This window comes from Styela clava, chromosome 11 (assembly GCF_964204865.1).
Source record: "Styela clava chromosome 11, kaStyClav1.hap1.2, whole genome shotgun sequence".
Lineage (NCBI taxonomy): Eukaryota > Metazoa > Chordata > Ascidiacea > Stolidobranchia > Styelidae > Styela > Styela clava.
The window spans coordinates 13,004,336-13,471,265 of NC_135260.1; the positions used below are offsets into that span (position 1 = coordinate 13,004,336).

The 466,930-nt window shown below is 34.3% G+C and overlaps 18 protein-coding genes and 2 long non-coding RNA genes across 25 annotated transcripts; 15 read left to right on the forward strand and 5 right to left on the reverse strand.

Annotated features, from left to right (window-relative positions):
* Positions 1–8,112: 8,112 nt before the first annotated feature.
* LOC120347395 (bcl-2-like protein 2) lies at positions 8,113–11,367 on the forward strand. The gene has a single exon (XM_039417322.2). It carries the CDS (start codon positions 8,890–8,892, stop codon positions 9,643–9,645), a length of 756 nt encoding a protein of 251 aa, XP_039273256.2. The 5' UTR covers positions 8,113–8,889; the 3' UTR covers positions 9,646–11,367.
* Positions 11,368–15,379: 4,012 nt separating this feature from the next.
* On the reverse strand, positions 15,380–60,154 carry LOC120347909 (uncharacterized). Of its 4 annotated transcripts, none has more exons than XM_078117721.1 (53): positions 59,592–60,154; positions 57,598–57,656; positions 54,499–57,288; positions 53,635–53,959; positions 53,443–53,533; positions 52,813–52,915; positions 52,255–52,389; positions 51,790–51,898; positions 50,989–51,370; positions 50,335–50,446; positions 49,983–50,075; positions 49,375–49,512; positions 48,462–48,677; positions 46,796–46,948; positions 46,090–46,266; positions 42,888–43,031; positions 42,106–42,239; positions 40,758–40,879; positions 39,621–39,748; positions 38,757–38,898; positions 37,905–38,023; positions 36,899–37,066; positions 36,489–36,674; positions 35,776–35,883; positions 34,776–34,987; positions 34,174–34,306; positions 33,714–33,780; positions 33,256–33,424; positions 32,362–32,448; positions 31,890–31,990; positions 31,301–31,412; positions 30,786–30,849; positions 29,958–30,294; positions 28,744–28,924; positions 28,315–28,520; positions 27,760–27,967; positions 27,419–27,523; positions 27,179–27,231; positions 27,015–27,087; positions 26,731–26,821; positions 26,205–26,367; positions 25,747–25,834; positions 25,213–25,294; positions 24,394–24,625; positions 23,985–24,187; positions 23,729–23,882; positions 22,786–23,283; positions 19,747–19,895; positions 18,922–19,192; positions 17,996–18,123; positions 16,916–17,053; positions 16,346–16,475; positions 15,380–15,882 (listed from the first exon to the last, which is right to left on the reverse strand). In XM_078117721.1, the coding sequence occupies exons 1-53, from the start codon at positions 60,040–60,042 to the stop codon at positions 15,803–15,805; spliced, it is 11,100 nt and encodes a 3,699-aa protein (XP_077973847.1). In that variant the 5' UTR covers positions 60,043–60,154; the 3' UTR covers positions 15,380–15,802. The 4 variants fall into 4 exon arrangements, with proteins under 4 accessions (XP_077973847.1, XP_077973845.1, XP_077973846.1 ...); XM_078117719.1 differs by having other exon boundaries at positions 28,744–28,921; positions 59,580–60,154; XM_078117720.1 differs by having other exon boundaries at positions 25,213–25,291; positions 59,580–60,154.
* A 7,532-nt stretch (positions 60,155–67,686) lies between these two features.
* Positions 67,687–72,186, forward strand: LOC120347551 (small COPII coat GTPase SAR1B-like). The gene is made up of 5 exons (XM_039417572.2): positions 67,687–67,874; positions 68,209–68,274; positions 69,719–69,822; positions 70,375–70,500; positions 71,479–72,186. The coding sequence occupies exons 1-5, from the start codon at positions 67,712–67,714 to the stop codon at positions 71,596–71,598; spliced, it is 579 nt and encodes a 192-aa protein (XP_039273506.1). The 5' UTR covers positions 67,687–67,711; the 3' UTR covers positions 71,599–72,186.
* Positions 72,187–86,849: 14,663 nt separating this feature from the next.
* On the forward strand, positions 86,850–91,978 carry LOC120347889 (tyrosine aminotransferase-like). Its single transcript, XM_039418003.2, has 10 exons — positions 86,850–87,055; positions 87,873–88,045; positions 88,131–88,289; positions 88,599–88,737; positions 88,805–88,857; positions 89,260–89,342; positions 89,702–89,771; positions 90,291–90,503; positions 90,596–90,694; positions 91,249–91,978. Exons 1-10 carry the CDS (start codon positions 86,923–86,925, stop codon positions 91,366–91,368), a joined length of 1,242 nt encoding a protein of 413 aa, XP_039273937.1. The 5' UTR covers positions 86,850–86,922; the 3' UTR covers positions 91,369–91,978.
* Positions 91,979–92,505: 527 nt separating this feature from the next.
* Positions 92,506–142,966, reverse strand: LOC120347720 (uncharacterized). Its single transcript, XM_039417789.2, has 19 exons — positions 142,315–142,966; positions 141,655–141,770; positions 138,798–138,883; positions 138,063–138,200; positions 121,655–121,735; positions 107,576–107,647; positions 104,854–107,285; positions 104,024–104,214; positions 103,149–103,562; positions 102,264–102,391; positions 101,972–102,028; positions 101,317–101,525; positions 100,223–100,466; positions 99,604–99,750; positions 98,822–98,977; positions 97,981–98,210; positions 96,851–97,592; positions 96,385–96,558; positions 92,506–95,924 (listed from the first exon to the last, which is right to left on the reverse strand). Exons 1-19 carry the CDS (start codon positions 142,767–142,769, stop codon positions 94,881–94,883), a joined length of 7,116 nt encoding a protein of 2,371 aa, XP_039273723.2. The 5' UTR covers positions 142,770–142,966; the 3' UTR covers positions 92,506–94,880.
* A 29,617-nt stretch (positions 142,967–172,583) lies between these two features.
* On the forward strand, positions 172,584–197,744 carry LOC120348027 (uncharacterized). Its single transcript, XM_039418136.2, has 12 exons — positions 172,584–174,195; positions 175,712–175,895; positions 176,466–176,614; positions 176,978–177,153; positions 180,669–180,906; positions 186,434–186,577; positions 187,362–187,424; positions 188,967–189,053; positions 190,326–190,473; positions 191,658–192,250; positions 192,808–193,074; positions 193,234–197,744. Exons 1-12 carry the CDS (start codon positions 173,286–173,288, stop codon positions 194,088–194,090), a joined length of 3,816 nt encoding a protein of 1,271 aa, XP_039274070.2. The 5' UTR covers positions 172,584–173,285; the 3' UTR covers positions 194,091–197,744.
* A 1,452-nt stretch (positions 197,745–199,196) lies between these two features.
* On the forward strand, positions 199,197–203,468 carry LOC120347820 (ADP-ribosylation factor-like protein 6). Its single transcript, XM_039417924.2, has 2 exons — positions 199,197–199,460; positions 200,939–203,468. Exons 1-2 carry the CDS (start codon positions 199,242–199,244, stop codon positions 201,332–201,334), a joined length of 615 nt encoding a protein of 204 aa, XP_039273858.1. The 5' UTR covers positions 199,197–199,241; the 3' UTR covers positions 201,335–203,468.
* A 2,793-nt stretch (positions 203,469–206,261) lies between these two features.
* LOC120347908 (uncharacterized) lies at positions 206,262–210,188 on the forward strand. Its single transcript, XM_078117988.1, has 3 exons — positions 206,262–206,868; positions 207,515–207,717; positions 208,238–210,188. Exons 1-3 carry the CDS (start codon positions 206,831–206,833, stop codon positions 209,269–209,271), a joined length of 1,275 nt encoding a protein of 424 aa, XP_077974114.1. The 5' UTR covers positions 206,262–206,830; the 3' UTR covers positions 209,272–210,188.
* Positions 210,189–213,600: 3,412 nt separating this feature from the next.
* LOC120347907 (uncharacterized) lies at positions 213,601–224,273 on the forward strand. The gene is made up of 13 exons (XM_078117954.1): positions 213,601–213,944; positions 214,823–214,969; positions 215,510–215,583; positions 216,262–216,375; positions 217,152–217,349; positions 218,191–218,240; positions 218,767–218,957; positions 219,607–219,684; positions 220,368–220,470; positions 220,581–220,694; positions 221,396–221,540; positions 221,971–222,118; positions 222,886–224,273. Exons 1-13 carry the CDS (start codon positions 213,764–213,766, stop codon positions 222,957–222,959), a joined length of 1,617 nt encoding a protein of 538 aa, XP_077974080.1. The 5' UTR covers positions 213,601–213,763; the 3' UTR covers positions 222,960–224,273.
* A 6,155-nt stretch (positions 224,274–230,428) lies between these two features.
* LOC120347745 (plasminogen-like) lies at positions 230,429–233,988 on the forward strand. The gene is made up of 6 exons (XM_039417819.2): positions 230,429–230,587; positions 230,940–231,025; positions 232,341–232,401; positions 232,541–232,646; positions 233,623–233,750; positions 233,852–233,988. The coding sequence occupies exons 1-6, from the start codon at positions 230,539–230,541 to the stop codon at positions 233,854–233,856; spliced, it is 435 nt and encodes a 144-aa protein (XP_039273753.2). The 5' UTR covers positions 230,429–230,538; the 3' UTR covers positions 233,857–233,988.
* Positions 233,989–236,454: 2,466 nt separating this feature from the next.
* On the forward strand, positions 236,455–244,891 carry LOC120347744 (plasminogen-like). Of its 2 annotated transcripts, none has more exons than XM_078118169.1 (6): positions 236,455–236,665; positions 241,348–241,433; positions 242,364–242,426; positions 242,556–242,665; positions 243,215–243,342; positions 243,465–244,891. In XM_078118169.1, exons 1-6 carry the CDS (start codon positions 236,617–236,619, stop codon positions 243,467–243,469), a joined length of 441 nt encoding a protein of 146 aa, XP_077974295.1. In that variant the 5' UTR covers positions 236,455–236,616; the 3' UTR covers positions 243,470–244,891. The 2 variants fall into 2 exon arrangements, with proteins under 2 accessions (XP_077974295.1, XP_077974296.1); XM_078118170.1 differs by having other exon boundaries at positions 236,461–236,665; positions 242,364–242,427; positions 242,560–242,665; positions 243,465–244,886.
* Positions 244,892–249,627: 4,736 nt separating this feature from the next.
* Positions 249,628–350,241, forward strand: LOC144429824 (uncharacterized). The gene is made up of 3 exons (XR_013479092.1): positions 249,628–249,821; positions 254,768–254,853; positions 350,122–350,241. It is a non-coding gene; the product is annotated as an uncharacterized LOC144429824 (long non-coding RNA).
* Positions 282,270–300,110, forward strand: LOC144429712 (uncharacterized). Of its 2 annotated transcripts, XR_013479026.1 has the most exons (8): positions 282,270–282,427; positions 283,229–283,290; positions 284,316–284,433; positions 286,507–286,546; positions 287,129–287,275; positions 289,255–289,364; positions 293,545–293,659; positions 299,465–300,110. It is a non-coding gene; the product is annotated as an uncharacterized LOC144429712 (long non-coding RNA). The 2 variants fall into 2 exon arrangements; XR_013479025.1 differs by lacking the exons at positions 293,545–293,659; positions 299,465–300,110 and adding an exon at positions 291,964–293,487 and having other exon boundaries at positions 282,278–282,427.
* Positions 350,242–350,324: 83 nt separating the features above from the next.
* LOC120347746 (putative apolipoprotein(a)-like protein 2) lies at positions 350,325–351,722 on the forward strand. The gene is made up of 3 exons (XM_078117788.1): positions 350,325–350,425; positions 351,368–351,495; positions 351,618–351,722. The coding sequence occupies exons 1-3, from the start codon at positions 350,364–350,366 to the stop codon at positions 351,620–351,622; spliced, it is 195 nt and encodes a 64-aa protein (XP_077973914.1). The 5' UTR covers positions 350,325–350,363; the 3' UTR covers positions 351,623–351,722.
* Positions 351,723–354,892: 3,170 nt separating this feature from the next.
* Positions 354,893–387,916, reverse strand: LOC120347058 (bone morphogenetic protein 1-like). Its single transcript, XM_078117668.1, has 22 exons — positions 387,242–387,916; positions 380,916–381,112; positions 378,954–379,125; positions 376,877–377,029; positions 372,598–372,715; positions 371,187–371,365; positions 370,660–370,767; positions 367,536–367,658; positions 366,904–367,057; positions 366,470–366,534; positions 365,999–366,108; positions 365,348–365,500; positions 365,106–365,259; positions 363,613–363,769; positions 361,888–362,059; positions 360,496–360,652; positions 360,040–360,189; positions 359,758–359,885; positions 358,706–358,919; positions 357,287–357,441; positions 356,206–356,301; positions 354,893–355,995 (listed from the first exon to the last, which is right to left on the reverse strand). Exons 1-22 carry the CDS (start codon positions 387,738–387,740, stop codon positions 355,846–355,848), a joined length of 3,564 nt encoding a protein of 1,187 aa, XP_077973794.1. The 5' UTR covers positions 387,741–387,916; the 3' UTR covers positions 354,893–355,845.
* A 5,962-nt stretch (positions 387,917–393,878) lies between these two features.
* Positions 393,879–402,917, reverse strand: LOC120347615 (uncharacterized). The gene is made up of 9 exons (XM_039417662.2): positions 402,557–402,917; positions 401,591–401,946; positions 400,679–400,877; positions 400,018–400,140; positions 397,169–397,371; positions 395,410–395,554; positions 395,001–395,107; positions 394,296–394,449; positions 393,879–394,049 (listed from the first exon to the last, which is right to left on the reverse strand). Exons 1-9 carry the CDS (start codon positions 402,882–402,884, stop codon positions 393,961–393,963), a joined length of 1,704 nt encoding a protein of 567 aa, XP_039273596.2. The 5' UTR covers positions 402,885–402,917; the 3' UTR covers positions 393,879–393,960.
* Positions 402,918–403,009: 92 nt separating this feature from the next.
* Positions 403,010–407,430, forward strand: LOC120347522 (uncharacterized). The gene is made up of 7 exons (XM_039417539.2): positions 403,010–403,319; positions 403,747–403,928; positions 404,293–404,580; positions 404,890–405,074; positions 405,674–405,780; positions 406,502–406,612; positions 407,003–407,430. The coding sequence occupies exons 1-7, from the start codon at positions 403,100–403,102 to the stop codon at positions 407,380–407,382; spliced, it is 1,473 nt and encodes a 490-aa protein (XP_039273473.2). The 5' UTR covers positions 403,010–403,099; the 3' UTR covers positions 407,383–407,430.
* Positions 407,431–408,386: 956 nt separating this feature from the next.
* Positions 408,387–423,705, reverse strand: LOC120347521 (maternal embryonic leucine zipper kinase-like). The gene is made up of 17 exons (XM_039417538.2): positions 423,296–423,705; positions 422,020–422,136; positions 421,486–421,629; positions 420,873–421,015; positions 419,334–419,451; positions 418,547–418,714; positions 418,115–418,201; positions 417,828–417,940; positions 416,815–416,893; positions 416,328–416,459; positions 415,754–415,857; positions 415,217–415,336; positions 414,552–414,664; positions 414,297–414,366; positions 413,658–413,829; positions 410,589–410,692; positions 408,387–409,611 (listed from the first exon to the last, which is right to left on the reverse strand). The coding sequence occupies exons 1-17, from the start codon at positions 423,443–423,445 to the stop codon at positions 409,398–409,400; spliced, it is 2,148 nt and encodes a 715-aa protein (XP_039273472.2). The 5' UTR covers positions 423,446–423,705; the 3' UTR covers positions 408,387–409,397.
* Positions 423,706–430,018: 6,313 nt separating this feature from the next.
* LOC120347480 (cGMP-dependent protein kinase 1-like) lies at positions 430,019–453,536 on the forward strand. The gene is made up of 18 exons (XM_039417479.2): positions 430,019–430,196; positions 431,581–431,683; positions 432,442–432,577; positions 433,132–433,233; positions 433,953–434,141; positions 434,693–434,899; positions 435,282–435,446; positions 436,046–436,279; positions 436,620–436,659; positions 436,849–436,979; positions 437,211–437,313; positions 437,550–437,632; positions 437,820–438,013; positions 442,617–442,823; positions 443,280–443,395; positions 449,039–449,202; positions 452,521–452,631; positions 452,959–453,536. Exons 1-18 carry the CDS (start codon positions 430,127–430,129, stop codon positions 453,106–453,108), a joined length of 2,505 nt encoding a protein of 834 aa, XP_039273413.2. The 5' UTR covers positions 430,019–430,126; the 3' UTR covers positions 453,109–453,536.
* A 1,024-nt stretch (positions 453,537–454,560) lies between these two features.
* LOC120347507 (cytochrome P450 2U1-like) lies at positions 454,561–456,921 on the forward strand. The gene is made up of 2 exons (XM_039417520.2): positions 454,561–455,451; positions 455,899–456,921. The coding sequence occupies exons 1-2, from the start codon at positions 454,692–454,694 to the stop codon at positions 456,813–456,815; spliced, it is 1,677 nt and encodes a 558-aa protein (XP_039273454.2). The 5' UTR covers positions 454,561–454,691; the 3' UTR covers positions 456,816–456,921.
* Positions 456,922–466,930: the final 10,009 nt, after the last annotated feature.

A 466,930-nucleotide genomic window follows, 5' to 3' on the forward strand; every position in this document is an offset into this window, starting at 1 on the left:
TGTATAAAAACGAATTAAAATAATTATACCCTTGGATTTTTTGGTAAAAAAGTTTTGGTACTCGAACAAATCGGTAGCCCGAAACCAATCCGGAACGGATTATGTTCGACTACAGAGGTATATATGGCGCATCATGGCCTCGTCGGATACAAATCCAGATCGGGCGCGGTTAACCTGTCTAACCAGTTAATCTCCGTGGGACTTCACCTTTATATTCATGTTGGGAATTCGTTGGTAAGTTGTCAAGAAAGTTCCGCTTAGCACCATGTGCCGACCGTGATTAAAACATTTACCTTTTGGTAACTGAATAAGTGAAACACTAAAACTTGATTATTGTCCTATTATTCTCATGTAATTTTGTTGCTTTTCAGCACAGCTAGTTGAATCCAAACTATATTTATCAAATCCAGATATTCTCAATTGTTGGGTGCACCATTAAGGAAAGAAAAATGTTGTATGAATCGCACGGAAATCAATTGAAATATGTACCTTTTATGACTTTCTTGGCCAAAAAGGTTCCCGGACCCCTGCTGTATATACAATACATGGTGCCGCTTTAGTATGTGAGTACCGAGTTTTCCCGAAAATAAGACTGGGTCCTATTTCAATTTTCTTTTGGAAATAACACTAGGGCTTATATTTTCATTTATCAAAAACAAAATTACAAAGTAGAGAACTACAGGTTTTTCGAACATACAAAATATAAAAACCGATATCCATTTACTTATAAATAATACGTTTTTATTCAAAATAACTGCAAAATATAGATTAATTATCAATCATTCACGACGTGTAGAAGAGATTTCTTGCTATCGACCAGGTAAAAAAAATTCGCTTTATTGACTAGGTCAGGTGTGGGCAACCTTTTTCGGATCGCGTGCCAAAATCGGCTTAATTTGACGACAAAATTCTTCCGCGTGCCGATCAAAATTAAAAACAATTCGTTGCTACTTTCAAAGCAAAGATACAAAATAATAAACCTTTTTAACATGTACAGACTTCACTATTCAGGAAAATATCAGTCCGACAAGTAGACTTGATTACTCTTCTTATTTTATATTAGTGAGGCTTCTGCTGCTGCATTACCGCTGAAAGAGATTGGACATTGTGTTTATATTTTGTAACTTTCAGAGGAATACACGAACTGCTGGTTCCATCTTTCGGGCTACTACTGTAACAAGACTTGATAAAGTTCATAACTGAGAACAGAAATTCACAAGCATATGTAGATGAAAACGTGGAGAGTAATGCAGTTGCAAAGTTTTTAAGACACGATGAATTTTGGGGAATGACATCCCAATCACGCAATAGTTCGTTTTCTGCACTTCTCCCTAGGCTTGCACGTAATTTACAGATTTACGGAATTATTTCAAGTTACGGAAGGGAAGTTACGAATTACGTAAAGTCGTAATTATTGGTCGAGCGATTTCGCGATTGAAACAAGCTTTCTTCAAAGCATTCAATTCCGTCGATTGTAAAAAGTGAAAGTTTAAAAAGTAAAAGAACTTAGAGCTTCGGTATTTGCAGCCGTTTTTCTGACTTTTCTCTCTCTTGCCAATATGTCTCCGTGATAATTAATGTCGCGCTTATCAAACAGCAATATGACGACGGAAGAGAAATTGCGTAATGAACCAACGCAACTTCGTCTTTTCGGCATCGGTAAAGCGATCGAGACGGCAGAGAAACAACAATATGACGGGATTTCCCGCGATCCGGTAAAAATCCTTTGCGGACCGTTGACGGTCGGCGGACCGGCGGGCGGGAACTACTGTTTTAGAATACTGAAATCGAATCCAGAATCCTATTCTATTTTTATAGTTACCCGTATTTAAATAGTGGGATTTCTCCACCACAATGCATGATTGAAATGTTAAAAAAAAGCTAAATTGTAGCCTAAATGTTTGATGTATAACTATCTTTGTGCAGTATTTAATTGAAAATGTCCTGATCATTGGATTATATTTAAACAAGGCAACGAGATTTAAGAATTTCGACGATCTTTTTTTTGCTTTTAACAGTTCAATATTCTCAATTTAACTACTATCAAATATCAAGTATGAGCCAGTGTGTTTATTCTGTGCGAGAACCATTTTTAATTACAAAACCTTGATGTTCTGTTACCTGTTCTGTTACTACATCGTTTTATATCAGTCCGGAATTATCCTTGCTCAATATATTTTCCACAATGCCTCGCAATATTTCGGCCAAATATGATAAACTGTCTTTACCAAATGCGGCAACTTATTTTGATTCTTGAATACCACCGACACTCGACCAAATTTGTGTCAATCTTGGCCGATAGGATCGTCGACTTGAGTTAGAAAAATAAGTTAATTTTTTCGTGAGTGCAAAATAAATGTCACAATATGCATTTTTTTGCGATATAACTTTGTATTTTCGGAAAAGCCATATCATATAAATACGGTATTTAAATTATACGCAAATAATTAATATTTGATCTAAATTTGTTGCAAATAATGTTACAACACTTAGGCCGCGAAATGATTTAATGTAAAATGAAGCATGGTAATCGGAATAACGTCGATAAGTCGGCATCAATAATTATTATAAAATGCTGACTAGGTAGTAAAGTCGAATAATGTTAAAAACGGTGCAAAAACAAGTCTTCGTCGCGAGCAAGCGCAAGTATAATCAAACGAGAGAATACGCTCGTCGTGGCATTGATAAATTGGAAACCCGACATTTTTTTTAATACGATTTTAAAAAAGTCAACTATCGTTTCATAAATATCCGTATACCATTGTCGGTAATGATAAAATTGATCGCATAAAATTGGGACGGTTAATTTGCGAAGGTGATAAAGGAAATCAAAGCTAGCACAAAAGATAAAAATCAGAATAAAATTAATTTGAATTCACTCTTGTCTTAACATCTGTCGCCGGCGTGTAGTACTGCCAGGAATATGAAACCCAAACTTGATGTCCCAATCGAAAAATGAAGTGGATTCAATTGGTTGCTATGATAGGTTCAAATGTGTGAAAAAATATCGCAATTACGGGGTCATTACGTAATCGATTTGGCCGTAATTACGGAATTCATTTTTGTCAATTACGTGCAAGCCTACTTCTCCCTTGTATTCATTTTTCTAATCGCTTATATTACTTTCGAAATCAATTTCTAACAGTAAGTTGGAGTGTAATGCTGATCAACATGAGCTGTACAACTTCATAAATAAGGCAGAAATGAAGAAAAATGGTGACGCAGCCGAACTATATTACGTAAGAATGTAGCCAAATGAATGTTGCACCCTTCTCGACAAAATTTCTCGAAAGCTCACTCATTTGTTACGTCATAATATATTTGTTTGTAGCTATATGTCATGAAAGGACAAAAACGGTTGAAAAAAACGGATTGTTAACCAACGATAATGAATAAACGAACACCGAGTTCCATCAGATAATTCTTGAAACTTTTTATCTGAAGGAGAATGATCGCGTTTCCGAGGCTTCGCTCGCGTGCCGAATAAATGAGCTGGTATAGGAGAATCGACACTTAATTAGGGTGTAGCGAATACATAAGGATTGTTACTATGTGTTCAATGCTCTTCACCACGCATTAGTAATAGTGCATGTTATTTGCTTGAAACAAGATCGTTGCGCCAATTCATTTCCTTTATGGTATTTTTTCCTCGCTCAGTGTTGCTCGTCTTTATCTTTCCTCGTTAGTTAAAAACTTAGTTTCATCACATATACTTGCGTTAAAGTTTTAAGTGCATTTCGTTATCTGTTTTTTCAATTCGAATATACGAACATTTGGCATTCAATGTAGGCTATTGTGTGATTATGAACTTCTGGAGGAGTCAGTTGGGGTTTTACTCTGCAAACGTGTGTATAATAACACGGGAGCAAGAACACGCAGATGGGGGCATCACTCCCCTATACAGTAATGGTAATGCTTCAAGGTTCCATTTCATTCAAAGATGGAATCATACAAAATATAAATAATTTGCGGGGATAAATGGGGGGGGGGGGCGTGTCATACAAGCGCTAGGCGGATACAGCAAGTGCACATTCAATACAATCATCGGCGAGCCGTACCGAAGGAAGGGTATAACAAAGTTATGCATAACCGAGAGTCAGCGATTCACCTCGAATGCAAGGTAACAATGGCAATGTTTCTAAAGAATTATGGATAAAATGTCAATTGGTAAGTGCTGTCTATTGTAGCTCTTCAAATTATACCTGTTTTAAACGCTTAAAAGTAGCCGACGACAGCGGATCCAAGCCAAAATTAAGAGCAGGCGTTGGTGCTTTGAGCAGTCGCTCAAAAATTCGGAAATATATTTACGGTTAGCCTAAACCGTCTTAAACAGATCGCAAAGAGTTAAGTCTTTTGTGATTCTTTTCACAAGCAAAACTTATTTGCGAAAACTTTTTCATTTCATCACTCTGGTCCATTAAGAATCTCACGCAAGTTCGAATACCTTGCGTTTTATACCTAAATAGCGTGTCCTATTGTTACTGTTCAAGACGCCAATTTTCACAACAGAAGCCTCGTGGTGACACTAACGAGCAATAATGAACAAGCGTTTTCGGTAAATATAAACTGCGTCATTGTCAACTTGCCGGCAAGGTGAGCGTAGTACGCTTTGGCTGAATGGTGTATAGAAGTCCCGGTGTTAAAGTAGAAACGAAACTGCACGATTTTTTTTTATTCAAAAAGCATGGTGTCTGGTAGTGATGGCACAAAAACGGGTAAATGCGTGGTGAAGTTGAGTTGGTGTAATCAGCGCCATTTCACTGTTTCAGGTCTTTATTATTACAATTTCTAATTAATCTGTTAATGAAGCGAATAGAGATGAAATTGACAGACAGACAGAGGTGAATGGTAATACCGCGTTATTGTAATGTATTCTAAATCTGCTAATATAGTATTCACAAAATTAGTAGGCTAAAGTCCTAAATTATTGTACTTTTATAACGTTATAGACTAAATCTGCTAATTTCAGGAATTTAGTGTTCACAAAATTAGTGCAATTATCCAGTAATCTGGGTAATATTTTATGTCTTGGGATCAGTGCTTTAAAAATAGCGGACTATAATTTTTTAATAGATTCTCAAATTTTAAAGGGTGCTAGCCGATCCCAGCTAGAGTGCAGGAGTGCTAACGTTACAACCCGACTATTGTACTATGCCTACTTGGATTTAAAAGGTGCATGACGGATAAAATAATACCGTATGACACATACTGACATAGGTTAATAACAACATTGTTAGGAAAATCATCTTTTCTATATTCTTTTTTTGCGCTTGATGTTATTTATATTTTGTATTCTTACAGCCTTGAAAATGAGTCTTTAAGAATACAAAAATCAGATGACTTAAAATTAATCAAATTAACTGATGAAGCAGCTAAATAACATGTCCAGCAATTCCAATCAACCGATTGACATCAATTATAAATAAATAAAATTAAGACATTACAGTATTGAGGTTTGCTCATCTTCAACCAAATTATGACTTATGAGTAGGCCTATGCAGAATAGTTTTTTTATTTGATTATTGCGATTGCCGATAATCTCACTGAAGAAGTATTTATTAAAGTGTGTATCCTGGATTTAGATGGGATATTTTACAAGCCAACACTTACATCTCTGTCGCAGGCATAGCCTAATATTTTACTGTAATTTTCGTAATATTTTGTTGCGGATATATGGGCCTTATTGAGTGAAAATACTGTAGATCATTTTAGCCACATTGATAATAAAGAGAGAAAATCAAGAGTAAATTCTAAGAACAATAATACCACTTTTTTATTTGCCCCACTATTAATAGAAAAAAAAATTGCTATTGGTATTTTTGATCGTGATAATGGCTATTGACATTAATAAATAGCAGTCAAATAATTTTCACAAAGATATATATATTCATATATTACTTTATAGTACTGAACTTAAAGTGATGAATCACAAATACTTTCTACATTAGTTTAAAAAACCCAGAATGGGGAAAAACCAAGGTCCTAGAAGCAAATTTTTATTGGAAAGCCCAAACGAACATTGTAACGTAGTAATGCTTTACTAATTTTGGGGAGAAAGTTTGTAGTTTTTTTCTTTTTGAATGTATTAGATTTGACTTCATAAGACATCATTCGAATGTAAAAATTAGTTACAAACTCATGAGTATGTTGCTATTGTCAGATGTCAGGAAATTTGAATGGGAACAATAAATAAATATTATAACGGAAATTATGAATATTAGCTTACTGCTAAGAAGGCATTAAACGAAATATTTTTGACATCTTTATTACAGTATTGGACATCATTTTACATTAATGCTCTGTAAGAATGTGTCTATTCTTCACATTTCATAACTTCATTCAATTGGTCCATTTGACTGTTTGCTAGTATCAGCACTTTCCGTAATAATTTGGCATTGTCACATTTTCTGTGCACAGACTAAAAATAACATACACGCATATATTTTCTTCGAAATATCTCATCCTTTTCAGACATCACTTCCGCGACTGGCTTTCTTAATTAGTATTGTGAAATAGAAGTGACATTGAGGAAATGCATTATTAAATTGTCTCATGACATGTGATATTCTCTATATTTACGATACTCGAATTTCTGTTTCATAGTATTGGTATCCGATGTGGTCTCATACCTGGCTATTGATCGATATGGGTATGAAATTAAACAGACTAGCATATTTGAAGAAATTAAATTATATTCCTGAATTATGTTTCTTTTACTTAATGGTGATTACTTCTTCAAAATCCGCTTGACATTAAGGACGACCATATCCAACATGAATGTGGACATAGAAATTTGCATCACAATTAAATTTCAATTTTTCGTATAGGTAAATTTTATCGCATGGGTAACTTGATGTCATACCAAAATAGTGCTTTTGTTTTTCGAGTTCTTGAATAGAACTTTTTTAGTAGAAACTATTCAAATGAAAATTTTTATATTATTGAGCTATTCATAATTTCAATCACCATAGTCCAAATTTAATCAATAGCATAACTAGCCTGAAATTTTTAATCAGACACACGTAAGCGGAAAAGGAAGCAGTATTCATGATGAAATATTGTTCATTTTCCAAGTATCACTTAATTAGACTTCCATATTGCAAGATAAAAAAATGCTGTCCAATATCGACCAATAATTCACAGTATTCCAGCACAAATTCTATAGAATTGAGATTAATGCTCATATAGATTGTTATTTGTGTATGTATGATTAATTTATAATGCTAACTTGGTGGGATTATTGTAGTCCATAACTGTCAACCGTTTTGTGGGACGTAACTAATTTTGTTCGCCTACTTTACATTAAGTTGTATAAAGGGATTGAAACCTATGGGCAGGGGGTATATTCACTTGGCTAACACAGACAGTCCCTGAACTCGTAATAGAACTAAAATAAGGAAAATCGGGATAAAATTATGGCCTAACCCTCACCTGGCACACACGCCACGGGAGTACCCATTTTCTTAATATAAACAGCACAGTGCTTAATATTTATTTAGTTCTTGCCCCAGATGTAATATGTATTTCGTGCTGCTATACTTTTCCATGACGGTAGAAAATTATTCTCTGTATAAGTCCTTATTGAAAGGTACAGTTACCTCTTTGAATATCATATTAATACGTGAAATTTCAAGAAGGCAATTGATGTAATGATGGTAATATGCCAACACTATCATTAAGGTATGTCAGGTATGTGACCTCATCACGTAAGAATACCAAGAGTAAAGGTATGCAAAATGTTTTTGATTGATGAACAATATGTTGTGCGCCAAGACGTTTATGAATTAGTGTGTAGCAATCTATACTGCTATTATTGTTGTGCATTTTTTTTCAAAATTGCATCATCTTGCTTTGAACATTAAAGACATTAAGTAATTGATCATGATTTATGTGACTCTGACTCAAGGAAATATTATTTGTTAAAATAGGTTCAGATTGAAATATATAAATAGTACAGGATTATACTACACTTCACATTATGTCCTGCCATCGTTTGAAGCGTTAAATGATTAGTTTTGTGAAATTTCAGTCAGTTTTATCATGATTTGAGTTAACTATTGAGTGACAGAAAACTTCCTACTGCTCAGTTTCATATTATTATCATTGATCATATGATCAGAGATTCAGAATCTTCGTCGTTGCTATGAGTCTAAAAAAAATGCGCACCCATGTCTATAAAGTTTTATGTCTTTTATGCGATATCACCACACCATTCAAAAGGTATTTGAGTAAGGTATTTTATAGCGTATTTTGTGAATTCAGGTGTCAGGTAATCGTAACTTTTGTAATATCTAACTAACATGATAGAGATAGTTGTTTTTCAATTTTTACTTGAATAGATAGTAGTTACAATAACACATTGTTTAGGCATTAGTGGTCTTCAACAAAATCGCATAGCCATATGATAAAGAAAAACAAAAACATTAGGCCATGTCTTATGATGGTGCAAGTAGGCTCACAAAGATATTTATTTACCGTAGTTGCCTTAGGCATTTTGTCTCCATGGTAAACGGACTTAGTTCAAAGTTTTGAACATTTACTCAGTAAAGAGGCTTTGTGAGTTGAAAAACTGCTGGATTATTTGCCTTTTTTTGTACCAATGGTAATCGGATAACAAGCTGTCATGTAATTTGCCACCTATTTCCCACAAGTTGTGAGTAATGTACATGATTTATATGGGGCGTGTTATTTATCACTTTGTGTTTTTTCGAGAATGGTAAGTATCGCTATTGGGTATTTAAGTTTCATCGCAATTTGTCAACAGTGATTTTGTGGTTGTTAAAATATATTTAATGAAAAGTATTTTTGTCTTTCTTGTTTGTTGAAGCTAAACAGCTACAGTATGTGATATATGTGGTTGTAAAATGTATTATCGGCAGCATAAGTATTATGACAATGGTCTACGAATCGAGAAAAGTTGTAGAAGATTACGTCCTCTATAAAATTAAGAATCACATGCACTCAACTTCTAATGGTGATGTATCTGTCTCTGATCTCACTCAGCAAAGACTCACCGTTCATAACTATGCACATTTTCCTTTACCTCAAGATCCTCCGAGCGATATAAATTACGCTGTGCGAAAAGTTGCGAGCGAATATGAAAAACGTTACAGAGAAAAATATCCGGATATATTAGAAGGCATACGAGCAAATCATATATCTGCGGGGAATGTCGATAAAGTGTTCACTATCATAACAAAAGATTTATTTAAAATATCCAACGGTGGAGGAAAAAGGTCAGTGACATCAAGTCCCTCTGGGGGTAGGAAATCGAAATCTCCATCTCCAGCTCTTGTAGATCCAGACTCCATTGATGATAGTATTGAAGATGCAAATATCAATTGGAGTCACGTAATCGGACTGCTCGTATTTTCTGGAGTATTAGCAGTACGTTGCGTGGAAATAAATCAATATGGTCAAGTTGACGATGTTGTAAACTGGGTATCTAGATTCCTTGATACCAGATTAAGATGTTGGCTACGACGCCAGGGTGGATGGGGTGGATTCGTTCAATGGTCTAAAAAAGGTGGGGCTGTTGGAACCTCAGAATCGAATGAAATTGGGGCTGGTATGAGAACTGCTCTCAGAGTTGGCGGTGCAGTTGCAGCAGTAGCCCTTACTGCTATGATGATTTCTCGTAAATGAAGCATGTTATTTATATAATACGAATATTGTACCATTCTAATTTTTAATGAAATCTTGGTTGTTTATACACTATTGAGCTGAAGTACAAATAATAATTGCAGTGTAAATTACTTCGCAAAACATCAGTAAATTATCATTAATTGTATTGCGCAAAACTGCCATTCATTTATCGGATTTCAATACAAACGCGTCATGTATATGTTTTTGTCAAAAGAAAAGGTTCGATTATATACATAACTGGATGTTTTGTATTGTTTATTGAGAGATTATATATTATTTTGATGTTTTTTTTTATAATTGCATTCCATATATGTGTGGAATAAAGTTGAAAATTAGATATATTTTTTGTTGTCACTTTATCCCGTCATATGACCTATCTTTTCACCTTCTGTCTGTACTTCTCTTGTATGTATGATTGTTCTTTGTTCTGTATTTAATTTTTTTTAAAGAAACAAGGATATGTAAAACTCGATTTAATGTAAGCCTTATACTCTTCTATAGGTATTTGAATGTTGAGCCACCTTTCAGCTTTGCTTGGTTGTGACTGCATCAACACATAAAAGCATGGTATATTTGACTATATTTTTCTAGCTACATCTAATGCTATAAAGTCGATTGTATTCAAATATAATGAACACTGCAGAACACAGACAGTTAATCTTCACACTATCTATTATTTGGATTCAAGGTTGTTATAAACTCAGTAAAAGACAGTAAACTGCTGTTCTGTTTCAACATTTTTTTTTTAAATACTATATAACTATCTCTCCATCTTACTTCAATTCCAAGTTACGGTGCTTTTAAGCTTACATTATTTTATTTCATTTCTTCTAAACAATGGGGCCGAAATGCATATCTTCAGCACTTCGTTTTATTTTATCATGTGCAATGTTAACCAACAATGGTAGCAATAATAACGAGAAAGTCATCATTCATGAAGTGTTTTTGTCATAACAAAGTAAACAATAAGATTGCTTTTGTTGGTTGGAATTCCATGATCTTTTTATTGAGTTGTATTTTCATGTTTGACTAAATCAAGGTGTGTTAGAAATTTGAATCTTGTGCTTATTAGACCATTGGACCAGACCTACTTTGCACATTTTGAACAGGAATAAAATTGGTGCATAAATTTAAAACTGAACGGCAGTGAAATTTTAACATGTGGAATTTGACATATAGTAGTTAAAATTAAATTTTCTATTTTAAAATTTCTATGTACTTTGCCTACTTGTGTTCTTTGATGAAATTCATGATTGAAAGTACTACTCGTATCTAATGGTATTCAATATTAAATACCATCTTGTTTTAGATCTAGAGTTGCATAATATGGTGAAGCTATTTTTTACCCACTTTCCTCCCGGGTGTGAGCTTTAAACAATGTTTTAGAATCCCATGTGAAATATTTTCGCTGGTTTAACTGGTCAAAGAAGTTCAGTCTTCTGTGCTCATTGAATATTTATTTGAGTTCATTTCTGTAAATTCTATTTTTGTTGCATCGTTTGGTTTGAAGTACCGTACAGGTACATATCATGTTTTTATGTATTACTCGAATTTTCTGTACATTGTAAATTTATTATATAAAGTATTTATTTCCCACTGGAAGCACTTACACCACATTTTCTTCATTTTACATTCTGGTCACTTTTCAAAGTACTTCCAGTGGATTTCTGTTGTGTCTTTCGTGATATTGATATCCTTATTATTATAAAATCTTCAACAAGACTGGAATGTGCTATTTGATACCATAGAACAAGGAGTGCAATACGCCATTGGAATGTAATAAATGGCGAGGTTGGAATGCTTGTACCATATGATCATCTGTTGTATATGATTCCTTATGGATATTATATTACTTCACGTACGTCCTGAAGTTATTATAAAGATACCCGCGGAGGAATCGTGATATAAATATAGCCCACAGACATCAATTGTAGGGTCGCTTGTCCACGTCGAGTTTGGCGGTCGATATTGCGGTGTCAGTGATAATATCAACTCTTCTATTTTGTGTTACGTTATCTATATCCACATAACTGGAAACTAGGTAATATGGGAATTTCATATCTGCGTGGGGTGGGTTCTATTTCTTTCGAGCCTGTCCCGAATCACCATTGTAGGTGAATGTTGCAGATGGGTAAACCAGTTAATAAAGGTCAAGAACGAGTTGGGAAAATCGAAAAGGCATGTTGCTTTTGGCCATGGCGAGATATGGTCCCTAGTTGAGAATCGCCAAATAATACTATATTCCCGTGCATACACCGGCAACAGCCCAATATGGTGTATATATAGATGCGCACGAAATGGAAAAAGTGCGTAGATCCCCGTATTTCACCATACATATTTTTTTTTCATTACAATCGGAAGCAACGACGGGCGCGGCAAAGAGTTTGCTTGACATATTAATTCTGAATGGCCCTACACACAATACACAGATTCTTTCTCACCACTCGACCGGCTTTTAAGCGCTGTTTATTCTTGAAGTGCTTGCCCAGGCTAGCCTAATTTAAACAATGCTTGTTTCATCTTACGTCCCAGTCGGCAACGTAATTTTGTGTTTCCGCGCTTTATACTATTCAATGCGAGCTTTGGGTTAATCCACTCGAGCGCATAACTCAAATACTTCTTCATGTAAAGCCGTTTCATCCTGTGAGTCGGGTTGAAAGAATGTATAGTGTTTTCTATGTGCGGTTGCGTGGGCGGTGGGTGAAATCTGCGTTGGAGTATGCCAAGTTGAATTCCAATTTCATCAAAGCCTTTAGTAAAATATAAACCTTCCATGTGAAGTGAAGTGGATCACCGTAAAATATATCTAACGGTTCTCTCGACAATTTCATTATCAGAGCCAGTTTTCAATAGGCTGTTCGTGTTTAAACATTCATTGACACTCTCTGGAAAATTTCAAGATGTATATTACCCTGTAATGGCAAAAACCGACTACCGAATACAGTAGTTGTATATTAGATAGATATACAGTAGGCTACTTCAAATTGAAGTTTTGGTGCTAAACTTAAAATGGATTCCTTCTTTATATCGTGACATGATAGTTACTCAAGTACCTCTGTATTTGACATGACTTTATATGACTGTTACTTCCTGATCGCCAAAAATCCATCAAACTGATTCACTCATATCACTTTGCATTCTCATCGTTGACTTTTATTTGGAAGTAAAAGGGTTGAACCGTTTGTTTTTGAAGCATTGCATGGTCGCAAAGACTAATACAGACGACTGATCGATTTTTCTTGCATGCCAGAATTTTCTAAAGAATTGATTGAAACGAGGTGGCAAGAATCTACTTTGACGTTTACTAGTCTTGAAGATATCGATTTTTGTGGGCCATTTTTTTATGTCCGGAAATAACAACGTTAAATGCCGTTGTCCAGTCCGAGCGTACATCGTAAAGAAATGACAAATGTTTCTAATTTTGATTATCGACAAGGCCTTGACTGTCTTACTGAGCAGCAAGTCCACTGAAAATATTTGTGGACAAGCGACGGAATAAACGGTTACACTTGTTGCGATGAATTGAAATTTGGTTGACATATCGTGTCCCATAGATCTGAATATAAACCTAGAGTAATAACTTCTAGTGGCTAACACCATACTTGAGCACTGATCAATCAAAATTTTGTCACGGAGGAGGGCAATTGTTTCACAAACAACTCCAAGAATTTAGAAAACGATTCATAGGCACACCTCATGTTAGTAACGAAGAATATTCTCGACAATTATATCTGTAATCAATCAACCATATCGGTGTTGAATGAATTGGAGAATAAAGAAATAAAATGACCTCCAAGGCCTCATAAATTGTTCTTAGGCGGAACTGTGATACCAAGGACATGGATTTATACACGGCTGAGCGTATATCGCGATCGGCGAAGCTGTGGTCGTCGAGGTATTAGTTTTAATTTATTGTATGTGTCTCCAAAATTAGGAAAATTCCCAATAAACACCATCGGGCTACTCATTTCACATTTTGTTCCCATCTTTGTCAAATGATCGTTCTAAACAGAAATTGATCAAACGCTTTTTATAAATATGCCACCCACCTATGAATCAAAAAATGCAAAATATTTCCGTATAAAAAATTGCCATTGGTGATATGACTGACTATTCCAGCTATTATTCGGTGCTTTCCGCGCAGTCACGCGAGTTCGACGCTATTTTCCTCATGGTATTACATTCGATTCGATCACAGGATTACATGATGAGACGACACACGATTTATTCAGGATTGTTTGTGATAAATAGCGCATTCTTTTAGCTGCTCTTCGTCACGTTGACGTCACTTCAAGGAAATTCAGCCAAGCTTGTTCTGTATTGCACGCAATTTTTTTATGAATCAAACAGTGAATTGAGTTCATCCAAAAGCATGTTGCAATTTTCTACTCATGTTGTATTTGTGGGAACCAACAAAACGAAACAACACAGTTTCGATTGCGCTACTCGATGCAGTTTCGCGTGATTGTTTTGACATAGATTAGAGAAACTCGTATCACATAAGGTAGGACCGCACACGCACTATTTTTGGTCGACTGCCTTCTCGATATAGCTTCAACACTTGAGGTAGTTTAAGCGGCGATATTGTTAATTATCTAGTAGCTGCAATGTAATTATCTCGTTTTTCTAAAAATCTTTGTCCGAAAAATCTTTTCCGACAATAAATCGCAGTGTGCGGGGACAACACCATCAATGAAGTATACTCGACTTGTACTTCAGGATCACGATTTTGGCCGTTAAACCAGAGTTAAAAACAAGCTGTACTCAAATCCCTAGCGGCGACTCCACAAATGGGTGTCAAGCCCAACTTTCACTGTGTAACTACTTTATTAACAGCGTTGAGCCTGAAATCCCAAGTCACGGGGCAGCGCGTCGTACCATCCGCTAAGAATGCGGATCTCTGATTACCCTGCGTGGATTTACATATTTATCCCGTGGGAGAGGGAAGCCAATAAAACGGCTTAATGATATATGGCGTACCACTGCTGCGTGAGGATTGCTGGACTTCTCCCCGGTTGTTTGACTGTGGTTCATGCATCAGAAAAAATAACTAGTCCCACGCCCGACATGGACTGGTAATAGGAGAAGCTGAGGTTCGCCATGTTTAACCCATCACCACGGCGCGGCGGTGTGGCTCAACGGGCTAAGCGTTAGGAATACGCTCGCCACCGCACCTCTAATTACTCTGCGTGGGTTCGCAGGTTCGAATCCCATGCAGGGATGGTTATGTGCGAGAGGATTGCTGGACTCCTCGCCGTCGTTGGGTGGTTCACGTAACCGCTGGTCGGTTACGGCTTCCTCCACCACCAAGTCCATGCTTCCGAAAACAAACAATACAGTAAAAACTAATCACATACCCGACTTGGAATGGTAACCGGACGAGAGGCCGTGGTTCGCCATATGGATAAGCCGTCTTATCGGCTTTCCTCTCCCCCGGGATAAATATGTAAATCCTATCCTATCCTATCTTATTGCATTTTCTCGGACAAATATAAAAATCCGATTTCGAACGGGAGTCATAACATGGATAAATACGAGTCCTGTATTTAAGTTATTTTGAAAATAAAACTTTGGTACCAACGTAATTTTAAGTTAATGCTGCATTTTTCTGCAACACAGATGTACGTGAAAATTCGCATTTTACCGAATTTATTGCTATTCGGAAGACTGGTCTCAAGTCAAATAAATCTCTGACGGAGTTATTTGAGTTTCAGATAGACATAACAACAACACATTGTTGACCACAATTTTATTACACATAACAATAATCAAAAGTCATACACATGAAACAAGACGGATTCCACAAAAGTATAAAAAAAGTCATGTAAGAACTTTATATCAATGAGACACCTAGTGATACGTTTTTCATCTATCCAGCTTGGAGGCACCGTTTTTAAATAGCTGTGGGAAATTTATTCCACAATGTTCTCCAACAAAACTATTAAAAAAAGTATTTTCAGCTATTAAGTCGGCATAGCAACAAAAAATTTGCTGTCAAGATCGGTTAAAAAATTCGCTGTTTGTTGTGATTTCATTAATACTGTTTGAGAATAGTACTCTGTTTTCATTGCGCAACTACTTCTTGTGTGACTGACCAGCTGTTTGTTGTGATTTCATTAATACTGTTTGAGAATAGTACTCTGTTTTCATTGCGCAACTACTTCTTGTGTGACTGACCAGTCCTTCGCAAATCAATTGGTGTGTCATCTTCTGAAGCTGATTTTTTTCTATCGGGATCTAAAAATATATAAAGTTGGATAAAGTTTTTGCAATTCATAACACAGAATCGCTACGCTACCCTACGCGACGCCCAATATTTTTATATTTGTATGGGGAAGAGAAAAGCTTAAAAGGCCGCAAAATCACACAGCGAGTCAAACCAGTTAATTGATCCATATGCATGAACAATGTGATAGAAAAGTTGAAACGAAGACCAGTGACATCTGGAGAGTTATCTGTGGCCATACTAGACCCAAACAGTAATCTTGAGCAAAAATCTATGTTTCATCAAATTAAAAGCTGTCCAACTTTTTTCCTACTCTGCTACCACAAAACAATGCAAAATGAGTAGAACGAATTCAAATACTTCTCACAAGATAAAAGATTTAACAGTAAGTCATGTTCATGGTATACCAGAGAGGGCTGCATAAAGTAACTAATTGATATTTATATTGAGTAAATATTTAATTGAAAAAACTACCGTGACGTTCTTTCTTCCTGTTTTCATATTCTTTTTGTAACGAAGACGAATGTAATTGTTGATAGACTGATCTCAAACTGTCATCAAAATCACTTTGATTCGCAGAAGATGTTTTTCCTAGCGGAGGAGCCTGGAGGAAAACAAGATGAACAAATTTACTAAAAAGAGCCAGCTTCTGAAATTTGACGGGAAATAGGCGATGCAGAAATTGACCAGATTACCATGAAACTGTATGATATCTACTCCAAAAACTCTTATCGTTGGAATTTCGATAATTTAATCAAGGGGTCAGTGTAAGAGAAATAGTTGAAACCTAAAACTAGAGCTGCAAAAAAATGATTAAGTCATGACCTAGTAGTGAAAAACTGGTTTATGTTCACTAAACGACCATCTTTGCATATGTTTTTCCACCCCCCACCCGGCTCCGTCATCCAAAGATTACGTCACTACAATCTCACAATCACATCAAAGAGCTTGCCAAAGTATAGCTTTGATCGCCCAAAATGGCATCTTCGCCAATTACAAAGTATATAATCAAAATCTTAAAATTGACATGATCAAGCAAGTTACCATGGGTTGTTGTTGCAATGCTTCTTGTGCTCGAACAAATTTCTGAAATTCAGGATTATTTATATCAAATCCTATATTGGCCATCAATGAATTCTGAACTCCGAGTAACTCTTGTAACGCATTCAGATTTTCAGCATTCTAAATAAAGAAGAAAAATGATGAGATTGCTTCAAACAGATCTAAACTCATGCCACATCTGTCTGTCTAATATTAAAAATGATTTATTCTTTATAGTGTACAAGAATATATATATATATATAGAGCATGTAGTCGAAAAAATGTCTTACCTCCTGCTTTTCTAACTTTTTGAATCTCACAAAACCTTTTATCAGCTTAGCCATCTACTCGTTATTCTTTCATTCATATCTTATACTCAAATTGAAATTTAGACTAAGCCAGTATAATGGTCAAAAATAAATAACTTACAGAGACGATGACCTTCAAGCATTCCAATAGTTACGACTTGCCATAATCTGCTTTTTTGTTTTTTAATTTGTGTATTAAAAAGGTAATGAAATAGTGATTCAAAAGTAGAAAAATGTCACACATCCCGCTTCTAAATTCTTGCACGCCTCTAAACCTCACAGGTATAATCATATCATGGGTCTGACTCACCAAACCTAGATCTTCCATTGCTTGCTATGTCTTCTTCTGGTCTAAAACTACCTGGTTTCTTTATTATATTTTATCGTCAAGTAGACTTAACGCCTGCATACATAGTGAAGATGAAATAACAGATTTTTCCAATCTTTCAACTGACGTACAGCTCAAAATGGTCAAAAAAATGAGTTTGTGAATTCAAATAAAACACTCAAACAATTATTTTTAAGTACTAGTTGACTAGTGCTCAAGTGCTAGACTTTTATCATACAAAATATGATGGAAAAATTTGTGTGGAAATGTAACTGAATATGTCAATATAGTCGTTTAGATTCTTGCTACAGTAACTCTGCAGTGAGTGTATCCAATTCTACCTCCATGTTACTTCCACTACCATACCATCCTTCTTTGTTTTCTCTAATTATATGAATAAACAGCTATGTATATACAGATTTGCACTTAACAACAAATGAAATTTACCTTTAACTTGGGGTATTCGTTTTCTAGAAATGCTGACATATGTGCAGGGTGGAATAAATCTGGCATAGCTGCAAGTTCAGGATTTGCATACATTCCATATAAAAGAGGGTTCATTGCGCCAGGCATTCCTAAACAATGAAAAAAGCTCAATTTTTGATTGTTACAAATTAATATAGAGATTGTAAGTGCTGTTGCTCCAAACAAGTATTTATTCATAGTTTGGAAGCTACAAAAATTTGGAATTACCAGAGTCTCACTAAATTAGCATAATCAGCAAAATCGTTAATTAGCATTTGTTTCATCGAACTTCTGAAATATCTTTATTAAATACTGGTAGATAAAAGCAATAAGACAATGTATATTTTCCAATCTGCACTGTAAAGTTTCACTTCTAAGGTACAAACAGGGATGGCCAAAACCAAATATTTCAATATGAAAAAATATTGTCGAGTATGAACATTGAATACATTCTAAATACGGGGTAAATTCTTGTGTAAAATCACATAAATCATAATGTTGTCATGTCGATCATTTCTGAAAATGCCATGAAATTCATTGTTTTCTCAGTGTTACCAAGTTGAGATATCTTATTTTTTTAATCTGCTTGTCTGATGGCTTAAAATCCTAAATTCTTGAGTAAAAATGTTCTAAATCATCCTTAAATCCAAAATTTACTGCATCGAATATTATGAATTTGGAATGTATTCAAATATTCGATTTGTTTTGAACACCCCAGGGTACAAATATTTTGTACTTTATCGTACACAACCTAATTTAGAATATATTGGAGATTCTGAAATTTATTTTTAAAATCTATTCAAAATAATGAATATTTGCATTGACCATCCCCAAGTGCAGTCTTGCAGTTGGTTTTCAACCCTAATCCACATTTATTTCCAATAATTTCAATGGTCCCCGATTTATACCTGGGAAAAATGGAGACATATTCATTCCGCCAAATCCCAGTGCCGCTGTTTTGGGATCAAATTGAGCCATTGGTTGTTCAAATAATTGTTTTAATTGCTTCTGCGCATCTTTGCTTGTAGGTGGAGGATATCCTCCAAACAGTGCGGCCAGACTCGCTGCATCAGCGGCATTCGGCATGCCTCCGAGTCCAAATAAAGCTGCTAAATTATCTGGACTAAACTGTGGCGTTGAACTCGTATTCGAACTTGACTTACTTGAGTGAGTGTGGTTCTGAATAGCAGAAGTAAATAAATAATACGAGATCTTTATATCGAGACTAAATTATACACATAAAGATAACTCGGTACTCCCGTAGTATGTGTACCGGGTTGGGGTTAGGGCATAATTTTATTCAGATTTTCCCATTTTTTTGTTCTATTACGAGTCCGGGGAGTGTCTATGTTAGCCAAGTGAATACAGGCCCGTAGGTTTCAGTCCCTTTACACAACTTGATGTAAAGTAGGCGTAAAAAATTAGTTCCACAGAGAAATTCTCCAAACAATCGTAAATTTGTAGAAATCAAATTTGGATATGCAGAATAATTGAGATAAATATTGTTTCAATTAGTATTCTCTATTTTATTCTGTCAGAAGTTATTAACAATTTTCATCTATCATAGGATAATAATGCTTTTCTCTAAGAAAATATTCCTAAAATCAAGAATTTACTAAATCATATATCACCAATTTTAAATGTATTCGAATCATTTTAGATATCCCTGGTGTAAACCATACTATATTTGGTACGACGCTAAATTTGATAATAAGACTAAAACGTCGACCAACCTTATGTTTTTTATGATGAGATTGAGAACTAGAAGATGTTGATGAAGAAGATGATTGATGAAACATATTGCTAGAATCCTTGCCACCAGGATCAGGAATGAAAGGTGGTAAACCAGGAATCATTTGACTTGCTAGTAATGCAGCCATTTCTGAATTAAAAAGTGTACAATTGTTTACAATTCACTGAGGAAACACATTGATAAGACAGCTTAATAAGCACAATGGTAAATTATCACCCCTTATCCGGTTACCAGTCATGGTTTGGTATGGAATAGTTAACCAGTTAGGGTTACCAGTTCGAATCAAACATCGGTATACATTAGGGCTCTTCAAACTGGGCATCCCAACCCCCCTATGGGTCGTGAAAGAGCTCAATGGGGTCGCAGTAAAATCTTTTACGATATAAACTTGTGTTAAAACAAAATATCTATCAAATTTGAAAGATTTGGAACCAGTACTGAGAAATAGAGCCAAAATTTTATCTATTGTGCCAGAATCTGCAAGCATAATGGTCTCATTGACAATTTTATTTTTTTCAAATTTTGGCTGTAGTATCAAATTTTACTTCAATTTTATTATAGTTCATTTGGCCTTGCCAAATGGGTCACGATGAAAAAAGTTTGTGGAACACTGGTATAGATAACCAAATATTCACTATTTCTGTAGTTCTCAACAATTTTCTGCCTATTTTTTGGTGAATACACAAGACTAATACCATATAACAGTCAAATAGTATTTTCATACCAGACTATAATAAATTAAAAAGATCATGGAAAAATAGACGCAACATACAATTGACACATAAATGTATTTGTATTATAAAAAAAAATGAAAACAATTTTTGTTGCTGTAAACCCTTGACTTATATCCTGATGATGACTCTAGTAACAGTAGCACAGAAACTATGAATGAACGGATTAACCCTGTATATGACTCAAAAGATCAAAAAATCAACCAGCAACCTGTTAAACCAGGGTTAGGTAAATATACTGAAACCGGTAATTTCTTATGCGCAAACAAAGCCATCTGATATTTTTACACAAAATGGAATTTCCGTGTTTAAATATCATTTCCGTTGTAATATCGATTTTTAGTGTGTAAACGTAAAAATTTTTTTCAAAATTACCCATATGGTGAAATTTTAATTTTAGTTATAAAATATAGCCATTATGTATATGTAATATAAAATAGAAACGAATCGGAAAAATGGTTTAAGATTACGAAAAGCACTATTTAATCATTGTATTAAGTATTATACAGCATTACGCCAAACAGAACCCAGGTCACTTGGAACATATTCTAGAGAGAACATAACTTTTGTGCAAAGCGCGTTAGAATACTGAAACTTTTGGGAACAATCATAAAAAAACAGAAGTTCAACAAGTGTTGAATAAATTTTCTTCATTTTTCGTAGAATTAAAAAATTCAGAGGTTCAGTACTTCTGTTTTTTTGGGTGTCACCCTGTTATTTTATGTAAAGTCTATTCACATTTTTCGCTCTCAAGGAATGCCACTGAACATTTATATATGATCAGTTCATGGATGATCGTTGATTAAATTACCAGTTCATTTAAAAGTAATATAAAATCATCTACAATTTATACTTGGCCAATCATAAATTTTGAAAAATTCCACAGAGTGTTTTACAACTGTTATTGAATGAACGGGTATATTCATGTATTAGGGGAATTTAGAGAGAAAGTGATGTAATGTAAATTTGAGTAAGCTTGCGAGCATGTAAACATCCTATCATGAAACAGATAATGCATTGTTACGAATGTGAGAATAAGTAATGACGACATGATAATATATTTACCCACTTCATATAACATCAAACAGAGTGTTAGAGTGTATAAATTACGTCATATTGAATATAGCTTTATGATTCAAGGTCAATTTTACTAATAATAAATTGGTAATAGTAATAAAAATAGGAATTTGACAAATACGGTACATACTTTTATTTTAATTTTATATTAGATATATTTAAAATTAAATATACCAATATGGTCTGCCAAACATTTAGTGTGGCCCTTGTCAACACTCAGATTTTTCCCCAGTAAGCATAAAATCCTAATCCGACAGCTTATGTTTAAAAGGTGCTCTTATGGATAAAAATACATAATGCTTGACCAGTCAGTTAAGGGTTGCTACAATTTATGTCAAAGCTGATGCTGACAAAATATGAAAGAACTCAAAATTTAAACTGCCACAGTAAAATACTAAATGAATCAAATTTTGCACTGAGCATTTTTTATTTTGATGTGTACATGAAAAACCTAAATTTTTTTGTGTGGCCCGGTTAGATGTCCGAAGTTTGTTATATGGCCCGCTGACAAAAAACGTTGCACACCCCATTTGTAGAGGGTTCTTGAGCTGCCATGAGTCAGTAATTTGATATCTGGAACAGCTACACAGGATGTGTACTGACAATAAAGTACTGTGTTTCATGGGGTGTTTCAAAAATGTCGCAACACACTTGTCTCACGTGTCCGAATCTTATGAATCTATTTTACATGAATACTCTTACCTATTATATCTATCCTAACCAAGAATATAGCGAGATGGGTTCCATTACATTTGAACCCACGTACATTTGAACCCATGACAATTGCACCTGTATGCTATTGCACCTATGGAATTTTTTTTTGTTTCACGGATAGTTAAACCCATACTAACCCTAACCCATGGGTTTTAGCACCCGCATATAGATTGAACCCGTGGATATACGCATGGGTTCAAATGTACGGTCACCAGCGAGATGAATTGCACTTTTTATGCATACTTTCACCATTTGGCGATGCCCCACAATATATATACCCTAACTCAGAACAAGTGTGCTAAAAAGGGGACAAATGTGGAAAAAATGTGTGGTAAGTGGAACACAAATTTTTTTTAGACACCACTTGATAATTTGAAATGTATCTATCCTGATTAGAAAAAATATGTAATAAGCTGTAAGTTCATATTCTTACCTATATCATTGCCAGATGATGCCTGAAACAAAATTGGATGAGAAATGTTTGCTAATCAACCAACCTGGTGAGTTTCCATATAAAGCATTCAATAATCCAGCGGAAGGATTTATCATCGATTGATTTATTAAACTTGCTTGATGACTGCTGATAGCTTGTTCTAAAGATCGGTCAAGTTGAGCTCTAGCGGATATTTCGTTTGTACGTTCTCTTTCTCGTTCACTCGTCCTATCACGTTCCCGATCACTCCGTTCTCGTTCACTAGAACGTTCGCTATTTCTTTCTTTTTCCTGTTCGGTATTTCTATCTCGTTTACGCTCTCTTGTTCTCTCTCCATCTCGTTCACGGTTTGAGGATGACGATGAAGAGGATGAGTGAGTTTCAACGGGAGTTTTACGATGTTCTGAACTACCTGATTTTGAGGACTTCGATTTGCTTTCTACAGTCGAAGTAGGGTTCGAGGATGAAGTGTTATCGCTACTACTCCCAGTAGTGGTTTGTTTTGTCGGTGACGATTCTTCGTTTAACTTCTGTCGTAGACTCTTGTAATCAACAACAAAGCCTAAAAAAGGATAAATTTTTGATAGTCTCATATCTGTTAGTATTTTAGGTTAAACCCTAAACCCTATGCTTATTACATGCTCATGTACTAACTAGGATAGAATTTTTTCATATTTACCCTAGGTAGAGCAAATATGATAGGACAGCTTAAACATATGGAGAACCACAGCCAATGTACCAACCTCTGAGCAGGATTGAGTTGGTAGGTTGAGTAGGCAGAACCTGTATATTATGTTCAGTTCTTTCAAAAACAGCATCTCCTCGGGTATCAGTGTTTACGAATCAGATTCTTGTAAGAAGAGAAACGGATAACCAAGATTTTGGTTAAAAAATGCCTAGCGAACATCCCGATTGAGGTTGGGAGCATGAATTACTGTTTTTTGATTTGAATTATATTGTATTTGAATTGAAAATTTGAATTACAAATCGCAATATTGCATTCTAACCTGGATGTTCTTTCAGCCAATCCGCAAGATCCTTATTCAACGGAGCATCATCACCTGTCAATTTCTTCTTTTCTGAAGGATTATAAACAGGAATTCTCGAATCAGGTGGAAGGACTGCAGGTGATATAAATCCTGATCTCGACTTTTGCATTTTCTAAACAAATCAAAAAATAAAAATAAAAAAGAGAAACACACATAGAAGCACACGGACACACATTCAGATATCACATGAAAGATATTCCTTCAAATTATCTACCTTTTTTATAATACCCTTTTCCTCTTTCTTTTTAGAAATTGGGGAACCGAATATACTTGATAACTCGACTGCTTTATCTGGTTTGACAGGAACAAATTCTTCTTTCGAACGTTTAGGAGCAGGTTGTTCTGATTTTCCTTGCGGTGATAAACTCATTGCTTCACTTAATAAGGTCTTCTGCGGCAAATTTAATCTCGATAAATCTAAAAGACGATAAGTGATATGTTTGGGTTTCCACAAAACCAGCTACTTATTCTTCTTCTATACTGGTGAATTTATACGTGTGTATTCAGGCATGCAGCCAGGACCACCCTAATACCCCAATCATTTTTTTTCAGTTTCAACAACAATACCTAGTGCTAAAAACATGTACCGTAACAAGTTTTATAAATTTTCAATAAAAAAATACCTGATTGGAGTAACGTTTGTAACATTTCATTGAACTTCGTGTTAGAAAGACCAAGATTTAGCGATGGATCTGTATGTGATGATGACTTAGTATCAACCGGTGCTTCTTTTAGTAACGTTTGTAACATTTCATTGAATTTTGTATTTGAAAGTCCAAGGCTAAGAGACGGATCTGCGTGCGAAGATGATTTAGTATCATATGGTGATTCACCTTTCTTGAGAGACGAGAGTTTCTGAAATAAAAACAGATGCGTGTTTCAAGGATTTTGTTCGATTAAAAGCATACTAGAAAAGAGTGCTATATAAGTCAAATTATTATACTATGTAAAGGCGGTGGCCTAATAGTTAAAACGTCAAATTTAACTAGATTAAACCGCAGGTTAAAATCCCGGGTTCAAATCCCATGCCTACCATCTCACCCATGGTGTAATGAGTTGGGGAGTCAATGCCAAACTGGAAAGGTTACGGTCCTTCGAAATCAGGGATGTGCCTCTCCATCAAGCATAAAATCCTAACCAGACAGTTTATATCTTAAGGTGCTCACATGGGTTAAACTACGTAACGTTTTTTTGCTCTTGTCGCTATGTTGAACAGCAGATGTAGTCAGCTAACCAAGGAACATTTAACTAGTCAGTTAAAGGTTGCTATAACTTATGCTGATGTTAACGAGTCCCACTTGAAGGTTAAATAAATAAAAATTTTGCATTTGGAGAGTCTGACCATTCGGTTTACAATCATTAAATGACTCCCATTATTTATGTGGCAAATAATATTCTACCAAATATTTAATACAAATGCAAAGTCATATAGAAGCACTTACCGGGTTTGGTATGATATCACCTTGTCCTTGTTTCTTTGGTTTGTAAGTATTTTTATTGCTGCCGTCTTCATTAAATTCCCTACTGCACAAAATAAAACGTTAAAAGATAAGTTATGCCAACTTGAAAAACATGGTCAATACAAAAATATCAATAACAGAGTATTTTATAGATGGAGTAGGTGTCAATGGAGGAAGGTTCATGTTTTATCAAATCCTCAAATCAATTTGTAATTAATTATTGCTGGTAATTTTAATTCTTTATTTTGGGGTATAATTCAGAACACTGTCATTTCAAAAATAATCATTTCAAATGAGTCAAGTCTCACAAAATGATAAAAATTGCCTTTATTATGCATTTATTTTTGTGAGTTCTTTGCTGAACATGACATAATTTAGATTATATTTCGTATTCAAAAATATTATTTTAAAATGCATTTAGAATAATAGATCAATCAGTTTTAGCCATCACCACCATAAAGACTGGGGAGATCACCCAAGACTAATCTCTCTGAAAAACCAAATCAAAAATCTTACTTTTGTGCAGCAATAATACTCAATATTTTTGAAGATGCTTCATCTAATAAATGTCCTTTCGAATCCAGAAGTAATTTGGGTTCACTCGCTGTAAAGAAAGCATGACAAATTTCAATATAAAAAATTAAATCATGATAGAATCAAGTCAAATTTTGCTAGACATTGAGTTATATCATTTTCTCTTTCATAATGAAAGGTTTGAGAGGAAAATTTAGACAATGGTAGAAAAAGTATTGCATTTTTGGTTTTTAGATTGTAAGGGTGACCCCAAAAAAGCGGATCCCATAAACTTCTTAATTATGTCCATGAAAATAAGAAGAATTTATTCGACACTTGAATTATCTATTAGTGTATGATTAAGTTATGTTCTTTCCAAAATATGTTCCAAATGATCCTGATTCTTTTTTTTTTTTGGGGGGGGAGGTATAAGGAATTTGTTCAAACAAAAAAATAAATACCACTTGTGCTAGTTTTAGATGTTGGTTGTATGATTGCAGATGATGATGGTAAAGTTGGCAAATTTTTCAAGAACGCCGCTTCTTCTTGTGCACGAGATACCGGCCATTTACCATTGATAATGCAGTAACAAATATGCTCGATTCGTTGTATTAAAATTCGGTCCTAAAATAAAACAAGACAGAAAAAGTTTTAATATAATCAATGACAATCGTTCCTTTTAAAAATCGAGTTATTCAAAACAGCAAATCTGGTCTGACTCGATGACACAAACTAAATTAGAGAAATATCACTTCAATTACAAGTTCCCAATTCTGCATTATCATATCACAGAGTTTAATCCTAACCAGCGACTGTAAAATCCGTCATGGTCGTTGGTCATAATCTTCATTGCTGTAAGACTAATTCACATTTTTGTGTGGACCAGGCGATATGTCTGAAGTTGGTTATATGGCCCACCGACGAAAAATATTGCTCACCCAAGCCTTAAAATTTATATCTCAAAGTCAAATATAGAATTCATCTCACCTTGGGCCATTTCTGCATGTTATATATATGACTCATATAAAGTGGGTCATCTTCTTTCATGAGAGAACCAGCAGTTTGAAACATCAACAATCTAAAAAAGAGAAATGATGACAGATTAACAAATCAAATAACGAATTTGTCCTTCGACATTGCCTATCTAATTCATTACACCCTGTGTAAGGTGGTGAGCATAGGGATTTGTGTGACCTGAGATGTCAACAGAATTAGGTCTGACAATTTACAGCTAGCTTTAGAAATTATTTATGAAATATAGCAAATTATACCTTTTATCGGTTTCACTTTTTTCACTGGTGTCATCCGATTTTTCATCTTTAGTTTCTGAAGACTCTTCATCACCTTTGAAAATCGTAAAGAAATATTATTAATCATCAAATATAGAAATTTTATGAATAAAAATTGATAACATAACAAAAATTGATAAACATACTCTTTTTCTTCTTTTCAGATATTGGAGCAGAATCAGGAGAATGATGACGTTTCCTGCAATGAATATCAAGTCAAAATCATAAATATGTCAAATTTGTATTAATTTAAACACAGAGCATAACATACACATTAACGATCACAAAATTGATTTGTTATTTGAAGGCAGCAACAAGTTTGGGAACCGCTGGCGCGAGTATCTATTGGAATGGTTCAAGACAAAATGATCAAAAAAACAGTTTACCTTCTCTTGTGAGAATATTGCTTCTGTTCGTATTCGTACATCGTCTTTAAAAACGATAACGTTGTATCGTTCAAAATATGAATTTCTGTTCTTGTAACACCATGTCTGAAAAAAAAATGATAATTAATTTTTTTGAGACAAAGAAGTTAGAACTACCAGCTACCACAACCTTATGCCCCAAAAGTGTATTCTATAATAACCAGAGTATTTGACTTTATTCAGAAGACATCATTTGAATATTTTGTTCAGGATATGAGACATTTAATTAAATTTTGTTTAATTTTTTTGGTTAAAGCCTTGTCCTGTCATTAAAAAATCCTAAAAATCAAACCGGATCAAACCTGTCCATTCCGATCAGAAGTTCTTTATCGTGATGACCTGGTTTCCACCAGACAGGTAGATCGATACTTCTTTCACATTTTTTCAAATTTTCTTCCAAGTGTTTGTTTTTAAGAACATCCAAACGAATTCGATTTAAGAGTTCAATTCGATACAAGGTTCTTGAAGCTCGTTCTTCTGTTACTTTCGTTACACTGATGTTCGCTACCTCTGTGAAATAGTCATAAAGTTATGAAAGAGAAGCGATAACTGTGATACATAAGGCCCTGGGAGACTATCTTGATCAACAGATGACGAAGGAACCATGCAAACATGAATATTCCAATTTATTGAGACTGGTGGTTGGTGAACCATGGCCTCTCATAGACTGGTAATCGATTAGAGGCCGTGGTTCGCCATATGATTAAGTTGCCATATACTGTTATCTGCTTTTCTGTCCCTGGGGATATTTGATAAAAGTATGACAGTAAATTGGACCATGATTGAAAATTTTACTGAAATTCCATTTTTATTAATTTTTTATACGACATATTTATATGTATTTCGCAAAGTCATACCTTTAGGAATTGGAGTTTTATGTCCGCAAGCTCTTTCACACATTGTTTTGAATGCAAGATAATACAGATCCAAGCTCTGGTCGCTCTTTTTATCAAGTTTAGCGAGTTGTCGAAATCGTGACCATGAAAATCCTTGTTTTGTATATTCGACACCAAACGTTGATACAGTTCGATAAAAATCTGCTTCTTCTCGTCTTGTCCAATGACTGTAAACGAAAATAACAATTAATTGTTTCCGAAAACGGGGTCGCCTATACGTGTCTAACGTGTATTTTTATAAATTCACCATATTGGGCCAGTTTTTAGAGTGTCTGCTTATATGCGAGAATATATGGTATAAAAAATTTCTAAAGTATCTAAAAATCAAAAACTCTGTGAACATTCTATTACTTTCGAGTAAATAAACTGTTTAAAATTAAAAAATCTTACGTTGTTTCTCTTGGTATTTCTCTCATTTTATTTTTGGGTGAATTTTGATCCATGTTCATCAGACGACTCCTGATTTGTTTGTGTTGTTTTTGGTAGCAAGAGATGATCCGACGAAATCTCATGTTGAGATCTGTTGAAGATGGCCAAGCAAATGTCTGCACTTTCTTTTCTTCTTTCACTTCTGGGAATAAAAATACACCATGATGAAACGTTGAATTCAAAACGCGAGCTTTCAACCAGACACTGTAAGTATATCAGCCAAAGAATTTTATTCTAAGAACTTCAGTTTTGTGGAATCCACTACCTCAAATCTATTTCATGACATGATCTGGTTAAGTCTCGTGTTGAACAGTACTTACTATCGTGCAATTCAACAATAGGATTTATTTATTATATGTACCCCTCTGAGGTACATATTCCCCAAGCGCTACATTTCAACTTTTCAATAGGCACATTTGAGTAAGTCAGAGGATACTCTCTCTATAACTTCTAATCTACCGCAAACTAATTTTTATTTATTATCATAATTTGAAGAACTGGGTAGAAAATCTATTCAGGAAGTCACATTTTCACCTCAGTAGAAGCTTGAACTACAGTAACAACTACAGAGTCTACTTTCGCAGTTTGCATGATTTATTTTGCCCAATCACAGCACGCAAGATAAAACAGCTGATTCATGACATACATGATACATGACCGAGATTATAAATTATCCAAGGAGTATCCATGAACAGAAAGTTTGAGAAACACTGATTTATAGTCTCAGTGCTCTTGGCACTCAAGTGGTTTCCTGTAACATTCAAATACCAATCTCCTATATTTCTGAGTGCTTTGAGAAAATTTCATTAAAAAAAATATATATAACATCATTGGCTCGATGGTTAGATTCTTGTGCACTCTATAACAGTTTAAAAACTATGGGGAACAACTATGTGAATAAGGAATATGTTGGACTGCGCACCACTAGAAGATGGTTTCTGTCAACTTTCAAGTCCACAGTCCACACATCTGGAACAATCAACTATTCACATTAGGCTATGTTTTGCCACATTTTAGTTGATATTCCGGTTGTTGTCATTACTTGAAAAAAATGATTCTATTTTCGAGTACTAGACAAAACACTTATAGAAATCTTATTTGAATTAATTTTTAAATTTTGGTATAGGACATGATTTGAAGAGGTATCCAATATGTTTAAACTTAAAAAGACAAACCTTGCTTGATTTGTTCTTCCTCTTCAACTTTTTCTTCTTTTACATCTTCACTTTCATCATTCCCATTTTCTTCATCCTTTGTTTTCATGTCTTCTTCCTTTTCAGGTTCAGCCTTATCAGATTCAGCTTTTATCGCTTTACTATCTTCCTTTTCTGACTTTTCTGCATCATCGTCTTTCTCCTCTTTCTCATTTGGTTCGTCCGCATCTTCTTTCTCTGAAGGTTTTTTATCTTTTTCTTTTTCACTATTTTTAATATCCTTCGTTGATTCCTTTGTAGAATCGATAGAAGAAGCAGGAGATGCTGGAGCAGTAGCAGGAGTACCAGCTGGAGAATCCTGTTTATATACAAAGTAAAAAGCTTATGCCAAATAGTGTACGGCTAGATAAGTTGCCCACATGGTATATTAATATGAAGCGTAGCTGGACAAATAGCTGGACCAAGTAGTAAAATGGATATAGCATAAACCCAGGCATAAATATAACGGTGACCGTACATTTGAACCCATGTACATTTGAACCCATGTGTATATCCACGGGTTCAATCTATATGCGGGTGCTAAAACCCATGGGTTAGGGTTAGTATGGGTTTAACTATCCGTGAAACAAAAAAAATTCCATAGGTGCAATAGCATACAGGTGCAATTGTCATGGGTTCAAATGTACGTGGGTTCAAATGTAATGGAACCAAATATAACATGAGGTTATATGCAACAGGATGTTAGGTCTTCGTATTTAGAAGGTAATAAGAACAATAAAATATAAATAATTATATGAAAAAATTCTTGCAGTAAAATTTAAAAACTAGATGAAATTAAACAAAACAAACCTCAAATTCAGAAAATTCACTGAAGTTTAATTTTGTTGGTTTGTACTCGGGATCCTCAGCATCTCTAATGAAATAAATTAAAGAAGATTTAAATTTGAAAATTCCCAGAAATTTAAAAAATATAAAAACTTAACCAAAACTGTGTTGTAAATGAGCTTTCAAGAAACACGAAAGCAGTTCTCAAAAATATACGGTAGATAACACGAAGATAGCGCATTGGTACTGGTGCAGTAAGGCTTTAGTTGTAAGGATCTGTGGACAAGCTTTACGAAATAGGTGTTCCCGAATTTTATAAAAAATGTTCCCATGTTTCAAAATAAGATAGCAAAATTTTGGGTGAAATATCAGAATCAGTCTCATGGGAAATTTGAAAAAATAATCTTTAAAAATTGGAAATTAGAAAAGGATGGGTCCATTCGTTGTAGATAAAGTGATTTTTTCCAACAACAACAATCGCCCCAACAATCAACGTCAACCCAACAAACAATGCAAAGTGTTCAATAATAAAATCTTACTCATCTCCGCCATCATCCATGTCATCAGCCATTGATTTTTCATCTGGCATTCCAAATTTTACAAGAAAACATAGTTTTGGATCAGCTCTGATCAAACTGTACTTTCCAAAACCTGTACAACATGATTAAAAAAAATTTAAAAAAAATGAGTAAAATGATGAATAAAGTATGTTTTATTTTTTTCACATTATTGCTTACACCTGAAGTGGGCCAGGTTTTTTTTGCAAGAGACGCATTCAGAAAATCTTTTTTTGCAAAAGGCCGCATTGAGAAAAATACTCAATTTTTTCAAAAGAACATAACCTATATATTGTATATAATTTAATGTGGAAAATATCCCAAATTAAAGATTTGTTAGATGACAAAGTAAAAACATCAACTGACATTCATAATTTAAAAATAAAGCTGAATTTTGTGTGCAGTTGTAAGAAATTTAACAACTTTCTCTGAGAGCAGGGGGGAGGGGGGGAACAAAACAATTCGGCAGGCGACAGTTTTTACATCCCTGGCTCAGACCAACAAGTTTTTTTAAATCTACTGCTTGCAAATTCAATATTTTTATGAACATAATAAATAAGCGACAATTTACCATGTTTATGAACACCAAACAGTAAGTTTTTATCGCATTCAAAATTCCATTCTGGTACGATAGCTTCAGGCTTCAGGTCAGGGAATTTCAACCTCAACTTTCTGTACATGTAGGGAAAAAAGAAATTATTAGGAGTAAAAGTTACACAAAGAAAATGACAACCACATAGTTTTAGCCTATTTTTGATAAACAGACTGGATTATGGTTGAAAGTTGAAATTGTTCCTTGTTCATATTTGATATTCCACATTCAAAAATAGATTAAAGATCAGATTAAAATAGTATATTATTGGATTTGAACTATCCCTGTGTTGGCATCGCAGATTAAACACTCATGTTTACTGTAACAAATTGGGTGGACAATGCCGAACCGAAAAGATTCTGGTCCTTCAAAATAATAGTAGCTTCATACATATCGAATTATCGATATATCCCTGATTTTTATACATTTATATTTACATAACTTAACTTACTCTGAGGTCATTTCATTGATGTCTTCAGGTAACGAACAGAGTATCTCAGTCCTCAAGAAATATAACATTCTCACTCGGAGTAGAATCCTAAAAAGACAAGACATAAAGATAATACAGTATAATAGTTGACGATTTTTGCTGAAATAATTTTTAACAAACCATAGCATAGAGTTACCAATGAACAGTAAAGTCATATTCAATGTAGTTCAGTGGGCCAATGGATCATTTTGCTAAATTATTGTTTACTTGTTGCTGTTGTTGTAAAAAAATTACTTTCCTCTTCAATTAATGAACCAATCGATATAACATTTTTGGTACTCATGGATAAAAGAGGTAGGCTACAGTAGCTACAATGAACAATAATTTTAATTTCGCTACGAGTGCAATATTTTACTCAAAATTTTGCTGTTTTTTTCGTAATTCACAGGCATAAATACCCTCTTGAAATTGAGTACTATTATTTCAACAACTGAAAATTGACTGAAATTTTGGCACTCCAGAACTATGTGTACTAATATGGAGGTAACTAATTTTGTACGCTGACTTTACATCAAGTTGTGTAAAGGGATGGAAGCCTATGGCAGAGGGTATATTAACTTGGCTTACATGAACAGTCCCCTAACGCGTAATAGAACTAAAATAAGAAAAATCGAAACAAAATTATGGCCTAACCCTAATCTGGTACACATACTACGGGAGTACCGATAATTTAGCTGAAGTTGCAACATCCATATTGGATATTCAACCCCTGTGTCCATATACTTGAGTGATCACTCTCTTGTTTTAAAATAATCCTCTCTAAGCAAAGCTATTCAAATACCAAGAATTCATTTTTAACAAGTCATATCTTAAAAATAAAGTTTTACTAATACAGAACAGAATAGTAGACCATACTTATTACAATGATGTTGTAAATGCTTCTTGAAACTTTCTTCTTGTAAAACTGCATTTACGTCAATTTCTTTAATCCATTCCTGCGCTATTTGATCATAACCAGAAGCATCTTTCGATTCCTCTTTAGCTGTGCGACCTTTACGACCTCTAGCGACTGGAGTGGTCAATCCTGAAAATAAACAATATAAGAATAAATAATCATATGAAATTAAACAAGAAAGCGATGTGGGAAAACATGTAAATGAGAGTCAAAAAAAATTAAATTGATCGCAATGTCATTATTTATATAGTCAAATGTTAAAGAATTGTATCAATGTCATATGAAAGCATGTTCAAGAATTATAAAAAAAGAAGATCAGAAAAAAAAAATTTCTCACAATATGAACATAAACAACGTATCCAAGCAGTCATTGGTTTCCACTTATGTACATCAATACAAAAACTATACAAATTATTACCTTCCAAAGCTGAGACCAAATTTGCAGATGAACAATTTGCAGGTGTTATTAAATTCCACATGAAAGTCTAAACAGAAAATTTATGTCAACAACATGATAAGGCGCTAAGCTAAGCTAACTATCAGTAGAGGTCACGCGAAACTAACTCTCAATCCTCCCTGAATGTCTTTGTGCTAGTATGTGATCCGTTTTTGTATAATGCAAGGATGCTGTAGCAGGAATAAACATGACCATAGTGTGAACATGCTAAGCTATATTGATTTTGACATTGTGTTTTTTTGACCAGTTAGAGCAGCATGTGAATTCTGTGGTCTGCTTGCAAATATATACAAGGTTCAAGTTTTACGAATACCTCTTATTTACAATTAAAAATACAAAACAGATACAATTCTTTTTAGCATAAAATTGTCTAACTTTAAAAAATAATTTTATCAAAATGTGTAAAACGAATAATACAAACCCTGATTTTTTCATCTCCGGTGTAGAATTTCAGACAATACATTAATATAGCTCGACAAACTGTTTCTAGTTCTTTGTCTTTCATCTGTGCAGGAAAACCACCCTTCAGCAACATGTGATTCCATCTTCCCCATCTTGAAAACAAAGTATGTTGGTATGTGTACCAGGTTAGGGTTAGGACATAATTTTATTCTGATTTACCTCATTTTAGTTCTATTACGAGTTCGGGAACTATCTGTGTTAGCCAAGTAACTATTTTCCTGCCCGTGGGTTTCAGTCCCTTTACCTAACTTGATGTATAATAAGCGAACAAAATTAGTTACTTCCATTGAAAATAATATTTGTGAATTTATGGAGCATAGTCAAGTGAGAAATTTGACCAAATCATTAAATTGAATTCAGAAAAGCAGAATAGCAGAGCATATCTTGCCTTAAATAATCTTTGCTGAATAAAATTTTTCGTCTTGCCATAAGATATTCTGCTCAAAGTGCTTATGCTGATGAATAAAAATGGTAATAATCGAAATATGTCAAAAAACTAAGAATTTACTATATCAAATATAGCTAATTTCCATAAATGCCAGCAAAATATGAAAAACATACCCAAATGCTAGCAAGCTCTTTTGAACTCTGAAATAATCCTTCTTTCCCCACGTTTTCATTTTTGACTTTTTCGATCTTTTCGATTGCATTTTGTCATCGTAATCTGAATCGGAATCAGATCCTATCTCAGCAAGAACTTCAACATCTTCCGTCATTCCACCAAATCTTCTGGTTTGTTTACGTCGACGAGGTTCTTCAATGATTAACTTGTTCTAAAAAGCGTAATGATAATTGTTATGAATTATTTCATCAGACCAAAGTTGAAGTAGCCAGTAAAAAAATTGATATATTAATTAATTATTAACATTATTTCAATGTTGCGTTCAATGTCAGACAAGAACAAAAACAAAAAATGGAGCTGGCAAGCTTATGGTGGTGTCCTCAACTCTGCAGGGATGGCCAATATCTAATACCAATTCACTATTTCGAATACATTCAAAATTATCATTTTTGAATATGACATACTGAATATAATCGAAAATAAAATCAAGTGATAGAACAATCCTAAGTAGATATTCCAGGCTAACACCAGATCAGTAATCAACTATTGAATGCCCACTTTTGTACAGTTTTGCTATAATCAAAAATCAGCATCTTCAATTAAAACTTGTTGTTCATTGCCATTTTGTCTATTACAGTTTATACAGTTTATACAGGTGAACAGTTTATATCTCTTTATCCAAAGAAATAAATAGAACCCAAAAAGGGTGAGTGACAAAATTTGCAAAGTATGGGAATTTTGGCATTGGCAACAAACATACATTCAATGATTACTTTTTAAATTAGATTAGACATATAAATAAATATATATATATGTATTTTAACACATAATTTGGTGACTGACAACTTCACAAATATAACTTTTTGCATAACTATTTCGTTTTTTATTCAAGTATAACATTATACTATCACTCATTCTAAGGTTCTTATATAAATAACTACCAAAATATGAACACACAATTGGAAAATGTAAAAAGCAGCATATTGAATTTAAACATACATTAGTCAGTCTGTCAATATCCAAATCAGCTTTCTTCGCCCATTTTTCCCAGAAATCGGGATCATTGAGAGAGATTTCAGATCCTTCCTCTCCAGAGATGAAACTTGCCTGAACAGAATAAACTCAAAATGAATATTCAGGAAATTTTACTTGAAACAAATTTATATCTGTAACTTTGTAGGGCTGTACCATAGTGGTTAATTAAAGCGTTAGACCTAACTAATTCACAGAATAAAGGCTCTGTGAACACAAATGGCAACACTATCAAACTAATATACATGAATAGATCAAGACATCAAGTTACAAATAAATAAAAGTTTCAGTAAAATACGCATATGTAAGGTGTTTAACATTTCGTTCTGATAACTATTGCAATACTCTTTCTTAGTTTACCATAACAATGAACCTAAACTTTAAATTAGCAGTACCACTGGGGTTTTCCGAGAGGCCACCCAGGGTCATTAATTGTGAAAAAGTTAAATTGGGAAAACAAGACGTGGACCAAATAACTAAATAATTTAGGATGACCGAAAACTTTCCGGTTCTGTTTTGCCTATTCAATTTGTTACAGGGATCATGAGATTCGAACCAGAGATGTGTAATCTCCGATGCTAACACAGTTAAGTCTAACTGCTATACCATCGCGCTGTTCTTGCTTGTACGGATCCTTGTTTGGAGTGTGACAATGTATAAAAAGTTCCGTGCGAACTGACCTTTGAAAATGTTGACCCTTTCTCTCCGGGAGCAATAGTGATTGTATGAGTTCTCCTTGAAAGAATCTGGTCGATATCTTCTTCACAGAATTTCTTAGAATCTTCATCTTCATCCATGATGGCACCATATGCTCCTAACTTCAGTAGATTCTCAACTTCTTGTTTCGTGAGTGCAGGTGCTGCATTCTGCACAAAATTTACAAAACAAATATTAAAGTTGAATAAAGAAAAATGAAAAATTACACTCAACCATACAATGTATGTTATATTTATTCAAGAAACGTAAAATGTCGGTTTCCTTATAAAACAATAGTACTGTTTTTGAGGGTCAGCAATAAAGCATAAAGCACTCTTTATCCATACATTAGGTTTATAAGAAACACAATCTATTTTAGAGAAAATTTTTTTACCTGGTTAACTTCATCCTGTCTCCCACTGATCGACTGTAGAACAGCTTTGTCGAGTCCAAGCTTAAGATTAGCTTTGTCGAACATTTCTCTTTCATATGAATTTCTTGTGATCAGTCTATAGATTTTGACAGTTTTTTTCTGACCAATACGATGACATCTAGCTTGGGCCTATGAAAAAAGAAAACATGAAAATTTGTGATGTTGAGACTGTACTTCAAAATAGTGTGTTTGATTGGGATTAGGGCAAAATACAAGAAATTTTTTTTTATTCGCATGCACTTTTTTATGCCTGTTGCTCCAAAGAAGGCCATATACCATTTCAACCGCGTTCCACAGAGCGACTGAAGGTGAGCCACAATGCTAGGCACAGAACTGATTTTACTTGTTCTTTGACAAGAATTCTGCTTGTTCTTCCAAGTTTCTTTGCTCTAGAAGGATATTTCGCAGGGTCTTTACACTTTATTAAGTATGAATTGCCAAACATAATGTGATTTGGAATTTAGCAATCACGAAGTTCACCAATACCACTATAAATACCACTGGAATGATAAACAGGGTCACTGATATTTAATGTAAGATGCTACTAATATATATATAGCAGCGTTTCTGAAAAACTTTTTAAGCTGTGGTCCCTTTTTAGAATTTGCAACGCCCCTCAAAATCTGTTTACAACACTGTTTGAGAGGGATTGGATACTTTCCAGAGATGTGCAATCTGTGATGCCAACAAAATTGAGTCTAATGCTTCAACTGATAGGACACTCATTTAGCAATGAATTATAAGAATCTCAATATAATATTGTTATAAAAATTATTGTTTTTTTCTTGCAGTTTGATTTATTTGCATGAAGGAATTATCAGCTGAAGCAATCCACATTACGACAATCATCAATGCAAAAAAAGGACACATTTGCACAAAATAAATGCTAGTTTGGGAAAAATAAATAAAAATGCCATTAGTATAATAAAATTCATATATATCTATATATTGCTACATGCAACCATACCTGCAAATCGTTTTGTGGATTCCAGTCTGAATCAAATATAATAACAGTATCTGCTGCTGTCAAGTTAATTCCAAGACCACCAGCTCTCGTACAAAGCAGAAACACAAATTTGTCCGAACCTAAACAACAAAAAAACAATACTAGGGGAACTTGGATATTGTGTATTGAACTGCAGGTCCTTTCTCCTTGATTACTTTCTACTTTGGATCCGTATGTGGCACTCACCACAATCCATACCACATCCACCATCCATCCACCACATCCATATCTAGTTATAAGAAACTCAATAATAGACCAAATTTATATGATCTTTTATATTTACAGTTATATCTTGTATTGTTTGAAGAAGTTAGACCATGATCTAACGAAAGCTCACAAATATACTTACTATTTCGTTAGAAGAGATCATGTTATTTTTACTTAACAAAAAAACAGGTTCATTTATTCTGTGATTTGAAAAAAGGAATACCCTAGTTAACTATGGCAAAATACTGAAATTTTATTTAAAATTAGGAAGAAAATCGTGAAGTCTATCGTATAGCCTCGCATATAAGTCGAGTTTAAAACTCGAAAAAAAGCTGCCAAATTAAGGGGTCGGCTTATACGCGCATAACTCCAATAATGGTTATCATTTTCATTAATTCTCTTATGCACCATTTGCTTTGATATGTGCGTACGACGTGTTACGATTTGTAGGGACGGTTTATATGAGAATTTTTATAAATTCACCATTCTAAGGCCCTTTTTAGGGGATCGGGTTATATGCGGGGATATATGGTAAGTTATAAATTTGTAATGTGTAAAAACTAGTCTCATTTTGCCTTCTAACTATTTTGCTGCAAACTAACTTACCAGGTTTACTATATCTATCAATTGCAGCTTGTCTGTCATTTCCTCTTATTCCTCCATCAATTCTTTCATATGGATATTGACTTTGTATCAAATAATCTTCCAAAATATCCAAACATTTCACCATTTGCGAAAACACAAGAACCTGTAGAAAAATAAAGGTTTCTTAATTTCAATAGAACAAGTTTGAAAAATGAGAAAAAATTTGAAAAATTGAACAAACGTTTCTTTTAATTATTTAGCTTTCCTATAGATCAGGGGTTCCCAAACTTTATTGGCTGCGGGCCAAAATTAAAATCGAAAGGGTGTTCGCGGGCCGGAAAAGTGTAGTGCCCGAAAGTGTGCAACGGTTTAGCTGGGGTTCTGTGGGTTCACATTTGACATTTTTTTAAACATGTTTGTTTGATTCATAATGGCGCTTTTATGTCGTATTGTTTTATAACTTGAATAGTTCGTCGGCAACGTGGACAAATCGCTGAAGTGTGATTCTTTTCAATACAGAAATACGAACGATGCCATTTATCGGAGTAACATCTGTTTTCAGAGTCTTGTATATTATTTGACATCTCTAACCTTTCTTAAACGGCTGATAACTAAATTACTGCCCTATGTAATCCTAATATGGTACGTATAATTGAGATACCGGCATAATCGAATTGTTACCATGAACACGAGCTTAAACTGTGATAATGACATAACGATTGGCGGTTTCTAGATTGTAAAAAGGTAGGAACAAAATCTATTTCATTGTTTCACTTAAGCTCGGCGGGCCATTTTAAATCGTTACGCGGGCCGGAGTTGGCCCGCGGGCCGCGGTTTGGGAACCCCTGCTATAGATTGTGTAATGGCAAGAATAATGTCACTCACCCTGTGTCCCCCAGATTTGAGTCTCGGAAGTAATTTATCGATTAAAACTAATTTTCCAGAACTTTGAATCATCGTTTGCAAGATGGATAATTCATGTCCTTTCTCTGATAATATTTTGTCTTCAGCACCTAAAAATGAGCAATATAAGGATGAGTATAATAACTCACTAATGCAGAATTTCAATCAACCTGAATTATGTAATATGAGATTTCAGTCATCTTGTTTGAATGTATGTCCACAAGCATTGATTTATTTGTTCCGTAACAATGAACAATTAGCAAAAAGTCAACAATGACGTAACAATTGCAATTTGTGCAGTCATTCAGACACTTATTTCGCTCATACAGATATTTAAGAATGGTTGTAAACATTGCCTCGTTTTCATGTTATTTGACAGTTTTCAGTTGTGTTCCCCAAAACTAGTTATAAATCAAATAACCTAATTGTCATTACGTCTTCTGAGGACCTTTAGTTTAGTTGCAATAATCAAAAATTGATTTCAATAAATGTGGCGATAGACTAGCTTAAAATGAGATATTAGTACAGCATATGGATTGATGACTTTAATAAAAATGATAATTTTGAGCATGTAAGGAAGTTTGTAAGCACCAACTCTCCAAATACACTCTCAGAATAAGCGTCAAAAGAATTTTTCAGGGGTAAAGAGTCGAAAAACAACCATAAACTCTGGACTATGTGTAATTTTAGATCTTATGGCTCAAACACATAGGATCGGGCAATACAAAAAGTAGGAACAAAGGTAGACAGTTCTTAACAAGACCTCGCAACATGGCTTAGGAATGATTGTATCAAATTAGCGGGATACCCTGATAAGTTTTATTATGCGGACTTTGCCTGAGAATATTTGTACGAAATAAAAATTCAAAAATCAATTCAAATAATACTATATCGAATATTTTTAAGTGGAAACGAAATAAATTTGAAACATTAGTAGGAGATCATATATGTTTTGTGTCACAAGTCGCATACTATGGAAATGTTTCGTTAATTTAGAAGCATTTTAAAGTATGGTTGGGTATAAATGATCCAGTCTAATATGCAGCAGTGATTTTGAAAAATAATTTTGTCTAGGCCAAGCAAATCTGTGATCTGTACATAATTTTTGAACAAAACTACCTTTTATTAAATATGGATGATTGCAGCATTTCCTCAATTCCATCATCGTATTCATAAGATTAGGAATATTTCCAGTAACTGCTCCTTTCGATAAAAATTCAAAATTTCTTTCCATAATTGCTCTGTAATGATTGAATGCCATATTTTATAGAATATTACATTTTCAAATAAGATAATATATTTATTTACACATTGTTTTACATGAAATCAGAAAAGTAAAAATAGATTTGATGTTACCATATACATTCAAAATTGTCATGAGAAAACCATATAGATAACTAGGAAATTGTTCTAGCGGCTAGCGCATTATTTTGGAGCCATGGGTAACGAAACAGAAACTGGATATAAAATGAAACAACTGTTTCGAGTCATAGCTAGTCAAGGTCGCGATGAAATCCTCAACTTTTTATATTAGAGCAATATTTTTAAAATGCAATTTTGACATAATTATGACTCTCTTATTCCTAGTAAGTTATTGATGAAACACGTTTCTTATTGTGTGTGAACGCTTGACGAACTATGAGTGATAGATTCTATGTTTTCAATCATTGATAAGCCTGAAGGACCCATCACAATAAAAAATTCACATACAATTGAATATCTTCCAAATTCCAAGTATTCGAGATCCGATTCAATTTGGAAAAATATTTAATTCAATTATGAAATCATCAGGTATTTCAAAATCCCCAGCCTTTCTCCTAGCAACATATTTTTTCCATTCAATATCTGACAATCTTATACAACCACTGGCACTACATCATAGTCTTAAGAACTATCAAAATCTCAATGAAAGTATGTTTACTTGTCTTTCTCACTTGGATAGATCTATAAAAGCTATCATACATATCTTCATATCTCCCTGTCGAAAATTGTCTTCATCATTCCAAAATTTTTTCATGAAAAATGAACAAATATGGACTTTTTAAAACATAAAACTATATTTCTCTATAGGCTATTTTCTATTCTTTGCTAAAATACACAATATACTTTCTTAGATTGTACATTGATGAAACAAAATATCTCCACATAGACCATATATATTCTACATTTTGATACAACTAAATAGTCTGCCATTTAATCTGCACTTGATCACAACGTAATATGAACTTGAATACAATCAAATACTAAAATGAATTTTGAACTTCTAACCTTGCGCTACAATAACTCTTCTAGACTTATCTCAGAGGAAGGTAGTAAAAAATCACAAAAACCTAATCGAATCTTAAATATATTCTTCTGATAATTCGATTCCATTCTCTAAAATTATATGAACTGTATCTGCAACTGAAAGCATGTTACATTTCTAGAATATATGCTAAAAAGTATAGTTTGGGTTAAAATGGGTTACCTGTAATATTTCTTTTGCATGTTAGTTAATTCAACTTCAATAATTGTTTCTTCTTTTGGTGCGAGTGATTTTTCAACATCTTCTTTCAATCTCCTCAGCATCATCGGCTTCAGTAATTCTTGCAGTTTTTCAACCTAGAAATAAAACAACATAGCAATGCTCAAATATAAGAATATAAACATCACATGACTACCGTGATATCAGAAGTTCTATACAAATGATAAAGGAACAAGAGAGCAATGCTCAAATATATGGACACAAAGGCCAAAAAGGAGTGGCATCAAACCTTACACAGTACCGGTAGTCTGACCACGATGATCGCTGAAATGCAATCATGGAACCATGGCTTTTTTTTTATGACATCATATCACAAAATTACAAATGAAAAACAAATTCCATGGAGCCCACAGTAATTTTTGAAATAAATAATAGTAATAGCCTCCTAGCGACAATAAAAATCTTTAACCACTCAAACTTCGAAGTAGTTTCCAGTAGTTAATGTAAAAAGCGATTTTTCACAAAAAGATGTAAAAATAAAAAATGATGAAACGATCCATTTGTCAACTTCTACGCAATTATGTGTTGGTGATTTATTAAAAACCAGCAAAATTTGAGGTGAAATATTGGGTTAGGCAAACTAAAAATAATTTATAGCTGTTTACTGACTTTCTTTATCTTCAAGTACTGGAATCCTGTCTCCAATATAACAGAGGAAAGACAACAGAAAACAGCAAGTACATTGCTTAGTTTTGATTTAGTTTTCAAGGTGAAAAATCTCATACCTGTGAATTGTTTTTCAAATCTCCAAATTCAGCCATGAAAGCTTCTGATGAATCAAATACTTCTGGTTGTAGGAAATTCAACAAAGCAAAAAGTTCTTCTACGTTGTTTTGAAGTGGAGTACCAGTAAGAAGTACTTTGAAATCCTAAATAATGAAAATGAATATTAGAACCAATGAACAATATTTAATTTATAAACAGGGTTAAACTGACAATTGAAACATCAAAATTGAATACCGTTTTCCTTCAAGAAAATTCAATTCAAAACATTACTCATAATTACAAATTTTATAGGAAAATTTGTTCAACGAAAGGTCACTCCCACTCAATCAGAAACAAAGGAGATTCATGTTTGAAAACTTTGAGTAAGTTTTCAAACATGCAAGTCCACTCACACTCATGCAGAAGTAAAAGTGATTTATCTCTGAGAATTTGCTCAAAGTAAGAAAACTAGCACTCAATTGTAAGTAAATGAAACCCATATTTGAAAACTTGCTCAAAGTAAGATCACTCACACTCATCCAGAAGTAAAAGATATTTATCTCTGAGAATTTGTTCAAATTAAGGGAACTAGCACTCACTTGGGAGTGAAGGAGACTCATATTTGAAAACTTACTCATATCAAGACCACTCACACTCATGCAGAAGTAAAATAGATTTATCGCTGAGAATTTGCTCAAAGTAAGAAAACTAACACTCATTTGTAAGTAAATGAGACTCATATTTGAAAACTTGCTCAAGTAAGATCACTCACACTCATCCAGAAGTAAAAGAGATTCATATATGAGAATTTGTTCGAAGTAAGGTAACTAGCACTCACTTGGAAGTGAAGGAGACTCATATTTGAAAACTTACTCAAAGATAGTTCACTCGCACTCATCCGAGATTAAAAGAGATTCATCTCTGAGAATTTGCTCAAAGCAACGTAAATAGCACTCACTTGGAAGTAAAGAAGACTCATATTAAAAACTTACTAAAATCAAGTTCGTTCACTCACACTCATCCAGAAGTAAAAAAGATTCAACTCTATTAGCTCAAAGCAGGGTAATTAGCACCCACTCATCATATGATACATACAAAAACACATCTCTACAAAACCACAGAAAACCACTGAATGACGATTTGCATGAAATTTGATGCAGTCAAGACAGGGTTGTCCAAAACGAATCGAATATTCGAATGTATTCGAATATCAAAGTATTCGAATACCTTTTCGGCTGTTTTTCGAATAATTCCGAATAGTAGCCACTTTTCGCCGTAATCGTGGTGTTTCGTTTTATGGGAATCTTCAAACGACTTTTTACGCTGTCTCACGTATTGTAATGACGATCGGCACTTTGATTGTTTATATTCTGTGCGACCGTACGTCGCATAGTGTTGCGACACGTTTGCGTGGGTGGACATTGCCGACATTCGTCTACGAGGCTTTTAATTTACAAATTAATTTCCATTACGTCGAAAAATTGACAATTACATTATTTCCCGGCAATAAGTCGCGTTTCTAGGGGGGCGTCTAATTGAGAAAGTATGTAGTTCTATGTGGTCTGTTTTTATTCGCATGAGTCTTCTCAAGCATGATTTGTGTAACCTCATATTTGGGTCTCAGGGTCTGCCAATCATGATATTTAATCGCAGACCGGTTATCGTTACTTTAATAAAGAGAAACACGGCCACCGAGATAGAAAGTGATTTGTGACCCTTTCGTTTTGCCGATTCAGCAGAACGCGACAGGGACAGGAAAACACAGCTGTGAAATAACCCGTGGACGTACAGTGTGTTACTTATCACATTCCAAAATTATTTCAACATTCGGGTTAATAGGTTGTCCAAAATGATTGCCGTTTTACAACTTAAATTTACCGCTCAATTGTTAAAAATAGTTAATTCTGTAAGTATGATTCTACCAAACTAACATGATCTGGTTCTGAACATAATAAAATTATGAGCGCATATCAGCATAACTGAACAACAGGGACACAATTTTTCTACCCGTCTTATTGGAGGCCTGTATGAAAAAAAACCTTTTTTGAGTGCTAAAAATAGACATCGTCCTATTTGCCATGTGAACATATTAGCCGGGAAATACGGTATTTATAGCCGTCATTGTTACGATATCCAATAAATTGTCACAAGTTGGAAAAACAAGTCATTTATTAGAAAATATTTCTGGCAAATAATTCTGATAACGATAGTTAAAAGTATCGATCCTTTAGCAGGATGATTTTTTGTTGCGCAAAATAATCCAATCCATGACTGGTACCAGCATTTAAAATGTCATGCCGTATTAATTTAATTCTGTTCAATGTAACTCATGGTTGTATCGACAATATGTGGACATAAAATGTGTGGTAAACTGACCGATATTATTAAATATTGATTCCCATTTTTATATTGATAAAATATTGAAAGTATTAATACCAAATACCACGGGTATTTGTGGACATGAAATACGTGGTAAACTGCCCAATTATAATTAATTTCGGATTCGTATTTACAAAATAATAAAACTATTATAATTCTAAAATGCAACGGCGATCTGTGGCCTTAAAATGTGTGGTAAATTTACCAACATTTGAGTTATGATAATAGAATTAAATTAACACGGTCAGGCATTTTAAAAATATATTTAGTTTTTGATTCTTATTTTACGAAAAATTGTCACAAGACGGAAAAAGAATTTATACTTTATCCCACTCTTGGGAACTAATTTGGATAATGGTTGCCATTGGTTTGTATTTAAGAGTATGGACTTTTTACTAGGATGATTTTGTGTTACGCAAATATTCAAATCCATCATCGATACCACTATTGCCGTATTAATTTATTTCTGTTAACATGACTCGTGGTATATAAAATATATACTGCAATAATCTGCAAATATGAAATGCCTGGTAATATAGCTAGGTTGTAACTTTAGATAGCAGTTATTCCATTGCTTATTATATGGAAATTCTTACATACATTTAGATAAGCTTCAATTAGTGGATTTTATTTTCGAAGTATTCGAAATTTCATATTCGAAAAAAATATTTTCGAATGTATTCGAAATAGTGAACTATTCGATATTGGCCATCCCTGAGTCAAGTCAATAAAACAGGGCAGTGAGCTCCACATAACATAAGTTCTTAAACAAAAACTGAAAAAAACTTTTGACAAATTGTTTATTTTCAAAATCCTAATATTAAAATCAATAATGGAACATACTAAATGCATTGAACGAAGTGAGTCAGCAAGTTTACAAGCTTGATTTTTCAATCTGTGCGCTTCATCAATGATTGATCCTCTCCATTCAATTTCTTGCAAGTGAGAATTCTCAAGAACAATCATTTCATAGGTGGTGATAACAACATTCAATTTGTATCGACCAGGCATTTCTTCCAGCTATTAAAAAATATTTTTTTAGTAGAACGTCTATTTTTTAAATAACATTGCCCTACTGTCTGCATCCAGCTTTATTAACAAAACTCATGAGTTTATAAACTTAACTATAAAGTCGTATTCATATTCCTGCATCATTATTGCTTTTCCCTCAATATTTTATATCTTATCTCTTTTAAAAAAATTTGTCCATAGCAGGGGGATTGCATTTGACGCAAAAAAAAACAGAATCAAAATCATTTGGAATATATTCTATAGAAAACATTACTTAGTGAAAAGCGTCCTAGATTAGGGGTGCACAACACCAGGCACGCGTGCCAAATTTGGCACGCCATACGCTCAAACATGGCACGCGAACGGTTTTGTGAACAAAATTTTTTTTATTTATGATATACATGAAAATATCACGTTTGGGTACGATCATAAACAAACAAAAGTTCAAGTGTTAAATAAATTTTCTTAATTTCATGAATACTATTAGAGTGAAATATTACACATAAAGGCAACGAAACGAATACCCTATAAAACTTACATTTTCATTTCTGCACAAGAATTCATAAGTCTTAATCATATCTCTACTTGTCTGACTTCCATGATAAACAACAGCGTTTATTTCAGTCCAGGTTGCAAATTCTCTTTGCCAGTTACATATTGTACTCAAAGGAGCAACAATAAGAAATGGTCCCTGAAGGAATACATTAAAAACATAGCATGAAAGTAATAAATCGAGTTCTTTACTTATCTGTGATTCAGTTATTTATTGAGGTAAATAGATCTAAAGTGGATAATTGTTGGAGAATGGAATGTCTAGAACCAAAGACTCTTCCAAATACACTTTAAAACAAGAGAGCAATGCTCAAATTGAGTCAAATATATTGACACGAAAGCCAAAACGAAGTATTACAGTATGCAATTTGTCACAGAAGACGAACGATTCGTTTTTTACTTCGAATTTTCGTGTGATTGTGTGCTGTGGTTCCCTGATCACATCTCAGTGATCTGGCAGCCAGACTACCGGTTCTGTAGAAGATTTGATACTACTTCATTTTGGCCTTTGTTTCCATATACAGCAGGCCTGCCCAATATTTTTCTTCTCGCTGGCCACTTTCACGTGACGAAATCGGTCGCAGGCCGCAAACGTTTGTACCAAACACTAATACCAGATAAGTCCTGATTTTGGTGTAGGTAATTACATAATACATAATAAAAGGCGAGTTTATTAACATGAAATCAATCAAATTAATAATTGCTTTCTGGTTACTGGGTAGGGCTGGCAAATTATTCGAATATTGGAATAGCGGTTTACTATTCGAATATCTGGTAAACGGGGCGTGGACATAACACTCTCGGGCGACCGAATCAAAGAATCAATCATTACACAACATACATGCAGTTTTTTGGCAACCGCGCAAGAAACACACACATCACGTCAAAGTTGAGTGTTATATTCGCGTTATATTTTCAGTAGCTACGATACTGCTTCAATGTTTAAATGAGCATAATGTGCGTCAATATCAAGTTTTAGTGGGCCGTTTCGTAAAATTTGAAACACTAATACAAGTATTTACTGAAGTAACATAAAGAAGATTTCTGAACGAATAGTCGATATATATTGATTTGTGACTAATTAGCAGCAATGCCATTACGTCAATTTCAGAATTATTGACGAATAGGCAGTGATGACATGATGACTTTATAGTTATCAAACAAAGTGCACAGTTTTGCGAGAAATAAAAAAGAATGACGTTAATGTCCACCAGGGTGCAAGACTTGACACATACGTTGTAATGAAAAACCGGCATTTGAACGTAGATAGATGGCAGGAATAATTACACCAAAATCACGAAAGGTACTTATGTATAGTAAAAATTTAAAAGTCTGCTTACAAACTTCATAGGGCGGGCCCCAAAAAACACTCCGGCGGGCCGCGGGTTGGGCAGCCTTGCTATACAGGGTGTCCAAAAAGTTCCGCCCGATTTCATAGCATTACCAATTGCAAATATGAACAAATTTTGTTGTATGATAAATGGGAACAACAACATTCAACATCTATAACATCCAATTAGAAACAGGTTTACTATAAAAAGACTTTACAATCGGGCGAAACTTTTTGGACACCCTGTATTTGGGCATTGTTCTCTTGTTTTTATTTAAGTCAAACTTAACTGACAAACTTTATATAAACAATCCTTTTTTACCTCAATTCCGTGATCGTAAATTTTCTGTAAAAATGTTATGCTTTGTATAGTTTTTCCGAGTCCCATTTCATCAGCCAGAATACAATTTCTTCTGTTGTACCAGTTAAATAATAACCAGTTAATTCCTTCCAATTGATAGTCTCGTAGTTCGTTATTATTACGAAATTTTCCATCTGCCGGTGTTAGTTTTCGGAATGTGTTTTTGTGAGGAATATTCTGTAATATAAAGTATGTTATTATTAGGTACACGCAGTGGTGGGATTCAAATTTTTCGACAGCCGGTTCCTTCACAAAAGTCATATTTTTCAGCCGGTACTGTTACAAACAGAACATTGACAGTAACCAGTAATGCTAACCGGGTCGCTGATCTCATGAAATTCTGTGAGACGGTTCTATAGAACCGGTGCGAACCGGCTGAATCCCACTACTGGGTGCACGAGTTTCAGAAATTCAAATAAACATCAATTGGAATTGATTCAAAGCAAGGGAACGAAAACCCGAATTTGTAGGCTTGATGGCTCATAGGTTGATTCGATGGCCATTGCTTCACAACCTTTATGTAAAAAATTCTCAACCAAGTGGGAAGTAGGGCGTTTCACTTAACTGTGTTGGCATCGCAAATTAAACATGTTCAAATGCCATGTCCTTCACCCAAGGTCTAATACATTGGGTAGGCAATGCTGAACCAGAAATCCTTCCGAATAATAGTAACTTCTAAATTGTATAATAATGTATCCTAAATTGTACATTTTACTCATTTTCTCAAAAGAGCGGCCTTAAAAGTTTTGCACTGTCGGGATAAAGCCCTCGACTTTCGCAGACACATTTCAAGGTAAACTAACTGTAAAAAAGCTTCCATGTCATAAAATGCAACAACCCATATTAAGAATTGACAAGTAAACTAATTACTAACTGGAGTAATTTCTGGTGGTCTGTATTTACATCTCCTTTCAAATTCTTCAACTTTTTCAACCGGAATGTCAGTACCACTCTCCCATGTACTATCTTCATACGGCAAAGAACACCATTTGATGAAATAATGTTTTTCACCCTGATAAAAAATGTGGAAGAAAATATTTAAAAAGGCAAATGTGCACTTCTAGAGAAGAGATCTTCAAACTGGAGGTCCTAACTGGGGTCATGCCATGTTTTAAGAACATTTTTGAAGTATAGATAAGAAAATGTTTCGAACGGATGAAAAAAACAGAACTTGACGTGACCAATCTGAACATCTGAACATGCCTGAGTGGGCTGAGAAAATTTTATTCAGAGAAACAATGAAGTACACCTCTCCCGGCCAGAATAAAACCAAATATAGACGAGTAATCATTTGTGACGGGACTACGATTACAAACATTGCAACATCAATAAAAACACGACATTCTCCAACTTTACAGCCTGGAATGTAGCTACTGCCTTACCAATAAGGGAGCAAAAGATATCACTTTATTCTCGAAATTGGTATTATATTCCCACGTTGTAAGGTTTATTTAACAAAACATAACGAATAGCCACACTTACTGGATGATCTGAATCACCATCCTCATTCTGAGCAACGTCCAATACTCTTTCTACTTCAACAAAGTCAGGATTAAATGCATCCTCTATATCACCCTTTTAAAATGAAAATATTTTATAAAAAACTGAATTAAACATAAAAAAGACAACAATGCTAAAATATACGGGCACAAAAGTAAAACTACGCAACACAAAATTGGCAAAATTTGGGATCAAATGCACAAGTCGCGTCTCACTTTAGTACAGTTTAGGTAGTTTATAATGTAGCCTATGGTATATATAAATATTCATTTTGCTTTCAATGGTTGCTGACAGATTTGAGGAAAAATTGAACGACGGAAAAAAGGTTATATACCTTCATATATTCAGGCATCTGAGCCATTTTTGTTTTATATCTTTTAATTTTGGCATCGACTCTTGTGTCCTGAAATTCATCCCTCGTTCTCCACTCACAATGTAAATAGGAACTACAAAAAAAGAGAATATCGGTTAAGTTACCAAGTCTCGAAAGGAACATTTCTTACAAAACCAGTCACTGAGTACAACTTCTGCTACAGACCCAAGTTTGTGAATAAATATTACTTACTAAGTTCAATCATATTCTTCATAAGAGAAGATTTCATATTGACTATATATGAATTAAAGTAATCATTGCTACTGTATTTTACGGACGATAAAGCCCGCTCCAATTCCCCTCCAATTCCCCTTTTTCTCAAAACTCCGATTGTGTGCCTTTATAGGCCAGTACTCCTAATGTATGAATCAGGTAGTGCTTTATAGCCTATACTAAAACTGGTACCAGTAACGATTGAGTCTTACAGTCTGGCGCGCTTTATGTATGAAAAAAACAATCCAAGCAATTTATTGACAGCGCAGCATATGGGCCGTAAAATAAGATCAATTGAGAAATAGTATTCGAATAGATACTACCCGTAAGCCGCTAATGAAACAGACTAAAAACCTGGAAACCTAAAACCAACGATGCAAATATAAATTCAACAAAACTCACTAATTTTTATATTTGACAAAATATTCTTCAACTTCATCATATTTATCCGGGTCAGTTACTTCTTCATTTCTACTAAATAATCGTTCCCTTGGTTTATTTTCTTGATTTTCTTTTGAGTTTGATTTTTGAGTTTGTTCCGAATCATCCTCATCTTTTGTATTTTCCTGTTTTTCATCAGTCTCCGGCGTCTCTTCTGCCTTTTCTTCCTTATCTTTATCGTCGGATTGTGGTTCTTCGGCTGGTTTTTCGTCCTTTTCTGATTGGTCAGTTTCCATTAATTCTTCTTCTTCTTCTTCTGACTTATTTTCAGTCTCTTTCTTTTCATCATCAATGGGTTCGTCCTCAGTAACTGGTTTTTCAGTCGTTTCCTCCTTTTCTGTTTCTGTTATACAACATAGGGAAAATTATATAGTAGGCTTATAATAGGCTTTTTACAAGAAAATATACGCACAATTGATATAAATTATATGCCATTGTGTCAAACTTCTATACTGATAAACCGACATAAATGAATAGATAAAAAGAATGGTCATAATATTTACACAATAAAATAATATCTACTTCTGTTTGTGAAATCTAACTTGAAGAAAAAGTGAAGGATGGGATTTACATATTTATCCTGGGGGAGTGGGAAGACGATCAAAAGGCGAACATGTACTCTAGTCTGAATCAGCGAGAGATAAATTGCTTAATTAACGAGAAATCGAAATGAATTACATTATTAATCTAATAATTTTGAGCCTATCTGCCAAGCGAAAAACATTGTATGTAAAAAAACTGAATATTATTTCAAAAACATACCTTCTGTAATTTCCTTTTCAGGATTAGCTGTTATTTGCTTGGGAACTTTTCGCATTCTCATATCTAAAATTTTCTCCACTACTAATTTATCATCATTGTAATCCTCAGCCTAGAATAAGAAGAAATTTCAATAACAGGCAATGTACAAGCAGGCAGAGGTGGTATACGCGACTTTGTTACACCATCCATCACTCAGTACCAGGCTCAGCACAAGTGGCCGCTGATACATAAGAATCTACTATTTGTGGAAGGTCTGAAATCCTTTTGGTTTGTCATTGCCTACCCAATTTATTGCTGATGATCAATCATGGCCCTTGGACTCAAGATCATTAATCCGTGATACCAACATTATCAAGTCTAGTGCTTTGGGCTTGACGACTTGTGCATTAAAGTCAATGCATTCAATTTACTGCTGTACCATTACGCAAACAACAGAAAATTGACAAACAGTTGAATCTATTGTACCTTGTATCCTGTTAATTGTCCTTTGATTGCTGTCATATTATCAACACCCTCAGCATCAGATAATTCATCAGATAATTGACCTTCGTAACTTTCTGTGTATTGTTTTCTTTTTACATTTCTTGAAGATCTTCGTTTCTAAATGGTAGGAGAATCATGAAAAGCAAGATGGTAATAGCATGGCAATTACCGTATTTTACGAACCCCTTTCGCCGCACTTTAATTCCTTTTTTTTTTCTTAAAAATCAATTGTGCACTGTATAAGCTGGTGAACCTAATGTGCAGGTAGCGCTTTAGGCTTTATTACCCACACTCAAAACCTGTACTGTTAAAAACAGATGTGTCTTTTGACCAGTCTTATGTATGAATAAAACCCAATCTAAGCAATTTATGACAGTGCGCCCTATAATATGGTGCACTTTATACAGACACATACATTCAATATATTTCTTTTAATGTTTGGCCAAAATTTTGCTGACATTGTAATAGTCATTTAACCTTGGTGACCATATGTTTGAGCACTGCTCTCTAATTCCTGTTGAATATTGACATCCTACTTACTTCTACATTGTCCATGACTGCTGAAGGCAATGGAAGATCGAAATCATCCATTTCATCCCCTTTCTTCTTTTTTTTCCTCTTCAGTTTAAAAGTAGCAGGAGGTCTATAAATATAAGATGATTAAATGGCTGAGAATGTTATTTTTATTGTCATTGTCTGCCTATGACTCTGTACTGCTTTGAATAAATGCCCATAAAATCCTGAATAATGTATATATACAGCCAGTGAAAAATTATATTCTTAGCTTCTTCAAATTGACGTAATGTGAATCAATGTGGAAAAACCTGTGCCAGACTCTCGATAGACAATATTCAATGATCGATATTCCTATATACAACTAAACTCCTTCACTCAGAAATTTTGAAAAGGGCTGAATGTTGAGCATTAGCAAGTGAACACCAAAAACTTACATGTGCTTTTGTTTACACTGATTACTACAAATCAAACGCCATACAACCGCTATTGCTATGACATACATCCGTGCGCAGATAAAAATAAATTTGAACAATATTTGTTTTTATGCATTAAAGGTCGTTCAGGGGTTGATCAATTTGTTTGGCTGCAGTTCATCCACCCCTGATCTAGATGGTGTCTCATTTGAAATATATGTAGAAATAACATAAAACATACTTTTTTTTCCTCTTTTCAGTAGACTTGGTTGGAGGAGGTTTTTCAGGAGCTATTGGTGTTCCATCGGGAGTAGTGACTGTTGGTAGTATGGCTGATACTGAATAAACAAATATAGATTTAATATTTTCATATTTAATATTTTAATTCCATTAACAGACAGTTTATAATCATAATCGATATGTTGCAAAATACCTGATTTAGCAGAAGTCTTTGGTGTCTTCTTCTCAGACGGTTCCTTCTTTTTTCTTTCTTTTCTAGGTTTCGGTGTACCATCACCATCCTTTGCTTTTGATTTTCTGGGAGTCCTAGCAGGTTTCGCACCTGCTTCTAATGGTTTTCCACCTGCTTCACCAGGACCTTGAGGTCTCTGATCAGGTCCCATTGGCTTCATTGGACCATGCCAGCCAGGAGGTATATTTCCATCAGGATGGTAAGGATAGGAATGCATTGGTCTTGGTGACGGCCCACAAAATTGTTGCGGCATATGTTGTGGTCGAGGAATTGTTGAACCAGGGGGCTATTGAAAAAATTTAAAATTATAAAATGTAATATAATTGTATTTTGTCACAAAAGTCAGAGAGTCGAGAGAGTGAATCTTTCCAAAATATATATCTCACTTGAATTGGTTACCAGGCAAAGCCAATATTTAGCCATATTAGCATTAGGGATATATTAGCAACATTAGCAATAATGGCTTCGCTGCTATTGTAAATGCGAATAAAATGATAATATTTTTAAAATATGAAGATTGAAAATTTAGACATTAGGAAATATTTTTTGTTGAACAAATTTTTATATACGAGAGCTTTAACCAAAAATGACGAAAATTTAAAAAAAATCGCCTTAAGAAAATTTGGAGAATGCATATTATTAATTTTTAAATTCCTGTAACTTTTTACTGATTCATCACAATGAAGATAGAAATTCAAGAAATTTTTTTTTGCAATTATGCAGTTAACAGAACTCGACTGCTTGAAGATATGTACATTATTCGACATCAAAAATTATCTGATTTTATCCAGACCTAGAGTTGAAAGAAGTAGATATTATACAAACCTGCATTCTATACTCAGGTCTTTGTGCATAATAAGGTCCACCCTGAGGTCCATACTGTTGACCATAGTTTGGTTGTCCTTGATATCTGTATGCTTCTTGCCCAGGTCCACCGGGAAAACCTGGCCTTTGGTATGCTTGTGGCATTCTATGTGGTCCAGGTGGCATACCACCATGCTGTGATGCAGGATACATATTCTGTCCAGGAAGGCGAACTCCAGGTTGTGGAGGGCGACCTTGTTGATAACCTTGCGGTAGAAGACCAGGACCTTGGGGAAGACCAGGACCTTGAGGTCGACCACCCACCAGAGGGACGCCTCGTTGTGGTGAATGATGGATATTTTGACCAGCATATCTAGGAAATGGTTGTCTTGCGTGAGCGCCTTGCGGAGGCATTGAATGCTGTGTAGGAGGGTAAGGACCGTTAGCTGCATTTTGAGCTGGTTGAGGAGCCTGCATCATGCTTTGTGGATGGGGAGCTGTGGATGATTGAACTTGTGGGCCAGGCATAGGTGGAGCATCTCTTCGTGGAGATGAAAAACCACCATAAGGATGGGTTGGAGTTGTGCCTGGCTGAGATATTGCAGCACCAGGCATTCTAGCCGGAAATCTCTGAGCAGGAAAGTTCTGCCCAGGAGCAGTTGGTTTAGACTGGGACGTTAGTGGTCCATCAATGACTGGAGATTGTAGAGCCTTTTGTGTGAGTGGTGCCTGTGAAACAGCAGTTGAAACTAGCTTTGTGTCAGTTTTCTGGTCAGTTGCTAGTTGGGATACAATGTCAAGAGTGTCAGATGCTTGTTGTTGATCACCATTTTGTGTTTCTATGCTTGTTTGATCTCCTGTTTTCATTTCAGAATCTGGCTGAGGTTCAATGGTGTCAGAACCCGTAACATTAGATCCAATTTGTCCTGGAATCTGCACTTTGTCTTGAGATCCAGAGACAGGTGTTGACTGTTCCTGCGGTGGCATAACATTCTGTTGAGATGACATTGCGGCCATTCCTTCAGTATCATTTATATTAGGAATAGGAATGGATGAAGTTGTTTTTACATTTTGCGGCAAATTGGTGGCCGGTGGCGAACACATAGCGATATCTTGTGATTGAGATTGATTAACATTTTCTAATTGAACTTGCAGAGGTGGTACGGCAACAGACGGAATTATTCCTGTAGCTTGATCCCCATCTTGTGTTGGTGGAAACGAGGCTTGGGGTTGGGAAATTCCGCCAGAATTTATATTTTGTGATGGATCAGGCATATTCCGAACAGGAATAGGTGGAGAGAAGGGATCTGATTTTGGCAAACTTTGTTCAACGTTATGAATTGTCTGAAGAGGGACTTGAATGGGTGGAGACTGGAGTGGTGCAGGAGGCATACCCTGTTGGACATTTTGGTTGGTATCTTTCATTGGTCGAGGCGCTCCTGAAATAGCATGTGAGGGGAAAACAGTCCCAGGGATAGATGATGGAATTTGCGGTTGGCCGACAACGGGTGATGTCTTTCTATGCATTATGTTCATGGAATGTGGAGGAGGAGATGTCATATTATGTGGGGGTGATGACATGGGTACTCTTTGAGGAGATCTGCCAAAATTAGGTAGGGTTTGATATGATGTACCATACTGGGGCCGGGGGGACATCATTGACGAAACTCTATTCGGCGACGGATCTCTGAAACCACCCTGACTCGCCTGATATGCGTTTGGCTTGGAGCCCATCATAGGCACGTTAGGCTGTGGTGATCGTCCAACATTCTGATAGATTCCAGGGCCTTGTTGAGGGCCAGGGCTACCCATGGGCACACGCTGAGGAGAGAGCATTACATTTGCTTGGCCCATAGAAGACTGAGGACTGAGTAGCTGCGACTCTTGTCCAGGCATGGGCATTGTATTCGGCTGCGATTGACGGACATTTTGTGAATACATATTAGACATCCCTGGAACCATAGATCCAGAGTTACCAGACATGATGCGCTGTCGTGACTGGGGCATATTTTGTGGCATATTAGTGTTCTTAGCTAACCCCATAGCTCCTGCCTGTTGTTGCATTGCGGCATTGGTCTGCATGCCAGGCATCGCAGACTGCATATTTTGCCTCATAAATTGAGCAGATTGATTTTGCTGAGCCATATTCATAGTTCGATTGTTTGGATTGGGAATGGCAGAAGCATTCACTGAATTGGCACCTACTTGAGAACTTGCATTGCCTGGGACGTCATCTTCCAATTGCTGCAATAGACTCCCTCCAGCACTCACAGGATCATCTAACAAACTGTCAAGATTAAAATTTTCAGAATAACCTTGTTTCACATTAGGTGCTGCCATATGCATTTGTCCTTGTTGTGGCATTGAAGTAGACAAATTAGGCGTTGCACGCACACCAGATCCTTCGAAAGAGGTGTGACGACTTCCAGGGCGGGGTGCATAACCTGGCATATTATTCATAGGAACTTGGGGTCTATTCGTAGAATCTTGAACCATTCCTCTCATTGGAGAAGCTGACTTCGCAGTCGGAGACATCATGGCAGGGTTGCTACCAGGATTCGGATAACGATTTGGATGACCGTATGCCATAGCATTCGTTGTAGTTTGATAATTGCCTTGATATTGAGCAGATTGAGGATTTGCTTGTGCATATGATTGTTGAGATGCTAGTCTGTTTCCATATTGTGCCTGACCATAGCCAGGATATCTATGCTGCCCTTGGACTGCAGAGTGAGGATAATTATATTCCACTCCAGGCTGATGGGGATGTGATTGTCTGATTTGGTCACCCCTGCCAGCCATTTGCATTTGCTAAAAACAGAAAAATTGTATTGCTTGTAAAAATTGTAAAGCATCATAGATTACTGAAACTTTTAAATACAATCTAACACAAACATGAAATTGAAGCGTTAAATAATTGTTTTTCATTTTCCTAATTCTTCTGTTATTTTTTGGTCATTGTAAAGAGGCTCAATAACATAAAATAAATTTCAAAAACTAACGTAAAAAAGAATGTTATTATTTTTCCTTAAGTTGAACAAAAACAACTATGAATACAGTATTATAAGGAACTGATATGGAGATTTAGAAAATACATCCAAAATCCTTAATAAAACTTACCATTTGTGAAGCATATTGCTGTGGCACGTGTCGCTTTGTCCCATCGTAACCCATTTCAGCTATAAAATTGAAAAATATTATTAATGGAATAGATAATTAACGTTTTTTTTAATTTTGATAACGAAACCAAACCAATTTGTAAGGATGAAATTAAAAATATATTTTTTTTATCCTGCTTGTAAAAAATATTTTTAGTTCATTTTCTGAAATTTATGTTATTTTAGCATGACATTTTAGTGATAATAACTGATCAAAAATACAAAATGCAATCATTCGTACTAGTACAATAAAGCATGATCAGAAAACTTGCAAATTGAGCTTCATGCATATAATATAGGAATGCATTTTGCATAATGGATTTATCAAAATATGAATGTTTAAATAATCTGACAACAAACAAGATACAAGATGTTTACAAAGTCTTGTTACAATTATAATATTGTTATGAAGTCAGTATATCCCTTAACCAAGTTAAGTTAATTCAAGTTTTCACTTCATTTGATATCTTTATATGCCCTCAATTAGTTGCAAGATTTGACTAGACTTTGAAATTTATAACCACCCTGTACTAAATTTAAACCGATAATTTTGATACGTCACGTCACGATAGAGCCGATACTAAATATGATATGACCACAGTTATTTCTATACTAAGTGTCAAATAAAACTTATATATTAGTCTATGTGAAATTCAAATCTCATGACTTCCAGCCGCCTAATCAATAACTTGTTACTGTAAACTTCAAAATAGGAAATGCTATGGATATGCTTGGTGTATCCAATTGCTCAATATAATATGTTAATGTTCAAAACAACAATAGGCTCAATTATATCAATTCATAAGGCATATGCTCATTCATTGTAATTGGGTCAGGAAGATATAAATTCAAATACCGGTATGTTCGATATGGCATATTGAATTTGAAATATCAAGTATATATCTTGGCCTTGGGAAGCATGATTTTGGCCACGAGTCGAACAGCATGAATTGATATATCTCTTTAATGAAAATTGAATGAACGGAACTATAAATAAGATTGTTTGATAGTTTTTCTAAATCTATATATTGTTGAAAGAAACACTATGTATATACCGGTAAGTATATATTTAGTTGCTCAATTTTAGGACTAAAAATATTCACTCATTCCAAACATTTTCAAACAGTCATTAGTCATTCAGTCATTAACCATTGGGAATAGATTCATAGTCAAATAATTTAGGTATATCTATATAATGTTGAATAAAACACTATCCGTCTATTTAGTCGCGCAATTTTAGGACTAAAAATATTCACCCATTTCATTAAACATTTTTATACATACAGGGTGTTTTAGGTATTTACCAATGAGAATAGATTCATAGTCAGATAATTTAGGTATATCTTAATATTGTTGAATAAAACAATATCTGTCTATTTAGGCACTCAATTTTAGGATGAGGGATTTACTCATTCCAAACATTTTTTTACATACAGGGGGTTTTAGGCATTTACATTTTGGAAAAGATTGATAGTCAGATCATTTACCTAGTGAAACAATCACTTATGTAATAGTTACCAGAAAAATCAATGTTTTCATTTATCAATTTGGCAGTCATAATAACTTTTCTGTACACAGATGTCTTTGACAAAAAGATTATAAAACACATAAATGAAAATCATATCTTCCAAACAACTCAATGCATTACATAAAGTCATTTCTAAATTTACTCATTTACAAATTTTACTTTTCGAATACTGTAGTTGAGAACAAAAACCTCAAATTTGATTATGATTAGGGCATTACTGACTCCATTTCAATACATTGCTAGTGCTGCCAATGCCTTCATAACTTTTCTATCATGCCCGGATGTAATACAGATTTGGTGCTTCATTCTATATAGTCTTGATATCTTAATTATTAATTCTAATTTGTCAATTTACAAATCATTGAAAGATTACAGATTCCTTGAAGAAAAGCCGAATAAGAAGAAAAAAAAATCACCTGACGCCATACTTTGTTGTTGATATGTTCCTTGCATTTGGGCAGCCCTGTCTTGTCCTCTCATCATGTTTCCATCAGGAAATGATCGAGAAGCGTTCGCTGGGTCTGTTTGCGGTTGTGGATATTGTCCACCTGGGTATGATTGTCCAGCATTCTTGTAGTAACCTGGGTGCATTTTCGCTGAATCAAAGTTACCATAAGGACTAGGTCCTCGAACCTGGCTTTCCCAAGGATTTCGTACGGCCATTCCTGGTGTCTGCATACGTGGTGGTGATGTGAAATTGGAGCTGTCCAGTCTTCTTTCCATACTATAACCATATGTGTTGGGTCTTTCACCGTAAGTTTGTGGCCTGAAGGATTGTGCAGAATCAGATGCATATTGCTGCATTTGTTGTGGATAGGTATTGTTCTGTGGTTGTTGTTGTTGATTCCAGTTACCCTGGCCACTCATTCCATGATACATAGTGGCATTTATATACAGCTTACACTATTTTACAAACTTATTAAATAATGATTTCAAACACTTTCTAACTACATTACTTATATTACTACAAAAATATGTAAGTCTTCTCTTCCAAACTGCAAATACCAAAATACAGGAATTCAGACATTGCAAAGAAACAAAATTTTATTCTTATAATCAGAGCAATATAGATACAAGATTACAAAATGCTTTCTTCCATAATTCGAAAATTTGAGCCGGCCAAACTATCAAATTGGTGACATCAGATTAGTATAAATTTTGACACTTTTTTGTTTATTACCCTGACCATGACAAGTGCAGTTCTAAGTATTCTGTGGCGTCTGCAGCTGCCGCAAAACCATGGCGGTATTTCCATACCATGGCCGCTGCGGACAAACCTATGGCGACTGAGTTTTTAGCTGCCACAAACCAATGACAGGCTGCCGTTACCGCGGCAGCAAATTGAAAACCAATGGCAGGTAAAATTTTGCTGCCGTAACTACGGCAGGTAGGCTGTAAAGACAAGGCTGTCCCTTATGGTGACGAATATTGGGTAAGTTGGAACGTTTTTCTTATGGATACAGTTTTGATGAATATGGGGGTAGGGTTAGTGTTTAAGTAGATATAATTCCGCATGATCAATTAAAATCTGGTACATTATTTGTGAATATACCGTTAATACTGATTACTGAATACTAAATAGAGCTATAAAACCATGGCAAGAGTTGCCGCGGTTCGTTCGTGGCAGGAGCTGCCAGCATGAAGTGGTAAAAACTGCGCCTTGACCATGAGGTGTCATAGAATGGATAATAATATACACATAGCTTACATTAGAATTAATGGGACATTTAAGCACAGTTGGGATTGCACAGGTGACGACAAGCGCAATAGCAATGCGGTAAATGAAGTGTGGACAAGATACAACACTGACTATGACCAAATACAGAAATATGAATAATCAGATAACAAGAGCCTAAATTCCTAACTGGGCACAATTTTCCAGCAAATTTTATGCATGAAAGGTCTATCATTGATATACAGATATATGAATAATAATAATAAAATTAGAACTTTCAAACATGAAACATCTGTCATTATTCGTTAACCAGTATTAGTTTAACACGCCTCTCTTCACCCTGCCATATTCACATTTCTTCATTACATATAAAGTGTATTTTCAGTATAGTGAAAAAATTAAATACTATCTTACCGATATTTCAGAAACAGTTTCAATTTTAAAATCATTAGGAACTAGTAATGTTATCATCGACGATTTTTTTATAAAATTGTAAACTGTTTTTTGACCTCATTGATTAAGTAAGACAATATGTTCATGAATGTGATCCTGGTATATATTATTTATCTATACTTGGATCGAACAAAATATAGAAATATGACAAAGATATTACACTGTAACACCAGAACACTTTCTTTATCTGAAAGGAAATTTTCAAGGTGGCGCCATGCATCAAATTTACTTCCGGGGCAAAGTGTAAAGTCTTCTCTGAATTCAGAAATTTAGCAAAAAATGATCTGTGTGAGGTTGACGCAACTAAAATCTCAATATTTTTACAGAATCTACAAAGCAGAATTTTAGGTTTTACTTAAATACGGTATCGTACAAAATCATTCAATTACACTAACAGTTTAATAAATTATGTACATTCACATTTCACACATTGTTAATGTCTTTTACCGAATGATGGTATTTTGAAGAGAATAATTTAAGGAGCGACGCCTGCATTGTTTAGCAAGCAGTAATTTTTAAAAAAAATTTAGTTTTTTTGACAAAATATCAATTAGATTCAACATGTTGAGAATAGATTTACACACAACAGCATTTTTTCGTCAAGATGGGTTGCTGAAACAGGTCTAATCAACTTTCAGTATAACCTAACCCCATCCAAATTCAAAACCGGAAGACTGCAAGAATTGAGACAGACTTCAATTCCCAGATTCCAGAATTCAGCGATCTCAAAAAAGCTGAAAAGTATGAAATTCTGGAAACTACACACTCATGCCCCAATGATTCGCAGCAATTTTATTTAAGTTTTAGATTTGACTTGGGTATAATGACAAGCCTGCAAGCCGTGACAAATCAAAATTCAGAAATATAAAATAATAAATGAACAACGATAGCCTACCGTACCCGGCGTACCGCCGATAACAGGATAAATAAGCATACAAAAACATACATTTATATCAGCCATTATTGGCATGACATTCTACTACCTATAACAGATTTCGAATGCAAAGCAGAAGTACCGTAGTTTGATTCGTATTTAAAATAAGGTTTAAATTCAATTGAATTTCCTCCAAATACGATCCAAAAAACGACAGGCCTGCTTTCCCAACATTTTTTACGGATCTGTGACGTCATTTGGCTATCCTCAGAATTCAGTATGTTTTAAAGCTTGCAGAGTCATTTTTTAAATCCGGATAACAGAAATTTCTCATATTCTCGTTAATAAACTATTGAATAATTTTGATGAAACTAGAACGAAACTTTTTCGTTTAATTTAAAAAATAAAATTCTGCTGATTTCACACAGGTATAACTCTCGTAACACAGCCTCATTACCGGTTATCACTGCGAATCAAAGAGAGAGGGAGAGAGATGATTTCAAGATATGTCAGACATGAAATAAAAAATAGGCGGTTCACGTAATGGACCTTTCCCCGAGCATTGATTTCTTTGTTTACTTCGTGACATTGGCTAATCAGCAAGATGCAAAAAGTGACGTAACAATGCTCCCTTTTCGCATCCGCTCAGACACCTTTTTCACTCAGACAGATTTTCAAGCGTGGTCGTGAACATTACCTCGTTTTCGCATTTTTAAACTCTTTTCGTGAGTTTTCAGTTGTGTTTTAAAAACAGAAATATAAATCAGATAATTCAATGATCACTCTGTCTTCATAGGAATTTTAATTTAATTGCAGTAATAAAAAATAAGTGTAGAAATATCTGTGATAGACTAGGCTAAAACTCTTTATCGGAACTTTAAAAAACATATTAATGTATTCGATGAATCATAAGGATGGTTTGAAACACATACCCCATTTTACAGGCGCCAACTCGTAAAAACACTCTTGAAATAGCTCCGAAAATTTTGCAATGGTAAAGTATAGGAAGAATTTTTCGGGGGTCAAACGTCTTGGGAAGGTCAACAGCTAATCGGTTCCCTCTTCTTTCAAAATCGAGTATGGATATGGAACAAATAACTGGCTACTTAATACCATACTATACTCGACATGAACTGGTAGAACATGAACAGCCGTGGTAATTGCCTCCAGTCCGTTTTACTTTATTTCAATTGAAAGGTTGCCCGTCAATCTTCAACAAGTTTTGGAAGACTATTTGTCGAAGCAATTTTTTTTTTTTAATTTTTTTAGCATATGAATTGGCTAATGAAATATATAATTCATGTAAAATTTCTACGTTACATTCAGAAAAAAATTCAAAACTCAAAATCCAATTATTTTCATACACGGTAATATTCTCTTAAAAAATCGTGAAATATGGAAAATCACCGCAGTGACGTCTGTTGGTGTAAAGCAGCAATTAAAAGTGAGTCAAAATCAATTTTTTCAAAGGAAATTTGAATTATAAGTAATAAATCATTTTTATATATATATATTAGCGAAGTTTTTGTATTGCTTCAAGTTGTTTTGAATTTTGCATTATTATGCAAATTTTGCATTTTCCCAATATATTGCATGATATGAGGATGTCAGAATTGGATATATATAAATCCCATTATCTAAGGGCTTGGTACATGCAGTTCTTCAGACAATAATAAATTCAAACAAATGGATTAGGAGGCGGAAGGTTTAGTAGATGAAATAGAATATAAAATGCGAAACTAAGACTGATGGTGTCCGTCGACGTTTCCACGACCCTTGACACCAAAAAATAAATTCCTATATTTGCTACTTGCTTTGAAGATGTTTTGGAGAGTTTGGAGAGTGTACAAACTGATTTGCAAGTTCAAAACCATCATTCTAAAATAAAATATTTACCCATGTGCCGTTTACAGGTACTGATAGCTAATTTTAGCCAAGTCTCTTATAGCCTTTTTCGGGACTAATTTTAGATTATTGTAACTAAACTAAAAACATATGAATGCTTTGAATCAGAATGATGGTTTGCAACAAATACCCCCTTTACAGGCGCCAACCCGCGAAACCACTTTTAAAATAAACAACGAAAATTTTGCAATGGTGGAGTATAGAATGGATTTTACGGGGGTCAAAGGTCGGGGAAAGGTCATTTGCCAACCAGATTATTGGATTACCAACTAATGCTTGGAAACACAACTCAAAACTGACAAATAACACGTGGAATCGCATAAATGAGTCAATGTTTGGATAGGATAGGATTTACATTTTTATCCCGGGGGAGAGGAAAGCCGATAAGACGGCTTATCCATATGGCGAACCACGGCCTCTCATCCGGTTACCATTCCATGTCGGGTATGGGATTAGTTAGTTACTTGTTTTTCGGAAGCATGAACTTGACGGTGGAGGAAGCCGTAATCGACCAGCGGTTACGTGAACCACCCTACGGCGGCGAGGAGTCCAGCAATCCTCTCGCACACAACCATCCCGCATGGGATTCGAACCTGCGAACCCACGCAGAGTAATTAGAGGTGCGGTGGCGAGCGTATTCCTAACGCTTATCACGATGAGCCACACCGTCGCGCCAATGTTTACAACCATGCTTGAATATCTGTCTGAGCGACGGCACATATTGGTATTCTTGCGTCATCGTTGACATATTACTATTTAGCCATTGTTACGGAAATAAACAGAGAAATCTATACTCCGAAAAACACCCACCAGACATAATACCAACAAAAACACACCTAAATAATAATACTGAAAAGAAGTAGGTATATAAATATAATTCTTGCCAATGATATAATATATCTTTTAAACGTATACACTTTGTTTTGATCAAGTTCTATTTTAAATATTTTTTTCAATTGTTTACCTTTCCAGAGCGCTGACTTAGCTCCGTGGATAAACTTTACCCGGTGGCCTTAACAAAACCAATGACCCGTATGCGGAACCGTTATTCTCACAGTGACGTCACAGGGAATTTACCATTACTCATCAGTGTGAAATACGTCACGAACAAAGAGCGTGATACCCTTCGCTTTTTTCTTTAGGGAGATAGCTTCGGGCTGTAATTCTTAGGGAACAGTCGCGTAGGTTCGATTACAGGATTATAGTCAGATAGTCCAGCACAGCTGTATGTTTTGTTACATAATTCCAGCAGAATTTTTTGATAGCTACCGTAACTTACCACTGGAATATAGAACATCAACCTGTCTGCAGCTTCGCCAGGGCTGGCATCTGCGACTCTCTGACTCTGCATCTCTAATAACAGAATAAAGTAATAACTGAATAACAAAATAATGTAATGCGATTCCGCTAATATTGTGATATTTTGATAAATATACCAGTATATAGGCTAGGCAAGTGTGTACTCGGGTAGCAGTACCAGCTGACAGCAACACTGCAAGAAGTACATTAAACATGATCAGACGCCTGGCAGCCTGGTATTATTCTTTCTTTAAATTGGAATTTCTGTTTTTAGTCTCCGAGTTTGGTATACTACAACACTTTAAACCTTCTTTTATATCAGTATTTATTAATGACCTCTCCGTTTTTTGATTTATGTTGCTGTGCCCTGTGTTAACTATTGAATTATACTTACTCACTTATATTTAATGTTACAACAATCAGACAATTAAATATGGCGCTGGTGTAAAATTTATTTTTTATTATTTATTCAGAACTAAGGGATGTGCCTACAGCGTACGTTAAATCTGATAGTACAAAGTACAAAAGTATGGTCCCAAAATTGAAAAAGATGACCATTGACAATATTTTTACATCAAATAAATTTATAAAACTTTGTTTGTTCGAGTGATAGTAGAATAACTTAATGTTTTTTCAATTCAGTTAAAACATGAAATAATAAATGGTTTTCGTGTAAAGGTGTGAAACTAACTATTTCAGTATTTACAGTTTCAATATAATGCAGTCCTTTTAGATGTACTGAGGGATTTGAATGATTCATTTTTTCATAGCTCCACTAATGAAGTAAACATTCTTTCAGTAAAAGAGATTGATATGCAGCATGAGTGGATTGGAAAATCCTATCACATACACTTCAGCGCTGGTATTATAGTATATATATTAAGATACAAAAAAATATCGAGTCAAGTACATTTTAATACAATTTAACATCATCCTAATCCGTGGATAATGATAGGGTAAATCAATCAATCGTTAATATTAAATTTGTCTGATAGATAAGATTTCATCAACCTCTGCAGGTAGAGAGGTCTGAGAAGTAAAAAAGTAGATAATCCGGGTGACAATGAATCACACACACTTATGAGGTATAATACGTGAATAGCAGGCGTGGCCAACAAACACGTCCGTGGGGTCCGTGAAGCACTTTTGGAGGGTCCACGGAACAAATCTGCAATATGGCTAATAGCTTGATAATCCAAAAATTAAGCGCCTAAATTTGCAAGTAAACATTACTTTGTCGCCTTTTGCTGCTTCGCAATCATCGCTGGAGACACTGATTCTTCATTTTCTGTTTCAATCACGCTGCCCCATTGTGATGTCACAGAGCTGCCTGTGGGCCTGTGATATCACAGAGAGTTTACTAACTGCAGAGCTGACGCTGCCCTTTTGCACATTTACTAGGTATCGAAACAGACTGGATGTCACACATGTCATTAGAGTTGCGATTTATATTCTTTTGTTCATTCCACTATACGGCGCATTGATTTTTTGTTGTGATCTTTTAATGTCTTGTTTTAGTGCACAAGGCCGGGAATCAATAAAAAAATTGCATGGGGTCAATCATGGAATTTTTTTTAAAACTTGGGGAACAGCTGTTCTAGTCAATCTCAGACCAACCCTTGTATATAGAATTGAAGTGAATTATGTTACCGAAGTGGATTTTAATAATGTACTTGAATTTCAAAGTTGTGTGTTAAAAAAGAGCAGGACCAAATTCAAAAGATATGCCAAGATCATATGGTGGAATTAAATGGCAAAAATAGGATTTCAACAAGTGTATTTGTATTATGTTCTTTATAGTTGCATACCAGCATGTTTATTACATCTATTTCGACTTCTGATAAGGACTAGCAGTCTTCCATTCAAATATACGATACTATTTAGAAAAATAATTTCATTCCTAATTTTTGTCCTTTGTTCTCTATTTCCAAATCTGGTTTGTGAATATGATCGAAGTAACACAGTGGAGATATCATTATAACATTATTTTACGTTTTCAAGTCGGTATTGAAACAGGATCAAATTTTGTAATGATAAACTCATAATGGCATGTATAAAAGTGTGAACCTAACCTAAAATTGTGAATGATTGGAGATCATCAATACAACATTCTGGATTTATAATTTGCTTATAAAAATGATTGATTCCGATGTGTAGTCAATATGAAAAATTACTGATTAAGCCTCGTTGTGTCGTATTGAATTCAGTCAGTTCGATAAACTTTTTTGATTGAATAAAGTCGAGTGAAATTGTTGTACAATATACTTAATCTGATTTAAAAAAACATTTGAAGACATTTGATGTATCATGTTATTTAGATATATTTATATATAGTGCCAAAAATGTTTTTGGTGGATTTTTTTCGAGGATGGCTCCAATACCTTGGGTTGATGAATAAATCCGGAAAGCTGATGTTTTTGGGCCTGGATAATGCTGGTAAAACTACATTACTTCATATGTTAAAAGACAATAAAATGGGAGTCCATGAACCTACGCTACATCCAAGTGAGTTCAACTTTCAATATGAGACATATGGTAGTTTTTACTTTTTGCAGTTAGTGCTTTGTTTTATCTGCTATTTTTCATGTTTCAAATTCGGAATTTCAAACATTTTTCACAACAATGAAAATCTTTGTTAAATGGTATACTTCCTATCTTTGTTTCCTTATACCTCAAAAGTTCTCTATATAGTACCGGTACATATCTTTTATCTTTATGCTCTGTATTTAATGGTCTCTCAAATGCATTTGTTTCATCTTCACTTGCTTATTATTAATTCATCCCAACAGATAATGAGCTGTTTTAGCAATATCAATATTAAAATACTTTTTATATTCAGCTTCTGAACATTTGACGATGGGGAATATTTCATTTACAACATATGATCTCGGTGGACATAGTCAAGGTATGATATATATTTTGAAATATCTGAAATGAAGTTACTGATATTGAAGACCCGCTAAAATTGTAATCTATAGATAACTATATTATAAAGAATACGAAGGGTGTACAGAAACCCCTGTTACAATAAAGATTTTGTTATGAACTCTGTTCTCAATATATCTTAAACCATGTTTGATTTCATTTCAATCAGTGTTTATTCATTTTTTACTCCATAATTACAACAGTATATTCCCACCATCAGTTGCACGAAGCACATCGAGATTCTGTTACCTGATAACTGATTCAATGCTGGACTTTATGAACATTTTGTACATGTATATATTTAAAATCTGCAACCCGCAGTTGGCCTATGTTGGAATTATTTTTCTTATTCAATGTATGTAATAATAAGTAATAACATAGTTGTATTGTAAATAGGTTGTGATTCAGCTTTAATTATAATCCCAGTTGGGATGTAGTTTGCTTTTTGAATTATCAGTTTACTGTGAAAATGTTTATCACTTTGTTATAACAGCAGAAATTTAGTCCACTTCTGTTTATTGTTGTTCACAACCTTCTAAAATCGTCACTTTTATGCCTTACTTATTTGGAACAGATTTATTGTTTGTACTTTCGTATTACCCAGTACAGATGACTCATGGTTCACGTAGGCCTTCCTGTTTTCATCATTTATTTTGGTGTAGTTCTCATTTCATATGGATGAATGACTCCTACTGGTTATTAAGTTATTTGTCACATACGTTACGGTCCATTCTCTTTTATTATTTATTATATCCTGGTTAGAGTATTTTTTTGGCTCTGGGAGATATATTTTAAAATTTTATACTGGTTGAAAGACCTGATCAAGTACCGGTGTGTTATAGCATTGGTTTTTGAAATAAGAAACACAATATTTTAAAATTATGTCGAAAACTCAAAACCTTACCAAAATTCATTTCTGCTATGCTTCAATCTAGTTCTTTTCCCTATTTTTTGTAATTTGGCAGGACTAGAATCAAAACTATTTGGGGATTTACAAATTCTGACATACTCAATCTACCGGTAGTTAATAAAAACAATTGTAATTAGTTACAAAAACTTCATTCATTATGTCATACCTGGATTGGAAAACAACTATTTATTATCTTATTGTCCTTTCTAATTCCCACATATCAATTATTTTCATATTATAAATATTGTAGTAAAATCGTGAATATCAAATTTTGCCCTCAAAGGGCTGCATTTGTCCCTTTTCTAAAATTTATTTTGAAAACAAAGAAACAGAAACTAGACTGAACTATTTCAGTCTATTTGCCCTTTTGTTTTGGGACGCTCGAACTGTTTTTTTTTCTCTAGAATCTGCTAATTTAGATTTCTTTGATATAGAAATTGATTGTAATGCAGAAATCGCTTTTTTCTAATTATGTCATTGCATTTTATAGTTTATACAATAATTTTTCTTTCAGCTCGCAAAGTTTGGAAAGATTACTTCCCTGCAGTGGATGGAATTGTTTTTCTTGTTGATGCAGCAGATTCAGAAAGGTTAAACGAAGCTAAAAACGAACTAGATGTAAGTTTAATTATTGTTATTTGATCAAATTCATATTTTAGTTAAAATATAATCGGTCATGTCCAAAATTAATTGGATATTTGAATATACATGAAATTGCTTTTATCCAATATATGAAATTGTTTATTGATGTGTGCAAATTCTTAATTGAGCAATGGGTATTTAGTTCAATGTCCAAAACGAATCAAATATTTAAATACATTTGGCATGAGTTTTATTTGACATATTTAATTCTTGATATTATGAAGTATTTTGAACGTTTACTTCTGAAAATTCAATATTTCAAGCATTTAACATATGATGGTTAAGCAAAAATAAACTCAATATTTATCTAACTATTCTGCATCACCTAATTCAATTTTTAAAAATCTGCAATTATCATTATTGAGCATATGAAATTTTACAATATAAGGTTATTGATATTCTACAAGCGAAAATATTTATCAGAATGTATTAAAAAAAGTAAATTCATTCTATTTTGACCATCCCTGCATGTAAACCTCTCGCTCTGTTTTATAATTTCAAGATTTATGTCATTTGTAATCTTAACAGAGTCTATTACTGGATGAACAAGTTGCAAACGCTCCTGTATTGGTCCTCGGAAACAAGATTGATTCTCCCAATGCAGTAAGCGAACATGCACTTCGGGATTTCTTTCAGATTCGAACAACTGGCAGGGTATGTGCAAAGGCATTTCATTGATAAAATTCAATGCAGCCAACTCAATTAAAAAATGTAGTATATCCTAGTTTGCTGGTAGTGATATTAATTATGGATGTTTATATGTAAATTATTTCGCTTTGTATTTAAGGGCGATAAATTTAATCTTAATTATATTCTACAAATGATATTACCCTAATTCAAAATTCTGTGGTCATCTCTTTTAGGGTTTGTTAACTTAACACATATTGGCATTTGTAAACAAGTCTGGTATGCAGGTTTGTGTGTCTGGGCATGACATTGCATGCTATCGAGATTCTGAACCACAAATGTGTTTTTTATACTTTACTTAGATGGCTTGAATACATACAAATATCTTCTTTGTTTCTTGCTATCCAGCTCAAAACCTATTTATAAAATCAAGTTTTCATAATTAAAGCTAGGTTGAAACAAAGAATGAACAAATACTTGTCTGAGAAGGTTGCCTTAATAAAAATTAGTTGAGTTCAACCCTGCTCAAACTAATTCATTGACATGTCTTGTCAGCAAGTAGCTGTGTACTTTGAACTTTGCCCCATGATTTTTTTTATATAATATTTGCATAGCAACCTACAATCCATATTCATTAGTTGAAATTTTTATGAATAGTAAAATGTTTAATGTGAATCTGGTAGATATCGTTATACATACGTACTGTCATCATTAACAAATATTGAGACCCCACAAATTGGAAGTATGTGGCAAATTTTAGAGCCAGAGCTGGGGCCCAGCCCCAAGGTAAATAATGAGCACTGGAGTTTCGGCGATTGTGCTTTCAAACAAGTTCTCCAAGCCCTCTTGGTAACTCCTCTTTTATTGAATAAGTGATTTTGATCTTGCCATTAGTGTACAAAAGAAATGAGTGTGTGTGCCACTGTTAGACTTTACTACTGTACTACTATACTGTAGTTTTGTTTAAAGAAAATCTTGTTTTTAATATAATTTTCATTCGTTTAGGGTCAAGTTCCACTGGCAAACTTAGGAGGAGCAAGACCAATCGAACTTTTTATGTGCTCAGTTCTCAAAAAACAAGGATATGGTGAAGGATTTCGTTGGCTCAGTCAATACATCAATTGAAAGCTCCGACAAGATCACCTATAATAAGCACCGTCTTCGAATCCAACGCAGAAGTCTATTAAAAATATTTCTATATCATGCAGATACGTCTTTCAGTTGACACCGGTTTTAGCATTTCATCTCCTTTACTAAATATTTATTATTATCAATGAAGGTCGCTTGAAACGACCAGAGACTTATGCGGCAGCTGTCCGAAGTGTACAAACCCCCTAGTAGAATCTATTCTAACTGTTTTAGTTTTTTTTCGTCACTTTGTGTTTTGGTTTAGCATGGGTTTATTGGTGAGTCATTTCATAATGGTGGGACTTGACAATCGCTCATGCTGGGATCTAGCATTGTGGCATATGTTGTTAGGCACAGGTAATGCAACTATTGCAACGTTACTACAAAAATATTTAGATTGCCCTTCCCTACTTTTTGTTCTGGGTGTTTCCTGGACGTTTTGCCTCCATATTTTTGACCTATGTTTTGGACTCTGTGAGAAAAGAATAATCTTTACTTCTTACAATTTAATTATGCGTTAATACAGTTATATGCTACTATTACATAGCGTTTGAAAAATAAAATTGACTATTTTCGATCCATCTACAGTTGTTTGGATTTCATGTTTTGAGAAACTTGATCAGGTCAAGATTCCAACCTGGTCGGGCTAGAGTTCCAGTGATGACTAATTCAGTTTAGGGTGTTTTGGTAAGGAAGGATATGTTTAGTAAACCCATAGCATAGAAAGTAGTTTGTAGGCTAGGCCTGTGGCGCATGACTTGAGTGAAACTGAGCCAAGTGGAATTTAAATATTTGACAGAACTATGCCTTTGATGGAGCAGTATAAATATTGTATATGCGCATTAGTAATTTTTATATTTTTTGTTGAGTGGCGACTGACACCTATCTCCCAGAGCATATAACAACGCCCTTTCTTCAGACAACTCTGCTCATATTTTAGCCATTCGTGAAATCACGCATAACAAATGTGATTATTGCGTGTTTGCGTTATAGAAGAGCTTTTAGGATAGTGGTCCTAAATATAACTTTAGCCGGCGTACGAGATCTTTGGTAGCTCTTTAGTCGGAGCACGGGCTCTTGTCTTCTAGACTTGTACAAATTATTCTTCACTTCGTTGTTCGGTTATGTAGGCGCTCGCCCCCAGCAGACAAAAGATGATAGCAGACAAACGACAATTGCGACAATTCTTCTTTTGTTTATTGTACAGTATACACAACATCAAGGTTGTACTACAAGACTACATCTTACAAGACTGAATTCGGAGAATTTCGCCAATACTAATAATTAGCCTTTTTCTATGTATTTAAAAATGTTCGTCCAAATTACTAATCTTCCCCTATAAGCTCATTCGCTTTATAAAGTTAGATTGGATGTATTGTACAGACTAACTTAGCAAGACTAACTTAAACAAATTTAGCGCGTATTGAAGGAACGCATTTCAGGATGAAATAAACCAGTTTGAATTTCGAGGACTTGTTTCACAATACTTCGGATTACGTGTAATCTGTGTAGCATTTTAAAATTTTCGGTACACGAATGCAAGTAATGTGCATGTTTTCAACTTTCAACAAATTTTTCTATTGCGCAAAATATTCAATTTGTGGCCGATTCGAGCATTTTAAAATGTCTTCCCATAATAACTGTGTTCAACTATTGCGTCGACACACGATACGTTAAAATAAAAGCACTTCTACTCTAAAATGCCACCGCATTCCACATATATGAAAATACGTGGTAAGCTGCACGAATAAATCCAGTTTTAATTCGTGTTTTTGCGATCTTGCGAATTTGAGATATTCACAATAGAACTGTGTGGTGGTGCTTGGTCAATTCACAGCAAAAATCTTGTGAAATCGGATCTCTAAAATTTGCAGTGACTATCCGATTGATCGGATAGTTCAAATACGAATACCCGGATATATCCGTTATCCGGATAGTAAAAATTATAGGTATCCGAACTAACCCTATTTCGCACCCCAAATAGTGCTTACTGAAGCATGGTTGCAAATTGAGTGTTAAAGATGGAAGGCTGATAAATGGGGCTGGGAATTGATTTGATTAGAAAACTCAGCGGTTTGGCTACTACCGTGTTTCCCCGAAAATAAGACCTAGCCTGAATTTTTAAATCGTTTTAAAACAACCCCTCCCCTTACAAAACGACCTATAGTTGATAGCGCAAATTTTTTTTTGACCTAGTCGATAGCAAAAAGTCTCTCCTACACGCTTTAAATGATTGATTATAGCAGTTATTTTGAATAAAAACGTGTTATTTATAAGTAAATGGACATCGGCTTTCATATTGCTGTTTGAAAATCTCGTGATTCATTACTTTGTAATTTCTTTTTAATAAATGAAAATATAGGACATCCCCCGAAAATAAGCCCTAGTGTTATTTCGCGGAAAAAAATTGAAATAAGACCCAGTCTTATTTTCGGGGAAACACGGTATAAAAGTTTAGTTATCCTATTGTACTAATACACGGAGTTGCGGTCACAGTATGGTGTCATCTTCTGTATTTCAAACATTAAAATAATACTATATTCGATTGATATATTTTTGTTTCATAATTACCATGTCATATTCAAAATCTTGATATAAAATAAATTTCGGCAGCGAAATTAGCCGAATCAATTGAGATAGTCTGGCTGATATATAGCAGGTCAAAATCTTGTTCCCGTGTCTATCCGCGAGTATCTGGACGGATTGCTCAGAACTAAGGAGGTAGATACCGTTAATATGATTCCTTCACATAAAAATAATTTCAACATTCTTTCACTGAACTGCCTTTTAAAACACTCTAGATCAGATAAAAAAAGATATGTCCATCTTCATTTAGCAAATACCAATACCGAAAAATGACCGATGCTGGCGATATATCGGTACATCTCTAATCCTGCTACGCGTTAGTAATACGCTTGCCATCACAACTCTGATTATCCTGCTAGGGTTCACTGGCTCTGGCCCCATACCCGACATGGATTGGCGGCCGGACGGATGGCCGTGGTACGCTATAGGACCAAGCCCTCTTATTGACTTTCCTCTCCCCAAGGTTGAAGTGTTATCTCACTGTAAGCATAACTGCAAGCAAGAATCAATACGGCTACCGGTGTATCGAATGTGTCACGGGACTGGAATTTGGAACCCAACCATTTGAAATTTTTGGAAGACTGAAAAAGTCAGTCAAAAAGTTACGCTATTAAGGCGTGCGAATGCATATTGTTAAAATCGCCTATCCTTTTCGCTGGCGCGGCGTGCTCATTTAGGCCGTAAAAACCGTTAAGTTGGTATTCATTCAACCCAAATCACAAATTTCTATCAACATATGCATATCTTGTTCCAACAGGAAGACGATAATTATTTTTTGTTTCTTGAACGGAATTGCTAGTTTCTTGTGAAAAACGAGTTATAACATTATGATCATCGGCGACGAGATGCTAAAAATAATGAAGAATTTTTTGATTGAAAAGCGGCATTGTAAGATACTAGAAATAAAACGAGGGTAAAACCCGTTTTGTTTTAGGAGGCCTGTGACTGATGTATTTTTAGACATTGTGAATCGCAAAATGAATGTGAAGTGAAGGGAACACATTAAGTTCGGTTGACTTCGAAAATTTTACCGTTTATGAGAGAATACGAATCAAAACAAGATAAAATCTGAGACATTGTCACACATTCTTATGGCGGCAGCAATTTTGTAGTAGAAATGCTTCCATAATTATTTTTAGTTGACGCAAAAGCAAGTTACATTGGACACAATTAAATTAAAAAGCAGGACAAAAATGCCCGTATCGGTTTGTCATGGATTGAATAATTTTCGCGATTGCAAATTGTGCTCTTCGGGATTTTAACGAAGACAGTCGGATTATTTTTTATACCAGCGATATTTTAAAAGAATGTTAAGTGACAGTCAGTGCTAAAAGAATAGCATGCAGTTGACAAATCCCAACGTCGCTAAAATCCGAATCCCAATTAATTATAATCGGGAAGTTTATCGCGTATTTTATGTCCGTAGATTGCTGTAATATTGTAGAGCATTAGTGCTTTATTTTACCGTTTGTCGACGTAAAGACGAGTTACGATGAACACAATTAAATTACTATGACAAGACATTTCAAATGCCTGCATGGGCCATGGATTGAATATATTTTACGCAACAGAAATATCGTTATCCGCTGGAAAAGCCGGCCTTTGAACAGGTGGCGTAATTGCGGGACTGTTTTGAAAAATCGTTGTAAGGGAATGTTCTATTTCGATTCTAGCCCCCCAACCCAAGAACTCCCCTCCCTTTTTAAATTTCTGGCTACGCCCGTGCCCTGCAGCACAACGAATCTTCTGAGGGTTCGTTCTACAAAAGTATTGCGTTACACTTTCCAAAATTATATTCCGTAACGTTGCGTGTGAGCTCATTCAATGTGCATTTGTATATTGGTAAAATCGCTCAATTATTAGCCTACTGAAATACAATTCAACCCTCAAGCAACCCCAAATACCTTTTGCTTTTTTATTCTGGAAACCATACTTCATGAAATACTAAGTCTTTTTAGTAAATCGAGCCCTTATGGCTTGGCAGAATTAGCGTATAGAATGAATAAATATCAGCTGCAAGTCTGCAACAATGATGGAACATCATCAGCAAGTTAGAGTATTAGAGCAGGGGTTCTCAAACTTTTGGTGTTGCGGAGCCCTTGAAAAGTTGAATATTATTCGCGGAGCCCCAAGATAAATGTTAAAATTGTTACTTTCAGATCAATATTCCTGGGCAAGTTAAAAGTACTTTACTTATTTAAAATGCTGAACTTTTTTTAATAGGATTAACACAAGCCATAAATGAATCTGAATTTTATACTAAAGCTGTAAATTTGACACTTGACGAACATATTAATAAATTAGGGGTCGAATCTTTTCTCTTTTGACATTTTTGGAAGACTTAACAGGCCGCTAATAACGTGCGCGATTTTATTTTGTTACAATCGCCGATTTTTTTCGTCAGCATGGCGTGTTTTGAACATCTTTACGCCAGTGTTTATTCTCCCTAACTCAAAAATTTCCCTCGGCATATACATGTATTGTTACACAATGACGACGTTAATTCCTTTTTTGTTCTCGTGGGAAATTATAAGTTCAATGTGAAAAACATGTTACCATATAATAGTCATCTGCGACGAAATGTTAAAAATTATAATTAATAAAGAGATAAATCCGCAACTCAAATTTCTTGATTGAAAAACGGCATTCTAAAATATTAAAACTGAAACTTGAAAATGGAAGATCACACGTTTGGCTTCAGCAGACTCACCTCAGATTGAAAACGCTTTTATAGACATTGTAAATCACAAAATTTGGTGTTATGTTAGGTTTTCGTCGTAGTAACTGCGAAATCGAAACACAGTCAATTGTGCGCGCGATGTACCTTTTTTTCCCATTCTGAAACTACCGACGAAGCCGCACGCAATCAATTGTGCACGCGATCCACGATGTACCTTTTTTCATTCTGAAACTACCGACGGAGCCGAATGCAATAAAATAAATTCTAATTGTTCGTATTTTGCCCAGACATTGTGATTTTTTAAACGGCGATATTCTGCTTAAAAATAATCTCAGGTGCGAAAGAACAAATCAAGTTTGACAAATCCCAAGATCGCGAAAATACGACTCCACTTTATTTATTGTTGGCAGTTTATTACATATTTTATGTTATTTTAGAATAGTATTCTTTCATTTAAGTAATACTAATACTAATCTCGAATCAAACTTGAGTAACGATGATCACAATTACATTATAACGAAGAGACACGTTGAATGCTCGCATCGGTCATGGATTGAATATTTTACGCAACAGAAATCTCGTTATCCGTTTTTTTAATGGCGAAGAATGTTGCGCGGAAATTTCCGATTCAAATTTTGAACCACCTCCCTCTTAAGAATCCTGGCTGCGCTCCTGCTTATAAATAATGTCATTTTTAATTCAGCCTCTTTACCATATTTCGAGGCTGTATTGTTGTCAGATTTTATCAACGCTGTTATTGCTTCTTTCAACAGTTACAAAATTTTGAGTCAGTATTTCGAAGAGTAATCGAATAGCTCGCGGAGCCCCAGGGCTCCGTAAGAGAAACCCAAGGGCTCCGCGAGCTATTCGATTACTTTTTAAAATACTGAATTGGCTAATTTTACTATTAGGATTACTGAAATGAAAGACTACTATTCTGAAATAACATAAAATACGCGAAAAACTGCCAACTATACATAAATTGCAGTCGTATTTTTGCGATCTTGGGATTTGTCAAGCTTGATTTTGTTCTTTCGCACTCGCGAGCAAGATGTCGCCGTTTAAAAAACAAGAGGTCGGGGCAAAATACGAAAGATTGAAATTTATTTCATTGCATGCGGCTCCGTCGGTAGTTTCAGAATGGAAAAATAGGTACATCGCGCGCACAATTGACTGTGTTTCGGTTTCGCAGTTACTACGACGAATAACCAAAGAAAACCCAACATAACACCAAATTTTTGATTCACAATGTCTATGAACGTGTTTTTAATCTGACGTGAGTCTGCTGAAACAAAACTTATAGTGTTATCTCCCATTTTAGGTTTTAGTTTTAATATTTCAGTATGCCGCTTTTCAATCAAGAAATTTGAGTTGCGGATTTACCTTTTATTATTTATTATTTTTAGCATTTCGTCTCCGGTGACTATAATATGGTAACATGCTTTTCACACTGAACTCATAATTCCCCACGAGAACAAAAAAGCAATACTCGTCGTCATTGTGGAACAATACATCATACATGTATATGTCGAGGAAAATTTTTGATTTAGGGAGAATAAACACCGCCATGCTGACGAAAACAATCGGCGATCGTAACAAAATGCAATCGAGTACGTTATTAGCGGCCTTTTAAGTCTTTCAAAAATATCTAAAGGTAAAAGATCCGACCCCTAACTTATTAATATGTTTGTCAAGTATCAAGTTTACAACTTTAGTATATATAATTCATCTTTTACATTTAGATTCATTTATGACTTGTATTAACCCTATTAAAAGAGGTTAAGCATTTAAAATAAGTACAGTACTTTTGACTTACTCAGGAATATTATTCGGAAAATAACAATTTTAACATTTATTTTGGGGCTCCGTGTATAATAGTCAACTTTTTCAAGGGCTCCGCAACACAAAAAGTTTGAGAACCCCTGTGCTAGAAGATGGTGAGTTTTCATTTTTTCTCGCTTTTTTCTCCACAATATTCTATCACGTGGATGTATTATACGGCGCATTGCAGTCAAGGCTAATGGATGGAGCGTCTGTGCAGTCGTGTATTTCAGACTTCTGCGATGCTGTATCTCGTATCCGGGAAACAATAAAATACGACGACACATGGAGTGCTTCTTTACGCCGCGGACACACAACGCAGCGTTTGATTTTGTCTGCAAAGGAATGCTGTGACATTCTGGTGAATCAAATAGGCGATCGTCTGCGCACTGAACACCTTGCCGCGTTCTCTTTGATGAACCCCAAAAATTTTTCAAAATTTGCACGTCAATTTCTCATCCATTTGTTGGCTACTGTCTCCAAATTTTACCCCATGATAAACGTGGGTAAATTGGAAAATGAATTGCGATGTATATACACCAATCAAACTTTTTTGAACATCACATCAACTTGCGCGCTCTATGGGTTCCTCGTAGATAACACTCTAGTAACTACCTTTGCGGCGTCTGCAAAATTTCTGGACATCATTTTGACGACGCCTATTTCTTCCGCCGACGCAGAGCGAACATTCAGCACGCTGAAGCGTATTAAAACGTATCTCAGAAACACAATGAAGCAAAATAGATTAAATTCCTTGGCTGTTTTATCCATTCACAGAGACGTTATTTCTGGGATGCATGACTTTATTCAGCGCGTTATTGAGCATTTTGCTTCCAAGAAACCGCGGCGTGTTGCATATATGTTCAAGCAGTAGAAGTCTAGCAGCATATATATCTATGAGTGAGCGACGCATGTCCTTATTTTTGCATTAACTTTCCTTTCTTCATAGTAACGTTTTAAACCTTATTTTAGGTTTTGTCTGCTTTCCCGAAGTTTCTGTTAATATGTCATTGTATTTATCTGGGTAAATATTGCCTTTCCTTTTGAAAGAGGTTTCAAAATAAACTATGTCTATATTTATTAATCCCTTGACTTGGACCGGTTTTAAAGACACTTTCTTATCGTTAAAAATTGTCGCTTTTGCCTATTGGTTGTTACCGATGGAATGGTTTTTGTACTCATAAAATGATGGGAGAACTTACAGCGCTCATCCTGTCCCCGTAGATGGGGGTGACTTGGTCCCGCAGTAGCTTGCCCCGGTTGTCAAAATGACCACGCGCCGCCACTGCATTTTAGTGATGTACATACACAGCCAATGTCATTATGTCGTTTTACTCGGATCAGTTGAAATTTGGGAAAGTCGTATTGGCGAGATCTAAAACATGACCATAATATTTACCGACCAATAGCTCTCCTTTCCAATTTGCTAATATTTACTAAGAATTGCACAATCAACATTTTATTCCAACACAACTCTGAAGTGAACTGAATAAGTCCCAGTTATGGGTTTGACTATTTGATCACAGCAATTGTAAAGTTGAAAGAAAAAGAATTGAAAATTTATCAAATAGTAGTGTTACTTTTACCTGTATTAATATTTTTAGCCAAACATTTCAGTCATATTTCAGTCAAAATGGTGTTTAGTGAAACCTTTCATTACGGAATCCGTGGTACTGCCAAGTTATTATTGAAAGACAACAGCGCATTGATGTATTATTGAACATGAAGTGTACATATGGATCGTTTTGTTACTTATCAATCTTGAGATCGGTAAGTATGTTGATAGGTATTTGTCTGTTTGTTTGTCTGTTAGATGCACGTGATATCTCATAAAAGCGAGGTTGAATCTGCATGTGCATTTATCATAGCTCGGATCAGAAGCCTATTGATTTTTGATGAATTATGTCGTATAATTAGCGAGTTATTAATTAATTAGTGATGGGACACACGGTGTCACTATGGAGTAAGAGCGCTGTTTTGGGGGATCCCCTAACATTCGATCGATAAGTCTTCGGTCTCCGACCGATATTCTCGTTATTATGTTGTTCTTGTTTGTAATTTTATTCCTATTGTTGTGGAAAAATCGTTTTTCTCATTAACTACAGCAACAATTTTTTTGAAATTTTCAGTGGTTAAAGATTGTAATTTTCGCTAGAAGGCTATTACTCATATTCTATACTTATTGTAGATTTCATGTGATTCATTTTTCATTTATGAATTTTGTGTGATGACCTCTTTAAAATTGATAAAAGTTATTTGTAGCGGTTCTGCGACCTCGCACTGCACGAATATCAGCAGTTTTTTGACCGTGCCGTACAGAGGACTAGGTAAGGTAGTGTATGAAGTAAATTTGACTACTACTTCGCTTTGGCTTTCGTGTCCATATATTTGAGCATCGCTCTCTCGTTTTATAACAAAGCTTTATTCAGTCCTTGTCGCATTGTAACCATTTTTCATTTACACAACATTTGATAACAATAAAAGAGTAGATCTTAACATACCACACTGCCCCGATGGATGGGTAGTAGGCTACACGTCTTGTGTAGCTGTCCTAAAAAAACATTGTAGGTTTTTTCCATTCCTAATCTATATTTCCGGTACTACCAGCATAGATTCGACTCATACTGTTCCTATTGATTATGCACTAAATATCCGATCAATGATTTCTTATTTGTCGATGACAAAAGTAGGCGTTTGGTAAATTTTCTCGCACCATAACTATCAGTTCTACATGTCTCCATTGCACATAACGGGCAGGGCAGGTGCAACGTAAAAATATTGAATTATTCTAGAGAGGAACACTCCGGCCTGATGTCAACATATTCAAATGAACACAATCTGTTAACTATTCACCATCTGTGAATTGTATACGGATCCTCGATTCTGATTATCTCTTTGCATTTCATATTTTATTGCTTATTCGATCTCAATCAAAGTACAATAGAATACAATAAACGGTTGTAGAATCTAAATTATCAAAATATTTTTAATTCGTTTTTCAAATATCCCCTGAAGCTCGAAAAATTGTGGACACTGTTTTCGAAAACTGCTTATACAATTCGCATGATCAAGATTAGACGCGATTTGAATTTTTAACTTAATGAGTTTTATTTAAACTCACCCGTATCATCATTCAAAATAATTATTTTGCTAAAGCAACTTTTTCTTATAAAAATACGAAACGTTTACTTTCACTTTTAATTGCAGTATACGTTTTCTGTATTTTGATCTTACACACTATAATCAAACCTTCCGTCCGTCTTAACGTGTTATTTATCAAAATTCTGTATGGGCAAACACTGGTAAAATTAGTTAAATCACGCAGTCCCGATTCATCGGCCTGGCATTGTTTATATAGTAAGTTTACGGTAAACCCCGTCACAATTCGTTCTGATAAACGCAAGTATAATCCCACTTTGTTGACGACTTTTAATATCTTTGAAACACTAGTTTACTTTGCGATTTTTTTTGGATGCGCGAAAACAGTTATCAATGTGGAATGTTTCAACACAAGATTGAATGACCGAATAACACCGAATGTTTTTTGTTATTTTGTGCGTCATGTTTTGTCACGACACTCCTACTCTTGCCGACCAATGGGTTGATGAAGCGATGGCACACGCATTACCGGATATGACGTCACGCGATCTAAAGAATAAAACCAAAAGACTGGTTTCGTTATTGGCATTTGACTGATTGGTATAAATGAAAAACGTGAGATCTTGTTGGCAGGCTTAATGAATATCTGAAGCGCAGGTTGTCAGATTTTATATATATACGACTAGTATATCTTTGTCATTTCATGCGAAGTGAGGATTTTAATTATGCAGTGTATCAGGTAAAACACAAAATAATAATACACATATTAACAATACGGTGTGAGGCGTGTAGCAAATACATAATAAAAGGGTTTATTTTTCAACGTAAATTAGTCAGTTTCGATTATATTCACTGGGCTTGTGTTGTGATCTCGAGCGGTCTCAATGGTCGATAAGGTGTTGTACGATATTTTATACCGACTGATTGTGATTTATTATGATCTTTGTAAAGTCAGAAGCAGAAATCGAATTCAGCTATTAATATGATCTGTAATAAATGTTTCGTATAGAAGCTATGATATTTGTTCAATGGAGCGTGAAATCCCGAAAATTTATGAATGGCGCCAGGTCAAACAAGTGCAATAACAAAATTCGAACGAGACGTTCTATGGACCGATTAAAATAATTGTCGGTTTTCCTGTTTTGTACCATAGTCATACAATAAATAGACTGGAGGTTCATTTCAATTGCGATGACTATACTTCATGTACAATTTTGGGATCTTTTGTACAAAGACCGGGCCACTGATGCAAAAATGCGATATATTTGTAAAAAAAAACATCTCCGCCACGTTTTAAAATAACAAATTAGTATTTATCCAGTGACGGTATGAGTTGAAAATTTGAATACCCAGCGCAATCTGCGTTCCTAACCCAAACCCTAACTGGATAATCACTATTTTTTATTTATTTATTTCGAGCGGTGGCGGGTGGCGTTGTACAAAAGATCCCAATTTCGTTAACATTTGACGATATATATAGTTCGTTGTGACCTGAGAAACCTGTTGACCGTGAAAGATATGACCCTCACCTAAAAATAATTCATTGTTTATTATTGCATATCATGTTCTCGCGGTTAATCGCGTCCAACAATTAATTTTATGACAAAATTAGCTTCAATACTGAAATATTAATTGATATCTATATCTTCTGGTATGTTGCAATGGTATATCACATAATAGGATGCTATTGATATATTTGGCATATGAATTGAAAAGACCAGAGAAATAAAGAAATTTTAACTTAGATATAGAAACAGAAAGATACTGAATATAAAATAGGATCTCAAGATAATGCGATGTACAATCTGCCAAGACGAGAGAGGGCGTGAAAGCTTCTATTATCACAGTGCTATTTTATTGGATGTCTCCTGTTCCACGTGCGTCACAGTGGCATTGTTTTGTGTCGGTCGATGAAATAGAAACACTCAGTTATTGCGAAACGGTCGTATCGCGTTAACGTCGAAAGAACAGGATATTTACCTGTGGTTTTCCGCGTTTCTGGGAATCAGACTGTCCACACGTTCCTCCGTGATGTACCAATGAGTTAGTTATAGGTTGATTGTATGCCGCTAAAACTGTATTCAAATGTGCCTTGGGTGTAGAGTTTATTAGGAACCGGTATGCTCTATTGCGTTTGAAAGCTCGAAACCTGAGTACCAGAGCATTTAACTGTTCTGTTAACTATTTTGGCTATAATTTGTATGTAGCTTGGAAGTTGGCGTCTCGACGAATCGTGTAATGAGCAATGATATGTACGTCCAGTATCGTCAGTTAACAGTTTGGATCCAAATCCCCGACGCTCCGAACTTAGTTAAAATAGAAACATAGATTTCATCGCGTTAAAATATGCATTGTATTGGTTGGTATCAGTGGTGAGCTGTAGCCGGAACGGCGTTCCGGTTGTTAGACATTTTATTGCATTTGCGTTACTGTTGTTAAAATGAAATTATGGTTAAAAAGTCTAGTTTCTCTGGTAAACCTAGTTATTAATTTATGTTTGGTGACCCATAATTCGTAATTCTTTTTACATCACATCACGTAAATAATTAGTACATCAGTGTCGTGTAATAGATGTTTTCCCGACCTTTGAATTGCTATGAATATTCTTGTAATTTTACATGGGAATGTTTCAGATAATCTATCCATACTACATGGCAAGTTCTTGGACTCTAGCTTAGGACAGACAAAACTTTCTGTAAACGCCCGCGTCGTGTTGTGAATATATCACATTTTTTGAGAATTAGGTGCGTTCCGGTTGTTACGATTTTCCCAGCTCACCACTGGTTGGTATCGATTGGTTTTGCATTTACAAGCAATTAAGGAAATTTAATATTGTCCATTCAAAATGAAGCCGAAAATCATTCCTCACTCTTCTTGTAGTACTATTAGCAGCCTGTTGCACGCCCTTTTCCGAATCGGAATTTCTATTTTGCATATTCTAACTAAAAATACAATCGAATACTTCTGGGACAATTTATATGATATAAAGTCAGACCGATACAATATGTTTCAAGATGAAGCTTACAAATATTCTTAGAACTCCACTCGTCGCTTTTTTTCCTGGATGTAGCGGTTGAACAAGATAAAATTCCGGCGATATGTTTTAGGGAACATTTGTATTTTTGCTACAATTTCTATATTGCTGTTGTTTCTGATCTGATCTTATGAAGAAGACATACTCCTGGTACCGAATACATATATTGCAATTGTATATTTACAAATACAAAGAACAGTTCCAAGTCATGACTGATAAGTCACATAAAATCAAAGTTTCACTGCAAGCCCGAGTTCGTTAATTACTTGTCCATCGTTATCCTTTTCTTTTCTCCCAACGAATGGTCGCTTTTATACTGGTTTTGGTATCCTTAGGGCATGACGCGTTATCGTCATCGTACCTTACAGGACGTCTAATTGTTACGTATTTTATGACTGAGAGATTGCTTCTAATTTTAAGATTAGTATGACTTTAAGTCTAAACACGTAACTTAACCAAAAGCAGCGAAATTACCCAATATCCTATACTATGCACCTACTTTAGCTGCGGAGCAGTGGCCAAGCTTGTGCGTGCAGTGAAAATATATACACAAAATGCAACAAAATTCATAAAAACATAAGAAAGTTGAAATTATGATTATGAGACAGAATGTGTGTGTGTTATACAGTGTATGGAAAGAAAAAGATTTGGCGTTGGTTTATTTTATAATTTAGGTGACAGATTACTACCAATGCTTAGCTTTAATACACTTCGTTTCACATTAATAAATTTTGAAGCGCTGAAAAAAGTAAAAAAATACGCGTGTTGCGTTGATGAGCCTTTCCGGCTATAATTGTGATGAGCCTCTCTGGGCGTTTAAAAATAAAAAAAATGAGGATTTCACTTGCGTTTATGCAAATACATCATGAAGCGCTGATTCGAAATACGATCGTATATGAAATCATATTTTGAAAAAAATGTTAAAGTCAACGTAAAGTATATTTAAAGAAAACGAATGCTAATATCTGCCAAAATCGAATAAATTAAATATTTTTGAGTAAACCTCGTTGGTTTTAATACCAATTATAGAACGCCTTAAAGATTAGAAAGAAGGAAACGTGAAATACCTGTGAAGAAGAAGAAGAATGTCTGTCCATTTTGTACACGAAATTGAAATATTTATAGTACAATATAAAATGCTACAATCGCGCGGTTTCTTGAAGTTGGTTCGCGGGCGTTTCTTTCTGAAGTTCTTTCGTTTCATATCTTTCTCATTTGTTTTTGTAGTCAAGAGTTCCGACTAGTTTTTGATTTTACGGTTTTTTTCTGGTGTAAAACAGTTTATATAGTGTGAATGTTTTACACACATATTTTTATAACAGTCCATAGTTCATATAATGTGAATCTCATACACATTTTAAACCTAACAGTCTTTTTCTTTTTGTCAGAGTCTTTGGTATTTCGCTTGTAATTCCTTGATTTTTCATACTGTCTGAATCTTGGTTTGGTGGTTGTTTTTCATTTTCCTTGATCTTTTTATCCTCGGCTTGCTTGTGGAGTTGATGTCTTTTGGGGTTCACCTTTAGTTCTAACGGTTTCTTTCCAGACTCCATCTCAGAAAGGCGCTGGTTGGTCTGTCGGGTCACCATTTTTAGGGAACATTTGTATTTTTTACAAATACAAAGAACAGTTCTAAGTCATGACTGATAAGTCACATAAAATCAAAGTTTCACTGCAAGCCCGAGTTCGTTAATTACTTGTCCATCGTTATCCTTTTCTTTTCTCCCAACGAATGGTCGCTTTTATACTGGTTTTGGTATCCTTAGGGCATGACGCGTTATCGTCATCGTACCTTACAGGACGTCTAATTGTTACGTATTTTATGACTGAGAGATTGCTTCTAATTTTAAGATTAGTATGACTTTAAGTCTAAACACGTAACTTAACCAAAAGCAGCGAAATTACCCAATATCCTATAATGTTAAAAGCACTTAGTTTCATTTATTGAAGATCTCAGCAATTCTTCAGACAGGCAGGACAGTTAAATTTCGAATTTATTTTTGGCAAATAATGTTTTTTAACTCAAAACATCTGTTCGAATAATAGACGTAGTATAATAGCATAAGTACTATAAAATTATTTACTGTAAGTAGTCATTACCATGAATAACGAAACATCATGGAAAGTCGAGCCATCTGTAATGGCTCAGAATACCTTCAACCCGATTCGGGCCATTGTGGATGGAATGAAATTAAAACCAAATCCGGAGAAGCCAATGATACCACTTTCAATAGGTAAGTTAACTGCCTATTTTTTACTTAGACTACCATGAGCTGTACAGACCAACAATAATCACTGTATATGTGTTATTAGTATTGACCTATACTTTATAAATATTTCAACAAGTAAAGTTGAATTGCATGTCGTGGCATTGTATGTGGATTGTAACGTTCAGATTTATCAAGCTCTCTTAGGTTTTGAAATCTAAATTGATAGCTTATTTGGGTGAATTGCAGTTAAAATTTGTAGTGTATTCTGATCTCAAATATGTCTGGAGGACTGATTCGGACAACATTGGCAATGCGTACATTATGCAGCGAATTGCAGTATAATTTATTTCCCGGTGCATTTTTTTCCTGTCCCACTGTGATATAATTTACGATAACACGAGTCTCGATGGTGAGAAAATTGATAACGCGGTTTCAGACAATACAGTAACGCTTGTAAGTCACGTGGTCGTGCCGTAGGTCGAGATCAAACTATTTCCAGGAACGACACACGCAATCAGCCGATATTTAACCTTGGAACAGCGCTCTTAAAAATCCTCAATGAGGCGTTGCCCATGTGGTTCACCCCAGCAATCGATAAAAATGAAGAAGTACTGGTAGAGGAGTTACAAGCTATCATGGCTATTAATCACATATAGACGTTTTCTTGTGGTATATATTTTATTATAAATTGCTCGGTAAACACGAGGTCAATGCCTTCAGGAGGAGGCAATTGGTAAAAAAAAAATTTCAAGGTGAAGCTACTCGATATAAGGCGTAGCGTATAGAAGTTTGTTCATGCTTATTCTATCAACCTGCTGCAACATAACCAACATATTTCTAGGTGACCCAACGGTGTTTGGCAATCTTCCACCACCTGATTCCGCGGTTACTGGAATACAAGAAGCTGTAGTTAGCGGAAAATTCAACGGATATGCTCCCTCGTCGGGATATCAGACGTCCAGAGAAGCGGTTGCGCGACATTTAACGAAAAGTGGTACAACGACTGCTCCGGAGGTAGTTTTTCACACGGAATTTTATTCCTAAAATTAGAAATGTTGTAGGAATTGTTTAAATTTATTGTAACCTTTTTATCCAATAGGACGTATTTCTCGCGAGTGGATGTTCGAATGCTTTGGAACTTGCCATATCGGTCTTGGTGAATCCCGGAGAAAACATACTCATCCCAAGACCCGGATTTTCACTTTATAAAACGCTTTGCTTGTCACAGGGAATGGAGGTCAAAAGCTACAACTGCCTTGTAGGTGTATTTTTGTTTGGTCAATGACTAACATAAATATAATGCAAAATTGTGTGATTTGTTTTAAACACGCAGGGGTGACTTGTCGTTGTTTTCAGTTACTGCTAATAGACTACAATTTAGAGAGTCGAATATGACATGTCGCCGCTAATCTATAGCTTTTTCATTTTTTTTTACTTTTCACTGGGGGCCGCTTTTACCTTATAACACCACACATTCATATTTTGATTGTGTAATATCTAATATGAAGACGACTCCTTCCAGTATTTATTTCATGTGTATAAAACTCATTTACATATATTTTTCTAGCCTGAACGTATGTGGGAAATAGACTTGAACCATCTTGAAAGTCTGATTGATGAGAAAACCAGAGCTATTGTTGTCGTCAATCCATCCAATCCCTGTGGATCCAATTTTCCGAAAAATCACGTGAAAAATATTCTGGCAGGTGAGTCCGGATTATTATACGGAGAAAATTTTTGTAGGCCGGATAACATTATGTTCTCATTTTACAGTTGCTTCAAAGCACAAAATTCCTCTGATTTCTGATGAAATTTATGCTGGGATGGTAAGACTTGAATTTTATTGTTATATTTCTAGTTTAAAGTGAAGTAATTTCCCAAAGAATTCTCATTCTTATAATTTACTTTTATGAATGTCTCTATACAAAAATTGTCGCAACACTAATTGCAAATTTGCACACATTAAGTTATATTGATCATACATATTCAAGGTGTCGTTGTCTCCCACAAATTGATTTTTAGACGAAACTAAAATAGTTTACTAGACATTGAAATGCTACATTCACTGTATTGGTATATACCCTATACTTGTTCTTTGCCAAAGTACGTTAGGTCGATGTATAATCGTTATAAAAGTTATAATCAGAATTTTTAGGGCGTGTTCAGTTTGGTGTTATCTGTCTCGCTCATTTATTAGTGTCTGGCAAATGATTTCATTTGTTCTGCAGGTATTCAGACCACTTGAATTTACTAGCTGTGCTGCACTTTCGGACGACGTTCCAATTTTGACGTGTGGAGGGATATCCAAAATGTAAGTGAAAAATTACTTTATGATCTTCTGCTTAGTTACACTCACAAATTTATTGCGTTGACTGATGAGCATGTACGTGACAGTCGGCTAATGATTAATCAGTATTACTTTGCAGCGAATGATTAAACTTTATGATATCGTTCTGTGGAGATGATTTATACCCACAGACTGCCTAACATGAAGTTTAAATATATATTACACAAGTCATGTTATCAAGCACGCTTCATTGTACGAACTAATTTGTTTGGCTCTTGTTTCACTTGACGGTCGATGCATTTACAATCTAAATGAAATGCTTTTTTGGGTGCAAAATTTGAGCATGTGATAGTTGTAATTAATAGCTGAGGCTTGATTTTTAGATTTCTGGTGCCTGGTTGGCGGCTTGGCTGGGTTGTCATGCACGATAGAAACAATGTTCTGGGTCAAAAGGTAAGTTCTAAGTAAACATTTGTAATTGCCTAATCTAATTGAATTTCAGAGTCTCTGAGTCGTCCTATATATTCTACTTGGCCTAAAACCCCATTCTGATGTGACAAAAAATTTCGAACCACATGCAAATATTGATTGTTTTATGTACGTAGAAATTTCGAGAGAGTAATTACGGGATTGTACAGTAATTGCTTATATTGGATCTCGGTACGTCATAAACGTGGCTTATCCCGATTGTAGAATTGGTCGAAGTATACCAGGGTTCTTCCACCCATGAGTGTTGTGTATTTTTGAAAGCTTTATCTCTCATACCTTTCCATATTTTCTTCACAGAATTTAGCATGATATTGTGTTCTTCCATTTTTTTAAAAACTGCGACGTCATTTGGATATTTGGCTGATCGATCTCTGCTAGCTAGGTAGTTTGAGAATGGACAATCCCTTTTTTGTCGCCATGTATTTGTACCGGTACTCTCTTATTACAGTACTTTTGTGTTATGATTCTTTCTTACTTTATAAGATTCGGAATGCATTGACATGCCTGACTCAACGAATTCTAGGACCGTGTACATTGGTGCAAGCAATATTACCGAAAATTTTGGAAGATAGTGATAATTCGTATATGGACAGGGCAATAAATATCATACAAACAAACGCAGAATACGCATTCAGTCATATTGCTAACATGCCAGGACTGCAGCCTGTCACACCACAGGCAGCATTTTATATGATGGTAAGTAGGCCTACGAATTTGCGACTATTGAATTCGATGGTGTGTTACAAATTACACGTGATGTATAATTCCGTATCCTTTACAATTTACAGGTTGGAATATCAATGAAAAACTTCCCAGAATTCAAAAGCGAAGTTGAATTTACTGAAGCATTAGTTTCAGAACAAAGTGTCTTCTGCCTTCCTGCCACAGTGAGTATTTTCAAACATCCACTCCAAATAAGGCTGTGCGGGTATCAGGCTATCAGCCACTTACTATTTTTTTTTAAATACCGGAATCTTTAAGGTTCACCGTTGCCTACACAAGTCATTACACCATGGGTGTGTTTTAATAACTGGAACGACATCGTATGATGCAATGCAGAAACGTCGTTGTTAAAACTGGACTTGCAGTTAACTTACAGTACAATTGATTTCTGTGATTTTCAGTATCTCGAATCGCGCAAAGCCTGAATCAACATTTTTTTGTAGGATATTTTAATCCCTCTACTACCCTTCGGCCATTTCGCCACTCTTTATTCCTCCCTCACTATGCATAAAAATACTTTATTTATTCAATCTTTAATGGATTCTTCCCGCGATCCACACTCCCCCTTTTGTATGATGTGCGAATAAATAAGTATCATAGTTATCATGAAGGATGTAAGTGATACTATGATTGATTGATTGATAAAACGACCCTTGGAAACGACAAAATTCCTCCAGGTGGTTCTAAATAATTATTAATATGAATGTTATTTTTTCAGTGCTTCGACTACCCGAACTATTTCAGAATTGTGTTGACCGTCCCAGAAGAAAAACTGAAGGAAGCGATGACCAGAATGGAAGAATTTTGTAAGGAGCATTTTGTGCCTTGTGCAGCTTAATGCGGAACATAAGCAAATTTTCCAACCTCGTTGTAGTGTATAGATGAAATATTTCAAATTTTTAGTACTGTACTTGACCGTGCATAGGATATTTATTCTGTAAATATTTATACTCAAATTTTCTTATTGCTTTTAGACATAGTCTATTTCACTTTTTGAATTAGGTAATTGCCATTATTGTTCGTAGTCTGATCGACTCTCTAAACGTAGGTTTCACTTTACCTTTTTGTTGTAAACCGTGTGATTCCAGACGTCAAAAAGAACCCCAGGCGGATGCTATTTTTACAGCATTAGATAATCTGGGCTGTGGTGTAGCTACGGGTCTATAAACTGTTTGAAGTAAAGTTTATGGCACTTGTATGTGTATTTCTGATACAAGCTCTGCCTATATCATGTTGTACAGTTTAGGTATTTTTTGTCAACGGGAAAGATGATGCATAGTTTCACAAATGCCATAGATGCTCTGTTCCGAATTTTTGTCCTGTTGTTTTTTTTTCTACACTTTTGTCATCGTTTTTTTGTGATACTTTTCCATTTTTGTATTTGCAAAACGCACTATTTGAGCAAGCTTTTAATAAAGTCATTGTGAATCTACCAACAGCTGCAACAACTGTGTCGTAAAATGAAGACATCTTAAAATTTCCTAGGCTCTAAGGGTTTGCAAAACACAAACTATATAGAATTAACAAGACCATTTTGAAATCGTTCCCAACGCATCGACGTGTTTGTCGCACCACGATGTGCTGGACCGTACGTTTGGTGAAGCAACAAGAAATCCTCTTTGCAAACGATAATTCACATAAAATTCAGAACTTCGCCCAAAAAAATCATTTTGTTAACGTTGAACGCGTACCCCCTGATCGCGCTATCTATCGAGTATACAAAACGTAAACTATACGGCTTATGTTACAGTTGCTCACCAACGACATTTCAAAACATTAAAAATACGTGCATACAACGGACGAACATGAATTCCAGAAATCCTCTCACACACGGTGATTCACACAAAACCCCAAATGACCGCTCGGAATGATAACGAGTACTCCTGAACCGTGCTATCTGCCGAGTAAAGACTTGCGTTACTGTACAACTAGTCTTCGAGAACTGCTCACTAACAACATGAAAAAGACAAGCATACAACGGACGAACGGATATATTTTATTACATTGTCGCCATCGCCGTTTATTTTATTTGTTTGTGTGCTAGGATTTCATCAAGATGGTTGTCGACGACAATATGAATAATAATAATCAAGTATCACAAGAAAGAGTACGACTAGAAAATTGAAAGAAAACACAAAAAAATCGAAGTAATGGTAGAATAATTCATGCGGGATAAAATAATAATAATCCCAGAACGTTTTCAGTAGAAAAATAGTTAAATTCGTTCTCGCTTTTCTACAAAATTGAATAATAGACTGTACACAAAAAAATCAAACCAGCACATGAAAGTGGTACTAATTAAATAATTAAAGGGTATGACGACATCAAGATAAAAAAAAGGCGTGGTACTATTAAAGGTGTGACCGTCAATAGACAATCCGTGAGCGAGCATACATTATTCTTACAAAAAACGTCAGTTTTGAAATTGTTAATAATTATGAAAGACTACTTTTACATATTACAATTTTATTTTTTTGAAAGCACATGCCAAAATATAAAAGCACACTACATGTTCAGCAAACTTCTTGAAAAAATGCCCTATATCAATTTATCATACTCTGAACACATATGTAATCATTTTGTACCTTATTCACTTGAATTCGTTTGCTTCAAAATAGCCCTATAAGACCACCAAAACCATGATTATACGTCTTCTGTTGACATTTATAAAAACGGGAAAGAACGACATTATACAACATCAATCCTGAGTTTCAAATAGGGGAAAGAAAACTATTTTCGTTTTAATTTAAATTAACAAATAATATTACCATACATTATACAGTTACTCATTCAACATCTAATGAAAGAATTTGCTTCCCAATAAGACTAGGCATGACGTTCCTGTTTTCCCAATTCATTGCTCACAAATTCGAAGTCTTTTTTTGTTTGATTTTACAAAGCATAACGGTGAAATGAAATGGTAATAATGATGGAAATTCATTTAATTAAGAAATCTTGAATGGGGAGGGATTAAATATTTTTTATAAACTTTTTGGCAACACGACATCAGATAACACAAAGATGAATAGTTTTGTGTCAAATTTCCTTTGCCAAAGATAATTCTAGAAAAGATTGTTTTTTTTACTGATTACCAATATATAACATATCAGGCAAAGACTTACCCATTCATATAAAGCCATCACCACAGAACGACTTCATGTGCGATAATTCGTTGCCAAAGACAAATATGATTAATTATGTATTATATCAAGACGATGTTCTACATCATTGGACCACACATGTCCAAATTTAAGTAAAAAACTTGCTAATGACTTGGATGACTGGTTGTCATCTCATATTCAGCACAACGCTTGCTTGATTAATAAATTAAAAATAATGCCATTGATTCGAAAATTCGGATATTAGAAAGAACAAAGACGTAAGGAAACTAGAAGCCAAGAAGGAACATGATAATATCGCTCACGAATGAAAAAAAATTTGAAACAAAAAAGTTAAGGAAACGAGAAATGGGGCAGTTTGCACAACGACAAATTCAATCAAGTAATTATTATTCGGTTATCTTTGGATATTGTTAGTCGAAATTGAGAAGCAGAGTTGAAACGAAACTGAAATAGTCAAAGTAAAAAAAAAATAGGTTGTCGATGCAAAAAAAAAAATTCAAAATAAAAAAAAATACAGGAGTAATTCAGAGAGAAAACTAGAACGAAACCCTCATCAAACTTCTTCTCTTAACTGTTTAACTTTTTTTGTTCACTTGATAAAATCCATGTCTTGCTATACTTTGAATTCATCATAATCACTGATTACAATCCACGATTTTTTTTTACAAAAGTTGGTGGAAAATAAATACATGGTGTGGGATCATTTTTGGCATTATAAATAAGGTATGTACAATAAAAAATTGATAGGTTCTACCTCTCACCTCTCAAAATTCAAAGAATTATTCAATTATACATGACAGGTTAGGGAAATGGGTGAGACACTCAGTTACCTATCCATTGCTGAAACTTAGTGACGAATAGATCCATCCATTTCAATCAGAAATTATCATTGAGAAATCTTAAAGCATACCTTTTTAATTTATAATTTCATTGGAAAAACATTGGCATGTATAAATGAACGATTATTATACTGAGAAATTGTATCTTAGCAAGATTCTTTACAGGTCAGTACCAATTCTGATTAATTCACTACATTTTTTAATCCAGAAATTCATATTCCGCTAACCACAGAAAAACGGTGCAAAATATGCCGACAAAGTAATTTCCAGGCAAATTAAATAAATAAGTTTTGAAAATACACCTTTTCAACCGTGCAGTAGCGAATTGAATAAAGGAATGAGAATTCAGAACAGCATGCAGTTTGTTGTTTTCATCAACTGAGCGCAAGCTAGTAATTCGATGGAAATCTGTTGGAGTTTGTGTACCCATGCGAAGGATTCATATGTGGATTGGGTTGCATTAAGCCTGGGTTCGGATAACCCGACGAAACGTGAGCAAAGTCCAAATTGGCACTGTGTGAATGCATATTACGCATATACTGCGGAGGATGCGAATTTGGCACGGCCGGCATACCATTGATGTTATACATTTGGTGCATCATGTGTAATGGGGTTGATGCCTGCGACGACAAACTGCTCATATTCGGCCGTGCTTGTGCAACTTGTGAAGAATATTTTAGATAATTTGAATCCATGGTACTGGTATGCATCATATGGGCATTCGATGTCATCACCATGTTTGAGCCACCATATTGGTTCAGGTGGGTCATTGGCTGGGGTTGGAATTGTATATTTCCTGGGTACTGAGGCCCCGAAAGTCCCATATGATGTTGCATGTATAATTGTTTCATATTATTATTATTAGTACCCCCTTCATGGGTAAAATGTTGTGGCCAACCTTGCGTTGATTGAGGTATCATCATTCTTTCACGATTCTGCATTGGATTGTTGAGAGGCAACATGGCAGGCTGCGGACTCCTCATTGCATTCCCAAACTGCATATCATGGGGACTTCTTTGCATGTTCAAACCATGTCTCACAGGTTGTTCGACCGTTTTCTCAAAGTTTGCATTCCTATCATGTGGAGACGAAGCAATTAATTGTGCTCTCAATTTCAACCGAGTTTGATCTAAATTGTCATATCGGCCAGGCTGTACATTGGGATACTGCGGATGATGGTGAGATGGTCTATGCGGCTGTATGATCATACCCATATTTTGCGGTCTCGAGGTAGGCATATTTATTATGGGATGAGTGGCAAGGGCAGGATTCCAAATGTTGTTCCCTGCACCTGTGACTGGGAATTGTCCATTGGGAATGAGATCAGAAATTGAAGGATTTGCCATTCCCCCAGGAAGTAATTGTTGGGGAATAAAATTATTGCTGTTTGAATTTTCCCTTAGTTTCTGCATTTCTTCTGATCTTTTTTCCTCCTGAAAAACAAGTACAATTTTTCGTCTGCATTACAGTGAGAAAAGGTGGAATTTAGAATAATTTTACGATTATTCAGTAAACTCAGGAGGGTTTTGGGTGGGAATATGGTGAGATATGGGCTTTACAACAGTGCTTCATTATGGTAGGTTGTTCTGAGACAAATACAAAGATGTTAATAACAAAACACTTACAGTTTATTCAGTTGTGCTCGAACATTATCAGAAAGTTTAAAATCAAGTATGCCATACAAGTGTGAAAAGATTAGAGTCGGTTTGAACCTGCATACTAAAAGGTATACGTTTACATGGCCTTGTTGACAGAGAACATTTAGACACTTGACTAAAAAAATTGACGATGAAAAGCAAGGTCTCAATGCCTAACACTAAAATCGAACTTCAGTTCAATGAGAGGTCAGCAGAAGCCAGTAATAAATATATCAAGTTAGTTTATAGTTTATACCCTCAGTTTCTTTCTCTCTTCTTCTTTTGCTTCATATTCAGCAGCACCATGATTTCTCATGTTCATGTTTTTATGGTGATAAAACACCATGGATATACGAGAAGGTCGATATCGATTAGGCCGATGCAGAGCAGTTGTTGCGTGAAGCTCCTTCTTCGCACATTCAATAAGAACCTGGAATACAATCAATAATGTAGAATGTTACTAACAATTGTGGATTCATAAGGATGGTAGGTTGTGCAAAATATTACGGCTGCAAGTCATTAAACCCTATGCTCTCTTTTCTGGGCAAAAAGAACTATTAAATTACTAAAAAGAACTAAAAAAGTTTGAATTTGTTGAAAATTGTTATATCCATGCTTATAAATTAAGAAATGATTAACCAACGTTTCTTCACATACAGATTTTATGCAGATGGCTAAAAACATCAGGGTCATTGAACCACATCCTATTAGCAAAAACTTACCGATCCGTGACCAGGTGCGACAGCCACTCCACCAATTTCAGAGTCAATGAAATTTTCTTCAGAATCAGAATATGAGACATCGAACGGCTGTTCTGAGGTAGCTTGTTGCATTTGTGTCTGCTGCATGCCGTAATTTCCGAAATTGTGTTGTGACGCTGGGAGCATAGTCGACGTATCTATTGCTTGTGATAGGTGTGCGTTATTATGTGCAGCATACGTCTTTAGATTGATAGATGTGTCACCATAGTGTGGGGTTCCGGGAGCATTGTCTTGGATTGGGGTTTGAGCCCCCGTTGCGGAATTCTTGGTGACAGGGGTGTGAACAGCAGCAAAGTTTTGGTGAAAAGGGTGGGTCACCACATCTTTGATAGACGGAAGCGGTGTGGATGGGTGATTTTCATCTGACGGTTTTCTACAATTATTCGTCGCTTCATTATTAGCAACAGGAGGATTCTCTGCAGGATTTCCAGGTTGCCCAGGTACAAAAAAGTTTCCAATTGAAGGTAAATTATCAAGAGGGTTTGATGACGAGGCTGGGGGTGGTTGAACATTTTCTGGTTTGGGGGTGTTTTGAGTTGGGGGAGAAAAGAGAGTGCCGGCAGCATATGTTGGTGGTGCTACCTGCCTTCGATAGGGCCATCTTGTTGGTGATCTAGGATTAGGAAATGGTGGATATTGCTGTTGTTGTTGTTGTATGGGCTGCTCAGAACTATGCTGTTGTAACCTCGGAGGTGTTTGAAATCTGAAAACAAGTAACATTATCTTTAAATTATGAAGAGCACCAAATTTACTACTCGAAAAGCTTACCTAAAATAATATTTTCAAATATCAAGCATCAAATATATTCTTAATCGAGTTTTTAACGAGTTTGACTTGATCGAAATTCGATTTTTTTTAGGAAAGTTTATTTTTTAATTAAACAAAAGCCTCAATGACAGAATTCCAACAGCTTAATTTAACAATTTTAAAATTAAATTGTTCCTAAAAACAGGAATCTACAATCTTGTGAAAAACAAATTTCAAATGAATTTGAATATTCGAGTTATTTTGTACCCACAAACAACAAATTTCAAATGAATTTGAACATTCGAGTTATTTGAACATACATGGTTATAATCTCATCTACTCACTCATTAGATTGTAGTCCTTCTCTCATTGGACTATTAATGAAGTTGATATTACCATCATACAAATTTTCAACAGATTTGCAACGTTTCGGAGGTCGACCTCTTCGTTTAATTTGTGGACTATCAGTAGAATCTGTAGTCTGGTTCTTCTTTTTAGCCGCTCTCATTTTCTGCTTTTTTGATAGTTTTGGTTCCTTTCGAATACGGCTCTCGTGTCGATAACGTTGTAGAATCTGAGAAAATAAACCGAACAGTGTTTAATTGAGTAAGGTTTTTAAAACTTGAATTATTTTCCAAGTTTTCCATGGAATTGAATACCAATATTCTATCAGTGTTTAAGATGACATTCCAGAGTGGAAACAAAAAATATTAAAATTCACCCCAAAGAATTAAAAATACCTAATATTTGAATCAGAGTTGGTTTGCAATCTGATGTCAGATTCTTCAGACAAAAATACATAAAATTAAGTGAATCACGATGTAATAAAAGAACATAATAGAATAATTTAATATGCCTGCAATTGCAAAGCTAATCATTGTTTGCTAAGCATGTTTTAGACTCCAGACTGGAGTAACTTTAGCTTAGACTCTGGAAGTGCAAAAAGCGCGGGTCTGTTGAGTTTTTGACTTTCTGTCATGAATTTTGATAATAGAAAATCTGAAATTCAGTTACTTGACTACGAAAAATTCAAATTTCGACCCAAGCTCAGACTTGGTCATGTTTGAAAATACGACAAAATAACATGGAAAAAATTCAACAGTTCTGACTGTCTGATTATATTACCTTGAAATAAAACTTATCATATTGACACAAATATCTTTTAACTAACACAACATAACTAACCTCGATTGCTCCTGATTTTATTTTTTCTGCAACTCCATCAAAATTTCCTTGTTCGTTTGAAATATCAAGTTTGCAAAGAGGTAGTACATGTAGTTGTTCATCATCTCCAGGCTTTCTTCCAACTGATCGAAGTTCAGGTTTCGTAAATGTAACAACCTGCAAAGAAAAAAGGATTGTAAAATCGAAATCTTGCTTATTTACAAAGCAACGAATGAGAAAGCAATTTATGGCAAGACGTCGGAAAGCATTCTATGAATACATCAAACATCTTAATGTGATCAATTTTTTGGCAGACAACATAGCATATGTTATGCTAGCTGAGGTATGTGCATAGATACCTTGAAACATGAGATGTTTCGAAAATTAAAATTATTTATTTTGAAATGTAAAAAATTGATTGCCTTTTAGTGATAAATACAATCCTTATTAACCACAGAAAATTCCAAAGAAAATGGTCAAGTAGGTAAGTGAGCAAATTTCTCACATGAAAAATAAAAAAATTGAAAAGACTACAAACAATAACAACAACAACATGATAACAAAACAATCCATAGGTCCACTTGTGTTCAATAATAATTACCTAAGTAAATATTCGATTTTGTTTAAACTTATCTCCCTACATTTTTACATTCATACCATTCCTGTTTCTGAATTTGGATTTATTTCCGCAAAATAACATGTCAAGCATTAAACAAAGTTCGAAAGTAATACAATGTCAGTCACTATTTCAGAATCAACCAATATTTCAGAATAAATTATACAATACAAAAACAATATCTTACCACTGTCGATCCATTATCAATATTATGTTGATCTTTATGTGAATGTGCACAGAAATCAAAACATGTTGTAACACCACTGAAAGGTCGACTGTGTTTCGATGTCCTTTCACCCAGTCGACACTCAGAACCTTCTTCTTCAAATTCAACCTAGAATACAGTATATGGTTGAATATTGAAACCGCAACATGAAGTATAGAAGAACAGAGATTGAATGAAGGCTGTGGCCTCACAAGGAGACTTTAATTGCTGAAAATGCTCAATTTTCAAACAAAGATAATCTACATTATCTCAAAATCAAGTATTTAAAATTTTTGATTGATTTAAGAATTCCCGGTTTACGTTATATAACTTTGGTTCAAATCGGTCTCAAAAATATTTCAATTTATTTTAATTTTGAAATATTTGATTTCTATTTTAATATAATTCAGCATTTTATTGCAAAGCGATGAATTTTTTGAATAAAACGACCCTATTATGGCCCTGACACCTTTTACTTAACATATATGTTTACTTCAGAATACTTGCTCGGTGCAAAACACAATTTTGGAAACCGATTGCAAACTCTACACACGATTCTATAAATATCTGAAATTTCGGAATCCTCAGTAATTCCCAATACCTGATTTTGAAATGCATCGGGTGCAGCCATTTGATATAACGGCGACATGACAGTTGCAAGTCTTTCAAATAACATCCCGATAAATTTTTCCGCTTCTGGATTCTTGGTTCCGTTTAATTTATATTTGTTCGGTTGATTCGATCTTGCGTACTTGCATCCGTTATAATACATGGACCAGGAACAACCAAATGAAAAGGAAGCGCCACATGTCGCATCATCAAATCCTTGGCATCCACATGTTCTCCTAGATAAAAAGTATTGAAATTTACAATCTTTTACACTGCTAGGTGAAGTAATACTATAGTTTGGAAGGACAGAATCTTTCGGGTTCGGCATTGCCTACTCAATTTATTGCAGCCTGGGTGAGATGGTTGGAATGGGATTAGAAGCCGAGATGAGTACATATGATGTAAACACACAACACAGTTACCGTTAGTCTAAAACTTTAACCGCTAGGCCATTGTAGATGTATAAAATAAAACTTTTAAGGTCTTGTGAATTTGCGCTGAACAAATCAAGCATTCATATATGAAGAGACTTCATTATTTTACATGAACCAAAAAAGTCTCAAGTAGGCATGTCATTCATAATAAATCACTACTTGCAAGATGAAGTAGCGTGAATGGATCTTGAGCTCGAATATAGACCACGCAACAACAATATAGTTTGAGTCCAATATGCTAAGCACAAAGCCACTATGGCTGGGTAAAATGCGAAACAACCACAGCAAGCCAGATTTTTTTATACAACATTTATTCACGTTTTGCTCTAAATAAGTCTTTGCATACTATTTTTTGAAGGACCAAAATATTTCCGGTTCGGCATTGCCTACCCAATACATTACACCCTGAGTGAGGTGGTGAGCGTGAGATTAGACCCGAGATGCGTAATATGCAAATATACAAACAGGGGCGTAGCCAATAATTTTAAAAGGGGGGGTATTAAATTTCTAATACCTCCAAGTTAGATCGTATCAGCTAGCGAGTACGGCCGGGTCCCCTCCTGGCTACACCCCTGCCAACAGAGTTACGTTAAACTTCCTTCTTAATGAAGAGAAACACAGGTAGCTTTACTCGAAAAAGATTCATACATACTCGTCGTTAGTTCCACAGCGTCTTTCTGTTGGTTCTCCATGTTTGGGTATAAGTTCAGCAAAATTGGAGTAGGCAAAATCAGCGAGAGGTCGTGCGACACCGTCCCAGAGTAAAATGATGACAACAAGAACAGCGTTTTTACAATGATGTCCCTGCCTCTGTCGACAAACTATCAAAATCTTCTCTTCTTCACTCGATCGACGAATAATCTGAATATATGATGTGTATGCTTCATAAGCAGAACAGTGAAATTGGAAAAAGTTTACCCCCAATTCCGACTTCATACATCGCACTATTTGAAAACAGCTACTGGTCAACAATATGTTACAGAAAACTCCAGATCCAAACCACGTGGAAATAGAATGAAAAAACTTTCCAATATGCAAGCATTCCTAAATAAATGCTGTGAATGTTTAGTCTTATTCCTAATGATGCATTTTGAGTTTCTATCAAAATTTTTGACTTGCTTATCACCATTAGAAATCTAAAATTCAAATATCAATAAAAATATGTCAAACTAGAATCTACACTTCTGTTTACAAGGTAGCTGGGCTTTTTTAGTTTGATAGCTATTTCTCATTGTTACATCAACTTTCACCAAGCTTAAGGTTGGAATATAAAATTCAGTTATTAATATTGATATTATCAAGCTTACCCATTTTGCCATTGGACATCCACTTTTGGTTTTTCCTTCTTTTCCAGTATAGATTACCTAAAACAAAAAATAGAAATTTAAAAAACAATGATTTTAAAATGTTTCCAACAGATTGATTCAACTCGTACTATGGTGTTGCTAAGAATACCAAGATTAAACATTGCTTTGTAGACACTAATAATAAATGATTAATAATTTTAGGAATTTGTGAGCAAAGCAAACATAACATTTTCTTCAGTTTTATTGTCCACCAAGATGCAACAATAGATGTTCAATCAATTCTTTAAATCACCTTTTCAATTCTGATGGCAGCACCAACATATCCAGTACGTTTTTCGAACAGTTGTCTAATTCCGGCGACACTTTCCGCTGCCCCAAGATGTGTATAATAGGGAGCTTCATCCATACGACCGTCAGTTCCTACGTAAAAAAAAAAAAAACACAAAAATGTACATAAAATTATGTAATCATTGTCGTATAATGTAAAATCTTGCTTGACCCAAAATAAAGGTATCAATTACGACGGCGACAAATGTTCGTCTGGTAATCTGATGCCGTGTGTAGGAAGGAAACTATTAAAAGGAGACTGAAAGCATATGGATCCTACGTGACTGGAAGCGTGATTAAATCAACAATAATTTTTGTCTTAGTCTATTTAAACAACAATATTTATTCACAAAGTTAAATAGTCAATTTTCAATTATTTCGTAAATTAATGGAAATTGAAATGAATACAGACAGAATAGGAGATATTCATATCTATACCGGTAAGGGGAAAGCGGTAAAGATGTCATAAATGCAAGTTTATAAAGGTTTATGAACCAAGTGTCGAGAATTTTGCCCACCTAGACTGGTGGGCCATGTAAGTGTAACATAAAAAGTTTCGTTTTATGAACAATATTTACAGTGTTACAAAAGCAAAAGTGGAAAACAATAAGCCTTGTGCAAAAACTAAATTTAATTGCAATCTCAACAAATTCCTTTGAGCTATTTTTTAGTTGAAACATCAAAATTTGGTTTTGGCAGCATCAGGCTGGCGAATTGAATTACTCAATTCAATACTTGGCCCGCGGGCCATGGTTTGCCCATGCCAGCATGTTGTGTGTTCTTGATAGTTCAATATAAGATATCATTTTTTCCATATGATATATACAGTAATAACAACCTAATCTATTACCTGCTATACAATTGCATTTGGCGAATTGAGTCTTGCTTGGGCTGGAGCCATCAACCTGAATTTTAAATCCTCTTTGGCTTGAGATTTCTGTTTTAGGTAGCAGGTAGTCTATGGCCCTATTTTCATGCTGAGGAGTTTGATGGTCCATAACTTTCGCAGCAGAGTAGTTTTCATTTAATGAAAATTCGCTGGGATTGAATTTGTTTCCTGGAGTATCAGAAGTGTGTGGTGGAGTAGGTAGTATATCATTTAGTTTTTGATTTATTGAGTTCTCGTTCGTGGATGCGTCAATGCTAGGATGACGGTTGTAAAAGTCCACAGACCGAGGAGTGACTGGTGGAGTATCAAAAGGCACGATACGACGTTGTCCACTATTTTCTTGATTCTTGTTATAGGTGTTGAATAACTTAATTTCTAAAAACAATTTGACAAACCAATGAGGATAATAGGCTTTTTGAGACTATGTTAGTGTCATGGGTTATAGATTCAAACACGGTGGGCACTATCTTACCCAGGGTGAAATAAATTGGGTATTCAATGTGGAACATCAATTCCGTTTTATTCATTCGAAAAATAATGTCTCTGGCAGAAAATATTAAAACATCACATATTTGTTCTTAGCATGTAAGTTCATAAACAAAAAGTATAGTCATTTATATTTCCCTCTGAAAATGATTTTAAATTCTGTATATTCTAAATTGAGTATTTTACAGAAAAATAATCTTGAAGTTAATCAATATTCTGGAATAAAATCAGAAATTTCGCAGAAAAAAATTATTTATGCTCAATATTATATCAATATCCTTTTCAGATAGCAATAAATAATCCTCCATATTATTAAATTTTAGGTGCAATTCATAAAAAAAACTACATACCTGGTTTAGGAATGACATATTGTTTTTGAATTTGATCGTGCATTATATTCCGTGGTGAAGGATGCCAGTTGTATCGTTCTTTTTCTAGTTCGCCTTGCATTGTTGTTTTCGCGATAAAATTACTGTGCAATGATTTAGGTATCTTTTGTGAACAATCAATCTTTATAGATGATGTTTCTTGATTGCTATATCTGTAGAAGATAACACAAATGTTCGATAAAAAAAGGTCCAAACTCTGACGCATCTGATTTCGGTTATAATTGAGAAACACTTTGGGAGCATAGCTGTGAAATAGTCGATCAAAATAAATAAAATCCTATTTTTAATGTAAGAAAATGCGCAGATATTTTTGTGCCATTTTTTAATATTTTTCTAAAATATTCTTTCACAGACCACAATTCCCCAAGTATTCCAATTATATATAAACATTTTTAAATTTGTATTAAACTTGCACATAATCAAAGTATTCATTAACGAATTAATAACTAACTACAAGATAGGCCTACTAACAATTTTCTGTAAAATTGTATTTACTTATGTCGTGGACAATTTTCTCCAAATAAAATTTTTTTTATTTGAAATGCAATATTAAGTAATACTCAGTAAAATTTGATTAAAATCTAGGAATATGTTTTGCTTTTTTTAATGGTCATGGCTTAGCGGAAACAACATTCTTGTTTGGCAAATGATTCTGACTCGATTAATAGAATAATCGACTTCATTAGATCAGGCAATTAATCTTGTTCATTCATGATTATGTTTGCCAAATTAAACGAAGTCATTACGATTCAAGAAATAAATGATTCTATAAACATCTGAAACAATCAAACCTGCGGAGACGAACAGTGACTTTTTCATTTGCATTATCTGCGGATTTTTCTGAAGTAACAGCAGAGTCACATGATAAACTTCTCTTTGATGTTAAATTTTGTGTGTTTTCGTGTACGTTTTTTGTATCGGCAGCCATTATTAATTCTTGTGTATTAAGTTCCTTGTACATAGAGGTAGCACAGGCTCCGGCAGAAGACAGGCCAGTTTCTAGAAATGGAACTGAATAGGCTGCTGGATTATGAATCACTGAACCTGTCTTATTGCCTACCGGAGCCCTATACAAGTTTTTTGGCCCAATATCATTTGGGTTGATAGTTGAAGTTGATTGCCCGTCAGAACGGACGTCTTCCGTCATCGACTTTTTCATTTCGATACTTCGGTTCGTTGCCGCTGCATCTTGATCCTGAGAAATTCTGTGGGCTGTTTCCTCTGCCCCATGCACGACTTCCGCGGAATCGTATCCGCTTTCTCCAGGTGATATAGTGAGATTGGTATCGCTTTGTGATGTAACAGATGGTATACTAGTTGACGAATTGTCTGATTGTGTCCTCTGCCACACACCAGAAGCATTAGGATTTGAGGTAGAAGGTAAAAATGGATTTTCACTGTGTCGTGTCGTTGACTCGTATAACCTGGCAGCTGGCATTGATTGGTCGTGATTGGTGTATCCATTCGTATTCGTGATGAATGGACCAGATGCTGTTGGAACCGAACCCCCGCCCTGCGGTTGCGTTTGGTTATAATTATTATAAATGGAGCCGCTGCCAGGTTGTACTAAAAAAGAACCAGTGTTGTTGTTTGAAAAGGAACCTCCATTTTGGGGAATCGTGTAAGCCGCGTAACCTATCGTTCCACTAGCGTTAGAATGAGTAGTAACAAACGGAAGTCCTGTATTTCCTGGTGTAGTAGCTTGAGATTCCGTTGTTTCTGTTTTGACCTTGTTCTGTTCACCATCAGATGTTTGTGAAACAGGAGAATGCGCCAGCTCAGGCATGTGGCTTATCGTCGGGCCATGGTCACTCGCTTCTTGATTGAATGACGAAACAGGGCTATGTAATGCACTGTGAGATGCGATCGGTGATATAATCTCTTGCTTAACGGTAGATGGATTATCACCATTGCTGGCAATAGATACAGGTGGGGGAGGGCCGACTGCATTATTCCACTGCTTTTGTGGCAATTGCTGCTGAAAATAATTATTGGCGTTCTCAGTTGAATTTGGCATACCGCCGGGATTACTGGGCACAGTGCCTGCAGGTGTATCAGAAGACTGAAAGAATAGAGGGTTTTGTTCCAAGCTGACTTTACGTTGAGAGCCCACTGATTGTTGCGGAACATTGCTTGAAAAACGCTGCATAGACATCTGCATGTTCTGGTTTATGTATTGCGGTGAATGTTGAAAATTTGCATTCGGGTATCTCATCCCTGAAGCCATTTGGGGCATTGCACCTCCATAGTTTTGCATTGGTGTGGCTTGAATATGAGTTGTATTCGGAGAATCGTACGGTCGATGCAATTGAGAACTGAGAAGAGGATTTGTTCCGTGAGGATCCACCGTTGATGTCATGGGGTACGAAGCCAAAGAAGCTGAACTGTGATACATGTTGGCGTTTTGGCTATTATTGGAAACTGTTTGACTTGCGGGTGTACCTACTGCTATCTGAGATTGGTCGTTTATGTCGGTACTACCAATCGTTTGTGCTGTGCTGAATTGTGTTTGAGGCTGATTTGGCGTGTTATCATAGTTTGGGCGACGCACGGGGGTGGATCGCTTATTAGCAGTTGCCTGGTTTGGTGATGACACGTTCCGCTGAAATGAACCGTATTCGTTGAACTTTGTTAAATTACTCAAAAGTTGGTCGGCTTGCGTCCCAGCCTGAGCATTTGGTTGATATTGTTGCGGCTGCTGCCCTGGACCAGGCCCGGGTGGTAAAGGAGGTGGTTGTCCTGGTAGGCGAATGGTCCCTTCCAATTGAGCTTGGAGCAGCGATGCTGGTTGTTGCTGTTGTGGTGGCAAAGATTCAACACTCGGTAAATTTGGATTCCATGGTTGAATGTTGACTTGTTGATCAAAGGTTGGATTATTTGAGACTTTATTGGTTGGGGCAGAATTATCACCTTGATTCAGGACACTTGTTAATTCTGTAACTGCGTTTATGGGTGGGTTGCTCTCAATTTCCCTGAATGCCGCAGATATGATATCGGTATGCCCCTGACCAACAGCACCTAAAGGTTGATCGTACGAATTGTGAGGTGAATGGTTCTGCTGAAGTTGTTGTTGAAAACTTAAGGTTACAGGATTGTTGTGTGATGGTAGAGAACCACTGTTAAAACCCTGTTGTTGTGTTGGGATTGAAGCAACCAGGTTAGGCTGTTGAACAAAATTCTGATTTGTTGAGGTAAATCCGGGAAAGTTCTGAGACAAAGAGGCCTGTAAAAAACGAAAAAAAAATTCAATAAATACTATATTAAATCATTACATAATAGTTTTTTTTACTCTATGTATGATGTTTATTCATGCCTTCAACTCTGAGTAAGGCCCTGTGTTAGCAGCAATCGATATCAATAGAGCTACCATTCTTATGGTAAGGACTGGAGCTACCATAAGGACTGGAATTCTCCCGATTCGGCATTGCCTAACCAGTTTATTACACCCTGAGAGGTTGTGGTCATTGAATTTGAACCAGTGTGTGACCTACGATATAAAATTAGTGTACATACCACTTGAGATACAGCTTCACTTTGATCTTCTGTCCTACTACGTTTTCTCTCAGAATATAACTGTTCCAACTCCTGTAAAAAACAAAAAAACAAAAATTTGAAAACAAATATCAGATTTTTTTTGCTTATATAGGGTTGGGATAGAATATTTGATATTTACCCCACAAGAGAAGGGCAGTTATATCACCTAATCCAAACGAAAGCCCTTCGTATGATTACCAGTCAGGGTTAGTTAATTGAGAGAAGATAACCATATATTTGTTGCATGAGCCTGGGAACTTGTGACTGTGTAAAGCCGGAAAAATAAATTATCTTTTTTCTAGTTTATCTAACTTTTCTTTTCACCAATAAGTAATGCTATTATACGTTTCTATTTCATCTTTCCGTTTTTACAATAAGTAAAAAAATTTTTTTTCTTCATACAATCACAAAGCTAAGTATATATAAAGTCTTTATGTAAATAATACTGTTAATTGTTTTAATTAGAGTTACAATATCAGTATAATCTCCTTGGAAATTTTGCCTGAACTTATTTATATTTAAATATTGAAATACATCTATCAAATCTATTACATAAGCTAAATTATGTAAATATATCAATATTTCACAGCAAAACCGACAATTTTTATAGCAAAAGTGACTTGACTATTAAAATTTTGAAAACAGCTACCCTCAAAATTCACTAATTTCAAAACTAAATAAAAAATACTGTTTTTGTATTTATCTATAACCTACCGGTATGATACAAACTCAATAAATCAAGAAAAACCTGATCTGACACGGTATTTTCAAAATTACACAAACTGTCAGTTGCATGTCAACACTGCTGTACAGTATGATCAATAATCATTATCGATCAGAACTGATGATTTATAGCACTGTGTATGAATCGACATAACACAAGTTAAATCAATATCTCAATCAACGTGTAAGACTTTTTAGCTTACACTCTATGTAGAATACACATACGAATCATAAATAGTTGAAGTACTGTTTATTGTTTACAAGTATCAGAGATGCATTTCAATACTTGAAAAAACTTTGCATGTCCATATACATTTGATTTTTGGAAATTTCTAATTTTGTATTATGCATGTGGCCTAGTTGTTAATGCATTAGACTCAACTAGGAAACATTGCAAGTTAAAATCTTGAGTTCAAATTTCATTGCCTACATCTCACACAGATAAATTGGGTATAAAATGACAAATTAGGGAGATTTTGGTTTTACCATGTCCATACTATGGTAATTCATTACCTAGTAATGATGGCTTAGGTAGAGCCTTTTTCAGAGCAAATTACGTATAAATATGTCATACAAGAAAAAAAGTGAGCCTAATTCTGCAAGCTTGGATTCAAGTAATATAGGTTATCAAAAACTACCACATAAATTCAAATAAAAGTGTATTTATTATTAAAGATTTTTAAAGTGTGATGATACATGTGGATTTTGGGTCATGGCACATATCTAATCATACTATTTCAATAGAATAAAACTAATATTATTTTTAATAGAAGTATTTTATAATAACTTGTCAAAGTTATTTACCAACAAAAAACCCAATTGCTGTTCTGTCTAAAATAAAACTATCTGTCATTTCAATTTGAATTAGATGAAAATTTATTTGAGAAAATTTGATTCGATTGGTGAAAAAATATCTGAATACTCTGCGTTGTATCATAAATAAAGATATATATGCGAAGTTCGAATCATTGATAAGACAATCGATTGGCCAACTGGTAAATCTCTCGTCTGCAAATTACGCATCAATGGCTACGAAAGTAAACAAAGTCACGTGATGTATCACCGAAACAGAAAATCAGGTATTCACATTACATTCACACATTTTTACGATGGAAATTTTCAACGTGGGCATAACGCCTACCATAACAAACTAAAAATTAATATTGGAAAATTTTACTTCAATATGCGTTTTTCAAAATACAAAAAAAAAAACATTTTTTAGCGTAATCTGTAATGTAAATGATGTTTTAAGTATCTGTATTTCATTCATCAAAGCAGATATCTTCTAAGTCAAACAATAGCAGAATGAAATCATTATTGAACAAAAACGGTATGGTGGGCCCTCAAAGTATGCTTCTTAAATAAAGTTAAAGGTATAAAATACATTTTCGTGAATTTTTCATGAGCATGCTGTACATGGGCGGGAGAAATGGAAAAAGGCAAATTTCCATCCAATCTGCAGATTTCAAATATTTAATACTAAATAATATGGCATCTGATACAGTAGGGAGTATTTCTTTTTAATATATGCAAAACCTTTACATATTATCGGCATAGGTTCAGCATAGCAAAAATACACCTCAAAGAAACTTAGCCATGTGATAGTGTGATTTATATAAACAGCTAAGCAAATATAAAGACTAAGCTACGGTATGTCCCGAGAGGATATCCTGCCCAGCACAAATAATCAATAGCTCTGCGTTACATACAGTCTGTATTTTACAGCAATGCAAATGCCGAATGACTCACAATTTAAATATACAGTATGCAAGTACTGTATGATAGGTGCCAGATAGGTGCGAAACACACCACAATAAGCGATATATAAAAGCCCATTATTGAATTTATTGCCATACGAAAGGAATCGTTTGAAATAGAATGAGTTAAAGAACATTCATCATCCATATTGAACATTTCTTTAAGTTCAAATGCTGAATAAAAGCAACTAATAAGCTTAAATAACTGAAAATTGTATCAGATTGAACTGAATATTCTTCCATTAGGCTTGTAAATAATAGTATACAGAATTTCGATATTCAAGTCTAATTGAATTAAATTACGTAATACAATAGTAATATTATCACAAAACAGTCTTATTTTTCAAATATTTTTAGCCTATTTGAATACAAGTCTAGATTGGGAGTGTTTTCTTCCTACCAAATAATGATTGCATTCTTTATATTATAAACTATATATCTGTAATTGTCCAAAGTACCATACAAAATGTGGTCATATACATATGCAAAAATTTCTTCGAATCGGATAGATTGTGATTTATTATTTTCTGGGAATTGCGGTTGAAAGCAGCTGATAAGCTTGAAATACAAAACAGGAATAAAAGCAGAATACTATTATTGAAAACAACTGAACCAGTTACTGGTTTTAATAATGTCAACGAGCCTTAGAAATTGAATAGACAAATAAATGCTGGTATTATTTGCGAAGCAAATTTAAATTAAAACGTTTGGGATTGAGAATTTTTTCGGTACAGTACTAGAAGTATTAACAAAATTTACGGTACATAAAAAATACCAATTTTCTAATGTCTTATTGTAATTCTAATCTGTTAAACACTGATATTTTATTAATATATGATAAGATTATACTAAACAAATTTTAATCCATGTGGTGAATAATACCAAATTTTTACAGAAATGACTTAATATTATATTGCAGTTTAGAAACCCAAAAAATATGTTCTAATCTAAATTGAAACCACCACAATTGTAAATTGCAATGTATATTTTTTCATATATAAGACATGGTATGCATACTCTTATAGCCATTTAATTCAATTTGCTTCAAAAGCAAGATTGTCATGGCGATTCAGATTTACATTACGTCTAAATATCATAATTTCAAAATTATTTAATACATTTATAATAACTTGTGAAATGCAATATATAGATAGTTTTTTAGCTTCATTGTAAGATACGCAAGAGGTACAAATCAAAGACTCCCTTCTCCATTGTAGTAAATGAGACAGAAGTCGATGCATGTTAGAAAAAAGGGTTACGCGAGCTCGACATGATATTATAAACAAAGTCACGTGAGACGGTGTTGTGGTCAACACAAACACCTGATGTAGAAAATTCTTCTCACTCGTACAAATTGTCATTCAACAAAAATATTTGCAAACCCTGAACTAACTATGAATATGTTCCATTGTATAAAATTAAAATAAAATTTAGTTTGTTTTAGTTATTCGGATTATAAAACTATGGTCGTTTCACCAGTACGAGAGATTATTTCGAGCGCGCTGTTCATGTTCACACTAAATTTCTCTCAAAGTATTCATCGTGTGGTACTTAAATATAGACTTAACATGTGACGCGATACTGATTATATGACTGCTTAAGCGACACCACCTCAAAAATAAAAATATAGATTCTGCTACAATATTAAATTTTCTTTATGAAACATCACAAATGCTAGTTCAATTATCATCCTCATGAATGAAACTGAATAACTTACTATTCCAAATACATTCCAAAATATTTTTGATTATGAAATATTGAATACTGTTATATTACAAATGGAGATATACAGGGAAAATGTATAAATTTATGAACATTCAACTAGTTTGAATTTGAAAGTGCAAGAAAGTTAAGTTACGATGAACAATTTATTTTTTTAAATAGTTTTCTGAAATGGAATGGCAGGATAACTCAGTGATACTGTGAGGTTTCATTTTATCAAATTATGTCTGAAATCAATATAAAATGCGGAATATAAATGATTCTGAATTGATTCAAATCGTTTCGTACCTCACTGATATCAATGTCTAATAGTATCATTCCTACGGCATACCAATGGTAGTAAATGAGACAGTTGATGCATGTTGAAAAAAAGGGTTACGCAAGTTCGACATAAAATTGTAAACAAAGTCACGTGAGAATATTCAAACTTCACGCCAAGACATGGTCTATATAAAAACTATTTTAGCTTTGACAACAAAAAAATAGAATGTTTTTAATCTATTTGAAAATACTTCATTATGGAGATCATGTACAATGAGACAAAAGCCCATAGAAGTGATATTTAACGTTGCAGTAGATTTAAGCACCAAATTCTCTCAAAGCATCCGCCATGTGGTTCCTAAATATAGAGCCGTTGCGTTGAAGTGATTTTATTACAGCACTTAATGAAAAAGCATATGTATATTGTTGTTTTATTGTTTTTGTCATAACACTGGTTTAAGATGTTCACATTTAAAATATTTCGAGCGGTGAAATATCGATAATAATTATTTGATGAATAACATCGGTTTCTATTCAGAAAAGGCAAAAACAGAATAATTTTTTGTTCCAAATCGCTTGTTAAAACCTACTAAAACATTCACTTATAAAAATAATATTTTCAAATTGGAACAATGAAAATATTCAAATTTGGCCATTATATAGAAATTATTCAAATTCATTGCAAAATCATATAGAATTAATTTAGTAATACAGTGTAGTAAAGAAAAGGTTTATTTTGATTGAGTTTCTGTTTTTCATAAGTTGAATGAAATATATTATGAACCTCATGGTGAAATGTTATAATGAAAATTTTTTTTTTAAATAAAAATATTCCTAATTTTAAAAATTTCCTATATCGAATATAACTAATTTTAAATGTATTCAAATATTAGGTTCGTTTTGATATTGTGATGAATAAAATACAATAGGGATTAATACAAGCGGCTTCATGATGGTTTAAAAAAACTAAGATGCTTTTTAAGAGGTTTCAATGATATTACAACTACCTATACTTTTCAATCGTCAAGTTTTCAGATATAGTATCCATTCGAACATGTTGCTCGATTTTGACTTATTTGCGAAAGCACATCACAAAATTTATTCAAATAGCACTAATTTCAAACTCTGTCCTAACTAGACTTTTCCAACATCAGCATTTTACATTTTTAATAGTATCCTTCAATATTTTATATAATATTGATCAGGATATGATGTAATCCAAAAATCCCGTATGACAACAATTTCGATGAAAATGAAGAAAATTTGAACTTCCGTTTATGTTTGATTGCACTCAAAAGTTTCAATAATCCAGAATGCTTAGCACAGAAGTTATGTTCTCTCTGGTATATGTTCCAAATGACCTGGGTTCTGTTTTGTTGATTCACCTTGTACCTTTTAATGTCATTATATTTGTACTTTTTCAAATCGAGTGAAAAAATTTCTCACCCCACAATTACTGGTAGTTTAATAGGTAGAAATGACAACGCAGGTAGAATCGATATTGCGATCGTTTCGCGACAAAAAAATTCTCTCGAATGAAGATCAACACGTGGGTCTAAATATAGCATGTGTGGTCATGTCTGGGTGTTAAAATGATCATTTGCTTCCCATAACAAAATCCATATTCCTCTCCACGCCACTCAGTTGTGAGTACAAACAAAGAAATTAGGCAAAAATAAGCGTTGTTATTAACATCATTCTAATGACTCATAACATTCGTATTACAAAAGTATTCCGATATTAATCGCCAATTACTATGTTCATCTTCGATAACGAGAAGCGACATAATAACTGTTCCTGAAATAATTTCTTTATTATTATGATAAGCACAGATTATTCAAATAAGCAAAACATGTATTAATGAACGTAACCAAGTATTCAAATCAAATCCTGGAAAAAGGAACTAACGAATGGTCGTCCCTATTTCATTCGTTCGTTGATACCGATTGTTTTATACAATCAATACTGCATAATAGAATAGTATTTATGAGACTGAAACGATTGTGGAATATGAATGCAAATATTATTATTCTGTTTACATACTACGCATAATAACATGATTGTGTCACAAAACTGATCAAGAATTGAAAATCGGAAATTCCATATCAAACAATTATGTTAATATCTTTATTATACGTTCCTGAATTTGGGTTCTTAACTTTTCTGATAGGGTTTCTATAATATATTTTAAAATTTCTTAATTTTACAAATGACGAGTATAGTACACCCTGAAAGTCGCTTTGGAAAATTTTTTTGCGATATGAGAGTCATTGCATCGGGGCTATTGAAAACGTTCCCTATTCTCTCAAATCTCACGTGACTGTCTGCAATGGTAAACATGGCATGAAAACAGCAAATCTTTACTGAACTCTGGCTGCTTGTGACAATTTTTACAATTAAATACAAAAGATTGTGACATGCAAATTAGGTACATAAGATAAGACATTACATAGTGCCTAAAAGTATAGAACAATATTAATAATATGGCGAAACTACAACGTTTAATGGTTCCAATTAGTGAAAAAAGGAGGGATTTAGTTCAATTTAAGTAAAAATTAACAATGTAAAAATTTTGAAATTTCCATTCAAATTACTGTTTTTCCCTGTAAATTTGCTACAGCAAATTTTGGCCTAAATTATAAGTTTTTATGAATTAATCCAATTGAGCATAATTGAAATGACACTAGAAAACAACTTTATTATACCAGATAACTAATCAGATTCTGTCATTACTACCAATTTACCACCCTTTTACACATACTAGTGAAGACATATGGGTTAAATATGCTGCTTCAAAAATTCAATTAGGCTCTGAAATCATAATTCATACATACTACATAATTTTAAAGAAGATTGAAAATTGCTGATAATTGGTTTGGTCACAAATTCACATTGTAAAGTAGTCAGGTGTGTTCTAATTATAATCAAGTATACGCAAGGATCTATATCGTATAATGCCAAAATGGGCACAAAGCAGTATCAAATTGTATAGTTGAAATTCAAATTAAACTTCTCTGAATATATATCAATATATAATCAAAATATAGAACTTGATAATACCACAATTGATAATTCCTACTACCTGACTATTCTATATAATGTTCTCAAATTTGAGTTTTCAAACTTTAAAAACAATTTTTTTCTTAATACTAAACTGCCATCATCTACCACACAAATTTAGGTCCTTTCTTGTGCTATGTGGCACAAGTCTATACTAGTCTTCATTAGGAATAGTAAATACTTTTATAACCCACAAAATATATATCTATTTACAAACAAGTACTTTGCTTTTGAAATGTAGCAAAGGCGTCCATCCTACCAATACAATAATGCGTCTACTTCCTGTTTCTAACAACAGCAAATGAATCGCAAGCGTCGACATACTTTCCAGTCATATCACGAAGAATATTAAAAATGGCGCAACTCGGACATATTGTCCTGCAACAAAAACCCGTGATGTCTTGAACGACCGGCTGGATTAGAGTTCCGTAAAAACCGTCACCGCCTTGGGCGATTAGGCAAAGAAAACGACCTTACTTTGGGAAACTATAGAGCTAGAACAAAGTTGACGTTTATACTGACTTATTAAACGCCAAAGACTGCACCTTTCAACTGAGCTATACGGCAAACGTGTACGATCGATCACAACGCGCAACAGGAGGAATACATACGTGTGGCTTCCTACTACATTTTACAGAAACAATTCACCAACGGGCGCACACGTTAGGCGACATCTGTCATTGAGATTAAACCGGCGAACAAAGACGGCAACGAAAAAGGTACGCGGTCAACCGACGGAAAGAGGCAGCAGCTAGTCCCGATACAATCCGTCAAACGGCTCCATTCATACCAAGGTCTGCCAACGACTGCAATTTAGGAGACGTACAATTATCAAGCGTGGGCCTTGGATAAAACGAGCAGTTTATCTCTAAAACGTGCTTGATCGTGACAAAATATCAACAGCAATGTGTGCACAGCAATGAACAAACGCCGGTAGGTTAATATGGCATAATAAAGTCGATCTACTTCTTCATAAACTACGCCCTGAGTACGTCACGCACAAGCGCTTTCTCTTTTGTCATCGTCGGTTGGCTCGGTAACAATACGTGTAGCAGAAAAATGTATTTATATTACTTTGTAGCATGGCTTCATTGTATCGAGTATAACAAACAATAGGTCTCATTTAATCGGTTCTGTATATCAAAAACAGTTCAAATTCGGACGATCAGAATCTGACTGAAATTATTTCTACTCACTCTTAGATTGAATGCGAGGAACTACACGGTAAGTATTGTCAAATATCCTTAGTAGAATCTAATATTCCAATGGTACGTGCACATTGTTCTCGAGGTTGTGTGTATTGGTTTATCGATTCTCTATACTAGGTCAATACACATATGTTCATCGTATATGCATGAATATTGTACATAGTGCGCAACTCGTGCTCGATGAGCACACACGCACGTTTTAAGCTATCCAAATAAAAGCGCTTTCGAGTGTGTCCAAATCGAGGCAGAACGGAAAAGTATAACGTCCGCCGCTTAGGTAGTTTGGTCACGTAACCAGTCGACGAGAGATTTGAAGAAAAAGTTGGCCTGCTTGAAATATTTCGCGACCATGCGGCGATCGACAGCACGCACGAGTCAAAATCGTCCATAATCGAAGGGATTTACTTTCATATAGATTGCTATCTATGGCCAAGTTGTGATTCACTCTTGTACTCATGTTAACATTCACCCCGTTAAAGAGTTTTACGTGCCTACAAGCAAACAATCAGCATATATATAAATGATACAAGTTTCAGCCTCGGAAACGTTGGCATTCGCTCGCAATGGGCGAGTATATATATAGTCGTATACTAATCGGTGGCAATTCGCCTCCCAAAAAATAATTCTATGGTAATGGCATTGAATTTGACGAGGATAACGGTAAAATAGATATTTTTTAGAATGAAAATATCATGATTACGGGCAGATGTTTCTGACTCAACACTCGCACACAAATATTGCCATGGACAAGGAAAAAGTTCTCATCAGGAGACCTATAATCCCCAGACAAGATATCCAAATGCTGTATTACTGATGGGATAACACAATTTCTCTTAGAATGCGAATAAACATGTGAAGACCAGGCTAATAAATATAATGCAAGTTTTGATCTGTATCGTTTAAAATTTAAATCATTTACGTCCGAGATGTTGCGTAGGTATATCGTGCAAATTTGATATCCTTCACTTTGATATTTAGCACCATTACCTAGTCTTCCTAAAATTATCATAACCATACAAAATCTTGTTTTATTTATTGTAAATCAATTAAACAAGACATTACCATGGGACATATGGATCCCCAGTTAGGAATTGCATAATTGGAAAAACGGCGCATAGCGGGGTAAGGTATAGGAATAGGTGATTTTGCCCAGAGTATGACGTAATTAAGGAACGAAAGCGTGTATGTATACCAGTACAAAACGGTAAAACAACAAATTATTCGCTACCCGTCGCCCTACTGTTTTTTTTTTGTATAAAAACGCTTTTTCAAAAGTCTATAGAAAATTCCAACAGAATTACATATTTCGAAATTTTAGGCAAATTCGGCATTGAACCATGGTTATATTAGATGAATTCTAAGAGAACCCAAATGCACACTAACAGGCAACAGCCATGATTATTTTATTACGAAAGCCTTCACAAAAACGTAAGATTACAGATTTAAATCGTTTTATTTTAAAATTGGGTGAATAATGTAACCCGAAGTGGCGAAATCGTTCAATGGGTGATATCACTTAAGACAAACAAATTTTATACATTAGCAAATATTTTGAGACACTAACTATCGATAATGCTTCGCTATTCGACAAACAAATTTACGAAAGATATCACAATATAACAGTCCTAAACAATGCATTTCATCGAATTTAGAAGTTTTCCGTTCCGGTTATCCTACTTCAATATCTAATTCTGGTTTCCACGAGAAGTTAATTTGTTCAAATTCAACTAAAAATTAAATATTGCTCCATCAATTCTTTACATAAACAAACATAAGGCGAAATTGGTTTCCGTAAGGCGGATAAAGAGAGGACGTAGCTTAGAAAATTTAAATATGTCGCGAAATAATATAATAGCGATACGGGATAAGGTGCGTCGAAATACCTGCAGACCTAAGACAAAATGAATATCGGTTCTGCACGTGGAGTTTTTATACAACCTAGCTTTTTCACCGGTAAACGAAAACGTATCTTAACGAAGAAATGGTAAAAATCCAAGGTACGGCGCAATTTTCGCACAAAATTTTGCGCATAACAGTCTCATGAAATTGGTTTAAAAACTGTAATGTCAAATGTGTAATGTGTTATAAACACAAAATCTATTTGCAAATCGTGCAATACCGCCATCGTTTACATTAAGTAAAATTTTGTTTCCATTCCCACGGAAATGAAGTCTTGTATATTTATATTACAATATATACGGATTTTCCATTTTCGTACAAGTTGGCAAAAATAGCATCCCTTGATAGGCGCACAAATCTAGTTTGGCCGATCGGGAATATGGCACCGATCACGCTTGTTTCGTGAATGATTAAGTACTAGAAGTCTTAACAAAATTGGCGAGCGACACCCCCATTTTGGTATATTCATATTACAATATATAACATTTTTCTATTTTCGTATAAGTTGGCAAAAATGGCATTCCTGGATAAGCGTCCAAATCTAGTTTGGCGGATTGTAAATATGACACCGATCAAGCTTGTTTCGTGAATGATTTAGTACTAGCAATGATAACAAAAATGGTTAGCAAGGTTATTTTATTTTCATAATTTCGCGTGGCTTCGCGAAATCAAACACCCAGTATAGCAAATACAGTATAAATGATATAGTCAACTCTTTTTAGTCTTTTCAGTATTATGGCTACTCAGAAAATTGCGACAATAACTCGCCCCCAGGCTCCTACAGTATATTATATAAGAATTATTGCACGATAATACGGCATATGCAAAATAATTTCGAAATGTCAAAAACACTTTAGAGTTGAATTACGTAGAAAATATTTTACCAAAAAGGAGAAAGGTCCATTGGTTAAAAGAAAGCATAATTAACGACGACGCAACGTTTTTGACGATTTAAAAAAAATATTGTTCTCTAATCGAATGGTCATTTGGTAAAGACCTAGTTTTATTTTATTTTTCTGAGCAAATTACATCACACAAATAACGAAGTTCAAAACGACGTCGAGAAAACAACCTTTATCAGAGGTAAGCGTGATTTAGGTTATAAAGCAAACTGTAAAATGTAGGTTACAGTGGATCACTGACGCCATCTCGCGGATTTGAATTTCTAAATTTGAACGCACGGTCAGTAACTCAGAAAAAGTTGCATACTGGCCTACTTGAAGAAATTAATCATGAAAATATAACGAGTTTCAGAAACGAATCCAGTACATCGAAAAAAACTTATATTCATGTCTATGGAAAGAAAATTTATGGTTTTGTGCATTTCCCCAGCTAGTGTAAATAAATAACACTAGCAGATATACCTGATAATAAATGCAACATCAATTAATACTCAAAAAAAATTCCAATGAAGACTATCAATTAAACAGGAAATGTAGACCAACAACTTTTTGTATATTATTACAAGCCTGAAATAACAAACAAAAGTGATATTAACACAATTTCGTGACTATGATTTTTATGAATCATACATGTTATTTCACATTAATGGTTAGAAAAAGTAGATCAAATTCAGTTTTAAAAATAGATGGTAACATAGAACAACCACGGCCATACTAACCCAGGAATTAACATTCCCTGAACTGAATTCCCTGAATAAAGTTGCTTTCCTGTTGTGTAGTCGGTGACATTTCATTTCTCTTGGGAATGCAAACTGGATTACCGCCAGATTTACGTTTGAAAGGATGAATTTGAGTTGTGTTGCGTAGTTGGAAGGTGCCCAATTTCCTATTTATTTGCTTTTGTTCACATTTCAATTGTCATTATCAATTAACTATTTTATGGCGGTAATATTTAATGATATTTTTTGCAGTTTGATCTTATAGGAGCAAATTAAGGATGACCAAAATCAAACAATTCCCTATCATGAATGCATTTTGAGAGAATATATTCCAAATTTGGGCATGTTCAACAATAGAGCATGCAAAAATCAATGATTATTGTAGAGATATTGTAAAAAGTCGTTTTATATGTTTTCCAGGTAATTGCAATTATCAGAGCTGAATCAAGTCTATTTTTATTCATTTAGAATTATTCCTAAAATCAAGAATTGAGTTATGAGTATATTGAATATACAGGGTGTGCTAAAAGTAAGGTTAATAAATTGTTACCCTACATTCGGCCCAATATTTAAGTACATTATTAAAATATTTTATTCGTTTCAAAATTCCTGATTAAAAATCTTTGTGGTAATATTATTGTTTCTCCCATTATTTGAGAGATAGGTGAATATATAACGCCTATTCAGCTTTGAATTTTATATGCAAGTTAAGAATTTCAAGGAGAGGATTTTCAATAAGCTCAGGTTTCATCTGCTATATGTAGGGTAATTACAAAACAATTCCTTATAGGAAAGCTACCTTACAGCATTCAAAATGTAAAATCATGAAATAATCATACAATACATGTCACACAGCAAGTACTAGAATTCATGATGATTAAATTTCTATGCTGCTATTGTATGAACGACATCAGTCCACAGGAGAAGCCAGATAACTTTGTTTTTTGTTTGGCATAATCAAGTTTGGATCAAAAGGCAAAAAGGCATTTCAGCAAAGAAAGATTTCAGTTGAAGTTTCATGTTCGCAACTGTTTCTACAGAACTATTCATTGTTTATTCTACAATTATAATCAAATACCATTTAAAATTTTTTTTAATTTGTTCAAATTGCCTTCCTTTTACATCACTAGTTACAACTTAGTAAAGTTATATTAGTAATCAGCCTTGGCCAATATTTTAATTTTTCGAACTCTTTGGTAAGATTATATTGAAGTGAAACATAACTTAAAGTTTGATGTGGTTTTTCATTATGTTTTCTAAATAATATAAAAGGAAAAAAGCCTGTATCACTTTTTACACTTCAAAATCTTCATGCAGATACTCCACGGTTTCTCAAACTCTATGTAACCAATTGGGTGGCCACAACACGTTTGGTTGTGGGCTATGAGCAAAGACTTGAAAATGCAACTTAATTCTTCAATTGTAAGGCACATATTCTTTTACTTTTATTTATTGTTTGTTGTTATCATTAAACATGAAATAATCGATGAGAATGCGTTAAAAGAAAAGCTAGCTGTTTTTGTTGCAGATGGAGGCATCATAAAAGTTGAGTTATCAAAGAGAACTGGAATCATTAAAGTTTGAGAACCACTGCTCTATGTACCCATGCTTTTTTAAAAAGTTTCTAACCTAATTTATTGAATACACTCAAACAGTTACCTTACATTATCTCACTTTGAAACAATATTATGGCACACCTACTACATAAACAACATCTGACATTATTTACTTGAATTGAAATTTAGTTGATATTTTATTTTTAGGTATTACCATCAGGCTATAATTAGGAATGAATGAGATATCTCACCTTTCTCTTTTCTTGTCGTACGACAACAGGTTCTACTTGATGATCAGGTGTTGTTGATGTTGAATAACTTTCAGTTCCAGGCTGAAAAGTAATGTATTCAATGAAAAAGAATGTTTGCAACTCGGAAAATTTCATCATAAATAAACAATCTTAATTAAAATTTTGATCTAGGACGCTTGGAACAAAAGTTATGTTCTCTCTGGAATATGTTCTAAATGACCTCGATTCTGTTTTTAGGCCACACTGTGCAACTTCTGTTGTTTTGACGAAAAATTCCTGAGTTGGTTGAACTGCTAAATAGCCTTGCTACAATTGTGAATAATAAATCATATCCTGAAAACAAATCTGGTCCATTATCTTTATTTAAAGTCTCATTTTCTGTTTTATTGAGTTGTTGTCCTCAAATTATAAACACTTATTAAAGGAGAAATTTACCTGAACATATCTATATTTTGATGTTTATTTTATTTTGAAAAGTTCAGAAAATTTCTCTGGCAATTTTTGCACCTTGAAGTATTCTAAATTGAGATATTGATGGACAATGATTCATCTATAACTGCCAATTTTTCAACAAAACAAATTAGAAATATTTTCAAAATTGTGCTTTTCTTTGATTTTTGCATATAAATTCTTCATAAATTCCTGATGGTATGTGTTTTTATTCTGTAACTCCAAAGAAGAGTGCAAGCTGTTTAATAAGATATAACCTTGAATAAGGAATTTCTAATATTATTCAGGATAATATTACTTGGCATCAAAATTATGTTTCATTAATTATGTATGACTGTTAGACAGTATGTTATTTATCAAATTGAATTCAAGTTCAAGGCATGATATCAACCAAGCACTCAGACATAATTATCCCAAATGGATAATAATAATGAAGTTCATGAAAAGATAATGAAAATATTTTTCCCTGTGAGATATATCCCTGGTTGTTTGTTCATAAAGTCCAGTTACAATTTCAAAATTGTTATGAAGTCATTTCTCAATATATGTTAACTAGGTTTGTTTTATTTTATTCCATGTTTATTTAAGTCCTTTACTTTGTTTAATACACCTACGGGCCAACAAACTGTATAATATGGTATCATAAATTCCCTTTGCCACCCAACAAATTTAAAGATTATTACACCCTTTATATTGAGTGTATAGTTCAAATTTTTATGAAAATTAGTCATTTCAAACAAAATGTATTTCTAAAAATCCAAGCAGTTCAGTAATATTGTAAGATACAATGTCTTACCTCATTTATATTTAATAATATCTAAAGCGTGAAGATTATGAAAATTTATAACAAGCTCTAATACCGCCCCTTGTCGCCTGACATGTAAAATCATGTAAGACTTCCATAATGTGACGGCAGAAAGTTGTAACATGTCATGATTGATTTTTAATTTGATTATCCACTTATGTAGATGAACTGGTTTATTGAGGAGAAAGCAAGGATTTTGATGGTAAACATCCTTAAGAAACTTCTATATCATTGCAAACTATTTAAGGCTGAGAAAAACAGTGATTTTATGTATTTATGAAACCAATATTTACCTAATAATATATAACATGTATTATCACTATTGGTTAGAGATACAACTTACAAGTAACATCTCAGACAGCCGAGACAGGGAAGGCCGAAGCCGAATAATTTGATATTCCGAATACATTATAAAATAATCTTTTCGAATATGGAATATCAAATATATTCTGAAATAGGTTCGTTCCACAAGAGAAATTTTTCAAGACAATTGTAAACTTGTAAAAATCAAATTTGTTCATGCAGAATAATTGAGATAAACATTGTTTTAATTAGTATTCTCTATTTTATTTATTCAGAAGTTACCTACGGTAATTTTTCGTCTATCATAAGATAATTAATAATTAAAAAGACGTTTTCAAATGAAAATATTCTAAATTATCACTGAAATCAAGAATTTAGTAAATCAAATATAATCAATTTCAAATGTATTCAAATATTCGATTCGTTTTGGACATCTTCGTTCTCAGATCTCACCATCTTGTTTTTTATTTTTGGGTGGCGCAACAGCCTAGCGTTAAAGCGTTAGATTAAACCGTTCAAAACACACCTCACCCAAGTTGTAATAAATTGGGTAGGCATTGCCGAGCCAGGCCGGCCTTGATCGGCCTTTCCAAATATAATATTAGTTCTTCACATATTGTTGCCTACTTGTACAGGGCCTTGTTCGAAGAGAAAGGCGTGAATAAGCATAGTGTGAAAATATATGGATTTTTAATTGGAAAATCACAAAGATGCAATAGCATGAATAAGGATGACTATTCTGAGTTATTTGATTCTATTGATTCACAAATATTGAAATATTCTAACCTGACCAAGTCATAACTTTGTCTGACATTGCGTAATTATGCAACAAGATTTTAAAAAAGGCCATAATCCATTCTTTCATTTTCCACTTTTGGCATTTTGATTTTATTTTTATGTACCGTAAATTCAAATTACATATGGGAAAAATACATTGCTATTTGCACAAAAAATTACATAACTCCCAAGGGGACAAAAAAGTTTACAAAAATGCTTGCTTTCACTTTCACAGGAAGGCCAGTCAGACATTAGTTATGGTATATAGATAAGGTGAACAGACTTATTTCTGATTGAGGTTGAAATTGTTATCCTATATTTAATTTAAAAGAATCAATAGCCTGTTGACCTGTTTAGACAATATTACCCTAGAGCCTAGAGGTATGAATAATGAATCACAAACAATGAATTATTATGGTGACTATGACTAAGCCAATCATAATGATACTTGAAAGAACAGTTGCTCTCGAGTCTTTAGATCTAAATGATATACAACATATTGTTAACTTTCTGATGGGTATTTTAATATTCTGTATAATGTTATAAACATATTATTTACTTGAGTTGAAATTTATTCTGTATTTTTAATGTTGTTTATTATCCTTAGTCTATAAATATTCACTAATGAGAAAGTATCCCTATCTCCTACCAACCTAAATCGGTACTCCCGTAGTATATGTTCCAGGTTAGGGTTAGGCTATAATTTTATTTCGGTTTTCCTTATTTTAGTTCTATTACGAGTTCGGGGACTGTCTGTGTTAGCCAAGTGAATATGCCCATAGGTTTCAGTCCTCTTACACAACTTGATGTAAAGTAGACGACCAAAATTAGTTACCTCCATATTGGTACACACACTTCTGGAGCGCCCCTAAATAATATTTAATACATGGTAATTAACTTTTTGAGGTTACACTTACAATGTAAAACATTTAGTATTACAATCAATAACATAATAATTAAATAATATGAATTCAGACAATTTTGACAATTTTAATACAGAGTGACCTAAAAAAAATAATCCATAAATTCTTTTAATGACTTCTACAAAAATATATTTATTTATTAACCCTTGAACATTTATTTGTGTATGGTTGTACCCAAAAGTTTCAGTAAATTCGGACGCTTTGCATTAAGTTATGTTCTCTCTAAAATATGTTCCAAACGACATTTTGGGTCACCCTATATTATCTATACTGGATATCCGAAATTTTGAAAATAACTTCACTTTTGATATAAATATATAATACAATGACCTAGCATTTCTGCCATCAGCTTACAAAAATCCTTTTTGTCAAACCTAAAGTAGATTTACCGAAATGTATAGTAAGTGCAAAGCACTCGAGTTGTTGTCAAAGAAAATATTCATTATTCAAACAAATTTTCATTTAGATCTTTGTGCAAACAGACACAAAATCCATAAACAATAGAACAATAATAATAATATGACAAATTTCAATCACAAAATGAAGTTCTTTGTCATATGAATTGTGAATACGCAAAGATAATAATTAGAGAAGGGTGGTAACGTTTCTTTTCGAATATTTTTAATAGCTTACATAACCAAATCTAAATGAATGGAATTTTTGAAATTCATAACAAAAAGTGAAATGAGAATTTTTTTGAAGAGATTTTATAGACAACCTGTATAAGAAAGAACCTATGTGTTTTATGTAAGGTATCACATACTCACACATTAAACTTTTGTCAAATTTTTACATACAAAAATTTAAAAATGCAAAATTGAAAGTTATTCAAAGTATTAAAAGCATACTTTCTATAATTTCATTTCATATGAAAAAATAAAAAACAAGAAAATAATATTGTTGAAGATATTTATGATTAATGATAAACCGAAGTAAACAAAGGCAAGACCATAGTAAACAAAAGTCGACTCTACAAAGAATAAATGATGGAAAAACACCAAATACATAACGAATTCATTATGTTGTGGACGAGTGCTTTTAAAAACAGTGATAAATGAACTTTCCAATCTATACAATACATAGTGCCATTACATTATTGATAGGTGAGAAAAAACCCAATATGATAAAAATAGAAATTCAATGGTGAATAAACTATGAATCTTAATCAGAGTTACTCAACTTTACTACTAATGCAGTGGTTCTCAAACATTTTAAGCTGCACCTTCTTTTTGGAATTTGACAAGTCTCGCGGCCCACCTCAAAAATAACTACCGGTACCTAGCTAACAATAAGCTACAAATAACAAATTATCCATGGCATTATTCAAAAAAACATGTTAACTAATGAAATAATGAAACTAATGAAATGGAAAGTTTTAAAGAAAAGCAAAAGTTGTCATTATTTTCATTAGCGCAATTGTTTTTGACTGACAAAATAAGAAATGTAAATATCCAAAATAAGGCGGGCAAGATCAAATCTAACAAATAGTTTTATTTTTGATTAGCTTCACGCCTGCTCAAAAAATTGTCTATGCCTCTTTGTGAGGCGCGCCCCACCGTTTGAGAACCGCTGTACTAATGTTTTCAGTGCGTGCTACATGCCTCAAATTCCTAACAAGGCTCTGCATAAGCACTTACTGATATGCAAGCAGCTACTCTTTCGGTTCAAAATTGCTTATACAATATATCACACCCTGATTGATGTGGTGGGAATGGGATTTTCATCCTGTGATGCAAGCATAGCACAAGTTCAACATTTTATTAACTACTAGGGCATTGCAGCCATGAATTTTTGCAATTATGGTTCCTTTTATTCACAATAGGTCATTCAAATTTAAATAGTATGAATACTACATGATGAAACTCTACACAACAATTTAATAAAATAATGCTTGGATATGAATGAAATATAACATAAAATATGGATGTTGACCGGATATACATATATCTATTTGGTATTCACTTTTTGCATATTATATCATTTTTGCTATCGCATTTCAGTTCACAGTTAATAACTTAACACCTAATATAGCATGAAGTGAATGTAATAAATGATTATGATATAGCAATGCTGGCCACAACAATGGAGCATTATGAATAGAAAATGAAGAAATATAATCCATATCATATTCATCAAACTTCAGTGTTCACTTATTGTCAATATTCATGGAACATAACAAAATAAATCAATATGTTCACAACAAGGGTGATTCTTTGATATTGTTATAATACTTGAAATACTGTATTACTTAACCAGCTATTGAATATGGACATTTGGCAATCCTTGGTCCCAATGGGAATTAGTATATAAATATCAACTTTTTTGTTTCATGGTTGACTGACCGCATATGTAATTTACATAATAATGGTCTCTGTTATAATTGTACGATTCTGCTTAATCAATTATTCCAATTCAAAGAGATGATCTTACTATTACAGTTCCAGTGTATATACTTTCCCATCAAAAGCTTGTTCCAATTGAGATATTCAATTTACATTGTTGTTATTAAATTTTTATTCAGACACAGTTTTCTGTTCCCATCACATATTTATAATGTAATAAATAGGTACAATGTAAAAGAAAACAACAACATGGGTTATTTGACAAAACTGAAGAGGGGTTCGAGTACTCTATAGGAAAGGTACTTGAGATTGTTTAAAGATGTGATGAATCAGTGCTTGACGAAACAGGAATTAAAAACGAGAGGTTGTGTATTAATAAAATGATAATAACATTTGAAGTAAAGTGTACAAATGGGAAATTGGAATATATAGTTTGTGAAAATGTATATTTGCTATATGTTCATTTGCTTATGTAACTTCATACAAAATATTAGACTTTAAAAATACATTCATAACATCCATAAATTTTTAAAACCGCAAAGGAAATCATCGTTACCATAATATGGTTTGTTGGTCACTGTAGGACTTGAATTAACACTGATTTAAATAGAACAAGCCTGGCTAAAATATATTGAGAACTGACTCCATAACAAAATAGAAATTTTAACAGGGACTTTATGAACACCCTGTATAAATAGTTATAATTTTTATTTAAAGTCTTGAATTTTTTTTTTTATAAAAAGCTTGTTACTTCAATTATTCATATTCAATACAATGGTTTTGAGTCGTGAAAAAGTTCCTTTCATAACCTGCTTATCAATAACAGAAATTCTAAATAACCTCAGTAACAATATTTTTGTTATTACAATCATTTAATATTTCAATATACCATAAATATAAATTCAAACTGGCATTGCCATACTTGAAAATGGTCTTTGAATTGTTATCAAATACAGAGCGACAAACAAGTATGTGCATAAAGTGTATTACTCTGTTTGATATAAAAGTGGTTCTAATTTGAAAATAGCAAAAAATTTATGGATGTCTGAAAAGAGCAATATAAAATGTGGTTTGAGATGTTAGCTTGTTAACATAACAGTCATGCATCTCATAAAAAATTTATGATGGTGCGCATGTTACCAACATCATAAATTTTGTTTCTGTCTTTGAAATTTGAATACAAACACAGACATAATAAAAGGAACCAAAATTAATGTTTAAACCAGCGTAAAAAAGAATGTCACATTTTTGTTTGCTCTGTGAAAAGTTAATACAGAGATTTGAAAAACAGAAAATTTCTACACTGCGCTGAAATAAGTATTAGATGCATAGATGATCATGAATGAAATTGACAATGCCCATGGTTGACTAAAACCGAGATATCAGCTATCTATTAGGCCGAATAAATTCTGAAATATTTTTTTTCGAATATGAAATTTTGAATATATTCTAAATCATCGATGGGCAAATTATGGCCTAGCAGTTTGTGCTCCTTATTGTTATATAAACATTAGCCTAGCTGTACTCAGAAAAATAATTTCCCACCCTTTTCTAAATAGACACTTATAAATCAATGTATATCCAATGAGTTTGAATTCGCAAATACAGAAAAGTTGATATGAGCGACGATTTGATAGTTTTTTTTTAAATTTAATTCTTTACAGAAATTGAATGGAAGCCTTCTGGGTTATATTGGGAGACTTCAATTGCTCAAAACAATAATTTTTCCAAATGATTCCTAAAATTAGAAATGCAAAAAATTCCGAAAAATAAATAATTTTAAAAATATCCAAATCCTTAATTAATGTCTTGCAACCCTGACTGTGGCACTTTCAAATCCTGAATAAGTTATACCATTAATGTAGCTTCGAATTACAAATTATTTTCAACAAAATAATCCATTTAAAATTGGGTATTGTAGAGGTTATATCGCTGACCTATATTTCGATATAACAACATACCAATGCCTATTATTCTGAAACATGATAGGTGCTTCAGAACCACCAATTTGTTATGGGTGATCACAAATATGAGATATTGGAATCAGTTATAGGAAATGCCATAAATTTTTTATTACAAAATTGATTGCGGGATAGATATACTTCGAAATGTTCAATTTTATTATATTGCGGGTTATATTTGAATATTTCACCCCTGGCTATTACTAAATTCATTTATTTGTGAATAATATTATGTGTTGGGAAAAGTTGAATATATTGCAAATACAAAAGTCTATATAATAAATATGTCTAGAATAATTTTGTGTGTGCACCATGACGCTAAATGTTTCTATTTCATATGCCAAAGATTCCAACTATAGAAAAATGAACCGAACCGAGTCTATTTATAGCTAGGAATCATTTATAAAATTTATTTTTTCCTGTTTTTTTGTTTTGTGAATGAAATTGCGCTTCATGAAATTTTTCAAATTAATGAATCTGAATCACATTTAATTGCAACAAAAAAAATATTCAACAAAACTCAAAATTTACATCTCTCCTAGATACATAATTCAATTGACCCCCTGAATATGTAAAACAATAGGCAATTTTATAGCCAAGTTGAATGCAGTGAACCTGTATTTGAACCATTAAATTTCCATGTCCTGGTATATTGAATTACAACTTCAAATATAAAACCATAGTGTAATTGCATCGATTCATGCAAAAACAATATTTCTTGAAGCAATTTTGACAGACGTGAAGAGAAAAGTTGCAACAAAAATAAAAAGAACACAAAAGGTAAGAAAGAGTGAGATAGGATTGAAGTTCTGTTGCAAACACATACATACAGTTGAATCTTTAAATAATTGATGAATCTCATTTATATGAGAAAACTGTTTATGAGTGGGCACCGACCAATATGAAACTTTCCTCGAATCGGTTTAGAATTTAATGAAAATAAAACAATTTGAAAAATTAATCAAATTGAAGCCTTTATAATACTAATTACTGATTACAAGTAAAATTGAATATGAAAAGCAACTAGAAATAAAAAAAAACTTTGTTTATGTTATTCCATAGCGTCGCAAAAAAATAACTTGAAAATGGTACGATTTTATTTAAATGAAAACTAGATTTGACTTGACGAAATTAACTTTTGTTTTAGGGATGTCAGAAAGTTCTTGAAATAAAATTTGAAAATTGATTTGTTTAAAAATTAGTGCTTTTCTGAGTTTTCTAATGATAGAAAATTTAAATAAATAAAAATAAAAAAATTCATTTTTTATTTGAAAACTTTATTCAAGTCAAATTTTGAGAGAAATTTAAAATACAGCATGTCTGAAAAACAAATTACTGGTAGATTGTTTTATATAAAATTCAAATTGAACACAAATTACTATAATGGGCTACTTGATAAATATATGAATATGGACAACCGAAAAAGTAAAAAATGATTTTTACAGAACTAGGACAATTTCTTCGCATAGAATTCCTGCAGTCAAATAACAAAACAAAACGGCTTTATGTACTATACAAAATTGAACTAATCTGAGAGAAAGCATTGGGAAATGGGCAATCCAATTAGCATTGTTGTTCTATAAATACACTCCTTTGTAATATTATTGGAAATACAATCTCGGTTGTCAAAATCAAAAAGAGCCAGATTAAAAAACCAATATTAGTAAGGTGGTTTCCAGATGAACATAAAGGTTTACTTGGCATTTCATACTGTTCGTTTCCTAATAGTAAATTCAAATTGAAATTACAGCTGCATCTCTTTTCTATAAAAAAATTTAAGCTTAACCAATTTTATCATTGTTTAAAATAAAAATATATAAATGCATGAAATGGAAAAGAATATTAACCCAAGTTATCGTCTTTAATCTTAGGTAATAGGATATCTCTTTATTATCTAACATTCAAATTATGTCAAATGTTGAACTATTGAAGATCAAAATGAAATCTGCATCACATTCTCCTATTGAGAGCGGTGTGAATAATGAATAAAATATAATAATAATTCGATTTAGTTGATTGAAATCAACCTGTTAAACAAAACACAAATGGAAAAAAAAATTCAATCTGAGGAAAAGGGACAGAATTGGTTACATAATAAAGTCATTATTGTTACATGCGATAAATAAATTATAGTTAGCTTAATGTGCTAATGGCTGATGAAATCCATAACAACAATTAATCATAACGGAAAAATTCTGCCAGGTTGTAATGAATTGGGTAATATCAAAAGTAAAGGGTTTTATAAAACAAAGCATTAAGTTTTGATGGATAAAAATAACATTATGACAGCGGTAGAATCGAGTTTTGCAAAAAGAACATTTCTAATTGATCAAATTTGTGAATCAGTAAATCATATAAAGCCAATGTTAAAAATGTTTTACTATATATTCTGTATGAAGAATATTTTTAATAACTAACACAAAATAAACTTGAGATAAAATAATTAAAAAATATTTCGCAATACTATATCATAGAAAGTTCCAATAAATGATGAAAACAATTTCACAATTATACAAGAGAACGGATGTGATGAACACAATATGACACAAAGTATACAAAGATGTGACACCAAAGTAAATATTGGTCTGATTTATTAGAAAAATCAAATGACTCAGATGAATAAGTTCCATATCATTAATATTATTAGAATAAGATAACAAATAAAACCAATATTAGCATGGTGAACTTTTTTTGTACCATATACAACCTTACAAACCTAGAAATTGAAAAAATTTGTTCTTTGCTGAAAGGCAAGGAGATTGAAACTAATTATAATAGGCCAAAAAGAATCATAGGAATATATTTATTTTAACCATCTTGATTGACGTCCACAATGATAAACAATTTGAAACAGTTCTAGAATGAGTTTTCCTATAGTGCCAAGCAGAAACATTATAATATTACTGATACTGGTATAGGCTATGATATTTATTTTACCGGAATAAACTTTAGTAATGGTTAATCAACTCTTTTTCTGTTCAAACATCAAGATATTTGTTTGGATATCAATAGGCCTACAAAATGATTTTTGATCAAAATCTTGCGGGGTGAGCCCATAAATTTTTTACTTACAGAAATGAAATAAATTTATTCAACACTTGAACATCTGTTTGTGTATGATTGTACCCAAAAGTTTCAGCATCATGCTAATTGCTAATTTGGGTAAAATTCTTTAGAAATTATTTTCAAATGTGATATAGTACAGGAACGAAATGAATGTTTGAATTTGAAATCCATTATACTCGATATAAACAATTTTGGAATTTAGGAATAATTTAGAATACTTTTATTTGAAAATTAGGGATTGTGCGCCATCAGACAAGCTGATCGAAACGTGCCATATATATCTCAACTGATAACAAACAACACAGATATAACAATAACCTTCATATTAATGTCGTCTTAGATGTGATCAACATGAAGATATAGTGATTTAAGTAATTTTCCACATGAACTTGCTCTCAGTTTAAAATGTATTCGATAATCCATATTCGAAAACATTTTCTCAGAGTGTATTTGGAACAGCAAAATATTTGGTTTTGGCCGTTGATAAAAAGCAATATAGTATGCCTCACATATGCATTTTCATTATTTTGATGAAGGATTTCCACCACCCAACATTTGCAATCAATTCAGCAATTTATAATATTGTAATATATTAGATGGCAGCTCACCCATGGGATTAATTACATCCATCATTCTGTTGAAAGTTATAACAGCAAGATGGAAATTAAGTGTGTTGAAATAATTTGCGGTTCAACCACAACCACAAGGGTTATCATGATGCAAATCATCAAGAGAAGGAATTTCAGATCTATATATTTCAGTATCTGCATTGAATGCAAATAAGAATGCAAAACATCTAATACATATTTATTTATGGAAGTAGTGATGATAAACAAGCATTAATACTAAATACAAATCTGCAGTATACAAATGTTCGAAAAAATATTTTCTTTTGAATGGTAAATGTACAAATGAACTGTTATTATTTGGCCAGTGATTTTATAACAATATTTTTTGAGACATTTTCTCTAGGCCTATATAAGATTTCGTCCAGATTTTGACATTTTCATAATTATTATGTGTAAAAACTAAACAAATTTTAGATTGATACATTCAAAATTCAGTATAATATTTTAAATTTAATCGTAATCTCAATATTTGTTTTAAAAAAAAATTCGCCAATCTGTCATTATTTTGCTGATGTATTAAGATAGAGCTATAGGAAGCACTTTCCACTCAATGACCAATTGTAAAGGAAATCGTTGAGGTAAAAAGATGGGCTGAGTTCGTCAAGAGTTGCAAGCGGCTGATACAAAACCTATTTAAAACAATCCATAAAAACTATTAAATTTTGTTCATGTTGCAGCAATGCTAAATATGGGTACTGCCCCAATACTAATTTCATGATGTTTGTAAGGTTACTTTAAAATAAAAGCTGTGTGTTTATGGATAGGTGTTTCAAGAACGAAATCACTTTGAATTTTTTTTTGTAAAATTTTAATTGCAAATCCAAGTTGCAAATTTTTACCATTAAAAAACATTGATATAAAAATATAATAAAGAAGGCAATATACATTTCAAACTTGACCGAGAAAAACTTCTGATGATTATGTAACCTGTTGTTAACAGAATACCAATAGAATAGATAGCCTTTATTGAATACAAGTGTCTTTGAACTTTTAGGAGAAACAAAGGAACATGTACTGTGTTTACCTTGTTAAAACCAGAAGTGTAAAATTAATGCATTGCAATTTAGGTACAGAAGCGGTAGGTTGTCTATCCTAAGTACAAGAAATTTAAAAAATAGAGAATGAGATCGCATTGTCGATGTATTTGTGAAGAGCATTTACTGCGATCATGTTGAAAAATTAGTGAATCAGGGAAATAACGAATCGCATAGACAAAACTTCCTCAGCTCAATCAATTTCCATAAGAACAGCTTGAACAAAGCTACATTTAAAAAAACGAAACAAGCATCTAGCAATACTTCAAATCCAAATCCATTTCTCATATATACTTGGTAGCAAAAACAATTAAGTATTTTTGCATTTAAAATTTATTTCTTGTCATCATTCTCCTTTTGGCAGAGTGACTGCTGTGAGTTCACTTATGCAACAGTATCTACCAAATAATGAAGATTTATATCTTGATAATAACAGAGTACTAACGATATAAGATAAAACAAATTGTAGAATCAAAGATGAAGCATACTCAGATTTAGCAAGAAACAAGTTTGGTTGTGGTTACAAATGAAATTATGTGATTGAGTGTAATCTGTTTATTACCAAAATAAATTGTGATTTGTTAATAATAAGTGTCGATCTTGATATTTTTATATTTGTCAAAAAATTCATAACAAAGGATTTGATGGTGAAGCATCCGCTTGTCAGATTAACAATAAAACATCAACATTCTTAAAATACCACTTCTTATATATATATAACGGATTGAAAGAACATTTTTCTCAATAAATTCCAAAGTCATCAATCACTAAAACTATAATTTCGTTGTATTCAAATACACAAATTTTCAATTTTGCTACATTGAATTTCACTAATAAGCTATTGTAAGTCAAAATATTGTAAAAAATTTTTTACATGACATATTTAAATGCATTTCACTCTGAACAAGGCTCTACATAAGCAACCATTGATATGTAAATATAAGGGCCGGAAATTTCAGGGAAAACACTTTAACTGTTAACCAGGTAACCGCAGCGTGACGTTTGACATAAAAATTTATAATTTTAGCTTGTTACGTCACAATGGCTACAAAGCAATTTCAGGTGATCTTATCGCGGTATCGCTCAAAATGATTCACGAATGGAGACAGCGTGCTCGGACATATGGAAGTATTTTAGTAAAACCCGAAACCGTTATTAAATGTCATCATGTGACAAATTTTCAGTGTTCGACGTGCAAATTCTACTCTGAGTTATCATATAAAAAACAGCATCAACTGCGCACTTGTTGGATGACATTGATTATACGATTCTGCAATAAAATCGTGAACAATATATTTCGATCGAAAACTGATTCTGAACTTATCATTGTCAAATTTTCATAATCAGCAATCGTACCTTACATCTTACAATCTGGGCCCTTACCAATACAGTTAGTGATATTCTTCTGAATTAAACGCCACAGGAGATAAATTTGCGATGACGTAATCATTTTTGAAGAAATTGTACATTATAAAGATGATTTGTACCTGAGATTTCAGTTGACCATCTAAAATCGGTTTTACCGATTGACCAGTCAACCACTCCCAGCCCTAGTAAATATATATGTCTTAGAATCTTTCCAGTTCCGTATTATCTATACCAGCGGTTCCCAACCTTTCTACCCTGGCGGACCGGTAAGATTAGATTAAATGTACTCGCGGACCGGCAAAAAATTGAAATGGCCAGAACAGAAAAGAATAACATATATTTGCGTAATATATTGCAATGTCGGGCACTCAATATGCTTCTAGACGAAAAAGCACACTTAAAAACATTTCTCACGGAGAAAAACTATCAAGTAATGTGCCGACCAAAAATTAAAAATGGGTGAAGCATAAAATAATTTGCGTAATGAACGCATAAAATATCTCACATTAAAAACATGCACAATGAACTCCGGTGAGAATTTTGCTGTTGTTTCGTTTCCAATATGAGATTGCAAACAAGGCCTCAAAGAAGTTTTTGCAACACGTAGCTCTGCAGCCGCGTGCAGCCGATTTCTTTGTTTCGTTTTAATTGAATCTAGTGATGAAAATGTTTTTTCGCATAACGCAGTAACTGGCTGAAAAGACGGACAACAGTTTGATTGCTCGATTACTTGGCGATGGGTATTCGTTATCATCTAAATTTGTGATAAGTAATTCTTTATTAATCTGGACTGTAAATTAGAATTGCCATTTTAATCAAGCCTTTTTTTTCATTGGGTTTATCATATTAATCCCTCTGCAGTTGATCGAAGTCTCAAACGAAATGAATTTGCATTACAATGAAAAAGTGGTCGATAACTTGGCAACAGGCTCAAAATCCTACTGTGTCTGAAAAAGATCTCTGCGACCCATGCTTTTTGCGCGTCTTGACCACCTGTGGGGTCGCAACAAGTTCATATCTTCTGGAATATTATACTGTTCTTGACTGTTTTCTGGTGTAAACAAGGAGATATGCATTACGTTTTATATGGATGGTCATATTAATCAGGTAAATCACGCGTGCCGATTTTTAGGCTTCCTAATTTTGCGAGATTTGATGGAGCGCATTCGCGATGAATCGGAGCCGAAAAAGCGAAAAGTGTGAATGATCGGCGCTAACATGTCACGGAAGACGTCGCAATATGACGGAGGAAGAGAATTGCGTAATAAGCCAATGCAACTTTGTCTACGGTAAAGCGATTGAGACGACATAAAAACAACGAAATTTCTGGCGGACCGCCAAAAAAGCTTCGCGGACCGGCACCGGTCCGCGGACCGGCGGTTGGGAACCACTGATCTATACAATGTGAGGTGGTGGGCATGGGCTTTGAATGTGAGATTTTAACCTGCGATGTCACCCTAGTTATGTCTAACACTTTAACTTTAACCACTAGGCCACCCCGCCCCCATTAAAATTTTTGTCAGTTTTGAATCTACTGAAAAAAGTAGTATCTCCCGGAACCCAATAGACACAATTTTTTTTCTTTTTGGTTAATTAATTGCTAACATTATGATAATTTTAATATTGATAATATGAAAACAAAGTATACATACATCACAAAAAAAAGATATATATTAGTATGACAGAGCAGGGTTTCTCATAGTGGGACCTTACAGGGCAATGGAGTGGTTCTCTTGGGCCATGAACGAAGAATCCTTTACTTGCTATCATTTACGAAGACAACATTAATTTACAGAAAATCAATCTTGATTTGTTTAATTATTTGCGTGCCTTTTTTATCCTTTACTTTCGTTTGTTTGCATTTTTTTATTGAACATAGCAAATAAAAAAACTGTCAGAAACTTGTTAATATAACTAGCTTTATGTTATTGAAGAACACCGAGGCCATGGATCATGAAAGTTCGGACAACTATTCCAGCGTAATTCTGTACTTTGAAATATTTTTCTTGCACTTGATTTAATAAGGAAATGGTTCTGTTTAAAGTTTAAAAATGTTTAAAATGTAAATTTGATTATGTACTTTACAGCAATTCAATTCAGATTGATTAAAATTCTGGGAATTTGAATTTTTTCGCAATAAATTTGATTCCTATGAATCATTTTATATTCTCATAGATTTGTTGTATGAATCATCTTTTCTAACTTTAGTTTAACTATACTGATCTATGTTCCAGATATCGATATCGTAACTACATAGTTGAAAATATAAAACTTTAAAGAGTTTTTCAATAATGACCCTAAATTTACTTTTTTTGTTCCTTTGAACTGAAAGATATTTGGTAAAAAAAACTAGTCTTCTGCCAAAACCAAGACTTGGCTTAAACAATTCCAGTAGGCTATTTTGGAAATTTTTGAAAGGAAACACCAAAAAAGGCAATTGACTTTGAAATTACATTTTTTTCCTAATGTGTTTGCCTTGGACAACTTCATGAATTTAAAGTAGAAATTTGACTATATTATTTTCTCGTATCTTTTCTGTATTAACACAAATCATATTCAGTTCACCCCATCTTTTTATTGTTTTTAATTAACTAGAGTGGGATAGGATCAAAGAACAAAGCACATAGTCCCGAAATGGAGCCATGCCTCTTCCAGCTTTTCCATAAAAATACTGAAGCCTCATTTTTTTTCAAATGGGTTGCTCCCTGTATGCATAAGAGTTGAAATTATAAACACTTAGGGTAACTCACCTTTTTCTTCAATTCTTCACATTTGCGATAAATGCAGATCTGTTTTCCCTTTGCTCTATTAACGCAGTTCATACATGTGCCGCAATTGTCTTTTCGTTGGCATGGTCCACACCGACCACATGCTTTTCGTTTCTTTCTCTGAATTTGATTATTTAATTTGGTCAGATGGTGAGCCAAAAATGGGGGCCGTTAGGGCAGTAACATAGAAATTTTATCAATGCCCAACTGAATAAAGTAAGGTTCATAAATGTTGTTGGATGAGATTTACAGGGTAACTATAACATTACAATCAAACACAAACAAAAATCAAAGTGTTAATAAAGTTTCCTCATTTTCGAAGAAGTGAACAAAAAATCCATGGATTTTATTTGTTATTTTGTCAACCTGATAAAATTAATTTTCTAATAGCAATAAAACATCGAGTCAATTTCAATATTAAGTTCATTAACATCCCATAGATCCCATAGAAGTATAAGCTATCCATGATTTTGCATAATTATGCATAGTGATGTCATTGCATTTTAAGATAATATTTAGTTCATGGTATTATGTCCATATTCCATAGAGTGATATCATAAATAAAATTCTGATACAAAGCATGTTTTTTCCATATTAAGATAAAAGTTTCTTTTTAAAAAGGCAAACTCTTAGTTCTGGACATCCTTATTAATTATAGATAATGATGCGCAGTTGGTGAACTTTACTTAAATATTATAAAATGAATAAAATAATTACATTATGAGATGATGAAGATGTTGAAAATCCACTTGAGGAATCATCATCAATGATCTGTCCAACGGCTGATTGTTTTAAACTTGGGTCTGAAATAAGAAAATTTCATTGTGAAATAAAATTGCATGAAACAAGCCTGTTTGAAATTAATAATAAATGTCAATTTAATTAAAAAAGCTGAATATCTAATTTAATTTTAATAATAATCTAATAAATTCATGTAACCATGTCAAAATTATTTCACGGATGCCATAGTTGCAAAACAGCAATGGTTAAAACAATACACAATATTCAAAAAATCTCAAAATTATCATTTTCCTCAAATACAAACTCAAATTTGAAAATGCAAATACTGAAAGAATAACAGTAGAAAGAATAACAGTATAAAATGCCTATAATTTCAAAATATAGCATCACAAGAAAAATGCTACAAAAGTATTGTAAGAATAAAACATACATTTCCTCAATGTCTGTGTTTATATTGGCATAGTTAAAATCAATTTATAAATATCAGAGTCATTCTTATGTCAACACTAAAATGATTAGTACAATGGAAACCAGACATTTAGGATATCAATTGAACTAACAAGGCGATGATGACTAATGATAAATTTTCCTTGAAAAACAGCAGTCTCCTGATTGATTCATCCCTTTTGTGTGGTCTAACTAAATTTGAACCATCTCCAATAAAAAGAACAATGGATACTCATTACTCGAATAAGCAACATAACGATTCTTAAGAGGTTTAAAATTAGAGAAAAATTTAGTTTTAATTCATGAAATTCAAAAACGATTTGGTTCAAAATAGTGTAGAATGGGACTTGTTTCTATTCTGTCTTTTAATAATGAAATTATAATTTGTGCCAAATTTTACCCTGCTTTAAAAAAAATTCATTCATATAACATTCAAATAGACATCATGACAAAGAATTGCAGAATACCACATCTTATATAAAATATTATTTATGATTAAAATAAAACACAGTAATGTCAGCACTTACAGCACTCACCACCGTTTCAATTCAAGTTTTCATTACAAAAAAGAATTCCAGAATACCAATTTAATATACCCAGCATGTTATTATACCCCTGGCCTACTCGGAGTTTGAATGAGACACGATGGTCTAGGAATATTTATAATTACGCATCAACATGCTGAAGCAAGAAATGATTTCGCCTAAAAAAATGCGGAACCCCTATGGAACCCTATAAACTCATGGAACCCCAGTGCGTGTATTCAACCCCTGTTGAAGAACACTGATTTAGATTGAAAATATGAAAGTGATTGATATTTTATTTTGCAAATATTTATGAACAAGAAAGACATTACCAAATAGACATTCTCAGCCATCACTGTGACACATTAATCATTGTCAGCAGCCATAAAAGCCAAATTAATCATAATTCACACCCATGTTCAATCTCATTTTATTGCTAATGCTTCATGAAGGTGAATCACTTGTCCAGTCATCATCACCAGTCTGATAAAGATTTCATAATAATTGTGTAAACCAAATTGGTCTCATTCATAATAATATATCACGATTTTTTCATGGTTAGATTCTAATAATAATTTAATTTTGGGTCTAGTTCAAATATAACGGTCATTACAATTTACAATGAATATCCAAGCCAGTCACAGATATTTAACAATATATGAGGTGATACCTTCATTTTGAAAAAACCAGAACCTTTGCAGTTGGAGACCTGGGATTTGGATCCAACTATGTAATTTGCATTTCTAAAGCCAGTCACAGATATTTAACAATATATGAGGTGATACCTTCATTTTGAAAAAAGCAGAACCTTTGCAGTTGGAGACCTGGGATTTGAATCCAACTATGTAATTTGCATTTCTAAAACAGATGAGTCTAATCTTTTAAACTCTTAATAAGCCGTACCATACTTTTAATTGGAAAGAACCAGAAGTCCAAAATCTTTCTGGTTCGGCATTGCCTACCCAATTCATTACTCCATGGGTGAGGTGGGGACTTGGAATATGAACCCAAATATGTAATCGGTGATGCTAAAACAGTTGAGTCTAACATTTTCATCGCTAAGCCCGTTAAGTCGTATCATACTTTTATCTGGAAGGACCAGAAGAAGTACAGAATTATTCTGGTTTGGCATTGCCTACCCAATTCATTACTCCATGGGGTGAGTCAGGGACATAGTAGGTGTCATAAGATATTTGAAAATAGAATAATATTATTTATAACATACTGAACATTAATATTTCTAAAAACATGAATCTATAATTTTGTTGTTATACAAGGATATATGAATAATTAATTAGGATAAGATTATATTAATGATAAACATACAATACAAAGTTTATTATGAGGAATTGAAACTTCTATTTTCAAACATCTTAATAAGAAAATTTAAACTCAATAATATGATTTTCCATTGGTATAAAAAAATGAATCTTATGGAAAATTGGGCATCAGAGTGGTATATAAGTCATATACCTATACATACAGAAATACTGTTGATACTCATATCACAAATAAGCATTTTGTATCAGATGAGCAAAGAACTTGTTTCAAGCCAACTATAAATTCAAAAATTTTTATGGGCGTTATTTCCCTATGAACAAGGCCCTGTACAAGCAGCCGTTATTACGATTGAGAAAATTCTTTTCGAGAGTCATTGCCTATCAAATTTATCACCCGATAAGTGCAATGATGGGCAAGAGGTGCAAATCGGGAGATATTTGAACAAAGACGCAAGCATCATTAACAATCGCGCTACCATAAAGAATTTCAGAAAGTAAACAACAGTATAAGCAACAATTAAAATAGTTATTTGTAATATATTCTGGAAACATCATTGGTTGAATATTTTATTAAGTACTTACCAGGAGAATAAGGAAGATTATGAAAAGTATTAAATCGCTGAGGTCTGTCAGGCATTCCATACATATGAAAATTGTTAGCTTGTGGTTGCTGGTTAGGTGGGTTAGTTCCACGTAACCTGAAAAATGAATATGAAGAGTTAGTATGTTTAGAAGAGAAGCGAAAAGCAATCTTGTCACAGAAAAAATATTATGGCTGTGTATGTAAAAATATATTCTTCATCCCAGCGAAGGGGTCATCAAAAAACCTAAGCCAGTGAACACAGACAAAATATTTCAAGTAATTATCTAGAGTCACGTCTGATATTAAATTGGTTATGGGCATCAAAGCATGTGACTACAGTAACTACCTACCTTCCTTCAGTTCGAGGTTAGCTCAACAAAATTTGATATCGGAAATGTTCAAAATGAATAAAAAAAATATGAATTGGAATTTAGTTGAAACTGTTATAGCAAGGTCTGAATTTCAGAAATTATTTAAAAAATTTTCATGTTAAATTGTCATTGTGATGTATGATCACCAAACTAGAAACAGGCTTTAATTACCATTTGATGACTGAGTAAGTAATAAATAAATCGGGTAGGTAATGTGGAACTGGAAAGATACCTGTTCTTTTAAACTATATCAGTTCTTTATCTAATGAAACACTAATAAAAACTTACTGCAGTAAATGTGATTGAGGTGATGACAGGAATTGGTCCAATGAATGAGGTGACGTCAGCTGCAGAGTGCCAGCTCTGCTTTGATCCGAACTTGAATACATTTGGTTCGGGTGCTGAGGTGGGTAAGCCGGAGGTGGGGCAGCGGGAATCGATGTTGGATAGTTTGTAAATAACAAAGGGTTTGAATTTGATATAGGAAGTTGATTAGGGTGAAGATTTGATGTAGGTTGTGCAACTGATGGAGTTTCAATTGTGCCATATGTCTGTGATACAAAATTATTATCCCCCATATTTTGGGGTTGTGTGGTGGGTCTTTCGTACATATTCCCAGATCCGTAAACAGTAGTTGCATTGTTGTATGCAGGTGTATAGTATGATTGCACAGCAGGATCGAATGCCAATGTACTGTTGGCTTCGTTAGTCCCTGTAGGAGTGTTACTTCCTCCGTTTTCCATTTACGTTACTCGTATTATTCCAATTGTTTTATTGTAAGTCATTTCATAAATATGACATAAAAGTATAATGAAGCAATTTGATGTTGTCAGGTGGTAATAATGCTGAGGTAACATGCAAAGCAAAGTGACATTGCTGATCTTTGTTTCTTCTTCCCACAAAATTATTTTACAAGTGTATAGAAAAATAAATATGGTGAAAAGCTGGAAAATGAAGAAGAATGTAATCATGGTTGCATAATCAAATCCTTAATTAATCATGACAAAATTATTTGCAATATTGATGTCATGATGGTAGATAAATATTTACATCCTATATTTGTACTTGTCTTTCAAGCAACGTCATTCCCGAAAAATTGAAGATTCCATCACTCTTAGATAAACCCTTCAATATAACTTTTTCTATCCCAATTTTTTTTTTTAATAATACTAATTTATTTGCCTTTTGCTCTGAACAAGGCTCTCCACAAGCAGCCTCTGATAGGTACAGAGTTACTATGGTTGGGAATAACGGAATCATTCCGATTGAGAATTGTCTATCCAATTTATTACATTGTGGGTGAAGTGGTGGGGATTTAAAACTGAAATTTTAATTTGAAATGCCATCATAGTAAAGTCTAATGCTTTATACGCCACAGCCTCACTTATCTTAAGTTACTAGTTACTATTCTAATTACCTTTAAAAAAGTTTATTTGGAGGCTGCCAGCACAGGTACCTACTTGAAATGATTAATGTAGAAACTAAGTCCATAACGCATTAAATTGAAATATAATATGTATAGTGTAATCAAATATTACGAAGCAAAACAACATCCACAGTAATTATGATCAAACCAAAATGAGAATTATCAACTGAATCACAGATTGAAAGAAAAAGGAAGAATGGTAATTACTAATTAGTTCTACTTCATATGAATAATTTAGGATACCAAATGCATTAGACGTTCTAACAAAGAATACATAATTAATTGTACACATTGCCCTAATTTCATCCTAATAATTATTAAACATAAAAAGGGGGCGAAAGGATAACATTTTACAAAGAATTCCCAGTTTTAATTAATGTTAAAATGATAAAGCTTGAACAAATCTATTACAATTTAGTGTAAATTTGGTTCTAATTTATATATCCGATTTGCAATCCCCTGTTCAAAAATACTGCACTATCAGCTTTAAGAATATGCACTCCTGACTATTCCAACCAAATCTTTCTAATAGTAGAAAAACTGCATCTCCATTAACTTGATTGCTAAGTAGAAGCACAAAAAATCAGTCTAGCACACTATCGATCAATGTCCCTTTGTTGGAAAACAAATTAGAATCTCAACACTATTATTAACCCCCAGAAAAACCTTGTTTATTATCGGATTGGGAATGCACGAATACTTTGCAGTTAATTCTCAACATCTAGAGATATTTTAGATTGTTCTATTATACTTGAAAGTACAACATAATATTATGCTGAGTATTGCTTTGAAAGTTTCACTTACAGTACAGAAGGCAATTTTAACATAAATATAAAAATTGAACAATTAGGCTTGGGCCTATTGAATACCTCAACCCAAAAAACGCTCCATTTTGCCCCAATTTCAATTTACTTAGAGTGTTTTTTCAATTCAATCAAATTAAAATATCCTATTTTACTGTGGTTTTAATTTGTGTGATATACAAACCCTTTTTAAATTCAGTACCATAATTTTTTATATAAATGAAAAAATCTAATACAAGAAACGTAGACAAGGAAACGGAAATAGTAATCGGAAATATGATATCATTATTATGTCGGTCATGCTAGTACTAATATAGCGACATGGCTGGATATAAAGGGTGATCGGATAGGGTTAAAAGCACATCATAATAACATAAATCAGTAAACATCTATATAATCCAATAAACAATTATCATAGGCCTATCCGGCAATCTAACAAAAGTTTTGATATAAATTATCCCTATTCAAAAACATAACCTCAATTATGATGATAGAAATTTCATTTGTTTTTGGAATCAAATAAATAAAAGTGAGTAACAAATAAATAAAAGTGGTAAGTTAATAGATACTACGCATATGCTCGGCCCTAAATAATAACTGACTAAGAGATCATTCAAACTCATTCAAACAAATATCAAAGTCTTCTATACATCAAACAATGGTATGAAGTGGTTGTATTGATATGACCAACTGAAAATATACCGGTATATATTTTATGTTTATAAATAAACTAATGACAAATGTTTGAATTTAGCAACACACCAATAGAAACTCAAGTAATAAGTATAATATATTGGGGTACATGATTCAGACAGAAGAATCAAGATGAACATTATTCTATTTACTTCAGCAGTTCTTTTACTATTAAAAGTTGATATAGGTAGGTATTGAACTTTTTAACTCTAACACCAGGCATTAGAAACCCAAAAAGACAATTTTAAACGTACCGGTAATTACACTACATTTTTTCAAAACAAGAACTCTAGAAAGAGCCTATAATCTAATTTTGATCACATTGAAATCTTTGATAAATTCTCAGCATCCATGACTACTGGACTCTGTATTATTGAAACTTGTAAGCTATTCAGTTCATGTAACCCGTGTTCGCTACTAAAACTAAGTTCGTAAAGAAATAGACATAAATAATCTCACAAAAACTCAGATTCAGTATTACATGCTCTTTTTCGATAAAAAAAAACTGCATAATTCATAAGTTAATTCACAAAAATATCATAGTTCATTACACAACAACAATCCTGCATTACTAGTATTTTCTGTGGGGATAATAGAAGCTAGACTTATTATTAATTCCATATGTCAGGAACTCTAATTTGGAAAATAGGAAAAAAGAAAGGGGAAGAGCATTCATAATTCATAACCTACAACGCAAGCTGTCCTCTCTTGTTCAGCAATTAACAACATTGATTAGCTGTTTCACTAGTACGATGGCCAGTGGGGGATTTACATTTATTAGCTTGAACCCCTTTAATATCTCTCTCTGCATGGTAATATAATCTTTGCAAATATGTGGATATAGTATTATACTATACTTTCTAAAATGTAACAAATATCACTGGTTTACAATAGCAATTCATGTACAGCACGAACTACATATTCCTCATATCCCACTTTAACAGTAAAGTACAGTATACTTACTGTCACTATATACGGTACTCCACTATTACTTTTAAAAATGTAACAAATACCACTGGCTAACTACAGCAGTTTTTAAACTTATATTTTGTTTATTTTATATTTACGGTACTCTGTGCGGCATAAACTACACATCACCCATATCCTACTCTTACCATAAAGTACTGTATACTTGCAGTCACTAATAAATACTACCAGCTTTGCATCTTTCACATCAAAAAGCCTGTGAGTGCACTCACTCTACACAGCATAGTATATAGCATGGTAACGAGAATGTGATACCTAAGTCATTCATCCAATAAAAGGAAGTGAATAGCGGATATGAGTTATCGTAATACAGGAAATGTTGCAGAGGTTAATATACGAATAATAGACAGACATAAACAAGACATTGTGGATAAAACCCAATTGCTCCGAAGGCACATTCGCTCTATTACACATCTATAAATATATATATATATATTGAATAAACTATAAAAACAGTTTTAAAAGGGTTCAATGCCTGCGGAGGTAAATAAAAAGAATGAAGGTAAAACTAAAATTGATAGTACAAATTTTCATTTATTTTTCAATGCCGAGGCAAATGTAAATTTTAGAATAAAAAATTCAATATTAAAAATTTCAGTCCTTTGTCCAAGTTGTTGATAGAAAATACCTATATTTTGCATTCTATTTTATTAACTTTTTTTTTAGCTATTTTGACTATAATATTAATGCAAGGTGAATTTGATTACTATATGGCAGCAAAATATATCTCTACCAGTACTTCGATACCTACGATTAATTGTAATACAACTTTTATAAGGCTATTAGGCCTATCCAGTTAGTAATATAAAACTATCTTCTGCTAAAAATAATTTTAAAAGCTATTTTAATAAAATACAAATTTAATTTCCTTTTAATAAATATCTCGATCCATATAAGACTAAACCGGTTATAGACTATCACTTACATTCTGGCAATACTTTCAGACGGAAATGGGTCATTTGTGTTGTGATTTATGCTATCTACATCTCAATACTTTTTATCATGCTATAGAAGATATTTTGTTGACTTATGGTGGTTTTATAAGGAACACAATGATTCATCTAGCAAGTTGCGTAATCTTATATAAATCAAGAGGAAAACACTTTCTCAATGTAATGTATGTGCCAAGTGAATAGTGAGTCACAAAATAAATTTAATTATATATCTACGGCCCATTTGTGAATGTGCTTTATTAAAAATAGCTTTATATTCCCAAGAGAGATAGTGGTATAAATATTGAATTTTTTACCCAATGCATCTGTATTATGAAAAGTCAACATATAATATGGAACTGCAGATGCAAAATTTATAATATAATACAACACTGGTTATTAACTATTGAAAGCTGTAACACAGGGTGAGCTTAATAACAAAACCCTCTCATTTGGAACATATTCTAAAGAAAACATAACTTTTGTGTAAAGCCAACTAGATCACTGAAACGTATGGGTACAAATACAATCATACACATCAAAACTTCACGAGTGTTGCATAAATTTTCTTTGTCTTCATTTTTATAGAAGTACTGTAATAAATATATGGCTTCTTTTTTTTTGGTCACCCAGCACATGACACCGGAATATGTAAAAGAAATACTGTTATTTCTACTGTAAATTTTTTTAATGCAGGGCACTGTATCAGGTACAATTTTACAATAAATTAAATTCACTCCAATTATTAGAAATCTAGATTAGCTTAGCCAAATGCTAAAATACAAAACTTATTCGAATTTCAACATATTTAGTTAAATCATCCCTAAACTGTTTACAACATACTCATTTGAATAATTGTTTCTCATCATTATCTCAATATCATTAATCAAGCAATGTTTATTTATACTGCATGAAATATTACAAACAGTACAAATAGGAGACAACTTCAACATAAGACCGTTATCAGATGAGGGATGATATTTTAATATCTTACACAATTTAAAATTCTCCAAATCAAATTTAACACATGAGTAGCCTGAGGGCAAATACTCATGCATTGCAGATTTATAAATGAAAAATTGAAATAAAGGGTTCAAAATTATTTGTATATATCAAAGCCATTGCAAGGTATAATACAAAGTAAAGATTAAATCTGAAAAATTTGGTAGTATGAAAATCTACCAGATTTGATTTCACATTCTAATAATATACCGTAATATATGATTTATATGCGCGGCCAAATAATGATATATGCCAAAATTGATCGCGTGACAATTATTCCAAATTAAGAACTTTAAAGATAAACAATAGTTCAAAACGCATCCCGAAAAAACTTTTCACATAATCTTTTTATTTTTCATTAATTCCAATCCTCTATCCTAAACATCAAAAATATATTCTCCCAGGCTAACTACCCCTAATGAATAATAGGTTATGCGCATGAATATAACAATAGAGTAATAACAGATCATGATAGCAGAATAGTAATTATGCAATAAATCATTTCTGCCTCAGAGCCCATATGTTAATTAATTATAATAATGAGATATCATGAAATAATAAAACACCAGAATGAAAATGGTAATTTAATCAGTAAGCTTTGAATGACTTACACAGAGATGCTATGTCACCCTAAAATAAAATGCTACTCTGTACTCTAAGATGACAAATTACATTTTTGTCCAAATGTATATAAGTCTGCTAATTTATCTTGTTAATGATATTCGAGAATATGTGGTATAGTAGTATTCCGTTTCTTGGGAGTAAATATCATAGAGGAATACTTTTTATATATATGATAAGTTATATATAATAAGTTGAATAATATTCCAGAATATTTCAAAATAAAAAAGAAATTTGAAATTGATCAAATTTTCAACAGTGAAATTTGCAGCAATCATCATGAAAATTTAATTTCGCAATGCAGAATAGCAGAGAAGTCAAATTCTCATACTGAAAATTTTTTAAATAAAAGGTAGGCAATCTTAAATGAATTTAAAAATCAAAAATTTCGATTCCAAATAAACAAATTTTGAATATAATATATTTGAATATTTGATACTTTGGATTGGATACCCTACTCTGAATTCTACAAATATTAATCATGCTTGAAATATGCCAGAATACATTCAGAGTTATCACATCTTTCTGTATTATCAATCAAAAAGTCAAGTGCCTTTCTAAACAATGCGGAAAACGAAGGGCATGTTATTAAATTGTCAAGGTAAATAATAAACAGCCTGTAGAGTGCTGTAATGTACACCGAAGAGAGAGAGATTGTATATTATAAATAGCACAACATTAATCATTCGATATCTGCAATAACATCTGTTCTGTTGTATCATTGTTGGAGTATCAACTTTCTGTTTACAGAATAGTGCAGTTTCACAGGTGGGAAACCCACATGTTGTTACTACAGGATTCCCGATCTCAGTTAAATACATGTGAACGAAAATCTAATATACAAATACAATTCTACGAAAATCGCCTTGATGTAAAAATACAATTCTAAGTATAGCTAGCAGTTTATTTAACAACAGGCCTATTTAACAACCTATTAGGCCTATATGGAATATTAAAGAAATGTTTTCAACTACTGCTCCATTCCTAATGCCTATGTATGCATTGAGTACGAGGATATTGTAGCAAAGATCAAAGATTTTGATCCAGAAAAAAAACGTTACAGTATAAAACTATGGAAGGATATTTTAACCACTTACCTGGTAATTTTTTACTAGATTTACAAATTCATAATATTGTGATGCACCAAATGAAAAATATAAAACTGCAACACATTACACAACTACAACTTGATATATAGAATTATATGATGAACTTATAATAATGGTATAAAAATGTCTCTGTCATTTTAAGCTAACTAAAATAAAGGGACATTACACCCTTACAATATCTGTCAGAATATTTATACTAAAACACATTGAACACACCACCTCTTTTGAGATGAACTGACACAATTCAAAATTGGCAAACCTTTGCACACTAAACAAAAGATCTGTGTGGTTCTATTATTCATAGTATTGTTAAAAATAGGTCTGAATTAAACTGTATTCATATTGTCAATACAAGGTGTGTAAATGCTCTCTAATAAATGGCAAATATTATTTCTTTCTGTTAAATAAATAATCCTCTGGACGTTTCGAGAAAAGCCCGTTTAACAGACCTATAAAATTACTATCATTTAGTAGTCACAAGCTTGTTCAAGCATGAAATATAATTTATAAAAATCTATCCCATATGTGATATGATATAGGAATAATACCAATGATGACTCAAGCAGTGATATTGTATGAAGATCAGTATTGAAATAGAGAAATCTAAAATGAATGTATACGATGTATTTGATATACAGCCTTACAAATTTGTTTTGCTCTTAAATATCAAGCACATATTTGTATAGAAATTTTACTTTATTATTTACATTAGCTTGTAAGCAGGGATGGGAGTGTACTATGCAAGATAAGAAACTCTTATAGGCCCTACTCTTCCATTTTATTCATTAAAAACATTTCTAAAATTACAGAAACTTATTAATTTGACGGCATATAATCAAATAATAATTCTGAATATGGGACGGATAAAATAAAAAAACCTACCGTTCAGGATACATTCTAAAAATAATATTTTTGAATTCAGAAAATTCATATTGTTAGAATTTGGTAATGCAGAATAGTTGACATTGTTTTTGATTGATTTCATACTTTTCACAGTGAGAAATCAAGTGAAGTATAATTAAAGTCTGACAACCTGATGCCAAATACTTGAGATGATAAATTTTCAAATAAAAATATTCTAATCTAAATATGACTACTATATCAAATATTAGCAATTTAAATTGTACTGGAATATTCAAATTGATTTGAATACACTAAATATTGAGCGCTTTAATCAAAAAAGGAAATTTCTGAACTCCTACAACTTTTGAATGAAATACCTTGGTAATTATTGTTTCAATCTATGATTAGATACCAGATAGAAAAGGATTTATTCCAAATTTCGTAATAATTTCTTAATATTTATTCGAGAAAATGGAAATCATAAAACATTAGGTATTCGTGATTTGCAGTACATAGTATTGATTTGTGTGTCATGCTGCAATTATTCAAATACACAAAATATATATTTACCATAATTATACAATTAGATATACAATATACATTGCAGCAAAAAAGGGAATTCCATCAATATGTATATATCGTTGTACTAAACCCAATATTTATATAAATAGAATGGCAACTCAATTTCTCAAAAACTAAGGGAAAAGCATTATCTCCAGATAAGCTGAAATAACATTAAAAAATCAATAACAAGTTCATAGTATTGACAATAAGGAGATAATTCATAATGCGCTTTGTGATTTTTTAAGTCTAATTTTGTGCTGGGCCAGAAATATTCAACAAAAAAGCTATCATTTTAGCTTTGGAAAAAAATTTGATTCATATTCAATACAATATACAATAGTAGATATTTAACAACATTTGTGTGCTTATCTAATAACTTTAACTGAATATTTTTCACTAATAAATTGAATCAATGCAAACAAACACCTACTTTACTAACATGAGTCCATTCTAATAACATTTGATGATGTTATGAAGTTTATTATAATATCTTCCATGTATAAGGTTCGCAAGTTGTTTAGGTCATGCTTCTCCTAAAATACTGTTTCTATATGTGTTCCCTCGGGGGTTTATAGAATAATGTCATGTTACTCCGAAAATATAAGAAAAATTACATTCTGCTTCCTCTCTCGCTTTGCACAAAATAACACAAACATGCCGCAGCGGTTAACTAATAAACATTTTTGACATTTACATTAGCATGATACAAAGAAAGAATTTTTTATTGGATATTGGTGAGATGTGGAAATCTGATAAAAAGATGCAAAATTTGAATATTATAACCTATGTCAGAATGTTTGCTTTAAATATAAATTTTACAATTATGGTTTTGAAAACTGGTTTTGAAAAAAATGTAAATATGTCAATATTCCCTCAACAAGCGTAAGCATCAACAGTATGAAATCAAACAAAATAGCAAATTGAAACAGTTGTCATTGTCTACCTATATACTGCAATAAGTATTTCAGTTTATTTGAATATGTGATAGATCTTTTACTTTTTATCCAAGATGTAATATTATTTTGATATAAATGTCCTTATTGAGGGCTTCATAACTTTATTTGACATCATGATATTTCAATTCAATTGACATCTGATTGAAAGTGGTTATTTCAAATAGTTGTAAGAGATAATGAAGTAAAACATAAATAGTACGACAATATATCTGAAAATCAAACTAGCAAATAGGCTTGGTACTAGTCTTGGTAAATATTCTTTCAGAACAAAAATATTAATTTTATAGTTAAAATCAAACACAATGCACAAAATAAAAAAAGAGATTTGTCTAAATTCTAACCTCAGTATTCTTCGCCTATTCCCTTGAACTTTAAAACATAAAATACAAATGAGCGGTTTCTTGCATGTATTATACTATTAAAATAATATAAACCACATCTATCAAGAAAAGTCAGGGCACAAATGCAACATATTTTGTACAAGCGTACAAATGATTGAATAACTCTAAAAATAATTTCCCCCTGAGGGAATACGACCCCAATTATAACGGTTTAAGGAATTTTTTGAATCATGGTGAACTCGTCATAATGTTGACCTTTGGTTAAAATAGTTTATATTTAAATATTCAGATCTTAGATCAAAATAAAATCATTTATCATAGTGCAAAATTAAGAAAGATAGTTTAACTTGACATAGAAAATCACTTTCTTTGATCCGAAGTATAAAACTATTATAACAAGTCTTTGCAAACTTCATTTGTCAATACTTAAAAAAAAAATCTCATAAAAGCTTCCATAACAAAAATCATTATTTGGGTTCTATTTCAGTCCTCTTATTTTTTTAACAGAACAAGAGATAAAATATTACGTAAAAATGGAATTGATTGAAAAAAAAAACAGTATTATACCAAGGTGGTATTCGAAGAAGTATAATATAACTTCGAATATACTTTTTATAATTTCCGATTGAGCCTACGTTTATACTCAGATATGACAATTCATCACATTAATGACAGAGTTAAACGATCTATAGCCTATATCTCAAGCTTTACAGGATGTTTGTTGTTCCCCCAAACATGCAATATTTCCTCAAAATATTAGTTTACATAAAATCAGATTCCATTATTGATTAAGTTTATTGATTAGAGAAAATTCTTTACCATAAGAAACCACCTATGAACAACTTATTTCGTATACAACAATTCTTTGTTATACTGATATACAAAGTCTGTTTTTTGAATATGTGAAAAATCATTTCGCAGTATATTAGGTTTTAGATAGGCCTACTATACTTTTATAACAAATGACACTTCTGTATGATATAATTACAAAGTAATTTACAAACGCAAGAGACAATTTATTTCAATAAGTGTTTAAGAACAAATTTTGCACTAAAGAATTATGATCAAGAAACAATAAAATGTATACAGCCAATATCCACTTTCAATTTGCGTATGCTATTTGAAGATAAAAAGTAAAAGTAGAAGTAAATCAAATTTGTAAAATGTTGTTTCAATACTCCACTTATATCTGAATATAGAATGTCTGTCCACCTTATACAACAATGTGCTATAATGGGTCACTCGATATCATGGTTTGTAGCAATGTACCTCGAATATGGACCAACTAACATGAAGACTTTATTGATTTATATCTAAAAACAATTCTGTTTGGCTTAAGAATTGGAAACCCAAAGTATACCATCAGATAGAGTCTTTCTGAACAGTAGCACAAATATGAAGCTTTGCCTTTGTCAGAATAGATTTTTGAACTACCGAATAACAAGAATAGTCAACTTTACTCTTGCAAAGCACCATCCAAGTTAGTCTGTGTTATTTTAGACTGAGTCAGGAATTGCGTTAAAAAGGTTTTCCATATTAGGTATTGCTTGTACCTGTGTACGTGAGTACAGGAGTGATAGAATATATATTTTTTTTTAACAATTTTCCATAATCTATATAGTCGCTATAACATATTACAGTTATTTGAATTTTGCATAAATTAGGCAATTTTGAACCCCCATATTTCAGTATTTGATGCTAGTTTCTCCATCCATATAATTCAGATATTTCTGCCATTTACCGTAGCTTTACCGGGTTCAGGGTTTGAAACACTTTCATATTTAATATTTCCTGTTTGAAACAAGTTTTAAATTTCCAGATGTGATAGTCTATTATATAGTTGAATAGTGGGTTGAAAGGTTGATGTTAATTCAATGCCAGCTGATGAAACACTTTGAAAATAGGGGAAAGAGTCAGAAAAAGAGTCATAAAAGTGAAAACAGTCCCGGTACCTACCGTAAGTTACCTATGTTATAAACAGATTCTCAAATAGAAGGTCAACAAACAACACCTTTAACACAATAAAAGAAAAGCTACTGGTATCTTGAATTTTTAGATTAACTGTGTTCAAAATGAGTTTCATTTAACATTAATATTTTTAAAAATATATTGAAAAAGCATTCACTTAATATACCCGCCCGTCTGTAAAGGCTATTTAAAAAAACCTCAAAACGCAAAAACTAGTAAGCGGAGTTGCAGTTACAGTGCTACAGGTACCGTACCGGTACATGTTCCTGTAGGTTAGGTACGGTACCGTACATACAGACCTACGGTACTCTGAAAGTCTAAAAACATCAGAAGCTAGACTAGCTTGAAGTTTATAAAAAAGGATGGGATTTACATATATTTTTAACAGTACGGTATCGGTACAATACTTTATTTCGAACAATTTCCTGAATATGATAACCGACAATCACTTTAACGGCATAAGGCCACACCAAGAGCAGCCAGGAGTAATGAAACAATCTATTACAAAAGCGCAAAAACAAACGGGAGAGACGAAAAGCGTGGTTCACTAAAATTGATCAACGTCCAAAATTTATACCGTTAGTTGGCGGGCGATAATTTTGTTTCTTTCAGTTTCGTAGCGCACATAAGGAAACTACCTGAAAATGATTTTAAAATGTTCCTTAGAAACTTAGTAACAAATAATGACTTGTTCCCATTTCCAAAAGTTGCATGTTTTACGGTAAAGACGCTTTTACTACAAGAAACATGTGTTACCATCCGTCCTATATTTTCTGCTTTTCCGGTATCATGAGCCGGAATAAACGCAGCAGACTTCTGCATGACGTAACAATTAAAATTGATCAGATGTAGGTGGATTCCCGTGGTTCGATGAATATCAGATGTATTATGTATCCGCAGTTTCTGTTTTGGGATCCCCTAACTTTCGATCGATAAGTCTTCGGTCTCCGACCGATATTCTCGTTTATCTGTTAGATACACGCAATATCTCACGAAAGCGAGAATCTGCTCCAAATTTTGCATGTGCTTTCATCATATCTCGGACCAGAAGCCTATTGATTTTGGATGAATTCTGTCGTATAATTAGCGAGTTATCAATTAATTAGTGATGGGACACGCGGTGTCACTATAGAGTCATGAATCGAAACCGCAGTTTCGATCTATAAGTCTTCGGTCTCCGACCGATATTCTCGTATTCAGGGTTGTAGAAAAATCATTCTCTTATATGTATATTTATGTGTAACTCATCTCGCCAGTTGTGCTTTTTATATTCATATTTCATGAATTTTATGAGATACGATGAATGCACATGCAAAATTTGGAGCAGATTCATCGTTCGTGAGATATCGCGTGCATCCAACAGACAAATACCCATGAACATACTTACCGATCTAAAGATCGATAAGTAATGAGTGCTAGTAAGAAATATCAAGTAGAAGGATACTAATGAAAATGATACTAATACAGTTTCGGCGCGGCGGTGTGGCTCAACGGACTAAGCGTTAGGAATACGCTCGCCACCGCACCTCTAATTACTCTGCGTGGGTTCGCATCCCATGCAGGGATGGTTATGTGCGAGAAGATTGCTGGACTCCTCGCCGTCGTTAGGTGGTTCACGTAACCGCTGGTCGGTTACGGCTTCCTCCACCACCAAGTCCATGCTTCCGAAAACAAACAATACAGTAAAACTAATCCCGTACCCGACTTGGAATGGTAACCGGACGAGAGGCCGTGGTTCGCCATATGGATAAGCCGTCTTATCGGCTTTCCTTTCCCCCGGGATAAATATGTAAATCCTATCCTATCCAGTTTCTGTGTATAAAATCCTATCTATTAAATCAATCAAAAGAAGCTGTGATGAAGGTGGTGCCGAAAATGGTGTCATGAAATGTAAAATGCTCCTAAATAGTGATATTCCTCTTGAGATCAAACTACCTAATAGTTGCACTGGAGAAGAATTTGGAGTTACTATATAACGAGGCCGAATAATATCAGAAAATTTACCAGCTGGTGTTATATATGCCACTCACTCACTCATGAAGCGGAGGCATGCCCTCGACGAAGAAAATGAAGATTCTGTGGAGGGAAAGGAAAACCTCACATTGAAAAAGATTGCATTGAAAAAAGCAAACTCAAAGAACACAATTCACAAATCAAGTAATAACAAACGCTGAAGATTCATCAAAAGCACAGGAAACATCAGCTAGAGATCACACAGCCACTGCAATAATTGAAATAACAAAAGAATTGCAAAACAGACACCAAATACAAATCAAAAACAGAAAAATCCGCAAAAACTAGTTCTAACACTCCACAAGAAGCACCAAATCAAGAATATCCAAATGCAAAAACAAATGAAAATGAACTTGAATCAAAAAGACACAATGATTTAAATTCAGAGGATAATGTTATAGTGAATGAAACCATTGAAGAGATAATTGACTCCTAAATACCCATGCAATATGAAAATACTGTAGACAAGAGAGCTATGCTCAAATATATGGACACGTAGCGCCACCCAATGGCAATAATTTTGATGACGTCATAGCGAAAAAAAAAGTAATAGCCTTCTGGAGAAAAATTTTATCTTCAACCACTGAAAATTTCAAAGCAATTGGTCCAGTATTCGAAGAGAAAAGCGACTTTTTAAAAACGTGTCAAAGAACAACAACAAGGATAACAAGAACAAGAACAACAACAACATAATATTGAAACGATCGTTATGTCCACTACGTGTCCAATAATGTCAGTCTCTTGGACAGTGAGGAGGACATTTTACTTATAGGAGATTCACAAATGGCACATATGGAAAAGAAGATAAAGTACAAATTTTTTTAAAAAGATCATACTCTGGTAGTACTTTTAAACGAATGACCCTAGAAATAGAAATGGAACAGAAAATTTGAAAAAATAATCATTTATGCAGGAACGAATGATATAACAAAAACGGACAAGGAAATTAGAGCACACATAAGAGAAATGATTTGTAAAGCACAAAAAATTCAGAGAAAGCGTTTATATATGTGGTATAGTACCAATCCGTGGGAGAAGAACTGGACCAGATGGATGCGATCGAATAAATGTAAAATTAGAAAATGAAGCAATTGAACACGGTGCAATATTCATTCCAAAGCCTGAATGTTTTGAGGAAAAAAAGATAATAGACAGTTACTACTTAAAAGGCATGACGCATCTTAATGGAACGGTGCAAAAACAATATCAAAAATTATGTAAAATTGGAGGAGTCACAGTTAAAGAGGAAAACCGACGACAGCCCTCCAACAACTAAAAAAACACTTGAAAAAAGATCCACGCCAAGTATAGAAAACGGAGTATTATATACCTAAACATTATTGAAAAATTAGATATTTTATTCTAGTTACAACCAGCATTGATTGTTTTTCAACATATATGATTGTTTTTCTAGTTTTTTCACAATAGATACACATAATGCATTTCAAACAGAGAGTGAAAATATTGACCTACAATGTTGAAGGAATTCGTAATTCGGCCAAACGAAAACAAATTTTTAATTATCTCAAAAAAGATGGATCGGCCTCCAGGAAACACATTGTGCATCTCAAAAAGAGGCAAATGCATGGACAAAAGAATGGGGAAATAGTGCTATTTGGTCAGTAAATTCAAATGTTTCATTTCAAGGCCTAATTACTTTAATATACAAAAAATATGACAAGAATGATTTGAAAAATTGGAGACCAATCACATTACTAAATTTCGAATATAAACTAATTGCAAAAGATCTGGTCATAAGAATGAAAAAAGTGCTACCTCATATAGTAAATAGTGATCAAACTGGCTTCATTGAAGAAAGGGTAATTCATGAAAACTTGATAACTATTAGGGACAATATTTTTTGGGCAAACAAACAAAATCAACCTTTAATAATATTCACTATTGACCAAGAAAAAGCATATGATACTGTTGACCGATCATTGTTAATCAAATGATTAAAAAAAACTAAATTTTGGAAATTTTTTTATAAAATGGGTTTATACTCTCCTTAATAACACAAGGGCAAAAATTATAACAAATGGGTTCATGTCAAAGGAATTCTATGTAGAGCGTGGAGTAAGACAAGGTTGTCCGCTTGCGCCTCTATTATATCTAATATTGGCTGAATTATTAGCATGTAATATCAGATGTAATAGTAGAATTATAGGTTTTAAAAATTGCACAGGAACAAGGGAAGTATATAAGGGATTTGCTGTCGATAACATAGTGACAGTAGATAATTTAAGATCAATAGATGCAGTATTGGAATGAATGGAAATTTTTGAAAAAGCTACAGGATTAAAAATAAACATTTCCAAGTGTAATATCATGTTGTGCGGGTCAGCTAAAAATTGGGATATAGGATCTACATATAAAGGTATTCAAATCACACAGGAACTAAATTTTAGGAGCATTTATAGGAAATAGTATCATATCACGAGATAAAAACTAGATAAAAATAACTAAATCTATACAAAATGTAGTTAATTTGTGGCAGGATGAGAATTTAACTATGATAGGAAAATGTCTAATAGTGAAAGCGTTAATGCTATCCAAAGTGTGGCACATTGCTAACTATGAAATAATGCCTGAAACATTTATTAAATAATTAGAATCCATCATTTGGAAATTCATTAGGCACAATAAACCCCAGTTAGTGGGTAGACAAATTGTATCTGGTAGCTTCACATCTGGTGGTCTAAATATGATGGACCTCAAAAGTCAATTAAAGGCTATTCAACTCAAATGGATATTTAAATTGCTCAAACAAGAGCTATAAGCCATGGAGTAGAAGGGCTAGTTACAATACCAAATTTCTATTATCAACTAATTTAAGAAAATTCAATTGGAAACAAGTCATCCATCATATGTAAATGAGGTTAAAAATGAAATATTGTGGTATAATCCCTTGATTCTAGATCAGAATTTTCGATTTTTAAATAAGTGGATTCAAGCCAAAATCATATCATTGGCTGATATTTTGAATAATACTGTGTATACATTGACAAATAGAATATACTCCATTTCTCAGATTAGAGATAGCTGAAGGCAATTTTATTTAAACAAATGTTCCGATGAAATTAACCAAGTTTGGAATAGTTTACCATTAAGCTGAAGGAAATACTAGCGAATAATCATAGTTTAGATGAAAATAGACCAGAAACGGTTCAGAAGATTTAACTACAAAAAAAACTAAGTAACTTGATAAAAATTAAAGAAATTGCTACACGCCATGATATTTACATAACTCAAAAATATAATTTGAGGATACCAATTAATTGGCAAAGCGAAATACCTAACAAGTATAAAATTTTAAGCTGGAAAATTTCACATAATGGTTTACCAACAAGTGATAAGATGAATATTGATTGGTTTTATGAAGAAAAGGGATTATGTGTATTGTGTGGTGAGCATGAAGAAACATGTATACTTTTATTTAGTGATTGTGAATTTGTAGATGACTTTTGGGAATAGTGTAACGTAGACATAAACAAGGGTAAAATTATTTCGAACAATTTCCAAAACGATACAGGATTTCTAATTACCCATTGTGGAAAGTCAGCTATATGGAAATATCGAAATAGTATAAAATATGATGATGCATACCAGATGCAACACACGTGCAATTTTGAAATGTAAGCATTTGGGGGTCATCAAATTAATGTCGAATTTCTGTATTTACCTTTTCTAATTTTCCATTGTTCAGTTGTGGAAATCGCGATATATTTATCAAGTTTGGAAAATTAACAGTTCTTTCATAGTGTCAATTACTGTATGGATTGTTTGATATACGGATAGTTGTATTGTTATTTTCTTAATGGCTTCCAACTTGGACCCTCTAATCAAACTACGGTGCGGTACTGGCAGACTGTTATTGTATGCGTACTAAGTCTTTCATTCATTTAATAGAAGAAAAAAAAGATCGTGATTTTTAGTAATGTAATAATCTGTTATGATGTTTTAAGTTTGATATTGAAGTCGCCGTACAATAAACAACCAATCCGGAATCCTTGAGTCTTCTGATTCATCTACAACCACAGTAGCAACACCTTTTTAATCTGTGACAATGGTGAGCACGCCAGGATTTAATCAATACCTTTCTACAGCGACAATGGCGAGCACGCAGCGGATTTGTTGACGGCTATTTCAAAGAACAGAATAGGAAGCGAATTTCAGCATAGAAGAATCCTGTACCGGAGGCGTCGATTTCAGGAACGGTGTTTCAAGCGGATACATTCTCGAATAGGAGCAACGCAATGTCTGGCTGTCTGGGCAAGTTTGAACATGATTGCACCCGGGTTTCGTTCAAGTGAACTCGATATAGCGGACGAAAATGTCTAGTGGTGGAAAGACTGTGTGCGTTCCAAGTTGCAGCAGATGAACACTGACAGGTATTGCTGTTCACCATGTTATATCCATACTGTATTCATTTGATTTTCTCGACTTTTCCGGTAGATTTCTGAGAAATGACCGATTTATTTGTGTTTTTGTGCTCACGATGTTAATTTTAATTAAGCTTCAATAAAATAAATGCAACTTCTTATGCTGTTCTTTGTATCAAACTGCCTGTGTCACGTTAGAAGATGCTGCTACATACAACTGCGAGTAGTAGTAGTGGTATTTATTGTATTGTATCCTACAGGAGAATGTAGATTAATCAGAAGACTCAAGGATTCCGGATGGGTTGTTTATTGTACGGCAACTCCAGTATCAAACTTAAAACAGAATGAACAGATTAAACAAAACGCCACTAGAGAACTGAGAACACATAAAAACACGACCGATCGACCGCCAGGTAGCCGCCGGAGAGAATAGATCGAACGACACAGTTTTTCTCTCACGTGTAGTAAGTGTTCGGAGTCCAGATCCGACGAAACTGCATTAAACAAGGGTCAAAATAACTGTTTATAAACATGCAATGCAATACATATTTCTTGAAACGAGAAAAATATAATGTGAACAAAAATAGTATCAATCTTTTACACTACAAAGGGAAACAAATTAAAGATCCACAAAAAATAGCAAACATAGCCGCTGATTTTTATGAAAACTTATTAACTCTCAAGACAAATTTAAAGACAGAAGATATAAAAACATAGATCTTTTAACTGTGAACCTTATGCCAAAACTTCAAAAAATGAAAGTGGTCTCACTAATATGGTCCAAGAGAAATCTCGATTTCCTCGGAAAAATCACTGTTATTAAATCTTTGATGTTGAGCTTATTGGTTTATGTAGTATCCATCTTACCAGTAAGACTGCCCAATAGTTTTATAATGGAAGTAAATAAGATATGCCATGAATTTTTATGGGGTTCAAAATGGGAGAGGATCAAACGTAATACATTAATTGCATCTGTAAAGGAAGGGGGGGCCAATATGCTCGATGTGGAATCATTTTTCATTGGTCAAAAATTAAGATGGGTCAAATTTTTAATAAATGACGAAATTGATGTCTCATGGAAGTCCATAGAGCAGTTTTTCCTAAATTTGTACGGAGGAATGGCTTTATTTGATGGAAATGTATATTCCCTTGGAGTGTTTATCAAGAATATTTTTTCCACATGTTTGAGAGTTACTCTGTACTATTGGTTTATTTTCAAATCCAAGGTCATTAAATGGAATGCAAGTCATTTACATGAACCTCTGTGGTTCAATAGAAATATATCTTGTCAAGGAAAACTTTTATATATGGATAATTGGAATAGTAAAAATATTTGCTTCGTTGAAGATATTTGTGATTCTAAACAGCAAATTGCAATATTTCCGTATATTTTTCATCATTATTGTTTTTCTAGTTTTTATGATGACATGCTAGCGTATTTAAAAATTATATCATGTATACCCCAGGAATGGAAAACTAAATTATCAAAAACCTCACAAATCAATCCACATCTTAGTCTGATCGAAGATATTAAAAGCATTAAGAAAACCTCTCGATACATATATGATAAGCTTTGTAATGTAAAAATTTTGCCGCCACCCGAAAAAATAGAAAAATGGTCAAAAGAATTGTGCAGAAACTTAGATAATTGGTTGACATTGTATGAAAAAGTCTTTTATTGCTCTATTGAATCCAGACTTCGTTCATTCCATGTCAAATTTGCTTTGCGAGCAGTGCCCACCAATGACCTGCTTTATAGAATAAATAAAACACAAAGTCCAAAATGTACATTTTGTAATATGCAAGTTGAAACTGTGTTACATTTATTTTATCTCTGTGATTTTGTGCAGCAATTTTGGGAAATAGTTAATGTTTGGCTAACCGTTGAGTATGGATTAAACCTTAATTTGACACATAGAGAAATGTTATTGGGGGTGGAGCAAAACCAGGGTATAAATTGTGTTTTATTGTGTGCCAGATATTTTATATACAAATGTAAACTGCGTAATGAAAGGCCTCAATTTTGCCAATTTTTATATATGATAAAAAATACTATAAACTGTGAAAAGATTATTGCAACTAAAAATGGTAAACTGTCAATCCATGAGAAGAAGTGGAAAACTATTATGTGCTCGTTTTTTTGAATTGTTATTGTGTTTATATAAATGTATTATGTGATATTGTGCCTATATAATGTGATGTTTTTATTAAAAAAATATATCTAAAAAAAAAAACACTGTTTATAAACATAAAAACATATATTCACACTATATAAACGCGGACGCCATGGTTCGCGACAGAGCCCCTTCCTTGTTCAGAATGGAACTCAACAAGTTTCATTTTAAAAAAAAATTATCTGCACTAATTGTGAAACAAATATGGAAACCGCTCTAATTAAAATTCAAAAGACACCAAATATCAAACTTCCAAAAATTTGTATACCCCATTCCCTTCAAAATAAAGGCATATTTACGAGAAAAGTTTTAACATGTCAGCATGGGTAAAAAAAATAAAGTTGTCACAAATGAAATGGAACACACAATTTAACATAAAAAATTCAATCATAGTCGCAATCTCTAAGTTGCTTTCTAATGCAGCCAGCAAAAATATAATTCAAATAGTTTTCTTTTTGTATCCACGCGTTCGTCATTTCAGCAATTGAGGGAAAAGGTCCCTCTCGGATTTCACCCCCCGCAGGGCTACCGCTCCGATATGCAACGGTTACTGGCTCCAATTAACCACACACACACAATGAGATTCTAACACTTCAGGGATCCAGCACTGAAGTCAATACACGCAACCCCATTTCTGAAAACCGGTCATAAAAGTCCAGCCAGCTTCAACCACCGTCTGCGTATCGAGCCACCATCATTACTCGAAAGCTCACTCATAAAAAATGGTTCAACACCAAGGTGGGACAATTTCATTTCCCAACTCTGCTGCAACTTGGAACACACAGTCTTTTCACAACTAGACATTATTGTCCGCTGTATCGAGCTCACTTGAAGGAAAATGGTCCATAGTCTACTGCTGGTCAGGATCCACTACACCAGTGGTTCTCAACCTTTTATGGCTCGTGGACCTCTTCCAGCGCCCTATTGCACTCGTGGCCCCCCTGTTCGCCATCTCAAAAAACTAAACGTGTTGGATTGTATTATGTTATATATACCGAACTTTTATGGAATGCAAAATCAAACCACAGACAGGAAAGTAAAAGCTTTTTAGTATAAAATCAATGAGAGTCTTGTGCTTGGGACTGTCGGACAAGTTTTCTTATATTAGAAACCGTCTTTTATATAGAATATAGATAGACGAATGTCACTGTCAACACCAAGACGGTTTCTAGATTTTGTTTTGATGGCAACAATATCAGAAGAACCATATTCGCACAGAAAGGTTGCGGAAAATTGAACTAGCAGTGAAGAAGCTTTCTTGCTAAGTAGTGAGTAAGAATGTGATATGCCACTTCATAGCTGCATTCAAGAGCGTCACGGTGGTTTCGGAGATGGTATGTATGTAATGATTCATTGCTCATTACATACGAGCATTGAGCAAATTCTCTGTCATCTCGATTTACTCTGGTTAAGCCAAAGCCAACGTAATTGTCGTTTCATTTTCGTATTTTGGGCATTAGGAATTTACAAATGGGTTTTTGCGTCTATAATATGATAGCGAAGGTTATCTCACAGTCTAGTGAAAACTACAGGATAGACGGCCTGCCGGCGAACTCTTTTGATTGGTAGATTCCAAATCACATTATGATCAAACAATTCACACACAAGAAAGTGAATACACCCTGCGATCTCAAATACCCTCTGCAGGCAATGAAACAGCGATGAACGCTGAACGGGAAATTTTATTTTAAAAGGAAAGTATGCAAACGAAGTCGCTTTATGATCAATTATCAGTGTCGTGTCGTGGCCCCCTTAGGGGGCCACCGTCCCCCGATTAAGAACCACTACACTACACATTCACTGCCTCCGCCGGATGAATACGGGTCAGGTCCATTTCTCACAAACTTGCCCAGACATTGCGCTGCTCCTATCCGACAACATAGGGATTGCCCACTTAAAAGTACACCGTTCATGAAGGACGCCATGGTCCGCGACACTTGTCGGGGGAAGTCTAATTTTGGTCAGACAAAACGTTACAGAAATATATTTGTGTTAATGTGCAGCAGGGCTCTTGAATTGCATAGTTCTTATGCTGTGTTGTTGTAAACTTATGGTTATTGATTTTCTGGGAACCTCTTTTTATGTTCTATTTTATTAATTTGATGATGTTATTGTACCCGGAGTAAAATTTTATCTTTTATTTAAGATTTATTTGAATCATACATTTCAGATTTAGGGCCTTTCCGATTTTTAGTCGAAAGTGTTGTTGAAAATTCCTCAAAAAACCTTATCCATATTATCAAAACAGCGAAAAATAAATACCGTATTCTCAAACCATAAATGTTACACGGCTGCTCAAACTTCGGTATAATATTTAATTTACAATTTCCTCAAAGTCCGATTTTTCGCTCGCTTAGAATTAGAAAAAAATGGGCATTCTGATGCCGCTGCTACCATTGCGAATACAATTTATCACACTACTCTTGGAGTGAAACAATAACTTTCGCATACTGAAGGAGTTATTGTAAGATCGTTCGACAGTCGAGACACAAGATAACCGGTACGTTCATTTCTAAACCTTGGCAGCGGTAAAACTTCAATTTGTTACGTATAATATGCTCTATCGGGCTTGTCCAGACTCAAAAACTGTATGGGTACCAGAGTTGGATCAATTGTTATTCGTAATTAATTACAGTTTTTCATGTAATTGAGGCATTTTCATTCTGCGTAATTGTAAATATAATTGTAATTTGCTAAAATTTTGGCTCAATTACACTTTCAATTAGACGGCGTCCTTTCATCTGGCCCGCAATAACACGAAAAAGGGCGAAATATTTTTCCAAGGGACGTTTTCCGAGAATCGCCTTCCTTTTTTATTTCGTAACATTAGCCAATCAGCAAGATGCAAAAAAGTTACGTAACAATATGTCTTTTCGCATCCGTTAGGACACTCAGTCGTGATTGTAAACAATTTCGAATGCTGTTCGTTAGTTTGCATTTTGACGAAAACCCATTAATGTATTGGAAGAATAAATCAGGAGAATTTCCAAGGCTTGCTTTTTTAACCAAGAATTATTTGGGACTAACAACAACATCAGCCCCGCCAGAAAGAGTTTTTGCAAATGCGGGTAACTTTTATACGGCGAAAATAAATTTATTGGGGTCAGAAACTTTTCGCAGCCTAATTTTCATCAAGTGCAATCCAACAGTTTTTGAGCAAGTGAAATTGTAAATATGAACCAAAATGTTAGTGAACACAATGATCGTTTTGGCCTGAACTTTTGGTATTTTGTGTTGTTGTTCTTATTCTTTGACATTTCTCTTCGAATACTGGACCAAATGCTCTGAAATTTTCAGTGGTTGAAGATGGATTTTTTTTCTAGAAGGCTACTATTTTTTTTATTTATCAATTTCGTATGAAATCTGATATTTCGTCCAAGATTTCGCTGTATTATTTTATCCCTGGGAACACTGGCTGTCTGGTTGATCTTCGGAGTGGAAGATGTTTTTTATTTTGACCGGGGGATTTTGCAACTGCTGGCTGTAAGTTTGGATTTACGTCTTGCAATTCATTGTGTTTGCTGATTTCTTCAGGTATATCATGCGAAGATGCAGGGACGAGATCTGGTGGTTCATCGGGAATAATTGTAGGTTTGTTCTCAAGTGCGGGTTCACAAGTGAGGGGTTGATGTTCGTGGCCACGCATGTAAAGCTCTATTTCTGATTCTTCGTCGTCGCTTGAATTAGGTTGGACATTTTCCGCTGTATACCAATCATTTGCTACTTTGTAGCATTCACTTCGTTTAACTTTAAGAATTTTGTCTCAGTTGTGATTCAACAAATTTACGTACCGAGCACCAATCGTTGTCAACAGCGGTTACTAGATAACGATCCCTCGAACATGCTTTACGTCCATCTGTTATAAGGTATACCAGATCTCCGATTTGAATAGGCGTCTCTTTAAGCCGTCTTCCGCAAGAAAACAGAATATACACAATAAAAACACTTTGAACAGTACTGATGATAGCTAGTTCTCTGACAACAACCAAAAATACACCGCCGAAATAACTGCAATGGCACTGTACTGAAACAATAATATCAGCTTACTGTCTAGTATAAAAACATCCAACAAATCCCCATCCCGCAGTCACAAAACCACGAACAAACATCCCTGATAACCCACCGGAAACCAGCAGCACTCCCACACACACCCACGACCAGCATCCAACCAAAAACCAACCACACTGTACCGGTACCACCCACTGCACAAGCCAACAGCCACACCCCGAAAAAAAAACCGACAGTGTCACAACGCCCCCAGTGTCTTCAACGCCAAAATCCCAAATATGGGAACAATATCACATGACATCATTTAACAGATAAAACGAGCTTCTTCACATTACCCTTCTTCTAGATGGAAAATTATGAAAGAATGTTTTCATCTTCGTTGGAAAATTTTGAACAACAAAAGAGGCAGTAGTCAAAACAAAATATTTCCACAAAGTCTTCAAAATGTCATCGAAGCGACCAAATTGATGCTGCACATCTCCACTGGCTCAATAACGGCTTCTATGTCAGGCCTCCGGACGCTCAAGGCTGCTGTAGCTGAACGAGTACAACAACTCCCGAGCGGGCCGGTATAACCACATCCTCCTCTGCAGTTACACGACAGCAGGAAGCCGACGTCTAGTGCTGCACATTAACATCCTGTCCCGCAAGAACAAAACGACCCAACGAGGGATACAGAAAACAGTCCCATTTGCCAAGATAGTCCATACCTAGAATGCCCATCCGTGACCCTAGATCTGCGACAACAACGGTATGCTCCGTAGACGGACAACACTAAAAGGCTGAAGGAAGAAACGGATGAAGTGGAGGAAAAACGGAAGTTGAAGTGTGCCCAAAGGTGAAAAATTAAAAAACACTAAAAGGCTGAACACTAAAAGGAAGGAGTGGATGAAATTTCTTCCGCCGGGTACTTAGGTGGCTATAAGAGTATAAAAAACACGAAAAATTGAGAGTCATCGAGAAAGAGCTGCGTGTTTGTCTCTCTCAATTAAATTCCAGCCAGAATAAAATATTGAAACTCGTCGAAACAGGGCCAGATATTACATTAAAATACCATTTCTGTTCCTAGCTCATCGGTAGCTCTGAATCGGAATATGTGTAACGTCTTTTCCAGCTGAAGTTGACAAGCTATTATAGTTTATTTCCAAAAATCTCATTTGGTGTTCCGCCACAATTTTAGAATAAAAAAAGTGTTCCGCGATACAAAAAGGTTGAAAATCACTGGTGTACGAGGTTAGGGTTCAAGTTGTGCGACATCTTGGTGCGCATACTTCAGTAGTACCAATATTTCAATTTCAACGGAGTTTAAATTAAATTTCGATCAAAATTAAATGTTTTCTAGAAGTCGGTATCTGATCGTTTATCAATTCATGTCAAGGCGTACCATAACTTAGTCGCAGAGAAGGTGTGCTGTTGCATATTTTTAACAAAATTGCAACGAACTTTCGGGTATACGATCCATTTAAATTTGCGTGTGATAGAAACTTACGTCATTCAGTGGAATACTCAACTGACAGATTGAAGGAAAATAATTACCCACACAGCACGTCAGCATCTCGAGAGATGATCAGGGTGTGTTACGCTGAACATGAAAATGAATGAAGGCAATAAAAGTAAATAACGAAAATTCATTTACATTCCCGTCTGGCAATTGGTGTTATTTGGAGTGTTTGTTTTTCTCCGCTAAACGGCTCTCTTTCTTTCGAATCGCGTAAATCAGATTCGAAAAAAATTGCGATTTGAATCGATTCAATTCATGAATCTAAAAGTGGCATGCCTACTCATCAGTCCGCTTTCAGGGTCTTCATCCAATCTCACTTCCGTCGGGATATGTTTTGGCTACTTAACTCTCCTAATATTCGGTATTTTAGTGACTTCAACCGCCTCAAAATCGATAGGACAAAATATCATCTAACGTACTTCTTCCTTTCAGTGTTTAGCTTCTTAGTGACCTCAGCCACCTCACCACCCGTCGGAAGAAATTCCATCCACTTCTTTCTGTTAGTGTTCAGTTTTTCAGTGACCTCCGCCACCTCATTATTCGTCGGCAGAAATTTCATCCATTTCTTCTTTTTAGTGTTCAGCTTTTTAGTGACTTAACCACCTCAGTAATCGTCGGAAGAAATTTCATCCACTTCTTCCTTTTAGTGTTTAGCCCTTTAGTGTTTTTCAATTTTTCACCTTTGGGAACACTTCAACTTCCGTTTTTCCTCCACTTCATCCGTTTCTTCCTTCAGCTTTTTAGTGTTGTCCTCCGTAGACCAGCTTTCAATCGTGAGGTTGACATCAAGTGCACCATGAGACACTAATGACTCGCCACTGGCAGTACGCAGTGGTACTGGAAAAGTGCAGTTCTGGATGTCCGAATCTTTATGCAACATCGAGCAAACAGCGGTGTCAATGAGCGAGACAACCGCACCGGTATGAATCAAAAACAAAACAGGCACGTTATTGACCAAAGCCTTGACATGCCATTCATTAGTTCACGTAAGAGAAGAAATTAAAGTCGAGAAAAGTGGTTCCATATCATCATCTAAAATCATGTTAGCAGGGAGTGCGCACCTCATCCCTGCCGTTCCGAGTTGAAAGACTGGTTGGGAGTGTTCTTTCGATTTCTGCGTAACCTATTATATGTTTAGCAGAGATCCTGGCGTGCTCGCCAAAAATTTGTAGCGTGCCGACAGTTTTAATGTAATAATTATCCAGGTTCTGAATATCTTCCAATATGATCTGACGTCAAGTTTCCGCTCAATATTCACTCCAATTTTTACTATTTTATTTATAAATTAACAATCTCAACACAACCAAATACTCCAGAAAAAACGACAAGCATACAATAAAGCGAAAAGTACCAACAAATCCGCACCCCGCAGTCACAAAACCACAAACAAACATTCCTGATAACCCACCGAAGACCAGAGGTACTCCCACAGACACCCATGACCAGAATCCAACCGAAAAACAACCACACTGTACCGGTACCATCCACAGCACACGCCAACAGCCACACCCCGAAAACAAACCGACAGTGTCACAACGCCCCCAATGTCTTCAAAGCCAAATTACCAAATATGGAAACAATTTCACATGACATCTTTTAACCGTAAATATATACTACTACAGATAAAACAAGGGTCGTCACACTGATTATAGTTGGAGTCAAATTACAAATTGCCCGATGCATTGTCCTAATTGAACTAAAACTTTCTCAGAGACAAACTTGAGACAAATTTATTTTATTTTTATTTCCGCATAACATATTGACAACCTAACTAAAAACTGACTAACAGCTTTAAAAATGGAAAAACGAGTTAATGTTTGCAACCATTCTTGAAAATCTGTCCTAGCGTAAAGAATGCCTGACTGAATGTCAATGTTCAAATTGTTACTCCGCCATTGAGTTATTGCTGATTAACCATTGTCACTAATAAAAACAAGGATTTTGATGGAAATATCTATACAATTTAGCAAAAACGTCCTTAGATTGCGGTAAATTTGTTTCAAAATTTTACTTGACTACCCTCCAGTGGTGAATAGGTCAGACGTTGTTTGTCTCCGTTTTGTTTTATTTTTGTAAGATTCTGAGGTTGTCTGCCTTCCTTAATTTACGCCTTTCCAGTTGTTTCTCGAAGGTCTAGTTCTTTGTCGGTGTGTTAGGAATGCTTAATTAATCTATAGAAAGAATTTTTTTTATTGTATTATATCATTGTAATTATTAAAATAACTTCATTATCATGGATGGTTATCACTGCTGAAACAAACTGGAAAAACCATGAAACTCAATTTAACAAATGGATTATGAATGCGAAATGGCTGAATGGAGTATGGACTTTTGTACATTTATTTATTTTTCGCATATTTATTAAAATCATTCATTGAGTGAACCAATTAAAAAAAAGATAGCCTATAGTGAAAATTTGGGAAAGAAATCTAAAGCTCAAGAATAAAATTTTATTTGAATTTGAAATTTTGCACTTAATGAAAAAACACAGGAAACGTTACCGTACTGCCGTAACGTTACCACCGTATCGGCACCGGATAATTTTATCTCTGACATTGAACAATAAAGTTAAATTAGGCATGTATATACCATAATGTCGGAGTACCGTAGCCTATGCCAACATGAAAATTTTTTTCAGGGCATAGCCCAGTAGCCAGGTCTGCAGGTGGGGGCTAGGAATAACATTTGTTATGCTACGTCCACTTGAAGTAGGCCTGCTTGTGGTACTAAACTATACTAGACCTCATGAGTGCTTGAATAACGCCGAATCAAAATGTGATGTAAAAATATTGCCCAAATTTTCATTTTTTCAAATATGAGTCAGTCTCATGCGGAACGCTTTACAATATTTGGCACGAGACATACCTGCCTAATTTAAGATTGAGTGTGTTTGATTTTAACTGAACAAGAGTTTCGTTCCGCGACAGGCAAATTTTTTTCTGAGTCATAAAAATTTCACATCTCATTTCTGTCAGGCGTTATTCAAGCGGCAGTAGTTTCACATAACATATTTGTTTGGCGTTACAACAGCTATGGCATTCACTTCATTAGACATTTACTGCGCAGTTCAGTGTTTCAGTGTCAATTATACATTGGTCAAATAAGTTTTGTCTTTGATCCTTTTTTTATGTTTTTGCAGTTTTTATATCAAATCATGTGAAGAAAAGTCTTTCTGAAATAGACTAGTCTAGCTGTTTTTTGGAAATATTGAAATATTAGTAATCAGAGTAATGAAAAATTAATAAAATGGCATAAGCCATACGATATATTTAATATTATTATTAGCAGAGAGATGGCAGTAAATACTTTCAGACTTTATAAGCATCTTGAAATGTTTTATTGTAGTTGATCAAGCGAGACTATTAGTTTAAATTTTCAGAATAATTTTATCATGATTTTGTACACATATTCATTGATTCATGTGTTTGAACAAAATATTCATACAAAACCAAGATTCAACCTTGTCTGGGGAGTTGGGAGTCGGAGCTTGGAGCCCTGGAGTCGTGACATTTTAGTGTATCTGGATCAGAAGCTGGAATCAAGCTTACGATAACAGATAGAGCTGGAGTTGAAGCTGCCAGAAATTTTAGTGGCTCCAGCTCCTAACCATCTACTTGTTTTTCCACATTCATAATTTTGTAATACGCTATATAAATAATAAAATCTATCCTTCTCAGCTGCTTATACATCCCATTTATTAATTTTAAAACTTTGAAGATAGATTTCACAACTTGGGTTGATGTTTCATTATAGTGGTATTCCCAAAAAATATTGATGGTATGGAGCCAGAACTAGAGCGGGAGCCTGACTTCTGGCTGAAAAATAGTGCGCCGGAGCTGGAGCCACTGGGTAGTAATTATACTGTGGCTGTAGAGCTGGAGCCATTGTTATTTTTAATCAGTTCCTAGTCTCTGGATAAAATAGCATATGATATATGTTTATTTAGTATTGGTTTATCATTCCATGAATCATTTTCACATCTTCATTCAAAACAAGGCTTTCTATTTTTAAAGGTACTGAAATCAATCAGGCGCACAATTTTCTAGACCACCCAATTTATAGATTTTTTTCTGTCACTCCTATGTTATGTTTAAAATTTATCGAAAGATTAGATTGATATATAATAATTTATATTGTAATTGTTCCTGCCTTCAAAATACTCATACAAAGCACACTTCTATCAATTTATACTCTTATTGTTTTAATTTTGAAATTGTGCTACAGTATGTTTTCATACATCATTTATAACAATATATTTCAAACCAGCACTTAAAAACCTGGAGAACTATTTAAGAACTGCTTTTAGCACACAAAAATTATTTGCATTTGTAGTCTGCATAAAGTAATGTTTTTTCATGAGCTTGTCTCATAAGCATGACTATATTTTTCCGACAGAATGGTGCACAGTAGGCCTACATGTGAAGTAAATTTCCTTTCTCTGACTCTGATGTACCACTTTGTACTGACCATTATTTATTAGTCAACTTCTTTCTATTTCCCTATTGTTAGTCATATGTATTAAACTCTTAACATTTATTCAAACTGTGCAAAAGTCAGAGTGTGAGTTGTGCGTAGCACTAGCTAAAAAATCAAATATGTATACGTGGTGAGGGAGGAAGGAATAGAGAGATCAAAAATAGGTAAAGGGTGGAATTTATCGAAAAAGTTTGGAACAATATTTTTGTTGCATTTTGCTCAGTATAAAATAATTCTTTTATAAATTTTGATGCCCTTTTTTAATATTTCCAGAAATGTGTAACAAAATGGTCTAGAAAGGGTAATTGCGCAGTCGATTCCGTCATCCACTACTGGAATCAGTGTGGAATTGACATATATACTTTAATTCAACATCATGTTCAAGATTTGAGTGGAATACTGTCAGCTAATGACTGAAAAGTTGTGGAAATAAGTTAGTGGATTCAAGAATAATATCAGCATGCATGCTAACAATCAAGGCTTTGTTTTCAACCCGGCCTTGCCAAATGTTCGACCAGTTATTGCGCCTAATATGAATCATGATGCCCAATATAATGCTCATCAGGGACAAGTGAATATGGCAATGAATCCTGGGATGATGCTCCTACAACAGCCCAACAATGCTGATCAATGGCAACATGGCAATTTTGATTATACTAACCCATGTTGGATTGCTATGTATAGCTATGATGCTAATGCAGATGATGAACTATCATTGCAGTATGGTGAAACTGTGGAAGTTTTATCCAAAGATGCAGGGGTGTCGGGTGATGAAGGATGGTGGACTGGCAAAGTTGCAGACAAAGTTGGAATATTTCCAAGTAACTACGTCAGTCCAAATGTGACCAATATCAAGCAACAAAAAAATGTTTATAAAAAACTAGATGAGGACGATTCTCCTTGCGAACCAATGGATATAAGTACAGAAGAAATATTTTCACCCGAAGAATCACTTTTAAAAAGGATAGATTTTCAGGATCTTCAATTAAATGAAATCATTGGCGTTGGTGGTTTCGGAAAAGTTTATCATGGATTTTGGGGCAACAAAGAAGTTGCGATAAAAGCTGCAAAAGTAGATCCTGATGAGGATATCAAAAGTACTATCAAAAATGTTGTTAAAGAGGCTCGCTTATTCTCACTCTTATCTCATACAAATATCATTTCTTTGGAAGGTGTTTGTTTGAAGCAACCTAATCTTTGTATTGTATTGGAATATGCACAAGGTGGTGCAATCAATAGATTTTTAACTCGTCGGAAACTCCCTCCACAAATTTTAGTTGATTGGGCTCTACAAATCGCTGTTGGAATGAACTATTTGCACAATGAAGCGGACACTCACATCATTCATAGAGATCTGAAGTCGAGTAACGGTAAGTAAAGTATTTGATGCCTTTGTTTTTGTTTTATATATTATGGTGTTTTAACAGTTACTCTTTTAATACTCACTGCTCTTGTTATCAAATAAAATTGAAAGAAGTGCATCAACATAAAATATCATCACATGCTGATCACCTGGTTTGCAAATCCTTCAATTTGGTGATACCGATTTCAGTTTTCATGAAATTGGGGTCCAAGTTCCATGACAAGGAGATTCATTCTTGGAAATTTAGATTTTATATGATAAATGACTTAAGCTGATTAACAGATGTACTTCAGTTTGAGTCATCATTAATTAAAATCAAATTGACATAGTTAACATAGTATCATAATTTGCATCTCTCTTGCGTTTCTAATGGTCTTAGTATAAATGTTTATAAATTTCACTTTATCAACGAATTAGAGCAAGGCTAAAAATAATATTTCAAGAAGAAACTAACCATGACTGGTAAACTGGAGTTATATTGTACCTAATCGCCTATTTTCAAAGAATAAGTGACAAATATCATTATTAGCATATGCTTCTAAATTTAAAAATATATTTTACAAAATGTTTCAATTTAAGTACAATGGAGTGATTTTGCTGCATTTTTGCATCATTTTAATGTAACTTATAAAACTTGTCTCACTCATTATTATATACATTCTGGGCCGTGATATAAATTAGAATTGCAGTCTTATTGGCATGGTAACCTGCATTATTTATTTGCTGTTTACCGATCGTCTGACTCACTGTGTAGATCTGTAAACCATGATGAACCGAAATAATATTTAACAGCACCATGCTTGTGACGTCTAGTATTTCATTGCTAAGTTTAGTCACTGAGTTTTGGCTACTATATGTGTGGCACACTGGCACTTGAACCTGAAATTTGTATTTCTCATATTTAGCCAATTATAGTTTGGAATTTTATTAGAGTCCACTTAAATCGGTTCTGACTAGTGTCAAAATTTTATAGTGTTTTATTGTGATCATTTTGTATATCTGATCAAAATAATACCAGTACTTCGAAAAAAAAATATTTAAATAAAGCATGTTTTGGTTTGTTAGTTCCTGAATATATTTTTGTGAAAGTAATGTAAAATACAATAGTGAATAAAGTTTTCGGGATGTATTATTACTGTCTATACACGACCTGTCTGGGAAAAATTGTTTGCATCATGAAAAGTTCTCATTCTCATTTTTGAGGAGTTCTTCTGCTCGGCAAATTTCTGTGCGGATCTGTCAAATTTGCATACTGATGTCTGTGTTATTTGCACCTCAGAATTGGTGTGTGAATAATAATAATTTACCACTCATAAACAACGAGTGTCAGCGACAGGTCTGAAATACTCAATATTTTTTATGTCATGATCTGATGGCTAATTTGGTTCATAAAACATTCATAATTGCTATTATCTGAAAAAACATATTTTTTAAAATATGTGAATGACATTCTATTACAATTATTATTCAAAAATTTAAATTGTTCTAAGTTCTTGATTTAACTTTATTCATTTTTTATTCAGTTCTTATCAAAGAGCAAATTTTGCCAAATGATGATTTATCGAACAAAACAATGAAGATTACGGACTTTGGTCTTGCCAGGGAAATGTACAAAACAACCAAAATGAGTGCAGCAGGAACCTATGCATGGATGGCTCCAGAAGTTATTAAATCTTCAACATTTTCTAAAGCTAGTGATGTTTGGAGGTTTGTAATCCAGTTTATTGTTATGCTTTTATCAAAAATTAGTTTTCTTGTTTCAAATATCATTTTGGTCTTATTACAGCTGTGGCCTCACTTTTATATGACATTCGTACTTGCAATTGATAATATTCGATACAATTATTTTATTTTGGCCTGAATTTTGCTGTCATTACAGTAGCCATGGGGTACATCTAAAACTTGTGTCCATATATTCGAGCATTGCTGCTGTGTTGTTGAGATTCAGCAATGTGGATTGTGGATGACTTCTTTGTAATAATATGTCAGAATGAATTACATACGTATGGAAATATGGGAATTGTGAATACTAAATTTTCAGCAAGGCAGACTATACTCCGTAATTTTGAATTTTATTTAAGAATCGAGTGAATATAAAATAAATTGTGTTCTTGATAATGAGCGGCAAAATAAATATGCAACGTTTGTGATTTTCTAGACACCACACCCTCTCATTCATCGTCATCTATTAGATTAAATTAGTCACCACTTTTGTGCCTTGTTTTTATTCAATGGGAATTTTCTATGTGGCCTAATCGTACATTCATTGATTTTTAGCTACGGCGTTCTTCTTTGGGAATTATTGACGGGAGAGCAACCATATAAAGGAATAGATGGTCTCGCTGTGGCCTATGGCGTAGCAGTAAACAAATTAACATTGCCTGTCCCATCTACTTGCCCGCAACCATTTAAGGAATTACTAGAGAGTAAGTTGAGGGCTTCACATCAAACAAAAATCTATAACATCACATTAACCTACCTATCAGTCATATAAGTAATATATTACCTGGTTTCTAAGATCTTTTTTATATAGAAGCTGGCCTGTAATTCATTCAAATGCCCAATTTGACAGTTTAACCAATGTTACTAAAAATTCTAATTATCCAATTTTTCATTTTTTCAAACTGTGAATTTATACCGAGCGGCATGATTTCAAAGGTTATTTCCAGGGCAGTCACTTTTCATCAAATGAGTATGAAATCTTTTAAAATATTGTAAGATGTTTAAATATTGTATTTATATTTGCTATTTGTATATCTGGTGTTTTACGATCCCCAAATTTAATGCAGGGTGCTGGAATTCGAATTCACATGAACGTCCTTCGTTTCGTACAATTCTCACCGACCTTGAAACAATTGCAGAATCTGAGTTTATCACTGTGCCAACAGATTCATTCCAATGTATGCAGGATGATTGGAGAGAAGAAATTCAAGCAATGTTTAATGAACTAAGAGCAAAAGAGAAGGTGATTAAACGGAAATTGTTATTTCTTAATTTATACTTGTACTATCGGTATGGTTTCTGCCAGACTAACCACTTATATTTCTTCTATGTTGCGTTATATATATATATTTATAATGCTGGAGAAAGTGTGAAGAATTTAACAAAATAATGGCCCTTTTTCTATGGTTATGTGACGTTTCTGCTATGATATATAAAATTTAAATTTATACCTATTGAGACCTATCTTTTTTCAATTTGACATGGGGAATTTATATATATTTGCACAAGCATGGTTTGCTTAGTATTAAATAAATTTAAGAAGTCTTTTTAGTCTAACTTAAGTGATACAATTTTGATTAAAGCAGCATAGCAGGTCCTTTTATGCTCATGTTAATTGTGATTGTGACATAAATATGGTATTGGTACCATATGGTGCACCATTGGTGCAAGTTTTGTGTGTTTAACCTCTTTATAATTGTGTCAATATCCCATCACTGGGGATTATTTGTGCATTGTCATATCGATTGTGCTGAGATGGCATGAAAATAATAGTACCTTGTTTACTCTTTTTTACTCATTCTCACAAATCTCATGGGTGGTAACTGTCATTTTGAAATTTTTGATGATGAAGACTTTTAATACTATACTTGAATAATAAATTGATAATTTGATCTTGTAAATATAGGTGATTCCTAACTTGGTCATTAGGCTATATATGGTGCTTACACAAGCTTACAATCATTCGTTGCTCTGTAAGTTTCAATGTTATCTTGGTGGACGCAGTATTCTAAGATTGTCATTCATCAGTTTATTAAACTCTCTTATTAAGTGGTTTAGGATGTGTAAAACAATAAAATTTTGATGGATTCCTACAAATGGCTTCTTATACACTTCAAAAGAATTCAGAACAAAAGATATTCCCAAAATTGTTCTTAGTATTTCGTTATCATGTAGAATTATTCAATCATTTTCCATACTGTTCTGATTTTTTCGTATTGCTTGTATGAAAACTAGGACTGTTCAGAATGGAACACAAAAAAATCCATATAGCCGAAGCAAATTACTCTTTGGCTATTTGAATTCAACCAATTTACAATGAATTTGTAAATTTTATTAAAAACTGAAAATTATTTAAAAAAATCATTCTATACAGTACAGATGCGTTTGTTTAACAGGGCACTCCTGGACTATACTCTGGAATTATTTTTGTGACTTCTGCAATTTCCACCCACTCATAGTATAATCCAATTGAACCTGTGAGCTGTGGCTGGTTATTATTAGAACCATGACCTAGTTCTGCTTTATTTTTTTGCTGGTATTGCATCATTGCCATTTAAGTGGAGTATTAGCGTCTGTATGATATTACTTATGCTATAATTATGCTATTATTATGACTTGCATTAAATGAACTTTATTTTAATTATAATTAAGATATACATAGAAATGAATTCATCAAGCGCTGGAAAATGGGAATATCAGTATCATTGAACAATTGTAAAACTAGTTATGTAGCAAAATATAATGGAATAAGTTTTTTACTCTGAATAAGGCTCTGCAGAGTGCTGCCATATATTAGAAGTACTGGCTTTCTGGTTTGGCATTGCCTATTCAATTTATTACACCCTTGATGAGATGGTGGAGAAGGAATTTGGACTTTAGATTTTTGAACCGGATGCCAATGCCAATATAGTTAAGGAGGCTTTCATCATTAGGCAGGCCATCATGCCCACAAATAATTTATTGCTCATGTACTTATGAACAAAGTATAATAATCGAATTTACCCCTTTCATTTTTTGGGAAATAGATTGCAGTGGAGAAAACCTATTTGCTATATTCCAAATTAATCTCCCCAGAGAGTTGAATAAATTTATTCCATTCCAATTATATCATTATTTTTTCACCAGAAGGCAGTCTTCTTAATCAGCTCTATGCTTGATGCCATAGGGTTGTGAACTTGCGTTTGAATTGAGTTGATATTTTTATTGTGGCTATGTAAAATCTTCTAGTCCTCCTTTTGTAACCACCTCATTATTATTTAATCTTTCTTTATTTTGGTGTTTTTCATTGAACTGCAACCCCATTGATAAGGGAGGGAGTTTACATTTGTGTGTACTTTTTTTTATCAAGCTTCGTTGTGGCAGTTGGACTACACATTGGTATAGATGTGTAATATTGTAACTTGAAATAGAAATGAAAGAATGAAATGTATGAAACTTGCTGCCATGTACATGAAGTGGTGTACTTAATTAGGTAAAAGAACTTTGACATGATTCGTGCAACTGATGGTGAGCTTGCAAAGATGTATTAAATAAAGTACAGAAACGCAAACGATCACTGAAAAAAAATAATAAAAATCTAATCAAGATCATGTGAACTGACAAAATTTTGTTTGTAAAAGGACTTTATGAACACACTGTATTTCGCACTTTTTTAGTTAATTCATATTTTCAAGTTTAGTTGAAAGTCATTTTATTGAATTTCTCCAGTTAGCATTGGTTTCCTCTTTGCGGTAGATTTGAAAAAAGGTTTATATTTCATTTAATTGCACTTTTGTTACTAGCCCATGACAAAGCATACAAACAGTAAAATCTTTTATAATGGCGAAAGTTTTGTCACTTTTCACTGTTTCCTTTGATGTGAAATCACCCCAGTGTCTCAGACAATCGAGACATGCTCTCCATTGGTGCTTTGTTACGCAACTGTTGAGAATTGATCAAGTGGTAGCGATGTCTGAAAAAACCTTCATAGATTTAGGCAACCGGCGACGAGGTAGTATTTCACACTGTATTAGTAGCTGGTAGTAAAAGACCCGATTTGTTTGCTCAAAAAACCATCCCACAGTTTATTGTTTGCATTATCTTTCATGGAAAGTGATTTAATACCTAATATCAGTACACGCCTGGGCATGGCGTAAAAGTCTTACTTTTATTAATGAAATTTGGCAATTTGTGATTCAATTTAAATAGTTGATCTGAAATGGTTCAAGCATAATCTCCTAGAAACCTTATAAGAGTTAGGATAGATTAACTAGTGCCAATACTGAACGTTACCAAATGAATAGTTCATTTCTTCATAGCAGTTCTGTATGATAAATATGGTCTGATTAGCACAATGAATGTGTCTAAAAATTGGTGAAATCTCAAATCTTACCTCTTCGTGAAATTATATCCTCTTACCAGCAAAATGATTTTCAAAAAAAAAAAAAATTAGGCATGCATAGTGATTTGGGGGCACTGCATTTAGCTAAAATATTTAAATTCATATTGAATACAAAAAATATTTTCTATATTACTACTAAATTACCGGTGGCTAGTTTTCTTACTTGGAAATCTTATTTACATCACAACAACGAAAAGTCTAAGTTTCAAAAATCATTTTCTGAAGGTACATTGAATAATGCTCAATTACAAATTTATTATGTTTACTTTCTGTTCACTTCAAGAATTGCTGAAAATATAAGCATGTTTCATCAATTACTTGTGATTTTTACCCTTCATTATTTTACTTTATTCTAAACTAACACATTTTTGTTTCAGGAATTACGGTCAAGAGAGGAAGAACTCACTCGAGCTGCAGTTCAACACAAACTACAGGCTGAGTATTTAAGTAAAAAGCAAAGAGAATTACAAGAACGAGAGGTTGGAATCGTAGAGAGAGAATTAAAAATTGCCATCCATGAAGCTGCCCAACTCAAACCACCAATCCCAGCCAAGAGGCATGGAAGATTTAAACGAAATAAATTGGAGAAAAGGGGATGGATTAGTAATCCAACAAGTAAGATATTTTGATATAACATTTATTCACACCTTTTGCTACGACTAAGGCCTTGTATTATCACCCCTCTGATATCACTGATAAGTACCAGAATCTTTCTGATTGGTATTTCCTACCCAATTTATCACAACATGGATGTTGGTGCACAGGGCGTTAGAAACCGAGATGTGTAACCTGCGATGCCAATGGATGTTTCCCAGACCTTTGACCCCAGAAAAATTCACCCTATACTTTACTATTGCAAAACTTTTGATACTTATTTTGAGGATGGTTTGAAGAGTTGGCGCTCACAAACTGTTTACATTTTCGAAACCATTTGTTTCACTAAAATATTCAACCAAGTGCCCCTTACAGGATAGCTAATTTTTACCTAGAGTATCGCAGATTTTTTGGGACTCATTTTTGATCATTGCAACCAAACTAAAGCTCCTAGGTGGCATAAAGACATTAAAATTAATTGGTTTACAACTAATTATCGAAAACACAACAGAAACCTGACAAATAACACGCAAAACAGCGAAATCAAGGCAATGTTTACAACCATGCTTGAATATCTGAAGAGCCCTGCCGTTGGTCATAGAACAACTTGATGTTAGATATCTCAATGGCTATCCTCAAACAACTCATTTTGAAAAATATCTTCAATATTCTATATTCAGAAATATTATTTTAGAATGTACCATAGTCAGAAAAGCAGATTATTCGGTTTGGGCTTTTCTCGTTCTGAAGTTACTAACTGTTTTATATAGTTATATGATATTCATGCATATTTTTGGTTCAACTTTTCCTACGGTTTTCAACTTTGTACCTATCTTGTCTTTAGCCTTCATGTAATGAATGTGGATTATCTTAAGGTTTACATAGATTTAGCTGCTGGCATTGTTATTGGATTCTTTTTATTGTTTTGCAAAGGCTAGACAGACGCATTGATTTTTTGTTACTCATTGTTTTGTTATGGAGATATCACAATGCACTTAATGTACAATAACAAAAAACAAAATTTTTTAGTGCTATTGATTATGGCAGTCGTGCTATGCTATTACTATGAAAATGCTGATTCAATGCATGACTTTTCATAAGATTGTGTGACTCTCATGTCTTTGACATTTTGAATCATCCAAGCACATGCACAGTCATGGTTTTTAATGATAATTCGACTGAAAAAGGGCCTTCCGGAAGGCCCTATTTTAGGTCATTTTTACAATAAATTTTCACAGTACTACATAGCAGAAAAACTTCTTAGTTTTTCAGTTTTGAATAGTTCATTAAAGGTTATTTACAGACACTTAACAGCTACTGCACATATATAGTTTTTATTAGTCTACTCAACTATTGAAAATAAGAACCTTTTGTCACCTATGAAAATTTTTATATATTTTTCAAAAATCGCAATTATGGGCAACCCAGGTATTAATCGAGGCACTTTTTTTCACTGTTTTGCAAGTTTCTATAGATTTACAACAATTGCAATGTGATTGTAGTGAACTGCTACCACTCGATAATGTCGTAAATTTTGTAGAAACATGTAGACAAAAGGGCCTTCCGGAAGGCCCTATGTTTTTTTTACAATATTCAACTATTTTGACCAAATTGAAGAGTACAGGGCTTTAAATGAAAGCAATAAAAGTTGTAGTTGCAAGCCTGGCGATTACCAGATGACATAGTCATTATTTTGTCTTCCTATCTCCAATTATAAGCAAGTTACCTAGTTTATTGATCAGAATATTAGATTAATTTTTGTTGTTCCGGTGTCAAAAAATATTTTCTTCGTAATTGCAGGTACTTTTTTTTGCACGAGGCATGATTTCATGTTGGTTACTTGATTTATTGAGAAACAAAATGCAATACAGACTGTTTAATGATATATAAAAGTTGGACATTACTATAGAAAATGTTAGGGCCTTCCGGAAGGCCCTACAAAAATAATAAGTTATATGTGTCGATGTGGACCCTTAATATTGAGAGGAAAGCCTGTTTTTTCGAAGGGAAGCCAAAATTAAACACAAATTATCATTTTATGTTATTGATTAACATAATAAATATATTTAGGTTAAGTTTAAGCTATACAGAAGAATATTTCGAATTTAAAAATTGATTGCTACTATATACAGTATCATTATAATTTGTGCTTGGATGTGGTTTCTGGGTTGATACTTTTCAAGTTTTTAGAGAAAGCTAGAGTGAAATTTTATGATATACCATTGTGAATTGTGATATAATATTACAGTGTGTAAAATAGACTATAAAGATTTAAGACCTGGAGTTTCAGATGAAGAGAACATGGAAAGAACTTAAGATTCAAATTAGGAAATTACTTTGAGCGCAATGCAGAGAGTAGCTTTGGTTTGAATGAATGAAGAACAACCAAACAGCAGTTTAGGTAGCAACCAAAAAAGACTGAGAGTTAGGATTCTGAAGTTGAGAAAGAAAAGGAAGTTAGGAAGTTAGTTAGAAGAAGACAGTGAACTAACAGAGATGAATGTATTTTCATTCTCAGACAAAGAAAGTGACAGAGTCTGATTAATAAGACATAGAGTCTGATTAAGACATGGATACAATCCCCTTACAGCAGAGAATGATAGGCAAAGTGGGGACAGAGCCTTAGGATGAATTATTGATGGTGTAGTGAGTTAGTTGCCCATCCAAACTTCCAAATTTTTTTGCAGATAGATTTGATAAAAGAATAAATTTAACTAGCTAGAAACAAAATGAGAATGGCATTCTGGAAATATCCCTAGACTGCAAGTAGCAGAAACTTATTTGAAATTTGTCACTGTCATCATTATAATGTGGGTACTGGATCCTTTGGTTTCTAAGATGCGAAACTAATGCGCTCTTGTGACCACTGTCAATTTAGAGCAACATGGGTTTTCTACTAATAAATGCTCATCTTTGGATGTTATATTTAATTAATAAAGACAACATATCAACCAAATCTTGCATGATATTCTTTACATGACGAGCAAACATTTCAAATTCAAGTTTTATTGTCCAAGTAGGCGCTGACTTTCAATGAGTGATCGTCTTTCATTTACTGAAAATTAATGCCCAGCTGTCATTTGGGGAACACCTTCTCTCCCATCAAAAACGAAAAATTTAACTTTCTTTTCAAATAACATGGCTTAAAATAATGTTACCTATTTATTTGATAGTGGTACATTCTCTAATTACTGAAAATAGAAGTTTTTTAAGTTTCCAGAAACCGGGTCTTAGGGCCTTCCGGAAGGCCCTTTTCAAGAAAATTTTTGAAAGGGTCTCCCATCCATCATGTTGTTTGTGTTAGTATTAATTTTCGAAGTTTTTTTTGGCATTAGGTATTTGTGTTCTGGGTTTTTAGAGAAAAAAATGTACCTAACTGAATATAGTTAAACAATAGTCCCTCTTATAAAACTGATCGTTTAAAATTTTTGATGAAAAATTTATAATTTACAAAAAAAATTGTATTTGCGCTTTTTTCTGTTAGCAAATTTAGTTTTTCAGTGCAACAACATGATACAAGAAATTCATAAACATGAAAAAATTAGATCACAAAGGTTTTTTTATCTGAGAAATGAGGATTTTAAAAAATAGATTTTTTTCAAATTTTTCAAAAAATTGAAATTTTTATTAAAAGTAAATAGGTCAGTGATAAAAAACTAAAATGTTTTATAGAAATTGTAACCCATGATTGTGTTCATGAATAACTGGCAATCAATTAATACTATAAGCTAAAGACAATTCAAAATCAAACTACACGAAATCAGGTTTCAAAACTATTTGATTAAAAGAAGTAATAAAACCAAACACAACAGAAATTTTCCGAATTTTGAAATCGGAAATGCTACCCTATTACGCCTTTGTTAAAAGGGCCAATTTCTTTAGTGAATAAAGGGCCTTTTCTGTCGCACAATATTCAATCCTTGACAACGACAAGAATTTAAAATGTGTTCCTATTTTAATTTAATTGTGTTCATGGTCACTCGCGGTTGCGTTGACTTATGACAAGATGAAAGCATTACTTCTTTTGAATGCCACGGCAATCTGCGAACATAATAATGTGAGATTCTATGGCCCGATTATAATTAGTTTTGATATAAATTATTTGCGATCTTGCGAATCACTGTTAGAAAAATCCTACTATCTGCTATAAATTTCTAGAAAGTACAACTTGATTTAGTACTTATTAATAAAATAGTATATTAGTAAATAAAAATAAAAAATATTCATCGCCTTGCTCTAATATTGATTTAATTGTGATCCATTTACTCTGCGATTCGTATTTTTTTGAATTCGACAAATATGAGCTGTTCGTACAACAGTAAAGCCAGGAGTCGGCAACATTTTGTCGCTCGCAGGCCAAAATTGAAGAATGCAAGTCATTGGTGGGCAGCGCATATTTTTAGAAAGTTAAAAGCCGGGGGTATGGCCAATGAATCACATTTTTTCATCATACAAATCAGAAGTAAAATTTTGAGCAGGGCCCGAAGACTGACCATTTGAATATTGAACCAATTACACTTGACGTTCAACTTTTCTGCGTTTTGTTGCCATTGAATGCCTAATTATAATTAAATTATAGGCTCATTCAACGAGTAATTGTGAATTATATACTTGTTAGTTTATGGTATAATTTAGTCTAAACGTGCCGCAAAATAAATTCTGTCACGTAAAGAATATAATCGTAATCGTCGCGGGCCTGATTATATTGCTCCGTGGGCCGTAGGTTGCGGACCCTGCAGTAAAGCAAAGAATTCTGGGGAAATGCCCGGATACGAATACTACGGTAGCACCCGAAATTTTGCAATTTGCAAAATGTCTAAAAAAGCGTTTTTGAAAACTCATGGTGTTTTCAGTTTTATTTTTTGTATTTCCGCTTTTCAATTTAGAAAATTTAGGTTGCCACCATTGACACATACCAGAAGAATTATTCCTCGAACAACAACGACTAAATCCATCGTTTGATTAAACGACGCGCAAGTGACCTGTCGCGTCATTTGTTACCAAACTTTCGAATAATAAATTGCTATTCTAATAATTGAATATTCGAATATATGCCAAGCTCTACTCATTCAGTATCCAGAAATTTTTGACTCGATTAATGTTATATGAAAAAACTTACATAAAACTATGTTTTATGTAAATTCTAATGTAAATCGTGGCTGATGGTTAAGTTTCGCAAAAACGTTTGCGGCCCGCAGTGAATTTATGGCTCGTTGCGGACTCATTCAAACGCTGCGCGGACTCATTTGAGACCGCGGACTCGGGTTGGGAAACACTGCGTTACAAGAATGATATGAATTTTTTCCACCAAATGAAAAATTAATTTGTAAGCTCTCATTTGATCATAGTATAACGACGATTTTTTGTATGCTAAGCTTGAAAATTGTGATATTGAAGCCTTTCTTTGTTGTCTTGGCGATCAATGCTAATATATATGAATTTTAGATAAAATGAATGGTATTGGAAAGTATTGTTGTAAAGTGTTCAGATAATAGAATTTTTAATATGATTCTTACTTTTCAATTAATGACGAATATTTTGTTTTCAGATTTTGAACACAAGTTATCAGTACAAGCAGAACAAGAATCTGAAAAACATAAAACAATTCTTCACGAGTTTTTAGAAAAGGACAGTGCAAATAATTATCTGCCCACTGATCCACCAAGAGCCATCAGACTTAAAACTATTCAAAGTAAGTTTTTATTTAGAATCTGTCGAGTTATTCAAGTGTAAGAATTAATACACATATTTATGTTTTTTCCTGATGTATGACTAAAAAATTATTATAATATGTCACTCATTTATTTATTGTTTATGTATTCTATGCTTGATTTTTATTGTTGTTTAATTTTTCTTGAAACTTCCCATTGTGCTAAGCATTTGTAACTCACTTGCAATCGTACCTCTGAATATACTGCAACAGTGTAGTTCATGTCTGCGCATCTAGAATGAATAAGTGCTTTCCCATATCTGTGTGACGCTATTTATTCAAGCCTTCTTTTTTGCTTACTCTATCCGATAGAATAGAAATTTTGATCATATATTGCTATACTTGCACTGGATTTTTGCATTAGTACTCTCTTATTAAACTATTCAGACATTTGAACTCACTTGTATTAAAATTAAATAATAATTTGTAATTAATTTCTTGTTCATAATTGTTTATAATTTATAATTCATCTTTATGAGATACAGAACATCACTAGTAAACCTGATGTTTGAAATGTTAATTTACCCAATATTGAATGAAATATAATTGTAATATCAAATTCAAATAGTAGCCTATCCATTTGGTATTTTACTTTTGAACTTGCACAAAAAGTGAATTCGGCATATGTTGTGTTTTTTGCATTCAAAATTAGTTACAGACTGAATTACAATCATTTGGATATCACTATACACACCTGACTCAACTTCTCAGGAATAGTATCATAGAAATTTGTAACTTAATTTGATTGAATCTTTTATTTATCTAGATCCCACAGAAGACGAAAGTTCGAATTCATTTAAAAGAAAAACATCTGCTACTAAAACACCAGGTATATATATATATATATATATATCTTGCACTGATGATTTGGTTTCTGCAGGATCAACTACTTATCCTCCTACTTCCTATGCTTTTGTGCCATTGGATCGATATGCATATAATGCAAGGATGCTGTAGCAAGAGTAAAAATAACTACCCTAAGTGATTCAAGAGTCTTGCTGCACACAAACACTAATATATTCCTGTAAAGATTTGTCTGGCCAAGGTCAGTTGAACTATGTATGTCTGAGGAAGTCGGACCTTGGTCAGAAGAAATGTTACAGAAATATATTTGTGTTAGTGTGCAGCAAGACTCTTGAATCATTTAGTATATATATATATATATATATCGATACTTAATTCCAGTGTTTTGACAGACATGTTATTGCTGAATTGTTTTTATTGGAAGTTTCGTGTGTCTAACAATCTGTCAAGTTTTGCTATTTTGATATACATTATAGACTTATAAATATCATGATTAAATTTCCTATTCTAATATAGGTTTTATATATTAAATAATATAATTTAAGTAATGATAGTGTGATTATTCTGTACATGGAATGGAACAAGTTCTGCAAAATATCATAAAATAACAATATAAAAAGCAAATTTTCAAAATAGAATTATGATTGAATAATGTATAAACTAAATTCTTTCGAAACCCTTATATTGAGTTCAGAATATGTATCATGACTCAGTTTTGAGTTTTGAGTCAGCCATTGTTAGTTGTAAGACGCTATCACAATATTTTACCTGACTTAAATATCCTCGACTGTTTCAAGATATATTTAAACATCAATAATATAAAATAAATCTGATAATTTATGAAGCAAAATAGGTAAGTTTTATAATCCATTAATCGATGCAGGTTCTTGATTTGTTTTCCATTTAGCACACGACTTCTACAAGGATTTCAAAATCAGTGTATTTTTCTATTTAACTTCTGATAAACTTGATAGGGCTATGCTTTAAGTTAAACCTTTTCCATGCATTGCTTAAATGTCCAACACTACTGAGGCTTTGTCAGTGAAATATGTTAAACACAAAAATACATCACCCAATAATTCGCATTGCTAATTTTAATTCCGAATTATGATTTTTCCGGGTTAAGTTTTTATTGTAGAAGAATAATTGCCCATTCATATTGTTGAAGTTATAGGTTTCCATATAAGAATTCATTATTTTATTTTAGAATTTAGAACAATTGTTACTCAATAACATTGTCATACTTTGTTCCTCAATAACATTGTCATTGTTGTTGTGTTCTTTCTTTGAAGTCTCTCGAAATACCATCTAAGTTGACTGATGATGTCTGGTATATCATTTATTCAGATTAGGTGCTTTTCCAAAATTACAAAATTTCAGATATCAGTTCTTTTATCACTAATTTTTTACTTTTATATGAAGTTATAATCTATTCGTTTCCTTTGAATCGAATGTGGATGATATGGTCGTCTTTTATAAAGTGCTAATCTGATCTATTTTACATTTACATTAAATTTTTTTTTGTTTCCAAACTTATACTAGTAACAGATTTAACTTCTGTATTTAGATCAAGTCCATATAGATGATAATTCCAAATATGTTACCTATCAAAAATCAACCTCAGATTCTATATTCAATGGACCTAGTCACATTGGTAAGTTAAATTGTCAATACAAATGAAAATAGTGTTAAACTATTACTCTGATATTTAAATCCTAGATTTATGTCAATGATCAAAAATTTTGACTTGTGTTTATTTCAGACTTGTTATGTTGTTAAATAATAGATAATGGATACCACAAATTTTGATTAGTCGTATAATTTCATAAATTTTTATAAATTTCAGCAAGGTATCCTTTGTGTAAGATTACTTTTAACTAAACAACAACTAAAATTTTTGGTGGAACTACCTGGATTTTTCTAGGGTAATCCCCTATCGGTAATTTCAATGTCAGGTGTGGTTCTGTGGTACTTATATGTTTTGTAATACTCAACTTACTGTCCATGTTTATTAAAAGCTTTCATATTGGTAAGGTTTAGGGTTTATGAATATTACTGATTACATAAGTGAGCATAGTGATGCCTGGGTTATTAATGAAGCTAAAAAAAGAACTAGTTGATCATTATTAGATACCTAATGGTTATAACTCATTTTGCCTGTTACCTGTCACATCCAAGGTATTACATCTTTTCTAATGTACATTCACCTAATAAAAATCGATTCACACATATTTTACTGAAATATCTTAAATTCAGCATAATTTCACTAACTGATTTGCATATCTTTCGTTACTAGACTATTTTAATCTGTGGACAATTTGGAGCAATACTATGGTGATTTCATGCGAATATGCTTTAAAAAAGCCTTAGGGTAATTAGCCAAATCGCCGTTTATATATTAACTTGCTTGTGATGTTGTTTTATACTGCACCTTCAACATCAATAGTGCGCGGTAGCCCAGTGGTTAAAGCGTTAAACTTAACTAGATGGCACCGCAGGTTCAAATCCTATGCCCACTAGCAGTGTTCCCTCTAAGGTGTGCGTGTGAGCGCGCAGTTAATTTTGTCTGTTCGACGATCTTTTTTTTCCAGATTTTTAGGTACTCTCTTAGTGTGCGTACCAGGTTAGGGTTAGGCCATAATTTCATTCCGATTTTCCTTATTTTAGTTCTATTACAAGTTCGGGGACAGTCTGTGTTGGCCAAGTGAACATACCCCCTGCCCATAGGTTTCAGTCCCTTTATACAACTTGATGTAAAGTAGGCAAACAAAATTAGCCACCTCCATATTGGTACACACACTTCTCGAGCGACGAATTTTGAACCTTTATCATTTTAGCCAAAATATGATACAAGAGGAAGTCAAAATAATCATATTATTTATTTTGATAACGCTTCTTTGAATAAATTTGAATATTTTGGTTTCAGGTGAACTTGACCAAAACGATGACAACGACATAACAGTGCGACCAAAAAATCTTCCCATTGTTCCTGAAAAAACTAACAATAAACAAGGTAGTTATGAAAGCGATGACTTCACTCCTCGTCCAACACCTGAAAGCAGTCGTGAAAACAGGTATACTCACTACATAATAAGGTTTTAATAATAATTCTAACCACTTGCCATATATTGCACTTGACTGTAGTTGTTGTAAGAATGAAAAGTTTGGGAGCGGATACGAGTGTCTAATGCATTGGTTTTCACCCTTTTTTGGTAACCCCAAGAAACAATGAGGAACTCCTGTGCATTAGTTTATTTGTCTTGTGTAAAAACGTTTCTATGTAATTAACGTTTTTTTTAAATCCATGCATACTTGTAAGGCTGTAAGAAGAATTCTACAAACTAAATATATATAAAGGCAAAGTTATTACTGGCAAAATGATCTGTCAGATGAAAGCAAGTTCAACAATAACAAACCAATTTGAGTAGGTTTTAACAATAAGCCTGTATATAATAATATAGATGCTTTGATATGAATGTAAATTCACAGAACCCTTGGACTATACTGACGGAAGCTTGGGGTGCCCCCGGAACCCCGGTTGAAATCACTGGTCTAATGTTTAGAACGTTGGACCCTACCATGTTGGCATCACAGGGTGTAAAAAACGGCCAACCGAATGGGTATTCCTATCGTTTCAGGAATAGTAGGCTTGATGTCTGTGTCAGAGGGATTTGTTTAGAGTAAAGGTGTTGAAATGCCTCTCAAAATGAATTATTTCATACATGATTTCAAGATTTTCCAAAGAAAATTTTTGAAATTAAAAAAAATAAATAAGGAAGTTAGATCTAAAACAAACTGTTTTTCTTGCATGTTTACTCAGAATTTGAATCAGTGTTTATTGAAATTTTTTTATTGCTTGTTTAAAAGTTTAAAAGAATTGCTCTGAATGCAGCATTGTACAAGCATATATGCTCAAATATTCAGAGTTATCGAAAAACTATTTTCTTCCATTTTGGCGTAGCTGAACCAATTCTTCAATCTTAGGGTGGTTTATTGTGGGTTATATGGTTGGTTCAAGGCTCTGAGTGACCATAGATGTCTTATTTTTTATAAACACAGATCATTGGGCAAATATATAAGGACTGTGTTTCTACCACACCAAAATTTTGTTGCCTGCGGGATGCGTTCTCCTTCTCATATTGTCTCTTCTATGTTTAATTTATAATTTTCTTGACTCTTCTATTTCAATCGGTAACTTGACTTCATGATTTCTTCAGAAGTTTTTATTTTGTAAACGAAGTGTTTTTCTGTTTTCCAGTTTAAAGAGAATGAATCACAGTCTACGTCAGATGATGATTGATATTGCTTCAATCCTGGCTGCTGTCGCACTCGGTAAAGACATTCGTAGTTGCGCACAAATTGCTTTGCCACCTAACTTAATGGAAGAGGTTCCTACCTCCATAAATCCTAGTGTTACAAAACTTGGAAAATCATCTTCTAGTACAGTGATGTCGTCCACTACTAATATCACTACAACGACCGTTTCAAACGACCGTAGAACGCAGATGGATGTCACAGGACTAAAAGACGAGAATATGCATCATGAAGTCATGGAAAAATCTTTGGACAGTGACCCATCATCTGCTGTAACACATTTATCTTTATCAACAGACTCCATTCCAGCATTAGATTATTTTGCTCAAAATACAGATAAGACTGTTCGTGTATCAGACAATGCATCCCTATTTCAGGCTGTCAGACAGCATTCTAATTTGCCTCATGTTGCATGTAGCGCACCTACTCTAACTTCCAATTCATATACAAATGATAAATGTGTCAATGCCGGATTTCACGCTGAAGAAGAGGATCGTGGCAGAGTTAACTATGCTGCTCAGCTTTCTCATACATCAGGTAAAGAAATTATTTTGTTCGGCATTGATAAAATAATTTTGCCATACTAGTTATGCAAATTGAACATGGTATGTTATGACTCTTTACCTAGCTATTTGTGTTTTATTAACTGTTCACATGTTAATACTGGGGATATGGAGTATGTCATGTTTTCTTTGCCGTCACAATTTTGGGAGTCTGTGTCGTATTTATGTACTCCCCAGTCGGAGTCAAAACTCTCTTAAGCTTAGCATAACGGTGATAAAAAAGTTCCTGTAAAGTGTAATAGGTGTTCTATTACTGTGTGTTCAATCTATTAAAGAAGGCTTGCATGTGCTAAAAGTTTTCGTTGTCAAAATTAAATATACCCTTGGATCGGACTTGGTGTGACGTGGAAATTTTTGTCGGCTCATAGTCAGGAGGCAAAATTTTTCTAAATTTGCAGACTTGAGACAAAATTTTTCTCACCTAGAGTCTGAGGCGATTATAAATTTCTTGAATAGCTTACCTTGTTTTCCAGTTATTCAAAACTTTAATCACAATTTTGTCATTTAATTTTTTTTTATCTATTCATTTAGGGGATAGCGGTGTTGCCATGTCTCTGGACCAACCAATACATTTACCGCAAGATCAGCAACAACATGATCGAATCAGACAAATATCGACAAATGCATCAGAAAAAAAGAGATCATCCTGGGGGCCAACGGAAGTTGGGCTATCGGTAATGGATACTGGCATGCACACAAAACGTGGACACAGAAGAACACCATCAGATGGTAGAGTTCCAATGCCATCATTAGAAAACGCTGTCCGTGTCTTGATTAATCAAAATGCACAAGAAAGATGTGAGTTTTTGTTTTACGTTAGCAGTGAAAAAGTGAAAAAATAGCTTCATGCTTTCAGGTCTGTGGTTAAATAATGTCTATTATTTATGTAAGGCTAGTACTGTTAATTTCAGTTTTTTTTGTTTCAATTTTTTAATATTGAATTTATTTCTTATTCAGCTGCAACCCCGGATCCTGATCCCGAAATCTACAGACTGCCTGCTCCCACTGCATCATCACGTAGAAAAAGCGACCAAGGTGCCATACATGATCCATCACTGGAACGTCCTACCACACTCGCCATTACACCTCGACCAAGACCATTGCACGGATCTGGAGCCAGAAGTTTAGACTCTTGGGGGTTGTCTGGGAAACCACACAAACATTCACCCATGGGTGCTTCTCCGGCTCCAGGGGTGGCATCTATAGGTGGTGGCAGTATTTGTGGCACATCATCAATAAGTGAGGAAGACTCGTCTACACCCACCGATGGTACTTTACATGTACCGGGGTATGGGTCACAGCAACAAAGAGGGTACAACACTCCACAAACATCATCTGTGGTACCTTACTATAATAATAGTCAGTTTTCACACAGCATGGGATTTCAACTGAGACCACCTCGACCAACAAACCCATATCACCAACCTCCAATGCCCTACACTTCTGCGTCATATCCAATGTTTAGGCAAGCACCTGACCCACACACTACAATGTCTCCGGGATCGTCCCACTTCCCAAATTCACGACCTCTAAACACCACTGTCTCTGTAGCAACTGCTCCTTTACAACCCGTTCCGTCATCACGTCCATCTGTGGGAAGGTATCCCAGTAGACCTAGCGGTATGGGGGACACTCCACCTCGTGCTTCTCCAAGGCTGCAGCATCAATCTACAAGCATACTCGATCAAAACATGGGTGAGGAGGAAGATATGCATCACCCACTCATGCGATACAGCCCAAAAAAAGAACACACTCCAATTACTTCAAAAAATAATGAGTATAATTTTAAAGATTTTCAAAATTTTTTGATCTGAAAATAAAAAATGATATACGGATTTGTGAATTGAAAATGGAATTCAATCCTGAATCCTGATTACTATAAAGTAACTCGTTAAGTCCCGAGATTCATTCCCTAATAGAATGTATTTTCCAAGCTGTAATTTCAAATTAATTCCTATGCTTTAAGCCAAGGGTGTGCAACCTGCAGACAAAATGCGGCCCAAATGGAAAAATTGTGTAGTCCGTGGAGAAGTGCCAATTCTGAATAGTGTGCAGCTTACGAAACAAGTTTTGAATTTAGATTAATCTGGTACGTGCGAGTGATTCCAATTTCTTTGCATTGCAAAGCCTATACCTGAGTCCAATTTATTATCTATGCCTATAATGTTACAATGCACTCACAGCTAGCTTATAAGATCGATAACCAAAATTTTTGTGCCTGCAACTACTAAAAATAAAATAAGAATGCGGCCCGCGGTTTGACTCCCAGTTATTTGTATCTGACCTTCCTATATTAAATGTTGCACATCCCTGCTTCAAGCATTTTGTAATTAAGAGACAATACTAAATAAACTTAGTACTTGATTTTTTGAGTATAAAGTTTTGATAGTGACAAAATTTTATGTTTAAATTATTTGTGGGAGATCGTATATAATTTGATAAAACATTTCTGCATATAAATGAATAGCTCAATACAATTTTTTATTAGACATTGTTTTCGACTTGGGTCCAGAGTGCAACAAGCTTCGGGATATTATCCCTAATGCTGTACAGCTGTGCAGTCTATGTCTGTTGGGATAATAGATTTTAGTATGATGAATGATAATTTGTTAAAATAAAAATAATTCTATTTATAAATATAAAGTATTACGGTTATGTATTTCTATTTGATAATCTTTATTTGAATATGCCCATCTCAACTTCATTTAAAATTTGAAATCTTTGAATATGGAATAAACAATTGATGTTTTATCCATGGCCTTTAATGCATTTTTGTGACAAGCAACTTTTTTGGTCATTCCACTTCCAATTTGCAAAAAATTCGCATGTTTTAAATTTTACAAACAAAATTAGATACACATTATGTTATGGGTTAGCTTTATATATATTAGGACAAAATACTTGTTTTGAGAATTATTTTCTAGTAACAGAAACGAGGATATTTAGAAATTTGAGCTCTGAGTTATAAAAAGATTTGCAGTAAGCTTCAGGGAAAAAATTTTCAAGTACATTAGTGGTCTCTTGCCTATTGCTGACTTGATTTTTTGACCAAAATGTTTTTTATCTTCAAATAAATTTTTGAATTTCTAAAATTCTGTGTTCCCATGGTATATTTTGTGTTATTTGTTTCTATTTAACTTTATCAGAGGTCTAAAATGAATTGGATTTTTTTTATAAAATTTTGCTGCTACTGCTGTAATGTAAAATTGACTTTACAAAACATGCTGGCTATTTTTTCTTTTCTTTTTAGTATCAAACTTCACTTTATACTGTGCTCAATTTTTGTTACACAGTATGTAATCGTAATCCTTATATTTTCTGTTTTTCTATTTTTATTTTCATTGTTGCTTTTCCAAGGCAAGTCGTCAGAGTAAAAATTGATCGAAATGTAAGGCATTGGTTTTATACAATGGCATTTCGATTTCTGAATTCCCCCAGTTCACTTTGTAAATCTATCTTATCAGCTTGATAGTTCCACGCGACCTCGTCGTCATATATTCTTGTAGCAAAATTTAACATAATAATAGTATACACCTAGATACCATGACCTAAACAATTAATTTTAACATTCAAAAGCCTGATGAAATGTGTACTAGACGCCAGAAACGCGATGTGTTTTTTTGAATTGGTGGTAGCTTTAGTTTCAACTTTTAAAATGGAAGATCAGAAATTGATTTTTTTGGTTTATATCGTTAGTTATTACTTGCACAAGTATTCTACCACCAGTTTTGACATGATTTTTAACGGACATTTCAGCATTGAGATCGTCTGATTCTGAAGTATATATCTATTCAATTTAGCGAAATATATTTTGATTCTATGATAAGCTCTTCAGCATCGTTCAACAATTTCTATGAGAATTCAAAATTTTAGGTTCTTATCCATGCCCACTGATGCACCCATTGTGTAATGAGGGTTGAAAACTGTATGCTAAACTTACAGGCTTGTCTGGAGCTTTGTTCAGATCAAAAGCGAAATTATAAAATCAGAAAAACATACAAAATTTATATGGGCAATTTAATAGACTGTATTGATTGAGATTTGTTTATTAACTGCACATGCTTAACATGGATGGTTCTAGGGAAATTCGCCGCAGGAAATTTCGCAGCATAGCCGCAAGAGCATTTTGCTGTAAAACACGTATTTGGAATAAAAACAGTTAGATTTTTGATTTTCCTTCTTGTTAAAAAAAGATTCGTTATTTAAGACCTTACCCTAACCCAATGCGGCGAGATTCCCTCCGACGAATTTTTCGGACACGACATGGACATCTTCGGAAGCATTTAAATTCATCATATTGCTTACATTTCATGAAATTTCAAGTTCAAAGTTTCGGAAAAAAGCTCCATTTATTTTCATTATTTGTTCTTGGTGGTGTAGCAACTGTACAAAGACTGAACAAAAATGAAGTTGAGTTCAAATTACTTTCAAACGAGGGACCAAATTTGTGTGAGGATAAGCAATTGTTCATTAAATCATCTTTATTAACTCAATTCCAGTGAAAATGCCATTGCCTTCTATATGTTCTGTAGTTAATTTTATATGAAATATAAAAACGTTTTTATAAAATGAAACCTATTTAGTATAATAAACGTTTTTTTCTGTATGGAAAAATTTATAGTTTCCTGCCTGTCAGTTCATTTATATTTATTTCCATGTTTACTTCTCCTTTCATTTATTCATGCAATTCTGGTATTTTAACTATCAAGGGCAGCGTCGACATATTCTCCTTATATTTGTGGTCGAGTTTTATGGGTTCGCTATTCTTTAGTATACCTTGACATCAGTGGGGTGGGAGAAAAAAAATAATGGCAGCACTGTAACTTGTCTTTGGATTGTGCTGACCAGTCACACTTGAATGATTTCTGATTTTCACACTGTTTCTTTTGTCGTGTCCAAATTTTCTTTATCTTGTTCTTTTGAAGAAATGTTTCATGATAAATAGTTTGGTCTCCTCCAATTCCTGATTAGCGATGTTCATGCCCTTCTTTGTCAACCATGATCTGAAGATATTTCTTTCATGTCAAGTTTCAACCATTTGTATTTTTTAATCGTTTTTTTGGTCAAGTGGAAATATATAGTACCATGCCATGCGTCTTATCAATAAAATAATACTCAATTTTCATCTTTCTTGGACTATTTTTCTATCTTATCTATAATATATATTATCGGTCTATCTATTCTATATATGTGTGTTTGTATGTATGTGTGACTGGTTGTGTGTTCGGCATAATGGTTTGTTCATTTTATATTTGTAGCGAATATGTCTTGTTGATGTTGTATATGCCACTACATCACAGTTTTACTCTACACCTTGCTCTCTTGGAGATATTTTAATCTAGTCCTAAATATATCTATGATATATATGACTCTCTGAAGCATAGTTCATGGTAAATTTAGGGCTGGATGAAATATACTATTCTGTCATCATCGCTGACATAAAATAAAGACTGTACTCTTATGCAAAATAGTGTGCCTTTTATGGGTTGATTGCGACGTAAAGACTGTACTCTTATGCAAAATAGTGTGCCTTTTATGGGTTGATTGCGACGTATCCGCGATAAAATGAGAACTAGGCACTCATTCGTGGTGGAAACGAGAACACTTGGATTCGCAGTATTGCATTTAGTTTCGTTGGTATTTTCGAATTCGAGTCGAACAAGTGGTGATTATATGCACGAAGATTCCTGCAGAGGTATGAGCGAAGCCGGTGACCGGTTCAGCAACATCCGTCATCTCAAGTCCTTGATCAGCTCCTCGTGGGACGAGCCATTATCCGCCATAATATTTTGGGGAATTTGCTCAATGAAAGCCCACATACGCTATACTTGGTACTATCAGTCAGTGGTACTATCATCCCTGACCAAATTCCGTTTATCGCTATATTGAGAGCTTCCAAAGCCGTATGAAGATATGGCGGCACATTACGTGAAGTCAGACAACCCTATATTCCCAGATTAATACTGTAGGTCATTATAAGCTAAATTTAATTCTCCGCGTTGAAATTTGAGTTGAACTTGACATGAATTCAAAATGAAAATATAAGCTGGAATTCATTTCCCACGAACCGCGCGCGATCTACAGACGACTGGCCCCGCGAGGAGTGGAATAACAAGGGTGTTTGTTATCGTCTTTGCCACGGTGATTCTGGTTCATTATGTTTGGACCGTACCACACAAAAGCGGATAGTTTCAATATAAACGAACCTTCTGAGTAAACAAAACAATTCCGCTTTATTGAATCAAATCGACTTGGGAAGTATTGTTCTGGAGAAAGTTGACGTAGTTCTTTTGTCAGTTAAAAGAATTTATATACCCGTTATAACGTTTGTAAAGGTATGGCTAACTTTGCTTGCTAAATATGTACCGAAATCAAGAAAAGGCCTGAAATTGAGAATTAAGATCACATAGTCAGAAGTAATTAATTACAGTTTTGCGAGCAACGCCGTTCGTTCGAAAGCGAAATTTCACGGCTTCACAAGTGGGTACCAACAGAACTATGTAAGATAAATTTGAGCACGATGTGAGGTCGTGTTACTGGCATAGTTCGCTATGTTTAAACATTTCATATTCATGTACCTTGCTACTATGGGAGGAAACTTTATTTTGAGAATTGCTGGTAGCTGGTAAAAATTGTCAGTCAGTTTTGAGGTACCTATTGGAAACCCACATGCAATTCTCATGCGCAGTTGATAACGATATGAATTTAATTAACTACCCTCAATGCATAAGTTTTTCAAGTGGTGTTTTTGGGTTTTGGGAGTGAAAGTGAGCAAACAAATTAAGCACAGATGCAAATGCCTGACGCTAACAAAGGCCCATTTGCTTGAAGAGCAAATTAGCTATGTTTGAGTTTATATTTGCAAATGAGTTTGAATATTGTTATTTACTAATTGTTTTTATTGTTATGTTTTCAAGAATAAACTATGTCTAAAATCGAATAATCATTTACTCGAGCAAAACAACATGGGATTTTGGGGTTCTCTATCTAAATGGCTAGCCGGCAAGAAACGCGAGGCAAGAATTTTGTGTGTCGGACTGGACAACAGCGGAAAATCAACAATATTAGACAAGTTTAAACCCAAGAAAGACCAGCGAATGGATACCGCTGCGACGCTTGGATTTTCGGTCGAAAAATTCAAATTTTCCAACATCACATTTACAGCATTTGATATGTCTGGACAAGTAAACGACTTTATTATGATTCGATACAAACAGCTTTTTGAATATTGATGTAATTCGAGAATTGAGTTTATTGGATAGGACCAGTGTTACGAATTTAGCAATAGGGACACAAGTAATTTGTTTCTAGAACAAAGTGCAATGTTCAAACAAATACGCAATGTGATCGGAATGTTTTCCAATGAATTAAAAAAGCGCTAAATATATTTTAGCTTATTCCTCGGCTCCGTAGCACTCAGTAAAATAAAATAAAAGTAATAGCCTTGTAGCTACTTTTCGCTACAGTAGCCCATTTCAAGTACATACTGAAAGTTTGTGATCAATTGATCCGGTAGTTGCAAAAAGAAGCTATTTTTTCAAAGCAACAGTTTTGCAAAATGATCCATACGTCCATTACGTATCCAATAAACATTATTTATGACATACATCGTAATTTGCGACCTTTGTTAGATCCTCTTTGGTTAAACAAGAATATCTTCAGATTTATCATACACTCGACCAAAATTCGGATTATGGAATCCATCATCACAGAGCAAACTTTGCTTGCTCAACTTTAGGTTCATTTGAACCCAAATCCTACGAATGCCATTTAATTGAGAATGAGTTTAAACACATTATACTTAAATTTTATACGCTAGTATTGATCTAAAAGTCGCCTCGTGTTGAATTCATATCCAAATTAAATATACATTATTGATGGAGATGTTGCTGTATAAAATGCGATCTAGCCTTTTAGCTATATAAATACGGTGTTCGATGCACAAATAAATTTTGCAATGTAAATAACACATTTTCAAATTAAAATCCTGCATTAGAGCGTAGCAACAAATACCATTATTACCTGCCACTCCGAGGCAGTGATATCTGTAAGATGTCGACGTCCTCACGTTTATGTGAAAAATGACCATTCATAAATATGACGATGAGATAAGTAAATTTATACGACCAGAAATAGAAGCACTTTTAAAACTACCGTGCGAATAATCATAAATACGCCAGTTAAATATTGAAAACCAATCTTCGAATTTACAGGTGTACACACAGAGTTTTATAGCTAACCGCAATATGACACGTACAAAACTAGTTTTGGTGGACATTGAATGAATAAGTAAATGATGAAGACAGCTTAATTATGAACTTATTCATGACAGCCGGCGACTAAACTACGACTGCTAGCTGCTACATTTTTCTTCGTTTACCAGTTTATAGTATGTTTCACAATTTGTGATATTTGCACGAACAACCGTCATTGGTGCCGTATCTTTTCGTATATATATACTGAAAATGATTGCTTTTTGATTCTCTATTCATACTGATTTGAAATTATTTGAGCAATCTTTTCCGTCAGCCAAGCAGAACAAACATAAATACCGATGAAAATGTAAATAGTTCTAATTGTATATTGTGTAACATTGAACAAATCTAAAAATCAACGTTCACAATTAATAACTAATTAATGCAGACGTATTTGTTTGACGCAGGGTCGATATCGGAATCTATGGGAAAAGTACTACTCAAAGTGTGATGCAATCATCTTCGTTCTCGACAGTTCTGATCGCTTGAGAATACCAGTAGCTAAAGAAGAACTTAATGAACTACTCAAACATCCTTCGATTGCGGGAAAACCTAATCTACCAATATTGTTCTATGCCAACAAATGTGACATCAGAAATTCAATGCCAGCGCCGAAATGCGCACAACTTTTAGGCCTCAACAAAGGGTCATGGGAAGGAAATGACTTGGATAATGAAAGTCCTGATTTTAGACCTTGGTATATTTGTGCATCAAATGCTCAGACTGGCGAAGGTTTAAATGAAGGAATCAAGTGGATTTCAGAAAAATTAGTATCCCCTGGCAAGGTCAATCGCCTGGTTTAGTAATGTTTATATCAGAAAATAAACATTGAATTACCAAAGCCATAAGTTTCAATCTTTTATATAAAAGCATCGTAATGATCATTACAATATTTATGTCAATATTAAACGAATCTAGGATTATGATTATTATTTGAGTATATATAAATAAAATATTGATCCTATTTATTAAATAAACTAATGCAGTGAACGAATGTGATAATATGAATTTAAAATGTAAATGAACACGTTTTAATATATTCTTGTGACGTTTTGATTATTTGTGAACATACAAAATTGTGCGCTCGCGTAGTATGTGAACCAAGATGGCGGACACCGGAACATAGTATGTATACCAGGTTAGAGTTAGGCCATAATTTCATTCCAATTTCCTTATTTTAGTTCTATTACAAGTTTGGAGAATAGCCAAGTGACTCCCGTAGTATTTGTACCTGAAATTATGGCCTAACCCTAACCTGGTACACATACTACGTTCCGGTGTACGCCATCTTGGTTCACATACTTCGGGAGTATCCAAAATTGTGTCCCAGTTCAATTATCTTCTAGAACTTAATGAGGTTTTTGTCTCAGCGACACAGCTATTTTACCATTAAAAATATTTATTTTTTTTACTTCGGTTCTAATATCGTGATCAATTCTGTACTAATACAGGTCGGGGTGCTACCTACTAAAAAATGCAATGCATACCCGCATGCTTTTGCACCAACCAATATTTGCACCCACTGACATCTGCACTCATAGATTCTAGCACCCGCATATAGATTACACCCGCGGACATTTGCACCCATGGACTTTGCAGTTTGCACCCACGAACATTTGCACCCCTGTACATTTGAACCCACGAACATTTGTACCTTGGACATTTGCACCAACGGAAATTTGCACCTGCAGATTGCACCCGCGAAAATTTGCACCTACCTACGTTTGCACCCACGGACATTCGCATTCACGTACATTTGCACCCATGGAAATTTGTACCCGTGACGTTTTCACGCATATGCATTCGCCCCAAGAACACCTGCTGTACCCGTGGATATTTGCACCTGTATAAATTTGCATCCACAGTCGTGCTAGCTCGCGATGTCGCGAATAACAGTGTTTCAGAAAAACTATAACCAACTACAAATATATATTCGAAATAAAGACGGATTACAAATTTTAAGCTGACACAGCAAACGAAAACCGATCGTAGATGGATTAATTCAGTGTAAACGCCAGTGTAAAACCAACTGTACGAGACAAGAGAGACGTGCTTTGAGAAAGAGTAATAGATAACAGAAATCAGATAGCGAGACACGAGCGAAAGCAGAATTTGTACGGAACAGGTTGTTTACAGCACTTTCCTACTTTTTGTATTGTTGGGTCAGAATGGTGTCTATACCGATGCGGATTGTTTTCCGCCGGTTTCGGGTTTTTGCTCGACCTGAGTTGATGTATGGAAATCCAAATTTATCGCGTTCGGGTTTGCAATAAGTTCGTCTTCATTACCATTCATAACATTAAGGAGTCGTCCGTATTTCGACGCGAATGTCAATGAAACCTTTTTTACTTCAACGACTGGTATACATGGGTGTAAACTGCAAATGTTTGAGGGTGCGAAATTCTATGGTTGCAAATGTCTATGAATGCAAATGGCCATCGATGCAAATATTCGTGAGTGCAAATGTTCATGGGTGTATATGTATGCGGGTGCAATTTTACGTGGGTGCTAATGACTGCGGGTGCAAATGTACGTGGGTGCAAATGTCCGCGGCCCAAATGTTCGCGGGTGCAAATGTACGTGGGTGCAAATGTACATGTCACTATGCTGTGTTTGTTGAGCAATTGAATTGCTCATTCCAAAAAGGCCACGTAATGGCACAATTTCTAAAATAGGCCAAATTGAATACAAAGTAACAGACCAGAGTAAACGTAGCAACAAATAAAAGTAGCCTAATATTCTTTATGTATTATGTATTTGACTTGCAACCAATTATTTAAATATGAGATTGAATTGTGCATAAACACTCTGAACTTTGCTCATATTTATGTGAAGTATTCTTTCAAACCATAAATGATACAAATACATTCATATTTCTTCAATATATTTACTATTCTTTCCTTGCTCACACAAATCACAAAAACGGGGGGATTGTGAGACGACCGAGGACCTGAATAACCAAAAGACGTTTGAACTCAAAAGTTAAGGCCAGTTCAATTCTCTCAAAGTCACATACTTATTAACAGTTGCGATGGTGCATTTGTACTTCTATGTGGCAAATATAATAAAACCCAATATAAATACTTAGCAGCGGATTTTAGCAAATATACTGTGGTGGTAGATATAGTTTTGCTTCCGGTTCATATATTGGCGTAAATGCATAAAAAATTATGTTATACTAATCGTGGATGCAATTCGGACTGAATTCATTGTGGAGTCGACGATAACCAAGTTCGAAATTTAGGCTCTATCCGATCCAGTTACAAAATCTCAAAACAATTAACCATTGGAGTTCAAAAAACTAAAATGAATTGATTAACGGCAAGGAAGCGGCAATTTTCGAATTTTTGGAAAGTCCAATTCAACTAGATATTATTTTTTTAGATATTTACTATGTTTCATTCTGTTGAAGACACGTAAATAACGCACACACTTCTTTTAAATTTCAATTACATCAACTCTTTACTAGACAAATAACAACCATTATTCTGTGTTTTCTCATTGTATACAGTACTTCGTAACAAAATTATTTTATGGAAGTACGCAGACGCAAAAGTTGTTTGATTTTGATCCACTAAGTTGACATTCGAAAGTGAAAGTTCTTGTTCAAATTTGTCCCTCTTGAAAATTATCCCACGTTCACCATGTTCGTTTTTCATAAAATAAAAGATAATCAAAACAAATATATAGTTGATGGTAGAATTTGATAAAATAAAATTTTGCTTTAAAAATTATTCTACTTGAAGATGACGGTTCCGCATTTGAAAACCTGGCATCAAGAAATGTAGTTTTTTCGCGCAGGTAAAAAACACCGTTGTGTGATAAAATCTACCTACGTGTCACTTAAGCGCAGCCAAAGGGCATTCTACGAATTGTCAAATACAGTATCGCTTCTCAAAGACTTGTTTACTTGTTGCGCTTGACAGGTTCATGACTTCGGCCCTATTTACCTCATGAGTCATATTTTTTACACGTGGATCGTCGATTGACGATTGTTGTGGCACGTAAGAGATAGTTATCAATTGAATGGAATTTGTACTGCCTTTGAAAGTAAGGTAGGATGCAGAATCAAAGAATGGGGTTATGAACGACAAATTCTTTTATAAAATTATATGTGAATATTTGCATATACTATTATGTCAACAACATACTATTATGAAAAACGCCCTTTATATTTTAAATTAAGAAAAAATTGAATGCTCATAATTAAAATAGTTTACACAGTGGTGGGGTCCGGAGTTCGCATAAGTTCGAGCGAACTCATTCTTGGAATTTCGTGATGTACAGCAAACGCTAATAAACACATTGGCGCATAGTATGAGGAAGAAACTGTTGGAACGAATGTTCGAATTCCGTTAGGAATGGTCTTGAACGGCCAGGACCACCAGCACAGGCATAATCTAAGTGACTGGAATGAAACAATGTATACCGCCAAATAACTCATCCAACATAACCTGGTAACCGTGGCTGAAAACCTACCAGGGTGATAAGTTTTAAAGCGGGGAGGCGAGCATTCGAAAATCCACGCGATATCACTTTTTACTAGGAACCGTGAACTTGTAATCTGTTCAAGCTGAATATTATGGATATTGAGTAAATTTCTATTTTTGAAAACTATAATCGAAACGAATTCACACGAGAGTGCATTTCTTAGTTTTTTGTTCTGGCGTATCCTATAATCGGTGACAATTATTGTCGTCGATTGTGTACTGCATTTCTGCTTCCCTGACGTTAACTTAGCCGCACTTAACACATTGCCGCGGGGTTAAGACGTGTAAGCGGAATTACTTGCGTTCAAATATAAATATGTCCGGTCACATTTACTTTAACGGCCTCCATGTAACTAGAATGAAAGTGTATTTCCAGTTACTCTAAACAAGGTATTGTTGTTTATTGGGTCATTAGTAATCGATTCAGTGGCTTAACTTATGTAACTAAGTATATGACTCAAACATTGAAATTTCTGAAAGATACAAAAGTGTTGTTGCACGTCCTATAGATTTTCATATATAAATTTATGGAACCATGAGTAAAAGCTAGTATGCTAAACAATTGGGATAGTATATAACACCCACTGTGCGAGATAGCCGCATCCCACTGATAGCTGTGTCCCAGCAGCCAAGCTGTAAAAAATCTCTCCCAATGCTCCGTCACAATTTTAAGCTTCAGCCAATGTTTAATATCAATATAAGCTTTGCCTGAAACAAATCATAGTGCGGTCGAATATTCCGACTTTCGTTGCAGTCGGTATCTGTTGGAATGGGGCATTCTATCAGGGTGTTGTGGCTAAAGTGTTACGACGCCTTTGTCGCGTTGGCTAAATAGGTTTTAAAAATTTGACTCTATCCGGAACATTGTGATCAAGACTGCGGTAATATGAAACCGGGATCGTTGTTATTCTTTTCCTTAAAAGTGTTACATTCAGAAGATTAATTTTAGTATCCGCATGATTCAGCGCAGCCTTTTCTATCTTGGAGTCGCTCCTCCGAGAATAAATAAATATGAACTGACGTGTACGGTTTCTGTTTTAAAAGAATAATTAAAGCACGGTACAGGTCACGTTAACCAATAAAAACGCTACAAGATACACGATCAGTATTGCGGTTTCAAAGAAACACGACCCTAAGGGCAAATCCAAGACTTGTAAACGTAAATTCGTTAGACCTTTTATGTAAAGTATGTGGAAAAGACACATCGTATTCCAGTCAGCATAAGCTACGAGATGAATCTTACGGCGTAGTAACATCGGAGTGTTACGACAACTATCATAAATAATATTGAGTCAGTAAACCTTATCAGCTTGCCCATCACGCGTAGCGGGATAGAATTACTTGCGCCTTCAAGTCATAGTTCTCTGGCGGCATGTTTGTCAATTTTGCGTTAGGGTATTTAATATCAAACGGTAACGATTGAAATCATTTTTTATTTTAGTAATGACTATATCTAACCATTAGTTATTAATTTGATGCTATGTCTCGCTATCAATTTACCAAAAATGTAAAACGTGTAGTGATAACGAGGCAAGAAACAGCACCAGGCATTTTCTGAGGCTAGTAGACATAGTGACATAAATAAATTGTTGCTTACGCGAACGTAAAAGATATCTAAATATAAATTTTCAAATACAAACATCTGAAATGGGGAATAACTTCTTCCAAAGTATTATTGAGATGCTTTTTATTTAAAAAAAATAAAATAATGCATTATCTGATTTTAAGCAATACATAAAGGCAGATAGACCTAGAGGCGAGAGTGCACAAGTGCGAAGATGTAAAGCATGCCGAATATGCTACTACAACATGATACACTTTGGGAGAACAGAAATATCTTCTAGCATGTAAGTAACTACACATTGTTGTTTTGATTTGGAACAATACTGTTTCATATTATGGTACAGGAGCAGAAATAACGAGAAATTGTATCCGTAAAAACACAATTTAACCCGGGATCTCGGAACTTCTTATTCCCGGTGCAAACTTGAAGTACATGGTGTTAACATGTTTCTAAACCTTTTCTATTTCAATACCTTATATCTCTTAATTTTAAATTTTTTTAATTGGCTTTGTTTCTCACGTTTAAAAATGCTCTCTTTTTCAACGGTAATGAGGCACTGAGATGAAAATAAAATTTGTGTCTTATGTTGCGTGAACATGTTTCTCAAGGAGTCCATTGATAATATGAAAGAAAGATTAACGGATGAAACTGAAATATATGCGAAAAATATGTATTGATTTGTGAAGTCCTGATATTAATTTTCACAAGTATAAATAGGCTATAGTTTATTCAACTGCTTCAGGGAAAGCAACAATATTTTTTTTGTTTTTTGTTTTTAAGGTAGATATTGTTCCAGCTCCTGTAGTCAAGATCAATTTCGGATATAGATTTACTGTCATGCATTATTGAAATATGTTATGCTTAAAAGTTTCATTTACGCAAACATTTTTAGCTATGTAGTATTAGCATTTTTATATATATTTTAAAAGGGATGCCGAAAACGCGAACACATCCGAAACAGACGTAAAAGAATTCAGAAAGAAGTTGAGAAATCGTCAGTCTGCACAAAGAGCACGCGATCGTCAAAAAGCTCGTCTGAGATGGCTAGAAAGGGAACTTGCAATATTAACGGTCAAAAACCAAGCACTCCAGGCCGAAAATGTCGCTCTTAGAAACCTCATCGATAATGACAGTAAGTAAATAAATATTTTCATCTCTGAAAGAAAAAGTTAAAAAATGGAAGATGAAAAAATTTGTTCATCAGTCACATATCATTAGCCACATTCTGCCTAAATATTTTCGGTTAATCGTACATTCCAAGTTAGCCATTCCTACAAAACGGGACTGCCCAAATATGAGCAACGTTGTTCAATATTAATGACAATTCGGTTAGAGATTACGGGAGATTTGACATCAAAGTCTCGAATAAAATCCTGGCCGATATTAATTGAAATCAGCAAAATGGTGTCTATGGCGTAACGATTTATGAACGATCATTACCAATCTGCCGGGCTCAAAGAAAAGAATTAAAAGTTAGAACGCCTTCTTCAGTACGACCGACCTTCGTGTTATTACGGACAAAAACTACTAAAGGTTGGCAAGTTGAACCTTAAGGGCTCGAAAAAACGATTCGGGAATCTTATAAATTAGTAATTTCTTAGTTGAGTCTACTTTATAGAAATTATTTTTGATTAATTCCCCTTTTAATTAAGAGCCGCAACCTAGGATACAAGAACCAATTAGAAGGAAAGATACGCTACCAATTAAAAAGCGCGTCCAGGCGCAATCTGCAGGCGGCAAATCATTCAATCCAGACGTTGACAACATTCAATCCAGTCCTCGTAAAAGGCCGAACAGCGACTTCGTTCCGGGAAGAATACAAGGAAAGTTGAAAATCATCAACTCAGAAACTGACAAGCCTTTTACAGTCGTCGACAGGGTTGCTGTTATATCCCCCGTCTTGCGGAATGAAAGCTGTGAATCGGATCGTCCAAGTCAACCAGCATTTATTTCTCCAGATCCAACTGAAGGATTAAAAGTATCTACGAGGCATAATCAGAATATCAACCAGCCGAGTAAAGACGGGCAGCACTTGAAAAATCACCTTGCAACCAATTTTGTTGCCGATAGTGTTAAATCAGATCAAGATATGAGACCAATAAATTACTCGTCTGCTAAAAAAGATCTTGCATTTCCAAATGGTTTTGATGACTATGCCCAACTATTCAATAGCAATGCAATGTTCAATTTTCAACAGAAATCAAATTTTGCCCCGCCGAATTACGACGGACTCATCCCGGCCTTGTATTCGCCAGTGTATCCACCAGGACTCCCTCTGGTTAACTTTCTTCCAAATGCTGCGATGACCACGGCAGCCATGAGTAACAACACGGACGAGGTTTGTGAAAAAGCATCGGAGGTGCAGAAAACAATCAAGCTGCTCCGCGAAGCAAACGCCATTTCTGATTTCGTACACAAGCAGAAAACAAGTTTTTGTCCAGAGATGTTATCGGCGATCTACCCATCGGGATTCGCCTCTGCGAGGATACCAATACCAAGTCCGAATTTATTGTCCTCTCTTGTGTTACCTCCTGGTGCTTCTATACTAGGAGAGAAACTGCGCACGGAAGGGATTTCATCAAAGGAAAACAGCAATCAAGCGAAGGCAAGTTTGATTCGACAAAAGATGAATAGCTTTGAAAGCGATTGTAGCAGCCGACTATCAACTGAATCCGACTTCCCGTAGATATGTCACGTTCTAGTGAATATTAGAAATTGAATCTTCATTTTAGCTATATTGCAATGCGACCAGAAATCATGCCGATGCTTATGTTCTTTATCGTTCGAAATGTTTGGTATACTATTTTTAATAGACATCTCGATACCTTCTTACAATGCCAAACAAAGTTTATGCCAAACAGAAGAGAGCCAGGCTCAAATATAAACCCACGAAGACAATACGAAGTAGTATCGTATAAATATTCTACAGTACCGGTAGTCTGGCCACCAGATCATTGAGATTTGTTCACGGAACCACGATGAGCAATTTCTAATTTTGATGAACTCAACACACAAAACTTTGAAGTGAAAACGAATCCCATAGAGTTCACAGTTATTTTTGAAATAAATAAAAGTAATGGCCTTCTGGCAGCGGAAAATTTCAAAGCGATGGATCCAGTAGTTGAAAGGAAAAGCACAACATGATAACAAAACGATCCATAAGTCCATTTCGTGTCCAAGAAGCAAACATTTATTTTTTGTTTAATATAACAAATAAACTCACGACACGCACAAGAATATTTTCTTACATGCACCGTGTACCGACCCGCAACAGTGTTATCATTGTACAAAATTTTTAATCATTATATATACGTTATTATTTTGGTGTAAGCAATTATAGTGTTATATATGCTTTTTGATATTTGATTGTCATTTTTGTGTTATTACCAAAGTTGTGTTCAATCAAGTAATTTATCGAGAAACAGTGTTATTTTCGATTTTTCAATTCATTTTATTGATGTTTTTTCAAAAGAGATTCGGATTTCTAGCAAAACGTTTTTTTGTTATCAATGCTGAAATGAGGTAATTGACATTCTACCTTCACAATGTATTGGAAAATTTTTGTCGAATAAAACTTACCTATTTGAACAGGTAAGAGTACAATGAGCCTGTGTTGAGACAAAATTAGTTAGCTTTGTCCAGAAATTTCTCTGATGTTGTAGTCCCAATATAAAGTACAGGTTATCGGCCAATTTCTTATAGTCTGAGTCTAACCGAAAAGCGGAGAATCCATTTGAAAAATACATCGTTGGAATCCAAATTTGAAACATTAGTCTTCCTCCAAAAATTCATATTTTAAAAACGTTTTGCTAGGAAATTGAAGACTCTTTATGTTCTCTCAGTATTCATTACACAAGTGCATTATCAGTTTTGGCCATTTTATGTGTTTTATATATTTTCTCATTTTCTCAACTACAAAATGTCTCAACAGTGTTTTCAGTATACACTAACACCCTTTATTCTATTTCAATTTTGACTGAAGCAACCATTAACAGTAAGTTCTTATATACTATATAAACTCACGAACATTGCTAAAAAAGAGTGAATGTTTTACAAATTGTGTCAACTGTAATAATTTGTCCGCTTCAAAACTTGGTAGCCTAATATTTTTTCAAACACGTGTGAAACTTTCAATGAGTGTACCAGAATCTATTTTACTGTGAAATCGTAGTATAAGATAGATCTGTTGTTAAATTATTGTGCGATATGAATCCAATATCATCACAAGAACCATATCATTATTAAACTAAAATTATTCGTAATTCATGTAAATTCGGCAGCATTTAGTTTATTCAATTTTAAGTGATTTTTTTCTCAACTTCTTTACTGGGTTGGTATGCTTATATACATAGGCATTCTCAGGAAAATGGGAAACGTGCATTACTTTTTTTCACTTTCATATTATTTTATCCAGCAGAAAATTCTAGACTTTGTACAATTGTCCTTGAAGTGACATTATAATTTTTGTTTTTATCTTTATATTTTCTTTAAATGAATAAGATAAACTTGCATTATCATCGCCGCCATTGTGTAAATAGGAATGAAATGTTGATAAATAATTTTCTCATATTTTGCATTTTCGATAGTTTCGATTATTCAAAAATTTGGCATAACTGAATTATGACAGTGGTTTATCATTTTCAGATTATTCTTTTTTTGTCTTATATACAACTTCTAGTATAATTCCGTTCAAAACTTTGAAATGACTAGGAATAATTGGAATTTTTACTTTATTTCTTTTATGAGCTGTCCACGCTGTTTGCATTATATTTTCCAGTTTTATTTGTAAAATATGTCAAACGATAAAATTTAGGAACATGTAAAGATTGCTATAATCACAGAACGGTGTTTTGTGTGTACGATCTTCTCAGGAATGCTTTCCGAGACATAAAGTCGATTCAAAACAGTTTACAAGAACAAGTGATCCGGTTGTAATATTATGGTATAATTCTACAACGTAAGATACCCAATTATTCGGTTCAAAACTGTCAATAAGTAAATATTTGGGGAGAACTTCTTCCTATTCTTACTTGTATAAATAGTCAGTTTTCTTAATTTGGCACGTGCGTTGTGAAAATCAACCACGTAATTTGTGTATGCTTCGTATATCCGTAGTGTTTACGGATATACGACCAACACTTCACTTTGATTCGTTTTTTGCCTCCGGCTCTGATTTGTCAATCATGAGTAGTGGGATTAGGTGTGACAAAGAAAATTATTAAATTAGTTGAAAAGAAGCATAGAGAAATTGCACCAAACACGTACTTCTTACGTAGAACACTGGTGTAAACATATCTTGTCTAGCAAAATGCTATTAATTTTGTTTGTCAGATATATTTAGCAACAAAGAGAAAGTTTCATAACATAAAATACTTTTTTCTGAAATGAGTCGCATATTTGGCCCATAATTGTAAACACAACACTGCAAAACAACATTAATTTCACAACTGTCAACTGGGTGTTTCATAACTGTCAAATAAGTGAAGTAATGAAGGAACTGTGGTAAAACCGCAGAGCCATACTATAAACATAGGAAAAATGCGTTGACGTACCGACAGATTTAAATAAATAAATATACAAACAAATAAGAGAGCTATTCTCAAATATAAGGAAAATAATTTCCAATGACTAACCACACTAACACGGTATATCAAGCGATTTACACTGGCGTCCGTTAATTAAGATAAAACAACATTTTTTGGTGGAATATCGGGTACCATAAGAATCAGAATAAATTTGAAGAAAATGGAATAGTATTATGCAATCTTCTACCGTACTGAAAATTAAAAATCGATTGATCAATTAGTTAAAGAGAATATTTTTGCCTCACAACAATACCACCCACCTCAGCAACAAGACAAACAACAACAATTCAGGAAAATTATTCATACTGAAAACGATACACTTTGTGTGCAATAACAGTAACACGGGCTGTTTCATATTGGATGTCTAAAAGGAGATATCCATCTGATGCAGTGGTTTGCAACTTTTTTGGTAGAGCGGAACCCTATTAAAGCATTACAGAGGTTCGAGAAACCCCTGTGAATTCTCTTATGCAAAAATCATCATTTGAATAATAAAATAGAACTAAATTACTCATTTATATATAAAAACAAGCCTAATGCTGGCAAAAAATGATCTTTTAATAGTTGGAAGTATAATAATAGTGGAAAACCTTATAGGCATTTGAATATGTTCAAACAATAGACATTATAGACCCTCGGATTTGAATGCAACATTACCAAACCCCTGATGGACTGTATTGGAACGCTGGTTGAAATCCATATATCTATAAATTCAAAGATAGTGGCTTAAATCGTAAGTTTATGTACCCTTTCATTTAAGCGCTATTCGTGAGCGGGTTTGTAACCTTTGCAAAATTTTGCCATCTTTCCGCGGCGGTCTTACTACTTACTGAATAGAGCGTGAAGAGCGCGAAAGAGCAGAAGAGCGCAGAAGAGAGGGAAACATTTTTCTTTTATTATTTATTAGCGTCCGTGAAATTTTAAACAAGTTTATGGGAAAAGTATACAGTATTAGGTAATGATTACGAGTTTATATCAGTAATTTTTAACATCTTTAAATAACCTAACATGACACAATATGAGCACACAAATAAGCAAAATCAAAGAAATTTCGGAGCTCCAGAAATATGTGCACCAATATGGCGCACAACCTGAACACAGTATGTGTACCAGGTTAGGGTGTGTAATGTTGGGTTATTTAAAGATGTTGAAGATTACTGATATAAACTAGTGATCATTCCCTATCACTGTATACTGTTTGACATCAAATTGTTTAAAATTTCACGGACGCTAATAAATAATGAAAGAAAAATGTTTACCTCTTTTCTGCGTTTTTTTGCGCTGTTCTGTGTGTTTCCCTCTCTTCTGCGCTGTTTCGAGCTGTTCTGCGCTCTTCGCGCTCTATTCAGTAAATAGTAAAACCCCTTTCGCGGACCCATTACGCCAACTCGTGAACGTCATAACTGAATTTTGAATTGTCAGCGCGCCCACTCGTGTAATCTATCATTACAATGTAAACAAACAACGTTACCATCCACAGCCAATGTTTACGGTCGTAGTAACGGCAAATAGTGGTGCATTGCTCAGTTAAACTGCAAATTTAATCTAATTTTTGGACTGCAAAAGGCAGGCTATATTATTTCCTGCTTAGAAATGCCGTCAAAATATTCCCCGAGAACGAAGCGACCGCCTTCGCCATACAGCGTTTCACAATCTCCCAGGACTCAGCAGAGAGTATGGCGACCTTTAAGCGGCACTGGACAGGCAAGCGCGAGGAATGAAATTGCAGAGGGTTCCAGGGAGAAATGGCTACGATCACTGCGACAGGGTACAGGTACCAGTAAGCTGTTGTTGATTGTTGCTGATGAATATGATACCGGTATCCTATTCAGTCAGTAGTTCACATTGCGCACATTATATCTGTATATTGATGCTCTCTTATTGCTGTGTTGTACCGGTAATTGATTCAGCGATTTGCCAAACTAAACCGTATTTCTGTATTTATTTCTGAATTTTACTGTTCCAAGTAACCTGACAAATATTACTGGATTATTGTTATAAACATACTTTGACGCTGTTATGTGTTTAATCGATTCAATCTGAATGAAACATGGGATCCTCGGGTCTCGTACCTCAAGTACGGTACTTCTAGTTGGTGTAGCATAACGATTTTTGCACATGTCAATCCTAACTCCCACCTGACTACGCCATCCATAAATTACGTCACAAAGACGTCATAAAGCATGCCTAAGTATACCTACGAACCCCCAGAAACAGCATCTGCTCCAACGATAGATAACTCACTAACAACAGCGATCTTTCTCATATCGGGATTTTTGCGACGAGAAAACAAGAGAAATAGATTGCTCGATCTCGGGTGATCGTCTGCGCGTCTTAAATAATAGTTAGTATAGTTTGAAGGGTTTTATTACGTCATTGTGACGTTGTAGCTTTGACAAAATTTTTGGATGACGCAGTGAGATGGGGCTTAGGATTGACATATGCGAAAATTGTTATGCTACACCCACTAGAAGGACTTGAGGTACAAAACTACACTAATCCCGGATCCTCCCCAAAATGATCATATGAAGATCCTCCCCCATCCCCAAGTAGGGCTAGGAGGAATATTCATATGATTCGAAACATGGAATAACTATATACCACCTTATCATTCCTGCACTGTTCTAATGTTGAATTACCTCTTTCACATAGATGGAAAGCGAACGCCAATAAAAGGAGATCACAATGTCCGCGGAAATCTTAATACATCATTATCAAGTACCTCAGATTATTTACGTGACCAACTGGGATTGCCTGATACTGCCAGAAAACACAAAAGGAGCAGCAGTGTTGATTTGAGTAAAGATTTGATATTTCATAAAATAAGCAAAGTATTGAAAAGTTGAAAAGTTTGCTTACAACAATGTTCATTCAGAAGCAAAGAAACATGTTTGAGCTACTAGTATACATTGGAATGATATTGATTTTATAAAAATTGATAGAAATTGCCAATTATCTCTTATCCTGGAATTTCTAGAATCATAATTTTTGAATGTTTGTATGGTGTTAGGCTCGATGATTGGTACATCATGCTGAGCATTATCTAGTTTGTCAAATTTATGTGTGAAAAGATTGCTCGACTCCTCACTTGCGTAGGGTGGTTCATGTAACCACTAAGCAGTCATGGTTTTCTCCACTATGAAGTCGATACATCCCGGTCAAATAACTGGTTAACTATTTTCGTACTTTACATATACTGATAACCAAATTAGAAACCATGGTTCATTGTTTGATTAAGCTGACTTATAAGCTTTCCTATTTCCTACAATAAACAGCGAAATATTATCTTATAAAAATATAAATTATATTTAAGCTCACAATTTGCTGTCTTCTTTTTAGGTCACATTGGATCGCCACGCCCAATGTATAAATCTCCCGAAGATATGTATGATGAAATAATAAGCTTGAAAAAGGTAAAAATCAAAAATCAATTTTTTTTAACTCCAATGCCAATTGTAACGTTCATAAGTATAACATATTTTTTTCACTGCGATGTATGCTGCCAAACTGTAAGTGTAAACGTTCATGAATATGTATACTCTACTTTGTAATAAAACTATTACTAGAGAATAGATACCGATATATCAAGAATGAATTTGGACTAGGTCTGCTGTTCCCTAACTTTTTATTCGAGCGGCACCAAATTATCAGGGAAAAAACTCACAGCGCTATTACACGAACCCTTCATCCTCATCTCTGCCTGATTTTCCTTTGAAATACTAAAAAAAATCACTCATTTTTTCGGTTTAGCAGTTAAAGGAAACCCTAGGTCGCGAAATTGCAACAAGTAGTGTCTTTCTCTATTGTTACGTAACAATAAATGCAGACACTATGTAACAAAAAGTGAACGACATAGAAAGTTAAAATGAATTTATACACCGCATTTAAAATAAACAATGAAACATTCATAATAAATACAATATGTAAATTATTCAATCGTGTGTTAGGTATGTTTTACACAATTCGAGGCGCACAGCAACTTGCTGTGCCGCACTAGTGTGCGGGCGGCCCTTGGGAACCGCTGGACTAGGTAATAATTTATTTTCTCTGAGCATCTCTATCACATTTCTGTATCAAAATTTCTTTTCTAGACTATGGTTGTAATGAAGAATGAATATGATGTTCTAAAAGCAAAGACAAGAAGATTAGAAGAAGATAATACAAGAAAAGATAAATATATTGAAAAATTATTAGACCCTAAAAATGTATGTTTACTTGTTTATTAGATAATATTCGTTGATATAGATGTTCAACATAATATGTAGGATTTTTTTTCATGCTTTATTCAAGTTCCTAACCCAACTTCAGCTGTGCTCAATCATGCATTTTTCTTTTAGGTTCAATAAGCTTGTTTTGCCAATTATTCTTCCTAATTAAAACTCCAGGTATAAATTGAAAATTTATATTTGCCTGACATATTTTTTTAGTATTTGATTTGTAATATAAGATTTTTATAGGATTGGTGTAAGATTGGATTTGGAAATAATGGCTTTAGTATTGTAAATTATAATCAGGGATGCCACAAGCTGAAGTAAATACAGATTACCTGAAATATCTTAACTAATGATTTTCTTTTTCTTTCCTATAAAAATACTTTTGCTTAAAAATTTCTTTCAACAAAATAGCAAGTTTATTTGTAAGCTTTCATCATATTAGAGTTTGACTTCTTCAGACAAAACAAGACATAACTTAAATAAATGACTTAATGATAATTAATTATTCAGTGTTTGATAAAGTTATATCTTGTTTTGCCGAAGAAGTTCCATTATGATATAATGAACGTTCGCAAACAGACTTGCTATTTTATTGTAGCAGACTATGCTATTTTTTTTATTACTCTAATACTATCTCATTGGTGTATCAGTGTAGTAATAGCTTCATATGGACCTGAGTTTAGTAGTACACAAGGAGAAAGGACTTGCACTGCAATACTCCATATTTGGATATCTTGTATTTAATAACATGTATTTACCTTTTTCAGAATGATGAAAGCATCAGAATGTTGGCAGAAGGAAATTCAAAATCAGGTGGTTCTGTTGTCACAGGTTTAAAACAACGTAATTTGAAATTAGAAAAGCAATTACGAGACAAAGAAAATGAATTGAGTGTGATCAAAAATGATATAAAAACAACAGATATCAGGGAAATGAAAACTGCTATGGAAATTTACTACCAAGAGGTTTGAGTTCATTTTCTAGAAAGTAGTTATATTCTCAGGTAATGTTTTTGAAATCTTTGGGACCAATTGGAGATAATAAAGATTAAACATGAAAATGGGACATTTTGTTAGTTCTCACTAGGGTTTCTTGAGGTCATGCTTTTGTTGGCGTAGAGCAGGGGTTTTCAACCTTTTTTCTGTCAAGTACCCCCCGAGTCACGAAACAATCAATGCGAACCGCCGGAAATCAGACACCGAACAAAGTTGTGATATATTGACTAACAATTTGTTGCTTGACTTTATGTAACTAAATTAAATCGTCTTGTTGATAGTATTGCCCTTGTCGTTTGCCTAACTAATGAATATATAAAATATGTTGCAAGTTTCAATAAGCATAATCACTTCTCCAATGCTCGCAGCACGCTGTCTTTAGAGATTTCACAGTTTGCATGCAAAACCTTGTATTTCACATTGTTGTGCCACAATCACAAAAACGCAACATCGGGGAAAATCTACGTTTCAATTGGCATCTAGTTTCAATGGGCATGCATTTTCCTATGGTAGTAATGAAGGATATTAAAAATGATCACCACACAAAAACTCGACTGCCATCCAAGTATCCTTGGAAATCTTCTCTTGAACCCCTGAGGGTTCGCGAACCCCAGGTTGAGAACCCCTGGCTTAGAGCATATATACTACCTACTAGTACGCTGCCATTAAGCAAATGTGTATAAAACTTATCTTACTTTTACAACGTATCAATAAGCTTATATAGCACATTATCAGCTCTCTTGTATTTTATTGTTGAGACAAGATTTCCATTTGTTACATCAATCAATATATATTTCTTATTTATTTTTAGGTATTGAGACTCCGAGATGTTATTTCATCACAAGAAATGAGGTCTGAAAGGTGAACAAAATTTTTCTGCTATTTTATTATTGACTTGATGTTTTTTTCAATTTCCACTTTATGTGGGTCAAGCGTTGCAACTTGCAACCTACACTTTAGAGAATCACTATAATATGTTAATTTTCATTTGTAACTCAACTACAATATAAAAACAGGGTGACTGAAAAAAGCGAAACTCATAAATTTCTCAATTTCGATACCTCAATTTCACACTTGAACTTCTGTTCGTGTGTGATTGTATTAAAAGTCTCGGTAATCTGTAACGCTTTACACAAAAGTTATGTTCTTGCTCGAATAGGTCCAAATGACCTGGGTTCTGTTTTTGTGGAACTGCACCCAAATTTGAATGACACAATAAAAATTTAGAATATTTATTGTGTCATTGTTTCCGTTGAATAAAAATTGTAAAGAAAGATGAGTGAAAATTCAGTATAAGGTATAATATTCTACCGAGTCTGATATTCTTTTTCAGTTTATTAGAATGAATGTAAACCAATTTCTGCAATTCTTTCATTCAAATTTTCAGACTGAATTCATCATTGAATTCTGAGCGTGAAGCCGTTCCGACAAAAATGAAATCCTTGAGAAAAAACGTTGTTCAACTTACTGCTGAAAATCATCAACTCGTCGAAGATAACAATAGATTAAGAAGAGATTTAGACAAAGCAATCGGTGACTTTGATGCATCAAGTGAAGATGATGATGATGCACCTATAAGTATGTTCTTAGTAATCAATTTAATGTCATAATAGTTTAGATCAGTGCCCCTCAAACAGTGGAGCGCGCCCAGCAAGAGGGGCGGGCGTAGACAATTTTTTGGAGGGGTGTGAGCTAATTAAAAATATTTGTCAGATTTTACTTTGCCAACCCTATTTTGGATATTTTAAGTCCATCCACATATTTTCAACATATTTTTTGAATAATACATACTTTCGCCCTAATACATGCCATTTGTATCTTATTGTTAGCTAGTTATAAGGGGGGCGCGAGATTTGACAAATTTTTAAAAGGGGGCGTTGAAAAGTTTGAGAGCCACTGGTTTAGATTAATATTGGCTTCAGAATTGGCCAAAATAAATACTTGGCTGCAATCAGAATTTAATGAATCCAAATTCAATTAAATCTTGATTTGAGGAATATTTTAGCATTCGTTATCTGAATTTGATGCCAGGTAGGAAGATCAAAAACCCAGGATTTTCAAATGGTTATAAAAACAGACAATATAATGGATTCTCACTATTGACTTTTGACCTAAACATGTCCCAAATTAGAATATATTCTATATTCTACTTTTGTCGCAAATAGTTTTTTTAAAATGTTTTCGTAATTGTGAAATATTAACAAAACCTGATTGCTCTCATTTCTAGAATACAGTGCACTCAGCAAAGTTGAACTTGTTAATTTAGTAAAGAAATCAAAACAACAACAATTGGATAAGGAAAAAGGTAATTTTTTTTTACTTCACTATCAGTCAACTTTGCATGATCACCAACTGGTTATTTTCAACCGGACGACTCGTGTTTGAATGCAACCCAGGTTTGAAACCCTTGGGTGATGGGTCTATGTCAGAAGATTGCTTGCCATTTGCAGGTTGATTGTTATTCTATATATGCTGTTCTATCCTTGAATTTTTCTTGTAACTGCCAATTGTCAGTGCTTAATTTGTTGAATCAGATGTCGACGCAATCATATCCTGAGATGTGTTGCATTGTGAAATAATCAAGAATAATAAATCACATCATTCTTTGAATTATACTAACAGACATAGAGATTATCACTGTAATGTTCTTCGAAATTTTGGAACTTGTCCCTCTATAAAAGTTTTCAGCCGTCACACTCTGTTGGCTGTGAACTCTCATTCGTTTACATTCAGTGTAATTGTCAGAAACAAATCCCAGGGCCAAATTTTTTTTAAGAATCAAGTTATGTGGAATTCACTCTATATATCATAGCTGTTAGCGATAGGTATTTACTAACATGCAATTCCACGCTAATTTGAGTGGTAGCCCATGGCTTCGCTCAGGAATCGTCCTCTTTAATTTCTGAGCAAGTTCCCATGTCCTTGTATCGAGCAAAATTTCTTCAAAAAAAGGTTTTAGATGGTAATTAATGAGCCATTTCTTCACAGCTGAACATGCTAGAAATCAAGATCAGATTGAAAAGTTGAAAAACATAATATCGACTTTGAAAGAAGAAAAATATGAATTTCGTGAAGAGAATAAAACTCTAAAGTATGTATATTGTAACTTGATTTAAAGTATACCAATCTGAGTGCCCCCTACCTACCTAAAACAATTTTAAAAATTTTTTTCAAATCATTTATAATTATATTCCAATTTAGGGAACAGAATAGAAGCTTCGAAAATGAGCTTGACAAACAAACACAGAAAGTGACTGAGTTGAGACGTGAAATTGAAGCATTAAAAGACAGAATTGAAAATCCACGAGAACGAAGGTATGTTATATCATATATATATATTTTTGTGCGAATAAAACTTTAAAATGCTGAATAACGTTTCTTATTTGTTTGAATCAGAACCATAAACATTGGTGCCACATTTTTTAAACACTAGCATTATTGGAACCGAAGTGTACTTATAGATCATTTTGCCAAAAAATGTTTTGTACTTGTTAGAGCAGTGGTTCTCAAACGGTGTGGCGCCCCACCCGGGGAGCGTAGACAATTTTTTGATAGGGTGTGAAGCGAAGTGAAAATAAAAACATTTGTTAGATTTCATCTTGCCCGCCTTATTTTAGACATGTACATTTCTTATTTTGAATATTTACCTTCAATCCACGTATTTTCAACGTGATTTTTGAATAAAACATACTTTCGCCTTACTATATGTTATTTGTAACTTATTGTTAGCTAGTTATTTTTTGAGTTGGGGCGCGAGACTTGACGAATTCGAAAAAGGGGGCGCAGTTTGAAAAGTTTGAGAATCACTGTGTTAGAGTTTTGATTTTTTCCGCAATTGATGTCAAGTTTTTATTATTTAGAGATTGAAGTCTTTAAAAAAAGTATTACTGTTGTATTTTCTTTAAATATTTGTTGGGGCCGAATATTCACTCAAAATTTTGCTGTTTTTTATAATTTTCTCGTTAATAGAAGTCTATACTCACTGTAAATAATATATATTTAAATTTGCGACGTAGGCGTTCCTCAGAGTCAAGAGATGATCGTAGACAAAGTATGGATAACAGAACTAAATATGCAACTGAGAAACCACGAAGAATGTCCAGAGTAGCAGATAAAAATAAAGCAGCTTCCTCAATACAAAGGCAATGGAGAGAACATAGGGTGAGTTAGAGATATTTTTAAGTATTCTAAAAAAATTACATACCCAAATAATTTTTTTTTGGTTAACTCTTTTTTAATTTAATTCACCAAGGATTAATTTTACATGAGAAAACATGCTTAGCAAAAATATTATCTTGGTATATAAATTCATTTTTTTGACTTATTTTGTGTGATGAAGTTTTGATAAAACTCTTTTTTTGGCTATTAAAAATAACCTATCCTTTACAATGATAAAGAATATTTGAAAATATGTTGTTCATGCATGCTATATTATAAATGCCCAAAAAATTCTATATTGAAAAATATCTTTTCAACATTCCATTGATAGCCTTGACTTCATTTGAAAAAAAAAACTGACAATTGATTTTTCTAAATGCCATCAGAATTTCAATTAAATATCTGAGGAATTTTCGATATTTTCTTTCAACAGGACAGAAAACGATTAAAGGATACAGATGATGAAATTGTAGTTTTGCAATCTGCATTGCGTGGACATTTGTCTCGCCAAGATCGATTAAAGTCTGGTCGGTCACGAAAAATTTCAGAAGATAATATTAGTACAAGTTCTTATGCATCAGGTTTGTATTAGTATTTATTAAGGTTGTTCAAAACTGAATAATCTATCTGTTATTGGAGATGCATTTTGAAATAATAATTTTGATTATGGAATATCGGATGTATTTCAAGTTGGATTATTTCAACAAATGACATAAAGAAGTCTATGTGTATTCAATTTGAGTTCTGTAAATGCTGGAAATGACAGAATAATGAACAATGGTTTGATTGTGTGATTATTTGTGAAACTTCAATTAGGTTTTAAAAATGTTTTTTTTTAAATTAAGATATTCTAAATTATTCGTAAAATCACAAAATGGAAATATTAATTATTATTTTTGAATCTATTTGAATATTCGATTTTTATTGTTAATCTCGTGGTATGACCCAAGGCTGAAAATTCGGCTGGTTTCGTAATTTAAATAGTTCACATGGTTAAGAGTTTTTATGCATTTCACAATCCTATTAGCAAGCTTCCACAACTTTATAAGGAGTTTACTGGGACTTTTTTTTATCATCCAGCCTCAGATCTGTGTTCCTTAATTTCTGGTGTACAACAACTACTTGGATTGTGCTAGATTTTTACCAGTTCAAAATAAAAATTAATATTATTTCTTTATCCAGTAAATGTGAATTCTACATTGATTTTCCCAGTTTCGTGTTTTCGAAATAATTTAATTTATTATTTTTACATCTTTGTTTGTTATAACAAATAAATGTCTTACCACAAAAATTTTTCATTATTGTAAAAATCCTCAATTCATGAACTTATTTTTTGTCTCTCTTGCAGATACTACCGACAAGGATGTTGTTTATCTTCAATCAGCTCTGCGAGGTCATTTAGAACGAAGTTCAAATCTTTAACATGGGCAGAGGTTCTAACTGGAATTTCTTCAGTTGAGACCTTTCATTTAACAAGCAGCTTAGCAATGCAATTGGATCTATCAATGGTTCACTATTATATAACTTGACTGAATTCAAACTTCGGTATATTTCAAGTTTAAGACTGCAGTAATGAAAGTAACTTTTCTTCTGTGGGATTCAAATTTGGATTTCAACATCTTCAAACTCCTCATACAAATTATCTCATATTGCAAAAAATATTGATTATGTTACTTAAGATCAAACAGATGACAGACCTTCTTCAAATTTCGATTATCAAATACTTTTATCTCTGCACAACTCTATATTAAATATTTACAGTAGATTTTGGACAATGAAATAAATATTTTCCTTCAAAATCTTGACACAAATAAGCTTATTTTTTTTGCAAATTAATATCTTTAGAAATTTAAGCTGAAGAAAATCATTACAATATGCACTACATATGTCATATAATATCTTTGACTTTTAGTTCAGCAAAGCCATTATTTTATTTGTACCATTTATAACGTTTACTTGAAGGCAGGGTATACAATCTCCACTATTTCATGGCCATACAATTCTGTGTATCCCAATTTTCACATTCATTCATCAGAATTTGGCGCAAGTTTGAGAAATGTCCCACTCTCTTCTGAAACAAGCATATATCAATTTTGATAGCAATCTCCCATGAAAATAGTGAAAAGTGAAAAATAATTTTCATTGGCCCTGTTTGGATTGTTGTAGTACCTCTACATATAATAGATGAAACAGTTGTGAAAAATGTTGACAATAGATCACTATATTCTATTCATCATCAGTATATGACTATGTATTAGTGTGAAAATCAACTGTGTTTTGTTTTTTATTCTTTCCTAATCGTCAATTTTTTCTATCGCTCATCATGTTCCTTGCGAGAAATTTGTTTTAAGACACATTCAAGAATTTAACTTCCTATTCAATTTTACCACTGTGCACTCTATTTTTGCATTTCATTTTGACCTCTGCTTTGATTTTTTCGGGCAAAACCAGTACGGTACTAGGCTTGATTTCGGGTAAAATTTCTTCAGTAAAGAATAACCGTAAGACCTATGTACCATTATTTAATGTTTTATGTGTTTTGTATATGCTCATGTAGGGTCGCCCATTTTTCGTCTGATATTATTTCGTAGTAAAAATAATTAATAGTGAAAATATTATTGAATCAAACCAAGTAATGAAATTTACTAAATATTACCGTCTTTACCTGCAAATCTACTGTAAATTTATGATATTTTATAGCAGTACTTTGCACGAAATAATTTTTTAATTTCTGTACAAATCATTTCATTCATGATTGAAGTCGCAAATGGAAAGAAGGGGAAAATTAACAATAGAGGAATGCTCAAATTTATTGACGACGTTGTGGTATCGGTATCAGGACTGTGTCGCATTTGCAAACTCTCCAGATTTTGGGTAAAAATTTTTTACAACACAGGATTCGAAGTTAAAATCGGAGTCGATTATCAATTTACACGACTTTACATTCCTGATCGATACCGTCGTGCGAGGTTGTTCAGCTCTCGCATATTGAAAAATAGGTGGCACATATGCATTGGTACAACTTTTTAATAACAGCACTAATCGGGTAAAACAAGTTTTCCAGGAAGTCCAAACGAATGTTAAAATTAAAGCAAGGGACTTAGATCAGACTCATTATTGACTGCTGAAAATTTGAAAACAGCTGATCTATTAGTAGATGAAAAAAGAATGTTTTCAGTGGTTCGCGTGCGCCCGTTCTTAAAATATCTTCATCAGCGAACCCTTTCTTGTTCTAGACCAGTGGTTCTCAATGTGTCGCGAAATGATTTTGGTGTGCCGCGAAGAGATTTAATTTTTGAATTTATTTCATTTGATTCCAATTTCCAATCCTTCGAATTCCGCGAGAATTACCCATGGCTTTTGCTGGCAAATAGAAACGACAAATTTGAGAAGTCGCATTTGGGTATTGTTTCAATTATAAGTTTTGCATAAAGCGCCCCAACACCGTTTCGTAAATTGAAAATGTCAAACAAGGTAACGAATTATTGTGTGAAATTTTTTCCAAATTTCACCAAGGAATTATTATTTAATTAGTAGAATTGCCATTATTTCCGATTTATTGAATCTTTATTTGAACTCAAAATAACATTCTTGATTCGCGCAATGACTTTGCCGCGTTTTTATTTATCATTTATTACGAAAATAAAACAGGCACAATAGAAAAGTAAAATTACAAGAAAGTCAACTATCGTCTTCATAGATATTCGCATTCCGGCGTCAGAAATGGTGAAATTGTTAGCTTAAAATTGGGACATGTAATTCACAAACGGTGGGATGAAGATCATAGCCGGCGCAAAAGATGAAAATCGGAATAAAATCCCGAATTCACTCCCCATTAGCTGTCTTTTATCACTTTTCTCTGCTTTACGAGTCTTTCGACAGGTGAAGGTTATCATTTGTAAACTTTTAAGAACGACAATCTAGATTCTAGATTACAAAATATCGACTATCTAAGAAAGGTATTGTTCCATGTTGTACACCTTGCCTTCAGGTCTTGTACCATCCGATTACGCAATATAATATATTATATATATTATATTCTCCTGGATCTTTATCTACACGTGACTTGAAAAAATAAAAATACGTATTTCACTCACGTACAATGGAGCAATACAGCAAAACAACTGCTGTTTGTAATAAAAGGGCAATAAACAAGAAGATTTGCATTTATTTCTTTCGAGTCGTGCCACGTTCGTATGGGCTCAGAAATAAATTCTAGCTATGTCGCCAACATCATATTTGACGACCAATAATTTTCAGCAATTTTTAGTGTCTGTTTATACGGTGTTGTGGAGAACATATTTTTCTATCTTAAATTTTTTGTTGTCCTCTGGCATACAGACATTGTTTAGGTTTTGTTGTGTACATTAAAATTGATAGTGAAGTAATAAGCTACGAAAAGAAAATTGCAGTTGTATTGCTCGTTTGGGGTGCGCGGTTTTACGCAGAAACTGGTAAAGGCATATCTTTATACCAAAAAATAACAATCCGATAATATAATTGAAGCCGCTAGCTTTTAGATTGATCACGTATGAACTCTGTTATAAGAAAGTGGTTCCCAATTGTATTCTGTTGTTACGCCCCGTTTAAACTTACGTTACTTTACACTTCCCAATAGGTTTACGTGGACATTTGATATTTGATTTGCAAATAGCCATATTGAAGGTTTTTTTATTCAAAATCTAAGTATAAAGTAATAATAACGAGAAGTAATAATTGTCAATATTCACTGCAGGCATTTCTGTACAGCACAATCCACAGTAATATATATCATCTTTTACAGTTATTCAACACTCGGAGAAAACAATCCGATAATGCCCCTTTGTTGTACTTTAATCACTATTGCAATGTTTATCGTAATTTTTTCAATGATTGTCAGTGTGGAACCAAGCAGCAATGGATTGCTTTGTCGGCAATTATTGCGGCAAAAGACGTAAAAAGTGAAAAATAATAGTTTGTTAAATAAACTGCACATGCTAGAATATGGTATTTCATTCACATATTGTGCTAATATTCCGAATGTACATTTGATAACTATATTTGGTACAATTTCTAATATACGTCGGGTAAAAATGTTGTTCATACGGTAGCCCATTGTTCTTAAATAATATTTGGGTACAACTCATTGTTAAATATTGACTCACCACTAATTTTCTGGTCTGCTTTCTTCGTCTATTCTGAATTCTAGGTTAGTTTGTTATCCTGTAAGACACCATAAGTTGAAACAATTGTTCTTTTGCCTGAACTCATGAAAAATTTTCATTAAACTTTTAATATCTTATAATTGTTATTTAAAGTCGATTTATTTACTCTAAGCACCAATAACTCCATCACTATTCCAGCTACAAATACTAACGTTACAAAACAAGTTGGATGTGATGTACAGCTACATCACCGGACTCACTGGTTAGTAGTTTTATCCATGACATCATTAGTCCCGAATTCTTTCATATGCTACTTGTAGGCATGTCATGTGTCAAGAACGGGAAAATAAGTTGAACGTTCCATGTTTCTTGTACCAACAATTGTACAGAAACTTAATTTCTAATATAAATATGGTAAAAGTAGAAATCCATGAAATTGTAAGATATGTGTGAAAAATACAATGTATAAGTTCGTTCGTCTTCATTTTTTATGTCGCAAGTTTGGCATTTTCCCAGTCTGTAGAACTCAATTTGCAAATACTATACTGGTTGTAGTGTTTGACGCTGGTAACCCCAAACATTTAATGAATAAACTAAATTTTTGGGTTTGGGCAATTGGTTATAATATGCTCTTCATTCCTCATCTAAACAATCGTAATCAGTGTATATTTCTAAAGAGTTTAAAGTCAAATTCTTCAGTAATTACCTGTGGGTATGTAGAGTTCCACAGGGATTGGCGCTCGGCCCTACCGTATTTTTCTGGACATTTTAGTGGACATATCGATCGTTTCAATATTATGTTGTTATTGTTACCGTATTTTTCTTCGTCACCTTCATTATAAAATCGCTTTTCTCTTCGAATACTGGACCAATTGGTTTGAAATTTTCAGTTTTGAAATGTGGTAATAATTGAAATCACCAGGTTTCCGACTTAATTATCTGACACAAGTAATTTATAGCTTCCGGCCATATTAAAACAACACTACTCCTGCTGTGGCTGTGATATGATTGCTGCATAAACAGTGTTGCAAAATTGTTTAGAATAAAATGGTTCCGTTTGCATGACTACTACATTTGATTGAAATATTAAACTTGTTTGTCCACTTACGCATATCGTGGCAAAAAAAAATTTATTTATATATAATAGAAATCTTCTGTAAACCAAGAATAACGATTAGTGGAATCTACCAAAATATGGCAATTTTCAAACAGCGATCAAGACAGAAAGTCGTTAAAACAATTACTGAAAATGAATATGTTTAAACAATGAAGATACTCAAATAATGCTGTAGAACTAAGTGAGTGAGCTAAGGCGACTTTCACATATCATTATTAATAGCATGCATTTAGGGTGTCTCAAACATGTCTAGTTCCACATGTGCTACGTTTTCCATTTCTCGGCCAATTGTCCCAAATATACTTACCTATAACTACAATTTTATTGCTTACGCAAATCGAACACCGCGATTCCTTGAGCCTGTGCGCAATAAAACGTCTGCAGAAACTACCATAATTTGAGGCGCAACTTAGCATATGCACTAGGTTGCAAAGCAGTTTGCGGTACAATTGATTCAAGTGCTTTAAATTGTTAGCATTGATTCTAATGACACGTCATTTATGCATTTGAATCAGAAATGTCGATTTCTAATGTTATCGAATACCTGTTCGTCAAGCTGAAATAATGATTATGTGTATATAGTGTTCGCAGACAACTTATCCTGTCTGTCCCTTACAATCAAGATGATAATTAATTAACCATTAGCGAAATGTCAGTATCGGAACACCGGCTTTTTGAAACATCGGTGTGTTGATAGCTGATCGATACATGTATCGGCAATAAATGCGGTATCGGTAAATATTTATATGTTTGAAATAAACTATTGAAAAGGGCTTACAAATGGTGGAAAAGATTAGTAAGAAGTTGAGAAAATGGGGTTTTGAAAAGTGTTAATAATTGAAATCACCAGTTTTCCGACTTAATTTATTTGTCACAAGTAATTTATAGCTTACGGCCATATTTAAACAACACATCTCCCACCGTGGCCGTGATATTATCGCTGCATTACCAGTATTGCAAAATGTTTTAAAATAAATATGAATCCGTTTGCACGACTATTATTAAAATATTAACTTGTTTGTCCACCTTCGCTCAGCGTGGGCGAAAGAATTTTTTTATATATATATAATAGTAATCTTCTGTAAATCAAGATTAACGGTCAGTGGAATGTACCAAAATATGGCAATTTTCAAACAGCGATCAAGACAGAAAGTCGTTGAAACAAGTTGATACTTTAGGATTGAGTGAGTGAGCCGAAGCGGCTTCACACATCATTATTAAATGGCATGCATTCTATATTGCAAACACACATTCCTTTTTTTTCGCCTAATTAATAGTGTCAAGTCTCTAATTTTGTGTGGATGAAGTAAGGGTGGAACATAAATGGTTTATACCAAATTATCTGAACGCCTTCGGCGTCGCATTTCGATTGAGCAGTTTGATATACGTACACACGAATGTCTCGACATTTATCGTGCTATAAATTTGAATGTCTCCGTCTGGCTCCTGGTGCCATGTATTATTTTGAAAAGAAGCTTATCAACTATAGTATGCGAATGAACCGGGAAACAGGTCAATTTTCTCCGAATAAGTGCAAAAATAATTGATCCATTTATCTAAATGCTTTTTATTCTCGACGAATTTTCAAATTTTGTTGCATAATTATCTACTATCTAACTATCAAGATCGATAAGTATGTGGATAGGTATTTGTTTGTTTGTTTGTTTGCCTGTCTGTTAGACACTTTCGTATGTTACGCGATATCTCACAAAAGCGAGGCTGTATCTTCTCCAAATTTTGCATGTGCATTCATCATATCAGAAGCCTATTGATTTTGGATGAATTATGTCGTATAATTGCCGAGTTGTTAATTAATTAGTGATGGGATATGCGGCGTCATCATGGAGTCAGAGCGAAGCATACACGCCGCTAGATCGATAAGTCGGCGGTCTCTGATCACTATTTTCACTTACGAAGAAATGGAGGACCTCAAGAAGTATGTGCACCAAGACGGCGCACAACCTAAACATAGTATGTGTACCAGGTTAGGGTTCAGGTTATGCGCCATCTCATTGGTGCACATACTTCGGGAGCGCCGAAATGGACTTATTGAAAATTGCAACCACTTTCTGTAAATGATGTTGCCCGTACCACTTAGAATTATATTTTTTCCAGTAATATATAAATATTATTGTGCTCGGGGAGCAGTAACAGAAAAGGTAAAAGCATATGTGCGTTCGTTACATTTGACGTGTTGTATCTAATGACACCGAATATTTTTTCCCAGCGCCACTTGAAATTTGTTCCATTTTTATATTCATTCAGATCATCTGAGAAAATAGTTTGTGACAAGGTGTGTATGTCTCACGTGTTGTCAAAAACTGAAACTTTTTTGGCCGATGATATTTTTTCTCTAGAGGAGCTGCAATGTGGACGAAAAGTTCCGCCCTCAGGCTTTTTGAATACTACTTTTTCCGCTTAAGTATTATTATATAGAACTTTAAAACAAAACTTCTAATCTTCGATCGCGTACTATATATTTTTTCTCAAACCTGTTTCTTGGTATAAAGAGGGAAACGTCAGTCTTTGTAATCATTGTATTCGAGTCCTGATATCGTTAGAGAAAAGCACAAGATGAGACGCATCACTTGTCCGAACAGTCGCGCAGCAACTTTAGTATAGTAGAGGTTTATTAAAATAAATCTATATACGTATTACGTATTCTCTCTATTTATACTAACTAACTTTTAATGTTAATAGATTTAGTCTTAGATACTTTTGCACGAAAACCGACAGCGAGATGAAGATAGCATTAGGACTGCTCGTCTGTATGTTTGGATTTGCTATGGGTACGGTTTTCACTTTTTTTATTATTAATGTTAGTCCTCAGTTTGTATAAATTGCACTTCTTTCCGAAAAGAGAGAATGAATAACTGCACAAAGCTACCAGTATCGTGCATATGCACCTTTTGTCAAGCATAAGCTCGCCGAAATAGACAATCCAACAATCCTCCCAGTGACTCAATTTTTTGAATTCGTTTAGAAATGGGGATAAAGCGGCGTGGGAACTTAGTGAAATTAGTACAATAGGTTTCTAGGAAACATTACAATTTGAAAGCCGAAGTTGCTAAATAAAAAGACTATAACAAAAATAACAAAGTTCAATAACAAAAAGATACATATATTCAATGTTGTAATCAGGGCTTGACGGTGATTGCCGTGTACCATCAGTATGTGGAGATCAGCAAGGTTGGACTGATTTATCGGCAATCATTTCAAAAAAAGAAGTAAGTACGATGTTTTGTTGGACACTTCATTACTTTGCAATGTCTTTGATATATTTTTTGCATATATATATCGTCATGCTAATAACCGAATTGCGTAAGTCATTTTTGGCGGTTTTGAGTTTTTCATAAAACAGGTATTTATGTAATGCTGCGCACCTGTCTGTTAATTCAGATTTTATTTTAGGAATTCCGAAACCCATAAAAATAGAGATTTTGTATAATATGCAAATTTGTTCAATTGTTTCGTCATAATGAATTATCACGGTTAACGCAGTACTATTGTGACGTCACAATGCAAAATAACCTCGGCGAAGGATTTTCGAGTTTTTGCATCTCAGATTCTAGCTTAGCGCTTATAAATTTCAATTTATACTACAGTATAGGAAGGCGTACACTTGTGATATTCACTGTCTGAGTCCAATTCACCTTGGTTGGCTTTTATATAAGGGTACATCGCTGTTTTATTCTTCATATTTAACTTTAGTCTTATTTCGGTGGATGTGCAGAGCGTGTTGTATTGATGAAATATATATTTTAAACATAAAAAATAATGTAATTGAAACAGATTAGCTATTTTGGGGATTAGACTTCGTATATACTAAGAATTACATTCGTTTTTGGATTGTTTGGTTTTCAGGACTGGTACATATAGTCAAGTTGCAAAATTTCGTATGTCCCCTAGTCATAGACACATTTCTGCCTAAGTCACAGTGCGTCATTATGACGTCACATGACTGCGTCATACAAATTAACTTAAATCCGGCTACGATCAAAAAATTCAACCATGGCAAATTATTGACTCTCAATGGCATAGCAATTTCATTAGGAAGTTTTTTACGTTTTTCTCAAAACTGCTAAAAATGACTTACGCAATTCGGTTATTAGCGTGAGGATATTCAATCTTCGTTTTTCGCCGCGCTGATTGCTCTGCGCGGGATTAGAATCCGTTGTGATCTTTGCAAAATATTTTTGGACTCGTCGCCGCTTTAGTGTGGCACATATCGGTTTTCTCTACCAGTTACGTGAATGCAAAGAACTGGTTAATCAATTGTATTTATATCTGGGTAGACAATAGGGCGACGGCGTAATTTTTCCGTTTTTAGGCCAGATGACAAGAAATAATATAGTGGTGGTATAGTGGTATATACTTCACACTTCGCTGATTACTGAATATATTTAAATGAATGATTAAATGAATATAAGCACAAGTTTTTTTCTTATCTTGAGTTTTTTTTTTATCGAACATTGGTCATGAGTTAGCCACACTTTATATGCTTACTTTTACAAGCTTTAATGAACGCTTCAAACATTTTAGCTGCAAATCGCAGTTCTAGAAGAGAAGGTGATCGAACTCGAAAACAGGATGGAAGCAACTGGTTAGTAATATTAGCTCTGTTAAGTAATTAGTACAATTTTTCTCAAAATCAAATTCACTAAGAACTATCTCTTATAAAGTTCTATGAGATAAACAAATAAATTCAGTGTAATTATGAAAAATAAAACTTAATTATTCAGGATGTGTCGTTGGCAAAGGCATAAAATACAGAGGAATAGTTGCAATGACTGAAAGTGGAAAAGCCTGTCAGAGATGGGACAAACAAGCTCCACACGAACATTCCAGGTAAATTGACAAAAGCATATTTATTTTCTTCGTCTATGGAAGGTTTGATGCAAGTTTTCAAAGTAGAATCAAAAGTTGAAGTCGATATAATTCAATAATTAGGACCTGGTAATTTCGCGTGGAAGCTTTGTTTGGATTTATGGGAATTTATTTTGACCTATGTCTACGCTGTCTTAGTCTGCCATTATGGTGCGGTTTTCTGTAGGGAACCTTAATTTAATTAAGACTGTACCTGCCAAAAATCAGGACCGCGTATGGGAATAGTTAGCTAGGATAATCTGCAACAGCACCGGTATTTCTATTAGGGCCTGAACGGAACAGTGCAGTCGGTATGAATTTACAGACCTAACTTCGCCAGCCTATGTGACTGGAGCGACCCACCATTACACATCAAAGGTGGAACGGTACCACCACCCATGTCAGACAGACAAAATATGACTGGTACTTCTTCGTCTTAACACAGCAACACCAAAACAAATAAAAAATCAGAACATGGAAGAATATCTATAAGATTGCATTTAAATATATCACGTATTCCAGTAAATAAAAATTGTTTCACAGAAAACTCCTATGCAACCTGAACTTTGTACAATGTCACAAATAAAAACATATTCTGACTAAAAACTACCAAAATTGAGTGTTTTGCTCAGACGACAGAATTTATAATGATGGAATGGTCTGTCTTATCCGCGCGTGATGGATTTAAAATTATAAATGGTTGTTTATTGATCCTTGGCAATTTGTTTGATTTCACAATATAGATAAATTCAAATAATGCATCAAACTATTGTTTGTTGATTCAAACGTATCCTGACACACAATGTCCGGCCAACTCACATTGCTGTTATGAATAGCTTCAAGAATCATGCAATTTCAGAGTAGACTGTAGTTCCAATTGAAGAACACATGAATTATGTATTCAGTGTGAGAAAATAATTATAAATTAGAACTAACAACTGAATTTAACTGCATTTAGAACAAAAGCCAACTACCCTAATTCAGGACTGAATGCAAACTTTTGTCGTAATCCAGACGGCGAGGCCAGACCATGGTGCTACACTATGGATTCAGAAGAGAGATGGGAGTATTGCGAGATACCAATTTGTAAGTGATAATTCAGTTGAAACCGAGGCAATGGTGTGTTACCGATAATTTTAATTTTAATATTTATCTTTATTTCTTTTAATTCGATATTATTTATTTAGGTTAAGAATGAAAATGAAAGAGAAAGATACTTATCAAAGATCAAAAGGAATAATATTCAATAATCGGAAATGCTAGCAAAAAATAAAGTTTAGAATCGAGTGAATAACAAAATTTAATGATTAAATATCTTCTCAAATTCTGTGTATTTATTTCATGATTTAATGGATGAGTTGTTCAGTACGTGGTTGCCTATTCTAAATCCAGATTACATAAGTTATCATATCAAGTCTTTTGAAATTCACGGATACCTCTAACTATAAAAAAATGAGTAAACATTCATGATTTTATGGTATTGGTATCACGGTGACTCCTAAATAGGTAGATTCTTAGGTTGAAGATGAATCTACAACTTAAATTTACATCTGCTAATTGAGGAATAAATACAACGGTTGACCAATGCCGATGACCGAATTATCTCTGATGGTAATTGTACTCTCCCAACGTAAAGTGAATAACAAACAGCTGAGAGATTTGGATTTTCGAGACGACGACGAAAAAAATGTTACAATTTCCCAGGCTTGTCCATGGGACATATTTTCCTGTTCCATTCCCATCCCATAGCAATTATGCCTGTCCCATCCCATCCCATTGAATTCCCATTGGAATAAAATGCAATAAAAATTGTTAAATTTAGGTTTAGCGTCTACTAAATAGGACTACATGTACGAAGAGACATGCAAAACAACAAAATTTACGGACTTTGTTAACTTTATATTTATACCTATTATACATGTGTCCATCAGCCCCTTCACGAAGTATATTGTTAATGATGAATATGTTTTGCTCTTTATAACTAACAAGAGAGCTATTCTCAAATATATGGATACGAAGTCCACAACGAAATGTTTTACCATCATTTCCACGAAAATCCTACGGTTTTCGTGTCCCAACTTGAAATACAAATGTGTGCTGTCCCATCTACTGCCGTGCGACATTTCCTTAGCATCAAAAGTGAATCGTATAAAAACATCCGGATATCACATGCTAATAATACCCCGGAGATTCGAGAAAACTTCTATATCACTCAGTACAAAGAAACAGAGAATGTTAGACTTGATGGTCACGACGTGAGTAATGCGCAGCTGGAATTGGAACGGAGCCGAGAATAACAAGAGGATAGGAAGGCTGAGTGGAACAAAGCAGTAGGTCGATTTTAGGAATTTGGGACAGTGGGCCAAGGATAGAGAAGCTGGGAGGATAAGGCAGTGAGTGTGTCGAGGATTGGATCGCTGAGGAAGATCGGGCCGTGGGTCGGAGATAGGAAGGCCGAAGGAATAGGGCGATGGGTCGAGAATAAGAAGGCCGGAGGACAGTATCCCATTCCTAAAAGTTTTCCAACTCATATAGGGGGTAAGTTAAAGTTGCATACCAACACACGATTGTATCTTGGGATATATAGTAAACTAACTTATATATCACAAATGTAGATTGCGTTGTTCCCCGCAAAAATGACGGCTTTAGATCTTTTTTAAAGTGAACAACAACAAAATGTTTGATTTAGATAAAAATTCAATATTTGGGAGTTGTAGAGAAAAAATCGCTTTGATTCAGAAAAATACCAGCATAGAACCAAGCCGCTTACAGAATACAAAGCAACTAGTGGCAATTGGTAGTAAGTAGTTTTATTTGTGCCTTTCGTCCCCAAAACACACGCGTATATAAAGTTAGACTGACTGGCGTTGCATTTGCCGAAGATCCATAACAAGTAGTTTGTTTTGATTTCTATTTATATTTAGAGTTTAGCAGTTAATCAATTCAAAACTTTGAGATATGTATCATAGTGTATTTTATTTAAAGTTGGCAACCCTATCAATACCATTGCTGTGCAATGCAATTTTTGCAATCTGCCGGGATAACATTATTTAAAAAACAAGACGATACTGTTGACATTGCAGCAGTAAACCAATAGGCTTGTTGATAAGAGACAATACCGCCATTGTGCAATACAATTTTTGCAATCTGCGGTGATAACATTATGCACAAAATAAGATCATATTACAGTACAATGCACATAGTCAAGTCGTAGGAAAGCGTTAGGTACTTTGACCTTATTTTGTACAGAATGTTATTTGGCAAATATCCATGTGTGCAAAATATAGATTGCGACCCACACATATATAGTTTATCAACTGGTGATATTTTGAGAGATGTAGCGATAGTTAATGAAAATTCGAGCTTGTGCAATAAGGAGTTGACTAACAGTATCAATGCTTGAAAATTAAGGAGGAATTCCATAAGAACTAGTGTACATTTGAGAATGATGACTGCGAAAAACAACATTGATTTTGCGATCAATAAGTAATCAACTATGCCGAAAGTTTATTACTCGTTCAAAAATTCATCATACCAAACATTATAGTAATTTTTAAGTTAGCACATTACACAAATCAGCAGAGAAGAGTTCCCACTAATGATTATCCATCGTAAGTAAATTTGTTTTTTTGTTCCGCCTCCAGGCTTAAATTTTCATTAATATACTTTCCGCTTCAGTAATATTATATAAAACCTTGGGGCAATACTGACAATTTTATAGCATGTAATATATTATACACTTGTTACAGGTTATCAAGAGCAAACGTGATTCGTTGCAAATATTGTATTAGACTATGGCGCCTCACGGTGTCATTAAGCGATCAGTCTCGCAGAAATTTTAGCATTTAGGATTGTAACAGATCATTTAAACTTTATATATTTCTTTCATGCCAACTTTTTTTAATGTCAATCGATTAAGTTTAAATACTTTTGCACGCAAGTCGACGACGAGATGAAGACTACATTAGCACTGCTAGGCTGTATGTTTGGATTTGCTATGGGTGCGTTTTTGGCTTTTTTTTAATTACTAATTTTAGCCTTAAGTCATTGAATCGGGTAAGCAATGGAGGATGAAAGCTCCTTCATATACTTTACAATTTATTACGAAAAGAGAGAATGCATAACTGCACAGAATAACCGGTATCGCAGGCACGCGTCGTTAGTTGGGCAATTCGACAATCCGAAAATCTTGCTCAATTTTTCAAATTCAATAAAATGAGCCCTGTTAAGAAACCTTATTATTATAAGCATATATATACATCGATACCTCGGTAGTTGAAGATAATCCGTTCCTGATTATTGTTTGACTACCGATTCGTTGGAGAACCGAAACTTTTTTTCCATAAGAAACAATGGTAATCATTTGAATTCGTTCGTACGCATTCCAAAATACCCAAAATATTAAAAAAAAACGCGTACCTAAATAATATTATTTGTTCGAATGTGTACATAATGAAGATATAAATTTGTATTCGTTACTGTACGTTTGAGCACATATCTCTGGGTTCTATGTAATTCGTTTTCTGTGTGCGATGACGTCATCACAAATTGCTAACCTTGTGGCGGTTCCTAAGACTGCCTTACCGTTAGTCTACTGCAGGGGTCCGCAACTACGCGGTCGCGACCCAAATTTGGGTCGCGAAGCCCTCCGCTCTGAGTCGCGAAACAATTTAAATTTTCCATAAATATAAGCATTGCGTCTGTGTAGCATATTTATGTATAACAATTTTTTAAATCTCTGATTATAATTATGAATGTTTCCCCGAGTATACACTTCCCTATTTGCTGTCGTAACATTGGCCAATCAGCATAAGTGCAAAATTGAATTAACAATAAACGTTTCAGAAGCGCTCAGATACTTTTGCCATTCAGACAGTCTTTCGTGGTTGTGAATATTATCTCGTGTTGGCAATTTTTGCGTGTTGTTTGTAAGTTTTTAGTTGTGTTTTGGTAAATATAAGTCCTAATCAAATAAATAACTCCTAATTCTTGAAATGAGTACCAATAATTTTGCAATGGTAGAGTGTAGATTCAAAAGGAAGAATTCAAGAGATCAAAAGTCGAGGAAACATTTGTTACTTAGTTGTTCGCATTGTTATATCCTACTAAGTAGACTTTAGGTTTTCAAAATGCTCCGTACGGACCCTCAAGACTCTGTTAAAGACACTTAGGGCCTCCGCGAGCTACTCGAAAACTGTCCTCGACCCACTACTCTATCTCCATCTACTTACCTATCTTCGACCCACTGCCCGGCCTCCCTCAACCTTCCTATTCTCGACCCACTGGCCTATCTCCTACTAAGTAGACTTTAGGTTTTCAAAATGCTCCGTACGGACCCTCAAGACTCTGAAAAAGACACTTAGGGCCTCCGCGAGCTATTCGAAAACTGTACTCTACCCACTGCTCTACCTCCATCTACTTACCTATCTTCGACCCACTGCCCGGCCTCCCTCAACCTTCCTATCCTCGACCCACTGGCCTATCTCCCTCAACCTTCCTATCCTCGACCCACTGCCCTATCTCCCTCAACCTTGCTAACCTCGACCCACTGCCCTATCTCCCTCAACCTTCCTATCCTCGACCCACTGGCCTATCTCCCCCAACCTTCCTATCCTCGACCCACTGGCCTATCTCCCTCAACCTTCCTATCCTCGACCCACTGGCCTAACTCCCTCAACCTTCCTATCCTCGACCCACTGGCCTATCTCCTACTAAGTAGACTTTAGGTTTTCAAAATGCTCCGTACGGACCCTCAAGACTCTGAAAAAGACACTTAGGGCCTCCGCGAGCTATTCGAAAACTGTACTCTACCCACTGCTCTACCTCCATCTACTTACCTATCTTCGACCCACTGCCCGGCCTCCCTCAACCTTCCTATCCTCGACCCACTGGCCTATCTCCCTCAACCTTCTTATCCTCGACCCACTGCCCTATCTCCCTCAACCTTGCTAACCTCGACCCACTGCCCTATCTCCCTCAACCTTCCTATCCTCGACCCACTGGCCTATCTCCCTCAACCTTCCTATCCTCGACCCACTGGCCTATCTCCCTCAACCTTCCTATCCTCGACCCACTGGCCTAACTCCCTCAACCTTCCTATCCTCGACCCACTGCCCTATCTCCCTCAACCTTCCTATCCTCGACCCACTGGCCTATCTCCCTCAACCTTCCTATCCTCGACCCACTGCCTTATCTCCCTCAACCTTCCTATCCTCGACCCACTGCCCTATCTCCCTCAACCTTTCTATCCTCGACCCACTGCCCTATCTTCCTCAACCTTCCTATCCTCGACCCACTGCCCTATCCCCCTCAACCTTCCTATCCTAGACCCACTACCCTATCTCCCTCAACCTTCCTATCCTCGACCCACTGCCCTATCTCCCTCAACCTTCCTATCCTCGACCCACTGCCCTATCTCCCTCAACCTTCCTATCCTCGACCCACTGCCCTATCTCCCCAACTTTTGCATCCCCGAACCACTGCCCTATCTACCTCAACCTATTTATCTTTGACCCACTGCCCTACCTGCCACATCAAACCTATCTTTGACCTACAGTGCTATACTATTCAGTACCAGACCTAACGGCGGTTTATCTACGACCCGATCGCCACACTGAACTTTACTATCTTGCGACCAACTTCCATGGGTTATACTGGTCGTGTATGCCAATGAGATGATTCAATCGTACGTCGACAAAACATGATTGACGGCTTTCGTATAATATGTAGGCTGGAATCTCAAATGGTAAACAATAACCATAACTGGCAGTTTAAAAATGTGTTACTAATTGGGCTACTGATGGTTTCTTGTTGGGAATGACAATTTTTTAAATTTTAGCAAGCCGTTTTATGCCCTTGTTTATATTTGGCCATGTCGTGAGTCTTGTGACAATATGGTGGGGATCCGAAACAAGCGATAGTACTCTGGTGGTTCGTATAAAGTATTCTTCTTCGACATTTTGTAGTAAAAGCTGCGTTCTTTGCAACTTCATTAAGTTTCAGATAAGATAAGCTCAATTTTCGGACTATAAGCTGAATTACAGGGCAGTTGGCAACGCTAGCTACAACAAAACATTTCATGGCTTAAAAATAGTTTGGAAGTACCATAGTTTGGAAAAATAATTTGATTATTTCCTCATCGTTTTGCCCTGCACGGAAATATAGGCGACATTAATTGAGTTTCTGAAAAGGAACTCAGATATGTGAATATCGAAAGGCCTGTTAAAATTTTAAAAACAGTGACTCCAAACCCGATGCCATCAGTAGTTTAATTAGTAGCACATTTTTACGTCACTAATTATGGTTATTGATTACCAATTGAGTATCCAGTCTACATTTACGAATGCCGTCAATCAAGTTTTGTCGAAGTACGATTGAAAAATCTCATTGGCATACTCGACTAGTATAACACATGGAAGTTGGTCGCAAGATGGTAAAGTTCATTTTGACGGCCCCAATGAAATTGACAATCCATTCATTGCTAGTAGACGGTTTAACAAGTATTTCATGGTTGCTGTAGTGTAGTATATTAGTCAACTGTAAAGCGAGCAACGATGAACACAATTGAATTGATATGACAAGACATTTTAAATTCGCGGGTCGGCCATGGATTAAGCGATGAGTGTTGCTCGGGAATTTTTTATTCTGAACCCCCTCCCTTTTAGAAAACCATGGCTGCTGCGCCCTTAGTTAGAGATAATGCTATATTTGAATCACTACCACATTTCGACACCACTGCTGTCAAATTTTATTAGTGACGTTAATGCTTCTTCACAGATACAAAATTAACCAAGTCAGTTTTTCAAGTGAACGAATAGCTCGCGGAGCCCTGAGGCTCCGTACGGAGCACTGATTGCAGTGGGGATCAACGCCCGACAAATACCTCATCTTCTTACATTCATCGTGTAGAAATACATCACTCAAACCCTAAATAAGCGGAATAACAGCGAATAATGTATAAAGATTGGTTTCACATGTATCTTACAGCAAAGCATCCAAAATTCATTAAAAAACCAATACATTTTTCCCGCCTATCAGCGTTTTCATACATAAAATACAATTACAGATCAAGGCTAGAGGTAGAAAAATATCTTCGAGTTGCCGTCTCCCAAATCAAACCTCGATTTGATATGTTGTGTATTATACACAAAGCTTATAATTTGCATTAGTTATAATAAACGCTATTATTCACAATTTTATGGGATAAGTTTCATATAATTTTGTGCAAGAAAAATGCTAGTGTCGACAATAGTCTTAAAATCGATAACTTGTTACATGTTTACCAAATGCTTGGGTCGCGAGAAGTTAGAATTTTTTTTTTGGGTTGCGCTAAAAAGTAGTTGCCGACCCCTGGTCTACTGTGAAAGATTGCATACTCGTATTACTTTGGTTTGACGGTCGTGTCCATATATTTGTGCCCGCTTTCTTGTTGAATGACCAAGAGGCAGCCGAGATGCGCAGTTTGGGTGACGTCGTCGTTCTCGTGTGGTCAGCACCGAATTTTTGTTCGATTACGGTAGTTAGGCTACCGAGGTATCATTGTATATATGAATATGTATACACATTTCGGAATTTAAAAACGATTGGTTTAGTTGGTAAATAAATGCTGTAATTTGTCTCAATGACAATCTCAACAACAATAATAATTCAACAAAACAATACTTTTAATAAATGTTGTAAACAGGACTTGGCGGTGATTGCCGTGTGCCATCAGTATGTGGATCTCAGCAAGGTTGGACGGATTTATCGGCAATCATCACAGAAAAAGACGTAAGTACGATGCTTCCTTGACCATTTCATTACTTTGCAATTTTTGCATATATATATATATATATATATAGAGAGAGAGAGACAGAGAGAGAGAGAGAGAGAGAGAGAGAGAGAGATTTATTTCACAAATAATGTCAACTCAACACTATAAAACATTTGAAGCAACTGAAACAAAAAATAATAATTCAATAATAATTGGTTATCACCATTTGTGAGGGTCGGTATACAAGACCGGTTAGGTCACCGTGGTTTCTGACCCACGCTGTATATAAGAAATCAGATAGCATTGGCGATGAAATATGGATAAAAATAGAGATAAAATGTATATGTGCGAGTCGGCAATTTAATATTCTAAATTTAATAATGCAAGTCGTAGTGTTAAAAAGGTCACATTAAGTTTTTGAGTGTGGAAAGGTCCAAGGAATCAGAAAAAACGTCAATATATATATATTTATTCTGTGTTTTTCTGTTTCTTGAATTGAATTGGTTTAGCCGGTTCGACATTTGGCTCATTGCATAAGCGTTCGGCAAACGATCATCACCGAGGCGCAAACTGTTTTGCGCTACGCGTGAGATGAGAATCCGAAGTGATGTGAGGATATGCCAAATATTTCTGGACTTCTCGCTGCTCAGTGGGGCTAACGCATGTCGGCTTTCTCCACTATTACGTGGATACATAGAACCGATTAACCAGTTTCATTCTTATTTGGAAAGACATTGAGGCGAAGCCGTGTTTTTTTATTCCTCCCCCCCCCCCAAAAATAAATTTATAACGCTTTTTAATGATGGCTCAATACCTTTTAACATGACTCATTGTAAAATGAATATAAGGTCAAACTAATATTTTATCTTACCTGTAACTGTTCTTGCATTTTCTTGTCATGAGCTGACTACGCCTTATATGCTCACTTCCACATACTTTAATTTTAGCTGCAAATCGCAGTTCTAGAAGAAAAGGTGACCAAATTCCAGAACAAGATGGACGCACTAATTGGTTAGTAATATAAGCTCTGTTGCTCAGTATGATTTTTCTCAATATCTAGTTCAGAGAACTAGTTCTAATAAATTTCTATAAGATAAAGAGATTAAGTCGGTGTGATGTCAAAAATCAAACTTAATTCCGCAGGATGTTACCTTGGCAAAGGCGAAAAATACAGAGGATTAATAGCAATGACTATAAGTGGAAAACTCTGTCAAAGATGGGACCGTCAAACTCCACACCAACATTCTCGGTAAAATGGGAAACCAACGTTAGTTTTGGTAGTCGACGAAAAATAATTATATATTGCTAATCACTATAGACTAGTCTGAATACATGATCAATGAACAAAAGTCTCAAAGCCATAAGGTAGAATCTGAAGTTCTATTAATGAAACTGATTAATAATAGTATCCCATGCCAAAAAATAGTAATGTGACACGAAAAAACTATGTCAAAGTCAATCTTCTGGCAAATGTAGTCGCCTAAGCACAAAAATACATTCAAGTCACACAAACCTAACTGAAAATAACTAGCCAGGCAATCGATCCCAAACATGAGCGTAAATGGCGAAGCTGGGACAAATGTTTATTTGAAACGTTTATATATATATATATATATATATATATATATATATATATATAAATACCGCACTGTGACGTTAAGGATGTTAATGATGATTTTGAACTCGCTGACAACAGGTTCTGGACTGTAATTCCAATTCTTCAACACATGAATCGTGATTAGATGCAGGTAAGAAGTTTTCTGAACTTGGACTGAAAATTAAATTTAACCGCATTCAGAACAAAAGACAACTATCCTCACTCAGGACTAGATGCAAACTTATGTCGTAATCCAGACAACGAGGCGAGACCATGGTGCTACACTACGGATTCAGAAAAAAGATGGGAGTTTTGCGAGATACCAAGTTGTAAGTAATAATTTAGTTGAAGAGACACAAAATACAACACAGCCCAATACATACAAAAATACCTCTGCAAAACAAATTTTTCATTTTCATCTATTTTAATTTAATATATATTATTTATTTAGGTTAAGAATAAGAACGAAAAAGAAAGATACTTATCAAAGATCAAAAGGATTAATATTCAATAATCGGAAAATTCTATAAAAAAAAAGTTTAGAATCGAGTGAATAACAAAATATAAAGATATCATCTCAAATTCATTGTTTGTATTTCATGATTTAAAGGAGCGGTTGTTCAGTACGTGGCTGCATATTCTAATTCGCGATAGTATAAGTTGTCATACTATATCAAGCATTGTAACATTTACGGCTACCTCTTACTAAACTATAAAAACAGGGAGAAACATACGCGATTATATGGTATCATGGAGATGTCCAGATAGATAGATTTTCCCATATTTAATAAGGTTGCTGCTTGTTTTACTCTCAATTAGTAAGTGCGTAGAAGCAGACTGAGCAAGGGTTACAAAACTTACTTCGTGAAAGGCCTGATGAATACGGAGATTTACGTCGTGGGTTGGATCACTCAGGCGGTTTCAGAATACTGAAAAAGTCTTTAATAACGAGTTTTCTAGCCTGATTTCGTTACCCCTCAGCTTTCACATTCTCTATCCGCTGCCATATCTGCCTCAGTCTTCCCATCCCTACCCCCTACACACTGCCATATCCATATACACATTGTCCAATTCTTCCTAGATTTCCTTCCCCACCGCTCTCAGCATCCCTATCTCCAACCCTCAGCTTTCATATCCGTGACCCGCCACCATACCTCCTTCAATATTTCTATACCCGACCCACTGCCATATCCCTTTCAGACTTCCTGTCCTCAACCCACTGCTCTCTCCCCAATATTCTCACAGTGCTACCTCCGACTCCGTCCCGAATATAGCTGCGCCCTGCCAACGCTCTACGGCTCAACTATGCCAATGAGATTATTGAAGCGTACAAATTAATATCATGGTTTGATTTAAGTATGAAAAAGATTCATAGCTCCTGTGAGTGCAAATAATGACTAATCAAAAATGTTTGAAATCTTGGAATGGCGTCTTATTTACATGATTTTTCCAGCCATTCAATGTAGGCGTATTGTCTGAAATCCTGAATGGTAATTCACCACCATAAGTGGTAGCTTAAAAATTTTACTCTGCCAAGTTGCTGGAGCCGTAGATTCCTTTCGACTCGGACGTGTGTAATCGGATTAAAATTCAAAAATATATTATTTCTTTGAGTATTGGTCAACCGGAATGAGATTTTAAATGGGTATTAGTTGGCATGACGTAGCACTGAGAGAAAAATAAAATTAAAATTTCATATTTGACGAACAAAGCTTTACAGCTACCGCAATCAGTAGCTCAAATAGGCATGTGTAAAACTTTCGTTAACCTCATTCTAGGATGATTTTACCATCCAATATATAGCATATGAAAGCAAACCTTCGCCGATAAATTCTGGTTGAAAGACCGCACAAATGTTGACCAAATACCTATTTAATTTTTTAAAGGCAGTTGATGCGTGTGTATTAAATCTCTTCTATATTTATAGTTATACTGCTCAATAAAACGGCCCAATATATTTATAAACCGGGTGGATAGGAGGCAACAAAAATAGATAAAATTAAAAAATACTATAATCAAATGCAAATGTACTATATAGGTGTAAGTACATTTGAACCCATGTGTATATTCGCGGGTTCAATTTATATGCGGGTGCAAATCCCATGGGTTAGGATTAGTATGGATTCAAATATCCGTAAAACAACAAAAGTTTCCATAGATGCAATAGTATGCCGGTGCAATCGTCGTGGGTTCAAATGTAATGGAACCTACCATATATATATATTATAAGAAGTGAAATAGGTTTGGTTGCTGCATCGTGGGTGGGCAAATTACGGCCCGTGGGCGGGGTGCGGATCACCGAAGTGTTTTATCCGGCCCATTTGTGCCTGCCGAAATTACAACTATAGTTTTTATGAATATAAATTGCCGTTGAAAATATCGATAAAAATAACGAATTGTTGGCTAAAATTGGACTGTGACTCCCCGCAAGTTATCCGCGCCTGAAAATAATGTAATATTAATTTCTGTCTGATACATCAATTCCAGTAATTAAATCCAATTATTCTGTCTGTACTCACGTCTCTTTCTAATCTTCCAACTTTTTTTAATGCATCTCCTGCAACAAATACCTATTGTATGTACATCAGTGAAACAAGCAGGAAGGCAAATGTTATCGACGCTAGTTATTTGTATATAATCTGTTTTACTCATATTGAGTTTTAAACCTTCGTTCAGTAACCAAGTTCATTATATGAAAGTGACCAAATTAGGAAAGTCATTGACCACCCCTGCGTGACAATCTATTGACTTTTTACTGATCCTCGTGTCAGATGTTGCAGGTGGAGGGGAAACTAGGTGCGGTTGTTGCGTAATGCGGTCGTTTTCCTTGATGTTGGGTGATTTTTATTTTGCTACTCGTAAGTCAGTTCGTTTACTCGGAACCTGCAAAGTCGAAGTTGGCTTGTTTCTACTAGAGTTCAAATTTTCAATCTGCCCGGAGTCGGAATTTCATACTTTCAATGATGCTAATAAAAGTAAACATTTTTTTCAGAAACTCAAAAAGCATTAACTTTACTAAGCCTTTTTAACAGCCTTTTGAAGAAGGATTGTATACGATAGCAAGTTTTCGTTGTCAAATTTTAATTTTCTCTAAGCTAGAGTCAAAGTCAAAATTTTTTAATCCCGAAGTGGGAGTCGAAATGTTACTTAACCCGGAGTCAATTGTAAATTTTTTTCAACCCGTTCTTGCTCCGAGCTCTTACAACGTTGCTTTGGGCTCTCAGAATACCAGTAAATGGAGTTAACCAAGAGACCAGATTAGAGCTAATTAAAAAGTTAACCTGCAATACCTCTTGAGCATTTTTAAAGATATTCAATTTTCAACTAAATATTTTGTTGCGCCACAAATCTTGCTAACATATTTCAGACCCAAACGGATTTGTTTGCTGTTATAATATGATTAAATATGAAGTTCGTCTTATCGCTTTTTCTTTTTTTGAAATTAATGGAATGCAATATTTCTGAGGTAATTCTCATTGGATTACCAAATCTTTCAGATTTGATGACGTCATTTCTTGAAAACACTCTAGATATAAAACATTCAACGACCACATTACTATTATTTTTAGATGAAAGTGGCTTCATATACACTTCTAAATGTTTCTGAGCAGTTTTGTATAAAACGGAGAACGTCACCTTCAATATGACTGAATCAATTTGCTGAATCATTGCTGTTTGCTAATATGAAAACAATTCTCTTTTTGGCGGGGATAAAGTATAATGTCCGTTTAATAGGTCACAAACAGGAATCCGGGCACTCAGCGGAGCTTGACTTAATTTCGTAAATTTCGCCGGGTTGAAAATTGACTCAAATCAGTTTAAAAAAAAAATTACCAAATGGAGGGCAGTTTGATTATTGGATAATTATTGGATTGGATTGGATAATTAGAAAAACCCTAAATATAAAACATAATGCAATTTAAATATATTCTGTCAACTCGTTAAGTCGAGTCTTTTCAATTTCGAGTATTTTATAATTAGTGATATTTTAGTAATTACTGTTTTCACCTATTTTAAGCAATCGAAGCGTGGTAGCTTGGATACCCGGATTCATCCGAGTCACCGTGGACAAATATTGCTGTTTCTGTTCATGAAAATCCAGAGAAGAATCGTGGAATTATGAATGAAGCCTCACCAATCGAATGGCACGGTGTCATATGTGAAATATTAAACCACCTGAAAACCTGACAAAACTTTGTTGACGGATAGAGCAATATTGTATTCCACATTCCTGATATATGTAAACTAATTCTGATATAAGTTCAATCAAAATTTTTATTTCGTTTTCTATGGCCGTTATGTTTTGTAGACTATCAATTCTTAAATAACCGTCTTCTTGTTTTGCCATGTCTATTAGATCGTAAATTATAAACAACCCGTGAGGGATCCAAACTTAAATTACTTTTTAATGTTGGTAAATTACATGTTTTTATATTGTCTGTCTTTGACGCATTACAATCTGATTTCATTTACCAAAGAAGACTAAATTTTATGTTTCGGGTGGTTAAATTACTGATATTTTATTTGTGCTTCTTTTATTCATCATTGAAGTTGGCCTGGTATTAGAATTAAATTACAAAGGGCACACAAGTGTGTTTGTCTTGACAAGTGAAACTTACTTTTACTTATAATTAACTCCTATTATTTCTTTATAATGATTAGTCGTATAACATATGCGTTGAATTGGTAGGCTTGTCTTTTGAAACTTTTTAATCAGGAAAAAGAGTTCATAGCTGTTCCATCCCATGTCATTTTTGTATATTTTCAAGCATAATAATAAATATTGATTCGATCGTTTGTGTTTTTTTTTATTGTTTTATCAGATTATAGAAATCAAATAGAAAATGGAATGAATCACGGAAGAGAATTTTACTCATGCATGAGAATTACAACCTCAACCATATTTATGAGTAGCCCAGGTTGGGCAGGTATCTCATCAGTAAAATATATGTAGTGTATACAATTCTTCTTACATCATTTCAAATAAATAATACCCCGGGGATTCGAGAAAACTTCTATATCACTCAGTACAAAGAAACAGAGAATGTTAGACTTGATGGTCACGACGTGAGTAATGCGCAGCTGGAATTGGAACGGAGCCGAGAATAACAAGGGGATAGGAAGGCTGAGTGGAACAAAGCAGTAGGTCGAGTTTAGGAATTTGGAACAGTGGGCCAAGGATAGAGAAGCTGGGAGGATAAGGCAGTGAGTGTGTCGAGGATTGGACCGCTGAGGAAGATCGGGACGTGGGTCGGAGATAGGAAGGCCGAAGGAATAGGGCGATGGGTCGAGAATAAGAAGGCCGGAGGACAGTATCCCATTCCTAAAAGTTTTCCAACTCATATAGGAGGTAAGTTAAAGTTGCATACCAACACACGATTATATATTGGGATATATAGTAAACTAACTTATATATCACAAATGTAGATTGCGTTGTAACCCGCAAAAATGACGGCTTTAGATCTTTTTTAAAGTGAACAACAACAAATGTTTGATTTAGATAAAAATTCAATATTTGGGAGTTGTAGAGAAAAAATTGCTTTGATTCAGAAAAATACCAGCATAGAACCAAGCCGCTTACAGAATACAAAGCAACTAGTGGCAATTGGTAGTAAGTAGTTTTATTTGTGCCTTTCGTCCCCGAAACACACGCGTATATAAAGTTAGACTGACTGGCGCTGCATTTGCCGAAGATCCATAACAAGTAGTTTGTTTTGATTTCTATTTATATTTAGAGTTTAGCAGTTAATCAATTCAAAACTTTGAGATATGTATCATAGTGTATTTTATTCAAAGTTGGCAACCCTATCAATACCATTGTTGTGCAATGCAACTTTTGCAATCTGCCGGGATAACATTATTTAAAAAACAAGACGATACTGTTGACATTGCAGAGTAAACCAATAGGCTTGTTGATAAGAGACAATACCGCCATTGTGCAATACAATTTTTGCAATCTGCGGTGATAACATTATTCACAAAATAAGATCATATTACAGTACAATGCACATGAAGTCGTAGGAAAGCGTTAGGTACTTTGACCTTATTTTGTACAGAATGTTATTTGGCAAATATCCATGTGTGCAAAATATAGATTACGACCCACACATATATAGTTTATCAACTGGTGATATTTTGAGAGATGTAGCGATAGTTAATGAAAATTCGAGCTTGTGCAATAAGGAGTTGACTAACAGTATTAATGCTTGAAAATTGAGGAGGAATTCCATAAGAACTAATGTACGTTTGAGAATGATGACTGCTAAAAACAACATTAATTTTGCGATCAATAAGTAATCAACTATGCCGAAAGTTTATTACTCGTTCAAAAACTCATCATACCAAACATTATAGTAATTTTTAAGTTAGCACAATACACAAATCAGCAGAGAAGATTTCCCACTAATGATTATCCATCGTAAGTAAATTTGTTTTTTTGTTCCGCCTCCAGGCTTAAATTTTCATTAATATACTTTCCGCTTCAGTAATATTATATAAAACCTTGAGGCAATACTGACAATTTTATAGCATGTAATATATTATACACTTGTTACAGGTTATCAAGAGCAAACGTGATTCGTTGCAAATATTGTATTCGACTATGGCGCATCACGGAGTCATTAAGCGATCAGTCTCGCAGTAATTTTAGCATTTAGGATTGTACCAGATCATTTAAACTTTATATATTTCTTTCATGCTAACTTTTTTTAATGTCAATCGATTAAGTTTAAATACTTTTGCACGCAAGGCGACGACGAGATGAAGACTACATTAGCACTGCTAGCCTGTATGTTTGGATTTGCTATGGGTGCGTTTTTGGCTCTTTTTTAATTACTAATTTTAGCCTTAAGTCATTGAATCGGGTAAGCAATGGAGGATGAAAGCTCCTTCATATACTTTTCAATTTATTACGAAAAGAGAGAATGCATAACTGCACAGAATAACCGGTATCGCAGGCACGCGTCGTTAGTTGGGCAATTCGACAATCCGAAAATCTTCCCAGTTGCTCAATTTTTCAAATTCAATAAAATGAGCCCTGTTAAGAAACCTTATTATTATAAGCATATATATACATCGATACCTCGGTAGTTGAAGATAATCCGTTCCTGATTATTGTTTGACTACCGATTCGTTGGAGAACCGAAACTTTTTTTGCCATGAGAAACAATGGCAATCATTTGAATTCGTTCGCACGCATTCCAAAATACCCAAAATATTAAAAATAACGCGTACCTAAATAATATTATTTGTTTGAATGTGTACATAGTGAAGATAGAAATTTGTAATCGTTACTGTACGTTTGAGCACATTTCTCTGGGTTCTATGTAATTCGTTTTCTGTGTGCGATGACGTCATCACAAATTGCAAACCTTGTGGCGGTTCCTAAGACTGCCTTACCGTTAGTCTACTGCAGGGGTCCGCAACTACGCGGTCGCGACCCAAATTTGGGTCGCGAAGCCCTCCGCTCTGGGTCGCGAAACAATTTAAATTTTCCATAAATATAAGCATTGCGTCTGTGTAGCATATTTATGTATAACAATTTTTTAAATCTCTGATTATAATTATGAATGTTTCCCCGTGTATACACTTCCCTATTTGCTGTCGTAACATTGGCCAATCAGCATAAGTGCAAAATTGAAGTAACAATAAACGTTTCAGAAGCGCTCAGATACTTTTGCCATTCAGACAGTCTTTCGTGGTTGTGAATATTATCTCGTGTTGGCAATTTTTGCGTGTTGTTTGTAAGTTTTTAGTTGTGTTTTGGTAAATATAAGTCCTAATCAAATAAATAAGTCCTAATTCTTGAAATGAGTACCAATAATTTTGCAATGGTAGAGTGTAGATTCAAGAGGAAGAATTCAAGATATCAAAAGTCGAGGAAACATTTGTTACTTTGTTGTTCGCATTGTTATATCCTACTAAGTCGACTTTAGGTTTTCAAAATGCTCCGTACGGACCCTCAAGACTCTGTTAAAGACACTTAGGGCCTCTGCGAGCTACTCGCTCACTCGAAAACTGTCCTCGACCCACTGCTCTATCTCCATCTACTTACCTATCTTCTACCCACTGCCCGACCTCCCTCAACTTTCCTATCCTCGACCCACTGGTCTATCTCCCTCAGCCTTCCTATCCTCGACCCACTGGCCTATCTCCCTCAACCTTCCTATCCTCGACCCACCGGCCTATCTCATTCAACCTTCTTATCCTCGACCCACTGGCCTATCTCCCTCAACCTTCCTATCCTCGACCCACTGGCCTATCTCCCTCATCCTTCTTATCCTCGACCCACTGCCCTATCTCCCCCAACCTTCCTATCCTCGACCCACTGCCCTATCTCCCTCAACCTTCCTATCCTCGACCCACTGCCCTATCTCTCTCAACCTTCCTAACCTCTACCCACTGCCCTATCTCTCCAACTTTCGCATCCCCGAACCACTGCCCTATATACCTCAACCTACTGAAACCTACTTATCTTTGACCCACCGCCGTACCTGCCACAAAATACCTATCTTTGACCTACAGTGCCATACTTTTCAGTACCAGACCTAACGGCGCTTTATTTACGACCCGATCGCCACACTGAACTTTACTATCTCGCGACCAACTTCCACGGGTTATACTGGTCGTGTATGCCAATGGGATGATTCAATCGTACGTCGACAAATGTGATTGATGGCTTTCGTATAATATGTAGGCTGGAATCTCAAACGGTAAACAATAACCATAATTGGCAGTTTAAAAATGTGTTACTAATTGGGCTACTGATGGTTTCTTATTGGGAATGACAGTTTTCAAATTTTAACAAGCCGTTTTATGCCCTTATTATTCATTGGCCATGTCGTGAGTCTTGTGACAATATGATGGGGATCCGAAATAGGCAATAGTGCTCTGGTTCGTATGAAGTATTTTTCTTCGACATTTTATAGTAGAAGCTGCGTCCTTTGCAACTTCATTAAGTTTCAGATAAGATAAGCTCAATTTTCGGACTATAAGCTGAATTAAAGGGCAGTTGGCAACGCTAGCTACGACAAAACATTTATTTCATGGCTTAAAAATAGTTTGGAAGGGATTACACTCACTGAGCGACTTATATTTTTGACTGTTTTTGACTATTCAGCCTTCTCAGCCACGTAAAAGAAATTTGTATATACAACAGGATATGGCAGAAAATTCGTTGAAAAATACCAAGCGTGCAAATATTTGATTATTTGCTCATCGTTTTGCCCTGTACGGAAATATAGGCGACATTAAATGAGTTTTTGAAAAGGAACTCAGATATGTGAATATCGAAAGGCCTGTTAAAATTATTAAAAACAGTGACTCCAAACCCGATGCCATCAGTAGCCTAATTAGTAGCACATTTTTACGCCACTAATTATGGTTATTGATTACCAATTGAGATTCCAGCCTACATTTACAAATGCCGTCAATCAAGATTTGTCAAAGTACGATTGAATCATCTCATTGGCATACTCGACCAGTATAACACGTGGAAGTTGGTCGCAAGATGGTAAAGTTCATTTTGACGGTCGAGTCGTAATTGTAGCGACGTTAGCTTAGGTGCTGAGCGGTATAGCGACGTCGGTCGAAGATAAGTAAGTTGAGAGAGGTCGGACAGTGGGTCGAGGGTGGGAAATCTGAGGCAGATAGTGCAGTGGAGGGTAGAAAAATTGAGGGAGATAGGGAAAATGAGTTGAGAATAAAAAGGTCGAAGGGGATAGGAAGGTTGGGGGAGATGGGAAAGTGGGTCGAGGATAGGAAGGTTGAAGGAGATTGGGCGGTGGGTCGAGAATAGGAAAGTGGAGGGAGATAGGGCAGTGGGTCGAGGATTTGAGTTGGGATGACTGTATAACTTCACTGACTCTAAAGTCTAAACCAGAGGTCGGCAAACTTTTGTTGTTCGCGAGCCAAAATAAAGGTTGCAAGTCATTGGCGGACCGCACGTATTTAAGAAAATTAAAAACAAAAGAAATGGCCAATGAATCACATTCCCCCAGAAATTTCAAGCAGTGCGCGAAGACTGATCATTTGAATATTTTCAGCGACATTAAACCATTTGCGCTCAGCATCAACTTTTTTACGTTCTGTTGCCATTTCTCTAATTATAATCAATTATAGGCTCAATAAACGAGTGATTGGGAATTATATACTTGTTAGGTTATAGTATAATTTAGTTTCTCAAAACAAATTTTGTCACGTAAAAAATATATTCGTCAATAAAGCGGTTTTGTTAATATAATTCAGTGAAGCGTCGCGGGCCGAATCCGGCCGGCGGGCTGTGGTTTGCCGACCCCTTATTTAATAAACCCTCCAATGAAAGTTTGATCATGTTACAGTGTCGGCCGATATTTGTCCCATCACTGCAGCTAGAAATCACTGATACATTCATGTATAGACCGAATTCGATATGAAAATATCAAATAAAATTGGCTTCATAACTGCAAACTCCCCCTTAACAACGAAACATTGCGATAATCCTAAGTGCTGAAAGAGCAACTCAAAAATACGATTTCAATCCATTCATTGCTAGTAGACGGTTTAACAAGTATTTCATGGTCGCTGTAGTGTAGTATATTAGTCAACTCAAAGGCGAGCAACGATGAACACAATTGAATTGATATGACAAGACATTTTAAATTCACGGGTCGGCTATGGATTAAGCGATGAGTGTTGCTCGGGAATTTTTTATTCTGAACCCCCTCCCTTTTAGAAAACCATGGCTGCTGCGCCCTTGTTATAGATAATGCTATATTTGAATCACTACCACATTTCGACACCACTGCCGTCAAATTTTATTAGTGACGTTAATGCTTCTTCACAGATACAAAATTAACCAAGTCAGTTTTTTAAGTGAACGAATAGCTCGCGGAGCCCTGAGGCTCCGTACGGAGCACTTATTGCAGTGGGGATCAACGCCCGACAAATACCTCATCTTCTTACCCTCATCGGATAGAAATACATCACTCAAACCCTAAATATAAGCGGAATAACAGCGAATAATGTATAAAGATTGGTTTCACGTGTATCTTACAGCAAAGCATCCAAAATTCATTAAAAAACCAATACATTTTTTCCGCCTATCAGCGTTTTCATACATAAAATACAATTACAGATCAAGGCTAGAGGCAGAAAAATATCTTCGAGTTGCCGTCTTCCAAATTAAACCTCGATTTGATATGTTGTGTATTATACACAAAGCTAATAATTTGCATTAGTCATAATAAACGCTATTATTCACAATTTTATGAGATAAGTTTCATATAATTTTGTGCAAAAAAAATGCTAGTGTCGACAATAGTCTTAAAATCGATTACTAATTACATGTTTACCAAATGCTTGGGTCGCGAGAAGTTAGAAATTTTTTTTTTGGTCGCGCTAAAAACTAGTTGCGGACCCCTGGTCTACTGCGAAAGATTGCATACTCGTATTACTTTGGTTTGACGGTCGTGTCCATATATTTGTGCCCGCTTTCTTGTTGAATGACCAAGAGGCAGCCGAGATGCGCAGTTTGGGTGACGTCGTCGTTCTCGTGTGGTCAGCACCGAATTTTTGTTCGAGTACAGTAGAATTTTTGTTCGGTAATCGAGTCGTTAGGCTACCGAGGTATTATTGTATATTTGAAATGTATACACATTTCGGAATTTAAAAACGATTGGTTTAGTTGGTGAATAAATGCTGTAATTTGTCTCAATGACAATCTCAACAACAATAATAATTCAACAAAACAATACTTTTAATAAATGTTGTAAACAGGACTTGGCGGTGATTGCCGTGTACCATCAGTATGTGGATCCCAGCAAGGTTGGACTGATTCATCGGCAATCATCACAGAAAAAGACGTAAGTACGATTCTTCCTTGACCATTTCATTACTTTGCAATTTTTGCATATATATATATATATCTTGGAGCAAATGATTAATGATGTATTCACATGAGGTGACAATCATACAATTGGGACACAAATTATTTTGACGCGTAACTCACCACAAAGTCCGTTATCTAATCATTCAACATTTTCAAGTCTCAACGCCGAAGCAATCCACATCGGTGGTATCGATAAGAATATGTAATAAAGTTGCCTTGACTGAGGCTGCTGCTGTTGACCACCCAAATTTTTGACCAATGACCCTCAATGATTTCGCTCTCGATGTCTTTGTTGCAGTATATATTAAATAAGTTAAACGAAGTCACACTGTATTGATTAGAAAGATGATGCACTCCGAATAAATTTTTGGACCAATAATATTCATAACCACGGCGATTCATTGATTTGTTCAAAGCGGATTTCTTATATACATTTCCTCTCGTTAATCGGCACTACTTTGATAATGATTTGAACCACACTTTGTGATATCTCTCACCAATTCATGCTACGAATTGTTTTTTTTTGCAATACAGATAAAACTTTTGATATGTCAAGAGTATGTATTTCACCCAAATATTTACTTAACTCAATTCAGGATATACATATGAACTTTGAAAGCTTTTATGCCTTTATCACAAATTTTAATAAACTCGTGATGAATTAGCTTTAGTTGAACAAATGAGCAAACATATATATGCTTGATGTAAAATTAGCATCAGAAATGCAACAGAATTTTCCATGGCGTAACTATAGGTTTTATATCCGTGATTTTGATTTCGAAAGGCGTTAATTTCAGAGTGATTTTCATTTTCTGAATTATATTCTGCCGTTTTTTTGCGAAAACCCAAAACTTTACAACTGTAAAGTACACCTAGAAAATGTGCAGATATATAACAGTACATGGAAGAGAATTATAAACAAAGCTGTAGAAATCATGTAGTATCCCCGAAAACGTCATTTCCTATCCCGTCTGATATCTATATGGAATGACTTACATCTGACGATATAATTCTGAAAATCTTGCTGGAAGAAGGTTGTATAAACTGCATTATGTTGACATGCAGCCTATTTCTAACAGCGTACATTACTGTGGTTATAGATGTCCATAGCCATCCAACCTAGTTCATTTATGACAAATGTGGTTTGACACCAAAAGAGAATGTAGACTGGTCTCAGGCAAGTATTTATGAACGTATTTGATGTATGAAGTATACGTGCTAAACTAATGGAATACTTCAATAAATGAATATGAGAACACTTGCCCTTCGAAATGGGGTGCGGCAATTTTAGAAAACTCTTCAATACCCAATTGCAAATAAGATCAAATTATATTTAACTTTTCTTGATAGGTACCTTCTTCAGTCTGGTATCTGTCATCTAAATCTCCAGATGGAATGTTTTCGAGAGTAGTCAATTGTCAAGCTAAAAAAAATATTACAAATGACCTCCAAGTCATTTCGACCCGACGTACTGGTATCTAAGGTTGCACCACAATTTTCAGATAGGTTCAACGTTTCTTTTCTGCAAAAACTCTTTGTAATTCCGAGGATTTTTTTTGTTAAATATGTCATCCAAGAAAAGATCTTGGTCTGATGATTATTTGAGGTATGGCTTTTCCTGTTCAACTGAACGTGACTCCAATGCGAGAATGGCGTGAGAATTAACTGAAATCGAAGTAAAACTTTGAAATGTGGTTTTGAGTATTGTGCTGCCAGGGCAATCAGTCATGCACAAGATAACAGCTGCCATTATCATCTACTGCAACATAATATCTGAAATGGTATGCCACTTATTGTTGATCAATTCATACCAATATAAAATATGTGATATTTTAAAAAACAATGTCAATAAAAACATAGTTAATATCTTGCAGGGATTCGGTTGATCGGAGTGTATACGTCAACACCATATTCATCAGCAAAAGACCTTCATGACATTAGGAATGCTTTGATTGATTTGAACGTGACATCACGTCTGAATAATTCTCAATGCTCTGATGTTATTGTTGCTTCCGACATCTCAACAAAATAATGCAACGACACAAATATTACATTGTCTGACTTATAAATATCAACTTATTTTATTATTATAAAACAATGTAGCAAATAAATATTTAGACGTAGGATATAGTAGAATCTTTCATTTAGAATAGTAACTTTGCTTTCGACAGGCCTGGGAAGCGTTATTTTTACCTTTTGTATAATCTGATGCGATCGCCTAATTGTGGAAGTGGAAATAAGTTGAGAGCCAACAAACGAAAGTCGATAACTCGGGAGAGGTAAAAAAATTTGTCGCGATACCACAGGAACGCTAATTATTGCTTTACATATTATCAGTAATTCGCTATATCACGATGCGAAACATATTGAACATAACCGCTTTTGGGTCACCGATTTTAATGCTCGTTCGATATGTTTAGAATAGTCTACTTTCCATATTTCAAAGAATTTGATTCTATTCAATTTATGTTTACATAAAGTTTCCAAGTAATGAATTTTTAAGGAACACTGAGGGAAAAGTGTGCGAAATGAACTAGAAAGTGCTTTGCTATATTTAAACAGCAATGGTCAATGTCTAGATGAAGTATAGGGTATCATAGTAATCGGGGAAAAATGTTAAAAAATGAATAAATTTGATAAAGCTGCTCTGGCTGCTGCTGTTGACCATCTATGTTAGGGTCGTCAAACCCGTGGCCCGCGGGCCACATGTGGCCCGACGAAGGTTTCCGAGTGGCCCGCGTGGTATTATTCGAATCCCAATGTCTTTCACAAATCTGAGCCTTTATTGAAACCTCTAATAAAAAATGTCGTTCAAACGCACGAGAAGCACCACCTAGATATCGAAAGCTTCTTTTATGTCCATTTATGGTCGTTATTGTTAGTGAGACATGTTTAAATTTATTTTTATCTTCTGCCATGTATTTCAATCTGTTTTCCTGTATTTTTTCTGTGAAGCTAGAAGAGGCAGTTTTATGACCTCAATATTTGACAGCATTCACTTCTACGAGCAATTTTTTTCATGGATGAACAAGGAAAATCCCCCGTGAAACACTAATTTCTGACAGCCACGTGAAAAATTTGCTCCGCATTTCTACATCGTCCATTGCATCTATGATTGACAGACTTGTCGGATAAACGCAGTGCCATACTTCCCATAAATATTTATGTGTGGTTAAAACTTTTGACTTTACTGTATCTTCGTATTTTCGTTGTTCTTATAATTTAGGTGCTTTGTTTGTTTTTTCTTTGATCTGCTGTAGTCGGTGAAACTAGAATATAACTACCATGTCAAGTGGACCGCGCAATCATTCGTAAACTAAATGTGGTCCTTCGTCCAAAAAGGTTGGACAACCCTGATCTATGTTATGAGCTTATGTGTCTCAATGATTTATGTTACATAAGCTGAGTGAGGCCACACTTCAATGGTGAAAAAGATGATGCACCTCGAAACAAGTTTGAGACTAATCATATTCATAATTCATTTGATATTGGCCATGAAGGTTAATAACGGTACTGGGAGTACGAGCACAAATGTGGCAACAATACTTCATAATAGATTCCATCTTCAGATTGGTATCTTTCGTTCAAATCATCAAATGAAGTATTTTCGAAAGTTGTCAGGTGATAAAAATTATCACAAAATGACCTCGAAGGCAGTGCAAAATTTTAAGAATTAGTATTATTATGGGTGAGTTACTAATCGTCCTAAGCGTTAGGAATACGCTCGCCAACGCATCTCTAATTACTCTGTATGGGTTCGCAGGTTCGAGTCCCACGCGGGGATAGTTATGTGCGAGAGGATTGCTGGACTCCTCGCCACCGTAGGGTGATTCACGTAACCGCTGATCAGATACGCCTTCCTCCACCAGCAAGTCCATGGTACCGAAGACAAATAACTGACTAATCCCATACCCGACATGGAATGGTAACCGGGCGAGAGGCCGTGGTTCGCCATATGGTTCAAGCTTATTTTAAAATACAATGTTAAAACATTTCGCAGAGATTCAGTGGATCAACTTCTCAACGAAATAATGCAACGACGCAAATATTACATTATTTGACGGTTCTTAGGACTTATAATTATCTACTCATTTTATTATAGAACAATGAAGCAAATAAATATTCAGACATAGGCTATAATAGAATGTTTCTTTTAGAATAGTAACGTAGATTTCGGCAGGCCTGGAACGCATTGTTTTTAACTTTTGTATGGTCTTATGCGATCGCTTCATCGTGGAAGTGGGAATAAGTTGAAAGCCATCAAATGAAAGTTGAGAACTCGGACGAAGTAACAAAATTTGTCGCAATGCCGCAAGAACGCTTATTAATGCTTTACATATTATCAGTGATTCGTTATGTCACAATCCGAAACATATCTACCGTAAATACTTTTGGGTCACCGATTTTATTGTTCGTTTGATATACTTTGTTTAGAATACTTTACATATTTACTATCTATTTTGAAGGTAGGTTACCACGGAAAATTTATTTTCTAGAATTTGACTCTATTTAATTATCCAGGACTTTTGGTTTACGAAAGGTCGGCTAAGTTTTCAAGAAATGAGGGTTTTTTGAGGAACACTGAGGAAAAGTGTGCGAAATGAACTAGAAAGTGTCCTACTATAAGTAAACAGCAAAGTTCTAGGTTAAATATCGAGTCCTGTAAGAATCAGAAACAATTTGAAGAAATGGATTTATTTAAAAAACGTTCCCCTGCTGCTGCTGTTAACCATCGAAGTTTTAAGCCAATGTGACTCAACACTTCATTGGTGAGAAAAATGACGCATCCCGAAACAAGTTTGAGACCAGTCATATTTACAACTCTTGATATTGGTCATGAAGCTGAATAACAGTACTGGGAGCGCCAGCGCAAATGTTGTAACGATACTCCATACAGCGGCAATTAAGTGAATACTTCAAGTAAAGCTCTAATTTCCAATCATTGTTTTATTTGGTTTAAAAAAGGCTCTTCACCCTTTTGATTAAAATCTGAACCAGACCTTGTAATATCTTTCATCAAATTATGCGAGGAATTGTTTTTACGACCCATATATAAACATACAACTTTTAATGATATGTCAACAATATATTTTATATAAAAAGATGTCTGACATGAAACGTTACTAAACTTGAGATATATGAACATTGACAGCTTTTATCCCGAACGTTATTGACATCGTTATGAATTAATTTAGTCCGAAGAAATGAGTAAATTCATATGTTATGGTTAAAATAAAATTAGCTTCGGAAATGAAACAAAATTTTTCACGGCGTGATCGAGTTTTCCTTTAATTTATATCCGTGCCAATTGTATACCGTCATAATATCAAAAACTTGCTGCGCATGTTATCGTTGTTTTTGTTTGATTTTATGGGCATTACGCTTTTTTTATTCATACAAAGCATATTGAAATATCTAAAATAATATTCTTTCAGTTGTGATTTTGGAACCTAGTTTTGTAAAGTGGGACCTCGAAGCAATATATCTTGAGAAAACTCGAAAATATAATTGCAATTAATATTCGTGGTACGATTCAGCGGGTTCGTGCGAACACGTTATTGGAATGAACGCGTTCTTGTTTTAGACGTTAAACAAATGCAACACCGTAGTTAACGATTACGATTATATTTGGCGTTCCGTAGAACCTGTTGTTGGTGAGTCGATACAAGAGAAACCCCATTTTCAAATTTTTGAACCCAGCACTGACTAAGATTCAATGATATTTCAACTTCTTTTGAAGCAGTGGTCGGCAACCCCCGGGCCGCGGCCCATCGCCGTCCACGGAAAGGTTACTGCCGTTCCGCAGAGGGGTGATACAAAAACAGACAAGGCTGTAATAAAACCTCTAGAATCTAACCACAAACCCTACGACTAAAAAACAGTACCCAACAGTAAACCAAACAAAACCAAAACCAGGGGTATGCAAACTGCGGAACCAAAGGCGGCCCGCGAGCTAGTTTGTTGCGTCCCTTGAACGACCCGACATTCAATAAATAAAACAAAAATTAATCCCAAATTTATTATTGTCTCTAGCTCTCTACACGGATTTATGTGGTGACAAGTGCTGCTGCACGGCGCTTGTTATGTAACAAGTAGCGTCAGTTGTATGTCGTTCGAGTTAATTTTGATTTTAAAAATGTCTGGGAATCGGGAGCGACGAGGGTCGAGCTTTCCAAAGTGCTTGAACTGAAAAATATTTTCTTTCTTGCGCATTCCAAAACTAGTTTGCTCGATATGGCCAGTCAGCATCGCAGTTGTTAAGGGTTTCAATGTTAAACTCGTTACGAAACGAGTCGTCGAAAATTCGACCCCGAGACCCGGGACTGCACCACAGCTCATCTGTGCGACATTGCAAAACGTGTAATGTGCACGTTCGGAAGAACATATGGCCTTGAGCACTTCATCTAAAATGCATTACACTTAGACTAAATTTCGTACTCGCTTGTCAGATCATCCTATAGACGACAAGTTGCCATAAAAACATCATCTTTCACATTGATAATAAGTAAATAAAAACAATGTATTGTTGGATAATATATTTAAAAAAACGCCACATACACATCTCATTGGGACAGAATTTCAACACAGCAATAGAAGGTCAGCAATGCGAATGCGCCATAATTTGAAGTTTAATTAATGTAGCAATTGCTCGAAGGCGGAAATATTGCGGCACGCGCGCTACCGGAAATGTGTATATTTGGCCGCAAGAACATGAAGTTGAACATGAACATGACTTCATAAACCATTGCCATGCCAGTATGCCGCAATAATGCTGGGTCGGTTGTTTCCCCTCCGTCCGTATGCGAGTGTCTCTCATCAGTCCGAATAAGATCTCCACAACAAAATGATACAGGCATCGTTAACTTTTCCGGAATCTTATTAATGTGAGGCCTGATTTTCAATATTGATAACTACAAAAACGAAATATCGAAGTAGGCTGGATGTAAGAAACGCGTTACGTGTGTCAATGTCGACCATATCTCGAATATGGCAACAATGGCCATCAAATAAATACAGATATCGCATTAAATAGCATCACCATCGTTTTTAGTATATTGTCAACATAAATTTCCTAATGCGTATAATTTATTGCATAGGCTTAGTTCGTTTCTATAAAGGTGGTCCGCCAAAAGTTTGGTCAGGCTTTACCGGTCCGTCACTTGAAAAAGGTTGCCGACCACTGTTTTAAAGGATTTATTTCTCAGTGGTATTTTTCATCTAAATCTTCAGATGAAATATTTTCGGAGGTTGTTAATTGCCAAGTAATAAAAATTTTACAAACGATCCAATAGGTGCTGTGAAGTTTCATTTGACAAATTACTATTATTCGGGGTGAGTCACCGTGAAAATAAGATTGTTTAGTTTGAAGGACATTTAATCATCCAATTTCCGTGGCCGGAACATGCTTTTGCTTAGTTCCAGAAACAGATCAGAAGGAAATAATCAAATTTGTTTGCGAAATATTTGTCAAAATATCTGAACTATTTCAGTTGAACATTGATTTCAAAAATATTAAATCTACAAATTTGAAGTCTCCCTGTTCTTTAGACGATTATGCTGATTAATTGCTTATTTTTAAGGGCATACTTCGTTGAATTTTGACAGACTGACCCATTGTGCCCAGGGTCTGTCCGAATGTGCCCCACAAGTGGGGTACAGTGGAACACTTGACAGACTTTTTTCAAAGCATTTTGGTAGTAAGATGTGTGTCGCAAGGGAATTTCTTAGTCGCTGAATAAAAACTGCATTTACCCCACTGCATTAGTCAACTTGTCGTTATTCAGTGATAATGCATGTATTGATCCAAACTTTTCAACTAGTATTGCATTGTATTTTGCAAATTCGAGTCCGTATACAGTCACCAAATCAGTGGGCGCTTTGTCCATGATTCATGTTTTTTTGGAGAGAAATTATAACAGTTCGATGATTGAAATCTATCCATCTTGATTTTTCTCAAATACCGATTATAGAGTGCCTTTTATTTATTTTAAAAAATAGCACATTGCTCGCTTGTACGTATTGTGCTATAAAATCTAATCTATTACTTAATCGATTCCCCTACTAGTTTAGACCCGTATTATGGTGGCCACCTGTTATTACCCGTTGCATATTCATTTATATATAGGTGAGGTTTAGAACATCAATATTTTCTTAGATATTTGTACCAGTGTATGAACAATTGTTACATTGATGACAAAATAATTTTAATGACGACACTAGGGATGATAATCTGTAATATCTTTAGAATTTTGAACAAACATACTTATTCATACTAGACATAAACCAGGAGAAATTTTAGGCGTTTTTGGATATTAAGATGTGACGTTAAAACAAAGTAAGGCCGGATATATTCAAATAAGAGAAAATTGTTTGCGAAACATCTAACCTTCCATGGCCATATAATTCCGTTTGGTATCCATGTCTTTCAGTTGCGTTTCGTTCTTCATATATAGCAGAAGGAAATGAAAAGTTTTGACTTTCGGATTCCGGTTCTTCTTTGAACGACATTTTCTGTCCTTGAAGTCGTCTTTTTCTAAAGCTTCCGGGTTTTGAATGTATACCACCATCACGATTGGAGACCACACGGGTGGTTTGTTGTTGTATATATGTTATATATTCCATTTTAACATATTATAGTTATTAGACGTATTGATGTACAGCCTGATTCTAAACTGCTCTCTGTGGCCTAAAGCAGGGCTACTCAACTGGCGGACCACGGTCCGAATCCGGACCTTTAGAGTATTTTATTCGGACCGCACCTAATTCTTTATTTTTGATCATTAGCCCCACTTTTCCATTTATAAAATGAATTATAGTTTTGAATATATATGAAAAGAACTATAACAGTCCAGTGCTCACTATTAGCGCACTTTTTTGCGAAAAGTGAGAAGCACTTTCGCAACTTTTTTTAGGGACTTTAGCACTTTTTTCCGATTTTGAAAGGCAAAAATTCAAAGTTGACAATTAATTTCGCGCGAGTATTAAGTTGACAAATAAGTTGCCTACTAGTACTTTTGTAACCCAATTTTGCATTACATAATGATATTTGCTGGAATTCTAACCCATGTGGTGCATACATATGAGACAAAGCTTTCGCATTAACGGCAAAATTCTTGTTTATAATGTGATTATTATACAAGCACGTCGATTCCGCTTCTCCCGCAAAAACAGTTGGCGGCGTTATTGAAACCAGATACAACCCAGTGCGTTTCTTCAAACGAGAGTGGTCATGTGACTGTCAATGACACCGATGAATTGTGACCAAAGTACACGATTTTCTAGTGCCAGTTTGACGGGATTTGTTCCTTCCTTAGCGAATTTATTGAAGCCATTCAGAAAGTTCTGATACCCCATACGATTTTTGTAACGAATGTAAAACTAGGCCATTATTTTTTGAATTAGAAGAAACGTCCAGCAGCATCTCACAGATTTTCGAAATCACCAAATACATGGTCGTATTAACAGTCATTTTATTGTAACCACGAATGTCAAAAGCAATATTTGTGAGCATATAACTGGACGGAAATATTTTGCACCCCTGCAATTTGCAGAACAACGATACGCTAAAGTTGACTGATCGAATACACGGGAAGTATTCATTTATCATCTCACTGGCCAACATCGGGCGGAATTGTACGATCATGTTGTCTTCCCTAAATAACATCTGTGTATTAATTATGATATGTCCTTGTTGAATTTTCATTTATTTAAAATTAGAAATTGTTCGGGATGCCCATATAAGTGTATAATAATAATATTATAGTCCTATAGTGTAATCAGTAACCAACTTACCAAAAAGAAAGTCTAAGGAGCTTGAGGCGGTCAGCCACGGGTTTTCCAGCGTGGGTTTTACGGTAAAATTAAATACCGGTAAGTGCTTTAATCGTACAATTTACAACTCCGTAAGAGGTCTGTTACATTCCAGAGTTTCGTGTAGCTCGCCTCCCTCTGTAATCGCTTGGTGAAGATTTGGTATGCCTATTTCAAGGATATACTTACTAATCTTCGACCATTATTTAATTCGCAATCAGTTGTATCCACGTAGCGAATTTTTCTCATAAATGAGGTATTTCCGGAGAGAAACAAATGTGAGAAATGTTAGAAATAAAACGAAAATTAATTTCGAGAGAAAAGGAAAACTCGCGAGTATCAATGGTGTTATAATCGTTTATATGCACAAAAACATCGATTGAATGTGCATGAAATGTGTGAAACTATTATTCGTGGTAGTCAATGTTAATCTTTTTGTTGTCATTTTATGAGTATTTACCTACACGTGATTAGAGATGGGCAAAATCGGATTTTTGAATAGAATAATTTGAATATTTAGTTTTATTTAATAGAAACTCACTAAAGACCGATAACTCGGTAACAAGGCGGAGTTTTTACTTCCTAATTTTGTCACAATCGTGGATTATTTTTTGTCACCGCGACCGTTTCAGCGGCAGACATCCTAATTATTGTTGCACTATTTTTTAAAGCACCTTTTACACAAGTAATAATTCTCACGCAGCGGCGGACATCAAATTTATTTTTATATTTCAAGCCAAACTATGAGTTCACATGGGCGAAAATGTTAAAGAATCTATTAGGTAGTGAATTCATAAACCTTTTAATTTTATTTTGATCTCATCATCTGGTTTGATAACAGTTTGTAAATTACGGCCCTAGTTTTTAGCGAACAATATTATCATTACTGACCATGTGATGAAAATATTTATAAAGATAACAATAGCTGACTTTTTATGATTTTAATTTCTATCGTTTCTGTGTTATTTTCGTATTAAATAATGAATAAAACTCTTTGCAACATCGTTATTGCGTGAATACTCAGTGTTGCTTTGAATTAAATATACTGATAAAATAAATCGACAATGATAGCAATTCTACATGGTCAGAATGATATTCCCGCCTGAAATCTCTGGAAATTTCCATAGAATACATTATTTACCTGTCTTACTTTATCTGGTTTGACGTTTCTAAACGTAAAAACACCTTTGAAGCGCTTGAATTGAACAGATATGATAGGCGCAGAAAAAAAAATACACCACAACTGAAAGATTTCTCATTTTTATCGTTTCCGTATGTTAGCGACAGTCGTAGCACTCGTAGGTGAATTCTTTTTCGTAACTCTTACTTCGAAATTGATGTTAATAAATTTGATCTTGCGTTTTAATGCTCCGTGATTTGAATTAATGAAAATGATTGTGTGTGGAGTTTCAAGAGAAGGTCTTAAATTAGCGTATAACAGTTCTTTTATGATTATTATTGAATTGCAATCAACAATAACACATTCTTATTTTCCGCGGATTTGACAGTCGCTGTTGCTGGTTTTCAAATGTCGAAGAATAAATATTTTTCTATGATATAAATTTTAGATACGTTCATTCGATACTGCTACGGTTGGCAATTCTTTATCAATATTACAATTATCAAAGAGATGAACATAAGTATCACCGCCGATTAAAAAAAGATAGCATATCCTAAAGACGATTAAAAGCCGGGCCTGTTCATTGTGATTTTGCTGATCTGCAGAATATTATCTTTTATCGCGAAAATGTGATATGCTAAACGTAAAACGACTCTGTTGCTATTAAGTGAAAGGTAGAAATTTCGCATCAAAAAAGTTTCCAAGCGGCGGTTACGGAGGGAGGTATAGTAGGTCAACCTGTGTCCAAAAACGGGGGAGGACTTTCAAAGTAATCTTTTGTAATATTTCGGAGCAAAAAATATCTTCAGACGGAAAGTAAGTCAACCTATCGCTCAAAATAGCGGAATGGCGACTTTCATAGTGAACTTGAGTGATCTTTCAAAGAAAAAATAGGATGGATAAACATGACGTCAATCCATCTCTTAAGGGGAGAGGAAAGACTAATTACAAGCATATTCTTTCGGACTAGGGAGTGTGTTATACTAAAGCGATATAGGTCACCGGGGATATTATTTAGCACGTGCTTTGTACAAATGACCACCCTCTCTGGCTATGGCCGGTAGTAACTAATATCGATTGCTGTGTGTATTAATCGCTGTCGTTGGATGGAAGGAGTAACAAAAATGTGCGCGGCATTGCTGTTCACGGGAAGGAGTACCTTTCGGAACTGTCACGGTTGGTTGATTGTACGAAAGTTTCGTTTTTTTTTTTCATAAATGAGATAGCTATTTCTGGCGAAAAACAAATGTGAGAAATAAAACGATAAAAATAGTGAAAATTAATTTCAAGAAAAAAGTAAAACTCGCAGGTATCAATGTTACAATCGTTTATATGCACAAATCATCGATTAAATGTGCATAAAATGAATGAAAATATTACTCGTGGTACTTCAATGTTAATCTTTTTTTTGTCATTCTCTAAGTATTTATTTACCTACGCGTGACTAGAGACGGGCAAAATCGGATTTTTTCTAATAGAATAATTTAAATATTTATTTTTATTTAATAGAAACTTGTTAAAGACTGAAAACTCGGAAACCAGGCGGAGTTTTTACTTCCTCGCGCATTATTTTTTGTCACCGCGACCGTTTCAGCGGCCGCCATCCTAATTATTGTTGCACTATATTTTAAAGCACTTTTTCCACAAGTAATAATTCTCACGCAGCGGCGCACATCGATTTTTTTTTAAATTTCAAGCAGAACTATGAGTTTACATCGGCGAAGATGTCAAAGACACTTTAAGTAGTGAATTCATAAACATTTTAATTTTATTTTGATCTCATAATCTGGTTCGATAACAATTTGTAAATTACGGTCCTAGTTTTTAGCGAACAATATTATCATTACTGACCCCGTGATGAAACTATTTATAAAGCTAACAAGAGCTGTCTTTTTATGATTTTAATTTCTATCGTTTCTGTGTTCTTTTTGTATTAAATAATGAATAAAACACTTTGCAAAATCGTCATTGCGTGGGTACTCAGTGTTGCTTTGAATTAAATATACTGATTAAATAAGTCGGCAATAATAGCATTTCTACATGGTCAAAATAATATTTCCGCCTAAAATATTTGGAAATTTCCATAGAATACATTATTTACCTGTCTTACTTTATTTGGTTTGACGTTTCTAAACGTAAAAAAATGGCTTTGAGGCGCTTGAATTGAACAAATGTGATGGGCGCAGAAAGAAAAAACACCAACACTGAAAGATTTCTCATGTTTATCGTTTCCGTCTGTTAGCGACAGTCGTAGGTGACAGTCGTAACTCTTACTTCGAAATTAATGTTAATAAATTTGATCTTGCGTTTTCATGCGCCGTGATTTGAATTAATGAAAAAAAAATTGTGTAGTGCATAGTGAGAAGGCCTTAAATTAGCGTATAACAGTCCTTTTATGACTATTATTGAATTGTAAAGTAGGTCAACCTATCGCTCAAAATAGCGGGATGTCGACTTTCATAGTGAATTTGTGTGATCTTCCAAAGAAAAAATTGGATGAAGAAACATGATGTCAATCCATATCGGTGACCGGGGATGTTATTTAGCACATGCTTTGTACAAATGACCACCTCTCCGGCTATGGCCGGTAGTAACTAATATCGATTGCTGTGTGTATTAATAGCTGTCTGTTGGATGGAAGGAGTAACAAAAATGTGTGAGGCATTGCTGTTCACGGAAAGGAGTACTGTTCGCAACTGACACGGTTGGTTTGATTGCACAAAGTTTTGTTCGCGACAGGTGTGCTTAGCAAGTGTCCTTTGTTACCGATCAATTCGCTTGTTTTAAACAAGGGTTTAAACGAGAAACTCGGTTAATAGAAAGGCACCTCTTTGATTCGTAATATTAACCAAAAAACCGCTTTTTCGAGTATCTACGCTGTTTAAAAAGAATTTAAACAGAAACTAGGGCACCTCACTTGCTAAAATCGGCAAAAGCACTTTCGCACTTTTTTTTCAACTGCGAAGTAGAGATGTACCGATGTATCGGTATCGGGTATCGGTATCGGCATTATCGGCCATTTTTTCGGTATCGGCCATGTATCGGTATCGGTTAGATTAAGGCCGATATTTCCGATATATTTACCTTTTTGATATGGACCAGAATGTTTTAAAAGATAAGTTGGAATACTACTTTTTAATTTATTTTTTGTCTGGAGAGATCGTGAGCTATGAGCCATACATGCCCCCAATCCCGCGAGAGAATAGGATTCACGTATATTTAGCTATTTATCAGCCAAATTAGCTCAACTAATTTGGCTATTTTTGCTGTCAAATTTTTATATTAACATTTTTAATATTACATAGTAATTATGAAGAAATATATCAACACGGCACATAACAAAAAGCAATTGGGCGCCGAGTTCTAAATCATACAGTGGAATTGGGGTCCTTATTAACGGCATAGGCTTGCACGTAATTTACGGATTTACGGAATTACGGAATTATTTCGAGTTACGGAAGCGAAGTTACGAATTACGTAAAGTCGTAATTATTGGTCGAGCGCTTTCGCGATTGAAACGAGCTCTCTTCAGAGCAGTCAATTCCGTCGATTGTAAAAAATTAAAGTTTAAGTAAAAGAAGTTAGAGTTCCGGTATTCGCAGCCGTTTTTCTCTCTCTTGTTAGGCAGATGGGGAAGGGATAACGCGTCATTTACTAACCTATTATCAACTTATCTAGGATGGCCAATGTACATATTAACCGTAGATAAGGAATAAAATTGTGTTGAGACCGATGGACGTCAACACACCTGGTTTCAACTTCTTCGGGTGAAATGACTAAAGAATGTAGGAGATCAACTTATAAAACATGGTCTATTTGTAAATGCCGTGATAATTAATGTCGCGCTTATCAAGCAGCAATATAAAGACGGAAGAGAAATTGCGTAATGAACCAACGCAACTTAGTCTTTTCGGCATCGGTAAAGCGATTGAGACGGCAGAGAAACAACAATACGACGGGATTTCCCGTGTTTATTCTGCGCGAGATCCATTTTATATTACAAAATCTTGATGTTCTGTTACCGATTTTATCGTTATATATCTGTCCGGACTTGGCATTGCTCAATATGTTTTTCACAATGCCTCGCAATATGCTGGCCAAATATGATTACCTGTCTTTACCAAATGCGGCAACTTATTTTGATTTATCTTCGACTCGAATACCACCGGCACTCGACCAAACTTGTGTCAATCTTGGCAAATAGGATTGTCGACTTGAGTTAGAAAAATAAATTAATAATTTCATGAGTGCAAAATAAATGTCACAAAATGCATTGTTTTGCGATAAAACTTTGTATTTTCGGAGAAGGCATGTCATATAAGTACGGTATTTTAAATAATGCGCAAAAAATTAATATTTGATCTAAATTTATCGCAAATAATGTTATAACTTTTAGGCCGCTAAATGATTTAATGTAAAATGAAGCATGGAATTCGGAATTTGGTCAATAAGTCGGCATCAATAATTATTATAAAATGCTAACTAAGTAGTAAAGTCGGATATTGTAAAAAACGGTGAAATAACGAGTCTTTGTCGCGAGGCAAGCGAAAGTATAATCAAACGAGAGAATACGCTTGTAGTTGATTAATAAATTAGCAACCCGGACTTTTTATTTAATACGAAAGTCGTATTAATACGTTAATACGATTTAAAAAAGTGAACTATCGTTTCTTAAATATATTACCAGTGTTGGTAATGATAAAATTGATCGCATAAAATTTGGTGATAAAGTGGATAAAAAAAAAATCAAAGCTAATACAAAAGATAAAAATCAGAATAAAATTATTTTGAATTCACTCCTTGATATTTGTCTTTAACATCTGTCGCCGTCGTGTAGTACTGCCGGGAATATGGAAACCAAACTTCGATGTCCCATTCGGAATAGAAGTGGATTAAATTGGTTGTTATGATAGGTTTAAATGTGTGAAAAAAATATCGCAATTACGGGGTCATTACGTAATCGATTTGGCCGTAATTACGGAATTGATTTTTGTCAATTACGTGCAAGCCTATAACGGCACATGGACTTTTGGCACGGGTATAAATTCTAACTGTTTGTCGTCAAGTACGAGTGTCATTTAGTCCGACGACATCGATAAACTAAATTCGGACACAATTATCCCTCTACGCAGATTATTAATTTTGTTTGACTACACAATTTCTTTATAGATAAATATTTGAAAAATGCTTTTAATTTGAACGTAGGACGGCGGCTCTAGAATGTGTGGGTGATATCCGATATTCTTTTAAACACGAATAACGATATTCGAAGGTCGCGATATAAACATTAAATTCAAATTGGACATCCCGGCTTATGAGTTTCAATTGAACACCGAGATTACTAGTGTTACTGTACAATGTATCTTAATCAGTTAAAGCATATGGATACCAAACATTAATTTCATATTATGTGACATATATATATATATCTATTTTTTCGATCTGAAATAATGTGTACTGTGAACAACGCTCAAAGACCATTGTTTTAACCCGTCTGCCCTACACGGCACACCTAATTAAGTAATATTTACATAGTATCGGTATCGGAATATCGGTAATATCGGCCTTTTCGTAGTATCGGCGTATCGGTATCGGTATCCACTTTTTAGCTGGTATCGGATCGGTATCGGTATCGGCGACAAAAGTGGTATCGGTACAACTCTACTGCGAAGCACTTTCGCACTCATAATTTCCTTAGAGTTAACACTGTATAACGGTTCCATTACATTTGAACCCACGTACATTTGAACCCATGACAATTGCACTTGTATGCTATTGCACCTATGGAATTTTTTTTGTTTCACGGATAGTTAAACCCATACTAACCCTAACCCATGGGTTTTAGCACCCGCATATAGATTGAACCCGTGGATATACGCATGGGTTCAAATGTACATGGGTTCAAATGTACGGTCACCCCGTATAACACCATATTAAGCAATTTTGATTAGGTAATAATCATTGGCCGGCCGAGAAAGTGTGTGTTTAAGGATGCCGATATATAAATTCTGTGAGGACCGGACCCAAATAGTTTTGAATTTTTGTATGTGGATCTTCGGTGAAAATAGTTGAGTAGCTCTGTCCTAAAGTACCACTGAGGTCACTGATGACACACTTTTTTATACAACCACGAATTTCCCTATAATTTGCATTTACGTGGTTTTTAAATTATAGGTGAATTTCAATAAGCAAAATATATAAAGTTAAAACATATTTTATCTAATAAAACAATATTCTTTTCTTTTATTCGCGAACTTTTTAAAGTTATTTGCTATTATACTGTATATATACTACGTTGTCGAGTTTAAGGAAATGTTAGGTATAGTCAAAACATAAGGTGATTATTAGTCACTACCCAGCTACATTCAAAAGGCGGTAGACATAAACGGTAAAGTGTTGAAGGTACCGACTAGGTATTTTTCATATGTTAGTACTCTAGATATAAACTCTGCATAAGTTACAATTTAATTAGTATATATGTATATGTCAAAACATATTTAAACTTCACCTGCTGTGTACCAGTATATCATAATCCTAATTGTCCAATAAAACACATAAAGACACATTTATTTGAAAAGGTATGGTTTTTAATAGACTAATACTCAAAAATCTGAATTCGGGTAAATTGAAAATGGTTCGAAAATAAAAATCAAATTCCGATTCCGAATCGGACAATAAAATTATTTGTAATAAGCATTAAGGTGGACGAAATAATTTAAATAACAAATTCACTCGAACAATGTGTATTTGTCAGCAGAACCTTCTATCTCTAACTTAAAATCATTTATAAACCAATATGTTTGTTATGTTTATTCACAATATTCTTTCAAGATAAACTCAATCTACGCCCTGACCTGGAATACCTTGTGCGACTTATAAATTCGTACCTGTTCTCACTTCCTTATGCACATTAAAATAATTTCTTTGGATTATCTTATAATTTTAATGAATTTCTGCACCAACAAACGTTTCATTTCGACATTCTGGCACGGCTTATTTTATATTTACTTAAGACTCGCAGCAATTCTTAAATCGCTCGATTTCTACCTTTTTATATGGTTTCGACCTCGCAACCAAATGGCTTTACATTCCATAACTCAAACCTATAGACAGTGTTTTGATATGTAAGGCCGATGAAAATTCTTTTTTCAAAACTCCAAGCAATTGCAGGATTCTTACTTGGTTAGTCATAATAATTTGTCTATGACATGAAAGGTAGGGTGATCACGAGCAAAGGTAAAATAGATTTAGCATGGTTTAGGTTATTTATGCATCAAAACTTGTATACTCCACGCTTGGTAGATATGTAGTAAAAAGATATCACCTATAGGGAAGTTGAGACGTGGGTTCCTTCGTGTTGTCATCAAATTGTTACAGGCCAATATTTGAGTTTACTTTTCGGTCGTTGCTAATATACATAAACTGACAACACAGTTGCTGATGCAACATCGGCACAGTTTTGAAGACAATAAGTTACAGTAGGGAATACAGAATTACCGTAAGCACAATTACCTAATCAAGGTAGCCGCTGACAGGTAGACCGAATGGTCAATTTTGCCGTTATCCTGTCCATTCTGGGCCAAGTCATGAATATGTATATATATATTTTCAATTTTGATCTAACGTTGTTGTACCCGTTTGTCTGCATGGATGGCTAATAAAAAACGATTTGATTGATTGATTTATTGAATTATTCGTGATTATGATTATTTTAAGTTAAAGTTTTTATTTGTGATAATTTTGATACTTTACGAAATCATATAGCACGGATAATATTTTTTTAAGATGCAAAGAAATTTTAAAATAACGTAACACACGCATTTGATAGCAGGTTTTGTGGTATTAACCATGATAACAAGTAACCTATTTTAAAAGATTCAAATCCGGTTTATTAAGACAATTCAGGAAAATGTAAAATGCAATTTTGCTCTAACGTCGTTGTGCCCGTTTGCCTGCATGGATGGCTAATAAAAAACGATTTGATTGATTGATTGAATTATTCGTGATTATGATTATTTTAAGTTAACGTTTTTATTTGTGATAATTTTGATACTTTACGAAATCATATAGCACGGATAATATTTTTTTAAGATGCAAAGAAATTTCAAAATAACGTAACACACGCAGGTTTTGTGGTATTGACCATGATAACAAGTAACCTATTTTAAAAGTTTCAAATCCGGTTTACTAAGACAATTCAGGAAAATGTAAAATGTCATAAAGGGGCTAGATCCTCAGCTCTAGCTCCTCAAAGGCGGCAACACGGCTTTCGCCACCAACCCAATCAATGTATGTCACCGGAACATTTGTATATATATATATGACTTACCATATTCATTGTCGACGGTGTTGGTAATCGAGCAGTAGACTGCGTTTGAGTGGAGTTGTAGCCCATTATACGTTTATCAAAGAAAAATATCACTGGGCAACTGTATTTCACTAAGTAGCCTATGTGTTTCAGATTATAAAGAAATGTTGTCTTTCAATCGTGGGTTTACATTATCAAAATAGTGTATTTATCAATCAAAATCATATATTAAAATTAAATGCATATATCCATTTAGAGGCGGTATTGTTTATATAAACAAAACCAGCTACCCAAACTAGTAAATATCTGACATGTGGGATAATATGAGTTGAACCCTTTGTACAATGCTATTAGACGTACGGTCATTTACATATAACAGTTTGAAGAATTTGGGAAAAGGGAAGACAAAGAAATATTTTACATGCATACTTGATTATAATTTGACGCCACGATTTAAATCAGATGCTAACCACAAGTGTTTATGTGTTATACGGCTATGATAAATTTAGCTTTCAATAACGCACCCAGAATAATAGTAGATTTTCAAATCGTATATATTGCACACCGTCTTCGAGGTTATATTTATGATTTTATCATTGGCACGTTATGAATACACCTCACCTGATGATTGAAATGAAAGAAACCAGTTATCTATCCAAAGTGGTGTGCTCTGTTGCAAATAAGCTATGAATAAACACCCAGGCAAATCTATCAATATTGCGCTGGGTAGGAAATGAGGCTTTTCCCATTTTCGATATCTGTCTTATTTATTCGGATATATTTGTACATGTATCATGTGTATGGTGTTAGTTTATTTTAATTTTTTTACAAATCAAAATAGACGAATAGAATTAAATAGCAATTTGAAAAGACTTTTCCAATGGTTCTGGAAAAATTCGAGATGAATACAATTCAGCAGCACCAAAGTGGTACTCTGTCCACCATTTCATATAAAACTTGTTTTCGCATCTGGTTGGTACGCTTGCATAGAAAATCGTTTGCAAATTGTCATTTGCTAACGGGCCAGTTGCTTTGAAATTTTCAGTGGTTAAAGATTCTATTTTTGCTAGAAGGCCATTACTTTTATTTGTTTCTTAGTTTTCTCTGAGATCTGATATTTCATCCAAATTGCGCTGTATAATTTTAATTACGGGAACACGGTTTTATGACATCGGGACAACTGGTACAGTTAGTCTAATGTGAAAGATTTCATACCCGTACTATGCCATTTTGGATTTCATGTCCATATATATTTGGGCATCGCTCTCTCGTTCTTGGGTGGCAACTGACTCTGATGACCTCCAAAGGTTGTATCGTTGCCTCCCAGTCATGTACCGAAAACATTTGTTTATTTGTTATGTATAAATGTATGTATGTATATATTGTTTTCTTGGTTTGACAAAATGAAATAAACTCTCTCTCTCTCTCTTTCCTGTTGATAGTGTAATGGCCGCATTGGGACAGATGACGTGACACCGCTGTGGGTTATATTTATATAAATGAAAAAAAAAAACTATATATATGGTTTGAATTCAAATAGTTTGTTTACTTTGGAATAACAATCAGTCACTTTTATTTGATGACTAAAAGACGTTGCACTTTTGTAACTGGCATTTAGTACATTCAGGAACCCATTGCTTTAAACTTTTTAAGATCCCTTTGTATTCGATCCGTTCTTGATTGACTGTCGAGGCTGAAAATGCTATTAACGCTGATGTTGGGACCAATTGAATTAATTTGAATGCGAGATACTGAGTCCGCGACAGTATTAGGTGAGGCCTTCAAATGACCAATGTCATCAGTATACTCGGAATTTACGGTAACTTCTAGAAACAAATCTTTTGGTTGAAATTTTTTATGGATCTAACAAGAGCATCGTTCTCTATGTTACAAGTTGAAATTTCCGCTGTTTTAGCGGTGTGCTAAAATGAATTATTGCAGTGTACGCTGCTAAAAGCTCAATATCAAATGTTGAGTTTGTTCATCTCTTTCGACTGTGTGCTAAAATGACTTATGCCGTGTACGCTGCTAAAAGCTCAAGATCAAATGCGAAGTAGTTGCTTGTCCTATATTGAATGATTTTGAAAAGAGGTGACCAGTATGGTTTGAATCGACAAGCATTATTCCAGATGCTAGTTCTGAATTAATCCTTTGGAACGACTGACGCGTGTTCTTGCTCTGACAAAATAATAGGGTTACTAGTTTAAAAATCCCTAAGAGCAGATGAAAGCAGCCTTGATGATATGCTTTCGAAAGGTCGCATTTGCCAAAATATTGTCAACCATGAAATTTATTATAATAGTGAAGTTTACGACGTCGTAGCAACTCAGCATAGCAGTAAAGCAGTTTTCCAATTCTAGTCGATTCCGCGGAGAATCGATTCTGTAATCGAATCCAGACTCGATTCCACCATCCCTAGTGAGGAATTGATTATCTGTCTGTAATCGTATGATTTTATGGAGCTCTATAGTCAACGCAAATTCCCACCTCATCGCTAACCTTTTTGGTACAATCTATGGGAGACGAATAAGAGGAAGCGGAAGGAACTGTTTCTCAAAATTTTTATAAGTTTTCAAGTTGGTCCCTGACTTTTTGACGTAAATAGAGCGGGAAAGGTGTAGCTTTAGAATGCACTGGTTGCCCCGTTGTAATATTACGGTGGATCGTGTTATGTTTTGCTCTAACATCTGTCAAGGAGAAACATGAAGTTGAAAGAAATGAATGAAGTTTGCTATTGATTTATTGTTCTGACAGAGAATTCCATACCAAATATGGGGGTATTAGAGTTTGGGCTGAAGAGGCGTGAGTTGCGTAAGTCGACCAAAAGATCGTGTTCTGGCAAAAAAATCAGCTCTTAATGTTGGTTGCGTAACACGTGCTATTTAGAAAATGGAAAAATTTGTGATAGTTTCATATATTGAAAGAGTCAGAACTTGTTGACCCTACCATGTTATTGGTGTATCGTTGGTCGAGAACGTTACAACTTTCAAATGTGGGGGATCAAAGAAACTGTTGCTCTTGTATCAAAAGGAAATTTTCGACCGCCTTTTCTATCAAATAGCTAGAGAACGTTTGTGTTTGAAGAACTGGAATCAAATTTACGAACTGAATTTATATGTCGCTGTGATGGTCTTTACTACGCCCTAGGCAGAAAAAATAACCTCGTTTGCAAAAGGTAACGGGCTGGACGCAGTCGCGTGCTGAATTCCCATAACGCTGATAGTACCAGCAGGACGTTGTAGCATTGGATAAAGATTGATGCTTGGAGTGATTGACTTTGTTATTACTGCCACCTCCATAGGAGAATTAATGAGTTTGTGCATTGGGCGACGACGGATTAATAAAATTCATGCGCTGTCCGTTTCTGTTACGTACAGCATGCTGGGTCAAAGCATTAGAACCGACAGAAGTAGGGGGCGTCTTTGCAAGCAAATGTGTCGAATTTTGTTTTATACATTCAATTTCTTTTCGAAGATAACTTTGACATGATTGAGATAACTTTGACATTGAAAGAATGAATATTGTTTTCAATACAACAGTTAGGGTTTGACATATTGTTGTGATTAAGAATACTACTGTGAAGGTCTTCTGGCGAAATTACTAGCAGCACTAATAACCCATTTAACGACGGTATTAAACTGTATATAACCCCTATTCCAAATAGGGTGCAAAAGTACTAGATAGAAAGATTTGATGGTAAATATGGGGAGTATTCCAAACACTGCACGGTATATCGAACGAACACTGAAATTGGTGAATATTCAATATAGTATGCGTCTGAATATTCATTCGTATCGTTAATAGGTACGATATAGGCCAAACAATCTAATTTTGGGCCGTGGCTTTATTTTGTTGAGATATCGGTTTCAACAGCAACATCTGAGCATTGAGAAATACCTAGAGGCATGGGCGGATTAAGCCTCTTTAGTTCCCTAAGCACTGAAGACTTTGGTGCCCCCTCATGTGTAATTTAATTACAAAAACAATAAACCACATAAGTGTATTATCCATTGAAAATAATCAAAACCAACAGTAAATAAAACAACTTTTACAAACATTTTTAGGTTTTTTAACTGTTATATATAGCCGATATATATATCGGCCGTTTACTGCAGATATTATAAATATGCAAACACGCAATATCGGAACAATATATCGGTCGAACTCTAATCCTGAGGGAGTGTGACAATAAAGATTCATGCCTCCAGTCTCAACGTGAATCGAAATATCAAATGATACAAGTCACAACTGTAGTTTGAAATTTTACCGGTACCTGTGGGTAGCGTTCGTTTAAAGATGATATACAAAGCCTTCAGTTATTTTAAAGTTAATTCCCGAGAATTACCGATGTATTTTGCGCATCTCGCGTTTAATGTCGCTTCAAATTATATTCTTTCGGGACAGATATTACTTGAAATCAAACCAGACACTGCGTGATGGTCAAGGAAATACATTTCCGCCGTGTTCTCATATGTCAACTTTCTTGCGACACTCATTTTATTAAGAACTGTTATATTGAGTAATTTAAAAACATGCAGCGTGAGCAAGCTTAGTGACATCGTCAAATACCAACCAAGTCAGTCTAAGTTGGATTTTGGGACCGACCTAAAAAAAACTGGATTACGCGGCGTTAAGTCGGCTCCGCGTTTCGTCACTACTGTCACATGGCCGACGCGAGTGTTTTTACCATAATAAAGGCACAAAGCGTTAGAAAAATGGTTTGAATTTCGGGATCCCAACCCCATCTAAAAAAAACTCAAAAATTTTACTCGATTAGATACAAATATACGCTAAAATTGTTCTGTGAGCCGCACGGAATGTATCAGCATGACAGAGTTTGGACCACCCTGGTCTACCTTATCAAGAAACTCCCGACTTTGCTGACCAATATATCCTTGAAATGCGATCGTGGAACCGCCACATAGTGTAAATAGTGCATTGGTCCAATTGTTGAAGTGAATAGAAATTTTTTCAAAATAAAAATGCAGCAACAAGGTGAATACTAGAAAGAAAAAACAACAACAATTTAAGAAGGCCCATTTCGTGTCCAATAAATAAGCTTCGGTGTTCATTTTTAGTAAAGAAGGTTAATATAATACTTGAAGACAAAAAATAAGCGAACGGTGAACTCGCGGTTAATAAATACCGATAAACTATATAAAATTCCGCTCTAAAATTTCTGTGGTGCCCCTCTTTGCTTGGTGCCCTAAGCACGTGCTTATATTGTTTAATGGTAATTGTAGAGGTGATGTCACATTCAAATCAATTAAAGTATTCCTGACGCCAAGAAGATCTTCCGCTGTTGGATATATGATGTTGGTGTATACACTCCGATTCATCGAATACCTGAAAAATTTGAGACTATGTTATAAATAGCGTTGTATTTCGAAAATAATTATCAAATTGAATATTGGTATGGACTAATCACGGCGCCACGGTTTCAGTTTTGAGACCTTATTTTACACACTTTGGAGTTATTTCATTTTATATGATTATGGCATCATTTATTTTGTGCTGATAAAGTACTATAGTTTTATTTTATTTAATGCGCTCGATGTTTCCTGAAGCGGTTACTTAACAAATAAGATATTCGCCCAAGTTCCTAAACTTGCGGTTGTATGCAAAGTAAAAGTTAATTTGTTTCCTGCACTTGTTACACTTCAAAAATTACCTTCAAATTTATTACAATCAACAGTCAGGATAAATGTTGAATAATCCGATGCAAACACGATCTTCGTGTTGCCATTTTCATAAGACTCAGCTGTGATAATAAACACATAAATTAAACAAATGTTTGTGTTACAAGTGGTCACAGTTGAAAGTAATTGTTTACTTACAGTATACAAATATTGAGGGGATTAGATCATAACCAAAAGAGCTATGCTCAAATATATAGACAGGTTACGCTGAAATTCACTGTTGTACGGTACGTTAACTTACGGCTTGACCACGGAACCCGTTCGTTGATCAAGTGATCGATAAATGTTTGCGGAATCGTCACATGGTGGCAAATTCTGATGACGTCTTAGCTCAAAATAAAAACGAATTTCATAAAGCTCACAGGAATATTTGAAATTAATTAATTTGAAATTTATAGCCTTCTAGAAAAAAATTCCATCTTCAACTACTGAAAATTTTAAAGCAATTGGTCCAGTAATCAAAGAGAAACGCGACTTTTTAAGAACGTGTCAAAGAACAAGAACAGGAACAATAAGAACAACGACTATATTGCGGAAACTGGCTGTAATCCAATCACAATGTTTGGTTGCATTAAAAAGTACTCCTATTATAGCGTTACAATCCCAGTGTAACGAAATGCCTTTACATATTATACATTATAGAAAATGTCTACATTACAAATGCAGAATGATTCCTCATGACAGCGAAATTACAGCACAATTATTCAAACAGTCGTGGGAAGAATATTTCATTGACAAACCGTCATTTGCAACGTTTATTATGAAAACAACCAACAGCTTTTTTACCGACTTCTCTGTTGCAAAAGATGTCAATTTCAAGATTCCTCCCTTGATGCATCGTTAACGATTTATGATACGACATGTTCACCTACAATACTTCAAACGTCATTTCCTGACCATATAAACGAAAACTTTCGAGACTATGTACAAGTATTTACTGACGGTTCGAAAAATCCATTCGGCGTAAGTGCTGCATATTATGTGCCTCAAGCGAAAGTAGAGGAAAACTGAAATTATACCATAAAAAGTATTAATATTCCGTGGCGAAAAAAGTTTGGGAAGCGCTGGCTTCGGGTAGGGATGGTGGGAGAAAGCCGCCAGCAATCCTCTGGTACTAAATTATCCCCTACTGGATTTGAACCTGCGAATCCCAGCGGGGTAATCTTAGGTTAGAAATCAAGCGTAGTCCTAAGGCTTAGCACGATGCGCCACTCATTGCGAACGTAGTCAACTGCAGTGCACTGGCTGACATACATACTAAACACATTAATATACGTCTATACCCTTACGTTGGATGACGAAATCTCAGGATTGTTCTTTATAGCCGTACATACCTGTATCATGATCGCTTTTTACCAAGAGGTCTACTGTAGAGACAGACTCAAAGTGCTTCATACAGAACTAGAGTCTCCGCGAACTATTCGTTTACTCAAAATGACATTCATAAAAATTAAAACAGGCAGCAAATACATCCGAGTTATTAAATAGAGTAATTTCAAATCACTCATTAATATTAATCGGTAAATAACAAATTGTTTTTGTCACGTCCTTATTGCTGGACTCCGTAAATAACAGTCTACCTCTTCACGAGCTTCATAACACCAAATATGTGAATCAGTCGTTGTCGTCGGTATGCACTTGTCTTGAGCAGTCAATTACCGTATTTACTTCACATAGAACCGTGATTAATGCTGTTGCTGATGTTATGTCTTTGCCGTTTGGTTTGGGCGGAGAAATTACTTTTAGAGTAGGCATCGAAACAACGTCACATTGTGACTCCACTTTTAAGGACATCGCCGGCACGTTATTGTATGAAAACATTCTTGGCTGCGAAAGTCAATGAGCTAAGATTTGTACCTCAATTTAGAGAATGTATTGATATAACGCTAAACACGCCGTTATTTTTTCATTGAGTGGAAGGAAGGTTACATTTTTGATGACATCCACGTGCGCGTTTACTCGACAAACAAAACAGACAACTATATTGGAAATGCTGGATTCTTTGTACTAAGCTCCCGTCACTGATGTAAAAAATGTGAGATCTGAGATAAACGGTTCCATTACATTTGAACCCGTGTACATATGAACCACGTACATCTGAACCCACGACAATTGCACCTGCGTACTATTGCACTTATGGAAGTTTTTTTGTTTTACGGATATTTCATATTTGAACCCATACTAACCCTAACCCATGGGTTTTAGCACCCGCATATAAATTGAACCCGCGAATATACACATGGGTTCAAATGTACATGGTTCAAATATACGGTCACCGAGATGAACACCCCCGAAAATACTATGAACTAGGTATTATGCGATCCGAAAATGTATGAAGCAAATCCCAACCGTCATCTTCATTCTGCAACTTTGAGATCACGCGTTAGAAGCGTGATCGACTCGTAACGGCAACCTGGAGTAATTAAAGTAATCAGTTAAAAATATTTGATTACATCAATCAGTTAGCTTTTTTCGTCAAATATTTGTGCGCGGGAAGCCACAAGCGACATCGCAGTCACAAATGTTCGTCGTAGGAGAAGGTTTGATTTTGGTAGAATGTATGGATAAGCTGACTGTTGGGTTATGACAGCGAGTTCGAAACAAAATTCAGGTGGGCCAAATGTTCTTTATACTTATTGTTTACATTGTTATTCTATTGCTTTCATTTTTCTATTGTATAAGTGGTAAATTAGAGGTTTTCGGGCCTATTCGAATTGGAATTATTAACCTAATACAGAAGTCTAGATTGGTGGGTGATTCTTTTTTGCATCGAACTCACTAACATCGGGTTCCATCGCTTCCTCACAACTGGTCGAACTTAAAAGCTATATGGCAATACATAGACTTATCATATTAGGAAACTTAAACATAATATACTGATCTACGTCACTTCGTAAGCTGCATTCAACAGGACAAGATTTACATGAATGTAATGCATAACTTTTAAAACTTTCGCGAATGTAGCGCAAAATCAATGGTTTATTAGAGATTCTCCGTAGCCTTTTCGCTTTCCAATTTTATTGTGTATAGGGTGCTCCGATAGTATTCGTACCAAGATGGCGCACAACCTGAACACAGTATGTGAACCTGGTTAGAGTTCAGGTTGTGGCGCCGTCTTGGTACGAATACTACCGGATCGCCGTGTATAGATTGGATCTTTGTACAAAGACCCTATCAACGTTCAAAATAAGAGAATTAATAATTATCCAGTTTAAGTTAGGAATGCAGATTGCGCTGGAAATTCAATTTTTAAATCATTCCTAACCCGAAATGGATAATTACTAATATGTCATTTTAAAACGTGGCGGGAGCTTTGTGCAAAAGATCCGATAGATTCAGTCCCCCTGTTCATTGAATATGCTAACTACATTTCTGCGACAGTTTATTTATCAATATTTTAACTTTTTTTCAGATGCAAAACTATTAAAGGTTGGAGATTCAAAGGCACAAAGTAAAGAACGAGGAATAATACAAGTAAATATCATTTAAACATTTTATTTGAATTTCGACGCCTATTTTATTCCTGTACACCACTGTTTTCGTTTAGAATGCTAAACAATTAGATGCGAGCGCACCGCGTTTCGGGTCTTGCGATCAAAGTCGGCATCGTTATGCCACTTATTTGATCGTGTGTTTTCCCTCGAAATTGTAAGTTTTATATTTTCACAAGTTTTAATAATTGTCTTTCGAATCAAAATTCCAAAAAAGTAAGACCCACGATCACGTTTAAAATGCTAGATAGTTCGATGCAAGCCAACATTGTTACGCTGCTTATTTGATCCTGTGCATTCTATTGAAATTTAAGATTTAGATTCTGTACAAGTTTTAATAATTGTGTTTTAAAGCAGAAGTCCGAGCTAGTACTATAAATATAGTACCCTGTATCAAATTGGTGTACTATTCGCGACCCCTAAAATTCGTTGCTCGCTTCTCTGCTGGATAGTGATCTCCAGTTTTTGCGATCCCCACCGTTAACAATGTGATAATTCTACAAGTTACTGATCAGAGGTAATTATTCATATACTCCAAGAAACAGTTATGAAAGTTCATTGGGTGTTTTACTGTTATTGTAATATTTGCAACTCGTGCAGTCCGAAAACTACACCTGATATGTTTTAAATATTAAGCTGAATTTATGAAATTGAATGATTACATATACCTGTAACTGTAGAGTCGATGAAAAGCAATTTCTATGGTAATCTATAATATTTGAAATTTAATGGCAATCGCTGAATAAATTTTGTTCTTCTAAATTTTCTTAGTTCTGTGTATTTAAAAAAAAATCGGAGAAAAGTTTGGCTTTTATGAAATCGAATGTCGAAATTTATCCGTTACGTATTTTATTGAAACTAACGTCTATTTTTTGCTTTGCATTGTCTCTGTCAACTAGCATTTGTCCAAATTACCTACCTAATGACATAGTTGGCTCAACGAAATTTAGTTTAATTCAAATTTAAAATTGGCTTGCACAAAATCATGACATATATATTGATTTTCAGCTTTTTAAAACACTGCTTGAAAGTTGACAGGACAATTTATTATTGTACCGAAAGAAATTCGTCAAGTGCCAGTTTTCATCACTGAGTGAGATGGAGGCCTAACAAGTCTGAAGAGCAAGTATGTAACCAAATCATTTGAAATCTTTTCAATTTAGATGTCTGTAGTATAAATAAATGATATATTGTATTTTTTTCAGGAAATCTACATACAAATATTACTTTCAATATATTGAGTATAAGCTCAGTTTTGGTTTGTGTGTCAAATAACAATTTCTAAAAATTACAACCTCAAAATTTCATCATAACATGATTCGCACAACTACCGTTTTATTCTGGCTGTTGAGTCGGTCCAGTGAATAAGGCTAGGGCCATGTTTTAGAAATAAAAATTAAGCTTTATTTCATTCCCGCCCAATAGTCGAGGTACAAGAATGCATCAAATTAATCTTATTTTTGTCAGTTTGGGCACCAATGCGCGCTCATAATTGTTTATGGCAAAATCTGTTAAACCATACCATGCTCATTTCGTAGAATCGCGGAATTAAATATTCTGTCCTACGAATTAACTGTAGCAATATCCGGTGAATAATGGCATAGTCAGTACAGCGCAGGGGCTAACTGCTGTGTTGTCCCATCTGCTGTCGTTTCGTTTAATCGTCCAAACCGAAAGGCGAATCACTATGTTGTAATGTCAGTCTATTTAAAGGTTATTAGGCCAGCATAAATAAAAGGCGTTTCGCCGCAATAGCACAATCGCACGTTGTGATTATGACGAACAGTGAAATTTTTTCATAGTGATACTTTTAGTTCAGCAGTGTATATCTGCAGAGATACTGGAAGAATTTGAACTATGCCTCGTTAAAATTAAGTGCAATTAGGTTAAAACACAACCCCAACAAAAATCATGCAAATATTAAAACTTTTTGTTTAACTTGTTGTTTATCATAGGGTGCCTATATATACTAATATGTCTGACATGTTTGGAAACGTAGTCCTGGCCTTTTTCATTAATCTGATGAGCGTTTTTGCCACAAATGGTAGTTGACACTAACTACCATACTATATAAAGTAATCAGGCTAACTTTTTAAATGTAACTGTAACTCATTTTGACCTGTACGTGGTAGTTCACAGTTGATATTCATGCCAATGATGTTCCCAACTAGTTCAAACTGGAGTCGCCCAAAATTTCCAATAATGATATTATAAGAGTGAGTCATACTATGTGAATTAAGATAGCCGTTAATCTTACACCTTAAAAAACTCGTGTTTCAACTAAAATTTCCAAAAACGATATTGTATAAATTATATTCAACCAAGTGTAAACTCCTTTTTTGATTCTTATCCCCTTGCTAAAAGTCCTAAGTTATCATACCATTCATGTTCATAACTATTTAAAAATAGAGACATAGAAATATGCGTCATATTTCCTTATTGGTATTGCGGGTCACGTCATGTTATGCCTAATCATGTGTAATAAGAAGAGCTTGATTGATGTAAACTCTTCTATATAATTTTTACTGAATGGTCTCTTTCATATACGGCACTCACCGTCAATATAAGATATAGTAGTTTCAAAACTCTAGAATTCTTAAATTTTAAATTAGATATTAGGAACTTGGGTGTCGCTGCTCGGTAGCCAGTTTGGTTCCCCGCGACGCCCCTTTCCCAGTAAAACGGTGTAAATTTTCTTCGTGTCGTATTTTATAGTTGTGATACTTCTTACTGGTTGAAAAAAATAAACTTGACTCGACTTGATTAATCGTGTATCTTACCCCTTTTGGTACTAGTTAACCATGACATTCGTGTTCACATGTGTTTCGAACTAAAATCGCATTAAGTTTCCAATAACGAGATTATATTAGTGAGCAGAATCAAGTGCATCAATATGCATCAATATAACCGGGAATCGTACACCCTTTAGTACTGGTTAACAATGGGATTTGTGTCCCAAACTAAAATTTCGAAAGTTACTATATATATACATGAGATCCCACCAATTGTAAATCTACTATAGTCAGCCCATATCCATATTGCTAGTAGCCTTATGTTCATAAGTGTTTGAATATGGGAATATATTCCTTATTTCTCTATCGTTTATTCCCTAGTTATCATCTGTCATGTTCTCATATTTATATATATTTAATGTCTAAAATATCTTTGGCTGAAGTTATTTATAAATGTATATTTTCAGGTCTCTGGGATGGGAAGGAAAGACTATAGAGAACTTGAAGGTAAAACATAACACACTAATAAATAATTCACTAGTTAAAATTTAGATAATGAGATACAACATAGCACACTGACAGATCATTCCGAATAAGTAATATTTATAATATTGAAAATCTGCAAACAATATAGAATGAATTTAAATGAATATCAGTACAAGGTGTCGTCCTTGCATCTTTGAAATAAGCATAGCTTATCACAAGAGCGTGTACAATTTTTTGAGGGGCGTAAAGGTAATTCGAAACAGAAATATTTGTTAAATTTTATCTTTTTCGTCTTATTTTTTATATTTACATTTCTTAATAGCCGTATTTCAATGAATAAAAATATAATTTATATGATGTGTTGCAATATTATACACTGACAAATCATTCCAAAGTAATGTTAGTAAATAAGGGGGAAATCTGAATAATTTGTCAATGAACTGAAAATTAATATTTTTATTTTAGGTATCCAAAGTATAAGCATAGCTTCACTGTGTTCCTGTTAAATTACATTTTCCGTAACTTATAAATCTAAAACTTAATAATGACTTAGTTCGAACAACATATTTATTTAAATTAATATTATACAAAATTTACTTACAGTTCATTATCTCGCATAAAGTTCAGCTTTCTGAAACTCTTCTTGAAAGCGGAAAAGACAGTTTATCATTATACATCAAAAGACATGCGGAGTTATTTGTCCGATTATGCATCACTGAGAGAGGTGGATGCTTCGAGTCTAAAGAGCAAGTATATTATTAAAATCTTCTGAATCTTTCCAATTTACATTCACCACAAACAAGTTAATATTATAAAAATCGGTGAAGTAATAAATGATAAAGAGGTGAATCCGCAACCCAATTTCTTGATTGCGGCATTATAAAATATTAAAATTAAAATATAAAACGGAAGATATCACCATAAGTTTTGTTTTAGCAATCTCGCAGCAGATTGAAAACGCTTTTTAGACATTGTAAATCACAAAATTTGGTGTTATGTTAGGATTTCTTTAAAATATATACCATAATAGTAACTGAAATTGAAACACAGTAAATTGTTCACGCGATGTACCTTTTGTCTATTTTGAAACTAACTACTACCTATTGAGCCGCATACGACTTTTTCTCGGTATGTGACGATATATAAAATAATTAATGCAAAATATATTGATCGATTTTTTTGCAATAATTTAAATTACAATCGTTCGTATTTTTCCATATCTTGGGATATTTCAAACGGTGAAACCTTAAAAAGCCTGCGGCGGGGCGGATTCAGTGTTGTTACACTTGGTTTCATTGTTCTTCATTTCAAGTCCGCTGATTGACGCGGTAATTTTGAGTCGTAATGATTTTATATTGTCGTAAGACGTAAGTCGTCGCAACTGCATGTTTCATTGAACACAATCAAGCCAATAAATACCGCATTTTAAATATTGCCGCATCCAGGGGCGCAGCCAGGATTTTCCAATGGGGGTTACGATGAAACCAAAAGAGTGCGCCAAAAGTGCAATTCACGACGACGTAATGCGTTTAATAAACTAAAATGTATGGTCGTTCACAGCGAAATTCTACAGTTACGTTGTAGCCCGTCTCTCTTTGCCTGATGGTGTTGGTGAATATTTTACAAGTCGTATTTCAAACGTCGACTATTAATCCGTAGTCAGCGGGTACCCGCATTTAGAAATAAAACATAAAAAATTCGAAAAAAATTAATTTCAGAGAGAACTAAATCTCGCAGATGTCAGTAGTGTCATAATGGTTTATATGTACAAAAGTACGCTTGCATGTAGCGCCGATCAAATGCATGAAATGTGAAACTATTACTTGGAATTTATTGTTATGAAGTTGAACTTTTTTTCCATTCAATGAATATTTACTTGCGCCGTGATCAGTGGCGGGCAAAATCGTATTTTTTAATCGAGTCAATCGAATATTTTTAACGGACACCGAATAATCAGTATTGTCATTTTGAACGGCATCAATTGGGATGTCGGCCGCCGAAACCACCGCCGTGACAATATTTTTTTTTCGGATTTTACTAGAACAGTGCGTCGTTTTTTATTTTATAATTTTGTCGTAATCGAAGGCCTCAGTGAATTATTAGTCACTGCGATCTTTTGGCGGTCGACATTCCTATTAATGTTGTTAGACTATATTAAAGCACTTTTTTTTTATTCACTAGTAAATATTAATTATCACGCGGATATCGTAATTTTTATATTTCGGACATGATTGTGAGTTCACATCGGCAAAGAGGGACAACAAGTGCATTCACAACACAAATTAATTTTATTATGATTTCTATCTTCTGTGTAGGATTTCTATCACAGTTTGTAAATTACGGTCCCAATTTTAGGCGAACAATACCATCATTATTGACCCCGGGGTGCGATATTTTTAAAGCGGATAGTTGGACATTTCTATGCGTTTAATTTTAGATCGTGTCGGTGTTACTTTCGTGTTAAATAATATTTAAAGAACTTCGCAAATTGGTAATCACTACAATACTTACTGTTGAATGTTCACGTAACTCAACTTTGTTAAAACACTTTTTTATTGAGACTAACCACATGAATAAATCGGCAATAATGGCATTTCTACGTGGTCAAAATAATATTGTTTATGTATTTTTAATATAAGCTTATCTTTGATTTACCTCTGTTAATAAGCATTTTTTCTGATTTGTAACTCCAAAACTTGATATATATGAAACTATATATTTAGTTTCAGTTTTCTAAATCACTGCTTGAAAGAGTCATTGCATCAAACGGACATTGTCATTAGTCTGGTGCCTCACGGAGTGAGATGGAAGCCTATATAGTGTAAAGAGTAAAGAGCAAGTATGAAATCTTATAAATTTTTCAAACAATATTTTGTCAGATATAAACTGATATATCATGTTAAATCCCGCTAGTCAGGAAGAACTGCAAATATTTGAATTATCCTCACAGGATGTCCATAATATTCCGCCAAATTTTATTTATATAATTTCGTAAAGTCATATAATGCAATGGTTTCCATCCGCTAGTTCACGGAAGGTGTGCAGTTTTTAGCTGGTATGCAATAAATGTTTCTGCTTTGTTAATTTTGTATGCACAATTCCCGAAAACTGGTCCTTTTCGGGCGTACTCCTCCCATCGTTTGACAAGTATCGAAGTATGCGGCAGTTTGCCAGCAATGGGGTTATAATACTGGTAATGGGACAATTGCCGCTGTACTACAATTGGTCGGGCCTCATTTTATAGTATTTATTGTATTCGTACTTTATAGGTTTATTTCACTGCCATAGCGTTTTGTTAGTTTTTCAATAGTCTAGAAGAGTAGTTTTTAACCAGGGTTCAATCGACTTTTTGTTTTTTGTTGGGGTAACAGGGGTTCGACAAGGTTCCTTTAAATTAAAACAGTTTTCTATTATGGGAATTTCTATCACATCGTCTACTAATTATGCAAATATAACTACAGTTCATCTCAGATATTTAAACTTACACGTTCAACAACTTATAAATTAGCGTTGCTGTTTGTATAGCGTTGCGCAGTTGTAAGTTTGTAAGTTTTAGTGAACCCGTCATCTCCACGGATGTCGCGCGCTTTAGTGTTTGTGCTTATATGATAGTGCCCTTTGATGCTTTCTGCTTATGACTTTGAAACATCTTCGATTGCTGTGTCAAACCAAGGATTTTCAACCTGAATCCTTTCATTTTCTATAATCTTGCACGAAATTATGCTTCCCCTTTATAAAGTCTTGATTGGGTTCCTAATTTCAACCATATGATACAATGGGGTTTGGCGGTAGCCTTCAGGATAGCGCAGGGGTTCGACAGGCTCGTTAGGGTTTAGAATTTGGAAAATCTACGGTGTATTATTTTATTTGATGTTGCCATATCGCTAGAGCAGACAGGTACGAATAGATTTGTTTAAATATATATCCAATTCATATAAATCATCAAATTACATTTTCGGTTATTCATAAACCCAAAACTTGACATAGTTCATATAGTTCACATAATGTCAAACTCGAAAAATTATTGGTACATTTAAATTTTAACCCCCAAGCCGAAATTAGATCGAAATATTTAAATATTTTTTTGAAATCAATCATTTTTTGTAAAATTTATCATCTTCGAATACCACATTGTGCCACGGCAAGTTTTTGTTGCATTGAGTTTTTGGACACGTCAGTGTACATAACGATCGTTTCAATATTATGTTGTTGTTCTTGTTAATATTCTTCTCTTTCGTCATGATAAAATGCTTCTCTTTTCGAATACAGGACCAATTGCTTTGAAATTTTCAGTGGTTAAAGATTGATTTTTTTGCCAGAAGGCTATTACTTTTACTTATTTCAAAAATTTCTGTGGAATTCAAAGATTCGCGTTTTTTATGTGTCAGAATGAAAAATAACGACACCTTGTGACGTGTCCATATATTTGAGCACAGCTCTCTTGTTTATATTAGTCCTCGATTTAATGGAATATTCAAATATTTCCCCGCTAGATCGGAAAAGTTGGGAATAATTCAATATTTTTGAAAAAACTTATAGTGCAATATACCAATTATCTAAGTATATTACCACAGCTGTGAATGTTTCTTTGAAAAATGAGAGATTTGATTTGAAATTAATGCTTCCATTGAATTGAATTTAAATCCGTCGTTAACTTAAAGCTTTAAAATAACAAGTTAGTGGTTGTCCAGCTTGGGTTAGGTTTCGGGTTGGGAGAAATTAAAAAATTTGAAATCTGCATTCGGGGGTGTTTTTTGAAATAAATGCTTTCGTTGAATTGAATTTAATTCTGTTCTTAACTTAAATGCCCAACCCAGATTTGTGTTTGGTTATTTTTATTTAAATACAAAAAATTCTGATAAACAATAATTTATTTCTAAGTCATTGTCGCGTGAATGTCTTAGCCGTACAAAAATACATTTGTGAATGCTAAATGATGTGCCTTGTTTTTTACTTTGAGTAAAACAGTAAAGATGCAAAGTAAGAATGTTAGGCTAAATAGTGGGGAAATGAAAGAAAACGTATTAACTAAAAAGCGCTGGATGCTTCTACAAATTTAAAAAAGAAATGAAATGATCACTTCTAATTCTCCGATGAAGCGTAATAAATTGGTAGATTCGTAAGCACGCAACATGAGGACTTTTTATTAAATTTTCAGAATTTTCTGGTTTTGTCGCAACGACACTGATCAGTTTGTTCTTCATTAGGGATTGCGAATACTTCAGAATAGTTCTGTTTTATTAGCTGAATTGTTATTTATCCGACGCTGACACTGAATATTCATAGTTTCTAATATATGTATTGAAATAGTTTATTTTTGAACCAAAAGTTAAATGTTTTAAGCAAGCTGACAAGCCAGAAAAATCTTAGTTACACTGCACCCATGCCAGGTCATATTTATTAATCCCTCGTTCAATCGTATGTTTTTCTTTTTTTAGCTGATCCTCTGCTAATAAGTGCTAATACAATACAATGCAGCAATAATCGCGAAAGTCGTTCAGGTTCATTCGTGGGCCGTTTTTCCGGAGTTCCTATCATTTCAAATTTTTCATTTTGTCAATGCTAGTTTTTTATTTCACATTTTGTTTTGTCTCTGTACAACACATTTCATATAGTTTATGATTTTTATCAAATTGCTGTGTAGTTCTTTGCGTTTCATACTTTTTAATTTCTTTTTGTTGATAGTTACTTTATGATAGTTTTTGATTTTACAGTTTTTTGCTCTTGGTTTAAAAAAGACCATAATATTATAGTGTGAATTTTTACACGCATTTTCTACTTGAGTCTCTCTCTTATCGTTTGTGCTCCTTTTCCCCCCTAATATTAGGTCATCTATAAACTTGTTTTGGTATCATGATGCCATGAAAAGATAATATCATTTGAACTTACGGGTTATGTTCTGATAGTCGCGTTTTTTTACTGTAACTTGGTTCTAATTTTATTGCTCGATTCAAATTAGAATGATTTTAAGTCGAATCACGTCCAAATATTAACTGAGGACAGCTAAACTAACCCAATATGATATGTTCATTTTGCAATAATATTTTTGCCTTGAATAGTAATTTTTTAACAAATGTTCATATTACTATCGTGTACTATTTACTTGTTTTATTTTATCATTAATTGCGGTATATTGACTTTTTACTTATTTCAATTTCGGTTTGGAATGATTGAAATGAGTGTTTTACCTTCTGCTTAAAACAAATATCAATGTCGTTATACAGTCAGTGCTGGTCAAAACTAATTTAAAAAGCTTTCGGTAAAAGGTATCGGGTATCGGTAATATCGGCAATTTTTTGGTATCGGCATTCGTATCGATATCGGCTAAATGTAGACTGATATTTTCAAGATAATTAACTTTTTATCTATTCCATAATGTTTTAAAAAGTAGGTTGAAATACTGACATGAAAATTATTTTTTGCTTGGAGTGATCGTGTTCGCGGTATTAGCCTCGTTAGGTAGGAGCAATGTAGTTTCCCAACCGCGCGAATAGAAACGGGAATATGATTATGACATGATTTTAGCCATTTATCAGCCCAACTAATTTGGCTATTTTTGCAGCCAATTTTTTATATTGACATTTTTAACATTGCATGGAAATTATGAAGAAATATATCGAATGGTGATTTTTCGATGTGTGAAATTCAAAATACGACGTTATAATGGCATAAAATTCTACGCACGCAACTCGATGTATCAGTTAGACAGAATGAGTGAACATTTACTTATTTTACCACTCAAAGTAGCCAAACCCGAATAGATAATGACATAGCTCGAACAACTATATCTCTTCTCTGTATTTCTGTCTTGTGAATTAAATAACTTGATAATGTCTTAGGTCAACGAAATTTAGTTCCACCTAAAGTAAGATGGACTCGGTATACACATAATATGGCATTAAATTGATATTTTTATGTATTTTTAATATAAGATTAGCTTCGCTTTACCTCTGTCAAACAGCATTTTTTGTGATTTATGACTTCAAAACTTGTTAATGAAACTATATATTTATTTTCAGTTTTCTAAAACACTGCTTGAAAAAGTCATTGCATCAAACGGAATCGACAGTTTTAACAGTATGGTGCATCACAGAGTTAGATGGAAGCCTATTTAGTCTAGAGAGTAAAGTGCAAGTATGTAATCTCATAAATCTTTCAATTCATATTTTGTCCGGTATAAACTGATATATGATGTTAAATCCCGCTAGTCATGAAGAGCTGCAAATATGTGAATTATTCTCACAAGATGTCCAAAATATTTCGACCAATTTTATTTTATAATTTCGTAGAGTCATGTAATGCAATGGTGTCCACCCTCTAGTTCACGGGCGAGTGTGCAATTGTTAGCTGGTATGCGATAAATTTTGCTAATTTGGTAATTTCGTATACATAGCTCCCGAAAAGACGCGGGTTATTTTCCCTTTTGGGCGTTCTCCCATCGTTTGACAAGTATCGAAGTATGCGCCAGTCGCCAACAATGGGGTTATTTTACAGGCAATGAGGGTATTTGCGGCTGCATTAATACAATTGGTCGGGCCTCATTTTATAGTATTTATTGTATTCGTACTTTATGGGTTTATTTCGTTGCCATAGCGTTTTGTTAGTTTTTCAATAGGCTAGAACAGAAGTTTTTAACCAGGGTTAAATCGAATTTTTGGTGTTCGTTGGTGTTGTTCCAAGGATTCGACGAGGTTCCTTTAAATTAAAACAGTTTTATATTATGGGACTTTTCTTTCACATCGTCTACTAATTATGCAAATTTAACTACAGTTCATCTCAGATATTCAAACTTACACTTTCAACAACTAATAAATTAGCGTTGCTGTTTGTATAGCGTTACGCAGTTGTAAGTTTTAGTGAACCCGTCATCTCCACGGATATCGCGCGCTCTGGTGTTTGTGGTTATATGATAGTGCCTTTAGATGCTTTCTGATTATGACTTTGAAACATCTTGGGTTGTTATGGCAAGCCAAGGATTTTCAACCTGAATCTTTTAATTTTCTATAACCTTGCACGAAATTGAGCTTCCCTTTTTTAAAGTCGGGAATTGGGCTCCTAATTACAACCATTTGGTACAATGAGGGTTGGCGGTAGCTTTCAGGATAGCGCAGGGGTTCGACAGGCTTGGAATGGTTAGGGTTTAGAATTTGGAAAATCTACGGAGTGTTGTTTTATTTGAGGTTGCCTCTTCGCTAGAGCAGACAGGTACGAATAGATTTGTTGAAATATTTATCCAATTAATATCTAATTTATCAAATTACATTTTCTGTCATTTATAAACTCAAAACGTCACATAGTTCATATAGTTTGCATAATGTCATAGTTCGAAAAATCATTGGTACATTCAAATTTTAACCCCCAAGCCGAAATTAGATCGAAATAATTAAATTTTTTTCTGAAATCAATCAATTTTTGTAAAATTTATCATTTTCGAATACCACATTGTCCCACCACAACTTTTTGTTGAATTAAGTTATTTATTCATTCCTCGATTTAATGGAAGATTCAAATTTATCCCCGCTTGGTCGGAAAAGTTCGAAATAATTCAATATTTTTGAAAAAACCTATAGTGCAATATACTAATTATTTAGGTATATTACCACAGTTGTAAATGTTTCTTTGAAAAATGAGAGATTTGATTTGAAAAAAAATGCCTCCATTGAATTGAATTTAAAACTTAAAGCTTCAAAATAACAAATTAGTGGTTGTCCAGCTTGGGTTAGGATTCGGGTTAAGAATAATTAAAAAAATTGAAATCTGCATTTGGTGGTGTTTTTTGAAATAAATGCTTTCGTTGAATTGAATTTAATTCTGTTGTTAACTTGAATGCCCGACCCATATTTTTCTTTCGTAAATTTGTATTTAAATTCCAAAAATTCTGATAAATAATAATTTATTTCTAAGTCATTGTCGCGTTAATGTCTTAGCCGTACAAAAATACATTTGTGAATGCTAAATGATGTTTATTGTAAGAGTAAAACAGTAAAGATGCAAAGTAAGAATGTTAAGCTAAATAGTGGGGAAATGAAAGAAAACGTATTAACAAAAAAGCGTTGGACGTTTCTACAAATTTAAGAAAGAAATGAAATGGTCACTTCTAATTCTCTGATGAAGCGTAATAAATTGATAGATTTGAAAGCACACAACATGAGGACTTTTAGGTAAATTTTCAGAATTTTCTGATTTTGTCGCAACGACACTGATCAGTTTGTTCTTCATGAGTGATTGCGAATACTTTTGCAGAACAATGCTGTATTATATAATGATATTTTACGAAAATCTTAAGCTATGTAATGAAGAGAGATAAATGAACTGCAAAATTCTTGTTTCTAACACCCTTTTTTATACAAAATTCCTCACACTATATCTCCGCCATAAAAAAAAAACGCTTGATCATATGTTTGAAAGCTGCACAGCAACAGATTCATAAAAAAACGCAAGTTACTTTTCGGATTTTGTCTGCCTTAGTGAATTCATAAGACACGACTTAGTTTTGGTGCTAAAATATGTAGATCAAACAGCAGGGTTGTACGAATTATAAAACAAGATGACCAGATTCAAATAACTGGGTGAAAAGTAATTACTTAGTATCTCACGAGCCGACATTGAGTTTCTCGTGGAATTTTATCGTACATTCAACCCTAAATATTAACTTTTTAATATGCTTGTAGGAAGTAAAATGATATTTTCTGTTTGCTGTCTAGTTCTGTTTTATTAGCTGAATTGTTATTTATCCGACGCTGACACTGAATATTCATAGTTTCTAATATGTGTATTAAAATGGTTTATTTTTGAACGAAAAGTTAACATGTTTTAAGCAACTGACAAGCTAGAAAAATCTTAGTTACTGCACACATGCCAGGTCATATTTATTAATCCCTCGCTCAATCTTATGTTTTTCTTTTTTAGTTGACCCTCTGCTATTAAGTGGTCATTTTGTACACGAAACAACTGGAAATAATAAAATACAATAATATGCAGCAATAATCGCGAAAGGGTTCGGGTTCATTCGCCGGCCGTTTTTCCGGAGTTCCTAACATTTCAAATTTTTCATTTTGTCAAGGCTAGTTTTTCCTTTCACATTTTGTTTTGTCTCTGTACAAAATATTTCATATAGTTTTTGATTGTGATTAAATTGATGTGTTTGATTATTGCTCGATCTGTTTATCCTCGGTTTTTGCGCTCAATATTCCAACGGTTGTTGTTCCGACTCCTTTGTCCTCCTCTGGCTGTCGGGTATCCAATGTAGTAAAAAATACTACTTTAACTTGCTTTTAATTTTAATGTTGGAGAGTGTTAGAATATTTTAGAATAAAACACGTCCAACTAACTTAACTGAAGGCGCGTGTTGGATGTAATTGTGCCAAATCATATCAGTTTGAGATTAAAAAAAAATAAAAATGCGCAATTTACTGGCTTTCATGTAGGTACATCCTAAAACTCCGATTTGTAGTGCGATTGTTTTAAAATCTTATTCTAAAATATGTTAACGTGACTATAAATATTGAATAAAACAAATCTCCCAAATCAAATAAACTCTCTTTGGGTTTAGTACAAAATATAGAACGCCGCTAACAATATAAAGAGGAAAATATGGGATACCTGTAAAGAAGAAAAATGTCTGTCCATTACATACTTCTACGAACATTTGTTTCTGCAGTTCTTTGCGTTTTATACTTTTTCATTTTTTTTGTTGTCAAGACTTTATGATAGTTTTTGACTTACAGTTTTTTGCTCTTGGTTTAAAAAAGAACATAATATTATAGTGTGAATTTTTACATGCAATTTCTACTTGTTCTACTTGTTTTTTACTACACGTCCAAATATTAACTGAGGACAGCCTAACTAACCCAATATGATATGTTCATTTTGCAATAATATTGTTGCCTTGAATAGTGATTTTTTAACAAATGTTCATATTACTATCGTGTATTATTTACTAGTTTTATTTTATCATTAATTGCGGTATATTGACTTTTCATTTATTTCAGTTTCGGTTTGGAATGCTTGAAATGAGTGTTTTACCTTCTGCTTAAAACAAACATCAATGTCGTTATACACGCAAGCAGTACTGGTCAAAACAAATATAAAAGGCTTTCGGTAAAAGATATCGGGTATCGGTAATATCGGCAATATTTTGGTATCGGTATTCGTATCGATATCGGCTAAATGTAGACTGATATTTTCGAAATAATTAACTTTTAATCTATTCCTGAATGTTTTAAAAAGTAGGTTGAAATACTGATATAAAAATAATTTTTTGCTTGGAGTGATCGTGTTCGCGGTATTAGCCTCGTTAGGTAGGAGCAATGCTGTTTCCCAACCGCGCGAATAGAAACGGGAATATGATTATCAACTGATTTTAGCCATTTATCAGCCCAACTAGCTCAACTAATTTGGCTATTTTTGCAACCTATTTTTTATATTGCCAATTTTAACATTACAAGGAAATTATGAAGAAATATATCGAATGTGAATTTTTCGATGTGCAAAATACAAAATACGACGTTGGCATGGCATAAAATTCTGCGCACACAACTCGATTTATGAGTTGGATAGATTGAGTGAACATTTATTTATTTTACCACCTACAGTAGCCAACCCCGATGAGTTTTCTAACCGAACACCGATGTAATTAACATCAGTGTGCAATGTATTTAAATCAAAAAACGTATCAGGATCCAAAACATTAAATTCTTTTTATCTGAAATATGGCTTTTTCAAATCTGAAAAATTGTGTGGCATTAATATTGCTTGCAAACTGTTACTTTAACTCGTTTGGACTGCACACTGATTTAAAATAATAATATCGTCGTTTTATCGTTGTTGTCGAATTGGTATCGGCGACAAAGGTATCGGTACATCTCTTAGTTGGAATCTCTAGTATAATGTAATGGACGTTAATGGAATGTTTAAAATAGATATACACTTCATGCGTTATTGTATCAAATATATGTTGTAAAACAATGTACTCTTTTACTGCAAACCTAAAAAATTCGTAAGATATCAAATAGCATCTTTTATATTCCATCTCAAGCATGTAATAGTATGTTACACATAAAACTACTAAGATTTATTTCCTCAGCAACAGACAAAGTTTTATTGTTTTCTTCCGTATATATATTTGACCCGGGGTTATTTCGAAAGTTATCGGGCATTGTACTTTCGATGAATGACCGCTCATAGACTTCTCTCTTTAAGGCAATTTCATCTTCTGTTCGTGGGAAGAAAAGAGGCATATTGACTTCAACAAAATCTTGTATCGGTCTTGTCTCCTTGTATTCTTGTTTGTTTATAGTTATTTCGGATCATTGCAAGTCGGCTATTTAAAAGTTAATTTGCATTAGAAGTTTGTCGTTCAAGTAGTGTTAATTTAATTACTGTAATAATCGGATTGTTTGCTTATTTTATATTTTGGTTAAATGATAGGGTTTATTCATATTACATAAATTAATGTTGTTATTGTTTGCATCTTTTGGAATTAAGTATGTTGTCGACATACTTAGGTTGGTCGTAAACTTTAGCAACCCAATACATTATGGCCAAGTATGACAGATGTCCCAATATATTGGCATATATGAAAAGTAGGGTTAATAGTTTTGGCTTCTACTTTATGCGTTTCGATCTCTACAATAATCATTTTTATCAGCACACTATTTGACGTTTTTCATCACATATTATTCGTTTCTCGTACTTTGTTCATGTAGACTGGATATTTCATTGCCAGTAATAGACTTCAATCATATTCAAAGATGTGGAGTTGTTAATAACTAGAAAACTGGCAGGTTATAAGGTTTAAGGGAGTTAATGTCGCGCAGCGTCGCCGCCCAACACGTTATAGGCGTCTTGTAGAGCCTTATCATACGAAATAAGTTGCTCATAATTTACTTCCTCTACTATAAAAGTGCATAATAACTAAATGTATATATATTTTTACAGGATTCTTCAATTATAGAACATGACGAATCTTTCTGTTTTTCAAAAGAAAATACAACTTAATTATTTGAATATGAAGAAGAGTTTTATTAAAGATAACCGAGATGTGCTAGTCAACAAATGCATCGAGTCCACACACAAGACTTTGATATAGAAAAATAGACAGTTGTTTGAGACTGTATTTCATTGCCAGACGTACTTTAAGCTCGTATGTATGTGCACTGATTACTAATATGTGATCGCAAACAAATGCATTGGGCAGCACATACACATGTCTTTTATATCAAATAAGACTGTTGTTTAAAACTATACCAAAATGTCATGCACACTGTTAAAGGATTATATGCGGAAGTTTAACATGGGTCGACCCGTGAGGAACTAACTATTTATGTAATTTGAATAATTCCAAAAAGATTTTCGATTGTATATTTATTAATGAATTGAATCATAGCTCAGAAAACTAAATACAATTGTTATTTGTATTCTAATAACCTGCACTGCAATCCTGTAATTGATGTCCTGGTATGATAAGTTTAAAATGATTCTTTCGTTTTACGTTATTCTTATATTTTTATTACTGTTATTGTATATTACTGCTTTATTAATTATATTGTCGTTTATTACTGATATTGTATATTTTTTAATAAGCTTTTTTTGTAATATGCTGTTTCCATATTCAGCCATCTTCTTTGTCATATTCATTATTTTCTATTGTATTTTCGGAGATATTTTCAACAGGAAAACAAGATATCGTGACAACGACAAAGGAAGAAAACTATTAACAGGTCTTGCCATGGCTTTTTTGTTTTTATTATTTTATTTGGTATAGATAGATTTAGACCCATTCCCGCCATTAGGAATGATAGGGTTTTTATTAGGCTTAGATATATTTAATATTATTCTAGCTTCTCAGGAACAGAACTATGAAGGGACTGGGAAAATTAGGAAAAGACGGATGCAAGGAAAATCTACAAATTACATGTAAATATTTTTACAAATTTTATTAGGCTTAGATATTGTTAATATTATCTTAGCTTCTCAGGCTCAGAATTTTGAAGGCACTGGAGAAATTTAAAAAAGACGGAATCAGAGACAAATCTGAAATTCCGGTAAGTATGTTACAATTGTTTCATTAGTTAGGCTTACTCCTATCTAGCGTTCATTTCGATTTTTTTTAGAAATATGCTCTATTCATATTTGCCTATCTTATTTGTCCTAATCATTATATTCTCTTCTATTTTTGAGGTATTTTCAACAGGAAACAGAATGTCGTGACACCGACCAAAGAAGAAACGTATTAACAGGGATTGTCATGGCATTTTTGTTTTTAATATTTTCTTTTGTTAGAAATAGATTTAGACCCATTCCCACCGTTAGAAATTCCCGCCATTAGGATTAATAGGGTTTTTATTAGGCTTAGGTATTTTTAATGGTATTCTAGATTTTCAGGCAAAGAATTATGAAGGCAGTGGGGAAATTCGGAAAAGAATGATACAAGGAAACAATGAAGAAAATAGGAAAAGACTGATACAAGGAAAATCTACAAATTGAATGTAAATATTCTTACGAATTTTATTAGGCTTAGATATTGTTAATGTTATCTCAGCTTCACAGGCAAAAATTTTTGAAGACACGGAAGAAATTTTGAAAAGACGGAACCAGAGACAAATCTAAAATACCGGTAAATATGTTACATGTGTTTCATTACGCAGGATTACTCTTTCCATCTGGTGTTTATTAATACTGATACAATAATGCACGAAGGATTATGTTTATTGCTGATATTGAATATTTTTAATAAAGCTTTCTTAGTAATATGCTGTATCCATATTTTCCTATCTGTGTTTGTCATAGTCATTAATTTCTCTTCTATTGTTAAGACATTTTCAACAGGAACCAGGATATCGTGACACCGACAAAAGAAGAAAAGTATTAACAAGTCTTGCCATGGCATTTTTGTTTTTAATATTTTATTTGGTATAGATAGATTAAGACCCATTCCCGCCATTAGGAATAATAGGGTTTTTATTAGGCTTAGATACTTTTAATGCTATTCTAGCTTCTCAGGCACAGAACTATGAAGGAACTGGGAAAATTACGAAAAGACTGATGCAAGGAAAATCGACAAATTCCATGTGAATATTTTTACGAATTTTATTAGGCTTAGATATTGTTATTAATTTCTTAGCTTCTCAGTCTCAGAATTTTGAAGGCACTGGAAAAATTGAAAAAGGACGGAATCAGAGACAAATCTGAAATTCCGGTAAGTATGTTACAAGTGTTTCATTAGTCAGGCTTACTTCTTCTATCTAGTGTCCATTTAGATTTTAGTTCGATATAATACTTTTTTGATCATATTAATTCTGATACAGTAATGCGCGAAGTATTATGTTCATTGCTGATATTGAATATTTGATAATAAATCTTTTTTAGTAGTATGCTCTATTCATATTTGCCTATCTTATTTATCTTAATCAATATTTTCTCTTCTATTTTTGAGGTATTTTCAACAGGAAACAGAATGTTGTGACACCGACCAAAGAAGAAAAGTATTAACAGGGATTGCCATGGCATTTTTGTTTTTAATATTTTCTTTTGTTAGAGATAGATTTAGACCCTTTCCCACCGTTAGAAATGCCCGCCATTAGGATTAATGGGGTTTTTATTAGGCTTAGATACTTTTAATGGTATTCTAGATTTTCAGGCAAAGAATTATGAAGGCAATGGAGAAATTAGGAAAAGACTGATACAAGGAAACAATGAAGAAAATAGGAAAAGACTGATACAAGGAAAATCTACAAATTGAATGTAAATATTCTTACGAATTTTATTAGGCTTAGATATTGTTAATGTTATCTCAGCTTCACAGGCAAAAATTTTTGAAGACACAGAAGAAATTTTAAAAAGACGGAACCAGAGACAAATCTAAAATACCGGTAAATATGTTACATGTGTTTCATTACGCAGGATTACTCTTTCCATCTGGTGTTCATTAATACTGATACAATAATGCACGAAGTATTATGTTTATTGCTGATATTGAATATTTTTAATAAAGCTTTTTTAGTAATATGCTGTATCCATATTTTCCTATCTTTGTTTGTCATAGTCATTAATTTCTCTTCTATTGTTAAGATATTTTCAACAGGAACCAGGATATCGTGGCACCGACAAAAGAAGAAAAGTATTAACAGGTCTTGGCCGTGGCATTTTTGTTTTTAATATTTTATTTGGTATAGATAGATTTAGACCCATTCCCGCCATTAGGAATAATAGGGTTTTTATTAGGCTTAGATACTTTCAATGGTATTCTAGATTCTCAGGCGAAGAATCATGAAGGCAATGGAGAAATTAGGAAAAGAATGATACAAGGAAACAATGAAGAAAATAGGAAAAGACTGATACAAGGAAAATCTACAAATTGAATGTAAATATTCTTACGAATTTTATTAGGCTTAGATATTGTTAATGTTATCTCAGCTTCACAGGCAAAAATTTTTGAAGACACAGAAGAAATTTTAAAAAGACGGAACCAGAGACAAATCTAAAATACCGGTAAATATGTTACATGTGTTTCATTACGCAGGATTACTCTTTCCATCTGGTGTTCATTAATACTGATACAATAATGCACGAAGTATTATGTTTATTGCTGATATTGAATATTTTTAATAAAGCTTTTTTAGTAATATGCTGTATCCATATTTTCCTATCTTTGTTTGTCATAGTCATTAATTTCTCTTCTATTGTTAAGATATTTTTAACAGGAACCAGGATATCGTGGCACCGACAAAAGAAGAAAAGTATTAACAGGTCTCGGCCGTGGCATTTTTGATTTTAATATTTTATTTGGTATAGATAGATTTAGACCCATTCCCGCAATTAGGAATAATAGGGTTTTTATTAGGCTTAGATACTTTTAATGTTATTCCAGCTTCTCAGGCACAGAACTATGAAGGAACTGGGAAAATTAGGAAAAGACTGATGCAAGGAAAATCGAGAAATAACATGTAAATAGTTTTACGATTTTTATTAGGCTTAGATATTGTTATTAATATCTTAGCTTCTCAGGCTCAAAATTTTGAAGGCACTGGATCAATTGAAAAAAGACGGAATTGGAGACAAATCTGAAATTCCGGTAAGTATGTTACAAGTGTTTCATTAGTCAGGCTTACTTCTTCTATCTAGTGTTCATTTAGATTTTAGTTCGATATAATACTTTTTTGATCATATTAATTCTGATACAGTAATGCGCAAAGTATTATGTTCATTGCTGATATTGAATATTTGATAATAAAGCTTTTTTAGTAATATGCTCTATTCATATTTGCCTATCTTATTTATTCTAATCAAATTTTCTCTTCTATTTTTGAGGTATTTTCAACAGGAAACAGAATGTTGTGACACCGACCAAAGAAGAAAAGTATTAACAGGGATTGCCATGGCATTTTTGTTTTTAATATTTTCTTTTGTTAGAGATAGATTTAGACCCTTTCCCACCGTTAGAAATGCCCGCCATTAGGATAAATAGGGTTTTTATTAGGCTTAGATACTTTTAATGGTATTCTAGATTTTCAGGCAAAGAATTATGAAGGCAATGGAGAAATTAGGAAAAGACTGATGCAAGGAAACAATGAAGAAAATTGGAAAAGACTGATACAAGGAAAATCTACAAATTGAATGTAAATATTCTTACGAATTTTATTAGGCTTAGATATTGTTAATGTTATCTCAGCTTCACAGGCAAAAATTTTTGAAGACACAGAAGAAATTTTAAAAAGACGGAACCAGAGACAAATCTAAAATACCGGTAAATATGTTACATGTGTTTCATTACGCAGGATTACTCTTTCCATCTGGTGTTCATTAATACTGAAACAATAATGCACGAAGTATTATGTTTATTGCTGATATTGAATATTTTTAATAAAGCTTTTTTAGTAATATGCTGTATCCATATTTTCCTATCTTTGTTTGTCATAGTCATTAATTTCTCTTCTATTGTTAAGATATTTTCAACAGGAACCAGGATATCGTGGCACCGACAAAAGAAGAAAAGTATTAACAGGTCTTGGCCGTGGCATTTTTGTTTTTAATATTTTATTTGGTATAGATAGATTTAGACCCATTCCCGCCATCAGGAATAATAGGGTTTTTATTAGGCTTAGATACTTTTAATGGTATTCTAGATTCTCAGGCAAAGAATCATGAAGGCAATGGAGAAATTAGGAAAAGAATGATACAAGGAAACAATGAAGAAAATAGGAAAAGACTGATACAAGGAAAATCTACAAATTGAATGTAAATATTCTTACGAATTTTATTAGGCTTAGATATTGTTAATGTTATCTCAGCTTCACAGGCAAAAATTTTTGAAGACACAGAAGAAATTTTAAAAAGACGGAACCAGAGACAAATCTAAAATACCGGTAAATATGTTACATGTGTTTCATTACGCAGGATTACTCTTTCCATCTGGTGTTCATTAATACTGATACAATAATGCACGAAGTATTATGTTTATTGCTGATATTGAATATTTTTAATAAAGCTTTTTTAGTAATATGCTGTATCCATATTTTCCTATCTTTGTTTGTCATAGTCATTAATTTCACTTCTATTGTTAAGATATTTTCAACAGGAACCAGGATATCGTGGCACCGACAAAAGAAGAAAAGTATTAACAGGTCTTGGCTGTGGCATTTTTGTTTTTAATATTTTATTTGGTATAGATAGATTTAGACCCATTCCCGCCATTAGGAATAATAGGGTTTTTATTAGGCTTAGATACTTTTAATGTTATTCTAGCTTTTCAGGCACAGAACTATGAAGTAACTGGGAAAATTAGGAAAAGACTGATGCAAGGAAAATCGACAAATAACATGTAAATAGTTTTACGAATTTTATTAGGCTTATATATTGTTATTAATATCTTAGCTTCTCAGGCTCAGAATTTTGAAGGCACTGGATCAATTGAAAAAAGACGGAATTGGAGACAAATCTGAAATTCCGGTAAGTATGTTACAAGTGTTTCATTAGTCAGGCTTACTTCTTCTATCTAGTGTTCATTTAGATTTTAGTTCGATATAATACTTTTTTGATCATATTAATTCTGATACAGTAATGCGCGAAGTATTATGTTCATTGCTAATATTGAATATTTGATAATAAAGCTTTTTTAGTAATATGCTCTATTCATATTTGCCTATCTTATTTATTCTAATCAATATTTTCTCTTCTATTTTTGAGGTATTTTCAACAGGAAACAGAATGTTGTGACACCGACCAAAGAAGAAAAGTATTAACAGGGATTGCCATGGCATTTTTGTTTTTAATATTTTCTTTTGTTAGAGATAGATTTAGACCCTTTCCCACCGTTAGAAATGCCCGCCATTAGGATTAATAGGGTTTTTATTAGGCTTAGATACTTTTAATGGTATTCTAGATTTACAGGCAAAGAATTATGAAGGCAATGGAGAAATTAGGAAAAGACTGATACAAGGAAACAATGAAGAAAATAGGAAAAGACTGATACAAAGAAAATCTACAAATTGAATGTAAATATTCTTACGAATTTTATTAGGCTTAGATATTGTTAATGTTATCTCAGCTTCACAGGCAAAAATTTTTGAAGACACAGAAGAAATTTTAAAAAGACGGAACCAGAGACAAATATAAAATACCGGTAAATATGTTACATGTGTTTCATTACGCAGGATTACTCTTTCCATCTGGTGTTCATTAATACTGATACAATAATGCACGAAGTATTATGTTTATTGCTGATATTGAATATTTTTAATAAAGCTTTTTTAGTAATATGCTGTATCCATATTTTCCTATCTTTGTTTGTCATAGTCATTAATTTCTCTTCTATTGTTAAGATATTTTCAACAGGAACCAGGATATCGTGGCACCGACAAAAGAAGAAAAGTATTAACAAGTCTTGCCATGGCATTTTTGTTTTTAATATTTTATTTGGTATAGATAGATTAAGACCCATTCCCGCCATTAGGAATAATAGGGTTTTTATTAGGCTTAGATACTTTTAATGCTATTCTAGCTTCTCAGGCACAGAACTATGAAGGAACTGGGAAAATTACGAAAAGACTGATGCAAGGAAAATCGACAAATTCCATGTGAATATTTTTACGAATTTTATTAGGCTTAGATATTGTTATTAATTTCTTAGCTTCTCAGTCTCAGAATTTTGAAGGCACTGGAAAAATTGAAAAAGGACGGAATCAGAGACAAATCTGAAATTCCGGTAAGTATGTTACAAGTGTTTCATTAGTCAGGCTTACTTCTTCTATCTAGTGTCCATTTAGATTTTAGTTCGATATAATACTTTTTTGATCATATTAATTCTGATACAGTAATGCGCGAAGTATTATGTTCATTGCTGATATTGAATATTTGATAATAAATCTTTTTTAGTAGTATGCTCTATTCATATTTGCCTATCTTATTTATCTTAATCAATATTTTCTCTTCTATTTTTGAGGTATTTTCAACAGGAAACAGAATGTTGTGACACCGACCAAAGAAGAAAAGTATTAACAGGGATTGCCATGGCATTTTTGTTTTTAATATTTTCTTTTGTTAGAGATAGATTTAGACCCTTTCCCACCGTTAGAAATGCCCGCCATTAGGATTAATGGGGTTTTTATTAGGCTTAGATACTTTTAATGGTATTCTAGATTTTCAGGCAAAGAATTATGAAGGCAATGGAGAAATTAGGAAAAGACTGATACAAGGAAACAATGAAGAAAATAGGAAAAGACTGATACAAGGAAAATCTACAAATTGAATGTAAATATTCTTACGAATTTTATTAGGCTTAGATATTGTTAATGTTATCTCAGCTTCACAGGCAAAAATTTTTGAAGACACAGAAGAAATTTTAAAAAGACGGAACCAGAGACAAATCTAAAATACCGGTAAATATGTTACATGTGTTTCATTACGCAGGATTACTCTTTCCATCTGGTGTTCATTAATACTGATACAATAATGCACGAAGTATTATGTTTATTGCTGATATTGAATATTTTTAATAAAGCTTTTTTAGTAATATGCTGTATCCATATTTTCCTATCTTTGTTTGTCATAGTCATTAATTTCTCTTCTATTGTTAAGATATTTTCAACAGGAACCAGGATATCGTGGCACCGACAAAAGAAGAAAAGTATTAACAGGTCTTGGCCGTGGCATTTTTGTTTTTAATATTTTATTTGGTATAGATAGATTTAGACCCATTCCCGCCATTAGGAATAATAGGGTTTTTATTAGGCTTAGATACTTTCAATGGTATTCTAGATTCTCAGGCGAAGAATCATGAAGGCAATGGAGAAATTAGGAAAAGAATGATACAAGGAAACAATGAAGAAAATAGGAAAAGACTGATACAAGGAAAATCTACAAATTGAATGTAAATATTCTTACGAATTTTATTAGGCTTAGATATTGTTAATGTTATCTCAGCTTCACAGGCAAAAATTTTTGAAGACACAGAAGAAATTTTAAAAAGACGGAACCAGAGACAAATCTAAAATACCGGTAAATATGTTACATGTGTTTCATTACGCAGGATTACTCTTTCCATCTGGTGTTCATTAATACTGATACAATAATGCACGAAGTATTATGTTTATTGCTGATATTGAATATTTTTAATAAAGCTTTTTTAGTAATATGCTGTATCCATATTTTCCTATCTTTGTTTGTCATAGTCATTAATTTCTCTTCTATTGTTAAGATATTTTTAACAGGAACCAGGATATCGTGGCACCGACAAAAGAAGAAAAGTATTAACAGGTCTCGGCCGTGGCATTTTTGATTTTAATATTTTATTTGGTATAGATAGATTTAGACCCATTCCCGCAATTAGGAATAATAGGGTTTTTATTAGGCTTAGATACTTTTAATGTTATTCCAGCTTCTCAGGCACAGAACTATGAAGGAACTGGGAAAATTAGGAAAAGACTGATGCAAGGAAAATCGACAAATAACATGTAAATAGTTTTACGATTTTTATTAGGCTTAGATATTGTTATTAATATCTTAGCTTCTCAGGCTCAAAATTTTGAAGGCACTGGATCAATTGAAAAAAGACGGAATTGGAGACAAATCTGAAATTCCGGTAAGTATGTTACAAGTGTTTCATTAGTCAGGCTTACTTCTTCTATCTAGTGTTCATTTAGATTTTAGTTCGATATAATACTTTTTTGATCATATTAATTCTGATACAGTAATGCGCGAAGTATTATGTTCATTGCTGATATTGAATATTTGATAATAAAGCTTTTTTAGTAATATGCTCTATTCATATTTGCCTATCTTATTTATTCTAATCAAATTTTCTCTTCTATTTTTGAGGTATTTTCAACAGGAAACAGAATGTTGTGACACCGACCAAAGAAGAAAAGTATTAACAGGGATTGCCATGGCATTTTTGTTTTTAATATTTTCTTTTGTTAGAGATAGATTTAGACCCTTTCCCACCGTTAGAAATGCCCGCCATTAGGATAAATAGGGTTTTTATTAGGCTTAGATACTTTTAATGGTATTCTAGATTTTCAGGCAAAGAATTATGAAGGCAATGGAGAAATTAGGAAAAGACTGATGCAAGGAAACAATGAAGAAAATTGGAAAAGACTGATACAAGGAAAATCTACAAATTGAATGTAAATATTCTTACGAATTTTATTAGGCTTAGATATTGTTAATGTTATCTCAGCTTCACAGGCAAAAATTTTTGAAGACACAGAAGAAATTTTAAAAAGACGGAACCAGAGACAAATCTAAAATACCGGTAAATATGTTACATGTGTTTCATTACGCAGGATTACTCTTTCCATCTGGTGTTCATTAATACTGAAACAATAATGCACGAAGTATTATGTTTATTGCTGATATTGAATATTTTTAATAAAGCTTTTTTAGTAATATGCTGTATCCATATTTTCCTATCTTTGTTTGTCATAGTCATTAATTTCTCTTCTATTGTTAAGATATTTTCAACAGGAACCAGGATATCGTGGCACCGACAAAAGAAGAAAAGTATTAACAAGTCTTGCCATGGCATTTTTGTTTTTAATATTTTATTTGGTATAGATAGATTAAGACCCATTCCCGCCATTAGGAATAATAGGGTTTTTATTAGGCTTAGATACTTTTAATGCTATTCTAGCTTCTCAGGCACAGAACTATGAAGGAACTGGGAAAATTACGAAAAGACTGATGCAAGGAAAATCGACAAATTCCATGTGAATATTTTTACGAATTTTATTAGGCTTAGATATTGTTATTAATTTCTTAGCTTCTCAGTCTCAGAATTTTGAAGGCACTGGAAAAATTGAAAAAGGACGGAATCAGAGACAAATCTGAAATTCCGGTAAGTATGTTACAAGTGTTTCATTAGTCAGGCTTACTTCTTCTATCTAGTGTCCATTTAGATTTTAGTTCGATATAATACTTTTTTGATCATATTAATTCTGATACAGTAATGCGCGAAGTATTATGTTCATTGCTGATATTGAATATTTGATAATAAATCTTTTTTAGTAGTATGCTCTATTCATATTTGCCTATCTTATTTATCTTAATCAATATTTTCTCTTCTATTTTTGAGGTATTTTCAACAGGAAACAGAATGTTGTGACACCGACCAAAGAAGAAAAGTATTAACAGGGATTGCCATGGCATTTTTGTTTTTAATATTTTCTTTTGTTAGAGATAGATTTAGACCCTTTCCCACCGTTAGAAATGCCCGCCATTAGGATTAATGGGGTTTTTATTAGGCTTAGATACTTTTAATGGTATTCTAGATTTTCAGGCAAAGAATTATGAAGGCAATGGAGAAATTAGGAAAAGACTGATACAAGGAAACAATGAAGAAAATAGGAAAAGACTGATACAAGGAAAATCTACAAATTGAATGTAAATATTCTTACGAATTTTATTAGGCTTAGATATTGTTAATGTTATCTCAGCTTCACAGGCAAAAATTTTTGAAGACACAGAAGAAATTTTAAAAAGACGGAACCAGAGACAAATCTAAAATACCGGTAAATATGTTACATGTGTTTCATTACGCAGGATTACTCTTTCCATCTGGTGTTCATTAATACTGATACAATAATGCACGAAGTATTATGTTTATTGCTGATATTGAATATTTTTAATAAAGCTTTTTTAGTAATATGCTGTATCCATATTTTCCTATCTTTGTTTGTCATAGTCATTAATTTCTCTTCTATTGTTAAGATATTTTCAACAGGAACCAGGATATCGTGGCACCGACAAAAGAAGAAAAGTATTAACAGGTCTTGGCCGTGGCATTTTTGTTTTTAATATTTTATTTGGTATAGATAGATTTAGACCCATTCCCGCCATTAGGAATAATAGGGTTTTTATTAGGCTTAGATACTTTCAATGGTATTCTAGATTCTCAGGCGAAGAATCATGAAGGCAATGGAGAAATTAGGAAAAGAATGATACAAGGAAACAATGAAGAAAATAGGAAAAGACTGATACAAGGAAAATCTACAAATTGAATGTAAATATTCTTACGAATTTTATTAGGCTTAGATATTGTTAATGTTATCTCAGCTTCACAGGCAAAAATTTTTGAAGACACAGAAGAAATTTTAAAAAGACGGAACCAGAGACAAATCTAAAATACCGGTAAATATGTTACATGTGTTTCATTACGCAGGATTACTCTTTCCATCTGGTGTTCATTAATACTGATACAATAATGCACGAAGTATTATGTTTATTGCTGATATTGAATATTTTTAATAAAGCTTTTTTAGTAATATGCTGTATCCATATTTTCCTATCTTTGTTTGTCATAGTCATTAATTTCTCTTCTATTGTTAAGATATTTTTAACAGGAACCAGGATATCGTGGCACCGACAAAAGAAGAAAAGTATTAACAGGTCTCGGCCGTGGCATTTTTGATTTTAATATTTTATTTGGTATAGATAGATTTAGACCCATTCCCGCAATTAGGAATAATAGGGTTTTTATTAGGCTTAGATACTTTTAATGTTATTCCAGCTTCTCAGGCACAGAACTATGAAGGAACTGGGAAAATTAGGAAAAGACTGATGCAAGGAAAATCGACAAATAACATGTAAATAGTTTTACGATTTTTATTAGGCTTAGATATTGTTATTAATATCTTAGCTTCTCAGGCTCAAAATTTTGAAGGCACTGGATCAATTGAAAAAAGACGGAATTGGAGACAAATCTGAAATTCCGGTAAGTATGTTACAAGTGTTTCATTAGTCAGGCTTACTTCTTCTATCTAGTGTTCATTTAGATTTTAGTTCGATATAATACTTTTTTGATCATATTAATTCTGATACAGTAATGCGCGAAGTATTATGTTCATTGCTGATATTGAATATTTGATAATAAAGCTTTTTTAGTAATATGCTCTATTCATATTTGCCTATCTTATTTATTCTAATCAAATTTTCTCTTCTATTTTTGAGGTATTTTCAACAGGAAACAGAATGTTGTGACACCGACCAAAGAAGAAAAGTATTAACAGGGATTGCCATGGCATTTTTGTTTTTAATATTTTCTTTTGTTAGAGATAGATTTAGACCCTTTCCCACCGTTAGAAATGCCCGCCATTAGGATAAATAGGGTTTTTATTAGGCTTAGATACTTTTAATGGTATTCTAGATTTTCAGGCAAAGAATTATGAAGGCAATGGAGAAATTAGGAAAAGACTGATGCAAGGAAACAATGAAGAAAATTGGAAAAGACTGATACAAGGAAAATCTACAAATTGAATGTAAATATTCTTACGAATTTTATTAGGCTTAGATATTGTTAATGTTATCTCAGCTTCACAGGCAAAAATTTTTGAAGACACAGAAGAAATTTTAAAAAGACGGAACCAGAGACAAATCTAAAATACCGGTAAATATGTTACATGTGTTTCATTACGCAGGATTACTCTTTCCATCTGGTGTTCATTAATACTGAAACAATAATGCACGAAGTATTATGTTTATTGCTGATATTGAATATTTTTAATAAAGCTTTTTTAGTAATATGCTGTATCCATATTTTCCTATCTTTGTTTGTCATAGTCATTAATTTCTCTTCTATTGTTAAGATATTTTCAACAGGAACCAGGATATCGTGGCACCGACAAAAGAAGAAAAGTATTAACAGGTCTTGGCCGTGGCATTTTTGTTTTTAATATTTTATTTGGTATAGATAGATTTAGACCCATTCCCGCCATCAGGAATAATAGGGTTTTTATTAGGCTTAGATACTTTTAATGGTATTCTAGATTCTCAGGCAAAGAATCATGAAGGCAATGGAGAAATTAGGAAAAGAATGATACAAGGAAACAATGAAGAAAATAGGAAAAGACTGATACAAGGAAAATCTACAAATTGAATGTAAATATTCTTACGAATTTTATTAGGCTTAGATATTGTTAATGTTATCTCAGCTTCACAGGCAAAAATTTTTGAAGACACAGAAGAAATTTTAAAAAGACGGAACCAGAGACAAATCTAAAATACCGGTAAATATGTTACATGTGTTTCATTACGCAGGATTACTCTTTCCATCTGGTGTTCATTAATACTGATACAATAATGCACGAAGTATTATGTTTATTGCTGATATTGAATATTTTTAATAAAGCTTTTTTAGTAATATGCTGTATCCATATTTTCCTATCTTTGTTTGTCATAGTCATTAATTTCACTTCTATTGTTAAGATATTTTCAACAGGAACCAGGATATCGTGGCACCGACAAAAGAAGAAAAGTATTAACAGGTCTTGGCTGTGGCATTTTTGTTTTTAATATTTTATTTGGTATAGATAGATTTAGACCCATTCCCGCCATTAGGAATAATAGGGTTTTTATTAGGCTTAGATACTTTTAATGTTATTCTAGCTTTTCAGGCACAGAACTATGAAGTAACTGGGAAAATTAGGAAAAGACTGATGCAAGGAAAATCGACAAATAACATGTAAATAGTTTTACGAATTTTATTAGGCTTATATATTGTTATTAATATCTTAGCTTCTCAGGCTCAGAATTTTGAAGGCACTGGATCAATTGAAAAAAGACGGAATTGGAGACAAATCTGAAATTCCGGTAAGTATGTTACAAGTGTTTCATTAGTCAGGCTTACTTCTTCTATCTAGTGTTCATTTAGATTTTAGTTCGATATAATACTTTTTTGATCATATTAATTCTGATACAGTAATGCGCGAAGTATTATGTTCATTGCTAATATTGAATATTTGATAATAAAGCTTTTTTAGTAATATGCTCTATTCATATTTGCCTATCTTATTTATTCTAATCAATATTTTCTCTTCTATTTTTGAGGTATTTTCAACAGGAAACAGAATGTTGTGACACCGACCAAAGAAGAAAAGTATTAACAGGGATTGCCATGGCATTTTTGTTTTTAATATTTTCTTTTGTTAGAGATAGATTTAGACCCTTTCCCACCGTTAGAAATGCCCGCCATTAGGATTAATAGGGTTTTTATTAGGCTTAGATACTTTTAATGGTATTCTAGATTTACAGGCAAAGAATTATGAAGGCAATGGAGAAATTAGGAAAAGACTGATACAAGGAAACAATGAAGAAAATAGGAAAAGACTGATACAAGGAAAATCTACAAATTGAATGTAAATATTCTTACGAATTTTATTAGGCTTAGATATTGTTAATGTTATCTCAGCTTCACAGGCAAAAATTTTTGAAGACACAGAAGAAATTTTAAAAAGACGGAACCAGAGACAAATATAAAATACCGGTAAATATGTTACATGTGTTTCATTACGCAGGATTACTCTTTCCATCTGGTGTTCATTAATACTGATACAATAATGCACGAAGTATTATGTTTATTGCTGATATTGAATATTTTTAATAAAGCTTTTTTAGTAATATGCTGTATCCATATTTTCCTATCTTTGTTTGTCATAGTCATTAATTTCTCTTCTATTGTTAAGATATTTTCAACAGGAACCAGGATATCGTGGCACCGACAAAAGAAGAAAAGTATTAACAGGTCTTGGCCGTGGCATTTTTGTTTTTAATATTTTATTTGGTATAGATAGATTTAGACCCATTCCCGCCATTAGGAATAATAGGGTTTTTATTAGGCTTAGATACTTTTAATGGTATTCTAGATTCTCAGGCGAAGAATCATGAAGGCAATGGAGAAATTAGGAAAAGAATGATACAAGAAAACAATGAAGAAAATAGGAAAAGACTGATACAAGGAAAATCTACAAATTGAATGTAAATATTCTTACGAATTTTATTAGGCTTAGATATTGTTAATGTTATCTCAGCTTCACAGGCAAAAATTTTTGAAGACACAGAAGAAATTTTAAAAAGACGGAACCAGAGACAAATCTAAAATACCGGTAAATATGTTACATGTGTTTCATTACGCAGGATTACTCTTTCCATCTGGTGTTCATTAATACTGATACAATAATGCACGAAGTATTATGTTTATTGCTGATATTGAATATTTTTAATAAAGCTTTTTTAGTAATATGCTGTATCCATATTTTCCTATCTTTGTTTGTCATAGTCATTAATTTCTCTTCTATTGTTAAGATATTTTTAACAGGAACCAGGATATCGTGGCACCGACAAAAGAAGAAAAGTATTAACAGGTCTTGGCCGTGGCATTTTTGATTTTAATATTTTATTTGGTTTAGATAGATTTAGACCCATTCCCGCCATTAGGAATAATAGGGTTTTTATTAGGCTTAGATACTTTTAATGTTATTCTAGCTTCTCAGGCACAGAACTATGAAGGAACTGGGAAAATTAGGAAAAGACTGATGCAAGGAAAATCGACAAATAACATGTAAATAGTTTTACGATTTTTATTAGGCTTAGATATTGTTATTAATATCTTAGCTTCTCAGGCTCAAAATTTTGAAGGCACTGGATCAATTGAAAAAAGACGGAATTGGAGACAAATCTGAAATTCCGGTAAGTATGTTACAAGTGTTTCATTAGTCAGGCTTACTTCTTCTATCTAGTGTTCATTTAGATTTTAGTTCGATATAATACTTTTTTGATCATATTAATTCTGATACAGTAATGCGCGAAGTATTATGTTCATTGCTGATTTTGAATATTTGATAATAAAGCTTTTTTAGTAATATGCTCTATTCATATCTGCCTATCTTATTTATTCTAATCAAATTTTCTCTTCTATTTTTGAGGTATTTTCAACAGGAAACAGAATGTTGTGACACCGACCAAAGAAGAAAAGTATTAACAGGGATTGCCATGGCATTTTTGTTTTTAATATTTTCTTTTGTTAGAGATAGATTTAGACCCTTTCCCACCGTTAGAAATGCCCGCCATTAGGATAAATAGGGTTTTTATTAGGCTTAGATACTTTTAATGGTATTCTAGATTTTCAGGCAAAGAATTATGAAGGCAATGGAGAAATTAGGAAAAGACTGATGCAAGGAAACAATGAAGAAAATTGGAAAAGACTGATACAAGGAAAATCTACAAATTGAATGTAAATATTCTTACGAATTTTATTAGGCTTAGATATTGTTAATGTTATCTCAGCTTCACAAGCAAAAATTTTTGAAGACACAGAAGAAATTTTAAAAAGACGGAACCAGAGACAAATCTAAAATACCGGTAAATATGTTACATGTGTTTCATTACGCAGGATTACTCTTTCCATCTGGTGTTCATTAATACTGATACAATAATGCACGAAGTATTATGTTTATTGCTGATATTGAATATTTTTAATAAAGCTTTTTTAGTAATATGCTGTATCCATATTTTCCTATCTTTGTTTGTCATAGTCATTAATTTCTCTTCTATTGTTAAGATATTTTCAACAGGAACCAGGATATCGTGGCACCGACAAAAGAAGAAAAGTATTAACAGGTCTTGGCCGTGGCATTTTTGTTTTTAATATTTTATTTGGTATAGATAGATTTAGACCCATTCCCGCCATTAGGAATAATAGGGTTTTTATTAGGCTTAGATACTTTTAATGGTATTCTAGATTCTCAGGCAAAGAATCATGAAGGCAATGGAGAAATTAGGAAAAGAATGATACAAGAAAACAATGAAGAAAATAGGAAAAGACTGATACAAGGAAAATCTACAAATTGAATGTAAATATTCTTACGAATTTTATTAGGCTTAGATATTGTTAATGTTATCTCAGCTTCACAGGCAAAAATTTTTGAAGACACAGAAGAAATTTTAAAAAGACGGAACCAGAGACAAATCTAAAATACCGGTAAATATGTTACATGTGTTTCATTACGCAGGATTACTCTTTCCATCTGGTGTTCATTAATACTGATACAATAATGCACGAAGTATTATGTTTATTGCTGATATTGAATATTTTTAATAAAGCTTTTTTAGTAATATGCTGTATCCATATTTTCCTATCTTTGTTTGTCATAGTCATTAATTTCTCTTCTATTGTTAAGATATTTTCAACAGGAACCAGGATATCGTGGCCCCGACAAAAGAAGAAAAGTATTAACAGGTCTTGGCCGTGGCATTTTTGTTTTTAATATTTTATTTGGTATAGATAGATTTAGACCCATTCCCGCCATTAGGAATAATAGGGTTTTTATTAGGCTTAGATACTTTTAATGTTATTCTAGCTTCTCAGGCACAGAACTATGAAGGAACTTGGAAAATTAGGAAAAGACTGATGCAAGGAAAATCGACAAATAACATGTAAATAGTTTTACGAATTTTATTAGGCTTATATATTGTTATTAATATCTTAGCTTCTCAGGCTCAGAATTTTGAAGGCACTGGATCAATTGAAAAAAGACGGAATTGGAGACAAATCTGAAATTCCGGTAAGTATGTTACAAGTGTTTCATTAGTCAGGCTTACTTCTTCTATCTAGTGTCCATTTAGATTTTAGTTCGATATAATACTTTTTTGATCATATTAATTCTGATACAGTAATGCGCGAAGTATTATGTTCATTGCTGATATTGAATATTTGATAATAAAGCTTTTTTAGTAATATGCTCTATTCATATTTGCCTATCTTATTTATCTTAATCAATATTTTCTCTTCTATTTTTGACGTATTTTCAACAGGAAACAGAATGTTGTGACACCGACCAACGAAGAAAAGTATTAACAGGGATTGCCATGGCATTTTTGTTTTTAATATTTTCTTTTGTTAGAGATAGATTTAGACCCTTTCCCACCGTTAGAAATGCCCGCCATTAGGATTAATAGGGTTTTTATTAGGCTTAGATATTTTTAATGGTATTCTAGATTTTCAGGCAAAGAATTATGAAGGCAATGGAAAAATTAGGAAAAGACTGATACAAGGAAACAATGAAGAAAATAGGAAAAGACTGATACAAGGAAAATCTACAAATTGAATTTAAATATTCTTACGAATTTTATTAGGCTTAGATATTGTTAATGTTATCTCAGCTTCACAGGCAAAAATTTTTGAAGACACAGAAGAAATTTTAAAAAGACGGAATCAGAGACAAATCTAAAATACCGGTAAATATGTTACATGTGTTTCATTACGCAGGATTACTCTTTCCATCTGGTGTTCATTAATACTGATACAATAATGTACGAAGTATTATGTTTATTGCTGATATTGAATATTTTTAATAAAGCTTTTTTAGTAATATGCTGTATCCATATTTTCCTATCTTTGTTTGTCATAGTCATTAATTTCTCTTCTATTGTTAAGATATTTTCAACAGAAACCAGGATATCGTGGCACCGACAAAAGAGGAAAAGTATTAACAGGTCTTGCCGTGGCATTTTTGTTTTTAATATTTTATTTGGTATAGATAGATTTAGACCCATTCCCGCCATTAGGAATAATAGGGTTTTTATTAGGTTTAGATACTTTTAATGTTATTCTAGCTTCTCAGGCACAGAACTATGAAGGAACTGGGGAAATTACGAAAAGACTGAAGCAAGGAAAATCGACAAATACCATGTAAATATTTTTACGAATTTTATTAGGCTTAGATATTGTTATTAATATCTTAGCTTCTCAGGCTCAGAATTTTGAAGGCACTGGAAAAATTGAAAAAGGACGGAATCGGAGACAAATCTGAAATTCCGGTAAGTATGTTACAAGTGTTTCATTAGTCAGGCTTACTTCTTCTATCTAGTGTCCATTTAGATTTTAGTTCGATATAATACTTTTTTGATCATATTAATTCTGATACAGTAATGCGCGAAGTATTATGTTCATTGCTGATATTGAATATTTGATAATAAAGTTTTTTTAGTAATATGCTCTATTCCTATTTGCCTATCTTATTTATCTTAATCAATATTTTCTCTTCTATTTTTGAGGTATTTTCAACAGGAAACAGAATGTTGTGACACCGACCAAAGAAGAAAAGTATTAACAGGGATTGCCATGGCATTTCTGTTTTTAATATTTTCTTTTGTTAGAGATAGATTTAGACCCTTTCCCATCGTTAGAAATGCCCGCCATTAGGATAAATAGGGTTTTTATTAGGCTTAGATATTTTTAACGGTATTCTAGATTTTCAGGCAAAGAATTATGAAGGCAATGGAGAAATTAGGAAAAGACTGATACAAGGAAACAATGGACAAAATAGGAAAAGACTGATACAAGGAAAATCTACAAATTGAATGTAAATATTCTTACGAATTTTATTAGGCTTAGATATTGTTAATGTTATTCTAGATTCTCCGGCATCAGGAAGAAATTAAAGACATATACAAGGAAAATGTGCACATTATATGTAACAATTTTTACGAATTTTATTAGTCTTAGATATTTTTAATGATAAGAAGTTGAATTAAGTGAATTTTATTAATAATTTCGATCCTATTGAATATTTTTATTAAATGTTTTTTTCAGAAGATTACTTACCGAGAAATAGAAGAAGCCGAACAAGATCTGTGAAGACAATCACGATGAGGTATCATATAATGCATTAATGACTGGGTGGGTTGTTATAATTTTGACAAGCCCCTATTTGCGGGAGTCAACGTTTTAAGTGTCCACTGTGGTTTTATTGGTATAGTCATGTATCCGTTTGGCATTTAAATATGGGCATAGGGCGTTTCAGATTTTCTGGAGCGCGATAGGACCCCATCAAAAAGTCCTAACGAGTGGGAAAACCGACAACCCTTGGGTCCACATGGAAGCTCGGTATTATATTTTGACATTTTATAAAATACTTTTTTATTTTAATTATTAAAAAATGCATTGTTACTATATGCAATTGAATATATATTACTTACAAATCTATTTAGAATATTTAATTAAATATGTGACTACTCCACTTACTTTGCAATATATTTTAGTTGTATTTTGCATATATATAATAAATGGAGAAAATATATCTATTTGCTTTGATCGATTTTGACTGCCTTGTTCTATTCCGTTTCGAAATGGCAGAGCTAGTCCACAGTTAAAGTGATAAGTGATATAAGACTATTACCAAAAGAAATGCAGTGAGAGGCCACCAAGAAATTTCATGCATGGGTGGTGGGTGTAGTCGAGTTTACTTTGTAACGCCATGCATGAGTGAGCACATAAACTTCATGCATGAGTCAGCATAGTCAGTTTTACTTTGCAACTTCATGCATGGGTGAGTGAGAGTGAGTGAGAGAGAGAGTGAGATGAGTGAGAATAGTCGGTTTTACTTTGTAACTTCATGCATGAGTGAGGATAATCAGTTTTACTGTGTAACTTCATGCATGAGTGAGAATAGTCGGTTTTACTTTGTAACTTCATGCATGAGTGAGCATAGTCGGTTTTACTGTGTAACTTCATGCATGAGTGAGAATAGTCGGTTTTACTTTGTAACTTCATGCATGAGTGAGCATAGTCAGTTTTACTTTGTAACTTCATGAATGAGTGAGCATAGTCACAGTCAGCATAGAAATTTCATGCATGGGTGGTGGGTGTAGTCGAGTTTACTTTGTAACGCCATGCATGAGTGAGCACATAAACTTCATGCATGAGTCAGCATAGTCAGTTTTACTTTGCAACTTCATGCATGGGTGAGTGAGATGAGTGAGAATAGTCGGTTTTACTTTGTAACTTCATGCATGAGTGAGCATAGTCAGTTTTATTGTGTAACTTCATGCATGAGTGAGAATAGTCGGTTTTACTGTGTAACTTCATGCATGAGTGAGAATAGTCGGTTTTACTTTGTAACTTCATGCATGAGTGAGCATAGTCAGTTTTACTTTGTAACTTCATGCATGAGTGAGAATAGTCGGTTTTACTTTGTAACTTCATGAATGAGTGAGAATAGTCGGTTTTACTTTGTAACTTCATGAATGAGTGAGCATAGTCAGTTTTACTTTGTGTAACTTGATGCATGAGTTAGAATAGTCGGTTTTACTTTGTAATTTCAAGCATGAGTGAGAATATTCTGTTTCACTTTGTGTGTAACTTTATGCATGGGTCAACGAGTCTGTTTTACTTTGTAACTTCATGCATGGGTGAGCGTAGTCTGTTTTACTTTGTAACTTCATGCGTGAGTGAGCGTAGTCAGATTTACTCTGGAACTTCATGCGTGAGTGAGCGTAGTCAGTTTTACTTTAGAACTTCATGCGTGAGTGAGCGTAGTCAGTTTTACTTTGGGGACTTCTTGCATGGGTCAGCGCAGTCAGTTTTACTTTGTAACTTCATGCATGGGTGAGCGTAGTAAGCTTTACTTTGTAACGTCATTCATGAGTGAGCACAATCAGTTTTATTTTGTAACTCCATGCGTGGGTGAGCGTAATAAGTTTTACTTTGTAACATCATGCATGACTGAGCTTAGTCAGTTTTACTTTGTAACGTCATTCATGGATGAGTGAGCATAGTCAGTTTTACTTTGTAACGTCATGCATGGGTGAGCGTAGTCAGTTGTACTTTGTAACTCCATGCATGGGTGAGCGTAGTCAGTTGTACTTTGTAACTCCATGCATGGGTGAGCGTAGTCAGTTTTACTTTGTAGCTTCATGCGTGGGTGAGCGTAGTCAGCTTTAATTTGTAACGTCATGAATGAGTGAGCACAATCAAATTTATTTTGTAACTTCATGCGTTGGTGAGCGTAATCAGTTTTACTGTGTAACATCATGCATGACTGAGCTTAGTCAGTTTTACTTTGTAACGTCATTCATGGATGAGTGAGCATAGTCAGTTTTACTTTGTAACGTCATGCATGGGTGAGCGTAGTCAGTTGTACTTTGTAACTCCATGCATGGGTGAGCGTAGTCAGTTGTACTTTGTAACTCCATGCATGGGTGAGCGTAGTCAGTTTTACTTTGTAGCTTCATGCGTGGGTGAGCGTAGTCAGCTTTAATTTGTAACGTCATGAATGAGTGAGCACAATCAATTTTATTTTGTAACTTCATGCGTTGGTGAGCGTAATCAGTTTTACTGTGTAACATCATGCATGACTGAGTGTAGTCAGTTTTACTTTGTAACGTCATTCATGCATGAGTGAGCATAGTCAGTTTTACTTTGTAACTCCATGCATGGGTGAGCGTAGTCGGTTTTACTTTGTAACGTCATGAATGGGTGAGCGTAGTCAGTTTTACTTTGTAACGTCATGCATGAGTGAGCATAATCAGTTTTACTTTGTAATGTTATGCATGAATGCACGTATTCAGTTGTACTTTGTAACTTCATGCATGGGTGACCGTAGTCAAGTCAACTTTGTAGCTTCATGCGTGGGTGAGCGTAGTCAGCTTTACTTTGTAACGTCATGTATAAGTGAGCACAATCCGTTTTATTTTGTAACTTCATGCGTTGGTGAGCGTAATCAGTTTTACTTTGTAGCTTCATGCGTGGGTGAGCGTAGTCAGCTTTAATTTGTAACGTCATGAATGAGTGAGCACAATCAATTTTATTTTGTAACTTCATGCGTTGGTGAGCGTAATCAGTTTTACTGTGTAACATCATGCATGACTGAGTGTAGTCAGTTTAACTTTGTAACGTCATTCATGCATGAGTGAGCATAGTCAGTTTTACTTTGTAACGTCATGCATGGGTGAGCGTAGTCAGTTGTACTTTGTAACTCCATGCATGGGTGAGCGTAGTCGGTTTTACTTTGTAACGTCATGAATGGGTGAGCGTAGTCAGTTTTACTTTGTAACGTCATGCATGAGTGAGCATAATCAGTTTTACTTTGTAATGTTATGCATGAATGCACGTATTCAGTTGTAATTTGTAACTTCATGCATGGGTGACCGTAGTCAAGTCAACTTTGTAGCTTCATGCGTGGGTGAGCGTAGTCAGCTTTACTTTGTAACGTCATGTATAAGTGAGCACAATCCGTTTTATTTTGTAACTTCATGCGTTGGTGAGCGTAATCAGTTTTACTTTGTAACATCATGCATGACTGAGCGTAGTTAGTTTTACTTTGTAACGTCATTCATGCATGAGTGAGCATAGTCAGTTTTACTTTGTAACGTCATGCATGGGTGAGCGTAGTCTGTTGTACTTTGTAACTCAATGCATAGGTGAGCGTAGTCGGTTTTATTGTGTAGCTTCATGCGTGGGTGAGCGTAGTCAGCTTTACTCTGTAACATCATGCATGAGTGAGCGTATTCAGTTTTACTTTGTAACATCATGCATGGGTGAGCGTAGTCAGTTTTACTTTGTAACATCTTGCATGGGTGAGCGTAGTCAGTTTTACTTTGTAACGTCATGAATGGGTGACCGTAGTCAGTTTTACTTTGTAACGTCATGCATGAGTGAGCGAAATCAATTTTACTTTGTAATGGTATGCATGAATGCACGTATTCAGTCGTACTTTGTAACTTAATGCATGGGTGAGCGTAGTCAGTTTTACTTTGTAACATCTTGCATGGGCGAGCGTAGTCAGTTTTACTTTGTAACGTCATGCATAGAGAATTTTCTTTCTAAGGTCACTTTGGCCAAGATCTTGCTATTTAAACCAAAAACGTGACAATTTATACCAGCCAATCCTTAGTTTCGTCACGCAGTTTTGTACAAGCTAATACAACAGAGTGTGTCAATATGTTATGTAGAATATAAGCGACTTAGTATTAATTATGAGGCTCTACAAGAAGCCTAAAACGTGTTGGGCGGTGACATTTCGGGCTATTAACTTCTTTTGATGTATCTCTGCCAGGTTTCACGATAATTAACAACTTCACCACTTTGAATATGTAAATGTGATGAATGACGGCAAACCCAACAGGCAGGTTATTAGGGCATGACACGGCTTGTTAAAATTTAGAAAACTGTTATCCCCAACAAAAAACCATCAGTAGCCCAATTAGTAAAACATTTTTAAACTGCCAATTAAGGTTATTGTTTACTATTTGAGATTCCAGCCTACATATACGAATGCTGTCAATCATGTTTTGTCGACGCACGATTGAATCATCTCATTGGCATACACGACCAGTATAACCCATGGAAGTTGGTCGCAAGATAGTAAAGTTCAGTGTGGCGATCGGGTCGTGAATAAAGCGCCGTTAGGTCAGGTACCGAATAGATTAGCACCGTAGGTCAAAGATAGGTAAGTTGTGGCAGATAGGGCAGTGGGTCTGAGGATAGGAGGTTGAGAAGAGAGAGGTTGCGGGAGATAAAGCGGTGGTTCGAGAATGCGAAAGTTGGGGAGATAGAGCAGTGGGTCGAGGATAGGGAGATAGCGTAGTGGGACGAGGATAGGAAGGTTGAGGGAGATAGGGCAGTGGGTCGAGGCTAGGAAAGTTGAGGGAGGTCGGGCAGTGGGTCGAGGATAGGGAGATAGCGTAGTGGGTCGAGGATAGGAAGGTTGAGGGAGATAGGGCAGTGGGTCGAGGATAAGGAGATAGCGTAGTGGGTCGAGGATAGGAAGGTTGAGGGAGATAGGGCAGTGGGTCGAGAATAGGAAAGTTCAGGTAGGTCGGGCAGTGGGTCGGTCGAGTATAGGTAAGTAGATGGAGATAGGGCAGTGGGTCGAGGACAGTTTCAAGTGTCTTTAACGGAGTCCTGAGGCTCCGTACGGAGCCCTTTGAGAACACAAAGTCTACGTAGTAGGATACAAATGGTTTTGCGAGTTTAGGACTTATATTTACCAAAACACAACTAAAATCTAACAAATAACACGCGAAAACTGACAAAACGAGGTAATATCACAACCACGAAAGACTGTCTGAATGGCAAAAGTATCTGAGCGCCTTTGAAACGTTCATTGTTACTTCAATTTTGCACTTATGCTGATTGGCCAATGTTACGGCAGTAAATAAGGAAGTATATACTCGGGGAAACATTCATAATTATAATCAAAGATTTATAAAGTTGTTATACATAAATACGCTGCACAGACGCGATGCTCATATTTATGGAAAATTTAAATTGTTTCGCCACCCAGAGCGGAGGGTTTCGCGACCCAAATTTGGGTCGCGACTCCGTAGTTGCGGACTCCTGCTCTAGATCACTGGTTCTCAACAGGAACATTTAAAGGTGGGCCACAGACCTATTAAAAATTGCTAGAGTTGCTGATAAAGTTAGTTAAATTTGATGGTAGTAGCAACGGATGATGCTGTTTTTTGTTACAGGGTGGTAATTTCCACCTAATTATTATTAAAGTGAAAGTGTCAATTTTCGCAGAATTTTTTTTATGTTTTTCGTTAAATTTTTCCCCAGCATGAAAAAGTTAGTGGACTACAGAATTATTGTGCAGCAAAAATGTGCCACAAATGAAAAAAGGTTTAGAACCATTGCTCTAGATTTTAGAATATATATGTTATATAATTTAAACTATCCTCATGATGTTGGAGACAGACTTGTATACGCTGCGCAAAATTGTCTTGGTTTTGTGGTCTTGGTTCATTGGTTTTATGCTGAAGTGCACTTCCTGCTACCTGGGCATGTCAATAGCAAAAATATTGTTTACAGAAAGGGACACATTGGGAAGTCTTACAGAGAACGCCACACCCAGTGCGCGGCATGTGTAGACATTTGTGTACGTAATGTTCCGTACGAATATGGAAACGAATATCAAACGGTGAATATGGAACATTATGTGATGGTGCTGGAAAAGTGCTGAACAATATTTAAACAACATTGATGATTAGGATTAGTGATGAGGATTAGTGGTTTCAGCAAAAAGTTCTGTAAAAAAAATTAGATAAATTTTCTCAAATTTCGAAGAAGTAATTGGAAAATTTAAGGGTTCGGTTTTTTAGGTAACTCTGTATTTCGTTTTTTCTTTTCGAAGTATTTTATTATTTTGTCCTATATATTTAATACAGTATATCGCTTCATACAGAGTCATTTTCATATTTTAACTCTTCAGGCCACAATTCGACTTACCTGCGACCAGTCCACATTTTCTTTGATGTCAAACCCCATTTGTCATGAATGAACGAGATTGATTGACTATGGGCATCTATACCCACAGTTATATACACTAATACAAATAGGCTACATATCAACAATTATTTTGCAGTTTATACAACCTTCCTCTAGCACACTTTCAGAATCATATCGGCTGATGCAAGTCATTCCATATTGATATCAGTCGGGATAGAAAATGGCGTTTCCAAAGATACTTCATCATGATTTCTATAGCTTTGTTTACAATCCTCTTCCATGTACTCGTATATATCTGTACATTTTCTATGTGTACTTTACAGTTGTAAAATTTTGGGTATTTTATAGAATAGAAATGGCTAAATATAATTCAGAAATAAAATAAATTCACTCCGAAAATTGCGCCTTTTGAAATTGAAGATTTAAAAAAAGTTACAGTCAGGAATTTGTATCACAACGGACTCAAATATTTTAGTATGCTTTGGAATGAATAACCAAACAGGAGAAATGCCCATAAAATTAATTAAACGAAAACGAGTGAAACGACGTCATGGATATACATTGTCAAACACCGGAACATAATGACGGTATGCAACTGAAACAAATGAGATTTATAGAAAAATTCAGTCACGCCGTGGAAAATTTTGTTAATTCCTCAGGCTAATTAAGTTTTGGGCATATATTCTTGCCTATTTCTTTAAACTTTTTTTACTTCTCCATAAAAAATATCTAAATTAATGAATCACAAGTTAAGTAAAGTTTTATCTTGGAAATTTATGTTTGTCAAACACACTGTTGACAAATTGAAAGTTTTATAAGAGTCGTAAAAATAATTCGTAGCATAAAATGATGAGAGATATCACAAAGTGTGGGGTCAAATTATGGTGTTTCCGTAGAATGTGCACCAAGATGGCGCACAACCTGAACATAGTATGTGTATCAGGTTAGGGTTAAGGTTGTGCGCCATCTTTGTGCACATACTACGGGAGCGCCCAAATTATTATCAAAGTAGTGAAGCGCCTTTTTCGACCTACACTAGTATACATGAACAACAAGAGGCGATCTAAATGAGGACTTCACCTGAACGAATCATTGAGTTTCCGCTGTATGGAGTATTGGCTTTGCCAATTGAGGTAAAATTTTATTATGTAAAAGTCGATTGCAGTCACTTCAAAGATCGCAGTATAGACCCTACCCAACATGAAGCAGTAAAAAGAAGGGCGTCTCAAAAATGTCGTGTCCCACTCGTCCTAGTTTTCCCACCTGTGCCATGTATCCCATTTGCCACCCCAATTGCCTCACTTGTGCCACGTGTCCCATTTGTCGCTCAAATTGTCTCACTTTTTCTATGTGTCCCACCTATCCAATTTACCGGCCTAATTGTCCCGCTTGTCCTATTCCCTACCCCACTTGTCGAACGTATCTCACTTGTCCTCCAAGCCCGGCTTATCCCACGTGTCCCGCTTGCCCCACTTATCCTACATACATGGAACAAATGAGACACGACAAATATCAATTTAATATGTTCTGGAATACCTGTTCGTCAATCTGAAATAATGATAACTATAAATATAGTTTGCAGAAAACTATTTCATCCTGTCTGTCTCCCACAATCCAGATGATAAATAAATATTATCGGAATATTCTTATACAAGTGATTACAATAGTTTAATCATGTACAAATCACCTATACGCCAATTTTCATCACCTTGGGACAAGTATGACATCGTAACCCGAAAAATCTGGGTAATACAACTAGGTTCATTACTCACGAATCCACGATTTGTGATATCGTTAACACTAGGCTCCTATTTATTTGTTCTCATATCCACAACCCTGACGTTCATGGTGCAACTCATTTTCGGTCATACTGATTTCAAGCACTATTTCAAGCTTCTCAGCAATATATTCAAGTTCATACTTGATCCCTTCTGTACAACTTCTGTAGCACATCATTCCGCTCTTGTTACTATTTTCCTATTCGTGGCCACTTATCCTGTCATCATACTCACATATTTACCCGATTTTTAAAATTTCGAAATAGATAAATTATATCAATTCAAAGCAAAATTGAGACTAATATGATAGTAACTACTATGTACACAGCTTACAAGCCAAAAAAGAAACCTCAAACTAATTACACAATCAGCACTTCAGAACCCACTCTCCTACCAAAACGTACTTCACATATATGATATATATTGTAATATGCGTCCTTCCGTGAATTACTTTCTCTCTTTACTCTCCACCTACCTACGCGAAGAGAAGCTTCAATCAAATATAGAAAATAATGGTACCTTACGAAGACATATATATAACTTAAATCAAAGTTTGGGATCGGACTCTGCTTCCAGCGTCATCTAAGGTCAGCTCGGTTCATTGAAGTGGCTGTAATCGATCTCTGCTGATTCAAACCCTACAAATAATGCCATGAAAACTAAGCCGATTTTATGTAAATGTTAATTTTTGTTTACCTTTCAAATAGACAAAAATACAGATATAGAGAGAGCTGATAGAAAATAAAGAAAGTATATTATGCACTGTGTATGAACATCTAAAATCGATTGGTGACTCAAAGGCAAATGAGCTCAATAGATTTTCAGATTTCAGATTTTATTTTCGTCATGCAAAACCAATATACGATATGAAAAATTAAAAAAAGACATATAACAAATTACGAAGACAGATATCGGCTTGTTGCAATAGACGAGGGATCGCGAAAGACTCAATGAGTCATCCAGTCAGCGACACCTTGTAGCTGCATTGAAGCAGCAAATATAGCAACCGAACAACTCAATATTAAATAGTCACTAAATTCGACACAATCATATATATAAAAGGGACAACAAAAAGAATGCCACAATGACCACGAAAAGTTACCTAAACATTCACTTAATTAGCCTCAATCACAAAAAGGAACAACAAAGTTTGAAAAATAAAATACAGGATGTCATAATAACTATGGAGTATTAGATATTTACCTAATTAAACTCGATCATACAGAGTAAGAACAAAATAAAATCGAAATAAACACCGAGATACTACAATGATCACATCGTATTATATGACTTAACAGCGACATCTGTAAGAAGGATATGCCTCAATGACAACAAAGAATTGCGAAATAATGCTGACTAAGCATACACAGTAAACCAACATGGCGTGCCCAGCAACGGGCTTCTGGCTGCGAGGATCAATACCGTATTTAACGGATTTTTATGTTGGAAGCGATTGTTAGTGGCTATTAGAGTAGTGCAGAATAATTATGGGTTCTGCAGTATTCGTGGCATATAGGTTGGGCGGAAAATATTAAAACAAGAACAGTACACAGCGAGCACACAACTTGACGAACATGGATGGGAAAAGCAGCACTACAGGGATAGGTACGGTACGGTACATACCGGTATACAAATATAATATTTCTAGACTAATTGCAACTGGGCTTATAAGCATCTAGGTATAGGCTCTTCAGTGCATGTTTATACAAGTTATAGGTACTGGTCCTAATGCTATTGGGGAGATTATTCCACAATTTAACACCAACAAACTTGATTGAGTTTTGGGTGAGTTTGGTGCTAAAACGATTTACATAATAAGAACTGCTAATAGAGGACCGTGTTCCATATGAGTGAACATTGCTTTGTTTTGAAAAATAGTTTGTGAACGCAGGAGGGAGTTTTTTGCAGTGGTGTTGGTGCATCAATTTCAAAACTTCTATTTTGTAAATGTCTGTCAATTTAATTTGGATAAGTGAACATCCCAATTCATTTTACTATCTAAATATATGCCAAGATATTTATAAGAATGGACATTTTCAAGTTCTTTGTCATCAATTTGTATTACTGTTTCATTTTTAGATTTGCACTGGTGTGGAGATATTAACATAGTTTTTGATTTGCCAATGTTCAGTGTTAGTTTATTAGACCGCATCCAATTTGATACTTTCGCAATTTCAGAATTTACTCTCAACTGAAGAACTGCACAAGATTTGTCGCTGTCGAGAAGATTGGTATCATCAGCAAACAATTTGGTAAAGAAGGAGGAACAACAAGTTATGTCATTTACATAGACTAGAAATAGAAGAGGACCCAAGCAACTACCTTGAGGAACTCCGTGAGTCACTGGTAAGGGAGAGGAACGACACGACCCAACTTGAACATATTGTGATCTATTACTTAAATAACTAGAAATGAGTTTGTTTGCTGTACCCCTGATACCGAAATGTCTCAACTTGTAAATCAGGATGTTATGATTTACGGTATCGAAGGCCTTCCTTAGATCTAGGAATGTTGCACTGACAAACTCCTTCCTCTCTAGTTTATCGTAGATATATGATATTGTGTCTAAGATAGCATGTGATGTAGATAGATTATTTTGGAAGCCAAACTGTGATTTATTTATTACATCATGTTTCGTAAAAAAAGCATTGAGTCGCTTATGAATCAAACGCTCAAATATTTTACTTATTGATGAAAGAATTGAAATTGGTCTGTAATTTGACATACATTTTTTATTGCCAGATTTGAAAAGAGGGATCACTCGGGCAATTTTGAGACATGCAGGGAAGATTCCAAACAAAAGTGAACAATTGAAGAATTCAGCCAAACATGGTGCAATGAGATCAGCAACTAATTTAAGGAAACGTGCTGGTATGTTGTCTGGACCAACTGCCTTCCTGTCTTTCAAATTATGTATTTCTATTATCAATTCATTTGTAGTCGCTGGGCTCATGAAGATGGACTGGTTTATACAATTGTGAAGAAATTGTTTAAAGCTATCCTGTTCAGTGGAAAACTTGCCTGAAAGGCTAGACCCAATTGTAGAAAAATACTTATTAAATTCTGTAGCAATCAAAAGTTCATCTCTAATTATAGAGCCATTTTCAATATCGATCTCGTTAACTTTTTGATTAGATTTATTTTTTACATGAGTGATTTCGTTAACTGTTTGCCATGTTGACCTAGGATTACCTTTGTTTTTAGCAATAAGGTTTTGATAATAGGTTTGTTTTGAATCATCTATGGCTCTAATCAAAACATTTCTATACTTTTTGAAATAGGAGCGTTCGGAAGTGTTCCCTTTCAAAAAGTGGGATTCAAACATCTTATTTTTGTGGCGAATAGAAGCAAGCAGCCCTTTGGTTAGCCATGGTTTTGATCGTAGCCTTTTTTGACGACGTGAGAGTGGTCGAAGCGGGGCGTGGCGATCAATCAGGTGAACAAAAGATTTTACAAATTCGCTGAAAACACCATCAAAGTTTTGGGAACTCAAATTGTTTCTAGCAATATAATTATGAAAAATTACTTGTGTATCTGTGCGAAAGCAATCGATCGAGAATTTTGACATGTCCCTTGCTATTTTGACATAATTTGTATGGGCTGGTTTTATGCCACTGAGGCAACACATAACAGGAAAATGGTCTGTTATGTCTGAGAGAACTACATGAGATTTGATTCTAAAATTTGAAATATTAGTATAAATGTGATCTATAAGTGTTGATGATGTACTGCTCACTCTAGTAGGCTTAGTGATTAATGATTTGGCATTGTGAGAAATTAACATATCGGCATAATTTGCAATTTGGGCATTAGTTGACAATGTAAGTAAGTTAATGTTAAAATCTCCTAGTATCAAAAACTGTTTCTTTGCCAATTTAGCAAGAGATGCTTCAAATGCATTAGTAAAGCTTGGAATATTATTACGAGGATGCCTATATATAACACCAACAATTATCTTATTGACTGCGTTGGCCGAACTTATTTCAAACCATATATTTTCACAGTTGGATTGATTGAGATTGTAATCTGAAATTTCATTATAGATGAGATCGTTTCGAATATAAGCACCAACACCACCTGCTTTTGTGATGGATGGCATGTGTATAAAGCTATACCCATCAATATTAGTGTTGGAAACAGGGTTACACGATAACTTTGATTCGCTTATCGCAATTATTTGTGGAGGGGATGAGAAATTAGATAATAGGGTTGTTAATTTATCAATATTTTTTTGCAGGGATCGAATGTTCACATGGAAAATACAAAAGTCAGACACTGATTGAGAAGAATTTAAATCAACAACTCCTACATTATTGCACGTTTCAATGTCACAGGAATAAGCTAATTGAGGGTCGTTTGCTAAAGCCATGTATGAAATGTAAGAGATATTTTCTCCAGGCTGGAAATAAATGGCCGGTATTTTTGATATATGTTTGGGTAATACATAAAATTATTTTGACTATACAATGTATGAATATTTATAATCAATAGACCTACTTGATGAGAGAAAGGTCATCTTCGTTATTGATGGGGATGGTAGTTGTCATTTCGTTCTTTTTTATTAAAACTTTTCCATTATGTGTCCATAGATATTTATATCCACATTCTTTTTTAAGATCTCTTGCTTTAAAAAATAAGTCCTTGTTATTGTCATTAAGGTTTTCTATGATGAATATTCTAGTAGATCTTGTAAAATGCTGAAAATCTTCATGAAAATTGGCCGATCTCAGTTGGCGACGATTTTTTAGAATTTGATGCCTTGTTTTTCTGCGTACAAATTTAACAATAATTGGTGAAGGCTTTTTGTTGTTTTCTTTTGACATCCGGTGACAGTTTGATATGTCAGATGATTGCAGCGGTACATTTATTCGTGCTGCTACCTTCATAATTAATTTTTCACAATCTTCATCACGCGAGTAGGGTATATTGTGAAATTCTAAATTATCCAGCCTTGACCTACGCTCCTGGTCGTATTGGCGTTCAGTAAGGATATCTATTTCTTCTTCTAGTTCTTCCACAATACTTTCAAGTTGACGAATTCTTCGGGTGTTTTTAACTGTGATGGTGCTCAGTTTGTCATAATTGGCATTAAGTTCGTCAAACTTTCTGGCAATGAATTCTTGGCTTGTCTTTATTTCTCCAACCTCATCTTTAATGACATTGATCGAGGATAACTGAGTTTTCATTTGTTTTATAGATTCATCCAGAGATGATAGAGATTCCTGGATTCCAATGCTGGTCGGGGTGGTTGAAGAGAGATCCAGAGCTAATTTTTCAATGTGCTGTTCAATTATAGCCGGTATTTCCAGGCGCAGTGTCTTTAGAATTGTGCTCTCAAGTATGGAGACTAAATTGGATATATTGTGTTCTGTTAAGTTGGATGCTGAAGAAGTACATGCTGCTTGACGTTCAGTTGGACTTTTACGTTTCGGGGGTTCAGGAGGGGCATCACTTGATCTTGAATGTGGCATATTGTCCTTCCTTGAATCCACAGACAGTCAGATTGATGTTGTGAACAGATGTTATAGTTCATTTGACGAATTCAACACCAGATGATTCAACATTCCATTTTTAGAGTGTCCATTATAGGCTATGATATTATTTAACACTAGTCAACTATATCTGCAAACTTAATCAAATAGCGAATAGATTCTCTGGTGTATCATAGCTAGTAAAAGCAGGAAAAACGGTTTTAATGGATTTATTTGACATAGGTCCCGTGTCTCAGCGTTCAGCTTTTGTTTGATAGAATTCCACTCATCTCTAGTTCCACAGAGAAACAAATTGTTCAGATTGAACGAGATGGAAAAACATCGTTTTTCTCTGAAACATGCAGAAGTCTTCGTAGCTTCATGCGTGAGCGTAGTCAGCTTTACTCTGTAACGTCATGCATGAGTGAGCATAATCAGTTTTACTTTGTAACATCATGCATGAGTGAGCGTATTCAGTTTTACTTTGTAACATCATGCATGGGTGAGCGTAGTCAGTTTTACTTTGTAACATCTTGCATGGGTGACCGTAGTCAGTTTTACTTTGTAACGTCATGAATGGGTGACCGTAGTCAGTTTTACTTTGTAACGTCATGCATGAGTGAGCGGAATCAGTTTTACTTTGTAATGGTATGCATGAATGCACGTATTCAGTTGTACTTTGTAACTTAATGCATGGGTGAGCGTAGTCAGGTCTACTTTGTAACTTAATGCATGGGTGAGCGTAGTCAGGTCTACTTTGTAACGTCATGAATGGGTGACCGTAGTCAGTTTTACTTTGTAACTTAATGCATGGGTGAGCGTAGTCAGTTTTACTTTGTAACATCTTGCATGGGCGAGCGTAGTCAGTTTTACTTTGTAACGTCATGCATAGAGAATTTTCTTTCTAAGGTCACTTCGGCCAAGATCTTGCTATTTAAACCAAAAATGTGACAATTTATACCAGCCAATCCTTAGTTTCGTCACGCAGTTTTGTACAAGCTAATACAACAGAGTGTGTCAATATGTTATGTAGAATATAAGCGACTTAGTATTAATTATGAGGCTCTACAAGAAGCCTAAAACGTGTTGGGCGGTGACATTTCGGGCTATTAACTTCTTTTGATGTATCTCTGCCAGGTTTCACGATAATTAACAACTTCACCACTTTGAATATGTGGATGTGATGAATGACGGCAAACCCTACAGGCAGGTTATTAAGGGCATGACACGGCTTGTTAAAATTTAGAAAACTGTTATCCCCAACAAAAAACCATCAGTAGCCCAATTAGTAAAACATTTTTAAACTGCCAATTAAGGTTATTGCAGCCTACATATACGAATGCTGTCAATCATGTTTTGTCGACGCACGATTGAATCATCTAATTGGCATACACGACCAGTATAACCCATGGAAGTTGGTCGCAAGATAGTAAAGTTCAGTGTGGCGATCGGGTCGTGAATAAAGCGCCGTTAGGTCAGGTACCGAATAGATTAACACCGTAGGTCAAAGATAGGTAAGTTGTGGCAGATAGGGCAGTGGGTCCGAGGATAGGAGGTTGAGAAGAGAGAGGTTGCGGGAGATAAAGCGGTGGTTCGAGAATGCGAAAGTTGGGGAGATAGAGCAGTGGGTCGAGGATAGGGAGATAGCGTAGTGGGACGAGGATAGGAAGGTTGAGGGAGATAGGGCAGTGGGTCGAGGATAGGAAAGTTGAGGGATGTCGGGCAGTGGGTCGAGGATAGGGAGATAGCGTAGTGGGTCGAGGATAGGAAGGTTGAGGGAGATAGGGCAGTGGGTCGAGGATAAGGAGATAGCGTAGTGGGTCGAGGATAGGAAGGTTGAGGGAGATAGGGCAGTGGGTCGAGAATAGGAAAGTTCAGGTAGGTCGGGCAGTGGGTCGGTCGAGTATAGGTAAGTAGATGGAGATAGGGCAGTGGGTCGAGGACAGTTTCAAGTGTCTTTAACGGAGTCCTGAGGCTCCGTACGGAGCACTTTGAGAACACAAAGTCTACGTAGTAGGATACAAATGGTTTTGCGAGTTCAGGACTTATATTTACCAAAACACAATTAAAATCTAACAAATAACACGCGAAAACTGACAAAACGAGGTAATATCACAACCACGAAAGACTGTCTGAATGGCAAAAGTATCTGAGCGCCTTTGAAACGTTCATTGTTACTTCAATTTTGCACTTATGCTGATTGGCCAATGTTACGGCAGTAAATAAGGAAACATTCATAATTATAATCAGAGATTTATAAAGTTGTTATACATAAATACGCTGCACAGACGCAATGCCCATATTTATGGAAAATTTAAATTGTTTCGCCTCCCAGAGCGGAGGGCTTCGCGACTTAAATTTGGGTCGCGACTCCGTAGTTGCGGACCCCTGCTCTAGAACACTGGTTCTCAACAGGAACATTTAAAGGTGGGCCACAGACCTATTAAAAATTGCTAGAGTTGCTGATAAAGTTAGTTTAATTCAATGGTAGTAGCAACGGATGATGCTGTTTTTTGTTACAGGGTGGTAATTTCCACCTAATTATTATTAAAGTGAAAGTGTTAATTTTCGCAGAATTTTTTTTATGTTTTTCGTTAAATTTTCCCCCAGCATGAAAAAGTTAGTGGACTACAGAATTATTGTGCAGCAAAAATGTGCCACAAATGAAAAAAGGTTTAGAACCATTGCTCTAGATTTTAGAATATATATGTTATATAATTTAAACTATCCTCATGATGTTGGAGACAGACTTGTATACGCTGCGCAAAATTGTCTTGGTTTTGTGGTCTTGGTTCATTGGTTTTATGCTGAAGTGCACTTCCTGCTACCTGGGCATGTCAATAGCAAAAATATTGTTTACAGAAATGGGCACATTGGGAAGTCTTACAGAGAACGCCACACCCAGTGCGCGGCATGTGTAGACATTTGTGTACGTAATGTTCCGTACGAATATGGAAACGAATATCAAACGGTGAATATGGAACATTATGTGATGGTGCTGGAAAAGTGCTGAACAATATTTAAACAACATTGATGATTAGGATTAGTGATGAGGATTAGTGGTTTCAGCAAAAAGTTCTGTAAAAAAAATTAGATAAATTTTCTCAAATTTCGAAGAAGTAATTGGGAAATTTAAGGGTTCGGTTTTTTAGGTAACTCTGTATTTCGTTTTTTCTTTTCGAAGTATTTTAATATTTTGACCTATATATTTAATACAGTATATCGCTTCATACAGACTCATTTTTATATTTTAACTCTTCAGGCCACAATTCGACTTACCTGCGACCAGTCCACATTTTCTTTGATGTCAAACCCCATTTGTCATGAATGAACGAGGTTGATTGACTATGGGCATCTATACCCACAGTTATATACACTAATACAAATAGGCTACATATCAACAATTATTTTGCAGTTTATACAACCTTCCTCTAGCACACTTTCAGAATCATATCGGCTGATGCAAGTCATTCCATATTCATATCAGTCGGGATAGAAAATGGCGTTTCCAAAGATACTTCATCATGATTTCTATAGCTTTGTTTACAATCCTCTTCCATGTACTCGTATATATCTGTACATTTTCTATGTGTACTTTACAGTTGTGAAATTTTGGGTATTTTATAGAATAGAAATGGCTAAATATAATTCAGAAATAAAATAAATTCACTCCGAAAATTGCGCCTTTCGAAATTGAAGATTTAAAAAAAGTTACAGTCAGGAATTCGTATCACAACGAACTCAAATATTTTACTATGCTTTGGAATGAATATCCAAACAGGAGAAATGCCCATAAAATTAATTAAACGAAAACGAGTGATACGACGTCATGGATATACATTGTCAAACACCGTAACATAATGACGGTATGCAACTGAAACGAATGAGATTTATAGAAAAATTCAGTCACGCCGTGGAAAATTTCGTTAATTCCTCAGGCTAATTAAGTTTTGGGCATATATTCTTGCCTATTTCTTTAAACTTTTTTTTACTTCTCCATAAAAAATATCTAAATTAATGAATCACAAGTTAAGTAAAGTTTTATCTTGAACATTTATGTTTTTCAAACACACTGTTGACAAATTGAAAGTTTTATAAGAGTCGTAAAAATAATTCGTAGCATAAAATGATGAGAGATATCACAAAGTGTGGGGTCAAATTATGGTGTTTCCGTAGAATGTGCACCAAGATGGCGCACAATCTGAACATAGTATGTGTATCAGGTTAGGGTTAAGGTTGTGTGTCATCTTTGTGCACATACTACGGGAGCGCCCAAATTATTATCAAAGTAGTGAAGCGCCTTTTCGACCTACACTAGTATACCTGAACAACAAGAGGCGATCTAAATGAGGACTTCACCTGAACGAATCATTGAGTTCCCGCTGTATGGAGTATTGGCTTTGCCAATTGAGGTAAAATTTTATTATGTAAAAGTCGATTGCAGTCACTTCAAAGATCGCAGTATAGACCCTACCCAACATGAAGCAGTAAAAAGAAGGGCGTCTCAAAAATGTCGTGTCCCACTCGTCCTAGTTTTCCCACCTGTGCCATGTATCCCATTTGCCACCCCAATTGCCTCACTTGTGCCACGTGTCCCATTTGTCGCTCAAATTGTCTCACTTTTTCTATGTGTCCCACCTATCCAATTTACCGGCCTAATTGTCCCGCATGTCCTATTCCCTACCCCACTTGTCGGACGTATCTCACTTGTCCTACAAGCCCGGCTTATCCCACGTGTCCCGCTTGCCCCACTCATCCTACATACATGGAACAAATGAGACACGACAAATATCAATTTAATATGTTCTGGAATACCTGTTCGTCAATCTGAAATAATGATAACTATAAATATAGTTTGCAGAAAACTATTTCATCCTGTCTGTCTCCTACAATCCAGATGATAAATAAATATTATCGGAATATTCTTATACAAGTGATTACAATAGTTTAATCATGTACAAATCACCTATACGCCAATTTTTATCACCTTGGGACAAGTATGATATCGTAACCCGAAAAATCTGGGTAATACAACTAGGTTCATCACTCACGAATCCACGATTTGTGATATCGTTAACACTAGGCTCCTATTTATTTGTTCTCATATCCAAAACCCTGACGTTCATGGTGCAACTCATTTTCGGTCATACTGATTTCAAGCACTATAAGCTTCTCAGCAATATATTCAAGTTCATACTTGATCCCTTCTGTACAACCTCTGTAGCACATCATTCCGCTCTTGTTACTATTTTCCTATTCGTGGCCACTTATCCTGTCATCATACTCACATATTTACCCGATTTTTAAAATTTCGAAATAGATAAATTATATCAATTCAAAGCAAAATTGAGACTAATATGATAGTAACTACTATGTACACAGCTTACAAGCCAAAAAAGAAACCTCAAACTAATTACACAATCAGCACTTCAGAACCCACTCTCCTATCAAAACGTACTTCACATATATGATATATATTGTAATATGCGTCCTTCCGTGAATTACTTTCTCTCTTTACTCTCCACCTACCTACGCGAAGAGAAGCTTCAATCAAATATAGAAAATAATGGTACCTTACGAAGACATATATATAACTTAAATCAAAGTTTGGGATCGGACTCTGCTTCCAGCGTCATCTAAGGTCAGCTCGGTTCATTGAAGTGGCTGTAATCGATCTCTGCTGATTCAAACCCTACAAATAATGCCATGAAAACTAAGCCGATTTTATGTAAATGTTAATTTTTGTTTACCTTCCAAATAGACAAAAATACAGATATAGAGAGAGCTGATAGAAAATAAAGAAAGTATATTATGTACTGTGTATAAACATCTAAAATCGATTGGTGACTCAAAGGAAAATGAGCTCAATAGAGTCTCTGGTGTATCATAGCTAGTAAAAGCAGGAAAAACGGTTTTAATGGATTTATTTGACATAGGTCCCGTGTCTCAGCGTTCAGCTTTTGTTTGATAGAATTCCACTCATCTCTAGTTCCACAGAGAAACAAATTGGTCAGATTGAACGAGAATGAAAAACATCGTTTTTCTCTGAAACATGCAGAAGTCTTCGTAGCTTCATGCGTGGGTGAGCGTAGTCAGCTTTACTCTGTAACGTCATGCATGAGTGAGCATAATCAGTTTTACTTTGTAACATCATGCATGAGTGAGCGTATTCAGTTTTACTTTGTAACATCATGCATGGGTGAGCGTAGTCAGTTTTACTTTGTAACATCTTGCATGGGTGACCGTAGTCAGTTTTACTTTGTAACGTCATGAATGGGTGACCGTAGTCAGTTTTACTTTGTAACGTCATGCATGAGTGAGCGGAATCAGTTTTACTTTGTAATGGTATGCATGAATGCACGTATTCAGTTGTACTTTGTAACTTAATGCATGGGTGAGCGTAGTCAGGTCTACTTTGTAACTTAATGCATGGGTGAGCGTAGTCAGGTCTACAATGTAACGTCATGAATGGGTGACCGTAGTCAGTTTTACTTTGTAACTTAATGCATGGGTGAGCGTAGTCAGTTTTACTTTGTAACATCTTGCATGGGCGAGCGTAGTCAGTTTTACTTTGTAACGTCATGCATAGAGAATTTTCTTTCTAAGGTCACTTTGGCCAAGATCTTGCTATTTAAACCAAAAATGTGACAATTTATACCAGCCAATCCTTAGTTTCGTCACGCAGTTTTGTACAAGCTAATACAACAGAGTGTGTCAATATGTTATGTAGAATATAAGCGACTTAGTATTAATTATGAGGCTCTACAAGAAGCCTAAAACGTGTTGGGCGGTGACATTTCGGGCTATTGACTTCTTTTGATGTATCTCTGCCAGGTTTCACGACAATTAACAACTTCACCACTTTGAATATGTAAATGTGATGAATGACGGCAAACCCAACAGGCAGGTTATTAAGGGCATGACACGGCTTGTTAAAATTTAGAAAACTGTTATCCCCAACAAAAAACCATCAGTAGCCCAATTAGTAAAACATTTTTAAACTGCCAATTAAGGTTATTGTTTACTATTTGAGATTCCAGCCTACATATACGAATGCTGTCAATCATGTTTTGTCGACGCACGATTGAATCATCTCATTGGCATACACGACCAGTATAACCCATGGAAGTTGGTCGCAAGATAGTAAAGTTCAGTGTGGCGATCGGGTCGTGAATAAAGCGCCGTTAGGTCAGGTACCGAATAGATTAACACCGTAGGTCAAAGATAGGTAATTGTGGCAGATAGGGCCGTGGGTCCGAGGATAGGAGGTTGAGAAGAGAGAAGTTGCGGGAGATAAAGCGGTGGCTCGAGAATGCGAAAGTTGGGGAGAGAGAGAAGTGGGTCGAGGATAGGGAGATAGCGTAGTGGGACGAGGATAGGAAGGTTGAGGGAGATAGGGCAGTGGGTCGAGGATAGGAAAGTTGAGGGAGGTCGGGCAGTGGGTCGAGGATAGGGAGATAGCGTAGTGGGTCGAGGATAGGAAGGTTGAGGGAGATAGGGCAGTGGGTCGAGGATAAGGAGATAGCGTAGTGGGTCGAGGATAGGAAGGTTGAGAATAGGAAAGTTCAGGTAGGTCGGGCAGTGGGTCGGTCGAGTATAGGTAAGTAGATGGAGATAGGGCAGTGGGTCGAGGACAGTTTCAAGTGTCTTTAACGGAGTCCTGAGGCTCCGTAAGGAGCACTTTGAGAACACAAAGTCTACGTAGTAGGATACAAATGGTTTTGCGAGTTTAGGACTTATATTTACCAAAACACAATTAAAATCTAACAAATAACACGCGAAAACTGACAAAACGAGGTAATATCACAACCACGAAAGACTGTCTGAATGGCAAAAGTATCTGAGCGCCTTTGAAACGTTCATTGTTACTTCAATTTTGCACTTATGCTGATTGGCCAATGTTACGGCAGTAAATAAGGAAGTATATACTCGGGGAAACATTCATAATTATAATCAGAGATTTATAAAGTTGTTATACATAAATACGCTGCACAGACGCGATGCTCATATTTATGGAAAATTCAAATTGTTTCGCCACCCAGAGCGGAGGGCTTCGCGACCCAAATTTGGGTCGCGACTCCGTAGTTGCGGACCCCTGCTCTAGAACACTGGTTCTCAACAGGAACATTTAAAGGTGGGCCACAGACCTATTAAAAATTGCTAGAGTTGCTGATAAAGTTAGTTAAATTTGATGGTAGTAGCAACGGATGATGCTGTTTTTTGTTACAGGGTGGTAATTTCCACCTAATTATTATTAAAGTGAAAGTGTCAATTTTCGCAGAATTTTTTTTATGTTTTTCGTTAAATTTTCCCCCAGCATGAAAAAGTTAGTGGACTACAGAATTATTGTGCAGCAAAAATGTGCCACAAATGAAAAAAGGTTTAGAACCATTGCTCTAGATTTTAGAATATATATGTTATATAATTTAAACTATCCTCATGATGTTGGAGACAGACTTGTATACGCTGCGCAAAATTGTCTTGGTTTTGTGGTCTTGGTTCATTGGTTTTATGCTGAAGTGCACTTCCTGCTACCTGGGCATGTCAATAGCAAAAATATTGTTTACAGAAAGGGGCACATTGGGAAGTCTTACAGAGAACGCCACACCCAGTGCGCGGCATGTGTAGACATTTGTGTACGTAATGTTCCGTACGAATATGGAAACGAATATCAAACGGTGAATATGGAACATTATGTGATGGTGCTGGAAAAGTGCTGAACAATATTTAAACAACATTGATGATTAGGATTAGTGATGAGGATTAGTGGTTTCAGCAAAAAGTTCTGTAAAAAAAATTAGATAAATTTTCTCAAATTTCGAAGAAGTAATTGGGAAATTTAAGGGTTCGGTTTTTTAGGTAACTCTGTATTTCGTTTTTTCTTTTCGAAGTATTTTAATATTTTGACCTATATATTTAATACAGTATATCGCTTCATACAGACTCATTTTCATATTTTAACTCTTCAGGCCACAATTCGACTCACCTGCGACCAGTCCACATTTTCTTTGATGTCAAACCCCATTTGTCATGAATGAACGAGGTTGATTGACTATGGGCATCTATACCCACAGTTATATACACTAATACAAATAGGCTACATATCAACAATTATTTTGCAGTTTATACAACTTCCTCTAGCACACTTTCAGAATCATATCGGCTGATGCAAGTCATTCCATATTGATATCAGTCGGGATAGAAAATGGCGTTTCCAAGGATACTTCATCATGATTTCTATAGCTTTGTTTACAATCCTCTTCCATGTATTCGTATATATCTGTACATTTTCTATGTGTACTTTACAGTTGTAAAATTTTGGGTATTTTATAGAATAGAAATGGCTAAATATAATTCAGAAATAAAATAAATTCACTCCGAAAATTGCGCCTTTTGAAATTGAAGATTTAAAAAAAGTTAGAAACAGTCAGGAATTCGTATCACAACGGACTCAAATATTTTACTATGCTTTGGAATGAATATCAAAACAGGAGAAATGCCCATAAAATTAATTAAACGAAAACGAGTGAAACGACGTCATGGATATACATTGTCAAACACCGGAACATAATGACGGTATGCAACTGAAACGAATGAGATTTATAGAAAAATTCAGTCACGCCGTGGAAAATTTTGTTAATTCCTCAGGCTAATTAAGTTTTGGGCATATATTCTTGCTTATTTCTTTAAACTTTTTTTACTTCTCCATAAAAAATATCTAAATTAATGAATCACAAGTTAAGTAAAGTTTTATCTTGAAAATTTATGTTTGTCAAACACACTGTTGACAAATTGAAAGTTTTATAAGAGTCGTAAAAATAATTCGTAGCATAAAATGATGAGAGATATCACAAAGTCTGGGGTCAAATTATGGTGTTTCCGTAGAATGTGCACCAAGATGGCGCACAACCTGAACATAGTATGTGTATCAGGTTAGGGTTAAGGTTGTGTGCCATCTTTGTGCACATACTACGGGAGCGCCCAAATTATTATCAAAGTAGTGAAGCGCCTTTTTCGACCTACACTAGTATACCTGAACAACAAGAGGCGATCTAAATGAGGACTTCACCTGAACGAATCATTGAGTTTCCGCTGTATGGAGTATTGGCTTTGCCAATTGAGGTAAAATTTTATTATGTAAAAGTCGATTGCAGTCACTTCAAAGATCGCAGTATAGACCCTACCCAACATGAAGCAGTAAAAAGAAGGGCGTCTCAAAAATGTCGTGTCCCACTCGTCCTAGTTTTCCCCACCTGTGCCATGTATCCCATTTGCCACCCCAATTGCCTCACTTGTGCCACGTGTCCCATTTGTCGCTCAAATTGTCTCACTTTTTCTATGTGTCCCACCTATCCAATTTACCGGCCTAATTGTCCCGCTTGTCCTATTCCCTACCCCACTTGTCGGACGTATCTCACTTGTTCTACAAGCCCGGCTTATCCCACGTGTCCCGCTTGCCCCACTTATCCTACATACATGGAACAAATGAGACACGACAAATATCAATTTAATATGTTCTGGAATACCTGTTCGTCAATCTGAAATAATGATAACTATAAATATAGTTTGCAGAAAACTATTTCATCCTGTCTGTCTCCTACAATCCAGATGATAAATAAATATTATCGGAATATTCTTATACAAGTGATTACAATAGTTTAATCATGTACAAATCACCTATACGCCAATTTTCATCACCTTGGGACAAGTATGACATCGTAACCCGAAAAATCTGGGTAATACAACTAGGTTCATTACTCACGAATCCACGATTTGTGATATCGTTAACACTAGGCTCCTATTTATTTGTTCTCATATCCACAACCCTGACGTTCATGGTGCAACTCATTTTCGGTCATACTGATTTCAAGCACTATAAGCTTCTCAGCAATATATTCAAGTTCATACTTGATCCCTTCTGTACAACTTCTGTAGCACATCATTCCGCTCTTGTTACTATTTTCCTATTCGTGGCCACTTATCCTGTCATCATACTCACATATTTAACCGATTTTTAAAATTTCGAAATAGATAAATTATATCAATTCAAAGCAAAATTGAGACTAATATGATGGTAACTACTATGTACACAGCTTACAAGTCAAAAAAGAAACCTCAAACTAATTACACAATCAGCACTTCAGAACCCACTCTCCTACCAAAACGTACTTCACATATATGATATATATTGTAATATGCGTCCTTCCGTGAATTACTTTCTCTCTTTACTCTCCACCTACCTACGCGAAGAGAAGCTTCAATCAAATATAGAAAATAATGGTACCTTACGAAGACATATATATAACTTAAATCAAAGTTTGGGATCGGACTCTGCTTCCAGCGTCATCTAAGGTCAGCTCGGTTCATTGAAGTGGCTGTAATCGATCTCTGCTGATTCAAACCCTACAAATAATGCCATGAAAACTAAGCCGATTTTATGTAAATGTTAATTTTTGTTTACCTTTAAAATAGACAAAAATACAGATATAGAGAGAGCTGATAGAAAATAAAGAAAGTATATTATGCACTGTGTATGAACATCTCAAATCGATTGGTGACTCAAAGGCAAATGAGCTCAATAGAGTCTCTGGTGTATCATAGCTAGTAAAAGCAGGAAAAACGGTTTTAATGGATTTATTTGACATAGGTCCCGTGTCTCAGCGTTCAGCTTTTGTTTGATAAAATTCCACTCATCTCTAGTTCCACAGAGAAACAAATTGGTCAGATTGAACGAGAATGAAAAACATCGTTTTTCTCTGAAACATGCAGAAGTCTTCGTAGCTTCATGCGTGGGTGAGCGTAGTCAGCTTTACTCTGCAACGTCATGCATTAGTGAGCATAATCAGTTTTACTTTGTAACATCATGCATGAGTGAGCGTATTCAGTTTTACTTTGTAACATCATGCATGGGTGAGCGTAGTCAGTTTTACTTTGTAACATCTTGCATGGGTGAGCGTAGTCAGTTTTACTTTGTAACATCTTGACCGTAGTCAGTTTTACTTTGTAACTTGATGCATGGGTGAGCGTAGTCAGTTTTACTTTGTAACGTCATGAATGGGTGACCGTAGTCAGTTTTACTTTGTAACGTCATGCATGAGTGAGCGGAATCAGTTTTACTTTGTAATGGTATGCATGAATGCAAAGTACAGTTGTACTTTGTAACTTAATGCATGGGTGAGCGTAGTCAGGTCTACTTTGTAACTTAATGCATGGATGAGCGTAGTCAGGTCTACTTTGTAACTTAATGCATGGGTGAGCGTAGTCAGGTCTACTTTGTAACTTAATGCATGGGTGAGCGTAGTCAGGTCTACTTTGTAACGTCATGAATGGATGACCGTAGTCAGTTTTACTTTGTAACATCATGCATGAGTGAGCGTATTCAGTTTTACTTTGTAACATCATGCATGGGTGAGCGTAGTCAGTTTTACTTTGTAACATCTTGCATGGGTGAGCGTATTCAGTTTTACTTTGTAACATCATCCATGGGTGAGCGTAGTCAGATTTACTTTGTAACATCTTGACCGTAGTCAGTTTTACTTTGTAACTTGATGCATGGGTGAGCGTAGTCAGTTTTACTTTGTAACGTCATGAATGGGTGACCGTAGTCAGTTTTACTTTGTAACGTCATGCATGAGTGAGCGGAATCAGTTTTACTTTGTAATGGTATGCATGAATGCACGTATTCAGTTGTACTTTGTAACTTAATGCATGGGTGAGCGTAGTCAGGTCTACTTTGTAACTTAATGCATGGGTGAGCGTAGTCAGGTCTACTTTGTAACGTCATGAATGGGTGACCGTAGTCAGTTTTACTTTGTAACTTAATGCATGGGTGAGCGTAGTCAGTTTTACTTTGTAACATCTTGCATGGGTGAGCGTAGTCAGTTTTACTTTGTAACGTCATGCATAGAGAATTTTCTTTCTAAGGTCACTTTGGCCAAGATCTTGCTATTTAAACCAAAAACGTGACAATTTATACCAGCCAATCCTTAGTTTCGTCACACAGTTTTGTACAAGCTAATACAACAGAGTGTGTCAATATGTTATGTAGAATATAAGCGACTTAGTATTAATTATGAGGCTCTACAAGAAGCCTAAAACGTGTTGGGCGGTGACATTTCGGGCTATTAACTTCTTTTGATGTATCTCTGCCAGGTTTCACGATAATTAACAACTTCACCACTTTGAATATGTAAATGTGATGAATGACGGCAAACCCAACAGGCAGGTTATTAAGGGCATGACACGGCTTGTTAAAATTTAGAAAACTGTTATCCCCGACAAAAAACCATCAGTAGCCCAATTAGTAAATCATTTTTAAACTGCCAATTAAGGTTATTGTTTACTATTTGAGATTCCAGCCTACATATACGAATGCTGTTAATCATGTTTTGTCGACGCACGATTGAATCATCTCATTGGCATACACGACCAGTATAACCCATGGAAGTTGGTCGCAAGATAGTAAAGTTCAGTGTGGCGATCGGGTCGTGAATAAAGCGCCGTTAGGTTAGGTACCGAATAGATTAGCACCGTAGGTCAAAGATAGGTAAGTTGTGGCAGATAGGGCAGTGGGTCCGAGGATAGGAGGTTGAGAAGAGAGAGGTTGCGGGAGATAAAGCGGTGGTTCGAGAATGCGAAAGTTGGGGAGATAGAGCAGTGGGTCGAGGATAGGGAGATAGCGTAGTGGGAAGAGGATAGGAAGGTTGAGAGAGATAGGGCAGTGGGTCGAGGATAGGAAAGTTGAGGGAGGTCGGGCAGTGGGTCGAGGATAGGGAGATAGCGTAGTGGGTCGAGGATAGGAAGGTTGAGGGAGATAGGGCAGTGGGTCGAGGATAAGGAGATAGCGTAGTGGGTCGAGGATAGGAAGGTTGAGGGAGATAGGGCAGTGGGTCGAGAATAGGAAAGTTCAGGTAGGTCGGGCAGTGGGTCGCTCGAGTATAGGTAAGTAGATGGAGATAGGGCAGTGGGTCGAGGACAGTTTCAAGTGTCTTTAACGGAGTCCTGAGGCTCCGTACGGAGCACTTTGAGAACACAAAGTCTACGTAGTAGGATACAAATGGTTTTGCGAGTTTAGGACTTATATTTACCAAAACACAATTAAAATCTAACAAATAACACGCGAAAACTGACAAAACGAGGTAATATCTTAACCACGAAAGACTGTCTGAATGGCAAAAGTATCTGAGCGCTTTTGAAACGTTTATTGTTACTTCAATTTTGCACTTATGCTGATTGGCCAATGTTACGGCAGTAAATACGGAAGTATATACTCGGGGAAACATTCATAATTATAATCAGAGATTTATAAAGTTGTTATACATAAATACGCTGCACAGACGCGATGCTCATATTTATGGAAAATTTAAATTGTTTCGCCACCCAGAGCAGAGGGCTTCGCGACCCAAATTTGGGTCGCGACTCCGTAGTTGCGGACCCCTGCTCTAGAACACTGGTTCTGAACAGGAACATTTAAAGGTGGGCCACAGACCTATTAAAAATTGCTAGAGTTGCTGATAAAGTTAGTTAAATTTGATGGTAGTAGCAACGGATGATGCTGTTTTTTGTTACAGGGTGGTAATTTCCACCTAATTATTATTAAAGTGAAAGTGTCAATTTTCGCAGAATTTTTTATATGTTTTTCGTTAAATTTTCCCCCAGCATGAAAAAGTTAGTGGACTACAGAATTATTGTGCAGCAAAAATGTGCCACAAATGAAAAAAGGTTTAGAACCATTGCTCTAGATTTTAGAATATATATGTTATATAATTTAAACTATCCTCATGATGTTGGAGACAGACTTGTATACGCTGCGCAAAATTGTCTTGGTTTTGTGGTCTTGGTTCATTGGTTTTATGCTGAAGTGCACTTCCTGCTACCTGGGCATGTCAATAGCAAAAATATTGTTTACAGAAAGGGGCACATTGGGAAGTCTTACAGAGAACGCCACACCCAGTGCGCGGCATGTGTAGACATTTGTGTACGTAATGTTCCGTACGAATATGGAAACGAATATCGAACGGTGAATATGGAACATTATGTGATGGTGCTGGAAAAGTGCTGAACAATATTTAAACAACATTGATGATTAGGATTAGTGATGAAGATTAGTGGTTTCAGCAAAAAGTTCTGTAAAAAAAATTAGATAAATTTTCTCAAATTTCGAAGAAGTAATTGGGAAATTTAAGGGTTCGGTTTTTTAGGTAACTCTGTATTTCGTTTTTTCTTTTCGAAGTATTTTATTATTTTGACCTATATATTTAATACAATATATCGCTTCATACAGAGTCATTTTCATATTTTAACTCTTCAGGCCACAATTCAACTTACCTGCGACCAGTCCACATTTTCTTTGATGTCAAACCCCATTTGTCATGAATGATCGAGGTTGATTGACTATGGGCATCTATACCCACAGTTATATACACTAATACAAATAGGCTACATATCAACAATTATTTTGCAGTTTATACAACCTTCCTCTAGCACACTTTCAGAATCATATCGGCTGATGCAAGTCATTCCATATTGATATCAGTCGGGATAGAAAATGGCGTTTCCAAAGATACTTCATCATGATTTCTATAGCTTTGTTTACAATCCTCTTCCATGTACTCGTATATATTTGTACATTTTCTATGTGTACTTTACAGTTGTAAAATTTTGGGTATTTTATAGAATAGAAATGGCTAAATATAATTCAGAAATAAAATAAATTCACTCCGAAAATTGCGCCTTTTGAAATTGAAGATTTAAAAAAAGTTAGAAACAGTCAGGAATTCGTATCACAACGGACTCAAATATTTTACTATGCTTTGGAATGAATATCAAAACAGGAGAAATGCCCATAAAATTAATTAAACGAAAACGAGTGAAACGACGTCATGGATATACATTGTCAAACACCGGAACATAATGACGGTATGCAACTGAAACGAATGAGATTTATAGAAATGATGAGAGATATCACAAAGTGTGGGGTCAAATTATGGTGTTTCCGTAGAATTATTCTAAAAAAGTATTTAATATTTATTCCATTCTAAGAGAGCAGTGTCCGAAGATGGGTACGAATGTACAATGACTAACAATGAGACAGTACCGGTAGCCTACGGTGTCTACAAATGCCGTTTCTAATTTGTGCCATTTTAGGGCATTTGTCTCACATATACCAAATGTCCCACTATTCCAACTGTTACCATATAGATTATAGAATATATATATATATATAGAGAGAGAGAGAGAGAGAGACAGAGAGAGAAAGAGAGAGATTGTATTTCACAAATAATGTCAACACTATAAAACATTTGAAGCAACTGAAACAAAAAATAATAATCCAAAATAATTGGATATCACCATTTGTGAGGGTCGGCATACAAGACCGGTTAGGTCACCGTGGTTTCTGACCCATGCTGTATATAAGAAATCAGATAGCATTGGCGATGAAATATGGATAAAAATAGAAATAAAATGTATATGTGCGAGTCGGCAATTCAATATTCTAAATTTAATAATGCAAGTCGTAGTGTTAAAAAGGTCACATGAAGGTTTTGAGTGTGGAAAGGTACAAGGAATCAGAACAAACGTCAATATATATATATTTAATCTGTGTTTTTCTGTTTCTTGAATTGAATTGGTTTAGCCGGTTCGACATTTGGCTCATTGCATAAGCGTTCGGCAAACGATCATCACCGAGGCGCAAACTGTCTTGCGCTACGCGTGAGATGAGAATTCGTAGTGATGTGAGGATATGCAAAATATTTCTGGACTTCTCGCTGCTCAGTGGGGCTAACGCATGTCGGCTTTCTCCACCATTACGTGGATACATAAAACCGATTAACCAGTTCCATTCTTATTTGGAAAGACATTGAGGCGAAGCCGTGTTTTTTTATTCTTACCCCCGAAAATAAATTTAAAACGCTATTTAATGATGGCTCAATACCTTTTAACATGGCTCATTGTAAAATGAATATAAAGTCAAACTAATATTTTATCTTACCTGTAATTGTTCTTGCATTTTCTTGGTCATGGGCTGACTACGCCTTATATGCTCACTTCCACTTACTTTAATTTTAGCTGCAAATCGCAGTTCTAGAAGAAAAGGTGACCAAATTCCAGAACAAGATGGACGCACTAATGGTTAGTAATATAAGCTCTGTTAGTTGCTCAGTATGGTTTTCTCAATATCTAGTTTAGAGAACTAGTTCTAATAAAGTTCTATGAGATAAACAAATTAAGTCGGTGTGATGTCAAAAATCAAACTTAATTCCGCAGGATGATACCTTGGCAAAGGCAAGAAATACAGAGGATTAATAGCAATGACTGTAAGTGGAAAAATCTGTCAAAGATGGGACCGTCAAACTCCACACCAACATTCTCGGTAAAATGGGAAACCAACATTAGCTCTGGTAGTCGTCGAAAAATAATAATAATTATTATATATATATTGCTCATCACTCTAGACTAGTCTGAATGCATGGATGGACGGACATAAGTCTCAAAGCCATAAGGTAGAATAATGAAATTGATTAAGAATAGTGTCCCATGCCAAAAGAAATAGTAGTGCGGCACGAAAAAACCATGTCAAAGTCATTCTTCTGGCAGAGGTAGTCGCCTAAGCACAAAATTATATTTAAGGTAAACAAACTTAAGGTTATGTAAAATATTTTTACTACTAATAATATGTTAATTTTTGAAACACGGTCTGTCGCGCAATGGCGATACGGGGAGTACCAGTACGGAACCACGTTTGTTTTAATTTATCTTCATCAACAGACCACAACTGGTCTGAAAATGAATACCCAGGCAATCAATCCCAAACATGAGCGTAAATGGCGAATCTGACCCAATTGCTTATTTGAAACATAATATGTGACGTTAAGGAATATAAAAATTTTCTTTACATCGAAAAATAAAATGTATCCAGGAAAATATGATTAAACCAAGCGATTGGATAATTACTGCTAGTGGTGAATTCGAAATTTTAAAAAAGAGTTCTTTTGTATCGACTCACTAACAACAGGTTCCCTCATTTAAAAAAAATGTAGGATGGGTTTGGAATTACAAATGTCTATTTATTCATCTTTAGCAATGTGTTTATGGTTGATTTCACAATGTATGTGAATTCGAATATTGCATTCAGCTATTGTTAGTTATTCAAAGCATGTCCTGGCCCAAACAGCCCGGCACAAATTGATATTACTGCTATGGCTTACTCCAAGTCAGATTTTGCAGTTCAGAGTAGACTGTAATTCTAATTGTTCAACACGTGTAGGTAAAAAAATTCAAACTTGGACTAAAAATTAAATTTAACCGCATTCAGAACAAAAGACAACTATCCTCACTCAGGACTAGATGCAAACTTTTGTCGTAATCCAGACAACGAGGCGAGACCATGGTGCTACACTACGGATTCAGAAAAGAGATGGGAGTTTTGCGAGATACCAAGTTGTAAGTAATAATTTAGTTGAAAAGACACAAAATACAACACAGCCCAATGCATACAAAAATACCTCTGCAAAACGAATTTTTCATTTTCATCTATTTTAATTTAATATATATTATTTATTTAGGTTAAGAATAAGAACGAAAATGAAAGATACTCATCAAAGATCAAAAGGATTAATATTCAATAATCGGAAAATTCTATAAAAACAAAAAAGTTTAGAATCGAGTGAATAACAAAATATGACGATATCATCTCAAATTCATTGTTTGTATTTCATGATTTACAGGAGCGGTTGTTCAGTACGTGGCTGCATATTCTAATTCCCGATTGTATAAGTTGTCATACTATATTAAGCATTGTAACATTTACGGCTACCTCTTACTAAACTATAAAAACAGGGAGAAACATACACGATTATATGGTATCACGGAGACTTCCAGATAGATAGACTTTCCCATATTTAATAAGGTTGCTGTTTGTTTTACTCTCAATTAGTAAGTGCGTAGAAGCAGACTGGGCAAGGGTTACAAAACTTACTTCGTGAAAGACCTGAGGAATACGGAGATTTACGTAGTGGGTTGGATCACTCAGGGGGTTTCAGAATACTGAAAAAGTCTTTAATAACGAGTTTTCTAGCCTGATTTCGTTACCCCTCAGCTTTCACATTTTCTACCCGCTGCCATATCTGCCTCAACCTTCCTATCCCTATCCCCTACACACTGCCATATCCCCATCATCCTTCCTACCCATTGCCCAATTCTTCCTAGATTTTCTTCCCCACCGCTCTCAGCATCCCTATCTCCAACCCTCAGCCTTCATATCTTCGACCCACTACCATATCCCCCTCAATCTTTCTATACTCGACCCACTGCCATATCCCCCTCATACTTCCTGTCCTCAACCCACTGCTCTCTCTCTAATATTCTTACAATGCTACCTCCGACTCCGTCTCGAATATAGCTGCGCCCTGCCAACGCTCTACAGGCGCAACTATACCAATGAGGTTATTGAAGCGTACAAGTTAATATCATGATTAGATTTAAGTATGAAAAAGATTCATAGCTCCAGTGAGTGCAAATAATGACTAATCAAAAATGTTTGAAATCTTGGAATGGCGTCTTATTTACATGATTTTTCAAGCCATTTAAGCTGCATTTTTCATAAAGTTTTGAATGAATGTGAGATTGAATCGCCAACCCTTGTAGGCGTATTGTCTGAAATCCCAAATGGTAATTCACCACCATAAGTGGTAGCTTAAAAATTTTACTCTGCTAAGTTGCTGGAGCCTTAGATTCCATTCGACTCAAACGTGTGTATTCGGATTAAAATTCAAAAATATGTTATTTCTTTCAGTATTGGTCAACCGGAATGAGGTTTTAAATGGGTGTTGGCATGACGTAGCACTGGGAGGAAAATAAAATTTTCATATTTGACGAACAAAGCTTTACTGCTACCGCAATCAGTAGCTCAAATAGGCGTGTGTAAAACTTTCGTTAATCTCATTCTAAGATGAATTTACCATGCAATATATAGCATAGGAAAGCCAACTTCCGCCGATAAATTCTGGTTGGAAAACCGCACAAATGGTAACCAAATACCTATTTAATTTTTTAGAGGCAATTGATGCGTGCGTATTAAAATTCTTCTATATTTATAGTTATACTGCTCAATAAAATGACCCAATATATTTATAAACCGGGTGGATAGGAGGCAACAAAAATAGATAAATTCAAAAAAATACTATAACCAAATGCAACTATATAGGTGACCGTACATTTGAACCCACGTGTATATTCGCGGGTCCAATCTATATGCGGGTGCTTAAACCCATGGGTTAGGGTTAGTATGGGTTCAAATATCCGTAAAACAACAAAAGTTTCCATAGATGCAATAGTATGCAGGTGCAATTGTCGTGGGTTCAAATGTAATGGAACCTACTATATATATTATAAGAAGTGAAATAGGTTTGGTTGCTGCATCATTGGTGGGCAAATTATGGCCCGTGGGCAGGATGCGGATCACCGAAGTGTTTTATCCGGCCCATTTGTTGTGCCTGCCAAAATTACGACTATAGTTTTTATGAATATAAATTGCCGTTGAAAAAATCGATAAAGTAACGGCTTTGTTGGCTAAAATTGATACTGTGACTCCCCGCGAGTTATCCGCGCCTGAAAATAATGTAATATTAATTTCTGTCTGATACATCAATTCCAGTAATTAAATCCAATTATTATGTCTGTACTCACGTCTCTTTCTAATCTTCCAACTTTATTTAAACCTAAAGCATCTCCTGCAACAAATACCTATTGTATGTACATCAGTGAAACAAGCAGGAAGGCAAATGTTATCGACGCTAATTATTTGTATATAATATGTTTTACTCATATTGAGTTTTAAACCTCCGGTCCAGTAACCAAGTTCAATATATGTGAGTATCCAAATTAGGAAAGTCATTGACCACCCCTGCGTGACACTCTATTGGCTTTTTACTGATCCTCGTGTCAGATGTTGCAGGTCGAGGGGAGTGCAGCAAAAATGCACAATAGGTGAACTAGGTGCAGTTGTTGCGTAATGCGATCATTTTTACATATCCTTGATGTTGGGTGATTTTTCTTTTGCTACTCGTAAGTCAGTTCGTTTACTCGGAACCTGCAAAGTCGAAGTTGGCTTGTTTCTACTAGAGTTCAAATTTTCAATCTGCCCGGAGTCGGAATTTCATACTTTCAATGATGCTTATAAAAGTAAACATTTTTTTCAGAAACTCAAAAAGCATTAACTTTACTAAGCCTTCTTAACAGCCTTTTGAAGAAGGATTGTATACGATAGCAAGTTTTCGTTGTCAAATTTTAATTACAACCATTACAACTATTACAAAAAAGACGTATAGGCTACAACGTTTCGTTGGCCATTTCATTACTTTGCAATGTCTATGGTAAATTTTCTGCATATATATATATATATGAATTTGAAATAACATCTCACTTCTGATAAACATTGCAAAGCAGTAAATTTGCCATTTGAGTTTTTTGTATGCTTGAATAATATACACTATACAGCATTGCCAAAACATAAATATTGGTGTATTTCCACCAGTCGAATAACGTCTGGGATTAGAGTTCAATCATAATTGGTAACCCCTGTTACGTAGTGGGCCCTATGCAGAATACAAGCACGTGACCTGTTTTAGGACTGTACCACCTCTTTCTTGGTCGGATAGCTATCGAGGTTGGTTTGGTTTTTCACGCTCTCTATTTTTATATATATATTCATTATATCCGTGCTATTCTGCTGGATAATAAAGTACTTTCTTTTCTCGCGTTTACCCTTTCGGATTCATTTCTGCCGCAAGTAAAATATCCACTCTAAATTATTAAAACCTACAATATATAAGAATGCGTATTTTGGACAACGTTTTTATTAAAAATGATCACTCGATTCGACACAATCAACAGCATATACAAAAGCAATGGGGGAAAGCTTCGAGCCATGGTAGCCTACAAGAATAGGCAGACGGAGGAGATAGCAGGTAAGGTTTATTGTGAGCGATGTTGAGCATTTACCAGTAGCTCAGAAATAAACAAAGCCAAGCTTTGGGGTGTCATGGAATTCAATACTGTTCCATGTATTACCAAAAATTCTTGCATCAACTGACATCTCTTGCAACAATAAGCCTGTCATGAAACTCGGATATCAATTCACGTATGTATGACCGAAGATTCTTGTATGAATTGAAATCGTTTGCAAAAATTAGCCTGTATGTAGCGGATAGAAATTCAAAACTTGCTTGTGAGTACACTAATCATTCCGTTTTAAAATAAATGCTGCCGGCAAGTTTGAGCATGCTTGATTAAAATTGTAGCAATTTGAAAACCAAATCTAAAGCCATATTACTTTACAAATGCAGGGTCGATGTACCTTTAACTTCTTGACCCGTTTTAACAGTATCGTCGTAATATCGATGACCATTCAAAACGTTTTCTTTTCGATGCGCCCTGGGGGCTCAGAGTAATAAACTCTGGAGCGTGATCGAATACAAAAATGGAGCTATTGATTGATATAAAAACAAAGAGAATGGAATAGAATAATAAAATGCAACATTTCAGATTCTCAATATAATAGTATGAAAACTTTAAAGAGTTATCATCGTAAAAAAAAAATAATTACAAAAAAGTGTAGCTGAAAACGTTACACTGAATGAAACATAAAAACTGCAACGTTGTGTTCCCACAGCTCGCCAACGAATGATTGTTAATAGACGTCAGAAAGATCCGCCCGACTGGTGTTCGACTCGAAGACGACCCACACCTGTATTAGCTTCTGATGCACGATAGCCCATTCTTGCACGAGGTTCATCAAATTCTACGACCTGTACTTGAAGATTCAGAAATGTCTTCATATGATGAACTTGAATACCTTGCGTGAAATCCTTTCTTATTGATTGTGTCGTCAGAATGGAAACGTAACAATAACGAACCGGAAGTAGACATTATTGTGCTCAGAGCCTGAAAGAGGGAAAGCGATTAAATATCAGATAAAATTTCATAAAAACAATCTTTTTAGGAACTGGTGATTTAGAAAAAATAAATATTCAAAAGTGTAATATATGCACGTTAAAGTTTTTGGAAGTTTTTTTGTACACTAAAGACACACTTCGATTGAATAAGAGCAAAGTCGTTATATAGCGTTTGACAAAAGCTATATTTTGTCATTACCTTTGATCCACAATATCGACCAAATCTAGTCGCAGAATCATCTTCTCCGTCATAAACTTCAACAAAATCATAACTGCAATCTGTCTCCTCTTCAACCTAATAAATAAAACATTTGGTAAGAGTGGATACCTAGAAACATGACAGTGCGAAAACTCTGAAGAAAAATAGCACAGGATCCCCTCGAAAGTGCTGTACCCAATAATGGTAGATGCAAATAACGACCGGATATTTACATATAGCCGGCAAATATTTTGGTTATATACGAATTTATATCAAGTTTTCGCAATTTTCTGACGTGCACCATCACACCCAGTGTGAAAGATTCAAATAGCATAACATAAGAATTGATCTTTTTCGCTGTGACAGGTTTGGATATCCGCCTGAATATTTGTGGGGACCTTGTTGGAAACAAGAAACAAATTATAACAAATTTAATAAGTTTCCTAAAGAAAAAAACGATGCAAATTCAAAGTATCAGTTGGAACAAAGGAACCATGAAAACAAAACACTTTTCCTGTTTACAGTAAATACAATATCATTGATTTACAAGTTGTGGCAACAAAATAGTTTGCTCGTTGTTTTTTTTTGTAATTCAGTTAAATATATTTTGAGTTTGAGTTGTTTTAGAACAATTTTTAAACCAAATTATACATATAATTATGATAAATATTTCATTTCAAGGAAGTTTTTAAGCAAATTTACTATTAAAATATAGGAAGAGACAGCGAGTGAAAGTACTCAAACGAAAATAAAATAATGTCTTCAGTAATTCTTCTTTGAATAAAAAAAAATAACTACAAGATAAAGAAAACACAAAGTCAGAAAGAAACAAGGGGATAACTGGCCTAGATGATAAATTCATTCAATTTTTCGTTAGTATAAAGTGATTCATTGGGCAGCGATAAAAAAAAATTTCAGATTGTATGAAAAACGAAATTCACTACAACATGGCAAAATATCATACATAAAGCAGAAATTTAAACTTGCAATTTTTTAATTTAAATTTTCAAAAGTATCGATACCAATACCCTCGCCGATTTAACTACAGATATAAATACTTGTAATCAGAATGTAAACCTACCTCAAAAGCTGTAAAAGTAAGTCGGACAACAAGTCCAGTATCTGCTGTTATAATCCAGTCACATTCCTGTCCACTAATATAATTATTATCTCCATATTGTGGATGAGAAAACAAATCTTTCGAACGTGTGCTCGCGTTTAAATTTCCACCGCAAACTGAAAAAGTAAGAAGATTTTAATTATAAAACGAAATCGCACAGCTGGCCTATCGACTTTTCAGTATTTAATGCTACCTAAGTAGTTATTTAATTCCAGCTGCATGTTAGATTCATATAGAGAAAAAGTTAAGGAACCATCGAAAATGACTGACAGAGGGGATGCTCATCTTAAACGTTCTCCCATCATGAGAAAAAATTAGTTTGATTGCCGATGGATGCTAATAATGAACATATTTGCATAAAACAAAATAAAATTTCAAGGCAGAGTAATCTTGGAGTTATCCTAACTTCAATGTTATCATTGCAAAATTATGATCTTGTCTTCCTAGTTCCGTTCAACTCAATTGTTCAGTTAATAATATATACGGGCTTAATTAACTGTTCTTCTTCTAAAAACATCAGAACAAAGAGATGAAAACTGTTTCTCCAATCGCTAGATGCGATGGTGATGTGATGGTATGTGATGGTATATAGTAGACTTAGAGTGCTTCAAATGACAGGGCCTCTGCTTATACTAATTTTGATTTAGAGTGTAGTCCAAATGTTGGAAACGACTTAAACTTACCGACTGGAAAACGAGATATATCTATTTATTTTTATGTTAGGATGAAAACGTTTTTAAACGACAGTGCTGTCAATTTGTTCGCACTTTTAACGCCATAAAGTTTATTTTAGATTAAGATGTGCATGCAGGCGCAACGCACTAGTTTTAAAGTCGTTTTCCCAGCATCGATCATTTTGCCCGCCGCCAGGAAGTACCAGTTTTTTGTAGCAAAAACAAATATGACAATTTGTAAACATTATCTTTTTTAAATTTTCAGCATACCACTGTTAAGTGCCAGAATTCTTACTCAGTCAAACGTGGAGGATCAAATATTAGGCGACCTCAGATAAGGTCATGCGTGATTTCAATGGCATGACATACAAGGAAAGCAGTGCAGCTGAAAAATTAATCGTGACTATACGACCATGGAAAGTTGTTACAGACTACCGGTAATTTTAATATCGCTCTTATGACACTTGTTTGTATAGACCTTGAGTCCCCAAAGATCCGAATTCGAAACATTATTCATCTCCACGACAATTTACTACATTTTATTTTTGCTTCGAAATAAGCCATTCATAATTTATAAATTTGTTGTTCAAGCTAATGCTCACCATGCTAACCAGGAAAGAATAAAACTATAAGACTGGGGCAAGTATTTCTCCCTGTGTTATAACCAATCAATATTTAGGAAAATGTTTATGTAATTCAAATTTACCAGTTTGATGTGTTGCAGAAAATCCTCTTTTTTGTACAGAAGCATCAGAGAAAAATTTGATAAACATAATACTAGTAGTGGCGACAATAGTTCCGGGTTTTTTACTTCCGCAATATCGACCTAAGACTGTCTGATCGCTGTCAGAACCATCATATAGTTCTAAATGATCGTACGCGCATTCTGGCTGTGTTTCGAGTTCAAATTCATGGAATACCTAAAAAACAAGTTCACAGATGAGTATATCATGATAATGTTAGCAGTAACTATGGTTGATTCATATAGTATAATTTTACATAATTTTTTTTCAACAATTATAGGGTTTCGAAACAAATGGTAAAGGCTGAAATTTCGAAAAATATTTATTTGAAAATATTACAAAGCTAAAGGTTTCTTGAAGCTGGTATGCAATAATAGCTCTAAGCATATCATCATGGTATTTCAATAAAAAGCTACAGAAATTCAAAAATCAAAACTATATTTTTTCTTATTTTTCTAAAGCAAGCTTTTTGAAGATTCGCTTTTTTGGACTGAATAGTCATTTGCAATGATACTAAATTTTAAAGAATACAAATTGGACAATTTTGCAATATACAATATAACATGTACGAATTTGTCTCGTAATTTCATTTGAAAAGGCAAATTTTTTAAAAAAAAATCTCATTTCATCACAATACTTTCGTGTTTCGCCTAACTGTATTGCTGAAACCCTAACCCAACATTTCTCAACCGGGGAAAAATCCCCGGGGAAAAACCTCAAGGATATATCCCCCCCCCCTCCCTATGAAGAAATTTGGCTTTGTATTTGCTGTAGTGTTACTAATATTCCTTAATTCTTTATCATTTCTATAATATTTATGCACGCAATATAAAGACAGGCGTGCGACTAGGTAAGAATCCATTGAGAATTGGATTAATTAGGAACTTTTTATGCATAGTGAGGGAGGAATAATTAGTTCCAAAACAGGAGGAGGAACTTAACGACACGGGTTGGAAACCACTGAACTAACTCAAAACAAGTTGACAAGTTGACTGTTCTTAGTATTTATACTTACCACTTTGACTCTGTGCCCTGGTGTAGTTCTTATTAACCAAGTGCATTCCTTTCGACTTGGGTATTTATTTGGCCAGTTTGGACTTGTTATCTCTCCGACTGCAGTTTTAATATCATGTTTGCATCCGGCTTAAATAAATATATATAAATTAGGCGTTATTTTCACTGATTCTCTCAAATACTAGTTTTAAATGTCAAGCGAAAGATACCGACTCATAACTGAGTCAAGAAGATTGTCTATTGATCGCTTCCAATTTAAAAGTTCAACAAGCTCTTCACTTACCTTCTTTGCATCCTCGTTTGTTCGTGTGCAATACGTAACCGTTTCTACATGTACAACTGTAACTTCCGATCGTATTCACACATTCATGTTCGCATCCGCCATTGCTTATAGCACATTCATCTTTATCCGAAAAGAATTTTATTTTGAAACCTAAAAACCGAGGATATATTTATTATTAGAACTATTAGCAAAACTATTAGCAATATGGCGGAAAATATACCTTATATCGGTGTGTATCTTTTTAATGTCGAATGGGTGGTTCTTTGGGAAAATTTTGCAATTTTCCCTATTTTTTATAGTGATTTTTAGCTTTTATTGACATGAGTTTAAAAAATAATTTATATTGTTATGACAGCTTTCAAGATACTAAAAAATTTTAAAAATCGAAATATTGTTATAGAATCATAATTCGATTTTCCGATATCAAACACAACGCCTTCAAATACGACGACTTACCCCTTTTGGAAACAGTATCGTCTGATTTAAAAGCGAGGCTCATTTCATTTATTGTTGATCTGATGACAGGAGGAAGTTCAAGTCCACAAAACCTTCCGTGAAATTTAGCGTCGTCACTCAAACCACTACGGATTTCCACATAATCGTATTTACAAACCTGGATTTTTGACATAAAAATTAAGAATTGAAAAATCTGAGGAAAAATTGATAAAACGCAATGTGAAATGATATAAATTTATTTGTATATGCGCTGCTCAATTTGAAGAACTTATTAGGTGTGTATTCAGGATAAGTTAGAAGTAGAGATGGTCCCAACTTGAATTTGAAAAAATCTTCTTTAGCGGCATAATGATACACAACTATGTCAAATATAGATTCTAATAATTTCAGTGTTCTGACATATTTTTTCTGTAATTTAGTTCAATTAGGATGATCCTAAGCAAGTCTAATATGCGATAAAGCGTATTTCGTTGATGAATCAGTGTTTTAATTAAGGTTCTACATCAGTGAGTTTAAAATAAATTATTTCTATCCAAAAATGTTCGTCTTATTTTAGACATAACACCCAAAATAACAAAATAAATTCACATAATACCAAAAAATTCAAAACACCACTATTATATCCTAAAATTACGAATTAGTCATTTTGTAATCTCGTGAAATTCGGATTTAATTCCTAAATTGAGGAATAATAACAGATGATATTGCAGCGGGGAAACTAGCTTCTTCCAACGCATGAGTCAAAGAAGATGTTGGAATATAAGCCTCGCTTTGGGTGTAGTTCATGTTTGGGCGAGCTATTAGTTATAAGCAGACTCTAAATAGTACAGCCTCAATAATGATCCTTAAATTGAGCATTTGAAGCCGATGATTCAAAATATAAGCGACAGGGCGGAAAATGTCTGAAAGTATATTGAAGTCATTGTATCAGTATTTCTCCTGAGCGGATCCCAAATACAAATAGGCAAAAATATTAAAATTGATTCGCGCCCTATCCGCTTACTGTACTGGGCGACACTGAATGCCAGGATATACTGAAACTACATACCAGCATGGCGGTACATTATGCGAAGGCAAATGACGCTAGGAGAGGAAGCATTTCAAGCTAATAAGATAAAATTGCTATGAAATAGTGGAAAATATCGTAAAAAGTCATTCTACATCATTTAAGCTCTTTGAAAAAGCTACGACGCAAAATATGCTTATGTATAAAGTGCCAATGATAGCTCGCAAGTTGCGAGTGGCAGCCAACGAAATACGACAGCTGAAATCTTTTCTAGAAAGGACGAGTTCAGAATGTACAGATCTCATAATGTTTCAACCTCTGAATGTTGCGCTTGCAATCAAAAATATTCGGAAGCTGAATATCTGCGAAAAAAAAGAGAAACCAACCTCATTTCCTTCTAATTCAAACTTTTCAAATTGAATAGAAATCTTATGTTGAGGTGGAGCTACGATTTGCCAGACACATTTTTTGTTTGTTGGATATTCATTGGGCCAATTCGGTGAGGTGATATAACCATCCAAATTTGTAACGGACCCGCCACAAGCAGCTTCACAAGTTCTGAAATATGAGCATTTTCGAAAAATTATGATTATATTGATTGTAAATCAATTTATAAGCAAATTAAATCAGGATAAAACTTTTTTAAATAAAATTCGTATGTACTGAGCAAATATTAGTTACAATTATTAATTAAAATCAGAAAATAACTGAATAAGTGATCAACCAGACGTGCTCGGTGGCGATCCGTGAACAGTTCGTTATCGGTGCCTACAGTTTCCATGTTGAACGCAATTTCTGGCCCAAAGTGCCAAAGAGGCAGCCGACATTGTTATTAACGGCTAACTAATCAAATAATATCTTCGAGAATAATATTCCATAAAATATTCAATCACTTTTCCAAATATCAGATAAAATTTGATCTGAAAATCGCAATTCGTATACCATTTACTGATATTCTTTCACTGAGTTAATAGGCATGTTGGATCAATTCGGTTGAATTTTGGGGAACTTTGCATGTCTGACCCGGTCGGACCAGTGCTTGATTCAAACCCAACCTTCGCAAGAAGTACGAAGTATATATATTCTATACCCCGATCTATGTCTGAGCTATTAATAGTCTCACTAATAGGCTTATTTTGAGCAAAGTCGTGTAAAACATCATGAAAGTTCATTTTATTCATCCTTTGATGATATCCTTTGATGGCCTATGATAACAGAAATAAATCTTTGATGTTTGTTTATATGTATTTAAATTTGAAAAATATCCCAGAAACATAATTACCTGGTTCAACTTGTAACAACAACTCATAATTCATGAAAGTTTCAAAATAGGGGTAATTAGTGAAATTGACAGAAAACGAATGGATTCGAAGAAGAAAACCTAAGTTATTTGTCAGTTGTCAGAGAAAAGTGTGTAAATGTGTATTCATTTGTGAAGTTTGTTAACCGACACCACACAAATATACAGTAAATTGTTTAATTCAATTGCAAATTAAATTAAGTAATTTTATGTATGTTTGTTCAATATCTGTTTACAGTTTTTTGCTTCCTAGTATTAGTCAAAACGCCCCAAAATATTGTGCTTGTGGGTACAAAGTTTGTGGAATGAATCACACAATTTTCATTTTTTGTGCGGTCAATAACAACATACCAATTAAAAAATGCGAGCGATACTGAGAAAAAAATTACCGAAGTTTAAAATTGTAGACGATGAATTCGGAAACCTACTATGAGATGGTAATTTCCAGATTAGACTCTACTTTACAATCACTTGGACTTCGATTGAATTTTCGCTTCAACGCGCGGTTTAATTTACATCAAATCATTCGTCGAAGAAGGATTTCTTTTTTTATAGAATCCTGAAGCGCATCGTGGCTGCATCTTGATTCACTTAGGATCTTGGGCAAACGATGCATCCAGACCGGTATAACTAAACTAGCTTATAAGGGGGGAATGGATTATTATGCCTGCAATGTCCAAGTTATCAATCAAGTAATCCAACATATCAAGACTATTTGTCTACTTTAACAAATGTAATGCCAAGTTACGTTAGCACCTTGTTATATCATGCACCTCCAACATTTCTATCGTCAATATGTTAGTGTAACTACCTTCCATCCGCTGCAAGTTCGTACCCAGGATCACAAACACATTTGTAACTTCCCAATGTATTGACACATCCTTGTTGACAACCACTCTTCCGTTTGTCTTCACATTCGTCGATTTCTTTGAAAAAACTTGCTGCAAACCCAGCTTTGTTTACTGATCCTGTAAAGAATATATTAAATCAGAATGAATTGAGTTTTTATTTCATTCTCCTAAGATCAAAAGAGTAATTTTCAAATGAGTAATACAGAGTAAAAAATTGCCAGCGACGGACTTCAGGCCTAAGGAAATAATTTTTGAAATCAATTGTGACGACACATCATTGTTCTTTTAGGGTGCGATGCTTGTGAAAGCAATATTCTGAATTGCTGAATCTTGTTTGCATCACATCAGGGGAAAACACACAATAACTAATCTATACATTACTATGTCGTGGCCAAAGTTCAAATTCCACAGCAAGTGTTTGGGCTCGAGTTTAAATGTATTGTTGTGTAAACAGATTTAAATTTAAAATTTATATGAAACTATATATAGAGAAAGCTGTTATTGATGAAAGCCACGAACTTGGTCATAAACCCCAATTTTGACGAAGGCTAACAGATCTCTTGGGTCAGATGTCGTTATTATAATTCACCATTTGTCGTTTTAGAGTGTTGTGATATTATAATGTGTCTGAGTTTTATGAGGCATGCCTTCGTTATTTGTTCAAGCAATGACCCTTGCCTTCAAAAACAATTTTACTGAGCCGTCATGCGGACAAAAATTTAGTTTTGGACACGCGATAGCTCTTGACATACAGTGACACTTTGCAAACATAAGGGTTGATTACTGTACCACGAATTATCCTCGTTTTTGAAACAATCTGAATATTGGTCAATGAGATTTTAAAAAATATGTCACATTGTCCTAAATTCATTGTTGAATAATAGGATTTTTTGTGAAGTAAAACATTCATTCAAAATCATTGATCATGTCATTGCAACTTTTCCTGTAACCTAACTTAAGATGACATTTGATTCTTATACTATTTCTCACCTTTAAAGCTGAAATGGGCAAAGTGTGGCCCGCGGGCCAAATTCGGCCCGTTTGGTAAATCAATTTGGCCCGCCCGATACTGCCACAACCAAAGTCAAACCAAATTTTGATGCTTCATTTAAAAAACAGCTCAAAGAGATTGTTGAGATTGTGAATAAATTAAGTTTTAACACGAGGCTTATTGTTTTCCACTTTTGCTTTTGTAAAACTGTAAATATTTTCCATAAAATATAACTTTTCACGTGGTTCAAGAACCTTACCCAACCCTGCTCTGAAGTGACAATTTATTTTGAAATATAACAATCAATTAGGTAATAAAGGGAACTAGAAAGTGTTTGGAATCAGATGGAAATCATGATTTAATTTACGGCGTTAACATGCCACGACACCAAAAGATATAGGGATTTGAATTCAAAAATAAAGAAAAAAAAGTCAAAATAAGACTTCAAAAATTCCATCTTACCGTCAGACACAAATTTGATCCATAGTGTGTTAGAGGTAGACTTGACGTCTTCAGGTTTATCGTATCCGCAAAATCTACCAATCAAATCAGAGTCTGCTGTTGGACCATCTCGAACTTCAAGATAATCGTACGAGCATGTATCATGTCTTTCAACCTGTCACAGACAATATAATAAAAAAAAGTTATACCTCAACCTTCATATCTCTGTAGTAGGTTTACAACAGGGCAGGTCGGTTGCTTACCTCAAAGGCTTGAAATGACAATCCAACTCGAAAACCTTCATCGACAACTACTTTCCAAATGCATTCTTTACTAGGTCTGTAATCGTCCGGATAGTTTGGACTTTGAATTTGTCCAGATTCTTTCCGGATAGTACCACCGCACACAGCTTCATACTGTAAATAAGTTTATATAATGTTAATAGGGTGGAAATATGAAAACATTTTTCGTGCAACGATGTTTTAGACGAGCTATATTTTCAATAAAAGGATAAGAACATTGTTTTAAAAGCAACCTCTACTTTTATATTTGAAAACGTTGCTAATGAATTGTATCCGTATTTTATTTCTCTAAACAAAGGATAGATTAGATAGATAGTCGAAATAGATTTCGGAAATTTAGGTAATTGAGTATTTCTTTTCACGCAAAATGTTTTATTTTTGCACCGAATTATATTTATTAATATAACGTCTTTATAAAATTTGTTTTTTTATTACCTTGATAAAAGTTACCTTGATAGTTTTGAAATAACTTTTTGTAATCCTAAAATTATCATTGACAAAATATTCCTAATTTTGTACATGTACAGAGCATACATGTAATGCCTTCTTGAACAAAAATCTGTTCCATTTTAGTGAACATAACTTTTTATTATTCATGTATGTGTTGCCAACCTTCAATGTGAAACCTCTCCCTTGATAATACGTTGAAGTTCGAAATTGAAGCCACAACCTGCTGTCTGTTGAAGTTATTGTCGCGGGAAGAGAGCGACCGCAATATTGACCTAAAAATTAAATATGAATTGTGAGTTATTTACAAAATGTGTATTCGTTCAATTTCGTCTAACGAAAGTCAAAATTTCAAATTCTCAGAACCTAGAATACATTAAATACGCAAGATGCTATAAAGCGTCGGTACGCAGGGTAAGCCGTGTTCTGATTTTGAATTATTGTTAAAGCATATACTATGAAAATAATGAAAATTAAAGCACGTCTCAACAATCTCCCCGAAGAGCGATCCATACACACGACCAAGAGTATAAAACAATTTTTTCAAAAGCCATTATCTTAATTCAAGGTTTAAAAATGTATCGCCGTTCCGAATCGATAGTCTGTTGCGATCATATTTGTTTAAGTAAACATTACCTATTTTTGGAGACCTATACCAGTGCCCGTCTCGAATCTCCAAAAAGTCGTAATAACAACCTTCTCTGGAATATAAAAATGCATAATTCATTTATCTATCGATTAAATCAAGAAAAAATAACTTCATATGATAAAAGTTTCGTCATAATAATGATGAGAATAAGAATTATGATCATAATAATAATTTTTTAATTTTCAATTTTCGAAACGCCGTAAATTTTTTATTTAATTAAATTTATCGTAATTATATGTCCATATATTACGATTATATAATCTCCAAATGAATGAAAATGAGATGCACTAGCATCTTGACCAAAAAGATGTTCTAGGATATTTCTAATTTCAAATGATTGGAACAGTTGGTAGTCTGTAAAAATAGTTTGGAGAGATTTAAAAATTGAACGTATCAAAAAAGATGCATTCCATTTACTTACGATTCATAAATGTCCAATGACGTAATATCAAGAACAATTTTTTCTCCGGGAGTTACGCTGATTCTCCAAATACAATGAGATTCTGCAGGATAATATTGAGGGTAATTGGGCGAAGTGATGTTACCGGAGGTATCTTGCAAAGTGTAACCGCATGCTGTAAATAAAATAGTTAATGTAAATCGGGTGGTAATACCACAATCTGTAATCTACACTAATTTGATTTAAATATAAAATTTTCATGCTCCGCGTAGCCTTTTCCCCCAAGTAAAATCTTTTATTTGTTGGTCTACTGTCCCCTATATTGCCGCGGCAGGATTACAGCTAATCACATGTACTGTGGTTGTTTCGAATAGTCCTATAGCCTTGCTATATAGATCAACGTTTTTTATCATCATTATGCTATAATACTTATTTACGCACACGATATAAACTAAAAAGCGAGAGAGCGAATTTTGTATAACAATAGTTATAGGTATCCATTAAAAATTAATTAAATAAACTATTTTTCATTCATACTAAGAGAGGAATGTAGAGTTCCCAAATGGGCCAAGGGAGGAAATTTATGAAAAGAGTTGATACCCACTGCAGGCAAACTGCCATATGAAAACAGGATTTTATGCTCATTTACTCACTATTACACTGATAAAGCTTCTTCGCTTGTGCAACATCGCCGTCACTGAGTCGGGTTCTCTGTCCAATTGTCGGTCTTGCGCCATTCGCATCGACTCTGGGTTTTATAGTATCCAGAAACATTCCTGGATAAATTATATGAAGATATGAAAAATTATCCAAATAACGGAAACAAAAAGGAATCGATGCTGGAGGAATTTGGAGGAATATTTATATTTTTATTTTATTTGGGGTATAAATAATTCTCACAATACAGTAGAAATATGTAAAATTTCCATTTGCTTGTTAAATTTTATTAGTTTCAAATTTAGAAAATTGATATAAAATAATAGATAACAAATCAAATTGGTGTATATATTTTTACCTAAATGACCATTACACAAGCCAACCAAATAAACGATTGGCAAAATCGATTTTCAAATGAAATTCCTGAAGTGTTTGACTTTGGATATATTTGAAAACTTCAATTGCAGACGAAGGTTACTTAGTTATTTGCACAGCAGGTAGAAAGGTGATGAAGTTAACATTTTTCTGTTTTTCTACGAGTTAGCACCGCAGTGATCTGTATCCCGATCAGCATTTTAATCCAATTAGACTGAGTAATCCATTTGAAAGAGGTCGATATGATCATTTGTCTGCCAGAGTTTTGGAATGATTTATATATCAGAAATATGGGACATGCATGGGCTTTGTTGATGTGGAAGCAATGTAAGTATTTTTCAAGTTTGGCATGGAGGTGGAAGATGAGATTTCCACCACAGAGTATGAGAGGTGGATTACCCTTATCGAGGTAACAGGAAAGAGGTTTCGAACCAGATGCTGACAGATGTACATAGGATTTGCAGTTGCCCCATTTCGACGTCCTGAGATGTTTATAGAGATTACCTTGTCCCATAAATGGTAGGTTAAAAAGGCCAAATATCTAATCAAATTTGGTCGGACCGCCCCCACAAAAAGTTAAACAAAGCGCCAAGCTGTACGGGATTAAAACAAAAGTTTCTGCTATTTGAAGGTTGAAAAACAAAAGCAAATAGTTTCAGGAATCACGTCGTTAATTAGTTCGTGAGTACAAAAATAGTTCACTCTCATCTAAGTTTAAATCATGATGACGATTTTACGAGTACAAAAGGAGGAAATTGGGTTTACCACGTCAGTACTAATTTTATAAAGTAGTCATGTTCACAAAAATACTATTCAGAAGTAAGTAAATCAAAATTCCTCGTTTTGTAGCGGCATTTGTTGTTCGCGAAAGCTCCCCGACATGAATCACGAAGTTTAATAAGTTTCGTAAATATGGCTAGGCTATATGGGCATTGAGTTTTCAAATGCTTATCAAATTTAATAAACTCTCATTTGTCTATTTTTACATTCATCTTTATATTTTTACACCATTATTATATGATGGCAATTCGGGGGCAATTTTTTTATACAGTATATAATATACAGTAAGTCTGCGATGTTACGTTCACGTGGTGGTCCTTGGATTTAAATCTCCAAAAACATAATAAAAACTTCCAATGAACTTGCATGACAGAAATACCTCAATCTATATAATGAATTACTTTGTTTTCGTGTTTGTTCTGCTCTAAAATCACTCATTTCTTATTTTTAATGGGTTTCGGATTTTTATCTCATACTTTGTCAAAATATTGACTCCAATCACCATAACATTGGATAATGGATTTCTTGGATAAGTTTTAGTTTATAAATCTCCCATCTTCTCGTCTGTCTTTAAATGCATAAAAGACTTTGTGGAAATATGACAAATGAGAAAATAGCTCTATTCAGTTGACACATTAGGCCTTGGGGAATTGCGTCGATAACATTATGAGCAAAATGGACAATGAACATGCTACACATTTTTCACAAGTCATCAGACTCGATATGAAAATTTCGTATACGATCATAAGAGATATTTTAGATGTGATAAAGTAAAACAAAATATGAAAAGCCAGGCAGAACTGGTCAAAATTATAATGAAATTAAATACTTTTGGTGGAATTGATCCGAATATTTATATAGTTCCATTATTGTTAAGTTTTAACTAAATAGACATATAATTAACTAAACTTAGCTCATAATAAAGTTTATATTAGAGCTCGCCCAAGATAGCATTTAGTACATTTGAAGTACAACGATAAATAGAAAGTTAACCCGATACTTGAGTGTAAACTTAACAAAAAACGATTGATTTGAACGATTAACGTTATAAATACAATTTGTTCACGAACATTTGGTTTATTTGAATAATCTGCTGACGATAAAAACTCAGGATATCTTCGACTTACACGACAGCCGACGTCCTGTCTTAATTTGAAAAACTCGTAAATTTTACGATAAAGTGAAAAATGGGGTTGGATGATGACGATATGTAAATGGCGGGATAAATGGGATCATTTTATCGATCGTGAGTAAAAGTGGGGCTTTGTATGTATCGCCAAGCGGAAAATAGGCTTCATTGTTCATATGACTAATTTATTGTTGTTAAATTTCTACGATGTGACCTTTTTATCTCGCGAAAACCAAGCACCGTTCGTGGGAATTAAAAAAAACATAGGTCAACTCTTTGCTTACTGAGGTAACAGCTAGCTCAGAAAGTAATTTAGGTCACAGGGTTGCGGGTGAAAAATACGTACCCATATAATTTCGTACATATCAGGCGATTGTCGATACGTTGTTTATGGACCCCAGAGTTGTGAAGCCAAATTAAGGATAGAATATGCATTGAACAATTATTTTGAGCGATCACTTATGAAAATAGCCAGTTACACAAAGTCCACTATGATTGGCATTATCAAATTTATTCGATTGTTTCATTTATTGCGGCTATTTCATTTCTTCGAATAGTTCATATTTGATCTTCGTTTCGACGGGGGCTCCAAAAAATGAACCGTTAACATTTTAGCCTTAGCGATTTTGGTATGACGCAACAGCCCTTGGCAGTAAGCCCATATCAAAAGCCTACGTATATCATGCAATATACATCAGCATTGGTTATATAATATCCGAATAAAATCGATTTCAACACCGCGTCTCGAATATCAAAATTTTACACTAAAATTTACACTAACGCCTCTTTAAATCTGAGATTAAGTCTATAAGCATGATATATTCATATCAAATTACCTTTGCTAAATGTGTTTCTGGCATAATGCATAATACTGTAGTAGTCGTACGTCTCGCCAAGTGAATTGATTTCACTCGAATCCATTTTTTCAAAGTTATATTCCTGACCTGAAAAGTGTAAAAAATGAGAAATAAAAATTTATGAATGCGATTTTAAAATATTATACAATTCACTGCTATCAGAAAAAACAGATAAAAAACACAATCTCATAGCTATTGTATATATTCTTACTTTAATATGTCTAGCATAAGAGTGCATTAGATAAAATTCTCAACACTACAATTAGGTTCAGAAAAACACTGCCTCCTAGTTGGTAGGAACATAAATGAAACAAGCTATGCTTAGCAATTACAATACACCCAAAAACAAATAGCCATCTGTGCAGCTTTGCTCAAAGCATAGATGTTGTTTTTTTGTGGATTCAGTTTATCTGGGACAGGATAGAATAGTGAACACAAGACCAACAGTCACATTCTCTGAAAACTTTAATTTGTACTGGGTGAAAACACATTCCCGACTTTCTTACCAGGTTGTATATTCTTGTAAATTATTTCAATATGTCGGTCCCGATCGGGTCGGGTGTGTTCATGCCAAAATCCAATCACGTGACCAAGCTCGTGAACAACAATTCCAAATTTGTCACAGTTCTTTCCAATCGAGATTGCTTGGGGTCCGCCACCTCTTCGTCCAACATATGAACAACACCTAAATATGATAAACAGCGCATATATAATTACCGGGTTATTTTGGCTGAATAGATAAGATGACAAAATATATTTCGAGCGATCACGGGGCTGTTGCACCTTAACGCTAAGCAACCTGGCTAGCACAATATGTTGAAATGGTATACCGAAGTGTTTCTAATTTTATCGGCTTCAGTTTAGAGTTTTGGTTTTAGCTACACATTACGCTATACATTTTAACGATTACTGTCTCTTTTATGCGAAGGTATACTCATACTCATCTTTTTTCGAGTCTATATTATGATATTTAAGCTACGGGTCTAATTGCATCGACTGCATCAATTGTACCGCCGACAAATTTTAGCTAATCCCTTTGACATAACAAGTTACGCAAGTTGTGGAATTTACACTATTACATTTTTTGAATGTTTCGTTTCCAAACCTCGACCTCAAATTACGTGTTACCGGGTTGAGTGCGCTCAAGGTCAAGTGGGTTTGTTTTAACGTCAAACAGACGACGTCCGAAACGTGCCAAAGTGCGAACAGAGACCCGTTAAACCCGGGATCAGGTTTCACTCTGGTACATACCACTTTGGGGTAAAATATACATGTAAACACGAGATTTGGACCTGATTTGGGGGTGCTGTGGATACAAAAAAAATGTTTTGTTGATAGCCGAAACGTAGCAGACACGCGAACGATTGAGACCATGTTGTTTTAGACCAGGATTGATATTTTGATAGGCAACTAAGTCTTTAAAAATAAGTACTGGTTAGTATCGCGTTAAAAAAAACTTAGGGTTGATTTGCAGTATATTGTCAAAACGATATCTGGAAAGCAATACGAACGAGTTATAAGTGGAGTTACTTTTATAATCTTTGAAATTAACTAAATTCTCGGAATAAAAATTCGGCATAAAAATACGCTTTTATATTAAATAAGCCGGGAACTTTTTATTTCAGGATATCACCAATTATGAAAATAGCAGAAAATACGATTATATGGTATTAGGGACCATTATTTCTTAGTAATTATTCATATGCTAATGGTGTACGAAATGTTTTTTAATGATCATATATTTGTTTGGCCAGTAAACTTATATTCTGAAATTTTTAATCGATTACAAATGTTTGATTTTGCCAACTCAGAATTCGACGAAAATTAAGTCAAAAATAGATTATTGAAGTCGTTTTAATTATTTTATTTTGTTTATTTTAGGGGGAAGTTTTAAAGTTCATGTCTATACAGACTTACCCACAAGGCCTGTAGGTAAACTTAATGAAGGCTTCTTCGTCAGTTCTTTCAATGAAGGTAATGCAGGTTTGTGCTTCCCAATGTCTCATCGCCTGCTTGAACATTGCACGTTGAGAACCTGTAAATTATGGATTTTTATAATGATTTGAATCACAATTATATGAAACTTACGATGTTGAAATACGTCATAATGGTGCTTCATACACCACATAGCGGTCCAAATCTTGATGGAAATACAGACACACGTCAAATGCGGAAAATAGAGAAATACTAGCAAAATTTTTAAGAGTGGCACTCGAAAACTGGAGAGAATAGGTTTGCTAATAAAAATCGGATAAACAATCCAATATTATATGGGTGGATTCATGTCTACCAAATAGCTACTCAAATGAGAACGGGGCTATTGTATGGTCGAGATGGGGTCGAATTATACATAAATTAATTTTCTAAAGTGACAAAAATACGGTAGAAATACCAGACAAACTCGTCTTTGACCTTTGATTGTGAATGAATGAAAGGTTGTTTCCGATATATTTAAGTCTGGTTATTGAGTAAAAATAGTCATACATCTGGTATCAAATTTCATAATTTTCAACTTCAAAAGAATGATACGCTCATAATTCACAGCTTTGAGATAGATGAAAAATTATGATAATGTTGCTATTATGATATGCTGTCTATGTTATATTTTATAAGCAGATGTTTACAGGATGCTTAGTACCACTATAGATGATATTCGTGAATTTGGCTTCAACCACAAAACACTGGTGAATCGGGCCTTATATTAACTCCTTGGCAAGATTTGATTTAATTTCGGACTTTAAATTTGCTCATAAGCAATAGTTTGTAATATCACGTAATAATACGCGTGTTTTGCCTACAAATTTTAAATTATAAAGGAGAAAACGGAAAATTCATTTTATTTAATCCATACAAATTTCCCTATCATTGAACATACTATTAGCGTCTTTAAATTGTACATGCTGTAACACCATCTTTAATATTGGCTGGCGGTTTGGGCAAACCTATTTCGTAATAAGTATTCACACCAAAACTTACTCGACGGAATATTTCATTTCATAAATTTTTGATGAGCCGCACGCGTTAAATATATGATAACAGTGCATAGACATCTCGTTCAGGCGGTTTTCTATAACTTCGATGATACGAGAAAGACTGATAAATTTAATAATGGGAGTATTGCAGTAAAAGCCAAAACGAAATAAAAACACTTTCAAATAAGCAATAAATGCATTGTTATGAATGTGGATTTTTTGGTCGGGTGAAGATACCGATCCAGTGCGAGTTCAAATTCCAAAGTGCGAGGCAAATTCGGGCTTCCAACTCAAAAAATGAATTGAAAATAATAGGTCCTCAAAAACAAAAAACAAGCGATGACTTCTGATAATTTATACGTTCACGTTAGCGTTTCCAACGCGTTGTTTTGTACGTTTGTGGGCTGACTTCTTTTTCAGATTTATACAGATTGGGATAGTTTCTGAAAGGCCGCCTGCGTCAGAATTCCCTTTCGTTCACAAAAGAAGAAATCAATAGGTGTATTTAGATCAGACCACCAACTATCACCAAGCAAACGAATGGATTCAAAGTCTCTATTACAAAGTTGTTGTGGTCAATAAGCATAAGTGTTCCAGTCAAACCCCGCAATTTGCATCGCTAAATATAACCTTATAATCATTCACTTATAATTTTTTTTGGCATTGTTATCTTCAGAAATTTTTGTTATTACAATGTCATAAATATACTGTGTTTTTGGAGATATTTAGCCTGATATGGCCTATACTGTTTGAAATAATAAGAGTTGAACGTACGTTAATTTTCACAGTGTTTTCCGACATAAATAATGCAATACATTTTCAAAAACTTTTGGGTCGCAAAGCTGTGTAGTAAAATGTGCAATTTTTTGAGATAAATCACCAGAAAACCGCAAAAATACTTGTGATTCAATCTTTAGGAAATTACTGCAAAATTACGGACCCAATTTGTAATGCTTGAGGGTTTGCGACGATTTAACTTGGTAATACTTTCGGATTGGCACAAAGTAACTCGTTGTTTGGGAAAATCCGTCTGATTTAGAGATTTTGAGCCGTTTTTGTTGCGAATATTTATGGTTAATACAGCTTGATATATACATAGGACAAAACAAATGCTCGAGTGGATTATTATTATCGTTGTTGTTAAACCAGAAGAATTCCCACCACTCTTGACCCGTGTCTGATCTTGTGATACGACTTGGCCGCATGAAAAGATATTTTCAAATGAAATTAATAATTTATGTGATGTGTGAAATTGATAGTTTTATCAATATAAGTTTACAACATTACTAACATTAATCATTGATAACTATATTGTCCACAGAAGCGTTTGAGATGTTTTTTCACACAATTTTGTTATATAAAAAGTATTTACAATTAATCGAATAATTTTTAAACTGTTCAGAGAATGTTAGATTGCTTGCCTTTTTGTTTACAATTTTTTGTCCATCGAATAATATTCACATTGAAGTTTACATTCCAAACAGATTAACTATTTATACTCCACACAGACTACGATGCATTTTTGCTGGTCTGAACTTTAGTTCAATAAGTGAAAGAGAAAAGAGTTTATTTGTGAGAATTCCCAAATGTCAATGTATGGGTTTATTTTTCTGGCAAATAAATGTAGAGACATAGAAAATGGAATCAAATAAATTTTCATTCGTTCTGTATCATTTAAATAACCACGTTATAGCGGAATTGTCTCAAGATTTTGGAGCAGCGTTCTTGCAAAAACGTAGATCGGACTTTCCGAATGGATACATTAAAAGCGAAACAAAACATATACATTGTCTGAATATATCAATCGTATAACCTCGCGTAACCCGTGTAAAAGAGTAAATAAACATTATTGACAAAGAAAGGTCATACAGTAATTATCGCCATCTCTCATAATTTTATACCTTTATTTTCGAAGGATCAGGTTCCGTGAACAACGTGCGTTAATGGCTTCTTAAAATTAATATTTCATAAAACAAAAACCGATATACACGAGCTGGATATTAGTAAACCATGCATATAGGTGTGTATGTATATATTATTCAAAGTCGTTTGGGAATTCCGGTTCGGTTCACATTTAAATTTGCGACTTGTCAATAAATTGCTGAATGATGTCGCCTTCCGACAGTTTTAAATTAAAACGACAAAAACGACGTTGATCGCATTAGGGGTTGTTTATCTGTAACTCTAATAAACCAGCAATTGTGACAAGCGATGGAATATACCACAAAGAGGAAAAATTGTATTTTAACTTCAGTTATACGTAATTACACATGAGTTCACACTGAAAACTTGATAATATATCTGTGCATATGTTATTTTAAAGAAGTCACCTAACTTTATTAAAATCAAACCATTCTCAACTATAATATGCTTTAATGCATTAAGTATTGTTCATAACCATATACGAAGTTTTGGTTTTGTTAGGAATTTGAGCAATGTAATTATGTACAGCAAAGCGATAACAGTTGTTTCGCGCATTTGGCCCCCTGTGCGCGAAAAACAATTATTTGTGGTTTTTGTTTCATGAAATCACGCTTGCACCATACCAATTAAAGCAAAGTAAGATGCTTAAAAGAATATCACAAACTAGACAATTCAACAAATTTTGTTTTTTACTTTTTATCATTGAGATTTCTCGGAAAACGTTTCAATAGTCTTGCGGATATGTACTTTTATATTTTTTGAGTAAAAATTTCATGGCAAGTAATGACCAGTAATATCATGATGAAATTTGGTTGAATGAAATTTTCATAATAAAAATTATGAATTCTTATACAGTAAATATTTTATTTTTGCAAAATAATTTTATTCGACGCCAGATAAGACAGAATTAATTTACGTCAAGCTTGAGTCATTAAAAAGCCGTACCTGTATAAATTGCACAGTTTATTGTAAATACTAAAAGCGATTGAATTTTTATAAATCCGGGAGCAAATATGATTTTATTCTTTCCATGATGGCTTTATAAATAATGCAAAATATTTTCGGTAATGCTCATCGCGCTAATTTACACATTTCCAATCCATTTTGATTTTGGTCTCCCAGATCGTAGGTACGAGCTGTGCTAACATTTACAAGGCGTGGTATACAGATAAAGGTTTTCGTTTATTTGTTTGACATTCCTCAATGAAACAACAGAACAACGTTGATCATATATACACAGTTAATAAACGTAAGACTGGTATTTTTTATCACCATATAGGTTCGAATAATAAATTACATACCCGTAAAATTGGCGCTGATGACGTATGGTATAACTCCCGCAGGCCAGATCCGTTCCGGACGTGCTGTAGCTGCTCTTCTCATTCGTTTATGAACTGCTTCTGTCCTCTGGATGCGACTACGATACCGTCCTCGTCTCTTGCGCCCTCTGCGACCTGTAAATTAAACATATTCAATAGAATTGCTACTAAAATTGACTATGTTAGTGAGAAGTAATATGCTACCAGAATCTGAAAAAAGTATCATTCAAAATTCACTGTTTACGATGAATGCTAGGTACTCTCGTGGTATGTGTACCAGATTCGGGTTAGAGGCCATAATTTTATTCCGATTTTCCTTATTTTAGTTCTATCACGAGTTCGGGGACTGTCTGCGATAGCCAAGTGAATACATCCTCTGTCCATAGGCTTCCGTCCCTTTACACGACTTGATGTAAAGTAGGCGAAATTAGTTACCTCCATATTGGTACACATAATTCTGTGGCGCCGAATGCTGTTAATTTTAGACTGTGTTACCAGAACTTTTTGGCGCCGCAAACATTGTGAAGAATGTAATCAACAGAAAACAAACTATACTATAGTTTCTCTTTACCCGAGTGAACATTGCTTGCAATATACAAATATATGTACAACGACTTTAATGAATAAATGAATTTCATTGTTGTAACATTTACATACTTGCAACCATGGTTCACAGGCATGAAATGTATGGATAATATATAATTCTAAAATATATATTCGCTTCGTATAAATACGATGGTAAATTTACTGAACATTTTTCCTAATATATATAGTTTGTTGACAAATAATTTACGAACAAATACGGGACGGATTGAAACTCGATCATGCGAGGGCTAATATAAATTATGGATTTTAACCAATTTGAATAAATGAACAACGCTAGTCGTATGATTATTTCAAACTGACGAAATATTATCAAACACTCGAAGTATGTGTAACTTAATTATTCACACAAAATCACAACATATATTACAAAGTAGGCTATAGATCTAGTATGATAAATTGAAAAATCCATTAAATACTCGAAAGTAAGTGTCAGAATTGAGGTGAACTATGCCGGAAACATTAAAAGATTATACATTAACACCTGTACTTTTTCGTGGCACTTGAAATTTAAAACATTTCCAATCTGGAAAGAACTATCATAATTTTATGAATGTGAGTCGGGGTCATTGACCGTAGATCTTATCCATTTGAATCTTATGAGGATTAATATGATTAAACAAACCTTCAAAATACAATCGCGTCTCCGGAAAAATAACAACAATTCTATAGAATAGATGTACAATAGGACCGTCAAAATTGACTAAATTACAAATTTGCTACTTGCGGTTGCTTTGAATCGTTTTAATAACGGTGCGATTAACTGATATTTTTATTTGAGGAAGAAATGCAAAAATGTTTGGTGGGTGGATGAAAGAGCGAACTGACATATATGTTAAATTGAAAGGTTGCCTTGAACGAGTCAAATTTGCAGAGAGTTAGAATAAATTGGTTTAAATTTCCATTAGTACAATATACTTATTTTCCATTAGTTGAATATAAATAAGTACTATGATTAAAATATTTTGATTTTACATACGTATGTAAATGATTGACAGATATGTTGATAGAAACACGTAAACATGGGAAAAAACTAGACGATACAAGTTTACGTTACATCATGGGTATGTGCTCAAAGCACAGTTTTCTACTCTACAAAAACATTTCTAATAAGTTTGAGGTCGACTGAAGGTCTTGTTGACGCGTGTTTCCATTGGCATTGACATGCTTGAACAAAAATGAATGATCTTGTGTGTACCAAATCAAAATACCACTTTCGTTAGCGTAAATTAAATTGTTGTAGCAAATGGGATGCTTGAAATAGTGGACATAAAAGCCTATGACGTAGCCATATTTACAGAGGTGAATTACAATATACGGTATGGCAATACTTTAGACCATTAAGCAGGTGGTTTATTAGAATTGAAGATAATTAGCAACCCAATTGCAATTAAACATTTTGAATCCTAATTTCTAATCCATAGCATCCTGCTTTAATGAAACTTATCTAACTAACCGTTTTTTCGTCTCTTTCCCGAATCCAATTTAACTCCTTCGGTTTTCTTGCTGTGTTTCCTTCTTCTCACAATCTCTCTCAAAGTGGGGATTCGAGAGAGCTCGGACTCTGTCTTATTTCTCAAGGCCTGTTCATCCAAATCCACTGCGCTTGGATCGTTCTGCCTAAGTCCCTGTAAAAACAATGGATTACTGCGTTGAAAATTAATTGTGTTATTGGGACAAATGTGGACAATGATGCATGGGTGGATACTGAACTGAGACACCACCGTGATGTCATTGCAGGTCCGATTTCCCAGACCCACATAACTGAAGTGAAGCTTTGCCATAGCATTACAGTCTTTGTAATATACATATTCTGCGGGGCCAAATTTTGATAAATTACAATGTTTTCCAAGTGTTATGTTTGTGGTAATTAAAGTTTTGAAACAAATTCTCGTCATTCTGAAAAGAGGTCAAAGATCTTCAAATTTGTGTCGTAGATTCGTAGGAGTGGAATACAGTTAAAATTCATATAATTGAAAAGAATATTTTGCGTTAAAATATAAATGACATGTCTATTGCTAAACCCTTTATTGCAATTGAAAAGTGGGGTTGATTGAAATTGAAAACTCCAACAAACAAACAAACTCTTAAGAAAAATACATCAGATACCAGTTGGCAAGGGCTACTACAAGTTTACGCGTTAAAACAGACAGACATCATTGTCTTTGGAAGTTCATGAAATAAGCATACGAAAGGCAAATAAGTATGTTCAAATGTCACTAAATTAATTGTTGAAAGAACTAACCCATATTCTAGGGTGAAAATCAATTTCGTTGTTTAGTACTATCTTTTTCTGGAGGGAAAAATGGGTATACGATGCCTAAAAGAGAGGTAAAAATGCATACAAACTAATTTCAAATTTTCCGTGTTTTTCGATAAGTCGTAGGAATTCAATTTTTAAATGCTCCATTGAATTCTCAGAAATGTCTAATACACACGCTCGTCTATCACCAGCCACAAAGCACGTAATACATCTTTCGACAAAGTATATTTTTCGCACGCTACCAAGTGTATTTGATTGTCTTTTCCCCTGTCACATGATGTATCGGTAATTCCCTTTACATCATGAGACATTTTTGAGTTATGAAAGATACCCACAGAATGATTTACTATGACGTCACTATATTATCAAATATCGCATGAATAATGGTTCTGTCGACACCACAGATGTCTTTTGGGAATAAATGAATTTCTGTGAGGGAAAGTTAGTCACAATAAATAGACATTTCACCGCAAATGCGTATTAGGCCAAGGGCTTGAGATTATAACGTTTATCAGGTATAAGTCAATTTACCAGAGCGCAGGACATTTAAAAATGAATGAATATTGAATTTCTTTTGAGCTATATTCGTTCCACGAAAAGGATGTTTTGAGTTTTGGGTAAAGAATTGGAATTCAGCTTTTAGACTTCCAACATTGAAATAGCCATACATATATATATATAAATGGGATGGAGTTATCTTACTACACGAAAATGATAAAATGATTTGTTTGTCATTTCAAACCATTCAACTGTCCCATGTGACCTGTTTGATTGATCCCGCTTCCAAACCGAATGTCTATTGCATACGCTATTAATAAAATAAGTTTAAAATCTAAAATATTCTGATAAAACTAACATCATTTTTTATATACCAACTGTGAACAGTTCTATAGATAAGGTGAGATGAAAGTTTTAGCGAAGTTTTCATTTCTTGATTTGAAAACCTAGTTGGAATCGTATTGGCCAGTGTTGGACTTCTGGACCAATATTGTATTGCGAATGAACTCGTGAAATTTGTGAATTTGTCAATTTGCATATTATATTTTGTAAATCTGTTTATTATGGCGCAGTTAATATATAATGATATATATATGTAAGTCGAAAATGGACTATTTACTTCGTTAAGAACATAAAAAACATTGAAATGAGTAGAACCTTTGACGCCTCCCTCACGGAGTGTTTCTTAGACTTTTGAGAATTTATTGATTTCTTATCGTCGCCATCGTCTTCAGTGGTGTCTCTCGCTTCTATTGAATCGTCATTTCCCACGTGATCCATAAATTCTTGCACTGTTTCACCAAAAATATCTTCAACGTCTACTTCGTCCAAAGCAATGTCACCAAGAAATAAAGCTGAAAAACAATAATTTTAAAATATGACACACAAATTTAACGTACAAATATTTTCCCTCACTCGCTTATGTCCCTTAGAATTTATACCCCATGATGCAGATGAACAGCGAACGCGATTGGCTGAGACCAAAAATAAAAGTCGTGTGATCTACTGTCGTTTTATATTCGTCAAAATTTGCGAGAATATATTTGAAACAAAAAATACTAGCTAATCCGATGTAGCTAAAAATTTAAAAAAATATCTGCGAAACAAATTCTAATGCAAAACGACGTTTTAAGCTCACTATACTTAGTCAATGAAGCTTTTATTCCTAACCATCAACTAACTATATCTATAATAGTCTTGAAGGTGTAGCTAGATGAAACCCTGGGTGCGGCGCGAAGGGCTGACATAAGAGGATTAACCAGTTTTGAACCCGAGTGCTCTAACCTTCGATTGTAGCAAACACGTCAATCATGGGGTATGATAGCATAACATGCCATTATTTGGAAATCAGCCGTCCATATATATGTATGAAGTATTGATGATAAAATATCATAAGGTAAAAAGAAGTTGTTTATTAAAGAAGTCATCCTGATCTATCCCACTTTAGAATATTTTTTACCACAGCGTCGACAAATGGTCGCGAATAATAGATAACTAGTAAAAATAACTACCGATACCAAGCAACAATAAATATTATTTTTAAAAAGTATCGTTTTATACAATATCCTTATTATGCACAACCAAACGCAGAAGATGATGCAGGACACATACAACCGGGTAATACGATGATAAGACTTTCGTTGGATATCTCGAACAGTCGTAATAGGACCCATTTGTTTGGGCAACAGCACACCATTAAATGTCTAACTAAAAGCACTTTAACGCAACATTTTTAATTTGAGGATCTGAAGTAAAATCGACTTTGGAATTAACTTAATTATGCCAATCAAAAGAGTCAACAACCATCCTCGTTGCGTTGTGTCCCAATCAAAACATCTAGTTCGATAAAGCAGGGATGTGGTCTTAAGTTTACAAATCTGAATCCTAAATTTACTAATCGGAACATTGCTAATGGTTAAGTACACCGAGGAGATAGAGATTAATTGCATTCTGTAGCCTTTTTGACTTTAATTTTTACAAATTAGTTTAGAAACCAAATTTGCCGATTTGCAACAAAAAAGAAAATTAGTAATTTGCATAATACCAAGTATTTTCGCCGTTTCCTATTAACACCAAAACCAATCGCCTGTCTGATTTGTTACCAACAATTTATCTAAATATATTCATAAAATTGAAAAATTCGAAATTGGTATTATGGCAACACATAATTTTGAACTCAAAAATTGACATTCACAACTTATTCCAATTTAGACTGAGCACTTCCTATATCTTTTCTTTTATGTTGTATGGGCCACTGATGTATCGAGCGAGGTGAGAAGTGATATATATCTCACCATTTATTATGAAATAATTTAATTATGATATCACAATCAAAAAATGTTTGCCAACTCATACATGTGGGAAAACGCGCTTTCGGTGACGCTCAGCATTAGAGTATTTGCAAGATTATTTTCCAGTATTGATAAGTTTGTATTCTGAATGTTCTTTTGATTTAACTTAACAAAGTTATGTGATACATGTAAACTAAGACACAGTTTCACTGTAACTGGTTGAGGATGGTAAAAGTGTCGGGTATAAAGAACTTATCTAAGGAATTTGAGCTTGAATCCGATATAATCCAAGCATGTTCTTTGCAGTCACCCAGAAAAGCCATTTCTCGTGGTTCATTCCAGAGAATCATAGAAACGCACTGTTTCTATTTAAAACTTCAAGATCAACCTCGTTATTTTTGATTCGAAAACAACGTTTTTGATACATTTATCGCCTGCTTGACGTTAAATGCCCGTGTCGGTGGTCGAGGTTCGGTGAAAGACGAAATTGAAATGTATAACAGCAAACATAGATCGTTTCAACGCCGAAAGAGACGTCTTGACACGCCGGTGACAAGTTGTAAACACAGTTTAAATATTAAAGTGATATTTAACGGGTAATTTATTTCTCACGCTGAATCCAGCAGCGGAGTTTAATTTATACAAATACGATAAATTATGTGGGTATTTTACATAACTGTTTTATTTTATTCGTTATTTTCGTTATACAATTACTATGAAAAGGATGGCGGTTACACTACTCTTTTTTAGGGTTGTCAATTCGTTTCTTTTCTTGTGAAAACTTTTCTTTGCGGAATGTTCGGTAGCAAACTAATAAATGTTATTAGAGTTTGATTAAGATCTTTAATCGGGGCATCAAAACAAAGACAGGTGATTAATTAGAAAATCACGAGGCCGTACGTCATTCGTTGTCAACAAAATATCAACCAATACAAACTTTTTCTAAACTGAACTCTTGTATGATTCGCCGAACGACATGATCGAGCCAATGTTTGTACTCCAACATTTGTAAATTTATTAGTGGTTTTGCAACAAAAGTCATATGCAATCAAGAATGCGTGGAGATTAACTTTAATATAGTGTACTTTCGTGAAGATGTGTCTCGGTAACTGAGCCTATATGTGACTCGCGAGCATACACGTTATAATTACAGTCGTCTTTATTAAGTTTCTTTTAATCTATAATTCTTTTTTCTGTCGTACCATTGCCTATAGGCTAGGTTATATGGTATTGATACTATATGCATCTATCTTAACTCATCCCTAACTTATCTACAAAGACTTTTTAGAAACAAGTCATAAACTTGACTCGTGATAAAGCTCTGTGTAAGCAGGAACATTGAATTTGAGTTGATTAATATTCGTCCAATATATAATAACCAACGAATAGATACGAAGGTGTTTTTCGATAGGCTAGGCAATTTTCGAATGCGGAGCTCTGAACATAATGGGTTTAAATTACTTTTATGAGTGTGTGTTTTACCGCTTCTGCTTTACAGATAAACTGGAAGGTGACTTAGTTTAGCAAGATGATATGGAAATCGTTGTCACGACACATTTTCTTTCAATCAATGTTGATAGATACTCGACAAGTTCACACGCAGCGAAGTGTGCTTCATTCCCAAAATAATCATTACCGATCACAAGACAATCAATTCGGAAGTTGTGATAAGTGTATCTGGTATATGACAAAGGATCCTGGAGTAGGTATTGTATTGTCATTGGTTAGTCTTAAGTCCAACAAACTACTGAATTTAAAATAACAGACCAATTCATATTAGAAGAGATATTTGCTACGTTGTAAAGATGTTATTTGGGTTTGAATCGGGTAGGGAAACGTTTTGGAAATCTTTTATTATCAATTTTGTATAACAGACAGTCGCAAGTAGTTGAAGACAAACCATTCATCTTCAACGTAGAATAAAAATTTAAAGCTTCGACCTATTTCGGGTAAATAGTTAATAGGTATAGGTTGAATAAAGAAATTTCAATTGATATAAATAAAAATTTCATAAAATGATCATCATTTCATCATTAACTTATACTCCTTTAAATTATGATGCTGCAAATTCAAGGATTCCAACTTTATATCAATACATTTTGATACTCATGTTTGGCATTCAGAGTGTTTTACATAGTTTGGATTGACAAATAATTCAAGTCTTGTTTTTTTTTTTATCTATGGGGTATTTTGAGTAAATGATGTGTTATGGTAAATTTTGTAACCCCGATCCTAATCCCTTTCATAAAACATGTGAGTGCAAACGACATTTCTCTCGACCTATTGCGTAGCGTTTGTATTTGTTGACATTTAAATTAACGCCTGCTGTATTAATATAAAATAAACAACTCTGGTCAGTCTGTCTACTTGCGTAAAAACGCTTTGGGTTTACGGGTCATTGAAAAAGCTTATTTATATTACATATTGGATATTTCAAGTTGAAGGATGAGCCGAATAAAAAGTTGCACTTCGAGAGCAGGGGAATCGTGAAACATCGGTATGCAATTCGTCATTAGATAACACCCTCTTCAAGCTGAGAGGTATTTGATTGTTTTGGTATTTGTTTTTATCGATTTCTTTCAACAATTCATATTTTGCGGTCTCGATTTTTCTGTTTTGTTTAGTAAGACTATTTTCACACTCATTTTCTCTTTATCGAACGAGAAATGAATTACAAACCTATTTTTAAAGTTCAGTGTTATATCTGGTAGAACATCAAAAAACCAACGCAATGTTGATCACTCTTGCAGCAAAATTTAGACAGTGGTCTCCATAAGCTCCGGATGCCGGATCTCAATTACAACAGTTTTAGCCTTGTATTTCCATAGATTACGGAAATCCGTCAGCAAGAAACTCGTGTTGATATTTATGCCATAAAAAAGCAAGATTTCTTTTGACTAGACTATCAGTGAATATCTCCTATTTCATATATTGCATCAAATTTATATTGAAAACTCCAATAAACAAACGACTTTCTATTCAACAATACCACAGCTTTTTTACTCTTATTCTTGTAAATCAATAAAGGTACGTTTTAATTTATTTTTCAATGATAGTTTACCGCAAAATGGTAATTTGAGTCGATTTAGGGGAACACAAGCAGATTTGGCTCCAAACATCTCACCGATAACACCAATTTCAAGTGGAAAACTCCTGGTACAGTTGTATTTACGTCAGAGCCGGTATTGACTGGAGCCGGTATTGACTGAAGGGAAATAAATGTTTTGACAAAATGATGTTAATTGTGATCCATGTATTTGTTTAAACACGTGATCATTTGCTTGGCGTCGAAACAGATACATGAATGAACAAATGAAATTTGTACAGCAGCAGCTAAATGATTCCAATGTTGTCACGCTAAATTGGCAAATATCCTCCGCGATTAATTAAGTTCGAGTATGGACCGTCGATAGCGATTTTACAATGACTTGGTTGGATAGTATATTTTCGGTTGTGAAGAGATAAATTAGATGTTTCATCGTTTATTTACTGGGATTGCATCAACTAAGCTCGTTTGTTGACGTTGTGAGTTAAAGAGATATCGCTGGTTCGAGATCTGGTTATTATACACAGATAAATATAAATTAATGAGGCTTTTCAGACGCGTATTTGTCATTACAGAGATGTCAACTACAGTGGATGAACAAAATAAATATTAAAATAATCCATTTAAAGTAATATGTGGAAAAAATCCCCCCACCTTTTCGAAAATCGGCATTTTGTCTAACACCGTTGGGTACATTCTTGATCCCGAGTTTGATCCCCTGATTTGGAACTATATATAATACTTATATCAATTGAACTTATTTTCATTCAATAAAATTGAGAGTACGTACAATTAACCTTGTTACTATAATTAGTCTTCATACATTATTATTAAAAAGCGTTCATAGAAAATATTGGAATATCATGGTAGTTGAAAACTCTTCGAGGCAGTTATAACATAAGTCGATTTTATTAGCAATTCCGACTGAGTGCATATTTGAGCATTGCTTTCAAAAAATGTCGACTTACGTAATTTTATCAATTAATTTACCGGTATATTAAAGTTAATTTTACTGAAGTTTAATGAAGTTCCTCACTGGAATTATTCGGGCGTGAAATTATGGGTTATTTGTCATTGACGCGACTGAAATTTAAAGTAAGGTCGTCATAAGAGGGAAAGTTGACGAAAATATTACGACTGCCGTCGGTGAACTTGAAACGACAAAGTTGAGCATAGAAACTACAAAAACGACTTGATGTGGCAAAATAGCTACCGGATAATTACCGATTACGTCGGCAAACTTTTCATTTGATTTATTCCGATGAGAACGAAAATAGCATAATGACAAAAGAGGCGCCAATTTTCTGGTCATTTCAAGTGCACCTTAATCAGCTTATCATCACAATTCTCTCTTTAAACTTTAAGAGAGAGGTGACCGTAAGTCTTCCCAGGACAATTATATCATACCCTTGAGGAGCGTATTTCACACGGTAGCATCCCAACAACAACGAAAGTAACAAATCAAAAAATCTAGTGCACAATCCCCAATAACATATAAATCAAACTAAGAGACAAAATGTACTTCTGATTAGCCAGTTAAGGGCTCTTCAGAGCCACAGTGGGCGAGCGGTTATGAAATTAACTATAGATAGATGTGTAATATTACCACGCAATCCTCATATACGCTAAAACAATATAACACTTACGTGCTTTGCATGGGTCTTTTAGTATTTTATCTTCGCTTTCTTCTGGTTGATCCACCCATATAGTCGTCTGTTCTTGGCTATTAACTGATTCGATTTGAAAATTTATTACGCTAATACCAGCTACAACCGACCACGTAACTCCGGGCGCTAAGCCCTGAACGCCGGTGGGTTGTAATAACAACAGCGGCAAGATATAGATTGCCATCGCCGCAAAAAGAGTTAATCGACGCCGGTATGTTTTCGTACTTCTCATGTTCAGACATCCACTACACAATGTCCTTTGCTCATCCATTAGCGGTATTTCTTTGTGCAATAAGACGTTTGATAATGTTTCCTTCGTTTTCAAAAATTTCATATTAGTCCTTTGTCTTTCCATGCAACCTCCGCTCGCCATTTTCACTGATCGAAAATATCCCCTTTTACAGCAAACGCTGGGTTCTATATCTGCGCAAAAAAATGCCTTCTCCGTTCTAAACTTCGCACGACAAAAGTCTGCCATCTTCCTATCTGAGACGGGACAGATAACGGGGTCTTTTGCAATAGAAGAGCAACTATTGTCTGTTTATCTCACTTCCAAGCTACGCCGCCTACTAAATTACTAGACCTATCGCTCAGCGGGAACGTAAACAAACAAAAATATTTTACGCCTCCGCCTCGTGTCCAATGGTCTGTAATGAAAGGGGAAAAATACAAACATGGAAATTAGCGTTGTCGTATGCTATATCCTTTATCAGTGTTTATTTTTCTTTCTAAGAACTAATGCAAATATCACGCAACAGGTGGAATGAAAATTCTAGCGCCAATCAGTTGATTTAATGGTAGAATTACAAATTCGACTCACATTCTGTAGCATGATAAAATGTTCCAAACCGATAGAAAAGAAACACTAGTGTGCCAGACTGCCTGATCACAAAAATGAAATGCGCTTTTATACTGTCGTAGAAAGTCAACAATTTTAGGTTATACATAATTTAAGAAACGAAATCCGCCGCTCGTGAAGCGGTTAAAACACTGTCGTCGGATACTTGACGGAGTCAAAATACGGTAATTTGTATTTATGTCGGCGAGTCGTGACAACTAAACAAAACCAAACCACGGATTCCCAAATTACGAAACAAGTGCATAAAAATATTTTTAAGAACGATGGTGCATTGTCTTGACCACGTTGTCATTTCAGGTTTCCAACTTTGGTCAGAAGTCTGATTAGTCATTTCACCGAAATACAAACCTAGTCCAAGGTGTGATAAACTGCCAAACAGACGATTTGACATGTTTTCAAGAAGCGCTAAATCGAAGTTTCTAAATAATTATAAATTCAAGAAAATTAAACTTAATTCGACTTTAGTAGGTTTCTTTGTTTGATAAACCCTTTAAAATCGTTATTTGGAGTAAACTGGTACATTTTTACGAAAATTGTTGTAAAATTGTTTGAACTCTTGAGAAGATTACTAAAACATTCCTCGGTAGCCAAAAAATAAAGTTGGGGAGTTTATATCTTCAATACACACATTTAACTATTGATAAGTCTTACTCTAACTTTCCCAATTAATTTAAACCTGGTAAATTATAGTACTTTTTAAAATATTTCCACTTTTCGGACCGCTCGCTACCTCAGATATTATCAACTGAACTCTTAATATCTGGCAAGTACTTTTATTTCAGAAAACCACCTGCTTCTATTTATTTTTAAGTAAATGTCAAGCTGAGGAGCACAGGAGAGAATTTCACATTCAAGCACGACGTGAGTCAGCCAACTCGGCAGCCAAGCCACAACTACCCACGTCGTTGGTTATCCGTCAATCAATATGACGTAATCTTCAACAAACTTGTAAAGTTTTCAAACCCAATAATTTATTCATGAAAACCAATTCCCCACAGCAGTGGTATCAATGTCTACGAAACATAATCTGGTTTAGTTTACATTTTATGGACAACTAACTCTACATGGATTATCTTATTAAAATGAAGATTTGTACAAGTATAGATAGATTTCCCTAAAGACCACAATGAGGTGTCTTACAGCATTATTTAAAAATTTATCTCTAAATGAAGATGTCTTATAGCTAGCTTTACTGATGGACATGGCACTCTTATCGATTGAAATGAGTCCCAGACATTGGCATATGGGACATGACATAGCAGTATTAATATCTATAAACGGCAACATTACCCATGTGCGCAGATCAAACTAACAAATGTGACAAAAGACAACATCAAGGCGCAATCGATATTTGTCTAGCATTGGCAAAGCATTATAATACTAATGCGAAGTATGTCTATAACTCATAAACAGATAAATCTTAGAAGGTCATCTGGTTGTCGGCGCCACATATTTTTGAATATTCTACGAAGGACCATTTCTGTCTCCGAGTTATATGTCAGATTTTTTGTTCGTTTACAACACTGACATAATTTGACGTGTTTTTGTACTGTCGATTATAAATAATGACTATTATTATGATAACAACAAAGCGACTCGGAATTACATTATGATATCTGATCACTTGAATATTCAAATGTCTATCACACTAAAATGATTTCATTTCAGTTAAATACTTGTGTTGCTGTCCTTTAAATCGAGTCCACTGTCTAGTGTCCATATGGCAGGCCAATAGCTTTCTACGGCGAAGGCCATTCGAATGAAGATTGGGATCTTGTATCCATTCCTTTTCCTAACTATTTGGTCTGGAAATGGGCACTTGTCGATGTTGTTCCTGGCAGAATGCCACTAATACTTCCACCCCACACAACGTTACATACGTACCTAAAACCAGGCCCTTCTTTCATTCGAATTTCTGGCTCTGAGCCAAAAAATAATACCCATTGTGTAAAGGGTGGCGTCATCAAAGCATTCGCGTGTTTGACACGCGCTTTGAAGTATATGTTGTAACTCTTCGAGGTACGGCTTTCATGCTTTGCTGGAATTTCAAAGATTCCCTGCTGGGTCCATTTTACTGATTACTTTTGTTTAAAGGACATTTTATCTTTTTTCAAATATGAACGATAGATAATTTTAGTCTTGTATATATGTTTATATGGTTTTTAGTAGAATGTAGAGCATATTTTTTATCAAATGATTTATTTATAAGAAAAATACGAAGTTTAGTATCTGTATTATTGTTATATAATAAAGTAATGTGGTCTATTTTGAGGGATTCAAAATATAAAAATCGGTATGTGATAAGAATGTGGTAAAAAAATTGCGGTTTTTGAATTCAATTTATGAAAATATGAAATCATCGCACATACATTTTTATTCCAGCTGTCACGTGATTGGGCCATTTAGGCATTTTAATTAATTTCAGCCATTTAATATTAGTAGCATTTCCGTTCTGCAAATATATTAAAATTTTAAAAGCGCGATACGGACTTTGAATACGATTTAAACATATAACTCCGATTATGAAGTTAGGCCAAGATAATATTATCACGATGACTTAAGAGAATGAACAATAGTTAATGGTTGATTTCAGTATCACACTTTGATTACTGGTCGTCAAAAAAAGTTCAGTAAAAACTAAATCAAACTGTACTGAGAAAAATGCTACCGAGGTCTCAATACAGTGTGCAGTTTCTTTGGGAGCTGGTCCAGTTAGATAAGGTGTAGAATTTCCGTTTACATTGACACCTATAAATTTTATTAGCTGGCCAATTTATTTCTTTATTTAGGTTATTATCATTTGTCTTTATTTTTGTGAATACCGTTTATGGCCCTCATGCGTGGGGGTGGCCATGGTAAGACAGAAAAACTGGCGATGGTAAGACGGAAAGTTGCTCAATGGTATTTAATGAAACAATTGACCTTCTAAATAAGGATACATAAGCTCATCTGCGAGCGGATATACAGTCCAGTTTTGTTTTCTATTTCAATTCAATATTTCTATTTACGTCACACTTTATTAATCGTACAAAAAATATTTTATATCAGCATTTTAGCAACTTCCTGCAGTTGTCCGATAACATACCGGAAATCTCCCACTCGAAGTGACGAATTTCGAAACCGACGGCACTCGCCGTAGACGCCTCTAACACAATAACTGACGAATCGTTTCTTTCGAGAAAGAATTATTCGCATGAGTTTCGAATGCTTGGAAGCATGTACGTCATTCTTTTTTGTCGTGCGTCGAAGCATTACAAAATTGAGTAACAAACAGTTTTCCGATTTGTCGATCTGTATACAATACGTTGATGGAATAGAATATTCCCACCCTGACCGAATGACACCTGCGCTATTTTGAGAAATCTTCAAATAGGCGTCTTCGTATCAGGAAACGCTTGATATCATTCGAACATATGGTGGAGCCAAATTAAATGTGGGTGAAATTAGATCTAGTACAAAACACGTAGAAACAAAGTGGGCATTGACATGTCTTAAAATAGAACATATAAGTTTAATATTTGATCAAGTATATGCACTGTGAATACCATTACATACCCTTTCCATGCTAGTTGAGAGCACTCAATTGTGAGTGAGTCATTTGTCTTCCTGATTAAACTATTATATGTAACACAGGAGATTCGAATTTCTAAAAACTGACGTCCAAATGAAATGAGGCATTGTATTATAATCATGAAAAATCCCGGGGTTCCCGAAGACCCCAAACCGCAAGAGGGAATCAATTTACGGGCGTCATGACTCTGGATTGTCATTGTTTGCCAAAAATAAGCAATGTCTGGCACATTCGTAGTGAAAGTCTGGTTATACCACAACAATCTTAATTACAAAGTATGGGTCATTTTACAACACTGACGATGCCTGTTGAAAATGATTATCTTTATTAACGAAACATTTTGTTTCAGAAAATTAGTCGTACAAAGGAAAATTTCGGTACTCCTGAAGTATGCGCACCAAGATGTCGCACAACCCGAACCTTAACCTGGCAAATAACCTGAGTTCAGATTGTGCGCCATCTTGGTGCGCATACTTCAGGATATCCAAAATTTCTTTATGTCATCAACTGAAAAATAAAATTTGTTTTATTATACAAAAGGCGATTTAATATCCGAAAAATAACGAATGAAAGAAAATACACACAAAAAAAAACAGGTATACAGTACATATACTCCATTTGTTTCAAATGTAGAATATTTGTTGGCTATTGGGAATAAACTCGAAACATGTATGTTTTATCAAGAAAACCATGAACACATTATGCATGAAACTAGTGAACATGAAACCCCACAATTGATTTACCTCACGAGAATTCCGAACCTTATCGATAATATTCGAAATGTAATAACATGGAAACACATTTTGAAAAAAGAACAACTCACAAATGCCATAAACTGTTATCATAAATTGAGTTGTCATCACGGCTGTAATGATAACGTCAGAAATCAATCCAATCGATTAAAACAACTGTTTCGATATCCGATCATTGATGCGGTGCGACAGACAAGTTTATTAGGCTTTTTGTATTATTGGAAATTTGACGAATATCGGAATAAATTATAGAAAGAATAAATTACTATAACTCGAAAACATTCAAATTGGATTTCATCAATCCTGTCGGCTGTGGTTGACCATTTGCCAATTTAACAAAACAAGGGTTAGTCCAAGGATAGGCAAAGTTTATTTGTGCAATGGCATTGAGAAAAGCATTTTTTTTTCTTCAAAAGACGATATCTTATAGTTATCTTTTACATAATAAAGTTACCTTTAGTTAATATGCAAAACATTCTAAGTTAAAGATTTTATATCAGAAATATATCAGGTGGCGAAGCATGAACAACAACCGGCATATATTTATTTTACCAAGAAAAGTAACACATTACCAGTTAGCGTTCTTGAGAAGAATAATGTCAATGGTGTTGTTGTACCAGAGATGAAAAAAATATCAAAATTATTTTATAGTTTCGACAACTCATACTTTAGATATTCTAATAAGTTTAGAATAAATCTAAATTTTGTATGTAGTTGGGAGTAAATTTCACAACGTTTTCTAAAAGCAAGTGACCGCACAAAATGTTTTGGCGAGCAGAATGGAACCCGTGCGCCATAGTTTGCCCATCTCTGGTCTAATCTGGCCAGTATTGTTTTTGACAAATTGTTTTCATACTTTTACATGCGCATTCGGATATAACAATGCGACCTTGAAGTTTTGTTTTTACCGAGGGCGACTTAGGCTTATAATCTAGTGTTGAAGAGATGCACAAACTAAAATTTATGGTTTATTGCCTTTTTTGGCCAATCGCATACAAACAAATACAGCACACATAACAAACTTTGACGAACTTTCTTATGTCATATGGCGCTTGTAAATTACTCATATCTTATATTCTAAAAGTGATCGAAACGAGCTGGATTCCCAGCTTTTCTTATTTTTGTTTTAAGAATAACTTATGTTCGGTTTATACTTGAAATTTACTATTATTCCAATTGGTAAAGTATTGCTCCACTGAAATACCGTGCTGTGATGTCTGCCCAACGCCACTAAACATGGCTTTAAAATACTCAAAAGGTAAAAACATTGTTTTATCAACAATTTGCTCACCTAAAAACATATATCAGCAATAAAATATTGACAGTATGAGGTATGCCCATCTTAAACAATGATATCAGCAATTCCTAAAATGCGACGAGGAAAATGAGCTGATCAGAAGAACAAAGAAGCAAAAACACGACACAAAGTTTTCCATGTTGCTTTATGATTTATTTTACACTTGAGTTAAATACAATATAAGATATATTAATATACTGCATTCGCAATGTTACTAATTTATTGTCTTTCATCGTTTTCGATGCTGGTTTCTTCTGAGCTACCTTCGTCTTCTCCTTCTTCTATAATCGACAAGTCATCATCCCGGTCTAAATTCAAAATTTTAAATATTTCAATTCGTATATTCAAGTACGAAACAAAGCGGTTTTAACACTTTGATAGTTGTAAACCAACAGTTAAAGCCATTTTCACTATAATATATTACATTATGCAAAATATTCTATAATTTTATCCTAAATAAGAACCCTGTCTTATCTGTCGCCGATCAGCGGAACTAAAACCTACTTCGTTTAATACAAAGAAATGAAACTATAATAGGAATGTATCTTATATACCTTCTGCATTTGACATTGTAGATCTTGAGCCCCAGCCCAAACGACTCGTAACGGATTCTGTTATCGGTTGAACTCTGCCCCAGTCAAACACGTGATAAAAGATTATAGCACAAATACAACCGAGTCCAAGAAATGCTAGAATGACGTAGATTGCCTGGAAATATGGGGCAAATATTATTAATTAAAGAGATACATAATAAACTCAAAATTTTTTTTTGAATATGTACAATTGAAATTATCGAGGAATACACTACTGGTTTTGTACCAAGTTGTCATGAGATGCAAGTAAATTATGTACTAAGAAAATTTACAGAATATGACTCCCGCGCCGCGCATTTTTTCGAGAATATACTTTTTATGTCAAGACTTATTTTAGGGAAGTCTCTTACGCCTTTTTCGTTATATATTTCCACCTACGAACCTAAACAATAGGATTGCAAATAAAACCTGACAATTATATCCGTTTGAAATCCAGTACATTTTGCATTTAATATAATTCAAGATTGCGGAACAAGTCGCCCATTTTGTGGCAATATCAAAGACTATGTGTTACCATTACAAAATGGGATATTGATGTTTAAACATTTTCAGAAGTCGATACGAGATCATTTAAACGAGCTGTATAGTGTATTTGTTATATATATATAATATTTCAATTCAAAATATGTTACGCGTAGGTATTCATTAACAAAACAAATTAATTACCTCTAAATAATATCTTGCATATTCTGTAGAAACGTGAACGTGCGATCTTATTTCTTCATCGGGGAATGTTCCATTTCTTATGGGTTTTATTGGTACTGGAGTATCGCCTGGAGAAGTAAAAAACAATAAGTACAGAAAACTAAACAATTTTCAAACCTAAGGCAAGTTTTAAATGTATTTATTTATCAGATTCAATCGATTACAAGTACAATGTTGAATTGGAAGAGATTTTTGGTAATCTCAATTGAACATTCTCGAGATAATATTCTCCGAAAGTGGTGATTTCAAATGAAGAAAAGAAATTATGCTCGTCGGTGCCTGTTGCAAACTGGATGGTTGGGAGTTTAGATTTGGGACGGGAATAAATTTCTATTAGCTTTCGCGAGGAATCTTACTTTCAAAAACTTACTTGAATTCCACGACACAAATTCAATCTTGAAGCCTTTAAATGCTTGGGAATGATCAGAACGAAAACCGACCGTAACGTTATTTCCTTTAGAAATCCAACCATCGGGTCCGGTTGATCCACAGTAATCTAAAGTTTTGTTGCCTTCCTGGCAATAAAAAAATTATAGCAGAGTGTCAAATGGCTGATTTAACGATGTGGTGCCCAACCGAAGAATATTATCAACCGAATGTAGTTCTATACTTTTATTTAGCATGCAATCATCTGTAAGCATTCATTCATCATGCAAGGCCAGCTCATCGCAAAACTATTCATAGAAGGTTATTTCAATCGCTAACTATTGTCGCAAATGTTGAGAAACTGTATTCCATAACACTGGCCAAAGCTAGATACCTCTAAGCAATGTTTGACAAAATTTGATCAGATTTCCAATATACTGTACTCTGATATGGTTTTTCAATTTCAAATTCAAGTTAGAGACTACTTTTAATTTTTATTTCCTATTCAAAATATCGACCAACAGACGCACTTTTATTTTAATATTTTTTCGGGTTCACAGAACACGAACCAATGAACCATCCATAAATCATGCTTGAAATATAGGAACAGATTGTTTTTACATTTCAAATCATTTTCCCCATTTGGCAATTGTTTGCCGATATCTTCTTTTACTAAAACCGTTTTAATTATATTAAAAACCAAATAAATACATCAATATAGATTTATTGACTAGAATTTGGCTTTCAGCATTCCTGGATTTTGTCGCTTATCTCACTTGGTAATAGAAAAAATTTGGCTCGTCTCATGTCAAATGTGACTGACTAAAATAGTCGTTCAACAATTAAACCAGTTCTTCGCGACTAAGTGCCTGTACTAGAAAATTTCAAGACGATTTATTCCCCTTTCCCTAAATGCGGCCAATTTGATGTGAGGAACCGACATAGTGAGAACGGCTTTATCATTTAAGTAGGACATAGGCTGTCATTATCCCATTAGCTAAGACCCCAACTCATAACAATCAGTCTATATAGACTTGACTATACACGAAAAGCTGACCAATCTACCCACACGGTCATTATATCAAATATGTTTTGACCGACAATTTGAGTTAATTGCTCTTACATAAATTTAATTATCGTTATGTATGTTGGTTTGTTTGACTAGCAAACATGTATATTAGAGTTTCAGATCACGAAGTGCCTGATTAGGATAACTCCAATATACTTTATTTAAAATATTTTTCCCGAGGTATTCCCGCTATTTAAATCACAGACAAAAATCAAAATAAATTCAATTGTTATTTTCTCCTTAAGTGATTGAATTTTGTTTTTCACCAATAAGTCAATAATAACAAAATAAACATGAATTGGACGAATTCAAGTGAGATTAATTATAGCTGTCCAAGCATGTACAAGCAAAAAATCAAAACGTTCTGCGACAGAAGTGAATCTATAAAAATGGTTAGAGTGGCACAATGCCAGGCAAAGTTTAATGGCGGCGAGTACATTAAGATTGTGTTGTTTATTTCTGCTCATGTGTTATGACATTTTTACAATCTGAATGACGTTACTCTTTGAACGACTTGATATCACAATCATGACCTAGATAAACGATATGTTTCGATAGAAACACGAGGTTTTAGGATATGAAAAAGGATGCAACTTGGGCGCAATACGTAAAACCGAACTCGAACCCGTAGATTCGAAGCAGTTACGACAAGACGTTAAATATTTCTGTTCCACAAAATCGTTAAAATCCTTACCGTTATAAAGAATACATCGTGATGACAAGTCGTCGTTAAAATTGAGCTTGGTTCCACATAAAAATCTCGAACCCAAAATACAATTTTCAATCCTTTTGGAACGGTTATAAACCATTTGCATTGTCGAAGGTGGTCGTATGGCCCAGGATATCTCGGTGATCTGATTATACCTGACTCCGCCGTTATATTAAATTCACAATTGGCTGTGAATAGAAAATACAAATTTATTTGAATCAGTTCCAGCAACAAATAGAGCATCTACTAGACTAGAGCGATGTTTCCCAACCCGACCACGAATCATTTTTGAAGCAAAAAAAAACATCGCGAACTCGGAAACTAAGATAATATGAACCAAAGAAATTGCTTTACACTGTAAAATTATTATTGTTTTTCGCTATAGAAAAGTTTGTTGTAGTCAACATGTCAGCGGATTAATCATGTCCTTTGTGGGCTAATTCGAGTCCGCTGCCTCGAGATTGGGAAGCGCTGAAAAATTAAGCGCTATAGGTTGAGGATAGCGGGTTGGACCGAACTATGTTGGAATCGCAGGTCACAGTTCGCCGATACAAAGCATATATCCACCATCTCACATGGGTGTAATATTTTGGATAGACAATGCTGATCCGGAAAGACAACGGGCTTTCCAAATAAAGCAGCTTTTTGCTTATCGGCAATTGCTTGTACGGATACTTGTGTAAAACACCTGAAATAGCATAAGGGGTAATACTGTTCGACTAGTAACAGCACAGTTATATAAGTTCTCGATTTGCCATAGTGTATAGGGTTCTGTTTTTTATCAAGTCTAAAAAAACATCGTGTTTTAAAACAAGAGCTTGTTTTAAATCAAATTTTTCCTGTATTTTTTATTGAAATACCCCTTGCATCGCCGCGAAACTACGCCAAAACGTTGCATTCGTGCAGCTGTACACACAGCCGGAATTATAATTTTTAAAATGTAAGTAAAAATTCCTATTTTGACTTTTACTTCTATTGCGTACATTTATCGCGACTTTTATATCTCCACAAAAGTCATAAGATTTTAACCGGAATGTTTATCCGAGATATCAAAGAGACGTTTTGAGTAAGAAAAATCATGAAAATTAGCTCACAAGCCTACTATAAAATCAATTAGAGGAATGGCAGCCTTCGGCAAAACGAGTGGGTTGCGATAATGATGAATATGCTTACATCGACGGGGGATGAGACACGCTAGCGTGGCCTACGTTAATTGTAAGAGTCCTCTGATGCACAGCCGCCTCCATTAATCTGTTATGACGCCATGATGTGGATTTCGAGTTCATGTATTGACATTTCCTCATAAAATGAAGGCAATATTACGGTTAATACTGTTCGGTTGCTTTATGCTTAGCAAGCTTTGTTTTAAGGTTAGTGATAGAGTTTTTCAAGATTATACACTCAATTCATTTATTCGATCGCATTTCAATTTTCGCAAGGTGGTTCTATCGCAGGGTGGTTTACGTAATGGCGTTACGTTATCGGTTGCGTCTTACTGCGCCAACCACTGATCTACAACCTGAGTAGGTGTGCATGAGCCTCTTTCGTTATTTGTGGCGTTTTGAAGAATTTATTGCAAATAAGAAGCGCTTGGCAAGTTTTTACATCCATTTTTCTTCAACCTATTTAATACAAAAAAATCAAATAGTCCAGCAATTTTGAACAAATCAGGCGAAAAAAAAACTTGATTTAAAACAATTGTTTCTTTCTGTTTGACATTGTTTCTTTAAAACAACGTTTTTTTTTGAACAAATGAGATCCTGTGAGTTGTCACGTTATGAAAATACACAAAATTAACCAGATTGAGTATTTAGCAACATGAGCTAAGTCGATCACGTGACCAACTAGAAAATTGAAAAAAATATATCTTGTGTTAGTTGACTACGTGTTAGTTTATCTTTGTGACAACACTGAACAATAGAAACGAAACAATTCTGTTAACTTGTTATGCAAGTATGATTATCATTCATGCATAAATTGTGTTAATCTTTGAAAACATTGCTAATGGGGGCTTGGTGATTTTGACTCAAACAGGAATGTATAAAAATCAATTCATCTGATGGACGCGGTTTTAAAACGAAACAGAATTCTGAGAAACCTTTTACTAGTCTAGAAAATGTTTATACCGGAAAAGCAAACTGACGTTGGTGAATAATTAAACTAGATAAAAAGTTATACAAAATGAATTTTTATTCATTTCCCCTAGTTTATATAGTCAACGAAAAATACACTTCGACAAGCAATGAATGGCCGCTAACGCCAAAGAGTTACCAGTGAAGAAACTTAGTTACTTGCTGAGGGACTGCATAATGGCAATTATCTATTCTAATTGTACTAAAAATACGTATTTCATACATGCTCTAACAAATGAATGCAAATTGAATAGCGTTTTGTCCTCTGTTTTCAATTTTTGAATAGTTTCTTCCCACAACAATAGATTGTTTTTCGAGAGTAAGCATTACATTTTTTCTCTACTTGCAAAATTGATGATAAAAATCTTTTAATTTTTTGATTTTCATTGAAGAGCCGATATGTTTGGATTGAAAACGTCTAAATTAATGAGTTCTCAATTATAGAGTAAACCACCACGGTACGGAGCAGATAGAGAAATAAACTCGATTTTCAGTTCATTTTCAGCAAATCTAAATTCAACGGTTTTTACGTAACGCTAACTTGTGCTATAGGCCCACGTTGCTATTGCACATTTGTAAGTAGTAAATGATTTATTGTAATAAGTCTTGCATTTTTACCAAATGCCTATAACCAGTTATAAGATACGTGTCGGCTTGCTCTTTCAATGTTGAGAAGAAAGAAAATGGAAATGGATTGCTTACAGACACATGTTGGTCTTTTCCCCACCCATCTTCCCATTGTTCCACATAATCTTGTAGTAGGGATTCCTTTATATCCAAGGACACATTCATACCTAACGACATCGCCAAATCTGAAGTTGGAGCCTGTTCTGCAGAAAATAGTCGTGAATAGAAATAACGGGCACTATCCTGTCATTACACAACCACTAATTATCTTTCTGTTTATTGTGGATTAGGGGAGAATAAGTTGTTTGCAACAAAAGTATTGAACAGCATACGATAAACAGCGGAAGATAGTCTAATATAAACTGAATCGAAGTAAATTAGGGGAAGACAATGACAGGACAGTATTTATTAATAGAGAAAAAATGTTTAACTACAAAAAAATGTAATTTGAATGTAACTTTTATAACAGTATTAATCGCGTTCAGGTAAAAAGACAGCATCCTCAAATGATCGCAGGTGTATGGCCTGTCTAGGCTAAGAGAATATTTTAATCACTTGTGAAATATCACATGATTCAATGGATGGTAACGTTCTTTTTTTTTGTAAAAAAGAAACGTTGCGCACATAGATACAGCATTATTACCGCATTACCGCATAGCGTCACCAATCGGTTCGGATTAAAGTTTGGTCATATTGATACATGACGACATATTAATAACAATTTACAGACACATACCAATTGCTGCTGAAAATTTTTCTTTTGGTGGTGGCCCACAATATTTTTTTACACAATAAACTGGACGATCATCTGACCATTCACCATCGACACATGTTAATATTTTAAACGGAGATTTATCTTCTAATCCTTCGTATCCAGGATCGCAGCAGACGACGACTGTGTCATCGTGTTCGTAGCAGCTTTTCCGCCCGACAATCTGCATAAAAGAATACCGCATAAAGCAGGGGTCGGCAACCTTTTGTCGCTCGCGGGCCAAAATTAAACGTTGCAAGTCATTGGCGGGCCGCACATATTTTTAGAAAGTCAAAAATCGAATGAATGACCGATGAATCACATTTTATCACACAGATCAGAAGTTAAATTTTAAGCAGCGCGACCATTTGAATATTTTTTTGCGCCATTAAATCATTTGCACTTAGCATCAACTTTTCTGCATTTTGTTGCCATTTGTCTAAAGTATATTTAAATTATAGGCTCATTAAACGAGTAATTGTGAATTTTATACTTGTTAGATTATAATATAATTTAGTCTACGCGTAAATTCTTTTGCGAAAAGAATATAATCGACAAAACAGATATAATTTGTTACTATAATTCAGTGAAGCGTCGCGGGCCGGATTATATTGCTCCGCGGGCCGGATGCGGCCCGCAGGCCGTAGGTTGCCGACCCCTGACATAAAGGATTAAAATTAGGATAATAGAAAATAGTTATCCAAATCATTCCCACACGGAAAAATAAAAACATAAAAAAAATCAACATCTTTTAACGAAACAATTTTTAAAGCATGTGGTAATTTGGCGTTAAATCATAATTCAAGTAAGCTGCCAATTTGCAGACTGTAGTTTTGTGATGGAAGAAGATGAGAAAAGTGTACTAGTTATTGTAACAATAATAGAGTGGTGACTCACGTTTCCTTCGTGACGATGAAATAAACCAGCATCGTGAATAATAGATGCAGCCGTGGAAGGTGAAACTAAGAATGAATCTAATCCAGCAAGAGGAGGCCGACAAGGTTTCCAATGTTGTTTGCAAAATAGTTTTTCGTTATCCCCATTGATTTGGCTATTATTTAATTTTATGAATCTCCAACCAGTGCAAATACTTGGGTCATAAAATGGTGCAACCGTAATTTTAGTATCATCAACATGTATACGATATTTTTTTCCTAATAATGAAGATGTTAAACTTGTACATCCGCTAGTACGATTACATTCCCATTTCTGTGTTATGCTAGAATCATTACACTGTTGGAGGACGATGTCACCTGAAGATAAAAAATGGAGGATTTTTGGCGGCATTCATATTTTACATTCACACTATCGAAAACTGTGTAAATAGAAAATAATATCCAATACAGGCGCTGTTGACAAATAAATACGACAGTTACGCGCTGAAATCCGAGATAAAGCATAAAGACTGACTGCAAGGCCTTTCAGGGATATGCTTAGATGTTGCATTCATCAATAGCATCACATTCCAATGAAATGGCACACGTTGAATCAAATACATTAAAATGGGCATTTCCGTGGGGTGTTTAAATATACTGAACTCTTAACAAAAGAACCAGATACTTGGGCAGACTAAACAGCTAGGTGTGATCATTTGAAAACATTTACTATGAGCATTTTTATCCTATATTCACATGGGGTTCCGACGCAAGCCATATGTCAGTAAGGTATAATACGGTTACCTCGAACGTGTTAGCAACTCCAATCGTTAGTAATTAGTTTAAAATTATAAATAGTTGGGCGTAAAAATAGGCACTCTCAGGCCTAACGTGATCTAAATAAAAGTACCAGAGCTCGTGCTGCCTTTTTTCCGCCAGGTTACATTACTCAAAATGAGGCATATCGTTATGAATGTGAGTACCAAACCTGCATTCCCGGATTCACCATTCTTCCAGTCCAAACATTCAATCGAAAATGCATTGATCAAGGTGTTATTGTCTTTTCTATACCATAATTGTTTGGAATCAGAGAAATTACATCTTTGAAGGGTCAGGACTGAACTTTGCTGCGACGCAACGAGACATTTCCATTCGGACTGGGAAGCGGGGTTTCCGTCCATACTAACTATGGCATAACTATGAGTCGAAACATCTTCGGTCGCCTTTGAGTTGCACACTTTGATGTGGTCCTCTTCTGCTGACAACACATAGTAAATGATTATCCATGCATAGAAGAGGCAGGTACAAAGAAACATTTCACAACATGACTGACCGGCGTCAAGCAAACTTTGTCCTGATTTTATAGACAGATAGATGCATTGGGAAAAATTATTTTATGATGTCATAAGTGAAATTTTCAAAACATTTGTCGAAAGCTGGTGGCAAATCTTACTAGCATTTTTGATGTAACTGGCTAGGTTTTGTAGGTCGTTTCCGTGATAAATTAATCTGAATATTATGCAATGTCGTGATGGTTTTTTATCGTTGCTGCTTTTTAACCGTGATAAGCATCTTGAAAATTGCAAGTTGTCAAACTCGTGATTACCCGGAAAAAATTTTCATCGATTCAGTTACGCCAAACTCGCTAGACATCACAGCACTTCCGAATGGGTTTACAAGTGCTGTAAACCATGATACAGAAGAATTAAAAGAAAATGATGAACTTCCTGATAAAACTTCAGATTATCTAAGTAAGAACACCGGTACTGTACCACAGTAAAGTCGCTTTGTTGTGGCTTGCATATATGTAACGTTAACATTAAGTATATCGAGCACCAGAAATATGAATTTTCTTGCTAATACCCGTGGCAATTAATCTACATTCGACGAATTTATCCAGGCGCCTTTTACGTAGAATGATTGTTAAACGCTATTGATAACACAAGAAATATGAATTCCTTGATAAAACCTGTAACAATCGCTATATATATGCGCTTTTTACATTGAATGATTAGAACTGAGGACAAGAATGTATGAGATGATGCCTGGACTCCCCGCCGCTGCAGGGTGATCCAAGCAACAGCATGTTGGTTACAGCTTCCTCGACCATCCAAATCCACGCATCTTGACACCTAATTTTAGTCACGAAACACCTGACAACAAGTTGATTGTTTACAGGGAAAAAATGCACTGGACAAATTGATCTGAATTCCAAGTCAGGAGAAATCTTCACACCAAATTATCCGGATCCATATCCAAGTAATACTACATGTATATGGACGATACATGCACCTGAAGATCATCATATCTACATATATTTCCATCATTTCGATCTTGAGTCGGGTTTAGTCAACACTCCGGTATGACTTTTATCGTATACATGTATTTTTCAAGTAAGTCGATCATATCCAGGTCACTAGGACTTAAAAACCACTTCAAGATAACTGCTGGGAAAATTTGGAGGAAGGAATGTTCACCTTAAAAAGGGGTTTGACATTAAGTCTCCACTGGCCAGTGCAACACGACAGAGTGGGGAAAATTATTAGAAACAAGTCGACAGGCAATATTAAAATATCTATTATAATTTTCTAACAAAAATTGATAATAATTAGGTGAATATTTTAGACCTTTCGGAGAGGATTTTGAATGTACCATAGACCGCTGCAAAATTACATAGTAATCGAAAAATACTCGTAGTAAAAATAGTCCTAAATTGCTTTCCAGTATGGCCGTTTCGGATCTCCAGAATGCCATTTTGATCTTCTTTATATTCACGAGGAACTGAGCAAACTTGCTTCTCAGCATCATTCAATCCTACAAATCAATAATCTCTCAAGCGATGATGATTCTACTTCAGAAACACCTCCCGAAAAGATAGTTTGGGGCGTATTCTGTGGAAAGCATACTCCACCACCACGAATCACAGAAACTTCTGGAAGTAAACTTGTATTGATCTTTCATTCGGATGAAACGAAAGAAAAACGTGGATTCTGGGCTACATTCCATACTATAGTAGGCTATGTTGAATATAGACATTTTTGTTGATATAATTTATGATTGAATATAACAACAAAATACCCGACTTACATGATCATTCTGTGTTCTGCCTGATCCACTATCGACAAGAGTGATTTACAGTGAAAATTTGAACAATGTTACTGATCCATATTGTTAAACCTAAATCAATCACAATGAGGTTACATTGGTGAAATTATGGTAACCAATAGTAAGGACATTTTGAGAACCTCCTTCTGAATTATTTAATTTAACAACATCATTTACGTAATTATTATGAAATTCAATTTTTGACTCTTTCCACAGAAAAAGAGTGATCTTCGTAAACTCGTGGGAAAAAATAAAAATACTGAAGATGTGGATTTCTTTGATGATTCAGGCTGGGATGAAATTGACGAATACGAGGAGAATGCAAAACGAGCGTATACTGCGATTGTTCTATTTGTATTTTCTGTTGTCCTCGTCTTGATGATATTGCATTGCTGGCAAGGGTGAGGCTCGTTAAATATGGTGTTATGGTAACGATTTTTTCATCATACTCGTGTTATCAGGCAACTTGCCTAATACATATATATGTAAACAAAAGTGACATGAACATCTTCTTAGACAGTTTTTTTTCGGATTAGAAACGTCATTTAGAAATTAGTGCTATCAATTAATTATTTATTATCTCCGTTCTGTGAGAATCCATAACACTCTTTCTTGCTGTGTATATGCCGATTACAACCCAAAGTTCTGCGTGTTATTAAATTGAAGGTGAAAATTATTTACAAGTCCATGCATCCGAAACAAAGAACTGGCTAACTAATTCCATACCCGACATGGACTGGTAACAGGACGAGAAACCGAGGTTCGCCATACTATTAAGCCGTCTTATCGGTTTTCTATTTCTCGGCAATAAAAATGTAAATTCTATCCTACTTTCCCGTGTCGAAAAATTCGCGTCCATTCGTCTTTTTCTTGTGTAAAAATTGACAGGGTAGGCTATCTGACTTAAATGTCTAAAATATGGTACTTACCTTACTTAAGAAACTTACTTATTTTTTTCCTCCTATATAGAATCAGATTATATTAATGTACATGTTCACAGCTCTCCACTATGCGAAGCCTTGTTTCCATCTATCTGTATGTCTCGGCCAACAGGATCAGGAAGTAATCAGTCAGTATGGATGAATGTTTTTCAGCAAAATGAAAGAGGTATGTGTTTTATTAAGTGCGAATACTTGAGGTATATGGCGTCTTATTTATTTCAACTTGTGAGACTAGTGATTATTGCTTTACATGATGGGTGCATTACATATTTAGTCATACCATACCAAAGTAAATGGAATTTAGAGACATTTTGTCATAAGCTGACTGACTGTTATTTATTTCTGTGTTCTTATGATACCGTGATTCCCCGAAAATAAGATTGGGTTTTATTTCAATTTTCTTCCGAAAAATATTTTCGGCTTATTTTCGGAGCATATATTTTATTTTCATTTATCAAAAACAAAATTAGAAAGTAGAGAATTAAGAGATTTTCAAATATACAAAATAAGGAAACCAATATCCATTTACTTATAAGTAACACGTTTTTATTCAAAATAACTGCAAAACATAGATTACCAATCATTTATAACGTGTAGGAGAGATTTCTTCGACTAGGTCAAATTTTTCGCGTTATTGACTAGGTCTTATTTTAAGGGGAGGGCTTATATTAAAATCATTTTTAGAATTAAGACTAGGTCTTATTTTCAGGGAAGATCCTTTTTCCTGGGGAACACGGTAGCACTGATTTTACGAACTGTAATGTATTTTCCTGCAAATTTTATTCGTGTCCTGAACAAATCTATAAAAATCGCTTACTATAGGATATAAATATATCTGCGTCGATGCTAGTCATGACTTTCATTTCTTTGCATTATGATATTTGCAGCAAATGGTGATAGCACTAATCACAGCTTACCAAGTATACCGAGTCCACCACCTGCCTATGGTGAAATTGTAAAAACAGAAGAAGATTGGCAACGAGCTCTCCAGAGAATCGGTATGAGATGAGTTAGAGTGTTAGACCGTAGTAGTATATATTTACGGTTAGACAGTAAGGGAAGGAGATTTTTTGAACAAGATGTATGTTTGTTGCATCACACAAAAACATTCCGATGGGGTTTTAGAATTGGAATGTGAAAGTCTAAATTTCAGATGCTTTAAAGAAGGTTTCAAAATTTAACGAGAACAAAATAAGCACTAACATTGTCGTTGTCAAAATTTCAACTCATAATCGGGGCCGGGTATTTAAATGTAATAAAGGTATTTTTTGAATCTCAAAAATACGAATTGCTATGTAGAATGATGTATTAATCAACAATCAGAAATTGCGCCAATTCAAAATTATCATACTGTTTCTGTTTAAGTACTTTTATTTCGATATACACAGGAGAAACCGAAGAATCTATCGAACGACATCGTTCACACCCTGATAATATCCAAGTGGAATATGATATAATGGGTAATGATCAGCAGAATGGACCAAGCTATGTAACGTCGTCTACAGGTTCTAGTATCTTCTCCACTCAGTCATCTCCAGGACCGATGTACGACCCAAGGGGTGGTGTTGTGGATAACCTGCTACCGTTATTTGACGCAGTAGCTACTATAGATGAGGGACCTATTGGTCTCCAAACCAGAACATCACTCTCAAATGACGAGATCGAGAGTAGGTATATTCCCGAACAATCGAGTCAGACAGATGAAAATCCTGATCCGTCCAACTTGGAGAGAAATTCAAGACCTCCGTTTTGTAGTCCGTTAACCTAGTTTTGATAAGAAAAATAAAGACCCAAATAAATAAACGTAGTGTAGTGTTTGGTGAATTTACTTTATGCACTGAATGGGGTTTCAAATTATTTTTTGAATATTGGAGTGATAGGAACGAGACAAGATGAATTTCCAATATGAAATCGAAACTAAAATGTTCACGAGATTTGAATCTGGGCAAGACAATTAGCAATGTTTTACAATGCTCAAGCGCTGAAATGCTCTTTATAGAAAAACGTTCTCCTGTACATTGGGAATCGGACGGATTGATTTTTGGGAATGAACTATTGGAGTACACATCTTACCGCATTCTTGCTTATGATAGAATACGCTTAAAAAATATTCTGTTATATGCAGAGTCGTGCCCAATTTTCCTGCTGCCCAAGGCGAGTTTCTGATAATGATGCCTTATAGTTATACCTAATTCCAAAAATAATCTGGGGAATGAACAAATTGTACACCATGTGAGAATGCATTTATAGCCAAAAAGGAGGGAAATGTTTGTATCATTTCGCTAAATCACGCAATGACAAGACGAGCTCATTGCTGCTTCACCATTACCGCAATCAGTCAAACAAAACAATGCACGTCATATCAGATTATACTTCAACGGCAACACGTCGAGAAAACTTGTGTAATGATGCGGGCTCTGCAGCTGGAACTGCTGTCCCACGTGGCCCTCCACTGCATATATTCACAAAATAATCATTTACAAACTATTAGAATACGCCGTTCCATTACAAACACATCCATTTGCTTTTCTACAAATCCGGTGGCATTTATCCGTGACAATTGGCGGGTTACGCGCAAGCTATGGGACATTATGTTCATGTATTAAGTACAAAGTGTGCGGCCGTTGTCACCCCAGAACCGAGGTAAATGGTTCGAAGTCAGGTACATCAGTTTTTATCAATCTTCAACTCCAAGTATGACTGCGGTATTTTGCACATCTGAAAAATAGTAGATGTACTATTTATTTGATCCAGTGAAAGCAGTCAAATGTGTATGTTGATTACAGAAATTTATTCAAAGTTTCATCAAAAAAAAAAAATAGCACAAAATGAAAGCAAGCGTGGAAGTTAGTTCCGGCTTTAAGGCCGTCAAAGAAATCACAAACTTTGAGGGAAAAACTTTTAATATAGACAAAATAAAAGGAGAGAAAATGATGTCTAAGACTTAAATATTGCCAAAACTGTTTATAGGAAATTTTCACACTTATCTTTCTCATATTCAATTTTGACGGGATATAAAATGTGTTCGTGGAATGAAACGACATAGTGATATAGATAATAGGAAATCTCAAGATAATTATAATAGAAGGGATTATAACAAAAGCATACGCATAGGAGTGAAATATCTAATTTATACAGTATTTATTTTTACATTTTTCACAATGAATATGGCAGTAATATTTATTATAATAAGAAATGAGAAACTATATTGTCAAAGTTTGATAATGTATTTTGGGCATTAGTTGAAATGAGTAACAGTCATCAAAAATAGAAATAGAAAAAAGTTAACAGCACATTTACAGAAAGTACAGAAAATGTATGAACATAATTGTACTTAATTCTCGTTCCATCTTTTTAAAAATATTTTCATCATAATTTTAAAGAAATTAACACCCGACCACCATAAACACAAACAGTACAAGCACAAGCAGGCATATCCAAAATGAACCACATGTATTCAAATAAGGTATACTCGACACTGACAGTCAACATACTCTAAAATTATGTTTTTTAATTACCTTCATCGCAAAAAAATTGGATTCTGCGCAATTGACGTCTGATAATCAAGGACTATCTCACTTACCGAATCAAAATTTATTTGAACTTAAATTACAATGATCAATCTCTACGGGTACATTATGATTTGAGCCAATTTTGTTTGTTGAAAGTGATTCAAGTGAATGATATATTCAAAAATTCAAAATTAGAAATATTATTACCAGATCATCGATAACGGTATATTCTAAAAGCATTAGAGAAGTTAAGTTTGTACTAAATACATATTCATACATTGACAGCTTGCAATATTCCGTCACATATCCTCTTATACACGAAAGCATCTCCCTTTATTCTTTTTCTGCGAACTCCACACAAATCTGTTGATGATTTGGTGGTTACAATCGACGATTTACCTTTGCCGGCTAAATAGCAAACCTCCAATTCAAAATCGAGCAATACTTTTCCAAAGTCATCTTTTGATTGGCAACGGAGAACATACCTGAAAGAAAAAGGGATTAAAATATGAAACTCGAAATTGCCTCAATAAAAGTAAACGTTTGAAGATTAAAGTTTGAGCCAAATTTGAAACTAGAGACAATTGAAAAAAGTAACCCAAAATTTGTGTTACATCCTGGGTTCAATAAAATTTATCTTTTGTAAAGAAGTCATTTCTTCAAATGACATGTTCAAGTGAAATACCTTATATTACAATTTAGGGACCTCCTGAATTATGCCCACCAAGATGGCGCACAACCTGAACTCAGGCTGTGTACCAGGTTAGGGTTCAGGTTGTGCGATATCTTGATGGGCATACTGCAGGAGTACCCAATTTAGGGTACTCCCGAAGTATGCGAACCAAGATGGCGGACATCGGAACGTAACATGGGTAACAGGTTAGGGTTAGGCGATGATTTTTTTCCAATTTTCCTTATTTTAGTCCTATTATCAGTTCGAAGACTAGCCAAGAGCCTCCCGTAGTATTTATACCTAAAATTATGGCCTAACCCTAACCTAGTACACATATTACATTCCGATGTCCACCATCTTGGTTTGCATACTTCGGGAGCCCCCAATTTAGATATGTTAATACAAAAATCTTACATACACATATGAATACTACTTACAATAAAAATGACAGAACCATGACCTCATTAGTGGTAAGGGCGTTGAAGCCACCATGGTAGTATTACGGACTATGGTGGCTACTGGCTAGTCTCTTTTTAAAAAGAAAGTTTACCATTCCCCCATGGTTTAAAAAAAATCAGTGCCAGCCCTAAAAATGCTCAGTACCTAGCATTGTACTACATCCATTGGAATATACATCTTTGCTGTCCTTCTGAGAGAAACCATTTGATTGGATTCAGCATTTCAAGGTAAGAACTACATATTGCTTTGCATATCATAGAGGAGAAGGAGTTGAAATATTACAACTAAAAGCCAACAAAAATAAATTCAATTGCTTTTGAACAAACATACCCATTCTCTTTGTATAGAAGATGTTTAGTAGGAACAACTCTTCTTAATTCTCTCAATAAATCAGCTGGGTCGCATTTTGTTATATTGGAAACATTGTAGAGAGCCTAAATATAGATAGTTGAGTATAAAAGCAACACAAAAAGTACAAATGCTATTAAAAAGGTTGTGATATCAGAGGTGTTATTTCCAAGATTGAAACTAGATATTCACCAATATAGGCATAACCTATTTCAGCAATATAGGCAACTTAAAGAATGGAAAAATTTAAATATTTTGTATTTATGTTACAAGGCGACAAATGAAACAAACCCATAGCTTCTGTTTGGGCTTGCATGGTTCAGGGATGGCGAACCTTTTTCAATGAATGGGTCAAAATCATATTTTTATCGCGGAACAGAAGAGAGTGGGTCACAGATATTTAATCAATGTTAGTATCTATACAAGGAACTTCTGAAACAAATCTTCCAAGCTTCTGTCGGAGTTGGTATAGTTTTGGCCTTTACTTATGCAGCACTTCTATCAAGGACTTATTATGGCACTCGATTTTATGAAATTAGAGTACGAAAACACGCATATGAATTACCAAAAACGTTTAGAATGATGCGGCAAATTATTTTACGGTTCCAAAGAGTTAAGGGGGAATTCCACTCTGATAGTTTTATATTTTTAGATCAGCTTTCAACCACATTGAGGCACTTTTACACTGCCCCATTGTTATTTCAGATTTCCAGGTTTTTATTTCAAGTCTGAAAGGTTTTGTTTTCTCAATGGAATTATAGGCTAGAAACAAATAAAATGTAATGTAACATCTAGTTCTCGTATAACCCCTAAAACAGTCTGCACATGCACATCTGAAAGAGACCGAGAAATGAACAGATCTATTGCATTGTTATGTCATAAACGATGTCAGAGCCAATAGCTGAATAATGGTACACAGCAGTGCAGACATGCGTCCAAGATTAGGGGGTTTGAAAATTACCGGCCCGAAAATTAACAATTTGAATATGAGCGATTGCAGCCCTGACTGTGCAACTGCTGGTACATTATAATAGTTTAATTATTGTTAGATTAATTCGAAGCTGGTTTTATCAATTTTTATCACTGATATGTTAGCAGTTTTTATTTTATTAGTGCCTTGGCGGGTCACTAATAAAACGCGGTGGGTCACTTTGTGACCCGCGGGTCAGTGGTGTGCCATCCCTGTAATAGACCAACATCTATTCCATTTCCATGATTACGGACAAATTGCTTATGCTTGGCGATTAATTACACCTTTGCGTAATCCTGAATTCCATGACATTGGTTGGAATAAATTCCATATATATTAAGCGCAACACTACTTATCTTCATAAATGATTTGAGTGAATGAAAATGAACCCAATGTACTAGGGCCCGACCGATATATCGGCCATGTTTTTCACAAATTTCGAACTATCGGTATCGGCTAATTTTACCGATATATATCGGCCTATCACGTGACTGCCAAAGTGTCCAAATTTCGCCGGGAAAGCAGTTTTATCGCTTGTTTAATTGAGAGCGGTTCTGCCTAATACTCTTTTTCTTGGTTACTTCTATTTCTCTCTTACCCAAAACGGACGTATGGCACAGGATTTAATACTTTGTAAGCAAGTTTGCGAGCGTGGTGGCTTGCAAATTGAAGCGAGAGAAACACGTGAGCCACTCATTTGTGTCGAATAATTTACGTTGGTTAATAAAGAATTCTTTTGACTATGTTTCGCTTATCCAAAACAGACGTATGGCACGGGATTTAACACTTTGTAAGCGAGCATGGTGGCCTTGCAAATTGAAATGAGAGAAACATTTGAACGGCTTATTTGTGTCAAATAATATACGTTGATTAATAAACAATTCTCGCCGTTTCCACTTTCCACGGCCTTGGATTTCTCTTGCGCTTTGGTCGTTCAAGGCGCGATTTAACTTCTTGTATTGATATGCAATAGATGGCTGGTTCTAGCAGTCAGAGCAAAGTATGGCAATACTTCGGTGCCATAATGATGGCATAATTTGTAGGATATGCTTATCATTATTAAGTCGAAAGGTTCCGCCAATTTAAAAAAAAAAGATGGGTATTATTTGTAGAGCCATTTCAAAGCAAAACACAAGAGCAAGTATGATTGGAGCCAATACAGAAAAGCATTGCAGCCAATGCAGGAAAACTCTGCTCAGCTACATCTGAAACTGTTGAACTGGAGCTATTGAGATTCATAAGCTTCCTGCCCTTACAATATGTGTTCTTTCTTGCCATGCACACAATTGCATGAGTTCAACATTTCAATTCTTTTGCAAGTAAAACACAATCTTGTCAGAGTGTTACTTGTAGCCATATTTGTAGGTGAGGAAACATCGGTATCGGCTTACTGGCCTAGTTTTAGAAAACTATAGGAATCGGTATCGGTTCAAAAAGGCAGTATCGGTCGGGCCCCACAATGTACACTGGATTTAGTTCCAATTTCATTGTATATACTACATTTTCATTTTTCTCGTAAATACTATATTTTTACGATACTATATTTCAAATTGTTCGAGATAAATAAAAATCATGAAATTTGTTCACAATGTGGTCACCATCTATTCCACTATATTTCCATGAATATTTTGAAAACATTCAATCTTTCAATTTGCAATTTTGAATTGGTTTTGGATGAGATATGATTTTGGTGTTCAAATAAAACATGACACTAGGAAAAATTCCTACAGTGATTAATATAATCTTTTCCTTGGGTTAAATCAATTTGAAAATAAGTAAGAAGTACCATATTTTACGGTCCATAGGGCGCACTGTAAATAAATTGCTTAGATTGAGTTGTTATTCTCATAAATAAGGTGCATCAGGCAATAAGAATGTAACATTTTTTATAAAGCAATCAGTACTGGTTTCGAGTGTAGGCAAGGAAGTATAAAGCACTACCTGATCCATACATCAGGCTCACCGGCTCATTAGGCAGACAATCAATTTAAAAAAAAAATGATTTAAAGTGTGCCTTGCTTGTCTAATCATCCCCCAAAAGAATTTAAAAAACGAAATAAATATCAAAAAACAACAATCACCTTGACTTTACGTGGTCCTGTGATTGAGTTGGAACGTTTACGATTTGGCGTTAAGATCATTTTCACCCTGTCTAGTCCTCGTTCAAAACTGCCAAACATTTTATTTTTTCTTTTACTCGGAGTAAGTGGCTCAAAATGAACATTATTTAGATCATGGTCCATTGATTTGCATCTAGGAATAAAGTTGAATTTGCACCATTCAGTTGAGTGAAAGGTTTGGAGCATAGTAATTGGACCCGATTTTTTCATTGTGTACAAAAAGGAATAGAGTGTATCTGATTCTAATTGTTAAAATAATTGTAATGATAACAAATAAAACATTGGGGGTGATGCCCTGGACCTCAATGTGATAATCTTTGCAAATGAGAAAGATAGTGTATATTGATTGAATGATAATTTTCATAGAAATAAGAGCAGAATCTAATTGTACATTACACATGTTTTATGTAGCGAAGTGTTTTTAGTTATGGTATAGTCTAGTGAAAGCTTCATGAAAACCCATATTACGTGGAAAGAAATTCTGCTTTATTTGTTACCATAGACTCTGATGAATTTAGTTACTATGTACTCTTGCCGCAGCCTGCAGCGATATACTCATATGCTAGCACAAAAAAGCACATCTACTAATTTTCAACATACTTTCTCTCAGGGCTTAATGGATTCTGAGAATCTTCGAGTAGCTCAATATCCATAGACTTCCGATAGTTTTCTGTTAAATTGGGAAATGGTGATATTTAAAAATATTTCAGAAAATGTAAATATTCAACAACAATGCACATCGAAAAAACAAATAGTTTTAAAAGCATGTTTTGTAGGTTTAATTCAATTACAGTAATTGAAAATACTAGATTAGATAAAAGTTCGAGATGTCAAATATTCAGAACTAATGCACACCTTTCTGCCATTTATGTGGACTTCTCTGTATGACGGGAGGTGTTTTTGATCGTCTTGGTCTGCTTCGTTGATTGGACGGAGTTGTAGGTTTGTATGGAGAAGTGAAAATTGCACTATAAAAAAGAAATATGAATAGTAAATCTAAATTGCATGTATGATTATTAAGGTTTATTTGGAACTTCATGTAAACTATACCAAATAAATTGCTTTCGATCTTCTCAACAAGATATTCCGAAAAGAATTAAAAATTTGAAACTAATTATATTTGATATTTTAAAATCTTGATTTTAGGAATAATTTTGAATATTACAATATTTTTGTTTTCATTTTAAGCCATAGGCCGGCCCTAATTTAACTTCTGGAACCGTAACAAATATAAAATCAATGAAATGTTTTGTCTATCTCCAAATATGTAGTTCATGTCTTCAAATGTGTCATTTAATATATATTGACTACTGAGTTATTTTTGCTAAATGATCCAATTTAGAAAAGCTTATATTTCATATCCAAAATATTGTTTTAGAATGTATTCGGAATATTGGGTTTACATCATTACTGTTCTAATAATTCTTGTTAAATACAAACAGAATAGGAGAAAAGGTTTGCTAATTTTTATTGCTGATTTTTGAATGAAATTTTCGTTAAATTTTTAATATGAAGCTTACTTGTCTGAGCCCACAAAAACAGAATGTGGTCTGTCTTCGTTAACAGCATCTGTCAATCTCTTCGGAATATCCGGAGTAATGAAATTCTCTTTTAGGCTGTCTTCTACTGACTTGGTTCTCCTGTAAAGTATTAATATTTAGTAAACGACTTTTTCCACATGAATATGAAGTTCAATAATATAATTAGCTTAATTCAAATCAACTTTTTTGTGCTATGAACCAGATTCATTATGAGGTTGAGTAGTTTCTTTTAGGACTCAACTCTTACTCGAGTCGAGTCAATGGCTGAGTATCTTTGACACGGCTATGAAAGACACAACGCGGCTAACTAATCCCATGGCCATGTCGACTGGTAAACGAACGGGAGACTGTGGCCCGCCATATAATTTAGTCGTCTGATCATCTTTCAACTCACTGAGACAAATATGTAAATCCTATCCTACCCTAAAGCCAACAACTGGTTCCAAATACAACATCTACTTTGTTTCAGTAGCACCAAGACAGTCAGTTATTGTACCAAGCCAATTTTCTGCTTACCTGTGATTGATATTTGAAGATTTTTTATTTTTGGATTCTTTTCCGTTTGAAACTTGTTTGACACGAACTGATCGGCTTCCAGGAGCACCTCTACCTTGAATAACCTGAAAAATAGTTAAAAATAATAATGATCAGTTAAAAACAATGATCCATCTAAGCTTTTTTGTCAAAAGCAAGCTATTGTAAATCAAGTTTCAAATTTGTAAATTTTGAAAGTTAAAAATAAAAATTAGTTATTCAAATATCTAAAAAAATATAAAATCGGAGAAAAATACAATAACAAGTTTATTATAGCCTATACACCCTAAGAAACAAAAAAATAAATAAAGTGCTGATACAAAGCACATATTTTAATCACATAAAGACACATACATCACTGATTGTATAATTAGTGTTAGCTCTTATAATAGTCTTTAAGTTTTATATGTCAAAAAGAATATAAACATCTTATCATCCCAGAGCACATTACTTAAATCAGTTAAATCGATCACACCAGATTCTCAAGCTTTTTTGATTTCGCAATAATTCTATATTTACCAAGAATCCAAGACCAATAAAATATTCTGAAACTTACTCCATCAGTATCCAAGCTATCTGATGAACTCCATATTCCATCCATATCAGACAAATCATCATCATTATATGATCTGTAGTATGATTTACGAGATATAGGTTCGGATGGAGGAGGTTGGAACATGAAATCATTCTAAAAAAATAAAATAAACTTAGATACAATCATGCTCGTAAGTAATGAGAGTATTTTATTTGGTTGATGCCAGCAATGGCCCTTTTTGATCATACAGTGAGACTTGCAAAATGAAATAATTTTTGAAAGGAAAAATGTTCCCAAATTACCAGAGTATTAAAATCAACAATTTTAATTGCCATATATAATTAATTACAAATTGATATGAATATTCGATTTATTTTGGATAACTCTGGTTGATGCTTTATAGTTCATTATCCTGGTTGTCTGCTAATTGGGAAACTATTTCTAAATTACATTACCGTTATTCTGATTCTGATAATAACAAGGAAGATAAAAATTGATGGAATGATACCTGGGCCTCATTTTCACTCTGATTTAATCCAAGTGGCCGTCTCGCTTTGCTCGATTTGGGAGTAGATGGATGCTTTAAACTGCAATTTATAACAAAAAATGAGTTTCAAGCTTTCAAATTAGGTTACCTTTTATATGCTTATGTTAGTGACCACACTAAAATATAAATACGACAGCTAAGTCAAATGACAAGAGAATGTGATGTTCTCAAAAAATTGCTGAGCTAAAAATTAGTTCACAATTTGTTGTATCTGCTTAAATGGTTTCATACAAATTTAGTCCAATAACAACCCAAAATTATTAAAACGACTTGATATCAACACCAAGAGAAATCTATACTTGATTAAAAGTACAGAAATTTTCCTGAGGCCAAAAGTCAATCAAAAATGGCCTCCATGATCTACGTCATTAAGTATTTAGGAAGTCTTTTGCGAGTGTTATTCTTTTAATGTTCATATGACTTAGAATTTTAAAATATAATTGATGCACTGACTCATAGTGCTTTTGTTACAAGCAGTACAAGCTTACATAAAAATCAGTGTATTACTCATGTGATATCCATTTCGATAATAGACATATTAGGAGAAAAATAACAAATAAGCTCTGATTAAGTAAGATTAGGAAGGAGTAAACTGAAACTCTTCAACTAAATTTTTCAAGCAAATTACAAACAAGTGATTGTTGGGTTGGGTTTGAAAATGTTAACAATCTAGTTTTAAATGACTCCAGCCTAAATTTAAATGATTATAAATGAGTCAAGATCTATGCTAATGTTTGGTATGAAAATCCCAGAAAACAAGAAATTAAGTGGAAGTGGTTTCCACATAGTGGAAGTGGTAACTTAAAAAAATACAATACAAGCAAAAAAATGAATAAAAGTGACAAATAAACGGCATCAAAAACTCATATATTTGAATATTGTTATCTGCAAATTTTTTTACTGAATTTCTATTTTTATTAGTCTCAACATAAAATGGAAATTTTAATTGACAAAAACAAAAATTAACAACTCACTCCAACGGCTTCTGAAAATTATTGTTGATTGGTGTGAGTAATCGGACTGGTTTTCCCTTCGCTTTTTTTCGTAAAAGTAAAAGATATGTTGCAGACAAGGAATCATATTTCCACTGTAATACATAAATATAGTGTTATTTAGTGAAGATGATAATAGAAAGTTTCACAATGGCTCTGTATAAGATTTAAAAATATAGTAATTCCATATTCCTAGAATAGCACATAAATGCTAAGAATGCAAATATCTATATCGGTGTTTGAAACAGCGAAAAGAATCAAAACCTCACCTGTGATACTAACTCTTTCATTGTTTCTCTTGAAGTTTTCTGATGAACAGACAATTCTGTGATGACATCATCATCCAAGTTTGACAACTAGATAGTAAATAAAATTGAATTATATATTTTTTAATTTTATGGAAAATTTCCAAAAATCACAGAAATAAATTCCAATTACCGGTAAAGTAAAACTGAAATATTGATATTGACCATCAAGAAAGGTGTTACTTGAAATACAGATATATAAAAAATGAGATCAATTGAGATAATTGGAACTTGGAAGTGCATATTAAAAGCAGATTTATGCAAATTTTAATATTAAGATCAGCTAACATCGGCCAAATATTTTAGAGAGAATTTTGTATTTTCAGTCACCAATATATTGGGAATTTGTCTGTTAAGTGCTTTAGCGAAATACCTCAATTAAAAAGGTACCCTTACCTGATATTTTGTTTGCCATTCAACAGGTACTCCAACTTCTTTCAAAATCCATGTGTGTTTTAGAAGCTTGTTAACTTGTACTCGATTCTTGGGATCATGTTGTAATAATTGTCCTAACAATTCAATACTTTCTTTACTCAACCATTCTGGTGTGTCATACTTTCCTTCCTATGAAAAGATGGGAAGTTTAACAACATCAGTTAAAATAAAAGATACCAAAAAAACCTGAATAGGTATGTCCCCGATAATATTCAAAATGAGTTTGTTAAGTTTGTTATATTGATAGGCTGGCTGGTATTACAATTCACAACTTTTAAAATGTAAGGCAGTTTCAAATATAAAGAAAAAATCCATATGGGTTGAATGTGAAAACTTCTAACAGTAGAATCTTTATTACATATGTTTCTGCTTATATGTATCTTGCTGAGGTAAAGGAAATAAAATAAAAATACCCAAAAGGTAGGGAGAAGCAAACAGCAACATGTTAGGGCCTAAACATAGTTTTTGGTTGGAGTTTTTTTTCTGTCAGAGTCAGAGCTGAAAGTGTCATTGTATAAATCTGACAGAATACTTTTACAACCTCTGACAAAAAAACTAGATGAAATTTAATAAATAAATCAGCAACAAAAAGCATTTGCATAATCAGGCAGAACTGAAATGCTCTTATCAAATCTTCCATTAGAGGGAATGGAAATGTAACAAATATGAAACAGCTTATTAAAACTTTAAATTATTTTGTATGAATTGTATATTTAAAACATAAATACCAATAGAAAAATCATCATACTTTGATTTTCCTGTACAGCATTCCTATATTGTCATCATCGAATGGTAGAAACCCATTTAGAAGTGCATATAATAAAACACCCATGCTCCAGATATCTGCTTCACTTCCGATATAAGATCTGAAGTATGCAGAAGATGATAATTTCGCATAGGGGGTATACAGACAATAATACAGTATACTATTTGTAATCTTTTAGCAAAGTTTCTCATAGGGCAAGGCTGCCCAACCCGCCGCCCGCCCTATAAAGTTTGTAAGCAGCCTTTTATGTTTTTACTATGTTATTAATCAATTTATAGGGTTAAGTAGGTTTCGTGATTTTGGAGTGATTATTCCTGCCATCTATCTACATTCAAATGCCGGTTTTTATTATTTTGTATGTGTCAAGTCTTGCACCCTGGTAGAAATCGATGTCATTTTTTTTTTATTTCTCGCAGAACTGAGCGTTCTGTTCGACGAACTCGAAAGATATTGTGCAATCATTGAGGACGAACGCTGAGCGCAATTATGGGAATGAATTTTGAGTCTAAATTTGCAAATTAATTTCATTCTGATTGATTTCTTACGTGTCTGCTTTGATCGTCTTTTTCTCCAACGTAACATAAAAAGTCAACGATATCTTTGGTACTGGTTCTGGGACTTGTTGTCCTTTTATGTTTGTATTTTTTTTATAAAATGTTTGGGTTAAATAAGATTTCGGAAATGTCGTCACTGCGTATCCGTCAATAATTCTAATGAAATTGACTTAATGGCATTGCTGCATATTGGCCACGAATCAATATATATATATAATATAGGCAATTCGTCCAGAAATCTTTGTAATGTTACTTCATTAAATATTTGTATTGGCGTTTCAAATTTCACAAAACGACCCACTAAAACTTGATATTCCTGCGACATTGGCACACATTATGCTCATTTAAACATTGAGGCAGTATCATAGCTACTGAAAATGAATGAATAAAAACACTATAACGCAAATATAACACTTAATTTCGACGTGATGTGTGTGTTTACGTGTGGTCATCAAAAAAGTTTCATGCCCACGCCCCGTGTTACCAGATATTCGAATAGTAATCTGCTATTCTAATATTCAACTTGATATTCAAATAATTTGCCAGCCCTGCTCAGTAACCAGAAAGCAATTACTAACTTGATTGATTTGATGTTAATAAGCTTGCCTTTAATGTATTACCGGTATGTAAATTACCTACACCGAAATCAGGACCTATCTGGTATTAATGTTTGGTACAAACTTTTGCGGCCCGCAACGAATTTCGACACTTGAAAGTGGCCCGCGAGACGAAAAAGGTTGGGCAGGCCTGCCATAGGGTGTGTGGAGTAGTCCAGCTATATGGCTAATATCTTTCCTTCGGAGCTGAGAGTTGTTGGCAGTTAAATAAACAAAGAGACATTCTCCATCGAAGTGTGAGAATTTAGAAATGGAAAGATATTTAGGTATATTTCATAAAATAATACAATATAGAAGCATTTTGAATTGTATTACTTTGCAAATTAGCAAAGTTACCGAACCCTACATACTTTCCAGCAATTAATTCAGGAGCTGCATAGGCTGGACTTCCACAACAGGTAAATAAATTATTTTCCATTCCTCCTTTTGGTTTCGCACAAAGACCAAAATCTATCAACTTCAGATTCTGATCCTCGTCAATTAATAAATTTTCCTGAAATGAAAATGAATGCTAAATTTTAGTGAAAATGAAAACTATATTGCTGAATAAATCATCAAAAGTTAACAATGGATCACAACGATGACAGGTTTTAGAATTGAAGCAATTGTATGAATATTATTCAAAATAGATTAAGATGTGCATATTCGTTTGTTTTTTAGAGGGGGGGATTTGAAAAGTAAGAAAAGAAGATATTTAAACAAAACACTCATGACACATGAAAGATTTTTTTGCAAATGATATGATACAAAAATAAGACAACATGGAACATTCTACCGAAAATGATAGTCTCAAACATAATTCAAACAAGTGTTGAACAATATCGCAATTACCAAACTGTTAACTATCCTATATATATGATAACAAAAATAGTCAAGAAACACACAATTCATTTTGCTCGAATTGAAAACATCACATACAATCGCTATTGAGACAATTTGTAACTCTACAAATAAAAAGCATACTGGTTTCAAATCTCTATGTGCATAACCAATATGGTGCATATATGCTACAGCTGAAACAATTTGACGAAAGAAAACTCTGGATTCAGATTCCGTTAAACGATCTTTTTGTACAATATAATCAAATAATTCTCCACCATTGCAATGCTGCAAGAAATAAAATGAAGAATTAAATAGATAAATCTAAAGTTTATACACACGAAACATTTGAGGACTAAAAAATTTACAAGGTAGCGAAAAAAAAATACTGTATCTTACCGAGTGAAAAACACTCATCAAAAGTTAGACTTGGATAATTCAAAATTGCAATGCAGCGCAATAAAATAAGCGCAGAAATCTTTGTTTTAAGATCTTAAATTTAGAATAATCCAAATCTTATTTAAATTTTCTATATGTTCCTATTTTTAATACCTCCAAGTGATATGCCAAATAGATGTTTGGTAATAACTAACAAGTAATATTGCATTGCATACCAAATAAAAATAATTCAATGTGATATAACTGGATAAAAGAGACAAAATACAGATATATTTTTACCTCTAATATCATAAATATTTTTTTAGAAGTTTCAACAACTTGATATAGTCTGCATATATGTTGGTGATGAAGGCATTTCATTGCTTGTATTTCTGTTTTTACTCTTGGTAAATCTGCCTGTGAAAAAAATAAAAATTTGAGAAACTAAAATGTCAGAATATCGAATGTCACAAGCTGAGATTTTGTTCCTGGCAGCCCGTTCAAATGAACTGCAGCCATTTTCCGATTTCCAGCGCATAATTCAGTAAGGCACAGTTCTTTGATTCCAAGATGTCCAGACATTTGGTTCAAAAAAACAAACACTCTATTTGTCTCTGAAACCAGGGCGTCTTCATAATAATTTGAATCAATCATGTAGTGCATCGGCCCTCAGATGACCATAATTGCGTTTATGCTCAAACTCTCGAATGCTATAGTCTGATAAGACTGTAGTAAAATATTTTCCCCCAGTTAATCAGATTCTTTTTTTTTTTCAAGAAATCCAATTTTAAATTTCAAGATTTTTAGATTGCACTTTCTTTTAATTGTGCAGTGCCGAATTTGAGGCCCAGGCTGTCTCGCTAAGGAGGGCTTGCACTCGCTGTTATACTGTTATAATTGATGTCTTACAGTCTTATTATGTGGGGGCTATTCTTGAAATTGGAGAACTGTGCCATCATACCGTACTAGACTAATATTCGAATCTAAGACAATCTGGGTCTCGTGTTCGTGTAGTTTCTTACCTAACATACTTTTAGTGGGCGTAGCATCACAATTTTTTGACATGTCAATCCTAACCCCCACCAGACTATGCCATCCAAAAATTACATCACTACGACATCACAATAACGTCATAGAGCTTGTTAAATATACGTACTATCGCCCGAAATGGCATCGGCGCCGACGATAAAGAACTTACTAACGTCAGCGATCTCTCTTATATTGGAATCATCGCGACGTAAAAACGAGAGAAATAGCCGCTCGATTTCGGGTGCGCAGACGTGCGCGTCTTGGATGACAGTTCGTATAGTTTGAAGGTCTCTATTACGTCACTGTGATGTCGTAGAGACGTAATATTTGGATGGCGTAGTCAGGTGGGGGTTAGGATTGACACATGAAAAAATTGTTGTGCTACACCCGCTAGAAGTATGTTAGTTAGGAAACTACATGAGACCCGACAATCTGACAATGAAATTTGCAGATTCTGAGATTCGACAGTACCGTATGCAGGTATGGCAGTATGGTATGGTACTAAAGAAATAGAGCAATTACTGAATCAAAAAAGAAGAAATCTTACCCCAAGAGCAGCTTTATCCATTATTTTTATTGCCACAGTTTCTCCAGTGGGCTGGTGAATTGCGCGCTTCACTTTGGCAAATCCGCCTGACCCAATGGTTTCTCTGACATCGTAGTATTGAGATATTTCCACGCAATCCAAGCCGCCCATGGCGGATTATTTCCTCTAGACAACAATATTACTTCAAAAAATTCCAGTATTGACTGACTGACTGATGAGTCGGTCCTAAGATCCAAGCAGTGCGCTAAGGCAGGCAGATGCCAACACGAAAATAATCCAATTCCAGGTAGAGAAACCAAAACAAACGTCTGGTCGATTAATTTGAACCTCCCGCTCTATAATGGGTAGGTGCCAGATCAAGAAAGTAAAACTCTAGATTTCTCATTTAATAAACGTAAATATGTACAGTATCTTTGGAAAAATGCAACCAAAATGAGTAAAAATATAATTTCAAAAAGAAACTCGATTATTAACATTACCAAAATGAATAATATCAAAAAATAAATTGAGCAGACACAAACCCACGCGTATGTCTGGTAACGCTAGTGTCAGCAAATTTTCAAGTTTATCGTGTGCCACTCACTACAAACGCGCGGAAATGAAGGCAGAGGGTGGAAAAGTATCATTATCTTTGCGTATTCGCCGATGACATAGAATATATATATATTATCATTAAAATACTCACAATGAAAAATGTGTGGCGAAATAACAAAGCTCATTAGGTTTACTGCGTTCAGATATGAAACAATACACATTCGATGGTTGGTACATCGTGCTAAGGATAGGATAGAATAAGATTTACATATTTATCCCGGAGGAAAGAGAAGCCGATAAGACGGCTTAACCATATATGGCGAACCACGGCCCCTCGTCCGGTTACCATTTCATGTCGGGTGTGGGATTAGTTAGTTATTTGTTTTCGGAGCGCCAATCTACCCTTGCTACCCCTTTTTGAATTCCTGTGACGGATCGTATTGAATTTCTGGATTCCTCATCGGCTGGTTCACGTAACCGCTGGTCGATTACGGCTTACCTCTACCGTAGTAGTATATATTTACGCTTCTACCACAAATCCCACGCGGACTCATATAAGTCGGATTTCCTCACCCCCCTACCAAAAATATAAAAATATTTTTTACTATGATCAAGCCTGAACGCATGCAAGTGATCACCGGCAATGAAAAAATAAGAAAAAGCAAAACGCATTGCACGTTGTTTTCAAAGAGCTATGGAGGGTTAGGTAACCAAACACGCACGGGTTAACTCTATACAGATATTCTAAAAAATATATATCCATAGCGCAGCACCTACACTCGTCTTACAAGCAAACAATCGGCGTTTGTTTCTTTGCAGCAGGGTATTCCATTACAGTGGTGCTCTTGGCCTTATATACGAGTATCTTTAAATTTAACTAAGTGTTTTCATTTCTTTGCGGATTTTTTTAATAACAATCATAACTTTTATCCTGACCATTCCGTTCCGGCATGAATTTATTGTAAACATATTTTAATATTTTATTAATGAAACATTATTTTTCTACCAAGTCAGCTTCTAAGTAAGACTCATCAAATGCATTTTATCACACAAAATATGAGTACCTTAGATGAAAAAATCTAACACGAGCAGCATGGTCGACCAATTCAATCAACCCAAATGAATTGGATATTGGATATTACTCACTAACTTGCAATATAATTCAGCAACGCTCCTAAGTATTTCATCTTGACGCATCACATGGAAACTACGTCATAGGTCTTCTAAAACAGGAAATATTCGTGTTGTTGAACTGAAAATGACGCAATTCAAGTCAGGATATAGCTTGTTTGTTACATTCGGATTCTTTAAGCCTATCATATATAACTATTTATGTCAATATACAACAATGTTTTTACTATTCGCCATTTGCATAAAGGATGAATAAATAAACTAGTGAGTAAACTATTGAAATAAATAAATAAATACTCACCGGTACAACCGAAGTGCATTCATTCATCACACTAGTGCCACTGAAAAAAATTGTCTCTACATAATAATCACACAGATAATTTTGATGTTAATGGTTTCTGTAAATTTTTGCACAAAAGCTAAAGGAGTGCATGATTAGGACTTTTCTATTCTCTAGCTCAGTGGTTCTCAACCTGTGGTACGCTTACCACTAGTGGGTACGCGGAAGATGTTCGACTGGTACACGAGTTGAGTTGACTTTTGAGTTGGCTAAAATATGCCGACAGCGCTGTATTCGCTGAACGACCATTATGAATGTTTTCCCGGGCATCGTTTCCTTGTTTATTTCCGTAACCATAACCAATCAGTAAAAAGTCAACGATGACGTAACTATTGCAATTTCTTCAGTCGCCTAAACACTTCTATCGCTCAGACAGATATTGAAATATGGTTGTAAAGTAAACATTGCCTCGTTTTTGTAGTTTTGCGTGTTATTTTTCAGTTTTAAATATGTAAACTAAATATCTTCATTGTCATTATGTCTACCGAGGAGCACTAATTTAGTTGCTGTAATCAAAAATTAGATCGCAGATGCTGCGATAGACCAGTCCGAACTAATCTATCAGTACCTGTAAGCGACGCATGGTCGATTAATTTTAATAAAACCCTATGAGGGGTTTAAAAACGTAAACCAGCTCTTAAGCGCCAACACGTCAAAATACTTTTAAAATAAGTATAAAAAATTTTGCAATAGTAAAGTATAGGAAAAAATTTTCTGGGGTCAAAGGTCGGAAAAACGTCCTATGGACCAGTCTAGTCTTTGGAGATCGCCCTCGTCTGCTATTGTCCACGAACGAATTGAAATGGGCATGTTTTCGTCCGTTAGGTCACAAAGGATGTAGTGCCGCATTATAAAATACTCCAATAGTCAGTAAAAAGTTGAGATCCACTGCTCTAGCTGTACTGTGGCGGATCATCGAATCGAAGGTGGTCACGCTTGACAGAATGAAAAAAAGAGTTCCCACGAAATAAAATGAAAAGCAAAATTTGGATGAAATATCGAATCCAATAGGACTTTATGATCCAATAGAAGTTAATTTAAATAAATATATAAATACAAGTAATAACCTTTTGGCGAGTTTTTAAATCTCTATGTATTTAAAATTGATTTGTCCATTAGCCTACATGCGAACAAAGGCGATTTCCCAAATACTAAAAGTCGCCACAACAACAAGAATTACAACAACAACGATTTTGCAAAACGACTGATATAGGCATTTCGTGTCCAATAAATACCAATCTATAACGCCATGATTTATCACCTAAGATTTTGATGAAATTAGAAGAGGCCTTCGAGATGGTTTGAGGCGTTTTGGTTTGGTGTATTAGCACTGCATGCCCGATGTCAAAACTCGAAGCGCAGCGACAGGCGATGTACACAACACGGCGATAGTCGACAATCGCCGTTGAACACGAATAAATAAGCACAGACAAGGGCGTAAATGGGCAAAACCTAGAGAAAAATACGCCAAAAAATACGCAAGCTGCCCTGCAATTCGGTGAGATGATTTTTAGAAAAACGAGACGCTTACAAGCTTTGACTCTACTTTGGGAGAAAATGCAGTTGATATTTATCGAGTTCACTATCTTATATAAAAAGACTTTATCTGTTAGCAGTCACGGAACCACGGTATGGTACGCATTCGATTTTGTGACGTCATCGCATACAAAAAATGAGCGCTCCCGTAGTATGTGAACCAAGATGGCGAACACCGCGACATAGTATGTGTACCAGATTAGGGTTAGGTCATAATGTTATTGCAAGTTTCCTTATTTTACTTCTATTACCAGTTTGGGGACTAGCCAAGTGACTCCCGTAGTATTTGTACCTGGAATTATGGATTAACCGTAACCTGGTACACATACTACATTCCGGTGTCCGCCATCTTGGCTCACATACTACGGGAGTACCAAAAATGAATACCATGGAGCCCACAGAAATCTTTGAAATGAATAAGTAATATAATTCCAGGAGAAAATATAATATTTAACCACTAGAAATTTCAAAAAAATTGGTCGAGTAGTAGCGATTTTTTCACAACAAAAAGAAAAAGAAAAGAATGACTGACAAGATCAAGAACAACAACATAATAATAATAATAATAATAACAAAACGATCCCTATGACTATTTCGTGCTCAACTACTATCCTACTTGTTGGACCCGAAGTGGACCTATGGATAGTTTGCCATTTGTATTTTTATTCATGTTCTTATTGAGTATGTGAAAAAAATTGCTTCGCTTTTCTCAATAACTACTGAACCAATTGCTTTGATTTCAATGGTTATAGATTGTATTTTCAGCTTAATGGCTATTACTTCCATTTATTTCAAAAATTTCTGTGGGCTCTAAGAGATTCGTTTGTTTTTGTGCGATGACGTCATCAAAACAAAAATTGCGCACCTTGTGGCAGGTCCGCATTTGCGATCTGGTGGTCAGGCGAAAGCGTGAAGGTTGTGTTACCGGTAGTCTACTGTGACAGGTTACATACCCGTACTACTTTGATTTGGTCTTTGTGTCCATATATTTACCATCGCTCTCTTGTTATTTGCTTACGTATTTACCAGCTTGGTCTTGATCACAAATACACGCACTTTGACAAACATGATTTTTTTATTATTTATTTATTTTTTTAAAAGAGGAACGCTTCACGATTGTGCGTCTCATCCTTGTTTGACAAACATGATTGTGTCCTGTTATTTGCGGTTTAAAAAACCGCGACACCATGTGGAAAAATTCCAAGCTTTTCGAGTATTTTGTCATTTCGATGTCAATAACACATTACTCCACAATTCAATTGGAAATTCCTTCTGTCGGACTGCTCCGAATCGGGTAAAGACCATATTGCAAAAACCATCACCCTGAGATTGCTTCTATAGGTGTAAATATTAATACCACTGAACAAATCATAAATTCAGATACCGAAGAAAACACACCAAATTAAAATTGTTTCGCTATTTGTGTGGAGCGACGATTTTATGAGGATGTTAAACCACGCTCAGTTCAATTTCAGTAAATACTTCTTTGATTGCCAAAAAACGAGATGCGGTATGATTTAAATAACAGAGAAAAGTAATCTATAAAATATATCAATGGCATATTTTCCAGAAATATTGCAGATTGCCTAATGCTGACATTGATTCAAGACGAACAATATTTATTGATGTCACAACAGCAATAATTAATCTATATATTTGTGACTATGTCATCTGAACGATACGGTGGGCTTTTTGTAACTGATTTGTTATGAAAATTTTCCACATCAAGATGATTCTTTGAGTCCTTGATTCGAGTGATCCTCAAAACAACTATTGCAAAATTTGATATACCTCAATAAACCATACTAATTTAGAAATTCACCATTTCTCAAGTTAAAGTGTTAGAGATTTTAAAGTTGGTTTTCTTTAGTGTCTGTTGACACTGCTCCGTAAAATTTACAAAAGCATTGGTAAGTAACAATACTGATAAATCAGGCTTTCACGTCTCGTGTACTCACTCAGGATAATCCACTTAATGCTCTTTAGCGCACATGTACCACTCTACAAAGCGATTTGTTTTGATAGCATAAAAGGGCATGATGCTTTTCAATCGATATTACATTTGTGTTAATTTACTATGTACACTATCAAAAAAATATGTGAATTTACTAACTTTGCTTAGAATTTAGTTTTTATAATATAAAAACCATTTGCAATGAAATGTAAGAAATAAGGCAATAAAAATAAATAGTTCAAGCGCCGTGATCCATTTGTCGCTCACACTAGGTACAAATTGAGAGAGTTTATTACAGATTAACTATTAAATAATTAATTACATGATGAAGTTGTGTGAATTTCGTCATTTTTTTAAAATGTTATGGATGGTTGGTAGCGTGTTTATTGTTGATTACAATAAGAATATTCAAGTGTTAGTAAAATTCTTCATGAATGGTTTCATGTTACGTAGTTAGCTCATATAAATTACATTGAGCAATTAAACTTTACTGAGTTTTCTCTGTAGAAATATGTTTTATTATTGAGAAAAAACTGATTTTTTTTTGCAATTCGGCTACTTATACAGATCGTTGTTCAAATTGGATTGAAAATTATAATTTGTGTGAAATATATCTCAATCCTATGGATGATAATGATAAATTTTGAGCTTAATACTAAAGCAAAGAATAAATAACTACCATGCTGTAAGAGTTTAAAATAGGGGTTAGCTTAGAAAGTGTTTTAGGTTTCAGGTAAAATTTAATATGAAGATATTCCATGTTTTAGCATTGTAGACGCTCGCTCGACTTTTGTATATGCCCTAACGTAATATTGACCAGATAAGCGTTAGGTTTAATATAAATTTGGACCGCGTTATTCAACAAAATCGCCATTGTTGGCGTACATTTTATTCAGTAAAGTCAATATGAGTATGATTGAGCGATAAGTCAGGAATGGTTTGTTAGAAACTGACTTGTACCTACGTTTGTTTACCTAGTTCTGTGCGCAAATCTAGATATGATGTGGTATTGAATGGAAGTCAATGCACTCGAAACTAAATGCGACTTATTTACTACAGTACGCGATAACAAAAAACAAATGACATGCTTCTTTAGTCGGATGGCATGCTTTTTGCGCACTTCTAAAAGTACCAAAAAACGGGTTTGCATGAAAGGCTCGAGGTCTATATTCCTAGAAGATTACGAATAATTTTTTGTCGCCACGATTCTTGTCTTTGTTATAGATTGTTTAAATAAGCATAGAAAGTACATACACGAAGTGGCAAAGTTGTTTGCAAAGATGAAGAGGTATAACTATTAAAAATCACGAATTATATTATTGAGACACAAAATATAATGGGATCTGTGGCGTCGACTCACGACAGCAAAGTAACTGCTTCGCATCAGAAGGAAACTACAAGTCAAGGTAGGAGACAATATTTTCTGCTGTTTTGGTGTAACAATTTCAAAACAAAGTATTCCATTGTCGTAACCAAGGATAAGGAGGGAAATCCGATTAATATATCTGAATGTACACAGCGTGATAAAAATTCAGTAACATATTTGATTTTGTTCAGCGCTGTCTCGTTGAATATTTAATAGACAAAATGACATTGCTAGTGCATGTGGATTTGTGGAGTGTTCATTTAACTTTTACAGTGGCTACAAAATGTTCAATCAAGCCTTTTTCGTATTCTTTATGGAGAATGATAAGTAATTCTGTGTTCATTTTGGCAAAGTTGCGAAACATACAACGAATTTTGTATCCGTTTTATACATTTATCACACAGAGTCTAGGAGTAGATTTTCCTCTTTTCTTCGTCACATACTTGACCTATTATGTTGTCGAATTTGCTTTTTCCGTCCAATGGGGAATGAAGTATAATGTGACAGGCAGTGTTTCATCTTCAGCAGATATTTTTAAAGAAAGAAGTGACATTTAAATTTATTTTTGTAATAAAATAGTCTCTGATTTGTATTTTATTGATAATAATTTGCGCTTAGACGATGAAAAATGTAAGCTGCAATTAAACAGATGAGTATTGTAGTATTAAAATTCATTATCCAATCTCGGGAAAAATCTACCATTTAGATAGCGAGTTCTCCCCCATGGGATGGTAATGGCTCGAAATTGCCTTCACTCTACCTTATAATCCATATTTATTGCAACATTATGTTCAATAATGTCCAAAGATGACGTACATTAATGTTTTGACGTGTTTAGTCACGTCCTTGTAATTAATTATTCATGATGAAGTGACATTTTTATGTTTACTGCAGAGATTTCATATCCAGTTCGTTCTCTGAAATGTATGACTTGCATGTACGGTGAATTGAGTTTTACTTTAGAGGAATTCATTGTTACGATTTTCCGCTAAATTTCAATCAATATGCAAACTGATGGAATCTTTACAAAAATAGTATCTATTTCTAGCTAAGCGTAAGAGTTCGCGGACAATATATATATTAGGAAAAAAAATTATGAATCGGAAATGAAAAAGCGAAATTATTGGAATTCTAATGTTAGTAGTTCAAAAAAAAATGTGATTAGATAACCAGAATGAAATATTGTTTTTATAAAAACAAGTATTGAAATGAATACGTAGAACTGTTTAGCAAATTCAAATGCGAGAAAGGAACCAAAATAACGTGTAAAATTTGATACACACAAAAATAGGTCCATAGTAATTTCAAAAACAGATTAAAATGTCCATAATGTTAAACATCAATTATAATTAATACAAGTTTGCCAGGACACTAATATTTTCACACAAAAATTTTATTTTTCATGATTATATAAAAACGTAAAGCCTCAACTGACGACGCTGATATGGAAAAATCTAAAAAGGAAATGGAGGCAATCATATCGCGTCTGAAAACCCAGTTGGAACGCAAAGACGCGGAAATTGTCAGGTAAGTATCATATATGCTGTTTGAGTATTAAACTTCAATCGAATTAAGCCTCTGGATTAAAATGCGAGTTCTCATTTCACTTTGGGGACAAGATTGTATATCTGTCCATGTTTGATGGATTTATTAAAAAAGGATTGAAAGCACTCACTCAGAACTAATAAAAAAAAACTGACTCAAGATACAGGTGGTAATGGTCGGTAACTATGAATGATTATATGATACAATTCTGCATATTTAGTATATTTATTTTTAGCTGGAGCTGATTTTTTGCGTATGTACATATATAAGGGATGTCTTAAATTTTTACTATCTCTATTTGTGAGAATTCGAAATATTTAACTCTTCTCAGTCATACTGGCTGCCGTCCCTCAGTTCTTATCTCCTTTTGAATACACTTATATTCTAGGAAAGAGAGTTCTATATATGTTTAATCAGCATAGAATGTTTCGGAGGAAGTTGGATCTCAAATAAATAGATACAATAATGATAACTTTACTTCAATGAACATGTAAATTGGATATGAAATATTGTAACATGTTGTAAAATAAACACGACAAAGCGACTGATTGGCGACGACAATTAGTCTGGAAAGCAGAAGACCATCTTGATTTATTGTTATTGACATGAGTGGAACAAGTTGAAGATTGTGGAAGCAAATATCAGCAAGACAAACGGGCGTCATTTACCAACTTGAGATTCCATTTTATCAAATTCTGATTCTTATAGCTTTGTTAGGCAGTATTTATGTTATCTAACAGATTATCAAGAGCGGCAGAGAAAGCGATGCGAGAATACGATGAATCGAAAAATGGTCAACACAACGTTAATAAAACATCAAATAGAAAACAGACGGTATCCGTTCCGAGCCTTGATAATGAAATAAAAGAGTTGAAGGTTAGATCTATAGTCACCTATACAATATAATAAAATCTTATTGATATCGACATGCTTTAAGTATCGTAAAGTTTGAAAAATTTGTTGAAGAGCCATGACGATATACTCAATCTGTCACGTGCTTGCATAGATGAAAATATAACACAAGTTGTGAAATTCCAATCAAGCAACTACTGTTCATATCCTTCGACAACGTTTATTATATTTCCCACACTTTTGATAGAAAAAAAAAAAAAATTCAGTGAATTTTCACTCAACCCCTACCGATAAGGCCGTATCCATTTAGAACCCTAACCCTCATTGTTAGTGATTATTAGATGTTCTGAATTTTGAGCCAGATATCGATTCAACTCATTTCTGAATAATACTGGTAATAGAAGCAACCAATGGGAATTCGAAACTATGTTACTCGTATATATATATATAAACCCAACTCCTTATTTCGAATATAGAATAGACCTGAGTCCCGAAAAAATTAATTACTTGTTGTTCTGAGCGAATTTCCGACAATTTAGAATTAGCGAAAACAAACAATTATTCCTTTTCTGCAACAGACACAAATTACTAAGTTGGAAGAAATAATTGAAAGTAAGGACAAGCAAATAGATGACCTAACAATCAAGTTACACAAGATGAGACGAGACAAGGACAACCAGGTAAAGGTGGTGTGGGAGTAATATAGGATATTGCAGATTTGGTTTTTAGAACTTGCAGTTGTTGTGAATTATTACCAATTCACCTAGAATTCAGACCTCATTTATTAAAACGCAAGAATGAACCTATTTGGTCTTGGATTAGTGACATTGGCGTTATAGGTGTACTGTGCAATTCGATATCATTTGAATTCTGCTTAGAATTCAAAATCGAAGAACGTTATGAAATTATCTTGCCATATAAATGTAATACCGAATTGAGGGAGCAAGCGCTCGTCGAACCAACTCCGCGTTAAATAAAATCTCACTAGTTTGTTTTGGACTTTAGCAATTTTTTGACATTATGTGCCATCTGATATCTCACCAAGCAATAGTCCACTACAAGATTGCTCAAGTTCTTATACTTTTCAGTCACTTTTAGTGACACCCTGCAATTGAAATTAACATCAGAGTTTGGGGTTTCATAATCATGGCAATTCTGACTTTAAACTCCTGGTAAATTATATTCAAACAACCGAAGCAAAGGACTAGTTATTCAATTTTTATGTTATCTAATGCTAAATATTTTGTCTACACTGACTCCTGCGCATATTACATTCAAACAAGCAAAGCAAAAGACAAGTTATTCAATTTGTATGTTATCTAATGCTAAATATTTTTGTACATTGACTCCTCGCTACCCAATTTAGTCAATATCGTAACATATTTGTTAATATTATCAGGTTGAAACTGTGAAAGAAACTGTGGAAAAAGTCATCAACGACAAGGATTCTGAAATACGACGATTGAAAGCTTTATGGGGAGTAAAAGAAAGGGATCAAAGCGAGGAAGGAACAAAACTGCTTGCTGTGAAGACGGATAAGGCTAGATTCGGTATTTCTGCAGAAAATCGTGCTTCAAAGAGTTTACATGTGAGTTTGCAATTTCCAATATTTTGTTTTCAAATGATACGAAATTATTCATCAGGGTGTAGATAAAACATGTTAGTCACAAAAACAGATCAACGCCTCCGATAGTAGAAGTAGATCACAGTTTTAATAGTTGTTAAACTTGTATAAGTAAGAAACAAGGCATATTGTACTCGATATTACATATTTTTTAGCATACCAATATGATTAGTTTAAGAATACACGATTTAATGAAATATTAAATACACATCAATATTCATGCAACATGAAGCAAATATATATACTTACAAATGAAAATACTTCTGAGCTGAAACGAATGATATTTGTGTGTAGTGATCCCAGATCTTTCGACGACAAACGTAGTTATTTATTCACACAATACCGTTTATAGTTCAATGCGAAGTAGTCGTGATTCGTGAGTAGCTTATGTCCCATGCTGGGGTTGGTGTGAACTCGATGCAGAAGTAAATGTATTAACGTTGGGGTAATAATATGGATTGCTACATATCCGCTTGAAATTGATTTGAAATATTGAAGCGATTTTTGAATTCCAGCATCACGTTAAAAACTTTCCCAAAACTGACTCGGAAAAGAAAAGTATCGCCCGTGCTCTAAGAAGAAACATATTTTTGTCAAGTCTGGCTCAATCTCAAGTGAAGGAATTGATAGAATGTATGCAGAAAGAGGAATTGGAAGCAAAATGCAATATTATAAGAGAAGGAGATGCTGGAACTCACTTGTACATTATAGAAGAGGGAGAGGTATGATACAGGAGTTTTTAATAGTTGCTAACTCTGCATTTGTTTTGCCATTAAGTTTTTGCTGGATTAATATTTGTGTCATAAGAATATATTTATTTATTCAGACTGGTACATCACCATAACACTTTTTAAACTGTCATATATTTCACTAATAAATAAATTATAGGTTTCCTGAAAGCTTTTAGTAAAATTGTGTACCAGTACAATGTTCATTTTGTGGAAAATATATAGAATTCATTTATGTCTGTACAACAGTGCACAAATTCAAAATGTAGTCTCATTGAACACAATACAAACTTGTCCAAAGAAAAGTTCCAAATCCTAACTAATTGCGTAAAAGAGTATAATATATATGCTAATGTCTTCTCTTTGTGATTTCCAGGTGGAAGTATTTCAAGAAAAATCAAACGAAATAACCAGACTAGCTGTATTAACACCTGGTTGTGTTTTTGGAGAATTAGCGATCTTATACAACTGCAAACGTACTGCATCAGTGCGTGCGAGAACAGGTGTCGTTCTTTGGTCGTTGGAGAGAAAAAGTTTTCAGGTGATAATGTTCGGCAATTAATGTAAAATCCCAAAATTCTAAACAATAAATATACATTAGGCGACAGGCTTTTGCTTAATTTTCCTAAATAGATTTTAGGAAAATTTACCTTAGTCAGTCTATCTTCCAAAATCGAATTTACGTGGAAGCCACAATATAAATATTTAATGTTGCACAAGCAAAAAATCTTGCACTTATGATTGGCATTTTTTCAAAGTCACGCTTTTCTAGTTTGTTAAACGATATATATCTATTTAGTTTTTTTTGCGATATATTAACGACTATCGTATTTGGGAAATTTGAAAATTTGCCTCCAATTACTGACCATGAAAGAGAGGTACCGTGGGGTCGCGCTTCGCGATATTATTATGGGACAGTTTTTGTTTTTGTTCAATTTTTTTGCAATAATAACACTTGATCAAGATCTTTAATACACCACTGGTTTCAGAGTAAGTTTTTATGTTGCGAATACGTCAGTATGCTCACAGTAATGGGTCTCCTATGCATGCCATGTACTAAACAGCAGCACTACAAGGGAGCAACGTGATAATTTTGATTTATGATGATTGTAAATCGCGACATTTTACTCTTCATTTTAGAGTGTGGTTCAACGACGAGGGAAAATGATTAGAGATGAATATATTAAGCTACTCCAAACTGTTGATCAATTGCGCCATCTACCGGAAGAAAAAATTATGCGAATTGCAGATTGCTTGGAAGAAGAAACTTTCAAGGCGGGGGAATATATTATAAGACAGGGTGAATCAGGAGATACGTTTTACATTCTATATGATGGAAAAGTAAAAATAACCAAATTTGAAGATGGTGCCAAGGTATTGTTATTTAAAGCAAAAGATATTCTCACTCACTTCAATATTGAATTCTCACCGCGTCTGATCATCCGAGTACGATTACAATAATAGATAACACTCAGATTTGACCAACGTTTTTCTTTGCTTAACAACAATTACCTTTATGAATCAACATTTATAAACGTATAGATATCATGCCTCTCACAATTGACGTTCGTCATGACAAGATGACTAAGCATGATTTTTGAATGTATAAATTCGAATGTGTTTGGTGGCTTCGTGTAAATTTTAATAATCTGTGTATAATCTTCCTCTTATTCTAAGATATGGATGCTACAATTTCTCTGCTTATATTTTTCAGCCAGAAGATGAAGCAACCTTTTTGAGCTACATGGATAGAGGTAAGCTAGTTTGGAGATATTTTGCTCAAGTATTCTTTCTAAAATTGTACTTCACCATGTGTTGGTCTATTACAAACACTTCTCGAAATAACAATTAACTTGTGTTTACGTTGTTCACAACGGTTTCTTGTCCTTGAATTCAAAAAAATTATATATTTTGCTCGATACTATTTCATTTCAAAATTTTAGGTAAATTCTTTGGAGAAAGAGCTTTACTACGCGAAGAAAAACGTGCAGCCAACGTAATAGCATATACTGATGTCGTCTGTCTCACACTGGATAGGCTTGCATTTAGTTCTTTGATAGGAGCTATATCAGAGGTATGATACTTCCTCTAATAAACAATGATTGCACTTATACAAATCCATTTATTAAAGAGTATAAAATTGTATAACACAGTGTGAAGTCAACTTGAAGTATAGGTAATGCGGTAAACCCCGTACATATTGTTTATATACAAATTACCATGTGTATAAAGTATTTTTAAAGCTTTTCGTTTCTAACGAAAGTTGACATCTAGATTTTTTTAATATATTTCAATTATGTTTCAGGTTAATCTACAAGCTCAAAACCTTGATGAATTGGAAAGCAAGAATCGTGAAGAAACGAAAACAAAGATCTCCACGATTAAAGAAGTGGCAGAAGAATTCACGGGTATGAAAATGAAATACTAATAATGAATAAAATACATATTTCACAATAGCAATGTTTGGAAAATGAGAAAATCAAACCATTTTTCTACTGAAAATTATAGTCGTTGCTGTAATTCATATTTGGTAAAACGAGAGAGTTTTAATATTTGGTACATCCTTTTCCTATTTTTCAATCTATTGACTTCGATGGTGTTTCATTATTTTCTTGTTATCATTTGTTTCTTGCTACATGAACAGATCAAAATATAACAGCTGACATCAAAGGATTGACGCAAAGAGAAAAAATTATTTTGCAACGAACAACACTCGATAATTTGAAGGTTTGTTTCAAATAATTTTGCGATTTGAGAGGTTCTGAACAACTTACTGGATGTTCGTTCCCATTTTCTCGAGTAGAAATAAATGAAACGCAAGATAGAAACCTATGATATATTTATAATTTATTCAACTATCTTTAATTTAATATGGAATTGCATTGGGATAAATATTTTTTATTTATTTGCACAGGTGACCAAACTACTAGGTAAGGGAGGTTTCGGAAGCGTTAGTCTTGTACATATCCCATCAATCCCAAACAGGGCATTTGCTTTGAAAACGATCAAAAAAGCTTTCATTGTAAAAACAGGACAAGAAACTCATGTTGTTGCAGAAAGAAATATTTTGATGGCAATAACTTCTACGTTTATTGCATGTCTTCACAGGTATGAAAAGTCTATTGAAATATTTTACAAGATGATGCGATCTAGCAACCTCGTAGTCAACGTAGTTGATAGTCGCACAATCCTAGAATGTCCATCGTCTTATTGGACACGTAGTGGACATAACGATTGTTTCAATATCATTATGTTGTTGTTCTTGTTCTTGTTGTTCTTTCACACGTTTTAAAGAAATCACTTTTCTCTTTGAGTACTGGACCAATTGCGTGAAATTTTGAATTTTCAGTGAGTAAAGATTCTATTTTTTGAGAGAGGGCTATTACTTTTATTTATTTTTGCTATGACGTCATCAAAATTATGGGGTGCTACGTGTCCATATATTTGAGCATAGATTTCTTGTTATTACCATTGTCATTATTGAAAATATCTAATGAAATATATGACAGTGACATTTTACTTCACTACAGACAGATACCTTATTATAACAAAATACTCGGAAAAAATGGAGTATTCTTGGAGTATTACAACCGCGAGATGTCTCTCGCACGATGAAATTTCTTCAACTAAAGGTTGGAGACTTGGAGTGTACATAAACATTGTATTTGATTAGCAGTAAACATCTCTATGATGGGTTATTTAAATGGCGAATAGGACCTTAAGACTGATCCAATCTAATGTGAAATCAAACTGTCAATGTCACGCCAAATTAATCACTCATTAGCTATATGTACACTTATTTATCTTGGGTAACTGGAATTATCAAAGTTACCGGATTCTATGTTTGAAGTCTACAGATATCGGGTACTGATGCCTCACATCGGCGTTAAATCTAAATCTTTTACAAATGATTCTCATCCGATTCTCGCTTTCAAATGACTAACGATGTGACACTGCAGTATTGCAGAAATTCCAATATATTCGGCCACCCACGGCTTTAACCAGGTGGAACAAGGGCGTAGGTTTTATAGTCTAATTAATTTGTTATCTTTTAAAAGCAGTAAACTGCGGTATAACTTAAGGTTGTGGGCCAGACAATCCTTGCTACAGACGGCCGCAGTATATTGGCGGGTGAAACCTTGTTTCAGAACCGACCCAGCCATAAAAACGAGAGAAAATGATTTTATCACTTTGAAAGAATTCTCTCGAATCAATTCGTAAGTCAACTCGCGTAAATCGCTGAGTCATTGCGAAAGGACTAACATAGGTTTCATAGCTCGATAACGTCAATTTTTTACCATAAAATACATGGTACAAATCTCACCGAGTAACCTGAAGTTACACTGCATTTTGCTATTTTATTGTTATTTATGAGCAAATACCACAAATATTTCCCGCTTGGGCTTAAAATCACACAAATAGTCTGCTAACAATACAGTCGCCTACTCACATTCCGACCTTTAACCTTGGTGGAAGTCAATAAAACACTTTGGACATTCCGATCATGAAGTTTTGTCACGATAACTGGGTAATGACCCCCAAACCGTACCAGGAATAGTAAACAAGTATTGAAGTATTCTATTTATAGATAAAGAAACCTTATACAATTGGGCCTAAAGTCATTGGAGGCCAAGCGCTAATTTCTGACAGGACTGTTTAAAAAATACGATAGGTTTAATGGGAAGTATACATATATACAATTAGATTACAGTATGGAACAAACAAGCCGAAATCTTAGAACCTCCCAAGTGAGATAAATATTCGGATCCTCATTTTGAAACAGAAATTAATAAAATTTATTGCAGCGATAATTCTGCAATTCTTTAGTTTATTCCATTTATAATTCATCTTTGTAATCATGCTAAATTTTACTGCCCCGCCATGAATGGGTCTCTATTCTCTTAAAAACGAATCCGTTCTTAAAGCAAACGCAGGCATTGGTTTGAAAAATGCATGAAATATTACTTTGAATTTGACTATTAATAAACACACAAGTAATTGGAATAGCTCGAACATATATGATTTAAACATAGTCATCCTTGATCTGCCTATATTGTATTCATGTAGGTATTTTCAATTTCGGATAGCATTATTACGATTACCAGTCAGTTTAGGCTTTCGGGGTTCGTATTATTACACGTTTTTCAACCTTCCGGTGGACCTACAGGGTTTCTTTTTAGATTCACTCTTCTCATCGTAAATTTGAATTCATCTTATACTATCGTCAATCGTTTTGTTCACAATCTTGAACAATATATTACGAGTACCTAGCTGTGTCAGTTCCCCATTCAGTGTTTATGTTTTTTCATGCATCCGGCAGAAAAATTGCGTTCGCTGTTTTATGATGTTTGATTCGGGCCCCAATTTGTAGCTTCTTAAACTAAAGTCCATTTGAGGGTCATGGTATATTAATGTGCGTTCGTAGTCTACTAATACATAATGCTGTAAACACCTTAGTGACGCCAAGGTAGCGAAACCAGCCAAGACAAAAGTTTCGATCGTTAATGTCTATTCACCCACTAAATCGGATTCGCATACTAGTCCGTTTCACTATATCTTTTTTGTTCTTAAATTTTATTGTCCAATTTTTACTCCATTTAGCCGTCTTTGGAATAGGAATGCCTAGTTTATCCCGAATATTAAAGAGTTTCTGTGGAAATGTTAGCAAGTCGTACAGCAACTTAAAATTTAACCCCATACTCTATACTATAGTATCTCACTATCAATTTAATAAAAAATGTATGAGTTGTAGGAATTCTTCGAACGTCTACCTTGGGTTCAACTTTGCGGTCGATTTTGGAGTGTTTGAGGTAACCTTATATCTATAACTAATGAAAACAAGTCGCAACACGAGAAGCAAACAATGAAATTTTGAAAAATACTTTTCATGTTTAATAGGTTTACTTTGTCTCGCCGCAATTTTTTCCATTCTCATCGAAGAGTAAAATATGATTGATTTGGTCTGATAGCACCCGCGTTAATTTTTTTTTTATTACGGTTACACATTACGAAACCATATATTATATATAATCATTTGAACCCATTCCAAGTATTTGGCTGTGACCTCTAAATGAATTTGTTTCAAGTTCGTTTTTGTTCAGATTCTGCGTGTCAAGCATTATTCTCAACTTGCTGAACCAAATACCCGATTACTTGGAGTCAGCCATTTACGTTTGAAACTATTATAAAATCTAACTAGCCTATTAGATCAATGGGTAAAATACTTGTAATATTATATAAAATCTTAAACTGCAAATAAATATTATGTTCGATCAGCAGTTCAGACCCCTGAATGACAAAGAATGAATCGAATAATTACTAATCCAATTCATTTTTATTTCCATACACACCAACAAGTGTGAACAAGTGATATATAGCAGGATGAAAAAGAGGGGTTGATTCTTCCAATATTTTAACTGAAGTTAAGAACTGTTTTGATTATTATCCTTTGTCTATTTATCTTCTATTAAATTGATATTATGACTCCTGATTTGTCCAAATTAACCCCACAAAAGCACATTCAAACTGGCAATGACTTGCATGGGTTAGATAGGCTTAAGCTTCTATGTGTGATCATTTTGGGGTGATTTTGCTTGAATCAAACTTCATTCGGCGATGTGTCTTGAACGTAATCCATGAAATTGAATTTACTCCAATATTTCTTTTCAATATTGATATAATGTGGGTTATCTATGACGTCTAGGAAACGAAACAAGATTACGAAACTTTTTAGTACGAAGTACGTCTGAATAAAAGCAAACAATGAGATCCCAAATAGTAATATTGTTTGCAAGTCTCACCGCGAAAAAATTTATTTACATTCCAAGTCTGATGACTGGCACTATCAGAACGGTCGTCCGCCACAGTCGTTTTCTGACAATGTACTGTGAACCGACGTCTTGCATAAAAATTCGAATGAGTTCACGCGAACTCTTTGAGTTCAACCAACTTTTTCAGTACGAATTACGTCTGATACAAGCAAACAATAAAATCCCAAATATTAATATTGTTCACAAGTCCCACCGCAAAAAAATTTGTTTACATTCCGAGTCTTATGACTACCGGATCATTTGAGCCATCTCGGTTGGTTACAAAGTCCGAAGTCTGTTTGATGGCACTGACGCGTTATTAAACAAAACAATGGTCTGAACCCATTTTCGGAGTTACAACAAATTTTGATGACACCGAAAAAATCTTTTGTCAGGTCAATTTCAACCTATGAGTTTAAATACATAGTTGTCATCAAAATGTCATTAGTGTCTGTTACAATTAATGCACCATACAACAAATATAGTTTTCGGAATCTAATTGAAGTCTCCAAACATTTCTGAATTTGTGCAGTATTTTTAATATGAATATAAAAATGAAATTATTATGAGAATAGCAAACAAATTTATAAATTCATGCCTGTGTAAACGTCGCAAATACAGTTATTGTCGATCATTCAAAAAGGCTAAATATATCTTAAAACATTGCAGTTTTTCAGCTCGAAATACCCTACTTGAAATTCACCACCATGACAAAAAGTTTTCATCGAAGATTCAGCTTTTTGGTCCAAAATTAAAGATTTTTATTTGATGAATTTTTTTGAAAACGTTACCATTTGACACAAATTATTCGTCGGAATCTCGTTATGTGAAATTTATACCAGATAAATAGTATTTCAAATAAGGAACTAAGAAATTGGAAAATTTCCTTTTTTACATTATAGAACTTACAAAGACGACCACAATATATACATGTTGATGGACGCCTATTTGGGAGGTGACATTTATATCACTATAAAAAGGAAAGGACCTTTAAATGAAGAAGCTGGTCGATTTGCCATCGCTTGTGTGATAGAGGCACTGGCGTACTTACATTTCCGGTGCATTGCATACAGAGACCTGAAGCCCGAAAATCTCATGATAGACCACAAGTAAGAAAACTGTTCTTTTGCTATATATTCTCGCTTACTTTGAATTTTGTCTCATTTGCCAGGATGCAACATGTCTAGTTTTTATGGATGTTCATGCATATGCATTCCACAAAAATTTATTCGCCCTATATTGGAAATGTATTGTAAAAGAAAAATTATAAGTGACCAACTGCGCCAAATTATGATCCATACAGATATGAATCTTTACATATACCAAGCGTACCAAGTGGGAATAATGATAAATATATATCAAACATAAAATGGAAGTTTATTCCAAAGCCGGATTGAGTAATATTTTCAATGTCAATGGATGGTCAAATGACATCACAATTGTGAATTCAAACATTTTTGCCTGAGAAGTTTTTTTTACTTTTTTGTGACTGTTTTCATCAATTTATGCAACTGTTTAAACACTAAATACCAAAGTTTCAAAATTCTTGTTCTGTTTGTTTTCAGTGGTTATGTAAAGCTTGTGGATTTTGGATTCGCTAAAAAAGTCAAACCAGGAAACAAAACATGGACTTTTTGCGGAACGCCAGAATATTTTCCGCCAGAAATTCTTCAAAATTTGGGTAAATATTTTCTATAGCAAATCTTTTAATCGGGATGTTTTCGAAACTTTTAGGTCTACTTTTAAACGTTCTGGAAAAACTGGATATAAACGGATTATTTTTCTATTAAGAAAAGTAATGTGATTAATATATCATAAGAGATAAACGTTTATAATCTCAAACAAAAAACGCTTTGGTTTACTCGAACAAATCCATTTATTTCACTTAGCATTTTAAATAGTTTTTGCCGAACCCGATTATTTTGTTGTTGTTGTTGTTTGGCATGCCGAATTACGGCAGCTTATAAAACGAATTTCTGAACAATTTCTTACAACAATGATGAACAATGAGTTTAGGCAGTTCAAATTGTATCCAACATACAACATATGAACTATGTCAATATATACTATCGCATTTATTCGGTAAGTTGTACTGTATCTCATTAAAATGCAATAAAACTCTAAATTCAACAAAAAATGAAATTCGGTCATGCAATCGACGAAGTTGTGCGTCACTCTTTGCTTTTAATGCGTCAGGCAATGATTTTCCTGCATTGTGTTGCATCATTATACATCGATATGGCTTACATTACACATGATAACATTATTTTATTGTAAAGCATTTACGTAAGAGAAATTGCGATATTGAATAAACTGAATTTTCTAGATTTCTGCCTGCCCGCTTTGGGGCGAAATTTAATATCGATTCAATTTTTGAGATATTTTTTGACAACTAAACCCAATATTTATGATATTCCATTCATAAAGTAAAAAGTTGTTCACAAAGTTAAAGATTATTTCATTCACCAATCAACCATGCAAACTTGTAGTTGCACTGTATTCTCATAGACAAATTGACTGAACGTTGGACACAACATTATGCAGTTTTTACCAGATAGTCAAAAACTTATTTGAAAATTCCACTTCAATTTATGGCTGGTGGTTTAATATTTATTGTTCAAAACAATGTCAGGGTCGAACTTCAGTTGGTAATTGCAGCTCTTGTTCATACCTTGGATTGAAAATCTTTTTCTTCATTTCTGGAATGTGTATGTACTAGGTTCGGTATACATTCGGTCTTCAAAATTCTTCATCTCTTCTAACTCCAAATTGGCGGCATTTCTTTCCTACATACAATACATTATAAATACCTTCCAAATTGCAATATGTATTTAGATTGATATATATTACTACGGACAACTATCAGGTAAAAAAATTCACCTGAAAACAACATTTTCTAGTCTCCTATATGAATAAAATTTATACTTGGTTTTTGTGAATTCATTCGGGCTTTTGCGCCAAATTAAAAAAAAAAATTCGTACAAAAACCATCAGTTTGTGGTTTCGTAGTTCCATGAACTCGTGAATTATGTGGTATCGTTCAAATTCCCGTCATTCATAATGTATGAACCAGAAACGAAGTCAAATTGTCAAGTTCATTCAACCTCGTCTATTTAAATTAAAATAATAACGAACGAACTTTATTGCTAGGTTGTTGATAAGCTTTATGTTTTGTTTATGATGAAACTATTTTGATGTTTGATTTTAATCATTTTTATTATTTATTTATTTTCCCGCCTAACCTTGAAAACATGATGATAATGCGATAGAAAAAAATGAAAAATAACACAAAATTTACTACCGTTACCTTGTTATTAGATTCATAAAACTTACAAGAAAACACTAGTTTCCTTTTAGATAACCAAATTGAATTTGTAAAAAAGTTTTTGCTTTGTTGTTTTTTCTCATTTTTAGCAGAGTATATTTATAATGCAGAACATTCGAACTTGACAATTTATTTCATCCACGATTAAAGCGAGTAATACTCCTGAAATGGTCTAACTGTGTGTGGTAGCGACTTTTCTCCATTCCCATCCTATTTTTAGAATATTATTTTCATGGCTATGATGTTTTAATCTATTTCAAAATCGGTGCACGAACGGAAATTGGCCGCATTTAGGGTACAATGGGAAGAATCTCGAACAGGCTTATCACAAGATCAAACGCAGCTGTAAACCGGTAATCCCTCCTCCGTGAAATCAAATTTTAACCGAAAGTAAATGATGCATGGATGCCTATTTAAAAATAAAATTCTATTTCGGGAAGCAAATTGTTTTTTAACAAGTATATTTTTTATGAAATATGTCCCAAATCGATGCTATGAAAATGGCACATAATTAAGTTTTCATTAGCCAATGAGTCCCGACGATCAGAAGGGTTACGTCGTTCCAAAGTTGACTTCATTCTTTCTATATTACAATAATGTTATTGTACTTGCTAAATACCACGTCCAAATATGCGCACTTAGAGATCAATCATATGACGCCATTGGACTAAACAAAATTGTTAACTATACTTCTGTTTATCAAAATCAAACTGTCATGCAAGTTAGTGCAGAAATTATTGTGTTTACAAACTGGAGCCAAGTTCTGGTTAATCCAGTATAAACAAGCAAGTGCGCGCGAAGGGCCGAAATTTTCTGAATTCCTATACATACTAAAAATTAAGACTTCGTGACGGCATGCTCTTACCCCAACATTATTTTTCACTCGGCGTACACCCTTTAGATTTTACATCTCTTCACGGCAAAGTTCTTTCCTCAAAATAAAATAAAAGATTGGGGAGTATCTTCTTTAAGTTCAAAGTTTCTTCTATGGGGAATACCCACTTTCGCAATCACGTATATAAGTGTTTCCTCGTAGCATTTGCACCAAACATTTATCACAAATCAATTGTGGCTTATAAGTTCGATTCATCTTTAGCAAGATTGAGTAGGGTCAAATCGTGATGTTTATTATGTTTTTTTTTTTAAATATGGATCCGATCAGTTGTGTTCTAATGACTATATCTTTTGATGTTTTCTAAATTTCTCTTTGATGTTTTTCATGCCATCCAGCCACAATGCGAGTTGATACTGAATTCAGTTTACAGACACCGCGGTTCTTGATGTAACTTATCGTTTTTACTGAACCCGTATTTATTATCGATATTGTCACTCAAAAAACCGAGTAAAAACACCGACAGTGGTTTTTCGTGTTATATAAGTTTGGTTTATATTCAACTTTTGAGTACACGATAAAACGAATAATTTTCATTTTTTTTTTAAAAAATTTGCAAGACTAATCGGAAGCGAAGACGGGCGAATTGTATGTAAATCATGTTGATTCTTATTTTTCATTGCCATTTGGAATCGATTTCGGTGGGCTTTCTAGATCTCGTTCATGCACTGTAAACCCACTTTGTCATTTTTTATATAGTAAGTATGTTTTGCAAAATTCATACTTGCAAACTAACGAATCTTGACATCGCTGAAATATTTTTTTGCATCCTGCCTTATTGGATATATAGCATACCATACAACTTAATATCAGAGCGTTGGATTTTTTTGCAAAGGGATTCGAGGTTATGTTATTTTTATTCATTAGCCTATTCGAGTTCAAGTTTCAAATACAAAGGAATTGAAATAATACTATTCACAACGGAATTCTTGTGAATAACAACACGTCTAAAATGGCGATGCGGATTTTTGCACGTAGACTGCTTTGCCCGCTTGACCTTTGTTTTGAGTTCGTTCCGTGGAATATCGAAGGATTTATCAAATCCAATCGTTCTATATTCTTATAATTTATCCAAAATATGTGGTTCTCATGGGTGATCGTGTATGTATGTAAGAAGCGTGTCGTCGTTTTTCCTTTTTGAGTGCACTGACAGTGAGGTGATATAACCTGTGACTGGTCCTTTTGATGAGCGATTGTGCAATTCGAAAATTGGCGCAAATCATTCTCACAAAAAATATAGATATGTGAAGCATTTGAGATACGATTTCATATATATATTGACAAAATGTTAGATACCCAGTCAGAAACTAAACAAACAACTCAGTTTAAGAATAGATGTGAATTCCGCTCAACTTGAGAGCAAAGCCCCATAAAAATAGATAGCAAATAAATTCATATCGAATGAGCAATTTTCCATCTGGGTAATATCCAAACATATTTTTTGAGCGCAAGACTTCTACGAAGCAAAACATACTTATTAAAGCTTCAACGTTGTCTTTAAATTTAACCAACCTTTCAAAATTGTTAATCAATTGAACAAAAAATGTATTACTTTGGGCATACTGCATCATTTCAAACGTATGGGAGGTTGTTGACAAGATTTTTCTTAACGCTCATCATCAAATTAAACAACGAGTATTTATGAAGGAAACCATCTCCTGATTTTCCATATGGTTGACTAATATTTGAGATGATTCAAAGTTGTGGTTGTGTTCTGTAAACTCATTATTTCTTTTGAATCTTATTGTATTAGCACTTACAATTTGTGCTGTACAGTTTATAGTCTACATTCGAATGGTCTTTTCCGAAAACAAAATATTTATCATAATGAAGTTGAGGTTATTTAGGTAAAACGAACTCTTTCAAGTCTTAATCCATACGGCGGCTCATGACTCATTAAAAACCATTAATGTTACCGACTACATTGCGGCATTGCAGAGGAGTCCAATGCACACATATGTATAAATCGTATAAAATGTTGATATTTTCGATTCAGGCTTGCTAATTTTGGGATATTTTTTGTTGGATGTCATGTTTTTAGACCATCAAGCACATAAAAGTATTGGGTCGACGAACGTCGCAAAGACCAGAGTCGAACTGACATATACCCTATGAGTAATGCTAGCAGTGATTTGCGCAACGTTCCACATGAAGTGATATCAAACATTACTGTGATATTTCACTTTATTTTGATATAGATTATATTCAACAATCACTGCCAAATTATAGGTAATTTTGCGAATTTCCATCGTTGAGTCCGTGACCCAGGGTTATAGACCTCTTTTGTGAGAAATTACATTGTCGCACCGCAATACTTCAACATGGATGAACTCTTCGGAGTTCGTACGCGTTGGAATTTGGAACAACAATAGGCTACGAGAGATGGGGATTTCCATTGGGCTTGAAACTATTTGCAAACACCATAAAGCATACGTTTAGTCTGGTGAATGGCTGGCCATGCTATCCTGGGGCTTTGACGACTTGCGTATTTTGCACTCAGTGGGGGTTCGAAGCTATTCGAATTATTTGAAATTGAAACCGTTTGATGACGCAACATACGATATACGTTGACTCAAGTAGGTAAAAGGGTATCACAGAACATGTTGAATACACATTGTCGTTTGAAAGTTGTTTAAAATATTGTACAACAGTGTGATAGTGTGATGGTGGGGGGTATGAGTGGGGGGTCGTGAATGGTAAACACGTTATTGGTACTTGTTCATAGGCCATCCGGCTTGGTGGGAAGATTGATTCGTGTTTAATGAGATGATCGAAAATGCATACACTCCAAATAATACGAATTTGGACATCGATGGATCCCCTCCCGCCATCTCACGATGGTGCAATAAATGGTGAAAGAATTGCATTAACAGTTACCATTATTCAGTTTTCCAGACCTCATGTCCAATGGGAACCATGATGTGTTTTTAGGCCAAACTAAGCCGACGACAGAAACATTACCATCCACCTCACTAAGGATGTTCAGTATTGGTTATCCCAAATCGGGAAGGTTTCACACACATACTGTTTATATCAGTAGAGGCATAAGCATATCATGGAAACACAACTTACAATAACAACTCATTACTTTTATTCTTCACATGCAGGTCATGATTCATCAGCTGATTATTGGTCTCTCGGTATACTTACATTTGAGCTTCTCACTGCAACTACACCGTTCTTTGCGCCAGATGATTTGACCGTATATGAGAAGATTGTTGATGGAATAGAAAGAATAAAATTTCCAAACGAAGTGACAAAAAATGCAGAGGTATGTTACCCCAATTATTAAAGGAAAACATATTTAAAATAAATTTAGATTTGCCCTGTTAGTACACGTAATGCTTTCAACATTTTCATACCATTTTACAGGCGTGCTATGTTTAAACTGTTGTAACATTTAAAAAAAAAAAAATTGTAAAATGAAAAAAAAAGTTCCAAAATGCATATTCAAATCACGTGTTGCATTTTGTAAAAAGTAGAGGACTAGCAGAAATACGTATCCGCTTCAACTATATCAGTTACTGATATCATACGTATACATTTGATACGATAAACATACACGTTTGATATATTGGTAACGATTTTGACGTCGCTTGGTTTGCGCTTATTGATATTGGGTTAGTGATTTTGACGTATAATATTATCGATAACTTATAGCATAAGAGTTCAGAATAAAACAATTCGTGAACCCACAACTATATTCCAGTATATCAAAACCTTACATGAAACACGTTTACATTTTGTAATATTACTTCAAACGTATCGGAAATGAAACAAATTGTCGACTCGAATATTTTTGGTGAAGTCGTACACAAGTTAGGCAGGAAATATGAAAGTGGACTTCGAGTTTTTATCATTCTTTTAGTTAAGTTGGCATTTGTTGGTTTTTCCATATTTCAACCCTGCTCAGTCGGCGGTCAAGCCAGAATTTCCGGGTCTCTAATGGTATAGCAAATTAAGAACTTAATGCTGAAGTGGAAAGTTTCCAGTCTTTTAAAAGCCTAATAACTCCTTGGGAATAATTGTTTGTTTTTACATAGCCGTGTCTGTCAAATGGCATAAAACCACTTCAATTGGGTACATATTTACCTTGAAAGATTTCAAGGCGGAAATCCCCTATTTGCACAGATTCTGTTTAACTCAAACGGACTCGAATAAGGCAGGTTATAAACGATTTGCCAACCAACCTATTGCACGTAATAATAGCACGTAAATATTTATCTGTTTTATGTACATACTACATCATAAAACGTATTTTATAGCAGACGCTCTTTACTCCGGTTATTATATGTTACATAGTCCCAGTATTACAAAAATAAAGTATAAATTATACAGAATCAAAATTGGTAGTGTGTGGTTGTGTCAACTGAGAAATGATCGTTTGTTTAGTCTTGCACCACTTTACGGAAAGTGGAAATAATACTCCTTTTCTCATCGCAACATTGTGCGTGGGTATGGCTCTATTCTGTCATTCTAAAAACTAAATCACGAGTTTTTAATTTTCTGTTTTGATTTGTATATCAGTGGCGTATTTATACTTGAGTTTTTTTGGTTTTATATTTAGTGTTGTATGATAAATAATCACATATGCGAACCCCAATGATCGACATACTGTAAACACCCATTTGACCAGTTCCAGGCTATGAACAATGGACCCCCCTGCTATAGGCTACATAACAGTATTGTGTGATATTACACCGTGGTGAAAGAGTGTAGTAAATTGAGAAAGAGATCTTATCTCAATTTCGTCTTCTTTCTAATATACTGTTTAAAACCAAATTAAAAAGTTTGAAATCTTCACAACGTTTCAAAGAGTCACGTGCTGTCGTATGGGTAAGTCAGGAGGAGATATAAGGCATTTTGTGTTGTACCGGTGTATATAATCAATTTTCTAAATGTACATTTGACAAATTGTTTGTGATATTACCTCACGAATAACATTGAGAATAACATTCCTAAACTACGTAATATTGCGGGAGTTATCCCCTTACACCAAAAACCTCAGTTTACCTAAAGCCTCAATTTTTTTATTGTTTACATCCCAATATAAATCTGGGACATATATACCCGCTAAACCATCATCCAGATCCGTCTATATTTAGTACATACTAATAGTTATAACCTTCAAAACTTGTTGAACTCATGTTTTTCTAAATTAAAATATTTACATATAATATTTTTTTTATTTTTTTTACTTAACGAGATATCTCGCTTTTGATTTGAAAAATATTATAAGTATGATTCAGAGAAAAATGTGGCAACTAATGTTCCCACGAAGACTCGGTAGACACTACATGTTAGTTTGTTTGTATACATAAAAACAAGTCTCAGAAATATCGCTTCCGTAATTGTTGTGATGTTTATGCGCGGTAGATGAGCAACAAGACAAAAAGACACAAACACGAAGATTCCTCGAAGTCGTTTGTGGCACTTCAAAGGTCGCGAAACAAGCTCAAGTTTACATGTTATTAGGGATTTGTATAAATAAACGAAACAAAAAGTTTTGATACAATATGAAAAATAAAAAAAAGCGTCACTGAAGTATTACAAAGGATTCAAAAGTCTTGCTATGTAAGTAAAAAACGTTACGAAAATATAATTGGGCTCATAGTTCTGCCTTCATTTTTTTTCTTCGAACTGAGGCGATTAAAAATTATGCACACCTATAGTCAAAGACCATACATAAATTTGTAAATTAAATTTAGTTACTTTATCGTTATAAAAGGACTACACTCTTTTTTTATGAGCAAGAAAAAGTTGCTATTCTTCCATGAACTACCTATATGAAGCCACTCTTAAAGTAATGCGGCTGTGATTTGCAAAAGATGGAATTTTTTGGGTCAACTTTGCTGATCTTCAATTTCTTGGATGTAGACATTATAAATCGATTAAAATTTTGAACATGGATTATCAGTGATACGAGTTCATTTGAGCCACTCGTTTCATTAACAACTTTGAAATTCCGCTGGTGTCAGGAGAATTTCGGATTATCAAGATAACTAAAATATTTTACCGCGTTCGTCTTATATATCTCAGTTCACTCGCTAAAATGTTCAAAGCCTTATGAACTTGATATTATTGTCATACTAGACCTGAAATTTTTTGCACGTGTTAATTAATTATTTGGACATTAGGCTAAGTTTGATTTACCTAAACAGTATCGCATGATAAAGAGTTTTGATGAATTTCAAATTAAAAATATATATTCAAATTGGATGTACGTGAATGAAAAAAGGTTTTTTGTTCATCAGCTTATAATATTTTACATTGGAAATAAAACAATCATGTTGCTATATTGCCTAAGTCACGTACACTCACAAACGTAGAATCGAAAAACACGTCCGCAAAGAAGTTAATTTGTAATGGTTTAGCGGTTATCATGTTGAAGTTACTGCACTGAAATAAACCAAGTATTGAAATGCAAAGCCCCGGGCACTCTGTGCAAAAGTTTGGAAAAAAGAAGTTCATCCAAATCGATGCTCCAGAAAATTCCATAAAAACAAACATGTGGTTGTAATAATATTGTCATATTACTACACGAAAGCATTCCAAAGCGAATATTCAATAATCATTTTTTCGTTAACAGCTGCTGATTCGGAATCTTTGTCGACTTGATCCGAGGAGTAGACTTGGAAATATGAGCGGTGGAGTAAATGATATTCGCAAGCATAGATGGTTTCGTGGGTTTTACTGGGAGGTAAGCTCAATGAAAAAAAGATTTGATGCAATGCTCGGTTTGAAAATGGCTTGTAAAGTTGAACTTGTGTATATATTCATCTTGGATATAAATTTACCCGTCATTTTGACATTTTAGGTGTAAAGCCCATGTTTATCACTTATACTTCATATATAATGTTGATGGTCGGACAAATTTTCCGCTGCACGGTTCCGTTTCTGAAACAATTTTTTTTTATTTCATTCAGAATATTTGTACGTCTGCATGGTTGCTATGCTTAGGATTGACTAAAACACTTTTTCATTTAAAAATTAACATTTATAAAACATACATTTGACTTCATTTCAGGGTTTGCGTCGCCAGCTTGTGAAATCACCAATAAAAGTAAATATTAGTGGAACAAACGATACCAGTAATTTTGAGAATCTTCCCATCGAGGAAGACACCGCCAATAGTGAAGAACCATTAGATACGTCGTCATGGGATCAATATTTCTAAATCAATTTTAAGTGTATAGATATTTTTTTTTCGGACGAAATAATAAAGTTCTTGTGACGTAAATAAAAAAAAAATATTTATTTAATTTTCATTGCTCGTTTAAACATTAATTAATCTGACTAGTCTACACGAATTTTTTGATCCCCAGAAACAGAAACTTTTTAAGCGAAGACATTCAAGTATACCTATTTGCTAAAACGTTAATCAAACTCAACCAACGGCCAAACAACTGGAAGGCCATATTTTCAGTAAACGTGTTTCTTTACACAATCCATTTTTGTAGCCTTGATTTTTATCTGCTTTTTATCAATTACTTTTCTTATATACTGATTACAATGATTTTATATGTTGCTTTGTTTTTTAGATTTAATTTGGCGGTAATTGCGTGCACGTATTATTGATATAATAATATATTTTCATAAATACAATTATAAAAGATTCACTTATTGTAATAGAAGACAAGAGTTGGTTATGGGGGTTTAAACCATTTGCTTCGAAGTTCTATAATCAATTTAGTTGATTATACCCCATCAGTCCATCTATGTAAATTTGTCACAAGACGACATTGGTTGCTTTTCCAGTAATTTTTGTCGTATTCTAGATTTTCATTCAGTGCTCAACAGAACCATAGGTAATTTGAAGTTCTGATCGCAGTCGTTCAGCAAGATTATCTGAACTCAGTCTGTGCACATGCGGCGCTATCTTGTTCTCGGTGTGGCATAAAAAGATATATTGAAAACAAGGCAAAAATTCAAGTAAAAATTGACTGGTATGAGCCAACACATAGTGCGGTAGTTCTTTAGAAATTGGCGGATACTTAAGATTTATGTTCAAAAACAAAAGTGTCATACCTTATAAACATTGTCTGTAGCTCGAGGAAACTGTGTTTGAGAAGTGAAAAATGGCGCGGTTTGCTACGATATCGACAGAGCTTAACATACACGCTACTAAAAATTAAAAGATGTCGGCAGTTATTACAAATTGCCAAGTAAATTATCAACAACATAACACGCAAATACATTCACTCAATTCAGAGGATTGGTCGAATGAGCAATGCCAAATACACAGTCTTGTGAAAACGTGAACAATAAGTACTAGTGACAATTTACTAAGAATGAAAACGATTTAGGGCAAAATGGTCAGTGGATTTATATCTATGAGCATAATATTCGAAAGACCTCGGAAAAGTACTAGTGGGATTCACATACAGAACGTACATTTTAAAGCACGAAGCGCTTTCTTACTAATTCAACACTTGGTGGCGGCGGTAAAACACAGCAGACATTTGCACTCGTCAAAGTTCACCTGTCGATCAGATAAAACGAGAGAATGGAGAAATTCCACGAATGCTGCTCACCTTCTCTCGTATTACAAGTAAATGTATCAAAATAAAGAAAAAAAACGAGATTAAATATTTCTTTTTGTTTTGGCGATGCCGGGCCGGATGAAAAACTGTTTCATCGTCTTTGCAGAGTGGAATTTGAGGTTCAGTTCATATGTCTCTCGCAGGTCTATAAAAGGCGGGCATTGAGGCATCAGTGACATTACATTTTTAGAGTTGTCTGTATCTTGAGTAAAGAAATATGCAGTACCTGGGTCAACCAAAGTCAGACGTGGCTATCGCGAAATATGCTGTTGCGTTAATGATTTTGATTCGAATATTGCTGTATCTGTTTAGGCAATTCCGAATTCGGATCAGGAAGAACGAAAACAACAGGATGGACCCACCGTCAGCGCCATGGATTCCTATTGTCGGTAGTCTCCCGTTTATGGGGCGATATCCAGAACGGGTTATAGCGGACTGGGGTCGAAATAGAGGCTATGGGTCAGTGTTTCGCGTTCGATTCGGGACAATGAACGCTGTTGTGCTGAACGATCTCAGCTCCATTCATGAAGCCTACGTTAAAAACGGCCATCGTATGAGCGGGAGAATTCAGACGTCCCTAATTCAAGAAATGACAAATGGCAATGGACTGATTTTCTTAGATTATGGTGACAAATGGCGCAGTATGAGGAAGTTTGGTCACTCAGCCTTTAAATCAATCAGTGCCAATGAACACCTAAATGAGATAATTGCAGAAGAGTCACAAATGTTGGTTGCGGCTTTAGCGAAACAATTGAACAATCCAGAGTCTACCGACGAATATCTCTGTGGCAACTACAAGAGAGCACACCCACCACAATCCCTGAAATCACGATATGATCTCAACAACAACGCCGGAGAATGGAAGCTACTAGATCCAGAGGAGTTCATGCACAAAGCAACCGGTAACGTCATGTGTAATCTTCTATTTGGAAGAAGCTTCAGAAAGGATGAGGAAGATTACAATGCTGTACTCGAAGGTAAGACATTATTATGTTATAATATTATGCAGTTGCACAGTTAGAATTTCTTCAATGCATTGGTCAAAATAAGATTTGATATAATTTTATATTCAATTGAATATTTGAGTATAGTATCTATTCGAAGTCAGATTGGAAAGTAGTTGGCCCTATGTATTGCTATTTTCTCATAATTTCATGAATGAGTGAATCTGCTTCAATTTCATTGTGCAAAAACTGTATCATAACGATAAAGGTTATACTTTTATGATTACTTTTGCTATTTCTAACCTGGTGGTCTGAGGGCCCAAAAACATTCTTTGATCCCTATCAGGTAATTTTTTACCGGCCGGCACAACATTTTTCAAATTATTGAAGGCATTGGGAGAAAAACTATTTTTTGATAATAACAAAAACAAGCGGTTTAGATCGGATCTTTATAATCAGATAATGCATATTATTTTTCAGAGACGCCCATTCAAGCTAGAAAGAGCGCAAGTGTATTCATGCTTGTTTTTCTTGTACCTGCACTTCGAGGTATGCCTTACGTAAAAGACGTGATTGATGAGGCCCTGTGTTTTCGTAAAGACACATTCAAAATGATAAAAGAAGTTGTGGACCAACATATATCAGATTTCACCGAGCTGAAACCAGAGTCTGATTTTGTGGATTGTTTTATCAACGAAATGAAAAACGTTGACAGGGAAGACGCAAATGAAAATTCCTTTTTTACCTATGATCAACTTTTAACTTATGTATTTGATATTTTCACTGCTGGTGCTGAAACAACGGCAGATACATTATTGTGGGGCTTGTTATACCTTTCTCGAGATCTTAAATTACAAGCTGAGCTCAGGAAAGAAATAATAAATATCGGCGGAAATAATTTTTTCCCATCGGTAAATCATATGTCAAAAATGCACCTTTTAAAAGCTACAATTCAAGAGATCTTGAGAATTCGCCCCATAAATACATTTGGGATGCCCCGAACCGCCACTGAACGATGTACCATTAATGGTTATGATGTTCCCAAAGGATCAGTGGTGCTTCCGAATGTATGGAGCGTTCACCACGACCCGGAAGTATTTCCTGAACCAGAAGTGTTTGACGTTCGTCGTCATATAAATGAATTTGGTGAATTTGTACCATCGAAATCCGTAGTAGGCTTTTCGGTTGGCCCAAGACAATGCATTGGTAAACGTATCGCTGATATCGATATCTTTTTCATTCTATCATCAATAATTCGAAATTTTGAATTTCGATTGCCTAAAGTTTGGCAAAATAGCACGAAGAGTTTTGTATATAGAGAATTGGATATGAAAGGCAAAAACGGTCACGTATTATTAGCGCCTGAATACGATCTCGAATGGAGACGAATAGAGTAACTAAAGTATGATTTTTTTAGTTATTATTACTGTTTCAAATATATATTACTCATCAGTGTTCTTTTTTTATACAAAGATAATAATAAAAATTTATATGAAAAACATGAGAGTTATGTAATTTGAAATATGGTTTACGCTCTCGTAGATCGCACGAAGGTTAAACCACAGAGAGCGGTGATCCTGAAACCAGCAAACCAAAATAGAATTTTTAGTTGGATTCAATGACTGAGTCGTATAGTGTACGTATAGTCAAATTTCCTTTATCGAGCTCCAGTTTTATTTACCTCCGATTGGTTCACCTTCTTGTTTGTTGTGCATAAACATTATTTTTGAAGTGTGTTTTGAAGTCACGGTTCGTCAACAAAAAGGCCATTTTTAACAATATAAACGCGTTTTCTAAACTCCCTTGGTTGTTTAATCTATTCCCCACGCCTGACTATGCGCCATATTGAAAGCAGTTCAATTTTAAAAGATATCAATATTGTATCTTCACTAATTTATCTGAAACTGTTTTTGTCCACTCACCATTATAATCACCAGAAACATATGACATTATACTTTTTATTGCTCCGTGCATGATAATAATGTATTGATTGATTGTAAATATAGCGGTTTACAAATATGAGAGATAAGATTCATTGTTGATTTATAAACTCATTTCGGTGTCACATGAGCCAAATATTTGAGACTAACACGTTAACGTCAAATAGAAACGAACTCCAAATTTCATGTCATAAGAATCCTGAAACAGATAACACAATAGAATATAACGGCGGGGACTAATGAATCTAATGTATTTCTATAAGCTTACTAAACAATTATCAAAGTTAATGGCTGTGAAGATCAAAATGAATATTACTCTGAAATTTTGTAATATTACAGAGATTTCAACAGCAATCTGTTCACAGAATTTGCGTCAAAATCAATATTTGTCGCGTGGGATTAATACATTTGGTCCTCATCTTGGCCACGCTTAAACGGGCATACAGTTTAGTTCATCAAATTTCCATATTATTATGGATACCAAAAAATTGAAAATTGACGTATAGGATAACAAAAAAGCTCCACATTTTGACATCCATCCATCCACGCAGTCAACTTCATGGAAATGTAATTTTGATGTGAAACAAATAGTCAAAAAAGAAAGCATTTAATTTATGGAGGGTGTGACTTTTATTTGAAATGTGACTTTTATACGCGCGTCAACCTAATTTTATTTCCGACCACTTAGTTAACTTCAGAATCCTAATGACTATTTATGCTTCTCACTTTAATTAATATATTCTAATGATTCCTATTTATAGAATAAAAATTGTCGTTGTAGTTATTGTAGGAGTTACTGAATACTGGCGAATACTAAAACGTCGACAGCCTATTTTAACAAAGTATATATTTAAAATAGGCGCAAACCTTTGACCCATGAAGCAGTATTTCTGGTGTACCAATTCTTACTAAGTCATGCCTAACAGAAATGAATATAGGTTAAATGTGCTAGTCCTTTATTGTTCACCCACTCGCTCGGAGAATTTCAAATATTTTGGAGTGACAACTATATCATATTTCTCGTATCATATTCTCTGACGTGGAGCATCAGAACATAAAATAGGTATTTCAAAAGCGTGCGTTATCAAATTTAAACATAAATGCTGTACGTCACAAACCACAAAAGCAATATATCAGCAAAATGGACAATACAAGAAGTTTAGAATAACATTTCGTTTCAAATATTTATCATCCTGGTGATGGGGTGGACAGTAGAGCCATACAGCGAATTACGGTCTGATGTATTCAACTTTCGCTTTTAAAAATACGCGTGACGTTCGAATCAATCTAAATTTATCATATTCGCTAGAGTTTGAACTCTCGTTTGAACTCATTCAGAGTTTTGAACTCAAATTATTATTGAGCTAATAAAATGACAGATACGGAGTGCATGTTTTAAGTCTGTTTTCTACATCAAAGGAAAGCCCCACGTGTTCGATCAAAATTATAAAAGTATTTTTTCAAAATCATCTTCTCAAAAAAAATTTTCTGCATTTGCAAAACAAATTCTGACCATTATCTAAAAAAACAGCTTTGATACTTTAATATCGTGAAGTCATGAAGCAATTTTAAGATATTTTACAAGGTATTTTATTTTACTCCACAATTACAAGCTAAGCATTAATCAAATGCGAATAATATGAGAGCAACGTGTCACATTTTTAGTGAATTGTCGAAATGCAAATAATAGGGGCATTGAAAGTGGTGTCCAGCCGTTTATCCCGCATACGACGTTTTAGGACAGGCGATCAATTGAACTCGAGGACGGTCGTCAAAGGTGGAACTAAATCTTTTCTGATAATGATAAGACATAAAATTCAGACATGTTGCTAGACCATGTGTCATTGCATGCCAGCCTATTAAACTCCACGATGTCATGAATTCCAGAACAATAGTATGTTGTGCTGAAACACAAAAATCAAACAAATTAATTGAAAACTTTAAGTTGGTGGAGTTGTTATAAGCATTCTACTGTTATCCAATAGATTTCCCGGACTCAGTTTACACGAAGACATGGAAGTCGGTAGTAGATCGTCCAGATTTTCGAATTGCTCTGGAAGACTCTTATTTTAGCTCAGGGGTGTCCAACTCAAAACATGTCGGGCCACTTTTTGGAACCACGCGGGCCGCAAACCAAGAAATTAGATACAAAAATGGGTATCTGAATGCATTGTGTTGAATTACACTTGAAACGAGACATGAAACATATTCATTCACTTGTGCTGGATATTTGGTCTCGATGTTTGGCCTCATTTTGCGTTGGTGTGCTAGCCTTGAGACAACATGCAAATGCTCGTCCGTTATGCTCGTTCGTGTGCGGAGGTCTGATTTGCTAACTTTCATAGTCTAAAAAAACTGCTCGCAAATATAAGAACTGCCAAAAATCGCAGGTATGCAAAGTGAATGTGCAATGGCTGGCGGGCCGCATGCGGCCCGCGGTCCACGTGTTGGAGACCCCTGTTTTAGCCAACAACCATATAACACCAACAAATATATAGGAATTTTTATTATATAATATAATTATCCATATAATTTATCCATCAGGGCACCCATTGAGACCAAGAGTTTTGAACACTGCAATCTGGGATTTATGTGATATATAATATTTAATTCAGATACGGATCGCCCGCCACCTATCTTTGAGATACGATCGAAGTATGACTCATATACCTTTCTAGTTTAAGTCAATTGTAAGACATTTTTATATCAGTATTCATTCCCGCGGATAAATATAAATCACTTTTAACCTTTATTTATATATGTTTACCACTAAATCTTCGTGACATGAAAATTTACAACATGTTTTGTTTATGAGCTACATTATATCTCATCTATAGTTTATTTATTTCCAGTTTACTTCCACTATTTACTTGAACTCAATTTATTAAAAGTACATTAAATTGGCCTCTGTTATTGTTTTCGTGGAAAGTTTGATCGACGAGATGAACTTAAGCGCGATGTCATTGATCATTTTAATATAACCTTTTTCAGTTCACACATTTATCGACGTAATGTTCGCCAAACGATAAAAGTAAACTTAATACGTCATCATCAGATATTTATGTATTTGTTTCCTTCAACCAACTCGAGAACGATTTGTTTAATTATGTATAGTTTACCTATAACACAAAAAAGCGCTGCCGTGCGCATGAATTAAATATCTGGACCATATATAAATTTCATGTGTAATGTATGGTTCTTCTATTCAATCTATACAATGCGTGAATCTGATTTGGTACGAGAGTACCCAGGCTGATAAAGATGTAGCACATCTGCTGCAAGTATTGTCCCTTTTTGTGGGGGAATTCCAGGATTTTGAACCCAATGCAAATGATTTTTATTCACTCAAATCTTCGAAAAGGATTAAATTTCTTCTTTATTAGACGGTTGATATATGAATTCAACATGTAAAGAAATTACCTCACAATGCGTTCAAACTATCCGCTTTCCCAGAACATTCATTCAAAATTGAATGTGTATGGGTAGCGGATAAGTGTCCCCAAAATGATCACATAAAAAAACTAAAAGGTGTCCAAAAAATGAAAATTGACAAACTGAGAATTTATGGTAATCGTATTCGATCCAGGATTCGAATTGCATTTGCACTCAAAAAGTGACAAAATTTAGCATTACGTAATAAGTAAGCGAAAGTTTTAGTAAACATTTCAGATTGTACATGTTATATTAACAACAGCTTTGTCCCCAGTATTTCGTGGTAAATTCGAGATTTCAAACTTACATGCAAAACAATTCATTCCAAGTTTAGTGAATCACGAAAGTTCAAAAATTGTTCTTTTGTAGTAAGTACCGATTCACGAATACGTAATCTTTTATCAATGAAATTCACAGAAAACACCGATGCTAATTTCCCCACAAATAACAGTTTATCCAATAAGTTAAATATTTCCTTGGAGAACTTCCTGCCGGTTATTTTCCCACACAATTAACACCGTTCCGTTCACAGAACGAATCTTCAAAGTGAACGAACTAATTAGCCTCCATTAATTTTGTCATCGTTACTAATTAAACACTGTTTTGCGTCATCACTATACTTTGACTATTGTGAGCACAGAAACTGAAGCCAAATGAGTTCATTTAGTCCTAAAACGAAAACATTTTCGTATGAACCCAGATCAATTATGAGAATATCTTGTAATATGCAACTGAAATTGATTCTGTACAGAAATATGAGGGAAAAAAAATTACTGAAAAAGTTTACGCCAATATTATTTTTTCAAAGGCTCGTAAGATTGAAATCTATATAGACAAGAAATATTTTGTTAGATGCAATGAAAATAAGATGATTTACAGAACTGTACTGCATCCTTAGGTAAGTAGTGACGCCATCCATACCTTCTTATATCAATGTCTTGCCAACGATGTTTTCTAAAATCATCATTAAATTAATGAATAGTGCATTATAACGTACACTGTACTACAACAACAATTTGATTTATCGGAAAATGTCGCCTGTTTTCTTACACCACGGGTATCCAATGCTATCGATTTTGGTTGGAATAAAAGCTGAGTTTTTTCCCCATTTTTGCAAAATACACATAAATATATGAACAAACCAATAAAAACGATGGCCAAATAATTGAATTGAAATTTATTTTTTAGGAATATTTTGGCAAGACAAGTCGAGCATAACCGTGCTAGTGAATATGTAACCAAATTGTTCCATTGTAAAATGCCAGTGTAAATGATTTTGTCCGTTTTGCTCATCGTTTATGCCGAATGGAAGGGAATACATATAAACAGAATAAATTATCTGGCTATTCAGACAAATTACCGTCAAATTTCTTAAATTAGAAACTACTGACGTTTCTGCAGATTTTCAATTCTTCAACAAAAGTCATGTAACTAACCTGAAATAATTTTATGAATGGTAATTATGGTTAGTGCCCCCAATGAATAAAAAATAGCGCTAAATCGAAAGGCTTGAAAAATTGTATCTGCAGAGTAGCTTAGCAACCTCAATAGCGGTTCAAATCCGATTATACGTTTATAGAATTTAGAATATTTCCATCCTCGATATCTTGGGTCAAAAGTGTTTTATCCAGCAATAATTAACTATAATGTGTTGATTATTTTCATGTTTCGAACGTGCGCTCTCATAATATTATAAACATGCAAAATATGTCGGAATTAATGATATTTGAGAAACCTATGATTCAAGACAAGTCCACACATACGACAATCGTTACAGTGATGTCCATTCCATGTTTGGTCCCGACAAAGAACCGATTTTTGAAAAGTTCCATCAGCATGGTAAACCTACAATAATTTTATTATTATATGTTACTTACATTTATCAGACACACCTAATATAATTGATAAACAATTTTTCGGAAAACATCACGAAATATTACGAAACGAAACATATTTTGACAGCGATTATGTTATGATAAACGTAATTAAGACATGATAATGAGATTGGCGAAATCCTCGAATGAACCCAGTAATCTAACAAATTATTATGGTCTAAGACTCTAAGTCGTTGTAATCCACAAACCGTCCACAATCAACTAAGTATACACTTTGAAACATTTATGATTGGATTAAACTTGACAGTAATAGGAGCTTTTGTTTTCACACAGTGAAGTATTACAATAATGCTATCAGTGGCCAAATGTGGACATGATGGACTAAACTGATTTTATACTGTTTATTTATTGAATTATGCTATAAATAATCTTTTTAATGAAACACAGTATATCAGTTCAATATCCTATGGCGGATACATTGATTCGATACCTTGAAGAGTTCGTAAACTATGCGAAATATTACTAAAATATCCTGCCCTGATAATTTCAAGGCGTGTTTAGTTTATCTGCAGCATCTTGTGAAAAACACATGGCAAATGGGTACGTCTACTGTCATCGTATCATCAACAAAAACAAACATATTTATCAAAGTAAAATAGCCCAGGAAGCAGAATTCCTACCGAAATAAGTTACAGCACAGCACGGCATTGGTCATGTTTTATATGATGGCTAAATTACATTATACGAACAGATGAATTTTCCGAACGTTAGCTCACGACCAGTTAAATAACATTGAACATTTTTACCTTGTTGTAGTAAGATATTTTTTGTTGTTCTATATCATGGGTCGGCAATCTTTTGTCGCTCGCGGGCCAAAATTGAAGGTTGCAAGTCATTGGCGGGCCGCACACATTTTTAGAAAGTTAAAAGCCGATGAATCACATTTTTTCACACAGATCAGAAGTTAGATTTTAAGCAGCCCATGAAGACTGACCGTTTGAATATTTTCCGCGCCAATAAACCATTAGCACTTAACATCAACTTTTCTGCGTTTTGTTGCCATTTGTCTAATTATAATAAAATTATAGGCTCATTAAACGAGTAATTGTGAATTATATATACTTGTTAGGTTAAAATATAATTTATTCTACACGTGTCTCAAAATAAATTCTGTTACGTGAAGAATATGATCGCCAAAACTGCTGTTTTGTTACTATAATTCAGTGAAGCGTCGCGGGCCGGATTATATTGCTCCGCGGGCCGGATCCAGCCCGCGGGCCGTAGTTTGCCGACCCCTGTTCTATATCTATAATGTTTTAAACCTGAAATTTCAAGCTATCGAGCCTAATCATTTAATATTTTGAATTATATGAATATTGAATATGTATTATATGGAAAGAATATATGCAGATGAGTTAATGGAAACAACCATTCGCCCACCGATCATGGCAAATATTGGCTGAGACGGGGCTTAAATTTAACATTGTCAGGAACACTGCGTGGGATGTGAGACTTCCACAAAGCACATGTTTTGGAACAAAAACATATTTTCTTCACAGGTATCGCTGGAAATCGAGAACCGTCTTAATAAAAGATCAGATGTTGTAGCTAATCTAGTAGAAAAACCAGAGAACTCGATCAATTGGTTATGTTCGCCAGATTTTTAATAAACATGTACGGCCATGAGAATGCATCAATCTTAAAGTAGGCACTAATTAAGTTATAAATCAATCAAATATCGATAAAGTGGAAGGAAGCTTAGTATAATCGGAAACAAGTTGGAAACGTCTGCGGTGATATTCTCATTACTCCTACAAAATATGATTGGCTCCTATTATAAAACACAGTAAACAGTAGTGCGTTATAAAATACCCTCCATAATATGGCATATATACTGGTAGCTCACAGTGCTTACTGCTCCTGCTGAACTTATACTGAGTGTAATATAATGTGGTAAAATCCATTGAGTGAACTGTCCCGAAATTATAGTGAATATGCTCACTTTATTTTACAGTGAAAAATTCGGTGAAAGGGAAATGTTGCAGTGAAATATCACGTTAACAATGTAGTTGGAACCTGCATCACATGACAAAATATTTTGACAATAGATAATAAAGGTAATTTCAAAGTTTTCTGTAGGACTGATTTTAGTCTTCCGTACAATGGTTCTTCCAGATTTATCGGCATGCAACGGTAAATACAGACATAGGCCATCGTACAAAGGTACCATTCGACTAGATGCGAAAACTTGATGTTTCATCATGTATTTGAAAATGGGCAAAAGGTCAATTGGTTTTATTCTGATGTTTAAACTCAAAAGATTTGCACAAATTAGTCTCTTAGGCGAAATAAATGATTTTCTAGCAGTTCTTGAGCAACTTGAATGCAAATTATTTTTTAATTTAACATGCAATAATTCTATGAAATGAACTGCCTTTCAAAATAGCTTTGAAAATCAGGAGAGAAACGAGACGAGAAATACACAGTAACAGATTTTCGAGGTTGTAACCCAAAATTACGATTATTCCATTCTAGAACGGCGTGACCAATATTGCATTCAAGTGCATGGCCTTAACATCTTAATTTGGCTTTCAGAAATTCTGGTAGCCTTCAATCAGAATAACCGGAAAAATTGAAAGTATCATAAGTCTGGTATAATTTTTTCGAATCATTAACGCAAATTTGAATGTGAACTCATTGGACGTACGAAACACAGAAACATTTGGCCAGGGGACATCTGTTGACTTCCGGGAAAGAAGCTTTTAACCACTAGCCAAAACAATCAAAGCGATACTTAACAGATTTAGCTATCTAGGAATTTACTGAAATGTAGTCTAATAGATCGACAAACAATTCCCGGAAATATAGTGGCGTAACTGGCACATCCAACACGAACTCATATAAATCTGTGTGAAGTACTTACAATACGTGAACGAAAATTATAACATGAAATTGTGCGGAACTCTGACATCACAAACACAGGTCAAAATGGTATGTAATATGCATCCGCGACGTGACGAATAAATGGAAACATGTGACCTTTTTGAAAATAAAATGTTTGTCGATTGGGATTCGTAGTTTCTGATTAACATCAACGAGATGAATGATTCAATATAATATTTATACAATATTTGAAAGAAATATATCGTATTTAATAAGTTTTCACAATTGGTGAAACGTTGCCTTGATTTTAGTAAGAAGTTTACAGATAAGGAAAACGTGACGCCAAAACAACCTTGTGTTTGATACATCCTAATGAAGAACAGCAGCTGCTTGAGTCAACAATCTTGCAAAATATCCGTGAAAAAATGTTGCAACCAAGCTTTTTGATGAGTTTGTGGCTAAAACAATTTGTTCGACACGACCTGTCTCCTTTGCTCCAGTGATTTGCTACGCACGTATTTTCGTACGGCAATTTTAAGTTTTTTAAATAGAAACCGATCGGTCGACCACGATTTCAACATGCTTCGACGAGATATATTTCAATAATTTCCAAAATTGCACAATTGAAATTTGTTTGCAATTCTATTTGTCTGTTGATTGTTGAAACCTCTTTTTGTGTAAATTATGCGTATCTCCGAAATGAAATAATTATTTCAGAATGATTACAAAAGATCAGAATTTTACATATAATGCAATGAAGCCATCGGAAATGACATCGTTTATTCTGAATCATTTTCGGACGCACAAATGCTTGAAATTCCATAAATAAACCCCACTAAAAACTGGGCGCACGTTTAACCACATTTTAACTTTAGTCCAAGGGCGTAGAATAAAGAAAGGCGATTAAAAAGGTCGACACTTTGAAATAAATGTTTTAGCTTTTTGTATTCAATATATATATATATATATATTTCGTACTTGTTTGGAACGGTTATTCTGTTACTATAACAAAAGTTCAAAAAAATTATAGTACTTTTATAGCAACCAGAAAGCATCTTTATGTAGAGTTGAAGCATAAAATACGATAGCGTTTCAGCATTAAATATTTGTAAATAGTTTTACAACATAAATTAAGCATTGGTTCAGCAACGTTTAAGAATATCATTTCACGTAATTCGTGGTTTATGAAAGCAATGCTGTAGAAGCTCATGTTCAGTTTGTTCAATGGCGACACCTATACGCATTTAATTTTTGTAATACCTGAATATGACATTTGTTAAACACCAGTTTTTACATGTCGTTCTAATCTAGTAATTATACTACTTTTTTGTACACGGTTTTTGAGTTTTCCTACCATCGAACAATATTTCATCTTTTTTCTTGCCCATCCCAAAATATATATAAGTATATATAGAGGTCTTG

Excerpts from the sequence above, each read along its gene's own strand:
- LOC120347746 (XM_078117788.1), top strand. The coding sequence starts at position 350,364 with ATGACTGTAAGTGGAAAAATCTGTCAAAGATGGGACCGTCAAACTCCA. Across the intron at positions 350,426-351,367 it reads ACTCCACACCAACATTCTCG|AACAAAAGACAACTATCCTC; the intron begins GTAAAATGGGAA and ends AACCGCATTCAG.
- LOC120347744 (XM_078118169.1), top strand. The coding sequence starts at position 236,617 with ATGAAGACTACATTAGCACTGCTAGGCTGTATGTTTGGATTTGCTATG. Across the intron at positions 236,666-241,347 it reads TATGTTTGGATTTGCTATGG|GACTTGGCGGTGATTGCCGT; the intron begins GTGCGTTTTTGG and ends TGTTGTAAACAG. Across the intron at positions 241,434-242,363 it reads CAATCATCACAGAAAAAGAC|CTGCAAATCGCAGTTCTAGA; the intron begins GTAAGTACGATG and ends CTTTAATTTTAG.
- LOC120347551 (XM_039417572.2), top strand. The coding sequence starts at position 67,712 with ATGTTTTTGGTGGATTTTTTTCGAGGATGGCTCCAATACCTTGGGTTG. Across the intron at positions 67,875-68,208 it reads TGAACCTACGCTACATCCAA|CTTCTGAACATTTGACGATG; the intron begins GTGAGTTCAACT and ends TTTTATATTCAG. Across the intron at positions 68,275-69,718 it reads TCTCGGTGGACATAGTCAAG|CTCGCAAAGTTTGGAAAGAT; the intron begins GTATGATATATA and ends TTTTTCTTTCAG.
- LOC120347907 (XM_078117954.1), top strand. The coding sequence starts at position 213,764 with ATGCCGTCAAAATATTCCCCGAGAACGAAGCGACCGCCTTCGCCATAC. Across the intron at positions 218,958-219,606 it reads TGATGATGATGCACCTATAA|AATACAGTGCACTCAGCAAA; the intron begins GTATGTTCTTAG and ends TCTCATTTCTAG. Across the intron at positions 220,695-221,395 it reads GAAAATCCACGAGAACGAAG|GCGTTCCTCAGAGTCAAGAG; the intron begins GTATGTTATATC and ends TTTGCGACGTAG.
- LOC120347395 (XM_039417322.2), top strand. The coding sequence starts at position 8,890 with ATGACAATGGTCTACGAATCGAGAAAAGTTGTAGAAGATTACGTCCTC.
- LOC120347480 (XM_039417479.2), top strand. The coding sequence starts at position 430,127 with ATGGGATCTGTGGCGTCGACTCACGACAGCAAAGTAACTGCTTCGCAT. Across the intron at positions 433,234-433,952 it reads GACGAGACAAGGACAACCAG|GTTGAAACTGTGAAAGAAAC; the intron begins GTAAAGGTGGTG and ends TAATATTATCAG. Across the intron at positions 452,632-452,958 it reads TTCGTGGGTTTTACTGGGAG|GGTTTGCGTCGCCAGCTTGT; the intron begins GTAAGCTCAATG and ends ACTTCATTTCAG.
- LOC120347720 (XM_039417789.2), bottom strand. The coding sequence starts at position 142,769 with ATGGAAAACGGAGGAAGTAACACTCCTACAGGGACTAACGAAGCCAAC. Across the intron at positions 121,736-138,062 it reads GTGAAGAATTGAAGAAAAAG|CCTGGAACTGAAAGTTATTC; the intron begins GTGAGTTACCCT and ends ATTACTTTTCAG. Across the intron at positions 102,392-103,148 it reads CAAATGCAATTGTATAGCAG|GAACTGACGGTCGTATGGAT; the intron begins GTAATAGATTAG and ends TTTTTTACGTAG.
- LOC120347058 (XM_078117668.1), bottom strand. The coding sequence starts at position 387,740 with ATGGCAGACTTTTGTCGTGCGAAGTTTAGAACGGAGAAGGCATTTTTT. Across the intron at positions 362,060-363,612 it reads GAACTTGCAGCGGATGGAAG|AACTTGTGAAGCTGCTTGTG; the intron begins GTAGTTACACTA and ends CTCATATTTCAG. Across the intron at positions 355,996-356,205 it reads GTCGATATTGTGGATCAAAG|GCTCTGAGCACAATAATGTC; the intron begins GTAATGACAAAA and ends TCCCTCTTTCAG.
- LOC120347522 (XM_039417539.2), top strand. The coding sequence starts at position 403,100 with ATGGTTTTTTATCGTTGCTGCTTTTTAACCGTGATAAGCATCTTGAAA. Across the intron at positions 405,075-405,673 it reads ATATTGCATTGCTGGCAAGG|CTCTCCACTATGCGAAGCCT; the intron begins GTGAGGCTCGTT and ends ACATGTTCACAG. Across the intron at positions 406,613-407,002 it reads ACGAGCTCTCCAGAGAATCG|GAGAAACCGAAGAATCTATC; the intron begins GTATGAGATGAG and ends CGATATACACAG.
- LOC120347745 (XM_039417819.2), top strand. The coding sequence starts at position 230,539 with ATGAAGATAGCATTAGGACTGCTCGTCTGTATGTTTGGATTTGCTATG. Across the intron at positions 230,588-230,939 it reads TATGTTTGGATTTGCTATGG|GGCTTGACGGTGATTGCCGT; the intron begins GTACGGTTTTCA and ends TGTTGTAATCAG. Across the intron at positions 232,647-233,622 it reads GCTCCACACGAACATTCCAG|AACAAAAGCCAACTACCCTA; the intron begins GTAAATTGACAA and ends AACTGCATTTAG.
- LOC120347507 (XM_039417520.2), top strand. The coding sequence starts at position 454,692 with ATGCAGTACCTGGGTCAACCAAAGTCAGACGTGGCTATCGCGAAATAT. Across the intron at positions 455,452-455,898 it reads TTACAATGCTGTACTCGAAG|AGACGCCCATTCAAGCTAGA; the intron begins GTAAGACATTAT and ends ATTATTTTTCAG.
- LOC120347909 (XM_078117718.1), bottom strand. The coding sequence starts at position 60,042 with ATGTATCATGGAATGAGTGGCCAGGGTAACTGGAATCAACAACAACAA. Across the intron at positions 38,899-39,620 it reads TCAAATCTGGGGGACACAGG|GTTCTTGTGTTTTCGCAAAT; the intron begins GTGAGTGACATT and ends ATTTTTCTACAG. Across the intron at positions 38,024-38,756 it reads TGATAGATATAGTAAACCTG|GTTCGGACAAATTTGTGTTT; the intron begins GTAAGTTAGTTT and ends TTTGTTGTTTAG.
- LOC120348027 (XM_039418136.2), top strand. The coding sequence starts at position 173,286 with ATGCATGCTAACAATCAAGGCTTTGTTTTCAACCCGGCCTTGCCAAAT. Across the intron at positions 180,907-186,433 it reads ATGGATTAGTAATCCAACAA|ATTTTGAACACAAGTTATCA; the intron begins GTAAGATATTTT and ends TTTTGTTTTCAG. Across the intron at positions 192,251-192,807 it reads TCAGCTTTCTCATACATCAG|GGGATAGCGGTGTTGCCATG; the intron begins GTAAAGAAATTA and ends CTATTCATTTAG.
- LOC120347820 (XM_039417924.2), top strand. The coding sequence starts at position 199,242 with ATGGGATTTTGGGGTTCTCTATCTAAATGGCTAGCCGGCAAGAAACGC. Across the intron at positions 199,461-200,938 it reads CATTTGATATGTCTGGACAA|GGTCGATATCGGAATCTATG; the intron begins GTAAACGACTTT and ends TGTTTGACGCAG.
- LOC120347908 (XM_078117988.1), top strand. The coding sequence starts at position 206,831 with ATGATACACTTTGGGAGAACAGAAATATCTTCTAGCAT. Across the intron at positions 206,869-207,514 it reads ACAGAAATATCTTCTAGCAT|GGATGCCGAAAACGCGAACA; the intron begins GTAAGTAACTAC and ends ATATTTTAAAAG. Across the intron at positions 207,718-208,237 it reads AAACCTCATCGATAATGACA|AGCCGCAACCTAGGATACAA; the intron begins GTAAGTAAATAA and ends CTTTTAATTAAG.
- LOC120347615 (XM_039417662.2), bottom strand. The coding sequence starts at position 402,884 with ATGTTTCTTTGTACCTGCCTCTTCTATGCATGGATAATCATTTACTAT. Across the intron at positions 401,947-402,556 it reads TGGTGAATCCGGGAATGCAG|GTGACATCGTCCTCCAACAG; the intron begins GTTTGGTACTCA and ends TTTTATCTTCAG. Across the intron at positions 397,372-400,017 it reads GAAAAGACCAACATGTGTCT|CCAATTGTGAATTTAATATA; the intron begins GTAAGCAATCCA and ends TTCTATTCACAG.
- LOC120347521 (XM_039417538.2), bottom strand. The coding sequence starts at position 423,445 with ATGGGCGGCTTGGATTGCGTGGAAATATCTCAATACTACGATGTCAGA. Across the intron at positions 415,858-416,327 it reads ATAGCTTGGATACTGATGGA|GTTATTCAAGGTAGAGGTGC; the intron begins GTAAGTTTCAGA and ends ACTATTTTTCAG. Across the intron at positions 414,665-415,216 it reads GTTTTTGTGGGCTCAGACAA|TGCAATTTTCACTTCTCCAT; the intron begins GTAAGCTTCATA and ends TCTTTTTTATAG.
- LOC120347889 (XM_039418003.2), top strand. The coding sequence starts at position 86,923 with ATGAATAACGAAACATCATGGAAAGTCGAGCCATCTGTAATGGCTCAG. Across the intron at positions 88,738-88,804 it reads CGTGAAAAATATTCTGGCAG|TTGCTTCAAAGCACAAAATT; the intron begins GTGAGTCCGGAT and ends CTCATTTTACAG. Across the intron at positions 90,504-90,595 it reads AGGCAGCATTTTATATGATG|GTTGGAATATCAATGAAAAA; the intron begins GTAAGTAGGCCT and ends TACAATTTACAG.